Source organism: Trematomus bernacchii, unplaced genomic scaffold (genome assembly GCF_902827165.1).
Source record: "Trematomus bernacchii unplaced genomic scaffold, fTreBer1.1, whole genome shotgun sequence".
Classification (NCBI taxonomy): Eukaryota; Metazoa; Chordata; class Actinopteri; order Perciformes; family Nototheniidae; genus Trematomus; species Trematomus bernacchii.
The window spans coordinates 9,919,933-10,458,405 of record NW_022987477.1 but is presented as its reverse complement, the minus strand read 5'-3'; the positions used below and the strand labels follow the sequence as shown (position 1 = coordinate 10,458,405).

At 40.9% G+C, this 538,473-nt stretch overlaps 4 protein-coding genes and 1 pseudogene across 4 annotated transcripts; 3 read left to right on the top strand and 2 right to left on the bottom strand.

Annotated features, from left to right (window-relative positions):
• Positions 1-8,360: 8,360 nt before the first annotated feature.
• LOC117498039 (zinc finger MYM-type protein 1-like) lies at positions 8,361-11,302 on the top strand. The gene is made up of 3 exons (XM_034150087.1): positions 8,361-8,492; positions 8,599-9,417; positions 10,823-11,302. Exons 1-3 carry the CDS (start codon positions 8,361-8,363, stop codon positions 11,300-11,302), a joined length of 1,431 nt encoding a protein of 476 aa, XP_034005978.1.
• A 20,893-nt stretch (positions 11,303-32,195) lies between these two features.
• On the top strand, positions 32,196-36,056 carry LOC117494732. Its single transcript, XM_034145685.1, has 10 exons — positions 32,196-32,377; positions 32,498-32,676; positions 32,801-32,894; positions 32,997-33,335; positions 33,438-33,555; positions 33,768-33,859; positions 33,951-34,065; positions 34,278-34,547; positions 34,693-34,851; positions 34,946-36,056. The coding sequence occupies exons 1-10, from the start codon at positions 32,300-32,302 to the stop codon at positions 35,149-35,151; spliced, it is 1,650 nt and encodes a 549-aa protein (XP_034001576.1). The 5' UTR covers positions 32,196-32,299; the 3' UTR covers positions 35,152-36,056.
• A 97,262-nt stretch (positions 36,057-133,318) lies between these two features.
• Positions 133,319-225,721, bottom strand: LOC117498009 (annotated as a pseudogene).
• Positions 225,722-255,165: 29,444 nt separating this feature from the next.
• Positions 255,166-258,898, top strand: LOC117496101 (gamma-glutamyl hydrolase-like). Its single transcript, XM_034147798.1, is given in 11 exon segments — positions 255,166-255,231; positions 255,233-255,308; positions 255,452-255,560; positions 255,674-255,724; positions 256,319-256,403; positions 256,483-256,621; positions 257,046-257,152; positions 257,257-257,347; positions 257,438-257,466; positions 257,468-257,573; positions 257,655-258,898. Coding segments are annotated over 11 exon segments (963 nt in total). The 5' UTR covers positions 255,166-255,180; the 3' UTR covers positions 257,774-258,898.
• A 120-nt stretch (positions 258,899-259,018) lies between these two features.
• dpp6a (dipeptidyl-peptidase 6a) lies at positions 259,019-453,367 on the bottom strand. The gene is made up of 26 exons (XM_034147785.1): positions 453,151-453,367; positions 397,935-398,049; positions 389,767-389,865; positions 360,101-360,195; positions 357,276-357,350; positions 355,746-355,798; positions 341,173-341,254; positions 311,082-311,202; positions 277,712-277,866; positions 277,522-277,619; positions 276,953-277,079; positions 276,687-276,725; positions 276,284-276,391; positions 275,926-276,017; positions 275,087-275,134; positions 274,866-274,984; positions 273,149-273,220; positions 272,111-272,218; positions 271,534-271,603; positions 270,684-270,878; positions 270,182-270,236; positions 265,008-265,107; positions 264,381-264,439; positions 264,209-264,281; positions 264,027-264,100; positions 259,019-260,391 (listed from the first exon to the last, which is right to left on the bottom strand). Exons 1-26 carry the CDS (start codon positions 453,205-453,207, stop codon positions 260,242-260,244), a joined length of 2,439 nt encoding a protein of 812 aa, XP_034003676.1. The 5' UTR covers positions 453,208-453,367; the 3' UTR covers positions 259,019-260,241.
• Between the last annotated feature and the right edge of the window lie 85,106 nt (positions 453,368-538,473).

Here is a 538,473-nt window from a genome sequence, read left to right as displayed (position 1 = left end):
TTAAACTGTTTTAATTCCGGAGGTCTTAAGTGTTGGTTCACTTGTCCCACACACCCAGAGTGAAAAGATAACATGTTTACCCCACTCAAGTGTTAAAAACATGGGTATCTTAGTGCTCAAACTCGATTAAACTGTTTTAATTCCGGAGGTTTTACGTGTTGGTTCACTCGTCTCACACACCCAGAGCGTTAACAACATTTTTACAAATGTTATAAATGAGTCTAGAGCCCCATCTATTGTAATTTGAGTGTATTACACGTCTGTCCATGGAACGCGAGTTTTGCGCGCATTTGAGTGGAGTAAACTGATAGGCAGCTGGAGTAACATGTAAATTGAGACGCATTGGGACATATCATCATCACTTTCAATGTTAACCTTGTACATAGGAGGCACAATTCGCTTACCCACGGTAATTGAGAAGGCTCACATTCCGACCATTATTTAAAACAATAGGCGCTTTCACACCGTCTACAGTTTGATTTGTATAGAGGGAGCTGTGGCTGAATGGCCGGCGATTAGGTGTGGCACATTTATCATTAGATGATCAGAGCTGCCTGCCTGCCGTCAGCTTTTATTTAAAAAACAGGTCTGATTTTAAGATCCGAAAATAAATACAAATATATATTTTTTCTAATATTGTTGTGGTCACGTGACTTTGTTTAAAATCCAAGGGTGTAACTTTGGTTTGAGAAGTGGGGAGGGGGGGGGGACACGAAACAGGGGGTCCTCCACAATTAAACATTTTTCCGATTTAATTCAATTTCCTGCCTTTCTACAAATATATTTAGGGACTATGGTGTTAACATTTTTTCGTGGGCTCCTCAGTCTCTCGTTTACTCTCAACGGTCCCGTTTCATTGTAGGATTTCTGCCATGTCTCCACTTTAGTTTGACCAACTGTGTTAATAAGTTATGGAATACTAAATAAATAAGTAATTAGATACCTTACCTGCGCTCATAAAGAATGATAAGAATAAGAATAATGTGTATTGAACTGCACTGAAAAAATTGTTATGTTGAATTTACTTAATTTTATTAAGGTAAGTGGTTGCACGAAACAAAGTTATCTAAATCCAGATTTTTTTTTTAAGTTCACTGTACTTATTATTTTCGAGTCATTTCAATTTAATTATACTGATAATTTTCACCTCAACTATTCCGAGTAAAATGTACTCACTAAACCCATATTAAGTTTACTAAAATGGATTATGTAACAGTAACCTTTTTTCTTTTTGTACATTCAGATCAATTCAATAGTTTAATTTCTACATACAAAAATTAAGTTGAATTTAATTAAACATTTTCAGCCATTATTACTATGTCAACTTTCAATATATTAAACTAAAAACAAACAACATATTTGATACATACTCTTACTTTATTATCTTGTACAAAATGACGTAACATGAAGCATGTGTCTTACACGAAACATCTTCTGATTCGAATAAAACAACATGCAACTGTCATGGCCTCCACCGTTGCTTTTGCTAATAATGCTTTTACCGAAAGCTATAGCTAACGAATAATTGTATTTAGTGCCTTTAATACTGTTAGAAGCTATCATAAGCTAACAGATGTTTGTTTGTATTGCCTTAAGACTATCATAGTTAATGTTAGCTAATCACACTTCATTTCAAGACACCGGAATTGTTATTAATGTTAAACAAATAAAACTTTAAAAGCACTTCACATTACTCACACTCTCTGCGTTGTCATTCATATTCAGGTGGCAGTGTCACGAAAAAATAGGGTCCTGTGAGTGCGGTCCTGTGAGTGCGGTCCTGAGAGTGCACTCTGAACACTGGCTGAAGGGTTCCCTCGAGCAAGCTTCTGGCCTCCAGAGTCCAGAAGGCAAACCTTTGGCCATGCCTTTGAAACAATAAGAACAAGATGTAATCTAAAGTATTGCATAGGGAAAGGCTAAGGCATTGCTACTCGAAAAAATGGCCCCAGGGGCCACTCTTAAGGGTTAAACTGTTTTAATTCCGGAGGTCTTAAGTGTTGGTTCACTTGTCCCACACACCCAGAGTGAAAAGATAACATGTTTACCCCACTAAAGTGTTAAAAACATGGGTATCTTAGTGCTCAAACTCGATTAAACTGTTTTAATTCCGGAGGTTTTACGTGTTGGTTCACTCGTCTCACACACCCAGAGCGTTAACAACATTTTTACAAATGTTATAAATGAGTCTAGAGCCCCATCTATTGTAATTTGAGTGTATTACACGTCTGTCCATGGAACGTGAGTTTTGCGCCATTTGAGTGGAGTAAACTGATAGGCAGCTGGAGTAACATGTAAATTGAGACGCATTGGGACATATCATCATCACTTTCAATGTTAACCTTGTACATAGGAGGCACAATTCGCTTACCCACGGTAATTGAGAAGGCTCACATTCCGACCATTATTTAAAACAATAGGCGCTTTCACACCGTCTACAGTTTGATTTGTATAGAGGGAGCTGTGGCTGAATGGCCGGCGATTAGGTGTGGCACATTTATCATTAGATGATCAGAGCTGCCTGCCTGCCGTCAGCTTTTATTTAAAAAACAGGTCTGATTTAAGATCCTAAAATAAATACAAATATATATTTTTTCTAATATTGTTGTGGTCACGTGACTTTGTTTAAAATCCAAGGGTGTAACTTTGGTTTGAGAAGTGGGGGGGGGGGGGGGGGGGGGGGACACGAAACAGGGGGTCCTCCACAATTAAACATTTTTCCGATTTAATTCAATTTCCTGCCTTTCTACAAATATATTTAGGGACTATGGTGTTAACATTTTTTCGGGGGCTCCTCAGTCTCTCGTTTACTCTCTCAACGGTCTCGTTTCATTGTAGGATTTCTGCCATGTCTCCACTTTAGTTTGACCAACTGTGTTAATAAGTTATGGAATACTAAATAAATAAGTAATTAGATACCTTACCTGCGCTCATAAAGAATGATAAGAATAAGAATAATGTGTATTGAACTGCACTGAAAAAATTGTTATGTTGAATTTAATTAATTTTATTAAGGTAAGTGGTTGCACGAAACAAAGTTATCTAAATCCAGATTTTTTTTTTAAGTTCACTGTACTTATTATTTTCGAGTCATTTCAATTTAATTATACTGATAATTTTCACCTCAACTATTCCGAGTAAAATGTACTCACTAAACCCATATTAAGTTTACTAAAATGGATTATGTAACAGTAACCTTTTTTCTTTTTGTACATTCAGATCAATTCAATAGTTTAATTTCTACATACAAAAATTAAGTTGAATTTAATTAAACATTTTCAGCCATTATTACTATGTCAACTTTCAATATATTAAACTAAAAACAAACAACATATTTGATACATACTCTTACTTTATTATCTTGTACAAAATGACGTAACATGAAGCATGTGTCTTACACGAAACATCTTCTGATTCGAATAAAACAACATGCAACTGTCATGGCCTCCACCGTTGCTTTTGCTAATAATGCTTTTACCGAAAGCTATAGCTAACGAATAATTGTATTTAGTGCCTTTAATACTGTTAGAAGCTATCATAAGCTAACAGATGTTTGTTTGTATTGCCTTAAGACTATCATAGTTAATGTTAGCTAATCACACTTCATTTCAAGACACCGGAATTGTTATTAATGTTAAACAAATAAAACTTTAAAAGCACTTCACATTACTCACACTCTCTGCGTTGTCATTCATATTCAGGTGGCAGTGTCACCAAAAAATAGGGTCCTGTGAGTGCGGTCCTGATAGTGCGGTCCTGAGAGTGCACTCTGAACACTGGCTGAAGGGTTCCCTCGAGCAAGCTTCTGGCCTCCAGAGTCCAGAAGGCAAACCTTTGGCCATGCCTTTGAAACAATAAGAACAAGATGTAATCTAAAGTATTGCATAGGGAAAGGCTAAGGCATTGCTACTCGAAAAATGGCCCCAGGGGCCACTCTTAAGGGTTAAACTGTTTTTAATTCCGGAGGTCTTAAGTGTTGGTTCACTTGTCCCACACACCCAGAGTGAAAAGATAACATGTTTACCCCACTAAAGTGTTAAAAACATGGGTATCTTAGTGCTCAAACTCGATTAAACTGTTTTAATTCCGGAGGTTTTACGTGTTGGTTCACTCGTCTCACACACCCAGAGCGTTAACAACATTTTTACAAATGTTATAAATGAGTCTAGAGCCCCATCTATTGTAATTTGAGTGTATTACACGTCTGTCCATGGAACGCGAGTTTTGCGCCATTTGAGTGGAGTAAACTGATAGGCAGCTGGAGTAACATGTAAATTGAGACGCATTGGGACATATCATCATCACTTTCAATGTTAACCTTGTACATAGGAGGCACAATTCGCTTACCCACGGTAATTGAGAAGGCTCACATTCCGACCATTATTTAAAACAATAGGCGCTTTCACACCGTCTACAGTTTGATTTGTATAGAGGGAGCTGTGGCTGAATGGCCGGCGATTAGGTGTGGCACATTATCATTAGATGATCAGAGCTGCCTGCCTGCCGTCAGCTTTTATTTAAAAAACAGGTCTGATTTTAAGATCCAAAAATAAATACAAATATATATTTTTTCTAATATTGTTGTGGTCACGTGACTTTGTTTAAAATCCAAGGGTGTAACTTTGGTTTGAGAAGTGGGGGGGAGACACGAAACAGGGGTCCTCCACAATTAAACATTTTTCCGATTTAATTCAATTTCCTGCCTTTCTACAAATATATTTAGGGCCTATGGTGTTAACATTTTTTCGGGGGCTCCTCAGTCTCTCGTTTACTCTCTCAACGGTCCCGTTTCATTGTAGGATTTCTGCCATGTCTCCACTTTAGTTTGACCAACTGTGTTAATAAGTTATGGAATACTAAATAAATAAGTAATTAGATACCTTACCTGCGCTCATAAAGAATGATAAGAATAAGAATAATGTGTATTGAACTGCACTGAAAAAATTGTTATGTTGAATTTAATTAATTTTATTAAGGTAAGTGGTTGCACGAAACAAAGTTATCTAAATCCAGATTTTTTTTTTAAGTTCACTGTACTTATTATTTTCGAGTCATTTCAATTTAATTATACTGATAATTTTCACCTCAACTATTCCGAGTAAAATGTACTCACTAAACCCATATTAAGTTTACTAAAATGGATTATGTAACAGTAACCTTTTTTCTTTTTGTACATTCAGATCAATTCAATAGTTTAATTTCTACATACAAAAATTAAGTTGAATTTAATTAAACATTTTCAGCCATTATTACTATGTCAACTTTCAATATATTAAACTAAAAACAAACAACATATTTGATACATACTCTTACTTTATTATCTTGTACAAAATGACGTAACATGAAGCATGTGTCTGTCTAACGGGCCGTCTCCACGGCAGCGTTAAAAAATCTTGAAACGCTTCTGCCCATTCACTTTGAATGGGGTGACGTCACTTTTTTTCGCTTTCGCCGAAATGCATTGTGGGCAGGCGAGCGGAGATTCTCAGGATTTTCAAGATCCAAAGTTGAACAATGTTCAACTTTTGAAGCTGAGGAGGAAGCGTCAGCCAATCAAATCCCGTGTACGCAAATCTGACAGTTCAAGCTCTAGCCAATCAAACGGCGTGTATGCTGGGAGAGCCAGACCGCAGGTCATTTCCTCATATTCCAAAAAATGGAGGAGAAATTAGCGGTAGGGAATCAATCACCCGGTGCTTTATGACCAGACCTACCGGGATATAAACCGGAGGAGCCAGGCATGGAGGGAGGTGGCAGAGACAGTGGTATGTTTTCGCCTGTTTTGGGGAGTTTATATCCAGTTTACTTCGGGCTTTTTGGCTTCGTATGTCGCGGGCGGGAGATTCATGTGATTGGTTGATCGCAAAAAAATCCCCAAGCCTCAGATACGCCCACCTCCAAGATTTTTTTAACGCTGCTGTGGAGACGGTCCGTAAGACTTAGTTTTTCACAAGAGAAAATGCAGATATTATATAAAAAACTAAAGTTAAAATCTTGTTTTTAATGCCCCAAGAGCAATAAAAACACTTGTTAAAAAAATCCTGAGTGAGGCTTTCATAAATTGCATTTAGCTGACGCTTTTATCCAAAGCGACTTACTATTTAATAAATGATAAATGATTATTCATAACAAATATGAGTGATGTGTGATTATTATTCATGCTATATACTGATATAGGCAGGGTTCTTACACCTTTTCCAAAGTCAAATTCAAGCACTTTTCAAGCATTTTCAAGGTGCATTTTCAAGCTTTTCAAGCATCTTACAGCTGTTGTAAATGACATATTTATATACACATACTTATACTCAAATGATTATTTCCCTACCTCACATTAAATCAGATGTTCTTTATGCTATAAACAACCAAATGTGTGTTTCATAATAGCATTCTACATGAGGATGAAAAATTAAAAATGTTAGAAAAGAAAACTAAGTTTAATATTTCAAAATGAGTGACCCATCTGTACGTAGACTGGGCATCCCATATAACCTGGCTGAGCCAATATAAAACAATCAGCCAAATAACTTTTCAATACATTATTGATTACTATTTTTGAGGTACTTTTAGGTTGGCAGTAAACATAAGTCAGAGGTAAATGGTGTACTATTACTTCACTACATGTATTTAATACCTTTAGTTACTTTACAGATGTGGATGAATGATGTGAAATATAATCAAGTGTTAAATCAGACTGTAGTTCCACCTGGAGTAAATTCACAAGCTACCCCAACCTGGTCTCACCAGAATGCGTGACTCCACCACGACTCCTTAACACCGCAGTGCGTGGTGGAGTCACGAACTTTGCTACATTTACGTGTCTGCACCACGCAAACAACCCCAATGTAAAGTGAATGAGGCTCCTTTGTCGTGGTGCACACACGCATTCTACAACGTCCCGCAGTGAGCTTTTATTCTATAAAACGTTTTTAAAATCTACTTTATAGCTTGTAGTAACTCACGGGAGGCTTCTTTTATTTTATTTGTATTCATAATAATTTTTATTTTTCGTCAGAATGTATTATGGTGCATTATTTACCAATTTTTGTTCTCAAAAAACAGTGCATTGTGTGTAATACAACTGTGATTTTTATTAAATTAGTTAGTTTTTAAGGAAGGCCAGAGCTTCAGCTGTGTCAAATAGATTGTTCCCTTTAGTTAACGTTATTTAAAAGATAATTATATTCCTATTTGATCATGTCCCCTTTATTGTATTACGGACCCAAAGAGCGATGAGCGTCCATTCCCATTGGATAACGGAGGATTTTACACCCGGTGTCCAGTGGCGACTGGTCATTAGGGGCAGGTGGGGCACAGCCCCACCTAGTGTCAGCAGAAAGTATTACACATAATGAAAACAAAAAATGCAAAAAGATGCAAAAAAAGAAATAAAAAAATATATAAAATATATTTTAAGGTCATGTTTAATCATCTGATTCGTCTGTACATTGCTGTTTTAGTCTGTGTTCTTCTAATTAGTGTCTACAGTGCCGTTTTGAGCCATGTGGGACAAAACCTGATTCTGCCCCTCCCTCTCACTGTTTAAGTGAACGGTGACTGTAAAAACTACACTGCGCATGCTCAGAGTATTTTTCAATGGAATGTGTGTGGCAAAAAAAAAAAGGCCAAAGGGGCACAGAGCTGCCATCCCCACCATACGTCAGCTCACATTATTCAGAACTGATTGGCTGTAAATATGTCACGTGTGCAGTGCTGCGAAACGTCACGTGTAGTGTGAAGAGAAGACGAGAGAGCAGCATATAGCTAACATCACCAGCGATTAAAAATAAGTAAAAAACGGAAAGAAAATGAATGAAGTTGACCATTTACTGGAGCACACATTTGAGACACTTAGTCTCGGAGAGAAACTGGAGGTAAAGCGCCTCGGTGCCCACCATCCACCGGATTTCCAAATGGTCCAGACTGCGGGCAAAGTGAACCGCGGGTTTAATGCTGAGTGGTTTGCTAAAAAGAAATGGCTAACGGCGAGCATCCAGAAGAATTCCCTCTTTTGCTTTCCTTGCCTGCTTTTTGGTGAAGATCAAGGTACTTGGTCGAGGACAGGTTACAAGGACTTAAAGCATCTTTCGGAGAGGACAATGAAGCATGAGAGCAGCAACAGTCACTTGGAAAATGCCGTAAAATTGGGATTACTGGGAAGGGTGAATGTTGCAGCTCAGATTGACAGCGCCTACAGACACGGCATTGATGATCATAATAGAAAGGTGGAAGAAAACAGGTACGTGTTGGGTCGGATCATCACCTGTATTAAACTGTGTGGGAAATGTGAGACAGCACTGCGGGGCCACGACGAGTCGGCGGACTCTCTGAATCCAGGGATATTCAGGTCAATTTTCGAGACAATGTGTGAGGGCGATTCCAGGCTTCGACGGCACTACGAAGCTCAGCCCGTTTTCAAAGGGACATCAAGCACCATACAGAATGAACTCTTGGACTGCATGTATGATGTGTACAGGGAGGAAATATCCAAGCAAGTGGACAACACATCATTTGTTGCCGTTCAGGCCGACGAGACAACCGATGTCTCATGTAAATCGCAAATGGTGATTGTGCTGCGATACATTATGCCTGACCTCACAGTTACAGAGCGTTTTTTTGGAGTTTGTGGAAGTAAAGGACAAAACTGGTGTAGGTCTCTCTAACAGCATCAAGGCTGTTCTTGAACCCCTGAAGCTGAAAGAAAAGCTAATCGCTCAGACCTATGACGGGGCGGCCGTCATGAGCGGTAATGTGCGCGGGGTACAGACGGTCATGAAGGAGACGTACCCAAACGCTCAGTTTGTTCACTGCTACGCCCACCAACTGAACCTGACCCTGCAGCAACTGTGTTCAGCAAGGATGAGCATCCTGAAGGTGTTTTTTGCAGATCTAACTGCTTTTTCCACTTTTTTCTCCGGTGCTCCAAAACGTGTTGCAGCTCTTGCAGAGGCAACACAGAGACGCATACCACGGCCACCGGCTGTGAGATGGAACTTTAAAAGCAGAACTGTGAACGCGGTTTGGGAGACCCGAGAAGCACTTCTTCAGTGTATGGACCATATACGCACACAACCAGGATGGGATGCGGTCACCATAAGTGAGGCATACGGCCTGTCAAAGAAACTGCGGGACCGAGCATTTATGCAGCTCCTGGAGTTTTTTTCGTTGCTTATGCCAGAAGTGGATGTTTTATACAACACTCTGCAAAAACGAACCATCGATGCACCTGGGATCAACAGCGCGCTCTGCCGCTTCAAGGAAAATGTCCAGAAAATGAGGCAGCAAACTGATGCATTGGCCGCCACCACTCATGATGGAACAGACGAGCCAGGCCGACGAGTCAGCAGCACAGCGCCGGTAATGAAGGAGGCATGTGACACAGTCATCTCACAGGTGGAACAGAGGTTCTCACAGAGTGACCAGTGGCGGCCGGCCCATAGGGGCGCTAGGGGCGCCGCCCCCCCTCTTCCCACATTAAAAATAAAAAAAAATAAAAAAAATAAAAATATATATATTTAAAAAATATATTTTTTTATTTTTATTTTTATTTTTAATAAACAAGGTAAATATTATATAATTGGTATCAGTAAAATGTATAATCTACAATAAAATCTCGTTTAAAATTGTGTTACGATGTCTAAAGTTACTGATAAGTCACATGTTTCCTGCCTGGCCTTGCCCGTGTATCATTACTCACTCTCGTCTGGGCGCTATGCACAGCGCCCAGACGAGAGTGCAGCCAGCAAGTGCAGCAGAAGCCAACTGTTGCTATATTTAAAACTATGCCGCCGAAACATAATTTCAGCCAATCAGCGTCGTCAAATCTGATGGTCACAGGGCTCCTACGTGAGTGCCCGGTGCAGTCTGTGAGTTGTTTGGACTCGTATCCAAGGAGACAAAACAGGAAGCTGTCATACACTCTGGAAGCTATCATTAGCAGCTAATGAAAACTCCGTTTTTGACATAAAAATGGAATTATGGATCATCAATCATTTTTCAAAGTGACAGACACATTGGATTAACCTATGGATTCACCTTCAGCTGCGTTTTTCTCGTTTTTGATCAGAATTGTTATTCTGCAAAAGGTGAGCATATCTCCATGTTTTGCTACCTAAAGCTACGTCGTGTGATGTCTGTATTTGCTTCCCCTGTCGCGAGTTCTGATCGCTCAGTGATGATACTTATATTTCTAAAATATGTGGAATCTCAGCTTGTAAGCTTGTTTGTGCATATCCGATAAGTATATCGATTGATTTATACCTAGAGTGCGTTAGCATTTTTCCGCTCAGGGCTCATTTAGACGCTTCTTGTGAGACTTGTGTTTTGTTTCGGTAAACATGGTTCATATCATCAGTTAGATGCGTTTCCTCTGAGTAGGACACATGAATAGTTTATTACATTTTAAGAAGCCCTGAGACACAGTTTCGTGAGAAAAAAAACGGGGGAAAAAAGCCCCTTAACAGATTAAATGGGAATTAAATCAGTGTTCCCAAAGCCCCGGTGTTCTGCAGTTTGTGTGGGCCTACTGTACTGTTGCACAGTTTATGCTGTAGAAACTATGTCCAGGACAAGGTGTTTGGAAGTTTTGGAAGATTCATAGCTAACCACACTGAAGTTATGGAGGTATTGATCAGTCTTCTCATATTTTTAAGCCTCAAATTGTCCTTCTCCCCCCCTCTAACATCACCAGAAGTCATGATTTAAGGGGTCTTTTCTCCAAAAAAATTACCGGGGGAGCATCCCCCCGGACCCCTCTAGTATTGTTTGATCACCATTTCCACAGCCCCACCTAAAATATTTTCCACCAGCCGCCACTGAGAGTGACCATTTGATCGCTGCAAAGCTCGTTGACAGCTCATTCTTCCCACAGCATGTCCTGTCATTTCCTACACCTGAGCTTGACTGCGCAGTGAAATTGTGGCCTGCTTTGGGAAACAAGGAGAAGTTGAAGTCTGAGCTGACCACGCTCTACTGCCACAGTGAACTTCACACTGGAAACACTGCCCTGTCTCTGTTGAAATCCATTCACGAGAACAACTTGGAGGATACGTTTGCTGAGACTGTTATTTTGGTCAAAATAATAGTAACAACTCCGATGACGACATCCGAGTCAGAGAGGAACTTTTCCACCCTCAAAAGGATAAAGACTTTCACTCGCAACACCATGGGACAGCTGCGACTTAACGCATTGGCCATGCTTTCAATTGAAAGCCAGTTGATCCAGCAACTACAGGACTTCATCCCCAAAGTGATAGAAACATTCTGTCAGAGGAAGGACCCGCCGTGCCGCTTTTCTTTCAAGTGAGCCTTCAGCTTTGGTAAGTTCATTTATGTCATATATTTTGTTGATCTTCTGTGTTTTGGCCTCTGCTGGATCGATTGATATTGTGACCTCGGTGATGAGTGTCTGTGTTTTCCTTATATTTACAGTCTATGGTGTTTTAATGCTAAAGCATTATGGTGGTTGTTGTTGTTGTTAAGAATTGCTTTGTGATGGTGCCCTTTACTTATGTATTAAGGTGCATTACAATATGACATCCCCACGCTGTGTACCGTACATTTACGTACACAGTGTACGTAAATGTATGCGCTGACAGTGTTGCTTCCGTGTGGTCTTCAGTATGTAATTTGACACTCCCCCCTCTCTCTCTCTCCCCCCCCCCTCTCTCTCTCTCCCCCCCAACTCTCTCTGTCCCCCCTCTCTCTCTCTCCCCCCCCACCTCTCTCTGTCCCCCCCTCTTTCTCTCCCCCCTCTCTCTCTCTCTCTCCTCCCCCCCTCTCTCTGTCCCCCCCCCTCTCTCTCTCTCCCCCCACCTCTCTCTCTCTCCCCCACCTCTCTCTGCCCCCCCCAGTTTTGTACACATAGAAACGCCACTGCCGGTGTCAGTACCATATGTGTTCGGCCTACCATATGTGTTCGGGGTCCGTCGCTTACCAATGATGTCACGCATTGTGATTGGCTGTACGGTAATCGCACGCTGATTGGTGTAACTAGGGGCGCTGACTAGGGTATACGAGGGTCTGATCAAAGGATGAAGCTGTTAACGTGCTGCTACCATAAACTGGCTGTAGCCCACAAACTGAAGCAGAATGATCTAGGGCTGTCCCGAAGACCATTTTTCGGGCTCCGGATATTCGGTAGTAATGCGGGGGGGCGTAGTAATCAGCAGCGAACCGCTTCAACACGTGTATTTCGGTGTAGTCACGGCATTCATTTTGTTATTCTACAGTATTGTTGTTTTATAGTTATTTGTTAATGTAACCCAATTTGTGTTCTTTGAAATTGAAAAGGATATCGCATTGTGTTTGTTACTTTCGTTGCAGTTGTATACGTCTTAAGTGTAATTTGGCTTGGTTTCCTATTTATGGACATGCTTTTATTTTGAAGGAGAGTTAGCGCAGTTGACAGGAAGTTGTTGTTGCTTTGGAAACAACGTGACAGAGATTAACGGAGATTAGTAATATCTACATATAAAGACGGAGAAAGTAAACGATAACGTTTATGGTTAAGTGTTAGCACCCCCCCGAAGAGGCACAAGCTCTTACGTTGATATTGGAGATTTCAAATAAATTCAATTTGAAAAAAAACGGGGAAAAAACAAACAAAACGAATATCCGAATAACGAAATTGAAACCCGAAATAGTACTCCAACGAACGGATATTCGGATATACGGGTATACGGGTACAGGGCTGTACCCGAATACTATAATAAAGTTATAGTAAATAATAACAAACTCCAGTGTTAGAATTCCATAATTCCACATTCATAAATAAAATGATATGCACATAACATTTTCTTGGCTGTGGACTTGTACTACATAATTATGTTGAGCTCATGGTAATCTAATTCAATAAACAATAACTGCAATGAACAGATAGCATTTTCTGACTCGTAAAATGATTGGATATGGTGTAATTTGGTAAATGATTCTGTGTTGAAAAATGTATATCTTTAAAAACTGCGTTGGTGTATTAGGGCGGGCCATACTATTTTTTTTTGTAAATCGATCGAGAGGGGTGTTCAAATAACGTATTTTGGTGTGTAGAACACACATATATTTAGATTTATTTATTTTCAAGTTGTTGCTATGGAAACAACATGACGGAGAAAAAAGTAATATCTTCTACATATAATAACGGACAAAGTAAAGAATGAAGTGTATGTTTAAATGTTAGCATCCCCCGAAGAGGCTCAAGCTCTTACGTTGAGTCTGGAGTTTCAATACATTCGGAATCTGACCGTGTAAAATGTCCTCTTGGGTTACCGTACAGCCAATGCGTGACGTCATTGGTAAGCGTAACGGACCCCGAACACATATGGTAGGCCGAACACATATGGTACTTACACCGGAAGTAAGTATTCTCCTTACTGTCGATTGATTTTATTTACAGTGATATCTGCACTACTCATCGACTCAAAACACCAGATTATCCTTGTTAATTACACAACATTGATTGGTTTAAATTGTGTGCAATGCTTTTGTATTTTCCCCTTTCGATTCGGAGAAACAAATATTTGTTCGTAGTGTGTGGATGGCAGAAGACACTACACTACCCAGAATCCTCACCATGTGCTTAGAACGTGTCCTACCCCCCCCCCCCCCCCCCCTTTAGGTCACAGGCTCCTCCAACAGTGCAACACAATAAAACAGATACACAGACAAAATAGTGCAGTAAATACAAAAATAAAAATAGTAAAATAGTAAAAAGTGAAATAGTGCAATAAGAGTCTATATACAAGTGATTGAATATGATATATTAGATAAATAATTTCTAAGTAGCAGCCAGATGAATGTTATGGATGTTGTTTCAAAGTTCAGGTGTTTAATAGTCTTATGGCCTGTGGGATGAAGCTGTCCCTGAGTCTGGTGGTTTTAGTCCGGATGCTGCGGTACCGCCTGCCAGACGGCAGCAGACAGAACAGTTTGTGGCTGGGGTGATGGGGGTCTTTTATAATCCTGAAGGCTTTCTTTAAGGTTAACCTGGTATTTTTACTCCACTACATTTATTTTAGTTACTTTACAGATTTGGATTAATGATGTGAAATATACTGTAAACAACCCTTAAATCAGACTTTAGTTACACCTGAGTAAAATTCAGTGAAGGTGATTGTCAAGTGCCAACAATCAGGCGAGATATTTGGTAGTGGGTGCTTGAGAAGGCTAAATATTTATCTGCAGATCCCTATATTCATTGCTCATTATTCTCTACTAATAGTTAATTAAAAACTGTATATAATGGCTATTTTGCACATCCCTTTCAAGATTTCAAGATTTTCTAAGGTTCATTGACATATCATATACACAACTACGGTGTAGTTATGCAATGAATGAAAAACTTGGGTCACAGGTTCCTCAACAGTGCATTACAAGACATCTATCGATATGTGTGTACCTCCACCATTAAACATATTCTGCACATTTCTTATACTATCTACATACATCTTATAAGAGTATAATTAATATGTATAATATCAGTTAAAATAAGTGCTTCACATTGCAGGAAAGTTGATTGTCAAGTTCCAAAACAAACCATGCAATATATTAGACGTTAAGTACTTTGTCAGGCTTAATATCTGTAGATACCCCCAAAGCTTTTTTCTTATTTAAAAGAAGACCTTAACCTAAAGTATTCTTTCATGTTTAAATAAAGCCTTATTAGTTTGTCTGTTTTGCACATCCTCCTATCAGGCACTAAACTGTTTTATTGTCGAGATCACTTACAGTATCTTCTTGATATTTTCTATTCTATATTATTTATATCATTGACCTTCCACTTTCCCACTATATTAAGAGTATGTACTCTTAATATTTAAATGTTTTCATCAAATATTAAGAGTATGTACTCTTAATATTTAAATGTTTTCATCAAATATAACACATTCAAAAGTGCTTTACAAAAATGAAAGACATTAAGAAAAAGGCATTTTAAAACAGTCATTAAAAAGCAACACAATCTACCTGCATTGCAATTACTCTAAACGTGTAATAACGTGCTTTAACCAGTAGGAGGTGCGGGTTAAAAAGCTGTCAAGTTTACAGTGTTAACAAAATAAAATATACTGCTGTTTCTGGTTTAGTTTACGACGGATATATTCTGTTATTGTTTTGATATTTGTAACACAAAAGCGATGTAAAAAACCCACAGCAACACAGAAAAGATGGTCTTAACATGACCCAGCGGTCTAGTAGTTAATAAAAAACAATAATATCAAAACAAATTATTACTACTAACTTTATTGTGAAATTAAAACCGAACGGTAAAAGAATAGTTTCCGGTCTATTCTGAGGCCCGATCTCTGTAGATAAATAAAGAACTACGACAGATGTGTAATGTTTAATGCTGCCAAACCATTAATTACAATGCATTCATGTGATGACTTTCAAAGAGTAAAAGCAAGCACTGCTGAATAAAGTATGATTTTATCTTTTACGAAACGTTTTTTTTCCATATGGAATGCAGTTGGAGGTCAACCAATCACAGAGCTTGAGGCAAAGCGGAACAATAGCTGAGGATTCTGGGTAGTGTAGTGTCTTCGGCCATCCTAAACTCTGAACACATATTTGTTTCTCCGAATCGAAGGGGAAAATTACAAAAGCATTGCACACAATTTAAACCAATTAATGTTGTGTAATTAACAAGGATAATCTGGTGTTTTTGAGTCGATGAGTAGTGCAGATATCACTGTAAAATCAATCGACAGTAAGGAGAATACTTACTTCCGGGTGTAAAATGAATGGGAATGGACGCTCACATTGCTCTCTGTGTCCGTAATACAATAAACAGGGTCTTACACCTTTTCCAAAGTCAAATTCAAGCACTTTTCAAGCATTTTCAAGGTGCATTTTCAAGCTTTTCAAGCATCTTACAGCTGTTGTAAATTACATATTTATATACACATACTTATACTCAAATGATTATTTCCCTACCTCACATTAAATCAGATGTTCTTTATGCTATAAACAACCAAATGTGTGTTTCATAATAGCATTCTACATGAGGATGAAAAATTAAAAATGTTAGAAAAGAAAACTAAGTTTAATATTTCAAAATGAGTGACCCATCTGTACGTAGACTGGGCATCCCATATAACCTGGCTGAGCCAATATAAAACAATCAGCCAAATAACTTTTCAATATATTATTGATTACTATTTTTGAGGTACTTTTAGGTTGGCAGTAAACACAAGTCAGAGGTAAATGGTGTACTTTGACTCCACTACATGTATTTAATACCTTTAGTTACTTTACAGATGTGGATGAATGATGTGAAATATAATCAAGTGTTAAATCAGACTTTAGTTCCACCTGGAGTAAATTCACAAGCTACCCTGCAGTATACAAAGTCATTCAAACTAGCTGCACCTTTACCAGCTTTGAGAACACTTTCATGATCAATCATTATAAAACATATCATATACAATTATTAGGGATGCTCCGATCGCCACTTTTGGCCAGTATCGGCCGATACCGCTCTCTTTTCCTCTCTCCCCCTCTCTCTCTCTCCTGACAGCCCGTCAGTATCTCCTGCAGCTCACTGATCCAGTAATGAGCGACCCGACAGTGAAGAATAAATATATTTATAACTAGTTTAGCTTGTTCCAGAGGTAGATAAAATAGCTAAGTGTGTTAGGTCTAACTCTTAATGTGTGTTCTGCTCCGCTCACCGGTCCGTCACAGCGGGTGGAGCTGCAGGATTTCTGCTTCACACACACGTTGCAAACCGCAATTTTATTGTCATTTTCGGACACTTAAAATACTGCCAGACTAGTGAAGCCATTTTGGCGAGCTTGTTTTGCCGCGCACAGAGAAAAGTGTCATGTATTTTACATGCAACGATAGCCTAATCTAAAATGCTCTACTACGGCGTACTTTTCGTGTGGTGTGTGGCTCATCAGCGCAGACTCTCGCATCGTTATTGTTGCACACTTTGCAGGAGGCTACTCTTGGGCTTCGCTTGACCCTCGTCTTAGCCATGGCTTGTATTTGTCTTCTGCTAGCCAACGCTCGTTGAAACGGCAACCTCCTGGCATACTGTCATCTATCACTCTCATCAGAATGCCCAGGTCACACACGTAACAAAAACACTTGCCGGTCACGCGCATTGCGCGGGAAGGCCGGAGCGGAGCTGTTTTATGTAAAAGCGAAGCAATTAAGCGCGCTCCGACTTCTTTATTTTCTTTTAATCTAAAAAGCGAAGTAAAGCATTTACAATTTCAAGCACTTTATCCCAAATTCAAGCACCATTCCCAAAATTCAAGCACTTTTCAAACCTTGAAAACACCTCGTACAATTTCAAGCATTTTCAAGGATTTCCAGCACCCGTACGCACCCTGAATAAAGGGGACATGATCAAATAGGAATATAATTATCTTTTAAATAACGTTAACTAAAGGGAACAATCTATTTGACACAGCTGAAGCTCTGGCCTTCCTTAAAAACCAACTAATTTAATAAAAATCACAGTTGTATTACACACAATGCACTGTTTTTTGAGAACAAAAATTCGTAACTAATGCACCATAATACATTCTGACGAAAAATAAAAATGATTATGAATACAAATAAAATAAAAGAAGCCTCCCGTGAGTTACTACAAGCTATAAAGTAGATTTTAAAAACGTTTTATAGAATAAAAGCTCACTGCGGGACGCTGTAGAAATGCGTGTGTGCACCACGACAAAGGAGCCTCATTCACTTTACATTGGGGTTGTTTGCGTGGTGCAGACACGTAAATGTAGCAAAGTTCGTGACTCCACCACGCACTGCGGTGTCGTGGTGGAGTCACGCATTCTGGTGAGACCAGGTTGGCTACCCTGCAGTATACAAAGTCATTCAAACTAGCTGCACCTTTACCAGCTTTGATAACACTTTAATGATCAATCATTATAAAACATATCATATACAATTATTAGGGATGCTCCGATCGCCAATTTTGGGGCCGATCGCCGGAATCAGTATCGGCCGATACCGATCGCCGATCCGATCGAGTGGGCGGGGCCTATGGGGATCTTCCATTTAAAGTGATGTTTAAAACTCAGTTAATGGGGCTCATTCACTGGCGCTTCCACAAACCAACCAACCAACCAACATAATTATTACATTCAAATGAAGTACATTATTCAAGTTTACATTAACTTGGGATAATAACACGGGAGAAATTAGCGGAAGCGCTCTCTCCCCCTCTCTCTCTCCTGACAGCCCGTCAGTATCTCCTGCAGCTCACTGATCCAGTAATCAGTGACCCGACAGTGAAGAATAAATATATTTATAACTAGTTTAGCTAGTTCCAGAGGTAGATAAAATAGCTAAGTGTGTTAGGTCTAACTCTTAATGTGTGTTCTGCTCCGCTCACCGGTCCGTCACAGCGGGTGGAGCTGCAGGATTTCTGCTTCACACGTACGTTGCATACCGCTATTTTATTGTCATTTTCAGACACTTAAAATACTGCCAGACGAGTGAAGCCATTTTGGCAAGCTTGTTTTGCCGCGCACAGAGAAAAGTGTCATGTATTTTACATGCAACGATAGCCTAATCTAAAATGCTCTACTACCAGGGATGCAAACTTGTCACCTTTCGGCGAAATGTGCCGTTTTGATTCCAAAATAGGTCGTTTGTGTGATTCATGTAGATCTGCAATAAAAATATTTTTGGGGTATGGGGGTGGTCTGGGACCCGGAGTAATCTGCGGCCGCGAGCTGTTATGTGCCATCATGACACGCATGGTGTTCTTTTTTTATATATTATAATGAAGCGGGAGCACAAGTCTTCCTGCCTGTCAGCTCTGCTCATGGATGTATAATAAGGCTCTGCTGCTCCGGGATGAGGGTCTAGCTTCAGCAGCTACATTACCTACGGTGCGTTCGTTAATATTAACTGTGCGGGCACAGACTGGACCGCTGGTTAGAACGGGGTGTTCAGAGCAGAGCTCCCTGTCGGAGCGGCAGAGCGTGATGTGCACTGAAAAGTGTTTCTGTCGCAATATTATTTAATGAATCGTTGAGCTAGCTAACTAGCATACATTGTCACTATCTGCTAACGTTAGCTTTAGCCTTCGTTTTCAAAGTTTCTTTCATAGCCTATAAATGGAGGTGGTATAAGTGTCTTGTCCTTGAGTAAAAGTAGAAGCACTCAGATCTTGTACTTGAGTAAAAGTTGAAGTACTCAGGTCTTGTACTTGAGTACAAGTAGAAGTACTCAGATCTTGTTCTTGAGTAAAAGTAGAAGTACTCAGATCTTGTTCTTGAGTAAAAGTAGAAGTACTCAGATCTTGTACTTGAGTAAAAGTAGAAGTACCAGAGTGTAGGAATACTCTGTTACAGTAAAAGTCCTGCATTCAAAATGTGCCTCAAGTAAAAGTAGAAAAGTATGATCATCAAAATATAGTGAAAGTAGCGACAGTAAAAGTAGTCATTGTGCAGATTGGTCCATTTCAGAATAATATATATGATATGTTTTATAATGATTGATCATGAAAGTGTTCTCAAAGCTGGTAAAGGTGCAGCTAGTTTGAATGACTTTGTATACTGCAGGGTAGCTTGTGAATTTACTCCAGGTGGAACTAAAGTCTGATTTAACACTTGATTACAGATGGAGCCTCTTATTTTGGACCCCAGCATACAGCTTCCTGCCGACTGCCAGTCAGTTGCCAGCCAGTTGCCTGCCAAAGACCAGTATTCAGAAATGTTAGGCCCTCCCACTATTCTCCAATTTCAGGGTTTAACCAGGAGATGGCGCTATATATTAAATAACTAAGACTTAGTTTTTCACAATAGAAAATGCAGATATTATATAAAAAACTAAAGTTAAAATCTTGTTTTTAATGCCCCAAGAGCAATAACATCTTGTCACAAGCTTTTTGGAAGAAAAAGACTGACTCAAGAGACCTGTAGTTGACTAATTACAGGCCTCAATAAAGTTCTGCCATTGGTTGTGAAAAACAACGGTGGACATAGTGGAAAGTGAAATTGACATTGTCGAATTTAATAAAAATACAAAATAATGTATCTGTGTACGTGTTTTACTATGTGATCTGCACTTATCAAACATCTAATTAAGGCGAGACACGAATTTAGGCACGTTAATAACATTTTAATGAAGTTGAATACAGTATATTCATATTTGTCAGTGATTTCATGTCAATTCGGCGAACATAAACGATTAAATTAGGATTAAAAATCGAGAGCCTGCTGCTGTTCGTTACGGTAACCCAACTAGGACACTTGACACAGTGGCTTTTGGCAAAGCACACAAAGAAAACAAAAAAACCCGAGAGAGATGAGTTATTGTTATTACAACGTGACTTCACTATTATTTAACAACTATTTTTATTGGGTTCTTTTATTTGGAGTTAAGTACATTGTCAGAATAAGTGAGAAATGGATTTAACTTCTGTTAGACAGCTATCATACTGAATAAATATTTATGCAAAAATGTATGGCATTAATAATGTATATCTAATTACATTTAAAAATGTATGGCATTAATAATGTATATCTAATTACATTAACTGTGAATGTCTTTCATTTGATTTAAAATGAAATAAAATTACATAAAACATTTTCCATAAAAAAGTTGATTCAAGAACAAATCAGTACTTTTCTTATATGACTATTATTGCTAAATTTGAAAGGTCTTTACCAGCTTTGGAATTATATATATATATATATATATATATATATATATATATATATATATATATAGCACCTTCTGCCATCCCATCTCTACTGACATATGGATCTTAACAAAGATCCGCTATACATTAGTACCAGATATACTGTACACGGACATTTTAGTGAACCAGACCAGCTGTTTCCGCCGGGTCTTCGCTTCCCGGGCATCACGTTGTTTACAAGTGTGTTCAGATGCTAAATGTCAAGTGCAAGTGACAATTGTTGTCGTCTTCTCTGTGAACGTTTTTTTCTCCGTTATTTTGCCATTTTCAGATTTAAATTTCGAGCGGAAAGCTAACCAGGAAGTAATAATTACTTAAGCGGAGAACAGAGAAAGTAAACGTTACAGCAGGCATAACAACAGCCCGTGTTTATTTTATTATAATATATATCATTTGTTTTAAAGCTCAATATATAGTTTTATTATAATATATAGTCGTTATTCATTTGTTATAAAGCTCAATAAGGAAGATTGAACTTTAAACTTTCACACACGTTGACCGGCGAAAAACTCTGCCCGGTTCACCGACCCCCCTCTGAGTGAATACCCAAGATATCTTGGTTTGATTTGGAGAAGGCTTTTAAAGTATACTAACTCTAACTCTATTGTATACTAACTCTTCCCGTCAAGAATATGAATAGAACTTAGATAGACCACTTTACATTTCTGCGAATGAATAGCTTAGCTACTTGGCACTAAGAGTACAGATATGTCTACCCTTTCTTTTCAGAGTGTAATATCTGCATTTTCTCTTTTGGTTTGAATAGGAGAAGGGCAATGGTTATCGATGGTGCTTTTAATGCCTATTGTATACGAACTGTGTGATTTATATTGCTTTTCAAATGCATATAAGCCCCCCATTCAATAGCACTTAGTTAGATCACTTTACAGATCAGGTTGGACCAGCCCTGTCGCTACTCTCTGCATTTCCTACTGCAGATAAAAAAAAAGCTACAAATATGTATTTCTTAACCCTTGTGCCCTCCTCGAATTTTCAACCTTTCGACCCCTTCGTGGCAAAAATGTACACGCCCATAATAACTGCTATTAAATCATCATACATCAACATTTCTTTCTACTTTTTTTTTCATGAATCACTTAAACAACTTATAACGTACTCAAAACTACCAAACATTCAATCATTTTCAGGATTTTAACCCTTTAAATGCCTGTTTAATTAACTGAATTATTTCATTATTTATGACAAAAAACACAAAAAATGAATTTTTTTCAATATAATAATTAGTAGAGGGATGAAACTTTGGTGGTTATTAGAGTCTTGGATGTGTCAAAGATTAGCAATAAAATTGATTCGACTGCATTATTATTTTTTACGTAGTGTCAGATACTACCTCTGGACCCCTTCGTGGCAAAAATGTACACGCCCATAATAACTGCTATTAAATCATCATACATCAATATTTCTTTCTACTTTTTGTTTCATGAATCACATAAACAACTTCTAACGTACTCAAAACTAGCAAACATTCAATCATTGTCAGGATTTTAACCCTTTAAACGCCTGTTTCATTATTTTAATTATTTCATTTTTTCTTACGAAAAAACACAAAACATAATTATTTTTCAATATAATAATTAGTAGAGGGATGGAACTTTGGTGGTTATTAGAGTCTTGGATGTGTCAAAGATTAGCAACAAAATTAATTTGACTGCATTATTATTTTTTACGTAGTGTCAGATACTACCTCTGGACCCCTTCGTGGCAAAAATGTACACGCCCATAATAACTTCTATTAAATCATCATATATCAATATTTCTTTCTACTTTTTGTTTCATGAATCACATAAACAACTTCTAACGTACTCAGAACTAGCAAACATTCAATAATTATCTGGATTTTAACCCTTTAAATGCCTGTTTAATTATTTGAATTATTTAATTTCTCTCAAAAATGCCTCATTGACTTCCATTCAGACCACATTTGTTGATCTCACTGCCATTGCAGTATAAAACCATGCATTTTGTAATGTCAGCATTTCATTTAGAAGAAAAGTAGTGATATTTGATATTTCTACTCTATTCCAACAGATTAAACCATTTTCCCACTGTAGGCCGATGCATGAAATTCTTACATTTTTGCCAGTTATATTATGGAGCCGTGTGACTACCAGGGGGCCCCGAGAGTGGTGTACCCGAGAGTGGTGTATGTATGTATGTATGTATGTATGTATGTATGTATGTGTGTGCGTATGCGTGTGCGTGTGTTTGTGCGTGTGCGTGTGCGTGTGCGTGTGTGTGTGTGTGTGTGCGTGTGTGTGTGTGTGTCATTTCCAGCAGCAGACCAGCAGGTCCTGCAGCATGTGACCTGGTGCTCTCAGGTGATAGAACAACCATTTTTTAGGCCTGTGCACAACCAGCACACACCTCTCCTCCCTCTCCGTGTGTGTGTGTGTGCGTACCTTTCGTGTGGTGTGTGGCTCGTCAGCGCAGACTCTCGCATCGTTATTGTTGCACACTTTGCAGGAGGCTACTCTTGGGCTTCGCTTGACCCTCGTCTTAGCCATGGCTTGTATTTAGCTTCTGCTACGCTCATTGAAACGGCAACCTCCTGGCATACTGTCATCAATCACTCTCATCAGAATGCCCAGGTCACACACGTAACAAAAACACTTGCCGGTCACGCGCATTGCGCGGGAAGGCCGGGGCGGAGCTGTTTTATGTAAAAGCGAAGCAATTAAGCGCGCTCAGACTTCTTTATTTTCTTTTAATCTAAAAAGCGAAGTAAAGCATTTACAATTTCAAGCACTTTATCCCAAATTCAAGCACCATTCCCCAAATTCACGCACTTTTCAAACCTTGAAAACACCTCGTACAATTTCAAGCATTTTCAAGGATTTCCAGCACCCGTACGCACCTTGCATAAATTAAAGCGTGTCCAACAAGGACAGGTTAAAGTAGTTTATTTTCTGAGGTTTTCAAGACAAGCAAGAGGACTGGTATACGGTATAAGTAGGACCACAGCACAACAGGACAGATATAAACGCAACAATGTTGGGAGTAGGAGAAGTCGAGTCAGAGAGAGGGCAGAGGGACTGCATGGCTGCAGCTTAAATGCTCCCCTCTCCTTCAGGTGGACCAATCAGCATGTTGAAGGTAGCTAATCAGCTAACGGGCACCACCTGCTTGCTCACTCACACACACACGGGGTGTTTCTCAATCGCGAGTAAAGCTGCTTCAGAGCCACTATTTCAAGCATACTACGTCATCGAGTGCCGCCGAAGTACTGTTCCAATCTCCAGCATACTTGGAAATCTACCGAGCCCGGCGTATTCCGTTTGGAGAAATATCGAGGCTGCACATGAGTAGACTCCGCGGTCTTAAAATCCCCACAATGCTTTGCGCACGGACCAATTTCCCCAAAGCTGTGGCGGAAGATGTAAGGCGGGGCCTCTCATATGACGCACACTTGCTAGCGTGTTCCACACTTTGTTTTTCCGAATGCCAGGAAGTATTCTTGACTCGCTTCTGAAGCAAGATGCTCGGCAGACATGTGCTACCAAGCAAGCGTACTCGCGATTGAGAAACACCCACACACTCACAGACACAGGAGGAGGGAAAAATATCTGCACACAAATGACATAACGACCCAGGGTCATAACAATAACAGTGTGTTATTTAGAAAAGAATAACAAATTAGAAGGAAAAAAAGATGAAAAAAATACAGATTTCAGTATTCTGAGCCACATTTATTTTCCTCACGGACGGCAAAAAGTCAGACATTATACAATTTGAAATAAAAAGAATAATCATGGCTTGATATTGACTAAGAAAATATTTTTATGAACCACACAGCTTCCAGTCTTCCAAGACCCGACCGGACAAAAAGACGTGGTGCAGGAACGAAACATACTACCAATAGAAATACTTTGCTTTTAAAATCGTTCTGTGTGACACGAAAAACATGGGAAATCAATAGATTACATTTCGTGACTATAACATGAAATGCCGTGAGACTGGGTTGGAATGCAAATTTGCCATAGATGATGGCATAACGCATGCTGCTTGAGTAGTAGTTTGGCTGGCAGAGAGATGTAGCAAGTAATACATTTTTCTGTGAGTAAAAGTAGATTTCTGGCAATACAGTCAATCATTATCCTGGTGATTATTTCGCAGATAAACCTATTAACCCCGCCCCCTTAAAAAGAAAACGGCTCTTTTGAACGGCTCTCGGAAAGGAACGGAGTCATAAGATCCGGCTCCCTTCAAAGAGCCGTAATTCCCATCACTATTACCCACATCTAAACATTCATTAACGTTCGCTGAATAAAAACACCAGAAACATATAAATAAAGTACTCGAATTTGACTTACCTAAGTTACACCATTCATGAACGGTCTGTTTTAACCGCAGAGCCATAATTGTCCGCTAATTTGCATGAATAGTCCACAAGGCACCAAGCCAACACACACGGCCGAGTTCAAGTTGTGTTCTCCGGATAAACTGTGAAGGCAGAGCCCTTGTAGCAGTCTGGAGGCCACAGAGCTAACGGAGCTGCTAGCAGCTATAAGCTAGCAGAGAGACAGAAAGCTTCAAGTAGCATTCACTGCACAGACCTGTCACTCAAGGTGATCAAGCACTAATTTATGCATAACCTTAAGGCTTAAACAAATTACTTTTCCAAAAATTCACCCCCCTCACAGATTTTTGAACCACGATGGAAACATGTTTATTTCTGCTATAAAGTTGGGCATTTAAAAATGGTGGTCTATGGAAATAGCTCCCTTATGCACCCTTCCCCTACGAACTGAATTTTTTTAAAAGAAACAACTTTCCGAACTGTATTTTGCGACACTTCCGCATGGGCTTCACGGCTTTGCCCCTTGGATGTATAATAAGAATTTTGCCCCTTAAGCTTTGCCCCTGAGTTTGCTGCTAACACCATGATGTTAAAGCTCCCATGTCATGCTTTTCCGGTTATTACCCGTCCCCTTGTGTGTTATGAAGGTTTTTATGCATGTAAACGGTGTGCAGAGTCAAAAACCCTCAAAGTACACCCTGTAGCGAGTAAAACTCTAACACAGAAAATACCTCCCCAAAACGCCTCGTTGGAGATACGTCACTGCCCATTTGAGTCTTCCATTTAGTTCCGGGTACGGCCTGATGTCATGCGGTACCCGGAACGAAATGGACCAATCCCGAAGAGCTATGGCCACACCCAGCGGCGCTGGCCGCACCCTCTGCCAGCCTAACATTTACTGTTGGAAGCTCTGGTTCAGTTCACAATCGATCCAGTCATGCCACTGCCAAGGACCTGTTTCCTGAAATGTGAGGAGAAATCTGAGCTGTTTGTCCTACCGACGGAAGAACCACGACGAAGTCAGTGGTTGAAATTTATTTTTAACACTGTTCCTTCAGAGGTTCGAAGAACGTTACTGTGTGCGGGGCATTTCACAGACGAAAGCTTCCAAAACATTGCCCAGTTTGAGGCCGGATATGCACAGCATTTGAAACTGAAGGACGATGCTATTCCTAGTTTGTTTGGACCGTTTGGAGCAGGGGAAGATTCGGGTACACAACCTGTAAGTTTGCATTGTTATTTGTGTATTTATCAAACAAGGTATCTACCACGACTGTTTAAATGTGTAAACATGTTTCGGACTGCTAAGCCAGTGCTAACTGTGCTAACTAAGTTGCTAGCGTTTCCATATCAACTCTAATATCAGCAGATGGCCTTACATACATGTATGTAGAATGTCTGCATTCACACACGAAATACTCATAGACAGTATACTCCAGGTGATTTACCGTACGGTCAGTCGCGAAACGTAATTACATTATAGCTGGCGTTCCGAGCGTGTATGCTACCGAGCTAAACAACAAGGCTACTAAGAGCTAGACATGAGTTTGCTCGGAAAAACATTGTTTTTACCCATATAAGATTGCAATTGTAAACATGTGCTTGATAGCCTAATATGAAACACTATCTGTTGTTCATAGTATAGTATAGCATATTGAACAACTAGCAAACGTAGATTAGCATTGTAATCCAGCTGGCAAGCTGACGAACATCAAACAACTAAGTTTATTTCACACTTCCAGCAGAGACAACGGGGAAATCCCCTCTCTTTGCCCGCTCACAGACCCCCAAAGGACGGCCTAGAGACCTCCAAGAGGTGTCCCTGAAATGGGGACTCTGTTTATTTCACACTTCCAGCAGAGACAACGGGGAAATCCCCTCTCTTTGCCCGCTCACAGACCCCCAAAGGACGGTACATTACAGTTGGCTTTCCTCCGACGCTGATAGCATGTATAGCTAACAAGGCTAGCTATACATGCTAGCGGGAAACATTGTATGACCGAACGTAGCAGACTACCCGTAGAAGAAAGCAATTATAAACACGTTATTGCTAGCCTAATATGAACCACTAGCTTTTGTTCATAGTAATTTTATTACACTCCATTATAGTTGCCGTTCCTCCAAGCTAACGTTCATATCGTGTTAGCTACCAAGGTAAACAAAGCTAGGTTAGCATATTAGCAGGCAAGCTGTTCATTAGATAGATCCACACTCCTACCACAACTACTACTAACGAATCTAAAACAACTAAGTTTCTCTAATATTTTGTGATTTGCATTTGATTTCGTCCAGCCAGATCCTGCCGGACAATACATGACTGGACTAACACTGAGGCAGCCCCGGCTGCTATAGGCAAGATGCCGACAACGGGGAGTAATTGACGATATACCGTGTATATATGTATATTTACGTTCATTTTGTACATTTCTAAAAATAAAGTTTAATGGAAATACTTAGTAGGCCTATCCTTTCTTCCCTGAATTATTTGCTCCTATAACATATCATTCATATATAGCAAACCATGATTTGATTTCTCATCAAACAGTAGTAGTTTATAACGGGTAAAAATAACTTACTCTTTGTTATGACCGGCTCGTAGGCCACAACGGAAAGACAAGGAGACATACACGAGTTTACAAAACCACGGCACATTTATTGTGGTAAATGCAGAGACAGGTGGTCGAGGGGAGAGGATCGCTGAGCTGCTTTGGAGAGAGAGGGGCCGCCGTTTGACTCCGGGCAGCTGGCTAGCACCTCGGCTCAGGCCAGGTGTCCGTGATCGCGCTGATTAGCCTCTTCAGCTCCACCCCATCGTAAGACAAAGGCCCTGGGGCCGTCACACTCTTCTATAACAACAGTTGTAGGTACAGTTCGGTTAGTTGGCGTATAAAATATACGGCTGTACCGACGCCATGATAAGACTGATGTTCAGCTGAGAGCAGCCGGAAAAAGCACTGTTAGACATGGGCGGAGCCTCTCTGGTGGTTGACTAATCAGAACAGAGTGGCCGAGCTGACCAATCGGAGCACACTAGGCTCACAGGGAGGGGGGGGCAAGAGCTCCAACGAGTCGTTGAGTGGAGAGAGTGAATACTGCTGAATACACATGCTTGACAGAGATGCTGTATGCGAAACCAATGTGAGTTTGGAAAATTGCACAGTATAAATCTATTTTAGTATACCTCAACAATGTAATTATGATCAGTGGAAATGGCCATGACATGGGCCCTTTAACCTCTTAAGCCCTGAGCCTGTTTTTCAGGTCTCAGGCTCGAAAATGACATTCCCAGAACAAATGACCATATCTTCCCTTCTAAAAGGGTTAAATTAATAATCTTTATTCTCAAAGTAATGATAAACCTGTGAGTTGGATGTAGAAAAGTCAGAATCAATATAGATGTTTTTTATTTTAAAGAAAATTCAGATTTTACGTAGTAAAAAACTGTAAATTATAGTGTCCGTCCAAAAATTCTTTTTTACTTAGTGAAAACTACCCTTGGATGATGGGTTAGTAGACTAAAAGCTTTAGGAATCCAAAGTACAACATATAATAAGTACCCTGTATCAAGATTGATGCAAAACAAATGAAATTTGACCTTTTTAGAGAGATTTAGCCAAAAACCCCCACTTCTGGGGTCATTTGGGTGGATTTGACCTATCTCTGGCCCCCCTTGCTCGATTTTGATGAATGAAATCTCTTTATAACCGCTAGAGCCAATGGAATCGAGGGAAAGTTATAAACACACCAAAACGTTAACAAATAAGGAGTGAGAGTGACGCGTTACCAAAACCGGAAGCTGCATACACTCTGGTGGCTACCATTAGCAGCTAACTTTTCCGCTCCAATTTTTACATAAAAAATGCAATTATGGATTATAAATAATTTCTTCAAAGGCACAGGTACATTATCAACCTATGGATCAACAGTTGTAGCATTTTTTTTTTCTCGTTTTAATGCCATTGAACACGTCTTTTGACCTAATTGACAGCTACGGTGAGACGATCTGCCGTAAAAGCTCCGTAAACAACACACTCTCACTCCCAACGCGTCCAGGAGCGACGCTTGGTCAGAATTCCGTGGCGTCCAGTTGTGACGCGCCGAGTTTCCATCAGCGTCATAAACGGATGCAAAGAGCTTTCAACTGATTGCAATGTATTCCCATCGGCGTCGGTATTTGACGCTTAGGGAAGCACGGCATTCGTTTGTGTCGGCAGCTGTTAAAGGCAATGTGAGCGTCCATTCCCATTGGATAACGGAGAATTGTACACCCGGAAGTAAGTATTCTCCTTACTGTCGATTGATTTGACAGTGATATCTCCATTACTCATCCACTCAAAAACACCAGATTACCTTTGTTAATTAAACGACATTGATAGGTTTAAATTGTGTACAATGCTTTTGTGTTTTTCCCCTACAATTCTGAGACAACTTGTTTTCTCTGAAATGTGGAGCGCCAAAGAGACTACACTACCCACAATCCCCAGCTATTGTTGTGACGACTTTTGAGTTTTGGATGGCCGAAGACACTACACTACCCACAATCCCCAGCTATTGTTGTTACGACTTCTGTCCGCTTTGCGATTACATTACCCACAATCCTCAGGTACCGTCGTAAAGACGGCATACCTTTGCACTTTACGTGACCAAACCTGGATGAGAGAGTCGCAGTTCTTCAGAATCAAGGTAAGAGCATGGGTAACGCATAGTTATAGGAAATAAATTTAGCCACGAATAATAATAATAATAATAATCTAATCGGCGCCAATGTTGCTTCTGGCACCTTTCTGAGGGGTATAGTAACTAAATAATATAGGGTATTACCTAAATATAACAAATGAACTCGCCTGAGCTAGCTTGCTAGCTAGCTAGCTAGAACACGCACTGCAATTTCTCCATAGAATTTTGGAAAATAGCTCGAAATAAGGTCTGTGGTTGACACACATTTAAGAGATGGATCACGTTTTGTTCAGCTGGATAATCTCCACTCTACTAGGGTATTACCTAAATATAACAAATGAACTCGCCTGAGCTAGCTAGCTAGCTCAGAGACGGATCACGTTTTGTTCAGCCGGATAATCTCCACATGTCTACTCTGCTTTTATAATTTTCGAATCGTAAATCTATTAATAATACTTTGTATACATGTGTTTTTAGTATTAATAGTAATAATACTTTTATAATTTTTGTACAAATTACTTATTTAAATGACTGGTGGCAGTGATTTTGCTGTGCGATGGTGTGAAAATACCTTTAATGACAACAGTAGTAAGCATTAATTGGTTATTAGCCAAGTAGAAAATTGTAAACAACAACAATTACACTGGCATTGTTATTTTATTTTTGAGTTTCTAAAATATGTTGTTTTCTCTCAACAGATCCTGCAATTTGTTCTCCAAAAAACAACCCTTTTGTTTTTTCAAACTCCAAACAACCCAAAGGCACTTTTAAGAGCCAAGTCTGTCTTGTTAAACTGTCCTTGCTGTGTTGTACTTGATAGTCTCTTCCTATCTCTCTATTTATTTCTCTGTCTAACTCTGTTGTCAGTCTTTCTTCTGTGTCTCTGTCTGTGTCTCTTCACTATAATGAGTGATTCTGATCTTGAGGATCTCCTGAGAAGCGCAGATGAGCTGGTTGAGCAGAAAGAGTTAAGGGATGACCTACGGAGTGCTGATGATTTGCTTTGTAAAGTGGAAGCGGCAACAACAGCAGCAGTAGCAGTAGCAGTAGTAGCAGCAGTAGCAGCAGCAGCAGCAGCAGCAGCAGCGCCAGCAGTGCCAGCAGTGTCAATGATGTGCTGGAAGAAGAGAGACAGTGAGGGAAACTTGATCTTTGCAAGACCACGTTCAACCCGGAATGTCTCAAATCAGGGTCAGTATAAGATATATATTTCTAGGCACTTGAGTATATGAAATGAATGAAAACATAGCTCTTGGTAAGGGAAAAGTATTACAATTTAATGGTATAAAATAAATGTTTTTTCTGATACAGCTGGCTGCAGTTGTAACACTGATCCCCCCGTTGCTGCTCCTGACCCTGACTGTGATCTGATCTTTGCTCCAGCTATCGCTCCAGAGACTGTTGGTATGTACTTCATTTGGTCTGGTTAGCCCGAAACACATATTCATACTTGTATCTTTATGTGATACGTACTTCATTTCTAAACTTCATAATTTGCTAGTATTAAGAACACAGTAGTTACAGCTTTCAAAACCACTCCATCCAGTATGTTTTAAAGAAAACTAATCATTGTGCTTTGGACTTTATTGTACCGTTTTAACAGAGGGGTTTCTACGAGATCTCCAGCAGTCTCTGAGCGATACTACAGGAGATGAGGTGGTAGCACAAACCCCAAGTGCTTCTCTGCTGGCATCGACCAACTGGAGCACTCGAAAAAGTTTTTTTTCAGAGAGCTGGAGGGCAGCGAGACCACATCTGGTTAACACCGTAGTGGCCCAAGCAAATGTGGGAACACACATTTGCCAACAGTGTTGGAGCAAAACGTCTGTTGTCCGGTGCCGGGATTGCCGACCACATCCCTTCTTCTGTGCTGACTGTGATGTCAGCATGCACACCAGACACCCCCTCCACAACAGAGATGCGACTACTGCAGGTTACTTCCAGCCATTGGCCCCAACAACACATGTACTAAATATGGCCCTTTGCTCCTGTGGTAAGTTCTGGTTTGTGAATGTACATTTTCTTGCTGGACTTGTTGAGAATTTCATTTTGAAAATGTGAGCTTCCTCAACATCTCTGTGTTAATTCCCAGCAGTGTGCTTAAGTCTCTTTTTAATGTTCTGATGTAAAGTTAAATCCTAAATATGTCACATAACAATGTAGTATTTTTCAAAAGAGACAAATTATTTTTAATTCCCATTTGAATTTTTTTCCAGTGCGGTTTGTACCTGTGGAGATCCCGGACAAAATCTGTGGTTGTGCATCAGAGTCATTGAGCCTCAAGCCAGGAAAGACTGTGACTGTGATCACAATGAATGGGAAGAATGTTTGTCTTGTTTCTTAAGATAGATGTTATTGAAGTTTCTTCTTGATAATATCCAACCCTTCTCAAAGACATGTGGGATAGCTTGTCTATTAAACCTTAAACATGGGTATTGAGTAAAGAATACCAAATGTATTAAAAACACCTTGTCTGTTTTTCAAGGACGACATGCATGCCAGAGTTGGCTTGTGAAGCATGTGCTGCGACATGGACGACTGGGGTTGACGACCTTCTTCGGAGTGACTACTGGCCAGCTACCCTTCACTTCGCCACCATTTATGCCACAGATGTTTTCTTCTCATTTGAAGAAATGAAAATGGCTGCACCTGGACTATCCTTTCAGGCATATTTAAGGATGCTCGATCAGCGAACGTTGCGCTTCGGCCGTGTGAGTATTGAAGTTACTTGTCCTTTTTTATCTATTTGTATTGTACAAATTGTAAGCTGTGTCCTTATAATTTATAATTTATTTTTGACATAATCTGTTGATGTCCTTATTTTGTTATAGACTGGGAAGATCTCAACTGACAGCTTCATCAAAAGTTTCTTTGAGTGGGAGGCTGTGCGTTATGAGGTCGACATCATGTGCAAGGAGGAGCCCTTCACCTGTCCTGCGTGTAGCCCTGATATGCTTGCAGTTTCCGTGGATGGAAACCGCAAGCATTACCGTTTCAAGAATGCAGCTAGGTACTATAGAAAATATATAATGTCACAGTATTTGAACAAATAACGAAACAAAAGTATCTTGATGTGAACCAATCAATCAATCAATAATCTGAGATGTCATACATTGCTCCTTTGATTTATTTAGATCTGAGGAACAGGCCATCTTTGACGGTGTCTTTATAGCCAGGGATGAAGACGTCTCAAGATTTGTGGACTATATACACACCACAACCAAACATGTAATATTGCAGACTCTAATTATGTATAATATAATATCCTAATGAAGGGTTTGGTTAGGTTAGTCTTTGCACCATTTTCATCAATACATTTTTATATATTAGGTCTCCGGAAGAGGTGTTTGTGGAGGACAGTGGTCGGCAGCCAGAGAGACCTCCCAAAAATCAGCCGGCAAGCTGGATGAGGAGGGACTAGAGCTTGCCGTCTGTCGACATGGAGTGCTCCTCTGTGCTCTCAATATGTACAGGGGAGAAATCTTTGCTTATCCCCTGTACCTACAGAAAAAGCTGGCCAGTAGTATGTTCTTTTGCATGGATGTGACCTGCAAATATTGGCCCTACCTCCAGAGAATCACAAAAAGCTGTCCAGAGCTCCAGCATCTTCTCGACATGAAGCCCTTTCTCTCAGTGTTTCATGCCAAAGCGCATGACTTCAAATGTGAAGTAAGGAATTGTTACCATGTGACACAATCACTTTATGTAAAAACCTCCTTGTGAATAGTGACAAGTTGTAACGAGTCGTACTTTTGAATATATTTTAAACAGGTGAAATGGAGTGGGGCATATCAAGAGGGGGCTGGACTAACCCTAGGGGAGGAGGTGGAACAGGTCAATGCCTTCCTCTCTCGGATAGCAGTGACCACAAAACACATGTCAAAAGCAGGTGAGTTACGATAGAACCTTTACTGTCAGTTTTCAAAAAATGTTCAGAAAGGCACAGATTCCACTAACAAATTACACCAACAACAGAAACTCATAAAAGCTCATTGACGGTTATGACCATAGCACACCATTTAGGATGGCAATATAGTATAAACCCCAGTTACAGTATAAGAAGTAAGAGGAATAGTAATAATGTGATATTCTCTTTTGCAGGACGTACAGACATGCTGACGCTGATGGCCATGCGCTGGAATCAGCAAAAAGTCAGCAACTTGGCCACCTCACTGTCCCGCAGATATCTGAAGGTAATAACATAGTTTTAGAAGAATTATTTGTGGCTGCAGCCTAAATGTAGATTTCTGTATTTACTTGTCTTTAATTGTTTGACGTTTGTAGACCACAAAAGCTCTGGAAAAGCAATTGCAGAACCTGGAGTCCATGAAGGCTGAGTTGGCAGTGACTGAAAAGCAGCTGGAAGACTGGGTCAGAGATGTGAATGAGTGGGCAGAAAGTGAGGACAATCTTAATGACGTTTTTCAACTTTTTTGTAGTCATGATTTATCAATTTATTTTAAATCTTCAGAATTAGTGATAACCCTCTATTGACATTTGCATTACTTATTTTTCATGAAGCATATGTAATAAAATAATATTAAAACATTTGATCAAATGTCACTGTTATTGTGAATTACTGTGCTTAATACACCTATTTCCTCTAAAAAGCAACAACAAACAACCCAAGGGATGCTGCTGCCTTGGCCAGCAAGATCGAAATGCTGACAGTAAGTGTCAAGAGACGTTCGCAGCGTCTCTACAAAGACACAGACAGCAACAAAGGTCGTTCCCGGATCCGCCGCAAGATCAGGGATGAGAAAGGGGTCCTGACAGCCACAGTTGAGAAATACAACTCAATGGTTCCAAGCACAGAAGCGCTGTGCCTCGAAACCATTCTGTCTGTGGAGAAAGCTTGGCCATGGCAGCTACCAAACAGTGGTAAGTACACCAGTCTGCTGAATGCTCACAGCAAATGTGGAAAACCTTCATGTCTGATATATAAATCTATTTAAGACTTCATAGATTCTTTGAATGTTGATCTTTCATACACATTAATTCATGTTTTCTCATAAATGCTTTGCAGACTCTTTCGACCTCAGGACAAAGAGAAGAGCATTCGACCTTGTCATGGCAGTGAAGAGACTACAGGAGGAGAAGAAGATTCTCGTCACAGAAATGAACCAACACTGGAAGGTCCTTTCAACCCGCAGTGATTCCCTGAAAGAGATGTCCTGCCTGCAAAGTACAGTATATATTACATTTTTACTTTGCATGACTTTACACATCAGTGATAGGTGATGAAGTAACTCATATTGTCTTTATCTTATACATTTAAGATTCACCATTGGGCCTGAGCGAAGACGGGATGAAAGGTCTCCAGAGCATGTTTAGGAAAAAGCAGCACGACATCGGAGAAATGAAGACTCATGCTAGACGATGCTATCTGCAGCTTTTGACTGGAGCAGAGACCATCAGCTTTTTGCAAAGTCTTTCAGATGAGTCTTCTGACTGCGACTCTGACAGCTCTGATGACACACGGTGAAGCCCCCTCCAGACTACCTTCTATTTAACATCTACATGCTCCCCCTCTGTGAAATACTCCGCCAACATGGTCTCAACTTCCACTCCTATGCCGACGACACCCAACTCTACATCAGTACCAATCCATCATCCCAGCTGTCACTAGTCAACTGCCTCTGCAACATCCAAACCTGGATGTCAACAAACCTACTGAAACTCAACAAAAACAAAACAGAGCTCATGGTTGTGGCCCCAAAAACACTGCTCCGGGAGGTTGGAGATCTGCTCCTCACCGTCGATGGCTGCTCCATCCAGCCTGGGCGTCACTCTGGACTCTAGCCTCACCTTCAACTCCCACATCAGGTCTACTGTCAAAACTGCTTTTTTTCACCTTCGAAACATCTCCAGACTCCGGCCCTCTCTCCCCGACCCCGTTGCAGAAACATTAATACATACCTTCATCTCCTCACGCCTGGACTACTGCAATGGAGTTCTGTTCGGGGTCACCAGCAAAGCCCTGGACAGGCTCCAGTACGTCCAGAACTCTGCAGCCAGGCTCCTCACCCGCACTAAGCCCTGGCAACACATCACCCCCATCCTCCCCCACCTTCACTGGCTCCCGGTCAAGTCACGCATCCAGTACAAACTCCTCCTGCTAACCTACACATCTCTCCACTCCCTAGCCCCTGCATACATCTCTGACCTCTTTCAGCCCTACACCCCCTCTCGTCAGCTGCAGTCCTCCGACAAAAAAAAATGACACATTTCTTAATGTCTTAATATGTATGTCCAGTAAGTTATTCTTCCGGTTGTTGATATGCTGTTGAAGGCATTTTCTATCATTTCATTTTATTCAGATGTTATTACATGTCTACTCTGAAACACTATGTAAACAAGGTCCCATAACAATAAAGTTGATAAAAATTGTTTTGACTGTTCACTCATGTTCTGTTTGTATCTCTGTTTAGCAAACACACATACTGATTAGCACCATGAGGGGGCGGATAAACCTTTTTGTCTGATGTTTTAAAATATGTGCAATAATATAGCTATATCCTGTATATATCACATTTAAAACAACCTTCAGTTGACCAAAGTGCTGTACAAGCAATAACTACAATATTAAATAACACAATGGGAGTACAATAATAAAACAATAATTAAAAACATGATAAAAAGCACAATAACTAGAAACATATATATTTTTAAACATACAAATGTAAAAATGTAATGTTCAACTAGTATTAAAAGTCATGACTAACATGAATAAAACATCTTCAGGTGTTATATATACATATCTGTCCTACACTAATAATAAAACAGATAAAATGGAATTGTATTCTGTGTACCTCATTTGTTTGATCCTCATAAATTACCTTTCAAACACCTCATCAGTTGCCTGTTTTTGACTTAGCCTACATAATTAGCCTGCACCTGGTACAATGCCTTAGCCTCATATAGTCCATATTTAGCTTGATAATGGTAGTTAGATATGTAAATTAACATAATGTGTTTTTGATAGCATTGTATACCATGTGTACTTTATACGTCTGTATTATTCACCTAGTGGTTAAAGCACGTTATTACACGTTTACAGTCATTGCAATGCCGGTAAGGTTGTGTTGCTAATCTCTGCTGCACGTTTTGTTGAATGGGTTACATTTGATGAAAACATTTAAATATTAAGAGTACATACAAATAGGGGGAAAGTAGAAGGTCAATGATAGAAATATAGAATAGAAATATAGAATAGAAAATATCAACAAGATAGGCTACTGTAAGTGATCTCTACAATAAAAGTTTAGTGCCGGATGTACACAGATATTAATAGGAGGATGTGCAAATCAGGCAAACTAATCAGGCTTTATTAAAACATTAAATAATACTTTAAGTTAAGGTCTTTTAAATACATGTAAGCAAAAAGCTTTGGTAAATCTACAGATAAATATTAAGCCTGACAAAGTACTTAAAGTCTAATATTCAGGGTTGCCAACTTTGGGTACCTGGCTGGAGTGAGATTTTGATATCATGGGTTTAATTACACATATGCGCACTAAATGACTGCTATCATGTCAGTAGCGGGACCTTAGCATATATATTGGATATATATACAATATATGCAAATACACAATATTGGACACAAACTATAAAGGGCACAAAGTTTCATTCACTAATGAAAGTCAAACACATGTTTGTTTCCACTGTTTTATTGTGCCTGTCGCGATAAGCAAATAATTGACTTATCGTACGATAAATAAAAATGAACTCGATAAATTGCCATTTACATGAGGATGTGACAAGCAGTTTGAAAGGATGTACTTGAATTATTATTATATATTATCATTATGTCAGTGGTCTAAAATGGTCATACAACGGTGCCGACAATATTATCGTTTATCGCAATAATTTCCGTGAAAATGTATCCAACAAAATTAATTATCGTGAGAGGCCTATACATGAAACATACACACACAAACAAATCTACAGACTTACTCCAAACTGCCAAATATATTAATTAACACACTCTCACTCTCATATACTCTTTGACTCTATTTTGGCCTAGTAGAACAATAAGCAGCAGACTTTTACTTTTGATCATTTCTACTGGATCTTAGATCTGCGCATGCGCAATACGGGTCGGGGATTGACCAACCGGCTCCCACTGCTCTGCTGTCTGTTAACGTTGTTAAGAGTGGTGGGGGCGGGGAGGGAGCGGATTGACAGCTTGAGCAGCTGTCAACTCAACATTGTAAATAACCAACCAAAAAGGATCGCCGGTTCATCTTGTTTTTGGCGTGAGAATAGGTTGGGCAGCGTGAGAGCGTGAGAATGAGAGTGAAAGCGTGTGTCACACGCCAGATGCGTGAGAGTTGGCAACTGCATAATTTGTTTTGGGACTTGACAATCAACTTTCCTGCAATGTTAACTACGTTTAAGCTCTTATTTTAACTGACATTACATATTAATTATACTCTTATAAGATGTATGTAGATAGTATAAGAAATGTGCAGAATATGACTGTTTAATGGTGGAGGTATAAACATATTGATAGATCTCTTGTAATGCACTGTTGACGAACCTGCGAGGTTTGTCATTCATTGCATAACTACACCGTAGTTGTGTATATGATATGTCAATAAACCTTAGAACATCTTGAAAGGGATGTGCCAAATAGGTTAAGGTTACCCTCTGAATTGTGGTGGAGTAGAATTACAAAGTAACAATAAATACTGCTGACAGTTAATGTATCAACGTCTCCATTACAAGTTTCAAAAACTAAACCTTTCTTATTTACACTATTGTCTTTGATTTATTTCCCAAATTATGTTTGTGAATTTAATGATTGTCAAATACAGTTCAACTGGGGAGTAAAACTGTTATAAACTAATAGTGCTTTTAACAGGAGCCAAATTGTGCTACATTTCAGGTGAATACTTTGATAGCAGGTTTAGAATAAGTTTCTAGGTTTTAACATAATGTTTCTCATATGGTCCGTTGCTGCAGGACTGTCACATATCGTCTTTTAGAGATGCTCCTGATGTTCCGGTCCCTGGCATTTAGAAGATCTGGTCTGCATTTCCACGTTTTGGGGCAAATTCAAATTGTACCAGTATTATTCATGACATATACAGAAGACCATAACAAAAATTGATATCTATCTTGTGTTTTAAGACTGAGGCAGCCCGAAAATAATGATTGTCACATTTGCATTAACATACCAAAAACTAAAACATTTTAAATGGCTTTACCCTATTGAGAAATAATTGTACAAAAAATACACAACAGAAACAACAATTTATTGAAACAATTTATTGAAAAAACGTATTGTGTGTGTGTGTATGTCTGTGTGTCTGTCTGTCTGTGTGTGTGTGTGTGTATGTGTGTGTGTGTTTGTGTGTGTGTGTTTGTGTCTGTGTGTCTGTGTCTGTGTGTATGTGTATGTGTGTGTCTGTGTCTGTGTGTGTGTGTTATTATGTTGAGCTGCTATAGTTTTGGGCAGGCTCCCATGTGTCCTCCAAGTCCTTGCCACTGCAAAACACACATAAAGAACAGTTGAATAATTATTAATATGTCATGCTATATATATTTCTGATGCTTAATCAGGCAAGTAAGTCAATTTAAAATAGGATTTGAAACATTAGCTTCAACTCAATGTCCCTCTTCGACTCCTCTCTCCCCCTCCTCCGGGACTTGACCCGGAAATCAATCAAGACACGCCATGTTGAAGGACGTCACAATCGCTTCAACGCAAACGGAGGAGTCGAGGAGGGGTGAGGGAGGAGGCTTCCAGAGGAGACGAAAGGTAGGATACACGAGAGCACACTACTCGCGCATCAGACCTCCGCCCCCAGCTGCACAGCCTCTGCTCACTGCAGCTGATCTTACCGTTAAAGGAGGATCAGAGTCATTAAATGTTTAAAGTGCTTCATTAAGAGTAAAATATATTAAATCTCTTAAACGAATCAGGAGATCGAACTCTATAAAAACATTAAAGTGTGTGAAATATACTTACAAATTCTATAATAATTTTTTGATTATAAAATAATAACGTACAGTTCTTACTTGTGGTTTGTGATGCATGTGTGGTAGACCCACAGCACGTCAAACATTTAGGATATATACAAATACGGGTAGCATAACTAATACATATGTTAGTGATTTGTGTCTCTCTTCTGTAGGACAAATTACATAACAACATACAATACAAAAGTATTCAATTGAGATGAGCCTACTGTATCAGTGTATAAACCCTTTGCTTCCAGTACAACACATACATGTATGGTCATTAAGGAAAAACTTACCACTCGGAGCATGGTGTCCAGCGAATTTTCACTTCTTTTCTTTGCTGAAAGGCATGACATGAAATGGACAGAAATATTAATGAGAGATACTTTACAAAGTTAGGTGATACAACTTTACAGAACATTATTTGTACCATTTATAGACCATCAATAAGGTTAGATTTCTACACATAAACAATACTAACAGACAACAGCATCTGAAACCAGAGATACAGAAGAATCCACTATCGTACCAGTATGGAGCAGCTTCTTTAAGACTGGGAGTTTCCTACAACACAAGGTTATAAGGTGATGCAAAACGTAGTCCTGTAATGCTTACAATGACAACAAAAGGTGCAGTGTCGAGGATGGATTGAGGAACCTCACTGCTCCATACTTGTACGATAGTGGATACTTGTGTATCTCTGGATTCAGAGGCGTTATATGTTAGTATCGTTTGGGCTCTGTGCAGATATCTCACTGATGGTCTGTAGACGGTACCAATAATGTTCTGTACGTTTTTATGTTATTTAACAAGAAAAACAAAAAGGAAGAAATTATAACACACTTACATTAAAAACTCTTCTTTCCACAATGCTCTCATAGAGGAACACCTTCTGGGTCCTGTGTTTCCTGCATTCTAAAAATAAATAACACCATTTTAATAATTAGGTAATAAGTCTTCCAAACAATCATTTAAAGAAATGTATTGTATAGTATATAGTATAGTATAGTGCAAATCGAACCTTTTCGACTTTTCTTTGACGGTGGAGGAGAAGATAAGGAGGAGAGAGAAGGCTGGGAGCATGGAGGAGGTGGAGGAGAAGACAAGGAGGAGAGAGAAGGCTGGGAGCATGGAGGAGGTGGAGGAGAAGACAAGGGGGGGAGAGAAGGCTGGGAGCATGGAGGAGGTGGAGGAGAAGACAAGGGGGGGAGAGAAGGCTGGGAGCATGGAGGCGGTGGAGGAGAAGACAAGGGGGGGAGAGAAGGCTGGGAGCATGGAGGAGGTGGAGGAAGAGAAAAAAGATGGAGAGTAAATGTCTCCGGAAGCTCTGGCTCTGGCTCTGGCTCCGTCTCTGGCTCCGTCTCTGGCTCCGTCTCTGTCCCTTGCTCCGTCTCTGTCCCTCGCTCCGTCTCTGGCTCTGGCTCCGTCTCTGTCCCTCGCTCCGTCTCTGGCTCTGGCTCCGTCTCTGTCCCTCCCTAGAACACATTTTAAGGAAGACTTATTTTTGGCCTTACTTGCAAGAAATTAATTAAATGCATTGAATTTCCCTCTTATTATAAATCAACCAGGTAGTTCTTAAGTGAATGAAATGCAGGTAGTGTGAAAATAATGTTTTTAAGCTACCACAGCTGACTGTAGACATATTGCTATGTTTCTCATATCAGTGTTTAACACAACAACTTATCGTATTTAGTTAAGACCATGATCATAATGAAAATGTAGTTGCAGTCTGGAGCAGCTTCTCTCATTAAACTAGAAATCATTTAAAACTTGCAGATAAATACATTAAATCTGTAATGAAACATGGTGATAAGACTTTTGACAGGTTGTTGCCGGGTATGTTTTTGCAAAGAACCACGTGCGTCTCACAGAAGAAAATAGGCATGACTTTTCTTCTGTGTCATTTCGAAACTGTGGGTGCTCTGACATGTTTCTACGGATGCCCAGATAAAAAGCATAAGCCGTAATGATAAGCACACGTGCAGCGTACGGCACCATGTGTGTCCTGGACATTAGGGTGCGAGGTAGGAGTGTCATGATGTCTAATTTCATTGAATGTCTTTTGCCTCAACTCGTCTCTCGAGGTGTCTCCTCCTCTTCTCCCATCTCATGTGAGAGGGATTAAGACATGAAGAGAGGAGGCAAGAGTTACAAACTGGGAAAACAGAGCAGCCTCATATCTTTATGATGCCTGCAGAGATGTGTTTGTATTACAGACACATGCATAACGTGCATGCTTGCTAACTACAGGTGAGTAATGTCGACATTTGCATTCAATTCAACCCTTTAAATATTTGTGTATAGCACATTTCAATGTTGTCCAAAGTGCTGTACAGGCTTAAAACACAATACAAAATATAGAAATATGCATACAAATAATTAATTATAAATAAAAACTAAAAAGTAGGTAACTGCAATACCATTAGTGTGGTACCCTCATCTTAGTGTTCACAGTGATAACATGCTGGCCCTGACAAGCCCATGTTGACAGTCTTTGTTCTATAATACAGCATAGGTTGTATTATATAAAAAAGGCTCAGGGGGGGATGACATTTTAATGATATAACGGGATAGATGTAACAGAAGTGTGAATTTGATGAATGCATTGACACAAAGCCCATGGACGACTACACAATGAGATAATAAAGTACAAGGATGATCTTACTTTTCAGGAGGTACTCATAGAGTTTCCTCATTTTGAGTAGGATCTCCCTAACGACCCCATCAGCATTTCCAAAATGGTGGACCAGATCCCCACGGATCTCCCCACTGCGGCCCTTATTGGAAAGGAAAAGGACCGGGCTGGAGCCAAGGGTGTGTAGTTTAAGAACCTGCAAGAATTGGAGCGAAAAAGATTGCATACAGGCACATTGATCAATGATACAAATCTTTTTAAAGCCAGAAAAAAATGGTTTCACATTCACTGAGGGCAAGGCTGTTTGACAAATAAGATATGTAATCGTCTGAGAGGCCAAACATCTTAAATAATAAGTCATTTAAACTCACAGATAGCTCGGCCGACTTAACGGTCCTGCTGGCGTTCCTGTTGCTCTTCACAGAAGCCCCCCAGCTAGAGTCCTTTAATTCCGCTTCTTTTTTTTTAAATTTTTTATTTATTTGAAGGGGGCAGACACACACCACACATGTTTTACGCCCAAGGGAATTTGGGGCCTGGCAGGAGGGGCACAGTTGTTTTTTGGGCTTTGTCATTCTGCAAATGAAAGTTAAACATAGAGGGATTATCTCAAAAATGTTTGCTGTCAGTTGATCAATTTGTTCTCAAATACACAAATATGTTATTAAGTTCATGCTCTATATTAAATGCAATTGGAGAGATAGAAGATACAGTCTAATATGCTGTGAATACTTGAGATAGTGCGCAAACTTCCAATGGTTTGAATCAAATTAATATATTCACATGTGAATATTCAATATATTCAAACACAAATGACAAGTGGGGTTTTTGTATAATAGAATGTAACATTTAAACGCCAATGCTAAGTGACTCCATTTTGAACAAAATTGAACAACATTATTTTAATAATTAGGCTAATGTGTACTGAGTTCTAATGTACTGTGTAATTTGTTCACATATAAACATCATGACATTAAATGATGGCATTCCTTCTTGATGACAGCTTATGGTAAAAAAAACAAATGACCAGCAACCGCAGTGACGCGTCCTAAACATTTTACGTCATTACACCGAACATGTAAAACACTCCCGCTAAGTAATAAATAATAAATAAATAATAATAATTACAAATACTTTCGCTCCAGAGAGTCCTCTTTGTTTTGATGAGCGATACAACTAACAGTGCTAGCTCCTTTGATGACTACGACATTGTACTAACACAGCTAGCTAGCCACACGGTGGCTAATGCTAGCTTCTAAATGATCCGTTATTACAAAAAAGAAAATAACTGTTACAGACTACATTTTCTTTAAGTTTCTCGTACTGTCTTACGAATCCTGCTGCCTGGGTGGGACTTGAATACATAACCCAAATATTTGATTTGAGTTATATTTGAATATTGTCGAAAATTAAGTGAGCAGTCGAGTTTATTACAGCTTACCTTGCTGGTGTCTCAAGGTTCCGAGCAATGTATCACGTGAACTACGTGACCTCGCGAAGATAGCTGAGGATTGTGGGTAGTGTAGTGTCTTCGGCCATCCAAAACTCAAAACTACTTGTTTCTCAGAATTGAAGGGGAAAACGTGACAAAAGCATTTTACACTAAAACCTATCAATATCGTTTCATTAACAAGGATAATCTGGTGGTTTTTAGTTAATGAGTAGTGCAGATATCACCTATTTATGTTTCATCCAGAGCTTGTTGACTTATCACGAGGTTTTGTCGCAAAGCGGACAGACAATCACAACAATAGCTGGGGATTGTGGGTAGTGTAGTCTCTTTGGCGCTCCACATTTCAGAGAAAACAAGTTGTCTCAGAATTGTAGGGGAAAAACACAAAAGCATTGTACACAATTTAAACCTATCAATGTCGTTTAATTAACAAAGGTAATCTGGTGTTTTTGAGTGGATGAGTAATGGAGATATCACTGTCAAATTAATCGACAGTAAGGAGAATACTTACTTCCGGGTGTACAATTCTCCGTTATCCAATGGGAATGGACGCTCACATTGCCTTTAACAGCTGCCGACACAAACGAATGCCGTGCTTCCCTAAGCGTCAAATACCGACGCCGATGGGAATACATTGCAATCAGTTGAAAGCTCTTTGCATCCGTTTATGACGCTGATGGAAACTCGGCGCGTCACAACTGGACGCCACGGAATTCTGACCAAGCGTCGCTCCTGGACGCGTTGGGAGTGAGAGTGTGTTGCCGTAAAGGTACGTCTGTGTTTGCTTCCCCTGTCGCAAGTTCGGATCGCTCAGTGATGATACTATACCTAAATAATCAGTGGAGTCTCAGTTTTAATCGGCTATATTGTATGTGCAGCTACGATAAGTAATAAGGGTATTTTTATCTTGAATTGTGTGCCGCAGTGCGTTAGAATTTTTTCGCTCGGGTCATTTAGACGCTTCTTATGAGACTTGTGTTTTGTTTTGGTAAAAATGGTTCATATCTTCAGTTAGCTGAGATTCTTCCCGTTAATCTGGTGCTACACATTAATAGTTTCATAAATGTTAAGAAGCCCTGAGACATTATCTCGAAAAACAAACGGTGGGAGGGGTCCAATGGGGGGACCGCCGTGCTTAAGAGGTTAAGACCTCTTTCTCATGTAATTAATACAATGAATATAAGAAAAACATCTTTATATTGTAGATATTAAACCTGTCTGCTTTTCCACACTGAACCATCTACATACAAGCAACACATGTTGGCTCACAGCCTCCGAGGAGTACTGCATATTGCATTGCTGGGAATGCCTGAGTGCGCAGGGAAATGGAGCTCCACAATGGTGTCCACTAATATGACTGGACAGAATTCACTTTCAGCATTCGCATCCATGGCTTTAGAACAGGACTTATTATTGGAACTGAAACACTCAGCTAATCTGTACAACAGAGTAACTGAATTATTCTTTGCTGCTGCAAAAAGTGCAAAGTTGGAGAAAGGTCGCCCATGTTAATGGATGGGCTTTTTCCGAAGTGCATTTTGATGCATACAATGGGGGTCAAAGCATGTAGAAAGCTGAATTTGAATTTCCCAACAGTAGAGTACAAGTAGATGATGCAGTGTGAACATTTCTGAGGTGAAAAGACGACTTTTTAGATTTTCAAGGTAAAAGCCATAATTGTAAGTTTTAGCCAGAATGGCAATTTGTGAACATTTCCATACAGTCTTTGCACAGTTCAGGGTTCGTACGGGTGCTGGAAATCCTTGAAAATGCTTGAAATTGTACGAGGTGTTTTCAAGGTTTGAAAAGTGCTTGAATTTTGGGAATGGTGCTTGAATTTGGGATAAAGTGCTTGAAATTGTAAATCCTTTACTTCGCTTTTTAGATTAAAAGAAAATAAAGAAGTCGGAGCGCCTTAATTGCTTCGCTTTTACATAAAACAGCCCCGCCCCGGCCTTCCCGCGCTATGCGCGTGACCTGCAAGTGTTTTTGTTACGTGTGACCTGGACATTCTGATGAGAGTGATAGATGACAGTATGCCAGGAGGTTGCAGTTACAAAGAGCGCTGGCTAGCAGAAGACAAATACAAGCCATGGCTAACACGAGGGTCAATCCCACGAGTAGCCTCCTGCAAAATTTGCAAAAAATAACGATGTGAGAGTCTGCGCTGACGAGCCACATGAAAGGTACGCCGTAGTAGAGCATTTTAGATTACGCTAACGTTGCATGTTACGTTTGTTTAAGCTAACGTTAGCAAGCTGAATAGCGAACTCGATGAGGGATAATAATAATTGCAGGGGACAATCATTTCAGAGGAGCATACCTACGTTAATATGTGCGTTACAGTCGCTATCCTGTGGTGTTCAGAGGATGAAGCACTCACTGTTGTAATTCAACCCAGTCTCACGGCATTTCGTGTTATAGTCACGAAATATAATCTATTGATTCGACACAGAGCGATTTTAAAAGAAATGTATTTCTACTGGTAGTATGTTTCGTGCCTAAACCAAATGTGACTTGCTCTATCGAAATCAGTCCCATTGACCCAAAGACACATTTTCGTTTGTATTACTGGTCTGGGGGAAGCTCGCGAGTGTGTGTGTATTTTTGCGTTTGTGTGTATTGTGTTCGTGTAGCGGTTACTGACAAGAAACACCGGCTGTTGTTATGCCTGCTGTGACGTTAAGTTACTCCGTTCTCCGCTTGTAATTATGCCGTTACAAGCTTCAAAGTTGTATTTATCATCTGAATTTGCGGAAACAAGTTTAATATTCTGAAAGCCAATACTTTGTTTATTTGAAAACAGATGAAAACAAACTGTCCCCGGACCCTGTCGTGTTATCTATGATTACTATACGCCTTTACTTCATAATTTCAGCCGGAGGGAGGGGGGGCGGCGCTGCGGAAGAGCAGGGTGCGAGTTGAGAGGTGCCTCTTCTTCCCTTTGCAAGCTTAAAAAATGTATTTATCATGAGATTTTGGCAATAACAGTTTCATATTCTGAAAGCCAAGACTTTGTTTATTTAAAATCAAACAAAACACCCAAACCCTGAAAAACTAGTTTTTTTACACAAATCCACGCTTATTTTTTAAATGAGCCGTTGCGACTTTTGACTGATTTCGATAGAGCGGGTCACAAATAATAACTATTAGAAGGAAAAAAATATATACAGATTTCAGTATTCTGAGGCTCTGAGCCCCATTTCTTTTCCTCACAGATGGCAAAAAAAGCACGACATTATACGATTTAAAATAAAAACAATAATCGTGTTTTTATGAACCCCACAGCTTCTGGTCTTCCAAGACCCGACCGGACAAAAAGACGCAGGCACGAAACACACTACCAATAGAAAGTGTGACACGAAAAAAAGGGGAAAATCGTGTTGGTGAACACGAATCAATAAATTACATTTATTTCGTGAAAATATAGTTAAAGTAGCGACAGTAAAAGTAGTCATTGTGCAGATTGGTCCATTTCAGAATAATATATATGATATGTTTTATAATGATTGAGCATTAAAGTGTTATCAAAGCAGGTAAAGGTGCAGCTAGTTTGAATGACTTTGTATACTGCAGGGTAGCTTGTGAATTTACTCCAGGTGGAACTAAAGTCTGATTTAACACTTGATTATATTTCACATCATTCATCCACATCTGTCAAGTAACTAAAGGTATTACATACATGTAGTGGAGTAAAAGTACACCATTTACCTCTGACTTATGTTTACTGCCAACCTAAAAGTACCTCAAAAATAGTAATCAATAATGTATTGAAAAGTTATTTGGCTGATTGTTTTATATTGGCTCAGCCAGGTTATATGGGATGCCCAGTCTACGTACAGATGGGTCACTCATTTTGAAATATTAAACTTAGTTTTCTTTTCTTTAATTTTTCATCCTCATTTAGAATGCTATTATGAAACACACATGTGGTTGTTTATAGCATAAAGAACATCTGATTTAATGTGAGGTAGGGAAATAATCATTTGAGTATAAGTATGTGTATATAAATATGTCATTTACAACAGCTGTAAGATGCTTGAAAAGCTTGAAAATGCACCTTGAAAATGCTTGAAAAGTGCTTGAATTTGACTTTGGAAAAGGTGTAAGAACCCTGACAGTTCTGCATTTAGGGATACCAGTGGATGTCTCTCCCATTTTGGGGGTTATTAGCTGGTTAGTGGACCCCATACTTTACCATCATATAATAGTATTACTAGGGCTGTCACATTAGTGCGTTAATTTTGATTAACTAATCACAGAAAAAAATATGCGACAAAAACATTAACACATATTAATCGCGCTTATCTCCATGTAAATCCTATGGTAGATATTACTACAACATAATGAACATATTTGACCGTGATTTAATTATAATACATGTTTCAAAATGATGCTGGAATAACTACATACTGATACCGGTTAGTAAAAACCATGAATTAATGGTGTGACAAGTGTACAGACAAGACGGCAGGCGAAAAACCTTTTAAAATGCGTGTTTTCTGAATGGAGATCGGATCGATCAGGCTAAGCTAACGTTGTAGCTGCTCCGTCCAAACTCACAACAACGTCATAGAGACATAAATAATAACCAGCGACTGTATTCGCCATGACACAGACAGTCTGTGGTTTGTTCATGTTTAACTTTTGTCTAGTTTCTGAACAGATAGGCTATGAGGAGCTGTGAGCTCTGAGTGCTAACAGCTAATGTTTTGGTTTTCTGATTCTACCAGTCAGTGACGGCAGGCTGAAGTTACACTACATGTTGATAAATGAAACTGTAACGGTGCGTCTACACAGCAGCGTTAAAAAAAATCTTGAAACGCTTCTGCCCATTCACTTTGAATGGGGTGACGTCACTTTCCCTCACTTTTCGCCGAAATGCATTGTGGGCAGGCGAGCGGAGATTTTCAGGATTTTGAGGATTCAAAGTTGAACAATGTTCAACTTTTGAGGCTGAGGTGGAAGCGTCAGCCAATCAAATCCTGTGTACGCAAATCTGACAGTTCAAGCTCTAGCCAATCAAACGGCGTGTATGCTGGGAGAGACATACCGCACATTTCCTCATATTCCAAAAAATGGAGGAGAAATTAGCGGTAGCGAATCAATCACCCGGTGCTTTATGACCAGACCTACCGGGATATAAACCGGAGGAGCCAGGCATGGAGGGAGGTGGCAGAGACAGTGGTAGGTTTTCGCCTGTTTTGGGGAGTTTATATCCAGTTTACTTCGGGCTTTTTTGCTTCGTATGTCGCGGGCGGGAGATTCATGTGATTGGTTGCTTGCAAAAAATCCTCAAGCTTCAGATACGCCCACCTCCAAGATTTTTTTAACGCTGCTGTGTAGACGTACCGTAATGGCCTATGTTGCCACTGAGACTTTTGCTTGCTTTAATTTTGTCATACAAGATATTGTTTATTGTGCAACTAAAGATATTATGCCCGATTTGAAATTGCACTTAATGTCAAACTGATGGTCTGTGTAGCCTAAGATAATTGTGGCATACAAGATATTGGAGAAATAGTAAAAAAATAAAAGACATGTTGACCTTTAAGTTGCCTTAAAGGGCCCATGTCATGGCCATTTCCACTGATCATAATTACATTGTTGAGGTATACTAAAATAGATTTATACTGTGCAATTTTCCAAACTCACATTGGTTTCGCATACAGCATCTCTGTCAAGCATGTGTATTCAGCAGTATTCACTTTCTCCACTAAACGACTCGTTGGAGCTCTTGCCCCCCCCTCCCTGTGAGCCTAGTGTGCTCCGATTGGTCAGCTCGGCCACTCGTTCTGATTAGTCAACCACCAGAGAGGCTGCGCCCATGTCTAACAGTGCTTTTCCCGGCTGCTCTCAGCGTAACATCAGTCTTATCATGGCGTCGACACAGCCGTATATTTTATATACATATATATTTTTAACTGTTGTTATAGAAGAGTGTGACGGCCCCAGGGCCTTTGTCTTACGATGGGGTGGAGCTGAAGAGGCTAATCAGCACGATCACGGACACCTCCGGACACTACGGCCCCAGTCTCTCTCCAAAGCGGCTGCAGGAAGACTAACTCTGCGATCCTCTCAACCACCTATCTCTGCATTTACCACAATAAATGTGCCGTGGTTTTGTAAACTCGTGTATGTCTCCTTGTCTTTGTGGCCTACGAGCCGCTCATAACAAAGAGTAAGTTATTTTTACCCGTTATAAACTACTACTGTTTGATGAGAAATCAAATCATGGTTTGCTATATATGAATTCAGGGAAGAAAGGATAGGCCTACTAAGTATTTCCATTAAACTTTATTTTTAGAAATGTACAAAATGAACATAAATATACATATATACACGGTATATCATCCATTCCTCCTCCTCGCATCTTGCCTGCGCACAGTCGGTGCGGTGCCTTTTAGCACGACGCCTCAGTAGTAGTAGAAGTGCCTTTTAGCACGTCATGGATTGTCCGCCAGGATCTGGCTGGACGAAATCAAATGCAAATCACAAAATATTAGAGAAACTTAGTTGTTTTAGATTCGTTAGTAGTAGTTGTGTAATGAACAGCTTGCCTGCTAATATGCTAACCTAGCTTTGTTTACCTTGGTAGCTAACACGATATGAACGTTAGCTTGGAGGAAAGGCAACTATAATGCAGTGTAATAAAACTACTATGAACAAAAGCTAGTGGTTCATATTAGGCTAGCAATAACGTGTTTATAATTGCAATCGTATACGGGTATTCTGCTACCATACAATGTAACTTGCATGAATACATTGTTTTGCGCTAGCATACAGCTAGCCTCGTTAGCTACATGCAGTATATGTACGGTCACAATGTACGGTAAATCACAGTACGGTATGAGTATTCCGTGTGTGTGACTGCAGACATTCTCCTGCTATGAGATACATGTATGCAAGGCCATCTGCTGATATTAGAGTTGATATATGGAAACTCTAGCAACTTAGTTAGCACAGTTAGCACTGTGTCAATGGCTTAGCAGTCCAACACAGTTTACACATTTAAACAGTCTTGTTTGATAAATACACAAATAACAATGCAAACTTACAGGTTGTATACCCAGATCTTCCCCTGCTCCAAACGGTCCAAACAAGCTGTGCATATCCGGCCTCAAACTGGGCAATGTTTTGGAAGCTTTCGTCTGTGAAATGCCGGTTCTTCGAACCTCTGGAGGAGGAACACGCCGCTGCTGGTGTGGCCATAGCTCTTCGGGATTGGTCCATTTCGTTCCGGGTACCGCATGACATCAGGCGGTACCCGGAAGAATCAAATGGGCAGTGACGTATCTCCAACGAGGCGTTTTGGGGAGGTATTTTCTGTGTTAGAGTTTTACTCGCTACAGGGTGTACTTTGAGGGTTTTGACTCTGCACACCGTTTACATGCATAAAAACCTTCATAACACACAAGGGGACGGGTAATAACCGGAAAAGCATGACATGGGAGCTTTAAAGATGCCTACTCGTACTCATTGATTCACGCATCTTCCAAAAACCATTTGAATATTTTGAAATGCTTCTCACAGCAAATATTGATATATGCCATTAATTTAGATTAATTAATCAAAAAGCATGTAATTAATTAGATTGTTTTAATCGCTTGACAGCCCTAATTATTACCTCTATTACTATATTAAACGTTTTTAGCCAGGCCTTCATTTGAACTTCAATCTGAAATGATATATTGATGGCGTAAAAGTCATTATTACTTTCTCCTTCAGCACATTCACAGCCATGCCGAAATGTCCAGTGGAACCTATATTTAAGCCTAACCCCTAGATTCCACCGGGTCCGTCTGCGCCGCGTTACGGCTGCGCCGCGTTACGGCTGCGCCGCGGTTTTGGTCCGGCCTCCTCCGGCGTCATACCCTACCAGGCGCGTTTCAGAAGCATTTCACAAGCGGAGCGTCTTGCCTGCCGGCTCGCAGTTTTTGTTGATTTGGGCATATTTCCTGGACAGGCTACTTTGTACAGACAAAGTTAATAATAACTGTAATATTCCAGTTATAAACGACACGAATCAAAGATGTGTTGCTGTATTTTAGTGGTAAAAAAATGCATTCATCATCATAATTATTCTATATATATAATTTACACAGTGCCTGTAAACCGGAGGAGAACGCTGGCATTTCTCCTCCTACTTGAAAGACTACGGAGGGATAGGGCCTGCAAAATTAGTTTGTGTGTGTGTATATATATATATATATATGCTATATATGCTCTGAACGTTCCACTTCCTGCCTGCCCGACCTTACGTTACGGCTGCGCCGCGTCAAAAATAGGATTCATCCTAATTTTAGAGGAGCCCTGCGCCGAGCCGCTTCTGGGACGCTTCTGAGCCGTAATGCGCCGCGTGTGGTGGAATAGCACCCATTGACTAGAGTGGCCGCGATCGCCGTGAGCACCGCGGCGCAGCCGTAACGCGCCGCAGACGGACCCGGTGGAATCTAGGGGTCAGTCATTATTTATTGTACTTAATGCCAGACTTTTACTTGCAATAGTGTGTTTCTATAAATACAAATATTCTTGGCTGTATATCAGGCCTGTTTATCAGACTTGATAAGTGAACAATATTGTGCTCTGCCCCTCCGTGACCTTCCGTTGATGGCCCATCAACGAGAGGGGTCAATCCCCCCTGCACCTGGCCTGCTCTGCCCCCACCTTTGCGCTTGACCGTGGCATGAGCTGAAGACTCTGACTGTTCATCATTCTGGCTGGACATTTGAAGGATTCACCACCAAATTGTGAGACAGCACATGAAAATTCAAAGGTAATGATTTTTTTTATTTTTGTTTAATAGTTTAGGAACAAAAGGTCTATTTCTGTACAGTTGACAGTGAAGGAAAATAGGCTAAATACAGATTATTTTAAAGGTTTTAAAACAACATTAGGATATAAACAACATGAAGCTTTGCTAAAGGGACGTACTGGTGATGAAAATGTGATATAGGGAGGGTACGGTCCGGTCTAGCTGGGTAAGCTGAAATGAAATGTACAGATGGGGCATCTTATTTTGGACGCCAGCATACAGCTTCCTGCCTACTGCCAGCCAGTTACCTGCCTAAGACCTGCCCAAGACCAGTATCCAGGAATGTTAGGCCCTCCCACTATTCTCCAATTTCAGGGTTTAACCAGGAGATGGCGCTATATATTAAATAACTATGGCCAAACTAAGACTTAGTTTTTCACAATAGAAAATGCAGATATTATATAAAAAACTAAAGTTAAAATCTTGTTTTTAATGCCCCAAGAGCAATAACATCTTGTCACAAGCTTTTTGGAAGAAAAAGACTGACCCAAGAGACCTGTAGTTGACTAATTACAGGCCTCAATAAAGTTCTGCCATTGGTTGTGAAAAACAACGGTGGACATAGTGGAAAGTGAAATTGACATTGTCGAATTTAATAAAAATACAAAATAATGTATCTGTGTACGTGTTTTACTATGTGATCTGCATGCACTTATCAAACATCTAATTAAAGAATGGTAGCTGTACAGATGAAGCGTCTTATTTTGGACAGTTTAAAGTGCGAGGGTCGTGATCGGTTCATGCACGTTCCGTGATGGCCGGCCGGCCCCCAGTCAGACTTGATACCGCCCCCATGATAAATACATTTAATTATTGTGAAGCCAGCTGCAATGGATCATTGATCCACCAGGGGGTGCAGTGGAGTTCCACACTGGAGTCATGTGAAATCAACTTCTAAATAATAGATGTTGTTTAGTCGGAAAAAACGAACGAGCCGGCTCTCCCGATTTTTAATCCTAATTTAATCATCATCATTGATGTTTATGTTCGCCGAATTGACATGAAATCACTGACAAATATGAATATTCTGTATTCAACTTCATTGAAACGATCAGGATGGGTGTTATTTTTCCCCACAATGACCAAGTCGCTGCAAATGATCCCATGTATTACATGTACATGGCCACATTCTCAACAAAGTTACGTAACGAAACATTCTGTATTCCTTGCTTACTTTTTATTTAATGCTTTATAACAGCTGGAATAGTTCGTTTAGAACAGGCACCTCACTCGCAATCTGCTCCTCCACAACGCCTACCACCTACCTCCGGCTGAAATTATGAATGTACAGTAAGGCATAGTAATCATAGATAACACGGCAGGGTCCGTTACAGTTTGTTTTCATCTGATTTCAAATATTTAAAATGTCTGAAGTTAATAAATACATTCTCAGTGTTCAAGTCAATAATAGTCATATAAGAAAAGTACTGATCTAATAACAGAGATTTTATAAGGACTTTTCAATGTTCGACATCGCTCATGTGAAATACAGTAAACTGGATGTTGTGGTGCCGAGAGGCGGGGTATCAAAAGTACAAGCTAAACTTTTATTTAGCATCTGAACACACTTGTAAACAACGTGATGCCCGGGAAGCGAAGATCCGGCGGAAACAGCTGGTCTGGTTCACTAAAATGTCCGTGTACAGTATATCTGGTACTAATGTATAGCGGATCTTTGTTAAGATCCATATGTCACGGATAGAACTATATATTGAGCTTTAAAACAAATGATATATATTATAATAAAATAAACACCGGCTGTTGTTATGCCTGCTGTAACGTTTACTTTCTCCGTTCTCCGCTTAAGTAATTATTACTTCCTGGTTAGCTTTCCGCTCGAAATTTAAATCTGAAAATGGCAAAATAACGGAGAAAAAAACGTTCACAGAGAAGACGACAACAATTGTCACTTGCACTTGTCATTTAGCATCTGAACACACTTGTAAACAACGTGATGCCCGGGAAGCGAAGACCCGGCGGAAACAGCTGGTCTGGTTCACTAAAATGTCCGTGTACAGTATATCTGGTACTAATGTATAGCGGATCTTTGTTAAGATCCATATGTCAGTAGAGATGGGATGGCAGAAGGTGCTATATATATATATATATATATAATTCCAAAGCTGGTAAAGACCTTTCAAATTTAGCAATAATAGTCATATAAGAAAAGTACTGATTTGTTCTTGAATCAACTTTTTTATGGAAAATGTTTTATGTAATTTTATTTCATTTTAAATAAAATGAAAGACATTCACAGTTAATGTAATTAGATATACATTATTAATGCCATACATTTTTAAATGTAATTAGATATACATTATTAATGCCATACATTTTTGCATAAATATTTATTCAGTATGATAGCTGTCTAACAGAAGTTAAATCCATTTCTCACTTATTCTGACAATGTACATAACCCCAAATAAAAGAACCCAATAAAAATAGTTGTTAAATAATAGTGAAGTCACGTTGTAATAACAATAACTCATCTCTCTCGGTTTTTTTTGTTTTCTTTGTGTGCTTTGCCAAAAGCCACTGTGTCAAGTGTCCTAGTTGGGTTACCGTAACGAACAGCAGCCGGCTCTCGATTTTTAATCCTAATTTAATCGTTTATGTTCGCCGAATTGACATGAAATCACTGACAAATATGAATATACTGTATTCAACTTCATTAAAATGTTATTAACGTGCCTAAACTCAGTAATTCACTAAAAATTACTGATCCCTCCGCGTCGCGGAGGGATCTTGATCCCTGGGTGTTATTTTTCCCCATAATGACCAAGTCGCTGCAAATTACCCCGCTTATTACATGGCCACATTCTCAACAAAGTAACGACATGACTCCCAATATTAATTAAAATGCTTTTATGGATTTAGAAAATATTTTTATTGATTTAAAACATAGTTCTATGTATTGATTTAAATGTACATGCATCCGCTAAGAAAAATAGTCCGTTGTTACCGTTTTTTAAACAGTCAGAATGAAACGGCAGCTCTCAGCTGTGTGTTCACACTCCTAACTCTGATCTTTCTTTTCCAACAGTTAAGTTAACTGTAGGTTACTCTGAGTGACAAGCTTACAGTTAGTGAAGTAACACTTTTTCTTTGTGAGTCACGACCTCGCTGTTTCATTCTAACATAACGCTCCAAATATGACTGTTTCCACTCGGACTTCAATACAGCAACACCATTGTTTGGTTTCCATGGTAGCGTGTCTCTTTAGTAGCGTGCACTCCTTTCCTGTAAATTACAGGTCCAGCCAGGCAAAACAGTAATATGAAATATGAACGTTAGTTTTTAACTGAAATGATCAAATAAAGTCAAAATGTCACAGTGTTTACAAACATTGACCATACCGTTCACCAGCCCCCACCCCACTCTTTGTTTAAAACGAATTGGCCATCGGAATGTGTGTGTCCCAACCCCCCCCTGTGATATCTCTTCACAGGGGGGAGAGAGTTAGACGCTCGTGAATTGTCAACGGGGGGGGGGCCTCTCTGCACGGAGGAGCCGCGGAGAAGTGAATCACAGTGATCTGCTATTTTAAAGTAAATTCAACACATATCGACCCTAAATATAGCATATATTAAGAACGAGAAAGTGTTAACATCGTTTTTTGTAAACATATGACCAATGTGCGAGGGTGATGACATCAGAGCATCGTCCTATGGGCTTAGCCCCGGACAGGTACAACAGGTATTCACTCAGAGGGGGGTAGTTACCCATTTACATGTCAAAAAGCAACATACAGTAGGCGGGTGGGGGATGGTGAACGTTTACATTTCTCTACAGCAGTGGTTCCCAAACTTTTTGTGCCCAAGGCACACCAAAGGACAAGTAAAAATCTCAAGGCACACCTATTGTGCGAAATAGCCCTTATAACACGTGTTATCACTCATATCATGTAAAATATCTGTAAATGTGCATAATTATTTACTAATGCCAAATAAAATGTATAGATAGAACAATCAGTGGTTCAAGTTAGTATATTCCTCAGTGTAACATATCCACTAGTTGCAAAGCTTAAACATTTTTATATATTTTTTTATTTTAAGGGAAAGGATGTTTTCACTACTCAGTTTGTCAACTATGTTACGGACAAACTTGATGTCATTACAATCATTTGATTAAGTCCTGCACTTCAAGTAAAATCAAATTTGAAAGGCTCTTGAGTCTATTCTACCATATATCCAAAGATTTTTTAAAGTTTAAAAAATAATTGTATTAAAGTTTTGTTTTTTCATGTGATATGTTCAGCACTGTCATTAAGTTTAGGGATATTTTGTATTATAAAACTACCATACAGGTCATTTTGATAGTTTTAAGAGATGTCATGTAAAACTCCAACCTGTGTAGATATACATTATACTATAAAGGATATCAGAAGCACTATTTTAGATATTTTAAATTTGAAAAAATGAGGTGCAACATAGTTGACAATGAAAGTCAAACATTTGACGCAAATAACATAGTTGACTGGACACATTATTAACCATCAGCACTATGTTAATTTCAAGGCAGAAGTGCAAAATTCCATTGATAATGATGTGTAATGACGTCTACATGTCGTACAAATTGTCAACTAGGTTACCTGTCAACTAAGTTACTACAGTTATTACAGTACTGGGTAACTCAGTTGACAGGTAACCTAGTTGACAATTTCCCTATTTTGACCCATCATTTCAATGGTAGGCCTTGCCTGGATGACCACATGTCATTTTCTTGAACAGGTTAACATCACATTTGCACATATAATTGAATTAAAATCATTAAACAATTGTAAACCATAACAATGTACGTAACATTGTTGATTGTCAATGAGTATATTAATTGACCATGTGCTATTATACATAAAATATTGTAAAAATGTAGAGGACAATCACCACAGTGTGTTCAAAATGTCTGCCAAAGAGGAACATGGCATCATGTGATGCTGGTGACATGGTATTGGGACAAACAATTTTTGAGTTAAAGGGGGAAGTTCTGTTAGTAACATAGTTGACAGAACTTTTGCGGACATTCATATATTAAGATATTTAAATTATTTAAAGGGGGAAATCAATTAAAAATATGTTATTATTCTTTAGTATTTAGACTTTTGAAATAAATGAATCATTTTTTAAATTTACTTTAATGGTTTTTATTCATTATTTTGAATCACCCTCAACTGAAAAACGGACATAGCAAAAACTGACAATTTAAGAACATCATGACACATTTCAAGCTAAATAAAGCATAGGATGCACATAATGTTTGTGTGATATTATAACATGCTTTCCAATAATAGGCAAAATATGATATTTTTGAAGAAAATAGTTAGAATAATTATAATTATCATCAATGGACATCAATGGACATGGAATGTACCCTAAATTGTAGAATCACTCAGCAGTTACATACACCAAACCTTCCAGTTATATTCCTATAAATATTATGAAGGCTTTTACAGAAGGGTTTGGTCATATATAATTCATAGCCTGAATTATATAACATTTTATACCTAAAAACATGGTGAAAATTGATATTTTAGGGCTGTTGACAGTATTTTCTGATTTATGGAGTGATAAAAAGAGATATCCAAAATCCCTTCTGTAAAAGCCTTAGATACTAATATGACTACAAAATGAAACAATAATTTTGATCCTGGCTTTATCCAAAGTTCAGATTTCGGTTCCTGAAATGTGTTAAAATATGCGCATATTTCATGAGATAATGGTTCATTTGGATATTTAAACATGCTATTTCAGAAAACTTGTAATACAAAAAACAATTGCCTTATTGTAAGTAATTAACTGGAGAAATATTTAGCTGATATCTTTAAGTTAAAAATACCCTATTCACCTGGGGTGTCTCGCCTTAATTAGATGTTTGATAAGTGCAGATCACATAGTAAAACACGTACACAGATACATTATTTTGTATTTTTATTAAATTCGACAATGTCAATTTCACTTTCCACTATGTCCACCGTTGTTTTTCACAACCAATGGCAGAACTTTATTGAGGCCTGTAATTAGTCAACTACAGGTCTCTTGAGTCAGTCTTTTTCTTCCAAAAAGCTTGTGACAAGATGTTATTGCTCTTGGGGCATTAAAAACAAGATTTTAACTTTAGTTTTTTATATAATATCTGCATTTTCTATTGTGAAAAACTAAGTCTTAGTTATTTAATATATAGCGCCATCTCCTGGTTAAACCCTGAAATTGGAGAATAGTGGGAGGGCCTAACATTCCTGAATACTGGTCTTTGGCAGGCAACTGGCTGGCAACTGGCTGGCAGTCGGCAGGAAGCTGTATGCTGGGGTCCAAAATAAGAGGCTCCATCTGTACCTCTCAAACAACCTAAACTAGTTATAAATGTTTATTTTAAATAAAGTCTTTATGACTCGGAATATGAATAATATGGGTCCGTTACAGTTTGTTTTCATCTGATTTCAAATAAACAAAGTCTTGGCTTTCAGAATATTAAACTTGTTTCGGCAAATTTAGATGATAAATACAACTATGAAGCTTGTAACGGCATAATTACTTAAGCGGAGAAGGGAGTAAGTAAACGTTACAGCAGGCATAACAACAGCCGGTGTTTATTTTATTATAATATATAGTCGTTTTATTATATAACTATATATGTCGTTTTATAATAATATATAGTTTTATTATAATATATAGTCGTTATTCATTTCCTATAATATATAGTCGTTATTCATTCGTTATTCATTTGTTTTAAAGCTCAATATATAGTTTTATTATAATATATAGTCGTTATTCATTTGTTATAAAGCTCAATAAGGAAGATTGAACTTTAAACTTTCACACACGTTGACCGGCGAAAAACTCTGCCCGGTTCACCGACCCCCCTCTGAGTGAATACCCAAGATATCTTGGTTTGATTTGGAGAAGGCTTTTAAAGTATACTAACTCTAACTCTATTGTATACTAACTCTTCCCGTCAAGAATATGAATAGAACTTAGATAGATCACTTTACATTTCTGCGAATGTAACTTCTCAGTAACTGCTCCCCTTAAATTAAATGTATTCTGTAGAGAAATGTAAACGTTCACCATCCCCCACCCGCCTACTGTATGTTGCTTTTTGACATGTAAATGGGTAACTACCCCCCTCTGAGTGAATACCTGTTGTACCTGTCCGGGGCTAAGCCCATAGGACGATGCTCTGATGTCATCACCCTCGCACATAGGTCATATGTTTACAAAAAACGATGTTAACACTTTCTCGTTCTTAATATATGCTATATTTAGTGTCGATATGTGTTGAATTGACTTTAAAATAGCGTCTAACTCTCTCCCCCCTCCCCCGTCGCACCTTCTAACAGAACCCCCCCCCATATCAAATCCCAATGTATTCATATTCTGAGTCATAAAGACACACACACACACACACACACACACACACACACACACACACACACACACACACACACACACACACACACACACACACACACACACACACACACACACACACACACACACACACACACACACACACACACACCCCGAGTTTGGTTAGGAGGGACAGCACAGCAAAAGCACAAAGATAACATTAGACAGAATGGCAAGAGGCTGCTTTTGAACTTTTCGTGAAGATGGCCTTATTCATTTTTAATACAACTGAGATGTTGGGAATCTATTTATAGACAATTTATTGTGGCTCAGGTTAAGATTCCTCAAGTGAGAATCCAAACATAAATAGTCTTGCAATGGTCTTTGACAGAAGAGATTGACAGCTTCAAAGACTGGCGCATGGCTCCCTCTTTTCTGTCTTTTGAGGCGACTGCAACAAAGGCTCCCCACTGTTGTGTTCGCAACAAAGCATGACTCAGTACACATATTCCAGGAATGTAGCTCCTCAATTTCTATTTCATGTCCACAGTATTAGAAAAGATTATTATTCCACAAATGTATTCTCTCTAGTGATTACCTTGATGCCAAGGAAGTGCTCAGTGTATGTCTTATGACCATTTAAATAGTTAATGTGTTGTCTTGTGTTGACCTGCAACCGCATCTTTACACCTCCATGTTCACATTTCCATTACCTAGAGCAGGGGGTGTCAAACTCAATTTCATCGCGGGCCACATCAGCATTAAGGTTGCACTCAAAGGGCCGGTTGTAACTTTAAGACTATATATATAAATAATGTTTTATATAACATTATTGCCTCTGCATTAGATTATTATCGGATAAGGTAATAACTTCATAATTAACTATGTCTGAGAGCAGAAGTTTAGGGCAAATAATTTCAAATAATTGCAAGTCTCTTCAGTGCGCATGTCACAAGATGCATTGTGGTACATGTAGTTTATGGACATTGTGCTTCTGTAAAGTGGCATGAAACCGTATAATAAACATATTATATGTTTTGAAGCTCTTGCGGGCCAAATCAAATGAAGTCGGGGGCCGGATTTGGCCCACAGACCTAGAGAGTACCAAAATACAGTGAGTCCTAAACACAAGTAGTCAGGGTTCATTTATAACGCTTATTTTTATTTATTTTTCTCAAATGATGCTGTGTGTTTCACTTTCTGAAAGCGTTAGAATCGCACATGAAAAATATTGAAAGCTGCCAGCTGCCCTCGGCCATGTCTTTGGCGGTGATCCAAGCTTCGGTACCACAGTGGATAAAGTTAGTAATACATTTATACTGATCAAATGTCAATACATTACATAAGTCTTATTCTCATTCATACTTAATTTATTTCTTCTTCTGTCAGTATGAACACAAAAAACTAACCGGTATTACATTTCATTCTAAAGTTTACGGTCTAAAAAGGTATTTAAAACAGATAATTTGTCGTTGCTTTTGGCATAAGCAGTCAGAGGAAACATAACGTTCTCAGTAAGATTCCTTGAAGAACTAGAGCACAAGAACCAAAGTAAGCTTTACTTTCAATGAACCTTCAATATAGACCTAACATGTGAAGAAACATACTTTATTTAAAATAAACATTTATAACTAGTTTAGGTTGTTTGAGAGGTAATTGAAATAGCTACGGGTGATGATCTGCGAACACAAACCTACAGACTGCTGGAGAAGAGATATCACAGGGGGAGGGGTTGGGACACACACATTCCGATGGCCAATTCGTTTTAAACAAAGAGTAGGCTATACTCAACATAGTGGGGTGGGGGCTGGTGAACGGTATGGTCAATGTTTGTAAACACTGTGACATTTTGACTTTATTTGATCATTTCAGTTAAAAACTAACGTTCATATTTCATATTACTGTTTTGCCTGGCTGGACCTGTAATTTACAGGAAAGGAGTGCACGCTACTAAAGAGACACGCTACCATGGAAACCAAACAATGGTGTTGCTGTATTGAAGTCCGAGTGGAAACAGTCATATTTGGAGCGTTATGTTAGAATGAAACAGCGAGGTCGTGACTCACAAAAAAAAAGTGTTACTTCACTAACTGTAAGCTTGTCACTCAGAGTAACCTACAGTTAACTTAACTGTTGGAAAAGAAAGATCAGGGGGGGGAGAGAGCTGTGATGGGCCATTAGGAGTGTAAACACACAGCTGAGAGCTGCCGTTTCATTCTGACTGTTTAAAAAACGGTAACAACGGACTATTTTTCTTAGCGGATGCATGTAAATTTAAATCAATACATACAACTATTTTTTAAATCAATAAAAATATTTTCTAAATCCATAAAAGCATTTTAATTAATATTGGGAGTCATGTCGTTACTTTGTTGAGAATGTGGCCATGTAATAAGCGGGATAATTTGCAGCGACTTGGTCATTATGGGGAAAAATAACACCCAGGGATCAAGATCCCTCCGCGACGCGACGCGGAGGGATCAGTAATTTTTAGTGAATTACTGAGTTTAGGCACGTTAATAACATTTTAATGAAGTTGAATACAGTATATTCGTATTTGTCAGTGATTTCATGTCAATTCGGCGAACATAAACGATTAAATTAGGATTAAAAATCGAGAGCCGGCTGCTGTTCGTTTTTTTCGACTAAACAACATTATTTTGTTAAATAACAACATGGTGATGTTTTGTAAATGATTACATGTCTTATTTAGCACAGACTATGATCCTATCCGTGACATATGGATCTTAACAAAGATCCGCTATACATTAGTACCAGACATACTGTACAAGACTCCACACATGACTCCAGTGTGGAACCCCACTGCACCCCCTGGTGGATCAATGATCCATTGCAGCTGGCTTCACAATAATTACATTTATTTATCACGGGGGCGGTATCAAGTCAGACTGGGGGCCGGCCGGCCATCACGGAACGTGCACGAACCGATCACGACCCTCGCATTTTAAACTGTCCAAAATAAGACGCTCCATCTGTAATTTAAGCTGCTCTGCTTTGATTGTTGTGGTCATTTTAAAGCAAAGTCAATTAAATAAGACAGGAGGCCTAGAGGCATCAGCTGTCCATTGTTTTGTTTTTTTACATAGAATAGCCTCAGACATTAAATAAAACCATAAGTATTGGGTTTCTGAAATAAACAATATATTTATTAATCACAGCAACACTATCAGAGACTGAATATATTTTGAATTTCCCTCACCTCTCTCTCTGGACACACACGTGTATCTCAAACCCTACACACCAACTGAACCCCAGCAAACAGAGCTGTCCTCAACACTTAATGTATTATATGATATAGCCGTTATGCATGTTGTTTTTTGAACTGCAGTTGTTTTTAATAAAAAAATATGTACTTTTTGACGAGCTGACCAATCAGAGCACACTGGGCTCATGGGGAGGGGAGCGGGCAGGAGCTCCAACAAGGCATGTAGGACAGAGAGTGAACACAGAGACGCTGTATGAGAAGATTTTGGAACATTGAACAATGTAAATCTATTCTCGTCGACCTCAACAATGGAATTATGATCATTGAAATGGCCAAAACATGGTACCTTTAAAAAACTCTGAGTCCAATCTTAAATCTGAGTTTACTAAACTTGAGATTTCAATTCTAGAACATCTGATTGTAAAACTAAGTAGGTTGAACGTGAACTTAAAAGCATCATCAATGGATCAGTGAGACTTTGATTCAACATGGAAATTGTTAAATAAAAGATAGAACCACCGTTTTGATCCAGTAAAATGTTTGTCTCGGTAAACTGAATTTGAATTCTGCGAGCTGAATGTGGAAGTATAAAAACGAATGTATATGCTTCATATTATGAATTTCCTGTGAGGCTCAATTACAGTTTCAGAGTAACTGAATAAAATTTCATATAAGGTTCTCTTTCAGATTTATTGGAATCCAGTTCAAAATGTTTGCATTAAATTTCAGATTATAGAAATGTACTTATTAGGATAAACCCCTTGAGAGGCACCATCTCGTTTTCAACAAGAGCAACGCCACACAGACAAACAAAAACTAAATAACAGAAAGCAAAGCACAACAAACAAGGACAAACCATGTACAGTCTGTTAAATGTAATTCATCATTATTCTATTCAGATTCAGTCCTTCAATTCAATTATTCAAGTTAAACATTACAAATTCAAATAATGTACCAAATTCCCTTTCTTTATGAATTATTTAAGGTGATTAATTAAAATATAAATAATTAGCTTTCTAATTCTTTTCAATTCAATAGAAGGAATATAACATATATTTTGGCAATACCTGTTGTGCTTTAAATGGTTTGATCTTGGTAGACCCGTTTTAACCTTTCTGAGGCTCCATTGTTTCCGTTATAAAGCTGGATCTACTGTAGCCCTGTAGTCCCGTGTCCAATGAATTATGTTGAGTAACTACTGTAATGACAGAAATAATGCACATATCTACCAATTTGACACTGATGTTGTAAAAATTAAAATATATATTTTTAGCAACTGCAAAAGTCCGCCTAAAGCTTCCAACAAAACTTTAACTACAAAGAAACATGATAATAATATTCTCTGAATCTGAGTTTTTCTATTTCACTTTACTGATGTCTACTTTGTCAGGTGGAAAGGAGCAACTCATTGCCAAAAGACACCTTGTTAAGAGGCAAAAGAAGGCTGCAACTGAAAATGGTAAGATCAGTTTCTCTAAATACAATTTGCTAGGTGGTTGCTAACGTTATAGGGTTTTTTTCTCCTCTTGACTATACACGGTTTAAAATGGCGATCTGATAGCCCACAGTCTGCATTGTGTTTTGATGATGGCGGAGGACTAACGGCCAACAGTTAGACTACATCAAACATCGACATTTTAATAAGGTCATAGATTTAAAATGGTATTCTTATCCTCTAATGAACTCCTTCTGTTTTCTGATTTATAGATGCTCCAAAGATCATGAAGAGACGATGGAGTGACCAGGAGAGGAGGGCAGTCCAGAGAAGCATGGGCAAGTATATTGCTCTGAAGAGGGTGCCAGCCAAAACGGACTGCCTGCTGTGCATTGGAAAATAGTCTCCAGTCCTTCGCACACGGACATGGAAAGACGTTAAATATTTTGTCTACAATGAAATTGTAAAAATTCAATAGAAAGCTTGCATTCCGTTAGAGCAGCTTATTAAGTTCATTATTCGTACTCCTAGTACTGTTGTACTTGTGAGAGGGAAGCTGATTGTTCTGTATTGATATGCTACTTTACTTTGTACTATGTACTGTATATTAAAATGAGTTTATATTCCAAGGGTATTGTTTGTAAAAGAAATTGTTTTAAAAATTCTCCAACAGAGAGTTTCTTCAAAAAAAGTTTTGAATTTGAAACTTCACAGCACAGCTACAGGGTAGTGATGATAAATAGAGCAATTAGCCACAAGAGGCTGTATATTAAAGAGATTTTAAGGAGTAAAACTGTTCATCATTGTTTATGGTTAGGCTTGAAGCAAAGCTTTAATACATACAATTATATATAGTTTTACCGATTAACCCTGAAGAAGGCAGCATCACTCTGGAAACAATGTTTTATATTCTTTATTAAATAGATAAATAAATAATTGCATGAGCTACGATCATGATTTTATTTTACAGTCATTACCGCCGTCCTGTCCGGATTTCATTTGCTTTTATTCTGTTTTTGTTGTTACTTGGTTTAATCTAGTGTATGTTTTAATTGCTCAGGTCTATCTTGTAAAGTGAGCTCTTAATTTTGGCAGTAATGCTGTTATTCTGATTTATAAAGTATGGAGGCGTGTGGTGCAGTGGGTTGTGCGTTGGTGTTCGGATCAGGGGGTCACAGGTTCAAACCCCACTGCAGTCAGCATGTCGTTGTGTCCCTGGGCAAGACACTTCACCCCAAATTGCTCCTGTGGGGATTGCCCACAGTTTTGAGTATGTAAGTCGCTTTGGATAAAAGCATCTAACAAGTGACATGTAATGTAATTAGGCATTCTAAGCATCATGGTTTTGTAATGAATAGTTAATGAGAAAAATGGCTATGCTAATATTTTAGGTGAAAAATATGAAATTATTACAAATCTATCTTCAATTAAAGGTGGGGTAGGTAAGTTTGAGAAACCGGCTCGAGATACACTTTTTGTTATATTCCATGGAATGCTCTTAACATCCCGATAGCAATGAATATCTTAAGTGCTTTGACAAAAAATCCATAAAAAAATGTCATCTGTGGAAGCCGTAATACTGTAAAAAGTACGACCAATCATTTTAGCCGGCCCGGCTAAAATAACTGGATGGCCTACCTGCCTGTCAGCTTTCCATCTGTGCACAAACTTATCTCGTGCCCTCATTGGTCATGTGTGCGTTCGTGTGTGTTGGAGGAGGGGCTCTGTAAGGAAGTGGCAGATTTTTTCCGGCTGTGTATTTTCAAATTCTAGCGATCTCGAGCCGGTTTCTCCAAAATTACCTACCCCACCTTTAACCCAGATTCAATCAAATTGAATCAATTGTACCAGTGCAATACTGTGACTCGATTTTAGTACAAACTGAGTACCTGGTTCTCACTTTGTTGGCTAAAAACTTTTACTGCAAACTTTTGAACTAGCACTGTTTTGGGAGATTTGAGGGAATGTATTTGATATGTTTGTCATCTAGTGTCAATAATGGCTGTTTCAGTCTTCATAACTGTTATAGAGAGGGTGGTCCTCACTTTGTAGGCCTTTTGACTCGGTCCTCACTAAGCAGCAAGGTTCTGAGGCCTGTACTACGAAGCTGGTTCAACCTAACCTGGATATGTTTGAGTTAGCCGGTTGGCCCAATCCAAAACATACGCGCTCTCGCTAAGCTGTACTACGACGCTGGTTATCAAGTGGATCGCTCAAGCCAGCCGTGTCCTATTTAGTTAGGTGCACGTTCAAATGAAAGGGGTGGTATTTGGAGCATTCGACCAATAACAAACATGGACAAGCGTACTGACAGCACAGCGTCATACTTCCTGAATGAAAAGTGAACTTTAATATTAGTCAAATATGAAGAATACACTTTAAACATCCATGACTTAAACACTTTATCCAGGATAAAAGCCACATAGCTGCACCTGCAAGGTGAATACAGCTGGTACTAGAAAAAGCGTTTGAATGCGTACATTAACAGGTTTATGATATCACTGCCCTGTCTAAGACACGATCTGACTTTAATTACATTTGACTCGAGTGTTTCCTCAACTTAATGTGTTGCTTAAAATAATACTTCTGCATACAGTATGTGACACTGTGAGTGTTGCACGGACAGATACGGCTCAAGAAGCTGACTCAAATAAGGAAATATATGATACATTATGATATGAATGATAATGGGACACATCGACGTCTGCACTCACAGTGCCGCGGACTGTACTTAATGTTACTCTGATCCGGTTACTTATGTTGTGGCAGATATTAAGTAAGCTTTCTTAACGCTAATGTTATAATAGTCAGATTGCTCTGAAGATGGGAGGGGATATTCTATTAATTTTCACGTTCACACAGTCAGTTGATTTTTGCCGGCCGTCTTTCCTGCAACGGCAGTTTTTCTGTATTTCCTCTATCCTGTAATATGACTTGATAGCTTTAAACTCCGCACACGGAGCTCTGATTGGTCAGCAGGCGGTGCTTTCACTGAGTTGATCTCTTAGCCTGCAACCTAACCTCCTCCCGAGGAGGTTAGCCGCTCAGCATAAGTTACCATGGAGATCTAGCCCGCTAAAAAGAGAACCAGCGTCGTAGGACCGGAAAGCCCGAGTTTTCCCTGAAGTTAGCGAAAATCCTGCTTCGTAGTATAGGCCCCTGGTCTCACCAGAATGCGTGACTCCACCACGACTCCTTAACACCGCAGTACGTGGTGGAGTCACGCACTCTGCTACATTTACGTGTCGGCACCACGCAAACAACCCCAATGTAAAGTGAATGAGGCTCCTTTGTCGTGGTGCACACACGCATTTCTACAACGTCCCGCAGTGAGCTTTTATTCTATAAAACGTTTTTAAAATCTACTTTATAGCTTGTAGTAACTCACGGGAGGCTTCTTTTATTTTATTTGTATTCATAATCATTTTTATTTTTCGTCAGAATGTAAAAATTACATTAGTTACGAATTTTTGTTCTCAAAAAACAGTGCATTGTGTGTAATACAACTGTGATTTTTATTAAATTAATTCGTTTTTAAGGAAGGCCAGAGCTTCAGCTGTGTCAAATAGATTGTTCCCTTTAGTTAACGTTATTTAAAAGATAATTATATCCCTATTTGATCATGTCCCCTTTATTGTATTACGGACCCAAAAAGCAATGTGAGCGTCCATTCCCATTGGATAACGGCCGGAAGTAAGTATTCTCCTTACTGTCGATTGATTTTATTTACAGTGATATCTGCACTACTCATTAACTCAAAAACACCAGATTATCCTTGTTAATTACACAACATTGAAATTGTGTACAATGCTTTTGTATTTTCCCCTTTCGAAACAAATATTTATTCTGAGTTTTTGGATGGCAGAAAAACATCCAAAAACTATCCAGAATCCTCAGCTATGGGACTTAGAACGTGTCCTACCCCCCTGGGTCACAGGTTCCTCAACAGTGCATTACAAGACATCTATCGATATCTGTGTACCTCCACCATTAAACATATTCTGCACATTTCTTATACTATCTACATACATCTTATAAGAGTATAATTAATATGTATAATATCAGTTAAAATAAGTGCTTCACATTGCAGGAAAGTTGATTGTCAAGTTCCAAAACAAACCATGCAATATATTAGACGTTAAGTACTTTGTCAGGCTTAATATCTGTAGATACCCCCAAAGCTTTTTTCTTATTTAAAAGAAGACCTTAACCTAAAGTATTCTTTAATGTTTAAATAAAGCCTTATTAGTTTGTCTGTTTTGCACATCCTCCTATCAGGCACTAAACTGTTTTATTGTAGAGATCACTTACAGTATCTTCTTGATATCTTCTATTCTATATTATTTATATCATTGACCTTCCACTTTCCCACTATATTAAGAGTATGTACTCTTAATATTTAAAGGGGACCTATCATGCAAAATGCACTTTTGTACGTCTTTTATACATGAATATGTGTCCCCGGTGTTCCAGGGAACTCACCAAGTGTCAGAAAACACAACCCTCTCTATTTTCCTCCATACCCAAATCTCTAAAAAAGGGGCTGCAACGGATCTGATAAAAACTGATCCAGATTTGAACACTTTCCTGACGTCAGGACAGTGGCGCTACGGCTATTGGGCCAACTCCACCAATCAGGAGGAGACAAGTACGGCATTGCCGTTCGAAAGCGCTGGAGACGTTGTAGTACATATGCCAGGCCTCTAGATGGTGCTGTTGCTCACAGAATCAACCCTTGCTAAAACAGATCTAAAAAATGTCAAATAGAGTGGCGAAGTCCCTCCCCTTCCGGTTGAGCCCCATGGGAACTTATTTCGGAAAAGTTATGCATTGAAGTCAATGGAGAGAGAAAGATTATCTTTCGATCCCGTTTGAATTGTGCCACGAATTACATATATGATGTTTGTCAATTTAAAAGATAATTTTGCAAGTCAAAAAAAGAATAATGTGTCGTAAAACTGTGAAGTAACACATTTTTTTGTGTGAAGCTCTCAAAGAACTACAACTCTGGTATTGCACACGTCACCAACACCAAGATGGCCGTCACGTTAGCACATTTCACCTCTTTCTTTCAGAATGAGGCGAAAAGTATTAAAAGAGGTGAAAATCACTACAAGTCTGGCCATGTTGAGAGCTGTACATACGAAAAAGGGGTGTTAGTCGGTTCCGTAAGAGCCAGCATGCAGGACCGGCTTTACAAGGTTTCGGTGAGTAACACGAGTGTAATGTGTAACGTTAATGTCAGCTAGCTAACATTAGCTAACAAGGTGCACTCTCGTGTTTTGTTTTAGTTGCTCTTCGGATTGAAGCGGCCAGTTTTATATCGACTATACTGTATGTGTGATCTCCTTTTACATCTCGTTGTGTCCTTTGAGTTTATTTGCTGTGTGAAGATTCAAGGATTTTGGTTATCTTGTCAATTTGTTTGGTTATAGGCACAGCTGTGTGTGACTCCCTCTGGTACACTGGTATGTGTTTTCCTAATGTAGAGAGCGTTGATTTAAGTAATAAACTACACACTGAGTTAATTTCATTTAATTTCAAACCTTTATTTAACCAGATTGGTCCCATTGAGATCATAGATCTCTCTTTCAAGGGAGACCTGCAGCATATACAACACAGTCTCACGGCATTTCGTGTTATAGTCACGAAATTAATCTATTGATTCGTGTTCACCAACACGATTTCGCCATTTTTTTCGTGTCACACAGAACAATTTTAATAACAAATTAGAAGGAAAAAGACATTTTAAAAAAATACAGATTTAAGTATTCTGACACAGAACGATTTTAGAAGCAATGCATTTATATTGGTAGTATGTTTCGTGCCTGCACCAAATAATAACAAATTAGAAGGAAAAAAAGATGACATAAAATACAGATTTCAGTATTCTGAGGCTGTGAGCCCCATTTCTTTTCCTCACTGACGGCAAAAAAACTCAGACATTATACAATTTAAAATAAAAGGGTTAGGCTTAGGGTAAGATATTGAGTAAGAACATGTTTTTATGAACCACACAGCTTCTGGTCTTCCAAGACCCGACCGGACAAAAAGACGTGTTGCAGGCACGAAACATACTACCAATAGAAATACATTGCATTTAAAATCGTTGTGTGACACGAAAAAAAGGTGAAAATTGTGTTGGTGAACACGAATCAATAGATTAAATTAATTTCGTGACTAATAACACGAAATGCCGTGAGACTGGGTTGGCATATAGGTTCCACATGAAACATAAAACAATAAAGGACATCATACATTATATTTACAGGATACATTTACAAGTACCCAGTGTGTGAGTCTAGATCCTGACCATCCTTTTTTTTGTTTTGATCAAATGTTTTTATTCATACATATTTAGAAAAATACAATGTACAATCACAACCAATACAACACAAATTACAAAAAATACAGAAAAAAACTAACAATAACAACAATCAGACAAGAGGACAAAACTATGGAAAATAATACAAATAAACCCTCCCACCCCCAGATCCTGACCATCCTTGTATTATTGCTCATTCAATCTATTATAGCATGCTAACAAATGGTACTTACTTTATTTTTACAGATCTGCATGGGAGACGATGGCGCGATGCAGAGCGCTGTCTGTGATTGTGCACGGGGGATGTATAAATGCAGCCACGCTGCAGCATTGGCAATATTTGCCATGTGGCAGATCAGCTCCACAGATGTTGAGTGCCAGTGGAGGAAGCCTGGCACTTCCAAAGTAGTCCAGCCGGTGTCTCAGCTTTATCAACAGCGAGAGGAGACATACAACCCCCTGGCCAGAGACATCGTGGACTGGTTCAGGTCTGCACTGAGGGGCACACAGTGTGGCATGGCATGGCTTTTGTCACCTGAGCCAGAGCCGCAGCCTCAACAGGCCATTAGCCGCGTTCACACCAAGTACTTTCCTGTACTTAGTTCCGGCACTAAGAGCCCCGGCGCTTTTCACCCCAGGGCACTTAGTACAGATCGCGTTCACACCGGAGTACTTTTACCTGAAGGAAGATTACGCAAATGAGCCGCTGACGTCACTTCTTCTTCTTCTGCTTTGGCTTTACTGGCAGGCCACAAACCACTTCACGGCGAGTACAGTAGGTGGCGGTATGCACCTTATGTTGTTTTGCAATCCGCCTACAAACAAGGACAAGAAGAAGAAAAACTTCCCGCGTATACTGTCCTGTTGTTTACCTTCCGACCTCAGACATGATGGAGATGGAGTCGACTGAAGTTGTGCTGTTTGTGCTCATGTTATACAGCTTTGTAACTTCGTTAATGCGGCCTGAGCCTATTAGGCGTCGACACAAATCCGGAGCCGCCACACGTCGAATGCTATAATGGCAAAGTTTCTTCAGCATCAAAGGCAGTTTAAAAGCCTTAGGAAAGGATTGGCCGACGGAAAGCACACATGACTGCCATGTTTCATCCCGTAGGATGGCTGATGACGATGAGCGTTTTCACGCCCTAAGAACAGCAATGGTAAGTTCAGTAAATTATTAATACTATCTAATGTAGGATTTGTGGAGTTATATAGAGCTAATTTGCGCCTTTCTTGTATGTGTTCCAGATATGCAAATACTACGAGACGCGTTGTGTCCCGCGCTCTCTCTGGGTGAACAATAGAACCTCGGCCTGGTGGGAGAACGTGGTGCCGACGTACACCGATCTGCAGTGGATCCAAGATTTCAAAATGTCCATGCACTCTTTCCAATACCTCTGTAGTCGCCTGGAAGCAACGTTGGGGAGAAGCGACACCAACTTCCGGGAGTGTGTCCCTGTGGCTAAAAAAATCGCCATAGCACTGTGGAAACTTGCGACCAACTCTGAGTACAGGACCATCTCTCATTTGTTTGGAGTCGGCAGATCTACAGTGTGTTAATGTGTGCACAAGTTCTGCTCCTCTGTTGTGAGCATACTCCTTTGTGAGTTCATGCCATGGCCGAACGCTGAGAAGTTAGAGGAGATGGCGTTATTTTTTGAGCGCAGATGGGGTGTGCCACAGTGTGTAGGTGCAGTAGATGGATCACACATCCCCATTCTGAGACCAGAGGAATACCACAACGAGTATTTCAACCGCAAAGGCTGGCACTCGCTCGTCCTGCAGGGTGTTGTGGATGGTAGAGGCCTCTTTTGGAATGTTTTTGTTGGCTTACCAGGTAGCATGCATGATAGCAGAGTGTTTGGCATGTCATCACTGTGTAGTTTTGCGGATAAGGGTGGTCTACTTCCTCATGTAACAAAGAATATTGGTGGACATGATGTGGGTTACTATATCCTTGGTGACTCAGCCTACACCCTGCAAAGATGGCTGATGAAACCTTTCCAAGGAAGGCTCACACCCGAGCAACTTGTGTACAATCACAAAACAAGCCGAGCACGAGTGGTGGTGGAGAACGCTTTTGGCAGACTGAAGGGCAGGTGGCGGTGCTTGATGAAAGAAACGACTGCAAGATGGACAAGATAAAAATCCAGGTGGGAGGATGGTTGCGTGTTACATAACCTTTGTGAAAGTAATGATGATGAGTACAGGGACGAATGGACTGCCTTACCGGCGACCCAGCTTGATGGGCCAGCGCCAGCCATTGCCGAGGCTGGGGGGCAAGACACACGCACAGCCCTTAATGAGGCATCTGAACAGCGTGTAAATTGTACATTCTAAACAATAATGTAAACATTGACAATAAGCTGATCATTTCTACAGTGCTTTTGTTTCTCTCTTTCCTTTTGCAGTCAAGACAGGCAACATTACAATAGTGTAAATAGTAGCCAAAACTAACATACATGTTAGTAACTAAAGTGTCAGTGTACATGTCACTAAACATTGTCAATATAAAATAAAGTGTCAGTTGTACTATATAATAACAGTAATAACAATATAAAATAAGGATCTGTTTTAATCGCCATGTCGGTTTTCTTTATTGCACTCTCAAGACATAACATGAAATAGAACAATTTTTATGTCGTAACTCTTCTATTATACGGCTCTGCTGTCAACAAATCTTGAAAACGGAGACGAGGGGAATGTAGAAATCGTAAATCACTTCAGAAATGTATTGATAATTGTTCTGCTTTTTAATGTAAACTTGAATTCATAGTGAACTAGCTGCTTTTGAGCACTTTGAGCTTGTGCCCCACACACACACACACAACACACCACTCTATTGTGGCTGGACGCTGGCTTGTGCCACACTCATACCACACACACCACACACACACACACACACACACACACACACACACCACCACACACACACACCACACACACACACACACACACACACACCTCTATGTGGCTGGACGCTGCTGTGCCCCACACAACACACACACAACACAACACACACACACACACATACACATACCCATACACACACACACACACACACAACACACTCTATTGTGGCTGGATGGGGTGTTTAGGCAGAGTGGAGGAAAACAGGACACAGCAGATTGGGATTGGTGTGGAGACGCTGAGTGGGTGATTTATTTGTCCATGTTAACATGGGACATTCTGACCAATAAAAACAACCACATTAACAGACAAACATAAACATCTCACTCCCAAAACATACAAACGGGTTAAATAAACATTTAAACTAACCGATTAGTCACATCTAATCCCCCCGGGATCACAGGCTGAAAGGTTTGGGAACCCCTGGTTAGTCAACCGTGAGGGTGCTGGCAACTTCATTGATGAGGGGATTTTTGCAGGTTCACCAAGGCACAACACAGCTGTACCAGCACATTGGCAGAGTTCCTGAGGTGGGAAGGAATCAGCCCAGAATCCTTTATCCTGCCATTTGCCCTCTCACATGGATGCGGTTCTTTGCGATCTCCCTGGTTGCTCTCACTTCACTCTCTGTGAAACTTGCCCTTGTTCAGGAAAAGGGGGAATGTTGACAATGACACCCTCAGGCACAATGTCTGAAATAAAAATCCCTTATCTGCCAAAATAAGGTCGCCAGCCACAAGATGAGTCAGAATGCCGACTGACTGCACAATGGACTTATCTGACACAGAGCCTGGGAAAAGTGTGCTGCAAAATGTATAGACTCCATTTGGGGCAACAGAGATGAGCACTTTGAAGGAGTGCATCCCTCTGTAAGTGGAGTATGTTAGCTTCGCTTGGTCCATCTGACTTGGGGCGGCCACGTGCATGTCGGTGCAGTCCACAATCATTCTGCAGTTGAAGGCAGAGGAGTGGAAAGAAGCAGGCATGCTGTTCTGTTTTTTTTTTTTTACGGACTGGGCCACAGTAGACATTCATCGCTTGGAACAGCAACTTGTGGAGCAGATGGACCATGGTGTTCACCACATTACTCACTGTTGCAGTACTGCAGTGGAACAGCTGTGCAATATGCAGGTGTGGGTAATTTTGGCGAATCTTCATTAAGGCCATGAAGACCTGGTCTATCAGCAGGATGCCCTCCACTTTCCATCCAGCAAAATAGACAATGGAAGCCCTCAAAGCGCTTCCACCAACCCCACCACCCTTTTAAACATCCTGCATATCAGGAAGCCCTGTTTCCATTCGGCTGACATCATCAGGTAAGCCTGCTGCTGAATATTTTGCCATTCCATATGACCTCTTACGATCATCCCCTGCCTGGTCTTCGTAGCGACTGGACTGCAAACCGGAGGGTCCAGGTTCGTCGTTGTCTGTGGACTGCACCCAGGAGGGTTCGGGGTTGGTGCCTGCAGACTCAGGCCCTTTGCTGTAGCCGTGGTCGGTGGACTGATTTACAGGTAAGCTCACTTTCTTTTTTGTCCACTCAAATAAACATGGCCCTTTCTCTTTCCATGTGGAAAATGGCAGCTGCATATTCTTGCGTTGTCATCTGCTCCCTGTCTGCTCGTCTACAATGAGAAATGATTATAATGAATACTAATAATAATTTAAACCTGCCAAATAGTCCCCCTACCCATAGTTTTAACAGTCTGCACTCTTCCTATTTATCTTGTGAAGCACTTTTAACATTCAGCTTGTGTGTGTTTTGGTTGTCTTTATTTCCAGGTAGAAGAGGACCAAGAGCGAGGAAGTAAGACAGAGCTCTTAAAAGGACAAACACAGTGTGTTAGGCCTTTTTATGTGTGACACATATATGTAGTGATAAATGGCTTCACCTGAACACTGTTCCTAAATAAAAGAAGTTTTCTGCATCATCAGTCATTCTTTAAAAAAAATGACCAATATTTCACAAATTATGCATGTAAACTTAAGAGCACAGCTGTATGTTGAGTATGTCAACGTTGCTTGGTTCATCTTACTGGGGGACAGCTACATGGATGTCGGTGCAGTCCACAATAATTTTGCAGTTGAAGGCAGAATGAATTTATTTATGTATGTGCTTATTTATTTATGTGTTTATCCAGAGCGACTTACATTTAACTCATTTCAGGGACAGTCCCCCTGGAGCAAAACGGGGGCAACTAACTAAGTGCCTAAGTCCAGGGCCACCACCAACCCAAAATAAATGTATAAAAAGTACATTTAAATGTTTTTATTTCATATATTGACTGCCATGTAATACCATTTCAACTTCAATGAATGTTGGAAACACAAATATTGGTTGTAGACTCAGAATGAAGCACAACTTCATGTCATACAATGAATTGAGTTTATTTGTATTTGTGTAAAAAATATGAGCATTGATTAGCAAGCAGGACCTGCAGGACCTGCAGGAACAGAGAATGGTGATGGATGGAGCTGGGAAGAGAGAAGAATAAAGAAAACAGATCAACTTTATTATCGGTTATTAAACATTTAATTTTCAAAAAAAATTGCTGCTCTTACAGTTTTCAAGTGTGTAAAGATGATTTCACATGACTTATGCAAAATATCACACTCAATACATGTGTGTCTATGTGGGGTGCAGCTCTGGGGGGTGCATTGTGCCTTTGATGTATATAAATAATATACCATAACCAAATACGTACAGTGGAAATCAGGTTGCCAGAGCAGGTCAGTCCAGTGTGCATGTTCCTCAAGGTCTCAGCAGAGTTACAGGTGAGGCAAAGAAAAGAAAAGAGAAAAAGGTCAGGAACAACACTTTAAAGTAACAACACTTGAAACACTTAGAATAATTTTCTCTCAGTAATCACTCAACTACTGTCTTGCCAAAAAACAGACTGACTCACCCTCACTATCATCACAATGAAACACGTCCAGAAGAATGTCATGCAAAGCTGCCTGCCTGCCTGCCTTCGATTCTCCCTGAACTGCCTGATATTTTTAATGTTCAATGTTAACCATTTGTGCAGATAGCAGGAAGTAGAAAAAAGATCGCCAATACTAATGTAGCGTTAGCCTACATTAGCATCGGCCCCTGGGACCCCAGTGGAGGGTGTACCCGGGCTTAAACCGGTGTGACAGTACTCTTCAAAGGTTTCACAAAATACTTACCATCATGACTACTCTTACTGTTTAACATTTTGATTTACTTATGTTACTTCATGTTAAGGCTAATAAAAAATGACAAGGCTAACTAACGTGCTTGCTACTAGCTAGGTAGCTAACTTGACTATGTTCCATGCACAATATGTATTTTACCTGATGTGTTTGATCCAGCGACTCCTGGCCCTTTTATCAGACGGGAAGCGAAAGAATGAGCAAGAGGAATGATAACAACCTGGTACAAAGCACACAGGCATCTTGTTCAAGTAAGTAAGTACATTTATTTTAGCTATCTCTTATATTTAGTGGAGGGAATAAATCAGCTATGACATCACTTACGCGAGGATTCTGGGATCTGGGATTTGTAGTCTTTCTAGTTGCGTATTTTTCAAAGTCTTATATTTCAACAGTTTTAAGACAAACTGTGACTTTTTTGACATGGAAATGATTTTTTAAGATTGACAAACATCATATGTGTAATTCATGGCACAATTCAAACGGGATCGAAAGATAAGTTTTCTCTCCCCATTGACTTCAATGCATAATTTTTCCGAAATAAGGTCCCATTACCCGGAAGTAAGTGGGCGTGACTTCGCCACTCTATTGAGCAAAATGAGGCATGGCTAAAATGCATGATCTGTTTGGTATTTTGAAGAAAAAAAAAGTATAAATATGCCTTATATAGGTATGGTCCTACACTATATTATTCAAATATAGCATGATAGGTCCAATGTTTTCATCAAATATAATACATTCAAAAGTGCTTTACAAAAATGAAAGACATTAAGAAAAAGGCATTTTAAAACAGTCATTAAAAAGCAACACAATCTACCTGCATTGCAATTACTCTAAACGTGTAACAAGGTGCTTTAACCAGTAGGAGGTGCGGGTTAAAAAGCTGTCAAGTTTACAGTGTTAACAAAATAAAATATACTGCTGTTTCTGGTTTAGTTTACGACGGATATATTCTGTTATTGTTTTAATATTTGTAACACAAAAGCGATGTAAAAAACCCACAGCAACACAGAAAAGATGGTCTTAAAGGGCCCATGTCATGGCCATTTCCACTGATCATAATTACATTGTTGAGGTATACTAAAATAGATTTATACTGTGCAATTTTCCAAACTCACATTGGTTTCGCATACAGCATCTCTGTCAAGCATGTGTATTCAGCAGTTTTCACTCTCTCCACTCAACGACTCGTTGGAGCTCTTGCCCCCCCCTCCCTGTGAGCCTAGTGTGCTCCGATTGGTCAGCTCGGCCACTCTGTTCTGATTAGTCAACCACCAGAGAGGCTCCGCCCGCTTTTTTCGGGGAACATCAGTGTAATAATGGCGTCGGTACAGCTGATATTTTATACTAACTAACCGAACTGAACCTACAACTGTTGTTATAGAAGAGTGTCACGGCCCCAGGGCCTTTGTGCAGGTGTGTTGCAGGGCTTACGGTGGGGTGGAGCTGAAGAGGGTAATCAGCGCGATCACGGACACCTCCGTAGCCGGTGCTATTAATCCCAGCGGCCCGGAGTCTCTCTCCAAAGCGGCTGCAGAAGGACAAACTCAGCGACCCTCTCCCCTCGACCACCTATCTCTGCATTTACCACAATAAATGTGCCGTGGTTTTGTAAACTCGTGTATGTCTCCTTGCCTTTCCGTTGTGGCCTACGAGCCGGTCATAACAAAGAGTACGTTATTTTTACCTGTAATAAACTACTACTGTTTGATGAGAAATCAAATCATGGTTTGCTATATATGAATTCAGGGAAGAAAGGATAGGCCTACTAAGTATTTCCATTAAACTTTATTTTTAGAAATGTACAAAATGAACATAAATATACATATATACACACGGTATATCATCCATTCCTCCTCGCATCTTGCCTGCGCACAGCCGGTGCGGTGCCTTTTAGCACGAGGCCTCAGTAGTAGTAGAAGTCCCGTCCCCATCATGGATTGTCCGCCAGGATCTGGCTGGACAAAATCAAATGCAAATCACAAAATATTAGAGAAACTTAGTTTTAGATTTGTTAGTAGTAGTTGTGGTTTCCTACCACATACACTACTAACAAATCTAAAACTAAGTTTTAGTGTAATGAACAGCTTGCCTGCTAATATGCTAACCTAGCTTTGTTTACCTTGGTAGCTAACACGATATGAACGTTAGCTTGGAGGAGAGGCAACTATAATGCAGTGTAATAAAACTACTATGAACAAAAGCTAGTGGTTCATATTAGGCTAGCAATAACGTGTTTATAATTGCAATCGTATACGGGTATTCTGCTACCATACAATGTAACTTGCATGAATACATTGTTTTGCGCTAGCATACAGCTAGCCTCGTTAGCTATACATGCAGTATATGTACTGTCACTGTTAAGGAATAATTCTTCTAGATATCTAACCTTTTACTCTGACATGTGTTATCTCCTTTAAGGAAAGGCCTTGGTGCCATATGTGTTGTTGTCACCAGTGTGTGACCGGTCAACTTGACTGGCACGAAGGGTAATTGTTGTGGGAACACTGAGGCACTTCTTTATCGGTGTTTGTGGGCTCTAGGATGTGAAATCCTTGAGGGCATGAGCGTCGGACGCAGGTGATTCAGTGTTTAGTCTACTCCTTCAGAGATGTTGATTTCTCTCTGTGAACCTGTTAAAAGGTCTAGCATAGAGAGAGGTTCTTCAGAATTGACGTGGCAACTCTACCGTGTGGTCAGAACCTCTGACTCTTTTGATTTGTGATGTGAATCCTCCGGCCGAATACTCTGAATAAACCCATCAGTGTTTGACATCAAAGCTCCAACTCTCACCGTGTCTCCTTCCTGAGTCGGTGACTCCATGCATTACTACACAGAAGTTTCCTCCACAAATTGGCGTTGTCGGCAGGATACCAACAGATCTTCAGAGACTGGTAAGTGTGATTTCAAATCTACATTTGGACATGCCTTACCAGAATCTGTTGATTGACGGTATCCTAAATTATCTGTGAAGCTAAGCGGCTGCGTTTCGTTTTGGTTAATGAACATTTGGGGCTAGTAACCCCAGGGGATCATCCAGGGACTCTGTCTTGGCTGGTTCCCTCTGTCTGTGCTGCTCGGGACGTATGTGCCGTGCAGGCATACACGGAGATGTTTAAAAAGACCTTAATGAGGGCAGCAGTAAAGTGGAACTTCTGTGTGAAATCAAAATAGAGATTTGTAATGAACAAATCGCCGAGATTCCGGGGGTTTCAGCGGCCAACACTAGCAGTTGACTAAAGCAGCCATAGATATTACCCCCAGCGCCTCTAAAAAAAACACGGCTCCAGCTGCGGCTCCGGGGAATGTGTGTCAAATACCTCCCCGTATCTGCATGAGCTGGTGAAGTGAACTCAGAGGGAGAAAATCACAGCTTTTGTCTATAACTTTAACTCACACCACCGCCGTCTCTATTAAAAAAGAGACTGTTTAAAAGCACTCTCGTGGCTTGTGGCCGTTTACGATGTGCTGGCAGGTGCGAGGTGCGTGCATTACCTGATGCGACAGGCTCCCTACATTGCTGGAGGAGCTGATGTCGGTCCGGGGTGCATACATAAAATTATAGGCTAATTGATCATGGGGTGGGCAGTGGTATGCAGTGTAGAGCAAACTGTGTTTCATCGTTGGGATGAGCATGATGGGAGGTGTGTAGGCTGGTCGAGTAGGACTACAGTTAACTGTGTGGTTTCGGATAGAAAGGGTAGAGGAAAAAAGTCTATGTGCTCCAGATCGGGGGGGCATAGCACCAGAGCAGGGATAGTGGAGTCGCAAGAGGATAAGCTAGTTATTGCTCTTGGACGGTCTTCAGGCACCGATCTAAGGACTTGTATACAAGGGTGGAGGTACGAGTCAAGGTACCCCACTGCTTCCCATTGGGAGAGATCATAATAGTCCCTACCCCCTCTGAAACCTCTTTAATCGGACTAAATTGAGCTGGATGAACTTTTGCTGTCGCACTGGTGTTTTATTACGAGTCATCATGTTTGTTTGTCTGATGTTTGTATCAGGGGTCTATATTGGTTTGTCTAACCGCCGTCTTGTGCATGTTTTGTAACAACTAATAATGAATCAGTCCATAGCCAGGGTAAAATAAACTAAGCTTTAGTTAACTCACCAAAAGTAAATGACTTGAGAAAGATAAATAATATAAAGTGTTTTGCAAAATTCTGGTAGTATAGATGTGCTGCAAAATGAAAATAAATAGCAAAAGAATGTTTTATGTCCTGCATCTGAGTGTGCAGAGGAACATGTAAACAAGGAGCACACTGTTCAGGGTGTGCGCTGCATCTGAGTGTGCAGAGGAAATGTAAACAAGGAGCACACTGTTCAGGGTGTGCGCTGTAGGTGTAAGAAGAAGAGAAGAATATATTACTTTAAGAATACATTCTTAAATTGTATTGCTGGTATGTTATGATATGTTTGTGACCTTTTATAAACCCTATGCCCCGTCCTGCACCCTAAGAGGCATCACTGCTGGTCGTAAAAAACCCTGCCTGAGGAGGTCAGGGTGGCAAAATCTGTCTGCTGTTTTAGGTCAATATTGTATTATTTGTTTCATTTATTCTTAAATCTATGTATTGTTATTGTAATAATGAAAAAAACGTAATGTATTGACACACATTCCGAAACAAAGCTGATAAGACAGAACTTGACTCAGACATAATACAAATTATTGTTGAAACCTTTGCGCTGTTGCTGCAAAATGGAAACTTGTTGATTATCTGTTCCACTGGCCACTGGAATCAGATAATTAATATAAGTTGAAGTTTAATTACAGTTTTAAATATAGTTTAAACATTCTTATTAAACTGCTTCAAATGATTTCTCGTATCAACGAGATAGGTCTCCATAGACTATTACTAAAATTCTAATAGTTGTTAAACTACTGACAAGTTTTCTGAAACCGAGTTTATGAACAAAAGAGTAAAGGTCGCTGGTTAAGCCAGGATCAATATATTGTTGACGTTTTCATTAATAGTGTGCACTAATAAAGGTGTTTAAATTGAATTGAGCAATTATTTAAAAAGTATAATGTTGCAATCTCTTTACAATAAGTATTTACAGTTAACAAAGAAGTAGAGGTTGTTTTCCAAGGGCCTCTCCTTCACAGCCCTACACTTTAAATCATGAGACTTTCAAATCATTAACAGACAGAGATCGGTATCACTTTGTGTTGCAGCCAAATCCATGTAAAGGTTCTACTTGAGCCCAATTTAAATACCATAAGAAAGTATTGAACCCAGCTCAAGCTAAATGTCAAATGTATTTAATTAATGTACAAGTGTTTTGATTTATTTCAAATTTTCTAATCTCAGCTTCTTTCGAGTTCAGTATAAGCAACAAATTGTTTCTCATAACATTCTCAATGCTGTCCCAATGTTTTACCTTGGGCAGACAAGCTGTTCACACACCCACACACACCGACACACACACACAACACACACTTTGGATAAGTAGTCACCTTATCCACATTGTAAAATTGTTGCCTTCTTTAAAGTTATTAGTAATTTAAGATTAATTATTAAATTAAATGTGGTACATAAGATAAAATAAATAAAATAACTTGACTTGATCATTTTGTTCACAACATTAGACCTGTCCTCTAATCTCTACTAGAATAAGATAAGTGTGCATGTTTGGATGTTTTAACACTCCTGTAATGTACCTAATCTTGATATCTTTTTCATTACAGAGCTGGGGAAATGGTGTATTGATTAGATTCTGATCCGGTTGCAAGTCCAATTTTGGACTGACTTTAGTTCTAATGTTAATGTAATTGACTTCAACCCCTAAGTAATTATTTAAATTAACTCTAATGTCACATGATGATGGATTAGTGTTCCACATTTCTTCCACTAATTTGTTTTACAATTAGGCCAAAGGTAAAGAGAGACATTGATGACCCTTGTGTCCCTTTGTTAGTACGTGGTTCCATTTTTGTCTATGGCCTTGGGACGGCTTCACTAAAAGTCACCCAGTTCTGCCCTGCTGCAGTCCGGCTGAGTGCAGTCACAGAGATGCTATGGCTGCTCTACATGACATTAATGGTCTGGTCTGAATGGACACCATTTCCTGCTCCCAGGAGAATGACACTCCTCAAACTGAACATTACAGCCCGTTGATACTGTCTCACATGGGTCTGCTCCCCCCCACTGAGCCATGAACTGAAAGCATGACATCTGCTATGAACACTTGGAAGCCTCCCTGTCACACCAGCACCAACCCTTGGGTCAGTCAGATGAGACTAACGGCTTCACTTAGGGCATTTGGTTCGGATACATGACTCTCGTTACCGCAGATTGGGTTGTTTTTTAAGGCTATTCATACTGCTATACAGAGGATGCCTGTAAGTTGGCGAGCTGGTAAAAGCCCCTACTATTTGTTTCAAATAGGCCTAACTGTCAGGGGTCTCTTAATCGTCTAGTTCTACATGTATTCACATTATATAGACAATGTTTCCACCTGTAAAACTAAAGGCTGCACAAAACTCAGGCTACAATACAACCATTATGTTCTGCTCTAACGCTTCAATGTATAGATTCTACATCAAAACAATTAGCTTTTCTTGTTTTCCACTGATAACGTCACCTTAAGTGGAGGAATGCAAACCTGTTTTCAAATGTAAGGTTTTGATTTGTTTGACATTTCTCAGTAATGACACCCTCAGACACCCACTATCATTCATGCTATGCCATCAGTAATTAACTCAGATGTTAAAGGGATGACATTTTTCCTCCCAAATCAGATATGCTTTGTTTTTCAACAAATGTATCAATTTCCTGCATAATATATGTTTATCACAATGGTTTTTGTAAGCTGCACACAGGTGATACTGAGTCTTCTCGATTAATAGATTATAAACTATACCATGTTTAAATAGACTCCTAAGTTATTATTTCATATGTACCATATGTAAGAAAAGGGAGGGAAGAGTCAATTATATTGAGTAATTGATTTTATATTGGGTAATTTATTTCTCAAACCTATGTTTTATGGAAGAGACTAAATATTTCTGATAAACTAATATTTTATCAAAAGGTAAATGGTGAATTAATATACATTTAGAATCATTGAGAAGGGGTTATATCCACAGGGACTAGCTCACCTTTAACTTACAATAACATGTCTCTGCTATGGACTGATGAGTATATGATTCTTGCATGTTAAATGACTAACACAAACCTTCAAAATGATAATGTGCATGTGTCAGGAAGGCTCCCAAATCATTCTGAGGGGCCTATCCTATTTTTGTAATTAAATGATAATGTGCTAATCCATTACTTTGAGTTGTCTTCACTCAGAAAACATCCCTATCAAGTGTTAACCCAATAACTAGGACAGCTCTCAAGGCCAAGGGTCAGAGAGAGAGGGTCACACTCTCCGGGTGCAGAGAGCACCCCCAGCCACGTGCAAGGAAGCACGAGGTCGTTCGAGATGGGATGCTTCTCTTCACCTTTCTGATAAGATGGGATGCTTCTCTTCACCTTTCTGCTGAGAGGGGATGCTTCTCTTCACCTTTCTGCTCGGTGGGCTCTAGCAGACAACCCTGCAGGACGAGCGAGGGCTTCAGAGGCTTCTATAATACAAGGTTCCATGTTTCTTGGAGGAGTTTGATGTCTTCCTAACCTCTCCCATCACGGGGGGGGACACCTGGATGCATCAGGAATACGCAGTTGTACTCAAGCAGATAGCAGAAGGAATACCGGCAGGTGAGCCTCCGTCTCACTGGGGGATTAACTACAGTGCTCACTGAATGAGCCACACAAAAGCAGAGCAATTGGGGGGTTGAAATATGGCGCTCTGATGAAGAAGAGTTTGAGCCAATCAGCACCTCAGTGCTAATCTACAGTATCAGGATGCCTTTACACACCAGACACTCGGTGTCATAAAGGGAGGAGGAGAACAAGTCAGGAAGACTGACGGACATGTTCTTCCAGCTCTCGTACAAAGATGAACTTTGAATTGAATGACCAGATGTTTAAAGATGTACAATTAATGATTGTTTTTTATATTTCCAATGACCAGACATGTGTTAAATAGTGGTGATAAATATATTTAGTCAGATCAGATTACATTTTCACACTAAACAAAATTAATAAATAAATATTCTCAGATTATAAGGTATTGAATAATAAGGTATTTCTAATATTATAACAGATAATGTTAATATCCTTAATCGTCCAGCACTCAGGCTTAACAACACTACTCTGTAATGTATTACCCATGCACAGACAGACCTACAATGATGTTTCAAGTACTGGATTCATTTCAGTTTTGGCCCAAAACAAATATTTATAATAATTCATATAACAATTATGTAGCATATTTGATCCTCAAATTAGAGAATTATAATTTAAAGAAATTGATATTCTATATTCAACATTAGATAAACACAGAAGAACCCTTTCCAAGTACCATAAGTAGATTTTCAGGTAAGTATGGCTAATAAGGATAAGTGATAGACTTAATTTGGTACAGATCAGTTGTAGCATTTACAAATGTATGAATTAAAGTTTTAAGAATGTTTAATCTTTCCTTTCCAGGTTTTTACAAAAGTCTTTGAATATTTGCCTAACTTTTCCTTTTCAGATTTTGAACAATGTACTTGACTAAAATGAATGTATTGATTTTACTAAGACTAAGTGCCTTACTCTTGACTAAAGCGTAATGAAGTAAACGTAAAGTAATCCTAAAATTGAGGACACTGCAACTTTGCCGATTACAGATTGATCAAATCACCACTGTGAATTTTATGCCTTAGCTGGATCTCTTATGATCCTAAGTTTTAAATGCTTTTGACTAGTGATTGCCTTAAAGCAAATCTTTAAGCTGTTTCTGGTTTGATTTATAGTTTGATAAATGACATTAACTAATGGTTTAAATGATAAAAGATATTAGTTTAAAACAAATATTTTGCTATTATGTATCTGTGTTTTTATGTGTGTTCATTATTGTATTTATTGACAAAAGATGCTCCAAACACTGATGAGAGATAATTTTTCCTATTATGATTGCCTGTATCAATCACTGTGATTGAATGTTTCAATCTTACTCTACTTTGTGATGTAATTGAATGTAAGGTGAGACCACACTCGAATCTGAAGACGCCTATTGATTTAAGTATTGACCAGAATTATTAGACTAATGTTTTAAGGTTATCAAAAATGATAAAAAGAGAGGAACTGTTAAGGAATAATTCTTCTAGATATCTAACCTTTTACTCTGACATGTGTTATCTCCTTTAAGGAAAGGCCTTGGTGCCATATGTGTTGTTGTCACCAGTGTGTGACCGGTCAACTTGACTGGCACGAAGGGTAATTGTTGTGGGAACACTGAGGCACTTCTTTATCGGTGTTTGTGGGCTCTCGGATGTGAAATCCTTGAGGGCATGAGCGTCGGACGCAGGTGATTCAGTGTTTAGTCTACTCCTTCAGAGATGTTGATTTCTCTCTGTGAACCTGTTAAAAGGTCTAGCATAGAGAGAGGTTCTTCAGAATTGACGTGGCAACTCTACCGTGTGGTCAGAACCTCTGACTCTTTGATTTGTGATGTGAATCCTCCGGCCGAATACTCTGAATAAACCCATCAGTGTTTGACATCAAAGCTCCAACTCTCACCGTGTCTCCTTCCTGAGTCGGTGACTCCATGCATTACTACACAGAAGTTTCCTCCACAGTCACAATGTACGGTAAATCACCCGGAGTATACTGTATGAGTATTCCGTGTGTGTGACTGCAGACATTCTCCTGCCATGACAAACATGTAAGGCCATCTGCTGACATTGTAGTTGATATATTTAAACGCTAGCAACGTAGCATCACAAAAATGTTTTTCCGACCAAACCTAGCTCTAGCTCCGTGTGTTAGATCGGTTGCATACACGCTACGCCAGCTATAATGTAATTACGTTTCGCGACTGACCGCACGGCAAATCACCCGGAGTATACTGTCAATAGGTATTTTGTGTGTGAATGCAGACATTCTCCTGCTATGAGATACATGTATGCAAGGCCATCTGCTGATATTAGAGTTGATATATGGAAACTCTAGCAACTTAGTTAGCACAGTTAGCACTGTGTCAATGGCTTAGCAGTCCAACACAGTTTACACATTTAAACAGTCTTGTTTGATAAATACACAAATAACAATGCAAACTTACAGGTTGTGTACTCGGATCTTCCCCTGCTCCAAACGGTCCAAACAAGCTGTGCATATCCGGCCTCAAACTGGGCAATGTTTTGGAAGCTTTCGTCTGTGAAATGCCGGTTCTTCGAACCTCTGGAGGAACACGCCGCTGCTGGTGTGGCCATAGCTCTTCGGGATTGGTCCATTTCGTTCCGGGTACCGCATGACATCAGGCGGTACCCGGAACTAAATGGAAGACTCAAATGGGCAGTGACGTATCTCCAACGAGGCGTTTTGGGGAGGTATTTTCTGTGTTAGAGTTTTACTCGCTACAGGGTGTACTCTGAGGGTTTTGACTCTGCACACCGTTTACATGCATAAAAACCTTCATAACACACAAGGGGACGGGTAATAACCGGAAAAGCATGACATGGGAGCTTTAACATGACCCAGCGGTCTAGTAGTTAATAAAAAACAATAATATCAAAACAAATTATTACTACTAACTTTATTGTGAAATCAAAACAGAACGGTAAAATAAGTTTCCGGTCTATCTCTGTAGATAAATAAAGAACTACGACAAATGTGTAATATTTAATGCAGCCAAACCATTCATTACAATGCATTCATGTGATGACTTTCAAAGAATAAAGCAAGCACTGCTGAATGATTTTATCTTTTACGAAACGTTTTTTTTTCATATGGAATGCAGTTGGAGGTCAACCAATCACAGAGCTTGAGGCAAAGCGGAACAATAGCTGAGGATTCTGGGTAGTGTAGTGTCTTCGGCCATCCTAAACTCTGAACAAATATTTGTTTCTCCGAATCGAAGGGGAACATTACAAAAGCATTGTACACAATTTAAACCAATCAATGTTGTGTAATTAACAAGGATAATCTGGTGTTTTTGAGTCGATGAGTAGTGCAGATATCACTGTAAAATCAATCGACAGTAAGGAGAATACTTACTTCCGGGTGTAAAATCCTCCGTTATCCATTGGGAATGGACGCTCACATTGCTCTCTGCGTCCGTAATACAATAAAGAGGACATGATCAAATAGGAATATAATTATCTTTTAAATAACGTTAACTAAAGGGAACAATCTATTTGACACAGCTGAAGCTCTGGCCTTCCTTAAAAACTAACTAATTTAATAAAAATCACAGTTGTATTACACACTATGCACTGTTTTTTGAGAACAACAATTCGTAACTAATGCACCATAATACATTCTGACGAAAAATAAAAATGATTATGAATACAAATAAAATTAAAGCTGCAAGCAGCGTTGAGCGGGTCTTCGACGCTCCGCAGGCTGTTGTCCGCACGTCGAGGTGTGTGTCTAGGTGTCTCGAGGACTCGAACGTTGGCAAACGTGGGAAGTTTCAGGCCGATCGGACAACGTAAATGGGAGTTACAGCAGTATCATACAGTAAACATTGTGTTTGATGGCGAGTGATCTATCGCCATGGCAACGGCATATGATGACATCCCAGAATTGGCGTAGAGCTGTTGAGGGGCAGACTAGTAGTCGTCATCTGAAGTCTGGTGCAGTTTGCATCATTTTCCATTGAATTAAGACAACATCGTGTTTTACGGCGTGGGATGCGTTGCCATGGAAACGGCATACGGTGAGATCTCAGATTTCGCGTAGAGCTGTTGAGTCATGGACCAGTAATATAAAAGTGAAGATTGGGGGACGATGGGACCGTGTCCATTGGATTTACAGCGACACCGTGTTTTATGGCGAGTGATTCGTTGCCATGGAAACGGCATATGATGACATCCCATAATTGGCATAGTGCTGTTGAGGGCCGGACCATTAACTGTCATCTGAAGTCTGGATCATTTTCCATTGAATTAAGACAACATCGTGTTTTACGGCGTGGGATGCGTTGCCATGGAAACGGCATACGGTGAGATCTCAGATTTCGCGTAGAGCTGTTGAGGGCCGGACCATTAACTGTCATCTGAAGTCTGGTGCAGTTTGGAACCATTTTCATAGGAGTAACAGCAACTTCGTGTTTTATGGCGAGAGATGCGTTGCCATGGAAACGGCATACGGTGAGATCTCAGATTTCACGTAGAGCTGTTGAGGGCCGGACCATTAACTGTCATCTGAAGTCTGGTGCCGTTTTGAACCTTTTCCATTGACTTAAGACAACTTCGTGTTTTTTGGCGAGTGATGCGTTGCCATGGAAACGGCATACGGTGAGATCTCAGATTTCGCGTAGAGCTGTTGAATCATGGACCAGTGATATAAAAGTGAAGATTGGGGGACGATGGGACCGTGTCCATTGGACTTACAGCGACACCGTGTTTTATGGCGAGGAATGCGTTGCCATGGAAACGGCATACGGTGAGATCTCAGATTTCACGTAGAGCTGTTGAGGGCCGGACCATTAACTGTCATCTGAAGTCTGGTGCCGTTTTGGAACTTTTTTCATTGAATTAAGACAACATCGTGTTTTATGGCGAGTGATGCGTTGCCATGGAAATGGCATACGGTGAGATCTCAGATTTCACGTAGAGCTGTTGAGGGCCGGACCATTAACTGTCATCTGAAGTCTGGTGCCGTTTGGAAGCTTTTCCATTGACTTAAGACAACATCGTGTTTTACGGCGTGGGATGCGTTGCCATGGAAACGGCATACGGTGAGATCTCAGATTTCGCGTAGAGCTGTTGAATCATGGACCAGTGATATAAAAGTGAAGATTGGGGGACGATGGGACCGTGTCCATTGGACTTACAGCGACACCGTGTTTTATGGCGAGGAATGCGTTGCCATGGAAACGGCATACGGTGAGATCTCAGATTTCACGTAGAGCTGTTGAGGGCCGGACCATTAACTGTCATCTGAAGTCTGGTGCCGTTTGGAACTTTTTTCATTGAATTAAGACAACATCGTGTTTTATGGCGAGTGATGCGTTGCCATGGAAACGGCATACGGTGAGATCTCAGATTTCACGTAGAGCTGTTGAGGGCCGGACCATTAACTGTCATCTGAAGTCTGGTGCCGTTTGGAAGCTTTTCCATTGACTTAAGACAACATCGTGTTTTACGGCGTGGGATGCGTTGCCATGGAAACGGCATACGGTGAGATCTCAGATTTCGCGTAGAGCTGTTGAGTCATGGACCAGTGATATAAAAGTGAAGATTGGGGGACGATGGGACCGTGTCCATTGGATTTACGGCGACACCGTGTTTTATGGCGAGGGATTCGTTGCCATGGCAACAGCTTTTGAGGAAAACTGACTTTTGTCATATTAATGTGTTGAGGGCCGGACCATTAACTGTCATCTGAAGTCTGGTGCAGTTTGGAGCATTTTCCATTGACTTAAGACAACTTTGTGAAGTTTGGTGGCGTTCTGAGCATGTCAGTTTGAGTTATGACATCATCGTATTCGTTTGATGGGCCTAGCATCGAGCGAACGCGAACTTTGGCGCCAAATAACGGCTGCGCCGTGCGAAAGAAAAAAACTTCCGTGATAACTTTTAATTGCCCATGTCTCGAGATGCTACCCGACGAATTTCGAGTCGTACGGATAAAGTCCCTGGGAGAAGATAGATTTTGTGCGGAGGACGAAAAACGCGATAAAAGGCGTTTTTTGACGCCTTTTTCGACGCCAAATTCAAAATGGCCGACTTCCTGTACGTTATTTTATACCCCTCCAAGAGGCTTTTTTGTTTGTCTCCGCACCTTAGATAGGCTTAGCGAGTTTCGTTCGGTTACGTGAAAGTTAAAGTAGGGGGAGTTAACGTTAAAAACGGAAGTGGGCGTGGCTTACGCAATTTTTTACGTAATATTCCGGAACCAATTAAATATCAAAATTTTGCGCACTTCTGACGCGCGTGCGAAATTTGGTGAGTTTTCACATATGTGGCGGGGGTCAAAAGTGCGCGCGATGTTCTAAAATAATAATCAGGCCTACAGTGACGTGGGCTACGCCCACGTCACTGTAGGCCGTTGAGCTACCTACTGTCATGATTTAGGCCACTTTTAATGGGCTTTTACCCGTCTTTTTCCCTGTTTTTAGTGGGTTTTGCATGGTTATCGCTCGCTTCGCGAGCGACTAAATTGATCGTAACGATATTAATTATGCGAGTTGCAATCACGTGGGCTTTGCCCACGTGACTGGGCTCGCGCGGACTATCTGCTACGCCCACGTCACTGTAGGCCGTGGGCTACCTACTGGACAGTGGGCTACCTACTGTCATGATTTAGGCCACTTTTAATGGGCTTTTACCCCTATTTTTCCCTGTTTTTAGTGGGCTTTGCCCACGTGACTGGGCTCGCGCGGACTATCTGCCGTCACTATTTTCGAACCTTTTCTGTGCTTTTGCCGGTCGTTTTTGGGTGTTTTTTGCAGGTTTATCAGTCGCTGCGCGACCGATTTCAATAGGGTCTTCGCCGACCTATGGTCTCAGACCCTAATAAAAGAAGCCTCCCGTGAGTTACTACAAGCTATAAAGTAGATTTTAAAAACGTTTTATAGAATAAAAGCTCACTGCTGGACGTTGTAGAAATGCGTGTGTGCACCACGACAAAAGAGCCTCATTCACTTTACATTGGGGTTGTTTGCGTGGTGCCGACACGTAAATGTAGCAAAGTTCGTGACTCCACCACGCACTGCGGTGTTAAGGAGTCGTGGTGGAGTCACGCATTCTGCTGAGACCAGGTTGGCTGTGACGGTGTAGGGTGCTGGTTCTGTCTGTGGGCTGAACCCAGAGTGGTGGGGTTGCATATCTTCGTTGCAACAAGAACTCCAACTCATACGACCAAATAGGTCGATTGATCAAGCCCTTATTACGACCAAATAGGTAGTTTGTTCAAGCGCTTAATACAACCTATAATCACGTTTTAAAGTTTTCTACCTCTAGTGCTCCCGTTACAGAGGGTCGTTTATTCACAAATAACCCTCTCTGTAAAATCCTAAATTGTAGGATAGTTTGGCCATTAAAATGCTTTTTGATTAGATTTCTAGCGAGAAGTGTATATTGTACTTTTAGAATCCACGTCCAGTGGATGTGTAGTTTGATAGATATTACGAAGATGATTTGAGGTTTCCCCAGGAGAACGTGTATGCAGCTTCCATGTAAAGTTAGCGTCAACCCTCACGGGGTGAAAACAGTATTTCCGGTCTCTAAGTTTTCATAATAAAACCAATGATCAAATGATTTAACAGTGATATCTGCCGTACTCATCCACTAAAAAACATCAGTTTATCCTTGTTAATTACACAACATTAATTGGTTTAAATTGTGTACAATGCTTTTGTGTTTTTCCCATAGGTTTTTCACTTTCGATTCTGAGAGACACATTTCTTTTTTCAGAGGTTTTGCTAAAACACCAAACTACCCATAATCCTGGATGTTTTAGCCGCAATGCACGTCGGGATATGGTGTTTATGCGATATGAAATCGGAAAACATTTAAAAATAAATAAATAATAATAATACTATTCCGAGTGTTCTTGCTTTTCTCTTTGGAAGTCATCACATAACGGTTCGGCTGCATTAAATATTACACATCTGCCGTAATTATTTATTTATAGAGCCCTGATTAGAAGACTTCTGGACAAACTGGAAGAAATGCCACCGAAACTGAATACGTGACGTGGATCATAAATATATCAGCAATTACACAACATCTTCCATTTCATTTGATGAAAACATTAAAATATTAAGAGTAGCCTACATACAAAATAGGGGGAAAGTAGAAGGTCAATGATAGAAATATAGAATAGAAAATATCAAGAAGATACTGTAGTGATCTCTACAATAAAACAGTTTAGTGCAGGACGTCCAAAGATATTAATAGGAGGATGTGCAAAACAGACAAACTAATAAGGCTTTATTTAAACATTAAAGAATACTTTAAGTTAAGGTCTTCTTTTGAATAAGAAAAAAAAAGTTGGGAGTATCAACAGATAAATATTAAGTCTGACAAAGTACTTAACGTTTAATATATTGCATAGTTTATTTTGGCACATGACAATCACCTTCCCTGAATTTGACTCAGGTGTAACTAAAGTCTGATTTAAGGGTTGTTTATATTTCACATCATTAATCAGAATCTGCAAAGTAACAAAAATAAATGTAGTGGAGTAAAAATACCAGGTTAACCTCTGAATTGTAGTGGAGTAGAACAAAGTAGTACATGTTGCTGTAACAAAAACATTTCCCAACTTGGGATCAATAAAGTATATCTTATCTTATCTTATCTTAAGATGATCGATGGCTACTGCCATATTTGCAAACATTTTTAAAGCAAGGTGGATGTTGTAGTCCCAAACGATAGCTCGGGATTCTGGGTAGTGTAGTGTCTTCGGAAACTCTAGTGTCTAAACTCCAAAAAAACTATTTGTTTCTCCGAATCGAAGGTTAAAAACACAAAAGCATTGTACACAATTTAAACCAATCAATATTGTGTAATTAACAAGGATAAACGGATGTTTTTTAGTGGATGAGTAATGCAGATATCACTGTGTAATCATTTGACAGTGAGGGGAATACTTCCGGTTTTATTATGAAAACTGAGACCGGAAATACTGTTTTCACCCCGTGAGGGTTGACGCTAACTTTACATGGAAGCTGCCGCATGTACACGTTCTCCTGGCGAGACCTCAAATCATCTTCGTAATATCTATCAAACTATAGATCCTACACATCCACTGGACGTAGATTATAAAAGTACAATATACACTTCTCGCTAGAAATCTAATCAAAAAGCATTTTAATGGCCAAACTATTGCACAATTTAGGATTTTCCAGAGAGGGTTATTTGTGAATAAAAGAATCTCCGGAGCATTTTGCAATCAACGGGAACATGTTGTTTCTTACACGACCACTAGAGGTGCTACACTTTAAAATGTGACTCTGGGTCGTAATAAGCTGCTGAACAATCGACCTATAGAGTGGCAAAGTCCCTCCCCTTCCGGGGGACCTCCATGGGACCTTATTTCGGAAAAATTATGTATTGGAGTCAATGGAGAGAGAAAGATTATCTTTCGATCCCGTTTGAATTGTGCCACGAATTACACATATGATGTTTGTCAATTTAAAAGATAATTTTGCAAGTAAAAAAAAAAAAAATGTGTCGTAAAACTGTGAAGTAACACATTTGTTTGTGTGAAACGCTCAATGAACTACATCTCTGGTCAACAACAACACACGTCACCAAGATGGCCGTCACTACTGTCTTGTCAACAAAACGATTGACTACCCTCACTATCACCACAATGAAACACGTCCTGAAGAAAGTCATGCAAAGCTGCCTGCCTGCCTTCCTTTGATTCTCTCTGAACTGCCTGGTCTTTTTAATGTTTAATGTCAACCATTTGTGCAGATAGCATGAAGTAGAGAAGATCGCTAGCGTTAGCGTTAGCATTTCTCCCCCGGGCTTACATTGTGTATTATAGAATGATCACACCGGTGTGACAGTACTCTTCAAAGGGTTCACGAAATATGACTACTACTCTTACTGTTTAACATTTTGGGTTACTTAATGTTACTTCATGTTAAGGCTAATACAAATGACAAGGCTGTAATGCTAACTAACGTGCTAGCTACTAGCTAGCTTGATCCAGACACTCCTAGTCCTTTCATCAGACGGGAAGCGAAAGAACGAGCAAGACCCATTGCTGGTATGAACAACCTGGTACTAAGCACACAGGCATCTTGTTAAAGTTATCTGATCTTAGCTATCTCTTACACCGTTGGTGTGAATGGGGTGGAGGAAAACTTTCTAGTTGCGTATTTTTCATAGTCTTATATTTCAACAGTTTTCGACAAACTGTGACTTTTTTGACATGGAAATGATTTTTTAAGATTGACAAACATCATATCTCTCCATTGACTTCAATACATTATTTTTCCGAAATAAGGTCCCATGGGGCGGAAGTAGATGGGCGTGACTTCGCCACTCTATATGGACGTTTTTTGTAGAAGGACAGGCTGCTTCACAGCTATCCTCAACTTGACCCGAACTGTAGCACCGAACCAGAGGAGCAACAAACACCGGAAGCAAAGCAACATGTTCCATAGCAATGTAATGATCAGTAAACAGTCTTTCCATTCAGCTGTATTTACTGTGGGAGAAACCAGAGACCATGAGAAATATAATGCTGCTAGTCACCTGAGAGCAACTTAGGTGGGGTCTGTGTTGGAAACAATGACTGAGGGGAGGGAGGAGGGAAGTATGGGGAACCAGAGTCCTGCACGGGTCTGATTTTCAAGACCCGCTCCCGCGACGTGCAATACCGAACCCGCCCCGCTACCCGCACATATTGCCAATTAGTTCCGCAACCCGACCCGACCCGTCGGCACAAGATCCGCAACCCGACCCGAACCCGCATATACAGTATATGAGCAGTGAAAACGTGCAATTATTAACATACGCAGTTGCATATTTGTCTCAAAAAGCGTGGGATGTTGGTTATTTTTTCCATCTAGGATGACACCAAAAGCCTCCCTGAGGAAGTGTTATTGAAAATGCTGTATTCTCCGCTAGAGAGCTTCACCTCAGCCATTTCGAATGTGGCGCGCTCAGCAGCAGATTGATGCGCTGCAGAGGTTATGATTATGCGCGGTCCCGCGGGGGAGAGGCCTGAGGATTTAAACATTAAACTAAATTATTATTATTTTAATATATTTATTATGCAACACCCGCGACCCGACCCGCATCATCTTTGTTTTACCCTGAACCGAACCCGCAAAAAAGGATTTGAAAAAATACCACCCGCGAATCACTTTTTTTGCGGGTCACCCGTCGGGTACCCGACCCGATGCAGGACTCTGTGGAGAACTGGGAGGAGGCCACGTAAACAGTACACCTGATCTGTTTATCACAACCCAGCATATACTGTTGGACAGGGGGAGGGGCTGTGTATGTCTCTACTGCAGGCATCCTCAAAGTCCGGACTCCGGTCCGGATCAGGACCGAACCACAACTGTCTCTGGACTCTGAGCAAATTATACTTTTCATATGTATTATCTGTGTTATCTGCGAGACATCGCCACCACGCAACGAGTCAAAATTCTCCGCTATGTCCGCTGCATACAGCGCTCTGCATGTCAGACTGTTCCACTGTCTGTGTGTGTCTGTCAACGCTTTGGTCCAATCACATTCAGCATCCAGTCAGCGTTTTTTCCCCCCACCAACAGTCTGCGAATCAGAGGCACAGTAGGGCGGGTCTTCGCGGAATGCGGGTGGGAAAAATGCGTGTGTCGTGTCGTCTCTTTCAACCTGTCTGAGTCATAGCGAGAGTTTAAAAAAAAAAAAGTCAGAGCGAGAGTTAACAGCTCATCTAGTTGCATCTGTACTGTAGCTAGTAGCCTAGTTTCACCTACCGGGGTGGCATGGGGTGGCAACTGCCACCCTAAAAATAGGCCTTGCCACCCCAGCTTCCACCCCAGTTGGCAGCTTTGTTTTGAAAGAAAAGTTGTGGCTCATCTGACATTTATGAGAGAAAGTCTCTAATGTCCGAGTGCAAGCGAATGCAGCACAAGATGCACGTCTTGTAACCCCTCCCCCCGTCCCTGGCGCGAGCGTGGAAATATGATTGGCGGCAATTTCATTTGAATGGGACGGCGCAAAACGAGAAGCATTCGGACCCAAGTACTGAAGGAATTAGGTATTTGCGGTTTACAATGACAGAGAAGAGACTTTCAAGTTTGGCTGTACTCAGCATTGAATCAAAACGCACTAAAGCTGTTGATCTTAATAAGTTTGTGAGGCGTTTTGCTGAACAAAATGGTAATCGCCGCATTCAGCTGTAATAGACATGTCAACTTGATGCTCTGCTCACGGATGGAGGTTGAACCTGTAGGAAGTTGTACTTCCAAATATGGTCAGAGAGCGCGCCCAACACGTGAGACGCTGACGCAAGCATATTTAATGAGACGGGAGGTTTACAGAGAACAGACAACAGACAATATGGCGCACCGAGTACAGGTAATTAACGTCTTGTGGTTTTAGATATAATTACATACTATTTAGGTTCTCGGTTGTTTGTCGATTTGGCTGTTTAGCGCAGTGTAATTGTCTTTAGTTAGCTAATTTGTATTTTAAATATTCAATTTAAAGGAATGGAATACATAAATAATATATATACCGTAATTTTCGGACTATAAGGCGCACCTGAATATAAGCCGCAGCAGCTAAATTGAATGATGTGTACATATATAAGCCGCACTGGACTATAAACCGCAGGTGTTTTAATATTTAATTACCATATGTAAGGGTTCGTGCACAGAGGGGATTGTCGGGAAAGAGATGGCTGTTTGAGGAAGCTCCCATTTATTAACATTTCAACAAACAAGTTGAAGGGGTCCTTGGCATGAAAAAGGTTGAAAACCACTGATCTACATTATAGCCTACAGTAGTACCATAACAAAAAACAAAGCTTACAGCGCTTGACGAGGCAATATCAATGGCTAAATTAAATGTGTTTTTTTAAAAGTGCAAAATAAAGTGCCTGTAACACGACAGGAAGCGCGTAAGCCTAAAGTTGCAGTAACACGGCTGCTTAAAATATACGGTAATCAGCCTACCAGAAAAGTCATTAATCCTCGTCTTCATCTTTTAGGCTAAGGTGCAGTACACGGCTGTAACCAGAAAAGTCAAGTCATTAATCCTCATCTTCGTCTTCTTCCTGCGTACTAAAACCAACAAAGTCCTCATCTTCAGTGTCGGAAACTAACAGGCTCAGGGTGGCTTCGTCAGCCACTCTCCTCTCTCCTTCGTTGTCGCTCTCAAAACCAACAAACTCCTCTTCGTCACTGTCGGAATCGAACAGCCTCTGAAGGGCCTCAGCTGTGGCGGCGTCCTCCTCTTCATCACGCAGCAGTCCAGCCTTTCGGAACCCGTTGGTGATCGTGGATGTTTTGACACTCCTCCACGCTGTCAGGATCCACTCGCAAACTTGAGCGAAAGTTGCTTTTCGCATGCGACCAGTTTTGGTGAATGATTTATCGCCGCTAGTCATCCACGCCTCCCACTGAACGCGTAGTGCCACTTTGAACGCACGATTGACACTGATGTCGAGTGGCTGCAGATGCTTCGTTTGTGCCCCCAGGAATCACAGCTGGAATTGAGTTTGTGCTCTTGATGGCTGCTTTCACAGAATCTGTTATATGGGCCCTCATGCTGTCCAAAACGAGCAAAGCTTTTTTTTGGCGAAAGAATCCTCCAGGGCGCTTGACGTAGCACTCATTCAGCCACTCCTTCATTACGCTTTCCATCATCCACCCTTTCTTGTTGACTTTAAAGGAGATGCGGTTCGGGATCTTTTCTTTTGGCATTGTAATCCGCTTAAAAATCACCATTGGCGGAAGCTTTAATCCAGATGCTGTGCAGCCAAGAACACAAGTGAAATTCGTTCTCTCGTGGCCAGTGGTTCTCAACGTGATGGACGATTCACCTTTCTTGTTAACAGTCCTAGTGAGAGGCAGGTCAAACGTCAAAGGCACTTCATCCATATTTATGATCTGGTCCGGTCCGATGGAATATTCCTCTATCTTTCTTTGTGTGAATTCGCCGAAGTTTGTTATTTTTTCCTGGTAGTCGGGAGGGAGTTGCTGACACACAGTCGTCCGCGCCCTGATGGACAGTCCCTTTCGTCTCATAAATCTGAAACACCAGGATGGTCCACCTCTAAAATTTTCAATTTTCATTTCGGTGGCGACTGTTTTGGCCTTCAGTCGGATCTGCACGGTGGAAACACCTCGACCGTCTGCTCTCTGTGTGTTCACCCAATCTTCAAGAAAGTCTTCAAGTTCGGGCCATCTGCTTTTATTACCTCTGAAAGCTTTTTTTGACTTTTTGCATTGAGACAGTTCTTCTCCAACGTCTCACCATTGACTCATTGATGCCAAGGGTACGTGCAGCAGCTCTATTTCCTTCTTTTACTGCCAGATTGACTGCCTTTAACCTCTTAAGCACGGCGGTCCCCCCATTGGACCCCTCCCACCGTTTTTTTTTCGAGATAATGTCTCAGGGCTTCTTAACATTTATGAAACTATTAATGTGTAGCACCAGATTAACGGGAAGAATCTCAGCTAACTGAAGCTATGAACCATTTTTACCAAAACAAAACACAAGTCTCATAAGAAGCGTCTAAATGACCCCTGAGCGAAAAATTCTAACGCACTGCGGCACACAATTCAAGATAAAGATACCCTTATTACTTATCGTAGCTGCACATACAATATAGCCTATTAAAGCTGAGACTCCACATATTATTTAGGTATAGTATCATCACTGAGCGATCCGAACTTGCGACAGGGGAAGCAAACACAGACATCACAACACGTACCTTTACGGAGCATTTACGGCAGATCGTCTCACCGTAGCTGTCAATTAGGTCAAAAGACGTGTTCAATGGCATTAAAACGAGAAAAAAAAAATGCTACAACTGTTGATTCATAGGTTGATAATGTACATCTGCCTTTGAAAAAATTATTTATAATCCATAATTCAATTTTTTATGTAAAAATCGGAGCGGAAAAGTTAGCTGCTAATGGTAGCCACCAGAGTGTATGCAGCTTCCGGTTTTGGTAACGCGTCACTCTCACTCCTTATTTGTTAACGTTTTGGTGTGTATATAACTTTCCCTCGATTCCATTGGCTCTAGCGGTTATAAAGAGATTTCATTCCTCAAAATCGACCAAGGGGGGCCAGAGATAGGTCAAATCCACCCAAATGACCCCAGAAGTGGGTTTTTTTGGCTAAATCTCTCTAAAAAGGTCAAATTTCACTTGTTTTGCATCAATCTTGATACAGGGTACTTATTATATGTTGTACTTTGGATTCCTAAAGCTTTTAGTCTACTAACCCATCACCTAAGGGTAGTTTTCACTATAAGTCAAAAAGAATTTTTGGACGGACACTATAATTTACAGTTTTTTACTATGTAAAATCTGAATTTTCTTTAAAATAAAAAACATCTATATTGATTCTGACTTTTCTACATCCAACTCACAGTTTTATCATTACTTTGAGAATAAAGATTATTAATTTAACCCTTTTAGAAGGGAAGATATGGTCATTTGTTCTGGGAATGTCATTTTCGAGCCCTGAAAAACAGGCTCAGGGCTTAAGAGGTTAACTTAAAAGCTGCATCATATGCATTTCTACGTTTGTTTTCCATAATGAGGGTTTGTGCATGAAAACTTCCTTTGCACAAACTGTCTCGCTTTCGTAATGTCTGTCTGTCTTGCTCTCGTTCTGTCTCTCGTACCACTCTCAGTTCCACTTTTACTTTTTGGACTGTAACCTGTAAAATCCATAGATTTAGGAGGTCCCCTAGTGGCCGTTAGCTGTAAAAATCCATAGATTAGCCGCACCGTTATATAAGCCGCAGGGTCGAAAAATGGGAAAAAAGTCGCGGCTTATAGTCCGAAAATTACGGTATATATATATATATATATATATATATGTATGCTAACTGAGCGAGCATGTCCAGTTAGCATACATGCTAACTGGACAAGCATGTCAAGCTAAGAGCTAAATATGTATCTTAGCTTGACAGATGGAACAATGCATGTACTCTAATTTTTACAAGAATCTGATTTTGTGTAAGTTTTAAATATTCATTGAAGGTGTCTTTCACATTTGAATGTTTATGTATTTAAAACATGTATTGGTTGCTATACTGTAGACATGTAGGCCTACATATGTATAATTATATTATTATTTTAAGTGTGGTTTAAAGTAAACTTATATAAAGTTATTGGGTTGAGCCAAGTAACCCAGGTGGATGCAATCAGGTAATTAGGACAGAGCCTCTGTTTTTAGATGGGGTTTCTGGCCATGCTGTAGGCCTGATGTTTAAAATAAATGATCAAATCTTATCTGTTAAGATGAATGTTTCATTTAAAAGGTTTTTATTTATTTGTTTAAGGAGGGACCCCAGAGCCAAGGGCAGGCTGAGCAGACCGCCTTCTCCCGCCGCAGGCTTCCCCGGTGATGGGCTCTGTGTAACAAGTCCCCATAGTCTGTGCGGGGAGCTGCACCACAGTGATGCTGCTGTCATCGCTCGCCTCTCCTCCGGTGGTGCCCTCGGCTCCCTCCGCCGCCACACTGCCCAGCACACTGGAGATCACTGGCGACCGTCGGGGGTCGCCCAGTCTCTGGCACTGTTATTTTGGGGGTCACGGGCTGAAAAGTCTCATCATACTTAATCCTAGACAGTAGCACATGGTATATATTGTACGACTTTGTCATTTTTTTAATGTTGATATGTATTCGCACATAGCCTACTGTGCCTTTCACGCAGACAATACAAGTGAATTTTGAAATGGCAAATAGGTTTATGTTTCAAGTTTATTTGCATTAAAAACGTGTTTTTAAACCCTTCTGTTCAAAGTTGATATTTTGTTTCTTAAAAGATTACATCTTTAAAAACATGCTGTTTGCCATTTTTAAAGTTTGATGGAAGAAATTAAAATATAGGTCACTGACGTGGAGCTATAGGCCTGCAATGCTTTCAAAAAAAATGTTGGTGTTGTTTCAGTTTTGAGTGAATATGGATGTTAAATTCACAAATGAGTATGAATAATCTTGAACAAGAACAGGATCTTGAGCCATGATGTTTTTAAAGTACAGAAACATTCAGAATGCATGACGATTCCTTCAAAGGTTTTGTAATAGACCCCTAGTGCTTTTAATTTATAAAGTAATAATAATACATGTGAATGATTGAGCTCATTAGTGGCCTGACTGGCCCTCCTAATTTGGTCCTTAATGACCCCATGATGTGATTATGTATATCTTAAAACTAGGGCTGTCAGTCGATTAAAATATTTAATCGCGATTAATCGCATGATTGTCCATAGTTAATCGCGATTAATCGCAAATTAATCGCACATTTTTTATCTGTTCTAAATGTACCTTAGAGGGATATTTCTCAAGTTTTTAATACTCTTATCAACATATGAGTGGACAAATATGCTTTATATGTTTGTTTATTATCATTTGAACAATGACAAATATTCTCATGAATATTAAACACAACAACCTCTGAACATTACAAATATTCGCCTCAATTCAACCTGGAACCTCTCTCAAACACACTTTGTATTGTGTGTGTGTGTGTGTGTGTGTGTGTGTGTGTGTGTGTGTGTGTGTGTGTGTGTGTGTGTGTGTGTGTGTGTGTGTGTGTGTGTGTGTGTGTGTGTGTGTGTGTGTGTGTGTGTGTGTGTGTGTGTGTGTGTGTGTGTGTGTGTGTGTGTGTGTGTGTGTGTGTGTGTGTGTGTGTGTGTGTGTGTGCGTGCGTGTGATGGATCGTTGGAGCTATGTGCAGCTCAAGGCATTATATGCTCAAACGGGAGCTGCCTGCCCTGGACGCTGCAATCATGTTGCGCGCACTATCCGTGCTGAGTGTGCTGACTTTTCGTACAATGTCCCACTGTCTGGCTACCTGCATAAAGTCAAGTGCTCGGCGCAGTTGTCGGCGAAATGTCGCTCCTCTGTTTTCATTGAAACAGCTCCTTATATCCGTTAGCGCAGCTAGCTAGCACCAGATGCTAACAACAACAACACGTAAGGTGTGCCTCGCTCGCCCCACACATACACACACCCTTCCGGTCCTCCCGATGGCCAGTCCGGGCCTGCCGGTGAGCGGGGAAGTGTGGTCTGCCACAAGCGGGCGGCAGGAGCGGGGCTGTCAGCATCAGCTTGTAGATGGTATTTTAAACTCGACGCGCTCTGAAACTACGGGGCGACCGGGGACAAAAAATACACATGCGTTAATCGTGTTAAAATAATTAGTGGCGTTAATTTTTTTTTGCGTTAACTTGACAGCCCTACTTAAAACCTTTAACAACTATATTTAGATGTTCACAAATATCTACATTTATGTATAAATACATGTGTAGCAGTTAGACAAACATAATTAATAGATTATCTCATTAATACCTATTTTATATATTAAAAAAAAGTTTACTAAACCACCGTTTGTTGACAAAATGATTTGGGTTGAAAGTTATACTGTTGTGTCTCAAACGGATAGACTAGGTTAGTAATTTATTTGCCTAATAGTTGCTACAATAACATTTGCAATTCGTTTTTAATCTGCCATGTACGATCTCTCAGCCACCGTAGTGTCGTGTCAGGTGGGCGTGTCGTGTAGGGGACGTGTCGTGTAGTGTCGAGGTGGGCGTGTCGTGTAGGGGGCGTGTCGTGTAGTGTCGAGTACTTGCCGCGGCTGCAGCTAGACCATATTGCACGGATGAGCATACAAAACTGTTAAGATGATGACCTTACGTGTGTAAATATATTTTTTTCTTTGTGGGGGTCTGCCCCCAAAAAACAGTTTTAAGTCCTGAGAAAGTCAAATAAGACCCTACACTGCCCAGCCAAAAAAAAGTAACCACTTTGATTTAACTAGTCCAGTAGGTAAGGACATTCCACTGGATAATAACTGAAGCATAAAATAATGCATGACTGAAGTGATGGAGACCATGGCCGTGTCTCAATTCAGGGGTTTCATCCTTCGAAGGGTGCATTCGTAGACCGCATACGTCACCTCCGCCGAAAGAAGGCTGTCCCAATTTAAAAAAAAAGACGAGACTCCTCCGAATGCGGCCCACGAATGCAGCCTACTTTTCCCCAATTTGAAGGATACATCTGATGTACACTTGCCTACATCCCTATCCCAGGGTGCAATGCGCGCAGGGAAGAGTGAGTTTTTTTCAAATAAAATGGCTTCCGGTCTCCCCAGCAGAGTGGATTTAAAAGCAGCAGCAAGCGGAGGAATCACTAATAAATGTGAGTATTGGGTTTTAACTTACTTTAAATTAACACACGTCAAACCCAAGGGGCATTAAAACGTACATTTTCGTTAAATAATACGGATAAATATGTGACGTTAGTGCAGGGTTGCCAACTTTGGGTACCTGGCTGGAGTGAGATTTTGATATCATGGGTTTAATTCGGTTTAATTACACATGCGCACGAAATGACTGCTATGGTGTCAGCAGCGGGACCTTAGCATATATATAGGATATATATACAATATATACAAATACACAATAATGGACACAGACTATAAAGGGCACACAGTTTCATTCACTAATGAAATTCAAACATGTTTGTTTCCACTGTTTTTGTCGCGATAAGCAATTAATTGACTTATCGTACGATAAATAAAAATGAACTGATAACTTTTCTGACCTCGATAAATTGCCATTTACATGAGGATGTGACTAGCAGTTTGAAAGGATGTACTTGAATTATTATTATATATTATCATTATGTCAGTGGTCTAAAATGGTCATACAACGGTGCCGACAATATTATCGTTTATCGCAATAATTTCCGGGAAAATGTATCCAACAAAATTAATTATCGTGAGAAACACACACACACAAACAAATCTACAGACTTACTCCAAACTGCCAAATATATTAATTAACACACTCTCACTCTCATATACTCTTTGACTCTATTTTGGCCTAGTAGAACAATAAGCAGCATACTTTTACTTTTTTATCATTTCTACTGGATCTTAGATCTGCGCATGCGCTCCAGAGTATTTTTGTTGGGTAATCTATGGTAGGGCTAACCCATACAGTGGTGGGGCTCAAGTCAGTATTTGCAATGTAATTACATACACGCTCCCCCCGACAGTGAAACGCCATGCGTGAGGTTTAGATTATTTCCCTGTCTCAATCCAAATTGAACTGTATGAAATAAAAAGGCACATTTGTCTTGTAGTAAATAAAAAGGGCGACCTGGAGCCAATCCTGCAATTTCCCCAGAGGTGAAAGAGTTGACATGCTGAAAACCCAACCCCTGCAGGGGGGTCTGGAGGGATTCTCCCCCAGGAGATTTTTTTAAATACTAACATAAAATACACATTCTGGTACTCTCTTGAGAAGAAAAATAAATAAATCTATTACTACACATTTAAAAAAATGAATGCCATATTAGTTTTTTGTTACTTTGTTCTGAAAGCTGAACCTGCTGCTCCTCACAGAGAGAAGAGGGAAGAGGCTGTGTGAATTACTTTACATTGTGGATAAGGGTGGATAGCCCCCATTGTTCTGTGTGTCAACATGAAAGACAGCCCACACACCTATCAATCATCAAACCGTGGGGTCTTATTTAATTACGTGTTGATTTCTATCAACACGTAATGTTGTATCGATGTATAGAGATGTACTACCGCAAAAGTATTCTCCGTCGGGACTTCCTGCAACAACACCACGCCGTTATCGTGATTCTGATTGGCCAGAAGACATTATCAAAGATGTTCTATTGAGAAGACGATCACTACGTGACAAAAGTTTTCAAAACCGTTTCTAGTCTTCGTATTCTTGTTTTTGGCGTGAGAATAGTTTGGGCAGCGTGAGAGCGTGAGATTGAGAGTGAAAGCGTGTGTCACACGCCAGATGCGTGAGAGTTGGCAACCCTGCGTTAGTGACGCTAACTAGCTAGCTGGACGTACTGCACTGTTGTTTACACTTATTTTTTATTCAATTCAGAAGTTTAATAAAGTCATACAGAGATCTTGGCTCTGTTATAGATAAGTTATACTTTATATTACATAAATAGACCAAAGTGAACACATTTAGACTGGTATAGCCTACAGTACGGTGGGATTTATAAAATGCTACCCTGACGTGTAGCTGCTGTAGACAGCAGCCTTTTGCTTGATGTTAGTTTGTGCAGTGCTGTCAAAGGAATGCAAGTGTGACTGTCATTTCATCTCTTTAGTTTAAAAAATCCCAGAACAGTACATCATTTTAAATTATCCTTTAGGGATTGTTTGTCTGAAATGCTTAGAGTTACATTTTTACAATAATACTTTTGCAACCCTGTGTTTAATATGATTAATTCACTTTTTTCTTTTTGTCTTGTTTTTCTCTGTAAATAGGACAATTCTGGGGAAATGGATCTGCTGGAGAAGGACCCCTAATCTGAAAAGTGCAGAGCGGATCATCAGGACAGAGCTGGCATCCACCTGGACCCCCCGAGGTGCTGGAGAAGGACCCCTAACCCCAGTGGATCATCAGGACAGAGCTGCCATCCACCTGGACCCCCCGAGGTGCTGGAGAAGGACCCCTAACCCCAGCGGATCATCAGGACAGAGCTGCCATCCACCTGGACCCCCCGTGGTGCTGAAGAAAGCAAAACGGCGATCAGGAACATCCTCCACCCAGAGCTCTGCTTACTGCCGTCCTACAGACTTGTGTCTTAGTTTCAGAATTTGATTTTGTATGTGTCTTTACTTTTAATAGATATGTAACGATTATAGCTTGAGTCTGCCTGATTCCCCAAACGGCTGCTTCTATATACTTGCTGCACATATAATACAAATAAACAACTCGATAAACACACTTTAGCTGATATTTGTTTTACTGCTGGTGATGTTAAATAACATGATTGATTTCCTCTGTCTCAATGATGAAAGTTATAATAATAGAAGACATGAGAGGATGGATATATTCTTACGGCCCGTCTACACAGCAGCGTTAAAAAATCTTGAAACGCTTCTGCCCATTCACTTTGAATGGGGTGACGTCACTTTGCCTCACTTTTCGCCGAACTGCATTGTGGGCAGCAGAGCGGAGATTTTCAGGATTTTCAGGATTCAAAGTTGAGCAATGTTCAACTTTTGAAGCTGAGGTGGAAGCGTCAACCAATCAAATCCCGTGTATGCAAATCTGACAGTTCAAGCGCTAGCCAATCAAACCGCGTGTAAGCTGGGAGTGACATACCGCAGTTCATTTCTATATTCCTAACAAAATGGAGGAAAAACTAGTTGTTGCGGCAGCAAATCACCCGGTTCTTTATGACCAGTCCCTATTTATTTACTGGGATACAAACCGGAGGTGGCAGAGACAGTTGGTGAAACTGGTAGGTTTTCGCCTGTTTGGGGATTTTAGATCCAGTTTACTTCGTTTTAACATCGCTTGCAAGCATAGACAGTATATTTAGCCAGCATGGAATGTAGCATAAAATAACACCAGACATTAATCTCATAAATGTTCATCATAGCCCTCCATTAACATCACATTAATGCACACAATGTCATACTCCTTTCTGCACATATTCTGATTTCACATTTCTTAGTTTATATGCAAAAATGCATTCATAGCATTCTATTTCCATGTAAATTACTGCTTTATTTAATTGTTATCTTATTGCAACTTAACTGTATTTTATTACGGTGTAAAACATTTTGTGTTTTATATTAGATTTCTTGTTTTTTTATATATGCACCATGACATCAAGTCAAATTCCTAGTATGTGCGAACCTACCTGGCAATAAACCTGTTTCTGATTTTGATTCTGATAAAGTGTGACATGTAAAACCTTTTATGCAATTGACAGTGATAAAAGGGATTTGGTTTTCATTAATGGAGGAATAATTGTCGTAAATTAAAGAAATTAACTGTATTCTTTCATTTCATTTTATTAGAGGAAGTGTGCAAAAAAAAGTGGAAGACACTGAGGGGCAGGTATAGGAAGGAGAAACAACAGGAGAAGGAGGCAAAAAGAAGCGGTGCAGGGTCTTCAGGGGGATACAAGCCCTGGCGTCTCGCGGCAATCATGAGTTTTTTAAACCCATTCATGATTGACCGCGAGACGTCCAGCAATGTCCCCCGGCAAACCCTGCCTCCATCCACCCTGGTAAGAGAGGAAGAGAGCCAGGAAAGCCAGCCAGTCAGCCAGGCAGTCAGCCAGCCAGTCAGTAAGCAGAGGCAGGGGAGACAGGACAGGAGGAGGCAAGTGTTTCGTTCCGGGGGAAAAGGAAAAGGGCAAGGGAGATGTCCTCCTTTGAACAACATTTGCTGTCTGCCGTCGCTCCAATTCTGGCCATGCCACCACCACCACCCCCACCAGTGGTGGTGGAGGAGGAGGAGGACCTCTTGTTTTTCCGGAGTCTCTTGCCCACAATGAGACTCATGTCAAGAGCAAAGAGGCTGCGAGTCAGATTTGCCATCCACAAGGTGGTTTTAGAGGCAGACCAGGAGGACAATTAAATACTGATACTGATACTGATCCACATTACATCTTTTTACACTCATCACACACTTCACTCACAACATTACATAAATAAAAGTTATTTAAAGTATGTTATGGCTATACTGTGTCTTGACTTGTTCATGTGGTTTGTCAGTTGCAACATACCAGAAGCTTCATGTATGTCGATATATAATGTGCGGTCTTCTGTAATTGTTCAGGTGAAAACCTGTTGTAATTATGAGTGGTTTATCACTAAAAACAGGACTGAAGGAAAAAGGTTGTTAGTCATATCATAATATCAATTCAAGAAACATGTTTATTAGGAATGTTTGATTTTAAAATGGCTCATTTGGAATATTTGCTTTTTCAAGAAAATATGGGTAGCTCTTAAAAGAGCTTTTGGTTTGGAGACAATGGTGACCCTACACCACATTCGCCTGCCATGGCACTGCACCCTCCTCATTGAAATAGGAGCTGAAGGTCTCCCGCAGTTGGATGGATCTGCGTGTGGCATTGTTGGAGCCCATCCTCGGTGCATCACACAGGGTTGGAGTAGCTTCATCCGTGGACTCTGCAAGAGGTGTGCGTGCCTTCCTATCGTCTTCCTGCGGAGGAAGTTGTGCAACACACAGGTGGCCTTCACACACAACTCTGTTACCTCCGGGCTGGTGGTGATGACACGCCTGCACATTCTCCACTGGGATGAGAGGATGCCAAACGCACATTCAACCACCAACCTGGCCCGGCAGAGGCGTTGAACATCCTCCTTTCACGGGTGAGGTGACGTCCAGGGAATGGACGCAGCAGGTTGTCCAGCAGCGGAAAAGCCTCATCTCCTACAAAGACATGGGGAAGAAGGCCCAGCTGCTCTGCTCCTGGGATGATGGTGTCAGGTGGTAGCTGCAGACTGCCATCTCTGAGGCTCTCTCTAAATGCTGAATTCCGCAGGCTCCCACTGTCGCTGCTCCTTCCAAAGCCTCCGACATCCACTACCCTGAAGAGGTACCGGGCATCCACGACAGCCAGCAGTACCAAGGAGTGGGTGAACTTATAGTTGAAGAACTGGGACCCAGAATTTGCCGGAGCCTGGATCACCACGTGCTTCCCATCAATGGCACCAACGCAATTTGGAAAGTTCCAGATCTCCTGAAACTCAGCAGCGATGGCTCTCCAGTCCTCCGGCTGTGGTACTGGCATGGTCTCCTCAACCAGGGCGGTCCAGATGGCACCCGCAACCTCCTTGACGATGACAGCCACTGTTGCATGCCCGACCCGATAGCTGAATGCTATGGTCCTGTATGAATCACCGGTTGCCAGGTACCAGAGAAAAACATATACACATGATTAAAAAAATATATATGTCAGACCCCACACACATATATACACACACACATATCCCCCCCACACACACACACACACACAGACCACAGACACACACAGACCACAGACACACACAGACCACAGACAGACAGATCACAGACACACACAGACCACAGACACACACAGATCCCCCCCACACACACACCACAGACACACACAGATCACAGACACACACAGACCACAGACACACACAGACCACAGACACACACAGATCCCCCCCACACACACACAGACCAGACACACACAGATCACAGACACACACAGACCACAGACACACACAGATCACAGACACACACAGACCACAGACACACACAGATCCCCCCCCCACACACACAGACACACAGATCACAGACACACACAGACCACAGACACACACAGATCACAGACACACACAGACCACAGACACACACGCCATGTACACAGGGGAGCAATACTGTGTTTACCTAGCTATCTTAATTAATGTCATCCATCTGAACTAAATCACAGACTTCAGTCATCATTCATCCATGGCATGCATTCTCTCTCTTTCTATACAGAGTCAGATGAAAGAAGTACAAATACACAAAACGTACCGTAGGCAGATGGCGAGTCGCTCGGCGGGTCCGATTGACACACGCATATGGGTGTCCGCCTTTGTGATCAGTGGACCCACTTTTCCGAGCAACTCGTCGAACACGTTTTTGCTCATCCGAAAGTACTGCTGGAACAGGTGGTCATCCAGACGGAGCTCTTGGACCAGAACGTGGTATTCCCCCCGTTGCAGACGTTTTCGGAGTATTGGATGTACCCAACAGCGACGCACACTACATGGCCTCCTGCGAGACATTGCATACACTAAATTCACCCTTGCTACTACACCCTTGCTACAAAACCGGCATCCATTTTGGCAATAGTGGAGAAGAACCGGGCTTTTTTGCTTTGTATTGCGGGAGATTCGGGGGCGGGAGATTCATGTGATTGGTTGTTGGTCGCCTTGCTCGCAAAAAATCCCCAAGCTTCAGATACGCCCACCTCGAAGATTTTTTAACGCTGCTGTGTGGACGGGCCGTTACCTCTACTTTGTGATAAGATGAAAATACAATATTACATTGTAATTGTTAAACACATTGTTTATTTCATTTACAACATGTGTACATAAGCAGTGGAATAATAGGATATCTCTAGGTCATTAAACTGTCTTCAGTTTAATTTTATTAATACTAAAAATAGATCATAGAAAATCTTTAATTGTGTATTTCAACAGAGCCGGGGGTCACGGTGCTGCTGGACCTGGAGGGGCTGACCTGGGGTCAGTGGGACATCATCTGGGCAGGTTTAGGGGAAGAAGGAGAATATAAACTGTTATAATCACAGCTATTAAGATTAGAACACTAATATTGTTAAGAATCAACACTAATATTGTTAAGAATCAATCTATACAACATTTAAAAAACATTGTTTTATTAGTACAGAAAAATTAAGACTTATTTTAAATATGAAATAATATAATTAAATTACATCAGCTATATATAATTTACTTAGTTAACTTACTAATGTAACATTACTGGGGGCTAAAGGAACAGCTTAATCTTATTTACCTGGCCATGGTTCTCTTTATTTCATCGCCGACGGTGATCTCCAAAAAATGTAAAAGTAAAGTTTCTGGATCCTTTTCAGCTGAGTTAGCTTGTAAGCTAATTTGCTAGCAGGCTGCTGGAGCAACGCAACCGAACAGCGCGTATCACGTGACGTAAATACGAAGCGCTCCGTAGGCTAGACCGTCTCATTTCGTAGGCCGCTCGGTCCAGCCTACCCGGTCTACGTGGGCTGGGTCCTCCGTGGACCGCGTAGGCTGCGTACTCCGAAGGGTGCAGCCCTTGAATTGAGACACGGCCCATGTTTGAAGGCAAACAAAAAGAGGAAAAAACAGGTCAAATCAAGCAAATCCCCCTCTCAGATTCCACAGCAACCAGAAGAACATAAATACTGGCTGGTGATTTGATTAATCAGCTTTGTGATGGAATAAAAAATGCACAGTGCATTTCCTTAGCTGTGGATGAGTCCACTGACACCACTGACAATGCTCAGTTGCTGGTGTTTGTGAGTTTTTATGATGAGGCAAAGGGGGAGTTTGAAGATGTGTTGGGCCTGACAAACCTCAGTGGACACACAAGGGGGCATTTATAAAGCAATAATGGGAATGCTGAATGAAAGAGGGTGCAGCTGCCTTTATTCATAACTGTGCAGCTCACACTGCGACTCTGAGGGATCAAGCACAGACACAATAACAATGAAAACTGCTGCATACAAATTATTTTTGTTTTTACAACCTCGTGTTAAGAATCTTGTTGCAATTGTTTAAAAGTTTGAATGACCGTAATAAACGGACCTTTGTCTTATTGAAACCTTTTTTTTGGACCTTTAAGATTTGTATTTGAGTACCCCTGCTCTACTGTATCCAGGCACTGGCTTTTCCTGCTTTTCAGAATTCAAAGTTTAGTTTATAATAACACAAATATTCGTTTTCATTAAGCATTATTATTTTGACGGTTATTTTCATTATTATAATTTAATATCTTGATCTGTGTAAGATTTTCATAATCGTCTGTATATTTATTTATATACATTTTGTATAAGTTTATAAGATATACATTATATATTTATACATATACAATAATTATATTTGAACAATGTTTATATGGTCCTAGTGAATAATATTAATACATATGTAAGTTGATAGCCCTAATTTTAATATAATTTACATGTCAGTCGATAAAAATATTTAATCGCGATTAATCGCATGATTGTCAATAGTTAATCGCGATTAATCGCAAATTAATCGCACATTTTTTATCTGTTCTAAATGTACCTTAGAGGGATATTTTTCAAGTTTTTAATACTCTTATCAACATATGAGTGGACAAATATGCTTTATATATTTGTTTATTATCATTTGAACAATGACAAATATTCTCATGAATATTAAACACAACAACCTCTGAACATTACAAATATTCGCCTCAATTCAACCTGGAACCTCTCTCATACAATAATACAATACAAAGTGTGTGTGTGTGTGTGTGTGTGTGTGTGTGTGTGTGTGTGTGTGTGTGTGTGTGTGTGTGTGTGTGTGTGTGTGTGTGTGTGTGTGTGTGTGTGTGTGTGTGTGTGTGTGTGTGTGTGTGTGTGTGTGTGTGTGTGTGTGTGTGTGTGTGTGTGTGAGTGAATGTGGAGACACTGTGATGGATCGTTGGAGCTATGTGCAGCTCAAGGCATATATGCTCCAACGGGAGCTGCCTGGTCGCTGCAATCATGTTGCGCGCACTATACGTGCTGAGTGTGCTGACTTTTCGTACAATGTCCCACTGTCTGGCTACCTGCATAAAGTCAAGTGCTCGGCGAAATGTCGCTCCTCTGTTTTCATTGAAACAGCTCCTTATATCCGTTAGCGCAGCTAGCTAGCACCAGATGCTAACAACAACACGTAAGGTGTGCCTCGCTCGCTCCACACATACACACACCCTCCCGGTCCTCCCGATGGCCAGTCCGGGCCTGCCGGTGAGCGTGGAAGTGTGGTCTGCCACAAGCGGGCGGCAGGAGCGGGGCTGTCAGCATCAGCTTGGAGATGGTATTTTAAACTCGATGCGCTCTGAAACTACGGGGCGGCCGAGGACAAAAAATACACATGCGTTAATCGCGTTAAAATAATTAGTGGCGTTAATTTTTTTTTGCGTTAACTTGACAGCCCTAATATATATATATATGATTTCAGAATCAAACAAGTATCAGAGCACTCTCATAATAACGTAACGCTATCAGAGACTGGATATATCCCCCCCCCCCCTCTCTATGGTCGCTACAATGGGGAAATGAAATTATGGGCCAAAAGTTTTATTTACAATTATTAAAAGTAAGCAGGAGAAAAACAAACCAACTGAGACCCGTCTGTCCGCCGCATCTATGCACACACACGCACCTACACACTGTACAACACATACCTACACACTCTACAACACATACAGCTCTTACAGCATATAATATATATCAGGATACAGCCGTTTATTTACAACCATTTTATTATGGTTTTAGAAAAACATCAACTCTTTGTTTGTAGACTCGTGACTCGTCTTGGACTCGCGCACTGATTGACGCAGACTCGAACTCGGACTCGTGAATTCCCGCGCACGGTGACTCGGACTCGACTTGTACATTGAAGTAAAAAGATATGATTCTACACTGTATTTTAGTGAACATGTATTGTTTGAACTGTTTTAGGTAATCACAAACGGGTTTTGATAAGTCACTTAGAATAGGAATGTTATTCTTACTTTCAAACTCACTGATCCAGAGATTCTGTGTCTCACACACCAACATCGCTCCTTATCACCTCTAAAAGCCAGATGCTGTTTTTAAGTCGTTAAAATACATCGTTAAATAGGTGGAGAACTCATGGGAAGAAATTAAGTTAAGATTCTAATCACAGATAGAGGTTGACTTTTGACCTTATGGAACTTTATGGTTTGAACTGTGATTGAACTAGACCAGAAGGGAATCCAGCCAGTCAAGACACTTGGGGGAGGTGATCAGCTTACACAGCTCCTCCTCAGAGAACTCTGATTCGCTTGGGAGAAAAGTGGGAAGGAAGAGATGACCCATCTCCGCCCCAAAAATAGATAGAAATACTGATGTTTTTGAGTGTAAAATGCTTCTGGTTTGTTGAAAGCTGGTGCTAGAAGACGGTAAACCGCATCACAAACCTGGAGTCCATACTTCTCGTTTTCTGAAAGCTGGTCTGTCTACCTGTAAAACCGCATCACAAACCTGAAGCCCGGAGTGCTCGAGTACTCTGTATAACTTGTATATGTGTTTGGTTTCCTACTAGAAGTAAACTCAGATAATTTGTTATAACTTTGATTCCGGTGTTTTCAATTCCTTTCTTAATTTAATAGAGATCCAGCCTCATCCAACGAACGGCGCGTAGCAGAGGTGTTCTGCTCCAACAACATTGACGCTCCGACTTGGACTCGGATTCGAGCAAGTTTTGTCTCTAGTCAGATGTACTCTGTCCTGGCCTGTGCACCTGCAATGCGAGTTCACGTACTGTCCGTGGGCGCGCCCCCGCTATTCCAGTCTAAAGATGTCCAGAGACACACCCCACATCGTGCTGTATGCTTTCACAGATTTTGCTTCAACATTTGGGAAAGAGCAGCACAAAATGCTCATTATGTGGAAAAAGATTGAAGAGAAAGCTCCATCACATATAACTCTAAGGATCGAGTTCAGACATATAGGTGTCTTGAACACTATCATCAGAGCAGGGCCGCCCCACGCCACCTTGTGGCCCCACGCAAAGTCATGTGATGAGGCCCTCTGTTTCGACGGGGACGGGGTGCTAGTCGAAGAATTGGTGACTTGACTACAACACTGGTAGATATCTACTTAAGCCTACAAATAAAGATTGACACTGTTACATATATTATACACTGCTCTGCTTTCTGCACTGACCTCAGCAGCTGTTCTCACTGTAAACATAGCGTCACGATTAAAGCAGTAAATACAAAAAGAAAAGTATCCTATTATCCAGGGGATGCAGTTTGCAGAGCTGGCATTGGTTGAGAAAAGTCCAGCCGTGCGTCACGCCTCTTTTAAACATCATTATATATAACATATATAGCTCTTCCAGAGAGCCTCCTTGATGCTCGATCCTCGGTCCTCGATGCGTATTTAGAGAAATTAGATGTCCTTCAACATCGATTTCCGGGTCACTACCGGAGAACCGAGGAGTCGGACATTTGACAATTGAGAAAGGGCTCTAATGTTTTGTCCTGTCTTCCTTCCTGTGTTTTCCCTCCTGTGCCTGATTGTCTTGTTGTGTTCACCTGCTGCCACTGTGTTTCACCTCTCCTCCCCAGCTGTGTCTTCTCTTGTGATTAGTCTCGTGTGTATGTATTCTTCTCTTCCCTAGAGTTCTCTGTTGGTTCGTCGTCGTTCCCATGTTCCTGTCGGTTTTTTCCTGATCATAGCTTGTGCTCCCTGGTTTGTAAATGTTTAGTTTTTCTCAGTTTATTCTTTATGATCCGATTTTTGTGAATTAAACCTCACTTCTGGTTAAGAGTACTTGATTTCTTATGTTGTTCCTGCTCTTGGCTCTGCCTTCCTGCCTACGCATGTGTAGCAGGTTGGAAATGCTAGATGTTTGTTAAGGTTTAGGATGGCAGCTTCTTCATACGTTGCACTATAGTGGAGACGGAGACGATGAACTGTTTAGCCCTTGAGCATGGTTTATTTTCCTCTGCTTCTCAGGTGATTCCTTTCGCTCAGCCGAGATAACTTAGAATGACCACACATAGATCTGTACACGTGCATCAGGTGAACACACCCTAATTTACATGACGCAAGCCTGTGTCCTTACGTAGCACGTAACACTACAGTGCCTCACAGTGGTACAATAATAATATTACATCCCTACAGTACAGAATATACATAATCTCTCTATACAGATGAAGCGTCTTATTTTGGACAGTTTAAAGTGCGAGGGTCGTGATCGGTTCGTGCACGTTCCGTGATGGCCGGCCGGCCCCCAGTCTGACTTGATACCGCCCCCATGATAAATACATTTAATTATTGTGAAGCCAGCTGCAATGGATCATTGATCCACCAGGGGGTGCAGTGGGGTTCCACACTGGAGTCATGTGAAATCAACTTCTTTGTTGTTAATAATGTTGTTTAGTCGGAAAAAACGAACGAGCCGGCTCTCCCGATTTTTAATCCTAATTTAATCATCATCATTGATGTTTATGTTCGCCGAATTGACATGAAATCACTGACAAATATGAATATTCTGTATTCAACTTCATTGAAACGATCAGGATGGGTGTTATTTTTCCCCACAATGACCAAGTCGCTGCAAATGATATGTACAGTAAGGCATAGTAATCATAGATAACACGGCAGGGTCCGTTTCAGTTTGTTTTCATCTGATTTCAAATATTTCAAATGTCTGAAGTTAATAAATACATTCTCAGTGTTCAAGTCAATAATAGTCATATAAGAAAAGTACTGATCTAATAACAGAGATTTTATAAGGACTTTTCAATGTTCGACATCGCTCATGTGAAATACAGTAAACTGGATGTTGTGGTGCCGAGAGGCGGGGTATCAAAAGTACAAGCTAAACTTTTATTTAGCATCTGAACACACTTGTAAACAACGTGATGCCCGGGAAGCGAAGACCCGGCGGAAACAGCTGGTCTGGTTCACTAAAATGTCCGTGTACAGTATATCTGGTACTAATGTATAGCGGATCTTTGTTAAGATCCATATGTCACGGATAGATATTATATATAGAGATGGGATGGCAGAAGGTGCTATATATATATATATAATTCCAAAGCTGGTAAAGACCTTTCAAATTTAGCAATAATAGTCATATAAGAAAAGTACTGATTTGTTCTTGAATCAACTTTTTTATGGAAAATGTTTTATGTAATTTTATTTCATTTTAAATCAAATGAAAGACATTCACAGTTAATGTAATTAGATATACATTATTAATGCCATACGTTTTTAAATGTAATTAGATATACATTATTAATGCCATACATTTTTGCATAAATATTTATTCAGTATGATAGCTGTCTAACAGAAGTTAAATCCATTTCTCACTTATTCTGACAATGTACTTAACCCCAAATAAAAGAACCAAATAAAAATAGTTGTTAAATAATAGTGAAGTCACGTTGTAATAACAATAAATCATCTCTCTCGGTTTTTTTTGTTTTCTTTGTGTGCTTTGCCAAAAGCCACTGTGTCAAGTGTCCTAGTTGTGTTGCCGTACGGAGTTGAGCAATATGCACATGCGCAGTACCGATCGGGCAGGTGGACGGATCGGGTAGTGACAACTGCAACCCAACTAGGACACTTGACGTCTCGACCGTCTAGGCGGCTGGCCAATATGCGAATATGCATTGCGCATGCGCGAGTCTTATGATCTTATTAGGTGAGTTAGGTGAGTTAATTATTAGTTGTTAGTTAATTAGGTGAGTCTTATTAGGATATTAATGCCATACATGTTTGCATACATATGTATTCAGTATGATAGCTGTCTAACAGAAGTTAAATCCATTTCTCACTTATTCTGACAATGTACTTAACCCCAAATAAAAGAACCCAATTGGCGGACCATCTCGCACATGCGCAGTACCGATCGGGCAGGCGAACGGATCGGGTAGTGACAGCTGTCATAGTTCGTTTAGAAATCCTAGAAACACTTTATGAACAGGGTTAGGAGGGTTACTTTGTAAATGTAATCAGTTACTGATTACTGAATACATGGCTCTGAAAGCATCCGAATACAGTTACAGTTACGTGTTTTAAAAAAGTAACGTAATCAGATTACTTTCTTTATCCATCACAGATGAGAAAATAATAAAACAAATACAAAGAGGAAACAATTTGATATGTCTACCATTTATTTTAGGAGTATTCATATTTTTTCAGATAGGATCATACATTTACAAAACATCACCATGTTTTTATTTAACAAATTAATCTACAATAAATCCTAATCTTATATTATAAAACATCACCATGCTTTTATTTAATTAAATAATCTACAATAAATCCTAATCTTATGGTCCTATATTGAACAAACTATGCCTATCTGCGGCCTATCTACAGTATGCCTATTTTTGGCCTATCTACAGTTGAATCTATCTGTGGTTGTAACCAGGGCGAGGTGTTTCTGGATCCATTTTTCTTGGGCTCCTCAGTCTCTCGTTTACCCGGTTCCTAATTTTATGCCACTGGTCCGTGGTCAGGCCTGGGAACCGACGGGAGACACTGGACTCAAGTGTCTGCCTCACATTGAGGGGAAGAGGCATTTTCCCTTTGCTCCCACTCCAGTTTGTGATTTTGGCCATGTTCTCATATGAGTGAAATGGCAACATGGCCATGAACATATCACCCGCAAATTTCTCTGGGCGATGCTGTCCACTGCTGTGGTGGCTCTACTCTTCAGCCACCTCCCTTGTGAGTGTGTGTTCCCTTTCCCTGTCTGTGTGGGCGTGGTGGCTGTCACTCCTGGCTCCCGGCTCAATCTCCACCTGCTGCAAATCTCCACCTGGTGCAATCAGCTTTACACACCTGATTCCCATTCAGCCATTTACTAATGGTATATCAGCGGAGGCTCCACAACATGTCAGCGCCAGATCGTTGTTTAAACCCCAGTGGTAACTCTCAGCCTTCTTAGCCGATTTAAAACTATTTCTCTGTACACGGAATACTTTTCTCATCTGTTTCTCTTATGCTCCAGGATCACTATCCAGCCGCCTTGTTACCATCACCTGCCGCCACCAGTCATCATTCCAACCGGATTACTCTCCACACTCACCAGTCTTCATTCCTACAGGATTACTCTCCACGCTCCTCCACCTCACAATAAACCTTTTTCCAACACTCTGCCGTGTCCTGCGTTTGGGTCCTATCGGATATCGTAACAACTGCGAAAGCAGTCCTCGAAGAACTTGTCCTCGCGAGCCGCGGAAACTGCCCTGAGGAGGGTGGGCGCATCAGGTGTATGCGACGGTCGTGGTATTGCTTCCGACCGGAAGTGACCGCTTCCAGTGACCGCTGGAATTGGCACCTCTGGCTGTAGAGGCTGTGGGTCTGCGTCTCCCACAGGTAACTCAAACAGCCGTCGCCTGGATTGGACCTGTGTGTCCAGGTGCTGCTGCAGTTCCAACCTCATGGCAACCTGTGCCAACGTCATGGCAACCCGCTCCGACTCTGCAGTGTGCTGTGCCACCGTCATGGCAGCGCGCTCCGACTCTGCAGTCTGCTGTGCCAACCTCATGGCAGCGCGCTCCAACCTCATGGCAGCACGCTCTTCAGTCAGCTCCAACACTTGTGCCTCCGTGGCGGTTAACCGGATTTTCAGTGCCCGGATCTCTGCGTCAGGCAATCCGCCAGCCGCACATGAAACAGCCACCGAGAGCACCTTAAGTGTGATGGCCTGATAGGAAACAGAAAAAAAATATGAATACCAGTGGTCACATTTGTATTCCAAAAACGATATGTTAAAACTAATTAATACTTTCTATTTGTATTGAGATATAATAATAATAATAATAATGAGACCACCCGCCCCCAAATCAAATCCCAATTCAACCCCTGGGTGTAAGTATTAATGATTGACAATGAGGGCCAATAGTACGTACCGCTTTCTTTTTAACCAGTCTGACTTTGCTTGGTTTTTTGGTCGCAGGAGACGGCTTCACCTTTTTTGCAGCGTCCATCTGCGGGGCGGACTATAGGAATTAGGAATAAAGAATATAACACAATTAGACATAAGCACAAGTGAAATTAACAAATAATCACACATACAGTAGGTCCAAAGGGCAGAGTATAGGTTATTTACAATCAATTTATGTCAGCTCACCTGTGCAAGAACTTTTCTTCTCTTGCTCTCGTAGAACTTGTTGGAATCCATTATAAGTTCTTCTTAGTTCTCTCACAAATAAATGATGTGCGTTCTTCTTCTTCACAAAAGACGGTGTGCCAAAAGCAAGTTATGCACTCTATTTATCTGTGAATCGTACATGGTGTTCGTGCACCTGGATTTCTATTGGCGCGTCTACAGCTACAGCCGCACCTACTTTTGTCGGCTACTAATTTGCGTAACCGGCTTCTGGAATCTGGAATCCACTATTCCACTACAACAGCCAGGATGCGCATCAACCGAGAGAAGTCCCAGGAGGTTCGTGTCATGCGGGCAAATGGAAAATCAACAAGAGAAATTCAAGAACATTTTGCAAGCCTTGGCATAGCAATTTCACAAAGCACTCTGCGATATCACTTCCAGGCGAAACCACCCCGCCGCTCAGGTCCAAGAAAACTCAAACCGTAAGTAGCCTACCTTATTTAATAGTATAGCACGTATCGTAAACAGCTGACATGTGATAGTTCTGCATTTCCCTGATGGCTTTTGTATTTTTCTTTTACAGCAATATCGTGAATGCGATCGAGAATGCGACAACGGCTGATGACGAACTCCCGGCTCATGTTGTAAAGCGGAAAATTCAGGCGGACTTTGGGGTTTCGCTAGGACTCAGCAGCATCCGCAAGGCCAGGAGAAAACTTGGCTGGAAATATGGCAGGACCCGTTTCACTCCAATGATCAGAGATCACAATAAAGAAGCAAGGCTGAGACAAGCCTGGGGAAACGTGGCATGATGTGCTTTTTACGGATGAATCCACAATAGCTCTGGAACACTTTGCAAGGCTCAGTTTCAACAGAAAGAACCATTCTGTTGCAAAGCCTCAACCGAAACATCCGATAAAGTTGCATGTCTGGGGAATGATTTCGCACCACGGTCCAGGCCCTTTGGTTATCTTTGAAGGAATCATGGACAGAATTTACTTCGAAAACAGTATCATCAAGGAAGCTGCAAGTCCATACATCAGGGGACATTTTGGGTCGAATCACCGCTTCTTCCAAGACAATGACCCGAAACACAGCGCGGCAGCAGCTGCAATTGCGGCTGAGGGAATAAACTGGGTTAAAACTCCACCCGAATCTCCGGATTTGAATCCCATCGAGTTGGTCTGGCACTTGATGAAAGACTTCATTCGGAAGGAGGCTAAACCAGGCTCGAAGCAGGAGCTGATGCAAGCGATAGAGGATTTTTGGAGGACAAGACTGACCCAGGAGACCTGTAGTCGACTAATTGCAGGCCTCAATAAAGTTCTGCCATTGGTTGTGAAAAACAACGGTGGACAAGTGAAATTGAGATTGTCAAATTTAATAAAAATACAAAATAATGTATCTGTGTACGTGTTTTACTATGTGATCTGCATGCACTTATCAAACATTACACCGTTACAGTTATTGATTTCAAATAAACAAAGTCTTGGCTTTCAGAATATTAAACTTTTTCGGCAAATTTAGATGATAAATACAACTATGAAGCTTGTAACGGCATAATTACTTAAGCGGAGAACGGAGTAAGTTAACGTTACAGCAGGCATAACAACAGCCGGTGTTTATTTTATTATAATGTATAGTCGTTATTCATTTGTTTTAAAGCTCAATAAGGAAGATTTTAACTTTCACACACGTTGACCGGCGAATGAGAATAAGGCACAATGTCCATAATGCATCTTGTGACATGTGCACTGAAGAGACTTGCAATTATTTGAAATTATTTGCCCTAAACTTCTGCTCTCAGACATAGTTAATTATTAAGTTATTACCTTATCCGATATTAATCCAATGCAGAGGCAATAATGTTATATAAAACATTATTTATATATATAGTCTTAAAGTTACAACCGGCCCTTTGAGTGCAACCTTAATGCTGATGTGGCCCGCGATGAAATTGAGTTTGACACCCCCTGCTCTAGGTAAGGGAAATGTGAACATGGAGGTGTAAAGATGCGGTTGCAGGTCAACACAAGACAACACATTAACTATTTAACCCTTGTGCCCTCCTCGGGCATTTTTGTACATTTTTCCTGACTTTTTTTTTTGATTTGGTGATCATTTCAGCTGTGTTACAGCTTTTGGCATGGATTTTTGCAAGAAGTCTTCTTTTGAGTCAAATTTTTGAAATACAATGTCGTTTACTCTTACATGTTTTGTATACTCTCGTGATGCATTTTGCACCCTCTGGACCCCTTCGTGGCAAAAATGTACACGCTCATAGAAACTGCTATTAAATCATCCTACATCAATATTTTATTAAACTTATTTTTCCATGAATCACTTGAACAACTTCTAACGTGCTCAAAACTACCAAACATCCAATAATTTTCAGGATTTTAACCCTTTAAATGCCTGTTTCATTATTTGAATTATTTAATTTCTCTTAAAAAAAAACACAAAAAATGAATTTCTTTCAATATAATAATTAGTAGAGGGATGGAACTTTGGTGGTTATTAGAGTCTTGGATGTGTCAAAGATTAGCAACAAAATTGATTTGACTGCATTATTAATTTTTACGTAGTGTCAGATACTACCTCTGGACACCTTCGTGGCAAAAATGTACACGCCCAAAACAACTGCTATTAAATCATCATACATCAATATCTTTTTCTACTTTTTTTTCATGAATCACATAAACAACTTCTCACGTACTCCAAACTACCAAACATTCAATCATTGGCAGGATTTTAACCCATTAAATGCCTGTTTAATTATTTTAATTATTTCATTTATCTCAAAAATGCCTCATTGACTTCCATTCAGACCACATTTGTTGAGCTCACTGCCATTGCAGTATAAAACCATGCATTTTGTAATGTCAGCATTTCATTTAGAAGAAAAGTAGTGATATTTGATATTTCTACTCTATTCCAACAGATTACACAAGTTTCCGTGTAGGCCGATGCATTACATTCTTACATTTTTGCCAGTTATATTATGGAGCCGTGTGACTACCAGGGGGCCCTGAGAGTGGTGTGTGTGTGTGTGTGTGTATGTATGTATATGTATGTGTGTGTGTGTGTCATTTCCAGCAGCAGACTAGCAGGTCCTGCAGCATGTGACCTGGTGCTCTCAGGTGATAGAACAAAAACATTTTAGCCCTGTGCACAACCAACACACACCTCTCCTCCCTCTCCGTGTGTGTGTGTGTGTGAGAATCTGTAAGCATGCACAGATCATTTCATGGGAAAAAAAGGCCATCTTTTGAGGGATGTGTTTGATGTGTCTTTGAAGAGCTGCTTGATTACTCAAAAACAAAAAACAACTGTTAGTGTGTTTATGCACCTGGCTGCCAAAGATAAACATGCAGTTTGACCAAGGGCTTATTTCATTAGTGAGCAGAGAAGGAGAAAGACCTGGAGCAAAGAGAAGGAACTCAAATGAAGAAGCTTTTCAGTGCAGAAGAGACTTCAGAAATAATCTTGCAGCCTTCTTCTGCCAGCGAGCTGCAGGACTCATCTGAAGAAGACACAAGGTTTGAGGGGGGGTCTGACACTGAATGCTCTCTGGAGTCCAGCATTTCTTTGAGTTCCTCTGACCCTTCATCTGAAAGTGGAGAGGACACTGAGGGTCCGGCCCACCATCCACCACCACGGGGGGCTTTCTTCTCACAATCTGTGAGGACACCCTGGTTTTCCCCAGCTCCTGGGAGAACGACCTCCGTTCTTCTCTGTCCCCTCACTGTGGGCCGGACCCTCAGTGTCCTCTCCACTTTCAGATGAAGGGTCAGAGGAACTCAAAGAAATGCTGGACTCCAGAGAGCATTCAGTGTCAGACCCCAGCTCGAACCTTGTGTCTTCTTCAGATGAGTCCTGCAGCTCGCTGGCAGAAGAAGGCTGCAAGATTATTTCTGAAGTCTCTTCTGCACTGAAAAGCTTCTTCATTTGAGTTCCTTCTCTTTGCTCCAGGTCTTTCTCCTTCTCTGCTCACTAATGAAATAAGCCCTTGGTCAAACTGCATGTTTATCTTTGGCATCCAGGTGCATAAACACACTAACAGTTGTTTTTTGTTTTTGAGTAATCAAGCAGCTCTTCAAAGACACATCAAACACATCCCTCAAAAGATGGCCTTTTGTTCCCATGAAATGATCTGTGCATGCTTACAGATTCTCACACACACACACACACACACGGAGAGGGAGGAGGTGTGTGCTGGTTGTGCACAGGCCTAAAAAAATTGTGTTCTATCACCTGAGAGCACCAGGTCACATGCTGCAGGACCTGCTAGTCTGCTGCTGGAAATGACACACACACACACACACACGCACATATACACACACACACACACACGCACACGCACACGCATACATATACATACACACACACACCACTCTCGGGGCCCCCTGGTAGTCACACGGCTCCATAATATAACTGGCAAAAATGTAAGAATTTAATGCATCGGCCTACAGTGGGAAAATGGTTTAATCTGTTGGAATAGAGTAGAAATATCAAATATCACTACTTTTCTTCTAAATGAAATGCTGACATTACAAAATGCATGGTTTTATACTGCAATGGCAGTGAGATCAACAAATGTGGTCTGAATGGAAGTCAATGAGGCATTTTTGAGATAAATGAAATAATGAAAATAATTAAACAGGCATTTAAAGGGTTAAAATCGAAACCGAAAATGGTAGTTTTGAGTACGTTAGAAGTTGTTTATGTGATTCATGAAAAAAAAGTTGAAAATAATATTGATGTATGATGATTTAATAGAAGTTATTATGGGCGTGTACATTTTTGCCACGAAGGTGTCCAGAGGTAGTATCTGATACTACGTAAAAAATAATAATGCAGTCAAATCAATTTTGTTGCTAATCTTTGACACATCCCAGACTCTAATAACCACCAAAGTTCCATCCCTCTACTAATTATTATATTGAAAGAAATTCATTTTTTGTGTTTTTTTGTAATAAATAATGAAATAATTCCAATAATTAAACAGGCATTTAAAGGGTTAAAATCCAGAAAAGTATTGAATGTTTGCTAGTTCTGAGTATGTTATAAGTTGTTTATGTGATTCATGAAACAAAAAGTAGAAAGAAATATTGATATATGATGATTTAATAGAAGTTATTATGGGCGTGTACATTTTTGCCACGAAGGGGTCCAAAGGTAGTATCTGACACTACGTACAAAATAATAATGCAGTGAAATCAATTTTGTTGCTAATCTTTGACAAATCCAAGACTCTAATCACCACCAAAGTTCCATCCCTCTACTAATTATTATATTGAAAAATAATTATGTTTTGTGTTTTTTCGTAAGAAAAAATGAAATAATTCAAATAATTAAACAGGCATTTAAAGGGTTAAAATCCTGCCAATGATTGAATGTTTGGTAGTTTTGAATACGTTAGAAGTTGTATATGTGATTCATGAAAAAAAAAGTAGAAAATAATATTGATGTATGATGATTTAATAGCAGTTATTATGGGCGTGTACATTTTTGCCACTAAGGTGTCCAGAGGTAGTATCTGATACTACGTAAAAAATAATAATGCAGTCAAATCAATTTTGTTGCTAATCTTTGACACATCCAAGACTCTAATAACCACCAAAGTTCCATCCCTCTACTAATTATTATATTGAAAGAAATTCATTTTTTGTGTTTTTTGTCATAAATAATGAAATAATTCAAATAATTAAACAGGCATTTAAAGAGTTAAAATCCAGAAAATTATTGAATGTTTGGTAGTTTTGAGTACGTTATAAGTTGTTTAAGTGATTCATGAAAAAAAAAGTAGAAAGAAATGTTGATGTATGATGATTTAGTAGCAGTTATTATGGGCGTGTACATTTTTGCCACGAAGGGGTCGAAAGGTTGAAAATTCGAGGAGGGCACAAGGGTTAAATGGTCATAAGACATACACTGAGCACTTCCTTGGCATCAAGGTAATCACTAGAGAGATTCTCACTTGAGGAATCTTAACCTGAGCCACAATAAATTGTCTATAAATAGATTCCCAACATCTCAGTTGTATTAAAAATGAATAAGGCCATCTTCACGAAAAGTTCAAAAGGGGGAGGGGGGAGAGAGTTAGACGCTCGTGAATCTTACTGAGAACGTTATGTTTCCTCTGACTGCTTATGCCAAAAGCAACGACAAATTATCTGTTTTAAATACCTTTTTAGACCGTAAACTTTAGAATGAAATGTAATACCGGTTAGTTTTTTGTGTTCATACTGACAGAAGAAGAAATAAATTAAGTATGAATGAGAATAAGACTTATGTAATGTATTGACATTTGATCAGTAGCCTATAAATGTATTACTAACTTTATCCACTGTGGTACCGAAGCTTGGATCACCGCCAAAGACATGGCCGAGGGCAGCTGGCAGCTTTCAATATTTTTCATGTGCGATTCTAACGCTTTCAGAAAGTGAAACATACAGCATCATTTGAGAAAAATAAATCAAAATAAGCGTTATAAATTAACCCTGACTACTTGTGTTTAGGACTCACTGTATTTTGCTACTCTCTAGGTCTGTGGGCCAAATCCAGATATGGGGGGGGGGTTCTGTTAGAAGGTGCGACGGGGGAGGGGGGAGAGAGTTAGACGCTCGTGAATTGTCAACGGGGGGGGACTCTCTGCACGGAGGAGACGCGGATAAGTGAATCACAGTGATCTGCTATTTTAAAGTAAATTCAACACATATCGACCCTAAATATAGCATATATTAAGAACGAGAAAGTGTTAACATCGTTTTTTGTAAACATATGACCAATGTGCGAGGGTGATGACATCAGAGCATCGTCCTATGGGCTTAGCCCCGGACAGGTACAACAGGTATTCACTCAGAGGGGGGTAGTTACCCATTTACATGTCAAAAAGCAACAAACAGTGGGCGGGTGGGGGATGGTGAACGTTTACATTTATTTACGTTTACATTTATCTACAGAATACTATCTACTATCTACATTTATCTACAGAATACTATTTAGTTTATTAAGAAATACATATTTGTAGCTTTTTTTTTATCTGCAGTAGGAAATGCAGAGAGTAGCGACAGGGCTGGTCCAACCTGATCTGTAAAGTGATCTAACTAAGTGCTATTGAATGGGGGGCTTATATGCATTTGAAAAGCAATATAAATCACACAGTTCGTATACAATAGGCATTAAAAGCACCATCGATAACCATTGCCCTTCTCCTATTCAAACCAAAAGAGAAAATGCAGATATTACACTCTGAAAAGAAAGGGTAGACATATCTGTACTCTTAGTGCCAAGTAGCTAAGCTATTCATTCGCAGAAATGTAAAGTGGTCTATCTAAGTTCTATTCATATTCTTGACGGGAAGAGTTAGTATACAATAGAGTTAGAGTTAGTATACTTTAAAAGCCTTCTCCAAATCAAACCAAGATATCTTGGGTATTCACTCAGAGGGGGGTCGGTGAACCGGGCAGAGTTTTTCGCCGGTCAACGTGTGTGAAAGTTTAAAGTTCAATCTTCCTTATTGAGCTTTATAACAAATGAATAACGACTATATATTATAATAAAACTATATATTGAGCTTTAAAACAAATGATATATATTATAATAAAATAAACACCGGCTGTTGTTATGCCTGCTGTAACGTTTACTTTCTCCGTTCTCCGCTTAAGTAATTATTACTTCCTGGTTAGCTTTCCGCTCGAAATTTAAATCTGAAAATGGCAAAATAACGGAGAAAAAAACGTTCACAGAGAAGACGACAACAATTGTCACTTGCACAAAGCAAGGTTATACAAAAAAACAAATGACCCCGAACATGAAATACCTTCACGGAGTGCGTCGATGCGCAAGCTATCATCCAGATAACAGGAGGGTTTAGCTAGCGTCACCCTGCAATCTTTAAAGGTCGTTTTCTCAAAATGAGTTTTTTCTCCTACTCTGAGTTCGAAATGTCCACTTCAGTAGCAGTTACATACACCAAACCTTCCAGTTATATTCCTATCAATATTATGAAGGCTTTTACAGAAGGGTTTGGTCATATATAATTCATAGCCTGAATTATATAACATTTTATACCTAAAAACATGGTGAAAATTGATATTTAAACATGCTATTTCAGAAAACTTGTAATACAAAAAACAATTGCCTTATTGTAAGTAATTAACTGGAGAAATATTTAGCTGATATCTTTAAGTTAAAAAAAATACCCTATTCACCTGGGGTGTCTCGCCTTAATTAGATGTTTGATAAGTGCAGATCACATAGTAAAACACGTACACAGATACATTATTTTGTATTTTTATTAAATTCGACAATGTCAATTTCACTTTCCACTATGTCCACCGTTGTTTTTCACAACCAATGGCAGAACTTTATTGAGGCCTGTAATTAGTCAACTACAGGTCTCTTGAGTCAGTCTTTTTCTTCCAAAAAGCTTGTGACAAGATGTTATTGCTCTTGGGGCATTAAAAACAAGATTTTAACTTTAGTTTTTTATATAATATCTGCATTTTCTATTGTGAAAAACTAAGTCTTAGTTATTTAATATATAGCGCCATCTCCTGGTTAAACCCTGAAATTGGAGAATAGTGGGAGGGCCTAACATTCCTGAATACTGGTCTTTGGCAGGTCTTAGGCAGGCAACTGGCTGGCAGTCGGCAGGAAGCTGTATGCTGGGGTCCAAAATAAGAGGCTCCATCTGTACATATATTATCTGAGGACATATGTAAACATTTCCCTTAAAAATGTTAAGTTTGACTTAAACAGACACCCCCCCTATTTTTTGTTAATAATGTAATCTTTCTAACATACTTCTAATTCCTAACATTTATACAATACACTGTAACGTCAGTAGATGGCGCCCTGGCGCTGCTGTGGATCCATTAGGGAGACTATAGCCACCTCAGCTCGTGCGCATGTCAGAAATAAACAAGCTGTGACCTGAGCAAGACGCTAACTTTTGTCTCTCTTTGCGTGAGCAGCACGTCAGTGTCAGTGTTAGCAGGACTGTATGTGTTATATTATTTTGGTACCTATTCATATTTTAAGTTAAGCCAATTCTTGTTTATGTGGAATAAATAATAATAATAAATCATTTTAATTCAAATGCATGTATTTCTTATTTAGGCAGAATGTTTTATATTATTTATACTTTATACTTTGCATATGTTTTGTTTGGAAGACGATTTGATATTCATTTATTATGCATTTTAACTGAGAGCCTTGACATAAGGTGACTGAACTGTATGCCATTGATGTCAGAAATAAACAAGCTGTGACCTGAGCAAGACGCTAACCTTTGTCCTCTCTCTACAAATCCACAGACACTGTTTATATGTTGGTTACATAGTGCTCTAAGCCTGTGTAACCCTTGCTGCTGGTCCAGGTTACCCCTAGGTCTGGTGCTGGTAACAATTGGGGGATCGTCCGGGATGATCTAGCGTCGCTGCCTGGTAAAGTTGGTGCTGAGACGACGTGAACCTGTGTCCAACGCTTCAGGGAAGACTGCAATCCAGTGTGTCATCCAGAGAGCGGAGGCCACCTGTGTGACATCATCATGGCCACTGTCACCCCATGGCGAGCTGAGTGAACCAGAACTGTATGACCTGATCATTGGTGACGTGATTCAAGATGGCGTCTGTGTCGGCTCGCTGCTCGCTCAGCTCTCTACCTTTAGCTATCCTGTTTTTGTTTTATGTTTGTCAGAATGTCTCTACTCTGCTCGTTTATGATCGCCAAGCTCTCCTCCACCTCAGACCCTCACTGGAGTTAATATTGCTGCCCAAACCTACATCTGGCAACCATAAATCGTCCCCCCCCCCTCTACTGTCGAATATTCCCACCTACCTGCGCCGGTTGCCCTGCATCCTGCCTCGCCGAAAGCGCTTTAGACGACGGGGAAAGCGTGGTGGTGCACTGGTCCATCTTAAGGCATACCTGACGGCTTCTTCTGGGACTTATCCACGCCTCGGATGTCATGGCCCTCCCGCTGCACGCCATGTGAGGGATCGGTGGATTCGCCCTGTTTTTCCGGAGCTGCGGACTCTGCTGTGCCCGCTGGCAGCTCCTCTTGCCCGACTGACTGCTCCCGGCCCGCGCGGCATTCAACACGCACATCTTCGTCAGCTGAGACGCACTACACCTTCGGCAAGCCCAGAGCGAAAACTTTGCATGGCTTTGCTAAATGCTAGGTTGATAGCAAACAAAACGTTCCTGCTAAACGACTTCTTCACCTCTCGTGAACTGGATTTTATGTTCCTGACGGAGACCTGGGTCCACGCTGGCGAGTATACACCGTTCTCTGAACTTCTTCCTCCTGACTGTACATTCTTCAGCTCCCCCCGTGCCACCGGCCATGGTGGGGGCATAGCATCAGTGTTTAGAGCTAGCCTCCAATGCCGATTGCTTCACCCTGTAACTAGCTATGCTAGCTTTGAGTTGCAGCTTTTTGAACTGAACCCAGCCTCGCCTATACTCTGCGCAGTCGTGTATCGTCCGCCAAAGTGCAATAAGGATTTCATAAATGACTTTTCTGACTTTCTGTCCGGGATCATGGTGAAATATGATCGTGTTTTGATCTCCGGAGACTTCAATGTCCATGTGTGTTGCGAGTCCAAACCTCTTAGGGACTTTTTAAATCTCCTTGATTCTTTTGGTCTCGTTCAGTCCGTGGTTGGCCCAACACAATCAAAAAAGGACACACTTTGGACTTAGTATTATCGTTTGGACTGTCTGTATCTGTGGATGAAATATGTGCAGCAACGCGTATCTCAGACCATTTACCGGCTCTGTTTACAACCTCCATCCCTTCCGCAGGAGTCGAATCACGTGCCCCGGCGCGTCGTCTGCGTTTGATTAACCCCTTGACTGCCTCACAGTTCTCTGATGTTTTTAATGCTTCTCCGATCTGTAAATTAGATGTGAACTGTGCTTTTAATGCTGATGAGCTTATCTCCATGTTTGACTCGACATGCACACTAATACTGGATTCTGTTGCTCCTTTTACGCTTAGACGCACCAAAGTTCTATCAGAGCCGTGGCTCAATGACTGTACTCGTGCTCTCAGACGCGCTTGCAGGCGTGCAGAGAGAAAATGGAAAAAGGATAAACTCCATGTCTCCCTATAAATCCTTCGTGCTTGCCTTTCTGACTACCAGACGGCAGTCAAAGCAGCCAAAACAGAGTACATTTCTCTGTTAATCTCCAAAAACAGCCATAAACCTCAGGTTCTTTTTAATGTCCTCAACTCTATCATTAATCCCTGTGATGTTTCTTCTATTGTCCCATCGACTACTCTCTGTGATAAGTTTCTTACATTTTTTATTGAAAAAGTATCTGCTCTTAGGCTAGCCCACACTAGTGCTACCCCAGATCCTGCTCCTTTTCTGTGCCCTGCTGTCCTCGACCACTTTGAGCCTGTATCCCTCTCTTCTCTCTCGGATGTAGTCAAGCACCTGCGGCCGACAAACTGCACCTCAGACAGCATTCCCTCTCGCCTTCTCAGAGATGTTTTTGATTCAGTTGGAGCAAGTATTTTATTACTTTTAAACACCTCTCTTAGCTCAGGATGTGTCCCAGCTGCCTTCAAACATGCCGTGGTTAAGCCACTACTTAAAAAGAAAAATCTCGACCCCTCCATTCTCGCAAATTTTAGGCCCATCTCCCAGCTACCTTTTTTATCAAAAGCCCTGGAGCGAGTAGTCTACGCCCAGCTGCAGTCTTTTTTAACCATCCATGGAATCCATGAAAAGTTTCAGTCTGGCTTCAAACCCATGCACAGCACTGAAACAGCCCTTTTAAGAGTTTTTAATTATCTGCTCCTAGCCGCCGACTCAGGTAGCCCAGCTGTCTTGGTGCTGTTAGACCTGACAGCTGCCTTTGACACTGTGGACCATAGCATCCTGCTGTCACGGCTTGAACAGTCCGCTGGCATCACAGGCTCTGCCCTTGCATGGTTCAGGTCCTACCTGACAGACCGTAGCTTCTCGGTACAGCTAGGTGCCTTCTCCTCTGCCAAAGCCCCTCTTACCTGTGGGGTTCCCCAAGGCTCGATTCTGGGCCCCATCCTTTTTCTACTGTACATTCTCACAAAATATAATATTCCCTTCCACTGCTACGCCGACGATGTACAGATCTATCTGCCTCTCAAAGCAAATGTCAAACACTCACTACAGCAGTTGATGGACTGCTTAACAGAGATAAAATCCTGGCTGAGCAAAAACGTTCTCAACCTCAACGAGAGCAAGACTGAGGTCATCTTTTTTGGACCGCAACCTCCAGCCTCTCCGGTTGATATTCTGGGCTCTCTCAAAAAAAACATCCTCCCCTCGGTCATGAACCTTGGAGTGACCTTCACTAGCACTTTTAAATTCGACAAGCAGGTCAGCACCGTAGTCAAATCCTGCTTTTTTAAAATAAGACCATTGGCCAAAACCAAGTCGTATTTATCTTTTAATGACTTAGAAAGGGTTATTAACGCCTTTGTAACCTCGAGACTGGACTATTGCAACACTCTGTATGTGGGTATGGACCAGGCCTCAATTAAACGCCTGCAGCTAGTCCAAAACGCAGCTGCACGTTTGCTGACTAGCCACAAAAAGCGTGACCACATCACCCCTATTCTGGCCTCACTACACTGGCTTCCAGTTCGGTTCAGAATTTATTTTAAAATCCTTTTATTTGTTTTTAAAGCACTAAATGGGCTGGCTCCGGCCTATATAGCTGAACTCCTCCAGCGCTACACCCCAGCCAGAGCTTTAAGGTCTGCTGACCAGCTGCTGCTGGTAGTGCCCAAGACCAGGCTTAAAACCCGAGGGCACCGAGCCTTCGCAGCAGCTGGCCATAGGCTCTGGAACACTCTGCCCCTCCATGTGAGGTCGGCCCAGACCCTAGGGGTTTTTAAATCTACACTAAAAACACACTTATTCTCTCTGGCTTTCTAGTTAGAGCGGAGCACGACTCCTGACTTTTCCTTGTGTTTTTATTTTTATTTTGTTTTTTATATATATCTGTTGTAATTTATTGTCGTTTATTGTGATTGTAGTAATGTGTTTTTATTACATGTACAGCACTTTGGCTCAACCAAAAATCGCTTTTAAATGTGCTATATAAATAAAACCTGATTTGATTTGATTTGATTTGATTGATCACATCAGAAGTGAGAAATTGAGACTCCTGGAGGATGAAGGCATGGTTCAACTCCTCCTCCTCGACGACATGCTGAGTGACCTTCTGGCCAAAGACACCAGAGAGGTTGGAGCTAGCCAGGCTGCGTTCCTTGAGAGGGGAGATGTAACAACCCATCAGCAGGGAGGCTCCACTTCATCCTGACCCCGACCATCCAGATAGACATCCAACTACGTCAACCACAGACATTCCAACACAGCCATTGAATATGAACAGAGACATTCACATCCCACCAGCACCGATGGGAAGAGATCCTGGTATGCCAGCCAGTAACCTCACCACTTCTGCATCGGCCAAGTCACCCACAACAGGTGTGGGGAGTGCTCCCTGTGGTAGGGTGAGCCCAGTCGGCCCAGTCGGGGTATTCCGGAGCGGGGATTCCACGGATAGCAGAGCACGACGGTGAGCTCGTTTTGCTAATGGCTAAACAGAGGCCAAACATAATCGGCTGAGCAACAGAGATGGCAGAAACACAAAACCAGAGCAGAACAATCTTTTCGCTGTGTATGTGAAAAAGAATTGACGGCAGGGAGTGATAATAAATAGATGAAGGTTTGCAAGAAGGTTTTACTGAGGTAATCCGCACTGTGATTAAGATCATAAAACCTGGTACATTCAGGGAGATGTTAAGTAACAAAAGTGATTTAGCTGAAGCGGTTTCTCCGCGCACACTTCAGGGACAAAAACAGTACTGAACTTTTTCAAGAGTTAAGTAACACTAAACAGCAAGACAAAGAGAGCCCACAGCAGTTTTTGTACAAAATAATGGGTTTAAAGCAGCGTGTTGTATTTGAGTCACAGCCTGGTGCAGAGTTTAGCTATGATAAAAGGGTTGTTCAGGGTACTTTTCTCCACACGCTTTACCAAGGGTTAAATGAGAAAAACAACCATATTCGACATGATCTCAAACCACTTCTCACAGATTTGCACGTTAGTGATGACTTTCTCTTAGATCAAATCACTAAGTCTACTTGTGAGGAGGCAGAAAGACCAGTGACTGTAAGCACAGCTCAGGTTGACAGTAGTGACTCAGCTAAGCAAGACCAAGTTGACACTGAGTTACAGGCTAACCGTGTTGCTATTAGAGAACTAACTGCACAGGTGTCCTCACTGACCAAACATATGGCTCAGATGGTGAAACAAACTGACAGTGCGACAACTGGGGACCCCATCTCACCAGCAGCCCGTCCTCAGGCACCAACATCTGAGACCAGAGGCAGATGCAGTGAATGTGTACAACAGAGCAGGGCAAACTGCCCTCACTGCATTATTTGTGGCCAAGCTGGACATCGCGCCATCGGTTGTCTGAAAAGAAAGATTTCGGGAAACGGGGCGTGGTCACTGGAGAGAGGCAGCCAGTGACCATGACAGCTGAGGAGCCTCCAGCACAAGCCAGCCACTTGAAATCAACCAGTACTGTGAAAGCAAACACACAGTGTCAACAACTACCAAGAAAGTGCATAGCACAACTAATTGGAAAGCGATGCATGGTCTCCTGTGCTATCAATGAAGTCCTTCAAATGTTGCTCGACTCAGGGGCTCAAGTGACAATGGTGGGGAGAGCATGGATGGAAAAGACACTTCCGAACCTCCAAATCCAGCCACTCCAAACCCTCCCTTGCTACCCCCCTTTGGAGATTTCTGCAGCGAATGGCACAGATGTTCCCTTTGATGGATGGGCAGAGGTTGAACTCCAGGTCCGTAGTGAGAATTATGGACATGTCACAATACAAGTGTCAGTATTAATCAGCAACAACTGTCTTAACTGTCCTATTTTCGGCAGTAATGTCATAGCTGAGATAATCAACACAAATCAAGAACAGAAAGGTGAGGCTGATATTTCTGCTTTACTTAAAGAAGCTTTAAGTATCAGTGACAGTGCAGTGGAAGCATAGTTTCTGCTCTGCAGATTTTGACCCCCGATGAGACCGCCCCTGAGTGCAGTGTGAGAACAGGGAAGAAAGGTGTCACTATTCCAGCAGGACAGATCTGTGAGGTTAGGTGTAGAGTCAGGGAATGGCCAAGGGGCGGGACAATGCTCTTTCAACCCAACCTAGTGAGTAACTGTCCTGAGGGGTTAGAGCTGTTTCCAGCTTTAGCAGATGTTCCAAGTGGGTCCACTAAAATGGTAAAAATTCCTATTCAGAACCCCACTAAACATGATATCTACCTCACAAAGAGAACAGTTCTAGGCACATTGGAGGAAGTTCTTGAAGTGAAACCAGTTAACTGTTTTCCAGATGGTAGAGAGCCAAAGTCCCATGCCACTGTGAACACATACTCAGCTCAGCTAAGCACAGACAAGCCGAGAGAAACAAGTGACAAACAGCAGACAAAGGACATGGAAAAACAAAAATGGCACCCACCTGTTGATGTCTCACACCTGCAAGAGGATGAACAAAAGATAGTGAGAGACATGTTGTATGAAGAGTCAGATGTCTTTGCTAGGAACGATTCTGACATTGGTTGCATTCCAAACTTGCAGCTAAAAATCCACCTAAAAGACGAAACACCAGTCCAAGCAGCCTACAATTCAGTTCCTAAGCCTTTGTACAAAGAGGTGAAGGAATATGTCCAGAACCTGCTCGACCACGGCTGGATCAAAAAGTCCATCTCACCCTACTCGTCTCCTGTGGTCTGCGTCAGAAAAAAAGACAAGAGTTTACGCCTGTGTGTTGACTTTCGGGGCTTGAACCGCAAAACCGTCACCCTCTTCCATGCATCCAAGATCTGTTGGATAACCTGGGGAGCTTGTCACGGAGGTGATCTCTGGGCCCATAGATCTTGGCCTCCATTACGGGTTGCATAGCTTAATTGTTGGGGATTGTGTTCACCTGGTGCCCTGTGATGGCTCCTCCCCCCTCACCTGTGTCTAATTGCTCCACCCTCACCTGTGTCTTGTTAGTCTGTGTGTGTATTTAGGTGCTGTTTTCTTGTTGGGTTAGAGGGGTGTGAGATATTTGTGGCTGCAGGCTGTGTGCAGGGAGAAACAGCAGATTGAGGCTGTGTGTCATGTGTTCATGATTTTTAATAAAGGCCCACACCGGGTTATATTTGGGATTTCTGCCTCTGCCTCCTTACTTGGTCGGGCCGCTCAACGGTCAGCTTCACAGGGCTATTCATGGTTCTCAATACTCGACCAAGACAGTGCTTATCACCAGGGCTTTGTTGATGAGAGTTCTAGACACCTGACCGCCTTTAGCACACCTTGGGGGCTGTACGAGTGGACCCGCCTCCCATTTGGCCTTACCAACGCCCCAGCTGCATTTCAAAGGTGTATGGAGGGAGTCCTTGGCGATCTAAGGGATGATTGTTGCTCACCATACTTGGATGACGTGCTCTGCTTTTCTAAGACCTTTCATGACCATGTTGACGACTTGAGTCGGGTGCTCCGCCTCCTTCGAGAACATGGGGTCAAGCTACGTCCAAAGAAATGTAAGCTATTTAAAAGTCAGGTATTTAGGGCTAGTGACCAGGGAAGGTGTCCAGATAGACCCTAAAGACATTGAGGCAGTTCAGCATTTGAAGAATAGAGAGCCAAAGAATGTTGGAGAAGTTAGAGCGCTCCTTGGGTTTCTAGGCTATTATAGAACCTTCATACAGGACTTTTCTAGGATAGCCAGGCCACTGTTTCAACTAATAGAGGGCCCTAAAGAGTCTAGCCAGACAGTCACCACAGCTAGAGCTAACAAGACCAAGCCCAAGACCACAAATAATGGACAGCTTTCATCCAAAGCACCTGTCCAGTGGACATCAGAACACGGTGCTGTGGTGTCACGTCTTGTGGACATGCTAACCAGTCCACCCATTCTGGCTTACCCGGACTTTGATTTGCCCTTCGTCCTTCACACCGACGCCTCAAATGAAGGTCTGGGAGCCGTGCTCTATCAACAACAGGGAAACAAACTCTGTGTCATCGCTTATGGTTCAAGGGCATTCTCGCCAGCTGAGAAAAACTATCATCTCCATTCTGGCAAGTTCCTTGCATTGAAGTGGGCAATCTGCGATAAATTTAGAGATGACCTCTATTATACACCCACCTTCACCGTATACACGGATAATAACCCCCTTATTTACGTTTTGAGCACGGCCAAGTTGAATGCAAGTGGGCATCGTTGGGTTGGCGAGCTAGCTGACTTTCATTTCACCATCAAATATCGGCCAGGCAAGTCAAACGCAGACGCTGACACCCTGTCACGGTATCCAGTGCAACTTCACAATCACCTGGAAGAGTACACAGAAACACTTCTCCTAGAGATTGTCTCTGCCATCTGGCCATCTATGACTTCATTCCAAGCTTCGGTTACCCTGAAAAGCTCCATCATGATCAGGGCCGGGAGTTTGAGAACAGCCTTTTCCAGAGACTGCAGCTGGCAGGAATCGCCCATTCTCGAACAACCCCCTACCACCCGCAAGGGAATCCTGTTGAGCGTCTGAATAGGACACTTCTGCAGATGCTCCGCACTCTACAAGAGGACAAAAAGGCTGAATGGAAGGATCACTTACACATAGTCCACGCGTACAATTGTACGAGACATGAGGGAACAGGCTATTCACCATTCTTTCTCCTGTATGGAAGAGCCCCACGCTTGCCTGTTGATTTGCTCTTTGACTTGAAACCTGAACAAGAGCCACAGTCCAGACAGGAATATGCACAGAAATGGGCTTCTCGCATGCAGGAAGCATACAAGATTGCCTCAGATAACAGTGGGAAGAGATCAGCTAAAGGGAAGAAATACGATCGGCATGTTAAAGGCATGGTGCTGCAGCCTGGAGATCAGAGAGGGGTGGCCCAGGCAAACTTCATGCTTACTGGGAAAAGAGAATTCATTGTGTTGTTGAAAAGTTTGGCAATGGACCTGTGTACAGAGTTCAGCCAGAAACAGGAGATCTAACCCTCCGTGTCCTGCATCGTAACCTTCTGCTACCTGTTAATGATTTGCTCTTGGGACAAGATGAGCAGAGTCAGCGTCCAACCAAGAAAAGCGAGACCACTGCTCAAATGCAGCAGCCACATGAAACTGACCCAGTTGCAGAGCCAGATTCAGTGCAGATGCCGGTGCAGGTTACTACTCCACCAGCCGAGGAACTACAGGAGGAACCAGCGATGGATGACATTTTGGAGGATGCCGTGTCAGAGGAACAGGTGGACAATAGTGAGCCTGCAACAGGACCATCAGATAACGAAATGCTGCCTGTGAGGAAGTCAACCCGAGCAATGAAACCTTGAGAAATGCTCACATATAACCACCTTGGACAACCTTCATACCAGCCCTGGAGGCCAGGAGCAAACTTGATGGTTGCCTGTGTTCCCTACCACATGCCATTTTACCCAGCTGTTCCTGAAACCTGTTACTACCAGTATGGACATGCTAGACCTGTGACAACGTCCACAGTACCTTAAAAGACTGTCGACTGTAACAGACTGTACTTTGACCCACAGACTTTCTCGACTCTTGACTGCTACATACGACTTGTGTTGGTTCTAGATGTCCGGAGGCATCTCTCGAAGCAGGGGAGAGTGTAGCAGGTTGGAAATGCTAGATGTTAAGTTTTACTTAAACATCTAGCATCTACTATTTTTTGTTAATAATGTAATCTTTCTAACATACTTCTAATTCCTAACATTTATACAATACACTGTAACGTCAGTAGATGGTGCCCTCGCGCTGCTGTGGATCCATTAGGGAGACTATAGCCACGAGCTCAGCTCATGCACATGTCAGAAATAAACAAGCTGTGACCTGAGCAAGACGCTAACTTTTGTCCTCTCTTTACAAATCCACAGGTTCTGCAAAACTAATGGTTCTGTCTTTAGCTTGCATCAATATATAATGTAAATACACTGTCAATGGTTTAGTAATGTTTAACGGGATTTTTGACATGTGTGTAAGTGTAGCAAGTGTCCTTTTGTAGCTAATTGTTCTGGTTAGCATCGCCATGCTAACCCCTCGATTCCACCGGGTCCGTCTGCGTCGCGTCACGGCTGCGTCGCGGTTTTGGTCCGGCCTCCTCCGGCGTCATAACCTACCGGGCGCATTTCAGAAGCATTTCAGAAGCGGAGCGTCTTGCCTGCCAGCTCGCAGTTTTTGTTGATTTGGGCATATTTCCTGGACAGGCTACTTTGTACAGACAAAGTTAATAATAATTGTAATATTCCAGTTATAAACGACATGAATCAAAGATGTGTTGCTGTATTTTAGTGGTAAAAAAATTAATTCATCATCATAATTATTCTATATATATATAATTTACACTGCCTGTAAACCGGAGGAGAACGCTGGCATTTCTCCTCCTACTTGAAAGACTACAGAGGGATAGGGTCTGCAAAATTAGTTTATTTTGGGGATGCTGTCACCGTTCCACTTCCGCCTCTGCAACGCCTCGCGTCGGTAAATAGACTTGAATCCTATTTTGAGCGGAGCCCAGCGCTGAGACGCTTCTGGGACGCTTCTGAGCCCTAACGCGGCACATCTGGTGGAATAGCACCCATTGACTAGAGTGGCCGCGATCTTTGCGAACGCCGCGGCGCAGCCGTAACGCGGCCGTAACCGTAACGCGGCCATAACGCGACGCAGACGGACCCGGTGGAATCTAGGGGTTAGTAGCTGTTTTCATAAAAGACAGTTTTACACAGTAGTTGTGTACGTGTAAGTAACTGACATTTAACACGCTGTGGCATAAGCAAATGTATTTTAAATGTTGTTAAGAGTATTAGCCAGCCAGCAGTGAGTAAATGGTGATGAGGAAAATACCATAGTTAAGCTAGTTTCACAGTTCCGACCATTCAGTAACATGGCATGGTCACGCCATATTGTCACGTGCTGCTGTTCAGTGTTAGCAGGACTGTATGTGTATGTGTTTTATTATTTTGGTACCTATTCATATTTTAAGTTAAGCCAATTCTTGTTTATGTGGAATATATGTTAAATCATTTTAATTCATATGCATGTATTTCTTATTTCGGCAGAATGTTTTATATTATTCATACTTTATACTTTGCATATGTTTTGTTTGTACGGTTTGATATTCATTTATCATGCATTTTAACTGAGAGCCTTGACATAAGGTGACTGAACTGTATGCCATTGATGTCAGAAATAAACAAGCTTTGACCTGAGCAAGATGCTAACTTTTGTACTCTCTCTACAAATCCACAGACACTGTTTATATGTTGGTTACACAGTGCTCCTTAGCCTGTGTAACCCTTGCTGCTGGTCCAGATTACCCCTAGGTCTGGACCAGCAGCAAGTCAAATAAAAAAATCATTAATAAACATCAAACTGAAATACAACAGCCATGGTCTCAGTGCTGCCCCTGGCCAAATTTGGGCCCTACGCAAATTGTTGTCATGAGATCACGGTAAAGAAATAATTAAATCAAAGCGATGTCGTTGCACTGCAAAGCGAGTTAGCTAAAGTGAAAAAGCCTGGATTTAAAAACATTAGCATTAAAAGATGAACAGTGCAATTAGTTGACTGTTGTAGAGCACAGCCAAAGATTGACAACTTCATTTGAGAGAAATAACTTTTCATATAAAGTGGTTAAGATATAAATTTTTTGGCTGAAGCAAATAGGTTGTGTTTTGTTAGGTGTTTTATATCATGTGTATAGTGACTTCACCATGTCGTCTTGACCATGTCTACATTCCTACAGTAAATGCATTGAGTTGTTGCCATGTCATTGGCTGAATAGATATTTGTGTTAACAAGCAGTTGAACAGGTGTACCTAATAAATTGGCCAATAAGTGTATGTCTACCATGTAGTGATAATAAGTCTCATGGTTTTAATATATTATGTTCAAATGTTCTTTTAAATGTTCTCTGAGCTTAGCAAATCTCAGTATTTTATCACCATAGACCACAGTCTAAAATGGAACTGGCTAATAGAACCCAATCTCTTAATTGAACATTAACAAAAAGTAAAATTAGATTTAGTGACCAAAAGCATAGCACACAGCAGCTACTTACCACCACCATGGCAATAGGGAAGTTAGTGCGGAGTTGGTAGTCACACCAGGGACTTGAAGACCCAAAACTGTCCTTGTAGATGCCTCTTTTGTGAACCAGCTCAGGTTGTTTCCCCTCATAGTCCTTTGGATCATGGGGAATATAGAACTTCTTCTCAAAGTTCTCCTGGATCTTAAGATCCCACTTCGCATATGACTCAGAATATGTCTGTCCTGAAATAGAAATAACATGGTTCCAAGATTGTTATGGAGAATGTAAAATCCCTGAATCTGTAATAATTCGGAAAAAACACTTGTAGAAAGAAATAGTGTAAACCAAAGCAGCTTCCTGAAATTGCTTACTTATGAAAATGCGTATTAGTGTCATCACCAATAATTACCGCAGTTAATAGTTTAGAGCTAATCTCAATCTTTGTGGAGGAGTGCAAAAATGTTGGAAAACATTTAACCTTACGTAAAGGCAATAAAAGGCAATTTAGATAAATGTTTTAATAAAGTCCTGCGCAGTCCACTACCAGTGCCGTGCTACCAGACAAAAACACACCATGACACACACCTATAGAGATCTTGTGATTATTAAAGTGATTCTGATCCTGAATGTATGTGATTTTACTGTACCTCCTCTGCGTATGTTGACTGCTGCATAGGGGAAGTGTCCATTGTTGTGCAGTTTCACAATCCATCGTACAGTAGATTTACACAGGCCCACTATCTCCACTGCAGAGCCATCCCTGTATCACACACAGACACACAGAGATCCAAATAGTGGAGGTTATATTGACAGGATACAGATTAAAAACTGGTTTTAAAAAGACTCAAATTATGGTCATCTTTAAAACTATTGAGCTCTAATATTATTCTTCAAATTTCAGAATACATCTGCCTTGTGACAAACGCAATATTTAATCCTGCAGTAGGAGAGATTATGTTTCCTACTGCTTTATTTGTATAGGCCGACTATGCATGCGGTCTATCAAGCAAAACTATTGCATTTTTTTAAGAGCTGTGAGGCAATGTAAATAGTTTGACAATCTTTCTAAACTGATAACTGAAAATAATACATTTATTCCATCAATGTCCACATATGAACAAAATGTATTTGTTGATTAAAACTGCTCCGTGTAGTTCAACACATCCTCACTCCCAGGTCGGCGTATGTTGACGTTATGTCAAGGTCCCCTGTGGTCTTTTTCCAACGCAAGGGGGGCGGCCCTTAGCGTACATTTTCAACTTTCCGGGATGTCCATAGGCTTCTATATAGCTCCCTAAACGTATGTTGTAGACGACTTGAGATCGCGAGTGAATGCTTCCCGCCGCGGGCCATTCTCTGCTGAAGCATACGTTGGGAGACTGCATTGCATTAAAAACATTATGCTCTCTATATATTGTCTTTATTATGCTTTAAACAGTGTCTCGGGCTTTGGCTATAGGGCGGCTCAAAGTTGTGAAGACTGGTTTGTTTATTGTCCTTGTTTTTGTTTTAAATAAAGCATTTTCAATCGAGACATGCCAAACATGTGACGTCATATGACGCGTCGCATCTGCGCACAGGGAGACCCCGGGGCAGCATACGTTGCGAGACTGCATTGCATTAAAAACATTATGCTCTCTATATATTGTCTTTATTATGCTTTAGAGACTGCATTGCATTAAAAACATTATGCTCTCTATATATTGTCTTTATTATGCTTTAAACAGTGTCTCGGGCTTTGGCTATAGGGCGGTGTAGGTACCATATCTGCACGGCCTACCAGATCAGCACGGGGTCCGTTACGCTTACTAATGACGTCACGCATTGGCTGTACGGCAACCCAAGAGGACATTTTACACGGCCAAATTCCGCAAAGAATATAAAAAAATAACAATCGACAGTGAATGTATGTTAGTGGAACTGTGTTCGCAAAGAATATTAAAAAATAACAATCGACAGTGAATGTATGTTAGTGGAACTGTGTCAGGAAAGTGAAGTGTTAATTAAGTAATGTTATTGATGAACTGAAATGCATAAAATTGAAAGTTAATATGTATCATATCCCTCCGAAATATGGTCGTAGACTAGGTCTGTAGATGGTATTTTAAACTCGATGCGCTCCGAAACTACGGGGCGGCCGAGGACAAAAAATACACATGCGTTAATCGCGTTAAAATAATTAGTGGCGTTAATTTTTTTTTGCGTTAACGCGTTATTAACGCGTTAACTTGACAGCCCTAGTATTAACCCTATTTTTTTACATTTTAGTAAATCCTTTGTTTGTTTTTATTTAAAGGGGACCTATTATGCTATATTTGAAAAATATATTGTAGGGCCATACCTATACAAAACATGTCTGTGAAGTTTTTTGCTTAAAATACCAAACAGATCACCCATTGTAGTCATGCCTCATACCCCTCTATTCTCCTCTATTCCCAACCCAGTCTCACGGCATTTCGTGTTATTAGTCACAAAATTAATTTAATCTATTGATTCGTGTTCACCAACACGATTTTCACCTTTTTTTCGTGTCACACAGAACGATTTTAAATGCAATGTATTTCTATTGGTAGTATGTTTCGTGCCTGCAACACGTCTTTTTGTCCGGTCGGGTCTTGGAAGACCAGAAGCTGTGTGGTTCATAAAAACATGTTCTTACTCAATATCTTACCCTAAGCCTAACCCTATCCCTTTTATTTGAAATTGTATACTGTCTGAGTTTTTTTGCCGTCAGTGAGGAAAATAAATGGGGCTCAGAGCCTCAGAATACTGAAATCTGTATTTTATGTCATCTTTTTTTCCTTCTAATTTGTTATTATTTGGTGCAGGCACGAAACATACTACCAATATAAATACATTGCTTCTAAAATCGTTCTGTGTCAGAATACTTAAATCTGTATTTTTTTAAATCGTTCTGTGTGACACGAAAAAAATGGCGAAATCGTGTTGGTGAACACGAATCAATAGATTCATTTCGTGACTATAACCCCTAGATTCCACCGGGTCCGTCTGCGGCGCGTTACGGGCGCGTTACGGGCGCGTTACGGCTGCGCCGCGGTGCTCACGGCGATCGCGGCCACTCTAGTCAATGGGTGCTATTCCACCACACGCGGCGCGTTACAGCTCAGAAGCGTCTCGGCGCAGGGCTCCTCTAAAATTAGGATCGAATCCTATTTTTGTCGCGGCGCAGCCATAACGTAAGGTCGGGCAGGCAGGAAGTGGAACGTTCAGAGCATATATAGCATATATATATATAGATATATACACACACACAAACTAATTTTGCAGACCCTATCCCTCCGTAGTCTTTCAAGTAGGAGGAGAAATGCCAGCGTTCTCCTCCGGTTTACAGGCACTGTGTAAATTATATATATAGAATAATTATGATGATGAATGCATTTTTTTACCACTAAAATACAGCAACACATCTTTGATTCATGTCGTTTATAACTGGAATATTACAAGTATTATTAACTTTGTCTGTACAAAGTAGCCTGTCCAGGAAATATGCCCAAATCAACAAAAACTGCGAGCCGGCAGGCAAGACGCTCCGCTTCTGAAATGCTTCTGAAACGCGCCTGGTAGGGTATGACGCCGGAGGAGGCCGGATCAAAACCGCAACGCGGCGCAGACGGACCCGGTGGAATCTAGGGGTAACACGAAATGCCGTGAGACTGTGTTGCTATTCCAGCCCTGTTCCAAAAAGGCTGATTCTGTGACCGTAGCCTTAAATGGAACAGCTGCTGCTAGCCACGCCCCTTTGTAGGGTCACGCAGCTTTCCCCTGCTAAGAGAGTTTTCTACCGGGAGAAACTCAGCTAAACGCTGCCGTGATTAAATACCATATTATGTTGTCAACCGCTTCAAGCATTATTTCTGAAACAGTATGGAGCTCAAACGTTTCTCTCTCGTAGGGTTTACCGCAAGGACATTACGTTACACATATTCTCTCCAGTACAGCGTTAGCTCTGAGTGTTAGCGATGCTTGCTAATGTAAACACAGACCAAACTGTTACTCCCCAAACACGGGGCGCATTGTTTCTCATACAGCACATAGTTCTTTCTTAACCTCTTAAGCACGGCGGTCCCCCCATTGGACCCCTCCCACCCTTTTTTTCGAGATAATGTCTCCGGGCTTCTTAACATTTATGAAACTATTAATGTGTAGCACCAGATTAACGGGAAGAATCTCAGCTAACTGAAGATATGAACCATTTTTACCAAAACAAAACACAAGTCTCATAAGAAGCGTCTAAATGACCCCTGAGCGAAAAAATTCTAACGCACTGCGGCACACAATTCAAGATAAAAATACCCTTATTACTTATCGTAGCTGCACATACAATATAGCCGATTAAAGCTGAGACTCCACTGATTATTTAGGTATGATGATACTTCATCACTGAGCGATCTGAACTTGCGACAGGGGAAGCAAACACAGACATCACAACACATACCTTTACGGAGCTTTTACGGCAGATCGTCTCACCGTAGCTGTCAATTAGGTCAAAAGACGTGTTCAATGGCATTAAAACGAAAAAAAAAAATGCTACAACTGTTGATCCATAGGTTGATAATGTACCTGTGCCTTTGAATAAATGATTTATAATCCATAATTCCATTTTTTATGTAAAAATCGGAGCGGAAAAGTTAGCTGCTAATGGTAGCCACCAGAGTGTATGCAGCTTCCGGTTTTGGTAACGCGTCACTCTCACCCCTTATTTGTTAACGTTTTGGTGTGTATATAACTTTCCCTCGATTCCATTGGCTCTAGCGGTTATAAAGAGATTTCATTCATCAAAATCGAGCAAGGGGGGCCAGAGATAGGTCAAATCCACCCAAATGACCCCAGAAGTGGGGGGTTTTGGCTAAATCTCTCTAAAAAGGTCAAATTTCACTTGTTTTGCATCAATCTTGATACAGGGTACTTATTATATGTTGTACTTTGGATTCCTAAAGCTTTTAGTCTACTAACCCATCATCCAAGGGTAGTTTTCACTATAAGTAAAAAAGAATTTTTGGACAGACACTATAATTTACAGTTTTTTACTATGTAAAATCTGAATTTTCTTTAAAATAAAAAACATCTATATTGATTCTGACTTTTCGACATCCAACTCACAGGTTTATCATTACTTTGAGAAAAAAGATTATTAATTTAACCCTTTTAGAAGGGAAGATATGGTCATTTGTTCTGGGAATGTCATTTTCGAGCCTGAGACCTGAAAAACAGGCTCAGGGCTTAACAGGTTAAAGGGGACCTAGCATGCAAAATGCACTTTTTGATGTCTTTTATACATAAATATGTGTCCTTGGTGTGTCAGGGAACTCACGCAGCATCAGAAAATAAAACCCTCGCTCTTTTCCTCCGTACCCAAATCTCTAAAAACGGGGGTACAACGGAGCTGATCCAGATTTGCGTCCGATATTACGTAATATCGGAAATGTGGACCCACGGCACTATCAGAAAGTTGCTATCAGAAACAATGCCCGACTGTTTTGGACGTAATATGGTTGGTGTTTACATTAGCATCGGCTAACCTGTACTGGAGAGCATGTGTGTGAAGAAGCTGGAAATAAAAAGGAACTCACCTTGTGGTATAACTGGCAAGAGAGAAAGCCTTTGAGCTCCATACTGTTTCAGAAATAATCCTTGATAATCCATGATATGGCGTTTCATCACGGCAGTATTTCGTTTAGAAAGTAGCTGCCGGGTCTCGCATGAGCTCAGCCCCCTCCTTCTTTTCTTTTTTTTCATCAAATTTTTTTTTTTAAAGCTTTATACCCAAAATCAGCACTTTTGAAACAGGAAGTGAAATAGAGGGATATGAGGCATGGCTAGAATGGGTGATGTGTTTGGTATTTTGAGCAAAACACTTCATAGACATGTTTTTTATATATTTTTATATATCTGAGACCTATGCTATTGCCTAAAAATAGCATGATAGGTGACCTTTAAGTGTTTACCGCTAGAACAGTGCCATTATATGTATTATATATAACAACTTTACTCTAAGTGCCTCCTGCAGACATCCTGCTGAATACACAGACACACAGCTGCGAGAGGGGATTCAGCTGTTCGACTGTATACGGAGACGATAGGTTGGGACGTGTCACTTGTGCCACCAATGACGTCATAGGAGCCAAAACCTGGATCTGCTTGTTTACACCTCCGTTTTTTTTTTTGTTGAGATGTGGGTAAGGAGGAAAAGAGAGAGGGTCGTATTTTCTGAAACTTTGTGAGTCTCCTTACACACCAGGGACACATATTTATGTATAAAAGACATCAAAAAGTGCATTTTGCATAATAGGTCCCCTTTAAATACTACATGATACATAATATTCACAGTGAAATTATAGATTTAGCAACTTTGCAAAAGTATCTTTTTACCTTTTAACTTTCACAAATTAAACGTAATAATGATGGATGCTTGCTCAATAAACAAAGATGGAGATATAAGAAAAAACATACCTTGGTGTAGCAGGTATTCCCTTGTTGTGTGCCCTCTCACTCTCGCCCATCTTGTCCATCCAAGTTCCACAATTGAAGCGATTTCCTCCAGAGATGAAGCCAGTGGTCTGGTCCACTGCAGCCTCTACATTAAAACCTGGTCAGATGGGCTTTTATCAGTATCACAGAGTGATACCTTAAATGTACCTTAAATAGAGTGCATAGTGTTGGTCAATCGTATCTTGGTGTTCCTGAGTAAATCTATCCAAACATTTTATTAAAAAAGGATTGAAACTCTAGCCAATTGGCATGACTGACAAATGTCTGGTGAACCTGTTAAGCCCCGAGCCTGTTTTTCAGGTTTCAGGCTAGAAAATGACATGCCCAAAACAAATGACTACAACTTTACTTCTAAAAGGGTTATATGAATAATTTATTTTATCAAAGCAAGGTTACATCTGTGAGTTGGATGTAGAAGTGTCAGAATCAATATAGATTTTTCTCAGTCAGAGTAAATTCAGATGGAACATAGTAAAAAAAGGTAAATTCTTACCTCCGCCTAAAGAAAAAACATTACTTATAGTGAAAACCACCCTTGAATGATGGGATGGTAGACTAAAAGCTTTAGGAATCCAAACTATAACATATAATAAGTACCCTGTATCAAGATTGAGGCAAAACAAGTTAAATTTGACCTTTTTAGAGAGATTTAGCAAAAAAAAGTTCTGGTTCCATCAGTGCCATTTGACATTTTTCAGGTACCAGACTATAAAAATGATGTATTACATTGAATTATCACCATAGGTATTCATTCCATCCAAAGAAAAAAAAAAGAAAGAAAGAAAAAAAAAAAAAGACCCGCCGACGGGGGCTTTGGGGCTTAACAGGTTAAAAAACGCAAAACTCAAAGCAGCTACTCCTCAGACAACAAAAACTCCATGGTCTGACCTCATGATGCTGCTGATGAAGTAACTTTTACATTATTTGCAAAAACATACAATTTAAATTATCTTGAAAACCTTTAAAGTTTTCGCAAATAATAATCTGTTCAATGTTACAGTTATACATTTTTTAAATGTTGTGTAAGGTTGTATATATACAACATCCATAATACTATCAGCTTGAGAGGTGAAAGGCATCAGCCAGTTGTCTGTTACTTAGCGCCAGACAACTGGCAGCCCCTTCCCAATGCCACCTCTCCAATGTTTGTACATGTGTTTATCAAAAAACGATGTGTGTAACTTAAATAACCAACCCGGTATCACGGCAAGACGTGAACATGTGACGATTTACCATGCTGGGAGACGTGAAGATGTCACGATTTCGTCCCTTCAAACATGACAGTTACACGGTATTGTTAACATGGCCCAACCAGTGGAGATATACCCGGAAATGCCAAGCAAATGCTACCCCGACGGTCGGTTGTTATTGTCAATATTAATATAATAATGATTTATTTTGTAATAGTCACACTCGATTTCGCCGATTTTCTTGTTGCCCCAGCTGGTCGACACCTCTTTTAGCAGAAACAAAGGCTACATTAATGTATTAAATCGATGTTAATCCATGTGTGTGGATGTGGAATTAACGGACGTGACTGCGTTGCCAGGCAACAGCTTCGGTTCATGTTAATTTACAAACTCTTCAACTAGAACCGTAGTTATATTTAAAAACATTTTAGAAGGCCTCACGAAATACTTTAATGTAAATTAAAATGTAAATGTGAAGGAATGTGTGTATAACAAAATACATCCGTCATAACAAATACCGGTAACAGACGTAGGCAAGGTCCTCAGCTCGGTGATTCGATGGTTTAGCCGCAATGCACGTTGGGAAATGGTGTTTATGCGATGTGAAATCCGAAAACATTTAAAAAAAAAAATAATAATACTTTATTCCGAGTGTGCTTGCTTTTCTCTTTGAAAGTCATCACATAACGGCATTGTAATACACGGTTCGGCTGCATTAAATATTACATATCTGCCGTAGTTCTCTATTTATAGAGCCCTGATGAGAAGACTTCTAGACAAACAGGAAGCACTGCCGCCAAAACTGAAAACGTGACGTGCATCATAAATATATCAGCAATTAAACAACATCTTACATTTATTTTCACACAATACGTCTCCTTGCAGTATCAATACTAATTCGGCTGACTTTTATATTTGATCCAATTGGTAGATAGGTTATATTTACACCATAAGGGTGCACAGCTGATATAAAAGGACTTGTAGTTTTTAAAGATATTACTGATTTTCTTTGAATATAAGAATGTAAATACTAAGTTGAGAGAATAGTCAGGGGATTTGGGTGATGGGAGACACATCTATGGATTCAGAATTTCAATAGCTTACTGTTAAATGACGGATATACCTTTCTGTCTGTGATGTTTTACAAATCAGATATTAGAAGTAAAACATGTGAAATAATATAAAACATGTGAAATAATATTTCACATGGAATTGTATATCCTGTACAATTATGTGAAAACATGAATAAAACTACACATCTTCAGATGTTATACATACACAAGTGTCCTACACTAATAATACAAAGTTATTATGGCTGTGTGTACCTTGTGTGCACACAGCCTAGTGGTTAAAGCACGTTATTTAATTAGTTGTGTATATGATATGTCAATGAACCTGAGAAAATCTTGAAATCTTGAAAGGGATATGCAAAATAGCCATTATATACAGTCTTTAATTAACTATTAGTAGAGAATAACGAGTAATTAATATACTTTATAGGGATCTGCAGATAAATGTTTAGTCTTCTCAAGCACCAACTATCAAATATCTCTCCTGGTTGTTGGCACTTGACAATCACCTTTCCCTGAATTTTACTCAGGTGTAACTAAAGCCTGATTTAAGGGTTGTTTATATTTCACATCATTAATCAGAATCTGCAAAGTAACTAAAATAAATGTAGTGGAGTAAAAATACCAGGTTAACCTCTGAATTGTAGTTGAGTAGAATTGCTGTTTTGTTTAGTAATGGATATTGAATATGGAATAAAGGTTTTGACAAGACCTGGTGTAACAATAATCAAAAAGGACATTAAAAGAGCTCCAGATGTTAATGATCTAAACAAAACAGCACACCTGAAATGTATATTTAAATACTTTATTAAGGGCAGTGAATTCGTTTTTTCTGTATGTTTTTTAAATCAGTGTTTAAGTATCATAGACAGTGTTACATTGCTATTATTATCCTTAAAATATATGTAAAACAAAACCACTTATGATCTTTTTATTTGAGTGGTTTACTAATGACAGTTAATTCTGTTTTTGCTATTGATGGTTTCATTTTTGTGAAAAATAATAAAATAATACAATTCAATAACGTGCTTTAACCACTAGATGTGCCTTTCTATCAGCTGTGCACCGTTACGGTGTAAATACAGCCTATCTACAAATTGGATCAAATATAAAAGTCAACCGAATTAGTATTGATACTGCAAGGAGACGTATTGTGTGAAAAGAAATCTAATGCTGCGTTCACACCCCACGCGATGCGATGTTTGGGGGCGGCGCGATTACATGTAAAGTCAATGCAGAGACGCGGACAGACGCGAATTCGCTCCGACGGCGCGATTCACGCGATTGAGGCGATTGAACGGTGCCGCGTTAAACGCGAGAGTTCAATTTGTTCAACTCGAGCGTCAAATTCACGTAACGCGTTCTCGCGGAAGCCAATCAGTGGTGAGGATCTCAGCCTGCCGTCACTGACGTTCAACCACACAACATCAGCCGTTAGCTGTTAGCAGTTAGCACACAGAGCTCACAGCTTCTCATATCTGTTCAGAAACTGGACAAAAGTTAAACAAGTACAAACCACAGACTGTCTGTGTCATGGCGAATACAGTCGCTGCTTTATTTATGTCTGTAGGCCGTTGTTGTGAGTGTGGACGGAGCATATACAACGTTAGCTTAGCCTGGTCGACCCGATCTTCATTCAGAAAACAAGCATTTAAAAAGATTTTTCGCCTGCTGTCTTGTCTGCAGACTTGTCAAGCATTCATTCATGGTTTTTACTAACCGGTATCAGTATGTTGTTACTTCGGCATCATTTAGAAACGTGTATTACAATTTAATCACGGTAAAATATGTTCATTTTGTTGTAGTTGTAGCTCCCGAGCCAGCGCGTCTTGTTTGAATGATGCGAGTAAACACAGCTGGCAGCCGCGGTGAAACTCCAGCGTTTAGAGCGATGCGATAGGAGCGATTAGAGCGAAGCGAATATTCGCATCGCGTCCGGTGTGAACGCAGCATAAGATGTTGTTTAATTGCTGATATATTTATGATCCACGTCACGTTTTCAGTTTTGGCGGCAGTGCTTCCTGTTTGTCTAGAAGTCTTCTCATCAGGGCTCTATAAATAGAGAACTACGGCAGATATGTAATATTTAATGCAGCCGAACCGTGTATTACAATGCCGTTATGTGATGACTTTCAAAGAGAAAAGCAAGCACACTCGGAATAAAGTATTATTATTTTTTTTTTTAAATGTTTTCGGATTTCACATCGCATAAACAACGTGCAACGTGCATTGCGGCTAAACCATCAAATCATCGAGCTGAGGACCTTGCCTACGTCTGTTTCCGGTATTTTTTATGACGGATGTATTTTGTTAAACACACATTCCTTCACATTTACATTTTAATTTACATTAAAGTATTTCGTGAGGCCTTCTAAAATGTTTTTAAATATAACTACGGTTCTAGTTGAAGAGTTTGTAAATGAACATGAACCGTAGCTGTTGCCTGGCAACGCAATCGCACAACGTCACGTCCGTTAATTCCACATCCACACACATGGATTAACATCGATTTAATACATTAATGTAGCCTTTGTTTCTGCTAAAAGAGGTGTCGACCAGCTGGGGCAACAAGAAAATCGGCGAAATCGAGTGTGACTATTACAAAATAAATCATTATTATATGAATATTGACATTAACAACCGACTGTCGGGGTAGCATTTGCTTGGCATTACCGGGTATATCTCCACTGGTTGGGCCATGTTAACAATACCGTGTAACTGTCACGTTTGAAGGGACGAAATCGTGACATCTTCACGTCTGCCAGCATGGTAAATCGTCAGATGTTCACGTCTTGCCGTGATACCGGGTTGTAAATAACACCAGAGTGAAATAATGTATCCTCTTAATCTATACAATAGTACACAGTGTGACCTGACCTGAGCTGTGTAAAGCTAAAAGATATCAAATAAAAATCATTAAGCAGTATTGGTTATGAGTGCATGAAAATACCTTCATCAGTCATATTGCTGTCCAACTGTGGCCCAGCGTTGGTCTCTCTGAATTGAATACCATGCATATGTCTCTGCATGACCTCCTGGATAACATCATACAATGGTTGTTCCTGAAGAAAAAAAGGAATTCAATTCTCCAAATGTTTTGATTCAAATAAAAACACCAGTTAATTTCAGAAGATTCAGAACATTTACAGAACTGTGCAGTTCCTTTCATTTTTACAATGGATACATTTATATAGAATTTTTATTAATGAGCAATTATAAATGGCAAACATGAAAATTCTAAAGAATAGGCTACCCCATGGTATGCAACAGTCTTTAAGAACCGTTTTGGAACTTTACTTGGGTATTTCTACTTTATGGTGTAATGCTTTGCCAAAGACTGATGTGATTTTGCAAGCTAACCCTTTGAAAAGAATAATATTTGGTGCAACCAAACCTTTCTTATGTGCCGACAGAGTTCTGTGGGGAAAAGTTTGGCTATGCAAGAGAACTGACTGTGTTGGTTAAATATAGTGGTGTGACCAGAATCAAAGTCAAGTCATTGTTGACTGACTCAAATCAGGGAAAAAGAGGCGTAATTGTTCATTGCTTATATATTTGTGCTCCTATCTAGTATGATTTCAAACAGCAGTGACTCTGGCTCATCATATCAAGAACCAATAAGAACACAGCACACAGTCCTACCCCAGCTCCATATGGCTTTTGCTCAGATATGTTGGGGTACATCCTTTTGACAGGACACTTGAGGATGGAGACACCGTCTGGTACTAGTGTGCAGTATTCCTGGATACACTGCAGCCACCACCAAACAGAATCCCTACAGTTGTAGCGCACATTAGTGCCACTGCCAAGCAGGTTGGGGATCAGGCCGTGATGCAGTGTACCTGCAAATGCTAGGATGATGTTCCTGTGAAAATTGGGATGGTGGTTTAATAGATCAGGGTTCAGATAATTGAGTTCTGGAAAGAGCACAAAAGGTGCCATTACTGTTAAAATTCACCATACTGTGAAACGTCTCATAATTCAACAAGGAACAAATTATTTTTCATGCTTGCAATCTATACTACTTCATTCTAAGATTGTGAATATTTTCAGTTAATCCCACCTGCTATTCCCATTATGATTTGAATAGGCTAGTTAAATTAAACAGAGGTATTTCTCCAGTTAATTTTTGTAACCTCAAATTTTCACAACAGTTAGGTTTTTTTGTTGTAATTAATTATCACTACTTTCAATACATGTTTGGTGTTCTATTCAAAAGTAGCATCTTGCAGTAAACATGTCAATGTATTTATACCTCACAATTTATCAGCTAATTATTGCGGCATAACACATACTCAGTGGATGTCAACTATACTTAAACAATTTCACAACATTATTGTCAAAAGTCACTTTTAAAAACAGCATTGCAAGTTCAGTGTGAGCTTTTCAGCATACATCATTCACACCGCAATTTCTTCAGGAATTGCATTCTCTAGTTCATAATTTATTCTTTTAAAAAAAATCTTTTGATCGAAGACAATATTCAACTTTATGCACTTTAGAACTTGTGGAATTTAGGTATATGACGTTGGCTAAGAAGACTTAACACAGATTTGGGAGATAATTCATACTAGGTGTTTCATAAACATTGAGACTAGAATCCTGATTAAAGTTTGACATATACCAGTCCGTGGATGTAAAGGTCTATTGACCATAACAAAAAGTGATGGAGAAACTGTGGAAATCTAAATGGAAATCATCACTTTGTTTTTTTAGATTGCCGTGCTATTATAGACAAAACATGTCAGATTTCAGGTGCCCGTGGAAAGAAATACCTTGTCATAATTAAATCATTCCTATAAAATGCCCCTTGAATAGGTAATTGATCAATTTGACATTTATCAAATTATTTTAATATGATATGAAAATAAAGACCACAGTATGTTAAATTCAAACAGACTGTGCTCAAAGCCTTATGTCTTGAAGATAATGTTTGTCTATATTGTCTAGTATTGCGGACTGACCGAGCTTCCAGGTATCTGCCACTCAGCAACAGCAGGCCTCGCAGGGAAATAAAGGTGTCACGGCCCCAACAACGGAATACCCCAGCACAAAAGTGAGGAAGACCTGTATTAAGGACAAACAACCATGTATAAGGGCAACAGTTGTTCTTTACCTAATTATTCATACAGAATGATGAATATATGAGAGCTACCATAAGCTAAGGCTGATGTTATTTTATATTTGTCTTATGTACTGCATTAATGTAGCAGCCTGGCAAGATGCGGTTACAAAACTTCACATGTGTGTAGATTAGATTAGAATGAAGTTTAAATTACAGGTACAACTTTTTTTTTAAAGTGTGTAGTTCAAAATAAAGGCAACGTTTGAAAATTGGTTTTCAGCAGGACGTGGCTCCTCTCACTTTATGCCCCTGGCCCTATTTGTCATCCCAAGATGGTCTTTAGTTTGACATAGTAACATAAATGCAACACTAAGTACACATTTTTTTTTATTGAATCTAAATATGTGTAATGTTTTCCACATGTGTATATAGTATACTATGTATTTATTTTACTATGTATATTGGGTGACTTGGGCACAAAAAAGGTCTTCATGATGATGGATCTATCACATCTCATCTTACCCTTTGTAGTGTTATCTTATTTTTTTAAATTAGAAAGTGCATACCTGCTGCATGTGACACAAAGCACTGTCCCTCCTTAGTCACTTCATTAAAGGAAGATTGGACATCTTTAAGATGAGGAGAGATTGTGGGCATAGCCCAACTGTGATCCACACCACACATCTGCACCGAACCCAGCGCCAGTTGTTTAACCAGGCTCGAACCATTCTGCACAAAGCTAATGTAGTCAAAGGAACACAAAATACATGGAAAGACATTTGTCACCAAGTGAACACTTTGTCATATCGTTATTTCAATGCTAAGTCAAATTAATGAATGGATGTGAAGTGACTGAGGAAATCCAACTACTAGGCATGCAAAAAGATTGTGTTAAGGCATACTACTATGACTCCTATATGCTATATACAAATTGAGTACTATAAGAAACTCAAAAAACATAAAGTAATATTAGTATATAATTTTCTAAATAACCCATATTATTAAGCCTTTATTAAAAAGAGAAAATAAAGAGAAATCAAACAAATCGAACAAAATACCTTGACATGCGTTAGAAAACAGCCTCTAAAGCGGTGTTGTAGGCGCCCTGAATAATGGAGTCGAAGTAACAAGGTACAAGGTAGCGGGGGATGTGCTTCAAGTAGCCAAACATGGCCTGGAACCAGTGGCCCACCTGCATGTCAAGGGCAATAACAAGTCAGCATTGGCATTGGCTCCTAGAGATGAAGTATCAGGCATCATCCTATATGAATAGGGTTCGTAGTACCCTATTGCTCGGACATTGCATTTCATGAATATAGGGTTATTAGTGGTCCCTGGAGTCTCCAAAAGTACATTAAAAGCCAGAGCCTTCAGCTAAACAGCTCCGCTTCTGTATAATCAGTTCTCAGTTTGTGTTCAGGGGGCAGATACCCTCTCCAAGACTTGCTTTTAACAAGCCCCTAGCTTCTAGATGCTTTGGCTGTCGGGAGACTTTCATTTTTCACCTCTCTTGTTTCTTATCAGTATGTCATCTCAAACTGTATGAACTCATATCCTATAAATGGGGTATCATTCCCAGAGTTGTGGTGTCTTCTTTTCTATTTAAGGTAACGTCTTGAACATAAGTCTTTCCCGTGTTATAATTTTTTGGCGGCACCTGGAAGATTTTTGACAGCCTCCAGCATCCTTTATTTTGAAATATGTCACATTATCCTTTTGTCATTTGGATTGTCTTTTTGCAATATGGTTTTTAATCTGTTCACACAACATCTATTACACAGCTGTCTTTCCCTGGAGAAGGATTTTCTTTTTTGATCTCCCCAAGGTTTCTCCCATTTTTCCATTCCTAATATGCTAAACACAGAGTGAAGCTCCCAGAGATAAATGTCTAATATGTGATATTGGGCTATATAAATAAAATAGGATTGATTGATTTAAATATTGGTTTTGTTTGAAAGTAACATTTTGTTGTTTAGCGCAAACCTTAACCCTTTTGATTTTTCAGAAAAACTGGAAAGACTATATTTTAGTTGACTTGGTCAGGATTTTAGATTCATATTTCATATTTAAATAGTAAATGTTCCTGTTGGATCTGTGAAGAGCCGAATCTCAATGTCATAATGTTGTAAAACTACAGGAGTTTCCCTCATTAGATATGGCATGTGATAATATTTACCATGTGAAGTAGAGCCCTAAAAGCAAACCTGGCTGTAACTCACCTCTCCCAAAGCTCCCTCCTTGGCCAGAAGTCTATAGAGTGGCGAAGTCACGCCCACTTACTTCCGGGTAATGGGACCTTATTTCGGAAAAATTATGCATTGAAGTCAATGGGGAGAGAAAACTTATCTTTCGATCCCGTTTGAATTGTGCCATGAATTACACATATGATGTTTGTCAATCTTAAAAAATCATTTCCATGTCAAAAAAGTCACAGTTTGTCGTAAAACTGTTGAAATATAAGACTGAAAAATACGTAACTAGAAAGACTACAAATCCCAGAGTGATGTCACAATTGTTTTCCTCCACTAAGATAAGATAACTTTAACAAGATGCCTGTGTGCTTAGTACCAGGTTGTTATTATACCAGCAATGGGTCTTGCTCGTTCTTTCGCTTCCCGTCTTCCCGACTTTATATATACAGTCTATGTTCCCGTCTGATGAAAGGACTAGGAGTGTCTGGATCAAGCTAGCTAGTAGCTAGCACGTTAGTTAGCATTACAGCCGTGTCATTTTTATTAGCCTTAACATGAAGTAACATGAAGTAACCCAACATGTTAAACAGTAAGAGTAGTCGTCATATTTCGTGAACCCTTTGAATAGTACTGTCACCGGTGTGATCATTCTATAATACACAATTTAAGCCCGGGGGAGAAATGCTAACGCTAACGCTAGCGATCTTCTCTACTTCATGCTATCTGCACAAATGGTTGACATTAAACATTAAAACGACCGGGCAGTTCAGAGAGAATCGAAGGCAGGCAGGCAGCTTTGCATGACATTCTTCAGGACGTGTTTCATTGTGGTGATAGTGTGAGGGTAGCCAATCGTTTTGTTGACAGTAGTGATGGCCATCTTGGTGACGTGTGTTGTTCTGTGAGACCAGAGATGTAGTTCATTGAGCGTTTCACACAAACAAATGTGTTACTTCACAGTTTTACGACACATTTTATTTTTTTTGACTTGCAAAATTATCTTTTAAATTGACAAACATCATATGTGTAATTCGTGGCACAATTCAAACGGGATCGAAAGATAATCTTTCTCTCTCCATTGACTTCAATGCATAACTTTTCCGAAATAAGGTCCCATGGGGCTCAACCGGAAGGGGAGGGACTTCGCCACTCTATTGGAGACATAGTCCATCATCCAGTCTCCCTGCCTCAGGTTATCACAGAGCGGATGACCAAGATCATTCTTAGGACGAATCTCTGCCAACACTGACATCAGCCCTAAAAACCACAAACATCTTATAAATATTTGTCTTGCATATATTCTGGTTTAGAGGATGCTGATGATATTGTTAGAAATTAAAATTCAATGTTTTATGGCATGATTTAGTCTAAAACATACCGTCAGTTTAAAAGCAGTCAGATGAAGAACTTATTACTTTTAGTATTGTGTTCACACCTTAAATGGTGTGAAAGGAGGGATTGTTAGAAATTAAAATCAATGTTAAACAGCATAATTCAGTCTAAAACATATCGTCAGTTTAAAGCTGTTTTATTGTGGAAAAGCCCGGAAGTTCTCAGGAAATCAATGCCAAGCTTTTATTCTGAAAAATCCTTTATCCGGTTAGCTTGTGACTAATGTTGCGTTTTCTGAATGTAAAGTGAAAATGACTTGGAGTGATACACACAAACATACGGACTTTAACACTACATCGATAGACGTTAAGATATTATTACTGCTGAATATTAAATGAAGGTCTAGTTGATCGTAGTGTTTACAGATACGTGAGAAGCTATGACGTCAGAGGGAATTTCCGTAAAATAAGAACTGTGCCGGAGCGGAACCACTAGGACTTCTAAACTAAGTATTACAGCTGTTTATAAGGTATTAAATAGAAAGTCATGACAGAGATAATGAGGAGAAAATGCTTAAGGAAGTAGGCAGAGAATATCAATGTCGAAATCATCTGTGCTCTCGCGATATCGAACCGGCAAATGAGTAGGGGGCCACCCACTATTTGCACAGCGGGGGACAACGAGACGTGGATAAAAAGGCAGGACGAAAGATAACTCACTCTCTTCCCTTCGCTGCAGCCTCCCTCAAGACAACACCGGCTTTGTCTCTCCATTCACCATGCTTGTTCTTTAACCACGTTACTTAATTAAACTACCCATTTGAACCTTTTCAGAGACTCCATTAGTCTCGTTATTTTAAGTTTCTTTCCTGGGAGCGAGAAGATCACAAATTATCAACATTTGGCTGACCCGACATGTGATATCGACACTGGGAGAGAAACCGCTAGTTTCGACGGAGATTTTGGCGAACCAAAAGACACACAAAGGGCCCATATGCGAACGGTAAGGAGAAGCCAGTTATATCAAATTCTTCAATAGCTTATATAGAACCATTTAGATTTGTGTGTTTTGCGGCGAGCAGGACATCCTGAGAACAGCTGTTAATTTAATGTTAAATATAAATTTAAACCAAACCACGTGGCGTTGTTTTAGAGCAAGCAGGGTGAGTCTATTTTCCTTTCTTTGATTCATTAACCAACTGCATGTTTTTTAAACCAACTGCATGATTATAATGTGTGTGTTTTCCAAGCCGGATATATTAATGTGCTTTTAAGCCGGTATTTATATAATCTTTTAAAAAAAATAAAATAAAAAAAAATAAAAAAAAAAATAAAATTAATAAAAAATAAATAAACCAATCCCAGATATTGAAGTTAAGTTCGGATGACATAGGATATTTGTTATCAGGAGCGAAGGTACTATTCAGTAGATTAGTGATTCATCTTTGATACATTTAAGGACTATATCCAAACTACTTATTATATTGTGTTTGACGACTTATAGATGGACTCTTGTCGTTTTGTATATTCTCAAGACAGATGGTATCTTCTTGACAGAGAAATAGATGGTATCTTTTCTCGTTATTAGCAAGTTAAAGATGGAATCTTCTTGTTAAAGAGAGTTGATGGCATCGTCTCGTTTTTAGTCTCAAGATCAGATGGAATCGTCTTGTTTCATTGTCCCAAATAAGTGAGATGGTCTCTTGTTTAATTGGTGATAAGAGTCTGTGGAAGTCTGAAGTATACTCTTTAATCATTGCGTGTGCATTACGGAAAGAAATGCGGCATTCGTGCGTTAGATAGACGATATTCTCCTAATAGTGTTTGACTGGCTTCCCATTTGGTCGCATAATAGCGTGAGAGTTGCTCAGACGACCATAGGCTAAATAGTTTTGATGGTCTCTAACTATTTTGTATTAACTTGTTTAAATTGTATAGCATATTGAGAGCGTCGTGCTGTTATACTGCTCTGAAGTTTAGCCTGGAATGAGGTCTCCTTGTTGAGATCAACACCTCCAGGATTTCAACGCATCAGAGACAGCCATTCTTCTTGCAAAAAACTCTTTGTTCTGCAGGTCAGCATTTGAAATCAGTTGCCATCTTGTTTTGACCTCATGTTGACAAACAATGACATGGCAGTCGTCATTCTGTGAAATGTAAATTCAGAGGACCAGTTGTTGTCTTTTTGAAATCCATTCAGTTTCACTCACATGAGGCTAATTCAATATTCATGACCTCCATAGTGTGTAGAAAAAAATCATTCTTCTTGAGTCAAAGTTGGAATTAGATATTCCATTTTGCTGAATCAGGTTATCTATACCGTTGGAGTTTGGTTTTTGAAGAAAAAGATTATTGTATTTTCTAAAAAGCTCAAATCTGATTTTTGAAATATTAGTCCTTGCAAAGGAGTTTTACCTGCTTATGCTTATACTGTGCAATGTGGTGTGGCTGGGATATGCTTTGTTGATTAATCCTAAAAATTGTGTGTGCTGATGGCTGTTTTTATGCTTTGTCCATTAATCCTAAACATTGTGATTGCAAGTGTATTCGCTGGTTTAAGTTTGACTGTTTAATCATAAAGTCAATTTCTTTCCCATATCAAAGGTAGTTATTAAGAAAATAAGCTTCTTGTTAAAAAGAAGTCCGTTTTTAGAAGAGCTAAAAAAGGGTGGAAAAAAGCTGAAAAATTACAACAGCACACTCTGCTGGTTGTACAGAATTGTTGCACAAGAAATGGGGGTAAAAGGACAAACGTATAAATACAACACCAATTGATTATAATTATGCTAAGGTTTACTTTCAAGTATTATAGATGAACACGTACTTCATCACACATAGATAGAATCACAGGTGGTTCCTGATATTAAGATAAGAAACCTTACATAAGTCTTTCAACCTAGACTGTAGAATACCTAAACACCACACAATTGAAGTAAAAACATAGTTTATGACATTAGCATAATTTCATGCACTTTGGAATACACTATACACAGTAAAGCTAGATTTTTACGAGATTTCTATTTGCATATTTCAAAGCCAAGCCACTGTACAAGGTTTAAAAAAAAAAAAAAAAAAAAATTAAAAAAAAAATTAAAATTAAAAAACTTTTTTGCATATTTTTATTTTACTTTATTAATCTTTAAAAAAAAAAAAAAAAAAACCCAGGTATTGAAGTTAAGTTCGGATGACAGGATATTTTCTATCAGGAGCGAAGGTACTATTCAGAAGATTAGTGATTCATCTTGGATACATTTAATAACTATATCCAACTACTTAAGCAATATGTCGCCAAAATACACTAAGTTAGGAGCACCCGCAGAGCCAGGGTCAACTGCAGACATCAAGGCAAAGGTACATGTCAGATCAGATGCCACAACACATGCATCAGACAGACAAAAGAACTGGAAACAGATACAGGAATTGTTTGATCAATGGCAGACGAGAGGATTGATTCCAGCAGATGATCAACCTGGCCCAACAAAAGCCCATAGAAAAGCTGTAGTTGCTTATGAGAATGAGAGATACTTAGACCAGCAAGAAGCATGGATCCACACCAGACACCCCTTTTGGTATGGACCTGAAAAAAGCGCTATGAACAAAGCTGAAAAAAGAAAAACGACAGTTACAAGTCTGCTGCTCCATCTGAAATATGCCAGCCAGGGATTGACAAACAGCATACATGTGTTAAAAGCGGCAGATCGGCCAGTGAAGGAAGACACAGCAGGAATAACAGAAGAGGCTCCAGTTATCCAAACTCAAGAGCAGAATCCAAGTCTAACTGAAGTGTCTTTTTCCAACATATCAGAGAACAACCCTTTTCACCAAGCCCCTATACAGATGAAGCGTCTTATTTTGGACAGTTTAAAGTGCGAGGGTCGTGATCGGTTCATGCACGTTCCGTGATGGCCGGCCGGCCCCCAGTCAGACTTGATACCGCCCCCATGATAAATACATTTAATTATTGTGAAGCCAGCTGCAATGGATCATTGATCCACCAGGGGGTGCAGTGGGGTTCCACACTGGAGTCATGTGAAATCAACTTCTAAATAATAGATGTTGTTTAGTCGGAAAAAACGAACGAGCCGGCTCTCCCGATTTTTAATCCTAATTTAATCATCATCATTGATGTTTATGTTCGCCGAATTGACATGAAATCACTGACAAATATGAATATTCTGTATTCAACTTCATTGAAACGATCAGGATGGGTGTTATTTTTCCCCACAATGACCAAGTCGCTGCAAATGATCCCATGTATTACATGTACATGGCCACATTCTCAACAAAGTTACGTAACGAATCATTCTGTATTCCTTGCTTACTTTTTATTTAATGCTTTATAACAGCTGGAATAGTTCGTTTAGAACAGGCACCTCACTCGCAATCTGCTCCTCCGCAACGCCTACCACCTACCTCCGGCTGAAATTATGAATGTACAGTAAGGCATAGTAATCATAGATAACACGGCAGGGTCCGTTACAGTTTGTTTTCATCTGATTTCAAATATTTCAAATGTCTGAAGTTAATAAATACATTCTCAGTGTTCAAGTCAATAATAGTCATATAAGAAAAGTACTGATCTAATAACAGAGATTTTATAAGGACTTTTCAATGTTCGACATCGCTCATGTGAAATACAGTAAACTGGATGTTGTGGTGCCGAGAGGCGGGGTATCAAAAGTACAAGCTAAACTTTTATTTAGCATCTGAACACACTTGTAAACAACGTGATGCCCGGGAAGCGAAGACCCGGCGGAAACAGCTGGTCTGGTTCACTAAAATGTCCGTGTACAGTATATCTGGTACTAATGTATAGCGGATCTTTGTTAAGATCCATATGTCACGGATAGATATTATATATAGAGATGGGATGGCAGAAGGTGCTATATATATATATATATAATTCCAAAGCTGGTAAAGACCTTTCAAATTTAGCAATAATAGTCATATAAGAAAAGTACTGATTTGTTCTTGAATATTATAATAAAATAAACACCGGCTGTTGTTATGCCTGCTGTAACGTTTACTTTCTCCGTTCTCCGCTTAAGTAATTATTACTTCCTGGTTAGCTTTCCGCTCGAAATTTAAATCTGAAAATGGCAAAATAACGGAGAAAAAAACGTTCACAGAGAAGACGACAACAATTGTCACTTGCACTTGTCATTTAGCATCTGAACACACTTGTAAACAACGTGATGCCCGGGAAGCGAAGACCCGGCGGAAACAGCTGGTCTGGTTCACTAAAATGTCCGTGTACAGTATATCTGGTACTAATGTATAGCGGATCTTTGTTAAGATCCATATGTCAGTAGAGATGGGATGGCAGAAGGTGCTATATATATATATATATATATATATATATATATATATATATATATATATATAATTCCAAAGCTGGTAAAGACCTTTCAAATTTAGCAATAATAGTCATATAAGAAAAGTACTGATTTGTTCTTGAATCAACTTTTTTATGGAAAATGTTTTATGTAATTTTATTTCATTTTAAATAAAATGAAAGACATTCACAGTTAATGTAATTAGATATACATTATTAATGCCATACATTTTTAAATGTAATTAGATATACATTATTAATGCCATACATTTTTGCATAAATATTTATTCAGTATGATAGCTGTCTAACAGAAGTTAAATCCATTTCTCACTTATTCTGACAATGTACTTAACCCCAAATAAAAGAACCCAATAAAAATAGTTGTTAAATAATAGTGAAGTCACGTTGTAATAACAATAACTCATCTCTCTCGGTTTTTTTTGTTTTCTTTGTGTGCTTTGCCAAAAGCCACTGTGTCAAGTGTCCTAGTTGGGTTACCGTAACGAACAGCAGCCGGCTCTCGATTTTTAATCCTAATTTAATCGTTTATGTTCGCCGAATTGACATGAAATCACTGACAAATATGAATATACTGTATTCAACTTCATTAAAATGTTATTAACGTGCCTAAACTCAGTAATTCACAAAAAATTACTGATCCCTCCGCGTCGCGGAGGGATCTTGATCCCTGGGTGTTATTTTTCCCCATAATGACCAAGTCGCTGCAAATTATCCCGCTTATTACATGGCCACATTCTCAACAAAGTAACGACATGACTCCCAATATTAATTAAAATGCTTTTATGGATTTAGAAAATATTTTTATTGATTTAAAACATAGTTCTATGTATTGATTTAAATTGACATGCATCCGCTAAGAAAAATAGTCCGTTGTTACCGTTTTTTAAACAGTCAGAATGAAACGGCAGCTCTCAGCTGTGTGTTCACACTCCTAACTCTGATCTTTCTTTTCCAACAGTTAAGTTAACTGTAGGTTACTCTGAGTGACAAGCTTACAGTTAGTGAAGTAACACTTTTTTTTTGTGAGTCACGACCTCGCTGTTTCATTCTAACATAACGCTCCATATATGACTGTTTCCACTCGGACTTCAATACAGCAACACCATTGTTTGGTTTCCATGGTAGCGTGTCTCTTTAGTAGCGTGCACTCCTTTCCTGTAAATTACAGGTCCAGCCAGGCAAAACAGTAATATGAAATATGAACGTTAGTTTTTAACTGAAATGATCAAATAAAGTCAAAATGTCACAGTGTTTACAAACATTGACCATACCGTTCACCAGCCCCCACCCCACTCTTTGTTTAAAACGAATTGGCCATCGGAATGTGTGTGTCCCAACCCCCCCCTGTGATATCTCTTCACAGGGGGGAGAGAGTTAGACGCTCGTGAATTGTCAAGGGGGGGAGGGGGCCTCTCTGCACGGAGGAGCCGCGGAGAAGTGAATCACAGTGATCTGCTATTTTAAAGTAAATTCAACACATATCGACCCTAAATATAGCATATATTAAGAACGAGAAAGTGTTAACATCGTTTTTTGTAAACATATGACCAATGTGCGAGGGTGATGACATCAGAGCATCGTCCTATGGGCTTAGCCCCGGACAGGTACAACAGGTATTCACTCAGAGGGGGGTAGTTACCCATTTACATGTCAAAAAGCAACATACAGTAGGCGGGTGGGGGATGGTGAACGTTTACATTTCTCTACAGCAGTGGTTCCCAAACTTTTTGTGCCCAAGGCACACCAAAGGACAAGTAAAAATCTCAAGGCACACCTATTGTGCGAAATAGCCCTTATAACACGTGTTATCACTCATATCATGTAAAATATCTGTAAATGTGCATAATTATTTACTTATGCCAAATAAAATGTAAAGATAGAACAATCAGTGGTTCAAGTTAGTATATTCCTCAGTGTAACATATCCACTAGTTGCAAAGCTTAAACATTTTTATATATTTTTTTATTTTAAGGGAAAGGATGTTTTCACTACTCAGTTTGTCAACTATGTTACGGACAAACTTGATGTCATTACAATCATTTGATTAAGTCCTGCACTTCAAGTAAAATCAAATTTGAAAGGCTCTTGAGTCTATTCTACCATATATCCAAAGATTTTTTAAAGTTTAAAAAATAATTGTATTAAAGTTTTGTTTTTTCATGTGATATGTTCAGCACTGTCATTAAGTTTAGGGATATTTTGTATTATAAAACTACCATACAGGTCATTTTGATAGTTTTAAGAGATGTCATGTAAAACTCCAACCTGTGTAGATATACATTATACTATAAAGGATATCAGAAGCACTATTTTAGATATTTTAAATTTGAAAAAATGAGGTGCAACATAGTTGACAATGAAAGTCAAACATTTGACGCAAATAACATAGTTGACTGGATACATTATTAACCATCAGCACTATGTTAATTTCAAGGCAGAAGTGCAAAATTCCATTGATAATGATGTGTAATGACGTCTACATGTCGTACAAATTGTCAACTAGGTTACCTGTCAACTAAGTTACTACAGTTATTACAGTACTGGGTAACTCAGTTGACAGGTAACCTAGTTGACAATTTCCCTATTTTGACCCATCATTTCAATGGTAGGCCTTGCCTGGATGACCACATGTCATTTTCTTGAACAGGTTAACATCACATTTGCACATATAATTGAATTAAAATCATTAAACAATTGTAAACCATAACAATGTACGTAACATTGTTGATTGTCAATGAGTATATTAATTGACCATGTGCTATTATACATAAAATATTGTAAAAATGTAGAGGTCAATCACCACAGTGTGTTCAAAATGTCTGCCAAAGAGGAACATGGCATCATGTGATGCTGGTGACATGGTATTGGGACAAACAATTTTTGAGTTAAAGGGGGAAGTTCTGTTAGTAACATAGTTGACAGAACTTTTGCGGACATTCATATATTAAGATATTTAAATTATTTAAAGGGGGAAATCAATTAAAAATATGTTATTATTCTTTAGTATTTAGACTTTTGAAATAAATGAATCATTTTTTAAATTTACTTTAATGGTTTTTATTCATTATTTTGAATCCAAGACACCCTCAACTGAAAAACGGACATAGCAAAAACTGACAATTTAAGAACATCATGACACATTTCAAGCTAAATAAAGCATAGGATGCACATAATGTTTGTGTGATATTATAACATGCTTTCCAATAATAGGCAAAATATGATATTTTTGAAGAAAATAGTTAGAATAATTATAATTATCATCAATGGACATCAATGGACATGGAATGTACCCTAAATTGTAGAATCACTCAGCAGTTACATACACCAAACCTTCCAGTTATATTCCTATCAATATTATGAAGGCTTTTACAGAAGGGTTTGGTCATATATAATTCATAGCCTGAATTATATAACATTTTATACCTAAAAACATGGTGAAAATTGATATTTTAGGGCTGTTGACAGTATTTTCTGATTTATGGAGTGATACAAAGAGATATCCAAAATCCCTTCTGTAAAAGCCTTAGATACTAATATGACTACAAAATGAAACAATAATTTTGATCCTGGCTTTATCCAAAGTTCAGATTTCGGTTCCTGAAATGTGTTAAAATATGCGCATATCTCATGAGATAATGGTTCATTTGGATATTTAAACATGCTATTTCAGAAAACTTGTAATACAAAAAACAATTGCCTTATTGTAAGTAATTAACTGGAGAAATATTTAGCTGATATCTTTAAGTTAAAAATACCCTATTCACCTGGGGTGTCTCGCCTTAATTAGATGTTTGATAAGTGCAGATCACATAGTAAAACACGTACACAGATACATTATTTTGTATTTTTATTAAATTCGACAATGTCAATTTCACTTTCCACTATGTCCACCGTTGTTTTTCACAACCAATGGCAGAACTTTATTGAGGCCTGTAATTAGTCAACTACAGGTCTCTTGAGTCAGTCTTTTTCTTCCAAAAAGCTTGTGACAAGATGTTATTGCTCTTGGGGCATTAAAAACAAGATTTTAACTTTAGTTTTTTATATAATATCTGCATTTTCTATTGTGAAAAACTAAGTCTTAGTTATTTAATATATAGCGCCATCTCCTGGTTAAACCCTGAAATTGGAGAATAGTGGGAGGGCCTAACATTCCTGAATACTGGTCTTTGGCAGGCAACTGACTGGCAACTGGCTGGCAGTCGGCAGGAAGCTGTATGCTGGGGTCCAAAATAAGAGGCTCCATCTGTAGGAGAAGTATTGGAGTTGGATGGACTCCCCACAGCTACACGTGTCAAAGACTTGGAGTATGAAGTAAGGATGCTATCTGGTGAAGTTAACCAGCTGAAGGAGGAACTCAAAAGAAGAGAGGAAGACGGATCTCAAGACGCTACAACAGTAGCTATAGCTGGAAGACCCAAGAACTGCACAATCCACATGTTACCGGTGATAGCAGCTGGAGAAGGAGGATTTCAATACCAACCATGGACTCACAGGGACATGGAAACATTAGTGTCCAAGCTACCTCCACTCACCAAAGGAGGTCAGAAGTGGGTGGATGATCTGGAGAAGTACACTGTCCAAGACGACCTGTGCTTGGGAGACATGAGGGCACTGCTAGGACGGATAGAAGGAAGACTAAAGGCAAGAGCAGTAGATTTCGAGGCCAAATGCGCCAACTCTGCAGATGACATTTCATTCAACAAAATCAGGTCGAGCTATTGGGCTGCTATTCGTCACATCTACCCGACAGCATACAGTTTACATGCCCTCACCAGCCTGAAAAAAGGAACGGAGGAAGACATGCATGCCTTCTTGAAGAGATGTGAAGGAGTGTGGGAGGACAGCACTGGAGAACGACATGACGTTTCTCCGGCTGTCGTGATGTTGTGGAAGAATGCGGTCATTAAAGCCCTTCCCCAATCCGTGCAGGCATGCCTGGAAGACAAGGTGGGATTAGACATTAAACCCATTGAAGAATGGAGACAACATCTCATTCACCAAGACATGACATACCAGGCAACACAGAGGGAAAATGACGAAGTGATGAAAGCACTAAAACTAAGACTTTTGAAGATGCAGGTAGCTGAGAAAGACATTGAGGCTTGTAGGAAGAAGACAAGGAGAAGGGAGGAGAAGCTTTCAGAGATAGCCATAGAACCAGAGAAGGCAGGGCGAACACCTCTAACAGTTCAAACTCAGGAAGAACCAGAGAATCAAATGCAGAACCAACAAAGCGGAGGAGGAAGTTTCATCGGAAGACGTTTCCAGAATGGTGGCTGCTACACATGTGGTCAGACGTCACATTGGTCCAATGCATGTCCCACACAACTCCAGCAACAGCAAGCACCTGTGTATCTTCCTACCCAAGTACAGCCACAAGCACCACAGTATCTTCAACAGCAAACACCTGCATATCTGCCTACCCAAGTACAGCCGCAAGCACAGGTATACCCTCCCATACAACGAAGGGGCAGAGGAGGACGTTTTCAATCAACAGAAAGAGGTTCCCAAAGTGAAGGATGCTTTAAATGTGGTCAGCTGACACATTGGTCCAGAGAGTGTCCGCAGAACATTGCATCAAACAACGGCCCTCCACAAAGTTACCCCAGGGGAGGTTTCCATGACTATAACAGAGGCAGGGGGTCTCAGGGATGGCAAAGAAGAATAGTATTTCCAAACATGAATGTTATTTAACAATAGTGAGTAGCATATTGCATTTAAATATAAATCATCCACAGATTAGTATAAGAAGATTAAAACATAGTAGAACATTTAGCAGACTATTTTTGTAATTATGAGAAGGAAAGAGATTACGAGTGATGTTGTTCCCCCACACAGAAAACTATTGTGCCCACACAGCTAGAGAGGTCAAGACAATGGTTTTCGCCCAAAAGATGAAGATGAAAGCCTAGTCCTCGCCCAAGACGGAGGGTCCTTACCAAGTCCTCCTGTTTAAATCGACTGCAGTTCAAGGGGCAGTACAGGCTACACCTGATGTGCAGCTGCTAAAAAAAACAAAACAGAAACTCGATTCTGCTGTGGTGAAGTCTGGCTACAAAGGGAGGTGTTTCAATAAGATCGCTTGTCTCAAACCAGTGAAGAAGTCAACAAGAACCCAGCAGAACTAGAGAGTGACTGTTAGCGGGAGAACAGTGACAGAGTGACAGAAACTGGCACAACATTTACCAGCCACCATAGATAGACCCCGTCAGAAGACCGGGGCTGTGTTTAAAGGGGAACTTCATTTATTAAGTTGAGGTATATATGGAGTCAGATTACATTCTCTCATAAACACATTTTTATAATAGGTCTGAAGTTTCTGATTTAAGGCATGAGCTGCCAACTAAATAACATAACACTGAGCTTGGATGAAGAAGTTGTAGGGTTTTTTACAACAGTTTCAAGAATCAGTCTTCATTTATTTATGTTCAAGTTAATTTGTTGATTTATAAAGTAGTGCATAAAGCAATATCTATTTTTAAGTGAGGGACATCAGCCCTTCATGTTCTTCTGCGTGCAACCCTCTGTGAGAGTAGTTCGTATTTCCCACTAGTTTAAAGACATATTATTCTGTCATGATTTGTTTGTTTAACAGTGTCAGCCAATCTCTAATACTAGAGCTATTAAGACGTATTAGCAACACCAGTGTTTTGTTTTTTTTCCGCAGCAACACTGATACATAGTACCATGACAAAAGCCATTATTGAACTAACAAGAAGTAAACTATATTTTTGTACTAATGACAGATTTTTAGTCAATGTGCATTTATACCATTGGAAGACGATACATCACACAACATCTTTGTACGCCTTGTGGGTACACAGAGGATTTATATGTGTTTGCTACGACGTTATGGGTTTTCCATGTCCTATTCATAATAGAGTAATCATTGCGATATTAATTGAGCATTTTATGCTCAAAGGAGGGAAGGTCATGATTAGTCAGATAATGGATTTCGGTAACGTTGTAGTTGATAAATACTAACATGCTGTCAACAATAGGTCGCATAACAACAAAAGGTATACCAAAGCTTGGGCCTCCTCCAAGGAGGGAGTGGTCCAGTTTTAGATATTAGACAAATAGAAGTGGATGAATATGTCAGAGCTCTGAGTAATATTTTCCAAGTTTTTGTCTACACAGGCTAGGAAAGACTGCACAGATACCAGACGAGATATCAGAAGAGACTCCTGTTCGGCCAGGTGATTGGGTGAGGGTGAAAGTTCCCAAAACACAGTGGGCTGATCCCCGGTGGTCGGAACCGTGACAAGTTGTAAAGAACTTCCCACGCGCTCCGGTTTAAAGGTAAAGAAAAAGGAGCAAATTGACACCACCTCACACATTGTCACCCTTCACTGGCAACTTCCAGAAAAGTTATTGGAAACTAGGACTGATTTGGCAGAGCTGGAACAAAAACAATAAATAGAAATACGATTAAGATCAACAGCTCAAGAGACGAATTGTCTTTAGATTTTTATAGATTGTACACTAAAGTGAAAACCTATTTTGTTTTTTCACCTGAAAAAGAGTCCAATGTTTTGTTTCCATTTTCGTATACGTTATTTTTGTACTCATTTACATTTTATAACTGACACAACCATGGATAAAATGTCAAGAACAAAGCCAAAGCAATTATGGGGTCCCCTAGGGATAAGAGTCAGAATAGCATTGTTGATTGTGCTCATTACACTTGGCACCTTTCTGGTTGGATGGGGAGTACAATATCATGAAAGACATGGATCCATTAGTTCACTCGTAGAAAATGCCCACATCACTAACAAAACACCAGCTGTGTTTCAGAGACTTTCACTTATCCCCAGAGCCAAAAGATCAGTTGAGCAACAAGAGGAGGAGTTAGAAATACTCGTTCCCAAAGATGAGGAGGTTACAATCAAGATCATTCACCCCCCCTATATGCAGTTCTTGTATCAAATGATGAGATGGGTTTAAGTGATCGGAATATTTAAGTGATGGGAATTTACAATTTAGGGGAATCTCCAAATACACTGGATCCATGTTTTAGTCTGTACCAGAAACACCCCCGTTAAGACTATGGACAACCGACTGGTGACCTGAGCAAAATTATTGAAAAGTTATTACAGTAGAAACAGGGTACTAACCCACGAGGACAACTGTATGTACAAACTCTATGAACAAAATTCCCCAACAGATTGTGGCGACTGTGCACAGATGTATCCAGTCACAAAAGTTACTATTGTTCTAAGTAATAGTGAGATTTAACATATTGGAGAATATATGGAGACGTCCTTTTATAGTGTGTGAAACATGTGGTGCTTGAAACATGTAAGTATTTCAATTTATAGAAGAAAATGGTTTCCTGAAAGAGTTATTTGGAGTAGATGTGTTACAGTGGGAGAAAAAACAATGTTTAGAGATATAGTACATTTATTAGTAGACATTAATTGTGTTTAGATGGCATTTAACATTTAAAACAGATAGTATGATTAGAAGATAGAGTGGAGAAGGTTAGATTTACTTTACCTCAGTGTGTTAGAATTTCTATAGGTAATGCGTCCCGAGACCTGGACTCTCTCTCTCTCTCTGCCTGTCAGACTGCTACGACCCCTATCAGACAAAAGACCTCACTACAGGAGACTCCTCCTCCTCCTCCTCCTCCATCGAACAGACAGAGAACCAGAGCTGAACCAACAACGACAAGACTGCATCCAGAACCTTCTCCACCTGCGGCATCCAGAACCAGAACAGCATGCTGACATAAAGAGGCATACTCTCATCAGTCCCTAACCCAGGACATGAAGTTCCAAGCTGAGCCACGAGATTTGGCACAAGAGCAGAGTGTGGGACATGAAAGCAGAATACGCCCTCCATACAACAGCGAAGAGACTGTAAAGAAGGAGATGAAATGCAAAGCAGTTGGGCCACTGAAAAGAGTACCAGCGAAAGGATTTAAGAGCTGATGGACTGAGGAGAAGACGGAACCAGAGGAGTTGGCATGGTCTAACAGAATGTGAGGGGGTCGTGGCTTGAGACAACAAGAGGAGGAGAAAAGGAAAACGGGAGTGAGTGAGTTTATACATAAACACACTTATTCACAAACAAACTTGAATTGACTTGATAAATACGTAAAGACAAAAAGATTTATTAGCCATGAATTAATAAATTGGTAAATTAAAATAGTAATAAAGAGGAAACTGTTAAAGTAAAATGAGGAAATAATCCTAAAACACACTGAGGGTACTGTGAGATAAAGGGGTAGACATGATGGAAATATTCACCACACTTTACACTTTAAGCAGTGAGTGTTGTGGGACTTAGGAGTAGAACATATTTTTCAATCTTTCCATCATGTAAACGAATTATTCCCTAAAAGATTTTATTCATGGGTGAATTTGGTAGAGATCTAATGTGTTACAATATTGATCTACAGCTAAAGGGATAGTTTTAGTGACCACTCTATAAGAACAGACAAATCTGTGTTAGTTGGACAATGTTAAAGGGAGAGCTAATACCAAGCCAAATATAGTATCCCAATCTAAAGTATTGTTTTCGCCATTGTAGCATAGTTATTACCATAGGAGAACTGTTAAGGTGGAAATAACATTTGTTTGTCCAAGATGTAGAGTTTTAAAGGACACTGGGCAAAGAGCGATTGCAAATTTAATTTTGGAAAAAGCAATATAATTGGGAGTAATACATGCGGGGCCTTGGATCACTCATTGCAATGATGCATATTTTTGACAACCCATATCGTTTAGAGAGAAGGGGTCACTCAACCCACCCAGCAGTTGTTTTAAATCTTACTTGTAGCTTCACAGGGAGCGCACGGCACCAAATTATGAGTTTAAAAGACAAGCGCCACCACCTCCTGATGGTCATCCATTTAATCAGGGATGACCTGAAATTTAGAGATGTTATTTAAAGTAGAAACATATCCGCCATAAGTGAAAATTCCTAAATTGAACTACAAACCATGGATGAAATAACTACTGTTTTTAAAATCCTTGATAGAGGAGGGAGTAACTGTTACATGCTCGGACACCCAAGGTTCCACACACTGTTAAAGGGGTTAGCATAGTTCTTTAAACAGACTAGAATTGAAGATAAATTAGTGAAATGAGTTATTGATATTCCACCGGTTTTCACACCATTTAAGGAACTTTATCACTGCATTAGAACGGACCACCCAAAGGTACTGAAGTAGGAACCATAAGTGATGAAATTCTCCAATTGTTGTAACTGACCAAAATCTTCTCCCAGAAATGACTGTCTGAAATGCCGTATCCCAGAGTAGATGTTTGATGGTATCATGGAACTAAACCCTTGTATGCAGTCTTGCTACAGGATTAGACTGGGACCTGTGCACTTGTACAGCCAGTGATGTTTTATATGCAGCACCAATGACAGTGGGGCAGTTAATCAACATGGCGAAACGCCCCAAAACCAGTAGGGCTAAGAGACCAGTCAAAGGAGGGAGTTTAGGCTCGACAGTGTACAAGGATAGCATAGGGGTGCCCAGGGGAGTGCTAGATGTTGGAGTTGCATTCCATGTACCCGCACCCTAACGTACCGATTGATCACCACGGCCTTTTCTAGAGAACATATTACTTTCATACTTTAAAAAGTATGAAAGGGGGGAGGGTACATTTCTCATAAGGGAACAGTTTCAATTGCTAGCAGAACAAGACGACTCAACCCATATACAGATATTGATGAAAATGAAGACAGTGTGTAAATGATGTTAAATGATATGGATGATAAATGATGAGATTGTTCAAAGAATGTCCAAATCATGTGATATTTCAAATGATGAAATATATTTCAAATGATGAAATCATTAGAATGAAGAACCAGCTACAAAGTGGTATTACTTTGCACTATTCAAAAAAGGTTTCTAACTTTTATGTTTTATACTGTTATTAGTGATGCGATTTTTAAATAGTATGTTTTTATACTTTGTAAAACAAGTGCCTTAACACTGAATGTGGTATGGGAACGGTTTCTGTGAAAGGAGGGAGTAAGAAATGTTCTAATACCACAAGTTGCTGCTATTTTAAAAAAGTGATATTGAATGTTAAAACTAAAAGTTATGCACAAGGGAAAACTTTTACACCAGAAGACCAACCAATGTATTGTTTGTATTTTTGATGACGGTTATTTGAACCATTCCATTTTGATAGTATGTTTTTGATATGAGTTATGTACTATGCAAAGTTCAGATGAAGAACTCATTGATTTCAGTATTGTGTTCACACCTTAAAAGGTGTGAAAGGAGGGATTGTTAGAAATTAAAATTCAATGTTTTATGGCATGATTTAGTCTAAAACATACCGTCAGTTTAAAAGCAGTCAGATGAAGAACTTATTACTTTTAGTATTGTGTTCACACCTTAAATGGTGTGAAAGGAGGGATTGTTAGAAATTAAAATCAATGTTAAACAGCATAATTCAGTCTAAAACATATCGTCAGTTTAAAGCTGTTTTATTGTGGAAAAGCCCGGAAGTTCTCAGGAAATCAATGCCAAGCTTTTATTCTGAAAAATCCTTTATCCGGTTAGCTTGTGACTAATGTTGCGTTTTCTGAATGTAAAGTGAAAATGACTTGGAGTGATACACACAAACGTACGGACTTTAACACTACATCGATAGACGTTAAGATATTATTACTGCTGAATATTAAATGAAGGTCTAGTTGATCGTAGTGTTTACAGATACGTGAGAAGCTATGACGTCAGAGGGAATTTCCGTAAAATAAGAACTGTGCCGGAGCGGAACCACTAGGACTTCTAAACTAAGTATTACAGCTGTTTATAAGGTATTAAATAGAAAGTCATGACAGAGATAATGAGGAGAAAATGCTTAAGGAAGTAGGCAGAGAATATCAATGTCGAAATCATCTGTGCTCTCGCGATATCGAACCGGCAAATGAGTAGGGGGCCACCCACTATTTGCACAGCGGGGGACAACGAGACGTGGATAAAAAGGCAGGACGAAAGATAACTCACTCTCTTCCCTTCGCTGCAGCCTCCCTCAAGACAACACCGGCTTTGTCTCTCCATTCACCATGCTTGTTCTTTAACCACGTTACTTAATTAAACTACCCATTTGAACCTTTTCAGAGACTCCATTAGTCTCGTTATTTGAAGTTTCTTTCCTGGGAGCGAGAAGATCACAAATTATCAACAATATTAATAATAGCGCATACCCTAAACTTCTGTTGTTTTTATTATGTGTGTCTTAAAGGTACAATGTGTATGATATCATCAAAAACTGAACTTTAAAACATTTCAATTATCAACAGAATGTGAAGAGTGTAAAGATTAGACATTGTGTCAAAGCCGTCCATCTAATATCTACTGAAATGATAATGAATAACATCTGACAAGCCCCATCAGGCCCCATCTTGTAATACTCATTGTTTCTAGAGAGGCTATAGAGAGCACAAAGGACAAGCAGAACTGGGCTGACTTTAGCAGGCTCAAGGGCTTGTCAATAATAGATCCATAATTCTAATTGTTGGCTTTTTTTAAAAGAGGCTACAGATAAATTGTAAATCCAAGCATTTCCAAGCGGTATTATTGTAGGTTATTTATTAAACAACAAGGATAAAGTTACTTGCTTACACTGTATATAGTAAGTTAGATGGCTACCGCTAGCAGCATGGTACATTTTACTGTACTAGGTAATAGGTAAGAAACAACCTTCAAAATCCTCAATATAAATTAGAAAAACCCCAATCTCTATTATAAAGATGCAGTAAAACACCCGGTAGTAATAACCTATTAAAAATACAGGTTTTGTTATTTACTAATCTAGTTTAGTAGAAGGAAAGCTCCAAATCACTCTCCCTCTTAGCTTTCTTTGCCTCCTCAGTTAACGGGTTCTTTTACCTGATAACGTTTCCACAGTCAACATTACTCCAGTTGTTCCACAATAATGGGAATGCATAAAATGTAAGCTATTGTATTGTATTTGTTTGGCCAAATGCTCTCTGATAGTCAGTGATTCAGTGTATGTGTCTTTACTGGTGAAAGGGATATCACATCCAGAGAGCTCTGACATGCAATAAATGTCTACTAGTGATTAAGTTAATCCAGAAATGCTGTCTATTGTCACATTACATAACTGATGGCTATAAATAGAGTATGTATTGAAGAGGTGAAGTGACAGCCACTATTTCTTCATAGCAGGTGTATAGGTATTACACATTACACCTTTAGTACCTTGCAAGCCCCCATAGTTGAGAGGTAACCATGAAGGAATGTTGTAGCATCCTCTCCCATCCTCTCTTTCCTCTGCATCACAGTGGTACAGGAGCACATTCATGTCAGCCAGGGTCAGCTTGGACATGATACTAAGGAGGAAGAGCATATCAGCAATGATGATGACAGTAAGCAGAAGCACATGGGTATAAGATATACAACTATGCATTGATATAGGCATAAGTGTCATATACTGCAGAAAATAATCTAAAGCTAGTGACTCCGAGAAGGCTTATGATGTCTAGCTTTATATGCTAATGCACATGCTCCAATCGTGCATGCAACCTGTTGAAGTTACTCCTGCTAGATTTGTATTATTTTCAACTTCAGCTTATATCTTATTTGTTATTTTTCTATTAGTAACTTCTTTAAGTAGCTCTCTGAGTTACTTAAAAAACATTATGTCTTTAGCCTGTCACTGCTCGCTAGTCATAGGTACATATGTGCACAGGCTGCATGACATTAAACGTACAGTAGCAATCAAAATTATTCAACCTCCATTACACAATGAACAAATTACACAAGAACAGTTTAAGTAGTTCAATGAAACTCAAATATTAGACCCTAATAGACTAACCCTAACCCTACTTATTATTGTTCATTTAGGTGTTGAGGCATACAAACATCATTAATGGCTTGGTTAGAATAGATGGTGTACTGTTTTCAGCCAGAGAGCCGGTCTGGTACTGAGGACTAAATTGGATCAGGTGGCTTCTCAGGGCCCCCAACCTCTCATGGGACCTAGGCTCCAGAGTCACCCTGTAGAAGAACACAAATCACATTTAGAACCAAACCCGCCCAGACATACTAATTTAATGATTTAGACTAAGTATGCACAGGACTATTCTTTCACTCCATCCACATGTTGACACACCTGAAGATGATGATGCTGCCTGGTGTAAACTTCTCAAAGGCTACCTCCTGAAGAACACTGTTGTGTTTTGAGACCATGTCAGCCTTTTTCACCAACTTACTGTCATTCAGCTGGGAAACATTTTTGAAACAATTGAAAACATGGATTATGAACCATGGGACAGTTTTGCATGTGGCAAAACATTTATTATTATTAGTATTATTATTATTATTATTATATATATATACTGTTTATATACCTGGATGTGTTCTTTGATGTCTATAGTGCAGTTTGGCAGAGCACTCATGTTGTCATCGTTTTTGTTGGAGTTGGTGCAGTTCACAATGGTCCGAGCCTCCACTACCACCTCTTTAATCCGACCTATGAAAGCAAGAGACAGGAAAAAAGTAGCGGTTAGCTGGAATATCTGAAAGGGAAAGCAGTTGGCATATCAGGAATAGGATAAGATAACGATAAAAGCTTCAAGGGTACTTCACCCACAATGTTGTTGTTAACATTATTAACTTTTATTATTATGATGATTATTATTGTTGTTATTGTTATAAACATTTGTCAGTATCCCTTCTTTCTTGTCCAATAAAAATACACACAATTATACACAGGTGCACTAACCACCCTTTTCTTAAAACAACAGTTTTTTGATATTATGTTGTTATTATACAGTAAGTTATTTTTTAAAGTAATTTTTCCATTCCATCTGTATCAGATCTCCATGTATTCCTATGTATTTCATTCTGCTACCTTTTTTTCTGTTTATGAACTGACCCATGCACTACGAAAAACCAAAATAGCATATCACCTGGTATTAACATGGGTGGAACATCATTTGTATAATAGTGTGTTTCTGGATTCTTGATCGCCCTTCGCAGCACAGCCACCACAGACTGGTGGCTGCTGGGACGGTGTCTGGTTACTGCAACTACGCACTCATCAAGCTGCTCCACATACACCTGCACAACCAGGAAAATAACAGCAGATAGACCAGATTTAAAATGTGACGACAAACCAGTGGATACGAGTACCAGTACCTATAAGTACACTTAGGTAAAATCTACATTACCATGTTGGGTTTTTATTATTATTTTACATTTAAGGCTTTTCTATGTTTTTTTAAATGTTCTATTCAATCTCTTTATTTCATGACACTATGCCCAAAGCTGATGGTGATGAGACTGAAATGTCCCGTCTAATAAAAAATGTCAATCAATTCCCCAAGCCTCTACATCTGTTTTGCTATTTTCCGCCTATCTGAATCATCCTCTCTGAATTTCCTTATCCTGCTCAACTGAATTCAATATCCTCCTGGTCAATTGTGTTAATTTCCTTATCACTTTAGCTATCTTTTCCAATTCAGTTTGTAGATTGTCAAGTTTCTAACTCCTCAAGCTTTCTAGGCATTACTCTGTATTCAAAACCCACCACCAACAAATCCATTGTGATTTTCTTTGACAAAGCACTTATATCAGGGAGAGAACAGACCTGAGAAAAGCCCTCAGCAGCCAGCTTGTGGTGAAGCCTGTTCAGTGCCAGCTTTACAGCAAGCATCCCAGTCTGCAGGTTGACCTGGCTAGATGTATGGGCCTCAGAGTTCCAGCATGTGTACTGTTGATTCTCCTTCATTGTGGAGAGCTGCACAATAATAATAATAATAATAATAATAATCTAATTTTATTTACAAGCGCACTTTTCATTCGAGTAAACAAAACTCAAAGTGCTACAGAGTAAAAAGGGTGATACAAAACAACAAAAACAATAAAAACAATAAAAACAACTAAATAAAAGCAGTGACATTTATGCCGGCATGGGGTTTTTAAAAATCTAGTAAAAGGCTATTCTAAAAAGATGCGTTTTTAGGCCTTTTTTAAAAGCATCCACAGTCTGTGGTGTTCTCAGCTGGTTTGAGAGGGCATTCCACAGTCTCGGAGCAGCGGAGCAGAAGGCTCGGTCTCCCATGGTTTTCAGTTTGGTCCTGGGGGGAAGGAGGAGGTTCGCCTTTTCAGATCGTAGGTTCCTTGTGGAGGTTTGTGGGGTGAGCAATTATTTGATGTAAGAGGGAGCATGCACCATGAATGCACTGATAAGTGAAGAGGGTGATTTTGTAGTCAATCCTGAGTGAGACCGGGAGCCAGTGCAGTGATTTGAGGATGGGTGTGATGTGTTCATACTTCCGTACTCTCATCAGGATCCGAGCAGCGCTGTTCTGGATGTATTGCAGCTTCTGGATGTTCTTGCTATGAATCCCAATGAGAAGTGCGTTACAGTAGTCCAGCCTGGAGGAGACAAAGGCGTGGACAAGCTTTTCAGCATCTGGCAGACTGAGTGTGGGGCGGAATTTAGCAATATTTCTGAGGTGGTAGAAGGAGGTCTTGCATGTTTGTTTGATGTGGGCCTCAAAGGTCAGGGGCCTCATTTATAACGCCTTGCGTAGGATTCACGTGGGAAGGTTGCTTACGTAGTACAAAGCAAAAAAATAGGTACAGACATTTTCCGACATTTTCCGATTCACAAAACATTGCGTACCGGCGATGGAAGTGCGTAACGGCACTTCCTACGCCTGTTTCCCTTTATAAATCACAATCGACTCGTAATGCGGCGCAGCTTTTGCGGGCTTCACGTAACGCCCATATTTGCCTATAAATAGTCAAAGAAACGCCCATTCATTCATTCATTTTGACTGACTGCATGAAGAAGATCGCAGGAAATGAGGTCAGAACAGCTAAAAAAGACATCTCACACCGTGTCAGATTTAGGTTATTTTGGGGAGGTCGAGATAAATCATATTGTTTGGTGGATGCAGTTTGAACCAGAGTAGCAGCATGGAGGTCGGATCGTCACCAAAATAAATAAATAAGTGGTCCGAAAAAGGTTAATGACAAAAAAAATACACATAACCTAACCTTCCTCTGGCAGTGTGTTTGTACCGGGCACAGGAGACACCCCCTTGATGAGAAACTGTAAGAAATGATCGGGGAATCCCTCCAGAGCGTGCATTGAAGCTTGCCGGCGGGGGGGGGGCTGAAACTCGACCAACAACCAATCACATGAATCTCCCACCCCGGACACACAAGCACGCGGTTTGATTGGCTAGAGCTTGTACTGGCATATGATTCGATTGGCTGACGCTTCCGCCGAAGCTTCAAAAGTTGAACATTGCTCAACTTTCGTCGCGAGCAACGCTTCTGAAGCTACGCTTCGCTCCCACAATGCAGTTCGGCGAAGCGTGACGTCACCCCATTCAAAGTGAATGGACAGAAGCGTTGAAGAGTCAACGCACGCCGCCGTGTGGACAGGCCGTTAAAGGAAATACAACTAATGTGTTGTGTTATATTAGCTGTACAATTTACCACATATGGTGTTCTTGGTTTCCATATCTCCAGTGTTTGGCAAACGGCATAAAACACGATTAAACATGATAGTATATAAAACCATGCTCGTATCTACAACCTATAGAAATGCAAAACGGCGTCAGTTTAGACGTAATTCTGTCCTCCTGCATACCGCATCATTTATGAGAAAACATTTCATAACATTAACACAACATATTCGAGGTGGTTTTAAATAACATATCCGTATTTATTTATTTCTCCAAGTTATGTTTTTGTGTGCACTGAGGAGTCGCAAACAGGCGTTTATTTAATCATTTTAAGATTGGCTTTAATCAATGTTTGAAAATGAATTCTTCATATATGATTAATGAGGTAACATTTTATTTATGGTATTATTTCCACATATTTCTCTCCATTCTTCCTTCTGCCAACGGTGTCGCAGTTTCTCGTCTCTCCCGTTTTTGTGCTTAGTGCGTACGCATGGGTTAGAGTTTGCGTGGAGGACTGCACATTTTCCCGTGAAGTTAGTATTTTATAAATCGCAAACATTGCGTAGAAACTGGCGTACGCCATTTTTTGAGCGTATATCCCTTTATAAATGAGGCCCCAGGTGAGGATCCATTTTAACACCCAGATTGGTAACAGTTGATGAGAGTGGAATGTTCTGACCGGAGAAGGTGATGCTGGTGATGGAGGATGAATGGACCTGATGTGGAGTGCCAACTAGAATGGCTTCAGTCTTGGAGCTGTTTAACTGAAGGAAATTGTGCTTCATCCACACCTCCAGGCATGTTGTTATTGTGGATGATGGCAGAGGAGCAGAGGGGGTTGGGTTTACTCTGATGTAGAGCTGTGTGTCATCTGCATAGCAATGGAACGATATTCCATGCCGGCTGATGACACGACCAAGGGGGGAAATGTATATGGTGAAAAGGGTGGGGCCGAGGACTGATCCTTGGGGGACACCACAGGTCACAGAGTGTGTTTGTGATTTTGCCGCTCCCAAGGTGGCATGCTCAGTCCTCCTGGTGAGATAAGAGGTGAACCAGTTTATGGCAGAGTCAGAGAGTCCAATTGTCGAGCGAAGACGATGGAGTAGAATGACATGGTCGACGGTGTCAAATGCTGCAGTTAGATCCAGGAGGATGAGGAGAGATGGAGATCCGGTGTCAGCTGTCATCAGCAGGTCATTGGTCACCCTAATTGCACTAAGGCAGTTTCTGTACTGTGGCTCTGGCGGAAACCAGACTGGAATTTTTCAAAGAGGTTATTCAGTTTGAGATGTTCCTGGATCTGAATGGCAATTACTTTCTCCAGTACCTTGGATAGAAATGGCAGGTTGGAGATGGGTCTGTAATTAGCAAGGACTTCAGGGTCTAAGGTGGGTTTTTTGAGCAGTGGTTTGATGACAGCAGCTTTTAATGGCGATGGAACATGACCAGACTGGATGGAGTGGCAGATGTATGGCACCAATGTTAGATTTAACCAAGGCTGTGGGAAAGGGGTCCAGGGCACAGGTGGAAGCTTTCATCTTTTTGATGATGGCCTCAACTTCATGCTGCGAGATGTCAGTGAAGCAGCAAAGAGGCTGGGTAGGTCCGTGCTGGGGGTTGACGGTCTGGACTGGCAGAGCAGCGGAGTTTGAGAGGAGAGAGTGGATGGTCTCTACTTTTTTTCTAAAGAATGTGATGAAATCATCACACTGCTCCTCTGTGGTGTTGCTTGGAGTTGCCAGGGCTATTGTTGATGATAGTGGAGTAGAATTTTTACCGTGTGTCTCTGAGGGACTTTGCGTTGGCCTTTTGGTAATCCCGGTATGCCTGTCTGTGAACAGAGAGTCCTGAAGCCTTGAGGCGCCGCTCGAGGACACGCCCCGCTGTCTTCATTTTCCTCAGCTCGCAGGTGTTACGCTCTCACGAGCCTACAGGACTGAACTCCAAATGCTAGACACCAGGAAAAGGACACAGAGCTTAGTTGGTAACAAGGTTTATTAAACCTGAAAACCCTTCGGAAAATAACTGAGGAATTAAATGTCCACTAAATCCGGGCCAGAGTTTAGTCACCACCGGAGGTGCGGAGATGCACGGAGGGAACACCGGCGAGGTGAGCCGGGGATCCAGAGCTGACGAGGGTTACAGGCTTGAGCTGTTGTGCGTGGAAGCACGGAGGAAACACCGACGAGGAGAGCCGGGGATCCAGAGCTGGCGAATGTAGTCAGGATCGAGCTGGTGTGCGTGGAAGCACGGAGGAAACACCGACGAGGAGAGCCGGGGATCCAGAGCTGGCGAATGTAGTCAGGATCGAGCTGGTGTGCGTGGAAGCACGGAGGGAACACCGGCCAGGCGAGCCGGGGATCCTGAGCCGACGAGAGTAGTCAGGATCGAGCTGGTGTGCGTGGAAGCACGGAGGGAACTCAGACGAGGAGTCGGAGGCTGGACGTGGCAGGCAGAGGAGTAGGCAGATGGATACAGCGTGGTGAAACGACGAACTGGTGAATACTGGATGGAGGACCCGGGTATATATGCAGGTGAAGGTGATTAGTGTAATCCAGATGATGAGCCACAGCTGAGGAGGTGAGTTGGCGGGAAACAGAAGTGGGTCAGCCACGCCCAACCAGGGAGACAAACACACAGACAGACAGACAATAACAAACACAAAACAAAGAGAAGAAGGAGGGAGATACTGCAAATCCTCACAGCAGGTGTACCAGGGGGCTGAGCGTGAGAAAGTGACTGTTGTGGTTTTGACAGGGGCGTGGAGATCCAGGAGACTGATTTATTGTAAACGTCCACAGATTAATTGACTGATGTAGGAGTTATTGTGGAGAGATGCTGGAGATCCGACGTCATGGTTTCGTAGGAGAAGGTCGTGCATCTCTGGGATGAAAGCTGAGTTAACACATAATTAACCTCTCCATAAAACAGGGAAAAGTACCCAAAGACTTCAAAATTGCAAGAGTAACCCCCCTGCACAAAAAGGGCAGCAAATTGGACCCAGGCAACTACCGCCCTGTTTCTATACTTACCTCCATCTCGAAAGTCATGGAAAAAATAGTATATGAACAGGTCGAAAAGTACCTCGCAGAAAAGAAACTAATCTATGAATTTCAATCTGGCTTTAGAACATCCCACTCCACTGACACATGCCTTCTTTATTTGAACGACCACATCAAACAAGAGGTGGACGAGGGTAAATACTGCGGCATGGTGATGCTGGACCTACAAAAGGCTTTCGACACTGTCAATCACCCCATTCTGATTGACAAGCTAAAAGCAATTGGTTTTGATAAACTATCGGTGAGCTGGATGCAATCCTACCTGGAGGGGAGAGAACAGATGGTGGAGGTAAACGGTACTCTGTCCCCCCCCCCTCCCAGTGAGCTGTGGTGTTCCACAAGGAAGCATATTAGGTCCGTTACTGTTCCTAATTTATGCAAATGACATGTCATCAGCATGTGACTGCAACTTGTTCCTGTTCGCGGACGACTCAGCCCTGCTGGTCTCTGACAGGAGCAGATTGCAGGTTGAAAAAACCCTCAGCTCCGAGCTCGGCAGAATCTGCACCTGGCTCGCCGATAATAAATTATCATTACACCTGGGTAAAACAGAGTCCATTCTCTTCGGTTCGAAACATAATCTCAGCAAATCCGACGACTTCTCAGTTGCAGTGGGTGACATTATTGTCACAAGTAAGAAGGAAATTACATACCTAGGATCTATTCTTGAGGCAAACCTCTCCTGTGACAAAATGGCATCCAATGTAATAAAAAAAGTCAATCAAAGAACTAGATTCCTATACCGGATCTCCTCTCTGGTAAACAAAAAACACCCTGAAAACTCTGGCAGGAGCACTCATTCAAGGGTACTATGACTATGCTTGCACGTCATGGTACCATAGCACCTCCAAGGCGCTAAAAATAAAACTTCAAACATCGCAAAATAAACTGGTCAGACTACTGCTTGACCTTTCATCTAGAACCCACCTCACCTCTGCCCACTTTGACAACCTAGGATGGCTTAGAGTAGACGACAGAGTACAGCTACTTGCAATGGGCCTGGTCTACAAGATCCACTACACCTCTATGGTACCCATGTACATGTCAAAATTCTTCCCAAAGGTCAAGGAATACCATGATCATAACACCAGAGGGAGCTCCACAAATCATGTAAAACCCAGATTTGGCACAAAAAAAGGGGAATACACGTTTCGCAATTATGCCACATCAAGGTGGAACGCTCTTCCCACAACTGTAAAGGAAAGTAAAACTATACTTACCTTCAAAACCTCTCTTAAAGAGCACCTTCGGGGGAAAGCATTGCAAAACTGGCCCCGGTAATGGTACAAATCTCAACCTGTCGTACAATGGACAGCTTCCCCCCCCCATCTATGTATATACTCGCATTTTAGACTCTGTTACTAACTGTATATCTGTAGACTTGGTATGTCTTAAATGTCCGGTTAGGATGTATTAGAACGAAATCTAAAATGAAAATTGTAAATAAGCCATCTGTATGTAAAAAACCACCTGTATGTAAATTGTAAATAAGCCATCTGTATGTCAAATATGTCTTATATGTCTTAAATGATATGATGAATTGGAAATGGGGGACCCTGATGTAAACAAGACGAAAGTCTTTCTCTGGTCTGCATCCCCTTAACAATTGTATGTTTTGAGCTGTACTGTACTGTACCCAATATACAAGCTGTTAATAAACTTTTCAATCAATCAATCAATCAATCAATCAATCAGTTGGGTTTGGGTGGCCGGTAGATGAGAAGTATTGTCAGTGGGAGGGGGGGTTTACATTTAAATCCAAAGCATTCAAATGAGGATAGTACAGGCAGAGGCAGGGGGGACAATTCCAGTTCATTTCTATGTATTATTGCTAAGCCGCCACCACGACCAGTGCTGCAAGCTTTTTCCAGGTAGCTGTAGCCAGGGGGACAGACTTCATTTAGGGCAGAGTAAACCTCTGGCTGTTGCCACGTTTCCGTGAGGCACATAAAGTCTATTCCCTTGTCCATGATGTGGTCTTGTATAAATGCCGATTTGTTTGTAAGGGATTGTGCATTAAACAGTTATATTTTGACTGTAGATGAAATGGTGGGTTTCTGTAGGGTCCGGAGTAAACTGGAATCCACTCCACGTTTTCCGCACAGCTCAGTGTGTAGCAGTCTCGCGTTATTTCCCGTGCTATTTACACCGAGAGCGTCAGCGCTGTGATGACGCGGCAGACGTGCGACAGTGGTCCAGATGGAAGGAATGGATGATACAGGCGGGCACGGTTGGTTGTAAACAAACTTTCTACGAGAGCCTCTGTGGATGTAATGCGGTCGGCGTAGTATTCCAAGTTATTTAATGGCTGAGATGCATGTTGGGGTTGTGTAGTTGTTGAGACTCAGCAGTTGCGGGATGGAATACTTTGACAACATACCGCAGGTTCTCGCCTGGAGCTAGCCGTTAGCCATAGACAGAGCTTGAAAACTGTTTGGCAGAATGAGATGGTGATTCATAGCATGGCAGGAGCAGAAGAACCTGGGAGTAGCAGTCTGTGTCAAAGCAGGTTAGTCGGCAGGTTAGTCAGCAGGCTGTTCGACGGCTAGCTGTGGAGGCAGCTGTCCTTGGGCTAACCGCACCGGGATAGCTGAAAGGCTGTCCAGGAGATATTTCACAGTAGCGATGGTGAACAGTGATGGAAGAATTTGGGCCAATAGTAACCGGGAGCTCACAGCAGGGAGCTGACTAGCTCGTTGGAGACCGAATAGGCTGCCAGTTAGCCAGCTAGCGTTTGCTATCCGGGAGCTGTCGATAGCAGTGGAAGGTGAGCAACAGGTAGGGGCCGTTATCCAAAACACGGTTTGTATTTTGGTAGAGGCAGAGATACAGTCAGCTAAATATATAAGTTAGTAAGGTAAAGGTAACATCTAACAACAACAACGAAAAGGAAAACCAACAAAACAAAACAACTTAAATTGGAGCTAGAGCTAGAAAGGAGAAAGCGGCGAACAAGCAGCGCCAGTCCATCTCCCTCCGTCTCTCAAAGTACAAACAGTCAAGGTCAATCCCTGAACAGCAATCAGAACAGATCAGAAGGCTACTTTTCTTCAATGGTAGTTGTAGACAGGACCAAGGTATATCTTGACATAACTGATAGATGCACCGGCTCAAACGTTCAAAATGTGAGTGCACCGGTTGAAAGTGTGCACATCGGCTACAGTTTGGGTTGAACTCGCGCGATGCATCGATTGTAGCGTCTTTGCATCGGTAAAAAAAAACGATTCATTCATATAATATCCTCTCATCCTGTCAGCACACAGCAGAGACGATCTTTGATCTTTACTTCGCCACTACGGAGGCCGAGAGTCTCAGTTAACAAACACGGAAGTCGAGGAGAAAGAGAAACACAGCGCACCGAAAAATACCTACGAATCAAACGTTTGGCAACACTTCAAATTTTTCAAGAAAGACTTGAAAAAATCGCTCGCAAATTGTAAACGATGCTGTGCCGCTTTAAAGTACACAAGTAGTACGAGGAACTTAGCGACGCACATAAAGAGGCGACATGGGGTCTGCGGCTGAAAAGAAAAACCTGAAAGTAAGACATATGAGTTAAATCACTAATGGCGCATTTCCACCACACGGTTGGCCTCGGCCACGCTCGGTACTGCTTGGCCGCGTTGGGCCTTAACAGGGCCGGCTCACTTCATGCTGCGCTTCCATTACAGTTTAGGAACTGGGGTAGTTACTATAGTAACGCAGTGTAGGCGGAGCCGTGACGTCATCTTCAATGAGAACCCCAGAAAAACAACACAGCCGTTAGCTGTTAGCACTCAGAGCTCACAGCTCCTTATATATGTTCAGAAACTCGACAAAAGTTAAACAAGTACACACCACAGATTGCCTGTGTCATAGTGAATACAGTCGCTGCTTTATTTATGTCTGTATAGGCCGTTGTTGTGAGTGTGGATGGTCGGAGCATATACTGCGTTAGCTTAGCCAATCTCCATCTAGAAAACACGCATTTTAAAAGGTTTTTCGCCTGCCGTCTGTCTGCAAACTTGCCAAAGCATTAATTCATAGTTTTTACTAACCGGTATCAGTATGTTGTTACTTCGGCATCATTTTGAAACGTGTATTACAATTAAATCACGGTCAAATATGTCCATCTTGTTGTAGTTGTAGCCCCCTTGCCAGCGATCCTCTCTCTAGTTTAGCATACTCAGCCCGACTCAGCCCTGTTTGTTGGCCCCGATAGAACCACAATTTTGTCGGGCCAGAAAAGAGGTGAAAAAGTGGCCCCGGGCCGGGCCGGGCCGTAACTAGGCCTAGTGGAAGCGCAAACAAAAACGTGCACGGCACGACACGGCACGCTTAAACCGCGCTCCGCGCCATGGTGGAAATGCGCCATAAGTGAGGTGTTATGTCAGTGAGAGTGGTGTTTCGTTTACAGCAGACTGTGACCAATCATAGTTTCAATGTCTTCCTTACAATTGTAAGCAGTTATGAAATACCTGTTTGTGAAAGGTTATTTGTATTCTTTATTGTTCATATAGAAACCACACCACTGAAAAGGCCTGTTTGTGAAAGGTCCAAGTGTTTTTAAGGTAAAGAAGAAACAGCATAATGTGCAGTACTAGTAGAGGGAACCAAATATGTGAAGCACTTTTTTGTTAATTTATGATATGCTGCATAAGGAATACAACTAAATACTCTGTCGTACCGAACATCTGTATCGCAACAGGGGTGAATCGTATCGTATCACATCGCCCGGTGCTTCAAATGTATCGTTAATGTATCGTATCGTTGGCAATGTATCGAGATGCGCATCGCATCGGCCTCAGTGATGGAGATGCACATCCCTAGTATGTTGGCATCTTGTATGTATGATAGCATCTACCATCAGTGTGTGTGAATGGATGAAGGTTGGCTGGTATTGTAAAGCACTTTCAGCATTGGGAGACTAGAAGAGTGATATTTAAATGCAGTAAATTTACACTTTTCAAATCACTTACAGTTACAGTTTCTGGTACTTCACACAGATTTTATCTTACCTGTTGAGGAAGCAGCTGATCATATTCTCTGGTGCTCCCTGTTGCACAGCAGGCCATAGAAACCAGGGTTGATCTGGGCAAGAAATCGTAGACTGAACTCTCCTGAAAGAACACAACAGGTCAACAGTGCCTGATATGGTTAAAATAAACAATTAAATAACTCAACATATCCCACTTTTTGACATTATTTTAGTAAATCCTGATTAGTTTTTTTAAATATATTATTAAGTGAAAAGCATTCACTGATAATTGTGCCTGTTCATGCAAATAAATACCTATACTCATATTTAATATGTTTCATTTCAGCTTGGTGCACAAAAGGTTACATAGTGAAGTAAAAAGATATGATTCTACACTGTATTTTAGTGAACATGTATTGTTTGAACTGTTTTAGGTAATCACAAACGGGTTTTGATAAGTCACTTAGAATAGGAATGTTATTCTTACTTTCAAACTCACTGATCCAGAGATTCTGTGTTCCAACACACCAACATCGCTTCTTATCATCCCTAAAAGCCAGATGTTGTCCTTAAGTCGTTAAAGACATCGTTAAATAGGTGAGGAAAAGTTTAAATGTCTGAAGGAGGATAGTTTATGGGAAAAAACCCCATGGAAAGGAATAGAGTTAAGATTCGAATCGAAGATAGAGGTTGACTTTTGACCTTAGGGGACTTTGGAATTTCAAGTCCTGGTGAGAACTATTGACCTCGGCCAGAAGCGAATCCAGCCAGTCAGGGCACTTGGGGGAGGTGATCAGCTTACACAGCTCCTCCCCAGGGGCTCTCTAATTCGCTTGGGAGAAAAATGGGAAGGAAGAGTCTATTGATCTCCGCCCCAAAAATAGATATGAATACTGATGCTTTTGTATGTGAGGTCGCTTTTGGGTTTGGTGAGTTGGTTTGATCCTGATGTCTGTGTCCGCATCGCATCACAAACCTGAAGTCCAATTTCTTTTTGGTTTGATGAGTGGTTTGATCCCGACGCATTTATCCGCATCGCATCACAAACCTGAAAGTCCGGAGTGCTCGAGTACTCTGTATAACTTGTATATGTGTTTGGTTTCCTACTAGAAGTAAACTCAGATAATTTGTTATAACTTTGATTCCGGTGTTTTCAATTCCTTTCTTAATTTAATAGAGATCCAGCCTCATCCAACGAACGGCGCGGAGAGGGGGGCTATTCAGCCACCAGAAAAGTGTTCTACTCCAACAATAGCAGCAATAAAATACTTCAAAATCTATCTATATGTTATGTTCATGCTTTGATACATTTGAACCACCAATCATCCTATCAGATTATGGAATGTGTTTGTACTTTCAATCATACAATGGCAAGAAAAAGTATGTTAACCCTTTGAAATGTCCTGTTTAATTCACAAACTGGTCGTGACCTGAGTCACAATTCAAGACACAATGAGTGTGGGGGAAACTTCTGTGTAGCAATGCAGTGGGAGTCACCGACTCAGGAAGGAGACACGGGATAGAGCTGGAGCTTTGATGTCAAACACTGATGGGTTTATTCAGAGTATCGGCCGGAGGATTCACATCACAAATCACGAGTCAGAGGGTCTGACTTCACGGGAGAGTTGCCACGTCAATTCTGAAGAGCCTCTCTCTATGTTAGACCTTTTAACTGGTTCACAGAGAGTAATCAACATCTCTGAAGGAGTAGACTAAACAGCTGGGAACACTGAATCACTTGTGTCCGACACTTATGGCCTCAAATATTTCACACCTTAGAGTCCACAAACACTGATAAAGAAGTGCCTCAGCGTTCTCACAACAATTACCATTCGTGCCAGACAAGTTGACCGGTCACAAACTGGTAACAACAACACATATGGCACCAATGCCTTTCCTTAAAGGAGATAACAGACGTCAGAGTAGATCATAAAACGTCACAGAGCAAAAGGTTAGATATCTAGAAGAATTATTCCTTAACAATGAGCTTAATCTGAAAACAAACTAAATGTTTAATATTTCATGTCTTTATTTAACACACTCATTCATTTCTCATTCTCATTGCTGGCGGGAAAAAAAGTGGACCCTAAGATTTTTATAACCGGTCAAGACTTATTTTGCAGCAATAGTCTCTAACAAGCGCTTCCGGTAGCTATAGGGTTAACCTGCTTCAGCTCAGTCATATTCTTAGGATTTCTGGTGTTAACGTCTCTCTTGAGGCCGTTCCACAGCATTTCTATTGGGATAAGGTCTGGGCTTTGACTTGGCCACCCTAAAAGGCAGATTTCTTTTGTACTAACCCATTCTCTTTTACATTTACTTCCATGTTTATAGTCATTGTCTTGCTGCACCACTCAACTTAAACTGAGCTTCAGTTATTATTATTATTTTAATATGGACAAGAACAAAACAAAAATGTGTGTGCTATTATTAAAAACGAATTGTGTTTGTTGATTATTGTAACTCAGATGAAGATCAGACCGAATGTTCTTGCCACTGTAATAATAGGGTAATAATAGTACCAGTCTTAGCTACTTTTTCTTGATTATTGCCTGGCAAGCTGTCCCCAAAGCCAACACACTCTCACTCCCTAAACGTCCAGGAGCGACGCTTGGTCAGGGTCCCGTGCAGTTGGGACGCGCCGAGGCTCCTTCAGCTTCATAAACGGACGCAAAGAGCTTTCAACTGATTGCAATAGCCGCGTTCACACCAAGTACTTTGCCGTATTTAGTGCCGGCACTCAGAGCCCCGGCACTTATGACCCCAGGGCATTTAGTACAGATCGCGTTCACACCGGAGTACTTTTCCCTGAGGGAAGATTACGCAAATGAGCCGCTGACGTCACTTCGTCTTCTTCTGCTTTGGGTTTACTGGCAGGCAGCAAACAACTTCACGGCGTATACTGCCACCCGGAGTCCCTGGCCGGAAGGCCCCGGAGTTGGGGACTGGCTGGGAGTCCCAGCAGCTTCTACTGAAGCCTTCCGAGTAAATCGCCAGAACGCCGACACCTCCTCATCTCCACCGCTCCCATGTTTTGTTTTGCCATAAGTTAGTCTCTCTGCGTTTGTGCGCTGGGCGAATGCTAATGCTAATAATGCTAATGCGAGGATAATAAAATGGCGGCTCTACAAAACATTTCAGAGTTGTACGGGCGTGGTTTGCAATTCGCCCAGCCAACCAGAACTGGGGCAGGAAAGTACGATCTCTCAGCAGGCACTAAAAATGGGGGTAAAAGTTCCCGAGATTAAGTGCTCTTTTTGGTGTGAACGCGACATAAGGGGTACTAACGGAACTAAACGCGAAAAGTACGGTGAAAAGTACTCCGGTGTGAACGCGGCTAATGTATTCCCATCGGCGGCGGTATTTGACGGTCAGGGAAGCACCGCATCAGTCCATGTCGGCGGCATTTAACCTGTTTCACACCTTCCCCCCGGTACCGGGCGGATAAACGCGTCATTTGCAGGAAACAACGTCTAAGGAATCTTAATATTGAATAAAACTATGAATGTGTTATATCCATGTAACGGGAAGAAACTCAGCTAACTGATCTTTTTAATTTTTTTTTTCAAAAAAACCCCACAATGCTAGCACTCAGCCTCTGAATTAGCCTCGATCGAAAAAACGGGACCTACAAAGGCACTTAAACTCACTCATAACTCCCTTATTACTTATCCTAGATGCACAGCCAACCACTCGTTTTTGGTGTCCTGGAGACACTGAATCTACCGGTGCCCACCTCAACACTCAGTGATAAACATTCGCGACGCTATCAACGAAAGCGTACATCATCACATGTGGAGCTAAGAAGCTAAACACGTAAATATGGCTTACCTTGGTCAAAAGTGGTCTTCAATGGCATTAAAACGATAAAAAAACGATGCTGCAGTTAATCCATAGGTTCATCCTATGTGTCTGTGCCTTCTTTGAAATTATTTCTGATAATCCATAAGCAATACAACTGCGTTTTAGTTTCCAAACTCCAGAAGGAGACATTCCTCCAGTTTGGTTTCGTTTTCCACACGCGAAGCGCCCACATTTTTTCTTTACAGCTTGTGTGGGTGTTGTCCTCCCCCTTCGATTCTATTGGCTCTAACGGTCACAAGGGTATGTCAACCAACCAAATCGAGCAAGGGGGGCCAGAGATAGGTCAAATCCACCCAAATGACCCCAGATGGCCCAGTTTTTGGCTAAATCTCTCTAAAAAGGTCAGATTTCACTTGTTTTGCATCAATCTTGATACAGGGTACTTATTATATGTTGTACTTTGGATTCCTAAAGCTTTTAGTCTACTAACCCATCATCCAAGGGTAGTTTTCACTATCTGTAAAAAATAATTTTTGGACGGACACTATAATTTACAGTTTTTTACTATGTAAAATCTGAATTTTCTTTAAAATAAAAAACATTTATATTGATTCTGACACTTCTACATCCAACTCACAGGTTTATCATTACTTTGAGAAAAAAGATTATTAATTTAACCCTTTTAGAAGGGAAGATATGGTCATTTGTTCTGGGAATGTCATTTTCGAGCCTGAGACCTGAAAAACAGGCTCAGAGTGGAACAGGTTAAAGGCAATGTGATCCATGGAATCCATTCCCATTGGATAACGGAGGATTTTACACCCGGAAGTAACTATACTCCTTACTGTCGATTGATTTTACAGTGATATCTGTACTACTCATCAACTCAAAAACACCAGATTATCCTTGTTAATTACACAACATTGATTGGTTTAAATTGTGTGCAATGCTTTTGTGTTTTTCCCCTTCGATTCGGAGAAACAAATATTTTTTCGGAATTTAGGATGGCAGAAGACACTAACACTACCCAGAATCCTCAGCTATCGTTTGGGACTACACCATGTGCTTTGTTTGACAAACCCCATGATTAGTTCTCAAGCTCTGTGATTGGATGTTGGAGTGGCAGTGCGCGAAGTTTACAATGCGTCAAACAGCACTTTGAAATGGAATGAAACCCATCGACGGCACACTATCCAAATCAAGACTCGAACGTGTCCTACCCCTCCGGATGCTGCGGTACCGCCTGCCAGACGGCAGCAGACAGAACAGTTTGTGGCTGGGGTGATGGGGGTCTTTTATAATCCTGAGGGCTTTCTTTAAGGTTAACCTGGTAATTTTACTACATTTATTTTAGCTACTTTACAGATTTGGATTAATGATGTGAAATATAAACAACCCTTAAATCAGACTTTAGTTACACCTGAGTAAAATTCAGTGAAGGTGATTGTCAAGTGCAAACAATCAGGCAAGATATTTGATAGTTGTTGCTTGAGAAGACAAAAAATGTATCTACAGATCCCTATAAAGCATATTCATTACTCGCTATTCTCTAATTGTTCATCAAAAACTGTATATAATGGCTATTTTGCACATCCCTGTCAAGATTTCAAGATTTTCAAAGGTTTATTGAAATATATACACAACTACGGTGTAGTTATGCAATGATGACAAACTTGGGTCATAGGTTCCTCAATAAGAGATCTATCAATATGTGTGTACCTCCACCATTAAACTGTCATATTCTGCACATTTCTTATTCTATCTACATACATCTTATAAGAGTATAATAAATATTTATAATATCGGTTAAAATAAGTGCTTCAACATAGTTAACATTGCAGGAAAGTTGATTGTCAAGTCCCAAAACAAACCATGCAATATATTAAACGTTAAGTACTTTGTCAGGCTTAATATAGATACCCTCAAAGCTTTTTGCTTACATGTATTTAAAAGAAGACCTTAACCTAAAGTATTATTTAATGTTTAAATAAAGCCTAATTAGTTTGTCTGTTTTGCACATCCTCCTATTAATATCTTTGTACATCCGGCACTAAACTGTTTTATTCTAGATACCATTTACAGTATCTTCTTGATATTTTCTATTCTATATTTCTATCATTGACCTTCTACTTTCCTCCTGTTTTGTATATACTCTTAATATTTAAATGTTTTCATAAAATATAACACATTTACAAAAATGAAAGACATTAAAGGAGAGGTGTCATGCTTTTCCGGTTATTACCCGTCCCCTTGTGTGTTATGAAGGTTTTTATGCATGTAAACGGTGTGCAGAGTCAAAACCCTCAAAGTACACCCTGTAGCGAGTAAAACTCTAACACAGAAAATACCTCCCCAAAACGCCTCGTTGGAGATACGTCATTGTCCATTTGATTCTTCCGGGTACGGCATGATGTCATGCCGTACCCGGAACGAAATGGACCAATCCGTGGAGCCGTTACATTACGTCCGCGCCCGTTACGTTAAGCCCCCGCTGATTGGTCCAAATTGACCAATCCACGGACTTCATCACACACAGGCAGCTCTGCTGATTTCTCCTCCCTGGCTGCAGGCTGATAACAGACAGTTGGGATCGCGGTGAAATTCTCTCTGCAGACCCATTCTCACAGAGTTTATCAACCTTTTTCTTACTCAATATCAAGCCACACTTATTGTTTTTACTTCGACTGTGAGTTTGTGTGTGCTCAGGATGAGTTTGGCTGTGTTTCGCTATGTATGCTAAACAAGGAAACAACACCTCCACGGAGCTCAGCGCGATTCACAACGTCCCGACCAATCAGAGCACACTGTGCTCACAGGGAGGGTGGGGGCTGGAGCTTTTGGAGCTACAACGAGCCGTTAAAGGCAGAGAGTGAAATTCAGTGAATACAAGTAGTTTACAGAGATGCTGTATGCGAAACCAATGTGAGTTTGGAAAAATGCACAGTATAAATCTATTTTAGTATACCTCAACAATGGAATTATGATCAGTGGAAATGGCCATGACACCTCTCCTTTAAGAAAAAGGCATTTTAAACAGTCATTAAAAAGCAACACAATCTACCTGCATTGTAATTACTCTAAACGTGTAATAACGTGCTTTAACCAGTAGGTGGTTTGGGCTAAAAAGCTGTCAAGTTTACAGTGTTAACAAAATAAAATATACTGCTGTTTCCGGTTTGGTTTACGACGGATATATTTTGTTATTGTTTTGATATTTGTAACACAAAAGCGATGGAAAAAAAACCCACAGCAACACAGAAAAGATGGTCTTAACATGACCCAGCGGTCTAGTAGTTAATAAAAAACAATAATATCAAAACAAAATATTACTACTAACTTTATTGTGAAATTAAAACAGAACGGTAAAAGAATAGTTTCCGGTCTATTCTGAGGCCCGATCTCTGTAGATAAATAAAGAACTACGACAGATGTGTAATATTTAATACAGCCGAACCATTTATTACAATGCATTCATGTGATGACTTTCAAAGAGTAAAGCAAGCACTGCTGAATAAAGTATGATTTTATCTTTTACGAAACGTTTTTTTTCATATGGAATGCAGTTGGAGGTCAACCAATCACAGAGCTTGAGAACTAATCACAGGGTTTGTCAAACAAAGCACATGGTGTAGTCCTAAACGATAGCTGAGGATTCTGGGTAGTGTAGTGTCTTCTGCCATCCTAAACTCCGAAAAAATATTTGTTTCTCCGAATCGAAGGGGAAAAACACAAAAGCATTGCACACAATTTAAACCAATCAATGTTGTGTAATTAACAAGGATAATCTGGTGTTTTTGAGTTGATGAGTAGTGCAGATATCACTGTAAAATCAATCGACAGTAAGGAGAATAGTTACTTCCGGGTGTAAAATCCTCCGTTATCCAATGGGAATGGACGCTCACATTGCCTTTAAACAGCCGCCGACAAAAACGGATGCGGTGCTTCCATGAGCGTCAAATACCGCCACCGATGGGAATACATTGCAATCAGTTGAAAGCTCTTTGCGTCCGTTTATGAAGCTGAAGGAGCCTCGGCTGCTGTCTACAGACATCTTGAGATTATTTTCAGCAAATACAGAAGTGCCTGGCAAAGAATTAATGTCCAGGAGGGACCCTGACCAAGCGTCGCTCCTGGACGTTTAGGGAGTGAGAGTGTGTTGCCATAGCAGTAGATTTAGCAGTGGCAGTAGCAAACATTTCAGTTAGCAGGAGAATAATATTTGGAAGAATTGTTTATATTTGAAATGAGCAGACCTGGATGGGGCTGTGATGGTTGGGGCTTCTGTCCATGAACATTGTATGAGTAACAGCTGGGATCAGAGGCCGATGGCTGGGCTGGGAGAAGGCACCTACTGGCTCCTTGCCAAACCAGGACTGATAACCCCAATCCTCCTGCCTCTCTGAGGAACCTACATCATCTAACAAAGGGAAGAGAAGCTACTATAAATCACATCAGCATGGAGAGTAATGATTAAAACACTCACTATGTAGAACGTGCAATCACCAAGTAGTACTGCAACATGCCACCTGAATAAAATGCTGTTTAATGCTATTTCATTCCAGTATTGGTATGGTTACTGGTTAATTAATAAAGTGAGTTAGAGGCATTAAATGTCTAACCTAATGGTTCAGGTTGCGATAATTCACATTTTTGATATTTTTCAAATATAACGATTTTTTGAATGTGCAGTACAGTAAGGAATCTTTTTTTTCTCCTCTTACATTTAACAGTTATATTTTGTTTAACTATAACATCTTTATGAGTGGTCTCATAACCTAATTATCTGACTATGGCCACTAATAAAAAAAACACAGATGTCCCTGAAGGCTTGAATAATCTCATCCTACCAAACTACTGTGTGATTTATGCAAACCGAAGAAAGATGCAGTGACAGTTGCAACATGTAACTTGCACAACGCTTCCACTAAATTGTACTTTCCAAGACGGCTGACTTGAGATATTTTATATATAACATAAGTATTTAGACGCAAATAAAGGTGGATATTTAGTTAGTTACAAATCTGTTGTGAATTTTTGAAAAATTACAACTATTTATTCAAATACATTTTCACTTTTGGACGTTAAACTTTTGGACGTTGCTCTGGAATTATTAGAAAAAAATGGTTTTGAGTACAGAGTTGGAAAGAATCCTACACAGCCACCACTGTCATCTAATTGATCAAATATACACTTATTATACCAGTGTTGACTGATCGTTATCTGCTTCATAGACATGCAAAAAACATGTTTTTTTTGTCAAAGATGTTGACATTTGATTGACAAAGTCAACATTATGAACAAGAGGCAACCTCTGAATTGTGGAGCAAATCCCTTTAACTTGCATTCTCATTGGCCTGGTTGTATTTAAGTTTATAAGAAATTACTCGATTTAACAAAGTAAACATTTTAGCCTTTATGGTCTCAAGCTCTAGATTCAAGTCTTCTTTAATACTGCAGGATATAATGTAGTGCACACCAGTGGTTCACCTAGGAGAGCGTAATCATGGCAAAAAGTTAAAAATACCAAATAATTAAAAGAGCATTATGTTTTTGTAAAAAAAATTGTTCATTTTAAAATCTGAAATATCATATAAAGAATGTGTTTGTAAGCAACTTGAAACTCTTGTGTTACTTCTGGATGCAAAAAAAACTAAACTCATGATCACGGCGATGGCTGAAAACCAAGATATCTACTCAACTCTAAAACCATGGACCACAAACGAATGGGGGATGTCATGGTGACTAAGTCGACTTTTAATAGAAAGTTATTTGGTTACAAACTATTTGGTACATCCCTAGTAAAAAGATATGAAGGTAGGCCTTGAATTTAAATACAAATGTGCATACATTTTATTAATCTGTTTGCAAGTATTGCTATAGAACTAATACACAGACAACAAAGTTAACCCCACACCATGCAAAGGTGGGCATATAGTTTAGATCAGAAAGAAAAATCAGGTTGATAGAGAAACAGAGGAGTGAAAACACGAGGAAGAGAAATAACAATAATAAGTTGCAAAGATTGTCAGTACCTCGCACCAAACTTGTGATTCCCAGGCGTGTTACATAGACATTGTCAATATGCTGACTGCTGGTAGAGATATCAGCTATCACATATAGGTTAGGCTTGATGGATCTGGCTGCTGAAAGCATCGCCTAAAAGGAACAACACATAATGGACACAGCAATTAATCTGCAGTATATTGACCATGGCTTAATGTGTGTTTCCTTACAAACTCATAATACCAGTTTGGGATTAGATCAAATGTGTACAAGCCATCAGAGATACTCATAATATGTATTTAACCAATTCCAATTCCAGAGGAAATCACTTGTCTGGGTCATATTGATCACTAAATATGGATGTTCTTTGTTGTTTTTCTTAATTTGGTAAATGACCATCTAATTCTTCTGTGTTTTTGGGGGGCTGCTTGGGGTGAGGCTTTGCTGGTTTTTGGGCAGCTCTGGAAACCTCCAGTTTGGGAAGTGCATAAAGTGAGGAGTTCCAGCAAGTTCCAGCGCTGGCACTGAGATGCTTGGAAATTGGCAGAGATGCGATTTAAATTAATTTAATAGGTCAGGTAATTCAGAAACCAAGTATTGGATACTCTCTTAATGAAGAAGGGGAGGGCAGAAGGAGTAGCAATGATATTGGATTCAAAGATGAAATATGTACACCATGATTGCTTTTAACAAAACAAGACATGTTACATTAAACAGCTTGAAAAGTATATGCTCAGGAATACCATGATAAGCCAGCTCTACTTGCACTGAAATACAAAGAGAAGTTAGAGAGTACCTCAGAAACATGCAGAGGGGTGGACAGACAGTTGACCAGGCATAGACCTGAGAAGACTCTGGCTGTAATCTCTGTGTATGTCTTCATATGGGCCCATAGGTAAGGACTGTCCTCTGGTTTCTCTCCATAACGAAGCTTGATAGTGTCACCCTGGCAGACCAGTTCTCTCCGCAAGTAGACCTGTGAGCCTGCAGACATTATGACAGTAAGAAATGGTTTATGACGAACCTTGGGAGTGTAAATATCTCTATATGATTTATTTGACTTGAATGTCTACCTGTGCACATTTGCACATGGTAGAGATGATGTTGCAAATCACATTAAATGGACCTGCCCTGAAAAGTTTAATTGATATAACATGTCAAATAAAATGGGGGGCGACTATAAAACTGCTAGGAAATGTAAAGTCCACTTTACATGTGGGGAGGTAGAGGTTTTTATTTATCCACCCCTACTCTCGGTTTCCCACAGAGAAGATAACAACTAAATATCTGTGTGCTCTAAGGAGCAAGTTTTGTGTGAATCAGAAATAACCCTTGACCTTTCCTGACTTTTCACCAGCTCTTTTTGAGATTGCTTCCTTTTATACCCTCCACTCAGCATACCTGGAGCGCAATTGGATCCTCTGACCTCTAGTACTTAAGTACTAAATAACTTGCGAAATACTTACTCTAACTCCACTGTTCTATCCCTGTGTAATTCAAGAGTGAATAAATTATAAATAAACTATTATTTCTTAAAAACCTTATGACATGCTTGAGTGTGTTTGGCATTATACACCTCTTTTACTAAATGTGAACACCTTTAATGACTTCTGATTATGAGACTGTATTAAATAACAACAACGTTTTTTTTACTTCTTGAATACTGCCACATAATTGTTTACCATCATATTAAAGTATTTTCTTTGACGTTTATAACCAATAACCAAAGTAGATTGCTGGCATTCTACCAAATGTAATATATCAATATTTGTTAAGAATTATTATGTTCTCAAAGCTATTTTAGCTACACAGGCTTGTGTTCAAAACACTGTATGCCGAAAACCTACTAATTTAAGGTATTTATGGTAAATTAAATTATCCATACCAGGGGCCTCATTTATAAAGGGATATACGCTCAAAAAATGGCGTACGCCAGTTTCTACGCAATGTTTGCGATTTATAAAATACTAACTTCACGGCAGAGATGGAGTACTCGAGTCCTGGACTCGGACTCGAGTCGGACTCGAGTGCCGATTTTCGGGACTCGTGACTCGACTCGGACTCGCGCACTGATTGACGCGACTCGGACTTGGACTCGTGAATTCTCGCACACGATGACTTGGACTCGGACTCGGACTCGTGAATTATCGCGTACGCTGACTTGGACTCGGACTCGGACTCGTGCATTTTTCCCCCCACGATGACTCGGACTCGACTTGTACATTGACCTCCGACTTGGACTCGGACTCGAGCAAGTTTTCTATGGAGTCTGATGTCCTCTATCCTGGCGTGTGCACCGGCTGCGAGGCGAGTTCACGTACTGGGCCCCGCTATTCCAGTCTAAAGATGTCTAGAGACACACCCCGCATCGTGCTGTATGCTTTCACACATTCTGCTTCGACATTGGAAAAGAGCAGCGCAAAATGCTCTATGTGGAAACAATATTGAAGAGAAGGCTCCGTAACACATTACTCTAAACATCGAGTTCAGACATATAGGCTGTCTTGAACACTATCATCAGAGTAACGTGATCTAATCAATAAATAAAGATTCAGCCGATAACACGAAAGCACACGGCTACTTAACATGCAGAATGACGTCATTTTGCATGCTAAGTAGCCATGTGCTTTCTGGGGCTAAATCTTTATCAGTAAACCGATTTAACCGGTAAAAGTTCCTTCAAAATAAGAGTCCCGATCTTATTACTATCAAAATAAAAGTGCAAAACGAAAACTTTACCATAGGAAAATATTGGCATACAAATATAATCACTTCTCTAAAAGGTAACTCATTTTAAACATAGTTTATTTATATATAATAATAATAATAATAATAATATTAATATTAGTAATAAGCTTTATATTTGTATAGCACCTATTACAAGAATTGTAGCCAAACTCGCTTCACAGCAGTTCAATAGACAGATTAGTATAACATGACAGGATAAAAGCAATGTAGAGGAGCAGCTACATTTAAACACATATATCCACGAAGATTAATACATGAAGACTTGTGACTCGGACTTGACTTGGACTCTTCTTAGGTGACTCGGACTTGGACTCGGACTCGAACACAGGTAATGATGACTCGGACTCGGACTCGACTCGGACACTCCTTGGGTGACTCGGACTTGGACTCGGACTCGAACACAGGTAATGATGACTCGGACTCGGACTCGACTCGGACACTCCTTGGGTGACTCGGACTTGGACTCGGACTCGACTACGACTCTCCCTTGGTGACTCGGACTTGGACTCGGACTTGAAGAGTGGTGACTCGAGAGTGACTTGGACTCGTGAATTGGTGACTTGACTACAACACTGCTTCACGGGAAAATGTGCGGTCCTCCACGCAAACTCTAACCCATGCGTACTAAGCACAACAACGGGAGAGACGAGAAACTGCGACACCGTTGGCAGAAGGAAGAATGGAGAGAAATATGTGGAAATAAATCAAATGTTACCTCTCATTTATCATATGAAGAATTCATTTTCAAACATTGATTAAAGCCAATCTTAAAACGATTAAACAAACGCCTGTTTGAAACTCCTCAGTGCACACAAAAACTTGGAGAAATAAATAAATACGGATATGTTATTTAAAACCACCTCGAATATGTTGTGTTAATGTTATGAAATGTTTTCTCATAAATGATGCAGTAAGCAGGAGGACAGAATTACGTCTAAACTGACGCCGTTTTGCATTTCTATAGGTTGTAGATACGAGCATGGTTTGATATCCTATCACGTTTAATCGTGTTTTATGCCGTTTGCCAAGACTTGATAAGTCGCTCGTAAAACACAGGAGGTATGGAAACTGGTTTAACACCATATGTGTTAAATTGTACAGCTAATATAACACAACACATTAGTTGTATTTCCTTTAACTGGTGGATTATGGATATATAGTTGCTGATCGACAGCTGGAACACAAACCACCAAATACAACAAAATAATTCAGATCCAGTCGTCATGACTCCACTCCGGAGGGATTCCCCGATCATTTCTTACAGTTTCTCATCAAGGGGGGTCTCCTGTCCCCGGTACAAACACACTGCCTGAGGAAGGTTATGTGTATTTGTTTGTCATTAACTTTTTTCGGACCACTTATTTATTTATTTTGGTGACGATCCGACCTCCATGCTGCTACTCTGGTTCAAACTGCATCCAGCAAACAATATGATTTATCTCGACCTCCCCAAAATAACCAAAATCTGACACGGTGTGAGATGTCTTTTTTAGCTGTTCGGTCGTAATTTCCTGCGATCTTCTTCATGCAGTCAGTCAGAATGAATCCAGCTAGCTCTGACTATGGCTGTCCTCTGTCTCCTGCTATCTGTATTTTGCGCAGTATATCTCTGAACGATGCGATGGTGATTCCACTGTGCAAATGGGCAACATTACCTCTACTATGAAGGATGCTACAAGCCTGTCCATCTCTGCTTTGGTTACCGGTCCTCCAAATTCTAATTTGTGCCGCTTCGGAGTCGGCGGCGGCGACTCACAACATCCTCACTCTGGGTTCGGGGGTCCGGTCCTTAGCTATTAGCTTCACCTTAGCATGTGTTCTTTGCAGGTGTTTGTTGAGGTTTGACGTGGTGTTTGCAGCAGTGTATAACAGCTTCTGGCCTGGACACAGTTTGCACCTCACCGTCACATTCCTGTCTATTCTTCGGACGAACTCAAAATAATGGGCATACCTCCACCCCTCGAAAGTTATCGCTGACTCTGCCATGTTTATGCAGCACTGCACGTGGATATGTGGACGCGCAAGTCGTGCAGATTACGTACATATAAACCTGCGGTGGAAACCCCTCTTGTCTGTCAGTGTGATTATGACTGATTTTATAAAAGTAACGAAGTAACGCGTGTCGGGGCAATGTTAGTAACTGTAGTGTGATTACTGAATTATAAAAGTAACGCAACTCTGGTTACGAGTCGATTGTGATTTATAAAGGGAAACAGGCGTAGGAAGTGCCGGTACGCACTTCCCTCGCTGGTACGCAATGTTTTGTGAATCGGAAAATGTCGGAAAATTTCTGTACCTATTTTTTGCTTTGTACTACGTAAGCAACTTTCCCACGTCAATCCTACGCAAGGCGTTATAAATGAGGCCCCAGGTATGTTAACCCTCCGGTATCCATATGGGTTATTTTTCACGTTTCATTTTGCAATAACTTTGGTTGTGTTGGTGCAAATGGCCTGATTTTTTGTAACAAGGCTATTTTCTCGATCTATTTTGGAATTCCAATTCAAATTTTTCAAATGGGTCTTTAATTCACTGTGTAACAAATCGACTACGCTTATTGACCATTCGAGATAAAACTAAATACTTTGATAAAAACATTATATTAAAATATTTTTTTCACCACTTTTTTGGGTTCAATCTTTGAATCAGCTTCAGCCCTAATCAAAAATACCAAATATTGAATCATTTTCAGGATTGTAACCCTTTAAATGCCATTTTGAATACATGAAATCGCTGTTGTTTTTCATGATAAAAACAGAGAAAATGTGTTATTTTGGTCAGTGTATGTTTTGGTCATTGGATTTTCTTTTCACAAATGGATATTCAAAAACAAAAAACGACTGGATATTTGATTTTCGTTTTCAAATTGAAAAACCAAAATTGAAATACAAGGCGTTTTTCTTTATCACGGTCAAAAAGGGATTTACTAAACTTAAAAAACGGGATGATTTTCATTTTCTACTTCTCAAAACAAAAAAATAAAATCACAAGAAAACAGAAAAAAAAAAAAAACCCTGTGAACCTCTGTCGCCTGTCAGCGCAACTTACATGATGCCGTTTAAAACCATAGACTGTATATATAAAGTTTAAAACATATAATAATAAAGAGCGGTGCCGGCCGTCAGCGAACCGAGCCGGCCTTTCTCTGCATCTGATTCATGTCATAAATCAGATTTTAGAAAAGTGTCAAGTTACAGTTGGCATTCATGTCTGTCTAATATGTAATAACTTTATAATATTATCCTTCAAAACATTTTTGTGAAATTTTCATTAATAGCATATTCATTATACAAAAGTGAAGGGAAAGGCCTTTTTCCTTCATATATTAATTTTATATCTGTACTATGATACAAAACTAGATATTGTCTTAGATTTCAAGTATTGTAATATAATATGAACATCGTCTTTTCCTGGTTTAAAGGTGTGTTTTGAACCTACTGACGGTTCTACGTTTTCCATTACCTACCTACCATAATTATATTCACATTTCTGAGGCTAATTATTTTGATGTTATTAGGTTAAGTGTTTTTGTGAAACCATAAAGTCAACAATATAATATTGTTGCAATATCAATGTTGAGGTATTTGGTCACAAATATTGTAATATGTGATTTTCTCCATATCGCCAGATCTACTGCTGCAACATGTTTGTTTACCTGGTTCTGCAAAGTTCCTTGGCATGTCATTTCCTTCCACAAAGCCATCATGGGCCAGAAAGTGACATGCCTTCTCCCTCTGCTCCATCAGCTGCATTTCTTCATCAAAGGTTAATTCTTTAAATGGGAAAATGAAATACCTGGAGGAGGCAAAGTTACATACGTACTTTAAGATGTTGATAAAAATATAGTATACAACAAGGTTTTATAAAAACTTTAAATAAAAATACATGTCTTTCAAATTCTAAGAATTATTTAAGATAACAATTAATAGCGAGACTCTTACATTTATGATATTCTATAAAATGTTTCCATAAATGTTTCACATGGTGACTATGATAGGTAAGAAGGTTAGAAAGCCTACCTGGAACAGAGAGGGTACTTCCTTGTGACAGGACCCAGTTTAGGCCCCTGATCACAAATACGCTCGTAAAATACATTTCCCATGTGGAGATAAAAGAGCAGTGGTTGGGGTTCTGAATCAAAAATAAATTTGGCAATAAATGAGTTGAAAATAAATCTGATCTTCTGACCAAACCACTTGAAACAAACACACACACACACGCACACGCACGCGCACGAGCACGCACACGCACACGCACACGCACACGCACACACACACCTGCTTGGCATGGTCGTTCATCTCTTTGTACAAATCCAAGTTCATCTCCACTAGTCCCTTTCTGAAACAGAGACAACACTCCTGGATGTCTGATCGGCTCATACTGGAAACAGAGAAGGAAGAGAGAGAAGTTAGCCATAATTAACTCTTGGCAGAATAACATCATGAAAGAATTTTTTTGTTATGAGCCTAAGGATCAATTAGTGCTATTGTTTTTTATTGTAGCTTGAGTTGTTCAAACACGTTTAAAGACCAGGGGCCTCATTTATTAAACTGTATAGGATCCATTTAAAAATGCGTTGACTTTACTAAGAGTGAAGGTATCTGGCAGATGTGAATGCTGCACCTTCAGAAGGTCGACCGTCACCAAAATAACAAAGAAATGGTCAGTTTAAACACTGACTACAGAATATCCTATTTTTCCAGGATTTCATGCCACAAATGGTATGATTGAAAAAAAGACAAAAATCGGGGATATTTGGTTGTAAATCAAAATCTGCTGCATGGACAGATTTGATTTAAATATTTTCAAGACACTTTGTTAATACATATTCTAAAACATATTTCACCACACAGAATCATCAACAAAAAAGTTGATCTTTTTATTACTCTGTAAAATCTTGATCCCAGTATCCAACCTTAATGTCCGAGTCACATTAAAAAATAAAGTCCAGTTTGTTAAGGCAAAAGGTCACCTGTGAGGTGTGAAAATATCAAAGGCAGAGTTCATGTCCACTGTGTTTCCAAAGCGTCTGTGTTGAGGGTCCTGCACTATCGTCAGCTGCTTCTTAAAATCTGAACTTGACGTCGACTTGCCACCTAATCTACCTGGATAAAGAAAGATCAATACACACGGCATATCAGCACTCGGAATATTCATTTGTATGCATCTGGTATTTTGTCCATAAGACAAAGAGACAGAATCATTAAACAAATAATCATAGTATGTTATTCATGGTATTTAAAACACAGGCAATATACCTTCTATAACAGGTGTTATTATCATCTCTATTTTTCCGTTTCGACTAACACCGTAACCATTAAAATGCACCTTTCCCCTTAATAAATAACTCAATTAAATAATCACATGAGCGTTTTTAAGTTCATAATGAAAAATAATTTTGTAAAGGTTGTGTGATACAAATATTTGTTCTCACCAGCCTGCAGTAGCTGTCTGAACTGCTCCACAGCTTCATCCACGCTGACCTGCAGGAACTCCCACAGCCTTAGCCTGTAGAACACCTCTTGCCACAGGATGCCCCGCAGAGCCTGAGTGCAGGTGCACACACCACACATGAATTCTCTAAAAAAAAAATGGAATATCAAGAGATGTGTGATTACTAAACCGGTAGCGTTTGTCAGCTGTGAAACAGGTCTTGAATACATTGGCCTAAGTCAGTCTTTTTCAAGTAAATACGAGACAATTAAGTGCATGTTGTGGTGATATTCATTTGAACTCGGGTGTGTTAGCCCTGTACAATTCAGAATGTTGGTGTTGGGTAAGCTTTGAATGGAAGTGTGTGGGAGTACAGTATGTTGTTTATTTGTGGTGTGGAAGGAGTTTTCTAGGGGAAACACGGTGGTCAACCACTTTTTGGCACTGATGCAAACCAGCAAAATATCACAATATTTAGATTTTAGGAAAGTTTGAATCAACTTCAAAGAGCTGAAACTGTTTTTTTTGGGACATGATAAGCAATGGAATACAAGTTTACGCTAAAGGTGGTCGATGGTGGTGGTGGCCTTACACAAAGCAGGACTTTGACTCTGGAGATTTTAGTTTCCAAGCTTGTGGTTTCAAACATATCATGCCTTGTCCTTCAAATCCTTTTAGATTTTTGCAAGACCACAACCTCAAGGTTCAAGGTTCAAGGTTCTTTATTGTCAATCTGACATAGCTACAGAGTAATTATGCAGTTGAAAATCTTATGTCACAGGCTTCTCCAACAATGCAACATAATAACAATAAGAGCATGAGCAATACAAAAAATAATAATAGTTATAAAATGAAATAAAGTTATGATGTGAATAGTGCAGTACGAGTCTATATACAAGTTATTGGAATGATATATATATATTAGGTATTAGATACATACTACTGAGTAGCAGATGAATGTTTGATGTTGTTTCAACAGTTCAATTTTTTAACAATCTCACTGCCCGCGGGAAGAAACTGTCTCCGAATCTTCTTGTCCTTGCCAGGATGCTGCGGTAACGTCTGCCAGACGGCAACAGAAAGAACAGTTTGTGGCTGGGGTGATGGGGGTCTTTGATAATCCGTAGTGATTTCTTCCTGAGCCGCTGGGAGTAAAGGTCCTCCATGGATGGCAGCTCCGTCCTGGTGATGTGCTGTGCAGTTTTCACCACCCTCTGTAAAGCCTTACGATCGAGGTCGGTGCAGCTGCCGTACCAGGCCGTCATGCTGCCAGTGAGGATACTCTCTATCGTGCACCTGTAGAAGTTGCAGAGTATCCTGGAATCCATTTTGAACCTCCTCAACCTGCGGAGGAAGAAGAGCCGCTGTCGAGCTTTCTTGGTGATGGTGGTGGTGTGAAGAGACCATGTCAGGTCCTCAGTGATGTGGACCCCAAGGAACCTGAAGCTTTTGACTCTCTCCACCGTAGTCCCATTGATGGCGATGGGGGGCGTGTCCCTCTCCCTGCTGCTTCCTGTAGTCCACAATCAGCTCCTTTGTTTTGCTGATGTTGAGATGGAGGTTGTTATCCTGGCACCAAGATGTCAGGTTTTTCGACCTCCTCTCTGTACGCCGTCTCGTCATCGTCTGTGATCTGGCCGATGACGGTCGTGTCATCAGGCAAACTCACGATGGTGTTGGAGCTGTGTGTGGCCACGCAGTCGTGGGTGAACAGGGAGTAGAGGAGAGGGCTGAGCACGCAGCCTTGAGGGGCACCGGTGTTTAGAATCAGGTTGGAGGATGTGGATGTTTCCCAACCGCACTGCCTGGGGTCTGCCCGTCAGGAAGTTCAGGATCCAGTCACAGAGGGCGCTGTTTGAGCCCGAGATCTCTGAGCTTGATGGCCAGCTTGGAGGGCACAATGGTATTGAATGCTGAACTGTAGTCAATGAACAGCATTCTCACATATGTGTTCCTGTTCTTCGGGTCCAGGTGTGAGAGGGCAGTGTGGAGGGTGAGGGCTATGGCGTCGTCTGTGGACCTGTTTGCTCTGTAGGCAAACTGCAGGGGGTCCAGAGATTCAGGGAGGGAGGAGGTGATGAATAATTTGACTAACCGCTCAAAGCACTTCATTATGATGGAGGTGAGTGCTACTGGGCGGTAGTCGTTGGGGCAGGTGATTTTTGTCTTTTTGGGGACAGGAATGATGGTGGAGTGTTTAAAATATGTGGGGACTACAGACTGCAGCAGGGACCTGTTGAAGATGTCTGTGAACACCTCTGCCAGCTGAACTGCACACACCCTGAGAACACGGCCAGGGATGCCATCAGGTCCAGGAGCCTTGTGTGGGTTAACCCTTTTAAAGGATTTACACACATCTGCCCTATTTAAAACAAAAGGACAGTGTAGCTCCTGGTCCCTCTGTACCTCCACAGCCCGGCTGCTCTCAAAGCGTGCAAAAAAACTGTTTAGCTCATCTGGGAGAGATGCGCACGCAGACACTCCCGCAGCACCCCCCGCTGCTCCTTTGTAGTCAGTCATTGTCCTTAGTCCCACCCACATATTCCTAGTGTTACAGCCTTTGAAGTCAGATTCCACCTTGTCTTTGTACTGTCTCTTTGCATTTTTAATTGCTCTTCGGAGATCATACCTAGACTTCCTGTACTCCTCCAAATCTCCCGCTATGTGCGCGATAGTGCGTGCTTTCAGTTTGCCGCGCACCTCACCGTTTACCCAGGGCTTTTGATTTGGGAATGTCCGTACAGAAACCTTCGGTACCACGTCATCGATGCATTTCCCAATGTAGCAGATGACAGTGTCCGTGTGTGTGTTGATGTTATTGTCCTCAAACACACTCCAATCCGTGGATGCAAAGCAATCCTGCAGTGCCTCATCTGACTCCTCGCTCCATCGTTGTACTGTTCTTGTAATCGGTCTGTCCCTTTTAAGTTTCTGCTTGTACGCAGGCAACAACAGTACTGAGATATGGTCTGATTTGCCAAAGGGAGGGCGAGGGAGAGCCTTATATCCATTCCGGAAAGGGGAATAAACATGGTCCAGTATGTTTTCCCCGCGCGTCGGGAAGTTGATGTGTTGGTAATATTTTGGCAAAACCTTCTTCATGTTGGCGGTGTTGAAATCTCCGGCCACAACGAACGCCGCATCTGGCCGTGAAGTCTCGGTTTTATCAATACCTTTTCTTAATAGAAGCACAACGAAGATTGAGTCAGTATCATAGAATGTATAAGAAGTGAATGGAGTTCAGTATATCGGGTGTCACCATGTTGATTATTGGCTGTTGCCAACATTTTTTATTTTGTACCATAATTTACTCAAAAGGAGGTAATTTACTTTATAAATATGTAAATCTTCTTACTCCTTGTCAAATATTATGTTCTTAACTATTATTTGTATTTAAGGTTAACTGGATATTCTTATTTGTTTTTCTTAATATTTTCACTTATTCTACTTTGCACTTATTCTTATTTAGTAATCCTTTCAGAAACATGCTTGAGATCCTGAAAGATTGTGTTCTACAGGGGATGATATAAATTCAAGAACAAACAAACACAAAAAGCTTCATAACTTAAGATTTTTTTTTCTTTTGACTCTCTCAAAGTTAAAACGATCTAAGGGCCCGCACCCGGCATAGGAGTCTTGACCTCTCTTCCCCCTCTCCTGATGGGGGTCAAACCGTGCCAGCTGGATAGGCCGATTAAAATGAGAGCGTGCCAGCACCTTAGGGAGGAACGCTGTGTTCGGCCATAAGGTGACACCTGAGCCATCTGAGTTCCACCTCAGACACGAGCTGTTCACGGACAAGGCCTGAAGCTCGCTTACACGCTTGCTGAGGTGATGGCAAGAGGGAAAGCAGTCTTAGCTGAGAGCCACTTCAGTTCTGCCTGTAACAAAGGTTCAACAGGAGGCGAGCATAGGGCATCCAGCACCAAGGGCAGGTCCCATGTAGGGGCCCTTGGGATATTCGGGGGGCGAAGCCTCAGAGCTCCCCCTTAAAAAGAGGGATACCAGCCTATGGCTCCCCATTGTGCTGTTGTCAGCCCCTGCGTGTTGAGCTGATATAGCAGCCACATACACCCTGACGGTAACGGGACACCGGCCGTCGTCCAGGAGGGACTGCAGGAACTCAAGGGTCGTAGGTACCGAGCAATATACTGGGTCCTCATTTCGCCCTTGGCACCAGTCAAAAAAACAAACAGTTTCCACCTGTTTTCGTACTGCCTACGAGATTGTGCCCTAGCATTTGAGAATAGTCTTCCTGACAGACTCCATGCAGTCGCTCAGCAGTGGGTCGGGCCCTCCAGTGGCCAGACCCACAGCTGGAGGTGGCAGGGGTCGGGGTGCCACATCCGACCCTCCAATTGAGACAAGAGGTCCTTCCTGTTGGGGAGACGCCAAGGCGTCCCACAGCAGAGTCTGTGCAGCAGATGGACAGGCCCGCACCTAGCTGGGTTAAACAAGGAAGTTTAACAGGACAGCCTAGCCAGGCGGCTCCTGCTAGAATCAAGCAACACGCCTACCAGGAGCGGGGGCGAGAACACTGCCTTCACTGGTCGAGTTGATAACGAATTCCAGATGCAGCGTAACCGGGAGCGGGTGTAAGAACACAGCCTCCACTAGCTACCTGCTGAACGTAAAGAGTAGAGCAATGCTCCTACTCGCCGAACACAGAGAGGGATGTAAATGTCCTACACCCACGTTACCAGCAGAGAGAGCGGGAGCGAGAGCACTGCCTTCACCTAGGTGGATTAGATAAGGACATTTAACAGGGCAGTTTAGCCAGGCAGCTGCTGCTAGAATTAATCAGCGCGTCTACCAGGAGCGGGGGCGAGAACACCGCCCTCACTGGTTGAGTTAATAACGAATGCCAGATGCAGCGTAGGTGAGAACACAGCCTTCACCAGCTACCTGCTGAACGGAAAGAGTAGAGCAACGCTCCTACTCGCCGAACACAAAAGGGATGTAACTACACCCATGTTACCAGCAGAGGGAGCGGGAGCGAGAGCACTGCCTTCACCTAGCTGGAAAAAAAAGAAGTTTTAGCAGGACAGCTTATCCAGTCGGCTGCTGCTAGAATAAAGCATCACGTCTACCAGGAGTGGGGGCGAGAACACTGCTTTCGCTGGTTGAGTGACTGTGTCCAGAGCCACCCCAATGAAGGTTAGGCTCTGAGAGGGGTTCAGACAACTCTTCTCCATGTTCACCCTGAGGCCTAGCCGGGCGACATGAGAGAGAAGGAGAGCCGTGTCCTGGATCGTCTGTAACCGGGATGGTGCACAGATTAATCAGTCGTCTAAGGAGAGGGAGAGTCCGAATGGGAGCACCCTGAACTTGAAATGACGACCTCTGAAGGCAAAGCGAAGAAACTGCCTGTGATGAGGCACAATCGGCACATGAAAATAAGCGTCCTTCAAGTCGACGGACGTGAACCATTCCCCCCTGGCCAGGGTACGAAGAACGTCCGCTGTGCTCAGCATATGGAAAGGTAAAATCTTTAGGAACTTATTGAGTCCCCTCAGATCGAGGATTGGGCGAAGTCCACCGCCTTTCTTCCTTACCAGGAAGTAGGTCGAGTAGAAGCTGTGAGATAGGGTCCACAGGCTCGATTGCACCCTTGGCAAGGAGGACTGACAGCTCCTGGTTTAGGGCGATTTCTTTTGCCGGGTCGCTGATGGTGGTCATCTTGACCCGGCTGTAGACTGGGGGCCAGCGTCGGAACTGAAGCTTGTACCCTTGGGTTAAGGCGAGACACGGCAGGCAAAAACATCGTTTTTCCTGCACTGGTCAATTTTGAGATTTTGTGCTATTTTGATTCCATAACATGTTTTCTTTCAGGCTTTTGGAAGGAAAACGTACAAAATACACATTTAAGTGTTTATTTTACTATAGTTTGTCTATTTGCGTCTGTAGATTTCTCCTACATTCACCAAAAGTTAGCATTCTAACGTAACATAAAGTACCGCGACCGCTGTTTGCACCATGTCTTCAGAGGTATCGTTGGAAAGCTCCGTTTCTCCTGCACAATCTCATCGGATCCAAATATGGTCATTTCCTTTGTATCAGCAACCAATCGTGAAAGTGCAAAGGGGTCTTAAACCAAGAAACGAAATCTCATTGGCTGGTGTCAATTTCTGACAACGTGATTCGTTCAGATGCGTCACGTGGTGTGCTAAAGCACTTCCTGGTTAGCATTCCGCTAGAAATTTAAATCTGAAAATGGCAAAATAACGGAGAAAAAAAACGTTCACAGAGAAGACGACAACAATTGTCACTTGCACAAAGCAAGGTTATACAAAAAACAAATGACCCCGAACATGAAATACCTTCACGGAGTGCGTCGATGCGCAAGCTATCATCCAGATAACAGGAGGGTTTAACTAGCGTCACACACAATCTTTAAAGGTCGTTTTCTCAAAATGAGTTTTTTCTCCTACTCTGAGTTCGAAATGTCCACTTCAGTAGCACGTACATACACCAAACCTTCCAGTTATATTCCTATCAATATTATGAAGGCTTTTACAGAAGGGTTTGGTCATATATAATTCATAGCCTGAATTATATAACATTTTATACCTAAAAACATGGTGAAAATTGATATTTTAGGGCTGTTGACAGTATTTTCTAATGTATGGAGTGATAAAAAGAGATATCCAAAATCCCTTCTGTAAAAGCCTTACATACTAATATGACTACAAAATGAAACAATAATTTTGATCCTGGCTTTATCCAAAGTTCAGATTTCGGTTCCTGAAATGTGTTAAAATATGCGCATATTTCATGAGATAATGGTTCATTTGCATATTTAAACATGCTATTTCAGAAAACTTGTAATACAAAAAACAATTGCCTTATTGTAAGTAATTAACTGGAGAAATCTTTAGCTGATATCTTTAAGTTAAAAAGATTACCCTATTCACCTGGGGTGTCTCGCCTTAAGGTGGAAACGACCCAGGGGTCTGAATCTTGAGCTACCCAGTAGTTGAGCTGCTGCTGGGAGAAATAACCAACAGCCGGCCCCAGACCCTCAGTACCTTGCCCCCCGGCCTCTGGCTCTGGGGGGGCGACGGTTAGCCGGATACCGAGGCTGCCTTGGGGGCGAGTTAACAGGACCGTAGCGGGCCGGCCCCCTCGTGGGGCGCTAAGGCCCATGGCGGGCACCGGGGTGAGCCGGTGGATGGGAGCGGCCTCGGAAGGCAGACGCGGAACCTCTAGGCCTACCGGGGGGAGGGCATGTCTCTGCGAAGAGCTGAGAACTGTTGCCTGGCGTTCGAGCACCTGTACGGCAGCTGAACCGAACAGCTCCCCCGGCTCCTACATGTCTCTGGTAAGGGTGACTGTGCCAGCCAAACCTGGCGCAGAGTCTGGACGAGAGTGGATCGGGTGCAGCGGCGTGCTCTGTACGGGCACCAGAATGGAGAGCCAAGGGGAGTGACTTCACCTGGGCTAGCTCAGTAGTGAGTAGGTCCACCCTGGAGGACAGCCTATCAGGCTTAGTCCTCTTCTCGGGCGGTGCACCTCTGCGGCCCAACGCCTAGAGTGGGCTGGAGTCGACTGTGCAGGGGGAAGGCCACCCTCAGTCAGTAGTTCAACCTCGGCTAGTCTAGCAGCTCTTACCGCACGAGGCATGATGGTGCAATTCATGCACGGGTCCTCCGAAAGGCCCTCCCTCAGATGCTCGAGGCCAAGACAAGAGGGGCAAAGGTCATGGCCATCCTCTGGTTAAAGAGGAGCCATACAGGTGTTAGAGCCGTTAGACCTAGCGATAGCTAGAGCACTCAGCTGAGTGTAAATAACTGGGCCAGGAAACAAATATGCAGTGGAGGGGAGTGAGCACAATAGTAGTTAGCTTGAGCGTGAGCACTCTGCTAACTGGGGTGAGAAAAAATGAAGTCAGTTAATGGGTTTATGCCGTGAGAGGAGAGCAGGAATACTCTCTCCACTAGCGCCGTAGCGAGTTAGCCTAAGCGAGAGCACTCTGCTAACTGAAGGATGGAACGGGCATTAAACCAACTGTGTGCAGGGAGAGGGGAGCGGATTCACTCTCTTCACTAGCGCTGTAGCAAGTTAACTTTGAGCGAGAGCACTCAGTTAACTGGAGGATGGAACAGGAACCAACTGTGTGCAGGGAGAGGGGAGCGGAAACACTCTCTTCACTAGCACTGTAGCAAGTTAGAGCTTTGAGCGAGAGCACTCAGCTAACTGGAGGATAGAACAGGAACTAATTGTGTGCAGTGAAAGGGGAGCGGAAACACTCTCTTCACTAGCGCTGTAGCAAGTTAACTTTGAGCGAGAGCACTCAGTTAACTGGAGGATGGAACAGGAACCAACTGTGTGCAGTGAAAGGGGAGCGAAACACTCCCTTCACTAGCGCCGTAACAGTTCTTGAACGAAACTTAACTGAAAACAGAACCAACTGCTAAAGGACGAAGAACAGGAACGCGAACTGCATCATGCAGGGGGAAGCAGACCTCCTTCACTAGCGCAGTAACAAATTAGCGAGAGCCCTCGGCTAACTTGTACACAATTATCTCATTAGCTTGAGAATAGATAGCACAATCAGCGATAAATGGTAGCGATCTCACCGGCTGACGTGCAGGAGCGTCCGCTCTTTACCGGTCCGGAGCTCCTGGGGTCTGAGCGGTGAACACCGCGGTCCCCTCCCTTGGGAGGGCGGACAGCTCGTCGCAGCCTTTGGAGGGCGAGCGTTTCTAGCCCGCAGCTCCGATCGAGACGACCGCAAGGCTACAGGTAGCGATGAGCTAGAATGTTCAATAAGCTAGCTTGGCTTCTACTCATAAAGTAGTAACCTGCGCAGCGAGAAGATGAAAAAGAACTGAACTCGTTGACAACACCGGAACTTATGCCTTCCGGGGTCATACGAGGTCACACGTGACTTTGTTGATATAAATATTCGACCTACGCATGCGAGAGACAGAAGATATCCAGTGCTAAAGCACCGCCTCTGGCGGTCAGTAAGGATGAAATAGAACTGCATTATTTTTACCAGCAGTTTGGTTGGTAACAATATCGACCAAGGTGTTTAATCTCAATGTTTTCTTTAGAAAGCATATTTAATTTTGTGCTGTATGGTATTATCTACATTGTTTATGGTGACTGCTTGATATCTCCTTTAAAATAAATACCATCTTAGCAAATACCAGAGGTGGGACCAAGTCATTGTTTTGCAAGTCCGAGTAAAGTCTCAAGTCTTTGCGCTCAAGTCCGAGTCAAGTCTCAAGTCTTTGTGCTCAAGTCCAAGTCAAGTCTCAAGTCAGGATGGGCAAGTTCAAGTCAAGTCCAAGTCCTACACTTTGACAAAACGAGTCTTAAACAAGTCATTATGTGCTTTTCACCAAATGTAATGACATCGATCAACAGAATAATACTTAATAATCAAACTGCTCTTTATTAGTCACATTCATAATTTAATAATCCATTTTCTCTCTGCTGGTAAAGTAACGTGTTTTTCTTCTATTGTAAGAGGGATCAGTAAGGTAAGGCTACCGTGACGGTTTGATTCAGAAGGAGTTTAATGTATAAGATCCCTGATGTTGAGGTAACCAGAATGTTTATTTCCACTGTGTACAACATGTTATAAGGGACCCACAACCTATCTTTATGCAAGGGATAATGTGCAGCGAGGCGGTCTTTATGGGGAAAAGAACACCTGAATCTAGATCCCTCTGCAGGTGGTACTTTAACTGTATTTTGATGCTAATACTTTTGTACTTTTACTTGTAACATTTTGAATGCAGGACTTTTTATTGTAACCGAGTATTCCTACACTCTGGTACTTTTACTCAAGTACAAGATCTGAACTTCTCCCACCTCTGACAATAAATCCTGAGTGGTTACCAAAACAAAACCCTGCTCTGAAGGTTATTTTCATTTTACAAATCCTGCACTCAGCTTTGCTTTCTCCAATATCATTGAAATGCAGCCAGATGCTGCTTCTTTTTTCGGTTTTCGCTAATTTCTTGACTTTTTCCGACGCGCTTGCATTTAAATCTGTCTCCCCGTCGCTCTGTGTAGCTGGCCTGTACCACTACACCTGCTGTCTTTGGAGCGTCTGCCCCCCACCTTTCTTTCACATAATGGTATGATCCTAGTGTGTCCTCACATATGCCGCATGGTGGCCCAGCTAAATAAAGACCCGCCCCTGCCTGCAAGGATTCTCAGCAAGAGTTGCAGCGGCTGGAGATTCTGCTCTCCCTGACGGGAGTCTGCCCTTCTAACGGCATCTCGCGATCGGCGTGTTGGAGAACTCTGAATTAAATGATCAAGTCACCTCAAGTCAGAGGGCTCAAGTCCAAGTCAAGTCCCGAGTCATTGGTGTTCAAGTCCAAGTCGAGTCGCAAGTGTTTTGTGATTTTGTCAAGTCGAGTCCAAAGTCATCATATTGGTGACTCGAGTCTGAATCGAGTCCAAGTCATGTGACTCGAGTCCACACCTCTGGCAAATACCCAATCAAATTAAATGAGCAGCATCTCGAGCAAAGACAACTAAACACTATTATAAAACTATTTTATCCAGCCAATGACTGTCCCGAGCCCTCAAAGTTGATCCTCTTTGAACTTTTAAATCGACATTTTGGTGACATCACTGTAGCAAATGGAGAAGATGAACATTGGTGGGAGCAGATTGACCAGGCCAAATTTAAAAAGAGATAAACACAAACAACAAAGAGATAATACAAATAGCAGGGGGGCAATGCAAATATATCATATGACTGCAGTAAGTGTGGTGAAATGTTTATAGATATTGTTGTCATAGAACAGGGGTGTCCAAACTACGACCCGGGTGCCAACTGCGACCCGTGGTCCATTTTTTATTGGCCCGTAGCAAGTTCTAAAAGTAAAATGGAATATGTCCCATACCTGAAACTTGTGCTTGTCTTATATTGTACTTCATAAATAAAAATATATCACACAGTATTCTTGTGTTAATAAGCCTACTTTTCAAATCAATTCAGTCAATTCAAGTTGAGAACATTTTCTAACAAATCTTAGTTGATAAAAAAAGCCCAATAACTTATTATCATAACAAGCTTGAAATATTCCCTTCCTATTTCCCCTTATTATAAGCAATCTGAGGCTTCTGTTTTAAGTGATGAGCTGCCAACACTGTTTGTAACAAATAAATGAAACCCTCTGGAGAGCTGGGATGAAGGCTGGTCTTATCAGCACATTCAACTATCAAGCGTCATTTACCTACATTTGATTGATTTTGCTAACTTAACTTATGAGGCTGTGACTCAGTGGGATAATGTGCTGATCATTGGATCAGGGGAGAGCAAGTTCGAGTCACACTGCTTTCATCATGTCGTTGTGTCCCTGGGCAAGACACTCCCGTGGGGATTGCCCAAAGTACTGAATGTATGTAAGTCACTTTGGATAAAAGCATCAAACAAGTGACATGTAATGTAATGTAACTTATGAGGCTAGCGATTGGCCCAGCCCTTCGTATATTTTTCTGTATGTGGCCCTCAGTGAAAAATGTTTGGACACCCCTGTCATAGAACCAAAAAACATAAGCAAAATAGCTGTTTTGATTGCTCGGTTAACATTTATCTTCCAAAGGGTTTTAACACAAGCTGGTGGTCTCTGATTTAAAAAAATATTTAAAAGTTATGTAAAATAAGATCTATAGTACCACAATAGGAAATATGCAAACTTACGTTCATGTTCCGATCGTCTTGAAAAAGAGCTGGCACTCCTCGTTTATCATATTTTTCATCAGCTATGTCACAGCTTAGGTGCCACAGAGCTCTGTCTAGAAACCAAGCTGGTTTCAGATAAGGAGAGTTTACCAGGTTGTAACCACACTCAGGATGTTGGTGAATCCACTCACTGCTAACCGCTAAGGACAGGATGGTGGGTGGAGGAGAAGAGAAGAAGAGAGTAAGAAAGCAATTAGTAAATATGTAAAGAAAGTCGCTGTTCTAAAAAGGAAAGTGATTTGTAAGTTAAAAGGTTTGGATTTATATTGTCAATCTTGTCAGTCTTTTAATTTTCTTAAAAGCTTGTATGGCACCAGATACCTAAAAAGATAGTTTTGTAAAGTTGAGTCCAACTGAAGTTTAAATTAAAATGACCCTCTGTTTATAAGTGATATAACAAACTGTAGACCAAAGCCTAACATTTTAAAAAAGCTGGTTAATGTGTGTTCTATGAAGGAAGCGTCATCTTGTGGTGCAACCATGAAATTGAATGGATGAGTATCTTCAAAGTGGAATCTAGACACAGATGTCATTGAACAGTCCATTCTGCTCTGAGTTCACGTGACTGAAATAATAAGTCGAACTACAATCAGGGCTTATGAACAAGAAGAAACACTTAACAATACAGTACATACAAATCTAAAAGGTAACTGGGAAATGATTAGGCACGAGTGAGAAACTTAGTGAATCATTACATAATGAGTAACTTCTGTTCAACTTTTATAGATCTAGATCAGGGGTGTCAAACTCAAATACACAGTGGGCCAAAAGAAAAGAAAATGGGTACTAGTCGAGGGCCGGACTGGTTCAATGTTTATTGCAAAACTTATTGAAATGAACTTATTGCACATATTAAACCTGGAACTAACAAAGCTTAAATGATTGCCTATAAAAACAACATTAAATAATCAGTTGCATTCATTTCGTATGGCTCTATCTGCAGTCATTTCTTATGATTACATTTTTCCTCAGGCCAACAACAGCTTAAAAAAACCAATTTCCCTCAAAGAAAAAACATGTCTCAAGAAAGAAAGTGAAGAAGGAAACATCCATTGAAACTCAGTTTGCTGCTCTGTGATGCTAGTTCAGATACTTGGCATCTCATCTTGGGTGCAAGTTCATCAATGTTTGGGGTCAGGCTCTGAGCTGAGGAGATCCTCAGGATTGAGTGAAGGTGTGCGTGCAATATACCGGCGGGCCAGATCTAATAGTAATTACAAATTATCCTGTGGGCCGAAATTAAATCCACCACGGGCCTGATTTGGCCCCCGGGCCTTGAGTTTGACACATGTGATCTAGAGTATCTAAAATACTAGTTGTTGATTAGTTCAGTGAGGAACCAATGAGGAACAAAACAAGAACAACTTTATAATTGATTAAACATACATACGTACTTCACTTAAAAATTGTAATTGAGGAGTAGATAATGGTGAGTTAATAGAGAACGGCATGGAGGATCCTATATTAATAAATCATTATGTAATAATTTGTTCATGAACCATTAAACCACACCATTAAACACAATTAATCCTACCCGTCCCTCGGAGGCTGTTTCCCCAGGAGAGTGGTTAAAGCTCCTGGGGACCGACCACCAGTTAAGAGATAGCAATGATTTTTTATTCAGGCAACATTGCAAGCCCCATTAACCGCAGTCTGCTTCCGTTGGGAAGCCACGCCTCTCTGCTGCATTAGCAAAACATATTTTTCTGACGTAGCACAGGATAAATTAAGTTCAACACCAGCCCACTGCATGGCACAAATAATTAAAATGTTTGATTTCATGCGCCTTTGAAGCAGTAGCGTAGGCAGAAATGTACTTTAGGGCGGGCCTTTATAAAATAGGCTTTTTTTTTTAGGGGGAAAATTACTTTAAAGGAGAGGTGTCATGGCCACTTCCACTGATCATAATTCAATTGTTGAGGGTATACTAAAATAGATTATACTGTGCATTTTTCCAAACTCACATTGGTTTTGCATACAGCATCTCTGTAAACTACGTGTATTCACTGAATTTGTGAAAATATTGGGCTATATAAAAATAGACTTTATAAAAGGGTTAGGGTTAAAACTGAATTCAAATGATATTGATGATTACAATTGTAAACATCAACTCACTATGTGTGAGTGGGAATGTTCTCTCTCTGGAGTCTGGCTGTAATTTCCAGACAAAGTCCACCCTGTTGCCAATACCAGTCTATCTATGTATTTGACCTTCAGCATGAATGGAGACGAAATGTCAATGAGGAAACTGAGAAGGTGATGCAACAGCCCCAGCTGCCTGCTGGAAAAGCCAACTGGGTTATTTTCCCTACACAGCACTGCCACTATCCTTTTTAAAAATAAGACAAGATAACTTTTCACTCATCAGTCACTGCAGCAGCAGCTACAAATAGGATACAGCACAGAGGAACACGTATTACACACATTCCCGAAAGAGGCTTTGCCTTTTGCAAGGGTGCTTTGTAAATAAGAATGTGTTCTTAATGACTGGCCTTGTTAAAACAAATTAGGTTGTATGGCCTGTATCAGCAGTTCTTCTAACCATTACAATTTAAGTTCAGAAGTAATTGTTAAACTGAGAAAGTTAACTCCTTTAGAGGAACTACAGTACAACAGTACATGTAAGTCAAATTTGGATAAGTAAGGTGTAGTTTGGGAAGTGTGTTCAAATCTGAATGAGGCTTCTTAGAATCTGTCAACATTTAAATTACACTTTATAAGATTCAAAAATATTGTTAATAACTGCATCAACTTAAAAAAGCTGATGCAGACTCAAACTCTTTGCATGAAGTGAATAAATCTAGTCTGGATATCATTTATTTATAAGATTAGTAATGTATGCACAGTATGGAGCCTTTAGAAAATCTGTTACAAATTACAAATTGTCAGACTCAACTGCTGCCCAGTGATCACAGCAGAGCACGTAAACAATATAAGAGAAAGATATTCAGTATGAAAGGGACATTAAATGAGCAATTAATGACACAGCCATCATTCAGTAATCCATCAGTGACTTTACCTGTGTGATTAAAGACCATATCAGTGATGCAGAGCATGTTCCAGTCTTTTCTCAGTGTCTCCACCAGATTACCAATGTCTCCCCAGGTATAGTGCTTCCCCTCAGGTGAAAAGTCAGGGTTTAACTTCAGCTGATCAGTTATGGGGTAGCAGGAGCCCGACATGTCAAGCTTTTGTAGCGGGCTGAAGTGAACCATGTTGTAGCCTACGCAGAGCAGAGGCAAAAGTTACGTGGAACGTAAGATAAATGAAGTAAATCATATATTTTTTAAATCAGTCATTATTTTGTCATATTCAAAGACACCAACAATAGGTAATATAAGGGAGGTCAGACAAGGTAACAGGACTACAGCACAAGTCATTTGGAATTGATAACCATTTTCTATATTTTGTTCTAACTGTTTATATTTATAACAGTTTTAATGCAGTTGAACGGTTCTGGCATATATAAATTGAACTTTCTGCACTGAATTAGCACATCTTTGTGTCAATGAACAGAACTTTACTGTAATTTAACTCCAAAAAATGTTTTACAGTACTTCTTTGCTGCCTATCTTGACAGATAGTTTACAATGTTTATCAGAGCTATTTCCATGAAAACAGCCGCCTGCTGCCAGAGCAATGGTTGATGAGAGCATTAAGATTGGACCATTCAGTCAAGCTGCAGTATAGAGAATCACAACAATGTGCTAAAAGCACCAAAGACCCTGTTTAAACTTGACATTAACATTCCTATTTGTAACACAAATGGACTGCTCTAAGTACTGTACTTAGCTGTACTTATCATCCCTCATATCCACATGCTTGTCAATTCATCTAAAACACACTATATTTATTGGTTTACAAAATCCCTTTCTTTGTTTAATCATGAGGCAATAGTGAGTGATCGGATTAAAATGCTTCTTGTTGGTCATTAACACTTGTATTTAAAGCTGTCAACTTGTAATCCGGTCACCTGAAATTTGATTCCAAGTTTAAACAGAGTTGAACAAACTCCCTACTGAATTATAGAATTGACTTGTCAGTTTGTTAGTTTGTACATACCAGTCTCCTTTGCGAACCTGAGCTTGTCAAGCCATTTGTCCAATGGGCCGAGGCCTATATAAATTATAGTGTCCGTCCAAAAATTCTTTTTTACTTATAGTGAAAACTACCCTTGGATGATGGGTTAGTAGACTAAAAGCTTTAGGAATCCAAAGTACAACATATAATAAGTACCCTGTATCAAGATTGATGCAAAACAAGTGAAATTTGACCTTTTTAGAGATATTTAGCCAAAAAACCCCACTTCTGGGGTCATTTGGGTGGATTTGACCTATCTCTGGCCCCCCTTGCTCGATTTTGATGAATGAAATCTCTTTATAACCGCTAGAGCCAATGGAATCGAGGGAAAGTTATATACACACCAAAACGTTAACAAATAAGGAGTGAGAGTGACGCGTTACCAAAACCGGAATGGTGGCTACCATTAGCAGCTAACTTTTCCGCTCCGATTTTTACATAAAAAATGGAATTATGGATTATAAATAATTTTTTCAAAGGCACAGGTACATTATCAACCTATGGATCAACAGTTGTAGCATTTTTTTTTTTTCGTTTTAATGCCATTGAACACGTCTTTTGACCTAATTGACAGCTACGGTGAGACGATCTGCCGTAAATGCTCCGTAAAGGTACGTGTTGTGATGTCTGTGTTTGCTTCCCCTGTCGCAATTTCGGATCGCTCAGTGATGATACTAAACCTAAATAATCTGTGGAGTCTCAGCTTTAATCGGCTATATTGTATGTGCAGCTACGATAAGTAATAAGGGTATCTTTATCTTGAATTGTGTGCCGCAGTGCGTTAGAATTTTTTCACTCAGGGGTCATTTAGACGCTTCTTATGAGACTTGTGTTTTGTTTTGGTAAAAATGGTTCATATCTTCAGTTAGCTGAGATTCTTCCCGTTAATCTGGTGCGACACATTAATAGTTTCATAAATGTTAAGAAGCCCTGAGATATTATCTCGGAAAAAAAACGGTGGGAGGGGTCCAATGGGGGGACCGCCGTGCTTAAGAGGTTAAGAAATAGTTGTAGCTGATTCTGTAGCGGTTTGGTTATTGGTTCCTAAACACACACATTGGCCCTCTCTCCAGACTGGCCTGCGCTCCAAAGTGATAGATTTCGTTTTTTGTTATTTCTCGGCACTATGGGAAGATAAATCAGAGGTACAAGGATGCCGTGCCCAATCGACCACAGGCCTGTACTACGAAGCTCAACATAAACTGGATTTGTTTTTGTTATCTGGCTTAACTAACCCTAACAAACACAATCTTGCTAAACAGAGTCCACGCTCTGTCACACAGGCAGGTAGAAGTGATACAGCCACAGTATGGGACACACTGGGTGAGTGGATTGAATTCAGTAAAAGATATCAAAAACGAGAATTCAGTACTTATTTTTGAGGAACTTCAGAATAAATATTAACCTCAAGACTGAATTTCTGAAATATTTGCAAAAATATATTGCAAAACAGAAAATATTTACCTTGGAAAGAGTTTCAACAGAGAGAATATTAAAAACAGCTGCTGCAAAAGACGATTAGTACTTACTAATCGTCTTTTGCAGCAGCTGTTTTTTAGCTGTATGTTATATTCTTACCAAAGCTGAGAACAATGAAGAATTGCTAGAAAACATATACGACAAATGGAATAAAGAACGTGGTGCAAAGGACGGAAAATAAAAATGGGAAGAATGTTTACAACTCACATATTAAATTACCACAAATAGAAATCTAGGTTCAATTCAGTATAAATGAATCACAATCTTTTATTATTGTAGGGATACAATACATAAGTTTACCAGCTAATCAGATAAATAGTGAGTGACTCCCTCAAACATGCCTTTTGACATTTCTATACAATTAAAAAGATTTGGGGGGATAATGAAAGAGGGACTCAAGAACTCTCTTTCAAATATTGGAAAAAATAAGACTGGATTGCATATCCTTTGTTTTTCATTTGTTTATGAAAGTATTGTGCACACATAACATATCCACAAATTACTTAGTGCATATAGATTAACAACCTTATTAAGTTAGGGAAGTGACTGCAATATTAGTAATTCTTAATATTGGTAATAAATATTAAGCATTTGACATTCAATGTTCACTAAATAGTGAATATATGAATGCGGTAGCAGCAACAAAGTGACTTACCCACAGGAGAAATAGTACTGATAGGATCCAGCTACGATTAGGTCCAGTCTGCAGTATTTATCACAGTCATCCTCCCATCCGTTCGGGTAGAACCAGTCCAAAGGATGAAACTTAAGGCGATCGAACTTGTGGCCTTTTGCAGGGTAGTTGGTGTAAACCTGGACATCTTTACCCTGGAGGGTAGGACCAAGGCGGAACTGCAGCTCAAAGCCTAAAGACAGCAGGAGTAATCAATCAATCAATCAATGCTTATTTATATAGCTCAATATCACAAATGTTACATTTGTCTCAGTGGACTTTACAATTTCTACAGAATATCAATACGACAATACGACACCCTCTGTCCTTGGACCCTCACATCGTACAAGGAAAAACTTCCAAAGAAACACCACAGTTAATGAAACCTAGAGGAGAGCAACAGAGGAGGATCCCTCTCCCAGGACGGACAGACGTGCAATAGATGCCGTGTGTAATGAAGACTTTGGGAATACACTGTTAAACTACACATAGTGCCCTCACGAGGGGTTCAACTTGACAAATATGTATATATTAGGGCTGTCAACTGATTGATGTTTAATTTACATCAATGTTAGTGTTTGCTGTGACTGCTCATTCGCTTAATCCTGGCAAACAAAGCCTGGATAACTTCACACTCACCTCCCTGAATGGATATCATTACCTGAAAAAAACAAACCCTGATGTTTTTGCTTGTTTAATTGCCACCCTTTACCACCAAATAGACAGGGTTGGGAGGGTTACTTTGTAAATGTAATCAGTTACTGATTACTGAATACATGGCTCTGAAAGTAATCCGAATACAGTTAAAGTAACGTAATCAGATTACTTTTGGATTACTTTCTTTTTCCATCACAGATGGGTATGTTTTGGTGTACAGGAGACACAAAAGGCAAAAGGAAACTGAACGTGTTTTTACTGTTTTAATGGCTTATCAAGAGCACAACTGAAACATAACATCTGAAACGATGTAACAACATAATACACTTTTTGAGGATGCAGCTTGGGATGTGAGGAGTGAGGGACACGGCTTAGAACGGGCGTGTCGCCTTCTGTCCTGCCAGTGTTGGCAGGACATGAATTAAAATGTCGAACTCTGACTTCATTTTAAGGACATTTCGGCCAGGGGTGTAGAGCTATATTTGTTTAAGCACCGGATTGGCAGAACAGGAGAGTGTGTGCACCAGTCTGCCTTGATCTACGAATTCATGTCCGTGACACTCACAGTATCTGCTGCCCACAGCTGGTTTATAGAAGGAAAACCTCCTTCACTTCATGAAACGGGGGGTTTCGTATTGTAACCCTAGTTATATAAGCACAGGCGGAGCCCTCTACTGGACTCTATGGGTACTACTCTCTATCATGCTGTGCGTGCTTTCACCTACTGAATTTACGTAAACGTAGCCGGCCAATCGGGGCGAGCCTACCTGAATGCAGGCGCAGGCCCACAGTATATAAGGCGGCTACACCCGCCGCCCCACTATCCTATACACTCTTCAGCGAGCGGACTAGGAAAGACAGGGCCCCCAGGTAGAGGGCTCCGCCTGTGCTTATATAACTAGGGTTACAATACGTAACCCCCCGTTATATCTCACACAGGCTCCGCCCTCTACTGGACTCTATGGGTACAGTGGGCGGAGCCCCGATGTATAAACGCCCTGTCGTCCAACAACATCGACCCACCACACCGTCCCTGACCGGCTTTTGGCTAACATCCACTGCATCCCCACTTCCTCCCATCCGGTTGTAACCGTGGAGAAGTCGGGGCCGCAACTTGGATGAGGAGGAAAAAATTGTGCGGAGACTCCGTCTGGAGTGCACTACTGGGCGCTGCCTCCTGACCCCCTGCAAAAACACATAAGCGTCTGACTGAAGGCTGACCTGCCTCCAAATCCCTCATTGTGGAATGAGCCAGCCCCCTGTCCACCAGTATCTGTAAGTAGGTAAGAATAGAGCCCAGCGTGCACGACAGAGGCTCTAGACTCCTTCCTTCACACCATCGCCGGAATCCCGCCCACTTTGGCCTGTAACAAGCTGTGGTGGATTCTGCTCTTGCTGCTTGGATAGTCTGAATAACGTTATCAGACAGCCCCACCTGTCTCAGCCTGTCCCTCTCAGGAGCCAAGCCTGGAGAGGTTGGCCCAGAGTGGGTAACGCCCCTATTGCACCTGCTTCCTGAGACAGCGCTCCCCAGACCTGAGGAATTGCCCAGGGCTGGCCCGCCATCATCTGTGTTACCCCCGCGTACCACGGCGCCAGGCGGCGATCTGGGGCCACCAGGATGATTGACAGCTGTTCCCGCCGCACCCTCTCCAGGAGTGGGGGGATAAGGTGCAGCGGTGGAAAGGCGTAAAGCAGCTTTCTTGGCCATGGCTCGTGTGCAAATGTGTCGACCCCCAAGGGCGGGTTGTCCCACCGAGCCAGGGAGAACCACAGGGCACAGTGGCTGTTGCGCCGATTGGCGAACAGGTTCACCTCTGCTCTACCGAACTGAGTCCAGACCTGCTTCACCACCTCCGGGTGAAGCCTCCACTCGTATGGCAGGGGTCCGCCTCTTGACATGAGGTCGGCCCCCCCGTTCTCCCGTCCCGGGATGTGCAGGGCCCTTAGAGACAACACAATCTGTGAAACCCACAGCCACAGGTTCTCTGCTGCGGTCAACAAGGCTATTGAGCGGACTCCGCCCTGCCTGTTGATGTACGCCACTGTGGTGCGGTTGTCGCTCCTTACTAGCACATGTTTGCCCTGTATTAAGGGTTTGAAGTGCTGTAGGACCAACATCACTGCTTGCAGCTCCAGGAGGTTGCTGTGCCGCGCCTCTGCCAGAGGACAGCAACCACCCACAGCTCTCTCTAGGCACGTCCCCCCCCATCCTGTCACTGAAGCGTCTGTGAAGACTGTGATATAGGAGGTTACCTGCCCCAGTGGAGCTCCCCTCCGCAGATTCTCGGGAATCGGAGGTTGCTCTCTACTGAGGGGGGGGGATGGTCACCAGACGTCGTTTGTGTCTTAAGATCTAAACGAAGGCCGGTAAACCACCTCTGCATGCGACGTGCATGCAGCAGTCCGAGTGGCACTACGGAGTGAGCAGCCGTCATGAGACCCAAAGTCTGCATGATGATCAAAGCTGTCACCGTCGCCCCCTGACACAGCCTGCAGATTGCCCGCAGCAGGGATGCCTGTCTGCTTTCTGTCAGGGTGGCACGTAGTCTGCCTGCATCGAGCATCACCCCCAGATATTCTACCTGCTGGTGAGGTATGGGGGAGCTCTTCTTCCAATTGACCGCAACTTCTTTTTCAACCCAACTTGGTTAGGTGTATGATCAATTGGGCTGTGTGAAACATTGCCCATTCCCTGGACCTGGCCATGACTATGAGGTCGTCCAGATAAAAGAACACCCCCATGCCATGGTCCTGCAGCGGTTGCAGCGTCGTGGCTGAACGTGCGTGGGGATAGGGAGTAGCTGGTTCAGGCATTGAAGATCCAGAATGGGCCTGAATTATCCTGTCTTCTTGGGAACCAGGAAGTACAGGGAATAGTGCCCCTTCTCTCTGACTTGAGAGTGCACATGCCGAGAGGAAACCTATCTCCTCCTGGGATGACAGATTTGTCTCTCTCATGCCTCTGAACGGAGGAGGGATGCTGCAAAACTGGAGTGAATAACCCAGTCTCAGTGTCCTGTCCATCCGCTCTGTTAATACACCACTGCTTTTCCATTCCCCATAACATTGTGTTTGGGGATGTGCAATCAGCTGCGGAGCCGCAGCTATGAAGCTGTGGTACTCTCTGGTGGCCCACTCCGCCGTCAAACCCTCCATAAAAGGAAGTTTGACCCATGGGGGGCTGACACAGAAAGGGCCGTTTTTCTATTCTTCCACTCAGAGAAAAAAACGGCCGATTTTTCACTGAGGTCCCTGAACGCACCACGGCACGCTCCCGTGAGAGGGCGCGCTCCGCCATAATGCTGTTTTCTCGTAGAGAGAAAGAGGCATTAATCGGAGCTTCTTCTGTCCATGAACGCAACGCGGCCCGCTCTCGGGGGGGGGCCTCGCGTCGTCATAATGCCGTCTCTTTGAAACGGACATTATGGGGAAATGTGGAATGACTCTTACTCTGGGATAAATGCAATCGTTTTTACTGAATGCATTTTACACACACATATCACTCTAGAACAGGGGTCACCAACCTTTTTTAGGGTGAGAGCTACTTTTAAAAAATAAAACAAGTCGGGGGCTACTTTTACTCCTCTTTTTCTTTCTTTTTTGCAGTGTATATATTTAGCACATTTTCACATTATTATATGCTGACCTTTAACCTCTGTGTGCTGTTTGGGTCTGTGGGACCCGTTTTCAGTGTTTACTAAAAGAACATGCATGCAATTTAATTATTTTAACCTGCTTTATTTGGGGGTGGACGGGCCTCACCTCCTCTAGGGGGGTCGGGGGCATGCACCCCCAGGAAGATTATTTTTAAATGTTGAAGTGAAATGCATCAATCTGGAGCACTTTGAGCACAACATGAATTGATGGATACAGCTCTCAACACTCAGATGAAAGAGAGCTGTATACTTTTCAATAATCCAAACATCTTTAGAATATGGTCACAACCAATAACAAATCATTTAAACTTGTTTATTCTTATCTTATGTTACCTAGTTAGCATTTTTTCTTTTTATGTATGCTTATTTTACTCCCCTTTCAAACTGTTTTTTGTTGTTCTTACTGTCCTATAGTACACATTGGAATGATTTCTTACTTTATCTATATTAAATAGATAAAGGTATGCTCTCCCTAGCTCTCTCTCTCCCTCCCTCCCTCCCCCCCAGCTCTCTCCCTCCCTAGCTCTCTCGCTCGCTCGCTCTCTCTCTCTGTCTCGCTTGCTCACAGAGGCTGTGAGCTCCTCCGTGGCGATCGACGGCTTGCGTTAAAAAAAAATAATAAACATATTTTTAAAGTGGGGGGACACAAACGGGATTTCGAAAAGAGCGGGGGACATTATTAATTAAGCCATGCGTGTGTGCGTCAAGTGCAATAAATATATATGCAAGTTGCAACACGCAGAGTAAAACTCTGCCCCCCATGTATTGTATATGGCTGGCATGATAGGCTGTTCAATGGGGCTGATGTGTTGTGTAGATTCTGCCAGAAGGAAAATCAGCGGGGAGGTGCCACATTGCTTTCCTTCCAGACTGCAACGCTGGTCCCGCAAATCAAGCAAGAACGTGATTGGTCGATATTCATTGTGGGGGTGGGGGGAGGAGGGGTGTTAGATAGATATAGAGTTGTAGTAAGTAGATAGAGTTCGCTATGATTTAGGTTTCGTTTATGCATAGGGTAGATTCTTTTAATTACATTTCCTTTTTTGTTTTGTGTATTTTATACATTTTGGATTTGCTTGGCGAGCTATTTTTAGAACATGCCCCGCCAAGTGCCCGCGGGCACCGTGTTGGCTACCCCTGCTCTAGAACTAGAGTTACACTACGTAACCCACTGTTCTTCTGCGGAGGTCCCTGAACGCACCGCGGCCACTCTCACGGGGGCCGCGCCTCATAATGGGTGTCCAATTAACATCGTATGAAAACGGCCTTGCCGATCTCAACGAGACATTATGGGAAAATGTGGAATTGTGGAGAGATATGACTCTTACTCTGGGATAAATGCAATCGTTTTTACTAAATGCATTTTTCACACACACATCACTCTAGAACAGGGGTGTCAAACTCAAACTCATCACGGGCCACATCAGCATCATGGTTGCACTCAAAGGGCCGGTTGTAACTTTAAGACTATATAAAAATACATATATAAATATTTAATATATATAAAATAATGTATTACATGATTGCCTCTGAATTGGATTATTATGGGATAGGGTAATAACTTCATAATTAACTACGTCTGAAAGCAGAAGTTTAGGGCAAATAATTGCAAGTCTCTTCAGTGCGTGCGTACGTCCCAAAATGATTTAAAAAGAAAAGCCAAATTCTGGAAAAACAACAACAAAAAAGTGACATTTTGAAAAGAAAGTAACATTTTGAGAAAAAAAAGTTTGAGATGCATTGTGGGACATGTAGTTTATGGGCAACGTGCTTCTGGAAAGCGGCATGTAACCGTATAATAAACATATTATATTCTTTGCAAGCTCTTGTGGGGCCGCATGAAGTGAAGTCGCGGGCCGGATTTGGCCCCCGGCCTTGAGTTTGACACCCCTGCTCTAGAACTAGGGTTACTATATACGTAACCCACCGTTCTTGCAACAGGGCCTCTTTTCGACTTTCTGTTAAAAGGAAACCTATCTCCTCCCAGGATGATAGATTTGCCTCTCCCTGAATGGAGGAGGGACGCCGCAAAGCTGGAGTGAGTAACCCAGTCTCAGTGTCCTGCCCCTCTACTCTGTCAGTACACAGCTGGGCTTCCATTCCCCACAAAACTGTGTTCAGGGACATGCCAGCAGCTGTGGAGCCACAGCTAAGAAGCTGTAGTATTCTCTGGTGGCCTACTCCGCTGCCAAACCTTCCATAAAAGGGAGTTTTGGCATGGGGGCTGACACAGAAAAAGGGCCGATTTTCTACTGAGGTTCTTGAACGCACCGCGGCAGCTCCCGTCTTTGAAACGGACATTATGGTGAAAAGTGGAAATGTGGAGAGAGATGACTCTTACTCTGGGATAAATGCAATCGTTTTCACTGAATGCATTTCTCACACACACATCACTCTCTTGAACCCGCACAGTGTTTTGACAGCACTACGGTTTATTCCACTCACCTGCATGCGCCCACCTGCTGGCTCCTATACTGGAGTTTACAGAGGGGGCGGGGAGTGTGGGAGAGTGTTCTTTCCTCTGGGGATGAGCAAGAATCAGCCTACTCCTCACCCACGTGACCAAGGAGATCGATCCAAAGAGTCCTTCCGTAAACACGGGGGCTCCCAGGAGATCAACACGGTCCTTTTTGGAAAGTGCCATGCGGCGTGATCCCTCACCGGGATATCACACGGCAGACAACGGCGGCGGCCACGATCAAGCTACAAATAATCGCTCTGATCTGGTGAGGTGGGGGCATCTCCAGCAATGAGCGAGATGCCCAACACACCCGTGTTTATTTGCAGTCGCCCTGTCACGCGTTTCTTCTAATCTTCTAATCTTCGTACGTTTAACTCTTCGGTTGTCAGCTCGTCTGAAGAGAAAAAGGATAGTGGGGCGGCGGGTGTAGCCGCCTTATATACTGTGGGCCTGCGCGCGCATTCAGGTAGGCTCGCCCCGATTGGCCGGCTACGTTTACGTAAATTCAGTAGGTGAAAGCACGCACAGCATGATAGAGAGTAGTACCCATAGAGTCCAGTAGAGGGCGGAGCCTGTGTGAGATATAACCTCTGCAGCACCAGGAGGCAGCGGGAGGGTTAACTCAGCCTCTGAGAAGCGGAGCGCGCAGTACCTTTCACGCACCGCCTTCACTGTGTTTACCTTCAGAATCATTAGAAAGGATAAAGAGCGACCACAGGCTGATGTGTTTTAACCACACACACACACACACACACACACACACACACACACACACACACTCACACGATTTAAACGCAGACTTTTGTTCCTCCATGTTTCGTTGTTATTGTTTCACTGAGCGGACCCGCACATTTTTTTCAAACGCTCCCTTTTTTGGTCCATCTGCGGCGGTAATAGGTTTTGTGGGCTGTGATGATTCGGCTGTACCTTTAGTAATGAATATTAAATGTTGTGAGGAAATCTTTCCACCAATAATTCCAATAAGTAATCCAAAATGTATTCACTTCAGGTTTACGAAAGCAACGGTAATCAGATTACTCGTTTTTCAAATGTAACGCGAGCTGAATACAGTTACTTGATTTTTGTATTCTGATTACGTAACGCCGTTACATGTATTCCGTTACAACCCAACCCTGCAAATACATTATATATAGAGCAGGTATGGGCAAACTAAACCACTGGCTTACTAAACCACTGGCTTTTTAATCCGGCCCGCCGAATATTGGTACAAAATTGTCCAAATTGTAGTAAAGACCGCATTCATTTTGCCTTTTTCCTGCAATACCCGGCATTTCAGTTTATCCCACTAGATGGCGCACTCTAGACACAATTGACCTTTGCTGGAGTCGGCAACCAGGCAAGATCTAAGAACCAAATACGTCACGCTTATATTGGAGGGGGTCAAGATTAACCTGAGCAATAACAGTTCATGGCGAGTACAGCGAATACAAGTTGTAACAAGCAGTACGGCTGCGCCGCGGCTTACGCAAAGATCACGGCCACTCTAGTCAATGGGTGCTATTCCACCAGACGCGCCGCGTTACGGCTCAGAAGCGTCCCAGAAGCGTCTCGGCGCTGGGCTCCGCTAAAAATAGAATGCAAGTCTATTTTCGATGCGACGCGAGGCGTTGCATAACGCCGGGCAGGAAGTGGACCGGTCAGAGCATCCAGTCAATCGCCAAAATAAACTAATTTTGCAGACCCTAGTCTTTCAAGTAGGAGGAGAAATGCCAGCGGTCTCCTCCGGTTTACTGTGTAAATTATATATATAGAATAATTATGATGATGAATGCATTTTTTTCCCACTAAAATACAGCAACACATCTTTGATTCATGTCGTTTATAACTGGAATATTACAATTATTATTAACTTTGTCTGTACAAAGTAGCCTGTCCAGGAAATATACCCAAATCAACAAAAACTGCGAGCCAGCACGCAAGACGCTCCACTTCTGAAATGCTTCTGAAACGCTCCTGAAACGCGCCCGGTAGGGTATGATGCCGGTATGACGCCCCGGACAAACAAGCACGCGGTTTGATTGGCTAGAGCTTGTACTAGCATATGATTTGATTGGCTGACGCTTCCGTCGAAGCTTCAAAAGTATAACATTGCTCTACTTTTGAAGCGAGCAAAGCGAAGCGAGGGAACCACAATGCAGTTCTGCCCATTCACTTTGAATGGGGTGACGTCACGCTTTGCCGAACTGCATTGTGGTTCCATCGCTTTGCTTTGCTCGCGTTGCTCGCTTCAAAAGTTGAGCAATGTTCAACTTTTGAAGCTTCGACGGAAGCGTCAGCTAATCAAATCATATGCCAGTAAGCTCTAGCCAATCAAACCGCGTGCTTGTGTGCCCGGGGCGGGAGATTCATGTAATTGGTTGTTGGTCGAGTTTCAGACACGCCCACCGGCAAGCTTTAACGCACGCCACCGTGTGGACGCTGCGTTATAAAAAACACTTATATAAAGTCAGGCAACACTAACCAGACCTTACTTTAATGACCATCCGTTCACTGTTATTGACCATTGTGAAGAGGCAGACGTTTTCCTGTTGTTTTGTATTATTGCAGCTATCGGATGGAATCAATACACGGGCTACATGTGGCCATCACAAGTAAAATCATAACGAAAACTACGCCGGTAAAATATGCGTGTAGAAAATGGCTTATGCCACAATATGATAGCAACAAGTAGTCAAGATAGTCTGATTAGCTTCGGTTGCTATGCTAACATCACCTGTAGAATGCCAGATAAACTTTCATAACAGCGTTGTGATGCCAAACAGCGTCAATTCATACTGAAACACATTCACTGATGGAGATGGGGGATATGTATCAGCTGCTTGTGTGACAGTCGGACAGTGAATATTTTATAGCGGCCGCTGCCGTGTGAGTTAACAGTAGAATAAACTCCGGTGCACGAGCAGCCCAAAGGTATAAGGTTGGAGAAGTAGTTATTTAATTTAATCTGGCTTCGTATGATTAAAAACTACCCGACGCAGTCCTCTATTGATGTTGTTGTGAGCGGTGTTGCGGAGAAAATCAGCGACGTAAAACGCAGTGTGGGTCATAAGAAGGCACGTAAACGGTTACGTCATGACGCAAACGATGACGCAATGACGCAATAATTCACCTTTGAACCCCTGTTATAGAGGGTGGTGAAAACTGCACAGCACATCACCAGGATGGAGCTGCCATCCATGGAGGACCTCTACTCCCAGCGGCTCAGGAAGGAAGCCCTCAGGATTACAAAATACCCCCATCACCCCAGCCACAAACTGTTCAATCTGGTGCCGTGTTATAGTCACGAAATGCAATCTATTGATTAGAGTACAGCAACACAATTTCCCATTGTTTTCGTGTAACAGAGAACGATTTTAATATAAAAATATCATTCTGACTTATTGTTGAGAAAATAACAGTGTGTGGTTTAGAAAAGAATAACAAATTAGAAGGAAATAACTTTTCTGAGTATTCTGGGCTCAGTCTCTTCTTCACTGACGGCAAAAAGGTCAGACATTATACAATAAAAATAAAGAAGTAAAGACAATTATTGTGGCTTGATATTGACTAAGACAAAAGTTGATAAACCACACAGCTCCCAAGACCAGACTCTTGCCCTGACAAAAAAATGTGGTGCAGGCAAGAAAGATACCACGAATAGAAATACATTGTTTTTACTCAATGGAACATTTACACCACAGTCATTTTTTATTCAATCCTCACAACTTAGAAATGTAAATCTAAAATGTAAAAGCGACAAAACTCAAATACACATCATCCGCCCCAAATCCTTGCAAGGATTTCCCCTCTCGGTTTAGGAATTCCACTAACTTCCAATGTTGCTGAGTGTATCTTGGTTTTATGCCTACATTTAGAAAACACTTGGAACTTCGCCATCTTTTTGTTTTTATTGTTTTCTTCCTTTGTTTTTTTATAATGGAGAACATAATGGCATAAGACCTCAGCAACTTTGGAGAAGAAGCATGGTAATGGTTAGAATGCCAAGTCACCCAGCCAGTGAGCTACAGCTGCTAGACCAAAACCTAGGTATGGGGAGCTAAGGCAAGGATTTAAGGCTATTCCACTATACATAACCTGCAAAAACACAGGAATTTCAGCCAGGAGAATGCTGTGTTTCCTCTGCGAAACCAGAATTATTTGATTTGTCATGTGTATGCTCAACTGTTTACGCATCAGCCTAGTTCTTCAAAGCCTCCCCTGGTTCCCCAAATACCAAGTCCAAAATTCTTATATCACCTACACATTTCTCCATGACCTAGCTACCTCCTATTAAAACCTGTGCCTTTAAAACCACACTCAAAACCCACCTTATTTAAATCCACTTTTAATCTGTGATCCAATTGTCGGAACGCCTTCTTCCTTTTTCATTTGAGTGTTTTTATACTGGTACTGCTTTGTGCAAAATGCCTTGGAATGCCTTTAAAATGTAAACATATTTTTAAAATTAATTTTGTTGCTATTATGACATTTATAAAAATAACAAAAACTTCCCGTGTGTAATATGTAAATATGCACCAATGAATCCCATATCGAGGTGGCATTACCAGCGGTATGTGAATAATCAAAGCCTAATTAACTGCATGTTCAACCTGAAAAAAAAAGCCTTGCTCTCATTAAAACTTTTCTGACCACCTCAAGGCATATTTTTATTTATTTGGCTTTGTATTCTCAATGCCTTAACCTGTTTCACACCTTCCCCCCGGTACCGGGCGGATAAACGCGTGATTTGCAGGAAACAACGTCTAAGGAATCTTAATATTGAATAAAACTATGAATGTGTTATATCCATGTAACGGGAAGAAACTCAGCTAACTGATCTTTTTAATTTTTTTTTTCAAAAAAAACCCACAATGCTAGCACTCAGCCTCTGAATTAGCCTCGATCGAAAAAACGGGACCTACAAAGGCACTTAAACTCACTCATAACTCCCTTATTACTTATCCTAGATGCACAACCAAACACTCTTTTTTGGTGTCCTGGAGACACTGAATCTACCGGTGCCCACCTCAACACTCAGTGATAAACATTCGCGACGCTATCAACGAAAGCGTACATCATCACATGTGGAGCTAAGAAGCTAAACATGTAAATATGGCTTACCTTGGTCAAAAGTGGTCTTCAATGACATTAAAACGATAAAAAAACGATGCTGCAGTTAATCCATAGGTTCATCCTATGTGTCTGTGCCTTCTTTGAAATTATTTCTGATAATCCATAAGCAATACAACTGCGTTTTAGTTTCCAAACTCCAGAAGGAGACATTCCTCCAGTTTAGTTTCGCTTTCCACACGCGAAGCGGCCACATTTTTTCTTTACAATGTGTGTGTATGTGAGTCTCCTCCTTCGATTCTATTGGCTCTAACGGTCACAAGGGTATGTCAACCAACCAGATCGAGCAAGGGGGGCCAGAGATAGGTCAAATCCACCCAAATGACCCCAGATGGCCCAGTTTTTGGCTAAATCTCTCTAAAAAGGTCAAATTTCACTTGTTTTGCATCAATCTTGATACAGAGTACTTATTATATGTTGTACTTTGGATTCCTAAAGCTTTTAGTCTACTAACCCATCATCCAAGGGTAGTTTTCACTATCTGTAAAAAATAATTTTTGGACGGACACTATAATTTACAGTTTTTTACTATGTAAAATCTGAATTTTCTTTAAAATAAAAAACATTTATATTGATTCTGACACTTCTACATCCAACTCACAGGTTTATCATTACTTTGAGAAAAAAGATTATTAATTTAACCCTTTTAGAAGGGAAGATATGGTCATTTGTTCTGGGAATGTCATTTTCGAGCCTGAGACCTGAAAAACAGGCTCAGAGTGGAACAGGTTAATTAATTATTGACTGGAAAAAGTGACCAGGTTACTGACAAGGCTGCAGGACCACACTATTCAAGGTTAAACATGTATGACATTATGCATATTGTATTATTTTGCTCTGGGTGACTGTAGTACAGTCTTATTGTCTTTCTATGTGACAATAGTGCAATTATGCTGTGCAGCAGTGTGCAGTTTGCACAGCAGTATACATGCTGTGCTTAAAGTGCAAAGTAGTCCTACCTTGTTCTAGGTGGAAAAGAGCACGCTCAAGTCTCTCCATGTCACTGAGCAGTAGCAGGCCTTGGGTCTGTCAGCTGGCCTGAAACATGCTGTCCTGTTCTATTTAGGCTGCCTTCGTGTGGAGAGATAGAGAGAAAGAGAGAGAGACAGAGAAACAGAGAGAAACAGAGAGAGAGATATATATATGACATAGTCTGGTAACATGGTAACATGAGACAACTCTTCAAACAAGGGAGGCCTTGTCTGCCAAACTATGTTTTTCTCTCATTTGCAGCAGAGCAACATATCAGGTATCTATTATATAATTGTCTGAAAACTGTCACTACAAACTTAAGGTACATTTTTCCCCATAAAAAACAGGACATTAATTATATTTTTACATTACAGTATGTTGCTCTTTGTATTAACTGTTGACATAATATTTAGTTGTGGCTAATTAACCTGGGGAGCAGATGTTTTTTTTGCTTTTTTGTCCCTATGATTCTCACACTGACATATACAGTTTGACATGTACAGTATGTATCCAAGTACACACAAGGCCTATATGAGTGAATGTAGATAAACTGTATGTGTAGGTGAATCTATGTGTACATCAGGGTTTCCGCTAGGATTTTTTCTTCTGAAACTTACCGGTCATGTTTCAATAATAATAATAAGAATTGTGTAGCAGTTTCCGTTAGCAGGTAATTACCGGACTATGACCGGATATGCTGATGTTTAAAACTCAGTTAATGGGGCTCATTTTTATATTGCTTCAGTTTATAATCGTAACAGATCGAAAAATTCAGATTCATTTTTCAATAAATGATACGCTTCCCCAAACAACAAACAACATTTTATTACATTCAAACAAACTACTTGTAGTAGATGAAGTACATTATTCAAAAGTTTACATTAAAGGTAGGGTAGGTAAGTTTGAGAAACCGGCTCGAGATCGCTAGAATTTGAAAATACACAACCGGAGAAAATCTGCCACTTCCTTATAGAGCCCCTCCTCCAACACACACGAACGCGCACATGACCAATGAGGGCACGAGATAAGTTTGTGCACAGATGGAAGGCTGACAGGCAGGTAGGCCATCCAGTTATTTTAGCCGGGCCGGCTACTTTTTACAGTACTACGGCTTCCACAGATGACATTTTTTTTATGGATTTTTTGTCAAAGCACTTAAGATATTCATTGCTATCGGGATGTTAAGAGCATTCCATGGAATATAACAAAAAGTGTATCTCGAGCCGGTTTCTCAAACTTACCTACCCTACCTTTAAAATGTATAAACGAACAATAGTTTGATTAATATTGATTAGAGTGCACAATAGAAATAAAATAATTGAGAGAAGAAAAAGAGATATATTATCTATCAAAACCCAGTTAGATTAACATTCATTGGATTGCACACTTTGTTTGTTTGTGTGGATATGTAGCAAATTAACATTTTAAATAGTACTTAATGACTGACTGAATGGAAATGACAATAAATGAAAATGTAAAATGAAAAAAGCGATCATGAAAATGTTTCCAATAAATGAATAAAATGATTTTTGACCACTTTGTTGTTCAGATATATCACATATTGAGAAACACCCACTGACCTCCGCGGCCCCGGCCAAATTATGTTAAAGTAAGCAAAAAAAAGTCCCCCAACTCGCGCCGAGTAAATTGCACAGACAGCAGTAAGATTGATTTCAGTTGCCACTTGTCTGGAAATGCCGAAGACTAGAACCGGTTTTGAAAACTTTTGTCACGTAGTGATCGTCTTCCCAATAAAACATCTTTGCTAATGTTTTCTGGCCAATCAGAATCACGATAACGGCGTGGCGTTGCAGGAAGTCCCAACGGAGAATAATTTTGCGGTAGAACTTCTCTTATATATCCATATATCCATGGATACAACATTACGTGTTGATCAACACGTAATGAAATAAGACCCCACGGTTTGTTGATTGATAGGTGTGTGGGCTGTTTTTCATTTTGACACACAGAACAATGGGGGCTATCCACCCTTATCCACAATGTAAAGTAATTCACACAGCCTCTTCCATCTTCTCGCTGTGAGGAGCAGCAGGTTTATGGGATTAGTTTTGTATCATAAAGATAAAGCAACACTTTCTCAGAATAAAGCAAAACTATGAGTTTAAAAGAGAAAAAAAACTGAGTCAAGCAAAATAAAATACATTTCAAAAATAATAAAACTATAAATTGCAAACAAATCATTTGTGTAATCATGTAAACTATTAGTCTTTTTTCTTTGTTTTAACATATCTTTTTGTTTGCAGTTCTTGTTTCTTCTTTCTCAATGATCAGACTTTTGCTCTCGCTGCAGCTCTTCTCGTTTGCGCTCCCTCATTTTTTGTTTTCGATTTTGACACAAACATGCCAGGTGGGCGGGACTTTCAGGGGTGTGTCCCCATTGGCTACTCAGTTTTTGAGTGACAGCCCACTACACCACAGATCATACAGTGCAACTCATGCAGCGAACTCCGGAGTCCACTCGGCCACGTTAGTGTCTCCTGGGGAGTTTTCATGAACATATCGGACTTATCTTATGGATTGCTGTGCATTATACTTGTATTGTGTAGTTTATACTTTATTCCAACTTTAAATATTTTAATACCTGAACACACTGCTGCTGTTAAATAATTTCCCAATTTGGGATTGATAAAGTGTCTGTCTGTCTATTTATTTATTTTATAGATTAAAAAAACACATCTATGTATTTTCAAGCTAGGTGATACACAATATAAACTGTATACTATTATTTTTTCAAAGACATGTTACATTTCAAAAGCATATATTGCTATGTTTAGGACAAACAATTAAAGACTGCTTTAATTGAATAAATTCTACAATATAAAAGTGGCAGATTTGCTTTATTAAACAGACCAGACCTAGGCTGCATACCAACACAATTAGGAACATGCTCACATCTTACTATGTTGGTCTGAAGAGCTGAAGCATTCATACACAATGGATAACAACTCTGTTGTCTCATTCTATATCCTGTGAGAAAATTATATACATTTAGCATTACAAATTCGACATACTATTCCTAGCCTGAGGAAGATATGAATAATCAACAGATTTGAATGGAATCTCTAACATGTTCATGTAGAATAAAGACAAAAGAGTGATTATACAAATTACATTTATTGAAATTTGAACCAGAAGATGAAGTCTCAAAGAATGTTTTAAATAAAAGGACATAAAACAAATAGGTGGATAATAATAACATAAATTAAATGTATATGTAAAGACATTTGGTCAAATGAAATGACACTGAGCCAGTGATAACAGCAACGCCCAGCGTGGATGAAGATGGTGCAGGTCTCTCTTCATGCTTCATTCTCCGTGCTGTCCCCTCAGAGGAAGTGGGAAAATGGGATAAGACCTCTGGACACCACGCTGTCTCAATGATCCACACTGTTAATATGAGAGGAAAATAAATGTTTTAGGAAATGAAAAAAATGAAGTTAACAAATAAAACACAGCTCAGGGGCATCATGGACGGTAGGTTTTCCTACAAAGTTAACTCAGCCTCCATTGATTTTCATATCAAATTAGCATGTTAATAAAATAAGCTATCATGGCTTATACTTGCATATCTAAACAGAATCATGAAAGCCTGTTGGTAGAGTCAGGCACACGAGTCCGTTTGAGTGTGTGCGCCGGTGTCTGAACGCTCACTCACTCACGCAGCCTACACACGGCGGCGTGCGTTGCCGCTTGGCGGTGGGCGTGTCTTGAGCTTGGGGAGTTTACGCGAGCAACGCGACCAACAACCAATCACATGAATCTCCCGTGTCTCTCCCCAAGGGCTGGAAAATTCAAGAAGTGACCAGAAAGTCGGGTTTGTCAGCTGGAAAAAGCGATGTCTATTATTTTAGGTACTAAACGAACGGGGGCTTGCAAAACGTTTAGCTGCTGCAGGACACAAGAGTTTGCGGAAACAAGACAGGAGTTGATAATTGGAAGGGGGGGGGTCTGTGTACAGTTTGTGATGGGAAGTGGGGGGGTTTCTGTTTGCAGCGGGGTAAAAAGGCTTTAAAAAGGCTCCCGTGTATGAATCTCACCATAGACATTAATGTCTAAAAAGCGATTTTTAATTAATGTCTATGGTGCTATTTTATGCAACATTGCATGGTGGCTAAATATACTGTCTATGCCTGCTGTCCATTCAAACGAAGTACACTGGATATAAACTCCCCAAACAGGCGAAAACCCACTGTCTATGCCACCTCCCTCCATGCCTGGCTCCTCCGGTTTGTATCCCGGTAGGTGAACAGGGACTGAAAGCACCGGGTGATTCCCTACCGCTACGATTATTTTCTCCATTTTTTGGCATATGAGGAAATGAACTGCGGTCTGGCTCTCTCAGCATACACGCGGTTTGATTGGCTAGCGCTTGAACTGTCAGATTTGCATACGCGGGATTTGATTGGCTGACGCCTCCGGCTCAGCTTCAAAAGTAGAACATTGCTCTACTTTTGCAGCGAGCACCGCGAGAAAAGCTACGCTTTGCTCCCAGAATGCAGTTCGGCGAATCGTGACGTCACCCCATTCAAAGTGAATGGGCAGAAGCGTTGAAGCGTCAACGCACGCCGCCGTGTGTAGGGGCCGTCACTGCTCGCTTTGTAGCTTACTGTCCCTGCTATTAGGCTACTAGCTTGCATTGTTATGGATCTAAAGTTAGCAAAAGCTAACTTTCATAACACAGCTTTTCTTTACTTCTCACTTAACTAACACAATAAAGAAACAGACCGTATAGTACAGCACAAACAACACAAATGATCAATACTTACATATATTTTCACTTGTAGTATTATAATAATTGAAATGCTGGTTCTTCTGGGGGTTTTCTGTCCACGCTCAGCTACCGCACCGCAGCTGCCTGCACTGTACAATCGCTGGAGGACTGGGCTGTAACTCAAAAACTGAGTAGCCAATGGGAACGCACCCCTGAAAGTCCTGCCCACCTGGGAGGTTTGTGTCAGAATCTCAAATAAAAAGTGAAGGAGCGCAAAAGAGAGTGCTGCAGCGAGAGCAAAAGTCTGATCATTGAGAAAGAAGAAACAAGAACTGCAAACAAAAACCTATGTTAAAACAAAGAAAAAAGACTTATAGTTTACATGATTACACAAATGATTTGTTTGCAACTTATAGTTTTATTTTTGAAATTTATTTTATTTTGCTTGACTCAGTTTTTTTTTCTTTTAAACTCATAGTTTTGCTTTATTCTGAGAAAGTGTTGCCTTATCTTTATGATATAAAACTAATCCCATCCAGGTTCAGCTTTCAGAACAAAGTAACAAAACACAAAAATTGCATTCATTTTTTTAAATATGTCGTGTAGTAATAGATGTATATATTTTCTTCTCAAGAGAGTACCAGAATGTTTATTTTATGTTAGTATTTCAAAAAATCTCCTGGGGGGAATCCCCCCAGACAGTGGCGTAACAAGGTTGTGATTGGCCCCGGTGCAAATATTGTTTTGCCCCCCCCCCCCCCCATCGGCCCAAACACAAACACATTATTGACATAGGTAATATACATCAAAACGGCTTCAAATGTATTCAGTATTGTATGAACATGTTTGAATTGGGGGGTGGACATCACATCCTCTAGGGTGGTCTGAGGGTATGCCCCCCCGGGAAGAATATTTGAACATTTTAAAGTAAAATGCTTCAATCTGGTGCACTTTGAGCACACAATTACTAGAGACTAGATCTAGGGGGTACAACTCTAAAACACCCATATGAAAAAGATCGGTTTACATTTTAATAATCAAATAAGTATGTGAACATAACCAATAACCTACCATAGCCAATAACAAAATAAATGTAACTTATTTTAATTTTTTTGTTCATTCATATCTTATTTGACCTAGTTAACATTTATTTAGTAATGCACATTTTTATTTCTCCAGTTTTAAACGATATTTTTGGTTTACTGTAGGCATTGAATCATTTCAATGTATAGACATTGAAATGATTTCAAACCTGTTTATCCCAATAATTATAAAAGAGTGCCTTGGAAATATGTGTTTACATAAATTGTGATCAAAACGTTTGAGACCCACTGAGATAACTTAGACTAAAGTTAACTATGAGATGGTCCTTTACCTCACTGAGCTGTAGTAATCAGCCTCTCCTCCACCTTTGTTGTAGAAACATCTTCTTCTTATATCCGTTAGCGCAGCTAGCACCAGGTGCTAATAACAACAGCGCCGGTACCTCGCTCCCACGCTCACTCGCACTTTGGCTGTGAGCTGCGGGTGCCAGATAAGCCAACATCCCCCACTTTCATCACTGACAGCGCCCATCGTACAGGGCAAATGAAAAGTGTAACCGGGGGTGAAAAGGGTGTTACATTTACTTAATTTAGTGGGAATGCTGATACAGCATTCCAACTATATGTTATGCTACGGACAAAAAGTTTATTATTCCGCCGATTTATTTTGGACCTCTTCTCCTCCCACATTCAACATCGCAGAAACTCCGTTCAAACATCAAAACGTTCAGCTCGGTCGGGAATAGCAGGCTATTACTTTTATCATTCATAACTTTCATAATTCCAGAGATACATCCCATAATTCATCACATTTTTAACATTTTAACTTTAACATTGCGCAGCTCGTTAAGGCAGAGTGCGTGATGTCACAGCAAGAGGGTAGGAAATCTTGAAATTTGCCTTCATATTTTTTTTTTAAACTGCCATAATTCCCAAACCCTACATTCCTGAGACATAATTTTTCATGACAAACGTAGGAAAACATCTCGTAGCTTGAAAAATGACAAATAATTAAGCAAAAATAATTAAACAAAATGCCTCTTGAGGGCATGAAGTGACAAAACGTTCAACATGTCTCCATTAAAACCCATTGTAATTTCAGGCTGATATTTCCTCACAGCAGCAGCCGCACACCTTTAGTTAAACCGCCAAAAAGGCCACATTATTAACCCGAAAGTACACAAAAATTACACTTCAGATACTCAACTTCCTTGACATGCTTCACGTTTTGAAATTTCACAGATATCTGTTATCGTTCTTCCACAAAACGTTCACATGTAAGAGGTTCATCTCTCATTCAGAACAATGCAAGCCTTTGATCTCTACAGAGCTCGTTAGCTCAACTATAAACACCTGTGTAATGGAACACGATGATGTCATCACTCCAACTGACAGCAGTCGGTTCTAACTGTTCATTTCATACACACACTCTCTCTCTCTCTCTCTCTCTACCACACACAGACACACACACACACTCTCTCTCTCTCTCTCTCTCTCTCACACACAATGTTCCAAACGGCCCAAAACAGGTTTGGTAACGATGCAGCCATCAACGCATCTAAGCGTAGTATGGGGTGTCATCAAATGCCGTTGCCATGGCGACAGACCACTCGCCATGAAACACGATGTCGCTGTAAGTCCAATGGACACGGTCCAATCGTCCCCCAATCTTCACCTGTATATCACCGGTCCATGCCTCAACAGCTCTACGTCAATTATGGGGTTTCTTCAAATGCCGTTGCTATGGTAACACAAGGCTCGCCATGAAACACGGTTTTCTCATAACTTCAGTGAAAATGCTCCAAACAGCCCAAAACTTCACAGGTTTGGTAACAATGCAGCCATCCACACATCTAAGCGTATTATGGGATGTCATCAAATGCCGTTGGCATGGCGACAGATCATTCACCATCAAGTTAGTTCAAAAGTTTGCAGTTCAAATATTCTGCTGCTTTTCCAAGCCTTTTTACTTTCTTTTCTTCTCTCATCACACATTCAAGCCCCCAGTGTTCATGTATCATTTCAATCTAAATTCTTCACTTTCTTCTTACACATTACATTTCAGCATAGCAGTTTAGCGTCAGATTTTCAGCATAAAGTATTCCCACTAGCAATTTCTTCAGGAATTGCATTCTCTAGTTATGAATGTTGTTACATCAAGGCCAGTGGAGGCTGGTGGAAAATATTTTAGGTGGGGCTATGGAAATAGTGACCAAACCATAGTAGGGGGGTCCGGGGGGATGCGGAACATTTAAATTATGACTTCTGGTGATGTTCGAGGGGGGAAGGACAAATTGAGGCTTAAAAATATCAGAAGACTGATCAATACCTCCATAATCTTCAGTGTGGTTAGCTATGAATCTTCCAAAACTTCCAAATACCTTGTCCTGGACATAGTTTCTACTGTGCAACAGTACAGTAGAAACTATGTAGTAGGCCCACACAAACTGCAGAACACCGGTGCTTTGGGAACACTCAAATGATTTAATTCCGATTTAAAATCAGGAGACTAAATACGAACTGTGTGTGTGTGTGTGTGTGTGTGTGTGTGTGTGTGTGTGTGTGTGTGTGTGTGTGTGTGTGTGTGTGTGTGTGTGTGTGTGTGTGTGTGTGTGTGTGTGTGTGTGTGTGTGTGTGTGTGTGTGTGTGTGTGTGTGTGTGCAGTCATATAATTAACTAGAACTAGCTAGATCTGATAGATTTGGACATAAACGCGAGTGAAGTATAACCGGACGCGAGAGAGAGAGATCAGAGATCAGATCAGCTGCTGCTGACGGATCAAAGCTCCCCCGCTGTGACGGACCGTTGAGCGGAGCAAAATACACTAAGAGTTAGACCTAACACACTTAGCTAGTTTATCTAATCTGGAACTAGCTAAACTAGTTCTAAATATATTTATTCTTTACTGTCGGGTCACTCATTACAGGTTCAGCGAGCTGCACGAGACTGACGGGCTGTCAGGAGAGGGAGAGGAAAAGAGAGCACCCATTATTTTTCCCATTTTATTATCCAGAATTAATGTAAACTTTTGAATAAAGTAGTTAATATACTATTAGTAGTTTTTTTTTCATTAACATAAAATAAATCTCACGTACTCCAACGTACCCCTAGGGGTCCGCGTACCCCCATTTCAGAACCACTGCCTTAGGCGAACATCTATAACGCCAATGCCAAGGACCGGCCCTGCATGAAAGGGAGAAAGGTCATTGGACAGACAAATTACAAATTAATTTAGGTTGCTTGGTTACTTTGAAGACTGCGTGAATCTTTTTTTTTTTTTTTTTGCATGGGCCCCTGGCCGGCTCTGGGCCCCGGTGCGTTGCACCGGCTGCACCGTCGATAGTTACGCCACTGCCCCCAGACCCCCCTGCAGGGCTTGAGTTTTCAGCATGTCTACTCTTTCACCTGTGGGGAAATTGCAGGATTGGCTCCAGGTCGCCCTTTTTATTTACTACAAGAGAAATGTGCCTTTTTATTTCATACAGTTCAATTTTGATTGAGACAGGGAAATAATCTAAACGCATGGCGTTTCACTGTCAAGGGGGGCGATATGGCGTGTAAGTAATTACATTGCAAATACTGACTTGAGCACCACCACTGTATGGGTTAGCCCTACCATAGATTACCCAACTAATGCTTGATGTGGTTTGGAACATAATATGGCGTTTAATCACGGCAGGGTTTAGCTGAGTTTCTGCCGGTAAACATCCTTCTCTTAGCAGAGGTCACCACTATATAGCAGGATACTGTATCTAAGAGAGGGACTTAGAGTAAAGTTGCTATAATACATACAATGGCAATGTTCTAGCGGTAAACACTGAATAAAGAACATGTCAAGCTGTGCTGTATCAGAAACAATGCGCGACGTGTTAGAACTGCTCAGTCAAATGAATTGTGAGGGAAATAACTCTGGATTAGGCTTTTAGCACATTTTACAACTTTTAGACCCAAATGATTTAAATAAGGGCTATACAAGCGTTCATATACTGTTTTTTTTTTTTTGCTTAAAATATTTTAATTATAATAATTATAAACTGATTTACAAATATTGTTTCCCATTATAAGTCAATGTGGAAAAGTATTTTTGAGCACAGACGACATCGACATACAGATGAAGCGTCTTATTTTGGACAGTTTAAAATGCGAGGGTCGTGATCGGTTCGTGCACGTTCCGTGATGGCCGGCCGGCCCCCAGTCTGACTTGATACCGCCCCCGTGATAAATACATTTAATTATTGTGAAGCCAGCTGCAATGGATCATTGATCCACCAGGGGGTGCAGTGGGGTTCCACACTGGAGTCATGTGAAATCAACTTCTTTGTTGTTAAGATCCATATGTCACGGATAGGATCATAGTCTGTGCTAAATAAGACATGTAATCATTTAAATAATGTTGAGCCGGCTCTCCCGATTTTTAATCCTAATTTAATCATCATCATTGATGTTTATGTTCGCCGAATTGACATGAAATCACTGACAAATATGAATATTCTGTATTCAACTTCATTGAAACGATCAGGATGGGTGTTATTTTTCCCCACAATGACCAAGTCGCTGCAAATGATCCCATGTATTACATGTACATGGCCACATTCTCAACAAAGTAACGTAACGAAACATTCTGTATTCCTTGCTTACTTTTTATTTAATGCTTTATAACAGCTGGAATAGTTCGTTTAGAACAGGCACCTCACTCGCAATCTGCTCCTCCGCAACGCCTACCACCTACCTCCGGCTGAAATTATGAATGTACAGTAAGGCATAGTAATCATAGATAACACGGCAGGGTCCGTTACAGTTTGTTTTCATCTGATTTCAAATATTTCAAATGTCTGAAGTTAATAAATACATTCTCAGTGTTCAAGTCAATAATAGTCATATAAGAAAAGTACTGATCTAATAACAGAGATTTTATAAGGACTTTTCAATGTTCGACATCGCTCATGTGAAATACAGTAAACTGGATGTTGTGGTGCCGAGAGGCGGGGTATCAAAAGTACAAGCTAAACTTTTATTTAGCATCTGAACACACTTGTAAACAACGTGATGCCCGGGAAGCGAAGACCCGGCGGAAACAGCTGGTCTGGTTCACTAAAATGTCCGTGTACAGTATATCTGGTACTAATGTATAGCGGATCTTTGTTAAGATCCATATGTCACGGATAGGATCATAGTCTGTGCTAAATAAGACATGTAATCATTTACAAAACATCACCATGTTGTTATGCGCATGTGCGAGATGTTATGCATGTGCGCATGTGCGAGATGGTCCGCCATGTTGCACAACTCAATTAAAAAAAGTGTGTTGGTGTATGATCACATTTGTATATGAAAATGTCAGAAGTTAATAAATACATTCTCAATGTTTAAGTCAATCACTGAAGATGCTTACGATATCATAAAATCTAAGTGTTAATGATTGTCAGTAGAGATGGGATGGCAGAAGGTGCTATATATATATATATATATATATAATTCCAAAGCTGGTAAAGACCTTTCAAATTTAGCAATAATAGTCATATAAGAAAAGTACTGATTTGTTCTTGAATCAACTTTTTTATGGAAAATGTTTTATGTAATTTTATTTAATTTTAAATAAAATGAAAGACATTCACAGTTAATGTAATTAGATATACATTATTAATGCCATACATTTTTAAATGTAATTAGATATACATTATTAATGCCATACATTTTTGCATAAATATTTATTCAGTATGATAGCTGTCTAACAGAAGTTAAATCCATTTCTCACTTATTCTGACAATGTACTTAACCCCAAATAAAAGAACCCAATAAAAATAGTTGTTAAATAATAGTGAAGTCACGTTGTAATAACAATAACTCATCTCTCTCGGTTTTTTCTTTGTGTGCTTTGCCAAAAGCCACTGTGTCAAGTAGATTCCCAACATCTCAGTTGTATTAAAAATGAATAAGGCCATCTTCACGAAAAGTTCAAAAGCAGCCCCTTGCCATTCTGTCTAATGTGGTGCGACGGGGGAGGGGGGAGAGAGTTAGACGCTCGTGAATCTTACTGAGAACGTTATGTTTCCTCTGACTGCTTATGCCAAAAGCAACGACAAATTATCTGTTTTAAATACCTTTTTAGACCGTAAACTTTAGAATGAAATGTAATACCGGTTAGTTTTTTGTGTTCATACTGACAGAAGAAGAAATAAATTAAGTATGAATGAGAATAAGACTTATGTAATGTATTGACATTTGATCAGTAGCCTATAAATGTATTACTAACTTTATCCACTGTGGTACCGAAGCTTGGATCACCGCCAAAGACATGGCCGAGGGCAGCTGGCAGCTTTCAATATTTTTCATGTGCGATTCTAACGCTTTCAGAAAGTGAAACATACAGCATCATTTGAGAAAAATAAATCAAAAATAAGCGTTATAAATGAACCCTGACTACTTGTGTTTAGGACTCACTGTATTTTGCTACTCTCTAGGTCTGTGGGCCAAATCCAGATATGGGGGGGGGGGGGGGTTCTGTTAGAAGGTGCGACGGGGGAGGGGGGAGAGAGTTAGACGCTCGTGAATTGTCAACGGGGGGGGGGCCTCTCTGCACGGAGGAGCCGCGGAGAAGTGAATCACAGTGATCTCATAAACATATGACCAATGTGCGAGGGTGATGACATCAGAGCATCGTCCTATGGGTTTAGCCCCGGACAGGTACAACAGGTATTCACTCAGAGGGGGGTAGTTACCGATTTACATGTCAAAAAGCAACAAACAGTGGGCGGGTGGGGGATGGTGAACGTTTACATTTATCTACAGAACACATTTAATTTAAGGGGAGCAGTTACTGAGAAGTATATAATGAGAACTGCTACCAATGGTGGCCTATTTAGTTTATTAAGAAATACATATTTGTAGCTTTTTTTTAATCTGCAGTAGGAAATGCAGAGAGTAGCGACAGGGCTGGTCCAACCTGATCTGTAAAGTGATCTAACTAAGTGCTATTCATTTTCTTGACGGGGAAGTGCAGTGTAAATGGGGGGCTTATATGCATTTGAAAAGCAATATAAATCACACAGTTCGTATACAATAGTCATTAAAAGCACCATCGATAACCATTGCCCTTCTCCTATTCAAACCAAAAGAGAAAATGCAGATATTACACTCTGAAAAGAAAGGGTAGACATATCTGTACTCTTAGTGCCAAGTAGCTAAGCTATTCATTCGCAGAAATGTAAAGTGATCTATCTAAGTTCTATTCATATTCTTGACGGGAAGAGTTAGTATACAATAGAGTTAGAGTTAGTATACTTTAAAAGCCTTCTCCAAATCAAACCAAGATATCTTGGGTATTCACTCAGAGGGGGGTCGGTGAACCGGGCAGAGTTTTTCGCCGGTCAACGTGTGTGAAAGTTTAAAGTTTATCATCTAAATTTGACGAAACAAGTTTAATATTCTGAAAGCCAAGACTTTGTTTATTTGAAATCAGATGAAAACAAACTGTAACGGACCCATATTATTCATATTCCGAGTCATAAAGACTTTATTTAAAATAAACATTTATAACTAGTTTAGGTTGTTTGAGAGGTACAGCTACCATTCTTTAATTAGATGTTTGATAAGTGCATGCAGATCACATAAAACACGTACACAGATACATTATTTTGTATTTTTATTAAATTCGACAATGTCAATTTCACTTTCCTCTATGTCCACCGTTGTTTTTCACAACCAATGGCAGAACTTTATTGAGGCCTGTAATTAGTCGTTGCGACTCTGAGCGTTAGGGAAACCCATCATCTTGATAAAACATGAACTTTTCTTGTTATCATTTTTATTGTGTTAACAATTAAGTTAACAGGTATTCACTCAGAGGGGGGTCGGCTTCATATTTGTATTTATCATCTAAATTTGCCGAAACAAGTTTAATATTCTGAAAGCCAAGACTTTGTTTATTTGAAATCAGATGAAAACAAACTGTTACGGACCCATTTTATTCATATTCCGAGTCATAAAGACTTTATTTAAAATAAACATTTATAACTAGTTTAGGTTGTTTGAGAGGTAATTGAAATAGCTAAGGGTGATGATCTGACTTGAAGTGTGTGTTTTTTGCTCCTCCCCATTCTTTAATTAGATGTTTGATAAGTGCATGCAGATCACATATAGTAAAACACGTACACAGATACATTATTTTGTATTTTTATTAAATTTGACAATCTCAATTTCACTTTCCACTATGTCCACCATTGTTTTTCACAACCAATGGCAGAACTTTATTGAGGCCTGTCAACTACAGGTCTCTTGAAGTCTTTTTCTTCCAAAAAGCTTGTGACAAGATGTTATTGCTCTTGGGGCATTAAAAACAAGATTTTAACTTTAGTTTTTTATATAATATCTGCATTGTCTCTTGTGAAAAACTAAGTCTTAGTTTGGCCATAGTTATTTAATATATAGCGCCATCTCCTGGTTAAACCCTGAAATTGGAGAATAGTGGGAGGGCCTAACATTCCTGAATACTGGTCTTTGGCAGGTCTTAGGCAGGTAACTGGCTGGCAGTAGGCAGGAAGCTGTATGCTGGGGTCCAAAATAAGAGGCTCCATCTGTAGAACGGAAGTGCAATACAATCGTTCCGCCGCTACAACAATTGGCTTCAACGGCGGACTTTCTTCCATGGGGCCTTCTTGTGGCCAGAGCACTTCTTGGAGCCTTGTAAGTAAGTCGCACAACACGCTAAGCAACAGTCGTTTCTTTGGGTCTCGCACACAGCGCCAGCTCTGACCAATTTGCTGCCATATGCAACATTTTTGCTTGCGCCCCCCTAATCCTCTCACTCTCCCACTGAAGCATCAGTAAAGACAAGTTTTAGCTTTAAACAAGTTTTAAAGTTGATCTTATCTTATTTTACCTAGTTTACATGTTTTTAGTTATGCATATTTTACTAATCCCTCCCGTTTAAAACTACATTTTTTTTTAAAATACATCGTCGCCAAACAGTTTCAGACCCACTGAGATAACTTCTAGTTAACTAAACTATCTAAACACTCAGAGAGTCCTTCACCTCACCTGAGGTTATCTGAGCCTCTCAGCCTCCACCTTGTTCTAGAAACAGCTCCTTATATCCTTTAGCGCAGCTAGCATCAGATGCTAACAACAACAACAACCCCCGTAACCGGTTTGCGCCCTCTCACTGGCCCTTTCTCATGTCATCAAATGTCCCTCCTCGACTCCTCGACTCCTCGGTCCTCCGGTAGTGACCCGGAAATGAATTTTAGCGCGCCATGTTGAAGGACATCTCATTTCTCGAAATGCACATTGAGGACCGAGCATCGAGCGTCGAGGAGGCTCTCTGGAGGAGCTATAACCGAGGATACACTGATGGGTCCTCCACGGTCCTCCACGGCTCCTTCGTGGATGCATTTCCGGCAACAGTGATGTTTCAAAGAGTCGAGACGCACGGTCGGACTTATCTCAGCCAATGACAGCTCTGCATGCATCCCCTGGATATTATTTTATTAACTGCTTTCATCGTGATGCGATGTTTACAGTGAGAACAGCTGTGAGGTCCGTGCAGAAAGCAGAGCAGTGTGTATAATATATATCATATCACTCAGTATAACAGGCCTACTCTCTTTATTTGCTTTAGTTTAGTAGATATCTACAAACAAAGTCGATATTTTTCTAAAACCATTTAGTGCTTCACATAATAAAATACACAACGGCTGTAGCCTGATTATATGCTTTAGGAGCTGTAGGTGCGTGTGTGTGGTGTAGGTGTGTGTGGTACAGTGTGTGCGTAGATGCAGCGGACAGACAGGTCTCAGTTGGTTTGGTGTCCTCTGCTTACTTGTAATACTTGTAAATAAAACTTTTGGCCCGTCATTTATTTCCCTCATTGTAGCGACCAGAGAGGGGGGGGGGGGGATATATCCAGTCTCTGATAGTGTTACGTTATTATGAGAGTGCTCTGTTTGATTCTGAAATTGTATATATTTATATAAATATATACATATATGTGTGTGTGTGTGTGTGTGTGTGTGTGTGTGTGTGTGTCTGTGTGTCTGTGTGTATGTCCGCATCTGTAGCCTGTTATTGTCTCATTATACCGCACTGTGAATGAATTAAAAGTAAATATATAAGTCGTCATGAACACATCTGTCCATCAGACAGAGGGCTGCTGTGCCTCCTGTCATCATTAATGGACGTCTCTTTAAAATGACCGCTCAGAGGAGAGGAGTTCTCATTTCTCTAACCGCCTGCTGCTTCCCCTCCTCTCTCCTCGGTTCCCCTCCTCGGCTCCTCCGCTCGCATCTCCTGTGGGCGGGACTAAGTCTCGAGGATAGGAGTCGAGGAGGGGAGTCGAGGAGGGACATTTGAAGACATGAGAACGGGCCACTCACTCGTACCACACAAACACACAAAGCTGGGGTGGGAGGGGAGTTAGTATGAGCGCTGTGTGCAAGGTGTAGGCTTAGTTATGTTGTTGTTATCCAATATTTACTATTAGTAAAAACAATTTTAAAAGTTAAACTTTTAGATGGTTTTTTCTCCCCACCTGCTTGGAGAAAAGCAAGAGGCAAAACATCCAAATGTTTTGCCTCTTGTTGGTATCTACACTTTCAGCTTGAGCTGTGAGCTTCGGGCGCCGGATAAGCCACCATCCACCATTTTCATCACTTACAACGTACAGGGCAAATGCTAAATTTAACCGGGGTGAAAAAGGTGTTTCCTTTATTTAATTATTAATGTAAATGTGTTACATCAAGGCAGATTTAGGAATGAGCGCCAACGACCGCCTATGTCGCCGATGCCAAAAACCAGCCCTGCTCCCATGGCTGAATTAAAAGATAATTATTTATAAATGAAAAACATATTTAGCTTTATGTATTTAGCTCAGATAGTTCTTATGTGGTTGTTGTTTGATTTTTAAAACAGTGTTATTACAGGCTGCAATGTGAGGTCACTGGACATAACCTGCATGTTTATTTTTGTTAAGTGAACAATTTAATATAATAATAATCATTTAATATGTGATATTAAATGCAAACACATTTCCTTTAGTAGTGTTTTTAGATAGAGAGATAGATAGAAGGAGCCCAAATGCGCAAAAATAATTGCACATCCGCTATATTTTTGTTATTAATTCAATACAAATATGCCTGGAATCTTACCGGACCCATTTCTACTTTTGGGAAAATTAAGGGGAACATAATATACTATAGACATTTAGACTAAATAGACCACCTAAACCACACTGTAACACTGTAGCGTATATCATGTCACATTGGGCTTTAATGGTAAAATACTGCCCTTTCCATGTGTCGACTTTAAAATAAAGTTATAAATAAAGCCTTGGTAATTTTTTGTTTGTTGATTTGCTAGTGAAAATAAATCAGTCAACGAGGTTATTTGAGGCCAAACATGATGCTTTTATTCTGAAGGAGGTACCGTAGCCCGGAAGTGTAAGTGATAACACACACAACCGCTGGCGGAATGGCGATAGTTGTGACTGCTAAAGCAGGTTTCACCTTTAGAATAATGATTTTTGTCATTGTTTTTCATGTGTCTTCCGTGTCTACCGTTTTATTCTTCAGCCAAGATAAATGACAGACCCATTATTGGTAAGTTTACATACATTTGATCAACTGTGACATTAAGTTAAGCTAACATTACGTGACCCACAGTTTGACGTTACTTTCGAAAGACCGTTGGAGTTGATTTTAAAATGGTCGTGTACCTAAACTGCTGTTTTTCCTCTCAAAAGGTGTCCTGGCTCAAGAAGTTTATTCTCAAAAACCAAATCAAACTGCTTACATTGCTGCCTCTTATGTTAAGTTCCTGGAGTCCGCAGGAGCAAGGGTTGTACCTGTCATGTGAGTTATTATATTACTCATTTCATCACTTATTTTTTCATTGCGGAAAAGCTTTGCAACATCCTGTTTATACAACATTGTGAACTGAAACCCTTTCATTTTCTTGTCTAAAGGATTAACCAGCCAATGGAGGAGTATAAGAAGCTGTTTAACTCCATTAATGGGTAATTGTATATGTATTATAAATGATTAACAGATGTATAAGTCAACACCTGTATGCAGTGGCGAGCCGTGACTTTTATACCTAGGCCCTCTGACACTATATCACACATGGCCCTATATATTTAAATTAGGATAAGATACAGACTTCCAATAAACTATCACTTTTTAACCAACATTAACCAGATTCTAGCCTTGCTGTTATGTTCATTCAATAAAAAAATGAACTTCATGTTTAGAACGATTAGCTCTACCTAGGTTACACGCTTAAACCATGCTCACATGCATCACAATGATATGTTTATGACTGATGCATGTTCAGAATCTACTGTACATCTTTACAATAGCAGATACATAGCATTATGTTAAATACAACTTTCAAACTAAAACATTTAAACAAAAATATATGGTACATTTTATATATATACATATAGTCATATGAAAAAGTATATAACATTTAATTGCAAATTAGATTTATAGTATACCTGAATATTAGGTGCAATTATATGATGTGGAAAGCGGTAAACTCACAAAGCAAATGACACACATTTACGTCAAAATATTTTGTGTCATTGAGAGTGTTGTGTCTCTGTTACCAGGATCCTTTACCCAGGCGGAGGTGTCAGCATTATTTCATCCGGTTATGAAAGAGCTGCAAAAATCTTTTATGAACTTGCTATTGAGGTAAAGAGTTAAAACACTAGTTACTATGTTTGAATATATCGATGCTGGATTATGATGCAAACTGTGTGTGATTTTTCAGGCAAACAGCCAAGGCGACTACTTTCCCGTGTGGGGCACCTGTCTTGGATTTGAGCAACTGATGTATTTGACAAGTGAAAAAACAATACTGTCGCAAACAAATACAAGCGGTGTGGCATTGCCTCTGAACTTCACTAATGGTATGGCTTTGTCTTGATGTAACATTGATTACTCAATGAGAGAAGTACGTACATGTAACCATAAGATAGACCTAATCCTTATAATAATAAATATAAACATAATATCCATAATTGTAACTCCTTAATGAGTTATCGGAACATAACAGTTAGATTGGCAATGTTCTGAAGTAGTTAAAGAGAATTTTTTGCTTTGTGTAGTGTTAATATTCAGTTATTTTGTGGTTTAGCAATATAATATTAACATATATTTGCTATTGCTATTTACTATCAATTACAGTATGTTAATACATTTTCATGCCAAAGTTGTAGCAGAGGTATCATTGTTTACAGGAAAACAATGGAGCTTCTTTACATTAACGCTTTAAATATCTTATGAAATGTGTTTTGTATTAGTAATAATCATAATATTATGATCCATTTTCAGAAATCAAAGACAGTAGGATGTTTAAAGACTTCCCAGCTGAACTCATTGAAGATCTGGCCACTGAGGCTCTGACAGAAAACTCTCACAAGTGGAGTTTGGCAGTGTTGGTATGGTTTCCCCCCATTTATTCTCATAACATAGAAAGCACGGAAATAAAATGCTGGCTGTTGTTTACTTGAGTGCATTGTAAGTAACCTTGTTTTTTTTCCAGACTCATAACTCAAATGAGGAGCTGAAAATGTTTTACAAAGTTCTCTCCACAAATACGGATGGAAAAGTGGAGTTTGTATCAACTGTAGAAGGTAGTTGCAGATTCACTTTAATGATTTACAGCAAATAACCCCAGCGTGACATTTTTAATAAGTACTTTTTCTTCCCATTCAACTTGGCAGCATATGATTACCCAATTTATGGGACACAGTTGGCATCCAGAGAAAAATGCATTTGAATGGACAAGGCCTTATATTCCACACTCTCCATCAGCAATCAAGACTACCTTCTACCTGGCACAATTCTTTATCAGTGAAGGTATGAGCATATTATCTTTCTGGTTCCTTAATGACATAGTCAGTAGCTGCATTATGTTAATCTTGTTTTCTCTCCTTATAGCCAGGAAGAACTTTCACAAATTTGAATCTGAGGACGAAGAGAGCAACGCGTTGATATACAACTACAATCCTGTTTTCACTGGGCCCAAAAGTGGCTTCGAGCAAATCTATTTTTTCTGATTTTTTACTCTCGATATATAACATTGCAATATATTTATGCTAATGGCGGGTAGGATCATGCTTTGTGGATGCTGTAGCTGGTTTTACAGATGAGTAATTAAATGACAGACATTACAAAAAGGGGCCTTTTATATAATCTTTTAATAACTTTATGACGTTTACTTTCAATTTTTTGGTAAGATGTACTATTATCTCCAAATTATGTTGTAATTTACTCCTTTTACGCTACAGTACCAGTCTGACAGAAAGACAGCTACCTACCTAATAGCAATAATTAAACTGAGCTGAAAAGAGAGTAAATGCTGGACTCACATTTGACGGATCACTGGAAACATGCCTTCAAATTAATGTTGATTTTGCTGTCTGTCTGCTACACCTGTAAATAGGAAATTGTTGGAAACATTTTAATAACTTTATACATTGATACTGTATATGTAAATGTTGTGTTCTTTGTTCGTTCAAAAAAATCACCACAGCTTTAAAATTCACAATAAAACAGATGAGCCAAAAACATTTAAGGCTGATAAAATATCTATTTTTTTATTCTAACATTTACCTTCATGCCACAATCTCCTATGCTTTGGATAACAAAGTTGAGCTTCTAGAAAATGTCCTCAACAACTGGCGAGAAAGGTCCCAGCAACAGGAGAACAGAAATGAATAGTCAAATGTAACTTCCAAAATGCTTTATGCACAATAACACTCAGGTAATATTGTTTCTTATCTCTTTTTAGAATAAAATTATATTTGAATAACATTTACACATCAAGCTGACGAGACTGGGATCTCAACCACTGGAAATGTAATTTATGAAATCCAGTGAGGAACCTTCAAGATATCAAAATTACCATCTGGAACAGAGCTATCATGGATAGGGCTGCAAATAAAATCTTTACATGCACTGGAACGTAACACAAATGGAATTCAAATTAAAAAAAAATATATATATATTGTACTTCAGAATGTATCAGTTCGTGAGCCCTGTTTTCTGCATTAGACCATTTTACCCCAATATATAATTATAACATTGCTCAGGCTTGCCTTCAACCTTGAAATATGTATCCACTCATGTAAACCAAGGGTAAATGAGAAAGCACTTTCAATAAAAACACAGCTGTTTCTGTACTGGTTAATACATTTCCTTCATAAACCATTCCCAAACATCTTATAAGCAATGATGCATGCAGATTCTGTACATTTTGGTGTGATACCATTGGGAATATTTCTAGAGAATGGTTAATATTTTGTATGTGAAACTTTAAAATTCCTTCAGTATGTCAATCACAAATTACGCCTAGCTAACATTAAGAAGTATCAATTTCATTCATATGTATTTAATATAACAGCTGCTATTTTGGGAATAATACATATTCACTTTCTTCATGAGAGTTATATGAAAAGATAAATACCACTTTTATTTATCTCCCATAAAATGACAACTTGTAGTTTTTACACTTTTGGTTAAGTGAACAACTGAAAAGAGTGTCAGAGGAGCTATTTTTCTATTTTTTCACAAAGCTAGTCTATCTGTTTTCACTTGCTATTAGTCGTTACGCTTCATGATTGAATAAGAGTGGACACATTTTCTCTTCCAACTCTCGAGAAGAAGTTAATAGGTTTACTTCCCAAAAACACACCATTCCTAAAAAAATTACCTATATTTCATAAATGAAGTCCCACTGTTGAATGTTTTCTGACAAAGTAAGGCACAGTGACTTAAACAAGTTGATGCTTCTGTTTTTGAAAAAAAAACATTTGATAAAACTGCAAAACAGTATTAAACATAGCCAGCATCACTGAAAAACATAAAATAGAGGGTACGAGATGAAAAACAGGGCAAACATGAATACCAAATGAAATATATCTCTAATATCCGAGTGAATGTTTGTGTGCTATTTTACAAACGGTAATAACAATAGACACATCCACAGTCCAACATGAAAGTTCTTGACAACTTTAAAAATAGTAACATTTCCTGTATCGCGACAATTCCAGACACTCTGAACACTGTTAACCAGTGTTCTTCACCTGGCGTCTGATTTTTAATAATATACAAGCCCACAAGTTATGTGCTATAAGGTGTCCCTTGTCCTCACAGCTTGAAAGTCTGTGTGAAAGCTGATGCTCCGTCTTCTTTGCTTTTAAGGAGCTACAGTAGTCCAACCTGCTGCAAAGTTGAATCAATCAGTACATTTTATTTTGTTGTTGGCTCTCTCAAGGGCCATTTGGATTTCAGGGCAGAAGATGAAAGGATGGATGTGGGACTATATCCGTCATCTGCTGTAGGGGCAGTCTCAGGTTCAGATTGCGGACACAGGGTGTCCAAATACTAATCACTTAGGTGAGAACAGACAAGAGTTGCATATTGTGGACAATTGTATTCCAGTGTTGTGCTTGGGCACAGGGACAGAATGGAGGTAAGGTAGCATGGATAGTAAGGATTGGGGGCACATGAGCCTCAGGCAAAGCTAACCCTCATCTTCGCTCTCCTCTTCCAGGGCCTCCTCGAACACTCGTTCTGGTAGCCTGAAGCATTCCTCGAAGAAGTTCACCAGGGACTGGCTGAGGTGCTGCTGTGTTGCCTCACTGTGAATAAAGTGGCCTTCATCAGGGTAGATCTGAGATACAAAGAAAAGGTGAGTGAGACACTGCTTTTTACATAATTGTCTGTCACAGACATATCAGTGACGACAAGAACAGCTATTGCACATAATTATATTTTATATGGTTAGATATATTTCATATTTGTATCCAAGAAAAGCAGTGGCGAACCGTCAGGGCCTTCAAGGTATTCAGAGAATACCCTGGAACACTCAGATAAAACAAACACAAAATCGATTTAATTATATAAATAAAATGTAATAAAATGTATATAAAATGAATACATGAGAATCGTATCTATGTTGTTGATCTGTAACATTACAGTGTTACGTTGATTTGTTTGTCCTTCTCGGACCATGCACTACGCATTTCAGTGGTTTTGTGTTAGAAAAGAAAGCAACCAATCAGATCTTGTTCTGGGTCTCTGGGTAGAATATCCTTCAACCAAGGTATTCTATATCCTTGATAGAATGCCCTGGCCGTTGCACTGAATGAGAGCGTACATTTGGACTGACAGTTTGATCAACCAATCATATATTGATTTGTAGCCAATGGGCGTATTTTTTCAGAGTTTCCCTCAGTTCCAGGGTACTCTAGAAGGCCCGGTAGTTAACTGGCTCGAGACAGAGGATCTAGATCAGGGGTGTCAAACTCAATTTCATCCCGGGCCACATCAGCATTATGGTTGCACTCAAAGGGCCGGTTGTAATTTTAATTATATATAAATATACATATATAAATATATAATATATATTAAATAATGTATTATATTACATTGTTGGCCCTGCATTGGATTATTATCAGTTGTGGTAATATCTTCCTAAATAACTATGTCTGTAAGCAGAAGTCTAGGGCAAATAATTGAAAGTAAATATTCAACAATTACACCAATTGTATTAAATAATTTATTATATTACATTGTTGGCCCTGCATTGGATTATTATCAGTTGTGGTAATATCTTCCTAAATAACTATGTCTGCAAGCAGAAGTCTAGGGCAAATAATTGAAAGTAAATATTCAACAATTACACCAATTGTATTGTATATTATATTCTTTGCAAGCTCTTGCGGGCCACATAAAATTAGGTCGCGGGCCGGATTTGGCCCCCGGGCCTTGAGTTTGACACCCTAGATGAATGCGATTCATGCCGTTTTATTGTTTTTAACGTTGAAATGGCAAGTGCAACAGGTGAAGATGAAGTTGTTGCGGAATTGTTGTACCCTTTTCAAGACGACAATTCAGTGAAAAGACGGACATTATAACGCCGGGGGGGGGGGGCGGTGGCGGCGGGGCGGTGTGTGTGTCTACAGAAGGTCCAGTTGTGATAGACACGGTTCGCCACTGAAGAAAAGTTTGCGATGTATATAAAACAATCTTGACGGGACAATTGAGGGTCCTCCACGGACACTTTGATCCAAATACGTTTGCAGATTAACTGGAGAAATGTTAAACTGTGAAACTGATGGCAGAAAGATGGAAGGAGAGAGAAACAGTGAGAAATAGTGAACAAAAAAGGGAAATATTACCTCCTACATACATTATAGTATGAATAGATATAAAGGGCTCATTTGAAAAAAAGATAATAAGCCATTAACCCCACAAATACATGTCTGTATCTAATACAGGCTATAATAATATAAGCAATATAATGAAGATTATTCTCACGAGTAACAAAAGTGTACAGTATTACAAAATCACTTTAAAATCGAAGACTGTATAGGTTTAAATATATATACGTACAGTATATGTTTTAAACTGATTCCGTTTTCAATAGGTCATGCAGATACTAGTGAATGGTTTCACATATTGTATAATTCTGTGTTTTATTGCTCAAGACTTTGCAATCAGGTTCTTTAAAAGGTCCAATATAAATTAAGTAGGGCTGTCAGTCGATTAAAATATTTAATAGCGATGATGATCGCACATTTTTTATCTGTTCTAAATGTACCTTAGAGGGATATTTTTCAAGTGTTTAATACTCTTATCAACATATGAGTGGACAAATATGCTTTATATGTTTGTTTATTATCATTTGAACAATGACAAATATTCTCATGAATATTAAACACAACAACCTCTGAACATTACAAATATTCGCCTCAATTCAACCTGGAACCTCTCTCATACAATACAAAGTGTGTGTGTGTGTGTGTGTGTGTGTGTGTGTGTGTGTGTGTGTGTGTGTGTGTGTGTATGTGTGTGAGAGAATGTGGAGACACTGTGATGGATCGTTGGAGCTATGTGCAGCTCAAGGCATGCTCGAACGGGAGCTGCCTGGACGCTGCAATCGCTGCAATCATGTTGCGCGCACTATCCGTGCTGAGTGTGCTGACTTTTCGTACAATGTCCCACTGTCTGGCTACCTGCATAAAGTCAAGTGCTCGGCGCAGTTGTCGGAGAAATGTCGCTCCTCTATTTTCATTGAAACAGCTCCTTATATCCGTTAGCGCAGCTAGCTAGCACCAGATGCTAACAACAACAACACGTAAGGTGTGCCTCGCTCGCGCCAGCGGCGCCACACATACACACGCACTCCCGGTCCTCCCGATGGCCTGTCCGGGCCTGCCAGTGAGCGTGGAAGTGTGGTCTGCCACAAGCGGGCCGGCAGGAGCGGGGCTGTCAGCATCAGCTTGTAGATGGTATTTTAAACTCGATGCGCTCTGAAACTACGGGGTGGCCGAGGACAAAAAATACACATGCGTTAATCGCGTTAAAATAATTAGTGGCGTTAATTTTTTTTTGCGTTATTAACGCGTTAACTTGACAGCCCTAAAATTAAGTTATTTTTGTATTATTATTATGATTCTGCAATTCAATGCATTTGTTTTAAGGGTGACAAATAACGTTATCTGATTCATCTTGTGCGTTTTGCCCACCTGTGTCCAACTCGTCATGATTCCAAGTTCATTAGTGACAGTTTCTCATATATTATGTTCCTTCCTTCCTACGATTGACTTCATGCAGTCAGTGTAAATGAATATTAATAATGGTCGTTTCATTTACTATTTATAGGCGTTTCATTAAGCCTGCAAAAGGTGCACCATATTTCGAGTTCAGAGTGATTTATCAAGGGAAACCGGTATAGGATGTATGTGTGCACTCTGTTATAAATCGGAATATTTTCAGGCACTTCAGGGTTTCATCCAAATGCAAACTTTTCACGTAAATCCTGCAACTGCACTACATTTTAGGGACCCATGCCAGCTTGCAGAAATATTCAAATTAACAATTTTTAAAATAGGCAAAACAAACCACATTTATGTTGAATAAAAAAAACTGCATGATTTTTGTCAAATATTGTGTGGGATCAGCAAAAAGTGGTCAAGGGGAGACTTTTGATTATCCATAGAAACCATTTGCATTGAGATATCATGAGTAGAAAGGTGATACAGATGCTGTGCGCTCTGTAACCCTTCTATCAGTCCAAAATTAGCTCGTTATCGTATCCTAAATGGATTAGTCCTGGTGTTAATGCAGGATGCCCAAAAAGGTCTGATAATCTCATTATGTGGAATGAAGGCATTGGGAGGGATACTCCTCAGACTGCTGTGATCAAAGAACTCCCAGTGGTTGGCGAATAACTGAACCAGGCAGAGAAATTGTCATCAGCAGGAGTTAAAATTACAGAGGAATACACGTAAAACCACATACCTGTAACGTATAGTTGGCCTTTTCATTTATGAGCTGGCTGATGAATTTTGCTGTATGTTGGAAATGAACCTTTTCTGGAAAAAATATAATGATATATATGACAACATTTCAGGGATTTTTTTGCTTCATGTAATGTTGAAAACTAGAAAATAGATATATGGTTTTGAACATCTTTGTCCTACCATCAGCCGTTGGATGAATTATAAGAAACTTCTTATCCATGAACTGAGATGCTTTGTGTGCTAAATTTGCCATCTGAGGAGTAATGAGACACACAGCAACAAATAAGATTAAATGAAATACAACAATAATTATGACGGAATTTGAAACATCAGAATTAAAATGAAATCTTACTGTGTATGCCCTCGGATCAGGTTTAGGCAGCCCAAGATATCTCTCGGAAAATGCAGATGCTACAGGGTTAAGAGGGTTTCAATTACCAAAGAGTATCAAAACTTCATATAAATAACACATTTCGACAAGTAATTTCTGTCTTTTCTTTGGCCATTTTAAAAGGTAAGAAGTACACTTTTCCATTTTTTTTATTCAAATATATCACCCTTCTAGATATTATTTATTCACCATTCACCCCTCTGGCAAACACAGAGAAATCCAATGTATAGGAAATCAGTCACACTGTGCTACCCACTTCTTCCTTAATTTGCAGTGTCCTGACTTGGTACAGCTAACAGACTACCTACCGCCTCTCATTTTCCGTCACTTTCAACACACACTATTATACTTTTCACATATTTCATTCCTTTGTTAGCTTAGGTGAGGTTGCTGTTGTTAACTTGGCACATTATGATTGAGCTCCTTTTTCACATACACGTACAAAGCCACAGAAAAAACTCCCAGCTGCATATTTCAAAGTGCTAGATTATATATATGTTCTTATACTTTCTGACAGCACTGCCTAGATGAATATGCAGAGATAGCTTTTTGAAAGTAAAACAAAGATCTGCAACAAAAACAGCTTACCGTATAATTCAAAGTCTGTAATGGGTGAGAGGACAGCAGCACACTTTACAGGGGATTCATCGCCCCGGACCAAACGGCTGGTCACAAAGCCTCCATATACCTGAGGTACAATAAACATGCATGTTATTGCCTGCGGAGGAATGTACTGAGTGCACTCAATTCAATATTTGAAATGCTTGTACTTAAATGTAATGCAACTTTTTATTCCACTTGTCTTACAGCTTTAGTTACTTTTCAGTGTAAGAAAACGTTTTTAGAGAGTACTTGTCCATGGACAAGTGAGTTTGACAATTTACTTGTCCGAATACATTTTTCACTTGTCCAGAATGGACAAAAATTGGGGCCACTGGAATCTTCTTCTTCGCCATCGTATTTTACATTTTCGGTAATATTTTACTGCATCACACATAGGGTTGGGTATCGTTTGGATTTTAACGATTCGGGTTCTGCTTTTCGATTCCGGTTATTTTCGGTTCTCGATTCCGGTTCTTTGAGAGGGTAAAAATAAGTCCCATGACAAACTGGGAGAAAAATATATTTATGAAAACATTAAGTCAAATCTGTATTTCTATTTACAAATCACTTCATACTGTTGAATTTCGTTACGGTTATTGAATACAATTATATAAAAATAATCTCTGCATTGTTTAGTTAGTTCTAAGTGGTGCAGTTTGAGAATGTACAATTGGCCCAGTCTCCTGATGTTACACTGCAACCTGCCTGTGAGACAGAGTCCAACCACACATAATAATAACAATACATTATATTTATAGCCTATAGGCCTAGCGCTTTTCTAGAGAGAGAGAGAGAGAGAGAGAGAGAGAGAGAGAGAGAGAGAGAGAGAGAGAGAGAGAGGAGAGAGAGAGAGATAGAGAGAGAGAGAGAGAGAGAGAGAGAGCGAGAGAGAGAGAGAGAGAGAGAGAGAGAGAGAGAGAGAGAGAGAGAGAGAGAGAGAGAGAGAGAGAGAGAGAGAGAGAGATTGTATTCTATCTGCACTAGATATCATATGAAAGCTGAGAGTCCACAGATTCTATTGGTATCTGTGCGATCAAAACTCACTGTGAACCCTGTGTTCTAGTATGATATTTATAAGAGAACATTGTACCTTGAAAATCAATGCATTCTAATAGCGGGTACATTTTACCCGTTGGCGGTTTTAGGTATACAGCGACCCGTGGTGGTTCTAGTGTTAAAACCCCTTGAAAATATTTTTGGTGTCAGAACTTCTGAAAGGTTGACTTTTTAGAGATATATACGTGTGGCAGTTGGGTGTGATTATGGTGTGATTATAGCGCAGGCTGCTGGACAGATGGGAGTGGCTCAGCTGGAGACCAGCCAGGTGATCTGACTCAGGTAATGGGTCACTAAAAAAAAGCATGCTGGTAACCTGCTTCTGGGTTGCAAATGGTCAGTTTAGCTTAGGAAGGTTCCTAATGGAGTTAAATGACCCGGAAGTACCTAAGTGGCAGCAATGATAAGAGCTGTTCAAATTCTCTAGATCAGTGGTTCCCGAACTTTTTGTGCCCAAGGCACACCAAAGGACAAGTAAAAATCTCAAGGCACACCTATTGTGCAAAATAGCCCTTATAACACGTGTTATCACTCATATCATGTAAAATATCTGTAAATGTGCATAATTATTGACTAATGCCAAATAAAATGTGACAAAGACAACTATATTACTCATGAAATATTTATTAACGAAATATTTCAGAAATGAATTTGAAACTTTATCAAATTAGGCTTCATCAAAGCAGCAACACACTCATTTGAACCAGACAGGTCACAAAATTAAAAATGAGGCAAACACTCAGCAGAAATTCAGCACAGAGAACTGTCAATGCAAGGAAGCTGCACTGTCCATGGTCCTGAACTACAAATGATAAATGTAACATTTCAGCAATCAGCATTGAAACATGTGCTATTGTAAATATTTTGCCGACTTACAAATTAGTGAGATACATGTGCCTGTCGGGGCGTGCAGATTTTTTTAATCCTTGGTGGCACTGAGGAGAGGGCCACTCGCAAGTCCTGTTCAACAGAGAGCCGTGACCTCCTGTTGTTCTTCATGTAAACCAGAGTAGAGAACGCCAACTCACACAGGTAGGTAGTGGGAAAAAGAAGAAGTTGCTCAATCGCGTGGTGGGAGATGCTTGGGTACTCCGATGGAGAAGCCAACCAAAACTGATCCAGTGGGAGCTCACTAAATTTGAGTTTCAGTGTGCGGTCCACACGGAGCTCTGCGCACTCCTCTCTCTTTCATAGTGAGCTTTTCTGTTGGGAATTCCGGGTGGAATGGGTCTCGGATCCAGTCATAGTCCTCGATGTCAGCCACACGTGGAAAATAGCGGTCAAACCTCTCTTTTAAGGTCTGACGGTGTTTGGATATACAGCGCGCTCCCTAGCTGCCTGCGGCGCAGCTGATGCCAGCGGGAACATGTCCATGGAGCCCTGTTCCCAAGCCTCGCGCCACAGGATAAGTTTGCCCATAAACCCCCGAATCTTGTCTGTGGATGATAAATGTTTTCATTCCTGCCCTGAAGCTTGGCGTTTAACTCGTTGAGATGCCCAAATATGTCTGCGAGGTAAGCCAGCCTGGCGCACCACCTCTCATCCGCAAGCTTTTCTTTATGTGGGACAGCGTGTTCACGTGAAAACTCCAAAAGCTCTTCCCGAAGCTCATAAAGACGGGATAGGACTTTCCCCCGTGACAGCCAACGTACCACTGTGTGGAGGATCAGGCTTTGGTGGTCGGCTCCCATCTCGGCGCACAGCTGGGAGAAGAGGCGAGATTTCAGGGGCCTTGATTTGATGTAATTCACCATCTGCACAGCCTGATTCAGCACCTCAGTCAACTCCGGGGGCATGGTTTTGGCAACTAATGCCTCTCTATGCAAAATGCAGTGGTTTGTCACGATATGTGGGTTTTGTGCTCTCACCTTAGCAATAAATCCTTTCACTCTCCCCGTCATGCTTGCCGCACCATCTGTGCAAAGACTGACGCACATATTCCAGGTCAGACTGTTCTCTTTTAAATAGTTATTAGTTACCCTGAATATTTCTTCTCCCGTAGTATGGCTTTCCATTTCTTTGCAGAAGAAAAACGTCTCTTTGATAGAGTCAGCATCAACATATCTGACGTTTGCCAGAAGTTGGGCAGCCCCACTTATGTCAGTAGATTCGTCTATTTGTAGGGAAAATCTGCCGCTCGCCTGCAGTTTCTCTGTCAAATGTTGCTCAATGTCTTCTGACATGTCGTAGATTCTTCTTTTGATTGTATTATCAGACGACGGCACTTTGGATAGCTCATTTGCGGCATCTGGACCCAGCATGACACCTACAATTTTTTTGCAAGCGGGGAGGATGAGTGTCTCCGCTATTGTGTGAGGTTTCTTCTGCTTTGCAATGAGCTCCGCTAGCATGCAACTAGCCTCCATTGCCTTTTCAGACACTTTCACACAATCCAACAAACGGTCTTGCTGCCTCTGATTCAGATCCCGCGCTCTTTTGAAGTAGGCCAAGTTTCTCTGAACATGGAAGGTATGTTTGATTTCCAAGTGCCTCTTCAGCTTGCTTGGAACCATGTTCGCATTAGCTAACTTCTCCCGACAGACGACGCACTCGGGCTGAGGATTGTTGACATCCAACTGAAGCCATAAGACAGGTAACTTTCATGATACTGTCTGCTGACAGTTTTTGTTCTCTTTTCTTTCGGTGGTGGGTTGTCGGCAGTCTCTGCACTGGTGGTTGGTGGTTTGCTCCGCACAAGAAAGCGCTCCATTTTCCCTCTTGCGTGTTTCTCTGTTTTAATGTTGTCCTTCAGCCTTCGATGTGCCACGGTCTTATAATTCCCACCTGTGCAACTGCGTTAACAGCGAAATATGGGGTTCTGTGAGGATTTTTTTTAAAAGAATTGTTTTTAGGTATAGAGTTTGCCTCTGTATTATGAAATGAGTGCATACAAAGTACTGATATAGTAAATTAAAAAATAATTATTTTTGTGTAGTTGTATATTGCAATAATAACGTATGGTTGTCACAAAATCCCACGGCACACCCGGACTTGCCTCACGGCACACCAGTGTGCCACGGCACACCGTTTGGGAACCACTGCTCTAGATGATAGGAAAGGAGCTTTGAAACTTCCTTTTAATGTCCTTTAGTTTAGGAAACACTGGACTGACCTTTACGAAAGGAAAGGAGAAAATGCTGTCCCACAATACCTTGCGGCCCAACATTTACAGTAACACAACAATCGTCCGTTCACAGAGACAACTGATCGTGACCGAGAATTGCTTATCATGAAAGTTAAGTTGCTTATTAAGCGTTTTAAAAGTTATACCTTAACTTGCCAAAGTACTTTGTTTGAACATTCAACATTATAATTAATTATTATTATTATTAATGACTTATAAAGTGTTCACAACCTAATTAATAAATGAATTACAAACTTCGTAAACCCTTTATAAGGGTAGTCTTATTAAAGTGGTACCGTTAAAAGATTTAAAAAAAGGTAAACATTTCACAGTGTGACTGAGCGGTATGGGGTTTCTTAAGCTTTTTAAATCATGTTTGAATTGTGATATACACAGTGATAGATGTTAAGGCCTAAGAAGTTTATAATAAAAACTATTGAATTTATTTTTAAATATTTTCATACACCGCAGACGCACATTAATAACATCTGCTGGCGGATCATAAATATGTCAGAAAGTGTAAGTATGGAGGCTGTGGCTCAGTGCGTTAGTGCGCTGATCTTCGGCTCAGGGGAGCAATCGTTCCATCCCCACTGGACGTATAACGTCCAGATGAGACAAAATACTGCTTTTTGATTCTGAGAAGCAGGTTACCAGCATGCTTTTATTTAGTGAGTCATTACTTGATTCTGATCACCTGTCTGGTCTCCGGATGAGCCACTACCATCTCTGCGGCAGCCGGCGCTCTAACCACAACTCACTGCCACAATGTGGTTCTCACAAGACATATGATGGTTACTATTTTTTTTTCTTTTACTGATAATACTGCGGTACTTTTACTTATGCATGTGGAATAATTTTGTTTTGGAAATGCTGCAACATATTTTGTTCCTGAAGTAAAACCCCAAGAACAAATAGTACAACCTGGATATTAACGAAGACATGCATGATTATATTTTCACACAAAGACTATTCTTACCTTTCCAAAAGCTCCAACTCTGGTTTTGTCAACATAGGACTCTTTCAAAATAAAACTGCAAAAAAAACAAACATTGGTTCTAGTTAGGAAGAACAATTCTGATTTGATTTTTGTATACACTGTCTCAGCATAGATACTGTGTTGCACATACTAGCTGTCTTTACAAGGCACTTAGAATTATATAAATTACCTAAACTACTACTATAGATGACCCACTGCAACATGTCATTCCTAAAATAAAAGATCGATATTCTCAAAATAACAAGTAATGTGAGGGAATATTTGCATTGCAATTTAATTAATTGAAGATTGCTTTTTGAAATTGCTAAACATATCAAGAGATTAATTCCACTGTGACTTGGAATTGTCAGTGGGTTTCTATAATAAATGTTATGTTTAATTCATGCCATGAGTCATGAGGAATTCTGGCCCCACATTTTTTTTTTTACTCATGTTTACTTAATGTCATTTTAGAAGAAGACAAGGTTAAAAGATATCATACTTGAGTGCTGCCTTCTGATCCTGTTCCTCATACAACCCCAGTTTATTCTGGATCCGGTGCAGCAGGTTGGTGCCCTTGAAGCCACTACCTCGTCCGTCACAGCGCACCACAATCGCTCCGAAGCTGCTCACCAGCACTGTGGCCCAGTCTAAGTGGAACTGCTCCGCCACCGTCTGACCACCAGGTGTCCCATCGCTACACACAAACAACCAAAAACAACCAGATCAGTGTATTTAAGACTGCTTAAGGCAAAGCATTGTTTCTTTTTTTTCTCTTAATATCAAAAGATTACGCTGGGTATAAATAATAATTTGGTTTCTCTTTGGAAATTGTGGGTAAAAAGCAGTTTCCTTTTATTGTCCAAATACATTATTGCTCTTATGTTCGTAATTTTGGGTGTACTATTTACTATGGGTACTGTATCTGTGAACTGACAATGGGCAACATGTACAGATTAGCATTAGGATAAAATAAAGCTAAAATGCAGCAGATATAACTTGTTCCAAGACAGTCACTTTAATACAGTTACATAATTGTAATTATTAGATAGGCATATGCGCTTGAGATGCAAACAAGCGGATTCCAAAAGGTGATTTCTAAAAAGTTTAGAATTGAGCTAAAGATATATAAATGTACAAAAGAAATGCTAGTAAAATAAAGGGGTGGACTGGAGGATTAGGATAAGTGTCTTTATCCCCAGTGTTATTATTATCCAAGAAGAGTGGAGAACAATATGCTTGATTAAAACTCAGTCCAGGAAGCCATGTTGGGTCAGCATTGCTAATGGACACACACTTTTTCCATGTCAAAATGATTAGACCAGTATGTGAAAAAATATGCTTATACATACACCAACAGGAGCACAGGATAGTGTGATGTGTCCATGAAGCCGGCAGGTTTGAGGATCTGCATTGACAAAGCTGTAGTGTAGATACAAACAACTGTTATGCAAAACATAACATTGCAAACAAACATTAAATATACTCCTTTAATTGAGAAACTCTACCGTATATTTTGAACCTTATTTATGTGTTACCAGTTCATGATAAACGTTCATTGATACTGTATTGATACTATACCATCTAGATCTAGAATAGGATTTTGGAGGATGGGATGTACAGTGGAATATTTAACAAAAACAGACACCGGTCAGCAGGGCATGTTAACAATGGTATGTGATATTGGATAGGTATGAAGAAGTAAATCATCTCATGCCAAATTGCAATAAGAGCCAAATTGATGTGGCGCTAATCGATATTACAATTTAAACGTTGCAGTTAACTACACTGTCCTGAACAGCAGTGTTTCCCAGACTGGAAGTTGTTACCCTAGGTTTTTTCTACAGTCTGTTTCTGACAACTATCAGATAACTTGTGTACATGGACTTGTCCACTAATGTGACTGTGGCTTTGAAACATGACACATACTGTAGTCATCAATGTTGATCTCCTTGTATTCCACAGTGGGCATCTGCATGGAGTCCAGGGTCAGCCTCAGGTTGTCATTGCTCTCCAGGTTATGTACTTCTGCAATACCTGTAGAAATCACAAAATTAACTAATAATGTTGCAGTAAACAAAGTTAACTGTATTAATGTTTGGACAGTAATATGGTTGGAGCTTGCTTTTTAAACATACTGTGTGCAGTTATGATATCTGTCAACCAAGTCAAGCAAACTGCAGTGTGCATAGTTTGAAAATATGTATGTAAAATTCATAGAAGAAAGCATCCCCACACCATATCAAAGCCTCTTATCATCTTTAACTTTCATCATGAACTCTATCTAAATAGAAAGCAAACAAACATGTTAACTGAAACTGTGTCCAGGATTCATTGTCAACATGTTAAGCACTACCTGCAAAACATAAGCATTGCATGGATGCAAGCATTTTTTTATCTTAAAGTCAATATACATTTACATTTGTCCGTGTAAAAAAGCCTTAAAAAAAAGCATACTCACTAGTTTTGTAGGTGAACATTTGGGAACAATAATTGGAAATTGAAATGGAACTTGAAATGGCAACTTTCTGGTTCCCAAGCAAAGTCCACAGTTCAACAGCTAAATACAAATATTCTACCAAATAACATCAAGAATGTTTTAACATAGTTAGGGCGGGGACATCATATACATGTAGGTGAAGATGACAGACTGTCACACAAGCATACTGTAGTAATGAAATTACTGTTTGCTGATATTGATGTTGGGCAGGTTATAATTTAATGAGAATCCATTCTGAGAAGTAATTTGATTACTGGCAACATGCTGGACTTGGCTTGTAAACAAAAAGTCACTCAGGGCGCAGGTGGTCATTCTCCATTGTAAAAGAACCACGTCTGTCCCTTTTGAAAAGGTCATTTCCATTTTCAGTGATTATTCTACTGCCCACAAGGTTGCACATAATGTCATTAACATAATCCAGAGTTTTGTAAATGCAAATTAGTGATAAAGTTGGTAGAAATACTTACTCTCCCTGTCTTGCGTCTCACTGTCTCCATCTCTCTGTGTCTTGTAAACAGCTACAAATGGGATGTCCCGTCCTTAAGAGAAAATCAGAATGTTTTGTCATTGTCAACACATCAGTGAGACATCAGGGAAATGTTTAGCATGGTTTAAACATCTTGTTTTAAACATTAAAAGGGAAAATGTTTTAAAACAGAGAAAGACATCCCATTTAGTTTTTCTGTTTGGGAAAGAGGCAGTTCTTATTAGTAAGTTAGTTCCTTATTCAATTTATGTGATGCAAACTGAAGTAGCTTTTCTTTACCTAAGCCAGCAAAACAGGCAAATTCTCTCAAACATAAGCTCTTAAACCTCAAATTGGAGGGAGAAGGGACATCAAATTCAGTGATTGATGGATTAAACTAATTGGGAACACAGTGCTGGAACATTGTGGTTGCGCATGGTGTAAAGCTCAGGCACTTGCTCCCTTCCTCCTTTCCTTCTTCCCACTCTCTCGTCCTCCTTGTGGAAATGATATAGCCTTTTCACATTTCATTTAATTTCAAACCTTTATTTATCCAGGTGAATCCCTTGAGATCATTTATCTCTTTTTCAAGGGAGACCTGCTCAAGTAGGTTTCACATGAAACATAAAAACATAAAACAACAGAACAACAAAAAGGACATCATACACCATCATTACAGGGATTACAATTTACAATAACTATCCACATGAACAGGTACCAACAGCATCCGATTGTGTAGCATCCAACCGAGCTTTAAAAACATTTAGTGGCACCAGATTGCTCAGTTTCCATTTAATTTGCAGATTGTTCCAAGACAGAGGAGCTGTGCATCTAAATGCTATCTTCCCTAAGACAGTCCTAGCAGTTGGCACATTTAATAAAACCACAGCATGCGATCTCAGGCAGTAGCCACTTACAATTCGCCATGAGATCAGGGAGCAGATGTAGGATGGAAGTTTCCCTAACATGGCTTTGTATATAAAAATGTACCAGTGATTGAGCCTCCGTACAGTTAGTGAAGGCAAACCTGCCCTTGCATACTTGGCTTGGTACAGTGATGGGTTAATACTTTACAGTTTGTCACAAATCTCAGTGCACTGTGATACGCAGCATCTAACTTGATCAGGTAATTGGCAGGTGCATTCATATAAATCAAATCACCATAGTCCAGCACAGGTAAAAAGGTCACAGTGACTAGCCTTTTCCTGGCCTCAAGCGAGAAACAGGACTTGTTCCTGTAAAAGAAACCTAGCCTAACCCTCAGTTTTTTAAGCAAGTTATTGACATGAAGTTTAAAAGTGAGACAATCATCAAGCCAGATACCAAGGTATTTGTAACAGGCAACCACTCCTTGCGTAGTTACAATATCTAAAACAGGCTCTGGTGTCTTTTTAGCTTTTGAAAAGAGCATTACCTTGGTTTTATCAACATTTAAAAGAAGCTTTAGTTCAGAGAGCTGAGTCTGAATAATGTTAAAAACAGCTTGCAATTTAACAACAGCCTCCCTATTTCTTTCTAGGCAGGCTGATAGGAGAGTTGGATTACAAATATATGAGGTGAAGGACAATTGATTATCGAGTAATTTCTGGGGTCTGTAGAGAGGGTTTGATGGCATTATGGTCCTTTCCTGTTTGATCTGACTTAAGTTATGATAATTTAGTACCATTCACAGGTGACACAAAATAAATGGACGGGTGATTAATTGCTGTCATAGCTACCTTTGCAGTTGAGCAAGAAAAAGCTCATGTTGTGGCTGAAAGACCCACTGATGTAATCACAGCTGTCAGACAAGGCACATGACAGACAGCGTCGATTGAATGACCCAAAGGTGTCCGCACTATGGAGCAAAGAAGATGACGTTTAACTTCTAAATCTAAATCAGCAAAATGGTATCAACTTTCAAAACAACAATTCTTGACACTAAAGGCTAGACTGTTACCTGTATAAATGTCTTCGCTTAGGACCATCCTCAGTGCTCAAGAAGTATCTACATTAATATAACAGAGAAAATAATGTAATGTAAGCAGATTTGAATTAAGCTTTAACAAGAGGCTATCCCTCAGCTTGAGGAGTGGGAAAAAGGCACATGGAACACACTAGCAGTTACAAAACTACTAATTTTCATAAATGAATGATGGAGTAAAAATGAAAGATGAGACATTTTTATAAAAGATTATATTTGGGCCCTTGAGAAAGAGGTTTTGGATGTTGTTGTTCTAAAGTAACTTTAACATTGTGTATACATTAGGGTGAATGCAGCTGTGTGCATGTGAAATCATGTTTGCAAAGGTATGTTTAGGTGTGAAACCATCTAGAAGTGATGGAGATGAGTCACAATTATCATGGGTTCAAAAGAGAAGCAGGGGGATTTTACGCTGTGTACATTTGGAGAGGTTTATTGTGTCGAACTCTACAAAATGCTAGAAGAACACAATTTGACTATAAAGCTGCATTCACATGATACACAATTTGCTTTATGGCTCATCGCAAAGGCGCACAGCCTTGTGGTGAAAACATTCATATTATGATTATAATATATATATGATATATGTTAGGCTAACATTATAGACAATAGGAACAGGTTTGTTGTTAATGTGTGTGCAGGCCAAATCTCGAATAATGATAAAACCATCACTTTCAGACTTTTGTTTGATAATAATAAATGTAAAGAATGTATATCTACATAAAGCAATAATATAATTATGACATCAAGATGTGAGGATGGTGGTGATGCTGGTTTGTTTTAACTGATGCTGGTGGTGGTTTGTGGGTGCTCACATTAATTGGCTGTCCTCATTATAGGCCAGGACTTGGGTGACATCCCAGTCTCCAGACGTGATGGACTGTAGTGTGTCTGTACTGGTGTTGGGCTTTGGAGATAAAGAGAAGCATTGCAAACATTGCAGTATGTTTATTAAATGGTGATAACTTCATATATATGATATTGTTATAAATGAAAATAAAATAACACAGCCTATTAAAAGTTGATGTAACGAAGTAATAAGGGTTAGCAAAATTGCATAAAACAAACATTTTGATAATATTGTTAATTAAAGTCCAACATATGGATTACTTATACAAAAAGACTGGATAATAAACATAGTAATGTGACTCTTAACATACTGTATAATCTTACCTGGGAGATGGACATGGAAATGTGGAAGAACTTTCCCCTGCCGCCTTGAGGAATGGCACGGGTGAAAAACAATTTCAGCCCATCTCTGGAAAACAGAGGTTTCTCATTCTGAGGACACATAGAGATCATTCATACATTTTACTTAATGAAACATAGAGCTTACAAAAACATATTGAAATGGATTAGTAAATGCAAAAAGTGCACAAAAAAGTCCCCCATTACAATTTTGTACTAAAGCTTGCACAATTACCATGTATAATTTAAGAACGTTATCAAATTGCTTTGCCAAAGATAAGAATATATACATAAACTTAACTTAATTCCAGAAATTAATAGTTCAATATAAGCAAGTGCAACATAATCAATAACTCCCATTATAAATAGTATGAGTCATTATTCTTACCTGTCTGTGGAGCCATCCTTCACTTTCATCATCATGTTTCTGTAAAACAGGGTGTTTTATTTAGTGTATGAAAACATCCCAGAGTTCATTTGACACCCACACCCACACCCACACCCACCCACCCACACACACACACACACACACACACACACACACACACACACACACACACACACACACACACACACACACACACACACACACACACACACACACACACACACACACACACACACACACACACACACACACACACACACACAAACCTTTGTGCAGACGCCTGTTGTGGCCTCACACAGAGTGAGTATAGAGATGTTCTGGGCTCGGTTCAGCCAGTTGATGGCCAGTTTGGTGGTGGTGGTGGCCCATCTCACCATGGTCACATAGTACTCACTGACAAACACAGAAGAAAAACTAAAACAAACAATCACTGACACAAAAATGTTTGACAGTGTAGAAAGGGATGTCCCATTAAGGTTTCTTGCAGAAAATGTTTGATGTGAGAGCAACATCTGAGCCACAGAAAGAAAGGAATACAAAAATGAACATTACTACGAACAGAGTAAAGGGGTATTAAGTGTATTTGCGCTAATTATGGGACCACATTTTAGTAAAAATATGTCAGTGGAGTAATTAAATGTACAGAATCTTTTCACGAGAAAAAATGCTGTTACAAACATCATTAGAAGACTCAGCATCAGTAAATGAATATATGGAGAGAGATTAAACACATGATAGAATATATTAATTTAATTTAAATTAAATATGCATGAGGTGTAAATATGCATCACTTGACTGAATGCAGATTGATCTGGTTGATAGTTGAATGCCTCACCCCATCCTTGGATCATCAGGTCTCCTCATCTCGATGGTGTGAAGTGGGCCATTAAGATTCACAACATACAAGGTTATAACAGGGTTCTCCTCACCAGCCTTAATGGGAGAAGGAGAAATGAGACAATTTAATGAATATAACATCTCAAATCTAAAGAAAATATTTATTCTAAAAGGGAAAAACTGTGCACCTTAGGGTAGTGGTACTCTTTTCCTGTTGGGTAGGGTGTGCCTGTAAACATGGGCAGCTCCATCCTGGGCACCAGGGTGTCATTAATGGTGGCGTAAGCTAACCTGGCACCATCAGGGGACCACCAATGGGCAATTTGGGACTGGAAAATCTCCTCTGAAAGAATAAGAACAAAATTACCCTCAATCATAATGATAGTGATTAAAAAAATCTCAGGCAGCAGAGACACATGTTGATTATATTTCTTCAAGGCAACAGAATCATATTAATGTTGCTTCTCAGGATTAAACAAATGAACAGGTGGAATGGGGAAAATCTATTTTAAAATGTATAAAATGGTATCATCAGTAGTATTCTTTCTCTTAGCCTTTCTCTCTGTTCACAGAAACTCGTTAAATTACTCATGCATGCATGTTAGCAGAATCATACAGGATTTATAGATGTTATGTTGAGAAGTTTTCGATTATACAACAGTCAACAATACGGTATGAACAGTTGCTTGAGCAGTACAAAGTGTCAAAACCCACAGTACCTACCTAGTGACAGAAGAAAAATGCCAGATAATCATAAAACATTTAATCAAATACTGCTAATACAGTAGTTATTGAATCTCCTCTTAAAAGGACACAAATTCCCCTTAAATGTGGCAAGGTTTACATCCACCCTTTGAGCATTACAGTTTACTAACTCTTCCCTGACTTGCTATATTTTGTCCCTCTCTATCTCTCTCTTAAACCTACCAGTATCAAATATTGAGGTCATAAATCACAACAACTTTTAATCTTAGTGCAGCCTATCGTCCAAAATAGATCACAGCAAGATTTCCTACAAATGAAACAAATTCTCTGCTGGTACAACGATGTCTGTATGTGTGTGTGGACCTTTTTTTTTTTTTAAAGCAAGAAACTCACATTGCCTTCTTTCTCAACTTGCAACTTATGGCGCATTTCCACCATGGCGCGGAGCGCGGTTTAAGCGTGCCGTGTCGTGCTGTGCCCGTTTTTGGTTGCGCTTCCACTAGGCCTAGTTACGGCCCGGCCCGGCCCGGGGCCACTTTTTCACCTCTTTTCTGGCCCGACAAAATTGTGGTTCTATCGGGGCCAACAAACAGGGCTGAGTCGGGCTGAGTATGCTAAACTAGAGAGAGGATCGCTGGCAAGGGGGCTACAACTACAACAAGATGGACATATTTGACCGTGATTTAATTGTAATACACATTTCAAAATGATGCCGAAGTAACAACATACTGATACCGGTTAGTAAAAACCATGAATTAATGCTTTGGCAAGTTTGCAGACAGACGGCAGGCGAAAAACCTTTTAAAATGCGTGTTTTCTAGATGGAGATTGGCTAAGCTAACGCAGTATATGCTCCGACCGTCCACACTCACAACAACGGCCTATACAGACATAAATAAAGCAGCGACTGTATTCACCATGACACAGGCAGTCTGTGGTGTGTACTTGTTTAACTTTTGTCGAGTTTCTGAACATATATAAGGAGCTGTGAGCTCTGAGTGCTAACAGCTAACGGCTGTGTTGTTTTTCTGGGGTTCTCATTGAAGATGACGTCACGGCTCCGCCTACACTGCGTTACTATAGTAACTACCCCAGTTCCTAAACTGTAATGGAAGCGCAGCATGAAGTGAGCCGGCCCTGTTAAGGCCCAACGCGGGCCAAGCAGTACCGAGCGTGGCCGTGTGGTGGAAATGCGCCATAATAGCGCATTAGAGGGTTCCTTTGAGACCCTTTATGTGCAGGTGTGTATTTAAAATCATCTTGCATCACGCATTCTCTTGTTCAGAAGACAGAGCGGAATTAATAGGGATAAAAGCAGTCTATGTCCTTCATCTCTATTATTACACATGCACGCATGCACGCACACACGCACCATTTATTGAGTAATTATGCTAATTAAAGCTCACTGAGGGAACTTTTTGACAACATTAAGCATAGTCGTGACAATTCTAATTCATTATTAAGTCTGTGGCGATGACCTAAAAAAAGCTTGACTTATTGTCGCAGCTTGCCACTGCTATACTTATTGCAACTTTTGCAATTAAAATTCCATTAATGTTGTTTATCTGTGGGACTGGGTGCTAGCTTCAGGGAATTAACCGACATCAACAACCAATTAGCATTTTCATTAACTATGCACGCTTGGTGGAATTACTTAATACACAGCATCATCTGACAAACAACCTCAGTGCAGATGTATATCTACATTTTGTTCTCTCATACAATTCTGCTGAAGTAATTGTGCATGGAGTATAATTTCACTGCAGGACACTGCTAAACTAATTAGAACACCACACATCTCTATCTGACATGAGAAGAAGATGGATTAATGGTAGCATTTGGTCCAGTTAGTCTTTGGTCCCCCTTCCCGCCTGGTGTTTCCAACTGCACCCTGCTGGTAGAGCTCAGTGGGAAATGATTGGATCACACTGTCTGGTGATAAACAGAGCAGCACGGCATTATGCTGCATTTGCAAATGATACAAAAAGATTTCCTGCATGGCTGGTTCTGGTGCTGCTTGCTGACCTTACCAGCAGCAGCTTAAAAATCGAGAGCTCTTCCCTGTTGGATTCGCTCGGCTGGGGACACCAACTCACCTTGGCTTGTCAAAGAGAAAATAGTTAATTTTCTAGAAGCGTTCCAATATGTGCCTGACAATAAAAGAAAAATGAGTGAACAAAAGGGATAGAAAGTTAGTGAACTCTTTTTGATTAGCTCTTCTGTATCCATTCCCTCATTGTGATGATTATCAAGGTGAGCTATCGGAGGCATTTATCCTCTCTCCATGTTCTCCATCCTTCTATCTATGCAGACTAAATTATTAATTGTGTTAAAGGACACATACTGTATTAGTGCATGAAATACCATGATTCAAGTGGCAAATGGAAATGAATTTAGTGCAGATACAGGCAGACTGATAATTATAAGTTAATTTCTTGCTATAAGTAAAACAATGTATGTTAGTATTAGTAAACACCAAATATCTGTGTGGACAAAAATGATCAGTGTTCCTGTATTTACAATGACAACATATTGTATATCCAGTAGAGGGCAGCAGCGTCACATCCATAAAGTAAGGCAGACCTCTAGCTCAAAGCTCAGCATTGCAGAAATCTTGGGTGTCATTTTTGATCAAAACCTAAGCTTAGACACCATTTTTTTGATCGATTCTCTTTGTGTTTAAAATGTGATCTGTTTTACCGCAAATAACTTTGTCAATATGTTTAAAACAAGCAACATAAATAAAGTTGATATGTATTATAGCACAGAAAGGAATGCAGCCATTCTTTTCAGGTATTAATGTCTGATGCATATTTTATGTCAATTCTATGGTTTCTGAGTTTTGCTCCTTTCCTCATGTTCTGAATATTCATAGCCTGCAGTCAACCCAACCGATCAAGAACAAACAAAATCCTGGCTAATGGTTCGTGAACAATTATATTGTTCAACTGTCATATTAAAAACTAAATGTCAAAATTCTAGAACATGTAAATAAAAAAAGTTACCGGTTCTACCCTGGCAGACTGAAGAGTAGGTTTTTTTTTTATTTAATTTTTTTAAATATTTAAAACATTTTTTATACAAACACATACGCACATATACGCATACACACACCCTCACATTGCACCAGTATTAAAAGCATAGGCCTACAAATAAAATAAATAAAACAGAAATAATTTCACAGTTTCTTTTCAGAGGCAGTCCACATTCCCGTCCCTCATAATGTGCATATATGGCTCTCAGAGCTGAACAAAGTCCTTCCGCTGGCCCTTAGCGATGTAAGTCAGTCTTTCTAGACCAACACTTCCAGAAAGTTCCTTCAACCTCAGTGATGGGGCATCCGTACATTTCCAACATAAAGCGATAGCCCTCCTGGCTTGAAGAAGGCCAACATCCAGAAGCTTGGTTTGTTTTGAAGTCTGTTTGAAGTCCTTTGGATATATTCCAAGTACACAAAGTTTGACGTTCAAAGGGACATTAATGTTAAACATCTCTGACAGACACCTAATAACATCCTTCCAGAAGATTTGAATTTGTGGACATTCCCAAAGACAATGAAATAAAGTTCCTTTCTCATCCAAACACTTAGAGCAGACATCTGGAATATTGGCAGACATATGATGAAGTTTGACAGGAGTTATGTACATTCTCATTAACCATTTATACTGAAGTAATTTGAACCTAGTATTTATTGTCTGACTTTGTGCTTTTAGGCAAGCAGCATTCCAATCTTCCTCATCAATATCCTCATCTATATCCGTTTTCCATGCACTTAATTTATCTAATGCTGATTCAGTGTCAAATGCAACCATCATGTTGTAGAATTTAGATACTAGGCCCTTTCCTTCCAAATTTGCAAGTGTTATTTCCTCAATTTTCGATAAAGGTGGTACAGACATTATCTGTTTATGTTTTGATGACATGTAACTTTTTAACTGTAAATATTTAAAAAAGTGCTTTTTAGGGATTTGATATCTCCGACAGCTGATCAAAAGAAAGCAAAACTCTGTCTGTATATAGATCCATAATTTTCTGAATGCCTTTTGTATTCCATGATTAAAATCTCTTTTCCCAGGACTAAACTGCTCATTGCCCCAAACAGGAGTAAATTGAGACACATGTTTGTGTGCAGCATACCAAACTGAGATTGTATTCTTAAGAAAAGGTTTTTTTGTACGTTTCTTCAATGTCTTCTTAATCTGAAGATTAAAGATACATTTGTAATGACAGATCTGGATATGGAGTTGATGTCTGCTCTATGTTTAACCAAGTCGGGGGTGTTGTTGTACACAAATAATATGAAGCTGAGTTTAGTTGGGCAGCCATATAATACCATTTAAGATGAGGGAATTGAAGACCCCCCCTCTCATAAGGTAGGTATAATAGTTTAAGACGGAGTCTGGCTTTTCTGCTGTTCCAGATGAATTGACTAAATAATTTGTTAAGCTTTTCGTAGAACATATTTGGTAGTGGCAATGGAAGCGTTTGAAAATAATATAAAAATTGAGGTAGGATGGTCATTTTTATGATATGTATTCTTCCGATAGGCAAGTTGGACCAGCGGCTTAGTTTTTCAGTCACTCCATCTACCAGGGGATCATAATTAGCTGAAACTATGTCTCTGAGTTCCGGAGTGATTTTAACACCCAAATATCTGAAACCGTCAGTTGTCCATAAATGGAGTATCTACTATGGGACTGTGTTTCTCTTTGTCATTCAGAAACATCAACACTGATTTAGAGTTATTAATTTTGAATCCAGAAAATTCACCAAATTCCTTTATTACGCTCATTAAATTGGGAATACTATGTTTTATATTTGTCAAGAAAAAATATTATATCATCTGCGTATAAAGAAATGTGATGTTCTATCCCCCCAAGAGTAATGCCTGATAATTCTGTATGTGCTCTAACGGCCATAGCTAAAGGTTCGATTGCTAATGTAAATAGCAGTGGAGACAGAGGGCAACCCTGTCGGGTAGATCTCTCTAAATTAAAGGGTGCCGAGATAGTGTTGTTAGTTAGGATCTCAACGGTTGGGTTTGTATATAGCAGTTGAATCCATTTCAGAAGGGTTTCACCAAACCCGAATCTTGGAAGTACTTCAAAAAGATAAGTCCCTTCAATCCTATAAAATGCTTGACACGCATCCACTGAAAGCATTGCTGTGTCCTTCGCGTTATGTTTCTCGTGTAGTATATTTAAAACTCTTCTGATGTTGTGAAATCCCTGTCGTTTTTGCGCAAAACCTTGTTGATCATCAACAATTAATTGAGGGAGATATTTATCCAATCGTCCAGAAAGAGCTTTGCAAAGTATTTTTCTATCACATCCCATTAAGCTAATTGGTCTGTAAGATGAGCATTCTGTTGGTGGCAGTGTTGTAGTCAAGTCACCAATTCACGAGTCCAAGTCACTCTCGAGTCACCACTCTTCGAGTCCGAGTCCAAGTCCGAGTCACCAAGGGAGAGTCGTAGTCGAGTCCGAGTCCAAGTCCGAGTCACCCAAGGAGTGTCCGAGTCGAGTCCGAGTCCGAGTCATCATTACCTGTGTTCGAGTCCGAGTCACCCAAGGAGTGTCCGAGTCGAGTCCGAGTCCGAGTCATCATTACCTGTGTTCGAGTCCGAGTCCAAGTCCGAGTCACCTAAGAAGAGTCCAAGTCAAGTCCGAGTCACAAGTCTTCATGTATTAATCTTCATGGATATATGTGTTGAAATGTAGCTGCTCCTCTACATTGCTTTTATCCTGTCATGTTATACTAATCTGTCTATTGAACTGCTGTAAAGCGAGTTTGGCTACAATTCTTGTAATAGGTGCTATACAAATATAAAGCTTATTACTAATATTAATATTATTATTATTATTATATATAAATAAACTATGTTTAAAATGAGTTACCTTTTAGAGAAGTGATTATATTTGTATGCCAATATTTTCCTATGGTAAAGTTTTCGTTTTGCACTTTTATTTTGAAAGTAATAAGATCAGGACTCTTATTTTGAAGGAACTTTTACCGGTTAAATCGGTTTACTGATAAAGATTTAGCCCCAGAAAGCACATGGCTACTTAGCATGCAAAATGACGTCATTCTGCATGTTAAGTAGCCGTGTGCTTTCGTGTTATCGGCTGAATCTTTATGTATTGATTAGATCACGTTACTCTGATGATAGTTTTCAAGACAGCCTATATGTCTGAACTCGATGTTTAGAGTAATGTGTTCCGGAGCCTTCTCTTCAATATTGTTTCCACATAGAGCATTTTGCGCTGCTCTTTTCCAATGTGGAAGCAGAATGTGTGAAAGCATACAGCACGATGCGGGGTGTGTCTCTAGACATCTTTAGACTGGAATAGCGGGGCCCAGTACGTGAACTCGCCTCGCGGCCGGTGCACACGCCAGGATAGAGGACATCAGACTCCATAGAAAACTTGCTCGGGTCCGAGTCCGAGTCCAAGTCGGAGCGTCAATGTACAAGTCGAGTCCGAGTCATCGTGGGGGGAAAAATTCATGAGTCCGAGTCCGAGTCCAAGTCAGCGTACGCGATAATTCACGAGTCCGAGTCCGAGTCCAAGTCATCGTGTGCGAGAATTCACGAGTCCAAGTCCGAGTCGCGTCAATCAGTGCGCGAGTCCGAGTCGAGTCACGAGTCCCGAAAATCGGCACTCGAGTCCGACTCGAGTCCGAGTCCAGGACTCGAGTACTCCATCTCTGGTTGGTGGCTTGTTTGGTTTTAATATTAAAGTTATCATAGCTAATCTCAATGAATCTGGGAGCGTTCCTTTGACAAAAGATTCTTCATACATATCGAGAAGCGGCTTTTCAAGTTGTTTTTTAAATGTTTAATAAAACTCTATGGGAAACCTGTCTGGTCCGGGTGCTTTACCGCTGTTGATATTCCCTATAGCTTCACAAAGGTTGGCTATTGTCAAATGACTATCTAGTTTTGCTTTTTCATCATCTGACAGAGTATGAAACTGTAGCCTATCAAGGAAATTGCTCTGAGCTTCCCTGTTTTCTGTGTATTCTGATTTGTATACTGATTTATAAAAGTCTCTAAAATTTACAGTTACTGTAAGTTGCCAGATACTGATTTTATACCATTGATTATTCTTTCTGCTTGCATTTTCTTTACTCTCCAGGCCAGTAGTTTACCCGCTTTTTCCCCTTGATCGTAGTACGTTTGATTAGTCCACATTAGGCTTTTAGCCACTCTGTCACTTGTTAACTTATCGTAACTAGCTCTCATGACGGATAGATCACGTAATTTTTCAGGATCATTGTGACAGTACATTTCAGTCTCTGCTTTCTTAATTTTGTTTTCTAATGTTTGTAATTCTTGATTATGCTGCTTAGTTTTAGAATTTGTAAAACTGATAATTTCTCCTCTTATATAAGCTTTAAATGCTTCCCATCTAATGCTGGCTGAAGTTTCATCTGTATTTAGTTCAAAAATAATTGTCAATGCAACTTTCCACAAATGTAACAAAGTCTGGGTCTTGAAGTAGATAAACTTGTAACCTCCATCTTGCGTGACGTTCAAACCTGCCTAAATTGATCTCCATAAACACTGTTGCGTGGTCACTTATTACAATACTACTGTAACGCCAACTTTTGACCTTGGACAGAAGTTCCACAGAAATAAAAAAATAATCAATGCGTGAATGAGTTTTATATGAGCTTGAATAGCAAGAAAATTCCCTCTTATCCGGGTTCAAGTTCCTCCAAACTTCACTTAACCTTAAAGGGCCCATGTCATGGCCATTTCTACTGATCATAATTCCATTGTTGAGGTATACTAAAATATATTTATACTGTGCAATTTTCCAAACTCACATCGGTTTCTCATACAGCATCTCTGTAAAGTATGTGTATTCACCGGTCCCGTTTAGGACTCTCTGTCCTAAATGGCTTGTTGGAGCTCCTGCCCCCCCCTCCCTGTGAGCCCAGTGTGCTCTGATTGGTCGGGACGTTGCGAGGCTCATTGCTGCGAGGAGCGGACAGGCTTCCGGGTCCGCAATACAGCGAGAACAAGCGAAACTCATCCTGAGCACACACAAACACTCACAGCCGAAGTAAAAACAATAAGTGTGGCTTGATATTGAGTAAGAAAAAGGTTTATAACGCCGTGAGAATGGGTCTGCGGAGAGCATTTCTCCGCGATCCCAACTTAGCAGCCCGAAAAACGTTTACCCATTTAAACAGTCGTGGTAGATACCTTGTTTGTTTTAAACATCATAAATACACAAACAACAATGAATACTTACAGGTTGTGTACCCGAATCTCCCGCTGGTCCAAACAAAGTAGGAACAGCATCGTTCCTCAGTGCCCTACGCTGTACATATCCGGCATGAATCGCTGAAAGGTTTGTGAAGCTTTGTTTCGTGAAATGCTGGCAGAGGGTGTGGCCTCTGGGTATTCACACGTCACAGTACCCAGGAAGTAAACAATGGAAAATGAGAAATTTCCAATGAGGCGTTTTGGGGCAGCATAGACTGTGTTAGAGTTTTACTCTCTACAGGGTGTACTTTGAGGGTTTTTGACTCTGCAGACCGTTTACTAGGGGTGTTGAAAATAATCGTTTCTACGATGCATTGCGATGCGGACGTGGACGATTCGGTATCGATGCAGTGACGGAAGATAATCGATTATAGCGTAGTAACGTTGCTTCCTGATTATCCGCGGCTTTACTATAACGTTTTTTTTTCTGTCACTTTAATATCAAATCGGTCGGTGACGCAGAGATCAGGGAACAGACGTGACAGCGGCACAGCGGCACGGCAACACCAAACACGGAGCAGTCTGCTTTATCCACCAACACAAGAACACCAGTCCAGAACCAACAGCAGAAGGACCCTCTCTGAATCACTCCGTGTCGCTGCGGCTCAGAGACACAAGGATTTATGTTTTTCAAAAAGAATCGCGTTACAATCATGTCAGGTTTTTGGTGGATTTAATGAAGTCTTGGATTGCAGAGTATGAATGTACTCTAGCAATTTTCAGACAATATATATACACGTGTGTAAAGTTTGTGAAGGCAGGAGGAAAAAAGCTTCCGCGATCACCGTCTCCTCTCCGTTCCTCCAAACCCCGCCCCCTCCCTGAAAATAATGAGTGACAGGCTGATAGTGACCCGATAGAAACTTTATTATTCACTTAATCACTGATTGAGATATAATGAAGCTAACTTAATCTCATACATTCATGGGATTTATGTAACAGTAAGACAGAGAATGTAAGTGTGCACCCACATGCAGTATTTTTGTTTGTATATGCTATTGTAAATACTCCTGTTGTCTGCTGTGTTCAGACTCAAGTCCTGTGTGTGATGCCACATTCAGGACATTCAGTGTCCTTTTTTTAACAGAAGACCGTTGCTAGAAGCTGCAGCTAGACTGCAGAAGCATTAGTTTTTTGTTTTTGAGGATGGAACAACTTCACACACAGATATAGGGATCGATCCCCAGATAGCAAGCGGATGTGGCCCACTTCAGGCAATGATGCGGCACTGCTGGCCTTCTTCTGGCCCGGACCAAATGGATGTGTGCCTAAAGTGGCCCACTTGTAAAATAGCAAATATGGCCCACATATCCCAAAGCAAATGTGGGCCTTTTTTGGCAAAGATGCGGTGCTCCTGCAATGTGTAATCTGGATGTCACCCTAAAGTGGCCCATGTGGGAAATGGTGAATGTGGCCCAAATATCACAAAACAACTGTGGGCCACCTTTGGCAAAGATGTGGCAGAATGGACAAAGGCTAATCTGGGTGTAAACCAAAAGTGGCCCATATATGATGAAGCAAATGTGGCCCAGTTATCTTAAAACATATCTGGGCCAGTTTAGGCAAAGATGCGGCACAGTAATCCGGATGTGAACCTAAAGTGGCCCACATTTGACATGAAAAATATGGCCCAAATATTAAAAAACAGACGTGGGCCACTTGTGGTAAGGATGCAGCACAATTGGTACCGGCAAATCTTGATATGAGCCTGAAGTGGCCCACAACTGATGCAGCAAATGTGGCCCGGTTATCTTAAAACATATCTGGGCCACTTTTGGTAAATATACGGCACACTTTTGGCGAGGATGCAACACTTTTGGCACAGGCTAATCTAGATGTGAGCCTGAAAAGGCCTACATGTGACATATAGTATAAATTGTGGATTGGACTGCCGTGTGATCCGAGATAGGGTTAGGGTAGGGGTCAGCAACCTTTACTATCTTAAGAGCCAATCTGCCCTCACTTCCATCAAATAAATGTTGTCTGGAGCCGCAAAACATATTTATACTACACTATACTTCATACTATATGTACAAAAACTAAAGTTTGTTGCATTTATAAAATTATAGAACGACTATAAAGAGAACTCTTGACATGTGTGTATTTACCCGTTAAAACAAATCAAATCAACAAACTCTTATGAAAAGAAAGTTTGCAATAAATTATACACTTTCCAGAACTTTCTGCATATTTGTGAAATATTAATAATAATGAATTTAATATTAATTAATAATCACTTACAAAAGTATCAAACTTATTTTACTGAGACTTTTCTTATTCTTAGTAAGTAAAGAGAAACATTAATCCAGGGTTAGCTCACTGAGCCGCTCTAGAGACAGATGTGACGTGTATTTCACTCATCGTAGGCCGGATACTCAAACTCTTTTTTACTTTCAGTGTCACAGTATCACCTAGATGTTTGGATTCAAACCCAAACCACTGTGGCTAACATGGTACGTGCTATATGTGTAAGCAAACACACGGAGATAATGTAATGTGAATCTCGCAATCTTTGACCCCAGGTCAGTGTGACCATTATTGTTTTGGGGGGGGCTTTAATGTGCTTCTAAATGGCAATCTTGTTTTTATTAATATACAGTTGCTCTTGCATATGCTATAGTCAGTTGACTTACTGTTTTATATTGTGTAAGTGAAGTGTCTGAGTGATTAGGTTCAGACTTGTGAAGTTCACTGTTTTATGGTCTTGATCTTTGAATGTATATTTGGTTGAGATAATTTGGAGTTGCTGTATGTGCAAAACTTGATTGCAAATGTCTTCTTGGGACAATAAACTGTGCCATCCCCCGGGCGCTGTACAATAGCTGCCCACTGCTCCTAGTACTAGACTCCTTGTACTAGGATGGGTTAAAAGCAGAGGCCAAATTTCACTGTGTGTGCTGTGTGCTCTGCATGTGTGACCATTAAAGAGGGTTTCATCCCTCCCTATTCTATTCTATCATATAATATGGTATCAACGAGCCAAACTGGGTGCTAACAGGCCATGTGTGATCTAACTTCTAGATTGCTCCACAAGTGTGGGTTGGAAGTGCGGGAAGCAGGGGATTCAAATGTAGTCAGACAGGCAGACTGAAGCAGTGCAATGTTTTATTGTAAATTAGTTTACGGCAGATGCAAGTAGGCAAACAGGCAGGCAGGTGAACGGGTAACGGGTAGATAGACAATATGCAGGGAGGTAAGCAGGTTCTGGTCCAGGATCGGGTGACAGAAGTTCAAAAGCAAAAACTCAAGACAGCTATATAGCAGCTGGAATGAAATGACAAAGAAAAAAGGATCTTGACCGGTACATGTAGTGAGTGGCTGATGAGAGAAGTGAGAAAAGGTGAGCAGGGGAATGATGAAGTCTGGTGAAAAAGTCTGGGGGAATCAGATCGCTCGAGGATGGCTGGTCTAGGGAGAAAGTTCATGGCCTGGGAGGTGAGCAGGGGCTTGAGACAGGGACAGATCGTAAAGCAGAGGGCAGGGGATGAGAGAGTGTGGCTGGAGGAAGGGACTTGGAGGCAAACTGTGACAATTTTTTGATCCTGAGGGTGACATTCTAACACCAATAAATACAAAATAAAACAATGTTTTAATTTGTCTTACATTTGGGTTAAATATTGTCATTTAAATAACTATTATCATTTTTATTAATAATGAATAACAATACATTTCTTAAAGAAAACAGTTATTAATATGTTTTTCTGACATTAACTTTTTCATCCCATATTTAAACTATGCTGCATTCGTGGGAACTAGGAAGTCCCAGTTTTGAGTTGGAAAAAGCCAATGAATAGCCTTCAAGTTCTTTGTTAGAAATACAGATTTATTTTATTTTTTTGTTCAAATCAAATCAAATATTTTCAATACTACTATGGGTCTTAAGCCCTATTGTATTTGTAGTTGTATCTTCTTGCTGTCTTGTGGTTATGTATCCGTGGGAATTAGTATAACTTCAAGTTGGAGTTTTTCCATTTCCGGGGTCTTTTGAACGCAGCATATCTGACTTGAAGCAATTAGCCGAAAAAAAAGCGCCATAGAGACTGAAGTCAGTTGGAAGGATTGTCGGTGGAAAACTGTGCAAAAGTGGAGTCGCGGTAAGTTTTAAATGAAATGATAAACATGACTTTCTGCTGGCAATCGGTATTTTACTAATCTATATGCTCAGTGGAGCTAACTCCAGTTAAGCTAATATTCTCAGTTGCAGCTAACTCCAGATCTTTAGGCTAATATTTTCAGTTGGAGCTAATGTCAGTTAAGCTAATATTCTCAGTTGCAGCTAACTCCAGTTAAGATAATATTCTCAGTTGTTATGCCGTGATATTTGCTACAAACTGAAAATCCAACAGGTAGCCTACTGAAGTAAAGAGAGTCCCTTCACACTGGAATCGTTTTTTTATCCCCCAGCAATATCTGACTTGAAGCAAATAAGCGCGAAAAAAAAGGCGCCCTCAAGAGGAAGTCAGTTGGAAGGATTGTCGGTGGAAAACTGCAAAAGTCAAGTCGCGGTAAGTTTTAAATGAAATGATAAATATGACTTTATGCTGGCAATCGGTATCACTAAGCTATATTCTCATTCTCAGTGGAGATAACTCCAGTTAAGATAATATTCTCAGTTGTTATGCCGTGATATTTGCTACAAACTGAAAATCCAACAGGTAGCCTACTGAAGTAAAGAGAGTCCCTTAACACTACAATAATTGTTTATCCCCCAGAAATATGTGTAATTCTGTGAATGTAAAACCCACACACCTCAAACTTTAATTATTCCTGTGTTATTTTCCAAAGATAATGTACACTTTTTAATATTGTAGTTAATCTCCTGTTAGCAGTTTGTTTAAATGTATCAGTCATGTTGTTTTTTGTTTGTAGAAGCGCACCATTTATTGATTTGTTGTAAAAACGAATCGGAACTGAACTTGATCACAATAATAGATACAATTCATACCAATTTTGGGAGGGAGTAAGGCATCACATGTTTTGTAGGAAGTTGTTAAATTATAGCAAAAACCCTGTTACACATTTTGTTTTTGTCTTGTAATTTGTTTGTATCATGATGTTTTTGAACTTAACAGTAATATTCACACTATGTTACAGAAATTTGAAGGTGGGCAGAAAATAGTGGTAGAGTGGCAAGTGCACTATCACCATTAAGGTAAGCTGCTTCCATGTGATACATTTCGCTAAACTATATGAAGTATCAATGTTAAATGTTGTTTCTTCTTTCTTTTTCAGAGTAACTGGCTGTTGACAACCTATACAGGTTGGCTAATTCTCAAAGAGTAATTGTTGTAATTGCTGTCTCATGGAGAGGGAAAAGTGGAATATCACTCGCAGCAATTCCAGGAAAAGGGCTGTTAAAAGAGTCAACCAGTTGTTAGAATCTTTGGGTGACGAGGATAATTATGTTGAGGATAATGCTGAAGAGAACTATAGTGTTCAACATGGAGCAGTCGCTTCAGGCTCGGATTTTCCACCAAACTGTCAGTCAGAGAGTAATGGGGAAAGTGAATTAACTAGTGACGAGGATAGCCATGTGGATGAAAGAGGGGATTTTCCTAAAGATGATTTTGCGGGTTGTTTGAGAGACTGGGCAACACATTTTGGTGTTTCATTAATCGCTTTGTCTGCCCTCTTGTCTATACTGAAACCCCATCACCCCTCTTTGCCAAAAGATGCAAGAACATTCCTCAAAACACAGACGTACCATAGCATTGCTTCCTTGGCGGGTGGATCATTCCATTATTTAGGTATACAGAATATGTTCAGCCAAATATTTCAGAAGCTTACATCAGTTGTCCCGAGTCATCACAGTTTCAAATTACAATTAAACATTGATGGTCTTCCAATTTTTAAAAGTTCATCTGTTCAGTTCTGGCCAATTTTGGGAATGCTCCAGGGGTATTGTAGAAAACCTGTGCTGATTGCTCTTTTCTGTGGGAAGTCAAAGCCTCAGTCATTGTCAGAATATCTGAAGGATCTGGTCTGTGAGTTAAAAACCATGAGCAGTGGATTTGTTGTTAATGGTAAGACCTTCTTCTTGACTGTGTCCTCAGTAATCTGTGATGCTCCTGCGAGGGCCTTTGTTAAGGGTATTAAGTCACACAATGGATACAGTGGCTGTGATAAATGTGTACAGTCAGGCAATTACATTAATCATCGCATGACATTCCCAGAAGTTGATGCTAGAGCAAGAACTGATGTATCTTTTTCAAATGCAGAGGATGAAGACCACCACGTACAACATTCCCCATTTTGTGAAACATCTGTTCCTATGGTCAGTGGATTTCCACACGACTATATGCATTTAGTGTGCTTAGGTGTGGTGCGTCGTCTGCTTGATTTGTGGATGGGCACAAGCGTCAAGTTGCATTCCCGCATTTCATCCAGGCAAGTCTCTTTAATTTCAGAAAAATTGCTTGCTCTCAGAAGTTACATACCCTCAGAATTTGCTCGACGGCCAAGGGCCCTTAATGAGAGGTTGCGATGGAAGGCAACAGAACTTAGGCAGTTCTTACTTTATACCGGTCCAGTAGTTTTGAGGGATGTGCTGACTACTGAGGTTTATCAAAATGTTATGCTGTTGTCTGTGAGTATATACATTTTGGCAAGTCCAACATATTGCTTGCTGTTAAATGACTTTGCAAACACACTACTTCAATCATTTGTTAAGCATTTTGGGGAACTCTATGGTCAGGGTTTTTTAGTTTACAACATACATGGTTTGACTCATCTCAGTGATGATGTGAAGGTGCATGGCCACTTAGATTTAATATCAGGGTTTCCTTTCGAAAACTACTTAAAAACAATTAAAAGAATGGTTAGAAAACCTAGCTCTCCACTGCAGCAAGTTATACGCAGAATTTCAGAACTTGATTCACCAAGTTTAAAAGATGAGGAAACTTTGAAAACCCACAAGAAATTGAAAAGGCTGCACTCAGATGGACCTGTTCCACATGGCTTTACAGGAAATGTCTCCCAGTTTAAAGAACTGGCAATAGATGAGTTTGTCATCAGTTCATCAGAGAGGGACAGATGTATCAAGAGGAACAATAACATACTCTTGGTTCAGAATATAATTGTCTTTGAGGGTGAGGAATACATTGTCTGCAAAGAATATAGACACATTGCAAAGTTTTTTGACTATCCCATTGACTCCACAGATTTGGGAATTTTTTTTGTGTCAGATCTGTCACCAAATCTGATGTGTTTCAAGTTAGATACCAATGTGCAGAAGTGTGTCCGGTTACCTTTGGAGGTTGGTTTTGTTGTTCTGCCACTTCTTCATGCAGACCCATCCTAAATTGCGGTATTAACATATGTGGTGTGGTAACAGTCATTGGGACTGCTGAATTTAACCAAGCTTTTTATCTTGAGGAAAATGATTGATCATTTGTGTGCATAACAGCGGTGACAGTGTCCAGCCTGCCTTCACTTATCTCTGTAGGTGCGTATCCCATATTATTATGAACATGTATTAATGATCAATTTAGCCATCATTCACCTTTTAAAGCATAAGGATTATCATAAAAAATGCTTTCTTCTAATTTAAAGACTTGTAATTATGTGAATAAGTTTGCAGTTTGGAAAAACGTAAAAGGTTACTTTGTTTATACTCTTAAAACTAGTAACTTTGTGCCTCTTTCTGTTCTAGGCCATGTTTCACATTGTTGAGTTTCTGGAAACCCAAGAGGTTGAAGTAGTTCCAGCACTGTGGGTTGCAGATGATAACTGTCAGTGGCCAGCTCACTACAAGCACGACGACTTAATTAAAGCCATACGAAATGAGGAGCAGCCTGAAGACGTGTGGGATGCATTTAGTGTCCGGATTCTATATACAGCTGGTATGCAAATAACATATTTACCGTGAGGATTCACTGATTTGAAAAATCATAATCTAATGATATTTCTCTTGTTTTTACAGCAAACTACAAAACCGCTCGTCTAAAACTCCCTCAAGCGGAAACCCACACTGATCTTCAAACAGCAGAGGAAGAAGACAAGGATGACCTCCCAAAAAGAAAGCGTAAAAGGCTGTAAGTATTAAAGTGCCATTCTACTACTATTGTTATAGATGTAAATGTTATGGAAAAATCTAAAGTCAAAATGTGTGCATTTTTTCAGGTTCTCAAATCTAATATAAGACCTCTCAAGAATTGAGACTAATATACCTTAACAGAGAAGAGTTTTCTTTTCATAACTTAAGTATTTAAACAAATATGTTAAAAACACTATTTTAAAAAATGGTGCTCTGAAAACAAAATGCAGTGGGTTTGTCCTCTCCTCCAAACTATCCCTACATACTAATGAGTCATGGTAGATATACATTTTATCTGATATTTCTTTACCACATAATTTATGCTGCATTGTTTTTCCTTTGTAATCCCCCCCCCCCCCCCCCCCCCCTAACACACTCACACACAAGACCGAACACTCGATTTGAGAGTGACAGTGATAATGAAGTTACTGTCAAACAAAAAAGGACATTGCCACCAGGCCCAAACATAATAGGGCCAGGCTTTGATATACAGTCTGCATTAAAGAAACTGGCTATGAGCACAAAACATCACAAGCAGATGACAAGCCCAGATCCCAGATGGTCTGCGAGAAGCCCAGAACCCCCACAGTCTGCGAGAAGCCCAGAACCCCCACAGTCTGGGTCTTTGAGAAGCCCAGAACCCCGACAGTCTGGGTCTTTGAGAAGCCCAGAACCCCGACAGTCTGGGTCTTTGAGAAGCCCAGAACCCCGACAGTCTGCGTCTTTGAGAAGCCCAGAACCCCGACAGTCTGGGTCTTTGAGAAGCCCAGAACCCCGACAGTCTGGGTCTTTGAGAAGCCCAGAACCCCGACAGTCTGCGTCTTTGAGAAGCCCAGAACCCCGACAGTCTGGGTCTTTGAGAAGCCCAGAACCCCGACAGTCTGGGTCTTTGAGAAGCCCAGAACCCCGACAGTCTGCGTCTTTGAGAAGCCCAGAACCCCGATATTCTGCGAGAACCCCAGAACAAGATGAAAGCCAAGGGGGTCTTGCTCGTAAGTGATTTCACAATTTGTTATTGTTTCGTCCGTAAATGTATGTATATGTACATTTATATATGTTGAATGTCCTTATTTTTAGCTCTTCTGCATAGACTTCTTACAAATCAAGAGATGATGATGGATCAACTCAAAGTCATTCAGATGAACATGCAGAACATTCCAGGCGAACCTGCTGGTGGGCCGGATCCCCTTGGCAGAGATATACTGCCGCTAAAAGAAATAACCTCCCTGTTGGCTCTGGAGAAACGTCTGAGGGAAGACGCAGATCTTCAAAACAAAATGGTAATTATTGCCCTTACCAACTTAAAAGGATGGGGAACCCAATTTGAAACTATTGTTAATATTTTATTTGCCACCTAAGTTGTATGTTGGACAGCAGTGAGGCTAAATACCAGCTAAGCGAAAAGGGAAATAATGTTTTTTAATGTTAATTTTTTTTTAAATTAGGTTATTGTGACTTGTGTTTATATAATGCATGTATCCTTAGCTTTTAAATGATCTTTTTCAGATTACTGCATTGAGTGTCATTGGAGGACTGGACGTTAAGGATTGCGTTTGGCGAGTGATGAAACACTGTTTTAGCAACTCCCTTGCCAAACAGCTCAACTGGCGTGGCATCAATGGGAAAACAGCATTCCACAGACTGCAACTAAAAGATGTCATTACTGGTAAGTGTTACATTGCGCTGTCATCAGTCTAATGAGTCCAGTCCCCTTTTCTTGCATGTTTGACACTCAGTTAGTATTTACTGATCCTAGATTCAACCAATTCTAATTACTCTTGGTAAAAAAGTCAAGTAAAATGGTTAACATGGTTTGCCACATAAAGAGTTAAAAAATAAATTCTGAAAGGAGGCTGGAAGCACATCTACTCTTTCTCCCTCATTGAGAAATTCTGGATCAGCTGCAGTCCGATTTTACTAGCAGGCGTCAAGCTTGTTGCTGTTGGGCAGCTGAAGGAAAAGGCGTCCTCTGCCATGGCCAGAATGTTCTCAAAGTGACCACTGAATTCGTCGGACACAGCACGCCATGCACTTGGCTGATCCTTAGGTCCCCAGATTGCGTCCTAGTTGTTCAATCCATCCAATGGCTTTACAATGTTCTCTATTTTTAGGGACTGTCAGAAACAACAGGCTCACAGCGACAGCAACAGACCAAGAGGTAGAAGCCTACATAAAAAAATGGCTTCACCTTGCGGGCGACCGAGATGGAGGTAGAAGAGAGAGAGAGGAACGAAGACGAGCTGTCCAAGAAACCCGTAAGTCAGTTACAATATCTATTTTGCAATATATGTATAATAATTTGTAATATATAATGAATGTTTGTGCATTCCTTATAGGCCTTCAAGATTCCCATGGGCCCAGTCAAGGAGGTCAATAAATCCCGGAAAGGTTGTTCTCGTGCCAAGGTCGGCAAAAGTTCGTTCATTTAGTATAAGTATAGTACAAGTATTCTGTTCTAGTTATGTTTTCACGAGAAAATCAATAAAATAAATCTGAAATGTCACTGAGTCTGCAGAAGAGTTTGTTTATTTTTGGGGAGCTAAGCTTTATTTTTTAATTGCATGTTTTTTCAAAGTTGCTTTACTATACTATACATATTTTGTTTTTGTTTATTATTCTGTTATTTTGGCATGGTTGGATTGTATCCCAGTTATTTTGAAAATGTAATGATGCAGTGGCTAGTTCATCACCACTATTAATAAATTATGATACAATCATTAAAAAAACGTTTGGTTCATCTGTTGTAACTCATTTGAACATTTATTGATGCAACTTTTGGGAGGCCATTTTGAAATTTGTATTTACTGTATGTTGAATATTGCTATTGATATTCAGTTACTGAGTCACCAAAGTTTTAATGGCTTTTTAGGGCCAGGTCTGGTTTATTTAGTTCATTCTTGGCAGACATGTGGCCATGCTTTGACCTGCTTGTGGCACAGATCTGGTAAACATCACCCGACCGTCAAAGTGCCATAATTCCATGCCGCATTTGGGCCGGATGAGGATACGGAATGTGGGCCGGAATAAAAACTAACTGTGGCCCAGATTAGGGCCAGTTCTGGCCAACGAGTGGAACGCCCCAGTGCCATCACTCCATGCAGTATTTGGGCCAGATAAGGATATGGAATGTGGGCCGGATCTGGGCCAGAATGAAAACCAACTGTGGCCCAGATAAGGGCCAGTTCTGGTTTATGTGGTTCGTTTTTGGTTGACATGTGGCATTGCTATGGCTTGCTTGTGGCCCAGATCTGGCAAACAGGAGCGGAGCGCCCAAGTGCCATCATTCCATGCGGTATATGGGCCGGATGAAGGTGTTTTGTGTGGGCCGGATCTGGGCCAAAACTTTTTTGCTATCTGGGGAGGCTAGACCTATACAATTAATTAATTTTGGTTTATAAATTAATGTCAAGACAGTTATGTTATTGATTTCTGAAGCACTTTCTAAATAATAAAAAGAGAGTTCATATGTATTTACTGCATGTATGCATTGATGAAAAAGAAGCCATGTGCAGTAATATAGAAAATTGAGGATGCAACGCATTGGTATGAATCGTGATGCATCGTGATGCATCGGGATATCGAATTGAATCGAATCGTTGACAGGATAATCGTAATCGAATCGAATCGTGAGACCAGTGAAGATGCACAGCCCTACCGTTTACATGCATAAAAACCTTCATAACACACAAGGGGACGGGTAATAACCGGAAAAGCATGACATGGGCCCTTTAAATCCTTTATATATCTAATCAATGTTTTCCGTGTTTGCACATGAGTCATATCAACCTGTGTAGATCTATCAAGGAGTGGATCAAGAGCACAATTAAAGTCTCCTCCTATAATATAAAGTCCCTCCAAAGCAGACAGAGTTAGAACAAATCTTTCAAAAAATGAGGGGTTATCCTCATTCGGGCCATAGACACTTTTTTTGTGACAAAATATTGCCTTGGACAATAATATACCTTCCATGTGGGTCTTGGATAGTTTTTATAAGTTGAAATGGTATCGATTTGTGTACAAGGATAGCCACACCTCGTGCATAAGTACTATGGGAAGCATAAAATACTTGGCCTGGCCACCTTTTGCTCAAATAGTGAATATCTGCAGCGAGTAAATGCGTCTCCTGTGGAAAGACTATTTTATATTCAAGATATTTTACCCTGTTTAAAACTTGCTTCAATTTAGCCAATTTTCTCATTCCCCGGACGTTCCAGCTTGTAACTTTAATATCCAAACTACTGCCCTGACTTGCTCTCTCCATAGACATTCATCTCAGCATTATAAAGTAACGAAACCGTAAATATTTTTACAAAATGATTAATATGGTGCAAGTGACCCCCCTCCTCCCCCAAACGAAACATATACACACGCACACACCCCTGAACAGGCACACCCTCAACCCTAGCATTTCCCCAACTGAAATGCATACCCCACCCCTTGTGTAGAAACATTGAAGGACGTTGATCCACAATATGCGAGGAGCAACCAGTCACTGTAACTCGACCCAAGCTCACAAAACAAAACAAAAAATCGGTGCCCAACAACCACACATTTAAACCTTGTCAAGTAATATATCCCTTCAGGACATAACACAATACCATCTAAACATATTCAAACAATATCTGCTGGTCTAATGAAACATACAAAAGACATATGAACACAATGCCATCCTTATTATATAGGTCTACTCTCGAACAGAATCATATTTCAATGGGCTTTCTCTTAAGAGGGAGAGAGAGAGGAATAAAAGAAACCTCCATATACACACGCCTATAAAGACAATGTAAATGTTTGCAACTGTAACTCAACTCACAATGCCTGATATCTTCCGATGCAATCTCAAGCTCATTGTGGCCGTGTGATTCCCACACAACACACACCAGAGGCTATTGTTTGATGCTTTTGTAGAACTTTTCGGCTTCTTGTGGCGTTGTGAAGAGATTAATCTTGCCGTTGTGTAGCACTCTGAGTTTGCAGGGGTTGTGTTGGAATCCACGACGGCGTTGATGTCAACAAACAACTTTGTAACGGTGTTAAATCCCCGTCGGATCCGGACCGTTTCTGCAGATAAATCCTGCGCGAATTATATCTTGCCCCCGTCATGTGTGATGTCTCGACGTCTTGATTCACGGTAGATAAACTCCTTCTCCTGAAACTTTAAGAAGCGGACGATGACCGCTCTGTGTTGGTTGGGTTTCCCTGACGCTAGCGTGCGATGAACCCGCTCCAGAGTGAGAGCCCTGTCAGATGTCAGCTCCAGCCATCGTGTCAGCATGTCGTTAACAAAGTTGAGGAGTGTTTGTTGGCCCTCGGCTCCTTCTCGTATACCAAACAGCCGTAGATTCTTTCTTCTGCCCCGGTTCTCCAGGTCGTCTGTCTTTGACTCAAGGTAAGCGATACGTTTGTTAACGGAGTCAAGTGCGGCCTCCGTTTTTTCAAGCGTCTTCTCTGCGTGGTGTATGCGGCCTTCGGCCTCGTTAATACGGGTTGAATTGGAAGAAACATCCCGTTTTAAATCTGTTACTTTACTCCAATGCAGCCATTGAGGTTGCCACGACAGTCAGACATGTGTCGATGTTGTCCAACTTTGTTCCGAAGTCCGCCCGTAGTGATTTCAACTCGCTCAAAATGTCAGCTATGTTAGCCATGTTGCTATCTTCTGAGTCGCTCCGTGGACTTGGCGGGGCTGTTTTAATCGACCGACTTCGTCCTCGAGTGAAAATATCGCAAGCCTTGGTCGCAGGAGGGTTTGACATATCAAAGCTGATATTGTGTTAAAATATTTTGCCGTGTAGGTAGGGATTTTGTATTAAATTATGTGTGGTTGTCGGGAGCCTCCCAGCTATGCTGCCATCTTGGTCTCGTCCACGTGACCCCCCCTTTTTGTATTTGTTGATCTGAGTGACAGAATAAAATAATTTTGTTTACCAGTAAATCCAAATGACTATATTATTAAGACAATATCACAGAAAAAGATATTGGTTGCTAAGTTGGAACAGTCTCTGGGGCTCAACAAAACGATTTCTAACAGTGTGGCTCATTAGTTACAGCTTGTTATCACACCAAACTTAATCCAACAATTTTACTCTTTTTATTAATCTTTCCCTTTCCAGTGTTGATTATGAGGTTCCTCCATGTCCCAATGGTTCTATTTCGTATAGGCTTCGCTCTAAGGCTATCGCTATTGGGTAATCCCCTGCGCACCCGCGCAGCACTGAAACACTTGTAGTCCACGCCCACCTGCGAGGTGGGCCCCACCCTCGGGCTCACTTCCGGTATAAATAGGAAGGAGGCCCGACAATCTGCTCCCTCTTTTCTTCAGCACCCCGGTACTGAAGCACTGTAGAGACACTAAAGAGTAAAGGCTCTTATAAGAGCCACCTCGAAAAATATCCTTAAACATGAGTACACAGGGTTGTGTTAGAGTTTGCTCCTCATGCCAGACGAATCCTGCCTGGGGTCGGAGCACGCGCACGCAGCTCTCGCCCAGCAGGTGTCATGTGCTCATTGTCATTGTGCCCGTCTCCCTCTGGCCGACAGACAGCGAAGAGCGGACGCTCTCACTACTGCGGCCGAGGAGGATGATTGGCCAGTCCAGGAGTCCTACTCCGTGGACCAAGGGAAGTGCCAGGAGGGAGCGGCGGCGGCGGCGGCCCCTAGGAGCCTGAAGGCTCCGTTGTCCTCATACGTCCCCCTCACTAATGCGGCTTTCACACCAGCGCTTTTCCCTTTCTAGCTCCTAGCGAGAGCTTTTCTGGTTCAGCTCCCGTTTCCCTTTTCAGCTCCCGCTCTGTTCACACCGCCCAGAGCTGCCGCTGCTACGTCATGACGTCACAGTTTATGTCGCTGATTTTCTCCCACAACAACAACGGGCCGGGGACTGCGTCGGGTCGATGATCGTGTTGCTTTTAATCATACGAAGCCAGATTAAATTAAATAACGACTTTTCCAACCTTATACTTTTCTCCAGAGTGCCGTGGTTCATTGTTTATTAATGTGTTTCAGCGGCATTTACCGACCGCTGCAGTGCTGGCTGCTCTTCCACGGGAGTGTATTCTCCCGTTAGCTCCGGGTTAGCTCACACGGCTCTAAAGTATTCACTGTCTGACTGTCACACAAGCAGCTGATACATATCCCCAGTTCCCCTTAAGTGAATGTGTGTCAGTCTGAATTGACGCTGTTTGGCATCACAACGCTGTTATGAAAGTTTCTCTGGTATAACATGGGTGATGTTAGCATAGCAACCGAAGCTAAACTGACTACTTGCTAAGCCGTTTTCTACAGGCACATTTTACCTGCGTATTTTTCATTATGATTCTACTTGTGATAGTCGGACATGACAACCTGTACAGCCCATGTATTAATTCTATCCGATAGCTGCTATAATAACAAACAAAACGTCTGCCTGCTCTCCACAATGATCAATAACAGCGAACGGATGGTCAAAGTAAGGTTTCCTGCACGCCTCGACGTAAGAGACGCCGCGTCATAGCTCCGCTGGGCAAAGTGTGACCTTCGTCTCTACTTTTTCACAGCGGCAGGGTTGTATTGTTCCCAGCCTTCGTCCCCTCATGGAAAATATTCATGTTATGCTATATTCCAGGGACTGTGATGCGCCATTCGCATGGCGCAATAGGCATGGGTTATTATCTGAGCAGGTGCGTCTGTGCTTCTAGTACCGGGCGGACCCAGTGGGGCGCAGACTACATCTTGCTTCGCCCTTAACCCAATAGCGATAGCCTTAGAGGGCGAAGCCTATACGAAATAGAACTGAAGTTACGTACTGTAACTCCAGCTTCTATGAGTATAGGCGTAGTTCTGGGCCCCACTGGCTCCACGAATAGCTGAAGAAAAGTTGTTTGTGTGGGAGCAGATTTTCGGGCCTCCTTCCTATTTATACCGGAAGTGAGCCTGAGGGTGGGGCCCACCTCGCAGGTGGGCGTGGACTACAAGTGTTTCAGTGCTGCGCGGGTGCGCACGGGATTACCCAATAGCGATAGCCTTAGAGGGCTACGCCTATACTCATAGAAGCTGGAGTTACAGCACGTAACTTCAGCTCTGTCACAAACACAGCAGTAAACAGACACATCACAATAAACAAACCTCGCCATACAAACACTCATCCAGCCAAACATCTATGGGGCAAACATGACTCCAATCAAAGCGATTCCAGGTTTTTATCTCAGTACTCCAGAGCCCAATAAACAGCTGTTTCCTCCGGCTGCGTCACACGACAGGATGTGTCACTATCAGTACAGCCGGCAGATGACGGAACACTCGAGAGTCTCCTGAGGCGTTTTGGACTATTACACACAGCTGACGGGGTTCTTGGCTAAGTTTCTGTAATTTTATCCCAACGTGTATTTCTGTCTCTCTGTATGCACATTACAAACACACGCACACACACAAAATCATGGATTAAGACAGCAATGCTAGCCAGAGTTGTTCGACTGTAATTTGTTCCCAACGTCTCTTTCTGTCTCCACACACACACACACACACACACACACACACACACACACACACACACACACACACACACACACACACACACACACACACACACACACACACACACACACACACACACACACACACACACAGAGGGTGTTTCTCAATCGCGAGTAAAGCTGCTTCAGAGCCACTATTTCAAGCATACTACGTCATCGAGTGCCGCCGAAGTACTGTTCCAATCTCCAGCATACTTGGAAATCTACCGAGCCCGGCGTACTCCGTTTGGAGAAATATCGAGGCTGCACATGAGTAGACTCCGCGGTCTTCCCCACAATGCTTTGCGCACGGACCAATTTCCCCAAATCTGTGGCGGAAGATGTAAGTCGGGGCCTCTCATATGACGCACACCTGCACACTTGCTAGCCTGTTCCACTCTTTGTTTTCCGAATGGCAGGAAGTATTCTTGCCTCGCTTCTGAAGCAAGATGCTCGGCAGACATGTGCTACCAAGCAAGCGTACTCGCGATTGAGAAACACCCACACCCACACACACACACACACCAGAGCAGACACATCACGCGCCTTGGTGACCGGACATCTCCTTCATAAAACGAGTAATAGGGGGATTCATCGGGCGCTCTTCAGCTGTTCTAATGAAAATAAACACAGTGAAGGCGTTGCGTAAAAGGCACAGCTCTTTGCGCGCTGGTGCTGCACTTCTCAGAGGCGGAGTTACACGTCCCGCTGCCTCCTGGTGCTGTAGCAATTTCATGAAGTGAATGAGAGTCCGAGTTCCAAATATATCTAAAATAATGTATGCACTGCCATTTCCCAACATAAACATTACAGTCTGCAATGAAACGGTTGTCTCCTGTGTGCTCCACTTCCTACTTGGCGCTCCGGTAACTTTCTCGTGCGAACGAGATAAAGTATCTTTTCTTTTTTTCATTGCCCTTTAGGGGCTCCGTACAATACAAAAACAAATGCAAATATTTAATTTTAAAAAGTAAAGTCCTTTCGAGTCATCTGTCTCAAGTCAAGTCTCAAGTCATGAATACCAAGTCAAAGTCAAGTCAAGTCTTTTATCAAAGCAAGACTCAAGTCCAAAAATATGCAACTCGATATGCCTCTCCCACCTCTGCATTTAACTAACCCTATTCCTAGAAAAAACGCCTATCAACTTGCAGTCAGAGATCTATACTAATGATGTTCAGGTACACAAATCTTAATAAGATTATCTTTGTTATCTTGTCACTTATCATTAATATGAATGAAAATGACTTGTGTTTTGTGTACAAGCAGAAATAAATAAAATATGATAAATCATCATAAATCATCAACTACTTTAAATTTATTTTATGAATACTTTGTGGACACCTGGTGTCTTTGTATAACACTCTATTAGAATTAAAGTAAAAAGGTTGCTTTCTGCTGCAACACAGGAAGTGCATTTGCCCAATAATGTGATCAAAAGTAAAAAGATCTACCCTGTAATAAATAATGGAAACAATTACAAACATATTAAGCCCTTTGCCTAGCACGTTGATGACCTCAGATAACCTCTGTCACAGCTGCTAAATCCTAAAAGGCTTTCTAGGTGTCAGCCACATAAACAAAAATGTAATTTCTAGTGCTACTCAAGGACTGAACAGCTTGCTGTGTATTTTAGCCTGTCTCTGTTTCTGCCATCTCTATATCTATACCAATGAGCCTTGAACTGAATAATCCTAAAATTGAGTGTTCAACCCGATTACATATGATAAGTCAAAGTGAAAAGTTAGGAAAAGAACATGGTTTTGTAAATCATCATGTGGCATCTTTGGTTTATCTTGTTTCTAAACCTATGAGGGTCCTCGAGATTGGGAACCACTGGCATAAGCAAATTATGAGCCAATGATAACCTGGTTAGAGGAACAGTTCCACATTTCAGAAATGTGTTTTTGTTTCTGAAAGTTTGAACATTGACACTGTACAAGTAAGGTTATACCGAGCAGTGGTAAGATTATCTTAGCATAAAGAATGGAAAATAGCGGGAAACAGCTAGCCTAGCTTTGTCCAAAATTAAAACAATCTACTTACCAGCACCTTTAAAGCTAACTACTAAACAAATTATTCTCGGTTCAATCTATAAATCTGCAGGTTGACCGAGCGAGGCATCCTGCTCCCCAATTTCAAGAATTAATAATATTGTCAGCTAAATACCTCTATAGTTAGTAGCTATACAAAGTAATAGTTATAAAAGAAAAACCTAAAGCCAAATTCGCATTTTGGGAAATATAGAACAACTTAACAAAATACTGTAAACTTTTTACTGGTTCTTACGGAGCACCTAAAGCAGGGGTGCCCAACCTTTTTTGAACCAAGAGCTACTTTTAAAGTCTATCTACCAGTCCAAATAGAGAGGGGGCTGGGGCGCTAGCGAACTGTCAACTGGGGGAGAGCCTCGCTGCGGGGAAACGGCGGACCTCTGTCGGTGCAACTTCAATGATGCCCATAAAAAATGAAGGGCGGTGACGGCCGTCAGCGAATCGAGCCGGCCCTTGAAGACCGACTGTTCTGTGATTCTCCAGATTCTACAGATGGCCAGTCCGCGGAGGGTGGAAAATACATACCGGAAGTAAAAAAAGACGTGCAACGAGACGGTGTTCGCACGGGAAACAAAACTTAAAATATTAAATGAAACAATCTCATCTCTTAAAATTCACAACTTATTATGAATTAAACATTCACAAACTTATAATTATGTATTCACATGTTTAACTCTGTTACATATGCACGCAAAGAACAGAAGAGCGTAGGGCAGAATTAGGAGGGAATTCCGTCACGTAGCATTTGTGCACCGTTTTGAAATGCTGCTCTAAATTACCCTTCTTCGGTAAAGCCACGCTCGCATTGCAGATGAGAGACAGATGGACTTTGAATTGGAATAAACAAAAAAATAATCATCCTCCCACTCGGAGTGAAAATTAAGAAAAAAAAAAGTTTTGTAGCTTGTAGAAAAAAAATGAACTTAGTGATGAAATGTTCACTTGCAGAAAAAAATATATTTTTTAAATATATTTTCCATTACAACTGCAACTTGGTTATTACAACCTCTCAAATCAGTCATTACAACTTCACGAATCTGCTCTGTGGCAGTATAAATCCACGAATCTGCAGCCTTGACTTTTGCTACACTTCTTGCGATGAATGTGTCGCAAAAGTTATTTTCACCTGTAGATGGGGAGGGGGGTTGGAGCGAAGGGGCGGAGCTATCACAACGACGAGGCTCGGGTCAGTCACACAGTCACAGCCATAGTCAGGTCGAACCAGATGACTGCGGGGCTAACGGTCCGTGTCGCTACCATGGTGCGTCAATCAACGGTAAGTTTTGCCCATTACTTCCCCAGTATTACTTTGAATATTATTATTGTGATTGAGGATTAAATCCGCTATGAAGACCACCGTTTTATTTCGTGCAGTTTAGCGGCAAAATAACGTCAGTTAGCCAGCTAATGCTAGCTTTGTTGAATTTATGCTAGCTAAACAAGTAGTGGTTGTAGTCTATACAGCAGTAATTAATATATTATAGCCTACTGCTTTGGCACTAACGGTTGATAACCGTTTATGAAAATAAAACCAATTGAACTGTACTGAAATAATGACAAGTTTTATAGTTGTCTTGGGCTCCTGATGTGTTTTTAAAGCCTTTGTAAATGATCCATGCTATTTTCTATTTAGAACGAAGACGTCAGAATCTTAAAATCCCTTGACGTTTGTATGCAATTGTGCCAAATTCAACACTGGAATCAAGCAAATATGAATATGTTTGCATGACATTAGTTATTTATATTTTGCCATCACTTAATTATACGTTTAATACATTTAAGGGGGTTCTGTTTGCAGCGGGGTAAAAAGGCTTTAAAAAGGCTCCCGTGTATGAATCTCTAAAAAGCGATTTTTAATTAATGTCTATGGTGCTATTTTATGCAACATTGCATGGTGGCTAAATATACTGTCTATGCCTGCTGTCCATTCAAACGAAGTACACTGAATATAAACTCCCCAAACAGGCGAAAACCTACCAGTTTCACCCACTGTCTCTGCCACCTCCCTCCATGCCTGGCTCCTCCGGTTTGTATCCCGGTAGGTGAACAGGGACTGAAAGCACCGGGTGATTCCCTACCGCTACGATTATTTTTTGGCATATGAGGAAATGAACTGCGGTCTGGCTCTCTCACCATACACGCGGTTTGATTGGCTAGCGCTTGAACTGTCAGATTTGCATACGCGGGATTTGATTGGCTGCCGCCTCCGCCTCAGCTTCAAAAGTAGAACATGCTCTACTTTTGTAGGCCGTGTGTAGGGGCCGTTAACCTGGGATATTAGTTATAAAGTAATAGTATTGACAATCTAAAAAAAAACTGAGCAACTCAACGGTTCACTTTTATATTTCTTATTGTCTAAAGCATTTATTATTTTCATTTTCCCCCTCTCATATTCAGTGTGGACGGATTGAGACAGCGTGGTGTCCAGAGAGCTGCAGAGACTTCTGGGAGAAACCTCCGTGTGATGGTCCTGTCTGTTGGTTTGGCCGGAGAGGACTGAGGGTCTTTCCTCAGCGAGGAGGACCAGGCCTGATGGAGGAGCCCATGCTGGACATAGCTAATACCAACTGCACAGGCCTAGTCTGTCACTTTATTTGACTAAATGTGTTTACTTATACATTTAATAGGTTTACACCTTCTGTCCATATGTGCTTTTTATTTAAAACATTTTTGATGAACTTTTGGTTCACATTTCAATACATTGTATTTGTATTTGCACTCTTGATTGAGGCAAATAGAAATAATCAGCTGATGGAGTGTAGATGTGGAAATAGGTGCATCCGATCAGCTGACTTTGTTTTCACAATAAAAGTAGTTTCTTAGTGAATGTCCTGTACTGGTCTTAAAATCTCATAACATCAGCTTTTAATTTTCCTCTTGGATGTTCTTCTTGACCCTCAGAGAAGGAGAAAATGTTGAATCGTGTCTTTCAGGCATGTCCTTTCCTAACAAAAATTACAGGAAACATAAAACATATTATTGCAGAACAAGTGTGTTATTTATGAATGAGGTGTGTTTGTGTTTAGGGGCTGTAGATATAATTATTTTGTAATTGTAATGTTTTTTTTTATTCCAACAGTGAGCTACAAAGACAATCAGATTGTGAATGAACAGTATGAAATTCATCAACATTGAAATATATTTTATTATCAAAATAATATTTAACTGTTATCAAAACTTAGTGCAACTGTAGAAGCTTGCTCTGTTGTCTCACTGAAATAATAACTTTTACCACGTTTTTTACAGACAATATTGAGAGATAAATAGTAGCAGTTCTCACTATGTGTTAAATAGCTTTGCCTTCAATACCTTAAATTAGAAAGCTGACAAAGTAATATTGCTTGTTAACATCTAAATGTAACCCTTTGCATGGAAAAACCCCTCAACTTCACTGATGTGTAGGTGATCTAGTATTTAGTATTGTTTAATGGAATGTATATCAGTGTATTAAAGTCAATACTTCATTTATTTAAACCAATATCTTTCTTGATTCTTTGTACAGTATGAAAAAAGAGTATTTGTACCTGTGCTGAAGTTCACTGCTGTGAGGAGTCCAGTTCTGTCTCTCACTCTCTGGTCCAGCCTGTCTGCATCACCTGGACACTTTAAACAAACAGATATATATGTAAAGTACCATGTGTACAAACAATATAACTTATTCTCTTCTGTTGAACATGTTGGATTGTGTATTGGCCGAGTCAGGGTCCTTTTTATTTTACTGTAACTTTGGAAGTTGTGTTACCAATGCTTACTGTTTATTTGATACCAATTTGGTAATACAATTAATAAAAACAACAAGATTTGGGTTCGTTCTTCAGATATGACTTACGTTAACGTGTAAGCTCAATAATGAACTCCAGCTCAACCAACCATATTGTAATATCCAAGTAATCATCTTGAAATATGACATTAATAATTGTAATATACACAACTTATTGTGAGGTTGATTTCACATACACTACTTCAACGTTAGCTTGTCTACATACTTCAGCATAGCGGATTTAAATTAACCTTAGCGATGCATACAGTTCCTACCTACATAATAAAATATCTCTCTAAGTTACAAGGATGACCTTATTTAACAACCTCAAACAGAAGCCGTTTGTTCTACAGTATTATCCCACTTAACGCTTAACACTTGTCTATTTCGTTTTAACCTTCATATATACAGTCTATGGTTTTAACTTGCAGGCTACGATTAGCATCGTTAGCACAGATGTAGCTACCACTCGCTTACACGCTAACCCAAGCCTTAACATTCATTACGTAGCTGATTAAAATCATAAACACATAAATAAGTACTCGAATTTCACTTACCGCAAAACCACATTCATGCACCGTCTGTTTTAACCGCAGAGCGAGTCACAATAGTCCGATATAAGCATGAAGACACGGACCGTTAGCCCCGCAGTCATCCGGTTCGACCTGACTATGGCTGTGACTGTGTGACTGACCCGAGCCTCGTCGTTGTGATAGCTCCGCCCCTTCGCTCCAACCCCCCTCCCCCCACATCTACAGGTGAAAATTACTTTTGCGACACATTCATCGCAAGAAGTGTAGCAAAAGTCAAGGCTGCAGATTCGTCGATTTATACTGCCACAGAGCAGATTCGTGAAGTTGTAATGACTGATTTGAGAGGTTGTAATAACCAAGTTGCAGTTGTAATGGAAAATATATTTTAAAAATATATATTTTTCTGCAAGTGAACATTTCATCACTAAGTTCATTTTTTTTCAACAAGCTACAAAACTTTTTTTTTTCTTCTGTGACTTCAAATTTGGTTCACAGATACATGGATATTTTATACAAGTGTAAATGTATGCACACAAGCTCAGATTTTTTTCTGCAAGTACTCACATCAGGTTTTACACGCTCTCGCATTTTTTTGCTACCTTCATACCACTGCCCACCAGCCACGCCCCGATACATGAGGTCACGCCAATCACAAAGCTTTGATGCGTTCAAGTGCATTATTCTGGCACAGGAAGATTATGTTATAGGACATTAACAATAAAACTGAATATTGTTGTTCTGTTTTTAGACACATCTCACGATCGACTGGTCATGAAAAAAAAAAAAAAAAAAAGAAAAAAAAAAGTCGGGATAATGGGTTAGTATCTCGTGCTCACGAGAAAGTATCTCGTGCTCACGACAAAGTATCTCGTGCGCACGATAACCCGTTGTCCCGCCTTTATTTTCTTTTTTTGGAGAAAGTTACCGGTGCGCCAAGGAGGAAGTGGAGCGCACAGGAGACAACCGTTTCATTGCAGACTGTTATGTTTACGTGGGGAAATGACAGTGCATACATTATTTGAGATATATTTCGTACTCAGACTTCATTTTAAGGACATTTCGGCCAGGGGTGTGTGGTCACTCCAGGAGACAGCGGGACGTGCAACTCAGAGAAGAGCAGCACCAGCGCTCAAAGAGCTTTTACGCACCGCCTACACTGTTTACCATCATCCGAACAGCTAAAGAGTGACCGCAGGCTGTTACGTTTTAACCACACACACCTCCACACACACACACACACACACACACACACACGCACGCACGCACGCACACACACACACACACACACACACACACACACACACACACACACACACACACACACACACACACACACACACACACACACCTCTACACACATCGAACTGCCCCTTTTATTAGTTTTATGAAGGAGATGTCCGGTCACCAAAGTGCATGATATGTGTGTGTGTGTGTGTGATCTGCTCAGCTCCGCTCTGTGCAAGGGGCGGACTGGGACTAAAAATCAGCCCGGGAATCTCACCCAGCCCAGCCCACGTAAACTGTCAACGGGAGGGGAGCCTCGCTGCGGGGAAACAGTGGACCTAGTGGCCCCTCTTTTTTTTTTTTTTTTTTCAGGTCCCTTTAGGGGCTCCGTTGGTTCTTGCTTTATATTCAACAGACAAAAAGGCAAGTGTTATCATTCTTTTCATTTTCCTGTTTAAGAAAGTAAGAAAATGTTTTCTGCCTTACCTTCGTACAGCCAATCACTGAGCCCATTGAAAATGACGCCCTCCTTGCCAGTAGACACCAAACGAATAGAGCGGTTATCTACCCTGGAGCGATAGTAGATGTTGTTTTCAAAAACGAAGATCTACAAGAGCCAGAAAGGGAGAAAGTACATTTAATCACATTTCAACGACAAACTTATGGAGCAACTATCTTTAAACTTGAAACCCCAAGATAAGAGCTGTGCAAAACACTAAATCCCTTACAGCTCTATGGGTCTTGATATGTAGAGGACTCTGATTGACACTGACATTGACCTGCAGGGAATTGGCTTTTGTGAATAAGCAGTTTCAAGAAAAAAATATTTTCAATTTCTGAAAAAGATGGAAAACTTTGGCACCAAATGTTGACTTTGACAGGCCTCTACAGGCTTTGAAAATAACTTAAGGTCAACTATTTCATTACAGAGAATAATTCCTCATCAGATGGTGATAATGGTAGGGCCGGCAGCTCTTGGGGCTAGAATTTAAATAAGTAAAAGCCTTAATGCTATGCTGGAAACAAGCCTCAAGCTGATATCATGTTATCGGTTTGTAAATCAATCAATCAATCAATCAATCAATCAATCAATGTTTATTTATATAGCCCAATATCACAAATGTTACATTTGTCTCAGTGGACTTCACAGTTTGTACAGAAATATCAGTATGACAATACGACACCCTCTGTCCTTAGACCCTCACATCGTACAAGGAAAAACTTCCAGAGAAAAACCCCACAGTTTAAAGGGGAAAATGGGAGAAATCTCGAGAGCAACAGAGGAGGGATCCCTCTCCCAGGACGGACAGACGTGCAATAGATGCCGTGTGTAAATCGAAGAAATAATACATTTTACAGCATAGGTAGACCAAATGTTTGGAAATGCATGTGTCTATAATAAGAAGATGAAACCACGAGGATGTCAACAATCCTGTGGGAGCCATCAGGGAAGTAGTATGATGAGAGTCAGGCAGGACCACAGTGATAGGTTTAGCCACGATTCGAAGTCCAGGACTCAAATCCAGAACTCAGGATAGAGGATCCAGGACACAGGACCGCAGCAACAGCCACGACTCAGGATCCCGGCGTAGATAGACAGCAACAAGAAATTTGGGGTAAGCTGGGTTATTTGGAACATGAGAGTACGCAGGTACAGACAGACAGAAGGAAGAAGTAAGGTGCCCCCCGACAGTCTAAGCCTATAGCAGCTAAACTAACGTGTCTATGTACATGGACTCCCTTAGGATAGGTTGAGGGAAAGGGGTAGCAAGTAAGAAGTAAGGAACAGAGGTGGAGAGGCACAACGTGCCGCCCCTCCCACTCAACTAACATTGCCCTCCTTAACATCCGATCACTCAACAAGAAAGCCCTCATCCTCCATGAACTAATTTTGGAAAAATCCCTTGACTTCCTTCTGCTCACCGAAACCTGGCAACAGCCCGATGACTTCTTCTCCCTCAACCAAACATCCCCCCCTGGCTTTAAATACATCACTAAACCCCGCCACTCCCGCCGTGGTGGTGGCCTTGCTGTAGTCCACAATCAGAACATCCAGATCACAGAACTAACCCTCCCCTCAGTATCATCCTTTGAATTCATTGCCTTCAAAGCCCCTCCCTCACTGACAGTCATCCTCATCTACCGGCCTCCTAAACCTCATCCCTCCTTCCTCTCCGATTTCACTGAATTCCTCACACTTGCCTCATCCCTCTCTTAACGTCTGTTTCTACTTGGTGACCTCAACATTCACATTGACTCACCCACCTTCAAGCTGGCATCCAAATTCACAACCCTACTGGACAATTTCTCTATCACCCAACATGTCACCTTCCCCACCATGACAAAGGACACATCCTTGATCTCGTCTGCTCTACCAACCTCCCAGTGATTGACCTCCACCCTTGCCCATTTCCCCTCTCCGACCACAAACTCATACAATTCACCATTGCCCCCCCCCACCCGAAACCCCTGCCCACCCAGAAACATCACCTTCCGTAATCTACACTCCATTGACCATAACCATCTCTCCGAACTGCTATCGTCTAATCTCCCCCTGGACACAACCCTCAGCTCACCTGATGATCTGCTCAACCACCTCAACTCCACCCTACTCACCTCCCTCAACACTTTAGCCCCCCTCAAAAAATAAAACTGTTACTTTCAAGACCTCCTCACCCTGATTCACACCCGCACTCCGTAAAATGAAGCAGCGAGGCCGTCTTTCAAATAAATCATCCCTCACAGTCCATTACATAAGATGCTCTTATTGCCGCTAAATCTGCCTACCTCTCCAACATCTTCACTGACCCCTCCTGTAACCCCAGCACCCTCTTCTCCACAGTTAACAAGCTCTTCAAACCCCGTGCTGATAACCTCCTTACTTCTACTTCCGCTACTTGCAGCTCATTCCTCCAGTTTTTCGCAGACAAAATGAACGCCATTAACCACTCCTTCTCAGCTCCATCTGATATACAAGCATCTCCCCCAACCTCCACCGCTACCACTTCTCCCCCCATCTCCCTTGACCTCCTGACTCCTCCTCCCCAGCGCCGCCTCTCCCAGTTCAACCTGGTTACCCCACTTGAAATACTCCATCTGATCGGTTCCTCAAATCCCACAACCTGCTCCCTTGACCCTCTACCCACTCCTCTCCTGAAGTCCTCCCTCCCTGTCCTCTGCCCCTATCTTGCTAACCTTTTCAACTCCTCGCTGTCCCATGGAATCGTCCCCTCTGCCTTCAAAACTGCTGCCGTTACTCCAATCCTAAAAAAAACCAGTCTTGATCCCTCCTCCCTCATTAATTACCACCCCATCTCCAACCTACCATTCCTCTCAAAAACTCTTGAACGCATTGTAACCAAACAAATTCACTGCCATCTCCAAACCAACCAGCTTTACGAACCCTTTCAGTCTGGATTTCGTCCTCACCACAGTACAGAAACTGCACTCGTCAAAGTCCTCAATGACCTCCTCACCTCTGCTGACACTGGTTCCCTCAATATTCTCATCCTCCTCGACCTGAGTGCAGCCTTCGATACCGTGAGCCACAACATCCTGCTCACCCAGGGACATTGGTATTGAAGGTATTGCACTCAGATGGCTCCAGTCCTACCTCACTGAACGATCCCACTTCATCTCCCTCCCCAAACACTCCTCTGCCACAGCCTCAGTCACCCAAGGCGTTCCTCAAGGATCAGTACTTGGCCCCCTCCTCTTCATCATTTACATCCTCCCCCTCGGTCAGATACTCCGCCACTTCAACCTGGACTTCCACTGCTATGCTGATGACACTCAGATCTACCTCAGCACCAAATCCCTCCATAACACACCTTACCCACATCGATTCCTGTCTGACATCTATTAAAACTTGGATGCAACATAACCTCCTCAAACTGAACAGCAACAAAACAGAACTCCTAATCAGCTCCAAATCCACCCTCAGCAAGGTCACTAACATAACACTCACCATCGATGGCACCATTGTTTCCCCCTCCAATCAGGCACGCAATCTTGGCGTAATCTTTGACCCCACCCTCTCCCTCGAACCTCACATCCGCCAAACAGTCAAAACCTCATTTTTCCACCTCCGCAATATTGCAAAAATTCTACCCTCTCTCACCCGCCCCGCAGCCGAACGACTAATCCATGCCTTCATTTCCTCCCGCCTCGACTACTGCAACTCACTTCTTTACGGCATCAGCACTACCTCCCTCAACAGACTCCAACGGGTTCAAAATGCAGCTGCACGTCTCCTTACGCATACCAAATCATGGCATCACATCACCCCAGTCCTCAAAGACCTCCACTGGCTTCCTGTCTCCCATCGCATCAACTACAAAATTCTGGCCCCCCCTTATCTCACAAACCTTCTCACTCCTTATCAATCCCCACGGTCCCTCAGATCCACCGCAGCCAGACTCCTATCCATTCCCACATCCACACTCTGCAGCTTTGGGGACAGAGCCTTCTCAGTGGCAGCTCCTAGGCTCTGGAATTCCCTCCCCCAAGATCTTCGTGACTCTGAGTGCCTCACAGTCTTTCAGTCCCGCCTCAAAACACATCTTTTCAACTCTGTCTACCCATAAGCCCCCCCCTCTCAATCAATTTCCTCTTGACTGCCTTTTTTTGTTTGTTTTATTTTACTATATTTGTTTGTTTGCCTGTCCTTATTTGTCTACCCTCCCTCATACTGCAAAGCGTCTTTGAGTTTTGAAAAGCGCTATATAAATAAAATGTATTATTATTATTATTATTATTATTACGTACATGCACTCCCTTAGGATAGGTTGAGGGAAAAGGGTAGCAAGTAAGAAGTAAGGAACAGAGGTGGAGAGGCACAACGTGTCTACGTACATGCAGTCCCTTAGGATAGGTTGAGGGAAAAGGGTAGCAAGTAAGAAGTAAGGAACAGAGGTGGAGAGGCACAACGTGTCTACGTACATGCACTCCCTTAGGATAGATTGAGGGAAAGGGGTAGCAAGTAAGAAGTAAGGAACAGAGGCGGAGAGGGACAACGTGTCTACGTACATGCACTCCCTTAGGATAGGGTTAGGGAAAAGAGTAGAAATTAAGATGTATGCGCCACATCTATACCATGAGCGCATTGCTCCTAAAAAGTTTTTTGGCACTGTCAGCAATCAACAGTTGTGCGTCGACTCGGCAGGGATCAAGGCACGTATATGCCTCTCCCTGCTTCCACCGTCTACACACACAACCAAATTACATTTATACAGATGGAGCATCTTATTTCAGACAGTTTGAAACGCGAGGGTCGTGATTGGGTCGTGATTGGTCCGTGATCGGCCCGTGATCGGTTCGTGATGAAGAGCCGGCCCCCAGTCTGACTTGATACCGTCCCCGTGATAAATACATTTAATTATTGTGAAGCCAGCTGCAATGGATCATTGATCCACCAGGGGGTGCACTGGAGCTCATGTGAAATCAACTTCGATACAGTAAACTGGATGTACAGTATGTCTGGCACTAATGTATAGCGGATCTTTGTTAAGATCCATATGTCACGGATAGGATCATAGTCTGTGCTAAATAATACATGTAATCATTTACAAAACATCACCATGTTGTTATTTAACAAAATAATGTTGTTTAGTCGAAAAAAACGAACGAGAGGAAATGCAGCCGGCTCTCGATTTTTAATCCTAATTTAATCATCATCTTCACCACGATCATTTATGTTTATGTTCGCCGAATTTACATGAAATCACTGACAAATATGAATATACTGTATTCAACTTCATTAAAATGTTATTAACGTGCCTAAACTCAGTAATTCACTAAAAATATTTATATTTTAATGGAGCCTTGTCAGGCAGCGGAGGGATCTTGATCCCTGGGTGTTATTTTTCCCCATAATGACCAAGTCGCTGCAAATTATCCCGCTTATTACATGGCCACATTCTCAACAAAGTAACGACATGACTCCCAATATTAATTGAAATGCAACAAAAATAGTTGTATGTATTGATTTAAATTGACATGCATCCGCTAAGAAAAATAGTCCGTTGTTACCGTTTTTTAAACAGTCAGAATGAAACGGCAGCTCTCAGCTGTGTGTTTACACACCTAATGGCCCATCAGCCACAGCTCTCTCCCCCCCCCTGATCTTTCTTTTCCAACAGTTAAGTTAACTGTAGGTTACTCTGAGTGACAAGCTTACAGTTAGTGAAGTAACACTTTTTTTTTGTGAGTCACGACCTGGCTGTTTCATTCTAACATAACGCTCCAAATATGACTGTTTCCACTCGGACTTCAATACAGCAACACCATTGTTTGGTTTCCATGGTAGCGTGTCTCTTTAGTAGTCTCCTTTCCTGTAAATTACAGGTCCAGCCAGGCAAAACAGTGCACTTCTCTTTCCCGCACTACTGTGACAGACCATGAGGCTGGGTCAGCCACTAACATATTCATATTTCTCTTCTCAAAAAGAGAAATATGAACGTTAGTTTTTAACTGAAATGATCAAATAAAGTCAAAATGTCACAGTGTTTACAAACATTGACCATACCGTTCACCAGCCCGCACCCCCCTATGTTGAGTATACTCTTTGTTTAAAACTAATTGGCCATCGGAATGTGTGTGTCCCAACCCCCCCCTGTGATATCTCTTCTCCAGCAGTCTGTTGGTTTGTGTTCGCATATTTATGCTGTCACAGTTCCTGTTGTTTCTATCGCGCATTGCCGGTATGAAAGGGTCTGTGCCGGAAATATCAAACATTTCATAAAAGTGAAAAACAATGAACAAGACTTAACGTATTAATAATAATTAATTATATTTATTCCGTTTGGATGTTTTTGACTTTGTTTAGAGCACTGATCTTCTCTTCCTCTCTGCAGCAGAGAGCTAAGCGCTGTCAGACTGGACCTAACCCTAACCCTGAAAAGTATTATCATCTGAAAGTAAAATTAATCATTATGTTATTAGTATTAAATACATATAAGTATTTTTACAACTTGTATTTAGAAATAATATTAAAGCAAACGATTGTAAAGGTAAAAGTATGAGCATCAAATCAAATCAATTAAAGTGACTGAGGCTTTTTAACATAGACTTTTCAGTGTCCCACATCCTGGGGATTGTGTTTACAAACATTGACCATACCGTTCACCATCCCCCACCCCCCTACTGTATGTTGATTTTTGACTTTGTTTAGAGCAGTGAATTCTCTTTCTCTCTGCAGCAGAGAGCTAAGCGCTGTCAGACCAGACCTAACCCTAACCCTGAAAAGTATTATCATCTGAAAGTAAAATGAATCATTATGTTATTAGTATTAAATACATATAAGTATTTTCACAACTTGTATTTAGAAATACTCTGTTGTAATTATTGATGCATAAATGTGTTCATCCATTCAATGTGGCATCTGCTATAATGGGGTTAATGTATGATATTACTTAATAATACAATACACTATATAATATATGATATGATAATTACATTTTAATTTGATTCATTTCTTATTTCATAGTTTCTCTTCATTATTATAACAGTTCTGTTTCATATAAGTGTTGAGAGCTGTATCCATAAATCTCTTAATTTTGCCCTCAAAGTGCACCAGATTGATGCATTTAACTTCAATATAAAGAAAAACATCTTCTGTTGTAACAACAATAACATTATAAATAGTAACATAGCTGAACATGGTATTGCACATTTAGCTTTGAGTGTTACTGACCTGAGATACTGAAATTAAATGTATTCTGTAGATTTTGGGGATTCATTAATGCATTTATTGCCATCACCATGCTTTTTCAAGACTCTTTTAAATGTTATCATTTTATAAGGACTTTGCAGATGTCTGTCAAGTCTGCAAATTACGGTAACTCCTTCTGACGTCATAGCTACCCACGTATAATATATAAACAAAGTCTTGGCTTTCAGAATATGAAACTTTTATTTCCAAAATCACACAATAAATACATTTGTGAAGCTTGTAAAGGGAAGATGACAGGCACCTCACTCGCAATCTGCTCCTCCGCAGCGCCGCACCCCTCCCTCCGGCTGAAATTATGAATGTACAGTAAGGCATAGTAATCATAGATAACACGGCAGGGTCCGTTACAGTTTGTTTTCATCTGATTTCAAATAAACAAAGTCTTGGCTTTCAGAAAATTAAACTTGTTTCGGCAAATTTAGATGATAAATACAACTATGAAGCTTGTAACGGCATAATTACTTAAGCGGAGAACGGAGTAATTTAACGTTACAGCAGGCATACAGCCGGTGTTTATTTTATTATTATATATAGTCGTTATTCATTTGTTTTAAAGCTCAATAAGGAAGATTTAAACTTCCACACACGTTGACCGGCGAAAAACTCTGCCCGGTTCCCTCGGCCCCCACCACGTTGAATAATCAGAAGGCTGCTTTTGTGGAGGAAGTTACAGCGCTACGTACAGGCTCGGCATATGCAGCTTTTTCCAGCGGTATCCATAAATCTCTTAATTTTGACCTCAAAGTGCACCAGATTGATGCATTTAACTTCAATATAAAGAAAAACATCTTCTGTTGTAACAACAATAACATTATAAATAGTAACATAGCTGAACATGGTATTGCACATTTAGCTTTCAGTGTTACTGACCTGAGATGTTTTTATTACATGAATTAAGGTGACTGAGGCTTTTTAACATAGACTTTTCAGTGTCCCACATACCCACATACCGTTCACCATCCCCCACCCCCCTACTGTATGTTGATTTTTTACTGTTTGCCTACATGTAAATGGATGGCATTTAGTACCTACCCCCCTCTCAACAGTACCTGTTGTACCTGTCCGGGGCTAAGCCCATAGGACGATGCTCTGATGTCATCACCCTCGCACATTTGTCATATGTTTACAAAAAACGATGTTAACACTTTCGATATGTGTTGAATTTACTTTAAAATAGCAGATCACTGTGACAGGATATAGTTTTTTCGGCTTAGTGAACTTCCTCCGCGGCTCCTCCAACGTGCAGTCAGGGGAGGCACGGATTGGCCGTCGGGAGAGTCGGGACTTATCCCTGGCCAGCTGAGTTCTGGAGAATCACAGAACGGCCGGACGCCAACGGCCCGGTTCGCTTACGGCCGACAACACCCCCCCCCCCCCCCCCGTCGCACCTTCTAACAGAGCCCCCCCACATATCAAATCCCAATTTAACCCCTGGCCTCTGGAGCAGAAATGAAAGAGTTTTAAAAATGTTTACGTTTTGGTACGTTTTTAGGGAAATGTTGTAATATTGCAACGTTGGCCTTAGGTGGGAGCAGAATTTCTGTATTTCTACTCACATTGTCTGAATAAATATATTGAACAACTAAGGGTTAATTTGCAGGATTGATTGCTTACTTAGCCCTATATCAGTATATAGCATGAATAATAATCACACATCACTCATATTTGTTATGAATAATCATTTATCATTTATTAAATAGTAAGTCGCTTTGGATAAAAGCGTCAGCTAAATGCAATTTATGAAAGCCTCACTCAGGATTTTTTTACCAAGTGTTTTTATTGCTCTTGGGGCATTAAAAACAAGATTTTAACTTTAGTTTTTTATATAATATCTGCATTGTCTTAGTTTGGCCATAGTTATTTAATATATAAAGACTATATATTACTGAATTACAAGATTAGATATACTTTATTTGATCTAAAATATTGATGTGTTCAAATGCTCTTCTAAACAAAACTGAAAGTTCATGAAAGTTCTCTTCCTGTTTTTGTGAAGGAAGCGCCATCTCCTGGTTAAATCCTGAAATTGAAAATCTGGCAACGCCCTCTTGGAAAATAGTGGGAGGGCTTAACATTCCCAGATACTGCTCTTTGGCAGGTCTTAGGCAGGTAACTGGCAGGTAGTAGGCAGGAAGCAGAAAGCTGGAGTCTGAAATAAGATGCTCCATCTGTACCGTGAGCGCATTGCTCCTAACAAGTGTTTCTGGCACTGACACCAATCAACAGTTGTGCGTCGACTCGGCAGGGATCAAGGCACGTATATGCCTCTCCCTGCTTCCACCGTCTACACACACCACCAAATTACATACCATCAGTAAGGAAAAAGAGTAAGAACTAAAATGTATAGGTGAAGAGGCACAACGTGTCTACGTCAATGCACTCTTATTCGATTATTTTATCAACTATAAGCTTTATCAAAAAGGAAGGTCTTAAGTGTACTCTTAAAAACGGATAGGCTGTCTGCCGCCCGAACACAAACTGGAAGCTGATTCCACAAAAGTGGAGCTTGATAAGAAAAGGCTCTGGCTCCCATTGTACTTTTAGAGACTCTAAGAACAACCAACAACCGTGCATTCTTGGAACGTAATGCCCTAGTTGGACAGTAGGGTATAATGAGTTCTTTAAAGTGGACCTATCATGCTATATTTGAATAATATAGTGTAGGACCATACCTATATAAGGCATATTTATACTTTTTTCTTTTCAAAATACCAAACAGATCATGCATTTTAGCCATGCCTCATTTTGCTCAATTTGCACTTTTTTTTATAGCACTAACAGATAGGTTTCTGCTGCAGGAGTTTTTGACTAATGGTTTGTAGTCTAGTAACAGTACTTCAAAAGTTACCAACAAATTGTCGGATAAAGCAGGATTATGCGGTTCAATTAATAGTTGCTCAATTTCAATACCATAAGTCAGAACAAGGTCGAGAGCGTGATTATAACAGTGGGTTGGTTTATTTACACTCTGACGGAAACCAATAGAATCTAATATAGAGTTAAATGCAACAGTAAGGCTATTTTTATCGTCGTCAACATGAATATTAAAGTCACCTACGATAATTACTTTATCTGTTTTAAGTACCAAAGTTGATAAAAACTCAGAGAATTCTGATAAAAAATTCTGAATAAGGACCTGGTGCACGGTACACTGTAACAAATAAGATTGGCTGCAAAGTTTTCCAGGTCGGATGTGTAAGACTAAAAACAAGGCTTTCAAAGGAGGTAAACTTGAGTCAAAGATTGCTGCAACTCCACCTCCTCGGCCTGTGCCTCGAGCAATATGAGTATTGATATGGCTGGGTGGAGTGGCTTCATTTATGCTGACATATTCTTTATGTCTCAACCAAGTTTCAGTGAGACAGCATATATCAATATTATAATCATTTACCAATATTATAATCATTTACCAATATTGCTTTAGATGCTAGAGATCTTATGTTTAAGAGTCCACATTTAATCTTCCTTTTTTTGTTGCACTGTAGTAGTTGTTACATTTACTTTTATTAGGTTATTATGTATGACACCTATTAGGTTTTACTTTAAATTGTCCTTGGGCAGACATACACACCGTTAATATTGGGTATTTTATTGGAGAGAGTGCAGAGAAGCGTGTAAGACTGCGACTCCGCCTCCTGGTCTCAACTCTAGTTTGTCATGGATTAAGTCCTGAATGATTCCCCAAACATATTCACTGTGAAAAGTCTAAATTGGCGATTCAGTCCAAAATGTTTGCTGCCTACGATGGCAGGTCATTCATTTTTTGCTTGTTTCTAAATTGTAAAAAGGATACATTCTTACAATAATACACCACAGGACCATACAGAAGCATTTTTAAGTATTACAATGTGCCTTAGAAGTTAAAGTAACATTCAATATAAATATTGAAAATCTATCTATCTGAGAATCTATCAAGCTAAGAGTTCCTCCAGCAAACCATGCATCTCTTTAAATCTAAAACAGTATCTGTCACAATTAGTTTCCCTTGTGTACAAGCTGGGGGCCCATGTGGTTTATTGTCACTTTGGTGGAGATGAAATCCCTGTATAGAAGATAATCTAGTCCACAGCACAGAGAAAGGACCTGGCCCCATTCTCTGAAGGAAGGTAGAACTCCGCTAGTGATGGATGGGATCCACATTTATCCTTAGCGAGAATATTTGGACGACAATGTACCATCTTCGGGCTGGTGAATACAATGGCATGAAACTGAAATAGCAAAAACACACTGAGAAAAATCATAATTCTTCACTTTCACTAGGTAGGAGAATGTAACAAATCAAAGGAATTAACTGTAACAAAATGTAACTTTAATGTGTTCTCAGGGGGTATTAAAGGGGTTTCAGACTTGTTTGATATATACCTACGAAACTAATAATATTACTATCAGCCCAACTGCACTCCAATGTTGCTTGTGTAATGTTTGCATGCTAACATACTAAATCAAGACAGTGAAAAATGGTAAACATACAGCATGCTTACACTGTCATTTTGAGATTGTGAAAATGCTGATGGCAGCATTTAGCTTAATTATAGATTATAGAGTCACTAGCATTTCCATTTTAAGTCTTGGTAAGCAGAAAGCATGTGTAATGCATGAAGTTTGAAATATGTGGGGGATGTCTGAAAAATGTTATAAAGATTTATTATAGGAAGTTGACTCTATACCAGAGAAAACATGTAATCAAAGGTGATATTTACACAATCTTACAGTTTGTCTCTTTTCCTTTTGGTCACTCTTGCACACACAACCACACAGCCCATAGACTGCATGGTGTATGTCTTCTGTGGCTGATCATCCAAACTGAACATCTTTAATTCATTGGTATACATTCTGTTCTCATTTCCACAAAAACAGAATGTACTAAACATGTTTGTCCAGACAGATGTCTCTGCCCAAGTACATTGACTTTCATCCTATCAAATAGCTTAACATGTGGATAGACAGCTGTGTTTGAGAGAGCAAAATAGGCAAGTATTCATTCTCCATGGAAAAGTGCATGAGTTTTAATCAACACATGTCTTGACTAGCAAACAGCTTTAGATGGTTTCAGCTGATGGACATCTCTCACTCTAACCTTCACCTTTTCAACAGAGGACATCTAAACCTTCAGGGAAACCAGCTGCAGCTGAGCTCCTTAACAATAACAGAACTCGCTTCCTGATGGGTAGGAAACTTGAGGCTATATAAATCTAGCGACCGTGTTAATTAATCCACCGACAAGATAACAAGTAATTAATAGCATTGTGCCGCAGGATGTTATCACTTACAGTCTGTCTGCCCTAAAAACAGACTGAATATCATTAATGCTCTGACAAGTTCAACTGTTTGATGATGGAGGCGGAAAATGACTCATCTTGGAAGAGTTGCAAAGGACAATTGCGTCTTTTGATTCATATTAAAGCGTGTAATTTGTTATGTGTTTACTTGGAAATCTTAGTCAATCATTAAGATAATTTACACCCTGAGGGGAAAAAAGTTTGTGCTTTCAAGAACTCAAACCAATATTTAAACTTGAGAAAAACAAAGAGAAAGAAAAAAGATTATCCGAGCACTAATTTAGAGGAGGGGGCCTCCCATATTTCTAGACCAAATTTGTCCGAGAAGGCCTGTCCCACATCAGTTTTTTAAAATAAATGTGGCAAAGAAATGCAGCAGTACTCTCCAATATATTTGGAGAACAAAACCAGTTTTTTAGTTGCATCCCTACATTTCCCCTAATTATGACCATGGTCCATAATTTTTGTTCCTTGTTAGATATATTAGAACGAGACCGCCGCCAGAGCGCGTCTCCCCGTTACCTGCAGAAAGAAGCCATGCACGCAGCGCAGATCGTTTCACCACAGAGGAAAGCACTTCACAAATTGCAGTACCCATAAGGAGCTGTACAAATGCCGCAGTTTTTGCGTGGCTGTGTCTTTAGTTGAAAGCCCAGTGGCGATCTGCTCATCTCTCATCGACATAATATGCTACACAGGGGCGGACTGGCCATCTGTGTGTTCTGGAGAATCACAGAACGGACGATCGTCCTTATTATTATGCCGTTTAAACCAATTATTTAAATGTGTTTGTTAAATTCGGCATCATGTAAGTTGCGCTGACAGGTCCACACACTGCTTCCCCGCAGCGAGGCTCCCCCCGCCCTCCTGTTGACAGTTCACGAGCGTCGAACTCCTCACCCCCCCCCCCCCCCTCGTTGATAATTCATGATCGTCGGCACGCTGATAATTTTTTTAATGGCACTTCATATCAAGCAGGTTGCAGACCCCTGTATTAGATGAATAGAAAATAGGTTGAAAATAATGGAAATCAGGCACAAACTACATTGTTGGTTCTTGTTAGCAGCCTTGACATTTTGTGAATCAAAGGGTGTTACAGGTAAATGGATACCTGTTGATAGTTGTCAATTATGTGTTCAGGTAAAAAAACACGAATGTAACATCAGTTACAATGGAACTTGATCCCTTTTACCACTTTACAATTCAATTGTTTAAGATTTTTCCGTCCGTTTAGTCAAGAACCCACCAAGAATTGGTCAAGGATTAATGATAATTTATTTTCATTATGCACTGCACAACTTAAAGCAGTTTTACTGCTAAAGTGGCATGGCATGCCTTTGGTGTTTTTCTTAAAATTGCAATTTTAAGTAACAAACACAATGGTGAATTAAAGCTGCAAGCAGCGATAAAAAGACCTTCGCAAGTCAACGCACGTTGGGGTACTTCAAGGATCCCTGCATGCGCAGCACTGAATCGCCATCGTCACTAACCAATCCGTAATGTTGCGTTACATTGCGTTATGTAACATAACATTGGGTTACGTTGCGTTACATTACGTTACATTGCGTTACGTTGCGTTACATTGCGTTAAATAAATAATTGTCTTAATTTGTATAATACTTACCAACAACTCAATAAAATAACTATTATAATATGAAAGCTGAGAGCAGCGATAAACAGGCCTTCGCAAGTCAACGAACGTTGTGGTACTTCAACAATCCCTCCCGTAACATTAACCTGAACCTAACCTCACCAAATGAGTGTTTGCTCGTGCTCCTATCATAACCTAACATTTTCCATCTTTTGAGAAAGGCCCTCAAAAAGGCAATTCATTTGGTAGAAACATTATAATAAATATAATCACAAGGATTTCGATAGGTCTTCGCTCCAACTCTGTCGAGCTCAGGCCCTAATTATTTGGGATTATGTTATGTTTATGGCTTGATGCATGCCACTAAAACCCCCCCAAAAAATAATGAATGCAGGTTTAAAGAGCAACTTGCAGGTTAGAGACCCCAGTGAATAAATGTGTAGGAAAATGATGTATACACTAGATTTTCAAAAAAATATACATACATATACACTACAGCAAGGGTGTAACTTTGGTTTGAGAAGTGGGGGGGACACAAAACAGGGGGTCCTCCACAATGAAACATTGTTCTCGATTTAATTCCATTTCCTGCCTTTCAACAAATATATTAGGGACTATGGTGCTAAACAATCAAAGAAAAATGTGTAGTGTATATAATGAGTGTTATGTTTATGCATGGGGTTTTTGGTTGTTGTGTTGTTCTATTTCGTCCCTACTGACCGCCAGAGGCGGTGCTTTTAGCACTGGATATGTCCATCGTGCGCATGCGCAGTACGAGTACCAATAACAACAAAGTCACCTGTGACCCACGTGACACCGGCTATATCAGCCAGTGTCATCAGAGGATCTGTTCCTTTCATCTTCTCGCTGCGCGAGAGTACCGTGGCTACACTATTGTAGCCTACAGCGTTCAGTTGGAACGTTTGGATTTAAGGATTTCTCTGCATCCAGCTGGCTGCGTGTAGCTTTGCGACTGATCCAGTCGAAGCCGCGGGATTACCCGTCCTCCAGGAGCTGTGGCCGGCTGCGCAGAAAACTTCAACGGACAGGTTGGTGTCGGCTTGGTCGGTGACGGCAGTGTTTCCACTTCCTCTCCCAGCTAGGTTGTCCTGATTTCTGTCTTGGTTGCTACCTAGCTTGAACTTTCTGGTGACGGTAGCGTTTCCGCCCCCTCTCCCAGGAGTTGCCCTTGTTGCGCTCTCTGTACTTTTCTGATAGCGCGGCGTTGCGCCAAGCTATCGTTAGCATCCTGAGTTCCAGCTTTTGTTGTGTCCTCTTGTTTAGCTAGTTAGCAGTAGCGCGGCTCAGCCTAACTGTGTCCTGCCTGGTCAGCCACTTTGGCTGACGCTTGAGGTAAGCACCGGATTACCCGTGCTGTTTTTTCTTTAGCTTGTTTCGCTATTTTACTCAACCAGTGAAGGCAGTATTTTCACCCCCGCTCCTGGTAAGAGTGTTCCTTGACTGTGAGCAGCAGCCGGCTGGCTAGCTGCCCTGTTAAGCTTCCTTATTTGGTAGCTCTGTGCTTCGTTTACTTAGCTAGGTGAAGGCAGTGCTCTCGCTCCCCGCTCCCTCTGCTAGTAGCTCTGCACTTTCATTTACTTAGCTAGGTGAAGGCAGTGCTCTCGCTCCCCGCTCCCTCTGCTAAGTAACGCGGGTGTAGGACATTACACCCCTCTCGTGTTCGGCGAGTAGGAGCAGGGCTCTACTCCTTCCGTTCAGCAGGTAACTGGTGAAGGCTGTGTTCTCGCACCCCGCTCCTGGTTACGCTGCATCTGGCTACCTACATGATGGCTCATCCATGTAGCGCCTGTATGGCTTCTCTCGAGCCCGAGGATGGCCACGACCGCTGCCCCTCTTGCCTTGGTCTCGAGCATTTGAGGGAGGGTCTCACACAGGACGCCTGCATGAACTGTAGCTGCATGCCTTGGGGCGCTTAGAGCGGCCAGAGTCGCAGAGGTGGAGCGTCTGGCAGCAGCCAACGGACACCTCTCCTTGTCGCATCTTCCCCTAGGTCAGTTTGGTCGTTCCCGGCGACCCGAGGGAGCGATGGCTACGGGTTCGCCCCCTAACAGGCTGTCCTCTAAGGTGGATCGGTTAGCCGCCGACATGGACATGATGAAGTCACTCCTCTTAGCCCTTCAACCAGGGGCCGGTATAGGGGCTGCTGGCTTGCCGCCTGCCCCTCCTTCGGTTGCCGCACCTCTGCATGAGGATGCCATGTCACTAGCGGCCTCGGCTAACCTCTTCAACGAAGAGGTGGAGGACGAGGCCCCGCTCACTCCCGGGGAGGCTTCCCACTCCTCTGCTCAGGGCTCTCTGCAGGGCGTGGAGGACGCCTCCATGGCGGCCATTATTCGTGCGGCCCTGGCACACTTGCAGCTTCCTGTTCCGCAGGCCGACGCGGCTCAGGCTAGCGCCTTCTTCAGGCGTAGCCCTACCCCTGTTCCCCTCACTGTTCCTCCTTCGGAGGAGTACCTGAGGGAGCTCCATGCATGCTGGAGAGACACCAAGGCCCTCTCCCGTTTCAGCTCTGATGGCCGGACCCTGGCTGCCATGCAGGATCCGGCGAGGGTGGGGCTGGGTCGCATGCCACCCATCGAGCCTGCCATCGCCTCCCTGATTCTGGCTCCTGATGAGGCCCTAAGGCCTGATGCCAGGTGCCCTCTGCCTCAGTGCAGGGTCACTGACGAACTGCTCTGTAAGACGCAGCGGCACGCATGGGTCGTATCGGGAACTCTCTCTCCCATCTAATGCTGGCCGCCTCCGCCTCTCTGCAGCAGGCTCCGGCTGAGCCTTCTTTGCTGGGCCTCAGTGACGCTTCACTGCAGGCCTTTGCCCTAATGACTAGGGAATTGGGACGAGTTATGTCCCTACTGGTGCAGACTCGACGCCAGGTTTGGCTGGCTCAGTCACCACTAACGGAGACATGTAGGAGTGTCCTCCGCGGCGTGCCGGTCGAACCAGGGGAGCTGTTTGGAGCAGCTGCCCTGGCGGCACTAGAGCGTGCTGCCCAAGCTAGACAGACCAGGCAGCAGCTCTCGGGTCTACGTAGGCCTGTGCCTACTCCCAGCAGGCCCAGGGGCCCCTCTAGCAGCCGCACTCTGCCACTGGCTTTCAGTGGTGGTCTGCGGAGGTCCCAGCGGTCTACTCAACCGCCTCCTAATGACTTTCGTGCCCCCGGTCGCCAGCCCTCTAGGCAGCCCCGGGCCCCACAGCCTTACCGCCGCCCCCCAAGGGGCCGGGGGTCTAGGCCCTGAAGTCCCTGGGCCGGTCGTCGGCTGCTTTTCCCAGCAGCAGCTCAGCTACTGGGCTGCCTGTACTACCGACCCTTGGGTGGTTTCCACCCTAACCCAGGGATACGAATTGCAGTTTCGACGCCGGCCCCTAGCCTTCGGCCGGATCAAGATGACAGTTGTCAGCGACCCGGCGAAGGCCTTAGCTCTGGCCCAAGAGCTGTCCGTCCTCTTGGCCAAGGGCGCAATCGAGCCAGTGGACCCCTTGCTTCAGTCCGGGGTGTTCTACTCGGCGTACTTTCTGGTGAGCAAGAAAGTCGGCGGATTTCGTCCAGTACTGGACCTCAGAGGAATCAACAGATTCCTGAAGGTGCTGCCCTTCCACATGCTAACCACAGCAGACACCCTCCGTGTTGTCACACAGGGGGAGTGGTTCACAACCGTGGACTTGAGGGACGCCTACTTCCACGTGCCGATTGCGTCCCACCACCGGCAGTTCCTGAGGTTTGCCTTTCAGGACCAGCATTATCAGTTCCGGGTACTTCCCTTCGGTCTCTCCCTCTCTCCAAGGGTGTTTACCAGGGTCGTGGCGGCAGCTCTCGCACCCCTGCAGGCACAGGGCATGAAGGTCCTGGCGTACCTAGACGACTGGCTGGTTTGTGCGCCGTCCCGGTCCCAAGTGGCCCAGGATACGGCGCGCCTCTTATGTCACGTAGCCCGGTTGGGCCTGACAGTAAACACCGGGAAGAGCTGCCTGGTCCCCTCCCAACGGGTCACTTACCTGGGGTTGGTCCTAGACTCGGTCGCCATGAGGGCCGGCCTAACACCTCGACGTGTGGACGACATTTCCCACCTTCTCCCCATCTTCAGGCTGGGCAAGAATGTGCCTTACATTCAGTTCCTCCGGCTCTTGGCAGACTGACGGCTGCCTCAGCCGTTGTGCCCTTAGGTCTGCTGTCGCTGCGCCCTATGCAGATATGGCTAAACAGCCTTCACTTGGACGCCAAGTGGCACAGGCACAGGAGGGTCAGGGTGCCCATGGGCGCCATCCCATCCCGCCGGGAGACTGTCACTGTAGATGCATGTCTCTCAGGGTGGGGTGCTGTGTGGCAGGGCAGGACTGTTCAGGGTCTGTGGTCCGCCCAGGAAGGTGCATATCACATCAACGTGCTAGAGCTTCGCGCTGTGCTGCTTGCGCTCAGGCACTTTTTACCCCAACTGACGGACAGGCATGTGCTTGTTCGTTCGGACAACATGTCCGCGGTTTCCCAGATCAACCACCAGGGGGGCACCAGGTCTGCACAGCTGCTCCGGGTTTCACAGAGCCTCTTGTCTTGGGCGTCTCCCCGCTTGGCCAGCCTGCGGGCAGTCTTTCTACCAGGGGACCAAAATCAGGTGGCAGATTTCCTCTCTCGGCACAAACCTCCACCAGGGGAGTGGAGGCTTCACCCAGAAGTGGTGGAGACAATCTGGAGCCTTTTCGGCAGGGCCGAGGTGGACCTCTTTGCCTCGGAGGAGTCGAGGCACTGCCCCCTCTGGTTCTCCTGGGCAGAGGTGACCAGCCCAATGGGGCAGGACGCACTGGCACACGACTGGCCAGACAGTCTCCTGTACGCATTCCCGCCGCAGCCGCTGTTATTACAGACGCTTCAGAGGGTCCTTACTCAGGGGCACAGGCTCCTTCTGGTCGCCCCCCGCTGGCCGGGGAGAGTTTGGTTCCCGCTGCTACGCAGTCTCTGCTGCGGCCCACCATGGCGCCTCCCCGACAGGAAGGACCTTCTGTCACAGCTCAGGGGTCAGATCTGGCATCCCGACCCTCACCGCCTTCAGCTCTGGGCTTGGCCTCTGCGGGGCCCAACCCACTGTTGAGCGCTTTTTCGGCATCGGTCAGGGAAACTATCCTGAATGCCAGGGCACCATCCACTCGAGCACAGTACGAGTGCAAATGGAAGCTCTTCTCCCACTGGTGTTTGGGTAAGGCTGAGAATCTGGGGCATTGCTCTGTGGCCACCATTCTGGAGTTCCTGCAGTCCCTTCTGGATAGTGGACGTTCTCACTCCACTTTGAAGGTATATACGGCTGCTATCTCTGCCCAACATGTCGGGGTCGACGGCGCCACGGTGGGGCGCCACAGGTCGGTGTCCCTCTTCCTGAGAGGGGCCTTACGGCAGCGTCCCCCTAGTACCCCGAGGGCTCCGGCTTGGGACCTGCCCCTAGTGCTAGATGCCCTATCATCTCCTCCCTTCGAGCCCCTGGCCCAGGTGGGGCTTAAGTGGCTGTCCTTGAAGGCAGCATTTCTGCTTGCCATAACCTCAGGGAAGCGAGTTGGGGAGTTGCATGCCCTCTCCGTGAGCGATACATGCCTGAGGTGGAACTCCGATGGCTCGGGTGTTGCCCTCTGGCCGAATGTGGCGTTCCTGCCCAAGGTGCTTCCACTTGCCCATCCAATCGGCCCATCCAGCTGGCACGCTTTAACGTCCCACAGGAGAGCCGCGCGCCCGAGTTGCTGTGCCCTGTGCTTGCCTTGAGAGCGTATGTCGATGCTACGGCCTGTGTACGGCAGTCAGAGCAGCTCTTCGTTTGCCATGGCGGCATTAGGAAGGGTTGTGCTCTCTCCAGGCAGCGGCTGTCCCACTGGGTTGTTGATACAATCGCACATGCCTATGGGGCCAGTGGCCGCCCCCTGCCATTAGGGGTGAGATGCCACTCTACAAGGAGCGTCTCAACGTCTTGGGCCGCCCTGAGAGGAGTGCCCCTGGAGACCATCTGCGCCGCGGCGTCTTGGGCGTCTTCTGGCACATTCTCCAGGTTCTACCGGGTCAATGTCTCCACTCCCCATTCTTTGGGCGTGGTCCTGTTGCCAAGCTCCGCTGCTTCCAGCTAGGTGAGTATTTGGTTTCTTCATGACATGGTTGGTATAAGTCATCCAGTGCTAAAAGCACCGCCAGAGTTTCCTGTCACTCAGAATTCTTGTGTGCTCGCGAGAAGATTCTGGGAACAGATCCTCTGATGACACTGGCTGATATAGCCGGTGTCACGTGGGTCACAGGTGACTTTGTTGTTATTGGTACTCGTACTGCGCATGCGCACGATGGACATATCCAGTGCTAAAAGCACCGCCTCTGGCGGTCATCCGGGACTCATAGAACCGTAGTTACAGACGTAACTATTGTTTTCTGTTGAAGATTTGTTTCTTTAAATTGAAGTTAAAAGCATCAATCTGGTGCTTTTAACTTCCTTTGAGGGGAAATGAAGAGATGTATGGATACAGCTCTCAACACTCATATGAAACAGAACTGTATATAATAATAATAATAAATGGAATTTATAAAGCGCCTTTCACGGGACCCAAGGTATATATTTCAATACTCCAAAAACCATTAGAATATGCTCACAACCAATAACAAATAATTGATAAACTCCTCTCTCCTATCTTTATCTTACCTAGTCTACATTCTTTTCTTTTTTATTTATGCATATTTTACTAACCACTCCCCTTTTAAACTGTGTTTTTTATTTTTTACTGACATTGGAATGATTTCTTAACTTATTTTGAACAACTATATTAAACTAGAGAATGCAATTCCTGAAGAAATTGTAGTGGGAATGCTTTATGCTGAAAATCTGACGCTAGACTGCTATGCTGAAATGTAATGTGTAAGAAGAAAGTGAAGAATTTTAAATTGAAATGATACATAAACACTGGGGGCTTGAATGTGTGATGACAGAAGAAAAGAAAGTAAAAAGGCTTGGAAAAGCAGCAGAATATTTGAACTGCAAACTTTTGAACTAACTTGATAGTGAATGATCTGTCGCCATGCCAACGGCATTTGATGACATCCCATAATACGCTTAGATGTGTGGATGGCTGCAAACCTGTGAAGTTTTGGGCTGTTTGGAGCATTTTCACTGAAGTTATGAGAAAACCGTGTTTCATGGCGAGCCTTGTGTTACCATGGCAACGGCATTTGAAGAAACTCCATAATTGACGTAGAGCTGTTGAGGGCTGTACCGGTGATATACAAGCGAAGTTTGGAGGACGATCGGACCGTGTCCATTGGACTTACAGCAACATCGTGCTTCATGGCGAGTGATCTGTCGCCATGGCAACGGCATTTGATGACACCCCATAATACGGTTAGATGCGTTGATGGCTGCATCGTTACCAAACCTGTGAAGTTTTGGGCCGTTTGGAACATTGTGTGTGAGAGAGAGAGAGAGAGAGAGTGTGTGTGTGTCTGTGTGGAAGAGAGAGAAAGAGAGTGTGTGTATGAAATGAACAGTTAGAACTGACTGCTGTCAGTTTAACTAAAGGTGTGCGGCTGCTGCTGTGAGGAAATATCAGCCTGAAATTACAATGGGTTTTAATGGAGACATGTTGAACGTTTTTGTCACTTCATGCCCTCAAGAGGCATTTTGTTTAATTATTTTGCTTAATTATTTGTCATTTTTCAAGCTATGAGATGTTTTCCTACGTTTGTCATGAAAAATTATGTCTCAGGAATGTAGGGTTTGGGAATTATGGCAGTTTTAAAAAAATATATGAAGGCAAATTTCAAGATTTCCTACCCTCTAGCTGTGACATCACGCACTCTGCCTTAACGAGCTGCGCAATGTTAAAGTTAAAATGTTAAAAATGTGATGAATTATGGGATGTATCTCTGGAATTATGAAAGTTATGAATGATAAAAGTAATAGCCTGCGATTCCCAACCGAGCTGAACGTTTTGATGTTTGAACGGAGTTTCTGCGATGTTGAATGTGGGAGGAGAAGAGGGCCAAAATAAGTCGGCGGAATAATAAACTTTTTGTCCGTAGCATAACATATAGTTGGAATGCTCAGTGGCGTTTTTATATGTACAAAAGTGGTGGGGCACAAACAACTTAGATGTCTATATATAAGCTTCTGCAGTGACGTGCAGTGAGGTTCATGGCTGGTGAGGCACTGGTACTGACTCTTCAGGTTTACAAATATTATATTTTGACCTAAACCAAAATATAATATTATTTGCAAAAGCTTTTTTTGTCTGATGCTTCGATTAATTTTAAACAGACAGTTCAACAAAAGGATACCCAAAAAATGTAATTTTATCATTTAAATATTGAATTGTTCTCTCTTAGTAAGATCCCATTTTCAATAAAATTGCGGTCTTACCTTGACTTGAAGATGAAGTCCATTTGTCTATCCTTCTGGACAAAAATGTCTATTACTTTTTTGTAAAAGTCCTCCTTATCTTCTTGTAGTTTCAAAAGTCTATCATAAATCTAATCGATAGATTTATGATTCAAAAAGTATAAAAGTAGGGTAGACATGTGGATATTATCCGGCTGAACAAAACGTGCATTTATCTAACAGGTACGTTTCCCACAGATCTTATTTCGAGCTATTTTCTAAAATCCTATGGAGAAATCTCATTGTTTTTTTGTCGAGGGAAGCCAAGCGCAGCTTACTTCCGGGTTTTAGGACGCGTCACTGCAGCTCTCTCGTCTCCTCTTCACACACCACACTTTTCGCGGCACACCTACTTACAGCCAATCAGCTCTGAATTATGTGAGATGACGTATGGTGGGGATGGCAGCTCAGGGCTCAGTATGGTCATTATTTTTTTGCCACACACATTAAATAGGAAAATACTCTGAGCATGCGCTCAGTAGTAGTAGTTTTTACAGTCACCGTTCACTAGACAGTGAGAGGGAGGGGCATGATCAGGTTTTGTCCCACATGGCTCTAAACAGCTCAATAGGCACACACTGTAGACACTAATTAGAAGAACACAGACTAAAACAGCAATGTACAGACGAATCAGATGATTAACCATGATCTTAAAATATATTTTATATTTTTTTGAATTTTTTTTTGCATTTTTTGTAATCATTATTTGTAATACTTTCTGCTGACACTAGGTGGGGCTGTGCCCCACCTGCCCCTAATGACCAGTCGCCACTCCCCACTTAATAAATGGAAATATTTGTTTACATAGATGACCAAACCGTTTGAGACCCACTGAGATAACTTAGACTAAAGTTTACAATCTAATCGCTCAGCGAGTCCTTTACCTCACCTAAACTGACGTTATCTCAGCCTCTCAGTCCGACAGGAGAGGACTCTCCCTCTCCTTATCGTTGAAACAGCTTCTAATCTCCGTTAGCTCCGAGCTAGCACCAGATGCTAACAACAACCCCCGTAACTCTCTCTGTCTCTCTCTGTCTCTCTCTCTCTATCTGTCTCTCTCTCTGTCTCTCTATGTCTCTGTCTCTCTGTCTGTCTCTCTCTCTCTCACAAAATGCGCTCGTGCCACACGTCCTCCGTGACGATGACCGCTTGCGTAAACAAATTATAATAAACACATTTGAAAAGTGGGGGGGGGACAAACGGGATTTTGAAAAGTGGGGGGGACATGTCCCCCCTGTCCCCAGTGGAAATTACGTCCATGCACTACAGTGACATCTGGCGTCGTTTTTTGTAAGACATTTTTACTTCCGCATAAAAAAAGACCAACCGCGTGTGACGTCACATGAGGGAGAGCGGCCGGTCTAACGTATTAATAAACATGGTTCACAATGCTAGTTTTGACACAGAAGAGGTTGAAAATGTATATTCGTATGCATATGACGGACCACAACCTTATAATTATGAGCCTGCTAGGCGGCCAAGAGACCAGGAGCAGCCAAGGATTAGAAGAAATAACGGCCATCGGAGAGAAATTGAGCTGTGGTGTGAGGAGAATCAGTGGAGAACAGGGCAGCTGTCTTGGTGAGTGACCCGCGTTAGCTACAGTTAATGTTAGCTAACGTCGGTCACATCACAACATTGTAAAGTTATCATATATCAGGCTATAACTAAAGTAGTATTGATAAAATCGTAACGTTACTGGCAGGACTGTTGATACTGATCCATAACAGAAACTAATGCGCAAGTATCAGCCGTATCTCGCATTACCTAATGCAACTCCACACTATGTCTTACGGTGCTGTGTACCGGAGGGGAGAGAGAGAGGAGCGAAGTGGGCGAGAGAGAGAGGAACGAATGGGGGAGAGAGAGAGAGCAGCGAAGCGGGGGAGAGAGATGTAATACGGTTTCCTGATAAACGTTTTGTTTGATAGGCCTCAGCTGCATGCAGTATGTGCTGCAGGGAGGTGGATGCACCTCTCACAACGCACCCAGGAACGAAAGCTAGCTCCGGTCCTTTTCCTGTTAGGGAATCTGTGGACTCGATGTCCTGACAGGCTGGAGTTTGTGCAACCTGCGCAAACACAATAGCTCACCATGATTACAAATTGTGAAATGCAATGTAAAATTACCGAAAAAATACCAGCTCACTAAATCACAACCGCTCAAACCAACTACAAGCTACTACCGCGGATTGGGCAGAGAAGGAGTCCGAGAAAGTTGCTCCCCCATGTGACATATGACGCGTTTGACGTATGACGTTAAAAAAAAGCAGATTTTAGTAGCAGAGCTCAAAACGGCTCCATTCCCCTCTGAATTCTTGCCCTTATGTCTCGTAAAACATATCAAATCCTGCATTCACTTTTTTAATTGTAATTTTCAGGCGAGGTTAAGCATAAATCTAGTATAAAAGAAAACCTGCAAGTTGCTCTTTAAACGTAGCAATGTTGTACCTTTCACACCCCCTTTATCAATGATTAATACTCCTCCTATAGAGAAGGGAAGTCCCGCCCATCTACCCATGGGACCTTATTTAAGAAAAATTATGAGGGCAGAGAAAACTTATCTTTCGATCCCGTTTGAATTTTGCCATGAATTACACATATGTTTGTCAATCTTAAAAAAACATTTCCATGTCAAAAAAGTCACAGTTTGTCGTAAAACTGTTGAAATATAAGACTATGAAAAATACGCAACTACAAATCCCAGAGTCGCGTAAGTGATGTCATAACTGATGTCATAATTGTTTTCCTCCACTAAATATAAGAGATAGCTAAGATAAGATAACTTTAACAAGATGCCTGTGTGCTTAGTACCAGCAGGTTGTAATCATACCAGCAATGGGTCTTGCTCGTTCTTTCGCTTCCCGTCTGATGAAAGGACCAGGAGTGGCTGGATCAAGTTAGCTACCTAGCTAGTAGCAAGCACGTTAGTTAGCATTACAGCCTCATTTTTATTAGCCTTAAAGGTGGGGTAGGTAATTTTGGAGAAACCAGCTCGAGTGCGCTAGAATTTGAAAATACATCTGCCACTTCCTTACAGAGCCCCTCCTCCAACACACACGAACGCGCACATGACCAATGAGGGCTGTTACGTGCTCTTGTTGTTTTTCTCTGTCTCTCTGCTGCACAGGTACACCTGGCCCGCCCCTGGCTCCGCCTCCCCCAGGTGTCCTAATGCCATTCAGCTGGGGACTTTAAAAGGAGAAGCTGGAGGAGAAGAGACCCCAGCCTGTTCCCTGAACAAATCTGAACAAACCTTCGGATGCCGTGTGGAGCTGTAGATTCCCATGTTAATATGTGTGTGAACTCTGGAGGACCTCATTAGTGTAGGTTTTCGCGTGACTTTATTTTTGCCCCAGTAGAGTTTTGCTTCGGATAGATCTTTGGGTAGAGGAGGGAAGTTCTGGGTCCTACGGCCAGAGGACTGGTTGGCCCAGGCCCCCTTCTTCTTTTGTTTGTTTTTGCCGTCCTCCAGACATGGTTCGTTTGCCGGTGGGCACATGTGAGTAACGGCGGTGCGCTTTAATAAATGCTCGCCGACAAGTGCTGCGTGTTTTGTGTGGTTTATTTTATGTTGCGGGTCTTCCCACGAGCCACTACCACTTGGTAGAGGACGGGTCGTAACATATGGGGGCTCGTCCAAAGGCTGTCTCGGGCAGGTGCCGGTGTTTTTCTTTTGTAGAATGGCCCTTGACAGCATGTGTTTTGTTTGTGTGCAGTGTAGAGTTGCCTAAATAGGCTACCTGATTTCTGGTTCGGGTGAGTTTCACGTTAGAATGGATTTTGACTTGGAGGAGTTTGCTAAGGTTCCAACTCGGGGGAAGTTGGATGCTTGTAACAAACAGCAGCTTCAGTTAATCGCAGGCAGGTTTAACGTTCCGTGTAGTAAACAAAGCAAGAAACAGGTCATTAAAAAACAGCTGTTGGCTGCGCTGGTAGAGCAGGAAGTGTTATCGGAGGAGGAGGGGGGCGTTGCTGGTTTTCCCAAAGACGAGGAGACAGAGGTCTCTCCGACAATAAGCGAGCTTCAACTTCAGCTGGAGTTGCGTAAACTGATGATTAGAGAGAAGGAGATTGACAATAAACTGAGAGAGAAGGAGGTCGACTGTAATCTCGAAATCAGGAAGCTGGAGGAGGAGACTAATCGTTTGTTTCGTTTGAAGGAGCTGGAGTTGACGGCATTATCGCGCCACACTCAGCAGTTGGGCTCAGCACAATCGCATGACTTTGACGTGGGTAGATATACTCGATTTATCCCGGTGTTTCACGAGAAAGATGTTGACAATTATTTTATCCTTTTTGAACGGGTAGCAACCACATTGAAATGGCCTAAAAATATGTGGACCGTTATGCTGCAGTGTGTTCTCACGGGTAAAGCACAGGAGGTGTATGCTGCATTGTCTGAAGAGGTTAGCCTGGATTATGAGCAGGTGAAGGTGGCAATTCTGCGCGCCTATGAGCTGGTGCCTGAGGCGTACCGTCAGAGGTTTCGTGGGTTAAAGAAAAATGATTGTCAGGCTTATGTGGAATTCGCCCGTGAAAAAGAGGTTCTGTTTGAGCGTTGGTGCTCGTCGACGGGGGTCAAATATCTAGAGGATCTAAAAGCCTTGTTACTCATGGAGGAATTTAAAAAATGTATACCTGACAGGGTGGCCACTTATCTGAATGAGCAGAAACCCATAAGACTGTCCGATGCTGCGGTTTTGGCTGACGAGTATGTTCTTACTCACAAGTCTGTCTTCAGTGAGAGGGGGGGGGCACAGGCCCGGTTTGTGGACAACAACATCAGGGAAACCCCAGTCCCCACTAACGTGCCATGGCAGTCCAGCAGGCCAGGAAATGTTGAGGAAAAACCGGGAGAGGTGAATTGGGGACCTAGGGATAGCCCAGTGTGTTATTTCTGCAAGAAAAGAGGTCATGTGGTTGCGAATTGTTATGCTTTACGGGATGAGGAGAAGCCTGTAAAGACGGTCGCCTTGGTGAGTACTTCAAAGCCAGGGTCTCTCAAGTCAGAACTGGAAGTTTTTGCTCCGTTTCTTATGAAAGGAATGGTGTCTGGTAAATATTGAGTCTCATTTAGCACACTTGCCTGATGCGCAGCGTGCAGATGTGTTTGAACTGATCGTGAGGTGGAGCGCCCTGTATCATACCGCTCCAAGAAATTCAATCCCCACCAGCGGGTGTGTTCCACCGTTGGTTCCACCATCGAAAAGGAGGCTATGGTTCTGGCCTTAAACCACTTTGAGGTATACGTTGGGTCATCAAACATCCCTGTCACTATTTTTACCGATCACAACCCCCTTGTGTTCCTGCAGAGAATGCGTAACACAAATCATAGGTTGATAGCATTTTCATGCAAGCCTTCAATGTTGAAGTCAAACACATTCGTGGCAAGGACAATGTGTTGGCTGGTGCATTGTCGCGCTTATGATATGCAACCTGTTCGGTGTGTGGACCGAGTGGTTGAGCACGTCTGTCGACCTAAAGTCGATTGTTGTGATTGTTTTGTTTTGTTTGTATAAAAAAAAAAAAAAAAAAAAAAATCACTAACTCATGGTGGGGGTGTTACGTGCTCTTGTTGTTTTTCTCTGTCTCTCTGCTGCACAGGTACACCTGGCCCGCCCCTGGCTCCGCCTCCCCCAGGTGTCCTAATGCCATTCAGCTGGGGACTTTAAAAGGAGAAGCTGGAGGAGAAGAGACCCCAGCCTGTTCCCTGAACAAATCTGAACAAACCTTCGGATGCCGTGTGGAGCTGTAGATTCCCATGTTAATATGTGTGTGAACTCTGGAGGACCTCATTAGTGTAGGTTTTCGCGTGACTTTATTTTTGCCCCAGTAGAGTTTTGCTTCGGATAGATCTCTGGGTAGAGGAGGGAAGTTCTGGGTCCTACGGCCAGAGGACTGGTTGGCCCAGGCCCCCTTCTTCTTTTGTTTGTTTTTGCCGTCCTCCAGACGTGGTTCGTTTGCCGGTGGGCACATGTGAGTAACGGCAGTGCGCTTTTAATAAATGCTCGCCGACAAGTGCTGCGTGTTTTGTGTGGTTTATTTTATGTTGCGGGTCTTCCCACGAGCCACTACCACTTGGTAGAGGACGGGTCGTAACAAGGGCACAAGATAAGTTTGTGCACGGATGGAAGGCTGACAGGCAGGTAGGCCATCCAGTTATTTTAGCCGAGCCGGCTAAAATGATTGGTCGTGCTTTTTACAGTACTATGGCTTCCACAGATGACATTTTTTTATGGATTTTTTGTCAAAGCACTTAAGATATTCATTGCTATCGGGATGTTAAAGGTAGGGTAGGTAAGTTTGAGAAACCGGCTCGAGATCGCTAGAATTTGAAAATACACAACCGGAGAAAATCTGCCACTTCCTTACAGAGCCCCTCCTCCAACACACACGAACGCGCACATGACCAATGAGGGCACAAGATAAGTTTGTGCACAGATGGAAGGCTGACAGGCCTTGTATTGAATTATGACTTCAATACATAATTTTTCCGAAATAAGGTCCCATGGAGGTCCCCCGGAAAGGGAGGGACTTCGCCTCTCTATATAATAATATAATATATAATTTTTTTTCTATAAAGAGGCGAAGTCCCTCCCTTTCCGGGGGACCTCCATGGGACCTTATTTCGGAAAAAGTGAACTACATCTCCCGTCTCGCACCATACACCAAGACGGCCGTCACGTTGGCACATTTCACTTCTTTCTTTCAGAATGAGGCGAAAAGTATTAAAAGAGGTGAAAATCACTACAAGTCTGGGCATGTTGAGAGCTGTACATACACAAAAGGGGAGTTAGTCGGTTCCGTAAGAGCCAGCATGCGGGACCGGGATTCTGGGATTTGTAGTCTTTCTAGTTGCGTATTTTTCATAGTCTTATATTTCAACAGTTTTATGACAAACTGTGACTTTTTTGACATGGAAATTATTTTGTAAGATTGACAAACATCATATGTGTAATTCGTGGCACAATTGAAACGGGATCGAAAGATAATTTTTCTCTCCCCATTGACTTCAATACATAATTTTTCCGAAATAAGGTCCCATGGATCGGAAGTAGATGGGCGGGACTTCGCCTCTCTATAGAGAACCGCAGTGACGCGTCCTAAAACCCGGAAGTAAGTTAGCATTTCCGGTTCCTTCGACAAAAACCAATGCAATTTCTCCATAGGATTTTGGAAAATAGCTCGAAATAAGGTCTGTGGTTGACACAAATTGAAGAGACAGATCACGTTTTGTTCAGCCGGATAATATCCACATGTCTACCCTACTTTTATAATTTTCGAATCATAAATCTAATCGTTAGCGTCATTGCGGTTCTCTATTAGGGGGCTGCTATACATTCCCCTAAATTCATGAATTAATAAATTGGCAGTAAAGGGCACAGCATGGTTGCACTTTGCACATATTTGGCACCTGGCTACTTTTTGACTACTATATGTGTGTGTGTTTTTAAGTCTTGATCTCTAACATACAAATGTTTGAATCCTCACATTCAAACATCATTGGTCAACAGGCAGATGTGAGGCAGATGTGAGACAAGGGACATCAGGGATATTGTAGTTCTTACCAGTTGCTGGTCTTGGGGTCCCCAGCCTGCAAACTGCAGCTGAGCATTTCGCACCTCTGGAGGGTTCAAGTTCCAGGTCGCCCTGGGGTGCACAGGCAGAGGAAACAATGCTATTAGATAGAAGTGCAGATACATACAGATGTAGCACTTCATTTCAGACGCCTACCCGTGCGGGTCCGTGATCTGCACGGGGTGGGCCCCTGCTGAAAAGGAAAACCCCCCGCAGGACTTGATACGCCCCCTTGATAAATAAATGTAATTATAATGAAACCAGCTACAATGGATCATGGATCAGTGCAGTGATTAAAAAGCTGCCACAGTGGAACTCATGTGAAAAAAAAAATAAACAGCTGATCGATCTACAGTAGAGGTATCTGATATAGAGGATATTTGTTAAGATCCATATGTCACGGATAGGATTATATTCTGTGCTAAATAAGAGACATGTAATGATTTACAAAACATCACCATGTTTTTATTTAACAAAATAATGTTGTTTAATCCACGTTGGTGTAAGTACAAAACCATCGCTATGTTTTTTTGTCAGGAAATGCAGACCGGCTCATACAAACGATTTGTAACCATCATCCGAATTGAAATTAATGCACTAATACATGTAGTGTAATCCACGTGAGTTTACAACTACAAAAATAATCGGTTTGTTTTTATATCACATCCGACCGGAGGAAAATGCATTTTATCTCTCATCAAAGATGGCAGAAAACATACATTATTGTACTCTGGAGGGGAGTTTGACAGGGTATTACTCAAAAAGTACACGATAAAAGTACTTGATTGTATTTGTGGTAGTAGTCTAACAAGTACTGAGTCCAAAAGTACCAATTTTATTAAGAACTTATGGCTAAGAATCATTTTATCCCTCATCAAATATAGCAAATACATGAATTATTGTACTCGGGAGGGGAGTTTGACAGAGTATTACTAAAAAAGTACACAGTAAAAGTACTTGATTGTACTTGTGGTAGTAGTCTAACAAGTACTGAGTCCAACAGTATCCTTTTTATTAAGAATGTATGGCTAAAAATCATTTATCTCATTAAATATAGCAGAAGTGGGCATGATTTTGTTCTCAGGAGGGGAATTTGAGAATATTACCCAGAAAAAAGACAGTAAAAGTACTTCATTTTATTGTTGGTAGCAGTCAAACTAGGACTGAGTCAAACAGTGTTAGTTTTTTTAAGAATTTATGGTAAAAATAATTTGTATTGCATGAAGCAGAAAAAACATGCATTCTTTTACTCTTAGTGCCGTTTCTCAGCGATTACCGTAAAGGCGCTATAAATCGCGCACTGAAAAATGAAGAACTGCTCATTTGACCAAGCAAACGCGAGAGACGGCTGAGTTGACCGCAGTGGCTCTCACTACCGATAATCCTAATCCCACGGGAAAACAATAATCTGTACAGTGTTAATAGTTTACTGTATTATTAGTGTTATATATTACTGCTATAACAATCACACATGGAGTTGTTTATTTTTTTTTTTAAACAGTCTGAATGAAACGGCAGCTCTCAGGTGATTAGCTGTGTGTCTACACACCTAATGGCCCATCAGCCACAGCTCTCTCTCCCCCCCCCCCCCCCCCTGATCTTTCTTCTCCAGCAGTTAAGTTAACTGGTTACTCTGAGTGACAAGCTTACAATTAGGCTGGTGCCCCACGAGAACGAAAACGGGTTGTATCCGCATATTTCTCTTGCGTATAGCCCTTTTTGCCACACGAGGCCGTAACGAAACGATAGAAACGGACCCCGAAAACGACAACGGGTCCAAAGGTGGATAGATCTGGGAACGGAGCGCTCTGGGGGGTCATACGGCTCCGTGTGATTGCCTCTATACGATCATTTTGTGATAATGATGGCAATAGCCCTGCCTCCCCCCACCTCTGCTGCTCACCCCCGCAAAAGTAAACTGCACACTGAATTCAGATTATTTATCTTTATCTCGATATGGACATAAACGCGAGTGAAGTCTAATCTGACAGGACGGAGACACGCAGCTCCTCCCGCTGTGATGCAGCGGGAGCAAAACACACACTTCAAGTCAGATCATCACCCTTAGCTATTTTAATTAGCCTACCTCTCAAACTACCTACAGATGGAGCCTCTTATTTTGGACCCCAGCATACAGCTTCCTGCCGACTGCCAGCCAGTTGCCTGCCAAAGACCAGTATTCAGGAATGTTAGGCCCTCCCACTATTCTCCAATTTCAGGGTTTAACCAGGAGATGGCGCTATATATTAAATAACTAAGACTTAGTTTTTCACAATAGAAAATGCAGATATTATATAAAAAACTAAAGTTAAAATCTTGTTTTTAATGCCCCAAGAGCAATAACATCTTGTCACAAGCTTTTTGGAAGAAAAAGACTGACTCAAGAGACCTGTAGTTGACTAATTACAGGCCTCAATAAAGTTCTGCCATTGGTTGTGAAAAACAACGGTGGACATAGTGGAAAGTGAAATTGAGTGAGTGATATCTCTTTGTATCACTCCATAAATCAGAAAATACTGTCAACAGCCCTAAAATATCAATTTTCACCATGTTTTTAGGTATAAAATGTTATATAATTCAGGCTATGAATTATATATGACCAAACTCTTCTGTAAAAGCCTTCATAATATTGATAGGAATATAACTGGAAGGTTTGGTGTATGTAACTGCTGAGTGATTCTACAATTTAGGGTACATTCCATGTCCATTGATGTCCATTGATGATAATTATAATTATTCTAACTATTTTCTTCAAAAATATCATATTTTGCCTATTATTGGAAAGCATGTTATAATATCACACAAACATTATGTGCATCCTATGCTTTATTTAGCTTGAAATGTGTCATGATGTTCTTAAATTGTCAGTTTTTGCTATGTCCGTTTTTCAGTTGAGGGTGTCTTGGATTCAAAATAATGAATAAAAACCATTAAAGTAAATTTAAAAAATGATTCATTTATTTCAAAAGTCTAAATACTAAAGAATAATAACATATTTTTAATTGATTTCCCCCTTTAAATAATTTAAATATCTTAATATATGAATGTCCGCAAAAGTTCTGTCAACTATGTTACTAACAGAACTTCCCCCTTTAACTCAAAAATTGTTTGTCCCAATACCATGTCACCAGCATCACATGATGCCATGTTCCTCTTTGGCAGACATTTTGAACACACTGTGGTGATTGTCCTCTACATTTTTACAATATTTTATGTATAATAGCACATGGTCAATTAATATACTCATTGACAATCAACAATGTTACGTACATTGTTATGGTTTACAATTGTTTAATGATTTTAATTCAATTATATGTGCAAATGTGATGTTAACCTGTTCAAGAAAATGACATGTGGTCATCCAGGCAAGGCCTACCATTGAAATGATGGGTCAAAATAGGGAAATTGTCAACTAGGTTACCTGTCAACTGAGTTACCCAGTACTGTAATAACTGTAGTAACTTAGTTGACAGGTAACCTAGTTGACAATTTGTACGACATGTAGACGTCATTACACATCATTATCAATGGAATTTTGCACTTCTGCCTTGAAATTAACATAGTGCTGATGGTTAATAATGTGTCCAGTCAACTATGTTATTTGCGTCAAATGTTTGACTTTCATTGTCAACTATGTTGCACCTCATTTTTTCAAATTTAAAATATCTAAAATAGTGCTTCTGATATCCTTTATAGTATAATGTATATCTACACAGGTTGGAGTTTTACATGACATCTCTTAAAACTATCAAAATGACCTGTATGGTAGTTTTATAATACAAAATATCCCTAAACTTAATGACAGTGCTGAACATATCACATGAAAAAAACAAAACTTTAATACAATTATTTTTTAAACTTTAAAAAATCTTTGGATATATGGTAGAATAGACTCAAGAGCCTTTCAAATTTGATTTTACTTGAAGTGCAGGACTTAATCAAATGATTGTAATGACATCAAGTTTGTCCGTAACATAGTTGACAAACTGAGTAGTGAAAACATCCTTTCCCTTAAAATAAAAAAATATATAAAAATGTTTAAGCTTTGCAACTAGTGGATATGTTACACTGAGGAATATACTAACTTGAACCACTGATTGTTCTATCTATACATTTTATTTGGCATTAGTAAATAATTATGCACATTTACAGATATTTTACATGATATGAGTGATAACACGTGTTATAAGGGCTATTTCGCACAATAGGTGTGCCTTGAGATTTTTACTTGTCCTTTGGTGTGCCTTGGGCACAAAAAGTTTGGGAACCACTGCGGTAGAGAAATGTAAACGTTCACTATCCCCCACCCGCCTACTGTATGTTGCTTTTTGACATGTAAATGGGTAACTACCCCCCTCTGAGTGAATACCTGTTGTACCTGTCCGGGGCTAAGCCCATAGGACGATGCTCTGATGTCATCACCCTCGCACATTGGTCATATGTTTCCAAAAAACGATGTTAACACTTTCTCGTTCTTAATATATGCTATATTTAGGGTCGATATGTGTTGAATTTACTTTAAAATAGCAGATCACTGTGATTCACTTCTCCGCGGCTCCTCCGTGCAGAGAGGCCCCCCCCCCGTTGACAATTCACGAGCGTCTAACTCTCTCCCCCCTGTGAAGAGATATCACAGGGGGGGGGTTGGGACACACACATTCCGATGGCCAATTCGTTTTAAACAAAGAGTGGGGTGGGGGCTGGTGAACGGTATGGTCAATGTTTGTAAACACTGTGACATTTTGACTTTATTTGATCATTTCAGTTAAAAACTAACGTTCATATTTCATATTACGGGCCGTCTCCACGGCAGCGTTAAAAAAATCTTGGAGGTGGGCGTATCTGAAGCTTGGGGATTTTTTTGCGATCAACCAATCACATGAATCTCCCGCCCGCGACATACGAAGCCAAAAAGCCCGAAGTAAACTGGATATAAACTCCCCAAAACAGGCGAAAACCTACCACTGTCTCTGCCACCTCCCTCCATGCCTGGCTCCTCCGGTTTATATCCCGGTAGGTCTGGTCATAAAGCACCGGGTGATTGATTCGCTACCGCTAATTTCTCCTCCATTTTTTGGAATATGAGGAAATGATCTGCGGGATATCTCTCCCAGCATACACGCCGTTTGATTGGCTAGAGCTTGAACTGTCAGATTTGCGTACACGGGATTTGATTGGCTGACGCTTCCTCCTCAGCTTCAAAAGTTGAACATTGTTCAACTTTGGATCTTGAAAATCCTGAGAATCTCCGCTCGCCTGCCCACAATGCATTTCGGCGAAAGCGAAAAAAAGTGACGTCACCCCATTCAAAGTGAATGGGCAGAAGCGTTTCAAGATTTTTTAACGCTGCCGTGGAGACGGCCCGTTACTGTTTTGCCTGGCTGGACCTGTAATTTACAGGAAAGGAGTGCACGCTACTAAAGAGACACGCTACCATGGAAACCAAACAATGGTGTTGCTGTATTGAAGTCCGAGTGGAAACAGTCATATTTGGAGCGTTATGTTAGAATGAAACAGCGAGGTCGTGACTCACAAAAAAAAAGTGTTACTTCACTAACTGTAAGCTTGTCACTCAGAGTAACCTACAGTTAACTTAACTGTTGGAAAAGAAAGATCAGAGTTAGGAGTGTGAACACACAGCTGAGAGCTGCCGTTTCATTCTGACTGTTTAAAAAACGGTAACAACGGACTATTTTTCTTAGCGGATGCATGTAAATTTAAATCAATACATAGAACTATGTTTTAAATCAATAAAAATATTTTCTAAATCCATAAAAGCATTTTAATTAATATTGGGAGTCATGTCGTTACTTTGTTGAGAATGTGGCCATGTAATAAGCGGGATAATTTGCAGCGACTTGGTCATTATGGGGAAAAATAACACCCAGGGATCAAGATCCCTCCGCGACGCGGAGGGATCAAGATCCCTCCGCGACGCGGAGGGATCAGTAATTTTTAGTGAATTACTGAGTTTAGGCACGTTAATAACATTTTAATGAAGTTGAATACAGTATATTCATATTTGTCAGTGATTTCATGTCAATTCGGCGGACATAAACGATTAAATTTGGATTAAAAATCGAGAGCCGGCTGCTGTTCGTTACGGTAACCCAACTAGGACACTTGACACAGTGGCTTTTGGCAAAGCACACAAAGAAAACAAAAAAAACCGAGAGAGATGAGTTATTGTTATTACAACGTGACTTCACTATTATTTAACAACTATTTTTATTGGGTTCTTTTATTTGGGGTTAAGTACATTGTCAGAATAAGTGAGAAATGGATTTAACTTCTGTTAGACAGCTATCATACTGAATAAATATTTATGCAAAAATGTATGGCATTAATAATGTATATCTAATTACATTTAAAAATGTATGGCATTAATAATGTATATCTAATTACATTAACTGTGAATGTCTTTCATTTTATTTAAAATGAAATAAAATTACATAAAACATTTTCCATAAAAAAGTTGATTCAAGAACAAATCAGTACTTTTCTTATATGACTATTATTGCTAAATTTGAAAGGTCTTTACCAGCTTTGGAATTATATATATATATATATATAGCACTTTCTGCCATCCCATCTCTACTGACATATGGATCTTAACAAAGATCCGCTATACATTAGTACCAGATAATACTGTACACGGACATTTTAGTGAACCAGACCAGCTGTTTCCGCCGGGTCTTCGCTTCCCGGGCATCACGTTGTTTACAAGTGTGTTCAGATGCTAAATAAAAGTTTAGCTTGTACTTTTGATACCCCGCCTCTCGGCACCACAACATCCAGTTTACTATATTTCACATGAGCGATGTCGAACATTGAAAAGTCCTTATAAAATCTCTGTTATTAGATCAGTACTTTTCTTATATGACTATTATTGACTTGAACACTGAGAATGTATTTATTAACTTCAGACATTTGAAATATTTGAAATCAGATGAAAACAAACTGTAACGGAGCCTGCCGTGTTATCTATGATTACTATGCCTTACTGTACATTCATAATTTCAGCCGGAGGTAGGTGGTAGGCGTTGCGGAGGAGCAGATTGCGAGTGAGGTGCCTGTTCTAAACAAACTATTCCAGCTGTTATAAAGCATTAAATAAAAAGTAAGCAAGGAATACAGAATGTTTCGTTACGTAACTTTGTTGAGAATGTGGCCATGTACATGTACATAATACATGGGATCATTTGCAGCGACTTGGTCATTGTGGGGAAAAATAACACCCATCCTGATCGTTTCAATGAAGTTGAATACAGAATATTCATATTTGTCAGTGATTTCATGTCAATTCGGCGAACATAAACATCAATGATGATGATTAAATTAGGATTAAAAATCGGGAGAGCCGGCTCGTTCGTTTTTTCCGACTAAACAACATTATTAACAACAGAGAAGTTGATTTCACATGACTCCAGTGTGGAACCCCACTGCACCCCCTGGTGGATCAATGATCCATTGCAGCTGGCTTCACAATAATTAAATGTATTTATCATGGGGGCGGTATCAAGTCTGACTGGGGGCCGGCCGGCCATCACGGAACGTGCACGAACCGATCACGACCCTCGCATTTTAAACTGTCCAAAATAAGACGCTTCATCTGTAAACTAGTTATAAATATGTTTATTTTTTACTGTCGGCCGGGTCACTCATTACTGGATCAGCTGCTGCATGAGAGAGGAAAAAGAGAGGACAGGCTCCATGTATTTTATTATTATATATAGTCGTTATTCATTTGTTTTAAAGCTTAAAGGTGGGGTAGGTAAGTTTGAGAAACCGGCTCGAGATACACTTTTTGTTATATTCCATGGAATGCTCTTAACATCCCGATAGCAATAAATATCTTAAGTGCTTTGACAAAAAATCCATACAAAAATGTCATCTGTGGAAGCCGTAGTACTGTAAAAAGTAAGACCAATCATTTTAGCCGGCCCGGCTAAAATAACTGGATGGCCTACCTGCCTGTCAGCCTTCCATCGGGGCACAAACTTATCTCGTGCCCTCATTGGTCATGTGCGCGTTCGTGTGTGTTGGAGGAGGGGCTCTGTAAGGAAGTGGCAGATTTTTTCCGGCTGTGTATTTTCAAATTCTAGCGATCTCGAGCTGGTTTCTCCAAAATTACCTACCCCACCTTTAACCTCTTAAGCCCTGAGCCTGTTTTTCAGGTCTCAGGCTCGAAAATGACATTCCCAGAACAAATGACCATATCTTCCCTTCTAAAAGGGTTAAATTAATAATCTTTATTCTCAAAGTAATGATAAACCTGTGAGTTGGATGTAGAAAAGTCAGAATCAATATAGATGTTTTTTATTTTAAAGAAAATTCAGATTTTACAAAAAATATGTTTTACTTATAGTGAAAACTACCCTTGGATGATGGGTTAGTAGACTAAAAGCTTTAGGAATCCAAAGTACAACATATAATAAGTACCCTGTATCAAGATTGATGCAAAACAAGTGACATTTGACCTTTTTAGAGAGATTTAGCCAAAAACCACTTCTGGGGTCATTTGGGTGGATTTGACCTATCTCTGGCCCCCCTTGGTCGATTTTGATGAATGAAATCTCTTTATAACCGCTAGAGCCAATTGGATCGAGGGAAAGTTATATACACACCAAAACGTTAACAAATAAGGAGTGAGAGTGACGCGTTACCAAAACCGGAAGCTGCATACACTCTGGTGGCTACCATTAGCAGCTAACTTTTCCGCTTCGATTTTTACATAAAAATGGAATTATGGATTATAAATACTTTTTTCAAAGGCACAGGTACATTATCAACCTATGGATCAACAGTTGTAGCATTTTTTTTTTTCGTTTTAATGCCAACTGAACACGTCTTTTGACCTAATTGACAGCTACGGTGAGACGATCTGCCGTAAATGCTCCATAAAGGTACGTGTTGTGATGTCTGTGTTTGCTTCCCCTGTCGTAAATTTGGATCGCTCAGTGATGATACTATAGAGTGGCGAAGTCACGCCCATCTACTTCCGCCCCATGGGACCTTATTTTGGAAAAATTATGTATTGAAGTCAATGGAGAGAGAAAACTTATCTTTCGATCCCGTTTGAATTGTGCCATGAATTACACATATGATGTTTGTCAATCTTAAAAAATCATTTCCATGTCAAAAAAGTCACAGTTTGTCGTAAAACTGTTGAAATATAAGACTATGAAAAATACGCAATTCGAAAGACTACAAATCCCAGAGTCGCGTAAGTGATGTCATAATTGTTTTCCTCCACTAAGAGATAGCTAAGATCAGCGCCATATAGATAGAATCTATCTATATGGCGCTGGCTAAGATAAGACAACTTTAACAAGATGCCTGTGTGCTTAGTACCAGGTTGTTCATACCAGCAATGGGTCTTGCTCGTTCTTTCGCTTCCCGTCTGATGAAAGGACTAGGAGTGTCTGGATCAAGCTAGCTAGTAGCTAGCACGTTAGTTAGCATTACAGCCTTGTCATTTGTATTAGCCTTAACATGAAGTATCATTAAGTAACCCAAAATGTTAAACAGTAAGAGTAGTAGTCATATTTCGTGAACCCTTTGAAGAGTACTGTCACAGTGGTGTGATCATTCTATAATACACAATTTAAGCCCGGGGGAGAAATGCTAACGCTAGCGCTAGCGATCTTCTCTACTTCATGCTATCTGCACAAATGGTTGACATTAAACATTAAAAAGACCAGGCAGTTCAGAGAGAATCAAAGGAAGGCAGGCAGGGTAGTCAATCGTTTTGTTGACAAGACAGTAGTGACGGCCATCTTGGTGACGTGTGTTGTTCTGTGAGACCAGAGATGTAGTTCATTGAGCATTTCACACAAACAAATGTGTTACTTCACAGTTTTACGACACATTTTTTTTGTTTTGACTTGCAAAATTATCTTTTAAATTGACAAACATCATATGTGTAATTCGTGGCACAATTCAAACGGGATCGAAAGATAATCTTTCTCTCTCCATTGACTTCAATACATAATTTTTCCGAAATAAGGTCCCATGGAGGTCCACCGGAAGGGGAGGGACTTCGCCACTCTATACCTAAATAATCTGTGGAGTCTCAGCTTTAATCGGCTATATTGTATGTGCAGCTACGATAAGTAATAAGGGTATCTTTATCTTGAATTGTGTGCCGCAGTGCGTTAGATTTTTTTCGCTCAGGGGTCATTTAGACGCTTCTTATGAGACTTGTGTTTTGTTTTGGTAAAAATGGTTCATATCTTCAGTTAGCTGAGATTCTTCCCGTTAATCTGGTGCTACACATTAATAGTTTCATAAATGTTAAGAAGCCCTGAGACATTGTCTCGAAAAAAAAAAACGGTGGGAGGGGACCGTCGTGCTTAAGAGGTTAATAAATAACAAAGAAGACCTTTGACCGGCACTTTTATAATTTTGTCCGGAAGATTTAAACTTTTACACACGTTGACCGGCGAAAAACTCTGCCCGGTTCCCTCGGTCCCCACCACGGTGAATAAACAGAAGCGCAACCATGACAACCATGCTTCTTCGCTGCTTTTTCTGGAGGAAGTTACAGCGCCACGTACAGGCTCGGCATATGTACTGCAGCTTTTTCCAGTGGTTGGAGCTAAACAGAGCTGTCTCGTGTGAACAGACACTATCCGGTGTATATTTCGTGTGGACGGAAGCTTTTTTGCGATTGCGTTAATCCTATGCGTTTTGCCGTATGCGTTCCCGTGGGGCACCAGCCTTAGTGAAGTAACACTTTTTTTTTGTGAGTCACGACCTGGCTGTATCATTATTATAACAGTTCTGTTTCATATGAGTGTTGAGAGCTGTACCCATAAATCTCTTAATTTTGCCCTCAAAGTGCACCAGATTGATGCATTTAACTTCAATTTAAAGAAAAACATCTTCTGTTGTAACAACAATAACATTATAAATAGTAACATAGCTGAACATGGTATTGCACATTTAGCTTTGAGTGTTACTGACCTGAGATTTTTATTACATGAATTAAGGTGACTGAGGCTTTTTAACATAGACTTTTCAGTGTCCCACATTTTGCACAGAACTGTCCCACATTAGGAAATGCAGATTGTCTGAGACAACTTGGCACTAAGAGTACTGATATGTCTACATTTCTTTTATGAGTGTAATATCTGCATTTTCTCTTTTGGTTTGATTAGGACACATCCTGGGGATTGTGTTTACAAACATTGACCATACCGTTCACCAGCCCCCATCCCCCTATGTTGCCTACTGTATGTTGATTTTTGACTTTGTTTAGAGCAGTGAATTATCTTCCTCTCTGCAGCAGAGAGCTAAGCGCTGTCAGACCGGACCTAACCCTACATGTAACCCTGAAAAGTATTATCATCTGAAATTAATCATTATGTTATTAGTATTAAATACATATAAGTATTTTTACAACTTGTATTTAGAAATACTCTGTTGTAATTATTGATGCATACATGTGTTCATCCATTCAATGTGGCATCTGCTATAATGGGGTTAATGTATGATATTACTTAATAATACAATACATTATATAATATATGATATGATAATTACATTTTAATTGTATTCATTTCTTATTTCATAGTTTCTCATTATTTTTATTTTTATCGCTGATCTTATTTTTGTGTGAATCTGTGCTGTCCTGCTTTTCACTCTAACCCTGTTGCTGTTTGAACTACTGAATTTCCCCACGGGGATTAATAAAGGTCCATCTTATCTTATCTTATCTTAATGTATAAGTTGATTTACTTCGATCTACTGTACTGTGTAAAAACACCACAACAATATTACAAAAAAATATACTGCATAAAGCAAACTATTGTAAAGGTAAAAGTATGAGCATAAAAATAAAGAAGTGTAAACATTTACATTATTATGATAATTTAATATAAAGACTATATATTATTGAATTACAATTAAGATAATAAGATTAGATATACTTTATTTGATCTAAAATATTGATGTTTTTTCGTTATAGCAGCCTGTGAAAACCATAACAAATAAGTGATTAAATGCTACAGTATTCAGCAACACAACTGCAGAGCTGCAACATTGCAAACAGACTAAGGCTGCAGTCGAATAGTCCATTTAGCTTAGGAACCTTCCTAACGGAGTGAAATGACCCGGAAGTCCCTCAGTGGCAGCCATGATAAGTGCCGTTCGAATTCTCTAGATGATAGGAAAGGAGGTTTCAAACTTCCTTTATAACCTCCTTTAGCTTAGGGACCACTGGACCTCCCTCGCCGAAAGGAGAGGAGAAAATGCTGCCCCACAATGCCTTGCAGCCGCAGCATTTGCTGTCACACAACAGTCGGCCGTTCACGGAAACAACCGATTATGACCGAGAAATTATATCATGAAAGTTACGGTGCTTATTAAGCTTTTTAAAACGTATGTGGTAACTTGCCAAAGTGCTTTGTTTTGAACTTTCATCAGTATTATAATCAAAAAGAGAAATATGAACGTTAGTTTTTACTGAAATGATCAAATAAAGTCAACATTTCACAGTCTTTACTGAGCTGTGTGGGGTTTGTTCAACTTTTAAAAAGATGTTTGAATGGTGATATACACAGTGATAGATGTTAAGGACTAACGTTTATAATAAATACATTTGTATTGCTTTTAAGATCTTTTCATAGTTCATACAATCATACGTATTGGGATCATTTGTATTAATGTGGACCGGAGGGAGAGGGTGACGAGCATAAGTTTCACTTTCCTTTTTTATTTCAATTCCAACTTTGGTCATGAAGAATATGTTTCTCTGTTGTCCACGTTCATAAAGCATAAAACAACAGCATCAGAGCGCGGTGCAGAGTCTCTAGATGAGTTTACAGTAGTCCCTCGCTCTTATTATACATCCATGTTGTAGTCCGCTGTATAGAAAACTGTAGTTTCCATAGTTTTCCCACAGCAGCAGACGCACATTTATGACGTCCGCTGGCGCATCACAAACACGTCGGATAGTGAAAGTGCAGTCGGATTCTCTAAAGTACCGCAGTCTCTTCTCCTAAATCCTTTTGAATTCTCCTATCGACTATCCCTTAACCCCATGACGTTTCACTCAGAGGTCAAGGAATAGACGATAGGGTTAGAACTTAGGAGCTGATTTTTGGATTCTTGGAGTTCTACAACACCAAGTTGTCTGTGTGTATTTGTGAATGAAGCGCCATCTCATGGTTAAATCCTGTAATTGAACAAATGGGGAAATTTGGCAACGCCCTCTAGCAATTTGGCAACGCCCCCAGCCACTGGGATCCGCTGGGTTTTTGGTTGGGACACACCCATTGGAGTCCTATCTGGAGTGCTACATCTGAACACACAGTGGGTGTTTCTCAATCGCGAGTACGCTTGCTTGGTAGCACATGTCTGCCGAGCATCTTGCTTCAGAAGCGAGTCAAGAATACTTCCTGGCATTCGGAAAACGAAGTGTGGAACACGCTAGCAAGTGTGCAGGTGTGCGTCATATGAGAGGCCCCGTCTTACATCTTCCGCCACAGATTTGGGGAAATTGGTCCGTGCGCAAAGCATTGTGGGGATTTTAAGACCGCGGAGTCTACTCATGTGCAGCCTTGATATTTCTCCAAACGGAGTACGCCGGGCTCGGTAGATTTCCAAGTATGCTGGAGATTGGAACAGTACTTCGGCGGCACTCGATGACGTAGTATGCTTGAAATAGTGGCTCTGAAGCAGCTTTACTCGTGATTGAGAAACACTCACAAACTGTCTACTCTCAGGACTGCTGCAGGAGAAAAACAAGTGTAGCTCATTTAAGAACAAAGGCTTAAGTGTATCCATAAATACAAGTGCTCTAAAACAGTGTCACTGCACCTTATTGAGAAAAGTGCTGTGCAATGCAGGCTGCAGAATTAGAGGTGCAACTGCCTCTTTGGCCGTTTCTCAATGTCGAGTATACCTGCTGCAGAGCCACTATTTCAAGTATACTACGTCATCGAGTGGCGCCGAATGCTGGGCATTTAACATGCATTTAAACAGTCCTTCGGCGCCACTCGATGACGTAGTATACTTGAAATAGTGGCTCTGCAGCAGGTTTACTCGACATTGAGAAACGGCCCCTGTCTGGATTTGAGGATGAATGAGGCTTATCAGGTAAGATGTATTTTGGCCCATTACCACTAGGTGGCAGCACACATAGAATTGAGCACTGCTGACAGTGCTGTAACATTGCGACCTTGTGTGGATGTTTTTAAAAATGTAAATAAGTGAGATGTACACTAACTTGAAGAATATACCACAATATGTATTGGCTACTGATCAATACTGGTAACTAAAGTGCATATACAAGATATGGCTTTAACACATTTTAATAAAGATCATAGCGGTTCAGTAGCATCAAAGAGTGTTTCTTCTTGATCTGGCACTTTAGATGTTCAGATGAAGGATCTGTGGATGTCAAACCTGGTTGCCTATTGAGGTCAAAGATGACCAATAACCCGTTCTCTTGACAGATTGGTGGATAATTGAAAGTGAACTGAATTGAACAGAAGAAGTAAAAGTAGTAGAAGCAGTACGATATAAATGGAACAATGAGGCTCTCTTGGCTACTTACGGGGTATCCAGACTGCAGATGATGTAGAAGGCTGTGTAAGAATGCTGGTACACCTGTAGGAATAGGCAGCAGGAGAGAAACATAAATAAAAAACATTTCAGATCCTAACATGAAACAGGTTGCAGTTTGATCTTGACATCTTAATTGAAACAGTTTTGTTTGTTATTTAGAAAAATCAGTTATGATGCCACTGTCTAGAAAAGACTTACAAATGAGTTGAATTCATTATTTTTAAATGAATGTAAAAAAGGAAAGATTAAGGAAAGACATACAAGGAAATATTAAGCCCTTTCATAAAATCTATAGTCAGCACAATACTGCTGTCATACTTTTATTTGCTCTATATCAGAGTACAGGTTAAATTCGAAAGAGTAACTAACTACCCTCTTCAAAAAGTACCTCCAATGGTTTAACATCTCACCTTGCTGCACTGATGGACAGTTCAACAATTTATTTCAGCTTCTGGTAATTACTCTTTAAGTTCTATCAACATATTTCTCTCTCTTCTATTTAATTGGGAGCTGATACAGATTATCCTCATCCACATACCTCTTACACAAATGTGATACCCACTATAAGCTAGAAATATATCTAACACTGACATCTGGTCTTTGAAAACTATGAACATTTTTGGTCAGATATTTGTGATGTGTTTTTCTTAGCATTTTACAAATAGTTCATCATGTGTATGCTACACTTGTGTGCATTAAGTCACTGCTAAATATAGACATATTTACATTCCAACAGGATAGCTTGTTTGTGTGTTATCATGAAAACACAGTTTATTATCAACCAAGTGATCCATATAAAATGTTATAGAGATGAGCAGTGCATGAAGGTGCTACAGTATCGCTGGAATGACTGTCATCTATCAAGGTGATGGAGGTTTGAATAGAATAATAAATGCAAAAACATACAGCGCAACAGACAAGGCATCTGTAGTGTGTCGATATATTTTCCATTCATCTCCGGCAATAATAAAAGGTTATATCTCTCCCAGTATCTTTTACACACTAACAATAGGCACAAACTCTCTTCAGTGACTAGGTGGTGAGGCAAAATGAAGTAGACACACAGACATCAGCTTGCAAAATGATTCAATATATCTGATCCACCTATATTAGGAGCTGACATGCTTTTCTGTATATCAAAATGCTAGCGGAGCTGATGAAGTCAAAGAATACTTTATTCGCAATTGAACAGAAATGATAAATCCCTAGCCAATACTTTGTTTTCTTCCTGTCGATCTCATCTCCCACCCTGCAAGCCTGTTTCAGCATCGGGGGGGTTGTTTATGTTTCTGCCTGCCTCACTACAGTTCCACACGGCTGTGCTGGCCCATGCTGCCATCAGTGACAGGCAGCGGTGTGCAACAGGCCTTCACAGCCCGCAATGATTACTTTCTCTTCCCTCCCCCCCCTGCCCATGTTGCTTTACGAGCAAACACCCCACCCTCCCAGTGGAGGCAGCTGACATATTTGGCTGTCAGTTTGTTAATTCAAAAAACAAGCAAACAAATGAGAAGCTCACCGGTGCAACGTTGTAGGCCAGCAGCACATGCTTCAAATCAGGAGACACCTCATACTTGCTGGCTTTGTACATTTCCTAAGGAAGCAAAGGCAGATGTAAGAGGAGAAAAAAAGACAGAGGGATGAAACATTGAACCATGCGTGGTATTTTTTCATTAAACTAGTCCTTAAATGACTGCATTTGATGGATTGCACATATTTTGAAACAAATGGAAGATGCATTAATCTTTGCACTGGGGCTTGGGGATTTGATAGCAGACATAATGTTGTGTGTCCTCATCCAAGCCTGCCGCAGCACAGACACTATATCTCGATCTCGATGTTACCCCCACATAACGATGCCCTTATTTTAACTATGTTGTTCACATTTTGCAGCAATAATGGATAATTTTAAGATTAGATTAGATTAGATTCAACTTTATTGTCATGGTGCAAAGTACAAGTACAAGCCAATGAAATGCAGTTAGTATCCAACCAGAAATGCAAGATGTGCTAAATATAAATAAAAACAAGGTGCATATTATAAAAACTGACAATACAGGGAGCATTGAATGAGCAAAACAAATTTACAATATACCGATGTAAGTATTGACAGATAGAGTGCAAGTGCAGATTTTATGTATAAATAGTAATATTATTAAAAAAAATGTACAGTAACATGATTGTGCAAATAACATGTCCATTTAGTGCGTATAATCAGTGCAGTTGAGTGCAGGTGAGTGCAATGATGCTAGAGAGTAAGGGAGAGGAGTTCAGCAGAGTCACAGCCTCGGGGAAGAAGCTCTTCCTGTGGTACGGGAACGGAGGCTCCTGTAACGCCTGCCAGATGGAATGAGGGTGAACAGTCTGTTGTTGGGGTGGGAGGCATCCTTGACGATGTTCCTGGATTTGTCCAGACAGCGTTTGAGGAAAATGTTCCTAATGGTGGGTAACTGGGTGCCGGTGATCCGTTGGGCAGTTTTCCCTAGCTGTTGGAGTGATTTCTGGTCTGAGGCGGAGCAGTTGCCGTACCACACTATGATGCAGTTAGTGAGAATGCTCTCGATGGTACAACGGTAGAAGTCCACCAGGATCCTGGGACCAAGGTGGGCTTTCTTAAGGCCCCTAGAAAGTAGAGACGCTGCTGCGCCTTTTTGACCAGGATGGAGGAGTTCAGAGACCAAGTGAGGTCATCGGAGATGTGAATGCCAAGGAACTTGAAGCTCGACACACGTTCCACTGCAACTCCGTTGATGGAGATGGGGGTGTGTACATGGCTCCTGTCCCGCCTGAAGTCCACGATGATCTCTTTGGTCTTCTTGGTGTTGAAAGCCAGGTTGTTGTCAGCACACCACGTGGCCAGGTGCTGTACCTCATCCCTGTAGGCCGTTTCGTCGTCACCTCTGATCAGGCCAACCAATCGTGGTGTCATCTGCAAACTTTATTATGGTGTTAGAATCATAAACAGCAGCGCAGTCATGGGTGAACAGGGAGTACAGGAGAGGGCTCAACACGCAGCCCTGTGGCACGCCGGTGTTCAAGGTAGTAGTGGAGGAGGAGAGGTTGTCTAACTTCACAGACAGGAAGTCCAGGATCCAGTTACAGAGCGATGTATTGATACCAAGCTGGCGAAGCTTGGAGATCAGCGTGGAGGGGATCACAGTGTTGAATGCTGAACTGAAATCTATGAACAACATTCTGACGTAAGATTTGGGGCTATCCAGGTGGGTCAGGGCAGAGTGGAGTGGCGTGGAGATGTTGAACTATTGCAGCGGTAGGCAAACTGGTATGGGTCCAGTGTAGCAGGCAGACAGGATTTCAGGTACGAGAGAACCAGTCTCTCGAAGCACTTAGCGATGATGGGGGTGAGTTAGACGGTGGAAGCAGGGAGAGGCATACACGTGCCTTGATCCCTGCCGAGTCGACGCACAACTGTTGATTGGTGTCAGTGCCAAAAAACTTTTTAGGAGCAATGCGCTCATGGTATAGATGTGGCGCATACATCTTAATTCCTACTCTTTTCCCTCACCCTATCCTAAGGGAGTGCATGTACGTAGACACGTTGTGCTTCTCCACCTCTGTTCCCTACTTCTTACTTACTACCCTTTTCCCTCAACCTATCCTAAGGGAGTGCATGTACGTAGACACGTTGTGCCTCTCCACCTCTGTTCCTTACTTTCTCTCATCATACTACTTCCCTGATGGCTCCCACAGGATTGTTGCCATCCTCGTGGATTCATCTACTTATTATAGACACATGCACTTCCAAACATTCGGTCTACCTACGCTGAAAAATGTATTATCTCTTCGATTTACACACGGCATCTATTGCACGTCTGTCCGTCCTGGGAGAGGGATCCCTCCTCTGTTGCTGTCCCTGAGGTTTCTCCCATTTTCCCCTTTAAACTGTGGGTTTTTCTCTGGAAGTTTTTCCTTGTACGATGTGAGGGTCTAAGGACAGAGGGTGTCGTATTGTCATACTGATATTCTGTACAAACTGTGAAGTCCACTGAGACAAATGTAACATTTGTGATATTGGGCTATATAAATAAACATTGATTGATTGATTGATTGAGTGCAACAGGACGGAAGTCATTAATAGCCGTAGCGGTTGAGAGCTTCGGCACTGGCACGATGGTGGCGGTCTTGAAGATGGTGGGAACAACTGCTTGGGCCAGAGACAGGTTGAATCATTTGATTAAGCTGTGCAATAAAAAGAGCTTTAGGTGCTTTGATTGGCTGAGATATAAAAAGAACATTAATTTAGTTAATCAACAGCCATAGTTAGTTATTCAGCCCTTTCTGTATGAGAAAATAAAGAGGGGGAAAAGATGGCAAAATACTTACAAATTTCTTTTTATGCACCAAGATGGTCTTTTCATCAGTGTCGACATTGAACTTAATAACATCGCCATCACGATTACGATATATAAGCTCACAACCTGCAAGGAGAGAGAGAGAGAGAAAAAAATAAACCTTGATTTCACAGTTTCCTTGATTTATCATGTAATATGCTCTTTTAAAGTCTACAACCATACAGAGAATGTACCTTCATGATCACACACATAATAAACAAAATCATTCCTTTGGAAAAAGGGGAATGTAACTTTTATCCTTACATTTGTGAGTCTGACAAATGTGCATACAGTACATAGTAATCTTTTACAGTCACGGTGCAAGAGAGCAGAAATAAAGCTCCTCATCATCCAGAATGCTGTTCAACTGAAAACTCAACATGTGGAAAACATAGTGGCACTCCAAATTAAAAGTCTGGTTTCAAAAGAGTCTTATTTTAATGTAAAGATTTCTTGATTCAAGTGTATCTATTACTATTACTAATAAAAGTTAACGTTTGGTAAAATAACTCCCTTAAGTAAGTCATTCTAAAACCTGAAAAGTCAAAATTCTATGATTGACAGACAATGTATTTAAATATTGTGGAATTCTTCAGGGCCTCTAATACACTGGTATGGTGCTTTGCACAATGTCAGTGCTTAATAACCTGACCTGGTGAGGTAATTAGAACCCAGAAATTGTTATGCAGTGCTCTCTATCTGCTAGCATATCTAATTGGCCATTAGAGGTGACAAAATTACCATCACAATGGCTTTAATTCAAAATGTGCTGGGGAGAGCAGTTTCAGACATTTTTAGATTGGCATAGCCAAACGGCCCCTCAACAGCTTTTGTCTCCTTGTTTAAAACCATCGGCATATTAACAAGGGTATTAAACAGACTCCTTCATGGAAATCATGTTGATAAACAAAAGAGTGGCCTTTTTTTCACACTGCATTATTGTATCAGTAAGTCAGTTTGGCATCTTAATAAAGATACATTTTAAGAATTGCATTATAAAGTCTGAAATCACTTGACTAAATAATTTCCCAAATTGGGATCAATAAAGTATCTATCCATCTATCCATCTATCTATCTATCTATCTATCTATCTATCTATCTATCTATCTATAAAATGGTTATGGTATGTCAAACGAAAGACAACATAGTATAAAACCAGTGGTCGAAGAGATTCACTCGACTTTCTTTTGTTTTTTGACTTATTTTAACTATATTTTAAACTCAGAGACCTGCATCTTTTTCAGGCACCTTTTCTTCCCATCTTTATTCCGTACCAAATTGCTGATCTGCTCCTTTATCCACACACTCCAAGATACCTGAAGTATCCCCCAGATATACATCTTACCATAACTGCCCTTTTATAAGCCCTCTGCTGAGTTCATCATTTTAGACCTCATCATCCCTCTTTTACCTCTCCAACTCTTTGTTTTCTGCTATTTCAAAGACATAGGGCCATCTATTTGTTTACAGTACCCTAGGCATTATGTCTTCCCTTCAATCTATCTCTTTCTAGCTTTCTCTCATTCTCTTTGCCTTCCATTTCCACTCGCTATGCAGTAGCCCAGGGTACTGTTTTCTCCTCTGATCTATACCTTTCCACAGCAGTATGTCTTATTAATAGTCTTCTGCCCTGGGCACAGCCATAACACAGCCTCACTCCAGGGAAACAGAGGGAATGCCAGGAATTGAGAGAGGGACGAAGACATAGGAGGGGACACACTCAAGTGAGACAGAGAAAGAGAGACGTGAGCAAAATTGCTATGTAATGTCTTTCATGTTTCATTATCAAATCAATCGCCAAATAACCTAAAAAAATAACCTAAAAAAACACGAATCTACCAAATTCTAATTGTATTCCTACAGAGTAACAGTGTCATTTTCACAATGTGTAGTTCTTAAAAGAAATATATACATCGATCCAGAAGAAGAGATTTTGTCTTTGTCTGGTAAATTCATATTACAAATCCATCGATATAAATACAAAGAATCATCTCATGATCTAAACCCCTTTATTTTGAGGTAAAACAACCCCTTATTGTACACAAACAAATGTGTACATGCAACAATATGACAAATATGGTAAATATAAACTAGGAATTTTTTATATTTTTGTAACTTTGTTTGCTATTTTACTGTAGGCTTGATTATGGACCAATATATTTATTCTACTGCATTGTAAGACCATTAGGGAGGCTAGCGCCAGTGAATTAAAAAATATCACCGTTATAGCTCTCAATGAGTTATCTGTCATTACTCTCATATATTATTATATATACAGTAGTAGTCATTCATAAATCCCAAACCATGTGGAAAAAAAATACATCATTGCAACAAATGTGTTTATAGAATTGCTGTAACACAATTATCCAGAAGGCCTCTTGCTGTGAAGGGATGCTCTCAGCCTTTCTGCAGGATTACACAAACGCAGTTAAGCTACGAAATTCTCGGTGATAAGCCTGCTAAAGTGAATTCAAAGGATTGTTAGTCCATTTCACGGCTTGGTTGTGAAAGCCATGTGCAGTAGGCATTATAGGGGTGTGGATTGTACTGGATATTCAGCTGCAGTAGAGAAGTGTCTCTCTAAACATACAGTGCTAGCTACTGCAATAACATTACATCATGCATTTAATGCAATACGCTTATGCTTCTGCATACAAAACTGTGAAACCACAAGTATATCACAAACAAAGACTACGGATAAAGTAGTACTGTTTGCCGATACTATGAAGAGGACAAACAAGAAGAAATAATTCATAATAAATAGTGTGTTTGTGTGTGTACCTTTGTTGCCCGTCTCACCTCTGCAGGTAAATCAAAATTGTGATTTTTAAGCAAGTTCATATCTTACTAATCTTTCATCACTATTATAGTTTTTTGCTATATTACAAATCCATGTCTAAGGCATAACTAATAGTGAAGCTAGGAATTTGGAATGTAAATGATGTATTTTTTACAACGAACAGAAAAAAAATGTTTATGTTGTACTGTAGGCTTGATTATTGGCAAATATATTTTTATTGCATTGTAATTTATAGAATTTAAATACTTTTGCTAATTATAATGTCTCAAACCCCCTTATCCGTTCCCCTCCAAAATGGGGTTTCAGGTACAACTGTAGTCACATAATTGATCACATTTAAGGTTCTCCATTGTGCTACTTTTTTTCAGTGTAAAGGGTTTAAAAAACGGATTACTGTAAGAGTCCTAAACAGGTATGTTTTTATTAGAAACAGTTGTTATAGGCTGATTGGGTCGGTTAGTAAGGAAATAAAAAGGCCTGCTTATACTTTTGTCACGATCTTGATGTTTTGTCACGTTTTTAGTTTTGTATGTCTTGTTATGGGTGTTGTTTTGTGGTTCTGTTCTCCCTGGCCCGTTCTCATTTCATCAAATTCCCCTCCTCGACTCCCCTCCTCGACTCCCATCCTCGAGACTTAGTCCCGCCCACAGGAGATGCGAGCGGAGGAGCCGAGGAGGGGAGCCGAGGAGAGAGGAGGGGAAGCAGCAGGCGGTTAGAGAAATGAGAACTCCTCTCCTTTGAGCGGTCATTTTAAAGAGACGTCCATTAATGATGACAGGAGGCACAGCAGCCCTCTGTCTGATGGACAGATGTGTTCATGACGACTTATATATTTACTTTTAATTCATTCACAGTGCGGTATAATGAGACAATAACAGGCTACAGATGCACGCACACACACACACACACACACACACACACACACACGTATATATATATATATACAATTTCAGAATCAAACAGAGCACTCTCATAATAACGTAACACTATCAGAGACTGGATATATCCCCCCCCCCTCCCCTCTCTGGTCGCTACAATGAGGGAAATAAATGACGGGCCAAAAGTTTTATTTACAAGTATTACAAGTAAGCAGAGGACACCAAACCAACTGAGACCTGTCTGTCCGCTGCATCTACGCACACACTGTACCACAAACACCTACACCACACACACGCACCTACAGCTCCTAAAGCATATAATCAGGCTACAGCCGTTGTGTATTTTATTATGTGAAGCACTAAATGGTTTTAGAAAAATATCGACTTTGTTTGTAGATATCTACTAAACTAAAGCAAATACAGAGAGTAGGCCTGTTATACTGAGTGATATATATTATACACACTGCTCTGCTTTCTGCACGGACCTCACAGCTGTTCTCACTGTAAACATCGCGTCGCGATGAAAGCAGTTAATAAAATAATATCCAGGGGATGCATGCAGAGCTGTCATTGGCTGAGATAAGTCCGGCCGTGCGTCTCGACTCTTTGAAACATCACTGTTGCCGGAAATGCATCCATGAAGGAGCCGTGGAGGACCGTGGAGGACCCATCAGTGTATCCTCGGTTATAGCTCCTCCAGAGAGCCTCCTCGACGCTCGATCCTCGGTCCTCGAAGTGCATTTAGAGAAATGAGATGTCCTTCAACATGGCGCGCTAAAATTCATTTCCGGGTCACTACCGGAGGACCGAGGAGTCGAGGAGGGGGATTTGATGAAATGAGAACGGGCCCCTTTCTCTTGTCTGCCTTCCTGTGTTTTTCCTTCCTGTTGTTAGTTTCCCTGGTGTGTCTGATTGTCTAATTGTGTTCACCTGTTGCCCTTGTGTTTCTGCCTCCCCTGCCCGGCTGTTCCTCGTCTCGTGATTACCCCTCCCTGTATTTAGTCTTGTCTCTTCCTGTGTTCCCCGTCGGTTCATTGTTTGTCTCTCCTGTCTCCCTCCATGTTCGTCACGGTCAGTTTTGTGTGTTTTAACTTGTACTTTCTATGTTTTTCGATTCATGCCATGTTTTTGTTTTTTCAGCTTTTAAATAAAGCTCGCTTTTGTTTATAGACCTTACCTTTTTTGCAGTCTGCTTTTGAGTCCTACCTTTCCGCAATCCGTAACAGTGATCATAACAGAATGAACCGACCAATTATGGACCCAGCGGATATTGAAGATTTTGAATTGGATATGTTCGATCTTGATTTTTCCCTTCAATGTTATTATGCCGAGTGGAGTGGAACCTCGTCAAGAAGGGACAAAGAGGCTATCCTCAAAAAGGCACAAATGGAGGTGTCTAACATGCCATGGTTGAGGAGCTCGTTGCCTGAATGGCTCAGAGTTTTTTCACGTAGCCCTGAGAGCCAGTCTCCATTTTCTGACCCTTTTTTGGGATCCCGCCTGGCGTTTGGAGGTCCACGGAGCCTCCAAAAGACCTCTAAAAAACGCAAGGTCAGGAAGCCAGCTAGTACTCCAGTACCGGCCCACACAGCCATGGTTCCGTGCTCCAGTGCCGGCCCACACAGTCATGGTACCGTGCTCCAGTACCATCCCACACAGCCATGGTTCCGTGTTCCGGTTCCGTGCCCAGCAGCCATGGTCCCTGCTCCAATACCGGCCCATACAGCCATGGTCCCTGCTCCAGAACCGGCCCATACAGCCATGTTTCCGGCTCCAGAACCGGCCCACACAGCCATGATCCAGGTTTCAGTTCCGGTCCCCACAGCCATGGTTCCGGCTCCAGAACCGGCCCATACAGCCATGGTTCCGGCTCCAGAACCGGCCCATACAGCCATGGTCCAGGCCTCTGTTCCGGTCCCAGCTCCAGTTCCAGCCATGGTTCCGGCTCAAGTACCGGACCCAGCAGCCATGGTCCCGACTCCGGCTCCTCGTCACCTGTTGGCTCTCCGGCCGACGCCAGCTCCCCGTGTCCTGTTGGTGTACCGGCCGACTCCAGCACCTCGTCTCCTCTTGGCTCTCCGGCCGACGCCAGCTCCCCGTGTCCTGTTGGTGTACCGGCCGACTCCAGCACCTCGTCTCCTGTCGGCGTACCGGCCGACACCAGCTCCCCGTGTTCTGTCGGCGTACCGACCGTCTCAAGCCCTCTCTCAAGTTCCTTCTCAAGTCCCCTCTCGAGTCTCTTCTCGATTCCCCTCTCAAGTCACCTCTCGAGTCTCCTTTCGAGTCTCCTCTCGAGTCTCCTCTCGAGTCCCCTCTCAAGTTCCTTCTCAGGTCCCCTCTCGAGTTTCCTCTCGAGTCCCCTCTCAAATCACCTCTCAGGTCCTCTCTCAAGTCACCTCTCGAGTTCCCTCTCAAGTCCCCTCTCGAGTCTCTTCTCGAGCTCCCTCTCGAGTTCCCTCTCGAGTTCCCTCTCAAGTCATCTCTCGAGTTCCCTCTCAAGTCACCTCTCAAGTCTCCTCTCGAGTTCATTCTCAAGTCTCCTCTCGAGTCCCCTCTCGAGTTCCTTCTCAGGTCCCCTCTCGAGTCACCTCTCGAGTCCCCTCTCAAGTCCTGCCAACTCCATGTCCTGTCCCGTTGGGGGTCCCGCCGACTACTCTTCTGCCGGGGGTCCTGCCAACCCTATGTCCTGTGCCGTTGGAGGTCCCGCCGACTACTGTTCTGCCGGGGGTCCTGCCAACCCTATGTCCTGTGCCGTTGGAGGTCCCGTCGACTACTGTTCTGCCGGGGGTCCTGCCAACTCCATGTCCTGTGGCGTTGGGGGTTCCGCTGAGGGTCCTGCCAACTCCACGTCCAGTGTCGTTGGGGGTTCTGCTGAGGGTCCTGCCAACTCCATGTCCTGTTTCGTTGGGGGTTCCACCGGATTTCCTGCCAACACCTGATCTTGTCCTGTTGGAGGTCCCGCCGACACCTGCTCCGCCGGATTTCCTGCCAACACCAGATCCTGCCCTGTTGGGGGTCCCGCCGACACGTGCTCCGCCGGGTTTCCTGCCAACACCATATCCTGTCCTGTCTGGGTATAAATAGATGGGCTGTGAAATATAAGTTTATAAAAATGTCAATAGGAGTTTTAATCAAAAAATTCCCCTCTTATTTATAGTAATTTCATTCATGCCTGTTACTGAAAGGAAACTGAAAGAGCATTTTCTCTACTGTTGGAAAGCTTAACTGCACCTAAGAATTTGAAGTTGAACAACTAGATAAATTAGTTTTCAAAAAGGATCATAATAAAAAAAAAATGTATTCATCCTGCAGCTCGGCATTTTGCTTAACCTCTTAAGCCTGTTTTTCAGGTTTCAGGCTCGAAAATGCCACTAACACAACAAAGACTATATCTTCACTTCTAAAAGGGGTAAATTAATAATCTTTTTTCTCAAAGCAAGGTTACATCTGTGAGTTGGATGTAGAAGTGTCAGAATCAATATAGATGTTTTTATTTTAAAGTAAATTCATATGGAACATAGTAAAAACATGTAAATTCTAATCTCCGCCTAAAAAACCCCATTACTTATAGTGAAAACCACCCTTGAATGATGGGTTAGTAGACTAAAAGCTTTAGGACTCCAAACTATAACATATAATAAGTACCCTGTATCAAGATTAGATAGATAGATAGTACTTTATTGAAAAAAATTGGGAAATTGTTGTCGTTACAGCAGCATAAAAGGCATTTTACAATAAAACAAAACTACAAAATATACAAGAATAGAAAGTAAAATAAAATAAAATATTGGTAGATAGAGGTGATTTATTGTACAGTATTATTGCAGTGGGCAGGAATGTTTTCCAGTATCTGTCCTTGTGACAGGGGAGCTGCAGCAGTCTGTTGGAGAAGGAGCTCCGTTGACTGTCCAGCTGCAGGTGGAGAGGATGGGTGGGGTTATCCATGATGGACAACAGCCTGTTCAGTGTCCTCCTCTCCACCACAGCTTCAAAGGGGTCCAGCTTGATGCCGATGACTGACCCAGCTTTCCTGATCAGTTTATTGATCCTGCTGGTGTCACCGTCTCTTATGCTGCCCCCCCAGCAGACCGCAGCAAAGAAGAGTGCACGAGCCACCACAGACTGATAGAAGATCTCCAGCATCTTGCTGCATACGTTGAAGGATCTCAGCTTCCTCAGAAAATAGAGTCGGCTCATCCCCTTCTTGTACACAGCGTCAGTGTTGATCCTCCAGTTCAGCCCATTGTCTAAGTGCACTCCCATGTACTTGTAGACCTCCACAAGTCAAAGTAAAAAAAAAGTCGAAGGATCTCAGCTTCCTCAGAAAATAGAGTCGGCTCATCCCCTTCTTGTACACAGCGTCAGTGTTGATCCTCCAGTTCAGCCCATTGTCTAAGTGCACTCCCAGGTACTTGTAGACCTCCACAAGTCAAAGTAAAAAAAAAGTCAAAGTCAGCTTTATTGTCAATAATTCTACATGTTGTACATCCAGAAATATCGAAATATCGTTTCCCGCAGTCCTACAGTGTGACATATATATATATACATAAAACAAAAAGGGCCTAGATAAGCATGGTATACATTAAACAAAACAAAGGGCCTAGATAACCGGGGTATACAGTTTAAAATGTCAATAATATAATTTAAGTGTTCAAAGTACAGTTTCAGTGCAGCGGAGATGGACAGAAAAGTGAGCTAGGGGGTTAGAGTCCAGGACCATTTGGGGCAGGGGAGAAAGGTCGGAGGCAGGGTGGAGAGTTCAGGGGAGAGATGTCAGAGGGCGGAAGAGATGGAGGGAGGGGAGAGAGTTCAGCATCCTGACCGCCTGGTGGAGGAAGCTGTTGCCCAGCCTGGAGGTGCGTGAGCTGAGGCTGAGGAACCTTCTTCCTGAAGGCAGGAGGCTGAAGAGGCTGTTGGAGGGGTGGGTGGAGTCACCCACAATGCTGAGTGCTTTGCGGGTGAGGCGGGTGTTATATATGTCCTGTAGTGAGGGGAGTGAGGCACCGATGATCCTCTGGGCAGAGTTCACAATGCGCTGCAGGCTCTTGCGGTCGGCAGCGGTGCAGCTTCCGAACCACAGCGTGATACAGCTGCTGAGGATGCTCTCGGTGGCGCCTCGGTAGAAGGACAGCATGATGGGGGGTGATGCTCCGGCTCGCTTGAGCTTTCGGATGAAGTACAGGCGCTGCTGGGCTTTCCTCGCTAGAGCGGTGGTGTTGGGGAGGTCCTCAGTGATGGTGACACCAAGGAATTTGGTGCTGGTCACCTGCGTCACAGCAGCGCCGTTGATGGTCAGGGGGAGTGGGGGTCGACGGTGGGTTCTCCTGAAGTCAACAACTATCTCCTTTGTTTTCTCCAGGTTGAGGAAGAGGTTGTTGTTTTGGCACCACAGGGCCAGCTGGTTCACTTCCTTCCTGTAGTTAGTCTCATCGTTGTTACTGATGAGACCCACCACAGTAGTGTCGTCTGCAAACTTCACGATGTGGTTGGTGCTGAAGGTGGGTTTGCAGTCGTGGGTCAGCAGAGTGAAGAGAAGGGGGCTGAGCACACATCCTTGGGGGGCCCCCGTGCTCAGTATGAGGGTGTCTGAGGTGTTATTGTTGACCCGTACAGCTTGTGGTCTCTCTGTGAGGAAGTCCAGCAACCAGTTGCAGAGAGAGGGGCTGGGGCCCAGGTCTGTAAGTTTTTGTACAAGCTGCTGGGGGATGATGGTGTTGAATGCTGAGCTGAAGTCTATGAATAGCATTCTGACATAAGGGTCCTTAGCCTTAGCCTTAGTGTTAGTGTCCAAGTGTGTGAGGGCTGGGTGGAGAGCGGAGGAGATTGCATCCTCTGTGGACCGTTTAGCTCGGTAGGCAAACTGAAACGGGTCCAGCGATGGGGGGAGGGTGGATTTGATGTGCTTCATGACCAGCCTTTCGAAGCACTTCATGATGGTGGAAGTTAGTGCGACGGGGCGGTAGTCGTTGAAGCCGGATGGAGATGACTTATTTGGCACTGGAATGATGGTGGTTTCCTTGAAGCACGAGGGAACAACAGCCTGGCTCAGGGAGATGTTAAAAATGTCTGTGAAGACATCTGTGAGCTCTTCCGCGCAGTCCTTCAGCACACGACCAGGAATGTTGTCAGGTCCTGCAGCCTTGCGGGGGTTAATCCTCAGCACACACGACCAGGAATGTTGTCAGGTCCTGCAGCCTTGCGGGGGTTAATCCTCAGCAGTGTGCTCCTCACACTGGCTGGTGAAAGACGCAAAGCCTGGTCGTCGGTGGGGGGGGTTGTTTTCTGCGCAGGTGTGTTGTTCTGTGCTTCAAAACGTGCAAAGAAGCCGTTGAGGTTGTTGAGCAGGGAGGTATTACTGTCACAGGTCTGTGGCGGTAGTTTGTAGTCCGTTAGGGTCCTTATGCCCTGCCACAGGCTCCGTGAGTCCCCGCTACCCTTGAAATGTCCTGTAATTTCTCAGGTGTATTCTTGTTTTGCTTTCCTGATGCCACGGGACAGGTCAGCCCTGGCTGCTTTCAGCCCAGCTGGATCTGAGCAGTGTTTGCTAACTGCCACATCCTCTCCTAGAATGCACAGGGGCAGAGGAGGAGATGTCCTCTTCCTCCTGAAATCAATGACCATCTCTCTGGTCTTGGCCACATTCAGAAGCAGATGATTTCTTCCAGTCCACTCAACAAAATCACCCACCAGCGCTCTGTACTCCTCCTCCCGTCCATCCCTTATACACCCTACCACTGCAGAGTCATCCGAAAACTTCTGCAGGTGGCATGACTCTGAGTTGTATTGAAAGTCAGAGGTGTATAAGGTGAACAGGAAAGGAGACAGCACAGTCCCCTGTGGGGCTCCAATACTACCAACCACCACATCAGACAGCACACTGCCCAGCCGGACGTACTGTGGTCTGTCTGTGAGGTAGTTGGTAATCCAGGAGATGGTGGACGAGTTTACCCTCATAGCCTGCAGCTTGTCACTCAGTAGCCGAGGCTGGATCGTGTTGAATGCACTGGAGAAATCAAAAAAGGTGATTCTCACAGTGCAACCCGATCCATTCAGGTATGAGTGAGCACGCTGCAGCAGGTAAATAATGGCATCGTCCACCCCCAGGTGAGGCTGGTAGGCAAATTGCAGAGGGTCAAGGAATGATCTCACCTGCGGTCTGAGATGGGCCAAGACCAGTCTCTCAAGCACCTTCATCACATGAGATGTGAGTGCTACAGGGCGATAGTCATTGAGCCCAGAAGGGGTCGTCTTTTTAGGGACCGGAACTACGCAGGACGTCTTCCACAGCACCGGGATGGTCTCCAGGTGCAGGCTCAGGTTGAACAGATGTTGGAGAACAGGAGACAGCTGGCGGGCACAGGTCCTCAGGACCCTGGGGCTGATACCATCATGGCCAGCAGTCTTGCCTTGGTGGAGTCTTTCCATCTGTCTCTGGACCTGTCCTGTGCTCACAGTGAAGCCGGGGGGGGGGGTCTGAGGCAAGATGAGCAGAGGGGGGGGGGGGGGTCAGCGGCAATGTGAGCAGAGGGGGGGTGCAGAAGCCAGGCTGGGTGGTGGAGGAGAGGTGTGAAGTGGAGGTGGTGAGCAGAGGGGGGATGCTGACGCCAGGCTGAGAGAAGGAGGTGAGGTGAGAAGTGGAGGTGGAGGAGACGGCAGCAGGTGGAGAGCTAAACCTATTGAAGAAGGTGTTCAGCTCGTTGGCCCTCTCCAGGGTGCCCACAGTCAGTCTGTCTCTCCCTTTGAAGCCAGTGATAGCCTTCATCCCAGCCCAGACATCCCTGCTATTGTTCTGCTGGAGCTTATGGCGCGTTTCCACTACACGGCCTCGCTCGGCCTCGCTCGGTATGGCTAGGCCTCGTTAGGACTGGCTCACTTTATGGCGCATTTCCATTACAGTTTAGGAACTGGGGTAGTATCTATAGTAACGCAGTGTAGGCGGAGCCGTGACGTCATCTTCAATGAGAACCCCAGAAAAACAACACAGCCGTTAGCTGTTAGCACTCAGAGCTCACAGCTCCTCATATATGTTCAGAAACTAGACAAAAGTTAAACAAGTACAAACCACAGACTGCCTGTGTCATGGCGAATACAGTCGCTGCTTTATTTATGTCTGTATAGGCCGTTGTTGTGAGTGTGGACGGTCGGAGCATATACTGCGTTAGCTTAGCCAATCTCCATTTAGAAAACACGCATTTTAAAAGGTTGTTCGCCTGCCGTCTGTCTGCAGACTTGACAAAGCATTAATTCATGGTTTTTACTAACCGGTATCAGGCCCCGGCTCCACGGGGACGAAAATGGGTTGAATCCGCATATTTCTCATGCGTATAGCCCTCTAAGCTCGACGACGCCGTAAGTGAAACGTAGAAACAGACCCCGCAAACGACAACGGGTCCAAAGGTGGATAGATCTGGGAACGGAGCGCTCTGGGGGGTCCAACGGGGCCGTGGAGTCGCCTATACGGTCATTCGTTTTCATAGCCCCGCCTCTCCCCACCTCTGTGATGCAGCGGGAGCAAAACACACACTTCAAGTCAGATCATCACCCTTAGCTATTTTAATTACCTCTCAAACTACCTAAACTAGTTATAAATATGTTCATTTTTACTGTCGGGTCACTCATTACAGGATCAGCTGCTGCATGAGACAGACACTGCCAGAAGAGAGGAAAAAGAGACAGGCTCCGTGTATTTGATGATTATATATCATTATATCGTCATTATTCATTTTTTTTAAAGCTCAATAAATAACAATGAAGACCTTTGACCGGCACTTTTATAATTTTGTCCGGAAGATTTAAACTTTAACAGACGCTGACCGGCGAAAAACTCTGCCCGGTTCCGTCGGCCCCCACCACGGAGAATAAACAGAACTGCAGCCATGACAACCATTCTTCTTCGCTGCTTTTGTGGAGGAAGTTGCTGCTTTTGTGGAGGAAGTTACAGCGCCACGTACAGGCTCGGCGTATGTACTGCAGTTTTTCCAGCGGTTGGATCTAAACGGAGCTGTCTTGTGTGGGAAGACACTATCCGGTGTATATTGCGTGTGGGCGGAAGCTTTTTGGCGATTGCGTTTGCGTTAATCCTATGCGTTTTGCCGTATGTGCTCCCGTGGGGCCGGGACCTTAACCTCTTAAGCCCTGAGCCTGTTTTTCAGGTCTCAGGCTCGAAAATGACATTCCCAGAACAAATGACCATATCTTCCCTTCTAAAAGGGTTAAATTAATAATCTTTATTCTCAAAGTAATGATAAACCTGTGAGTTGGATGTAGAAAAGTCAGAATCAATATAGATGTTTTTTATTTTAAAGAAAATTCAGATTTTACATAGTAAAAAACTGTAAATTATAGTGTCCGTCCAAAAATTCTTTTTCACTTATAGTGAAAACTACCCTTGGATGATGTAGACTAAAAGCTTTAGGAATCCAAAGTACAACATATAATAAGTACCCTGTATCAAGATTGATGCAAAACAAGTGAAATTTGACCTTTTTAGAGAGATTTAGCCAAAAAACCCCACTTCTGGGGTCATTTGGGTGGATTTGACCTATCTCTGGCCCCCCTTGCTCGATTTTGATGAATGAAATCTCTTTATAACCGCTAGAGCCAATGGAATCGAGGGAAAGTTCTATATACACCAAAACGTTAACAAATAAGGAGTGAGAGTGACGCGTAACCAAAACCGGAAGCTGCATACACTCTGGTGGCTACCATTAGCAGCTAACTTTTCCGTTCCGATTTTTACATAAAAATGGAATTATGGATTATAAATAATTTGGATCAACAGTTGTAGCATTTTTTTTCTTTTCGTTTTAATGCCATTGAACACGTCTTTTGACCTAATTGACAGCTACGGTGAGACGATCTGCCGTAAATGCTCCGTAAAGGTACGTGTTGTGTCTGTCTGTGTTTGCTTCCCCTGTCGCAAGTTCGGATCGCTGAGTGATGATACTATACCTAAATAATCTGTGGAGTCTCAGCTTTAATCGGATATATTGTATGTGCAACTACGATAAGTAATAAGGGTATCTTTATCTTGAATTGTGTGCCAAAGTCAGTTTGCATTTTTTCGCTCAGGGGTCATTTAGACGCTTCTTATGAGACTTGTGTTTTGTTTTGGTATAAATGGTTCATATCTTCAGTTAGCTGAGATTCTTCCCGTTAATCTGGTGCTACACATTAATAGTTTCATAAATGTTAAGAAGCCCTGAGACATTGTCTCGAAAATAAAACGGTGGGAGGGGTCCAATGGGGGGGCCGCCGTGCTTAAGAGGTTAAGAGGTTAAAGCTGGGACATTGACATCAACATCAAGGTCAGGGAAATTCCCAGCCTCAAAATCTGAATTCCTCTTCCATATATGACTATAAAAAACAGAGGTTTCAGTTGGCTAAGGTGAAACAAAAGTTGCCAAAACCAATACATTAATTTCTATTTTGGACTGCAGAGCCCACCATGACAGTATATCATGCTTCAATGCTCATTGTCATGCACACAGCTCAGTTTTTATTAGTAATTATAGAAAAAATAGAGCCCAAGATGACCAGCACATGCTGATGATCCCCACAGGTTCAGCAACAATTACACAGGCATAGCAAGAAGAGCCATGCAAGGTAATGATGTAACAATATTGAACAGCTCCAAGATTTGCTGGGAAAAAAAGTGTATGCCCCAGTAATAAAGGATTATAAAACAAGCAATAACCAAGAAAAATTACTTTTAGATATATAGTACAGCAATTATGTGGCATATAGCATATTTATGTGTATTTGCCCATGCACTTGACTATGAGTACAATGAAGTGACTGGGAGTATCTTATATACATGGCCAAGGACTCCATGTATGTCAGATAATGTCTAAGTGTGGGTTCATTTCAAAGGGTGATCAGCATTCTATGTTGTGAATAGAAAGCACCTTTTTCAATGAAGATTTTTGTATTTAAATTCCTCTACAATATAATGAAGCTATACAAGCCACGTTTAGCACCAGTTTGCATATGTTTGCAATATCTGTACTCAAAAGAAAATATTCCCAAATATTTGCTTTATTATGACAATAACATAACATTTTGAAGCCTGGAACCTTGTGAATTGTTAGGAAAACACTATTTGTCTGGTGCATTCAGACCATTTCCTCATACTATATGGCCATTGAGTAGTGTAACCTGTAACCTCAATTTGCAATTAATCTTTAAGTCATTGTGTCATCGAATTGACTCACTGCCTCTGAAGTGATGGTCATTTTATCAGTGTCTGCCAGCTGTTCATATTCTCCTCATAAATCCACAATCTCTTTTGCTCCTTGAGTCGCAGGCACAGTCCTTGTATGCTCTAGCTCCCTTTTTTCCTTGAGTGTGTAAGTATGGCAGTAGTGCTGTGTATCCTTGGGCTTGCAAACCAATCAATGAACTTGAAAAAACCTGCCTAATGTAGGAGTTAAGACCATGAGGGAGAGTAGCCAATGAATCAAAACATATCAAAGTTATAGCTCTTAATGAGTGTTACTGTTAGTCATTACTTTCATATATACCGGTAAGTTACTTGTGATTCAAAATTCCCAAACCATGTGGAATAAAAATTACGCGTATCACAAACAAATGTCTTATAATAGAATATAAGGGTGTGAATTGTACTGGATATTCAGCTGCAGTAGAGAAGTGTCTGTCTAAACATACAGTGCTAGCTACCGGAGAAATGTTACATGATGCATTTACGCTTATGCTTCTGCACACAAACCTGTGAAACCACAACTATATCACAATCAAAGCACTGTTTGCAGATACTATAAAGAGGACAAAACAAGAGAAACCCTTGTGTGTGTTGTGTGTGTTGTGTGTGTGTGTGTGTTTGTGTGTGTGTGTGTATACTTTTGTCTCTACTCTGCAGATAGACACAGACAGCAGAATTGTGCTTTTATAGCAGGTTTATATGGGACTCTAGTGCTATGAGACTTAACTGGCAGTCTCATAGATAGTATTCTTTAATACTAGTATGAGAAAATAGAAGTATTCAGTGGTAAACCAAATAACAACAAAAAGCATAATTATCTAACTGGCAGATTAGCTGATAAACTGATTTTACCCTGCAAGCTGTCATCATCAGCAATAATACTAGCTTGCTGTCTTTAAATAAATGTGCCATTTTAGGCTGTCTATAGCCGAGTAAACTAGTCAACTTTAAGGGGAAAGGCCAATCAAGGTTTAACAATCTTTCTGTATATTAAAATAATGAAAAACATAAGTAAAAGCTGACAGCATGCTTCTGTTAAAAGACTATTGTCTAACTCCAAAGCATCAGCCGTGCCTCCAGTAAAGTGGGCCATCTCACAAGGGGATATTGGCACCAACTGCTTAAAAATAATGTTAATGTTTTACAAAAGACGATCATCTGTGACATTGAACGCTCACTGGATTCTAGCAGTTATTATATATGCTAACTTGATATGTTTAATTCATAAGAAAAATAACTCAATTTATAAATGGCACTCACATCATTACTCATGTTGTGTCATGGGAGCAGAGCTATAAAAAGTCAATAATGGAGATACTGTGAGATTGTTAATCAAGTGGCTGCTTTACCTGTACATTAGAGATGAGCGATTCTGCATAATTTAGAAATAAGTTAATGCTTTGACTAGCTACCTATAGCTTCCAATCGGACAAACTGCTTTAAAATGGCTCCCTCTTCACCATATTTAACAAATATAATTGAGACAAGGGGCATCTCTTGGAGGTGCAAACAAAAGGAACATGGCCAAAAAAAACGCATTGTGTCCCAACATGCCGACTTTACCTTTGTGCTGTTAGAATGATGTTGATACTGTGTCTGTTCAATTAAGATAGAGTGGTAAAAAGTGGCAAATCGTAGATATCACTGCTGTCTGATAACGGGGGGTTACGTATTGTAACCCTAGTTATATAAGCACAGGCGGAGCCCTCTACTGGACTCTATGGGTACTACCTTATCCCGCGTGCATTCTCCCACTGAGACTTCTATAGACGTAGCCGGCCCAGGGCGGGCCTACCTGAATGCGCGCGCATCACACCGTATAAAATGAGGCCTCGCCTCCTGACTATCATCCTATACCTCTCTTCAGCGAGCGGAATAGAACAGACAGTGCCCTGAGTAGAGGGCTCCGCCTGTGCTTATATAACTAGGGTTACAATACGTAACCCCCCGTTATATCTCTCACAGGCTCCGCCCTCTACTGGACTCTATGGGAAACAGTGGGTGGAGCCCTGATGTATACGCGCACTGTCTTCCAACACCATTCCACCCTACTGCCCCTGACCGTTTTTTCTGGTCAGCAGCTGCTGCCCCACACTCTCCCTTAACCCGGTTGAGACCGAGGATAAATCTGGGCTGCGGCTGACAGAGCACACCCTGCTGCGCTTACCTCGCAGAAAGTGTGCTCAAAAAACAGTGCCGGGGGACCCCCCCCCCCCCCCGCCCATAGACGGATGGGGAGAGCCCCCTCGGCCCTGTATGGGCTTACTACGCACCTGCCTTCCTGAATCCCTAAGGATAACAGGGAGAGCGCCAGCGCCCATGCCTCACACTCAAGCACTGACCCCGTGCAGAGTGTGAGAGGACTAAAAATGTGGGGGGGCAGCCCCTCCGCCCCGTAACGGGCCAGCGCGCCCCTTGCCTATCCCGGGACCCTCAGAGGGCCCAGGAAAGGCGAAGGCGCATCACGTCCGGGGAGGGGGTCAGATGCCAACTGACCCACAACCCCCCCCCCCCTACAAATCCTGTGTTGCCCCAGCAAGCACAGACGAGGAGAAAGAGCCAGACATGTCCAAGAGATAAAACCTTATAAAGGGGCCTGGCGTCGACCAAGACGTCGCTGTGCATATATCCTCCACACTGTTGTATAAGGCTGTTGACACAGCTACAGCCCGTGTGGAGTGCGCACGAATCCCCGTGGGGCAGGCTCTCCCTGCCTGTCCGTAGGCATGTGCAATGCACTCGCAGAGCCAGCCTGCCAGGCGTTTCTTGGACAGAGCTTTCCCGATCACCCCCGCCCCCGAAGCACACGAACAGCTGTTCGGTGCGTCTAAGGGCAGCCGTGTGCTCCACATAACATGCTAGCGCACGCACCGGGCAGAGGAGGTGCAGTTTAGCCTCCCTGGCCCCCCATGGGGGGGAGACTAAAACCCCCTAACTGAATAGCCCTCGACCTGAACGCACTCCTTAGGTCCTTAGGCACAAAGGAGGGGTTCGGTCTAAGTGTCGCGCCACTCCGGCCACCCCGAACTAGTAAACAACTCGGGTGCACCGACAGAGCAGTTAACTCGGACACTCTTTTGGCTGACGTTAAGGCAAGAAGCAAAGCTGTTTTCCACGACAATGCTTTCAGAGGGGAGAGCTCCAGAGGCTCAATGGTCTCGAGCACTAGGGGCAGGTCCCACTGCGGGGTGGAGACGTGCACTAAAGGGCGCAGTCTCCTAACCCCCTGTAAAAACCGCGACATCAGTGGTTGATTAAAGGCTGACCTGCCACCAAATCCCTCATGACAGGACGAGATGGCTGCTGCATACACTTTCACTGTGAAATGCGCCAGCCCTCTGTCCACCAGTAAGTGTAAGAAGGATAAAATAGAGCCCAACTCACAAGATAGGGGCTCTATTCCCCGCTCCTCACACCAATGCTGGAATCTCAGCCACTTTGGCCTGTAACAGGCTGTGGTGGATTCTGCTCTAGCTGCCTGGATAGACTGAATAACGCTGTCAGACAATCCACCCTGTCTCAGCCTGTCCCTCTCAGGAGCCAAGCCTGAAGAGGACGGCCCAGAGTGGGTAACGCCCCGATTGCATCTGCCCCTTGAGACATCGCCCCCCAGAACTGGGGGATCGCCCAGGGCTGGCCCACCTTCATCTGTGTCATTTCTGAGTACCACGGAGCCCCGACGCGATTCGGTGCTACCAGAATGACTGCCAGACGTTCTCGCCTCACTCTCCCCAGGAGAGGGAGAATGAGACGCAGCGGTGGAAAGGCGTATAGCAGCTTCCTTGGCCATGGCTCGTGTGCAAACGCGTCCACCCCCAAGGGCGGGTCGTCGCTCAGGGCCATGGAGAACCACAGGGCATAGTGGCTGTTGCGCCGGCTGGCGAACAGGTCCACTTCTGCTCTCCCGAACTGGGCCCAGATCTGCTTCACCACCTCCGGGAGAAGCACTCGCCTGGCAGGGGGCCGCCCCTCGACCTGAGGTCGGCCCCTCTGTTCTCCAGTCCCGGGACATGGAGGGCTCTCAGAGATAACACCACCTCTGAGGCCCATCACCACAGCTCCTCCGCTGTGGTCAACAAGGAGGCGGAGCGGACTCCGCCCTGCCTGTTGATATAAGCCACTGTGATGCTGTTGTCGCACCTGACCATTACATGTCTCCCCTGAATTAGGGGCATGAAATGCCGGAGGACTAACACTACTGCCCGTAGCTCTAGGAGGTTGCTGTGTCGAAACTCTGTCAGAGCCCAGCGCCCACCTATAGCTCTCTTCAGGCAGGTCCCTCCCCATCCTGTTCCGGACGCATCCGTGAACACTGTGATGTAGGAGGTCACCCGTCCCAGTGGAGACCCCCTCCGGAGGTGGTCCGGAGACCCCCAAAACCGGAGGTTGCCCCCACTGAGGGGGGGAGGGATGGTCACCAGCCGTCGTTTGTGCCTCCAAACGCAGGCTGGGGAACCACCTCTGCAGGCGGCGCATATGTAGTAACCGGCGGGACCACCATGTGAGCAGCCGCCATGAGACCCAGAGTCTGCATGACAGTTAAAGCTGTCACTGTTGCCCCCTGTCGCAGCCTGTGCACCGTCCTGAGACGGGGCACTTTGGAAAACAGCATTAACCAGAGTTTTACAGGCGTAGTGTATTTTACTAAGGCCCCTGAACGCACCGCCACGCGCCTCTTTACAAGTGCGGGCGTTGCTATAATGCAGCCCCTATCACTATAGTAAACAGCATTATTTGGAGTCTTAGCTTCAGGCATAGAATGTTTTCTAACAGAAAAACATCGGCCATAATGTCCCTGTACCCGCACCGCACTATAACAGTGCTGCCTGCGGTTTATCACTCTCATCTGCACACTCCCACTAGCTTCCTCCCTAACGGGAGCTATAGCTGGGGCGGCGAGTGGGGAATTTGTACAGTCATCAACATGTGCAAGTGTATTGTGGAAACAAAGGACACTCAGACTTGGATACAGATCAACACCATCTTTATTTTTTAAAGGTTTTAACGGGGATCTGGGCATTAAACAGTAGAGGGAATCTCTCCCCCCACCGAGGCGCTACCTCCCCCCGCGAGACGACTCCGCGAAGATGGAGCTCCCGACCCGGGTACTCTCTGCTGTTGCGGAGCCTGCCTCAGTCGGGCAGCCCTTCCCCGTGACCGCCGGTATGCCGGAGCCACGGGGTGGGCCGTAGAGGTGGAGGGCGCCGCAGCCCTGTGCCGGCGCCTCTCCCTTCGCTTCACTGTCGCACTACGCTCCCTCCCCTGCATGGCAACGCGAGGGGGGGCACATAGCGGGCCCTGAGGAGGAGCCGGTGGTAGCACGTGGCTAAGCTGGACTCTCTCCTCCTCAAGGCGGCTGAAGCGCTGGGTGACCGAGGAGACCGACCCAAAGAGCCCCTCCGTGGACACGGGGGCTCCGAGGAGATCCTCTCGGTCCTTTTTAGATAGGGCAGTGAGTCCTAGCCACACGTGACGAGACGCCACTGTGGCTAGGGAAATCACCCGCCCTGCTGCGGCGGCCACGCCACAAATCAGATTATTCATCTGACCCACAGCGCGGTCCGAATAACCGCTCTCGTCCTGAGGCGAGAGGGCGGGGGCGTCTGCCTGAGGGGTGATCAGGGAGACGCCCAAAACGCCAAGATTATTGGCCGCAGCCGCCATCTGCGTACCGAGCTTGAACATCTTATCCAGATATTCCAAGGTATCTCGGTCCCGGGGCAGCGGGGGCAGAGGACGTATGCCCTCCGCCCAACTAGCAGCCCGCGGAAGCAGATGGGCCGCCAGGCTCACATCGAGGGGGGGCACACCTGGACATGTCGTGTCCAAGCGATCCACCACCTTAATGATATCCGCCATGGCGGCTACCGGGGCCTTCGTTTTTAATGGCTGCTGCCATGTCACCTCCACACACCGCCATACCTCTGGCAGCTGGGGCGAAACGAAGGTTGGCTGCGCCGGATGCACCGGGCCATAAACCCCCGCTCTCAGGCGGTTTACAGGCCTCGGTGGCAGCGGTGAGGGGAGCGGTAAGCCTACACGCTCCACCGCCAGAGTCATCACCGCCGGGAAATCCCTCCGCGCAGACCTGAGAGCTGGACCTCCGGTCAGCGAGGCGTCCTCCTTATCCTCCATCGGAACCGAGCCCGCCTGGTCCCATGGAAGAGAGGACCGGAACGACGTCCCCTCGCTCCCCGAATCGCCCACGTTCACGACGTCGAGCTCCCGATCCTCCGACTCCTGCGGGGTAGCCCTCGCTAGGGAGTGCTGCCCACGATGCTCCCGTATGAACCGCGGGATCATCTGGCAACCTGGGCATGCCGGCGTCGGGCCCATATTATCCACCGCGTGGTCAGGCCCCAAACACGTAAAGCAGAAGGGGTGCGGATCAGCCCCTGCGATGAGATTCGGGCATTTCGGGCATTTCGGGCAGGTCCTGAGGTCAAGTCTTACTGACTCCATGCTCTCACACTTTCCCCTTTTCCTAACGTCTCAAGCTCGTGGAATCACTTCCGCTGCTGAAGAAAAAAAGGATGATAGTCAGGAGGCGAGGCCTCCTTTTATACGGTGTGATGCGCGCGCATTCAGGCAGGCCCGCCCTGGGCCGGCTACGTCTATAGAAGTCTCAGTGGGAGAATGCATGCGGGATAAGGTAGTACCCATAGAGTCCAGTAGAGGGCGGAGCCTGTGAGAGATATAACTGTGCCTAACCAATGAAACAAGCGATGGCTTCAGAACATGATCAGAGTAATGATGGAGAAAGCAGGGTGAACTTCATTTAACTAAGGATAATTTTCATTTATGACATCTTGGGTTTATTTAGATGCTTCTGCTGTCAATTACAATACTGATTAGGCTCACATTGTACTGATGACTGAGATCTAGAAACATGTTACAAGTCTGACCTGACAGTAATAGACAGAGAGCACACTGCATCTCCAGTCTGATTATTTATTGCACCGTCTGACTTCTATTTAGGATTTTTTGCTGCATACCCAGTTCTAAGCAAGGAACTTTGTAGTAGAGTACAATGCTATTATAGAGAAGATAAATAGATAAATAAGATAAATTATCTTTCTAAAATATAATCCAATTGCTGCACAGGTACAGATTACAGTCTTGGCAACCAGCATAAACAGAAGCTAAAAGAGCACCCTAAGTACAGTATAAATCCAAGTTAATACAATAACAGAGAAGCAATTTCATTGTAAAAATAGCCTCATATATGATCATTAACCTCTTAACCTGTTAAGCACCAAGCCTGTTTTTCATGTTTCAGGCTCGAAAATGACATGCCCAAAACAAATGACTACAACTTAACTTCTAAAAGGGTTATATGAATAATCTCTTTTATCAAAGCAAGGTTACATATGTGAGTTGGATGTAGAAGTGTCAGAATCAATATAGATGTTTTTTATTTTAAAGAAAATTCAGATTTTACATAGTAAAAAAATGTAAATTATAGTGTCCGTCCAAAAATTATTTTTTACTTATAGTGAAAACTACCCTTGGATGATGGGTTAGTAGACTAAAAGCTTTAGGAATCCAAAGTACAACATATAATAAGTACCCTGTATCAAGATTGATGCAAAACAAGTGACATTTGACCTTTTTAGAGAGGTTTAGCCAAAACCACTCCACCTCTGAGGTGATTTGGGTGAAAATGTTTTTTTTTCCATATCTCTGGCCCCCCTTGGTCGATTTGGATGGTTGACACCTCTTTCTGACCGTTAGAGCCAATAGAATCGAAGGGGGAGTCCCCCACACACACACGTTGTGAAGAGAAGAGGTGAGGGCTTCGCGCATGTAATTTAGCATCAGAGTGGTCTAGCTCTGACATTTGGAAACGAAAAAGCAGTTTTATTGCTTATGGATTATCAGAAATCATTTCAAAGAGGACACAGACACATTGGATTAACCTATGGATTAACTGCAGCATCGTTTTTTTATCGTTTTAATGCCATTGAAGACCAGTTTTGACCAAGGTAAGCCATGTTAGCGTTTCTAGCTACCTAGCTTCACATGTTCTGATGTACGCTTTCGTTTATAGCGTTGCAAATGTTTATCACTGAGTGTTGAGGTTTTTTACACAGATTCTGTGTCTCCAGGAGATGCTAATCGAGGGATTGGCTGTGCATCTAGGATAAGTAATAAGGGAGTTGTGAGTGAGTTTAGGTACAGTTATAGGTTACATTTTTTCGCTCGTGGGTAATTCAGAGGCTGAGCATTGTGTTTTTTTTTTGGGTTTTTTTAAAAGATCAGTTAGCTGAGTTTCTTCCCGTTACATGGATATAAAACATTCATAGTTTATTAAATATTAAGATTCCTTAGACGTTGTTTCCTGCAAATGACGCGTTTATCCGCCCGGTACCGGGGGGGCGGTGCGTAACAGGTTAAGGACGACGCTCCCCCCATTGGACCCCTCCCACCGTTTGTTTTTTCGAGACAATGTCTCAGGGCTTCTTAACCTTTATGAAACTATTCATGTGTAGCACCAGATTAACGGGAAGAATCTCAGCTAACTGAAGATATGAACCATTTTAACCAAAACAAAACCAAGCCTCTGAATTAGCACTAAGCGAAAAACGCACTTTAGCACACAACTCAAGATAAAGATACCCTTATTACTTATCGTAGCTGCACATACAATATATCCGATTAAAGCTGAGACTCCACAGATTATAATAGGTATAGTATCATCACTGAGCGATCCGAATTTGCGACAGGGGAAGCAACACAGACATCACAACACGTACCTTTACGGAGCTTTTACGGGAGATCGTCTCACCGTAGCTGTCAATCTGATCAAAAGACGTGTTCAATGGCATTCAAACGGAAAAAAAAATGCTACAACTATTGATCCATAGGTTAATAATGTATCTGTGCCTTTGAAAAAATTATTTATAATCCATAATTCCATTTTTATGTAAAAGTCGGAGCGAAAAAGTTAGCTGCTAATGGTAGCCACCAGAGTGTATGCAGCTTCCGGTTTTCTGGTCACTCTCACTCCTTATTTGTTAACGTGTTGGTGTGTATAGAACTTTCCTTCGATTCCATTGGCTCTAGCGGTTATAAAGAGATTTCATTCATCAAAATCGACCAAGGGGGGCCAGAGATAGGTCAAATCCACCCAAATGACCCCAGAAGTGTTGTTTTTGTTGCTAAATCTCTCTAAAAAGGTCAAATTTCACTTGTTTTGCATCAATCTTGATACAGGGTACTTATTATATGTTGTACTTTGGATTCCTAAAGCTTTTAGTCTACTAACCCAGTGGTTCTCAACTGGTGGGTCGCGACCCAAAAGTGGGTCGCGGACCCGTTTCAAGTGGGTCGCGGATGTGTGAGTGAAGAAAAAAAAGTTGAAAAAAAAATTGGAATTTTTTTTTTTTTTTTAAAAAAAATGCAAACTTTTATTTTGAAGGACCGATTTTCTAACGCTGTGCATGCAGTAGGCGTTGGACTGGAAGTACCGGAGACCATAAATGGTTTTGAAAACTTCTGTCACGTAGTGATCATCTTCTCAATAAAACATCTCTGCTGATGTTTTTTCGAGTCTTCTGGCCAATCAGAATCAAGATTGTTGCCGGAAGTCCCCACGGAGAATAACTGAGGTAGAACTATTCTTTATACATCCATGGGTACAACTTCAGATAAAAATGAACACATAATGAAATATGACCCCCGGTTTGATGATTGACAGGTCACAGAACAATGGGAGCTATCTACCCTTACCCACAATTTAAAGTAAGTCACACAGAATCTCCTCTTTACTCTTCTCTCAGCACGCTGTCAGAACTAAGTGAAAAACAAACAATGGCATAAAATATTATTAATATGTCGGGTAGTAATAGATTTATTTATTTTCTTCTCAGAGTGTACCAGAATGCGTAGTTTATGTTAGTATTTCTAAAAATCTCCTGGGGGAGAATCCCCCCAGACCCCCCTGCTGGGGTTGGGTTTTCAGCATGTGTGCCTTTTTATATAGTTCAGCTTTGATTCCATTATCTCATTAAACCTTTTTTAAAAGCATACTTTAGTTCTGTGACTGTACATGTGTATATGCACTGTACTTCACTTTTATTAATATTGTATTCTGAAAAGCGTATATATTACAGCACGATTTTTTGTTGAATAGATTTGAGTGCTTCAAAATGTTGGGTCACGATGTATTGACCAAGTAAAAAGTGGGTCCCGAGGCCTAACCAGTTGAGAACCACTGTACTAACCCATCATCCAAGGGTAGTTTTCACTATAAGTAAAACATTTTTTGGACGGACACTATAATTTACAGTTTTTTACTATGTTCAATCTGAATGTTCTTTAAAATATAAAACATCTATATTGATTCTGACACTTCTACATCCAACTCACAGATGTAACCTTGCTTTGAGAATAAAGATTATTAATTTAACCCTTTTAGAAGGGAAGATATGGTCATTTGTTCTGGGAATGTCATTTTCGAGCCTGAGACCTGAAAAACAGGCTCAGTGCTAAGGTTAAGGAAACTTGAGGTTATATTACTTCGGTCTCCAATGAATTGATTCATTGGTGGAGACACCAGGATATGGGAAACATAAATCCCTGACCAGAAAAAACATAACTGTTCAACCAATGGACCACCCTGAATGCATTCAGGTTGGTTCAAGCACCAGGTCTAGTAAAAATGACACGCTAACAAAGTTGAAATAATCAGCTGATCATTCTCTTTCCCTCTTTCTCCAAGTTTCTCTCCTCCAGCCGGTTTAATGAAACGGTTTAAGATCAAGGATGGTGCTGTCGAAAGCAAAACAAGGAAGAGATAAAAGAACAGACTGTCTTCTAATGACAACTTATGTTTCAAAGCAGCTGCTGCTGTAGGTAAGGATTATCACAAAGCCCTTTCCCTGCAGTATCGATGTTTTTTTATTTGTGTATTTTTAGGTAGAAAATAACCACAATTTATGATCATGATATAATGTAATTCAATCACTCTGTTGCAAATATAAATATGCTCCTATTCCATCTTGGAGCTTTTGCTGATAACACAACCAATATTAACTTCCAGATGTGTACAATACAACCACAGTTAAAGATGTTAACCGGGGCTCACTCCAACAAGATCGATTTGTTGACAATTTGTGGGTCACAGATTGGGATGGCAACAAATCAGCCTTGTGAGATGTATCTCACTGTCCCCCACAAAGGGGTCCTGTAGCTAAAACAAACACTGAAAGCATTCCTTTACCCAGCTCATCATCCAAGAGTTGCGAAATGACATCTTCCTGTCATTGATATTATAAATATGGGTTTTCAGCTCTCTAATTACAGCCAATAACAGAGGGGAAGGCTTTACCATTTCAGGATACAAGATTTAACAGCTGTGCCGCTTCTCAGAGTAATCTAAGATGCTGGGATTGGAGGAGACAGATAGAAAAAATCCACCTCATTAATCCTCCAGCTGTACAGATCCCTCACATCTTGGAGCTGTGATCATTTTCTTCATTGCCTCACAGAGACATGTTGTGTTGCATCAAGTTGCTGTTCTACCTAATAAGTATATCATTATTTCATGGCTTTATGTGGTGCTGTTACTGTTTATACTGTCATAGACCCGCTGAAGCATTTGAAATTGGCAGTGATAAATTGTAACAGTAGCAGCATCTGCACTGTCATTGGTCACAGAAAAAATTAGGGTTGAAGATGCAGGTATTGAAGAATATGGAATAAATCATTTGGATTAATGGCAAGGACACACAGACCAATACCCAATTTACATTTCATCATGGATTGAGCGTTTCAATTAATTCAATCTGTCTGTATAGAAAATAGACCTGCTTTATACAAAAAAAGACATGAAAATCTCACTTTTTACAATGAGATCTTTAAGGTGTTAATTGGCTGTGTAATTTCATTCTGACATTCTAACATGTTTTGCTCTGTCTGTGCTACAAAAATCTCCTCTTTTGCATCTAAAATTAGGGCTGTGCAATTAATCGTGTTTTAATCTCGATTACGATTTTGGCTTGCAACGATTACGAAAACAGTGTAATCGAAATAAAATTATTATTTTGCTGCATTCCCTTTCGCAATGATGCTCTCAATTTGTCTTGTCTTATACATCCTGCCTGCGCGTGCACCTTCACCCCTCGCTAAAAGCACTCTCGGCCAGGTTGTGTTGTGACTTGCAGTCTGTTTAATAAATCCATATAAACACGTTACAAGAGAAGCTTTAGTTGCAGTGTCTTTATCCTCCGGTCCTCCATGCTCCATTCTCTAGCGTACAGTCAACTTTTACTAACTCGTCAAGCCGGAGTCTCTTAGCTCGCTACTTCCGGTTTTGGGATAAGGGGTTACCAAAATAAGAGTACTGCGTGTAGCAGTATAATTAAACATTACAGGTTGTGAGTGACATTAGTTATCATATTTATATATGTTTAGTAGGTTGTGGAAGTGTGCACCAAAATATTTGTTGATCTTTATTGGTATTTATTATTTTGATATTATTTATTTAAATGTAGATATAAATGTTAAAGGTCCCATGTCATGGCCATTTCTACTGATCATAATTCCATTGTTGAGGTATACTAAAATAGATGTATATTGTGCAATTTTTCAAACTCACATTGGTTTCTCATACAGCATCTCTGTATAGTATGTGTATTCACTCTCTGTCCTAAACGGCTTGTTGGAGCTCCTGTCCCCACCTCCCTGTGAGCCCAGTAGCCGTCTGCGAGACAGCGAGACACAGCAAAACCCAGCCCGAAACCAGCCCGAGCACACACATAGACTCACAGCCTCCCGCTGTCTCAGGCTAAGAAATCAGCGGAGCTGCAGCTGAGAAAAGATTGAGTGTGTGTGTGTGTGTGATGTAACGTAATGGCTCCGCGGACGTAACGTAACGTCACTATACCCAAATACGTCACTATACCCAAGAAGAAAAAAATGGAAAAAGAGAAATCTCCAACGAGGCGTTCTGGGACAGCATAGACAGGTATTTTCTGTGTTAGAGTTTTACTCGCTACAGGGTGTACTTTGAGGGATTGTGACTCTGCAGACCGTTTCTATGCATAACAAGCTACATAACACACAAGGGGACGGGTAATAACCAGAAAAGCATGACATGGGACCTTTAAATAAATAAATATATATATTTTTTTGTTATTGGTTTTTCAGTTGAATTATACTTAAAGTTCAGGGTAATCAACTGTTAAAAACATACTGTTCAAATTATTATTATTTTTTTTTTAAAGTTCAATAAATGGATGTTTTCAAAGTCAATGAATAATCGTGATATCAATATTGACCAAAAATAATCGTGATTATGATTTTTGCCATAATCGAGCAGCCCTATCTAAAATACAACCAAACTGATGTAATTTATTTGTCAGGGAATTATCCAAGTGAGACAATTTAGGGTGTGTTCTCTCTTTGACTGTAAATTATTGCCCTTCTTGGATTTCATTGGTCAATAACTTTCATGGACTTTAGGTATCTCACAAGACAATTTGACATATCCTAGGATTTTAAAGTTGCCTATTAAATTAGATTCAAGATGAATTGGCACATTTAAACAACTAGAAAGCTGAGACTCATGATATTCTTCTTCCTATGAAGCTGTTGAAACAATTGACAAACAAGTAGTAGATTGATATCCCATGGAATTGAAGTCAAAATATCCCAAGAAAATAATATCCTCTTCTGTTCTTGCGATGTGTGAATAAGAAAGAACCTTTGATTCATATGTTCAAATCCAATGAAAATAAGAAGTGTGCAATCCTTTATTAAAGTGGACCTATCATGCTATATTTAAATGATATATTGTAGGGCCATACCTATATAAGGTATATTTATACGTTTCTGTTTTCAAAATACCAAACAGATCATGCATTTTAGCCATGCCTCATTTCGCTCTATGTGCTGTTTGCTGTCTACGGGGCTGATTCTGTGAGACCACGCCCCCCTGCAGGAGAGGGTAGCCGTGCTCTGATCAAGTCAAGAGGGGGAGAAAAAAAGATCTCCGTCCTCTGTGTTTTATTATATTGTTATAGGCCTATAGAGTCGTTATTCATTTGTTTTAAAGCTCAATAAATAACAAAGAAGACCTTTGACCGGCACTTTTCTAATTTTGTCCGGAAGATTGAAACTTTAACGGACATCTTGACCGGCGAAAGAAACTGAAACTGAAACTCTGCCGCACGGTCCTCTCGTTCCTTGGAAGAGGCGGAGAGGTGGGTGTTTGTCATCTATCTGCTGGTGGACTACCGGAGAGAATTACAGTGCTTGCCTCAACGGGGAGGGATTGCATTGAATTAAAGCAGCGGGAGCAAAGGCTTGCCTCGGGGAGGGAGAAAAAAAGCCACAGCGGAGAATAAACAGAAGGGTAACCATGGTAACCATGGGCGGGAAGTCTTCTTCGCTGCTTTTGTGGCAGACTACAGCGCCACTTACAGGCCTGGCATATGTACTACAGCGTCTCTAGCGCTTTCGAGCGCCAATGGCCGGCCGTGGCCCAACCCCACATTCCCCTGATAGGTGGAGAGTTGGCCCAATAGCCGTAGAGCCACTTATGTGACGTCATAGAAGTGTTCAAATCTGGATCAGTTTTTATCAGATCCGTTGCAGCCCCTTTTTTAGAGATTTGGGTATGGAGGAAAATAGAGAGGGTTGTGTTTTCTGACACTTGGTGAGTTCCCTGGAACACCGGGGACACATATTCATGTATAAAAGACGTACAAAAGTGCATTTTGCATGATAGGTCCCCTTTAAATAAGCATACTTACTGCTTATCCATTTGGCATTAGGGTCATGAACCTTGAATTCTTTTCTAAAGAGGTCTGCAACAGTCATCTTGCCCTTGAGAGCCAGTTGGTCATCCTCACCTGTAAAGGAATGAACACAATTAATATCAAGATACTGAGCAGCTCCTTATAAAATAAATGCTTTTTTGTAAGTAAAAAACATATAAATTACAGGAAATATTTTTGTTATACTTTCCAATACATCCTGGAGTGAGTAGAACATTTAAAATGCTTTAAAAGCTTTATAAATCTTCACAATGCAAAGATTTGAAACACAGTGACTTGACAATAATGTCTCTTTATATAAGGTTAGAAAAAAAACTAAACAGACATATATGATGTTCGAATTGCCATTTTGAGCCCTCATTAATGGTCTAGTTAGTTAAGTGATAGTAAGAGTCATAAGAGAAAGTATTCTCATCATATCCTCCACTAAAATCCTCTCAACCATTGACAGCTATAGAGTTCTGGGGCCTCATTTATGACGTACGATCAACACATGGCGTACGTCATGTTTATAAATGAGGTACATTTTCTAAGCAATGTTTCCAATTTATAAAAAGCTAACATGATGGGTCAATGTGCGGTGGTCTACGGACAATTTGACCCATGCGTACTCAAAATAACGGGTTAGGAACTGCACCACCACTGGCAGTAGGATGAAAGGAGTAACATGTAAAATAATACCATAAATCAAAATATTACCTCTCATCAAACTGCAGAAATGTATCAATCTTACAATGAATAAAAAAATGCTTGTTTGATACTCCAGAATGCAAAAAAAACATAATTTGAGAAATAAATAAATATTATGTTATGCAAACAACCCCTCAAACATGTTCTCTGATTATTACTACAATTATTGCATGTTATAAAATGTATTCTACAATCCACTTTGACCTATGATAAATCAAGTAACTGTTGGGGAATAATTTGCCCTGCATGTCCTCCTTCGCCCTCTGACGCAGCTGACCAACCTTGAGCAGCCGTTATCTCCCATAAGGAGGGGCTGCCCTAGCATATTGTTGATGTTGCCAGTTTATGACCGGGCAACTCTCTGTCAGAGATAGTTATTGTTGTGGGACACCTGGAACACATCCTTCTCGGAGTGTAGATGACCCCGAGCCATAAGCGACAACAACTGTGACAACAGAATGTTGATTATTACACTCTGAACTAGTTAAAACCTCGAGCTACAGGAGGGTTCTTGAGGATTGATTGTGGCATCTCAACCGTGTGGTCAAACCGTGGCCCGTGACATGTCTTGTGAATTCTCCGGCCGAAGCTCCAAATAAACCGCCAGTGTTTGCCATCAAAGCTCCAGTTCTCCTCGTGTCTCTCTGAGTCCTGACTCCAATTGCTTCAGAAGTTTCCCCCACAGTAACAACGACTAATCGAACTGGGGCTCAACAATTGACTGTATATGGACTCAACGTGAATAACACATGATGGTTATGGACAGAGATATAAATATCATGATCATGGAAAAACATTATATGATCCCAATCAGTTTTGAAACCTCTAAAGCTGAAATTAAGAGTACCTGATCATTTAAAGAAATACGTCTGGCACAAGCCAGTTGTTGTTGAACATTTTGCTATCATCTGATTTTTCCAGAGGTTACTTACATTTGTGAAAGCTTTCTATTTGGCACATTTTGATCCCTTATCATAGGATGTACAGTATATCCAGGAGTTGTGAGTTGTTTAATATGAGACAGCTACACTTCTCTTCAACATTAAGTAAATTAAAAGGGTTTGCATAAGACCTTAAAGATCTCCTATCATGCTATTTTTAGGCATATATTATGGGTATCAGATATATAAAAATATCTAAAAAACATATCTATGATGTGTTTTGCTCAAAATACCAAACAGATCAGGCATTTTAGACATCCCTCATATCCCTCTTTTTCAGCCCTGTTAGAGAAGTGCTGATTCTCTGCTGGCCCCGCCCCCTTTTGAGCACGCAGGCACACTGTGAGTTCTGTGACGAGCAGGCTGTCTGCTCTGCTCAGATACAGCTAAATGCTGCCTTGATTAAATGCCATATCATGTTCCAAACCACTTCAAGGATTATTTCTGAAACAGTATGGAGCTCAAATGCTTCTTTTCTTGCGGGTTTACAAGGTGAGTTCCTTTTTTTATTTCCTGCTTTTTTACACATACTCTCTCCAGTACAGGTTAGCTCTGAGTGTTAGCGATGCTTGCTAATGTAAACAAAGACCATTCAATCGGGTACCGGTTGTCAGTACTTAGTACCGTTTCGATACTCATCCCTAGTGAACAGTGTGTGGTATATTGTGCCGAACAGATGGAAAGTCACCGACTGATCCTCAGTTCCTTCCAGATTTCATCATGAGTGTCAAAAACACCTTTGAAGGCATCTGCTCTGTGCATCACTTGAGTTTTGAGTGTTAGCGGAGTCACAAAAGTGTGTAGACAGCAGGAAAACATGACAGTACACATAAGTTGCGGGTTATCATCAGATGGCGAGGCTTGAAGGGGATAGTTAGTGATGTAATAATCAGTGACGATTAGCCAGATTTATGGATTAAACCAAGATAATAAGTAAATGTAGTTATATATGTGAAAGTTTAAAAGTTTGTGAGGAAGCACAAATTCCCTCACTAACATTTGTATAAGCCCTTTGTTTGTAAAGAAAGGTAGGCATTTTTCTTCAATTTATAAAGGCAAATACATTTAATACGCATTTCAATTAATTTTGCTTCTTAAAATTATGTTAAAAAGACACACAATCATGATATTAATCACCATTTCCTGTGTTCAGTCCTGGGGGCCATCTTTTGTCAGTGCTCAAAAGAGGAGCATGCCTCCCAAGTACTCCTTATATGTGTTGGATGAGTAGGTGGAGTTTTGGGTGTCATTGGCCGGATAATGTTTGATGTGATGTTACATTACATGTCACTTGTTAGACGCTTTTATCCAAAGCGACTTACATATATTCAGTACTGTGGGCAATCCCCACAGGAGCAATTTGGGGTGAAGTGTCTTGCCCAGGGACACAACGACATGCTGACTGCAGTGGGACTCAAACTTGCTCTCCCCTGATCCGAAGATCAGCGCACTATTCCACTGGCCAATTAACTTAAAAACTGTCAGTTTTGTGCATATATTGTTTGTCTTTGAAGGCACCACATTTGTTTTAATGAATTGACTTAGGCCTTAAGGATTTAGTTATATTTAGAAAACAATGTTTATTACTCTGTTTTCCAGTTATGTCTTGTTCCAGGGTCATGACCTGATTACTTTTTATTTTTACATCGAAATCTCTTAAAGGCAAATACATTTTCTGTGGTATGTCTCTATCTGACACTCACACACTCACAGCCAACTGTCTGCCCCAGTCGGGTCAGCTCACATTAGGAGTTTATATGCTAATGTCATATGGCCTCTTCTCGACCCAATAGAGTTTTATCCAACACATTAAGTATGCAGGGTTGACTACAAAATAAAAGCTAATCCTAATCACATTGAGGTTCTGTAAGTATGTCATTCTTAAAATAGATATTCGCCAACCGAAAAAAATACCTAACAAGTTACCTTTGAACTGGAGGCTAATACAGAGCAAAAATAAGAGTAATTATTGAATACATTTTCACAAATTAGACAGTTAGAAGTCTCCAATTGTTTGCTAACATGTTTGCCATGCTAACTCTATAATGTCACAATATGTCAGCTATGTAACAGTGTGTTTCCACTGTCCCCTAATGCCCAACAACCCTGTTATTGCAAGTTTAACCAATGTGAAACAATCTACTGGTTGAGTACTCTGTTAGAAACTGGTATTCTGTCACATGTTAACACCTTCTTTAAGTTTGTGATCACTTTGGTGTTTCCTCAACTTGAGTCATGTTGCAGTAAATAAATCAAATAAAAAAAATGTCAATCTGTTTTTAGTTTCTGTGTATGGTAATCACTTATTATTCCTGAAATCTTGGCTATGGCTCTGTAAATAGGTACAAACATAATGTCACAGACACAGCAGGATACGGATGATCAGAAACATGCTTATTTTATAGATGTATACTACAAAGGGATATCAATAACTTAATAGGACATTCTATGTCAACTCTTAAATATGATCAAAACATTGCTATAATAAATACGCTTTTTCTGTTGAGTATGTGATACAATATATTGAGAAATGCTTCTGAAGCTTACACTTCAAAATATCTTACAAGACGTTTGTACTTTCCGCCTTGTAAGATCAAATGCAAACTTATTTAACAACTCTCAAATCATGTTTTACAAATAAGAAATTAAGTTATCTTTTATTTGTTTTAATAAATAAATGAAGTTATTTTTTTTTATTTATTTTTTTTTATCTGTTCGAAATAAAGATTGAAATGAAACAAAAATGAATGAAAGTGATGGAACTTCTTGCAGTGATATATTAGAATTAAAGGGAATGTCCATTCTTCTGAAAAGGGACTGGAAGAGTCAAAAGAATAAATGGAGATTTATTGTTAATTGAAAAAGTTCAGTTTAGTTAAGAATAGGCCTGGTTTCAAATATTAATAGCTATTTACAGACTGTAAATGTTTGGGCTTAAACAAATACTACATGTTCACAATTGGGTAGACAAAATAAATAAAAAAACTAAAATGAAGTTCAGTATAAATGGAACAGTAGCGTATGAACATGACACCCTTGCTGTTTACAGCCTGCCTGTTATACTTGTTGGGAAATAGCCTAAGATAAAATAAAAAAACAGAGGTAGTTATAGCTTACTGCCCTAAGGAACACTCATATTAATACAAGTTGTTGGGGACTAACCAATATCTCTTACTGTCCCCATTAAAAACAGTCTACAACTTGGCAAGCTTCATGCATTCTCTGACTGCTTGCATTCAGCTACACTAAATGTATCTAACGTGTTACTAGAGATGGAAGAAGTACTCAGATCTTGTACTTTAGTAAAAGTTGAAGTACCAGAGTGTAGTAATACTCAAGTTACATTAAAAGTGCTGCAATGAAAATGTTACTCTAGTAAAAGTACAAAAGTATTAGCATCAAAACATATTTAAAGTACTCATTATGCAGATTTGCATGTTTTGATTCAAATTATTTATACATCCATGTATTTATCAAAGCTGGTAAAGGTGCCGCTGTTTTAATTCCTTTGTACAGTGCAGGGTAGCTTGTGAATTTCACTCCAGGTGCAACTAAAGTCTTATTTAAGTGTTGATTATATTTCACATTATTAATTTAACTAAGTCAAATTCAAAGATATTAAATAAAAGGTAGTGGAGTAAAAGTACAAGATTTACCTCTGAATTGTAGTGGGGTAAAGTACTAGTACCTCAAAATGCTACTGAAGTAAAGTACTTATATAAATGTAATCTTAGTTACACAACTGCGTGTTATCATCCCAACAGTTCCAGCTAGTTGACAGTCTTTTAGTCAGTCTGACATCCCTCAGTCTGAGAAATACCCAGATTTTTGTATCGATGTAGAGAAGAGGGAACCTCTCAGCAAGATGACCTATCATCAGCATTTAAAAGTTGTCATAGATGGAAAAGGAGGTGTGTGTGTGTGTGCGTGCGTGCGTGCATGCGTGCGTGCGTGTGCGTGTGCGTGTGCGTGTACATGAGAACAAAGTTGTTTTCAGGAGCAGTTAAAAACTGACTAGTCTATCTGACAGGGGAACATCCATTAACAAACCATCCTAACTGAGTGACATCATGCCATCTCATAACTCCTCACATGAGCTGCACTGCTACAGTTTGTGGTTTGAGTCACCTTTATTCCCAATAAGCTTCTTATTCATGTGTTCTTACAGCAAATTAAGTTGTTGTGATTGACTGCTGGATTACCCATATATCATACTTTATTTTAAGCAATGAATAGCATGTACTTGTTCAAAAGAGGTTTTTAAATCAAGCTTATTTCACATGCCTTTAAGCCTTCTTTTAAGATCTAAAATATTCTTCATTCAGGATTTGTTTGGGATGTCTCTTGGAATACACAACTGCCTTGGTAAGATATGTTTTACATTTTAAATTATTCTTATGCTTACATATAAGTTGCCTTTCAGTCTGTGATTGATTTTGAGCAGCTTTAATCTCTGTGCTGAAAAAAAAAATCTGCAGAAAACACATACTTGTCCTGAAAATTAAGGCCTTTTCCCCTTTTTGAACAAATTCATATATGAAATTCATGTAATTAATTCAGAAGTGGAGATAACAATTTCTGATAAGAGAGGAGCCATAATAATATGCATTACAGAACAGAATAACTGTTCTTTTAAAAAAAGCATTATAAATAGAACTTTTATTCAGTTTGTAAGAGCACTCTGAAAAATCCAATATCTAGTAGGACTTGAATTATTAAATCTGCCCCATTCACAGCCGAGATGTGGATCATGCAAAGCCGTGGCTCAAAAAAGATTTTCTAAATGCACTTCATTATCATCTAATTCCGAAACCATGGGCATTAATATGCTACGGCTCCCACTCTTCTGAGTGGGTTCTCCTCCAGGCTGCAGGGATTTGCTACTATTCAGCCACAAGAACATCATCCTCATCAAAATGTTTGCAAACCCAGCACTATTCAAAGGTGTGGAATGGGGTTGAGGTCAGGGCTCTAACTGACTTTGTGCATGGGGTATAGGCTTGCTTAAACAGAAAAGGGCTTTTCCATACTGTTGCAACAAAGTGAAGAGGTAAGTGTAGAGGTAAGTGGGCACTAATGGCTGAGTCCTTAACGTAGCAGCCCAGGTTTAAACGGTTTTCCCCTTTCCTGTCCATCCTCAGCTATCCTATCTAATAAAGGCAAACATAGCTTAAAAGCACATTGTATGGCTAGCGGTTCTCCAACTTAGTAATTATAGAATTACATAATTGACTCAACAGAATACAGGGATTCAATTAACATGTCTGCCACATACACGATAACTTAAAAAAGAAGAAAATACATTTTCTTTGCTCAAACAAACCACTTTCCTTGTGGAATGATTTATGGAGCTGAAATATCCTGAAGCTCATCTCAGGATAACTATTAAATATACACTATATTTTAAAACTGCATCTAATGTGGCCAGAGTTCTATTTTATATCTCCAATGCCTGCAAAATACCAAATATCCTAAACAGAAGCTCAGCTGGAGACCCTGAATTGTGTCAAGACTTGAGGCGAAATAATTGTTCTGCTTGAGCATCTAGAGGGGACGCATGGAGAGGACAGTTTTGGGGCGAGGCCCAGGCTGGAGACACAACCTGTCCCTTGTCCACTTTCTGCCTGACTTCCCGTTGTGTTCGGAAATGGAACATTAAACAGCTATAGATCATTGGAGTCTGAACTCTCCAGGACAGGAAGAGGTCAAAGCCAGAAGGTGACGAGGCATTTCATGTCTTGCTGTTTTGACACCTGCCACTGTGCTAATGTCTTCTCCGACAATATTGTTGCTTCAACACAACATTGAATTTATTTTATAATAGCACACCCAGCCTTGCCACCACGCCCCATCCTTTAATTAACGGCAATTGTCAGCTACAGAAAATCTTAAACAAGGGCACAGTGATTACTGTCTTTGAAACAGAATTATAGTGCACACACATTGGCAGTTGTATTGACTGATTTGGCTCTGGCAGCGCATAAAACAATATCAAGGAGCTTTATGAGCCTGAATAAACAGATGGTCTATTGATTAAACTTTCATGTAAATGTGCAAACAGAAAACTTGAAGGTCACTCTGAAATGAAACTCAGATGCCTTGAAATAACCAAGGGAATTACCAGAAATTATAGAAGTCTAAAATGTGTGTGTGTTGTGCCCAAGGAAAATATAAACTAAGTTAAAAAGACATATGGGACCTCTGTTTATGAAAAAGCAATTTTGGGCAAGCTTATTTCAATGAGGTTTACTGACCTTCGCTAAATGTCTGTTTCAGCCAGAAAGAGTGCCAATGTGGAAGATAACTGTTACATTAGAGTGATTGACACAGCAAGTATTAAATGATGGCGAAGACCACTCACAAGGACAGAGATACTGACATACACACGCATTTGGTGGTGAGATTGATTGCAAAACCTGATGGGCATGTCTATGCATAATAATAGCTGTGTAAACATAGGGATGTATGGTGTTTAGTGTCGTGACCCCCCCCTTTTTGTCCAGCGCCGTGTACCTGGTGTCAACAGAATGACTGAGGTGACGATCAGTGAGCAGATGATCAGAATAACAAGAAGGGCGATCGCTATTCCTTTCCAGTTCCTCTGCGGAGGGTTACTGCCCACCAGCTCCTGCAGGCAGAGACACAGAGAGGAAAAGAAAATACATTATTATTATGGGAGCGAATGAGAGTACGACTTATGAAGAGAGATTTGGGTCAAAATTAAAGAACATTTTAACAAAAGGAGAACAAAAATGGGACATGAGAAAGAAGAGAGTTAAATATCTTACGGTACTACAGAAAAGGAAAATAATCGGAAGTAGTATAAATGGCAAAATAATGAAAGTGAACAATGGGGGTGTCAGTCAAGGACGAACGTGATCCAGTCACATAATCAATGTTCTCAAGGAGAGATGCCAGCTCCAGCAGCAGCACCACCCCGAGGAGGAGGGGGGAGAATTCTTAATGAGCCGAGCATCAGCGACCATCATCCCCGAACGAATGTGAAAGAAAAAATGACACCCACAACACATTGGTGAATTGCACGCTTGAAAAAAGCTTGGCAACAGAAGAGATAAGCTTTAAGGTTGGGAAAACAAGTCTGAGTTATGAGCAACCTTGAGGGTATTTATTTTGTCTGACGGACTTATCCAGAAAAATAAACCTTATGCAGTTTAATATTGTTGTAAGTGAAAACTCATTTTACAGAAATAATTTGGCAATAGACAATGTATCACTGCGAGATATAAAATAAAAATAAATGGGAGAAAGCAGCTTTAAGCTTGTGTTCAAGCACAAATCAAATCAAGTGCATGCCAAATGTATTTGACAAACGGTGATGTGCAATAGGTGGATAAGTTCAGTGAAAAGCATTTTTACAATTCCAGAAACTCCAGTGAGCAGCTATGGATGTCTCTGGATGTCCACCAAACTTCTAGCATTTATTTGCAGCAGTTTCTCAGTTACTAGAAACAACATGAAATTGTATTTATCGGTAAAATACTCTAAATAGGACAGTTAGTACTTCTGATAGCAATCACTTTTTGTAGCAAACAACTGACTATATCCTGCTGCCATGTTTTATAAAGTTGTGTTTCTGATCACCTGACAGACATGCATTACATTTATTTTTATTATAAAAACTATGCAATCAGCACTATTGATTACTGTATTTTCAAAAGTAATAATTGGTCTTTGAACCGAAGGGTCGCTGGTTCACGTACCGATCGGACAAAAATAAAGAGTGTGGACTGGATAGGTGCCAGTTGAGGTGTTGAGGTGCCCTTGAGCAAGACAATGTACCCCTAACTGCTCTGGACCTGCATGTGGTGCTCAAGTATATCAAGCAATGTGTATAATCTGATAAAAAAAAAAAGTATCAATGAAGTATATTATTTATTTTAATAAAGTATATCTTCTTCTTCTCCTGGATCTGCCTTGCACATGGACAAACCATCTGTCCTGGAAAGTCAAGAGCTCAAAAATACAGTGGAGGATTAATAAGTTCTTAATGAGTTTGTAATGGATTAAAACAATCAAAGCAGAGTATGTGCTTTAGGGACCTGTGGCTGGAGCCATAATAAAAACTCATAGGGCTTTAATGAAGCTGAATGGTTGAGCTATGAAGCAAACCTTTTAGCGACCTCGTTCCCAACTTAATTGAAAATAACCCAAGACATCATTAGCCTGCAGATAATAGCAATCGGGGCTATTTACTAGACTGCCCATTACTCTATTCATTAAAACAGTTAGTCAGCTGTATTGCCATATTGTAGAGCTGTGATAGCAAAAAGGAACACCACAAGTAAAATTGAGTTTACCAAAGGTCTTTCTAGGGCTTGAATTTGCCAACTGAAAGTTTTCTCTTACTAATATCCACAATGTTTTTTTCAAAATAGAAAAACAGTAATGTCTGGGATAATTTGAGTACTTATTTTGTAATAGAGAAAAGTTATTTTTTTTAAACGTTTGATTGAAAAAGTGGGGATCAATCAGAGATCATCTGATAAAACATGTTGTAAAGGGTGATGAGCCGACTGTCCACAATGTATGTTTATCTTTGCTGATAAATTCCTCGTGTACAGTCTTTGTTTTTCTACAGAAATGTATCCTACTGGAGATTTATGAGATGAGAGATTGGTATAAAGCCCTCTGGTGATTTCTAGTCAACATATGTGACTAAGTTGTATTCGTACGGAAAATGGTCAAAAAAGTAAAATAAAAAAACTGCTCTATTGAGAGCAACTACTTAAATGCAATAATGGGATGGAAAGTGAGCATGACAGAGTGCTCAATGAGAGTTGTGCACAATAAAAGAGCTAAATAAATCTGTGCATATTTGGAAAAAACAGCCAAAAGTCAATCCGGACGGGCTTTAGCCAGACACATTTTGTCAAAGTGGCAAAGTGCTCATCCATGCAATTTCATTTCATTTTAAGCAACAATAACCATCACCAACTTTTTCAAATAAAGATATCTTTAAATGTACTCAACCTTTATTCAGAGTCTCCGGAGGAAATAAAAAACCTTTGTACTTTGGTAGAAAAGATAGTCTGCACTGTCAGATTTAAACATTTCTAGAAGTATGAAAATGTTTTTGTAGTTAGGGTTAATATTCAGCTCAGCTCTACTTCTGTAGAACAAGCAACCACACACACTCACACATACAGATGATGCAAGTCTGCAAAGTGCTTCTTGTTTTCTCTCCACCTTCTGCAACAGTAACAGCATGCTCGGGCATGCTAAAAGATCTATTCCATTCTTACAATGATTAGGGATTCAGTATCAAACAGCATTTCCATATAGCTCAGCATCTCTGGGGGAACATAATACCATATCCGAAAAAATACAGATCCACAGAAGCTCCCTCTCAGAGAGAGAGCGAATAGCATAAATGTGAGGATCCACACCTTGCTGGGGTGAAAGCATAATAATAATTGGACCCCAAATGATTAAGCAGACCAAAACCTCATCAAGAAATTATGTTATTTATTTTCTATTCCTGAGCTTGAAGGGCATAATGGTAATCATTTATTCAGTGTTGGTAAGGGCACAGATGCAGGCTGAAAACCTTGCCAAACCATCCTGATCACGACCCTCTGATCTGTAATTATAATAATGATTGGACTAATTAGCTAGAAATAAAAAGTGAATTTAGCAGAAGAGCAACGAGGAAAAGTAAATAAATAACATGTTGGTAGGCTGCAGGAATATTACATGTTACTTGTTAGACGCTTTTATCCAAAGCGACTTACATACTCAATACTGTGGGCAATCCCCACAGGAGCATTTGGGCAGTGGGGTTTGAACCTGTGCTCACCTGATCTGAACACCAATGCACTGCGCCACACACCTCCACTGACAGGAAAGCTTGAGGCTTTACTTGTCCTTAGCAGCTGTCATGTTTGTATCTGCAGAGCATGCACAGGAATCATCAGTGCTGATTCCCGAGAGTGTGAAAGGCAACACTGTGCCAATGCCTCCAAAAGTCAACACCAGCAAAAGTTAGTCCTACACTTTCCCCTTTTTTTCCCTTTGGCCATAGAAAATGCTTAAAGGGACCTATCATGCAAAATGCACTTTTGTACGTCTTTTATACATGAATATGTGTCCCCGGTGTTCCAGGGAACTCACCAAGTGTCAGAAAACACAACCCTCTCTATTTTCCTCCATACCCAAATCTCTAAAAAAGGGTCTGCAACGGATCTGATAAAAACTGATCCAGATTTGAACACTGTCCTGACGTCAGGACAGTGGCGCTACGGCTATTGGGCCAACTTCACCAATCAGGAGGAGACAGCCACGGCCATTGCCGTTCGAAAGCGCTGGAGACGCTGTAGTACATATGCCAGGCCAGTAGATGGTGCTGTTCTCACAGAATCATCCCTTGCAAAAACAGAGCTAGAAATGGTCAAATTTAGCAAAATGAGGCATGGCTAAAATGCATGATCTGTTTGGTATTTTGAAAAAAAAAAGTATAAATATGCCTTATATAGGTATGGTCCTACACTATATTATTCAAATATAGCATGATAGGTCCACTTTAAAGTATTGGGTGTTGGATTCAGATGCAAGACATTGCAAATTCATGATCCACTTATCTAACAATGTTAATCATTGTTGTATTGCTAGATTGCCACCATCACCAACATTCCATCATCTCAGGAATATTTAAAAGACCATGATGATTTTCACATCTTGTACACAACAAGGATATACTGTATGTGCTTTATATGAATATACTTTGATACGGAAAGGGAAACAATGCAAGTGCTATTCCCTACTTTACCTTTGCAATTTATTTGCCTGTTGTTTGATTCTATTGTTTTTATAACTGTATAACCCCAATGCCACAATTCTAGAAATGTAGTAGTTGATACCAATATCTTTGAAATTATATAATCGGTTTTCAAACATATCCACTGCCGACCTGTTCAATACAGAATTGACTTTAAGATCCCTATCCATAAAACTCTGGACTCAAATGTTATATATGGCGTACCTCCAGTTTATCAATCAGAATCAATTCTTGGTTCAATAGAATAAAGCACGGGACAGCTAAAATAATTATTTGGGATTTGCATAAACACTATTAATCCTTTAGGATAATCAAAAAATATGTTTGCTTGATTAAGATTTGTTGGTGTACTTTCTAGCTTTATTCTTGCTTTGACTGATACAAATAACAGGGTTCATACACTTTTTCACCAATGATTTTCAATGACTTTTCCATTATCTTTACCTAATATTCCATGACCGAAAAAAATTACTCTTTCTCAGCGGTACCACTGAAAATGGTTTATTTTAACATGGAACAGGAAAATGAGGTCAGTAAGCATATGAAACATGTTGTGCCTATCTAAAACAAATCAAATAGTAGGCTTACTAGCTTCTACATGCTAAAGCAGTGTTTCTCAACCTGGGGGGCGCAGAGGCATGACAGGGGGGGCTCGAGAGACCAGGAGGAAAAATGGTTTTGAAAAAGAAAATTAAAAAAAGAAAATTCATAATTTGAAAAATTATTGATTCGAAAATAATATGATACAGTACAGTACAAGTACGTCTGGGTCTCTGTGTTTCATTCAAGCTCGGCTCTGTGTGTGTGTGGAACGAGCCATTGTGTGTGCGTGCAAGAGAGAGAGAGAGAGAGAGAGAGAGAGAGAGAGAGAGAGAGAGAGAGAGAGAGAGAGAGAGAGAGGAGCGAAGAGGAGAGTAGAGAGATAGCGGATTCGAGAGAGAGAGAGAGATATATGAGAGAGAGATATATATGAGAGAGATATGACTCTCTCTCTCTCGCTCTCTCTTCTATCGCTCTCTCTCGCGCTCTACTATCGCGCTAGATGCCTCTCTACTCTCTCTCTCTCTCTCTATCTCTCTCTCTTCCTCTTCTATCTCTCTCTCTCTGCTCTCTCTCTGCTCTCTCTCTCTCATCTCTCTCTTCATTCTCTCATCTACTCTCTCTCTCTCTCTCTCTCTCTCTCTATCTCTCTCTCTCTCTCTTCGTCTCTCTCTCTCTTGCTCTCTCTCTCTCTTCTCTCTCTCTCTCTCTCTCTTCTCCTCGTCTCTCTCTACTCTCTCTCTCTCTCTCTCTCTCTCTCCTCTCTCTCTCATCTCCCTCCCTCAAACCCCTTTCCCTGGAGATCGTTTTGTTAGCTTCTGGTGACTAGCGAGCTAGTGGCCGGGTCTTCAAAAGTTTGGTCACGATTAATGTAAACAATTATTCCGAGGCACACGTTTATATGATCATTATAGTTATAAAAAACATAAGAGAATAAATGAAAAACAGGTATGAAATACTATATGACAGTAAAACAAGAATAAAGTTTAAAAGGGGAGTGATTTGTAAAATATCCATAAAGAAAAAGAACATCTGCTTACAGTTCTGTTTCATATGGGTGTTGAGAGATGTATCCATAGATCTCTTCATTTTGCTCTCTAAGTGCACCAGATTGATGCTTTTAACTTCAATATTTAAAAACAAATCTTCCCGGGGGAGCCCCCTATGTTAGGTCCACTCCCCACTTATAAAAATAGCACTTTACCCCTGCTTACACCTATATGCCTCGAGCCTTCATTGTAACTGTCGCGGGTACACTGTGTATTTGTGTGGGGATTGTTGCAGTAGAAAATTCCACTGTAGCGACCGGTACATTAATGGGAAACCCTAAATGTTTGAGCACCTTCTATGAAACGTCAAGCTACCCCACAGCACCCCCAAAAGAAATCTCTGGCACCGCCACTGAGCCTGCAACCCAGTTTTGAAGAAATATGTAGTGCAAAACAGGCTCATTGCAGCCACTAATAAGACACACTTTTTTGCCAAATATCAGCATTTTCTTTCTTTTCATTTTTTTGCAAAGTGGCAAAGTATTATAACTTATCGTTCTAGCAAAGGGATTGCACAATTGTATTATGTATTTTTTTGTTTGACCACACAGACTTATGGAGCATTGTTTTATTATCACTGTTCTAGCAAAGGAATGCTCACGTTCATATTGATGTATTTTAATAAATGTTAACTTGGCCCATTACGTGACTATTTGTGTTGGGGGGGCCAGACTTTTTTTTTTCTCCAAAGGGGGGGCCTGGCAGAAAAAGTTTTAGAACCACTGCGCTAAAGCAACTGTAGTCAGGGATGCAAACTCATCAGGTATGAAAAAGGTGACAAGGATCCGAGCCCCCGACCCCCCCACCCCACGGAATATCGGCTTTAAAATTAGGAATAACAGAGGATTTTAGCAATCAGAACAACTAAAGCAGCAGTGTTAATAATAACAGAAACGCTAAAGAGTCACATCTAATAGAAATATATAAAAGCATTTATTTTAATTGTGTAGCAGTCAGTTTATAATTTTGGCAGCACTGTTGAGCATTTTGAAAATGTATTTTCATGCCTCTGTGCAAAGCTTAGTCTTTCTATCTTTATAGCCAGCGGTGTAAAGTAACCAAGTTCATAAACTCAAGTACTATACTTGGGTAAAATGTTGACATACTTTTGACTTTACTTAAGTATTTCAATGTTTTGCTACTTTGTTCTTCTACTCCTCTACAGTTCAGAGGTAAATGGTATTTAATACCTTTAGTTACTTTACAGATGTGGATGAATGATGTGAAATATAATCAAGTGTAAATTATAGTGTCCGTCCAAAAAAACAACATTACTTATAGTGAAAACCACCCTTAAATGATGGGATCGGAGACTAAAAGCTTTAGGAATCCAAACTATAACATATAATAAGTACCCTGTATCAAGATTGATGCAAAACAAGTGACATTTGACTTTTTTAGAGAGATTTAGAAGAAAAAAAAACACTTCTGGGGTCATTTGGATGCATTTTCCATATCTCGGTCGATTTTGATGATTGACACCTCTTTTTAACCGTTAGTGCCAATAGAATCGAGGGGAAGTTCCTCAAATCCATCTAAACATTACCCATTGGTGAATGAGTGATGCGTAGCCAGAATGCCCAAAACCGGAAGCTGTCATACACTAGTAGCTATCATAGCAGCTAATATGAAATCTCCGTTATTGACATAAAAATGGAATGATAGATTATCAGTAATAATTTCAAAGTGACACAGAGACATTGGATTAACCTATGGATTAACCTTCAGCAGCGTTTTTATCATTTTAATGCCATTGCCAAAACACAACTTTTGATTAGAAACAGCAAAAGGTAAGACAAATTGGCCGTGTTTGCTCCGTAAAGCTACGTGGTGTGATGTCTGGGTTTGCTTCCCCTGTTTTGATCGCTCAGTGATGATACTTATATTTCTGGAATCTGTGGAATCTCAGCTTGCTAATCGATATCTTGTTTGTGCAGATACGATAACAGGGTTCTTACACCTTTTCCAAAGTCAAATTCAAGCACTTTTCAATCATTTTCAAGGTGCATTTTCAAGCTTTTCAAGCATCTTACAGCTGTTGTAAATTACATATTTATATACACATACTTATACTCAAATGATTATTTCCCTACCTCACATTAAATCAGATGTTCTTTATGCTATAAACAACCAAATGTGTGTTTCATAATAGCATTCTACATGAGGATGAAAAATTAAAGAAAAGAAAACTAAGTTTAATATTTCAAAATGAGTGACCCATCTGTACGTAGACTGGGCATCTCATATAACCTGGCTGAGCCAATATAAAACAATCAGCCAAATAACTTTTCAATACATTATTGATTACTATTTTTGAGGTACTTTTAGGTTGGCAGTAAACATAAGTCAGAGGTAAATGGTGTACTTTTACTCCACTACATGTATTTAATAGCTTTAGTTACTTTACAGATGTGGATGAATGATGTGAAATATAATCAAGTGTTAAATCAGACTTGAGTTCCACCTGGAGTAAATTCACAAGCTACCCTGCAGTATACAAAGTCATTAAAACTAGCTGCACCTTTACCAGCTTTGATAACACTTTAATGATCAATCATTATAAAACATATCATATATATTATTCTGAAATGGACCAATCTGCACAATGACTACTTTTACTGTCGCTACTTTAAAGGTGGGGTAGGTAATTCTGGAGAAACCAGATCGAGTGCGCTAGAATTTGAAAATACACAACCGGAAAAAATCTGCCACTTCCTTACAGAGCCCCTCCTCCAACACACACGAACGCGCACATGACCAATGAGGGCACGAGATAAGTTTGTGCACAGATGGAAGGCTGACAGGCAGGTAGGCCATCCAGTTACTTTAGCCGGGCCGGCTAAAATGATTGGTCGTGCTTTTTACAGTACTACGGCTTCCACAGATGACATTCTTTTATGGATTTTTTGTCAAAGCACTTCATTGCTATCGGGATGTTAAGAGCATTCCATGGAATATAACAAAAAGTGTATCTCGAGCCGGTTTCTCAAACTTACCTACCCCACCTTTAACTATATTTTGATGATAATACTTTTCTACTTTTACTTGAGGAACATTTTGAATGCAGGACTTTTACTGTAACAGAGTATTCCTACACTCTGGTACTTCTACTTTTACTCAAGTACAAGATCTAAGTACTTCTACTTTTACTCAAGTACAAGATCTGAGTACTTCTACTTTTCCTCAAGTACAATATCTGAATACTTCTACTTTTACTCAAGTACAAGATCTGTGTACTTCTACTTTTACTCCAGTACAAGATCTGAGTACTTCTACTTTTACTCAAGTACAATATCTGAGTACTTCTACTTTTACTAAAGTACAAGATCTGTGTACTTCTACTTTTACTCCAGTATAATATCTGAGTACTTCTACTTTTACTCAAGTACAAGATCTGAGTACTTCTACTTTTTCTCTAGTACAATATCTATACTTATACAACCTCTGTTTATAGCCTATGAAAAAAACTATTAGAAAACGAAGGCTAAAGCTAACGTTAGCAGATAGTGACAATGTATGCTAGTTAGCGAGCTCAACGATTCCTTAAATAATATTGCGACAGAAAAACGTTTCAGTTCACATCACGCTCTGCCGCTCAGACAGGGAGCTCTGCTCTGAACGGCCCACTCTAACAGCTGTTCACCAGCGGTCCAGTCTGTGCCACAGTGACTCCGGACCGCACAGTTACTGTTAACTGTTATTTATGTCTGTATGACGTTGTTGTGAGTGTGGACGGAGCAGCTACAGGTTAGTTTAGTCTGATCGATCCGATTCCATTCAGAAAACACACATTTTAAAAGGTTTTTCGCCTGCCGTCTTGTCTGCAGACTTGTCAAAGCATTAATACATGGTTTTTACTAACCGGTATCAGTATGTAGTTACTTCGGCATCATTTTGAAACGTGTATTACAATTAAATCACGGTAAAATATGTTCATTTTGTTGTAGTTGGTATCTCCCATAGGATTTACATGCCCCGCCCCCTCTCCAGCGCGTCTTGTTTGAATGACAGGAGTAAACACAGCTGACAGCCGCGGTGAAACTCGAGCGATTAGAGCGATGTGAATATTGGGTAGTCTACCATAGTATTTACATGGAGATAAGCCCCTTAAAAACCATGACTTAATAAAGCATTAATTCATGTTTTTTTCGCATCGCTCTAATCGCTCGAGTTTCACCGCGGCTGTCAGCTGTGTTTACTCCTGTCATTCAAACAAGACGCGCTGGAGAGGGGGCGGGGCGTATCTCCATGTAAATCCTATCGGAATCGGATCGATCAGGCTAAACTAACCTGTAGCTGCTCCGTCCACACTCACAACAACGTCATACAGACATAAATAAAGCAGCAACTGTATTCGCAATGACATTGACAGTCTGTGTTTTGTATATGTTTAACTTTTGTCCAGTTTCTGAACAGATATGAGGAGCTGTGAGCTCTGAGTGTGTGCTAACAGCTAACGGCTGATGTGTTGGGACATGTTGCGCTGTCGGGTGCTGACCAATCACGAAGCGTCATTTCTTGACTGGCAGCAAAAACAACCAATCACAGCAGTGCTTCTCTGGCTGGCTCTGTCCAATCACAAACAAGAAGTGTTCTCCCTAAAGGAATGCCCTTTCCGTCCAATGTGAAATGCTGTGGAAATGCTGTTGTGTTTTCTGAAATGCTGTAGTGTTTTCTGAAATGCTGTGGCGTTTTGTGAAATGCTGCGGCGTTTTGTGAAATGCTGTTGTGTTTTGTGAAATGCTGTAGTGTTTTCTGAAATGCTGTGGTGTTTTCTGAAATGCTGTTGTGTTTTGTGAAATGCTGTGGTGTTTTCTCAAATGCTGCGGTGTTTTGTGAAATGCTGTAGTGTTTTGTGAAATGCTGTTGTGTTTTGTGAAATGCTGCGGTGTTTTGTGAAATGCTGTTGTGTTTTGTGAAATGCTGCGGCGTTTTGTGAAATGCTGCGGCGTTTTGTGAAATGCTGCGGCGTTTTGTGAAATGCTATTGTGTTTTGTGAAATGCTGTAGTGTTTTGTGAAATGCTGTTGTGTTTTGTGAAATGCTGCAGCGTTTTGTGAAATGCTGCGGCGTTTTGTGAAATGCTGTTGTGTTTTGTGAAATGCTGTAGTGTTTTTAAAAATGCTGTAGTGTTTTCTGAAATGCTGTTGTGCTTTCTGAAATGCTGTTGTGTTTTCTGAAATGCTGTAGTGTTTTGTGAAATGCTGTGGTGTCTTGCACTTCAGGGCCACCGTACATTTCCATGACTTTTCCAAAACTTTGGGAAAAATATTGTTTTCCATAACTTTTCCATTACTTTTCCAGGTTTTCAATGACCGTACGGACCCTGAAATAAGTATTTTGCCAATCTGTAAAGAACTTTGAATAATTTGTATATGAAACAGTGAACCCCACATGAAATTATACTAAATCTATGATGGCACATAAAAGATCACACAAAGATAAACTAAAGTCGAGCTTAAAGGGAAAAAGTACCGATTGTCACTAGGAACAAACCATGCGAAAGGCTTTATAGCATGAGTAACTGCTCGATTTGAGCAGTCCTTATGGGATGCTAAATCTTTCTTTGCCGCTTAAATAGCTCAAACTAAAATGTCTTGTGCGAATGTGGGCTGAATGTTCTCTCCAGGACGGAATGATAATGCCTTTTGGCTCCAGCATTAGTAACGGTATTGGTCATTAAATAGGATTCTAAATGAATATCCTAGAGCTTTTTTCTTTACTTATATGCATATTTCAATCAGTTCAATTATAAGTTAATAGTGTTACAGAAAAATATCACATTGTCTTAAGGCACGCATTATAGTATGGTACTTGTGGAGATGTGGGGAAAGGAGTAGGTATACTAGAAGCATGGAAACATCACAGGGTTGCAGAGAGAGAATGACAATATACTACAGCATGAACAATGTATTTTTCTGCCAAAATTAAACTGACTACAGCAACCGAATGTAATGAGACAGTCAGCTTTTAATTCATGCGCATACCCAGAGAGAACTAGACAAGCAACCAGGGGTTCAGTGGTTTGCTTAGTGACACTTTGACACACACAAGATGCCAAATGCTGTTAACAGAAACAAGTTGGCATATCATAGGATCAAATCTGTAACCTTTAGTTGGGTACAGACATCAACAAGGGATACAAATCCCAAAATAATTAGAGCGATGTCTGTCAGCATGAAGATACTGTCACAATTAGCAAAAGAGGATGATACTAGCAACCAAACCCAGTCTAAAAATGTAGTTGGTTCTTCCTTGGTACACCCTTTAAGCCAAATGTCATTAAATGCCAATATTCTTTCCTTTTTTTCCTGTTTTTGGAAAGAGAAATTATGAAAACAACAATAGAAGCATGTGACTGAACACATTTGAATAACATCATAGCATTCTTTCCTTAAGAACAGACATTTTTGTAAATACATGTGAAAGATCTTTCTTTATTACCATAAATTGAAAACATATTTTATATTAAAATATTTCATAATAGTAGTCTTATTTGCTGCATTTAACTCCATTCCAGTGTAGTCAATTTCTCTATAAGAATACACAGTAAAGGTATTAGTTTAGCTAATTTTACAGTGCAGAGATGTGATTCTAATCCTCAAATAGAGGGATTTTAAATATTTGATTCCTCTATTCTATTCAAACAGACTTACATTTTGAAAAATATGAGCAGATTTATCTCAAATCCAAATCCTCTATGATTACTTTGGTGTGGTTTTAAGTACAGATGGATTCTGTACTTATATGTCTGACTTTTCTTTCTTTGAGCAAAATATTCTAAAACCAAAAGCCTTACCCAGCTCTGTGCTTCACAGGTCAAAGAACATCAACACGATGTGATTGAATCCAAACCCAATTGGGCAATTTGGTTGTTGTAATGCAACATGGCGCAAGTAAAGGTCTGTACATAAACAAGCTGTCTTGTTTGCAACTCACGGTGGGATAATTCATTTCCAACTGGCCATTGTGTGTTTGTGCGCATTGTTCTTTAGCTCCTTCCGTCTGGTCTGTTTGATTTGTGAGTGAATCTCTTCCAGTCCATTAGAGAGATGCTGGGAGGGCGCCACCCCCAGCTGACCTCTCTCTGCAGAGTTTCCACTAAATCACATCTCTGTAAAATAGCATATAATACCCACTGCCAGAGAATGAGTCAGTGTGTGTGGCACAGAGCTGCTGTAATGTTGAAATAAACATGGAGAAATGTTTCTTAGAACATGATTTGCATATGCGATGAGAAGTCTGGAATATGATTCACTTCAACCAGATACCATCGCCAATCTGAAACTGATTGTAAATGCGCTTAACATATGACTTCCGAAGGCAATACAAAATGGATACAAATGTCCATTTAGATGGAAGCAGTCCTACCCTATAGCTATGGTAAACATGCATTATTACATGCTAAACATGTGATCAGGCAAACATATGAGGAGAAAGTATTTCCTGCATGAATGTATAATGCAAACATATTGTATAACGGATGAAGTAAAAACCTCCACAAATACAATAAAGCAATATATAATAAAGTCAGAGCTTGTCCTTATTTAATTACTTATTCTGTGGCAGTGTGTGTCTACACATATGTCATGGTAAGCAAAATGTTTTTGCAAATCTTACTGTAGCTCCACTCAAATAAATCAAAGATTATTTACATTTATGTCCTAAATTTAGCAGCACAAGAAAAAACTAAAAAGGTATAAGACTGCTTGATGAAGGGGCAATTTTTACAAGGGTGTTTTACAGACTGGATTAAAAAAAACCTTATTATATTTACACCACAGGTGTTTTAATGTTTAATACACAGGTGTTCCTTTGCAGTGTTCCTTTGCATGTTGCCCCTTTTTTCTGCATCCATGACTCTTGTCAGTCTATTCTGTTGAATAAAAGAGTGTTTCCCATACATTGATTGTATTTAGTTTACTTTCTAAAATTAGTAAGATCTTATTTCATTGTAAAGCTCAGCAAGGATTTGCTCAGCCCCTTCATGCCCTGCTCTCTCTTTCACAGACACACACACACACACACACACACACACACACACACACACACACACACACACACACACACACACACACACACACACACATACACACATACACACACACACATACACACACACACACACACACGCATATTGACAACCAACCAGTCTTTAAATAGCCCCTGCAAATCAGAACATAATCATGTGCGGGAGCAAGGATTATTTTAGTTTGTTGTTCCCGGGAAAGAAGAATCTGGAAAAATCCTGGATAAAATCTATCCGGAGTTCATAAATTGGTTAGTATCGTGAACTCCACTACACAAATGTGTCCAAAACTGATGCACTGAAGTAATCAGAGATAGGTCACTCCTTACATGTTTTGAATAAAACACTGTCAATTTAAGAGCCAGCTCTTCGAAGAAAGCATGTAATGAACCAAGCTAAAAGAAGCCTTAACAAATAATGAGATAATGAAAGCCTGGGTGAGCCTCCTTTCGCACCTAGAAGGAAACACTGCTTTGCTGCCGTTTGTAATAGATCCAATACGAACTGTTGTCAATCCCTTTTTTCGTATTTCCCTTTAAGAAAGTAAACCACCTTACAACCTAGCTACTCCGTCACCTGGAGAAGCACTTAAAAGTTGACAGGGAACCCAGATTGAAGACCAGAGAGAGAAAAAAACATCCCAAAATTGAAGGGCAAGGTATTATTCTATAGTGTGAATGTATAGTCTTCCAATTCAAAATAACTCGATAGTACAAGATCAGTATATACCACGTACCGGCTCAGGGTTACTAACATCATAAAACAGACTGTAAGGTGTTCTGCATGGACATTTTACAGCTGGAAAATAATGAGAAAGTCTTCTGAGAAGCAGTGGAGAATACAGAAACCAGACACAGGGAAGCAGAGAGAAAGCCGGGAAGGGAAGTAGGATTTCACTGCAAAGCGCTGCATGTCCCTCGCCCCACACCCAGAGCGATTGGTATTCACTGCGGCCTATCGGCAGTGCTTTTGTGTGCTGAATCTCTCAGGAACATTAAGAATTGAAAAGTATCTTTCCTTCTGTTCTTATCTATCAGCCTTCATTCCATAACGCAACTCTTGGTTGCACCACTCTGGCAAAATAAATTGCTGCCATGGAAACAATATGCATCAGCAGACTTACACGCTTCCTGGAAATGAAATGCCCCACAACCCACTGCTTCCAGACACAGAGGTCTAATAAAAAGAGGCTCCTGCTCCTGCTGATGTTTACCCCGGCTAATATATTCTGGCCTGATGTTTTTTGCATCGCTTTTATCTGACAAAACAAGAACAATCATGTAGAAAGAATAGAGTGTTTTGATATTGGCAAAATGTTTGGCTGAAGTGCATTCACAATGTAGAATGCCTTTTCTTTAAAAAAAAAAAAAACCCTCTACCCTTTCTTGCAACAGAATAATAGCAAATGCTTGAAAAATAGTCACTGTTGCTCTGTTGGTGAAGCAGGACATTTTGGATATTTTCATGTATTATGAACAGCACAGGATCCCAAACTGCCCAGTGAAAGTTCAAATACACTCAGTGTGTTCTCCATAAAGGCCTTTAGGGATTTAACAATATATTCATTATTTGGAATAACATCAAAATCTGTGAGGAATTCCCCCGGTACAACAGTGTGACCACTGTGGATGGAAATGCCCTGTGTACACAGAGGGCATTTCCATCCATCCATTCACTTTGTTAGCCTATTCTTGTTGCGTTTCCATGGCAACCCTGTCAAGGCTGCAAAAAGAATTACCGCTAACACTCTATCTGGCCAGCTGTTGTTACCGCCACAACCCAATTGTTAATACTTTTGTTCATGCCATGCTGAAAAAGGGAAGCACGTTTTAAGTATTGTATTTTTCCAATAATTGGTGGATGAGGCTTTTATTCTCAGCATTCACTTTAACATATAGCTCCATATTACATCCCTTATTCAATGCAGCAATAAGTGCTGGTTGTGTGTACTGCATGTGTGACTAAAGACAACTTGTATGAAGAAGTTCATACAACTTACTTGGGCCTTTTTCAAGCCCCAAGCCTGTTTTTAAGGTTTTTCTCAAAGCAATGATAAACCTGTGAGTTAGATGTAGAAAAGTCAGAATCAATATAGAATTTTTTATTTTAAAGTAAATTCAGATTGAACATAGTAAAACAAATGTAAATTAGGGTGTCCGTCCAAAAAAACAACATTACTTATAGTGAAAACCACCCTTAAATGATGGGATCGGAGACTAAAAGCTTTAGGAATCCAAACTATAACATATAATAAGTACCCTGTATCAAGATTGATGCAAAACAAGTGACATTTGACTTTTTTAGAGAGATTTAGAAGAAAGAAAAACACTTCTGGGGTCATTTGGATGCATTTTCCATATCTCTGGCCCCCCTCGGTCGATTTTGATGATTGACACCTCTTTTTAACCGTTAGTGCCAATAGAATCGAGGGGAAGTTCCTCAAATCCATCTAAACATTACCCATTGGTGAATGAGTGATGCGTAGCCAGAATGCCCAAAACCGGAAGCTGTCATACACTAGTAGCTATCATAGCAGCTAATATGAAATTTCCGTTATTGACATAAAAATGGAATGATAGATTATCAGTAATAATTTCAAAGTGACACAGAGACATTGGATTAACCTATGGATTAACCTTCAGCAGCGTTTTTATCATTTTAATGCCATTGCCAAAACACAACTTTTGATTAGAAACAGCAAAAGGTAAGACAAATTGGCCGTGTTTGCTCCGTAAAGCTACGTGGTGTGATGTCTGGGTTTGCTTCCCCTGTTTTGATCGCTCAGTGATGATACTTATATTTCTGGAATCTGTGGAATCTCAGCTTGCTAATCGATATCTTGTTTGTGCAGATACAATAACAGGGTTCTTACACCTTTTCCAAAGTCAAATTCAAGCACTTTTCAAGCATTTTCAAGGTGCATTTTCAAGCTTTTCAAGCATCTTACAGCTGTTGTAAGTTACATATTTATATACACATACTTATACTCAAATGATTATTTCCCTACCTCACATTAAATCAGATGTTCTTTATGCTATAAACAACCAAATGTGTGTTTCATAATAGCATTCTACATGAGGATGAAAAATTAAAGAAAAGAAAACTAAGTTTAATATTTCAAAATGAGTGACCCATCTGTACGTAGACTGGGCGTACAAAGTCATTCAAAGTAGCTGCACCTTTACCAGCTTTGATAACACTTTAATGATCAATCATTATAAAACATATCATATACAACTAGAGAATGCAATTCCTGAAGAAATTGCTGGTGGCAATGCTTTATGCTGAAATGTAATGTGTAAGAAGTAAGTGAAGAATTTAGATTGAAATGATACATGAACACTGGGGGCTTGAATGTGTGATGAGAGAAGAAAAGAGAGTAAAAAGACTTGGAAAAGCAGCAGAATATTTGAACTGCAAACCTTTGAACTAACTTGATGGTGAATGATCTGTCGCCATGGCAACGGCATTTGAAGAAATCTCAAAACTGTCCCCTTGATGTCTTCACGGCTGGACTGTTAGCACACATGTGAAGTTTGAGCACTTTTTGAAAATTTTTATAGGAGTTATAGCGACATCGTCTTTTATGGCGAGGGATGCGTTTCCATGGAAACGGCATATGGTGAGATCTCAGATTTGGCGTAGAGCTGTTGAGGCATGGACCGGTGATATACAAGTGAAGATTGGGGGACGATCGGACCGTGTCCATTGGACTTACAGCGACATCGTCTTTTATGGCGAGGGATGCGTTTCCATGGAAACGGCATATGGTGAGATCTCAGATTTGGCGTAGAGCTGTTGAGGCATGGACCGGTGATATACAAGTGAAGATTGGGGGACGATCGGACCGTGTCCATTGGACTTACAGCGACATCGTGCTTCATGGCGAGTGGTCTGTCGCCATGGCAATGGCATTTGAAGAAATCTCAAAATTGTCCCGTAGATGTCTTCACGGCTGGACTGTTAGCACACATGTGAAGTTTGAGCACTTTTTCAACATTTTCATAGGAGTTATAGCGACATCGTCTTTTATGGCGAGGGATGCGTTTCCATGGAAACGGCATATGGTGAGATCTCAGATTTGGCGTAGAGCTGTTGAGGCATGGACCGGTGATATACAAGTTAAGATTGGGGGACGATCGGACCGTGTCCATTGGACTTACAGCGACATCGTGCTTCATGGCGAGCATTGTGTTGCTATGGCAACGGCATTTGAATAAATCTCAAAACTGTCTAGTAGATGTCTTCACGGCTGGACTGTTAGCACACATGTGAATTTTGAGCACTTTTTTAACAGAGAGAGAGAGAGAGTTTGTGAGAGAGAGAGAGAGAGAGAGTGTGTGTGTGTGAGTATGAAATGAACAGTTAGAACTGACTGCTGTCAGTTGGAGTGATGACATCATCGTGTTCCATTGCACAGGTGTTCATCGTTGAGCTAACGAGGTGCCTAGACTTCAAAGGTTTCATTGTTCTGAATGAGAGATGAACCTCTTACATGTGAACGTTTTGTGGAAGAACGATAACAGATATCTGTGAAATTTCAAAACGTGAAGCATGTCAAGGAAGTTGAGTATCTGAACTGTAATTTTTGTGTACTTTCGGTGTTAATAATGTGGCCTTTTTGGCAGTTTAAGAAAGGTGTGCGGCTGCTGCTGTGAGGAAATATCTGCCTGAAATTACAATGGGCTTTAATGGAGACATGTTGAACGTTTTTGTCACTTCATGCCCTCAAGAGGCATTTTGTTTAATTATTTTGCCTAATTATTTGTCATTTTTCAAGCTACGAGATGTATTCCTACGTTTATCATGAAACATTATGTCTCAAGAATGTAGGGTTTGGGAATTATGGCAGTTTTAAAAAAATATATGAAGGCACATTTCAAGATTTCTCACCCTCTAGCTGTGACATCACGCACTCTAGTTAATGTTAAAATCTGAAGAAAACCTCTTTAACAAGGTCTGAACAATGTTTAATATCTCTAAAAATAAGAATCAGATTTAAAAGTTGAGTTACACGGATAATGTCAGAAAGATGTGTGACATTTGAAAGTTGGAATGAGGTTTCTGAGTGAAAGTATGAATGAACAGTTAGCAGTTGAAGTCGCATGAAGATTTGTTGAAGTCTGAAGATTTTCTCCATTGACTCCAATGGTTAAAAATGTGATGTATTATGGGATGTATCTCTGGAATTATGAAAGTTATGAATGATAAAAGTAATAGCAGTCGATTCCCGACCGAGCTGAACGTTTTGATGTTTGAACGGAGTTTCTGCAATGTTGAATGTGGGAGGAGAAGACGGACAAAATAATTGGACGGAATAATAATAAACTTTTCGTCCGTGGCATAACATATAGTGGGATTGCTGTTAACAGCATTCCCACTAAATTATTAGGGATGCTCCGATCGCCAATTTTGGGGCCGATCGCCGGAATCAGTATCGGCCGATACCGATCGCCGATCCGATCGAGTGGGCGGGGCCTATGGGGATCTTCCATTTAAAGTGATGTTTAAAACTCAGTTAATGGGGCTCATTCACTGGCGCTTCCACAAACCAACCAACCAACATAATTATTACATTCAAATGAAGTACATTATTCAAGTTTACATTAACTTGGGATAATAACACGGGAGAAATTAGCGGAAGCGCTCTCTTTTCCTCTCTCCCCCTCTCTCTCCCTCTCGCTCTCTCCTGACAGCCCGTCAGTATCTCCTGCAGCTCACTGATCCAGTAATGAGTGACCCGACAGTGAAGAATAAATATATTTATAACTAGTTTAGCTTGTTCCAGAGGTAGATCAAATAGCTAAGTGTGTTAGGTCTAACTCTTAATGTGTGTTCTGCTCCGCTCACCGGTCCGTCACAGCGGGTGGAGCAGCAGGATTTCTGCTTCACACGCGTTGCATACCGCTATTTTATTGTCATTTTCGGACACTTAACATACTGCCAGACTAGTGAAGCCATTTTGGCGAGCTTGTTTTGCCGCGCACAGAGAAAAGTGTCATGTATTTTACATGCAACGATAGCCTAATCTAAAATGCTCTACTACGGCGTACCTTTCGTGTGGTGTGTGGCTCGTCAGCGCAGACTCTCGCATCGTTATTGTTGCACACTTTGCAGGAGGCTACTCTTGGGCTTCGCTTGACCCTCGTCTTAGCCATGGCTTGTATTTGTCTTCTGCTAGCCAACTCTCGTTGAAACGGCAACCTCCTGGCATACTGTCATCTATCACTCTCATCAGAATGCCCAGGTCACACGTAACAAAAACACTTGCCAGTCACGCGCATTGCGCGGGAAGGCCGGAGCGGAGCTGTTTTATGTAAAAGCGAAGCAATTAAGCGCGCTCCGACTTCTTTATTTTCTTTTAATCTAAAAAGCGAAGTAAAGCATTTACAATTTCAAGCACTTTATCCCAAATTCAAGCACCATTCCCAAAATTCAAGCACTTTTCAAACCTTGAAAACACCTCGTACAATTTCAAGCATTTTCAAGGATTTCCAGCACCCGTACGCACCCTGGATAAGTAATAAGGGTATTTTACTGTGAGTTATGTGCTAAGTGTGTTAGCATTTTTTCGCTCAGGGCTATTTCAGAGCCTTTGTTATTACCCTTGTGTTTCGTCTAGCTAAAAATTGTTAATATTGTCTGATAGCTGAGTTTCTTCCCGTTAAGTGGGTATGACACATTCATAGTTTGTTAAATGTTAAGAAGCCCTCAGACGCTGTTTCTTGCAAGATGTTGCGTTTTGCCCCCGACCGCGGGGCCGTGGGGTTTAACTGGTTAAGAGCTTATTGCTTGACTATTTCCAGTTATAAAATATATCAGCACGCAACACAGCAAATGACCGGTATGTTATTTTAAAACTATACAGGCTTTGCATTCAAATCCCCAATTGCCAAGCAACCACATCTCGTGCCACATTGGTCCAGTGGATAATTAACAGTACACAAATACAACTAGTACAAGGTCAGTGAAGGTGTTTTATAACTGTATTTTATACATTATAGTTTGTGATTTAACAACCAGAACTAACTAATCCACTTCTGAAATTAAATATGACAAACTCCCATATGGCTGCAGCGGTATATCATTGTATTAAAGCACATTATAGAGCGATCATGTCATGTTTGTGTCCATCAGGTTACACTCAGGCTTCTTTTGCCTTCTACGCAAGAAGTGTAAGGGCTCCGATAGTTCATAGATTTGTCAGGCTCATTATTGGTCATGATTTTAACAGTAACAAACAAAAATAATTAACAGTGTTGTTTATTTAGAAATGAGATTGTTCGGCGTACACCCACCATAGTATCATATATCCTGTGGGAAGGACTTGTACTTCTAATTTCGGCAAACATTTCAGAGCTTTGTGGACTTAATCCATGACAAACTAGAGTTGAGACCAGGAGGCGGAGTCGCAGTTTTACTCCAATAAAATACCCAATATTAACGGTGTGTGTGTCTGCCCAAGGACAATTTAAAGTAAAACCTAATAGAGGTGTCATACATAATAACCTAATAAAAGTAAATGTAACAACTACTACAGTGCAACAAAACAGGAAGATTAAATGTGGACTCTTAAACATAAGATCTCTAGCATCTAAAGCAATATTGGTAAATGATTTAATATCAGATTATAATATTGATATATGCTGTCTCACTGAAACTTGTAGAGACATGAAGAATATGTCAGCATAAATGAAGCCAATCCACCCAGCCATATCAATACTCATATTGCTCGAGGCACAGGCCAAGGAGGTGGAGTTGCAGCAATCTTTGACTCAAGTTTACTTATCAATACTAAACCAAAATTAAATTATACCTCCTTTGAAAGCCTTGTTTTTAGTCTTACGCATCCGACCTGGAAAACTTTGCAGCCAATCTTATTTGTTACAGTGTACCGTGCACCAGGTCCTTATTCAGAATTTTTATCAGAATTCTCAGAGTTTTGATCAACTTTGGTACATAAAACAGATAAAGTAATTATCGTAGGTGACTTTAATATTCATGTTGACGACGATAAAAATAGCCTTACTGTTGCATTTAACTCTATATTAGATTCTATTGGTTTCCATCAGAGTGTAAATAAACCAACCCACTGTTATAATCACACTCCCGACCTTGTTCTGACTTATGGTATTGAAATTGAGCAACTATTAGTCGAACCGCATAATCCTGCTTTATCCGACCATTTTTTGGTAACTTTTGAAGTACTGTTACTAGACTACAAACCATTAGTCAAAAGTTCCTGCAGCAGAAACCTATCTGTTAGTGCTATAGCCAAATTTAAAGAAGAGATTCCATCAATACTTAACTCGATAGCATGTCTGCATGTAAGGGAGGAAACTTATACAAAATATACACCACCCCAAATTGATCATGTTGTTGATAGTGCTACAGATACCCTGCGAATAAAATTAGACTCTGTTGCTCCTTTGAAAAAGAAGAAAATAAAACAACATAGACTAGCTCCATGGCATAATGTCGAAACCCGCAAAATAAAGCAAAAGTCGAGACAACTTGAAAGGATATGGCGTTCCACTAAACTTGAAGAATCTCGTTTAACCTCTTAAGCCCTGAGCCTGTTTTTCAGGTCTCAGGCTCGAAAATGACATTCCCAGAACAAATGACCATATCTTCCCTTCTAAAAGGGTTAAATTAATAATCTTTATTCTCAAAGTAATGATAAACCTGTGAGTTGGATGTAGAAAAGTCAGAATCAATATAGATGTTTTTTATTTTAAAGAAAATTCAGATTTTACATAGTAAAAAAATGTAAATTATAGTGTCCGTCCAAAAGATATGTTTTACTTATAGTGAAAACTACCCTTGGATGATGGTAAGGTAGACTAAAAGCTTTAGGAATCCAAAGTACAACATATAATAAGTACCCTGTATCAAGATTGATGCAAAACAAGTGACATTTGACCTTTTTAGAGAGGTTTAGCCAAAAACACTCCACCTCTGAGGTGATTTGGGTGGAAATGTTTTTTTTTCAATATCTCTGGCCCCCCTTTGTCGATTTTGATGGTTGACACCTCTTTCTGACCGTTAGAGCCAATAGAATCGAAGGGGGAGTCCCCCACACACACTCATTGTGAAACAAAAAGGTGGGGACTTTGCGCATGTAATTTTGCATTAGAGTGAAACTATCTCTAGCTCTGACATCTAGAAACGGAAAAGCAGTCTCAATGCTCATGGATTATCAGAAATCATTTCAAAGGGACACAGACGCATTGGATTAACCTATGGATTAACTTCAGCAGCGTTTTTATTGTTTTAATGCCATTGAAGACCACTTTGGAGAGACTACAGAGCCAAGGTAAGCTTGTTAGCATTTTTAGCTACCTAGCGCCAAATGTTTTGATGTCTGTTTTTGCTTATAACGTCGCGATTTCGTATAATTCAGTGATAATGAGGGTACCCTTCGATTCTGTGTCACCTCACGATGTGAAACGATGTCATGGATGTGGAGAAAAGATAAATAATAAGGCTTTGTGAGTGATTTTCGGTGCAGTAATCTGTTAGCATTTTTCGCTCGTTAATTCAGAGGCTCAGTGTTAGCATTGTGGGTTTTCTTTAAAAAAAAAAAAAAAAAAGATCAGTTAGATGAGTTTCTTTCCGTTACATGGATATAAAACATTCATAGTTTATTAAATGAACATGCCCTCAGACACTGTTTCCTGCAAGATGTTGCGGCAGTGCCCCGGTACCGGGGTCTCTCTGGCTTAACAGAAAATAAAATGGCAACAACAGGGCTTGGGAGCAGTGGACCGAATACCCCCCCCCCCCCCCCCCCCCCCCCCCCCCCGTCAGCGCGAGTGAGTGACGAGTTGTGTACAGACTCGACGGGTAATAATTAGGGCTGTCAAGTTAACGCGTTAATGTGTATTTTTTTTCCTCGGCCGCCCCGTAGTTTCAGAGCACATCGAGTTTAAAATACCATCTACAAGCGGATGCTGACAGCCCCGCTCCTGCCGCCCGCTTGTGGCAGACCACACTTCCACGCTCACCGGCAGGCCCGGACTGGCCATCGGGAGGACCGGGAGGGTGTGTGTATGTGTGGCGCGACAACAACAACAACAACAACAACACCACCTTACGTGGTGTTGTTGTTGTTAGCATCTGGTGCTAGCTAGCTGCGCTAACGGATATAAGGAGCTGTTTCAATGAAAACAGAGGAGCGACATTTCGCCGACAACTGCGCCGAGCACTTGACTTTATGCAGGTAGCCAGACAGTGGGACATTGTACGAAAAGTCAGCACACTCAGCACGGATAGTGCGCGCAACATGATTGCAGCGTCCAGGCAGCTCCCGTTCGAGCATATATGCCTTGAGCTGCACATAGCTCCAACGATCCATCACAGTGTCTCCACATTCACTCACACACACACACACACACACACACACACACACACACACACACACACACACACACACACACACACACACACACACACACACACACACACACACACACACACACACACACACACACACACACACACACTTTGTATTGTATTATTGTATGAGAGAGGTTCCAGGTTGAATTGAGGCGAATATTTGTAATGTTCAGAAGTTGTTGTGTTTAATATTCATGAGAATATTTGTCATTGTTCAAATGATAATACACAAACATATCAAGCATATTTGTCCACTCATATCTTGATAAGAGTATTCAAAACTTGAAAAAGATCCCTCTAAGGTACATTTAGAACAGATCAAAAATGTGCGATTAATTTGCGATTAATCGCGATTAACTATGGACAATCATGCGATTAATCGCGATTAAATATTTTAATCGACTGACAGCCCTAGTAATAATGGATTATGACGGAAATGTTACGATCCTGTCTAAAGTCTAACGCCACCACTGCTTGGGAGAAAGAAGATATTTGGGCCCATTTTCGCTACAATGAGCCGGAGAAAAAAAGCGAATGCATTGCTTTATCAGAAGGGAAGCAATGTGGCCATAACACAGCTGGTAAAAACACCACAAACCTGACCATAAACTCTCTGCAAAGCTGCATTCTTAATCATTCAACTTGTGTTTTTCATCAAATAAGGACAAGATATAATCTTATTGTGAAATAAATTTGACTAAAATTACAAATTATTGGTTTTGGCTAGACTAGTTTGACTGAAATGTTCTATATAATCTGACTAAAAAAGACTCAACAGTTTTGATTGACAAAAGTAGACTAAAATAATTAGTTTTCTTTGACTAAAATAAGACTAAAATGCTCAGACTTTTAGTCGACTAAATCTTGACTAAAATAGTTACTGTTTTCTTTGATAATATAATACTTTATCTACTATAAGTATAAGTTTGAATGTAATAATTATGTTGTTTGTTGTTTGTGGAATCATTTTTTGAAAAATGAATCTGAACTTTTCGATCTGTTACGATTATAAACTGAAGCAATATAAAAATGACTCCCATTAACTGAGTTTTAAACATCAGCATATCCGGTCATAGTCCGGTAATTACCTGCTAACGGAAACTCTGCTACACAATTCTTATTATTCTTATTCTTATTATTAGTATTGAAACATGACCGGTAAGTTTCGAATTTGTCCGGTAAAATAAATTATTTCCGGACATTTGACCGGCAAGAAAATATCCTAGTGGAAACCCTGTTATAGACCTATTTCTAATCTTCCGTTCCTCTCAAAAGTTCTTGAAAAAGCAGTCGCAAAACAGTTGTGTGATTACATAAAAAACAATGATTTATTTGAAGATTTTCAGTCGGGCTTTAGAACACATCATAGCACAGAGACAGCTCTGGTTAAAGTCACAAATGACCTTCTAATAGCCTCAGACAAAGGACTCTATTCTTGTCTTGCTCGATTTTTCAGTGCTGCATTTCATACTATTGACCATGATATCCTATTGCAAAGGCTAGAGCACTTAGTTGGAATAAAGGGAACTGCTTTAGGCTGGTTTAGGTCCTATCTATCTGAACGGTCTCAGTTTGTGTGTGTCAACGATGAGTCTTCCATGCAAACCAAAGTGAGCCATGGAGTGCCACAGGGCTCAGTGCTTGGACCTATTTTGTTCACACTATATATGCTTCCGTTAGGCAATATTATAAGGATTCATTCTGTAAATGTCCATTGTTATGCGGATGATACTCAACTATATTTATCCATCAAGCCTCATGAATCCAATCATCTAAATAAAATTCAAGACTGCCTCAAGTACTTAAAAACGTGGATGACCTTACATTTTTTTATGTTAAACACGGCCAAAACTGAAGTTATTGTACTCGGCCCAAAGAATCTACGAAACAAACTATCTAAAGATATATTAACTATGGATGGCATTCATTTGGCCTCCAGTGAGACTGTAACGAATCTTGGTGTTATATTTGATCAGGATTTATCTTTAACGCCCACATAAAATCAATCTCAAGGACCGCCTTCTTTCATCTACGTAACATTGCAAAAATCAGGCTTATCTTGCCTCATAACGATGCAGAGAAACTAGTCCATGCATTTGTTACTTCAAGGCTGGATTATTGTAACTCTTTATTATCAGGGTGTACCAAAAAGTCAGTTAAGTCGCTTCAGCTGATTCAAAATGTTGCAGCACGTGTACTAACCAGAGTTAGGAAAAGGGACCACATTACTCCTTTTCTGGCTGCCTTACACTGGCTCCCTATAGAACACAGGATAGAATTTAAAATTCTTCTTCTCGCCTACAAAGCCCTTAATGGGCAGGCGCCATCTTACCTTAAAGGGGACCTATCATGCAAAATGCACTTTTGTGCGTCTTTTATACATGAATATGTGTCTCCGGTGTTCCAGGGAACAAGTGTCAGAAAACACAACCCTCTCTATTTTCCTCCATACCCAAATCTCTAAAAAAGGGGCTGCAACGGATCTGATAAAAACTGATCCAGATTTGAACACTGTCCTGACGTCAGGACAGTAGCGCTACGGCTATTGGGCCAACTCCACCAATCAGGAGGAGACAGCCACGGCCATTGCCGTTCGAAAGCGCTGGAGACGCTGTAGTACATATGCCAGGCCTGTACGTGGTGCTGTTCTCACAGAATCAGCCCTTGCAAAAACAGAGCTAAAAAATGTCAAATTGAGCAAAATGAGGCATGGCTAAAATGCATGATCTGTTTGGTATTTTGAAAAGAAAAAAGTATAAATATGCCTTATATAGGTATGGTCCTACACTATATTATTCAAATATAGCATGATAGGTCCACTTTAAAGAACTCATTATACCCTACTGTCCAACTAGGGCATTGCGTTCCAAGAATGCATGGTTGTTGGTTGTTCCTAGAGTCTCTAAAAGTACAATGGGAGCCAGAGCCTTTTCTCATCAAGCTCCACCTTTGCGGAATCAGCTTCCAGTTTGTGTTCGGGCGGCAGACAGCCTATCCGTTTTTAAGAGTACGCTTAAGACCTTCCTTTTTGATAAAGCTTATAGTTGATAAAATAATCTAATAAGAGTGCATTGACGTAGACACGTTGTGCCTCTTCACCTATACATTTTAGTTCTTACTCTTTTTCCTTACTGATGGTATGTAATTTGGTGGTGTGTATAGACCAGGGGTGCCCAACCTTTTTTGAACCGAGAGCTACTTTTAAAGTTGCCAGTCTGCCGAGATCTACCAGTCCAAATAGAGAGGCGTAGCCATTACTGACAGCCTACTACCAGGTAAATACACACTTCTACTTGTATAAAACTGACCTTTGTACGATTAATACTTCATAAAATACTGCAGATCCTTTATCTTACCTCTTTCTAATCTACACACATACAAGTAGTTAACTGAAGTTACACAACAGTGTTGATACAGAGTTGGAGTTTATTCACAAGTCACATACTACAGTGGGTAATGTTTTCAAGAAACATTGAACAGTGCTGCCACATATGACACAGGAAAAAAAGAAAAGACACTGAACCCTTTTCTTTGCCATTATATAAAAATAGTGTTGCTACAAAAGTATAAATTAGGCTTACTAATAAGACAACTCAGATCTGAAGCTACACAGGAATCTGCTGCCAAAGTGCAATAAAAAAGACAAAATTAATAGAATCAAACCCTTTTTTTTGTTGCATTTTAGTAGAGTATAAAAAGAAATGCCTTTAAAATAGGATGCAAGCAACACTAGTTTCTTAACCTGAATTGATAATAGACTATAATCAATTTAAACAGAACATATCTTAATGTTTGCATTCTTATACCATTTTGTACAATAATTATAATGAATAAGTTCAAACAAACTAAAACTTACAGCTGATTAATAACGGTATCTAACTTGAGTTTTTATTATATCAAAAACCTGTTGAAATGCTACTGTTATTTTTACTGTCCCCAAAAAGCACATTGGCAGCCTCCAGGAATGCTTCTTTCACAACTTCGCCGTCTTTGAAAGACTTCATGTGTTTCGCAAGAACGTGACTGACACGATAAGATGCTATGGTAGCAGCCTTGGCCTGGTGAAATTTGACTGCTGTGCATTTAGCTGTCCTTTCTGGTCCCTCACCTTTTGGGAGCGTAGGGCAGAATTAGGAGGGAATTCCGTCTCGTAGCGTTTGTGCACTGTTTTGAAATGCCGCTCCTAAATTACCCTTCTTCGATAAAGCCACGCTCGCATTGCAGATGAGACAGATGGACTTTGAATTGGAATAGATAAACAAATAATCATCCTCCCACTCGGAGTGAAAATTATATATTTTGGGCTTTTTTGCTTCTGCCATAATTGTGGTCTTGTGTGTGTGCGGACTGTCACTCCTGTTGCCACGGACAACGTCAGCGAACTAGTGCCCACTGCCCACCAGCCACGCCCGACACATGGGGTCACGCCAATCACAAAGCTTTGATGCGTTCAAGTGCATTATTCTGGCACAGGAAAATTATGTTATAGGACATTAACGATAAAACAGAATATTGTTGTTCTATTTTTAGACACATCTCGCGATCGACTGGGAATCTCCCCGCGATCGACCGACTGGTTGGGCACCCCTGGTACAGACGGTGGAATCAGGGAGAGGCATATGCGTGCCTTGATCCCTGCAGAGTCGACGCACAACTGTTGATTGGTGTCAGTGCAAAACACTTTTTAGGAGCAATGCGCTCATGGTATAGATGTGGCGCATACATCTTAATTCCTACTCTTTTCCCTAACCCTATCCTAAGGGAGGGCATGTACGTAGACACGTTGTGCCTCTCCACCTCGGTTCCTTACTTCTTACTTGCTACCCTTTTCCCTCAACCTCCTAAGGGAGTGCATGTACATAGACACGTTGTGCCTCTCCACCTCTGTTCCTTACTTCTTACTTGCTACCCTTTTCCCTCAACCTATCCTAAGGGAGTCCATGTACGTAGACACGTTAGTTTAGCTGCTTTAGGCTTAGACTGTCGGGGGACACCTTACTTCTTCCTTCTGTCTGTCTGTACCTGCATACTCTCATGTTCCGAATAACCCAGCTTCCCCCAAATTTCTTTTTGGTGTCTATCTACGCCGGGATCCTGAGTCGTGGATTTGAGTCCTGGACTTCGAGTCGTGGCTGAACCTATCACTGTGGTCCTGCCTGACTCTCATCATACTACTTCCCTGATGGCTTCCACAGGATTGTTGACATCCTCGTGGATTCATCTTCTTATTATAGACACATGCATTTCCAAACATTTGGTCTACCTATGCTGTAAAATGTATTATCTCTTCGATTTACACACGGCATCTATTGCACGTCTGTCCGTCCTGGGAGAGGGATCTGTCTCTGTTGCTCTCCCTGAGGTTTCTCCCATTTTCCCCTTTAAAATGTGGGGTTTTTCTATGGAAGGTTTTCCTTGTACGATGTGAGGGTCTAAGGACAGAGGGTGTCGTATTGTCATACTGATATTCTGTACAAACTGTGAAGTCCACTGAGACAAATGTAATATTTGTGATATTGCGCTATATAAATAAACTAGGGCTGTCAGTCGATTAAAATATTTAATCGCGATTAATCGCATGATTGTCCATAGTTAATCGCGATTAATCGCAAATTAATCGCACATTTTTTATCTGTTCTAAATGTACCTTAGAGGGATATCTTTCAAGTTTTTAATACTCTTATCAACATATGAGTGGACAAATATGCTTTATATGTTTGTTTATTATCATTTGAACAATGACAAATATTCTCATGAATATTAAACACAACAACCTCTGAACATTACAAATATTCGCCTCAATTCAACCTGGAACCTCTCTCATACAATAATACTGTGTGTGTGTGTGTGTGTGTGTGTGTGTGTGTGTGTGTGTGTGTGTGTGTGTGTGTGTGTGTGTGTGTGTGTGTGTGTGTGTGTGTGTGTGTGTGTGTGTGTGTGTGTGTGTGTGTGTGTGTGTGTGTGTGTGTGTGTGTGTGTGTGTGTGTGTGTGTGTGTGTGTGTGTGTGTGTGGAGAGAGAGAGAGAGACACTGTGATGGATCGTTGGAGCTATGTGCAGCTCAAGGCATATATGCTCGAATGGGAGCTGCCTGGACGCTGCAATCATGTTGCGCGCACTATCCGTGCTGAGTGTGCTGACTTTTCGTACAATGTCCCACTGTCTGGCTACCTGCATAAAGTCAAGTGCTCGGCGCAGTTGTCGGCGAAATGTCATTGAAACAGCTGCTTATATCCGTTAGCGCAGCTAGCTAGCACCAGATGCTAACAACAACAACACGTAAGGTGTGCCTCGCTCGAGCGAGTCGCGCCACACATACACACTCCCTCCCGGTCCTCCCGATGGCCAGTCCGGGCCTGCCAGTGAGCGTGGAAGTGTGGTCTGCCACAAGCGGGCGGCAGGAGCGGGGCTGTCAGCATCAGCTTGTAGATGGTATTTTACACTCGATGCGCTCTGAAACTACGGCGGCCGAGGACAAAAAATACACATGCGTTAATCGCGTTAAAATAATTAGTGGCGTTAATTTTTTTTTGCGTTAACGCGTTATTAACGCGTTAACTTGACAGCCCTAAAATAAACATTGATTGATTGATTGATTGATACTTGTATCTTAATTTCAGTGAAAGGATGTTTTAAGGCCTATCACATGTTGTTTGCATTAACAAAAAAATAAGGTTTACATTTTGCAAAGTGAAGGAAGGTGGAGGAAGGCAGGAGGTTTAATAGATGACATCACATCCTCCACCCAGATCCTCAACACCGGAACCCCTCAGGCTGTGTCCTCAGCCCTCTTCTTTACTCCCTGTTCACAAACCACTGTGTGGCCCCACACAGCTCCAACACCATCATCAAGTTTTCTGACGACACGACCATTATCAGCCTGATCACCGACTGCGACGAGACGGCATACAGAGAGGAGGTCAGAACCCTGATACCTTGGTGCCAGGATAACAACCTCCATCTCAACGTCAGCATAACCAAGGAGCTGATTGTGGATAACAGGAAGAAACAGAGAGAGGGACACGCCCCTATCGCCATCAACAGGACTTCGGTGGAGTAAGTCAGCAGTTTCAGGTTCCTCGGTGTTCACATAACTGAGGACTTCTTCCTACGCAGGTTGCGGAGGTTCAACATGGACTCCAGGATACTCTGCAACTTCTACTGGTGCACCATAGAGAGCATCCTGACCTTCTACAGGTGCACCATAGAGAGGATCCTGACCTTCTACAGGTGCACCATAGAGAGTATCCTGACCTTCTACAGGTGCACCATAGAGAGTATCCTGACCTTCTACAGGTGCACCATAGAGAGTATCCTGACTGGCTGCATCACAGCCTGGTATGGCAGTTGCACCGCCCTAAACCGTGAGACTCTACAGAGGGTGGTAAAAACTGCACAGCACATCACCAGGACGGAGCTGCCATCCATGGAGGACCTCTACTCCCAGCGGCTCAGGAAGAACGCCCTCAGGATTACAAGAGACCCCGATCACAATTGTTCTGTCTGCTACCGTCTGGCAAGCGTTACCGCAGCATCCGGACTAGAACCACCAGACTCAGGGACCAGTGTTTCCCCTACCATTTGATCTACCTATGCCAAGCCTGGAGAGATTGGCCCAGAGTGGGTAACGCCCCGATTGCACCTGCCTCCTGAGACATCGCCCTCCAGAACTGGGGAAGCGCCCAGGGCTGGTCCACCTTCATCTGTGTCATCTCTGAGTACCACGGCGATCCGGCGCTACCAGGATGATTGACAGACGTTCCCACCTCACTCTCCCCAGGAGAGGGAGAATGAGACACAACGGTGGAAAGGCGTAGAGCAGCTTCCTTGGCCATGGCTCGTGTGCAAACGCGTCCACCCCCAAGGGCGGGTCGTCCCTGCACCCTGAGACAGGGGGGGTGAAACCAAGGCCGGCTGTGCCGGACGGGCCGGGCCGTAGAAGCCCTGACGTAGGCGGCAAGCCTGCACGCTCCACCGCCATAGTCATCACCGCCGGGAAGTCTTGTCGTGCAGACCTGCGCTGCTGGCCTTCCTGGCGGTCGCCGGAAACATCAGACGGCGAGGTGTCGCCATCGTCGTCCCTCTCCCCGACGAGGAGATATGTATGGCGAAGACGAAGGGCACTCCCTCCTCGAGGTCCTCCATCTCCACCACATCGAGCTCTGGGTCCTCCACCGGCGAGACGTAGCATTCCTCAAACTGCGCCAGCCGCTGATGGCGGTTGAGCCGAGGAATTAGCCGGCAGGTGCTGCAGACCGTAAGCGGGCCCAGGTTGGCCGCCGCATGGTCGGACCCCAGGCATTCAATACACTGGCGGTGGAGGTCGGCGCCTTCAATGGCGCCCGGACACGAAGGACAGGGGCGCTGCTCCAGCAATGGTGAGTACATTTTCTTCGTTTTTTGTTTTAAATTCTATCCGTCTCTCTTCACTCAGTTGTGTCTCTCTTGCTTGCTGAAGAGAAAGGGAAAGGGAAAGTCAGTTTATGCGGTGAGATGCACGCGCATTCAGGTAGGCCCACCCCGGGCCGGCTACATCTAGAAAGTCTCAGTGGATGAATGCTTGCATGATAGGATCAAGGGGAAGTACCCATAGAGTCCAGTAGAGGGCGGAGCCTGTGAGAGATATGACCCTTCTTGAGCTTATTGGCCCCCCAGAACTGGGGAAGCGCCCAGGGCTGGTCCACCTTCATCTGTGTCATCTTTGAGTACCACGGCGCCCCGACGCGATCCGGCGCTACCAGGATGATTGACAGACGTTCCCGCCTCACTCTCCCCAGGAGAGGGAGAATGAGACACAACGGTGGAAAGGCGTAGAGCAGCTTCCTTGGCCATGCAAACGCGTCCACCCCCAAGGGTGGGTCGTCCCTGCACCCTGAGGATTCCAACCCATGTCGCCACCGGAGCCTTCGTCTTCAGTGGCTGTCGCCACGTCACCTCCACACACCGCCAGATGTCTGGCAGGGGGGGTAAAACGAAGCCTTTTCATTATTCACACAAATAATGAAAAGGCTGTGCTTAACTAAAATAACCAACTAACTGTAAATATAAGACACTGGCCTCCTGAAGATTTGAAAGGTCAGTGTTAAAAGTTTGTAGTGTGCTGAGAACAAAGACTGTAATTAGGGATGCTCCGATCGATCGGCCGCCGATCGATATCGGCCGATACTCACTCTCTACCGATCGATCGGTGCTCTCTAAAAATGCCGATCGCGAGAGCCGATCGCATGACGTAAAATGATGACGTAAAATACATTACACTTTTCTCAGTACGCGGCAAAACAAGCTCGCCAAAATGGCTTCACCAGTCTGGCAGTATTTTAAGGTGTCCGAAAAGGACAATAAAATAGCGGTATGCAACGTGTGTGAAGCAGAAATCCTGCAGCTCCACCCGCTGTGACGGACCGTTGAGCGGAGCAACACACACACTAAGAGTTAGACCTTACACACTTAGCTATTTTATCTACCTCTGGAACAAGCTAAACTAGTTATAAATATGTTTATTCTTCACTGTCGGGTCACTCATTACTGGATCAGTGAGCTGCATGAGATACTGACAGGCTGTCAGGAGAGAGAGAGAGGGAGAGAGAGGAAAAGAGAGCGCTTCCGCTTCCGCTCATTTCTCCCGTGTTATTATCCAAAGTTAATGTAAACTTGAATAATGTACTTCATTTGAATGTAATAATTATGTTGGTTGTTGTTTGTGGAAGCGCCAGTGAATGAGCCCCATTAACTGAGTTTTAAACATCACTTTAAATGGAAGATCCCCATAGGCCCCGCCCACTCGATCGGATCGGCCGATACTGATTCCGGCGATCGGCCCCAAAATTGGCGATCGGAGCATCCCTAACTGTAATCCACTTTGATTGAAAGACGTTTCAAAGAACTACAATCATAATATGCTTTTCCTCACAGGAAAACAAACTCCATCAAACTATTCCTGCACTGAGATCCAATCCTCTGTCCATCTGTATGCTTAGTATGCAACTAACAAAGTGGTTTTGACAAAATGTGCCTAAAAAAATGCTTCTGCTTTGATCTTCGTGCACCATACTTTTGATCTCACAGTTGGTATGTGCTTAATAAACAAAGCTGTTTTCTGGTCGTAATAACAACCTTATTTTGTGTTGTTTTGTTTAGAGAATCACGCTGTTTGAGTGACTAGCTCAGGAGCAAATCAGGACACAACAGTAGGATTTTAACCCAACAAAAGCAGAAGGCAGGTTATTTGGCTTACCAATGAGTAAGCTACTGTAGGTAATAGAAACCTTGACCAATAAAAGTGGGGGGAGTTGTAACGTTTGTAACAAAAAAACTCTGCAGCCAAAGGTTTATGCTTGACACTCAACGACTGCAATTGCATCCCAAATCCCAAAACAAAATCACTAATAAACTTCAATGTGTCAAGAAATCTGCTGCCTGCCTGCTTACCTTCACCCGCCCCGGGACCACGACCATTATTCCATACCTTCAAAACCTACTCTGGCTCCTGGTTAAATACTGCATATACTTAAAATATTACTCACCACCTACAAAGCCCTAAACAACCTGGCCCCTTCCTGTCTCTCCAGCCTCCTATCCCTATCCACTGCCTCAGGTCAGAAGAACGTTCTAACAAGCCATCTAAACTTACCACTTTAAGCATGCTTTGTCCTGTTAAACTCTCTTCCCCCACATCATAACTCCGCCAGTTCTTACTACTTTCTATTCTAAAGTTGTTGTTTTTTTATAATTCATTGTATTGCATCCAAGGTGATTTTTCATTTCTGTTTATTTGTGAGCTTGTACAGTATGGAATGTTTTTTTGCAAAGTGTGTCTGAATATTTAGATAAAGCTGTATAAATTAAATATATTATTAATCTAGTATACTTTCAGCCAGCCACAACAGTAGTAGACACTGTTAAGTCTTAAGATTTGTTCAATTGCTTATCAAACAATTTGCTGCCCTATTTCTACAGACTGGTACAGACAAACATCCGCACAACGAAAGGGAATACAAAATGACCTTCTCACCTCCATAACTACAGAAAAGAAATTGAGAGGGAGGACACTTAACCTCTGATAGCACTTGCTGGTTGCTCAGTGCAGTATGCCTCAGTCTGTACAACTTTATTAGGCAACTCTTAGGTGTAAAATGTGAACATCAGTGTAAATATACTCACATCTTAGCAAGAGCCTGAGTTGAACCAAATACAGTAAAGACAAACAGACAATATTTGCTGTTCAGTAATCATATTAACAAACGAAAACATTTCTTATAGAAGTCTTCCATTTATAATTCATGTAACAGCTCAGCTGAATTTATTTAACTACTCATATTGTGTACACCATGTGTTGAGAGAAGCATACTCAAAACATAGTACCTCTCTCTAGGTTTAGACAATGAGAGCATATTTCCTTTGCTTGCTGCACAGTCGCCATTATGCAGTCTATCATACTACTGATGATAATAACAAGCAGTCATAATAATAATGCACTTCCAAAAGCTCAACCACTCCCATCAATAAAGCTTAACGTTATTCTGTATAGCTTTTCACACTGTCTCTCCGATTACAAAGCTTGACATTTCAATTCGAGCCCAGCACTTAAGTTGCCGAGCAGACAATTACTGCCAAGAACACACTGATGTATGGATAATTACAAAACAAAAGCCACCAATAAGCCAGTTGGTGATCCTGAACAAATTCTCACATCGCACCAAAAACAATTGTGCTAATCAACAGAAGAGGTATTCAGTTATGACAATGCTCAAAGGGCAACAGGTTGTGAGCCCTGGGGCCTCATTTATAAAGGGATATACGCTCAAAAAATGGCGTACGCCAGTTTCTACGCAATGTTTGCGATTTATAAAATACTAACTTGACGGGAAAATGTGCTGTCCTCCACGCAAACTCTAACCCATGCGTACGCACTAAGCACACAAACGGGAGAGACGAGAAACTGCGACACCGTTGGCAGAAGGAAGAATGGAGAGAAATATGTGGAAATAATACCATAAATAAAATGTTACCTCTCATTTATCAAATATGAAGAATTCATTTTCAAACATTGATTAAAGCCAATCTTTAAATGATTAAACAAACGCCTGTTTGAAACTCCTCAGTGCACACAAAAACATAACTTGGAGAAATAAATAAATACGGATATGCTATTTAAAACCACCTCGAATATGTTGTGTTAATGTTATGAAATGTTTTCTCATAAATGATGCGGTAAGCAGGAGGACAGAATTACGTCTAAACTGACGCCGTTTTGCATTTCTATAGGTTGTAGATACGAGCATGGTTTTATATACTATCACGTTTAATCGTGTTTTATGCCGTTTGCCAAGACTTGATAAGTAGCTCGTAAAACACAGGAGGTATGGAAACTAAGAACACCATATGTGGTAAATTGTACAGCTAATATAACACAATCCATTAGTTGTATTTCCTTTAACTGGTGGATTATGGATATATAGTTGCTGATCGACAGCTGGAACACAAACCACCAAATACAACAAAAATAATTCAGATCCAGTCGTCATGACTCCACTCCGGAGGGATTCCCCGATCATTTCTTACAGTTTCTCATCAAGGGGGTGTCTCCTGTCCCCGGGACAAACACACTGCCTAAGGAAGGTTATGTGTATTTTTTTTGTCATTAACTTTTTTCGGACCACTTATTTATTTATTTTGGTGACGATCCAACCTCCATGCTGCTACTCTGGTTCAAACTGCATCCACCAAACAATATGATTTATCTCGACCTCCCCACAATAACCTAAATCTGACACGGTGTGAGATGTCTATTTTAGCTGTTCTATCGTCATTTCCTGCGATCTTCTTCATGCAGTCAGTCAAAATTAATGAATGAATGGGCGTTTCTTTGACTATGTATAGGCAAATATGGGCGTTACGAGTCGATTGTGATTTATAAAGGGAAACAGGCGTAGGGAGTGCCGTACGCACTTCCCTCGCCGGTACGCAATGTTTTGTGAATCGGAAAATGGCGGAAAATGTATGTACCTATTTTTGTGCTTTGTACTACGTAAGCAACCTTCCTACGTCAATCCTACGCAAGGCATTATAAATGAGGCCCCAGATACTGAGGCAATTTTTTTAGTGGTGTTTACCAGATGCAGAGGATGACAGTTAGACAAAGTAGCACATTCAAACATTCATATGTGCTAAAGTTATGCGTCACTTTGATTTTGTTCTTTGACTCATCAATATTTTATATGAAGAAAAGCATTATTAGAACAAGTATTGAAGAGACAACCTGTTCAAAACTAAGATCACACATTATTTTGCTAAAACACACAAACACATGTATAAGTAGGAATAATACCCTACAATCAAAAGGATTTTGATGGAAAAAGTACCAAAGGGAAATAGATTTTTCCATAATCAAAAACAAGCTTTGCCTTCCTTTTTTCCTTTCACTAATTTGTCCCTCATCTCTCCACTTTGCTGCTGCCTCCACCACAAAATAGCCCAGAGAAAGTGCTCTCTTTTCTGACAAGCCGGAAGTAGTTTGCTTGCCTGTCAAGCTACAGTGGAAAAAAGGTTGGTGGTGTGTCTCACGAGTGAGCCGAAGAGGAGAGAAATGTGTGCATTAGCCTCTATGGGTGTATGAAGATAGTCAGTCAATGCTTAAAATGTAAAAGGTTCTGAGACCCTTCCTACCAAATACAAATGTGTTTGAACGTGTCTATAAATAGTTCATTAACAACTTTTGGAAATACTTTTTGAGAGTTAAATTACATTAATACCACTCGAATTACATACTGGCTTGAGCTAGGAGGCGATTCACCTACTGTAGCTTAGCATTCAAACTGGAAGCAGACTTTTCAAGGGGACTTAACTATTATTTGATGAGCAGAACATAGTTCCCCTCTGGAACTAGTCTTCATGCTAAGCTATAAAGCTTTATGCTGAGCTAATTGCCTTTCGGCTCCAGCTTCATTTTTAATGTACATTCAAGAGTGTTATGGATCCTCTGAACAAAATAAGCACATTTTCATTTAACATTTTCCTGCCATGTCAACTCAGGAGTCGTGTGACTGATACTATTATCTCTTTGTGGCAAAATCACAGGATGTGTGTCATAGTATTACTGCTGCAAATGTTTTATATTTGGGTATAAAAGGGGTAACTTGACAACAGACAATATGGTCTACACATGTGACAAGTAAAAGAAGATTTAAGTTATTATCTGTACATTTAGAAAAACCTAAGTTTTCCTTTGTTTCCTTCATTGTAAAAAGTGCTTTATGTACATCCTACCTATATGAAATAAAGAAAGACATACATTCTGTTCCGTATGCAACATTCACTCTCCAATCCATTGTTAGTTTTACATGCAGTACATAATCACCTATTATGTTCGCAAACAGACTATTCGCAGTATAGAATAGAATAGAATAGAATTCCTTTATTGTCATCGCACCAGGTACAACTAAATTTAAAAAAGCAATCCTCGCAGTGCATTTCCACATAAAACGAAAAAATATATATCTATATAAACATATACACACATAAACATATGCTCACACATCCATACCAACATGCATACATGCCCGCACATAATTTAAATACAGTTTACAATATAAAAAACACAGGGATGATATTTGGCATCTCTGATGTCGATCAGTTAATAAATTAATAAAACTATTAAAAAGTAGTGCAGTTGCAAATTGTTACTGTGTGTGTGCTAGTTCAGCGTTTGACGGTGTTCAGTTCTCGTATGGCTCTGGGGTAGAAACTGTTTTTCAGTCAGCTTGTCCTTGATTTAATTGACCTGTAGCGTCTACCGGAGGGCAGAAGAGCAAACCGGAAGTGTCCAGGGTGCGAAGAGTCTGCAATTATTTTGCCTGCTCTGTTGAGGCAACGTTGGCTGAAGAGTTCCTCCAGAGAAGGCAGTGAGCAGCCGATGACCTTCTGGGCTGTGTTGATGACCCTCTGAAGGGCTGTCCTGTCCTTTTCTGAGCAGCTGGCACACCATGTGGTTAGGCAATATGCCAGCACACTCTCTATGGAGCAGTGGTAGAAAGACACCATAAGCTTCTCCTCCAGGTTGTTTTTCCTGAGGATCCTCAGGAAGTGGAGTCACTGCTGGGCCTTTTTCACAGATGTTGTGGTGTTGATAGACCAGGATAGATCTTCAGCAATGTGTGTGCCGAGGAACCTGAAGGCGGGAACCCTTTCCACACAGTTGCCGTTGATGTACAGTGGATCTGGTGTTGTGCTGTTTTTCCTGAAGTCTATAATGAGTTCTTTTGTTTTTATGGAGTTCAGAACAAGGTTATTATCTGAACACCACACTGCCAGTCTCTGGATTTCATCCCTGTAGGCTGACTCATCTCCTCTTGTGATCAGTCCAACCACAGTTGTGTCATCCGCAAACTTGACGATGGTGTTGGTGGGGTGAGTGGGGGCACAGTCATAGGTGTACAGGGAGTAGAGCATGGGGCTAAGCACATAGCCTTGTGGTGAACCGGTGCTGAGTGTGAGGGTGGAGGAGAAGTGAGGGCCTATTCTCACTGTCTGGGGGCGGTTAGTTAGGAAGTCCTTAATCCATTGGCAGATGTTTGGGGAAAATCCTAGGTCAGATAGCTTGGAAACCAATCTGCCCGGGATGACTGTATTAAAGGCAGAACTGTAATCAATAAAGAGCATCCTCGCATAGCTCCCCTGGTGTTCAAGGTGGGACAGTGCACTGTGAAGAACAGTGGCGATGGCATCCTCTGTAGACCTATTTGCTCTATACGCAAACTGATTTGGGTCGAAGGTGGGTGGGAGAATGGTTTTGATGTGCTGCAGGACCAGCCTCTTGAAACACTTCATGATGAGCGGTGTGAATGCTACCGGACGGTAGTCGTTGAGGCTGGAGATGATTTTTTTTTTTTTGGGTTCAGAGGGATGATTGTGGCAGATTTCAGGCACGAAGGGATGATGGATTTGGAGAGTGACAGGTTGAAGATCTTTGTGAAGACCTCCGTAAGTTGGTCTGCACACTCCTTCAACACCCTTCCCATCACGCCATCAGGGCCTGCAGCTTTCCTCGGGTTCACCGCTCTGAGCACACACCTCACATCATGCTCCTGCACAGTGAGGGTGTGACTGTTGGATGCTGGTGAGGTTGTTGTGTCTGTCTCTACTGCATTGACCTCAAAACGAGCAAAGAAACAATTAAGTTCCTCTGCCAGTGAGGCGTCCCCGTCAACCGTTGTGCTGTTATTGTTCTTGTAGTTGGTGATGTGCTGTATACCTTGCCACACCCGCCGTGGATCGTTGTTGGTGAAGTGGTCCTCAATCTTCCTCTTGTAGGCTGCTTTGGCATTCCTGATGCCTCTCTTCAGGTTGGCTCTAGCTGCACTGTATTGAGCACTATCAACAGACCTGAAGGCGATGTTTCGGCCCTTGAGGAGAGCTCTGACCCTTGAGGAGAGCTCTGACCTCTTATGGGGATGTTGCAAATAACCTTTTATTGGTCTTTCAGACTAACATGCTATACTTTAGCTTCAATAATGTATCTTCAGGTATCTATGAGTCACATTGGATTGGGCTTTGTGGCTCTTCTCTTCTCCTCTTTTACCTCAATGAGGAGCAGCAAAGGGTGAGAGGTGAATTTCAAAGTAGGAATTGAAGGGGTAAAAGTCTGAGAAAGAGTATTGCACATGCTGTTCAATTACATTGAAGTCAGTAAAGATTGTTCACACCCATTTGTACGCTGATGTCAATATGTACATAAAATAAATGGTTAACAAGGTTTTTGTTCATGCAGTATGCTTCTTGCACTGGAGTCAATAGTTGATGTCAATTACAAGAGGGTAAAGTTATCGATGCTGCTTTGTCAATTTGTCATCCAATTATGCCACACTCCAATAACACTGTTCAAACCTACAGCGGATAAGGTTGTAAATAAATACAAAGTATGTTGACTTGACTCAATACATTTTAAATAACAAATTCAGTTTGTGGCATTTTTTATAGTCTCCTTTAACGGTCTTATTAAATAAATTATGCTCCTGCATGCTCCTGATTTTGAAACTATTAGAAAGGACCAGGTACATAATCCAAACTGATGAAGAAACCTAGACTGACATAAGAATCAAGAGATAACACTGGTGGCAATGTAAGGATTTTTTCTCCATCTGATCACATCCTTGGATGTGCAACACTACTTCCGATCAAGTCAATTATACATTTAGTCTGGTCATGAACTTAAATAAAAAGACTTGCAATATTCTCATGCGTCATATTTGACATCCTTACTGGAATTCAGAGCCAATAATCATGACACCAGAACACACTTTAGGTTGGCTTTAAAGGATCCTAATCCCAATTTGGGTAAAACTGGTTTCCATGCACATCACTGGAAGAGAATCATTTTTTTTTTCTCAGAAGGATAATTTATACATTTATAAAAAAGGGCAAAGCAAAAACTCCTGAAATTAAATGTGGTAACTTATCCCAAAGACTCTTGAGGGAATGAGGTTGCCTTGAAATCTGATCATCTCCTGGAAGGCTAAAAAGACCAAATATAGGCCCCGTGCTTCGGTCGTAATTGGGAGCTTTATTGATTTCCTGGCCTGTCGTCACGCCTGAGGTGACCTTTTGTTTGAGAATAATTGCTCCATTAGAGGGTTTATTCAGGCACCTGCTGTGTATCTCAGACACTATTATTGTCCAATAAGAATCCCCAGGCAGTAAAGCAGTGACCCTGTTCTGATATGTGGGGTGGACAGAGAGACTTTCTGCACTGCAGGGACTTATCATCAAATGAGAACACAGGTGAGTGTGAGTTATAATACTGCTGGGAAGCTTGATAAGGTTATAAAATATATCGATTTCATTGTATTGCTTCATTTCAAAGAAGAGCAAAAAATCCTTAATTTCTCTGTTCACCCCAATAATGCGATGTGCACATCCACAAAAGTCACATTACAGGATGTGCAAAGTAGGAACATGAAATCGGGTAAGTCATGCTACTACTTTTTTGTGGTGTGATACAAAAGGAAAACTTTGCAAAAAGCAACACATTTTTTCTTATACCTTCCAGACACAATAGATGAAGCAAGAACAGCTGGCTGGGCGGCACTCCCCCAATATATATTACAAAATAAAAAACACCTATCATTTCAGGGGGGGGCGGTAGTTACAATCTTGTTACACCTAAAACTTATATTATACAGACACATTCAAAAGACGAGGGACATGATTTATAATGTGTTTAAAGCTCTTTTGAAATCTTTGTGATGGCCTCTTTGTAAACCCAGTCTGTGTAAATACATGGGAAAATCTCCTGTTCAATGGTCTTCATGCACTAATGCTCTCACATTCTCAACTCAAAAATCTTAAAAACATCACTGTATGTGTGCAAATTCACCTAACATGTAAAGTTTTGGTCAAACTATTTAATTAAACTCCCGGGACCAGTGGCGTGGCCAGGAATTATTGTGTGGGTGGGCCTGGAGAAATGTAGGTGGGCCAGGGGGAGACTTATGCGGCTTTCACACCAGGGCTTTTCCCATTCTAGCTCCGTGCTAGAGCTTTTCTGGTTCAGCTCCGGTTTCCCTTTTCTGCTCCCGCTTTGTTCACACTGCCCAGAGCCCGACTGGTGCTGCCGCTGCTGCGTCATGACGTCACCGTTTACATCGCTGATTTGCTCCCCAACGGCGCTCACAACAACAACAACGGGGGAATGCGTCGGGTCGATGATCGTGTTGCTTTTAATCATACGAAGCCAGATTAAATTAAATAACGACTTCTCCAACCTTATACTTTTCTCCAGAGTGCCGTGGTTCATTGTTTATTAATGTGTTTCAGCGGCATTTACCGACTGCTGCAGTGCTGGCTGCTCTTCCACCGGAGTTTATTCTCCCGTTAGCTCCGGGTTAGCTCACATGGCAGCGGCCGCTCTAAAGTATTCACTGTCTGACTGTCACACAAGCAGCTGATACATATCCCCAGTTCCCCTTAAGTGAATGTGTGTCAGTGTCAACCCATGTTCAGGGGAGGTGGGTTTAGTTACCTGCACGCCTCGACGTAAGAGAGACGTAAGCAACGCCGCCTCTTAGCTCCGGAGTCTTGCTTCTAGACCGACAATTTTTTGGAGCTGGAAACGAACCGGATTCCGGAGCTAAGAGGCGGCGCCGCTGCGGTGTGAAGAGCTCCGAGCCGGCGCTGAAAACGCGTTGGTGTGAAAGGGGCATTATTAAGCGTGGGGTCTGAACTGACACTTCATTAATGATTATAACAATTTTTTAATGCACTAATTGAACATAAGCATAAACTAGCAGTGAAAACAAAAACATAGGCACGGCGGCCTCAGAATGTGTGTAAAACTGACTTCCATATGACTGGCTCGGCGGCCACAGGTTGTTTATCCTTGACAGTCGCACAGTGGGCACACACTGAGAGTGTTTTCATATTCAGCAAATGTTTACATGCTTCACTGCAGACCTCAAGAAGAAATGTTTTACTTTACTTACTAATTTACTCACGGTAAAAAAATTCACTCCCTATTCCATTGTCATGAAGGTGGAATCTAACTATATCCAGAATAAGTTTTATTGGATCCAGGCTAGAAACATGTTTATTTCTGCTGTAAAGTTGGGCATTTTAACATGGGGGTCTATGGAAATTGCTCCTTTCTGCATCCATCCCCTGTCGGCCACTAGATGAACTGCAGTTTGTGGCACTTCCTTCTGGGCTTCCCGGCTCTGCGCTATGATGCGCTGATTGGCTGTGGGTGGGCCAGACGTGCATGTGGGTGGGCCCAGGCCCACCCGGGCCCACCCACAGCTACGCCACTGCCCGGGACATTGTCACACAAGTGATCGAGTGTCATATAAAGTGAAAGGGAGAGGCGAGACGGCAACAGAGATAAAGAGACAAACAGCCTCAGAGACAGAAAAAAACCTTCAATTACAGCAGAACTTTATGGGAGCTGTTCATTCAGCTACAATTAAACACAAGAAAAGGCAGCAATGACTTATGGCCTACAGGAGTATTTCTCAATATCGGCTTTAAGTATTTATAGATTGTTTCATACTTTATGGGTGTCAATTATTTGCCTCTTACTAGATTTTTGTCATTTTTTACATCATTTGCTTTGGGTATAATACATTTATTTTGTCTGTTCTTATGGTTTTGCCACATATTTCATTATATTATAGTATTTCTTCCTGGCATTTAGCCTTCATAACACACTCTCAACAATTCCCTTTGAGTTTAAAATCCTTGCAGTTTGGATTTGACAAGATCTTCCAACTTACCGTTCCGTTTGTCAGTCGGAAGCTGTGACTGTGTCAGCTTTCAGAGCAAGACATTTTCATTTCAGTTTGTTTTTGTCTACTTTCTTTCTCTGTGTTTGGTATATTCTATTTTATTTGCTACTTTAGAATTTTTGAAATTTTAGTTGAGTCAAAATGTACACATTAATACAATGGATAACAAGTAAAAGGTATTTTAATCAACTCCCTGAGGTCTTGGGGTCCAATTAATTAAAGAAGAAAGTTCTTCACTAACAGTGGAATCCATTAGGTATAACACATATTGTTAATTGTCCTTTGGCCTAAAGCAACTCAAGGGTCAGTTACAGCCAGAGGTGTGGACTCGAGTCACATGACTTGGACTCGATTCAGACTCGAGTCACCAATTTGATGACTTTGGACTCGACTTGACAAAATCACAAAACACTTGCGACTCGACTTGGACTTGAACACCAATGACTCGGGACTTGACTTGGACTTGAGCCCTCTGACTTGAGGTGACTTGATAATTTAATTCAGAGGTCTCCAACACGCCGATCGCGAGATGCCGCTAGAAGAGCAGACTCCCGTCGGGGAGAACAGAATCTCCAGCCGCTGCAACTCTCGCTGAGAATCCTTGCAGGCAGGGGCGGGTCTTTATTTAGCTGGGCCACCATGCGGCCAATCATATGTGAGGACACACTAGGATCATACCATTATGTGAAAGAAGGGTGGGGGGCAGACGCTCCAAAGACAGCAGGTGTAGTGGTACAGGCCAGCTACACAGAGCGACGGGGAGACAGATTTAAATGCAAGCGCGTCGGAAAAAGTCAAGAAATTAGCGAAAACCGAAAAAAGAAGCAGCATCTGGCTGCATTTCAATGATATTGGAGAAAGCAAAGCTGAGTGCAGGATTTGTAAAATGAAAATAACCTTCAGAGCAGGGTTTTTTTTTGGTAACCACTCAGGATTTATTGTCAGAGGTGGGAGAAGTTCAGATCTTGTACTTGAGTAAAAGTACCAGAGTGTAGGAATACTCGGTTACAATAAAAAGTCCTGCATTCAAAATGTTACAAGTAAAAGTACAAAAGTATTAGCATCAAAATACAGTTAAAGTACCACCTGCAGAGGGATCTAGATTCAGGTGTTCTTTTCCCCATAAAGACCGCCTCGCTGCACATTATCCCTTGCATAAAGATAGGTTGTGGGTCCCTTATAACATGTTGTACACAGTGGAAATAAACATTCTGGTTACCTCAACATCAGGGATCTTATCAATTAAACTCCTTCTGAATCAAACCGTCACGGTAGCATTACCTTACTGATCCCTCTTACAATAGAAGAAAACACGTTACTTTACCAGCAGAGAGAAAATAGATTATTACAGTATTAATGTGACTAATAAAGAGGAGTTTGATCATTAAGTATTATTCTGTTGATGGGTGTCATTACATTTGGTGAAAAGCACATAATGACTTGTTTAAGACTCGTTTTGTCAAAGTTTAGGACTTGGACTTGACTTGAACTTGCCCATCCTGACTTGAGACTTGACTTGGACTTGAGCACAAAGACTTGAGACTTGACTCGGACTTGAGCGCAAAGACTTGAGACTTGACTCGGACTTGCAAAACAATGACTTGGTCCCACCTCTGGTTACAGCTGATAACAAATGTGTGGTAAAAAATCACTGAATATATTTCTAAGGTTTACCCCCAGGAGGGTAATTCTTCGCACAACTTATCTGAAAAGATAGCAAATGACTGATATTGACAGCATCCTGAGGATCTCTGAAATTAAATGAATAAAAAACTGCAAAACCAGGTACCATCTAGATCTAAAGTATCCAAAATGGTAACAAATTCCACCATTATGTGGAACTGCTATTTACAGGGTTCTTACACCTTTTCCAAAGTCAAATTCAAGCACTTTTCAAGCATTTTCAAGGTGCATTTTCAAGCTTTTCAAGCATCTTACAGCTGTTGTAAATTACATATTTATATACACATACTTATACTCAAATGATTATTTCCCTACCTCACATTAAATCAGATGTTCTTTATGCTATAAAAAGCATATAAAACAATCAGCCAAATAACTTTTCAATATATTATTGATTACTATTTTTGAGGTACTTTTAGGTTGGCAGTAAACACAAGTCAGAGGTAAATGGTGTACTTTGACTCCACTACATGTATGTAATACCTTTAGTTACTTTACAGATGTGGATGAATGATGTGAAATATAATCAAGTGTTAAATCAGACTTTAGTTCCACCTGGAGTAAATTCACAAGCTACCCTGCAGTATACAAAGTCATTCAAACTAGCTGCAACTTTACCAGCTTTGATAACACTTTCATGATCAATCATTATAAAACATATCATATACAATTATTAGGGATCTCCGATCGCCAATTTTGGAGCCGATCGCCGGAATCATTATCGGCCGATACCGATATCGCTCTCTATTCCTCTCTCCCCCTCTCTCCCGACAGCCCGTCAGTATCTCCTGCAGCTCACTGATCCAGTAATGAGCGACCCGACAGTGAAGAATAAATATATTTATAACTAGTTTAGCTTGTTCCAGAGGTAGATAAAATAGCTAAGTGTGTTAGGTCTAACTCTTAATGTGTGTTCTGCTCCGCTCACCGGTCCGTCACAGCGGGTGGACACACAGTTGCATACCGCTATTTTATTGTCATTTTCGGACACTTAAAATACTGCCAGACTAGTGAAGCCATTTTGGCGAGCTTGTTTTGCCGCGCACAGAGAAAAGTGTCATGTACTTTACATGCAACGATAGCCTAATCTAAAATGCTCTACTATGGCGTACCTTTCGTGTGGTGTGTGGCTCGTCAGCGCAGACTCTCGCATCGTTATTGTTGCACACTTTGCAGGAGGCTACTCTTGGGCTTCGCTTGACCCTCGTCTTAGCCATGGCTTGTATTTGTCTTCTGCTAGCCAACGCTCGTTGAAACGGCAACCTCCTGGCATACTGTCATCTATCACTCTCATCAGAATGCCCAGGTCACACACGTAACAAAAACACTTGCCGGTCACGCGCATTGCGCGGGAAGGCCGGAGCGGAGCTGTTTTATGTAAAAGCGAAGCAATTAAGCGCGCTCCGACTTCTTTATTTTCTTTTAATCTAAAAAGCGAAGTAAAGCATTTACAATTTCAAGCACTTTATCCCAAATTCAAGCACCATTCCCAAAATTCAAGCACTTTTCAAACCTTGAAAACACCTCGTACAATTTCAAGCATTTTCAAGGATTTCCAGCACCCGTACGCACCCTGTACTTAGAATCTTCATATACAAATGTATGATTTTGTAAGGGTGATTTATTAGGTGGTCAATTGTATAAACAACATTTTTCATTATCCATCAAACTCTATAGAATAACTATTTTAGAATCAACTTGTCAACATTCATATTTGATCAGTCTAAAATTACAACAGTTTGAGAAGATAAATGTAAACACTCAATCAGTCCCACCATTTTTCGGAAGTAATTACCATCCTGACTGGAATGCCAATTCCCGCAAAGTGGCAATGTACCGCATTTTCATGTCAGCATAACAATGACCAAATCAAAAGCTCAAATCAAGCTTCCTGTGGCTTTTGATGTTCTAACAAAGTCAGACACTCATTTGCTGGAACACTCTGAAATTAGGGCTGCATACTAATTTGCCAGAACGTGACTCACATTAGCCAAGCATTTGATTCAATTTCATATGCTAGTCAACAAAAGAATAGCAAATATGGTGACAAAAATAATGAATTAATATTATTTCCCCCCACTCACTTTGTCTGTTTTAATCTGAGTTTGTTTTCTTTGTACAAAGCTGCATGTACATGATCTCCATAGAAACTAGGCTGCCGCTGGGCGTTTGGAGTGTGCCTAGCAAATGTCATGATGAAAGTCAGTATTTCAGGTATTGGCGCTAAACACCACTGAGGAGGCATGTAATGGCTGCCAATATTTGGAACGTGGAAAATCAGCAGGGGGTTGACATTGTCGCCTCTGACCAATTCTCTTCCACCAGGACTCATTTTATATAGCTGGGGGATGCACGCCAGGATAGAGCTGACAACATGATTGTCGGACTGATCATGGTTTTCAAGTAGAGAAAGATGATAATGCAGCAGGATGCCTACTTTCACGCTTCAATCACCATAATGTGATGAGTTGTCACATTAAAATCCTTGAGTTGGTCAATTTGAAGCACCACCAGTATTCCGGTGGCGAAATGTATTGCAGCCATAACAATAACACTAAAGGTCGGAGGCAATAAATGTCAGCAAGAACACTGGTTGTAAGACTGGCTTCGAAAAGCAAGCTCATTCTTCGTGCTTTTGCCAGGCTGTGCAGCCAGAAGCCAAGATGTGGGGATAGCCTTTAGCTGCCTCCAGGCTACTAGGTGACTCTTTGTGCAATTTCCTTCACTAGAGAAAGTGGGGAGGAAATTGGTGCTCGTTTTTATTTTCAAAGATGAATTCAAAGATTCAAATGGTTTAATAGCATATCATATAAACAACTACGGTATAGTTATGTAATGAATGAACAACTTGGGTCACTCAACAATGCAATTATAAGACATTAAACTGATTTAAAAAAAACAACAACAATTTTAACAACCTATACCAGACATTGAGGACAAACACTGAAACCAAAGCTTAAATAAGACAAAGTTAATGCCATTCAGTTCTCACCACAGCTATGTGTATCATTTTGAGCTGTCACAGTCCCCCCAACACTGGCAAAAACAACTTCTAGCAGCATGTCCAATGGAGCTGGAGCACAGCTTCTCCTAATTTCGCATCTGAGCCTATGGGCAATTACCTGCTTATCATTCGTGACTAGCACTCGCTCTTCTGAATGTTTGTCACCAACATGGAGGTGGCAGCAAGACGACAGCAGGACCCGAGGGGGGCCAACGTTGAACCTGGCAACGCTCTACGTTTCAATTAGAGGCTCGGCGGAACATGGCGGCTCCTGATCGCCTTCCTGCTCCGCAGCTCTGGGTGTCTAATTACAGCACGTCGATAAGGCCAGAAAACACAGCTCAAACGGACTGGAGCGAGGCACAGATAAACACAAGCAAATGAAGAAAGGAATAAAAAAATATATCAACTCACACACTGATCAATGCATCCTTTATGCCGTGCACAGACACAGATACAGGCTGACACTCTCCTGACAGTCTGAAGCATCATTAATCTCACTTGCTCAGTATTTTTCCACAGCAAACAAAATGTACCTCCAACCACAGGGAACTTCTGGTTAAAAAAAGGTTATCTATAATAAAAATGTAGTCCGTCAGTATTTAAAATGAAGTTAGCTTATTTCCCTCCAAATAAAACAGTGATCTTCACCTAAACACAAGATAAGGAAATTAAAGCTTTGGTTTTAAATTCTCTGCCAGTTCCATCATTTATAGTAATAATACCACTCAGGTTGATATAGAAAAAGCTGAACTGAGTTATTGTGCATATTCACAAATACAATACTACTAAGAAAGACACCTCTGAGAGGATGCTGACCTTTTCCAAAATGAGGCCGTTTTACACACTGTTTGGAAACTCCTCCTGAGGTGTGTTCACTCACACACACAAACAGACAGACACACCTGATGTCTACACAGGCTATTAGTAAGATGGAGGATTGTCATGACATTTAGTTTGACCATTGCTCCAAACACTGAATATTTATTGCTGTATTAAAGCACCCCCCCCCCCCTCATGTTATAAACCAATTTGGCAAAGAACATTTAAATCATGACAACAATCATGATGAAGCGTTGTGGTTTTGCCTGGCAATCTCGCCTCTAATCTCCACTTCAGACCCCAACATCACGGCTCAATTGTTCATAATTGCCCTTAAGATGAACTATGGCACAAACATTAGGGGCATCCAATTCTCTGAATCCATCTTCCATTCCTTCTTATCAGTCAAGGGCACTTGGCGAACAGAAGTTATTGGCTTATTATCTATTTGCATTCTAAAAGTAAATCATCTCGTCCCTCCTTGCTTTTAAAACACTATTTTCGCATTCCTGCTTATTTCTCTCATTAAGAAGTAGCTGAAATGGCATAATGCAGTAAGAGGAAAAAAGCAGCTGATGACCTTACACCATGTTAGCTACGTATTCACCACATGAGAAATCTATGTGCAAGTTACCTGAGCATTAAAAAAGTATGACAGTTAACATGATTCACAAAAAAACTCTAGTATGTCAATATGAGTGGAAAGCAGAGTGGTGAGAAGCGAACCAGGAATTCAAAATATGCAGAGAAGATACAGAATTGACATAAATAACCTCATGCATATGGAAATCAACCTCTTGGTGGTGGGTTTTGCACTTTACATTTTCAGCATTTTGCTTAAACTCTTGTACATAACATCTCATACTGAAGCAGCAGGTGCTAAAGCATCACCTTATAGGGCTAGTTACTAAGTTAGTGTTAATTGCGAGCTAAGACGCTGACAAGTTAACCATCTGGGAACATCTAGTGCTAGTCAGCCACTTGAGCCCTCTATGAGTTTCCTTTGCATTTTGTCTCTATTGGGCCATTAGCTTTTCCTGGCATTTTTTCTTTGGGTTATACGTAATAAAAATATGAAATAATCATCTCCAAGCTAGCAATCTGCTTATAAATGCTTTCACATCTTTTATTTAAAAGACATTAGCAATTAAATGCCATCAATTACTGTCAAATAACTGCCTGCAAACCATTCATTTTCTGCGGGGGAGGTTTACTAAAAGTACGTGGTAGGTTCAACACAGCTTCTCCGTCAGCAAGAATTTGCTTTAGAGTTGACCAAAATTGAACTTTAAGTGAAACATTTATGTGGATTTGCTATTCACTGAACTATGTCATCAGGAGTGAATCTACTGATCACTGTCATTCCATTTAAATTAATCGCATTTGCCCAAAATGTTTGCCATTTCATATTTGTGAGCCGGCCTTTACAAATCTTAAGGCCGCTACACACCCACCTGAGACCAAAGAACGCGTACCGAAGGCGTCCCGACTTTTACGTCAGCCACGTCGCCTGCGTCGGCTACGCCGCCCGCCTACGAACACACCGCAAATACTTCAGTCGACGAGTGGCAATAACTGTCCTTACCAGCAGGCAGCGGTAGGGTGAACAGCCAATCAGAGTGATTGCTTGGGCCGACTTTCTCTGACCTCCCGCGGCCGATTCAACATGGGAGGTGTGAAAAGGTGCCGAAAGAGACGACGGTGCGGGACACACCAACCTGAGTAGGGCGCCGCGAATGCCCGACTGCCTCTGACGGCCTCTGACTCCCAAAATCGGGTTGGTGTGTAGCCAGCTTTACACAAGCAGAACAAATCTACATACACTGATCACATTTCTGATCTTCCTATTATAAACGTACTAGCTGACATACAGTATATGACATTGACAGCTGAATTGGCAAAACGTTTGGGTGATTTTCACCATGGACCAATATAACATTACCAGTGAAGTCTTGTAAAAAGGATGAAATTAGACAAGCTGATGACGAGTGGCACCTCTGAACCATCAGTCACAAATGCAAAGTGCACCATGTTGAAAAAAGGAAACTCTTTTCAAAAACGAAAGACCCATCGCAGATGCAACGTAGAACATTCTTAGTCTTCCCACTGTGTTGCGTGTTACTTCACAGACAAAAAGGCACAAACATGTAATAGCCAAATATCATCATTTTGACAATATTTTTAAACTGCCACCATCTTAACAGTAAATGTTACCATCTGGCTTTTTCCTCCAGTCAATATGTTGACTTTCAAGTGAGCATCTTCACATGTTATGCTTTCATTTATCAGCTCATAGCAGACAGGCTCTGCTTCAAATAAACAAAATGTTATCAATATTTGAAAAGAGCACATCCTCAGAAACCTCACCTACTGGATTTAAGATGTAGTTACATTGAGGTTACTTAGGCATCACAGAATCTTACAAGAAACTTAAGATCATAAAATAAATAGGCACTGAACTAATATATAAGTAAGAAGTCAATCTCTTAACCCTTTTCTCCTTAACTTTTGTTCCTATACAGCCTAGACAACCTTGTGCCATGTGCTGTCTCTGGTACATAAGTACAATATCATGATGCAAGATACCTTTAATCACCAGCCAGCAAAGAGTCTAGGCACACTCATGAATAACAAATACAAAGAGCATAGAAAACGCTACAAAGTGAGTAAGACCAACCATCCTACCCGTGATATGGCTTGTCATTTCCTTCTTTGGCCCTATTCTCTTTAGGAACACCCGGAGGCAGCTCCGCTCAGCTGTTACTCAAGCTGCTGTCCTGATGTAAGGTTTTGGCTTTGTAACTCTCCTGAAGTCCTTTACTGCTCTACTACCATGAGATGCTTAATCAACTTTAACAGGACAGAGCTTGCCTTTCAGCTGGACTCACAGTATTCAAAATTCACACTTTTGCATGCATTACGCGATGCATGATTTTCCTAAGTATCACAGATTAAGGGTCTATACAGAGAGGCATTTCCACAGAAGTTTTCCTCATTGAATGTTAGGTGCTATGATATGCTTTAAAGCTCAATCTGGCTGTGGGAAGTAACAAAGAAATCTTACTTGAAACATTTGTATTACCAGTTTAATTGGACATCAACACATTTCTCACAGCAGAAAACACAATCCTCTGTGTAATAAGTCAAAGATGAGCGTATTTTGACAAAAAAGTGCTACTTTAGACTTAATTTAGTCCACAATGTATTGCCTCTGTAAGAACATGACTCCACCTTACCAGGTCTCGACCTTTCACACCTTGAGAACCACTACCCTGTTGCAGTAATGTGTGTTAGAGGTGTGACTCACTCTCTGTGCTGAAGCTAGCTGATTACTGGAGAGCTGTTGCTATCTCTGGTGAGCTGCCCTCTATCTCCGTCCTCTGTCCCCGGACCATAAGCCTGGCCAGCAAACCATCAATCAGGAGGCCACAACAGGACCTCACGTAATCACAGCGGCATGTATGTTTGTGTGTGTGTCGTTGTAATGTGTGTTCCTGTGTGCATGCATGCATGTCTGTCTTACATTGATGAAAATAATCATCAATTGAAGCCCTTTTTCAGTCTACAAAATGTCAGAAAATAGTAATACTTTTGGAGATCAAAGTAATGTCTCCAAATTGCCTGTTTTGGCCAACCAGCATTCTTGAAAATCCAGCACTCATTTACATTTCTAAAGCTGCAACCAGCAAATGTTTTTCAATTTTTTCTTGAAGAATGACAAAAATGTTTACCATCAATTGCTTAAGTTGATATTTATGCCTACAAACAAGCAGAACATGCAGGCTGATACTGGTGGACCTGTGGCTGCCTCAGAGTGCAGGCTGATAGTCTACAGCTAAATCACAGAGGGAGAACGTTGTATGTCGGCAGGATAAAGCTGAGTGTCCTCTCACCTTTTCTGTCATCTTTAGAAAGGTAGAGGCTAGCTAGCAGTGACGGTTGCCTTCTTCAGTTCCAGTCTGTGGTAATAGATTGGCTCAAACCAAGGAAACTTGACAAAATAAAATCGTATTCTTTCATTTATCAGTAAGCAACAGACTATCAACAGGATAAGAGGGGACCCCACTTATTCACGGACATAAAAATGCTTTTGTATGTGTTGTCAGGTTCAAGGTTAGAAAATGTTATATTACAAAATGAAATGGTATATTTACATATCATATCTAGCAGAGCATTTCATTTGAGGTAATGATGTAAAAAGAGAGTGATTGGGTATATTGCCACAAGATCTACATAGGTGTTTTTGTTAAATAAACATAGTTTTTCCAAATGTTGAAAGAGGTAAATTAATTTATTCTAATGCACACATTTTAAAATATATCCTTGGCATGTGCATGCTTATAAAAGGTTTCTGTCAATGCAAAGCTGCACCATTGTTCAAATTCACTGGCTCCTACTGCAGGAGGTGTATTATTTGTCATCCCTGGCATTACAGAACAACAAAATGAGTGATCTTTTACCACTCGTAAAAAAAATGATACACATTGATACTAATAAAATTATGTGATGCTATTGCCCCTCTGTGGAGGTGGGTCAACAGATGATCCATTATCAGTGACTGATGGAGGTTGTAAAGAAAACAGAGCAAAGCCACCCTGCACCACTGAAATGCACACACTGTTTTAAAATCATTGTATTGCATATTTAGAAAGCAAGAGGACTTTACACTGTTAAACTGTTAATATGAATGCAATATTTGCAGGCCTATACACGATCCCAAGTTAGGCTAATTGAGCTGATTTGCGTGTCCTACTGCAAGGTGAAGCGCACTGGATGTAACGGAAAACACAAACAGCTCATTGTCTCCCGTTTCTAAATTGACTAAATAATGACCTCGGAATAATGATGACTGCGTTTTAATGATGATTATCACAAGCGGGAGGCTGTAAAATCCTCCAGTCGTGATTAAATGACAGCACGTCAGTTGCTCACTTCATATTGACTCGGAGTGCAAACGTTTATTACGAGCGTTCCAAATTACTATGTTTTCTTCAACACACCAGAACAAGCGGTCAGAAAAGAGACCCCGCAGGACGGCATGCAAATAGTACTATAGCCTGTTGGCCAACCAAAGCATGGCGACACTGTTGATATTAATATGCGAGAGCAAAGTGAGTGAGAGCAGAGCTCATGGGTACCTGTTCTTGCTGCTGAGCCGATTTCGACGTTACATTGCCTTCCTTAGCCGTGGTCATGATTTCCTACAGCAGGGGGAAAAAGTGTTTCACCGGCAGGAGAGAACAAAAATGCAAATACGGAAAGAAACACCGGTGCGGCAGAGAACCGGCAGGCACGAGAAGAAGACTGTATTCACGGCGCCTACAGGATGCGGTCAAGGTGTGAAATAACAAGTGGTGGAAGGACGCGCTGCTCAAGATAGGAAAACGCAAAATATTTTCAGTGGAAACGAATGAGAAGAGGAGGGGAGGAGACATCAGGGAGAGAGGGAGAGAGAGAGAGATTCAATATTACACAAGCGCGCGCACACACAAACACGTCACTCACTCACACACGCTTGGCCAAGGGGGGCTACGTGTTGCAGATTGGGGGATATCAATTAAAAAAAATTAAAGGTCCCATGTCATGGCCATTTCTACTGATCATAATTCCATTGTTGAGGTATACTAAAATACATTTATATTGTGCAATTTTCCTAACTCACATTGGTTTCTCATACAGCATCTCTGTATGTGGGGCACCAGGCTATGGCTGGAGCCCAGGCTGAGTTCTGCGCTGTCTCGCTGTCTCGCCGTCTCGCCGACCCCACACGAGTGGGCCAGCTCACAGTGTCCCGCTCCTCGCAGCAGCGAGCCTCGCAACGTCCCGCCGAGTGTGTGTGTGTGAAGAAGTCAGCGGATTGGTCCAAACGTAACGGCTCGGCGGACGTAACGTCACTATACCTGAAATAGTCACTATACCCAAGAAGTAAACAATGGAAAAAGAGAAATCCCCAACGAGGCGTTCTGGGGCAGCATAGACAGGTATTTTCTGTGTTAGAGTTTTACTCGCTACAGGGTGTACTTTGAGGGTTTGTGACTCTGCAGACCGTTTACATGCATAAAAAGCTACATAACATACAAGGGGACGGGTAATAACCAGAAAAGCATGACATGGGACCTTTAAAATGAAATGCTGAAACTTTAATGCTGAATTAATGTGTTCAAATATTCATTTGCACCCAGGATGACTTTCCCTCACTTATTTCAATCATTTAGGCCACATTGTTACATGCATATTGATGATTCTTAGTTTTAACAAATTCCCTGCAAATTAAAAGGTCCATATTAATTCATTTGTCAAAGAAAATGCTATGGTAAAGCTGCTGGTGAACTTGGCAACTAGACATCTGTAAGTTACAATCTTGCTGTGATTAAAAACAAAACACGAGTGTCATCCTGCACTGTTGAGTTGTTAATGAAACTGAAACCTTAAGTATATTGTACCAGGATAACATGTTACATATAGCTGGAGCAAAAGTCCTAACACTGAGTCAGTAGTGAGATTTTTTGGAAATTATATTTAATAAATGAGCTTTACAAAACCTAAGACTCTGAGTATGAAGTAGCTGCAATAAAATGCAACTTGTTAGGACTGACGCAAAAACTGTTTTTAATAATGTGCACTCAGTCTGAGAATTAAACTACATTTTTGAGACTGGAATATACAGTAATACGCATATTCAGTTTACTATCATGTTACATTTCACGATAAGAACCAGAACCTTTCATGGGCTTGTTCAATTAATCACATCTACACTAAGTGGTTTACAATCCCTATTTCACACGGCAAGGAAATTACTTTAATTTGTTCTAAGATTATGTTAATTAATACCTTAGTCTTCAGTTTGACTCTTTATATTGCAGGTGAGCAACCCAATGTGCTGCACCGTTAATTAAAACAGGTGGCAGCTCGGTAAAGTAAATTCCCCTGGAATCCTGAGTGAGAGTCTGCAGTGTTGCTATATGTGGCTGGCAGAGCACAGCAGGTAGATATCCTTCAAAAAGCTAGCCCTCAAAGGTTACATTTCACTGTTGGATCTACTTTTGTTAGTTACTTCTCTAAATGTGTATTAAAATGTTTCGAAAGTCTCCAAACATCTCTGTTTTTAGGTTCAGGGAACTACTGTATATCAATAACAACAGAATATGAAATGTCCTACTTGAGTAAATTAAGAGCTGAATTGGAGTAACACCTGTATTTGTTCCATGCTTGCTTGGATAACAAGACCAAACATCTTCAGCTGGGCTTGTTACTCTGTGCGGATTCTTAAATTATCACTCTGCTATGAGATGAAGCTCAAATTTGAATGTTCACATAATCAAAATGACAATGTTAATAGGCTGATATTCTGCAGGTATAGGTTGTTTACTATGTTTACCATCATATTTTAGCATTAATTCGAATTAGGCACTTTTGGTTGCATACACCAAAGTACAATTGTGCAGTAATAATTACCCTAGATGAAAAAGCTAAGTGATCAACAAGATTGTACTAATCATCCTGAAGAAAAGATGAATAACCTTAACAGATCAAATAATCCAATAGTTGTTGAGACAGTTCATCGAAAATCTAAATTACATTAGAGGAAGGCATTGTCTTGTGGGAAAGATTAATTTCTGTAAAAAACTTAAATAAAATGTATGACAAGAGGAATGAGAGACAACATTTTTTAAACGAGTAGCATGGCTAATAACTAATTGAAAAGGTCTTAAAGGAGACATGTCATGGCCATTTCCACTGATCATAAATCCATGGTTGAGGTCTACTAGAATAGATTTATATTGTGCAATTTTCCAAACTCACATTGGTTTCTCATACAGCATCTCTGTAAACTACGTGTATTCACTGAATTTCACTCTCTGCCTTTAACGCAGCGTTTCTCAAAGTGTGGGGGGAGAGATGTGATAGGTGGGTCGCGAATGAACGTGATGAACGGGAGATTTAAAAAAAAAAAAAAATGTTTTAATTAATTCTTTGGACCTCTGGCCGGAATCGAACCTGGGTCCTTGCAGGCGGTAGTGGACTGTTACAGCCGGAGACTCGCAACGGCTGTGGACTTTCACAGCGCCGCTGCGCCGGACACGCCGGAGCCACAACGGCGGGTGTTTGCGGCGGCGGGTGCGGTACCGGCGCAGCGGCGCTGTGAAAGTCCACGTCCCACCTATGCCAGAGCCAGCGGCCCACCGAAGGCAGCAGCCCACCGGGAAAAGTCCCGAATCTCCCGATGGCCAATCCGAGCTTGCTCACACACACACAACTGAAATCAAAATCATTTACAGACATAGGCCTATGTAAAAATCTCATACACCATGTGAATCGCTCTCACACACACACACAACAGCGTTGCAGTCGGGAAGAAAAGCAATGTGGAGCGGCACCTCACCACTTCATAAGGAGTTTAACCGTGACACTTTTCGAAATCCCGTTTGTGTCCACGTTACAAATAGGTCTATGTTTATTATTATTTGTTAACGCAAGCCGTCATCGCCACGGAGGAGCACACAGCCTCTGTGAGCGAGCGAGCGAGAGAGAGAGAGAGAGAGAGAGAGAGAGAGACAGACAGACAGACAGACAGACAGACAGAGAGAGAGAGACAGAGAGAGAGAGAGAGAGAGAGAGAGAGAGAGAGAGAGAGAGAGAGAGAGAGAGAGACAGAGAGAGAGAGAGACAGAGACAGAGAGAGAGAGAGAGCGAGAGAGCACACCTTTATCTATTTAATATAGCCTGATTGTAAAAAATAAAGTAAGAAATCATTCCAATGTCTACTATAGGACAGTAAAAAATAACAAAAACAGTTTAAAAGGGGAGTGATTAGTAAAATATGCATAAATAAAAAGAAAGAATGCTAACTAGGTAACATAAGATAAGAATAAACAAGTTTAAATTATTTGTTATTGGTTGTGAGATAATAATAATAAAATTATAAAATGCAATAACGTGCTTTAACCAGTAAGTGTCCCTTTCTATCAGCTGTGCACGGTTATGGCGTAAATACAGCCTATCTACCAATTGGATCAAATATAAAAGTCAGCCGAATTAGTGTTGACACTGCAAGGAGACGTATTGTGTGAATAGAAATGTAAGATGTTGTTTAATTGTTGTTTAATCCACGTCAAGTTTTCAGTTTTGGCGGCAGTTCCTGTTTGTCTAGAAGTCTTCTCATCAGGGCTCTATAAATAGAGTTAACTACGGCAGATATGTAATATTTAATGCAGCCGAAACGTGTATTACAATGCCGTTATGTGATGACTTTCAAAGAGAAAAGCAAGCACACTCGGAATAATGTATTATTCCTTTTTTTTTAAATGTTTTCAGATTGCACATCGCATAAACACCAAATCCCAGCGTGCATAGCGGAATATCAGTATGAGAAAAACGGCATCATCTGTCCTTTGACCCTCACATCGTACAAGGAAAAACTTCCAGAGAAAAACCCACAGTTAATATACACACATTCCTTCACATTTAAATTTAAATTTACATTAAAGTATTTCGTGAGGCCTTCTAACATGTTTTTAAATATAACTACGGTTGTAGTTGAAGAGTTTGTAAATTAACATGAACCGAAGCTGTTGCCTGTTGCAATATACAGTCTATGGTTGCTACAGAGGATTGTGGGTAATGTAATGTCTTCGGCCATCCAAAACTCATAGAAAACTACTTGTTTCTCAGAATTGAAGGGGAAAACGTGACAAAAGCATTGTACACACACTAAAACCTATAGTAGTTTAATTAACAAGGATAATCTGGTGTTTTTGAGTTGATGAGTAGTGGAGATATCACTGTCAAATCAATCGACAGTAAGGGGAATACTTACTTCCGGGTGTACAATTCTCCGTTATCCAATGGGAATGGACGCTCACATTGCCTTTAACAAACGCCGACACAAATGAATGCCGTGCTTCCATGAGCGTCAAATCCAGCCGCAGATGGGAATACATTGCAATCAGTTGAAAGCTATTTGCGTATGTTTATGAAGCTGAAGGAGCCTAGGAGCATCCCAACTGCACGCCTTGGGACCCTGACCAAGCGTCGCTCCTGGACGTTTATGGAGTGAGAGTGTGTTGCCTCGAACAGTATACAAGAGGTGATCCCAAAGACATTGTGAAAAACTGCCAGCATATGCCCCCCGACCGTGGTTTTCAAAGAGCCATGGACATGTTGGAAGACCGCTACGGCAACCCACTGAAAATTGCCACCGCTTTGATGGAAAAGGTGCTAAAATGGCCGCAAATAAAACCAGAGGACTCACAAGCACTCAACAAGTTTTCCCTATTCATTTTAAGTTGCAGAAACGCCCTGGAGGATGTGGATTACATGGAGGAGTTGGATAACCCTACAAATATGAGAGTTATCGTCTCGAAGTTACCCTATAAATTCATAGAAAGATGGACGGTGCTGGCATTCAAGATCCAAGAAAGGAGCCAGAGAAGAGTGAGATTCAAAGACCTGGTCGACTTTGTGGATAGACAAGCCAAAATCTTGGCTGACCCTCTCTTTGGTGACCTGCAGGGATCTGCTGCCGAAGAGAAAAGCAGGAACGTTTGACAAATGGGGAAAAATACCGGGAGTGAAAGGATTAAAGGAAGCATCTTTGCAACCAGTGTGGCCACATCAACAGAGGAAGATAATTGCAAACCACGGACAGTGAATAGCAGGACGTCAAGTAATGTTGTCTTCATGAAGCCATGTTTGTTCTGCAAAAAAGACCACGCACTATTGGAGTGCCATCAGATTGCAGAAAAACCTCATAAAGACAAGGTGGATTTTATATGGAAATCTGGACTATGTTTTGGATGCCTAGTTAAAGGGCACGTGAGTAAAGACTGCAAATTCACAGAATAGACAATGTTTCCAATCATGCACGTGCAGAAAGCCAAGAGGTGGCCAGGTCAGACAACACAGTAGTTTCAAGTGCACTGGTGAGCCAGGAGACTACTACCTGTGAAGGGGCCAGAGATAGATGTGTTCTAGCTATTCTTCCGGTCTACATCAAAGCAAAGAAAGGAAGCAAGCTTGTGAAAACCTACGCCTTCGTGGACCCTGGGAGCTCGGCAACATTTTGCACAGACTCTTTAGCAAGGCAGCTAAACCTGCATGGAAAAGGAGCGCAGCTTGTCCTAACAACAATGAGCTCAACCAAACAAGTGAAAGGTTCTCTGCTGAGAGATTTGGAGGTCTGTGGAATCAAAGAAGATAAGTTTATCAGCTTAAAAAAGGTTTTCACGCAAAAGAGCATCCCAGTAACAAAGGATCATATTCCTCTTCAGAAAGACATTGAAAAATGGCCACACCTCCTGGAAGTAGAGCTGCCGTGCATCGCTGCTGAGATAGGACTCCTAATTGGAAATGACGTGTATGAAGCTTTCGAGCCATGGAAAGTCATTCACAGTCAGAACAACGGCCCATATGCCGTAAAGACGGTCCTTGGCTGGACTATTAACGGCCCGCTTAAAGAACAAGAAGACAGCTCACTGCGGGACGTTGTAGAAATGCGTGTGTGCACCACGACAAAGGAGCCTCATTCACTTTACATTGGGGTTGTTTGCGTGGTGCAGACACGTAAATGTAGCAAAGTTCGTGACTCCACCACGCACTGCGGTGTTAAGGACTCGTGGGGGAGTCACGCATTCTGGTGAGACCAGGTTGGGTTCGTAGAGTACTGGTTAAAACAAAATCCAGTACTTTGGAGAGGCCTGTGGAAAGACTTTGCCTCATTTGTGAATAGGACACTTGATTTTGCCTTTAAAAAAAAAAATACATAAAATACGTATATTTAGTTTGTTTTATGGAAAACCTATGTCAAGGGGTGTAGGTGGATTCCTCCCCCATAAGTAAATGCAAACGTTGTTTGTTAGGAGTATAATTGAGCTATTGTTAGCCATATTTTTGTTTGGAAATTACTCTTGTTATTATTATTAATTAGGGGCCGGAATTGTAAGAACCATTTAGGCACATTATTTTATGGTAATGAATTATGGTTTTGTGAGCCAATTGAATATTATTTAATTTAACTTAAATGAGCTGAATAACTATGAATTATTATTTTACTGTTTTGTAATGTGTTATCTTGCTTATGGACAGCTCTAGTTTACGTTTTGTTATTATTTATAAAAAGCAATCGTAGGAGCGTGCTCAGGTATAAATGACGCTGCCAGCATGACACAGCAGGAAGTCTAGAGATGAAGTTGGAAAAAGTTTTTGACCGCACACATCCGTTTGACCAAGGGATCTGGTTTGTTTGTTTGTTTAAATACTGTGCAAATGTTGCACGTCGACAGTGGGCCGCCAACTGATCCATCGAACCTCTCAATAAAGCACCTGAATGGAACGAGCAAGGTATCTGATTTCTTGAATATACGCGAGTCAATACTCAAACTCGCCTCCTAGACTAAGTGGCCTTTGAACATTAATTTTCTTTTGGACAATTGGCCACTACAATACCTTTAGTAGGCATTCTCCACTAAGCGTTTGTAGGCATGTGTTAGGACTATCCAATTAAAGTGAAAAACTGTTGAGAACAGTAGAAAGTGTATAACCTATCAACAGAACACATACATTCATCCACTAATTATATGCAACAGACATGGGAATAAAGCTAAATGTTTTGCACAACTGATCACGAACACTGGGTAACTGAAGTCAATACCAGGCTATAAAGCCCAGTAGAACAAACACTATAGGCAGCATATCAGAGAAAGAAAGCTTTTTTATTTTAAGAATATACTACAAATATAGTAAAAACACTGAACAGTTCTGAAATGGTCAAAATAAAGTTTGAAACACATTATCTACCAGCTGGTAGTCAATACCAGGCAAACGAAAATAAATCACTGCACTGCAGATTTCTACAGTTTAATAACTATAAATAAAATAAACAACGAAACTTGACCAACAGAAGAACATAAAATTATTGATCTACCCTGAGGCCAAGGTCAACCGTTAAAGGTATAATATGTAGGAATTTCCTAAAAAACAATGTATAGATATTTAAATATATATGATCCACTACAAGTGTGTGATGGTGTCTGTATATACAGAGACCCTGCCCTCTGCCTGTATTTTCTCTTCTCCTTTTATTTTGCTGTGTTCAGGACGTTTATGGGCGTCAACAAAGAGCCTTTGGGCCCAATGTGTGGGTCTAACCCCCAGCCAATTACCAGGGTGTGCAGCTCAATCAGTAAACAACAGTAATTAGGCTACAGAAAGGTCCTAAACTGATCTGTGGTTACCATCCCTTATGTCCTTCATAAGTCTTCCAAGTACACCATGTTTATATGTTCTTGCTAACCAGTAGATCCACATCTGGCTCATTGCAACACAGTGTCACATCTGGTTGTATGAAGGAGAGCTGTTTTTTTAAGGTTTTCTCATAACGATTCCCCCGCATACGCCAAACTTCCCTCTTGTATGTCTGCCATGCTCTCTCAATGTTTTGAGTATGTAGTCCTGTTTGTCGATCAACATAATTCTGGCTGTGGTTGACCCTGACATGCCTGTAGCAATCCTGGGAAAGACTGGCATATGCTCTCCACTCATCACTCACAACAAGACTTTGAGGCTTGATATGCTTCTTGATGATGGGAACAAGGGTCTCCTTGTTTCTTCTCTTTACAAGGCGAAGAATGGGACGTCTGCTTGCAGCTTTGATCTCGAGTATACCAAACACTTTCTCTTTCTTTTCCAGGTGTTACCAAAGCGTCCTCTTCCATACTACCAAAAAACAGTTCCTGAAGAAATTGCTAGTGGGAATGCTTTATGCTGAAAAGCTGACGCTAAACTGCTATGCTGAAATGTAATGTGTAAGAAGAAAGTGAAGAATTTAGATTGAAATGATACATGAACACTGGGGGCTTGAATGTGTGATGAGTGAAGAAAAGAAAGTAAAAAGGCTTGGAAAAACAGCAGAATATTTGAACTGCAAACTTTTGAACTAACTTGATGGCGAATGATCTGTCGCCATGGCAACGGCATTTGATGACACCCCATAATATGCTTAGATGCGTTGATGGCTGCATCGTTACCAAACCTGTGAAGTTTTGGGCCGTTTGGAACATTTTCACTGAAGTTATGAGAAAACCCTGTTTCATGGCGAGCATTGTAGAGGAAGATATTGAGGAAGAGGAAGATGAGGTGCGTTCACACCGGAGTACTTTGGTGTACTTTTCCCACAATAGTTAATCAGAACTACGATATATTTGCGTTCACACCAAAAAGCCCCAGGAACTAAAGTAGCTCAACTTAGTTCGCGAGACTCGCTTTTCAGTCCCTGCTACAGAGCAGGGTCTGTCGTGGGAGAATGTAGTTCGTACGTCTGATTGGCTGTGCGGAATGCAAACCACGCCCGTTTGACTCAGAATTTTTTGTTGTAAGCGGCCATTGTATTTCCTCGCTGGACAGCACATCCGAAGAGATTCCTTTTGTGAAAGCAGTTATTATAGCAACACTAAATAAATCAATTGGAGTGATGAGGATGTGTCTGCGCTTCTGGCGATTTACTCGAAGGACACGAAGCGCCACATTCAGAAGCTTCTACTGCATGCAGTTTCAGTGGATCAGCAAAGTTAGCAGACCTGGCAAAGTCATGTCGGGACGACTACGAAGGTAAAATAAAATACATGCACTGCACTGTTTTAATCTGCACAATACTGGTCTTAGATGTACTTTTATTTGCTCAGTAGATCGAGCTAGCCATGGTAGAACTTGCTAACGTTAGGTCCAAGCTGGATAATAACATCTAGCTAGCTAGCTATTCTCATCCATGCCCGCTATGAACACGTTTTGACTTGTGAATAAGTGCAATGTTCTGTAATTTGCTTCACTAACTCATGGCACTAATCGTGTGTTTCAGGCGAGGTGTTTCTCTCAGGATTAGAAACTAGTTTTCCCCTCCGGGATAAAAACGATAATATAACGTTAGCAATTAGCATGCTAGCTGGACATAATGCTACCTCTGTGGCTAATGCATAGAGGTAAACAACAGATTGTAGTTGCTATAATTTCAAGTAATTTGCAACATTCATTCTACATGTTAATGGTAAAAGCTTAAACAGTTGATTACCTGCATGCCACAAAGACTGATGTTCTAATATTTTTGCACATTTAAGTAGAAATGTAATTGAAATTCTATTTACTGCCTAAACATTGTTCCTTCTCATAGTATTATCCTAAGTAGTTTGACCTTGTTTCCTCAGAAGGCTTCTCAGACTACATGGAGGATCCCTCAGAGAAACACAGTTTCCACGTTCAGTTCCCCCCCGCTGAGAGTAGGCAGCCTGCGCCCGGTCAGCGGACACCATCAGGACCACTATCTGATCACAGAGGATCCCATCCTGACCGCTGCTGCCATACTGCAGCAAACAGAGGTTTCACGGAGGTGAAAACACACTTTATACATTTAGATATGTGGAGCACAAAGAAAAGTGTTGAGTTTAACTATAAAAATATTAGGTTCAACTAACCTAATACCGTTATATGAACTTTGCTGTGTTTTCAGCGTAGCTTTGTAAAGGTAACATTTAGCAGCTAAACTGTGGATAACAAGTAAACCACATTGGTTTGTTATTCAATATGGCCACCAAAAGCTTTTTGAATCATTACATGTCACTTGTTAGACGCTTTTATCCAAAGCTTACCTACTCAATACTGTGGGCAATCCCCACAGGAGCACTTTGGGGTGAAGTGTCTCGGGGACACAACGACATGCTACACCCTACCCCTACACACTACCCCTCCGTTTGCGCGTTCGCGCGGAGGGTCCGCCACATTAAGTGCTGTTCCAAACCAACGAGTGTGGAGAGGTGTGGAGGGGGAGTGGGCTATCAAGCCCTCAAACAGCGAGTCTGCATCGGTGCTGACTTGAGACCGGTCTCTACCTGACCGGAGTCACGCTGTGTGTGTCCGTCAGGAAACACGCTGTTAAAAAGTAGTTCCAGCAAACATCCACTGATAAATTGCGATGTTAACAACCTCATGATAACCTCATATTTTTTTAACTTAGGATCATACCTGTGTTTAGTCTAGAAAAAGGTAAATGTGTGCATTTTATTATAAAGTTGTGTATATTTACAGACTGTTGCAAAAACTAAGAAACTTATAAACATCAGGTTTAAAACTAAAAGAGCTTTACAGAAAAAGTAACACAATGAAAGATGTTTGGAGTTTTATTTGAGTTATTAATTTACATTTTTTGTCTAAGAGAAGCTGATTTGAAACCGTTGTTACATACAGTTACGGCATTTCCTGTTTCTGCCGGAGAGAGGGGAGTTTGTCCCAAAGCTTGCCGCTGTATTTACTCCCTCCATCTGACAGGAGGGAGCCTCGTTGAGCTGCGAGTGTGGCTACAGACGGAGTTCACTCCGTCACGGAGGGGTAGGGTCGAGGGAGTGGTTTGGGATTGGGCCTCAGAGGTGGAGATCGCCCACAGTGATGACTCTGACGTGGGGGGCTCTCTGTTATGGGCTGCTCCCCTTCTGGTATTTGGACAATGTTGTGTCGTTGTTGCGATTAAACTGATCTTGTATCTTGCATATTTCACCTTAGGAAAGTGGGCACGCGATGACAGCTTCCTTGACACCATCATGGCGTGCCATGGTCAGCAAGGAGAATGAGGACCTGCGTGCCAAGGAGATGCACGACGAACGGCTGCTGCATTCACACAAGGCCCAGGAATCGAGGTGGAGCAACAAAATACCTTTCAGGCTGGGCTTCTGGCAGTGCTAAGCGAGCTGATTAAATCCAACAGGCCTTCAATACAAAAATTAAGAAAAACTTGTCGTCGTTCATAAACTGTACAATGACTTGTTGGGAGGCGTGTGGTGCAGTGGTCTGGTGCGTTGGTGTTCGGATCAGGGGAGCACAGGTTCAAACCCCACTGCAGTCAGGATGTCGTTGTGTCCCTGGGCAAGACACTTCACCCCAAATTGCCTACACCTGGGAGAGTTCATTTTGTATTATTGTGATTATATATATATATGCCACTGTTATTAATACTGACACTTCACTTTGCACTCTATGTTCTATATCTATTGTTATTATATATATATATATATATATATATATTGCCACTGTTATTATATTGTTTTGATACTACTGACACTTATTGATCTGCTGCTGATAAATAAAAGAGAACCTACATTGCGATTAAACAGAAAATGTATCTTGCTTATTTCTCCTGACACTTTATCTTTATGGTGACCTGTGTAGCATCCTATACATCACATGTAAGTGATTATTCTGATACCATCATGACACCATGAAACTGGCGAAGCTTTATTTATTGTGTCCCACCCCATATATGTGTCTTTGAAAAAGATCATTCAATTGTATTTCAAAATGGCGTCCATCAACACAAACACTATTTATAGAAAGATAAATGGTTAAGTTTGTAATTAACAGTGTTGTGAGTTCAATATTTTAATTAATTATAGTAAGGGAACATAGGAGGATATATAATAAAGGTGTTAACTGCTGAGCCTATTTACTGTGCAATACTACAGACATGTTAGTGGTATTATTTCTTATCTAACTCTTTCCTATGGTCAGACAAATCAGAAGTCATTTAAACAATTTGAGATTGTTCTTTTTGTTTCTCAATTGATTTTCCAGAATATGCACCACCTAGGCACAGACTTTATATCACAAATAAATGAATGACATGTACTACAGTAATTGATTATATTGATATTGCCTACTCAGATATAAATGTGTATAAAATGAAATCAATTCAAAGTTTCTTGCTGCTTTTAATGCAATTCATGGCTGCAGGGCAAACGTCCAAAATCCTTATTCTACAATCATTTAATCAAGACACTTGTGTATATTTTACTTTAATTTGTAATAAACAAAAAAATATGAATGGTTGTCATCAAGCTGGGTCGCCGGTAAGGCAGTCCATTCCTCCCTGTACTCATCACCACGACGCTCACACAGGTTATGCAATACGCAACATGCTGCCACCTGGATTTTGATATTGTCCATGTTGCAGTCGTTTCGCTTCATCAAGCACCGCATATCTGGAACACATACAAAGACACAAATTAGCCCTACATAACTCCATAAATCCTACATTAGATAGTATTAATGTGATTTACTGAACGTACCATTGCTGTTCTTTGGGCGTGATAACGGTCATCATCCTCAGCTGTCCTACGACGAAACATGTCCATAGCGTGTGCTTGTCGCCGTCCAGTCCTTTTGTTAAGGCTTCTTAACCGCGATCTGTATTTGTGGCTGAGTTATTGGCTTAAATAACTCAGCACCAAAACCACAACTTCAGTCAACTCCATAGCGTGTCTGACTGAGGTCGGAAGGTAAACAGAAGCATACAGCGGAAGCGGAAGTTTTTTTTCTTCTTCTCTCGGTTTTTTGGCGGATTGCAACTTTAAGGTGCATACCGCCACCTACTGTACTCGCCGTGAAGTTGTTTGCGGCCTGCCAGGAAAAGCTAAGCAGAAGAAGAAGAAGTGACGTCAGCGGCTCATTTGCCTAATCCACCCCCAGGAACTCATTTGGTGTGAACGCGATCTGCTTTAGTTCGTCAGAACTAAAAGAACTCTCATGAACTAAAGTTCTCAGGAACTACTGTGGGAAAAGTACTTGGTGTGAACGCGCCTATGGAGAGAGGAATATATTGAGGAAGAGAGAGAGAGAGAGAGAGAGAGAGAGAGAGAGAGAGAGAGAGAGAGAGAGAGAGAGAGAGAGAGAGAGAGAGAGAGAGAGAGAGAGAGAGAGAGAGAGAGAGAGAGAGAGAGAGAGAGCAACAACACATAACAGCTGTTCCTCACAGCTCACTCTGATTACTCCTCTACTTCATGGGTCTCTTTCTTTCTTTCTTTTTACATTTGATACTTGCGCTTTTGTAATAATATATTGTTGTAAATTGTTTAATGAATGAATTGTATTTGTATCAATTTTATTGAATTGTATTATCCTTGACGCTTTGGCAATATTGTTCACCTGACATTCATGCCAATAAAGCTTATTGAATTGAGAGAGAGAGAGAGAGAGAGAGAGAGAGAGAGAGAGAGAGAGAGAGAGAGAGAGAGAGAGAGAGAGAGAGAGAGAGAGAGAGAGAGAGCAACAACACATAACAGCTGTTCCTCACAGCTCACTCTGATTACTCCTCTACTTCATGGGTCTCTTTTCTTTCTTTCTTTTTACATTTGATACTTGCGCTTTTGTAATAATATATTGTTGTAAATTGTTTAATGAATGAATTGTATTTGTATCAATTTTATTGAATTGTATTATCCTTGACGCTTTGGCAATATTGTTCACCTGACATTCATGCCAATAAAGCTTATTGAATTGAGAGAGAGAGAGAGAGAGAGAGAGAGAGAGAGAGAGAGAGAGAGAGAGAGAGAGAGAGAGAGAGAGAGAGAGAGAGAGAGAGAGAGAGAGAGAGAGAGAGAGAGAGAATATGATGACACCCCATAATTGACGTAGAGCTGTTGAGGGCACGACCATTAACCATTATCTGAAGTCTGCTGCTCTGAGCATGTCAGTTGGAGTGATGACATCATCGTGTTCCATTGCACAGGTGTTTATAGTTGAGCTAACGAGGTGCCTAGACTTCAAAGGTTTCATTGTTCTGAATAAGAGATGAACCTCTTACATGTGAACGTTTTGTGGAAGAACCGTAACAGATATCTGTGAAATTTCAAAACGTGAAGCATGTCAAGGATGTTGAGTATCTGAAGTGTATTTTTTGTGTACTTTCGGGTTAATAATGTGGCCTTTTTGGCAGTTTCACTAAAAGGTGTGTGGCTGCTGCTGCAGGAAATATCAGCCTGAAATTACAATGGGGTTTAATGGAGACATGTTGAAAGTTTTTGTCACTTCATGCCCTCAAGAGGCATTTTGTTGAATTATTTTTGCTTAATTATTTGTCATTTTTCAAGCTACGAGATGTTTTCCTACGTTTGTCATGAAACATTATGCCTCAAGAATGTAGGGTTTGGGAATTATGGCAGTTTAAAAAAAAGATATGAAGGCACATTTAAAGAATTCCCACACTCTAGCTGTGACATCACGCACTCTAGTTAATGTTAAAATCTGAAGAAAACCTCTTTAACAAGGTCTGAACAATGTTTAATATCTCTAAAAGTAAGAATCAGATTTAAAAGTTGTGTTACACGAATAATGTCAGAAAGATGTGTAACATTTTAAAGTTGAAATGAGGTTTCTGAGTGAAAGTATGAATGAACAGTTCGCAGTTGAAGTCGCATGAAGATTTGTTGAAGTCTGAAGAATGTCTCCATTGACTTCCATGTTAAAAATGTGATGAATTATGGGATGTATCTCTGGAATTATGAAAGTTATGAATGAGAAAAGTAATAGCCTGCGATTCCCGACCGAGTTGAACGTTTTGATGTTTGAACGGAGTTTCTGCGATGTTGAATGTGGGAGGAGAAGAGGGCCAAAATAAGTCGGCGGAATAATAATAAAAATGTTGTCCGTAGCATAACATATAGTTGGAATGCTGTATCAGCATTCCCACTAAATAATCTCTTGACTTTATGTTTAATCAATCTATTGTTAGTCAGGTGTAATTACCTTTTCATCTAAATCTGTTTTAAATTCCTTTTAACACAGTAAACATGCTTACAAAATGATTTGCTGGAAAGGGATAATCTTCTCAAGGTCTAACCCTAAGGTTATCTTTTTTCTCCTCGACAGTTCATGAATTTGTGCTTTTATTTTTGTCACTATGACCACATTAGGAACCATAAAATCTTGACTGAAATTGATAGAAAACAATTACCAAATCTTGTGACACTGCAATGCAATTCAATTTAGTCTTGACTCTGGCTTTGTGTGAATATTTAGTTATTTATTCATTATGTATGTAATGTTTGAGTTAGGAACACCTGTTCCTGTTTTATTTTACTGATATATAAGATAAATACAGAAGCCTAATGCATTCACTTGAGGAAAAAAAGGTTTTTCATGATAACTTTTCCTGGAATTCTGAGATAATAATCTTGTTAATTAAGAAAAACAGAAAACATTTATTTCTCATGTGTATGCATTACGCTTCCATAAATAAACCCTCTTTAGGTTAAACAAATACAATAAAATGCCAATGAGTGCAAAGTGTTTCCCCTGTGTATGAATAAGTTACATATTTGTTGTTATCTTTGGGTTGGAAACCACCTCACACAAAAGCCCAAATAATTAACATCTTCCTTAACATAATCAATATGGCACTATTATTGGAGAGGATGCTTGGTGATAGGAAGGCACCATTTTCACCGGATGCTGGTTTTATTTAACATCAATAAACTGTTCTCAGAGCAGTTTTATGTGTTTTCCCTATGCTTTCACATTGTACTGAAGTTTGTTTGGCTTCTTAATTTCCTGTAGATTGTAAATAGGACATCCTTGGCAGGGCAATGGGGAGGGTGGATCACCATTGTAAAATTACAGTGGCATGATGACATCATAATGAAACCGTTTTTGTATTAACTGATTGACAGCTTTGGGGAGAGTGATATTCATTTCTGCCATTTTTTTTGTATATCCTATCGATGACTCTCCCCTCCCACCCACTCTCTATATCTATCCTAAATTATGATTCACATAATGATGTAAGCTCTTTCAGGTTATAGAAAATGTAACACATTTAGTCAAGTGTATTGCACATTTAAATTAAATTACCTTGCGTTTGTGGCAGAATTTGCTCTCATCAATGTGAACAAGGACATTAACTCCACCGATTTTCTGCTTATTTTTCTTTTGGTGCTTTCCCAGCCTTTTTACACAGATTCTTCTGAGTTTCTTTGACATCATGGAAAGTGTTGCTGAGCTCTTTGTAATGCCATCTTGAAGCATGTCAACTTGCCGTAGATGCAAACCCTGTGCAAATCTATCAAGGATTAACACAAATAATTAAGTGCTAAAACTGATGCTCATTGCAACACAGTGTCACATCTGGTTGTATAGATAGAATCACCACCATACTCTTCTGTCAGAAGCCCAAACTTATGATTTATAAGAAATCCTAATGCTTGAAAGCAGAATAAAAAATAATACTTTGGACAGAAAAACAAAATATGGTCAACTTACAACATGATGAAATTAGCAAGAGCCAAAAGTAACGTCAGAGAGTTTTTTTGTTACTGTAACATATCTGGCCAATCAAGGCAGGTTATATTACAGGATATGCTTTTGCAATATTCTTTCAGATTGACCATAAATCCATGCCACCATACATTATGATAACAGCATGTGCTGTAGTGCAAATGTACTCCATATACTCAAATGCACTCTACACATAGGCTACTGTAATCTATCAAATACTGTAATAAGATAATACCTTTGCATTGCTTACCTATGGATGTACTTCATCCATGCGAAAAGAAAAAGTGACTTTGTCCTAACACTTCTCCTCAAACGTCCACATCTTTTACATCGGCAATTGCGGGACATCAAATTGTATGATAAACTGAACATTCCCTATGTGTGTGTTACGCACACATACACACATTAAGTTGGATATACAGTATAATTAATTCAAATAACAGCAGCTTATGTAAAAACCATGCTGTTTATGCAAGTAAGCCTAGTTCATGTCAGTGTCATTATCTATGCCAGGGGTCGGCAACCCCTGGCACGCGTGCCACCATTGGCACGCGGCACCGTAACCAGTGGTACACTAGGAATAAGTGGAATAAGTGTGCAAAATATTTAAATTGTATTTTCGGATCCTGAACGAGACCGCCGCCAGAGCGCGTCTCCCCGTTACCTGCAGAAGGAAGCCATGCACGCAACGCAGCCCCGCTCTCTTTAACTCCAGGCGACTTTCTGCCGCTTTCCTCCGTAATGCAGTGCTGATAGTTTCACCACAGAGGAAAGCACTTCACAAATTGCATTACCCATAAGGAGCTGTAAAAATGCCGCAGTTTTTGCATGGCGATCGATATCGGCCGATACCGATACTCTGCCGATACCAATACTCTGCCGATCGATCGGTGCTCTCTAAAAAGGCCGATCGCGAGACGTAAAATACATGACACTTTTCTCTGTGTGCGGCAAAACAAGCTCGCCAAAATCGCTTCACCAGTCTGGCAGTATTTTACGGTGTCCGAAAATGACAATAAAATAGCGGTTTGCAACATGTGTGAAGCAGAAATCCTGCAGCTCCACCCGCTGTGACGGACCGGTGAGCGGAGCAAAACACACAAGAGTTAGACCTAACACACTTAGCTATTTGATCTACCTCTGGAACTAGTTATAAATATATTTATTCTTCACTGTCACTCATTACTGGATCAGTGAGCTGCATGAGATACTGACAGGCTGTCAGGAGAGAGAGAGAGGGGGAGAGAGGAAAAGAGAGCGCTTCCGCTCAATTCTCCCGTGTTATTATCCAAAGTTAATGTAAACTTGAATAATGTAGGCTACTTCATTTGAATCTAACAATTATGTTGGTTGTTGTTTGTGGAAGCGCCAGTGAATGAGCCCCATTAACTGTTTTAAACATCACTTTTCACGAGTGTTTTCGTCAAGCTCTTCACCCCCCCCCCCCCCCCCGTTGATAATTCACGATCGTCGGCACGCTGATTTTTTTTTTTTTTTTTAATGGCACTTCATATCAAAAAGGTTGCCGACCCCTGATCTATACTATACGCTGAAATAAATATGTTGTAACATTAGCTAGCTGGCTACTTGTCTAAATTGTATCTTGCCTCCATGCACTGTAAAAACAGTTCCGATGGTGAAGTCAACAAAAGTCAATTTTCTTATGTAATTGACTTGCCCTAAATTACTTTTTTTTCAATGTGCATTTAAATAAGTAATTCTTAAGCAACAATGAGAACGTGTTTTAAGAACTCATTAATTTGTAAATTAATATCACATTTTCTGAACTTTCTTATAAATACGTTTTGGAAAACTTCATGAAAATGCTTTTGTCAACGCCACGGTCATGACACGCCCTCAAACGAGAATCCCGTGGTGTGAGACTTCCTGTTCCTCTTTGCAGCGATTCTTCAGCAGTTGGACACGTGTTTGCGTTGGATTCTCTTGAAATCATCGTAAAACAAGTAAGCATAACACCTGAGTTATTAATTACTACTTTTTAACTAGCAAGTGTTATTTACTTTTCTTGTATTCACTGTTTTGAACGGAACATCGACATGCCAGCGCCATTACTGCTGTTAAAGTTAGACTCAGCCCTGTCATGCTTATGTAGTCTATTTTGTCGCGCAAATGGTGTTGGGCAAAGTTTGCATCAAGTGCCTACCGACACAATTATGTGGTTAAGTTGTATGGGCTCAGAACAGACTCATAATACACACATGCACACAGAAGGATTCACACTTGTATTTCATGATCCGCAAAAGGATTCACACTTGTATTTCCGGATCCACACTTGGGTTTTTCAATGCATACACAAATGTGTTCCGTTTCATATACATGTAAATAAAATCCAAATACAGAAAAAAGTTTTACATATGTATTTTTGATCCTCACATATTTGTTTTCCGTTTAAATCCCCTGAACCTGCAAACACAAACCGCTTTCTGTGCATGGATCGCTGTGCATTCGTGTGTGGGTTTTTTGAGACTCCTCTGACGATCACCCGATTCGTACTTGTAATTTTTTCTATCTATAGCCAATCAGATGTCTCCTTCAATCACATGAGCACGTCCCCACGAGGGTAGATTTCTTGCGTTCATGACACTTCATATACGCATTTTGCGCTGTCCTGAGCAGGGTTTCCGCGGACAGAATTAATTTTACCGGACAAATTTGAAACTTACCGGTCATGTTTCAATAATAATAATAATAATAAGAAGAATTGTGTAGCAGAGTTTCCGTTAGCAGGTAATTACCGGACTATGACCGGATATGGCTAATAACACGGGAGTAAGGATCATCTCTTTTTTCCTCTCTCCCTCCCTCTCTCCTGACAGCCCGTCAGTTTCTCATGCAGCTCGCTAAAACTTCACTCGCGTTTATGTCCATATTGATTAGATCCAGCTCTCTTGATCGGCCTTTATAGAGAGCACCGATCAAACTATTAAGAGTGAATATCGGCCGATAATGACCGGCGGGGCTCCCCCCCGTTGACAGTTCACTGTCTAGCACTGGCTTCGTAGTGCACTGATCGATTAGGCTAAGCTAACCTGTAGCTGCTCCCTCCACACTCACAACAACTTCATACAGACATAAATAAAGCAGCTGTATTCGCCATACAGGAAACACACATTTAAAACGGTTTTGCCTGCCGTTTTTGTGTACACAAGCATTCATTAATGGTTCGGAAAGTGGCACTGTACCTTAATAATATAAAGGCTTGTATTTGCGTGCATTTCCTGCTCGGAAAGTGGCAATGTACTGAGAGTGGAAGTGTCCTGAGATTCAGGCAGGCTCCATGGACCTGTCAGCTCCGGACAGCGCAAAATGCGTACATGAAGCGCTACGTCATGAACGCAAGAAATCTACCCTCGTGGGGGCGCGCTCATGTGATTGGCTTAGAATTGAGGAGACATCTGATTGGCTATAGATAGAAAAAATGACAAGTACGAATCGGGTGACCGTCAGGGGCGTCTCAAAAAACCCACACACGAATGCACAGCGATCCATGCACAGAAAGCGGTTTGTGTTTGTAGGTGCAGCGGTTTTAAACGGAAAACAAATATGTGAGGATCAAAAATACATATGTAAAACCTTTTTCTGTATTTGGATTTTATTTACATGTATATGAAACGGAACACATTTGTGTGTGCATTGACAAACACAAGTGTTTCAGTCACAACAGTGCTTCCTGTTTGTCTAGAAGTCTTCTCATCAGGGCTCTATAAATAGAGAACTACGGCATATATGTAATATTTAATGCAGCCGAACCGTGTATTACAATGCCGTTATGTGATGACTTTCAAAGAGAAAAGCAAGCACACTCGGAATAAAGTATTATTATTTTTTTTTTAAATGTTTTCGGATTTCACATCGCATAAACACCATTTGCCAACGTGCATTGCGGCTAAACCATCAAATCACCGAGCTGAGGACCTTGCCTACGTCTGTTTCCGGTATTTTTTATGACGGATGTATTTTGTTATACACACATTCCTTCACATTTACATTTTAATTTACATTAAAGTATTTCGTGAGGCCTTCTAAAATGTTTTTAAATATAACTACGGTTCTAGTTGAAGAGTTTGTAAATTAACATGAACCGAAGCTGTTGCCTGGCAACGCAATCGCACAACGTCACGTCCGTTAATTCCACATCCACACACATGGATTAACATCGATTTAATACATTAAAGGTAGGGTAGGTAAGTTTGAGAAACCGGCTCGAGATCGCTAGAATTTGAAAATACACAACCGGAGAAAATCTGCCACTTCCTTATAGAGCCCCTCCTCCAACACACACGACATGACCAATGAGGGCACGAGATAAGTTTGTGCACAGATGGAAGGCTGACAGGCAGGTAGGCCATCCAGTTATTTTAGCCGGGGCGGCTAAAATGATTGGTCTTCCACAGATGACATTTTTTTATGGATTTTTTGTCAAAGCACTTAAGATATTCATTGCTATCGGGATGTTAAGAGCATTCCATGGAATATAACAAAAAGTGTATCTCGAGCCGGTTTTTCAAACTTACCTACCCTACCTTTAATGTAGCCTTTGTTTCTGCTAAAAGAGGTGTCAACCAGCTGGGGCAACAAGAAAATCGGCGAAATCGAGTGTGACTATTACAAAATAAATAATTATTATATTAATATTGACAATAACAACCGACCGTCGGGGTAGCATTTGCTTGGCATTTCCGGGTATATCTCCACTCGTGGGGCCATGTTAACAATACCGTGTAACTGTCACGTTTGAAGGGACGAAATCGTGACATCTTCACGTCTCCCAGCATGGTAAATCGTCACATGTTCACGTCTTGCCGTGGGTTGGCTTTATAGCCTGGTATTGACTTCAGTTATCCAGTGTTCGTGATCAGTTGTGCAAAACATTTCGCTTTATTCCCATGTCTGTTGCATATAATTAGTGGATGAATGTATGTGTTCTGTTGATAGGTTATAGACTTTCTACTGTTCTCAACAGTTTTTCACTTTAATTGGATAGTCCTAACACATGCCTACAAACGCTTAGTGGAGAATGCCTACTAAAAGTATGCTGATAGTCAACTCTAGATTAGTTGACGATCAACAGATAGTCAGCTAAACTTTAGTTGCTTATCTGTTGATCGTCAACTAATGCTTAATGTAATCTTTAGTTGACATCTTGACTCTCAACAGATTATCAACAGATAAGTCGACATGACCCTGTTGACTTTCAAAAGATAGATTGATTTTGAGTAGTTGATTGTCAATTTTGAAAAATCTACAGATAGTAAGGTTGAATATTGGTTAATAAGCTGTTGCAAAAAACATGTTGACAGTCAACAGACACTTTTTGTAAAATCTATAGATCAACACTTGAGATGTACCTTATATTATACTGGCAGTTAGTTAAATGCATGTTACTTGTCTGTTGAAACAGTGTTGTTGAATGTCAACTGATGACTTATAGTGTCAACTATGGACTATCAAAATAAAGTGTTACCAAACAAAAAATATATATATATATTTTCAATTATTCTAACTGTATATACATAAAATATCATCCCTTTTTCTTTGTTAAGCTTATGCATGCACACAGCCATATCCATAAAATGTGTCCCAACACAGCAATTTGTGGAGAAAAGGGAAAATAAAAAAATATATTTCTCGATTTATAGCCAGCTCCACTCTCCTAGAACATATTCTGTCACTGCCATGGCCTAAGCCATCCATCAGTGTTACATTAATTCCTATACCAAACCATTCAATACAGCAAGCCCCCAGTGCGTACAATATAGCCAGGGGAACAAGTGTAATGGGATGTTTCAAAAACAAAAATTGTTCACTGCTATAACACCCCATGACTTGTTTTGGTAAAAATAAATTAAGTATCCATCTACTTCCTTATGGGCTGCAGTGGTATTTCTTAAACAATTAATTTCGATATTTCGATAAACATATGTTATAAATAAGACTAATATTTCAGGGCTCCTCGTGAATGAACAATTGATTACTATGCCGTTGACACAGACCAAAGGTCTGGGATTCACACAAGAGACTCAGCTTAGCAGGTGGAGCGTCGTAGGACTGTGTGCCTCAATTTTTCCCACTCTTACTTGTCTGACACATGATGGCAAACATTGGGATATTGAAAAAAAAAGTAATTGCTTTTCTTACTTCCTTCTGCTCCCTCCCCAATATGAATACTCTATGTGCGGTCCTTACATAAATACAGTTTGGACCCATCAGCCTGACAGAGAGGATGCGGTTTCTCTTCTTGTCGGCATACAGCACTTTATGCCAGGTGTGACTCACCAGCCTTCACACCACTCAGCCATGAAATGTCAACAGAGCCAGATTCCACCACCGTGCCGATGACGTTGTCATTCTTATTAGCATACTTTTGTGCAGTATGCCCTTCCCGCTGGAGAGTGAAACTGAACCTCAATATTAGGTCTTCCAATAGTTATAAAATGCAGGTTTGGATCCCTATTTTTGTGTGACTTATTGGTATATAAAAATTAAGTTTCTGCTGTAGCACAAATAAACTGCATTTATGCAACAAGTACGTGTAGCGAAAAGCGTGAGGTTTAATTTCTGTGTACATCTTATTTTGTTGTAAGTTTACAATCCTTTTTACAAACCATTTTTATCCCTGAGCTAATGCATGCTGATGACATATTCTCAACAGGTGTTGCAAGGACATAATCTTGTTTTTTAAAGGCTTTGTAGTCATGAAAACAGCGATTGGTTGATATATTTAAAGGGGTTTTTCAGGATGGCTCTAAGTCAATGCTTAATATTATTCACTACAAAATACACTTCAAAATCTCAGCTCACTGCAAATTACTTTTTAAAGTAAAACCTTTTAAGAAAACTAAATCTTAAAATGAAATTGATGGAAAAGATAATATAGTTATGCAGTTTCCATTACAAATAATACTATTTAACATGCTGGTAAAAAGATGGCTGATACGTCAACTCTTGAAGGAATAACACTTACATTTACTGTAAAGCAAGCCTCCAGACATTTACATGTGTGTGCAACACATTGAAAGCCCTGCTAGAAAGCCAGCATACTATAACAAACTTCAGCACAAGGTAAACAGTCAACCTCATCAACACACTCTCACTCCATAAACGTCCAGGAGCGAAGCTTGGTCAGGGTCCCGAGGCGTGCAGTTGGGACGCTCCTAGGCTCCTTCAGCTTCATAAAGGGACGCAAATAGCTTTCAACTGATTGCAATGTATTCCCATCTGCGGCGGGATTTGACGCTCATGGAAGCACGGCATTCGTTTGTGTCGGCGGCATTTAAAGGCAATGTGAGCATCCATTCCCATTGGATAACGGAGAATTGTACACCCGGAACTAAGTATTCCCCTTACTGTCGATTGATTTGACAGTGATATCTGCACTACTCATCAACTAAAAAACACCAGATTATCCTTGTTAATTACACAACATTGATTGGTTTAAATTGTGTGCAATGCTTTTGTATTTTTCCCCTTCGATTCGGAGAAACAAATATTTTTTCGGAGTTTAGAATGGCAGAAGACACTACACTACCCAGAATCCCCAGCTATCGTTTAGGACTACACCATGTGCTCTGTTTGACAAACCCCGTGATTAGTTCTCAAGCTCTGTGATTGGTTGACCTCCAACTGCATTCCATATGAAAAACAACGTTTCGTAAAAGATAAAATCATACTTTATTCAGCAGTGCTTGCTTTACTCTTTGAAAGTCATCACATGAATGCATTGTAATAAATGGTTCGGCTGCATTAAATATTACACATCTGTCGTAGTTCTTTATTTATCTACAGAGATCGGCCTCAGAATAGACCGGAAACTATTCTTTTACCGTTCGGTTTTAATTTCACAATAAAGTTAGGAGTAATATTTTGTTTTGATATTATTGTTTTTTATTAACTACTAGACCGCTGGGTCATGTTAAGACCACATGTTGCTGTGGGTTTTTTCCATCGCTTTTGTGTTACAAATATCAAAACAATAACTAAATATATCCGTCGTAAACTAAACCAGAAACAGCAGTATATTTTATTTTGTTAACACTGTAAACTTGACAGCTTTTTAACCCAAACCACCTACTGGTTAAAGCACGTTATTACACGTTTAGAGTAATGCAATGCGATTGTGTTGCTTTTTCATGACTGTTTAAAATGCCTTTTTCTTAATGTATTTCATTTTTGTAAAGCACTTTTGAATGTGTTATATTTTATGAAAACATTTAAATATTAAGAGTATATACAAAATAGGAGGAAAGTAGAAGGTCAATGATAGAAATATAGAATGGAAAATATCAAGAAGATACTGTAAATGGTATCTGGAATAAAACAGTTTAGTGCCGGATGTACAAAGATATTAATAGGAGGATGTGCAAAACAGACAAACTAATTAGGCTTTATTTAAACATTAAATAATACTTTAGGTTAAGGTCTTCTTTTAAATACATGTAAAAAAAAGCTTTGGGGGTATCTATATTAAGCCTGACAAAGTACTTAACGTTTAATATATTGCATGGTTTGTTTTGGGACTTGACAATCAACTTTCCTGCAAAGTTAACTATGTTGAAGCACTTATTTTAACCGATATTATACATATTTATTATACTCTTATAAGATGTATCTAGATAGAATAAGAAATGTGCAGAATATGACAGTTTAATGGTGGAGGTACACACATATTGATAGATCTCTTGTTGAGGAACCTATGACCCAAGTTTGTCATCATTGCATAACTACACCGTAGTTGTGTATATGATATTTCAATAAACCTTTGAAAATCTTGAAATCTTGAAAGGGATTTGCAAAATAGCCATTATATACAGTTTTTGATGAACAATTAGAGAATAACGAGTAATGAATATGCTTTATAGGGATCTGCAGATACATTTTTTGTCTTCTCAAGCACCAACTATCAAATATCTCGCCTGATTGTTTGCACTTGACAATCACCTTCACTGAATTTTACTCAGGTGTAACTAAAGTCTGATTTAAGGGTTGTTTATATTTCACATCATTAATCCAAATCTGTAAAGTAACTAAAATAAATGTAGTAAAAATACCAGGTTAACCTTAAAGAAAGCCCTCAGGATTATAAAAGACCCCCATCACCCCAGCCACAAACTGCTCTGTCTGCTGCCGTCTGGCAGGCGGTACCGCAGCATCCGGACTAAAACCACCAGACTCAGGGACAGCTTCATCCCACAGGCCAGAAGACTATTAAACACCTGAACTTTGAAACAACATCCATAACATTAATCTGGCTGCTACTTAGAAATTATTTGTCCAATATATCATATTCCAATCACTTGTATATAGACTCTTATTGCACTATTTTACTTTTTACTATTTTTCTTTTTGTATTTACTTGCACTATTTTTTCTGTGTATCTGTTTTATTGTGTTGCACTGTTGGAGGAGCCTGTGACCTAAGGGGGGGGGGGGGTAGGACACGTTCGAGTCTTGATTTGGATAGTGTGCCGTCGATGGGTTTCATTCCATTTCAAAGTGCTGTTTGTCACATGTAAACTTTGCGCACTGCCACTCCAACATCCAATCACAGAGCTTGAGAACTAATCACTGGGTTTGTCAAACAGAGCACATGGTGTAGTCCTAAACGATAGCTGGGGATTCTGGGTAGTGTAGTGTCTTCTGCCATCCTAAACTCCGAAAAAATATTTGTTTCTCTGAATTGCATTACAAAAGCATTGCACACAATTTAAACCAATCAATGTTGTGTAATTAACAAGGATAATCTGGTGTTTTTTAGTTAATGAGTAGTGCAGATATCACTGTCAAATCAATCGACAGTAAGGGGAATACTTAGTTCCGGGTGTACAATTCTCCGTTATCCAATGGGAATGGACGCTCACATTGCCTTTAAATGCCGCCGACACAAACGAATGCCGTGCTTCCATGAGCGTCAAATCCCGCCGCAGATGGGAATACATTGCAATCAGTTGAAAGCTATTTGCGTCCCTTTATGAAGCTGAAGGAGCCTAGGAGCGTCCCAACTGCACGCCTCGGGACCCTGACCAAGCGTCTCTCCTGGACGTTTATTAGACCCTCCAGAAAAACGCGGGCTAAAATCCTTGATTATGCGGGCTAAAATCCTTGATTATGTGATTAAACATGCAGGGTTTTTATGTGATTTTATGCTGTGAAGTTGCGAAATATGCGGAAATATGCTAAATATGCGAAAAGTTGCGAAATATGCGGGAAGCGGAAAAAAGGTGATTCTTCTCCCACACCCTGTTACTAGGCTACTACTGAATGAAAGTGAGCCCTTTTAAAGAGTTCCTATGATAAACAAGCATACTAGAAGCAAGCTACATCACAAAGTGTTATTTATGTATTTATATATGGGCTATTTTAATCACTCTCTCTCTCTCACACACACACACACACACACACACACACACACACACACACACACACACACACACACACACACACACACACACACACACACACACACACACACACACACACACACACACACACACACACACACACACACACACACACACACACACACACACACTCTTCTCCGCCTCATTCTGTTTTCATTTACTCGTTCGTTATCTGACCAGCTTCAATCTTGTAGGCTACTCACCTCCTTTCTTGTAGCCCTCGAAAGGGTTTTGGAGGTTGATGCCTCGGTGAACACGAGTTGTTTGGCTTTCTTGTCCGCAGCAGCAGAAAGCATTTTCGAATGTTTGAATGAATCAAAGTGGGTCGTCACCGTCGATTTTATCTTATGCTCCAACACACAGTTGCACAGGGTGCAGAATAGTTTCCCCCCACTTTCGTGCAAGACATCAGGGTACTGCTTTGCCCGGTCTTTAGCAGAAATGTTCGTCGGTAAATTAGATGGATTCGATTTTTTGATCTTGGTGTGTTCTCTCTCTCTCTCTCTTCACTTTTTTTTTTCTCAACTTTGTGTGGAAAAATGCGGGGATTATGCGCCCTTTTAATAAATATGCACCCTTTTACAAATCTGCGCCATTTTGCTGATTATGCAGTAAATTATGCGATCGCATAATCGCGTTTTTCTGGAGGGTCTAGTTTATGGAGTGAGAGTGTGTTGACCTCATAGACTAGAGGTGACACGGAGAGAAAAATACCAATAGTCCCTTCTCCGTTCTCTGACCACGACCCTCTTAAAATCTGACACACACCTGTAAAGTTTTTTTTCTCCATCTACACAGTTGCGACAATATTGCAGTAACAAAATCTGTCCATAGACAGAAATGTACATGGACACGGCAAAAGGCAGTAAAAGAGAATACAAACTGCACAAATTATTCTAAGTAAAAATGTACAATTTTGTGTTAACCAGACCAAAACTAACAATTGCTTGTAAAGGGTCTGGCATTCAGATGTTTACAAGCTGGGGAGCAGAAAAATATCACCAGATCATGTTGATTTGTTTACACGTTTCTCTAATCTTTTACCCTCTTTGAAAATGTGCGCCTCTAACAGTAATTCAAACCAAAAAAGAAAACACAACCAGTGACGAGGGGACGCAAGTGAACACTGTTTTATTTAAGGGGTCAAAACACAAATTAGGATTCACCTGACTGAACAACACATTTTGGTCACATCAGAATGTATGTGACTGACTGTCTGTTCATTAACCATGTAGAAAAAAGTAATTTAATAGGATTTAGAGTACAGAGAAAATAACACAACCTGCCTCCTAATTATATGCAACTGGTCTGGTGTTATATCAGTGTGCTCCTTTAAAGCTCATTCAATAAACAGTAAGCCACAAAACTGTACGGATCAGCAGTTTTTTCTCCGCCTAAACGAGAAATAGAACAGTGGCTCCAAATGTTGTAAGCATTTATTCCACAGGGGCGTTAAGATAATAAACAGTTTCTCCCAAATGACTCATAGGCTAAAAGTGACCAACAATAAACTGCAAACAGACCCTCATGGTCTTAAAATACAGTGTATGAAGTTGTGGCGCAAATAAATGGAGGAATAAACAATGTAAAAAAGCAATCCTTTTTTTCCAAGAGAAGTCATCTTTATCAATATACAACTGCACTGGTTTGGCTGGGGCTGCTGTGGGTGTTGCTCTCTCACCATGATAAATCACGAGTCGGGAGAACATTTGTCACAGTAGGCCACATGTCCTTTCATCATGCCAGGTCTCTCACTCCCCCACCTCACTCGGTCTCCCACTTGCCTCTCATTCCTTTAACCTCCATGGTAGTTTCATTCCTCAGAGAAAAGCTTTGTTGGGAATTTGTCACTGCCCAAGTGTCTGTGCTGTGTTAGCCATGCCCTTGGGTTTCTAATCGGGCCAGGAGTGCAAGGTGGTGCTGAGATAGAAGTGGAGCTTGGTTATGGCGCTCTCTAATACTCCTTTCCCACCAAACCAGTTCCAGTTATAGTTCCGTGCTTGTGCTCTTCTGGTTCCATTGGTCAGAGAGCTGTGGGCATACTGCTGCCTTTTGCAACATCCTACTTGTGTGAGATAGGCTTTTCTGCTGTCATCAAAACGAAATACAAATCAAAGCTGAACATTGAGAATGAACTGAGAGTGGCAGTCTAAAAACAAAATAAATTTGAATAAAAAAATCGACTACTCAGGGAAGAAGGCCTACTAGTTTTAATTAGGCCAAATTAATTCACAGTATCTATTACAAGCACTTTTGTTCATGTGTAATCCATAATAAAATATAAAATTATTAGTTGGATCTTTGTATCTTCTTATTATTAGCAGAGAACATGTAATGTTTTTACAACAATATACAATGAATCCTACCAATATAGATGGGAACCGGGTTGGGGGGGCCTGAAATATTTTCAATTACCCAAGGGGGGCCCGATGGAAAAAGTTTGGGAACCACTGCCCTAACCCCATAAGTGAATGTGTGTCTGTCTGAATTTACGCTTCTTGACATCACAACGCCGTCATTAAAGTTTCTCTGGTATTAGAGAGGTGATGTTAGCATAGCAACTGAAGCTCATCTAACTATCTCGACTGTTTGTTGTTATCATATTGTAGCATAAGCCGCTTTCTCCAGGCACATTTACCCGGCCTATTTTTCTTTATGATTTTACTTGTGTAGCCCATGAACTGATTCCACCCTATAGCTGATATGATAAAAAATAACAGGAAAACAGATGTGGTAGTGTGCTGGTCTTAAAAACGGGAAACAGTGAACGGATGGTGTTTAAAAGTAAGGTAAAAACAAACAGCATGATACTACAGATGTAGCACCTCATTTAGGACAGTTTGAAATGCGAGGGCCGTGGTCGGCACGGGGTCTGCCCGCGATCAAGAGACAACCTCCAGTTTGACTTGAGACCGCCCCCGTGATAAATTAATTTAATTATTGTGAAGCCAGCTGCAATGGATCATTGATCCACCAGGGGGTGCAGTGGGGTTCCACACTGGAGCTCATGTGAAATCAACTTCGATACAGTACGCTGGATGTACAGTATGTCTGGTACTACTGTATAGCGGATCTTTGTTAAGATCCATATGTCACGGATAGGATCATAGTCTGTGCTAAATAAGAGACATGTAATCATTTACAAAAAATCACCATGTTGTTATTTAACAAAATAATGTTGTTTAGTCGAAAAAAAACAACGAGAGGAAATGCAGCCGGCTCTCGATTTTTAATCCTAATTTAATCATCATCTTCACCACGATCATTTATGTTTATGTTTGCCGAATTGACATGAAATCACTGACAAATATGAATATACTGTATTCAACTTCATTAAAACGTTATTAACGTGCCTAAACTCAGTAATTCACTAAAACTATTTATATTTCAATGGAGCCTTGTCAGGCCTGACGGGTGTTATTTTCCCCATAATAATGACCACTCCTAATGACCCATCAGCCACAGCTCTCTCCCCCCCCTGATCTTTCTTCTCCAGCAGTTAAGTTAACTGTAGGTTACTCTGAGTGACAAGCTTACAGTTAGTGAAGTAACACTTTTTTTTTGTGAGTCACGACCTGGCTGTTTCATTCTAACATAACGCTCCAAATGCTACTGTTTCCCCTCGGACTTCAATACAGCTACACCATTGTTTGGTTTCCATGGTAGCGCGTCTCTTTAGTAGCGCGCACTCCTTTCCTGTAAATTACAGGTCCAGCCAGGCAAAACAGTGCATTTCTCTTTCCCGCACTACTGTGACAGACCATGGGGCTGGGTCAGCCACTAACATATTCATATTTCTCTTCTCAAAAAGAGAAATATGAACGTTAGTTTTTAACTGAAATGATCAAATAAAGTCAAAATGTCACAGTGTTTACAAACATTGACCATACCGTTCACCAGCCCCCACCCCCCTATGCTAAGGTGACCGGGGACATTTTGAGTTTTGCAGTCAATATATCATTAACATATCCAATTTTCTTTACTGTTAAAGAAAAAGGGGGGACAATTCTGGTTCAATGTAATTCGAACATTTTAACTGCTGTAATAAACTGATGTGTACTAACTAATTACTATAAATGGTAACTAACTAATTAATTAAACCTTTCAGAAAATCTGATTTCAATACCATGGTAAGTGAACAGAGAGACACAACTGTCAGACACACTGGGACAAAGAGATCAAACTGTTTGTTGAATTTTTGGATAACCACCAGGACCTCAGCTGCAATTTCCTCTCCTGTTTCTCCTTTGAGTTCAACAAAATCGAGTAGTTTTGTTTCCACTGATGTGCTATCATTTATCTTACAATATCTTGTAGCAGCTTTACATGTCCATGATTGGATGCATCAATGGACAGAGACACAAATTCCACCTGGTCTAGGTGGAATCTGTTAACTTTCTTCCCCTCCAAACTTTGTCCCTTTTCTTAACTTGTCTTGTCTTTCTCACTATTGTACAATCTCTTTGCTTCTTTATCTTTATTCCGGTTTTTCCCTTCTCATTCTGTTCTTCCTCTCTGATATTTAAAAATAGATAGTACATTATTAGATACACTTGGGTTACCAGTCACATTGTTTTCGTCAATGTATAAATTGACAGGCTCTGTAATTATATAATTACCATTACATTATCCTTTCACATATCTTCCTAAAGTGTTTCTTCTCTTCTTACTCTCCACGCTACCTGTAAGGATAAGCAAAACTAAATCTTCTGACTGAATTAAAGTAAGGCTGTAGGCCTATGTTGAGTATACTCTTTGTTTAAAACTAATTGGCCATCGGAATGTGTGTGTCCCAACCCCCCCCCCCTGTGATATCTCTTCTCCAGCAGTCTGTAGGTTTGTGTTTTGTGTATTATTGTTACGTCCTGTCTCTATACACGTGCTTTAAAATGTATTGTTTAATTTTACATATTTGTCATATAATAATCAAAATATATGTTTACAAATGTTACATAGTCTTTGTCAGCATATTTTTGCCACGTTATGCACCCCTTGCTATCTTACATAATAAAAGTGTCACATTCATGAAACTTGCTCCATTCATTGGTACTAGTCCTACAACTATACCCTAAAAAATGCTTGAGGGTGGGATTAATAGAAACCTCTTTTGGGGGGGGGTGCATTTTATGACAGGCCTGGTTATCACAATATGCCCCCCCTTGCTATCTTACAAAATAAAAGTGTCACAGATTGATGCATTTAACTTCAATATAAAGAAAAACATCTTCTGTTGCAACAACAATAACATTATAAATAGTAACATAGCTGAACATGGTATTGCACATTTAGCTTTCAGTCTTACTGACTTGAGATGTTTTTATTACATGAATTAAGGTGACTGAGGCTTTTTAACATAGACTTTTCAGTGTCCCATATTTTGCACAGAACTGTCCCACATTAGGAAATGCAGATTGTCTGAGACAACTTGGCACTAAGAGTACTGATATGTCTACCATTTCTTTTCTGAGTGTAATATCTGCATTTTCTCTTTTGGTTTGATTAGGACACATCCTGGGGATTGTGTTTACAAACATTGACCATACCGTTCCCCATCCCCCACCCCCCTACTGTATGTTGATTTTTGACTTTGTTTAGAGCAGTGAATTCTCTTTCTCTCTTGTCTGAGACAACTTGGCACTAAGAGTACTGATATGTCTACCATTTCTTTTCTGAGTGTAATATCTGCATTTTCTCTTTTGAAAAACTAAGTCTTAGTTTGGCCACTCATTTTTAATCACACACGTCTCCCCATCCCATTCAAATTCAAATTATTCACGGGAATAGCACTGTCGCCTACATGTAATGGGATGGCATAGCCTATATGCATTTGAAAATAAATAGTACCCCCCTCTGAGTGACTATCTGTTGACTTCACATCTTGTCACAAACCAGGGGACTTTACTGTGATCTGCATGCACTTATCAAACATTTAATTAAAGAATGGTGATATACACAGTATATGCTGTGATGCAGCGGGAGGGGCAAAACACACACTTCAAGTCAGATCATCACCCTTAGCTATTTTAATTACCTCTCAAACTACCTAAACTAGTTATAAATGTTTATTTTTACTGTCGGCCGGGTCACTCATTACTGGATCAGCTGCTGCATGAGACAGACACTGAAAAGTATTATCATCTGAAATTAATCATTATGTTATTAGTATTAAATACATATAAGTATTTTTACAACTTGTATTTTTACACAATAGAAATACTCTGTTGTAATTATTGATGCATAAATGTGTTCATCCATTCAATGTGGCATCTGCTATAATGGGGTTAATGTATGATATTACTTAATAATACAATACACTATATAATATATGATATGATAATTACATTTTAATTTGATTCATTTCTTATTTCATAGTTTCTCATCATTATTATGAAAGCACCTATTGTTTTAAATAATGGTCGGAATGTGACCTGTGAGCCTTCTGAATTACCGTGGGATAGCACATTCTAAACTAAAATGTTCAATCAATAAAGTAACATCTTATCTTATCTTAATAACATCTTCATATTAATAATAATAATAAATCATACAGTATGTGTCCGAAAGGGAGCAGGAGGAAGCAAACACAAAAATATACAAAAAATATACTGCATATTAAAGCAAACGATTGTAAAGGTAAAAGTATGAGCATCAAATCAAGTTTTATTTATATAGCACATTTTTAAACGATTTCTGGTCGAGCCAAAGTGCTGTACATATAATAAAAATACCCTACAGTAAAGACACTTTACAGCAAATACAACAGCACAGTTTGTTCAGAATATCAGTATGAGAAAACGACACCCTCTGTCCTTAGACCCTCACATCGTACAAGGAAAAACTTCCAGAGAAAAACCCACATTTCAAAGGGAAAAATGGGAGAAACCTCGGGGAGAGCAACAGAGGAGGGATCCCTCTCCCAGGATGGACAGAAGTGCAATAGATGCCGTGTGTAAATCGAAGAGATAATACATTTTACAGCGTAGGTAGACCGCATGACAAATAAAGAAGTGTAATGTAAACATTTACATTATTATTATTATGATTATTTAATATATAAAGACTATATATTATTGAATTACAAGATTAGATATACTTTATTTTATCTAAAATATTGATGTGTTCAAATGCTCTTCTAAACAAAACTGAAAGTCCATGAAAAGTTGTCTTTCTGTATTTGTGAATGAAGCGCCATCTCCTGGTTAAATCCTGAAATTGAAAATCTGGCAACGCCCTCTTGGAAAATAGTGGGAGGGCTTAACATTCCCAGATGCTGGTTTTAGGCAGGTCTTAGGCAGGAAGCAGGCAGGAAGCTGTAAGCTGGAATCCTATCTGGAGTGCTACATCTGTATGCATTGTTAGTGTTGCCTGACTTTATATAAGTGTGTGGTTGCGTACTAGTCACTTTGCTCAGCGCCCCTGCCCCCGCCTCCGATGTAAGCGTGACCTATTTGGTTCTTGCTTTCGAGTAGGGCCAGATAAGAACCGGTTCGTGGCCAAGAGCCTGCCGCTGCCGTGGAAACAGGAAGAACCGGTGCTTAATCGGGCACTAGCTCCAAACTGGCCCTGGAACTGCTTTGGTGGGAAAGGGGCAGAACACAGGCAGAACAAGAATAGATGTTTATGTGGCAAGGTTCTCACAGGTAGGACACCGGTGCCACAGGGGAAATTTGAATACACAGACATTATGGATATACGCCACATTGGTGGGTGAATAGTGTACAAACATACAAATAAAAAGTGTACTGCAATGGATCTTGAATATGAGGGGGACTGTATTAAGAACTTATTTTATAGGCACTGGTGCCTATTTTCTACTCGACAAACCCCTTGGAGTAACACAACTAACAAAAGCCGCCCTGCCATGATACACTACATGTGTCTTTTCATTTAACTTCAAAATAATACAGCAGGGACATCATTGCATCAGGAAGAAAGTGATGATCTGAAAGTAAAACTGGCACCCAGTCTGTATCCCAAAGGCAAGAGATAAAACAGATCTGTACATTTATATGTCAATCACTTTGCCTGGAGCTTTGAAGATGGAACGAATCAGGCTTGATCTCAAGCTTATTAAGGGGTATTTATAGAAGAAAAAGTATTACAGATATGCAGCGTATACCAGTAGAGTATTATTTTGTATGAAGATGAGGTGTGGCTGAATTGGAATATTAAAAGTGAGATTGGAAGCAGTTCCTCAAAGCAGGCAATACAATACCTCATTAAACTTCTTGTCTCCTTAGACAGAAGATAAGCAACCGGGTATGAAAAAGTAGATCTGACATCACATCAACGGTGGTAATTCATTATCAAAATCACGCCTTTTATCAAGCTTTCCTGATTCAATGTCAAAGCTCCCTGCAGTAATGACATGGATTTCAATAACAAGGATTTTTGCCTGAATGGAGTTTATCGTGAGGTGCATACAGTATGGTGACAAATGTGTGTTCATAGGCATAAGGACATTTGCTATGGAGCACTCATACTGAAGAAGTTGAGCTCTGAAAACCTTTAAAGGAGACATGTCATGCTTTTCCGGTTATTACCCGTCCCCTTGTGTGTTATGAAGGTTTTTATGCATGTAAACGGTGTGCAGAGTCAAAACCCTCAAAGTACACCCTGTAGCGAGTAAAACTCTAACACAGAAAATACCTCCCCAAAACGCCTCGTTGGAGATACGTCATTGTCCATTTGATTCTTCCGGGTACGGGATGATGTAATCCATTCATCAGGTTGAACTGAAGGTTTAATATTCTCTTTTCACTTCATTATACTCTTCATCATTGCATATCTATGGATTCAAATATTTCTTTCTATACTGTAAATACTGATAACACATTCTGGTTTCACCAGTAATATAGAAGAAATATAATCATGGTAACTTTGTAGCTATTGGGTAGATTTGTTTGAATTACTGCTAGAGACCAACAATGACAGAATGACACAGTACGGTTCACACAAAGTCTGAGCCTTCATAAAGAAAAAAAAGGTTATGAATCAGAAACTAGTAGTTGATGCAAAATGACAACTTCAGCTACATTTGGAATGCTCTGTCAGCCATCTGCTGAGGATGACATTGTGAAAATACCAATACACAGCTCGTGTCAGTGAGCAAGGTGTGTTTCTGTGGGGGAAACATTGCACTCAGACTGTCAAATCAAAGCTAAATCAAAACACTTCATGGTTGGTTGATTAAAGTGTCAATGAAGACCTGTGAGACTCCAATGCCTCCCGCAGAGCAGAAATACAAGCTGTTGGAGTGAAGACGAAAGCATCTAGGGAGGACAGATAAACGATTTGTTCAGTACAGAATAATGGCTTGGGATTAGATGGAAAAGATTAGACTGTTCTTTATGTATTATTTATCAGGGGTTCAAATTTAAAGCTGCTGTGCTTTCAATAAATTGCACTCAAACACTGTTACACTATTTCTTTCTCTCTGCAGCAGAATAATTTAGTCTGCAAACAATGAGTGTAAGTACACGCTTTAAGTACACGCTTCGAGCATCACTTCCTGCAGAGGAATTAAAATTCAGATAAATCCTGATTTAGTAGCTCACCAGGAGCCTATACTACGAAGCAGGATTTTCGCTTAGCGAGCTAACTTCCTGGATTTCCGGTCCTACGACGCTGGTTCACTTCTTAGCGGGCTAGATAACTTATTCTGAACGGCTAGCCTCCGGAGCAGGATAGGTTCCAGGATAAAAGCACTGCCTGCTGACCAATCAGAGCTCAGTGTGCGGAGTTTAAAGCGATCAATTCATATGACAGGAGAAAGGAAATGTACAGTTTAAACGGCCGTTGCAGGAAAGACGGCCGGCCAAAATCACCGACTGTGAACGTGAAAATGAATAGAATATCACCTCCCATCTTCAGAGCAATCTGACTATTATAACATTAGCGTTAAGAAAGCTTACTTAAATATCTGCCACAACATAAGTAACCGGATCAAAGTAACATTACGTAGCCTACAGTCCGCGGCACTGTGAGTGCAGGCGTCGATGTGTTCCATTATCATTCATATCACATGATATCACATATTTCCTTATCTGAGTCAGCTTCTTGAGCCGTATCTGGCGTGCAACACTCACAGTGTTACTGTATGCAGAAGTATTATTTTAAGCAACACATTAAGTTGACAAAACACTCGAGTCAAATGTAATTAAAGTCAGATCCACTTGTGTCTTAGACGGGGCAGCAGTGATATCATAAAACTGTTAATGAACGTATTCAAACACTTTTTCTTTTACCAGCTGTATTCACCTTGCAGCTGCAACTATGTGGCTTTTATCCTGGATAAAGTGTTTAAGTCATGGATGTTTAAAGTTTAACGTCTGCGCTGTCAGTACACGGCTTGTCCATGTTTGTGATTGGTCGATCACTCCAAATACCACCCCTTTTATGTGAACGCGCACCTAACTAGATAGGACACGGCTGGCTTGAGCGATCGAGTTGATAGCCAGCGTCGTAGGACAGTTTAGCGAGAGCGGGTTTGTTTTGGATTAAGTCAACCGGATAACTCAAAACATATCCAGGATATGTTGAACTAGATTCGTAGTATAGGCCCCTGATGCCCCATCTTGCAAATCCAAAAGGAGCAAAGCTAGAGAGAGATAAGCTGATTTTGCATCACAAAGAGGTGTGGCCACAAGGAGCACCTTGTCTAATAAAGTGAAATATGCATTGATGAATTTATAAAAGGGCTTTACAGGGGCATAGGCCCCAGCACACGAGGGATCAGGAGGCCACTTACTGTATGAGGAGACTGTTAATATTTATTGCTGGAAAATACATTGAATTATAACAAAGACAACTACAAGCAACTACAACATCTGTCAAAACAACTACAAAAGGTAAGAAACCATTCAAGTCTAGGTGTCTTGCTCCAATGTAGGAGGCACGTTCTTTCTTTTAACCTGTGTTTGCCCAGGACGTATTTTCTCATAACCTGCCATATCAATTTGACATCCTTTTTTGTCACAGAAAACAATACTTTCATGTTCTGTAGTGCAACATTTGGTAAACTATTCTATAGTTTGATCATCAAAACAATTTGCATTCCAAAATGGTAGAAAATGCTGTATACAGTGTGTTAAATAGAGAGACTTTTTATTTAAACTAAAACTGAATATATTTGTTTTTTGGATTGACAAAACAAGAAAACATCACCTTGGATTTAGAGGGACTGGGATTTATATGTTTCAGTATTTTCTGACACAATTATTTGAATAATCTAGAAAATAGTCAGCAGAATAATCGCTAATGAACATGATTATACATTGCAAACAGAATGTTCTAACATATGCCAGAAAAACTACTCTCCCTGGCTTTAAACAATTATTCCTTGATTGCCCACATAACAACAACAACAACTGATCATTCATGTAATTATGAAAATGCTATTAGGCAGCTGTGATGCTGTAATCGAGAAGAGAACATCTTTTTTGCAACTGAATCCCAAGTGAAGGTTTGAATAATATTCCGTTGTTTTGCGGCTTGATTAAGGGACACTGCAGGGACAGGAAGTCCACCTCCCACTCTCTCTTACCCTTTTCATCAAAACGACCTAAAGCTACAGTGGGCTGGCAATAATTAGTAGCCATTGGTGCCACAAAGAGAGTGCATTATGCTGTTGTTTGGTGGTTTTGGGCCAATTGTGCATAATATAACCCAGACACTCAGGCTGCAGCTGTGCAAGAGGATCAGATGGGAAATAGAATCCTAGAGTAAACAGAGGTAGTGGATTAACTCTCAGATGACAATGGATGCTTGGTGTTTTCAGTCCTCAGAATAAAGAAAAGGTAGAAAACCCCTCTTTACTGCCTGTGCAAAAATGTTACACTTGGATCTAGGCTTCAAGTCAAAATAAATCCTATATGAAATATTTCCATCGTTTCTGTTTAGACCGCATGATCGACATGAAAGAGAGCATCAAATCACTCTGATTTGTCTCGTCCTTTCACTTAGAGCAGAAGCATTCAACAATGAATCACTGCATGTTATCATCGGGGGGCGTTCAGGATCAGCAGCCCTCCCTCTGAATAATATCTGTTGGATTCGGCCAATCTAAAGTCACAGTCTTATCACTGGTTTCACAAACAGGCCTTTACAGCTGTCAGCCATTAGTAATTCTGCTGTTATCTGCTGGAGCACAGTCCACAGCCAGGACCTAACACACTCACTACACACATGCACACATATGCTCACACTGGGGATTAGACAGATAACAGTTAGTCAAAAGGGCTTTTATTGAATATAAATAGGGGCAATGTAGTTTGTTTACGAAACTCAGATAGCACCTAGAAAAATATTTTTAGGCTGTTAAAATGTTTATATTATTTAAATGGTTTGAACGTTCAGTTTGTTTATCTTCACATCTTGGTTTAATCCTCAATCTTGATAAAATAAATGGTATATTTGGAACACATGAAAGGCTTCTCAATTCTCTAATTTCCCCTCCTCGACTCCCCTCCATAGACTCCTATCCTCGTGTCTTAGTCCCGCCCACAGGAGATGCGAGCGGATGAGTCGAGGAGGGGATCGGGGAGAGAGAAGTGGAAGCAGCAGGCGGTTAGAGAAATGAGAAATCCTCTCCTCTGAGCGGTCATTTTAAAGAGACGTCCATTAATGATGACACTCCTGTCATCATTAATGCACAGCAGCACTCTGTCTGATGGACAGATGTGTTCATGACGACTTATACATTTACTTTTAATTCATTCACAGTGCGGTATAATGAGACAATAACAGGCTACAGATGCGGACATATACACACACATATTTATATAAATATATACAATTTCAGAATCAAACAAGTATGAGAGCACTCTCATAATAATGTACAGATGGAGCATCTTATTTCAGACAGTTTGAAACGCGAGGGTCGTGATTGGTCTGTGATTGGTCCGTGATCGGCCCGTGATCGGTTCGTGATGAAGAGCCGGCCCCCAGTCTGACTTGATACCGCCCCCGTGATAAATAAATGTAATTATTGTGAAGCCAGCTGCAATGGATCATTGATCCACCAGGGGGTGCAGTGGGGTTCCACACTGGAGCTCATGTGAAATCAACTTCGATACAGTAAGCTGGATGTACAGTATGTCTGGTACTAATGTATAGCGGATCTTTGTTAAGATCCATATGTCACGGATAGGATCATAGTCTGTGCTAAATAAGACATGTAATCATTTACAAAACATCACCATGTTGTTATTTAACAAAATAATGTTGTTTAGTCGAAAAAAACGAACGAGAGGAAATGCAGCCGGCTCTCGATTTTTAATCCTAATTTAATCATCATCTTCACCACGATCATTTATGTTTATGTTCGCCGAATTTACATGAAATCACTGACAAATATGAATATACTGTATTCAACTTCATTAAAATGTTATTAACGTGCCTAAACTCAGTAATTCACTAAAAATATTTATATTTTAATGGAGCCTTGTCAGGCAGCGGAGGGATCTTGATCCCTGGGTGTTATTTTTCCCCATAATGACCAAGTCGCTGCAAATTATCCCGCTTATTACATGGCCACATTCTCAACAAAGTAACGACATGACTCCCAATATTAATTGAAATGCTTTTATGGATTTAGAAAATGTTTTTATTGATTTAAAAAATAGTTGTATGTATTGATTTAAATTGACATGCATCCGCTAAGAAAAATAGTCCGTTGTTACCGTTTTTTAAACAGTCAGAATGAAACGGCAGCTCTCAGCTGTGTGTTTACACACCTAATGGCCCATCACAGCTCTCTCCCCCCCCTGATCTTTCTTTTCCAACAGTTAAGTTAACTGTAGGTTACTCTGAGTGACAAGCTTACAGTTAGTGAAGTAACACTTTTTTTTTGTGAGTCACGACCTGGCTGTTTCATTCTAACATAACGCTCCAAATATGACTGTTTCCACTCGGACTTCAATACAGCTACACCATTGTTTGATTTCCATGGTAGCGTGTCTCTTTAGTAGCGTGCACTCCTTTCCTGTAAATTACAGGTCCAGCCAGGCAAAACAGTGCACTTCTCTTTCCCGCACTACTGTGACAGACCATGGGGCTGGGTCAGCCACTAACATATTCATATTTCTCTTCTCAAAAAGAGAAATATGAACGTTAGTTTTTAACTGAAATGATCAAATAAAGTCAAAATGTCACAGTGTTTACAAACATTGACCATACCGTTCACCAGCCCCCACCCCCCTATGTTGAGTATAGCCTACTCTTTGTTTAAAACTAATTGGCCATCGGAATGTGTGTGTCCCAACCCCCCCCCTGTGATATCTCTTCTCCAGCAGTATGTAGGTTTGTGTTCGCATATTTATGCTGTCGCAGTTCCTGTTGTTTCTATCGCGCATTGCCGGTATGAAAGGGTCTGTGCCGGAAATATCAAGATAACACGGCAGGGACCGTTACAGTTTGTTTTCATCTGATTTCAAATAAACAAAGTCTTGGCTTTCAGAATAGTAAACTTGTTTCGGCAAATTTAGATGATAAATACAACTATGAAGCTTGTAACGGCATAATTACTTAAGCGGAGAACGGAGTAATTTAACATTACAGCAGGCATACAGCCGGTGTTTATTTTATTATTATATATAGTCGTTATTCATTTGTTTTAAAGCTCAATAAGGAAGATTTAAACTTTCACACACGTTGACCGGCGAAAAACTCTGCCCGGTTCCCTCGGCCCCCACCACGTTGAATAAACAGAAGGCTGCTTTTGTGGAGGAAGTTACAGCGCTACGTACAGGCTCGGCATATGCAGCTTTTTCCAGCGGTATCCATAAATCTCTTAATTTTGACCTCAAAGTGCACCAGATTGATGCATTTAACTTCAATATAAAGAAAAACATCTTCTGTTGTAACAACAATAACATTATAAATAGTAACATAGCTGAACATGGTATTGCACATTTAGCTTTCAGTGTTACTGACCTGAGATGTTTTTATTACATGAATTAAGGTGACTGAGGCTTTTTAACATAGACTTTTCCAATGTCTGAGTGTAATATCTGCATTTTCTATTTTGGTTTGATAAGGACACATCCTGGGGATTGTGTTTACAAACATTGACCATACCGTTCACCATCCCCCACCCCCCTACTGTATGTTGATTTTGTTTGCCGACATGTAAATGGGTGGCATTTAGTACCTACCCCCCTCTGAGTGAATACCTGTTGTACCTGTCCGGGGCTAAGCCCATAGGACGATGCTCTGATGTCAACCCCCCCCCGTTGACAATTCACGAGCGTCTAACTCTCTCTCCCCCCTCCCCCGTCGCACCTTCTAACAGAACCCCCCCACATATCAAATCCCAATTTAACCCCTGGCCTCTGGAGCAGAAATGAAAGAGTTTTAAAAATGTTTACGTTTTGGTAAGTTTTTAGGGAAATGTTGTAATATTGCAACGTTGGCCTTAGGTGGGAGCAGAATTTCTGTATTTCTACTCACATTGTCTGAATAAATATATTGAACAACTAAGGGTTAATTTGCAGGATTGATTGCTTACTTAGCCCTATATCAGTATATAGCATGAATAATAATCACACATCACTCATATTTGTTATGAATAATCATTTATCATTTATTAAATAGTAAGTCGCTTTGGATAAAAGCGTCAGCTAAATGCAATTTATGAAAGCCTCACTCAGGATTTTTTTACCAAGTGTTTTTATTGCTCTTGGGGCATTAAAAACAAGATTTTAACTTTAGTTTTTTATATAATATCTGCATTTTCTCTTGTGAAAAACTAAGTCTTAGTTTGGCCATAGTTATTTAATATATAGCGCCATCTCCTGGTTAAATCCTGAAATTGAAAATCTGGCAACGCCCTCTTGGAAAATAGTGGGAGGGCTTAACATTCCCAGATACTGGTCTTTGGCAGGTCTTAGGCAGGTAACTGGCTGGTAGTAGGCAGGAAGCAGTAAGCTGGAGTCTGAAATAAGATGCTCCATCTGTAACTCAATCAGAGACTGCCCCCCCTCTCTCTCTGGTCGATGAAATGGGGAATTGAAATTACGGGCCAAAAGTTGTATTTACAAGTATTAAAAGTAAGCATAGGACACCAAACCAACTGAGACCTGTCTGTCCGCCGCATCTACACACTGTACAACACACACCTACAGCTCCTAACGCATATAAATATATCAGGATACAGCCGTTGTGTATTTTATTATGTGAAGCACTAAATGGTTTTAGAAAAATATCGACTCTTTGTTTGTAGATATCTACTAAACTAAAGTACAGTGGCCCGGAAGTGCAAGACACCACAGCATTTCAGAAAACACAACAGCATTTCAGAAAACACTACAGCATTTCAGAAAACACCACAGCATTTCACAAAACACCACAGCATTTCAGAAAACACCACAGCATTTCAGAAAACACAACAGCATTTCAGAAAACACCACAGCATTTCAGAAAACACCACAGCATTTCACAAAACGCTGCAGCATTTCAGAAAACACAACAGCATTACAGAAAACACTACAGCATGTCAGAAAACACCACAGCATTTCACAAAACGCCGCAGCATTTCAGAAAACACAACAGCATTTCACAAAACGCCACAGCATTTCAGAAAACACAATAGCATTTCAGAAAACACTACAGCATTTCAGAAAACACCACAGCATTTCAGAAAACACCACAGCATTTCAGAAAACACCACAGCATTTCACAAAACGCCGCAGCATTTCAGAAAACACAACAGCATTTCACAAAACACCACAGCATTTCAGAAAACACCACAGCATTTCACAAAACGCCGCAGCATTTCAGAAAACACAACAGCATTTCACAAAACACCACAGCATTTCACAAAACACAACAGCATTTCAGAAAACACAACAGCATTTCACAAAACACAACAGCATTTCAGAAAACACAACAGCATTTCAGAAAACACTACAGCATTTCAGAAAACACAACAGCATTTCAGAAAACACCACAGCATTTCAGAAAACACCACAGCATTTCAGAAAACACCACAGCATTTCAGAAAACACCACAGCATTTCACAAAACGCCGCAGCATTTCAGAAAACACAACAGCATTTCACAAAACGCCGCAGCATTTCAGAAAACACCACAGCATTTCAGAAAACACCACAGCATTTCACAAAACGTCGCAGCATTTCAGAAAACACAACAGCATTTCAGAAAACACCACAGCATTTCACATTGGACGGAAAGTGTATTCCTTTAGGGAGAACACTTCTTGTTTGTGATTGGACAGAGCCAGCCAGAGAAGCACTGCTGTGATTGGTTGTTTTTGCTGCCAGTCAAAAAATGACGCTTCGTGATTGGTCAGCACCCGAGCGCAACATGTCCCAACACATCAACCGTTAGCTGTTAGCACACACTCGGAGCTCACAGCTCCTCATATCTGTTCAGAAACTGGACAAAAGTTAAACATGTACAAACCACAGACTGTCTATGTCAGGGGTCGGCAACCTTTTTGATATGAAGTGCCATTTAAAAAAAAAAATGTTATCAGCGTGCCAACGATCGAGAATTATCAACGGGGGGGGGGGCCTGTGTGGACCTGTCAGCGCAACTTACATGATGCCGAATTTAACAAACACATTTAAATAATTGGTTTAAACGGCATAATAATAAGGACGATCGTCCGTTCTGTGATTCTCCAGAACACACATGTTATGATATTAGGGTCATGCAGAGTGAGATGAGATCGCTGTCCCTTTAAGAGAGAGAGAGAGGGGTGTGGCGTGTGCATGTGTGTGTGTGGATGGTAGAGCGAGAGTGAGCGAGCGTGTGTATGTTTCTGGAAGTGAAACGAGGCAGCAGAAAAACAGAGGTCTGTGATGTATTTTGTGAAACAGAAGAACAGCTAAATAAATGCAACGGCCTCCCAAGAAGAGCTCGCCTCTCTCCAGTCATTTAAGCTAAAGTGGGTTATTGAACCTGAAGCTTGTTGCTTCTGCCCTCCTCGACTACGGTCTGGGAGCCGACAGGAAAGTTCAACACACAGATGGCCAGTCCGCCCCTTTGTAGCATATTATTTCAATGAGAGATGAGCAGATCGCCACTGGGCTTTCAACTAAAGACACACACAGCCACGCAAAAACTGCGGCATTTGTACAGCTCCTTATGGGTACTGCAATTTGTGAAGTGCTTTCCTCTGTGGTGAAACGATCAGCCCTGCACCACGGAGGAAAGCGGCAGAAAGTCACCTGGAGTTAAAGAGAGCGGGGCTGCGTTGCGTGCATGGCTTCCTTCTGCAGGTAACGGGGAGACGCGCTCTGGCGGCGGTCTCGTTCAGGATCCGAAAATACAATTTAAATATTTTGCATACTTATTCCACTTATTCCTAGTGTGCCACTGGTTACGGTCATGACAGTGTTCAAATCTGGATCAGTTTTTATCAGATCCGTTGCAGCCCCTTTTTTAGAGATTTGGGTATGGAGGAAAATAGAGAGGGTTGTGTTTTCTGACACTTGGTGAGTTCCCTGGAACACCGGGGACACATATTCATGTATAAAAGACGTACAAAAGTGCATTTTGCATGATAGGTCTCTTTAAATATTGTAAGGTTAAGACTCTTCTTCCTATTTTACACAGTATATGCCCAGTAAAAGTGTCCATTACGGAGTACTGATCTTATTTATCAGGAACACTTTATATGCAGGAACAAAAATCCTACCTTTAATTTAAAGCCAGAAAGTGTTAAACACTCTTACTGTTAACCTCACTAACTTGTTTCATAAAATGTGTATTTTTTTACAATATCATTTTTCCCACAACCACAACTGTCTTACTCCATTCTAGACGAGATGATGTTTGAGATTTTGATCATTTTTATGGTTAATAGCCTACTGATTGTCAGCTAGCTGTCTTGTTAAACACACTTAATGAAATCTCTACAGAAACATGAAAACCACCAGGCTGTTGCTCTTGGTTAGTCGTCTCTGTTCCAACAAGCACAAACTTGCGTGTCAACAAACTAAACCATTATTTACTGAATTAGATGGGGGGGGGGGACGCCATAGCATATAAACTAATGCACTTGCTGTTAGCTCATCAATGTCTGCATTTCACATTCACATTCTAACGCCTTTTCGTTGTTTTTACAAACGCCCAAAACACACTTATATATTTATAACTCACCTTTTGTTCTTCCATTTGCAATATGGCTTCCACTTGGACCCCTCTGGCGCGCAGAAATTCACTCACGTCCTCCATTGTTGCCTACTGCAATGTGTAAGTCTCTCACTGAAGCTGGTTCTCTACAGTTACCGGTATTTCTGACTTTAAAGTCAGAATTCTGACTTTTTTAGGAGAATCCAGATGTAGCCCAAAGATAGTGATAATTTACTGAGATTATGGCCACACCATGATTCCTTTTTAAATCACCCAAGGAATGATAGAAAAACATCAATGATAAAATAAATAAATATTAACTCTTTCCTGCTTAAGTAAAACATTTTTGTTTTCACATTATACATTCTTATATACTTTTGTTTCAGAAATGGCTTGAGACCAACACTGACAGAAATAAGAGAGAGATATTGGAGAAAAAAAAGCCCACAGCCAGAAATAGAGCTCACATGTAGTGGAGTAGTTGGGAAGTGTATGGATGTTTTAATATGTTTTGATATTTTTGTTGTGACTTCTGGAATCCTATTCACTAATCCAAGCTGCTAACCTTTCAATGAGTAGGCTACACCATTGTATATGAATATGATTTTCAACCAACAAGAGATTATAAAGAAAAAACCTTTTAAGTTGTTTGTTCCTGGATCACATATTTAGCAGTGATGTAAAAGCACATGCGTCCAGATTCCAGTCGGAGTCCAAAGGATGGTGACATTTCATGACAGAGCTTTAACATGGACATGGGGAGCCAAAATAACAGCCATCTACAACAAATATGGTGTGGATGACAGAAAGGGTTGTTTACCAAGCTCTGCCAAATACTTTTTATAATAATGTTCCTCTAAGAGCAGCATATTGCCATTGTTAATTAGACATTTCTGGAGAATCATTCCCCTCTCTCAAAATATGTTCCGTTACTTTCAACAGCTTGTCTTATTTTCATACAACAAAGGCCGTCAAACAGACAAATGTGCATAATGAAAGAAGCTTCGTCACCCAAACCATTAAAACATAAATATTTGATTACAAATACTGATTACTGCGAGAACAACCTTGAATTTTTAGCAAAGAATATAATGCCTAACAAGAGTATATTAGCATAATTGGGAAGTAATCATCAATTTCTGATGTCCACATCTTTTGCTGTTTGGACTGTGTGTGTGTGACAACACAATGAAACACAATACACACACACAAGAACATCTCACAAGTTAAACTCAGAAGTATTTTAAGCACATTTCATTTTAAGAAATAAACCAAGCGAGAATCAACATACAGTGTTCAAAGGAAGTTATCAGTAGATGGAGAGAGAATGAAACTCACATTCATCATTATCAAAATGTGCTCAAATAGAATCTCATTATTGTTTGGACAAAAAGGAAAATTAAGCATTTGATTGTAGAAATCCTCAAAATAATTGTATTTCAAATTCTTAGACATTTTCTTTTATAGTTTTTTCCATCATCCCAGTGGGTTTTTAACACATTCAACTATCTAGATCTTTTTTAAAGTTAAATTGAACATTAACATTTTTAACCAAACTGTCCATTTTGAAACCATACTTTCTGGTTCATCTTCCATCTAAAACCGAAGAACTTGCCTGAGAATTATCATGTCTTTAAGTTGTCTTCAGTATCAAAGTAAGTGACGTTTTATACATCAAAAAGGAATTTGCAACCAGGAACTGCTAAAAGCTCATTTTAATGTTAACAAATATCGTTAACATGAAAGTTTAGTGTTCTTTTTTATTTTATTTTGTTGTTGTAACACCTTGTACAACATGCTTTGGCATTACTATGTTTTTGAAATGGTCAGGCCAATAGAGCTCCTTTGAATTTAATTTTGCATATTTTATTCATTTCCCAGATCCTAAAAAGTACAGGCAAAAAAGTTACATGTCTCAATAATGCAAAAAACCTTTTTTTAATGTAGACCTTTAAATAAACAGCAGTTCCAAACTACTTAACATTTAATGATGAAATACACACCGGTCAATTGCCACATTCTCTTATACTATTTTATTTATAATGTAATTATGTAACTAGTCTGCATATGAAAATAAAACCTTTGTATCTTTCAATAGTGTACATGAAGACATATCATTTAAATTTGAAATGGGAACATATATTTAACAATACAAGCAATAAAATCAAACAGATTAAAAACGAAAAAAACGAAAAGGAAGTAAAGGTGAATTATACGCCGTCCTACTGTATTCAAGTGTTTTTTTAAAAACGTTTTTTATAATGAGACCAGGAGAATCCAGATGGCCCAAATCTAGTGATAACTTACTGAGATTATGGCCACACCATGATTCCTTTTCAAATCACCAAAAGAATGATAAAAAAACATCAGTGACAAAATAAATGTATATGCTTAAAATGTATTTGTTTTCACATCATACTTTCTTATATACTTTTGTTTCAGAAATGGCTTAAGACCAATACTGACAAAAAGAATGGATAGATATTGGAAAAAAAGCCCACAGCCAGAAATAGAGCTCACATGTACTAAAATATTTCATATGTGATTTGAGTAATGCCCCTTTGACCTGAGTTTGATATAAATACACACAGTTTTGTATAAATACTAATGAGAAAAGATTCACAGCATGGCTGACTCTTGTCGGCTCTGCTCAAAGGTTGAGGGAGTTGACCGCTAATACATTTCTCTGCAGGGACCACAGTCTCCTGTTCATGAATAATAAATGCACTGATCCTATTCTACACTCAGACATCCCTCATCTGACTTTCACACTGCAATATTACTCTCAATATAGCTCACAAGAAGTGTCAGACCTGCACACTAAACAATGGAGTTATATACTTTGTTTTATGGTCACTTGCAGGCTAAGTGACTATAAATTCATTTACTTTTAAGAAGTGACTCTGCTCGTTTGACAGCTTTATAAAGTCATGGACATTAAAACAAATATAAATACAAAGCAAGACATCTAAATCACTCCAAGCTCCATCATTTCTCAAATAATGGATTGCAGCTTTTTTGAAAACAGGCTTGAGTTAAGAAGACTTCATTTTATTTTCTAATTGACTTGCATTTCTATTAAGCTGTTAATGCTGTTTATGAAAACTCGAACTTGCTTTAATATACACCTGTTGCGTTAATAAATTCACAATAATTGTCAGTATAACAGCATAGTCATCATAAACTACCCTCTTAAACCTTTCACTTTGTTGCTCTGAGTTTCCCTCAATCACCTTTTTTGTGCACAAGCATGAAAATGACCAGTATTGGGGGCTACACAGTACTGCATTACAGTAATCAGATTACATGTGTCTGTAAACGCAGTTAGCGGTTTAACGGTTAAGCAGAAACTACATTGGGGTTACTAAGCACGAAATTATCTCGTTATTTGCGTTACTTTAAGGTCGACTATCTTCATAACGGAAGGAAAGAAAAATAAATCAAACCTCCCTTTTTGCTTATGTTACACTCATGGATAAGGGGACGGAGCAAAAACGTCAGAGACACATAGCAGAGATAAACAGGCTTGTCATACATCGTGGAGGAAATGTTGCCTGGTTCGACGGTGGAATCGCCATCTTCCCGAAATGTATTGAGCAAGATACAGGTAACAGGTGGGCGGCTGCCATCGGACATGAACACTTTTGCAAGCTGCCTGGACCAGTGTTATGCCACGATCCAAACTGAGCTTAAGAAAACATGGATGATGTTCAAATAAAGGGCATTAAGAGCTCTTGTGTACAGCATTGTCCTTATTAGATTAAGGATTTGTGATTATCTGGGCATAAATGAGGTTTAACTTTATATTGTTATATGTCATTAGATTTATGGTGCATCTCAGCTGATTTTCCTTGAACAACAAACAATTGCCAGAGTGTCCATTAGTTGACGCAAAATATAATAAGTAGTCACATAATCCTGCTTGATGTCATCGATGAAATCACAAACCACTACAGGGTTACCTCCTCCGCTACGACCTAATCTCCGATGAACAATACAGATACATACCAAACCACAGCACAGAATACTTCCTCACAGTTCAGTCCCAGAACAGCATCATTGTCAAAGGCGATACAGTTTGCATTGTTTGCTGGATATTAGGTGCCTTTATAACTAGGCATGGCAAAAAAGGCAGTTTTGCCTTTGACAAAAGGCTTAAACTGGAATACCAATAGAGTATCAAGGTGGCAGCAGCTCAGACCGTTTGGGATCAGTTCAAGTCACAGAAAAACCAAATACTGTAAAGGTGCCCCTGAGCGTGGCGCCAAAACATAATGGCTAACAACTGCTCCTAGAACTAGGATGGGTCAAATGCAGAATCCTGGAGCGGCAATAACTCAATCTGTAGGGAATTGGCTTCGGACTGAAGAGTCGCCGGTTCAAGTCCCAATCTTGAACTGCCCCCTGGCGCCGGACAGACTGGTCTCTTCGCTCTCGCACCTCTCTATAACGGTACGTCCACACAGCAGCGTTAAAAAAATCTTGGAGGTGGGCGTATCTGAAGCTTCGGGATTTTTTACAAGCAAGGCACCAACAACCAATCACATGAATCTCCCGCCCCTGACATACGAAGCAAAAAAGCCCGAAGTAAACTGGATATAAACTCCCCAAACAGGCGAAAACATACCACTGTCTCTGCCACCTCCCTCCATGCCTGGCTCCTCCGGTTTATATCCCGGTAGGTAAATAGGGACTGGTCATAAAGCACCGGGTGATTCCCTACCGCTAATTTCTCCTTCATTTTTTGGAATATGAGGAAATGACCTGCGGTATGTCTCTCCCAGCATACACGCGGTTGGATTGGCTAGCGCTTGAACTGTCAGATTTGCATACACGGGATTTGATTGGCTGACGCTTCTACCTCAGCTTCAAAAGTTGAACATTGCTCAACTTTGAATCCTGAAAATCCTGAAAATCTCCGCTCTGCTGCCCACAATGCAGTTCGGCGAAAAGTGAGGCAAAGTGACGTCACCCCATTCAAAGTGAATGGGCAGAAGCGTTCCAAGATTTTTTAACGCTGCTGTGTGGACGGGCCGTAATGCATGTGCATGTGTGCCCCTATACCTGTATTCCTGTGTATTTGTACTGTAGTTCCCCAAGGAAATGAACAAAGGTTAATCATAATAGGTCTACACCTCAGCCATGCTTTGTTACTCCCCAGGGCTAACACCAAATGCCTTGTCAGGAACTTTCTCCACACTGCTAGAAAAACAGGGAGCTGACTTCCACCCGCTGTCCTCCGAGACATCACATTAGGTAGTGTTCATGCCTTCAAGAAGACACTGAGTCAGCAAAAACAATTAATCTTCAAACTCCTGAGTAGCTACATAACAGTAACAACATTGTAATATTAAAGGCCTTCTAGCATATTTTTCTGTGGTCAAAAACCCTTCATTTGTTTAACTGGGGCCTGTACTCTGAAATAGGACTGTGATGTAGGGGTGTAACGGTTCACAGAATTCACGGTTCGGTACGTACCTCGGTTTGGGGGTCACGGTTCGGTACGGGTTCGGTACAACAAGAAAAAGCAAAAAAAGTCCCAAATGTATAATTCCAGGTTTGTTTTTATTTATTTTGAACAGTAGTGCAAGTTTCAGTTTAAAAATAAGGAACTTTAACATTTTGAATAATTAACTTTATTAGACAGTTAAAAACAATACCACACACACTCAGATGGCCATATTATCTATAATGGCTGATGTCAAACAAAAAGGTTCAATAAGCTGTAAAACTAAAAAGATTGTCTTGAAAATATTACAAAAATAAATAATAAGAAAGTGTTTCAATCACAATCAATAAAAGCCGGGGTCCTCTACTATTGCATAAGGGCGCAGCATAGCCGTTGAAATATATATGCCAAAAGCTTCCGTTACTTCTTTTGGTCTCTCGGCTTTCATGTAAACTGTTGAACTGCTGTTGTCTTTTGCCGGTGATTGCCAAATCTGGGTGATGTCTTCTGATATGATTTAGCATGTTTGGCGTGTGTTACCATTAGCATACCGCACCGCTGTCGAACAACGCCAACACACCGTCCTCGTCCGATCCTCCACTCACACACTATCACACTCCATCGTTGTTGTAGTACACAGGGAACCCGAAATGTTCCCACACAGCTGATTTAAAAGAAGCAGGTGGGTCTTCTAGCTCCTGTGTGTGCCGGGCTCCGGTGATTGCCAAATCTGGGTGATGTCTTCTGATATGATTTAGCATGTTTGGCGCCAACACAACGTCCTCATCCGATCCTCCACTCGCACTCCATCGTTGTTGTAGTACACAGGGAACCCGAAATGTTCCCACACAGCTGATTTAAAAGAAGCAGGTGGGCCTTCTAGCTCCTGTGTGTGCCGGGCTCCGGTGATTGCCAAATCTGGGTGATCTCTTCTAGCTCCTGTGTGTGCCGGGCTCCGGTGATTGCCAAATCTGGGTGATGTCTTCTGATATGATTTAGCATGTTTGGCGTGTGCTACCATTAGCATACCGTACCGCTGTCGAACAACGCCAACACACCGTCCTCGTCCGATCCTCCACTCGCACTCCATCGTTGTTGTAGTACACAGGGAACCCGAAATGTTCTCAAACAGCTGATTTAAAAGAAGCAGGTGGGTCTTCTAGCTCCTGTGTGTTATCTGAACTCGCAATACTAACGTTTCTTCTTCTTTTATTTTGTTCGTTTTGTTGTGTTTTCTTCTTCTTCATTTGTTGTGTAAGGGCGACTGGCAAACAGCTTTTAGGCGCAATACCGCCCCCTGGATTATATAAGTTGAAGTAAAAAGATATGATTCTACACTGTATTTTAGTGAACATGTATTGTTTGAACTGTTTTAGGTAATCACAAACGGGTTTTGATAAGTCACTTAGAATAGGAATGTTATTCTTACTTTCAAACTCACTGATCCAGAGATTCTGTGTCTCACACACCAACATCGCTCCTTATCACCTCTAAAAGCCAGATGCTGTTTTTAAGTCGTTAAAATACATCGTTAAATAGGTGGAGAACTCATGGGAAGAAATTAAGTTAAGATTCTAATCACAGATAGAGGTTGACTTTTGACCTTATGGAACTTTATGGTTTGAACTGTGATTGAACTAGACCAGAAGGGAATCCAGCCAGTCAAGACACTTGGGGGAGGTGATCAGCTTACACAGCTCCTCCTCAGAGAACTCTGATTCGCTTGGGAGAAAAGTGGGAAGGAAGAGATGACCCATCTCCGCCCCAAAAATAGATAGAAATACTGATGTTTTTGAGTGTAAAAATGCTTTTTTGGTTTGGTGAGTGGCAGGTCCTGATAACTGTGTCCGCATCGCATCACAAACCTGAAGTCCAATTTCTTTTTGGTTTGATGAGTGGTTTGATCCCGACGCATTTATCCGCATCGCATCACAAACCTGAAAGTCCGGAGTGCTCGAGTACTCTGTATAACTTGTATATGTGTTTGGTTTCCTACTAGAAGTAAACTCAGATAATTTGTTATAACTTTGATTCCGGTGTTTTCAATTCCTTTCTTAATTTAATAGAGATCCAGCCTCATCCAACGAACGGCGCGGAGAGGGGGGCTATTCAGCCACCAGAAAAGTGTTCTACTCCAACAAGTGGTGACCTGCCGACGTGGAGTGCTGATCTCTAGAAAGGAACACCGATAGCCAGGGGACAGAATCCAGTCCAGGGGGAGGACACAGAGATACTGGTGACAACTAAACCAATGGCCATATACAAAAGGTGAGCAGACACCTGTTTTGATTATCAAAAATCTGTGATTGATTATACTAAAAAATTTAGAGTTGTCAGCAGCGTTCTCAGTGTTCTTAGTCACGGTGGGAAATACAATACATATTACAAGTTGGGGATATTGGGGAAGTGCTTAGAGAAGGGTATTCAGTCCTGGACCTAGAGCAAAAATTAGTGTTTGAGAGAGGCGGGTAGGTTAGTCCCAGCCCTTCACTCACTAAATACGAACGCTGCAATGCTGTAAAAGATGTATGGGTTAAATTCCCCGCAAGTCAAAATAACATTGATTAATGCGGTTAGCTTGCAGTGCGTCTATTAAAGGCTGCAAAAGGTGTAAAAAAGGGTTAAATTCCCCGCAGATCATGATAAGATTGATTAATGCGGTTACCTTTCGTGGTGCTTTAAATGTATAAAATTTCTGTAATTGTTATATGGTGGGTGATAGAGGAGGAGAGAGACGCGACCTCCAACTAATTATTTGGAACGACCGTATCTCATCACAAAACTGTTGTGGGGATAATCAGGCTCATTAAACGTGACGATAAAGAGATTTTGTTGACTGAGTTTTTAACTCCTGGCCTGAAGTCGCAATCGCCGTGAGGGGATTGTAGAAGCTTGCTTCTGGAAGTCACGCTATCTGTTGAAATAAACATCGCACAATAAAAATTTGCCTGACTGTGATATGATAAGATGTGAAAAGCTCTGTGTGATTTTTTAAGTCAAATCTGTGTAATACTTGAGAGACAAATCCAGTAAAAAGAACTGGGGGTAAAGAATTGCAGAAGACATAGAGGCAGAGAGCAACAAGCAGGTGGTATAATGTCTGAGACCCTACCTCCACCCTACGGAGATAATAGCTCACAAATGCCACTTATGAGTATCCCATCTAATACTCCTAAAAGAAAACACATTGTTAGACCTGATATTCAGGGAAAAGGAATGTTGGAAATAGTAATGGCAGATATTGAAAATCTTAAACTGGATCAACCAACCATGTTAGTGAACCCTGCTAATATGGAGCTAAAACAGAGCGATAATATGATAAGGACTATTAAACTGACCCCTTTTTGGAAATGGGATTTTCCGTTACACAACGGAAGACTCAATTCAGGCCTTAAAGAACGCTTTACAAACAAGTCAGGGAGAGTTTAATGTGTTGCTATGTTGCTCATGTGGGAGCTTACACTTTTGGGAAGAGATCTCCCCCTTTCTCTGCTCCTGAGGTGCTGCAGACTCAAAGCAGCATACAGGGTCAAAGACAGGCATGACCTCTGGAGAGGAAGAAAATCTAAATCTGAACAGACCACAGAGCCCATTAAAAGGTTTTATGGCCTCAACACAGAGAGGAAGATCTGGAGATTGTAAGGAACTCTCCCAAACTACCCACCCCCACACCATTGAGGGGAAGAGTGTTCCTCCCACCAATAAACAAATCATCTCTTAACCAAGTCAGATTTCAAATGGCCATATCTCCAGTTGTTAAGAAAAGAGGGAGATTCAAAAAAATTATCAATAATTGCCCAGTATATTAAATAAATACAAACGAACAAGTATCAATATAAGTCAGATAATATAGACGAGGTCAATCATGGAAGAAGGCTGACATTTAATGCCTGATATATAAGTAATAGTAATAATAAATATATAGCTGATATTAAATAACTGATGTATAAGGCTCGATGTTTCTGAAAATAAGAACACCGTTAACGGCGTTCTATTTCAGAAAAAGGGGGAAAAGGATGGGATATACATCAGACAATATGTATGTGAGATTATTATGTTTTTAGGAGAAATTTATCAATTTAAAATACTAGTTTTGGTATTTTTTGTTTTGTTTTATTTGTTGCTTTTAAGAGAAATTGATACATTTAAAATAATCTAGCTTTGGTTATTTTTTGTTTTGTTAGTTTGTTCCTTTTTTGTTTTATTTTTATTTTTGTTCTATTTTTTATTTTTATTTTTATTTTTTATTTTTTTATTTTTTATTTTTATTTTTTGTTTATTATTTTCTGCATAGTCTCTTGTCCACACTCCAGTCTAGTTGGTGCCGCCAATAAACACTAAAGAAGTAGAAAAGATGATTTCAAAACCATATTTCCAGCAACTTAAGGGCTTGGTATGAGACTTCTCCACACAGGCTGCTGACGTCAAAAGGGGGACCCGAGAAACACAAGGCCAACACAGCAGATTACGTCTGGTTGGAGGGGACCTCCCATGCCGTCCGCCCAGATGGAAAGGGAGACAACTGGTACCACTGGAGCCAGTGTGCGGTCAGGAAAAACACCTGCGAGGACCCTAGACGACATCAGGAAAGAGTTGGCCCTCGTCGCGAGGACCCTAGACGACATCAGAACAGATCTGGCTCTCGTCAAGGCAGTCGACCCAGGAGGCGCCATCAGCAGACCGGAGGAGGAGGATCGGGAGGACATCTCTCCAGCATCGACCCGGAGGCCGCCATCAGCGGGCCGGGGGAGGACAATCAGGCCACATCTCTCTAGCAAGCACCCCAGAAGCCGCCGTCAGCGGGCTGGGGGGACGAAGATATGGCAAACCAAGACGGCACAGGGAACTCCATTTCCCGCTGAAACAGGTTGATATAGCCGGTGTGGAACTTTGTCTGAACAATCCATTTTTTGGAGGAACTTTCAACTTTATTTTTATATCCCATAATTTAAGGGATTTGTATTTTTTTTTATTCTACAGAACTATGTGTTACCAAAAGAGGGAAAAGTATGATAATGTCTTTTCTAATTTCTGTGGCTACTTTTATTGCCATTTTAGTGACATGTGGTTGTTGTTGTGTGCCTTGTATCTGCTCATTAGACTCATCAGTTCCACCATTGAGGGAAGAGTAAAGATGACTTTGCTTTTTAGACATATTTTATTCTCCCTCCACTGTCATAATAAGTTGTTGTTGTGGACTGTTCCTAAAGGTTTAAAGTGCTCTATATCCCAACTTCTGATGGGTTTATATAAATGTTGGGACAGACACAGTAAGAAGAAAATTGACAGTGGTAATGTTTCAAATGCTATATGTTGATCTCGTGAGGTGAGATCAAAAGAGGGATTGAAGTAAAAAGATATGATTCTACACTGTATTTTAGTGAACATGTATTGTTTGAACTGTTTTAGGTAATCACAAACGGGTTTTGATAAGTCACTTAGAATAGGAATGTTATTCTTACTTTCAAACTCACTGATCCAGAGATTCTGTGTCTCACACACCAACATCGCTCCTTATCACCTCTAAAAGCCAGATGCTGTTTTTAAGTCGTTAAAATACATCGTTAAATAGGTGGAGAACTCATGGGAAGAAATTAAGTTAAGATTCTAATCACAGATAGAGGTTGACTTTTGACCTTATGGAACTTTATGGTTTGAACTGTGATTGAACTAGACCAGAAGGGAATCCAGCCAGTCAAGACACTTGGGGGAGGTGATCAGCTTACACAGCTCCTCCTCAGAGAACTCTGATTCGCTTGGGAGAAAAGTGGGAAGGAAGAGATGACCCATCTCCGCCCCAAAAATAGATAGAAATACTGATGTTTTTGAGTGTAAAAATGCTTTTTTGGTTTGGTGAGTGGCAGGTCCTGATAACTGTGTCCGCATCGCATCACAAACCTGAAGTCCAATTTCTTTTTGGTTTGATGAGTGGTTTGATCCCGACGCATTTATCCGCATCGCATCACAAACCTGAAAGTCCGGAGTGCTCGAGTACTCTGTATAACTTGTATATGTGTTTGGTTTCCTACTAGAAGTAAACTCAGATAATTTGTTATAACTTTGATTCCGGTGTTTTCAATTCCTTTCTTAATTTAATAGAGATCCAGCCTCATCCAACGAACGGCGCGGAGAGGGGGGCTATTCAGCCACCAGAAAAGTGTTCTACTCCAACAAGTGTAATGGATACTGCCCCTGAATGACAGACTTTTCTCCCACTCGTAAAAAAAAAGGCGTATTCGTCGTGACTGCATGTACCAAACCGTGACGTCCGAACCATGACGGTACGGGACGAATACGGATACCGTTACACCCCTACTGTGTTGTGAAAAATGCAGCGACTTAAATGGCTTGTGTAGCTTTCTCTTTATGCATTTTTGGAGACTGTCTAAACACAGTCCTGCAAATATTTCTGAACAAAAGCCTTCTGTTAGCAATTTGGCTTTTATTTTTAAATGAAAACAGTAAGTGCTGAGTTAAAATAAATATTTAAACTCAGTTAAAAAAATTGTTTTATTTTAATTTGTTATTTTAACTGAGTGAAAATAAATATTTTAACTCATATATACAGTCAAAAGAAAACACTTAACATTTCTAAAAGGGACTTGTTTGTTCTTGCTCTACCCTGTTAAGGGAAATGCCGAACAAAAAACAACACGCTGCTATTCTACTGTACTCCACGACTTTTTCATAGAAAACACATTGATCTTTGCTAGTATTTTCTGTGCTTCTTTCTGCTCTCTCTCTATTTTGTGGTTTTAAAAAAATAAGAAATAATTGAATGACCTATATTATGGAAAATAATACAATTTGTATGTAGTGCAAATACATAAAGAAGAGTTGAGTCAAGATATTTAGAGAAAAATAAAGACAGATTCCAATAATTCAGCCAGAGGTGGAGTCTTAAAAGGTACGACTCCTGAATATAGCTCCATCAATACTCGCAGACACCATAATATGTGTTGGGTTACCATCGACTATATCCTCGGAGTGTGGTTGAATATACAGTGTATATAAATACTGTATGAGGCTATAAAGCACCTTGTCTGAGTGGGTCATAAATTACTTGTAGGCTACACATTAACTCTCCATGCCATACCAGCAAAGTTATGGCCTCAAGCTCAAAACAGGAGAAAGGACAACACCATATAACCCTCACAGCTGAAACATGATCAATGTTTTTGCTGTATGAATGTTAAAGAAGTTTTGTTTTGTTGCCACAAAACCATTTACTGAATATCATCGTGTCACAATGAGGCATGGATATGTTGATTTTTAACATGATAGTAATCTTAAATTGAAACAATACCAATATGATATTTGAAAATATAGGGGGGAGTGGGGTAAATTGACCCGCCCCCTTTATCTAGCCTGTTAAAACCTGAGCCTGTTTTTCAGGTCTCAGGCTCGAAAATGACATTCCCAGAACAAATGACCATATCTTCCCTTCTAAAAGGGTTAAATTAATAATCTTTATTCTCAAAGTAACGATAGACCTGTGAGTTGGATGTAGAAAAGTCAGAATCAATATAGATGTTTTTTATTTTAAAGAAAATTCTGATTAAACATAGTAAAAAACTGTAAATTATAGTGTCCGTCCAAAGATTCTTTTTTACTTATAGTGAAAACTACCCTTGGATGATGGGTTAGTAGACTAAAAGCTTCATCCAAAGTACAACATATAATAAGTACCCTGTATCAAGATTGATGCAAAACAAGTTAAATTTGACCTTTATAGAGAGATTTAGCCAAAAAAAAACACTTCTTGGGTCATTTGGGTGGATTTTCCATATCTCTGGCCCCCCTTGTTCGATTTTGATGAATGAAATCTCTTTATAACCGCTAGAGCCAATGGAATCGAGGGGAAGCTCTACACACATCAACACGTTAACAAATAAGGAGTGAGAGTGACGCGTGGCCAAAACCGGAAGCTGCATACACTCTGGTGGCTACCATTAGCAGCTAATTTATTTGCTCCGAATTTTACATAAAAATGGAAATTATGGATTATAAATAATTTTTTCAAACCGACAGTCACATTATCAACCCATGGATCAACCTATACAGCCTAGTTTTTTCTCGTTTTAATGCCATTGAACACGTCTTTTGATCTAATTGACAGCTACGGTGAGACGATCTGCCGTAAAAGCTCCGTAAAGGTACGTGTTGTGATGTCTGTGTTTGCTTCCCCTGTCGCAAGTTCGGATCGCTCAGTGATGATACTATACCTATATAATCTGTGGAGTCTCAGCTTTAATCGGATATATTGTATGTGCAGTTACGATAAGTAATAAGGGTATCTTTATCTTGAGTTCTGTGCCGCAGTGCGTTAGAATTTTTTCGCTTAGTGGTCATTTAGACGCTTCTTATGAGACTTGTGTTTTGTTTTTGTAAAAATGGTTCGTATCTTCAGTTAGCTGAGATTCTTCCCATTAATCTGGTGCTACACATTAATAGTTTCATAAATGTTAAGAAGTCCTGAGACACAGTCTCGAAAAAAAAACGTTGGGGGGCCCTTAGGACTGAAGAGGTTAAGCAACTGTGCACATGTGTTGTCACGTGACCCTAAATTCAGGAAGCACCCATCATTTATTATCTCCATCACAGCCATTTGGTTACCACCCAGGTTAAGTGGTAAATGTGTTTTTTTCACAATAAACCATGTTTTGCTTGTCAGGTATAATTACTGTTACGTCAAACCAAATCTATCCAGGTCTTAAAATATGTATCATACATGTGTGTTATTTAGCAAGGTGTAAAACCATGTGAATCATTTAGCTAAAGATTAGTATGAATGAATAAGCTAGACAGTTTTTTTGCCAAAAAGTGGCTGTGGGGCAAAGTGAGCCACATGCTGTGGGGTAAACTGAGCCAGTGGTACAACTTAACCCCCCATGAGGCGCTAAAGTTAAGTTAGTCTCTGTAGTATAAAATGGTATTTCAATGTAGTTTAACACAACTCATTTTTACTTGCTTAGAGGACAACATAAGTACAAATTGGCTCATCTTACCCCACTCTCCCCTATCAAATAAATATCAATACTGCAATATAAATGTCATTAACGTCAGGCCCCAGTAGTGAATATGTTAACTACTGCTACTATTGTAATTGCCATGACATTTTGCACTAAGCCAACATTTATTGTCCTTTCAGAAGATAAATCCTAACGACTTTTGTGTTCCTGTGACCATTCTTCTAACGCCACCACCAGGTCAAATTCCCCTATCCTGTGAAATATTTTTAACATCCACTTGATTGATTGGTAAAAGAGCCGATACAGACCTGCATGGTCTATAAAATATGAATCAGAACTTCCGGTTGGGCAGGATGGAGTAGAGACGTGCGTAGTCCTGCTCCCGCAAACTTTTATGTTTTAACTTTCCCGAAGCCCGTAACTCTTCTTTAACTTACATTCAAGTGAACATTAATACTATTCCGCTCACAACGCCACCGTAATATGCCGTCCAAATCGGCGAAAATCAACAAAAAAGAACAAAACGCCAGGACCGATAGCCCCAAGCTAGCTAGCAACAATCTCAGCATGGCGGACATAGCTAGCCTCCTGGAAGACCACCGTAAAGCTCTCTCTGCCGACTTTAAGTCTGCCATCTCAACTCTCGAAGCAAAGCTAGCAGACAATTGCAGACAATTGCTTCGCTCAAGTCCAATGCTAACGTGCAGGACGAACGCCTTTTAGCCCTGGAGGTTACTTGTGCTACGCTAACGGACAGCCATGCTAGCCAAAGTCACCGACCTCGAGTCCCGCAGCCGGCGCAAAAATATAAGAATCGTCGGTCTGCCAGAATCCATTGAGGGCTTTCATCCCTCGACATTCTTCCCGAATCTGCTGATGGAGGTCCTTGGCGAGGGCGTCCTTGATTCGCCGGAGTGCGACAGGGCCCACCGCTCACTCACCGACAAGCCCAATTCGGGACAAAGGCCACGGCCGGTCATCATCCGCGTCCACAGGTACCAGCAGAAGGAGAAAATTATCCGCGAGGCCCGGGCCAGGAGAGGCAAGCTACTATACCAAGGTACGCCCATCGCCATCTACGAGGACTACGTACCCGAAGTGATGGAACAGCGCTACAAATACCGAGAGGTGATGGCGGAGCTTTACAACCTAGGGCTCAAGCCAGCCCTGTTGTTCCCTGCGAGGCTTTCCATGGTACCGAAGGAGGGAGGTAAGAAGAGATTCTCCTCGGTGGCAGAGGCTAAAGGCTACATAGCATCCATCCGTCCTGACGCTGACTAGCACTAACCATGCCGATAACTTTTTTTTGTATTCTGCTTTCATGGACACACTTTGTACATGCACTTTAGCCGTTCTGGTATTTGCACTGATAGTTTGAGCCTGTTGCTGATATTGCAATGAACATGAATGCACCCGTTACTGTTTACACTACATGGGACCCAGGTACTTGGACTGTTTTGAACTGATTCCTTCTATGGGTGCAATTGTTTTTTACTTTATCTCTGGGCCTTATTTTGTTTATTTATGTTACTTGAGATCTATATCAGTGCCTTACTGCCCCCTGCTATATCAGTGCCTTACTGCCCCCTGCTATGCTTATACTGACCTACCTATAGATATTATCAATCAATCAATCAATGTTTATTTATATAGCCCAATATCACAAATGTTACATTTGTCTCAGTGGACTTCACAGTTTGTACAGAATATCAGTATGACAATACGACACCCTCTGTCCTTAGACCTAGGGCTGTGCGATTATGGCAAAAATCATAATCACGATTTGGGTCAATAATTGATATCACGATTATTAAATACGATTATTCATTTTACTTTGAAAACATCCATTTATTGAACTTTAAAACAAATACAAATAATAATTTGAACAGTATCTTTTTAACTGTTGATTACCCTGAACGTATAATTCAACTGAAAAACCAATACAAAAATTAATTAAATAAATGATACATTTAAAGGTAGGGTAGGTAAGTTTGAGAAACCGGCTCGAGATCGCTAGAATTTGAAAATACACAGCCGGAAAAAATCTGCCACTTCCTTACAGAGCCCCTCCTCCAACACACACGAACGCGCACATGACCAATGAGGGCACGAGATAAGTTTGTGCACAGATGGAAGGCTGACAGGCAGGTAGGCCATCCAGTTATTTTAGCCGGGCCGGCTCAGATGATTGGTCGTGCTTTTTACAGCGCCACGGCTTCCACAGATGACATTTTGTTATGGATTTTTTGTCAAAGCACTGAAGATATTCATTGCTATCGGGATGTTAAGAGCATTCCATGGAATATAACAAAATATATATGTATCTCGAGCCGGTTTCTCAAACTTACCTACCCCACCTTTAAATAAATAATATCAAAATAATAAATACCAATAAACAAGATCAACAAATATTTTGGAGCGCACTTCCCCAAGCTACTAAACATATATAAATATGATAAATACAAATAAATGAGACCAAAATTAATTAGATAAAATATGTTGCAGTGCACTGTCACAACCTAGCAAAGCTAAATAATTGTTTTTTTCGATTATGTTGTTTTCGTAATTGTGGCAGGCCAAAATCGTAATCGCGATTAAAATACGATTAAAATACGATTAATTGCACAGCCCTACTTAGACCCTCACATCGTACAAGGAAAAACTTCCAGAGAAAAACCCCACAGTTTAAAGGGGAAAATGGGAGAAACCTCAGAGAGAGCAACAGAGGAGGGATCCCTCTCCCAGGACGGACAGACATGCAATAGATGCCGTGTGTAAATCGAAGAGATAATACATTTTACAGCATAGGTAGACCAAATGTTTGGAAATGCATGTGTCTATAATAAGAAGATGAATCCACGAGGATGTCAACAATCCTGTGGGAGCCATCAGGGAAGTAGTATGATGAGAGTCAGGCAGGACCACAGTGATAGGTTCAGCTACGCTTCGTAGTCCAGGACTCAAATCCAGAACTCAGGATAGAGGATCCAGGACACTATATTATTATTATTATTATTATTATTATAATTACTATTCTATACATATATATACTTGAGTTTTTTTGTTTGTGTTCACTTTGATACTCTTCCGTGTTACAATGGGCTTCCCGCTATTAATATAGGTAACGGGACCCCGGAAGATAAGTTCAGCTGTTGAGCTTTGAGCTATAGCGCTCAGTCAAGGTTTGTATTTTGGATGCTCCATGTATGGTCACATTTGGGTTTATGGGTTGCGTTTTGTTTAATGTTTGTCTATTTTTTTCATGGCATCCATCTCTCTACTATTGAAGAAGGATAAAGATCCTGCTCTTTGTGGCAGCTACAGACCAATCTCCCTACAAAATGTTGATTGTAAAATACTGGCTAAGATTTTGTCCCTCCGCCTCCAACTCGTGATACCTTCTATAGTTCCGCTCGACCAAACAGGCTTTACGATAGGGAGACACTCTTTCTTCAACACCAGGAGGCTACTTAACGTTATTTTCTCGCCCCCGTCCAATGTTCCCGAAGTCATAGTCTCACTCGATGCAGAAAAAGCTTTTGATAGGGTGGAGTGGAGCTACTTGTTCTTCATTTTAGAAAAATGTGGCTTTGACTCAACATTTATTTCTTGGATTAAGCTTTTATATGCCTCCCCTTCTGCATTGGTAAACACAAACGGCATTCAATCGTCTGCCTTCCCTCTCCAACGTGGGACACGCCAGGGCTGCCCACTTTCTCCCCTATTGTTTAACTTAGCTATCGAGCCTCTAGCTATCTGGCTCAGAGGCCACAATGGGTTTGAGGGCATCACTCGCCATGGCCTAGTTCACAAACTTTCCCTTTACGCGGATGACCTTCTCCTATACGTCTCCAATCCTGTGTCCTCTCTCCCTCCTATATTGTCAATCCTTGAGCAGTTTGGTCGATTATCAGGCTACAAATTAAATCTCGAAAAGAGCGAACTATGTTTTGTAAACCAACTGGCAAAGACACTCCCCCCCAACTGCTTTTCCCTTTAATATTGCATCAGACGGCTTCAGATACTTGGGGGTGTCCATCACCAGCTCCTTTAAAGATCTGTTTCCCAAAAATGTTCAACCACTCTTAGCTAAATGCAAATCGGATCTATCTAGGTAGTCTTCCCTTCCCCTATCCCTTGTTGGCCGTGTCAATCTTATTAAAATGGTAATTCTGCCGAAATTGTAAATGCGTTCATTTGGAATGACAAACCCGCCCGTCTTAAAAAATCAATTCTCCAGCTCCCCAAGTCAGAGGGCGGCTTGGCACTCCCGAACTTCCGTCACTATTATTGGGCCTCTAATATTAACTGACTCCTTTACCAAGACTCCTAACTCCAGCCCACCATGGGTTCATATGGAGATCTCCTCTGCCCCTAGCTCCTTACACTCTGTGATTTGCTCCCAGCTTCCCGTAATGACGCACAAAATCTCAGACAACCCAATTGTCACCAGTACTATTAAGATTTGCTTCAATTCAGAAGGCAACATGGCCTACACAGAGCCTCAATCCAAGCTCCGATATTAAATATTCACTCATTCTCTCCATCCTGCTCGGACCCCAGCTTCTGAATGTGGGCTGCCAACGGGCTTGTCACAATCAGTAATCTATACAAGGATGGGGTTTTCTCTGACTTTGCATCCCTGTCAGCCAAATATCACCTGCCAAACAATCATCTTTTCCGCTTCTTCCAAATTAGGAATTTTGCTCAAAAGCAATTTTCCCAACCGCCCCCCTGTGTCAGGAATTGACCAGTTTCTCACCCTTGATTGTGATAAAAAAAAGGCTGGTATCTACTATTTATGAAAAACTTGCCTCCTTTGACCCAGCCTCTACTACATCTATAAAAGAGTCCTGGGAGGGTGAGCTGGGTGTAGACATATCTATTGTGTAAGTGGAGGGACATTCTTCGTTTGGTGCAAACCTCATCCATCTGTGCTAGGCACGGTCTAATGCGGTGTAAGGTGTGGGGTAACTATTTTATTTTCTTACAGACCAACTTTTCTATGTGTGAACTTACTGTGTTGTAATTGCGATTGTAAAAGATTTTTTTTTTTAAAGAAAAGAAAAAAGATATGAATCATACTGACATTTGTTATACCTTTACATTTCCACTGGCAACATCATGAGCTTGTGGTTTTGACAGTTTTATGTTTCTTAGCAGAATTGGCATACTGCCATGCTAAACTAAGTTGGTCAACAGAATGGTCACAACTAAAGCAGCATAGGCCGAAGTAGGGATTAAGCTCCAATCAAAGATTCTACAATAGACGAAAAGTTGAATACGGTTTGCAATTAAACAGATTCATTTTCGATTGAACTGACAGAATGTTGTTGCAGTATTATTTTTTGGAAGTGGTTTTCTGAGGACACCAATGAAATACATTTGTACAACAGGTAGCTTGTTCTCCTGCATTGAGAAAAGGGATGAGACGAAAGTCCAAATGAAATGGCATTTGCAGATTCAATGCAATCAGACACACAATACCATACTGTCAGCTCCACAGCACCAACACAAGATAATTAAGTAGAAAGAGAGACAGAGAGGAAATGGGAGGAAGTGGAGAGGCATTGATAAATGAGGAAAAATATATTGTTCATGTTTCATGAGCTGATGAAAAAAGACAAGACAGGGTACAAGGCAGACTCCTCTGCACTCTGCTAGTCAAATTATAGAGAGCGGCCAAGCATAAAATACACACATCTGGGAAGAAGAATAGTGGAAAACAAGTTGGAATTGCAAATTAGTATATCTTGGATCATCTACTGAATACAATGTTTGTCTTAGGGAAAATTATAGCTCCAAAACTTACCAAAATTCTAGAGCTACAGTATGTTTCAGAATATGTTGTTTTGGTTTTTTGGTCCGAGGAAGTGGATTAGCAGCCTGGTAATCTTTTCTAAGAAACACACCAAATGTTCTGACCCAAGGTCATGCTATGATTTCTAATAAAAAATGGTATGGCGGGTCTTAACTTCAATGCTATATCTAAGCAATTTAAATGTCGATGTTTTTTTACCACTTTTCCCAGCCAAAACGTTTTAGTCCTACAGCATACAATCTGCATCTATCTGAACTCTGAGGCATTGTACATTGTTCAGCAGGACACGATTTTTAAACCCGCTACTGTTTTTACTGCTGTAATTCAGTTCATTAGATTAGTTAGACTACAAAAATACTGAGAAATCAGATAAATTGGAGAGAATTAATATTTCTGGGATTTTCTTCAGGGAGCCACAACAGAACAACAGAGTGTGCAAACAAAATAGCTTTTGACTGGTTCAAAGTAATGATAGAGAAAGCCTGCATTAAACATTAACTTCAATACATGAGGAACACAAACATATATTACCCTTGAATGACTTGCATGCTGCCTTAGCAGCTTTGAATATAACAGAAGGTAACAGCATGTTGTCTGTGAGATTCAAGCAAGATTGCTTTTGGCTGGTGGGAAGGGCAAGCAGTTAAGTGGGGAACAACAATTGCTCTTAGGGATAAAGTGCAAAAAAGTAAAGCAACCCTAAAATGGATTGCATTCTACCTATCTAACTTTATGAATTGTAAAAGGAGACAACAACAACTTAGTATGTTGTTGTTGTTGCAACAACAACAACAACTGCAAGATGAAGATGTGTGAATTTAAATAGGCAAATCAGAAACCCTAAAATAACAAACACATTGTGGGATGATACTTGTTCTGACAACAGAAGAAAGGCTTCTGTAAAATAGCCTCTGGTTCTGAATAAAATGACAGTGGGGGGTTAATATGTCAGAATAAGAAAAGGATATTGTGGTGAAATGACTGAGATGGGTGGGGAAGTTACAGATTCCATTAAAGAACAGAAAATAATGAAGGAGATTGTAGATAACAGACAGTTTGAAACCCTTTTCCTAAAATTAATGAAGAGCAAATGCTGAGTGTAATCCCTGACTGGCCACTCTTTTAGTGGGAAAAGCCAAGTAAGGTTTTTTGCTTTTGTATTAAAAAAAGGAAACATTAAAGGTGGGGTATGTAATTTATTTCAGAAACACTTTTTGTTATATTCCATGGAATGCTCTTAACATCCCGATAGCAATGAATATATTAAATGCTTTGACAATAAATACATTAAAAAATTCATCTGTGGAAGCCGTAGCACTGTAAAAAGCATGACCAATCATTTTAGCCGGCCCGGCTAAAATAACTGGATGGCCTACCTGCCTGTCAGCCTTCCATCTGTGCACAAACTTATCTCGTGCCCTCATTGGCCATGTGCCATGTCGTGTGTATTTTCAAATTCTAGCGCACTCGAGCTGGTTTCTCCAAAATTACCTACCCCACCTTTAACATGTGGAAATATGTTGCAAAAATAATGACCTGTACTGATATTGAGAAAAGTTGTGCAGAGAAAAAAGTCAGAAGGTCAAATGACAAATTAAAGATTCATTTTGCGAAATTGCAAAAGTGGGAAATAGAAACTACATATGAAAACTTCAAATAGAACATTTTATTTTAATTTAATTTAATTTATTTATTTCTGGTGAATTACAACACTCCATTATTGGGTAAAATGCATTTTTAACTTGAGATATAAAGCAACATGTAGTAGCATTTAGGTCTACAACATACTGTGCAAAATAAATCTACACAATACATTGCTTTACAACGTTAAACATGCTCTTTCCTAGTCTATTGAATTCCCATCTAGCCAAATAGCCTTTTGTTGATGCTAAAAGCAGGAAACAATACATGTACTCCTACTTGGGAGCAGGAAACAAAAACACCAGGTCTGCATACTGTTGATATCTGTAGCAATCAAAGTTTGCCATATGTGAATAAAGGTATACATTTTCAGAAAAATGTGTAAGTTTTCAGTCCTTAAAAAAGGACTTATTCCTTTAAGGTGATAGGAAAATGTGTTATTTTAAAAAATGTTTTACCCTTTTTAGATTTTGGAAAACGCATAAATGTTAACTGTGACCATCCAAACGAGCTAAAGCAATCTAAGTCAGATGGAATCAGGAGCCAAGAGCCAGTTGTCCATGCAGACCCGTCCTGATTGACACTCAACAGATTGGAGCCAAGTGGGGTGGAGCACTACATACTGCAGATCAAATAGTGGAGAGTAAAGGGCGAAAGTATACGATTTGGAGAGTTTAGTCTGCGCACACATGATGAGTGATGGAGATTAAAGTGAAGCAAAAGCTCCCGGGCTTCGAAAGGTGGCAAGATTGATGTAGGCTGGAAGAAAAGAAAGCAAAGCTACACCAACGATGGGAATCAAGACACAGTCCCGATTTAACTCCAGGTTTCATTCTGAGAAGCAACCCAGTCAAGGTGCCTAAACCACTGGCATCTGTATTCAGGGTTAGACTTTAAGCAGAAAGAATCCATCTTTGCTCTTTCAAAGCCATCGTCCTGTGGGAATGCAATATTGACTTGCTAATTGACTGGCTCCAGCTGGGGCTCCAAACACCCTGTGTAGCATTTTGGTCGTACCCCTAGACATGCATCAAGTTTCATTAGGGTTCTCACCTCTCCAGGGATAACCTTTAAAGAAATGGACAAACTTTATGGCTGGCTTCTCTCCGAGGCGAGTCTGATCTGAAGGATACTTTTCAAAGGGAAAATAAGTTGGTCTTTTACAGGCTCATTAGACTTGTTTGCTGGCAGTGATAAGGACAAGTCTTTATCAGCAAGATGAGAAAGCTCTTAAGACAAAAGTAAAGCTTCATAACATCATTTTAAAGCTGTTAAAGGGCACCTATCATGCAAAATGCACTTTTGTACGTCTTTTATACATGAATATGTGTCCCCGGTGTCAGAAAACACAACCCTCTCTATTTTCCTCCATACCCAAATCTCTAAAAAAGGGGCTGCAACGGATCTGATAAAAACTGATCCAGATTTGAACACTGTCCTGACGTCAGGACGGTGGCGCTACGGCTATTGGGCCAACTCCACCAATCAGGAGGAGACAGCCACGGCCATTGCCATTCGAAAGCGCTGGAGACGCTGTAGTACATATGCCAGACCTGTAAGTGGCGCTGTAGTCTGCCACAAAAGCAGCGAAGAAGACTTGGTTACCATGGTTACCCTTCTGTTTATTCTCCGCTGTGGCTTTCTTTCTCCCTCCCCGAGGCAAGCGTTTGCTCCCGCTGCAATGCAATCCCTCCCCGTCGGGGCAAGCACTGTAATTCTCTCCGGTTAGTCCACCAGCAGATGACAAACACCCACCTCTCCGCCTCTTCCAAGGAACGAGGGGACCGTGCGGCAGAGTTTCAGTTTCAGTTTGTTTCCCTGGTCAAGATGTCCGTTAAAGTTTAAATCTTCCGGACAAAATTTGAAAAGTGCCGGTCAAAGGTCTTCTTTGTTATTTATTGAGCTTTAAAACAAATGAATAACGACTCTATATAATAAAACACAGAGATCTCTTTTTCTCCCCCTCTTCTGACAGCCCAGCAGCTGATCAGAGCACGTCTCCCCTCTCCTGCAGGGGGGCGTGGTCAGCTGCAGCTCACAAAATCAGACCCGTAGACAGCAAACAACACAGAGAGCGAAATGAGGCATGGCTAAAATGCATGATCTGTTTGGTATTTTGAAAACAGAAACGTATAAATATACCTTATATAGGTATGGCCCTACAATATATCATTTAAATATAGCATGATAGGTTTCCTTTAAAGGAACAGGTACTTGTCAGGGAATAATTTGCCCTGCATGTTATCCTTCGCCCTCTGACGCAGATGCCCAATCTTGAGCAGCCGTTATCTCCCTTAAGGAGAGGCTGCCCTAGCATTTTGTTGTTGTTACCAGTTTATGACCGTGCAACTCTCGGTTAGAGATAGTTATTGTTGTGGGACACCTGGAACACATCCTTCTCAGGGTGTAGATGACCCCGAGCCATAAGCGACAACAAATGTGATTCAGTGTCCCTGAGCTGTTTAGTCTATCTATTGAAGAATGTTGATTATTACAGAAGGATTCTTCAGAATGGATTTGGCATCTCTACCGTGAGGTCAGATCGTGGCCCGTGACATGTCTTGTGAATTTTCCAACCGAAGCTCCAAATAAACCATCAGTGTTTGCCATCAAAGCTCCAGCTCTCCATCCTGTCTCTTTGAGTCCTGACTCCTATTGATTCAGAAGTTTCCCCCACAGTACTTTTTATAAACACCAGTAACCTATGACCTATCATTTTTTCTTTCAATTGATAGATAGAAGATATAACACCAAGGGCAAACATGTTTCTATTTAATCTTAATCAAAGCTCTTTAATGCATTGTTTTTGATGTATGTTACATACTGTACGTGGTTGTCCAATTGTTCCCAAAGCTCGAGATGATTACTTACTCTACTATCAATCTGAGAAAGCTTTCATTATGCACGTTATATTCACTTACAGGCAATATTTTCTTCACAATGCATACAAGTCATCTTAGCTGTTTCACGCAAATACAGTAAATGCACATAAACGCAGAAGCTCCTTTCCATCACTTGGAATCGGACTCACCCTCCACAATCTCTTGGCCGACTCCACCCTGGAGGGTTTCCTATGAAGGCCCAGCGGTGCCCCCATTCCATGATCAAACATCATCTCCAAACAGTTTGTGGCAACTTGGTACCTACTCGCTGCCTGCTTACCACTTTGTGTCCCAAAGAGGCTATAGCTGCTCTTCCAGCAAGCCACTGCCTGCTTTGACATCCCACTAGCCTCTCCCATTTAAGAAGCAGCTGCCACGCCCAGAGCCATTACACTGTGTATTTCCCAGCAACTGCATAGCAAACAAAAAAACCGCAAGTCCCTCTGTCTCCAAACACTGCTGCATGGACTACACATTAGTGTCCTAATGGAGGCCGGAAACAGTCACTGCCAAGATTAGCTTTCACTTTCTGCTCAGATGCAACCTACGCCAGGGGAGTCCTCATAAACAGCAACTTAACTCATTCAAATTGCATGATGCTTCCCCTTATTAGCGCAAGAACACGATAAGAGGTCTTACGCTAAAGAGCGAGATGAGTTGAGAGAGACAGATGCAGCGGGAGTGTAGAGGGGTGATGGAGGGTGAACAGATGTAATTCAGCACCGCCATATGAGATGCCATTGAGGGAACAATCAGTGCTAAACTGTTTATTCAGCCATTACAGCCACAGCATGATCGGTGTACCCACAGGTAAATGGCTGATTTGAGATCATAAGTCTGCAGTTGGGAGTGTAGTGAGTGCACTGAAAATGTGTCAGTAAGAAACAGTCCTAGAGTTTGTTTCTGTTTTTCTATGTTTTTTTATTTTTATTTGTATGAGTTTCAATCACTGAACATTATCTTTATAGCATCAACACAGTTTATACAGGGTCATAGACAAATGAACTAAATCAGGCCTAATTTAAAGACATTTGGAAGACATTTTGAAAAGCAATTTCAGAAAAATATTAAGTATATAAATAACTAAACAAACGTTCTACCTATTCCCTTAAGATACAAGTTGTTGTAAATACCATATGACAATGATGTATCATCACCGAAACTAGATTTGAAATCACATCAAATAATGCATAAAATCCTTGAAACACTCACTTAAAATCTTCCCTTATTTTCTTTATTAAGGAAGCTGCAGACATGATAAATCTCATCAGACATAAATAAAAGCAATTCCATCCATACCAACAACATATCTCTCTCATAGTGGCAAGGCCAATAAAATAGGACACATTTGTATTTAATGTTGCCCATCTGTAAGAGAAGTGACTCTTGCCATTTTCATAGACTAGAAGGCACTTTTTCATCCCTACATGTGCTGCACAACTGTGTCCAGTGAAAGTGTGTGTGCAAATGTGTGGGTGTGTACACAATTACAATTTGCCCACTTGAGAACTTATTTATTGTAGATAATAATGAAACCCTACACACATTCACTCAAAGCAGAGATTTGTATCAGCTGCCCACACATGCACAAAGGTTGGTTATCAAGCTAGAGCAGCCAATTCAGGAGCACTTTGCTATCATTAATATGCAGCAACCCTTTTGATTTTTAAACACTGCAGATCTATTTTATCAGACTTTTGGTCTGCGGAGGCTACAGAAATAACAAAAATAAAACAAATGTTAATCATTTTCCAACTTATAACCCCTTCTAACCAAATGTAACCGACACACACACAGATATATATATTTATATATCCAGTCTAAAAAGCAAAGATAGTCACAATAAAGAAGTAATAAAACAAGTGTTGTACAGTTTCTCTTGGAATTATGCGGTGCTAAATGTGCTTTTTATAGGCTAATGGAACTCATTTTGGGAAGAATAATAAATGAAAAAATAAAAACATTTATAAATATAAGATGCCAAGTCACTTGAAAGCAGAGCCTGTAATTCATAAAAATCTAAATTGACTCTGAATTACAACCTGTAATCTAAAGTGACTTTGGCAACAATTGGTAAAATACTTGCAGGATAAAGGCACACTGCCTTCACTCTAAAAGTGTATTCTTATTTAGTTCTACAGCAAATAGAGTTGAACATTTGAGCTACAATTAGCTAACATTATATAGCCACCGAGAGCTAGTGGTCATACCATACCAAGTAAAGCCCCAGCAGCAAAACATTGGTTGTAATGATTTGAGAAATACTGTGTTTCAATTCTGCAGGAATCGTAAGAGGAATAATTTGTTATGCATCTTTCAAAGGTGTTTTCATCAGGATGTATATTGGATTTACTGCATGTAAAAAATGACAGTTCAATTAGCCATTGCATTTCTGCAAAGGTTGTTTGGGAGCAGGTTGATGATGTATTATTATGCATCCCATTTATTGTATTTTGGCAAAAAATGACATGGAGTCAGTGTAGAGGGATTACAGCATGAAACATGACAAAAAGCTCAGAGATATTACTCAGTTTATCTGACATACATTGAAGGCATCACTAACGTAATGTTTAAGCATGTTCAGCGCATCCATATCCACACACCATATCCCACAAATGACAATTGAAGGCTCCTCTATCTTCTTGACCAACAGGACAGTTCAGTATTTATTAGTGATGTGTATAAATCAGGATGTGTCCAAACAGTTTCATCCAAGGCCTTTACCGGGCAATGCAAGGCTGACAAACAGTGACAGTTAAACGGTGCAGGTTGCATTCTGCTACTATATGGCTGACAGCCCCTGAAATGCATTACTAATGGATCAGATGGAACACAAAAGACAAACTATTGCAGGGGGAGGACCCCTACCTGTCTGTTTGACTAGAGGGAGGGAGAGGAGAAATAAAAATAAGGGCTGAGTGAGAGCGAGGAAATAGAAGAAAGTGTATTTAAGGGAGGAGCAGCAATGAAAGAAGAGTGCAACAGAAGCGGGAATAGAAGGGAAAATAAATAGGAAACCTGGAGACGAAATATTCGTTGGGATGGAGGGGAAGAGTTAGGTGTTTTTTCCTTCAACTCCTCTGAGGTATTACCACAACAGAAAGAACATAAACTAGAGCACTATGGAAGTGTTATAAATGTAATGTCTGCACATTTTCTGTAAGATCAAAAGGTGACAGGAAATCACATCCTCAAGGCCAAAAACAGATTCAAAGGCAGAGAACAGTTCTATGCAAGTGAACATTTTGTATACAGAACACACACATGCCTCTTCATGCCTTCATGTTTCACGCTGTGCTACTGTAAATTGCTCTACAAGTTGCACAAAGCTCAATTATTCTCTAACTCTATAAATAGGAGTAATATGTAGTATAGTATACACAGTGACGTGAGCATGTCTCATTGTGTTTAAAATCCGCGCTCCAGAAGTTTCCCTTACAGTTAGGATAGATAATACGTACTCTTGAGATAGCAAATTACAGAATTGTATTTGGTTTACCATCTAACTCTTAGAAAGATCCTAATATTATCTTTTAATAAAATATTAAGCTGCTTTTCCGTCCCATTACTTAGGTGTAATGAGAGACCATCTGCTATCCCATTAAATCTGTCTGCAAATGGCCAAAACAAAGAATGTATTTTCTTTGCCACCTCTGGCAAGAAGACATATTCTTCTTTTGTTGTAATATTGCTCTTATCACAAGTGTTATACAGTATTATAATATTACAAGGTATAAGTGTTTGTCAACCACATTAAACTAAAAGCTGCTCCACTAAAAGAAAATCTGCTCAATGAGATAACCATGGCCTTGAGAATTATTAGCCATAATGGCATAATAATCGTTGACAACAACATGTCACTTACACTAATTATGTCCTCAACAGTGAATACAAAATTGTTTTAAGGTCCTCAATTAATTAATTAATAAAGCAGAAAAAAAAAACATGTTTATTGAAAAATAAAATGTTTTGAACACTCCACCTACATCAGACTGTAAACGAGCACATCATAAAACAAAATGAGTCTTTTTTTCTGTCTTTTCACAACAACATCAAGGAGTACATACACAGAAAATGAACTCATTTCGAAAATATGTCATTACTATTCTTTGACATGATGTTTCTATTTCTATTGTTCAAATTGTTATTTTTGCCAGGCTCCTGTAAGCCCATACATCATAAATAAATATCATAAATCTATCGATCATAAATCTATCGATTAGATTTATGATTTGAAAATTATAAAAGTAGGGTAGACATGTGGAGATTATCCGACTGAACAAAACGTGATCCGTCTCTTAAATGTGTGTCAACCACAGACCTTTTTTCAAGCTATTTTCCAAAATCCTATGGACAAATTGCATTGCTTTATTGCTTTTTTGTCGAGGGAACCGGAAGAAGCTTACTTCCTGGTACTTCCTTCCTGACTTGACAGTACATGAGCGTGCTCCACTAAGTAATCTTCTCACACACATTTTTCCGAGCAAAGTGACGGCCTTTCGATGTGTAATTTAATGGCTGAATGGATTAAAAAACAAATAAAAAGGGGTTGAGGTCATTTGTTAAGGAATGTGACTAAAACTGCACCTTGCTCTCTACATGCAATGTGCATTTGTAGACATGAATTGTGTGTGGTCTTGTGCAGTAAGGTAGATTGAAGAACAGTTTTTTCTCTAAATGTGAAGCCTATCAGAGATACAGTAAGTAGAAAGCTTGTCATGAGGTGTTACATCAAATGCGGGTCAATGGTGGTGGACATTACTACTTTTTAATAAAATGCCACATAGGATCCTGATTGATGAATAGGGTAAATGTAAAAAATATACAACAATATTGTTTTGCCATATAGCTTATCAGGTGAGACCTGAAGATGAAATCTACCCAAAAACAATATTTAAATCGACCTTAGGTAATGTTTGTTCATCATTTGTGTACCGTTTGTACAGAAATATTTCATAATAACATTTAGAAATGTAGCTATTTAATATTTGTACCAAGACACATGAAGCTCAGCGCAAGTTCAACCAGGAAGACCTTCTTTACTCATGCATTCACTATTTCCATGTTACTACTCTCTCTCCTCTCAATAAGTGATCGGGGGCGTCACTCCCCAGCTTAACCAATCACTTCGCTCTATTCTCACAAGCCTATCATAGCGCTCCGCTAAACCTTTTTAATCTGCTCTCCCCTCCGACAGCTCTCATTCCAGGTGAATCGGCGCAACCCTCCTCCAACCCCTTTTTCACCTCCCGTCCATCTGAATCCAGGGTAAAGCTAAGCCACTCCCCTTCAGACCGAACCCAACTATCCATTCACCACCACCAGTGTCTAGACCCCGGGGGATTTCATCGGATCGGTTCTCCCTTCCCGAATGATATTCCTGCACAACGGGGCCTAATCGCCAAAACTCCTTTACATTCATTTGTGTATGTCTGGCAATAAATATGTATTCTTACATCAAAACTGTCTCTCCTGATTGAAATGCAGTTATATCTTGGTGTCTCCATCTCAATGGACTTTCCAAATGTTGGACTCTGTGAGGCAACAGCATGCAAACAAAGAAAGAACATTTAGAACAGCTAAGAACTGAATGTGCTTCTGTTGCTGTAGTTTGCCAGGGCTGGGGGATTTGCATTTGTTTATATCATCTGTTAAATAGGATATCTTGTGAAAATTGGAAGACAGTTCTGTCTGACAGAACATTAATATTGGACCAGTTCCATGTTCCATGACAATGTTTTTCAATGGTAAATGCAATTGTCTTTAATAATGACCCATGTAATACATGGCAGATATCATTGTGGTCGAAGGTTTAAGTTACATAAGGTGATAGACACATCATGGTTATGAATGGTGTGGATAGATTATACTTCTTATACTTCAGAATCAAGCAAAACAAAATTAAAGTAATTTGATAGGGTTACTAGCACATTTAATATATACAGTGGGATGGTTGCTTACGTAGTACAAAGCAAAAAAATAGGTACAGAAATGTTCCGACATTTTCCGATTCACAAAACATTGCGTACCGGCGAGGGAAGTGCGTACGGCACTTCCTACGCCTGTTTCCCTTTATAAATCACAATCGACTCGTAACGCCCATATTTGCCTATAAATAGTCAAAGAAACGCCCATTCATTTTGACTGACTGCATGAAGAAGATCGCAGGAAATTACGACAGAACAGCTAAAAAAGACATCTCACACCGTGTCAGATTTTGGTTATTTTGGGGAGGTCGAGATAAATCATATTGTTTGGTGGATGCAGTTTGAACCAGAGTAGCAGCATGGAGGTCGGATCGTCACCAAAATAAATAAATAAGTGGTCCGAAAAAGGTTAATGACAAAAAAAATACACATAAACCTTCCTCAGGCAGTGTGTTTGTACCGGGGACAGGAGACACCCCCTTGATGAGAAACTGTAAGAAATGATCGGGGAATCCCTCCGGAGTGGAGTCATGACGACTGGATCTGAATTATTTTGTTGTATTTGGTGGTTTGTGTTCCAGCTGTCGATCAGCAACTATATATCCATAATCCACCAGTTAAAGGAAATACAACTAATGTGTTGTGTTATATTAGCTGTACAATTTACCACATATGGTGTTCTTAGTTTCCATACCTCATGTGTTTTACGAGCGACTTATCAAGTCTTGGCAAACGGCATAAAACACGATTAAACATGATAGTATATAAAACCATGCTCGTATCTACAACCTATATAAATGCAAAACGGCGTCAGTTTAGACGTAATTCTGTCCTCCTGCTTACCGCATCATTTATGAGAAAACATTTCATAACATTAACACAAGATATTCGAGGTGGTTTTAAATAACATATCCGTATTTATTTATTTCTCCAAGTTATGTTTTTGTGTGCACTGAGGAGTCGCAAACAGGCGTTTGTTTAATCATTTTAAGATTGGCTTTAATCAATGTTTGAAAATGAATTCTTCATATTTGATAAATGAGAGGTAACATTTTATTTATGGTATTATTTCCACATATTTCTCTCCATTCATCCTTCTGCCAACGGTGTCGCAGTTTCTCGTCTCTCCCGTTTGTGTGCTTAGTGCGTACGCATGGGTTAGAGTTTCCGTGGAGGACCGCACATTTTCCGGTCAAGTTAGTATTTTATAAATCGCAAACATTGCGTAGAAACTGGCGTACGCCATTTTTTGAGCGTATATCCCTTTATAAATGAGGCTCCTGAGCCAGACATAAGACGAGGTTGCTGATGTAATGTAACGCTTCAGTGGGCAGACGGCATTCAACAGGACACAGGGTCAAAAAGGCGAGCGATAAGAAAAAAAAAAGGAAATAGATCAGAAAGGAAGGAAGTGGTTGTGGTGATGACCGGGCTCGGTTCTATTGAGGAGCTCTCTACAGGTCAGTGGAAAGAAAAGGAAGGCAATTCCAGTTTGTGAAATGTTCAGGAAACAACCCAGAATCAGTAATGGATGAAAGGATAAATATAGACTGGCCAACAGAAGCTCTACAGTTACAAAACTCAATTGGTTAACTAACACCAGAGGTGTGGACTCGAGTCACATGACTTGGACTCGAGTCAGACTCGATTCACCAATTTGATGACTTTGGACTCGACTTGACAAAATCACAAAACACTTGCGACTCGACTTGGACTTGAACACTAATGACTCGGGACTTGACTTGGACTTGAGCCTTCTGACTTGAGGTGACTTGATAATTTAATTCAGAGGTCTCCAACACGCCGATCGCGAGCTGCCGTTCAGAAGAGCAGACTCCCGTCGGGGAGAGCAGAATCTTCAGCCGCTGCAACTCTTGCTGTGAATCCATGCAGGCAGGCAGGCAGACTTTATTTTGCTGAGCCACCATGCGGCCAATCATATGCGAGGACACACTAGGATCATACCATTATGTGAAAGAAGGGTGGGGGGCAGACGCTCCAAAGACAGCAAGTGTAGTGGTACAGGCCAGCTACACAGAGCGACGGGGAGACGGATTTAAATGCAAGCGCGTCGGAAAAAGTCAAGAAATGAGCGAAAACCGAAAAAAGAAGCAGCATCTGGCTGCATTTCAATGATATTGGAGAAAGCAAAGCTGAGTGCAGGATTTGTCAAATGAAAATAATCTTCAGAGCAGGGTTTTGTTTTGGTAACCACTCAGGATTTATTGTCAGAGGTGGGAGAAGTTCAGATCTTGTACTTGAGTAAAAGTACCAGAGTGTAGGAATACTCGGTTACAATAAAAAGTCCTGCATTCAAAATGTTACAAGTAAAAGTAGAAAAGTATTATCATCAAAATATAGTAGTACCACGTACCACCTGCAGAGGGATCTAGATTCAGGTGTTCTTTTCCCCATAGAGACCGGCTCGCTGCACATTATCCCTTGCATAAAGATAGATTGTGGGTCCCTTATAACATGCTGTACACAGTGGAAATAAACATTCTGGTTACCTCAACATCAGCGCTCTTATGCATTGAACTCCTTCTGAATCAAACCGTCACGGTAGCCTAACCTTACTGATCCCTCTTAAAATAGAAAAAAACACGTTACTTTACCAGCAGAGAGAAAATGGATTATTAAATGATTAATGTGACTAATAAAGAGCAGTTTGATTATTAAGTATTATTCTGTTGATCGATGTCATTACATTTGTTGAAAAGCACATAAGGACTTGTTTAAGACTCGTTTTGTCAAGTTTAGGACTTGGACTTGACTTGAACTTGCCCATCCTGACTTGAGACTTGACTTGGACTTGAGCGCAAAGACTTGAGACTTGACTCGGACTTGAGCGCAAAGACTTGAGACTTGACTCGGACTTGCAAAACAATGACTTGGTCCCACCTCTGACTAACACTGTATGTCAGTAAGTGTTGTTATGCAATGGGAGCCTGCTTGGGAATCACTTTAACAAGAACAGAATTTGAGACGCTTCTGAGAAATGTGATTAAATGATTGCTGTATTATTTAGCTCAAGTAGACCCTTACCTGCAGAGAGTTGGCTTGTGCTCACTTGCAGCCATAGTGACAAACTGAATCAGACACATCTAAAATTCTGCTTCCACAGCACCGAACCATGAAAAGGTGATGAGTAAAATTATGTTGTTTATGATGTGTTAATTTCTAAATATCTGTCAACAAAAGAGGAGTAATAAGCAGAATAATATCTCCATTAACCAATAAGAAAGAGAGAAAGATTAAAAGTGACACATTTAGATTTTTTTAAAAGAAACATGAAAACCCAACAGCATTCAGATCACGGTGGAAGGATCTGCAGTGTACAATTCTGCAGATTGTAGACAAATTGTATTTTCCTTTCACACAAGCAGTAACACCAGTGTTTCCGCCAGAACAGGGCTGAGAGGGCGTCCACCCCAAGAGCAGGGGGTGTGACGTCACGTTGTGTCACGTGACTTGAATTTTGAATTGAGCTGTCCCTTATAGATACTATCTCTTTACGTATTAGTGATGGGAATTCCGGCTCTTTTAAGTGAGCCGGATCATTTGGCTCGGCTCACTAATGCCGCAGTTCCACTACAGCGCGGAGCTCGCTTTAAGCGTGCCGTGTCGTGCCGTACCCGTTTTTGGTTGCGCTTCCACTAGGCCTAGTTACGGCCCGGCCCGGCCCGGGGCCACTTTTTCACCTCTTTTCTGGCCCGACAAAATTGTGGTTCTATCGGGGCCAACAAACAGGGCTGAGTCGGGCTGAGTATGCTAAACTAGAGAGAGGAGCGCTGGCAAGAGGGCTAGAACTACAACAAGATGGACATATTTGACCGTGATTTAATTGTAATACACGTTTCAAAATGATGCCGAAGTAACAACATACTGATACCGGTTAGTAAAAACCATGAATTAATGCTTTGTCAAGTCTGCAGACAGACGGCAGGCGAAAAACCTTTTAAAATGCGTGTTTTTCTAGATGGAGATTGGCTAAGCTAACGCAGTATATGCTCTGACCGTCCACACTCACAACAACGGCCTATACAGACATAAATAAAGCAGCGACTGTATTCACCATGACACAGGCAGTCTGTGGTGTGTACTTGTTTAACTTTTGTCGAGTTTCTGAACATATATAAGGAGCTGTGAGCTCTGAGTGCTAACAGCTAACGGCTGTGTTGTGTTTCTGGAGTTCTCATTGAAGATGACGTCACGGCTCCGCCTACACTGCGTTACTATAGTAACTACCCCAGTTCCTAAACTGTAATGGAAGCGCAGCATGAAGTGAGTCGGCCCTGTTAAGGCCCAACGCGGCCAAGCCGTACCGAGCCGTACCGAGTGTGGCCGAGGACGACCGTGTAGTGGAAATGCGCCATAAGAAGAGCCGGCTCTTTCGGCTCCTAAACGGCTGTTCATTTTACCACAGTTTACCACGGAGCCTCAGTTTCGCTCGCAGTTCACGCTCGTGCTCCACTAGCACCCCCCGTCAAGGCTCGCCGGCAGTACACTTTCCGTCACAGGAACACGCTTTGCTGGCGGCGAAAATAATCCCACTAGAATCCTTTGCCCCTCCAACAGAGGGATTTCCTTGTCCTTTTTCCTTTTCGTCATTTCAAGCGATAACAACTCTCGACCTTCTCTCGAATTGTTTATTTTTTTATACGCCCTCGCCTCGTCAAATGACGGCAAGACGCCCCCCTGGCGGAAACGCTGAGTAACACTAAGAAATCCTTTTCTGTCTGTATATGATTTCAAAATGTTTTCAGACTCCATGCATTAATAATGCACAATCAAACATCTCTCGATCACAGATGACTACAAAACTGCCATGTTCAACTCCGAGCAACCTGACAATCAGAGACATGCCGTTTCCTATTTTTAACCACGATCTGAACTGCAGAGGCAAACTGCAGTCCTTGTCTGCTTCAACATAAAAACACAACATATCAGAGCACACCTGAGATTTTTGCGTTTAAGGTTTGGGAGCAGAGTATCAAATAGACAAGAGAAAAATGTTTTTCGTTCTTGGAAAAGTGCAGAAATAACAGCATCAAGATATGCTTTGTTCAGCTGTGGATGGTAGTGTGATGTAGAAACCTGTGTATGTGTCGCAAGGACACTGCTCTCTATGCTGTGTCCTTTAGAATAATGATCACTTTTTTTAGGTACAGAAATAAATATACAGACTATCGTGGACACCATCACCTGATTAAGAAATATCTAGGCATTTATCCTATAACTATCCGACTCAGGCATTCAGAATGGTAAGCTGGAATCAGAAACTGTTAGGGAGTCAAGTTGCAGGAAGGCATCCAGACATTTGAGTGCTTCAGTGTCTGAAAATGGGTTAGTCTGCCGGAAAACTTTGTCATAATATCTTGTTCAATACAGGACTATGTTGCTAATATTAATCGGGCTCCAACTAACCAATGATTATTATGTCGATTTATTGTTTTGTCAATTAAAAGTCAGGAAATAATTTTAAATCCTATAAATGTAATGTTTCAGAGTGCAAGGTAGCATTCTGAAATTCCTTAGTTGCTTGTTTCAAATAAAAAAAACGTTAAGGTTAATTACTATCATAAATGACAGAGTAAATCCTGTCAGAAGCTAAGAGGGAGAATGGTTCACTAAAAAAAAAGAAAACAAACACTTATCCATCAAAAATGATGACCAAATCAATTCAAGTCGATGATTAATCAATAAACTGACAAATGGTTTCAACTCCTCATGACATTCCTAAATTCCCTTTGGGATACATTTGGTACCCGTACATCAATCCATCCATTCATTCATTGATTCATCCAACCACACATCAAACCATTAATAAAGTATTTTATTTAGAAAAAACACCTCAGTGTCAAGAAGTCCAAATGACTATTGAAGAAGCTGTCAATATTAATCAGATTTTCTGAAACTGTAGTGTAGATATGTTAAAATATTTCTTTTCTTTTCTTCGCATCTCTTGAGAAAACACACAGCATGAACTGTGGACACTGTTGCTGAAGAAAACAAGCCAGCAGTAAAACAGCCATCTATGTAGGCTGTTGCTAAATAAAGTGTATTGATTGGAAACTTTAAATGAAAGTATTTGACAGTTCAACTTTCATTTACATACCATACACACCAATGACTGAACGTTTCCAAGCATAGCATTGTCCTAAACATTGACATGAGCACCTTGGATGGTAAGTTAACCACTTCTATAATTGGACGACCTACTGCTGATCTACAGATCAGAATCAGAAACAGGTTTATTGTCAGGTAGGTTCACACATACGAGGAATTTGACTTGATGTCATGGTGCAGACATAAAATATAAAACAAGAAATCTAATATAAAACAAAAAATCTTTAAGGACACCATAATAAAATATAGTTAAATAGCAATAAAATAAAGCAGTAATTTACATGGAAATAGAATGCTATGAATGAACTAGAAAATGCATTTCCTGCAGAAAATGCGTGCGAATGCTGTAAACTGTGAATTAATTTAGCTGAAAATGCAGAAAAAGCTGAATATGTTATTAGCTGAATGGTAGCTGCTTTTAGCAAAACAAATGCAGAAAAAGCTTAATATTTAAGAGAAAAGGTTTAAAAAAAACATGTATAGCCTTGATGTCCTGAAATAGCCGAATAATGTAATAGTTGAATGGTTTCTGCAGCTGAAAATAGGCTGAAGGAGTTAAATATCAGATGTAAGTAGTAGTGAATGAATTTGTATTAAGATGAGAAAAGAAAGTAAAAAGGCTTGGGAAAGCATCAGAATATTTGAACTACAAACTTTTGAACTAACTTGATGGTGAATTATCTGTCGCCATGGCAACGGCATTTGATGACACCCCATAATACGCTTAGATGTGTTGATGGCTGCATCGTTACCAAACCTGTGAAGTTTTGGGCCATTTAGAGCATTTTCACTGAAGTTATGAGAAAACCGTGTTTCATGGTGAGCATTGTGTTGCCATGGCGACGGCATTTGAAGAAATCTCAAAACTGTCTCGTAGATGTCTTCACGGCTGGACTGTTAGCACACGTGAAGTTTGAGCACTTTTTGAACATTTTCATAGTAGTTATACATTACATTAGGAGGTTACATTACTCTCTCTCTTCTCTTGATCGCCCTCTCTCTTCTCTTGATCACCCTCTCAATCTTCTATCGCCCTCTCTCTCTTCTCTTGATCGCCCTCTCTCTCTTCTCTCTCTCTTCTCTTGCTCGCCCTCTCTCTCTTGATCGCCCTCTCTCTCCTCTTGATCGCCCTCTCTCTCTCCTCTTGATCGCCCTCTCTCTCTCCTCTTGATCGCCCTCTCTCTCTCTTCTCTTGATCGCCCTCTCTTTTCTCTTGATCGCCCTCTCTCTCTCCTCTTGATCGCCCTCTCTCTCTCCTCTTGATCGCCCTCTCTCTCTCTCCTCTTGATCGCCCTCTCTCTCTTCTCTTGATCGCCCTCTCTCTCCTCTTGATCGCCCTCTCTCTCTCCTCTTGATCGCCCTCTCTCTCTCCTCTTGATCGCCCTCTCTCTCTTCTCTTGATCGCCCTCTCTCTCTCCTCTTGATCGCCCTCTCTCTCTCCTCTTGATCGCCCTCTCCCTCTCCTTTTGATCGCCCTCTCTCTCTCCTCTTGATCGCCCACTCTCTCTCCTCTTGATCGCCCTCTCTCTCTTCTCTTGATCGCCCACTCTCTCTCCTCTTGATCGCCCTCTCTCTCTCCTCTTGATCGCCCTCTCTCTCTCCTCTTGATCGCCCTCTCTCTCTCTTCTCTTGATTGCCCTCTCTCTCTCCTCTTGATCGCCCTCTCTCTTCTCTTGATCACCCTATCACTCTTCTATCACCCTCTCTCACTTCTCTTGATCACCCTCTCTTCTCTTGATGTGTCTGTGAGAGAGAGGGAGAGTGTGTGTGTGTGTGTGTGTGTGTGTGTGTGTGTGTGTGAGAGAGAGAGAGAGAGAGTGTGTGTCTGTCTGTCTGTCTGTCTGTCTGTCTGTCTGTCTGTGAGAGAGAGTGAGTGTGAGTGTGAGTGTGAGTGTGAGTGTGTGAGAGTGAGAGAGAGAGAGAGAGAGAGAGTGTGTGTCTGTCAGAGAGAGAGAGAGAGAGAGAGAGAGAGAGAGAGAGAGAGAGAGAGAGAGAGAGAGAGAGAGAGAGAGAGAGAGAGGTAGAGAGAGAGAGGTAGTG

Excerpts from the sequence above, each read along its gene's own strand:
- LOC117498039 (XM_034150087.1), top strand. The coding sequence starts at position 8,361 with ATGTGTGAGGGCGATTCCAGGCTTCGACGGCACTACGAAGCTCAGCCC. Across the intron at positions 8,493-8,598 it reads GGGAGGAAATATCCAAGCAA|TTACAGAGCGTTTTTTTGGA; the intron begins GTGGACAACACA and ends CTGACCTCACAG. Across the intron at positions 9,418-10,822 it reads AGAGGTTCTCACAGAGTGAC|CATTTGATCGCTGCAAAGCT; the intron begins CAGTGGCGGCCG and ends ACTGAGAGTGAC.
- LOC117494732 (XM_034145685.1), top strand. The coding sequence starts at position 32,300 with ATGAAAATGGCTGCACCTGGACTATCCTTTCAGGCATATTTAAGGATG. Across the intron at positions 33,860-33,950 it reads TGTCCCGCAGATATCTGAAG|ACCACAAAAGCTCTGGAAAA; the intron begins GTAATAACATAG and ends TGACGTTTGTAG. Across the intron at positions 34,548-34,692 it reads ATGGCAGCTACCAAACAGTG|ACTCTTTCGACCTCAGGACA; the intron begins GTAAGTACACCA and ends AATGCTTTGCAG.
- dpp6a (XM_034147785.1), bottom strand. The coding sequence starts at position 453,207 with ATGACCACGGCTAAGGAAGGCAATGTAACGTCGAAATCGGCTCAGCAG. Across the intron at positions 273,221-274,865 it reads TTTCTTGCTCAACTGCAAAG|GACGGGACATCCCATTTGTA; the intron begins GTAGCTATGACA and ends TTTTCTCTTAAG. Across the intron at positions 264,440-265,007 it reads TACAGACTTTGAATTATACG|CATCTGCATTTTCCGAGAGA; the intron begins GTAAGCTGTTTT and ends TTAACCCTGTAG.